General features: G+C 37.4%; 2 protein-coding genes and 1 long non-coding RNA gene across 8 annotated transcripts; 1 reads left to right on the top strand and 2 right to left on the bottom strand.

Moving 5' to 3' along the window:
* Positions 1–135,525: 135,525 nt before the first annotated feature.
* SPATA17 (spermatogenesis associated 17) lies at positions 135,526–329,007 on the bottom strand. The gene is made up of 11 exons (XM_060142040.1): positions 328,900–329,007; positions 303,896–303,985; positions 302,039–302,120; positions 289,330–289,380; positions 277,884–277,987; positions 249,470–249,593; positions 219,367–219,570; positions 214,690–214,838; positions 193,901–194,036; positions 139,364–139,446; positions 135,526–135,834 (listed from the first exon to the last, which is right to left on the bottom strand). Exons 1-10 carry the CDS (start codon positions 328,965–328,967, stop codon positions 139,366–139,368), a joined length of 1,089 nt encoding a protein of 362 aa, XP_059998023.1. The 5' UTR covers positions 328,968–329,007; the 3' UTR covers positions 135,526–135,834; positions 139,364–139,365.
* Positions 329,008–329,306: 299 nt separating this feature from the next.
* On the top strand, positions 329,307–511,457 carry GPATCH2 (G-patch domain containing 2). Of its 6 annotated transcripts, XM_060127096.1 has the most exons (11): positions 329,307–329,441; positions 339,089–339,808; positions 344,923–344,984; positions 348,010–348,192; positions 348,672–348,751; positions 430,130–430,197; positions 443,395–443,434; positions 450,053–450,123; positions 480,633–480,721; positions 495,801–495,849; positions 511,441–511,457. In XM_060127096.1, exons 1-10 carry the CDS (start codon positions 329,386–329,388, stop codon positions 495,812–495,814), a joined length of 1,383 nt encoding a protein of 460 aa, XP_059983079.1. In that variant the 5' UTR covers positions 329,307–329,385; the 3' UTR covers positions 495,815–495,849; positions 511,441–511,457. The 6 variants fall into 6 exon arrangements, with proteins under 6 accessions (XP_059983079.1, XP_059983055.1, XP_059983088.1 ...); XM_060127072.1 differs by lacking the exons at positions 495,801–495,849; positions 511,441–511,457 and adding an exon at positions 493,828–495,791; XM_060127105.1 differs by lacking the exons at positions 480,633–480,721; positions 495,801–495,849; positions 511,441–511,457 and adding an exon at positions 471,411–471,874.
* Positions 441,576–458,529, bottom strand: LOC132507589 (uncharacterized). Its single transcript, XR_009536225.1, has 3 exons — positions 458,432–458,529; positions 457,472–457,579; positions 441,576–441,630 (listed from the first exon to the last, which is right to left on the bottom strand). It is a non-coding gene; the product is annotated as an uncharacterized LOC132507589 (long non-coding RNA).
* Positions 511,458–576,716: the final 65,259 nt, after the last annotated feature.

Here is a 576,716-nt window from a genome sequence, read left to right as displayed (position 1 = left end):
TTTTAGAAAACAATAACCAACCCCCATCTAATCCCCAAAAAGCAGTTTTCCAAGGTTGAAACATACACACGCAGATCAAGATTAAAGAAAGGATTTTTATACCTTCAATTAGTTCACTATATTTTTCCAATTCTAAGATGCCTTCAATTATCATAGACTTTCCAGAATATAAAAAAATGCAATTACTTCTTATATTTAATTTTTTTTTAATTCTGGAAAAATCTAAGATAATTGGAGGTGTCTTAGAACTGGAAAAATATAGTGAACTAATTGAAGGTATAATGTAAATATAGAAAGTAATTGCAGGGCTTCCCTGGTGTCTCAGTGGTTAAGAATCTGCCTGCCAGTGCAGGGGACACGGGTTCGAGCCCTGGTCTGGGAAGATCCCACATGCCGCGGAGCAACTAAGCCTGTGAGCCACAACTACTGAGCCCATGTGAAGCCTGCCATGCCTAGAGCCCATGCTCAGCGAGAAAGCCACTGCAATTAAAAGCCCTCGCACCACAACGAAGAGTAGCCCTGGCTTGCCACAACTAGAGAAAAGCCCTGGCACAGCAACGAAGACCAATGTGACCAAAAGTAAATAAAATAAATAAATTTTTTTTAAAGAGTAATTGCATATTTGATCCTCATTTGGAAATATTCAGATATGCATTTAAAAAGCAAAGAAATGTAGTCTGTTTTCACTTTTCAGTTCATGATATCCCACTAGAAAATCAAATAGCGTTTAAAACGTGTTTAATGTGGTGTGTTTTTGTGTTATGTCATATTAAGATGACAATGAGGTACTTTAATGATAATACAATGACCACAGTACTCTTTAAATCTTTCTTGGGTACTTATCCAACAGGGCTTAACTTGTGGGTAAATAGATGTCTGATTACATCTATGCAAACCAACAGCAATTATTCTTGTCCTTCAGATAATAAGGGCTTCCCAGCTTTGTGTGGTTTCAAAGGAAAGCATTTTGGTGTTTTAAACACAATAACCAGCAGACAGAAATTAGAACAGCATTTGCATTCCTGGGGAAAAGAATTTCTCTGTTACACAGAGTCTGGGAAAGATAACATATGGCTTCCAGTGTGGGTTTCTCTGGCTTACGTTCTTGGTTCTCAGTTCTCTTGGTTTCATAGTCTCATTTAGAAAAATCAATAGATGGGGAAAATGTTTATCCTCTAAATATACTGCTCAACTTAGGAAACAGGGAGAATCCATTTGGGCTTAGTAATGTGTAAGAGATTTTCATTTCACCCAATGACTTCACAGCCTAAAACCTGAGATGGTGGACCCTTTGAGTTTAAGGTATCTGAAAGTCCTGTGAAATTTTCATAAGTATCCGTCCCTACCCCCCACATATCTGATAAAAGAGATGTTCTAGTTAATCTTCTTTAAGGTCTTATTCACTTAGCGGAAACGCTTAGCTGCATAATTGCTTTGAGCCTATTGCTATTCGAAATGGAAAATATAATAATCTAATGGTATTGTCTCTATAGGCGGATGAGAATTTCAGGAGTGGCTGTTGGTGCCGCCCATGTGATCCAGAGAGGTTAATGCAGTTAAAGTTATTTCACAGTCCATTAAGGAGCTTACGGTGACCTCACGACCTTTGCGCCAACAACACGGAATCCATTATCATCACAATGGAGGAGCTGTGGGTTCGGCTGACTTGACAATGGGCCCGGGAAATCCCAAGTTAGTACTTAGTTTAAAAAAATGCACTTTTCTTTCTGCTTCTTGGGTATGGCTATTAATATGCTCTCCTATAATTTGTAACATTAACATTGCTGAAGGTACAGAAAAGGACATTGAGATGAAGATGTCAAAACTGCTGACTTAGTTCAGTGCATGATAATATTGGCTATGCATTGAAGTAGTAGATATCTAACAGGAAAATCAAGATGAAGAAAGTCAAGGAACTCAGTTAAATTAATGATAAATTATCACAGGTTGTGAGATTCGCTTAGGCAAATAAGAGCTTTCCTCCATTTTTAATGTTACATTCTGAGATTTAATATATGATTTGAAGAGAAACAAACTTTTAATTTAAGAATATGAATCTTATGAGTAGGATTAATTAAAACTACATTAAGATATTTACTTCATCAAAATCCAAATTTCAGAGACATGAGACACACCGCATATTCTCAAGAATATGTCACCATGACAAATAATATCACTCTACAAACATCAATCGTTTATCTTTCTTCTATATGTAATTTGGTGAAAGACATCCCTGTCATTCACATTTAAAAACAGATTTCAGGCATGGGACTAATAAAATAAAGATTTTATCAAAATACTGGTTGGTATGAAAGTGTTAATTAGCATTTTTGCTCTCTAAAATGAACTTGACTGCACGACTGTCTCCTTTGGAGAAATAATAAGCATGGAATTTTGAATCAGATTTTGCAGTACTTTGTATCAATAGAATCCCTATGCGAAAAGAATTAAGCAAGATTGTCTCTAGATATAAAAGTTAAATTGTAAACATAGGCCATAAAAATCCATTCATATTCCCAGAATCCAAAAAGGCAGCATTTTAAAATAATTTAAGGAAAGCATTGAAAGGTAATTAAAGAATCCAGCAGTACATTTCAAAGATAGTTATTGTGCAGGGTAGCTCACACATCTTAGCTCATTTAAACACAATAAGGTTTCAACACTCATTACAGTTCCAAACGCCTCTAATATAATCACACTAAAAATGGAAGCCGATCGAGTTAATTTTCAGGAACACATTTTGATGATGTCTTTTTATGGTTTGCTATCTGAGAAAATAATTGAAAAAATAAGTATCCCCTACTTCTGACGATTCAAAAGAAAATAACATGATCCAACAGTATTTCCCAAACAGAGCTCTACTTGAGACCTATTTTAATTATTCAAAGAATATATTCAATTCAGTTTTTGAAACTGGTGTTAAAAGTCTGTTTCAGAGTATTTAGAAGTAAAGTAAAAGTATCTCATCATAGGTTTACGTCAAGTTAGAATAAATATTACCCGTAAATAATGTCATAGTAAGTATTGAATCATTTATTATTAAAGAAGTTTTACAGAAACTGTAGTCATTAAACATTAAGTCTTCAGGGATGCTCTTCCTAAAGGAGAATTTAACAGCATCAGCTTTTGAATTTTTATGTGGTTTTTAAAATTCTTGAATATCAAAACCAAGCAGGACTTTGTTTTTAAAAAGTTATTGAATTTAGTTCTGTAACTCATTATATAAGTTACAAAGCAAAAGTGGCTAGATAATACACTTTAGTTACCTGCTCTAGTTTATTAACCTGAAATGTTTTGCAAGATATTCACAGTTGTTGGAAAATATGTTTTTATTTATGAAGTTCTAAAATATATGTCTTAATTTTTTCCCCAGTAAATATTTGTTTCAGTGATTAATCTAATTTTCATTGCAATAAATCTCCTGGTAAACATTTTATTCCTTAAACGAGGCAGAATTCCAGACAAGAAGAGTAAAGGTACAGATTGAGAAACTGGCAAATAGAAAAGGCAACCACAATAAATGGATTAAAAAGAGCATTTTATATATATATGTGTGTGTGTGTGTGTGTGTGTGTGTGTGTGTGTCTGTGTGTGTGTGTGTGTGTGTGTGTGTATTTAAAAGTGAAGAGATAATACAAAGTAATAACAGGTCAGAATTTCCTGTGAGCAAACTATATTGAATTCTGATGGGGTCCTAAGATATGATATATAAATGATTCTCCACAATTTGCAAAGTACAATATTAAAAATCATTTTAAATAAATTAAGACATACAGTGTCTTAATACCAAAAATGGGCATAAAACCATTAGGGCCGACTTTCTCATAGTGTGATTGATATTATTATTATTGTTGTTGTTATCAGCCTGATCAGACACTGAAGATTCAAACAATTATTTAACTTGGGCCTCCCACTGCTGTGGCCTCTCCCGTTGCGGAGCACAGGGTCCGGACGCGCAGGCTCAGCGGCCATGGCTCACTGGCCCAGCCGCTCCACGGCATGTGGGACCTTCCCGGACCAGGGCACGAACCCGTGTCCCTTGCATCGGCAGGCGGACTCTCAACCACCGTGCCACCAGGGAAGCCCTCACTTTTCTTAGACTAATGCCACTTCTGATGGTGCTCTTTTCCCAGAGCCTTTTTCTGAAAGGAGACTCCCTCCATCAAGAAATCTCTCTCCATGGAAGGAAGAATTAATAATGGAAAAGAAAAAAGCCTCAAAACTCTGTCAAAACATAAAACAAGGCTCTTCGGTAAGGAATGTGTAGCAGAGCTAATTTGCTGTTAAGATGCCTCTACTTGACTAAAGAGAAAGTTATCGCTGAGAGGCTGGCATAAAGCGTGAAAGTATAAATGCAGCTCCAAAGTGAGTCTCAGACTTCAGTAGCCAAAAATAAACCGGTTCTTGGCTGAAAGACATAAGTGCAATTGTGAAATTGATATCCCTCCTTGGCCGAGTCCCAGACAATATGTTGCCTTTCGGGGGCTGATCAACGTGATGGATGTGATCTGTGAAATCCAGGGGGGCTCTCCCCTTTAATCAAACGTACGGCCCTCGACAGAAAGGCAGCTGTGGGCTAACAAGTTCTTCAGGCTTCCTCCCTCCAGGTCTCCTTAGAAATCTGACAGCCCAGAAGGAGAAAAAGGTGGCAGAACAGCCACAGGACAAACTCCACCCTGGAAAAGCAAAGGAGAGAAAAGAAAAAGAAAAGACAAGCTATTGAGTAAGACATAAGATGGCAGCAACTGAACAGTTTATTGCCTTTCAAAGAGAAATTCAGACTTCACTTTTCATGTCAAAGCCAACTCACTAAAGACATGCAGCTAAGTTTTATTTTCTTCCAAGAATATAGTTGTTGTTTTTTTTCTCACTAATCATCTAACAGGGATGATCAGTGTCTCAGAGTCCATATCCCTGTTTTTTCATTTCCTCCTTCGGTTTTCTTGTTGCATCATATATTTTAGAGTTGTGGTAATCGGTTCCCAAAATAACATGTGAAGATAACGTCACAGAGAGAAAAATAACCTAAATTCTTCCAGGGAGTGACGTGAAGCTTGCAGACCCACCGCGGGTATCAGTGTGGTGAATTCTAAACACAAGCTTCCTAATCTTACAATCATTATCACTTATTCAGGCTCTCCTCAGCTGCCTTCCGTGAAGGAATAGGAATATCAAATTGGAGATTTTGCATTTCCTATGGTAAATATTTCTAAACCTATAACAAATTGGTGCTGATCGTTTCTTCTAGAACCATCGTAATGACTCAAATTGATTTTAGCTTAAAAGATCAACACCAGGGTATAATTTACATTTGCAGGGTTTCCTTTCATGTTGAAAGTCTTCCAGATTGGTTAACCTTACCACCCTCTCCCGCACTGTTGTCCTATTTGCGCATAATATTCTGGTGCCAGATTGTCAGCTAATTATGTCACAAGCAATCAGCTAACAAAGCACAGCCCTTCTTGCCTGGAGAATGAACCATGTTTCAAAGCTTCTCCAAGAGAAAAAAATAGAGCCCTTTCATTAAAGAGATCTGGAGTGAGGGTTTTATTTAACTGAAAAATCCATGTCAGCACTGCTGTTTCCTTGCTGTTGTAGGGATGTTGATGGCTGGTTATTTCTTAGGCAGCTGCATGGGGGTGGAGCGCCACAGAGCCCATCGTTCATCTTTAGGAAGACACACAACTATTTGGGAAAACTCTATGATGAAAACCAATAAGTTGTCTTCCTCCAAAAGGGCTTTTTGGCTTAATCTCTTTGAACAACGACCTGCGCTTTCTTCTGTAAAGACTAAATATGGAGCAAAAATACAGCACATTTCCCATTCTCTATTTTAATGGAGTTGAGATTTAGCAAAGACACACAAACCAAGAGAATAAGAAGAGATCAGTGATGGTAGAAAAGTGATTTTGTGGTAGAAGTACAGAGTCGTCTGGAAGTTTTCAATAGTAGATAACATCGTGTCTGCCAAGTGCCTCGCAGAAAGCCTGACATGGTACTGACACTCAGTAAATACTAGTTTCCTCTTTTATGAAGGCAAACTTTGACATTAGTTCTTAGTTTTGGGGTAAATGCACATTTGGAGGTAGAGAGAGCTAGGCAAGTGATATGGCAATAAAAGCCTGGTTGGATAAAACATTTGCTAAGAATACATGAGTTCCATTGGTATGTTTCCTTCCATTCTTCTATTAAGGCTTTAATATTATGTATTACCTGCTTAATATAATAGTCATAATTGAATGATGACGATATCTTAATTTAAAGTGAATGAATGGGATTGAGGTTAGAAATCCTGAAGATGGTGTAGACAGGGAAAAATCTTTATAATGCTGAAGTTTATGACTATAAAAAGTCTGAAACTATTTTTCCCTGGAGAGCTCTGAAAATAGAGAAATCATGCATTTTGGTCCAGAATGATTGCAATGTCATTCTGTCTAGAGTCAAAGGAAGACGTGACTAAAAATGTCCCCTCCTGGCTTTGCAGACAAGATTATTATGAAGTTAGCTTATATTCTTCCAGTGAAAGAATATCAACCGGGAAAGGATAATTTGATTTTTGCTGACTGAATAGTGGGTTAAGTCTAACTTTTCCATTTATAAGTTGCATACTCCATGGTAAGTTTTCCTCAAAGGTCTCTCCCTCTCTCCTCTGACAATTAAAACAGTCAACAGGGCTTCCCTGGTGGCGCAGTGGTTGAGAGTCCGCCTGCCGATGCAGGGGACACGGGTTCATGCCCCGGTCCGGGAAGATCCCACATGCCGCGGAGCGGCTGGGCCCATAAGCCATGGCCGCTGATCCTGTGCGTCCGGAGCCTGTGCTGCGCAACGGGAGAGGCCCGCGTACCGCAAAACAAAACAAAACAAAAACAGTCAACAGAAACAGAAGAGCTGTGTACAGACCTTCAATTGCTTCTCAGATCTATGACTGGGGAGACGTAGGTAGGTTGTCATCTTCATGGGGCTCTTGAGGTTTGATGTTTGGGAGAAAATCTAGGACTTCTAAGACACTGAGGTGATGCAATTATTCCTACTTTAGCATTAGTTTGGTGACTTTCTAGGCATTATAGATCTTTGTTCTCTTTTGATAACAGGAAAGAGAGAAGCAAAGATGATCTGAAGTAGTACTTCATAGTCCTATCCAGTTTGAGGCTGGAAATATTTAAAGAAACTAAGATCAAATTTATGCAACCTGCACACGATGGCAATTATATTTTATTGCCTCTTTATTTGAGAAGCACAAGAGGACAATACATGATTGCACATCTACAGCACATACACTTTGAAATGAAGTCATCACAATATTTACATACACATTTAAACAGGTGTTTATATCTTCACACTGCAGGCAATGCTCGTGTTCCTGGACTGGTAGAAACTCCTTAGGGTCCCTCAAGGACTCCCTGTCTTTGGTTTAGGAATCTCTGTTCTAAAGAAACTGACAACTGTCCTTTTATGTGTCTTCCCTTCTAGAATGCACCACTGTCTTCAGTGGAGAAGAAAATCTGTTTTTAGGATAAGCTCGAATTTGAAATAAATAACTCAAGAGTGATCAGAGATGACTGGGAGCATATAGAGAAAAGTAATATGTTATTTACAGTGACAAATTTCACAATTGTTTAACTTCAATCCATTTTAACCATTTAGGGAATATGTATTTATGTAGCCACTAAAGTTAGAGATGAAAGAAATCAGCCTCTGGAATCACTGAATTTATGTTTTTTCAAGATGTCTTTTGAAAAAACAACACCTTATTTACTGTCTAGGTTTTACATCAATATTTGAAAGGTCTTCCTTGAGTCTCTGTCAGGCAGGCCTATTAGGAAGTGAGTAAATTTAATAAACACACAACTGCACTAAGTATGTATCACCTAATTTGCATATCTGTGCGGGTACCGGTGCAGTCAGTGTGGGCAAACAGCTGTCTGCTCAGGGTTTGTGTGGTTATGTAAATGAGGCCCTCAGAAAACATGTCTCTATCAAAAGAGCAAACCTCAGGCTGGAAGGGAGTTTCAGAAGCCACCCAGGGCATCCTCAGGCACAGCACATTTAAAGCAACCCAGAGGGAGGCGTTAGTCTGTTTGTTAAGATCATTAGACAAGTATAAGCCTCTAAAGAGAGTGAGAAAAGAACTACATATGCGTATAAGAAAAAAAAAGAAACAGCTTATGGTGTGGATTTTTAAATTTTAAAATTTTTCAGTCTGATAGGAGATACAACGTTCATTCTGGAATACTCATTATTTTAAAAACTGGAACCAAAAGGGAAAGAGGAGGGAGGGATAAATTAGAAGGTTGGGATTAACATATACACACTACTATATAAAACAGATAACCAACAAGGACCTACTATATAGCACAGGGACCTATACTCAATATTTTGTAATAACCTATAAGGGAAAAGAATCTGAAAAAATTAGATAGATAGATAGATAGATGATAGATAGATAAACTGAATCACTGTGCTGTACACCTGAAACTAACATGATATTGTAAATCAACTATATTTCAATTTTAAAAAAATCTGGATTCAAAGCTCATTTTGCAGCAGAATGAAATATCTAAATCAATTAGCTGCTATCTTTGCTTTCAATGGTAACAGATATTTGCCACATATATCATGTGAAGTATAATACCAAATAGGACCCCAATATTAGGAAGAATAAGCAGGTTGGGGGTCCTCTATATTATTTATACTTGATCTCCTGAGATTAAGCCAGCTTTAAAAAAAAAAGTATAATCCTCTAGGAGTTAAATGTATAACTGAGTCCTATTAACTTACCCTATTTCTGTAGTTTGTGATAAAGTGAAATTGAGCCAGAGAACAGTTTTCTTTATGTAAAGAAATTAATAATAATGTGCAGATTTGTGTTTTGTTTTATGTCTTCAAGCCACACAGCCTTTCACGGAAGAAAAAAAATTTAACAATGGATCAGAGTCTGTGGCGGATGGTGGGAGCTACCTTTAATCTGATATGAGCAGTTTCATAATGTTGTTATACCATAAAAATATAAGATAAACATTTCTAATATGAACCAGGTCAGCAAACCACACATGTAAATTCATTTGCAATGATCGTACATTAATAGGAATGTTCACAGTTCTGCCAGTGTGCATTCATTAGAAATGCTTTCTCAGTGAATATCCCATTTAATAGAGTCTCAATAGAGCCACACTCTGAAAGATTTCCCATTCTGATATGCGGGGGAATCCTTCAGCGGATGCTACAGACACCGTCTGACGCACAGTAGCTGAACGGGGCATCTATTGCCAAATTCCTATTTGTCCTTCACATGAAGTCCATATTGACTGCTGCAAAAATTCTTTGTATGAGCTATTATTTTCAAATTGTTTTCCAACTTATACTGCAATTGAAACTTGGACAGCTTTTCGATTGCTCTCGCATTCCGATTGATTACCAATACAGTTTTTCAGAATTAAGAATATCAGTCTCTTCTCGTCCCTGGAATCGTGTTGACTCCGTGTGGCTTTCATTTAAATATTGCAGGACAGTTTGTGCCTGACTCTGTGTTCAGATAACATACAGGGCGATCAGTTAGATTTATTATCTCTTCTCTCCACGCTACGTTATGTATCACTGTGAAAAATACCAACCTCCTGATGTGATGTTGCCTTCTCTCCAAGGTCTCCTAGGATTAGTATCTGAGCTTAGTTTCTGCTGCATCACACAGGTCTCAAGGTTTGTGATGTGTTCTTTGGGATGGGGCAGTTGTAGTGACCAAAATGACTAATATGTTTTCTGAATAAATGCATTCTAACAATGTTAGGTTATCAGATCAAATGAATAAATATTTATTGAGTGATTACTATGTATAGGGGACTCTGCTAGGCCCTGGAGGATGGGGCTGGGAGGGCATGTTGAAGCTTATCTGAAATTCTCAGAAAATACAAAGTGAAATCAATAAGAAAGAGGGAGTCATTTAATTTGTCTAAGCTGTTTCTGAGTGCTTTCAAAATCACTCTGGAATGTCCTCAGCGGTCCTGTGATCATTAATAGTCGTCACCATTTTCCGATGGAACAATTCAAGAAGGGAGAGGTTAAATATTTTTCTCAAGGTCACACAGCAGTACAGATGCAAACGGGAGACTGCTACTATAAGCAGCTACCTCCTGGCTTGGTGTTTAAACAACTTGGGAACAGTTGTTGGTGCTTGGGACTTGGGGAGGTCATGCTTTGGCTTGGCTGTGATTGCTAACTGGCATTTGTGATATAATTAATTGATATATAAAACTGCTGGCATTTAAATTTGTATAATATAACTAGTCTTCCTCCATCAGCATGGGGTGCTCTCTGAGCAAATGAGTCTAACCCCTTTGCTTTTATAGGACTAAAGGGAAACTGTATAGTCCTCTTTTTAATGAGTACTCTCCACCATATTTTGTGAAGATTTTAAACACACAGAAAAATTGAGAGAATTTTACAGCACGACCTCAATATGATCATTTGTGTTTATTAGGCTTGCTTTGTAACATATCTATCCATTCTTCTATTCATCAGTCAATCCATCTTCATTCTGGAAGCATTTTAAAGTAAATTGCAAATATAGCCCTTTGGAAATTATTTTCACCATAGGGCAAAGAGGTTTATCATAGTGACAATAATGGTATGGGAGGAAATAATTATAATTGATGTCCAAACAAATTTGTTCAAGATTCTCCTAAGTATTGACTAGTCTTCTACTTGTGTGGTGCTGCATTCATTAGTTTATCTGATCCTGGTAATATGCTCATAGGGTAGAAAGGCAGATATAATAACTTCATTTTACAAATTAAAAAACTGAATCTTGGAGATGAAACACCAAGCTCATGGTCACCCATAAGGTGGTAATATTCAAGAATAGATGACTTCTACCAGCTCCTGGACCAGTGGTCTCACTAGGTCATGCCATCCACGCTCTTGTCAAAAACCTCAAGGTAAGTTTTTAATGATTACTCTAGTAACTAGTTCTTAAAACAGGAGTATTTAAATAGCTGAATATATGCCATAGTCACTGCATTAACACCCATAATCTTGTTTCATTTGGCCATTTTGTTAAACATACCTCGAAACCTTTTACTTAGACATAGCTTGAGGGCTGAGAAGCTGTTACGTCAAGTTCCATGACACTGCTATGTATTAGCAGTCCATGGCTAAATGCTTCTAGATATCCAACTACATTTCTATTAGCCCTATTTGTGGTTTTCCTATGAAAATTTAACTCAGAAAAAATTCATTTATGATCCTGTACATTAATCTTCACTTATCTCCATTTTGTCAATCCTATTGAAACTGAGTCCCCCTAAAACCAAGTTCCTCTGCTGAGTTTACAATTAACCTCTTTATCCAAAACTTTATTCCTTTTCTTGTTCTACACCTGTTCCCCACCATGAATGAGGAATATCAAAGAAAAGGGTGTTGTAATTGAGCAGGACCCTATGGGGCCTTCCCAGGACAGATCCCCCTCCCCAACCATGTCCTCCATCTGCCTCTTATTTGTAGAAAAATTTTAACCTCCTAGGCTTTCCCCAAGTTCCAAAGAGTAAATTTAATCAGAGAAGTGAGAAAATGCAGAAACAAAGGAAAATAGGCAAGACAAAAAAAATAATAGTTTAGCTATTAAACAAAACCAAGGACCTTTAGTTCCTCCTCAAGGGCTATAAAAAATATTCTGAGGCATATTCTTGAGCTGTTTTGCAGATACTGAAACCCTCACCAGGTGCAAGGAATTAACTGCATGTTGACCACAAGCATGGAGACCCTAGACCTGTTGAAACCAAAAGGTTGATGATATTAACTCCCAAAATACCACCCAGTTACCCTCACCACCAACCAATCAGAAGAATGTCCACAAGCTGATCATGCACCCTGAAACCCTCTCCCTCAACCTGTCTTTAAAATCCTTTCCCTAAAAGTGATTGGGGAGTTCAGGGCTTTTGAGCACTAGCTGTCCATACACCTTGATTGGCACCCTGCAATAAATGCTGCACTTTCCTTCACCGCAACCCATTGTCAGCAGATTGGCATCACTGCACGTGGAGAGCAGACCCAAATTTGACTCAGTAACACTATTTTTTAAAGTTTTGCTTTTATATCATAGAAATGATAGTGCTTCTCATTAAAAAAAAAAAAGAACTTGAACAAAACAAAAATGTGCAAAGCACTTAACTTTAGAATCTTTCCTTCCAAGGAGAACTTTCCATTTTGCATTTTGATTTGTATTCTCTCCATCTGAGGTTATACTAGTTTGCAACTTTGCTTTTTTCACTTAATAGTAAATCTATTTCATGGCTTGTAAAGGATTCATAGTCTCCCATTCAATGATTGCATCATGATTTAATTAATCTCTTATGATGGATATTTAGTTTCAAGTAGACATTCTTGTTTTTATATTTTGGCTCTCATTTGCTATGTTTACAGAGGACAAATTCCTAAAATTGTGTGTGATGGAGGGAGCAAGAAAGGGGGATAGAGTAGCTGGGGAAAGGGAGGCACCATTCATGGAGATGAGGAAGACCAAGGGGGAGCAGCCTTGCTAGTCAATATGTTTCAGACAGGTTAAGTTTGAGATACATGATAGATGTAAGTGGAAATATGTATATACCACATGTTAGAGGAGAAGGTAGGAGAGGAGATATAGATTTGGGATTCCGTGGTGTCTGGATGGTATTGAAAGCCTTGGGGTAGGATGAGATGATCTAGGGGAAAGCATGGGAGAGAATAGGGTCCAAACCCTTGAGATGCTCTAGCTTTCAGAGGTTTGGCCAAAGCAGAGCCAGCAAAGGAGCTCAAGCAAGGGAGGACAGAATGTGAGCTGAAAATCCAGGGGCTTGTGATATCCAGAAAGCCTGCAGAAGAAAGTGTTTCAAAAAGAGGAAGTGGTCCAAGTGTCAAATGTTGCTGAGGGACCAATTAAGATGAAGTCAGAATTGACTATTGAATTTGGTATACAACTTTTTTTAAAGCTACAAATGTCAATTACATATATGAAAGTGATAACTGTTCTTACTATTCAAATAAATTAAATTCAAAAGATGTAATCTTTTTGTTTATCATATCACCAAAGATGAAAAAGTAGTAATATCTAATATTTATAAGAATGAGGAGAAATAAACACTCTTATACAGTTGTTGCTTCCATATTTTTCTTTGGAATGCAAGTTGACAATATCTCGCAAAATGTTTCATGTGTATAACTGTCAAGTCAGATATTTCTCTTTCAGGAATCTGTCCCATTACAGAAATGAGTCCAATTTAACCCCCTTTCCTACCCAACTACTACAACCACTTCTGAACTGAACTCTCAGCTTTTGCTCTTAACTCCCTGTTAAGAGCAAAATTCCTTATATTTCAGATGTACTGATCACTTGAAAATGAGTATCATCTCCTATCATCCACCAGTCATTTTCAGTGATTTCCCAATGCAGACAGTGTAAAACTCAGGCCTTTCCCATAACCTATATTAACCAAAATTTTAGAAATGAAGACTTAATTGATATAAAAAGGTGTTTATTTCAGATCTGTTAGGATTGCAGCCCAGGAGACACAGATTCAAGAAGCACTACAAAATAGGGAAAGGTTATAAAGGCAAAACCTCAAGATAACAGTTAGTTACATGAGTTGTTTATCAAGAATTACAATTGGAGCTGGCAAGAAGTAAGGGTGCTTGTTAAGTAAGGATTGATTGGGGTCTGAAAAGGTTGCATAGTTACAAGGGGAGACCTTGAGACCATAAGGTTGTGGGCTGGTGGGTGTTCTGAATACAGCTGGTGGTGTCCTTGGGTCTGGTACAGTTCAAAGAAAGTTCAGGTTCTCAGTGGTGCAGAGACATGTCTGAGACCAGATCCTCAATGGCCACCCAACTCCATTTTTGTAAGCCTGAACTGCGAATACTCCATTATAATTCCAATTCATCAATCTATAAAGTCCTATTTCCCAAGACTCACTTTGCTGCCTTTCTTCCTCCCCCTATCAGCCTTCTTTCTCTATCTGCAGACTTCAAATTCTTTCATACAGTAGGGTCTTACACTTTTCTCCTCCCAGAATTTTCCTTTAGCTTTTCAATGGCTGACTCATTATTCAAGTCTCAGCTTATTTATTTATTTATTTTCTAATGTGTCTTTTGTCCATTTTTTCCCTCTTCAATGTCAGTGCCCTGTTCAGGGTTGGGAGGAGCTGTGTGCCCAATAACTGTCAGTTGAAAGAATAAATGTTTATTTTTGCCCTTTGCTATTGACTTTGTCCTTTCTTTCTTTCTCTCTTTCTCTCTCTCTTTTCTTTCTTTCTTTCTTTCTCTCTCTCTTTCTTTCTTTCCTTTCTTTCTTTCTCTCTCTCTTTCTCTCTTTCTTTCTTTCTTTTCTTTTTCTTTCTCTTTCCTTTCCTTTCTTTCTTTCTTTCTTTCTCTTTCTCTCTTTTTCTTTCTCTCTCTTTCTTTCTTTCTCTTTCTTTCTTTCTTTCTTTCTTTCTTTCTTTCTTTCTTTCTTTCTTTCTTTTTTTCCTCTCTATACAATCACTAAATGATGTATCCTTTGTCTCATATGTTGAAAACACTTTTTTCAGTTGTGATTTGTTTTTCAATTTTTATTTCCATACAGAGCAATCTCTCAGTTATTTATCTCTTATCTCCTTTCATTGGTATCATGATAAGAAAAGCTTTCCTTAATTAAATATTGTAAATTAGAAAAAAAATCCTGCATTTGCTTCATGTGTTACTATGGTTTAGGAGTTTACATTTCATTGGAAAGTTTTTTATATGATATGAGATAAGAAATTAAATTTATTTTTTCCTCAGGTTTATCAATTGATTTAATATTATCTTCTGAATAATCTCTCCTCTACCCACTGATTTATAATGACCATTTCTCATATAGGAAAGTTCTATCAAGTTTTAATAAATCTGTTCCTATACAGTACCATGAGTATTTATTGGGTTGGCCAAAAAGTTCATTCGGTTAGTGAATACGTTGTTCAATAAAGTTCTTTATGAATTTTAAAATGTGTGTTTTATTTTTACTTTAAACTGAATGAACTTTTTGGCCAACCCAATATTTACCATAGCTTAAAATATATTTTGATATTTGATTGGGTGAATACTTATTCTTGATATATGAAACTTTCTAGGGTATTTCCCTATGTATATTCTTCCAAATAATTTTTTATTTCAATTTGTTAAATATTAAAAGTAACACGTTGGGATTTTTTTTAGTTATATTAAATGTATATGTTACTATAAAGTGAAATGGCATCTTCAGAATATTAATCCTGGAAGAAATCTATCTCTGCATTTTTTTCTTTTTTTTTTTGGTCTGTTTAATGTTCTTCAGTACAACTTTATGGTCTCCACTTCATTTGGGGTACAATTTCCAAGCCCTTTATAAGCTGTGTCCCACCACCCCCTAGTGCTCTTTGGAACCCCCATCTCCTCCCATCTTTCCCTCACTTACGACCACTCTGCACTGCAACCACAATGGTCTGCTTAATGGTCCAGGGCTGTGCCACCCTCATCTCAAGATCTCTGTGCCAGTTCTCTTTAAAGGGAAAGCTGTTACCTTTCCATGTGAAACTCATGGCTCACTCCTCACCTGTCTCCTGGATCACTCCTCACCTGTCAGGTCTCTACTCAAATATCACCTTCTTGGTGAGACTTTTTCTGACCATCCTATATAAAATGCCTCTGTTCATAGCTTCTCCCACATTTCCTATCCTCCTTGTTCAATTTTTATCTTCAGTACTTATCCCACTTACCTCACATATTATATATTAGTTTTCATATTTGTTTATTGTCTCTCATCTCCAAGTAGAATGTAAGCTACAGGAAAAAGCATTTTGTACTGTCGTATTGCCAGAGCCTATAATAGTGCCTAGAACTTAATGTGTATTTATTTTTAAAAATTTTTTTAATGAAGTATAGTTGATTTACAATATTGTGTTAGTTTCAGGTATACAGCAAAGTGATTCAGTTATATATACATTTTTTTCAGATTATTTTCCATTGTAGGTTATTACAAGATATTGAATATAGTGTACATTTATTGACTGTCAAGTGAATGATTTTCTTAATATAGCTGTGTAAGTCTCACTCATTTGTTATTAAGTTAATTTCTAGTATTTTAATTATTTTATTGTTATTTTATTGGAATTACTTTTGCTATGTTTTTTGACTGGTTATTTGTGATATAAAGAAAGGTTTGTTTCTTATTTCCCAATTCTATGAGTCCTAAGAGATTTTCAGCTGATTCTCTTGGAGTCTCATTAAATAGCAATATATCATTAGTAAATAATGACAATTACTTATTTTCCTTGCCCATATTTGTGTATAGTATATCTTTTGTTCAGCCTTATCACATTCTGAACCCCCAGAAAGAATGTAGAAGACTAGTGGAGATAGTATATGGTATCAGTCAAGCTAAGTTTTGTTCTAGCAAATATGACCCCCACTTTTCAGTGGTTTCCAACAGCAAAGGCTTGTTTCTCATTCACATTCATGTACAATTTGCGTCAGCCATGGCTCTGTCCTATGTTGTCTTGTCTCCTAGACTTAATTTTGGGACACTGTGGTCTCGTGAGAGATGGAAAGAAGAGTATGGCAAAATCATGAGATGCCTCTTAAAGCTTCTGTTTAGGAATGTCACAATTATTTTTACTCACAATAAATTGTTCAAAGCAAGTCACTTGGCAACTACTGTTATCAGTGAAGTGGGAATATGTAATTCTTCTATAAGGAGAGACATTGCAAATCATGTGGCTAATACTGCCATTGAAGGTGTAGGGACCTATAATCCTCCTAGAGAGAGGAGAAGACAGTAGTTAGAATAATAATACAGTCTTCAACATAGGCATTTTTTGTTCCTCACTATAAAAGGAATGTGTCTGGTATATTCCTAATACATAAAAAGTGCACACTATGACATTATATTCTTTACTGTATTATGTCTGTTGATTTTATTCTCAAATTTACTAAAACTTTTTATTATGTCTAGCTGGAAGTTATCGAATGACTTTTGGGCATACCTGCATATGATCATACCTTTAATAAATTAAAGTTATATATTAAAATTAATAGATTGTCTGATATTGATCCATCTTTGCATTCCTGAAATAAACCTGCTTCTTTTCAGGTGACTGTGCTGCTGATACGTATTTTTGTATTCTGTAGACAGTAGGAGAGCAAGATACAGTCATGACTGAGACTAGACCATGAGCTTCATTTTTGGTACAATCTTGGTCACGTTTTGGTATCAGAATTATGTGTGACACAAAAAATAAATGGAAAGCTGCCTGCCTTTTTCTGTGCTTGGGAATGAAGAAAGAATTATGGGGAATACTGTACTGTTGAAGATTTGATATGAAGAGCCTGTAGAGTGACCTCAGCCTTCTCCTTTTTTGGTATTAGCTGCAGGACAGCTCTTTATTTCCTTCTATAGTTATCCTTTTCTTGAGTCATTTTTGATCTTTCCTTGAAAAATCACACCTTTTATTCAAATTTATTATGTGAAACTCTATGGAGTAATTTCTCACATTACAAAAATATTTTGGAAAATTTATTAGAGCTTTTCTCATATTTACTGTCATTTATTATACTCTAGAATTTATTTGTTATATGTACATATACGTGAGTGTATGTAGATTCTCTGTTTTTCCATATAAGGGCTTATTAGAGCTTTAACTTATTGATCTTTTCAAAAATATTTTAATTTATTGATCAGTTTTCCTGATTTTTTCCTAAATAACCATCTTGGGTTTTGTCAATTATTAATTCCTTCTTTCTACTTAATTTTAGTATATTTTATTGTGCTTTTTTCAGATAAATGAATGCTACTTAACTCATTTTTAATGTTTAATAATAAAAATATCTAAGGCTAAGGATTTTCTTTAAAGTAGCTTGGTCACATCAATATATATAGTGTTTCTATTTTCATTGATCTGAAAATAAAGCAAACTGTAAATTAAGTTGTAACTTCCTTCTATAAAAAGATCACTCTTATTATTGTACAGAAAATAGATAGTAATAGGGCAAGAGGATGACAGCAAAGTGACCAGGTGAGGTCATTGCTATAGTCCACGCCAGGTAGGTAGCATTCATGGAGATGGGGGGGGGAGATAGGAAAAGAATTTTGAGAGAGATTTAGAAGGGTCACCAACTATCAAGTTTTAATGACAACAAATTTTTATCACTTAAGAGCAATCACCTTCTAGAACTTTTATTTACTATGCTATAAAATATACTTTAGCATACCTTTCTAATTGCCTACACAATATCCATTCTCCTTTTTTTCTTGCTAACAGAATCCTGACTTTATTTGGTAAGCAATATACCCAGAAAACACATTCCCATTTTCCCTTGCTGCTAGAAGTGACCAAGTCGATCAGCTCCAATCAGTAAGACATAAATGGTAGTCTACTGGGGATTTCTAGGGAAACTTTTGCTTTCCTAATATAACATAGCAAACCCTTACCTCTTTTTCCTGTCTTGGAAATGAATGTAATGTCTGGAGTTATAGCAGCCATCTTGTGATCAGGAGGTGAGAAGCATAAAGATGAGCACCTCACCTTAACAATGTCAGAATAGAAAGATGAGTTTGCCAAGCATCTGAACCTGCACAGCAAATGCCTACTAACAAACTTCTTGCTGTGTGAGAAAATTAGATTCCTATTTTTGTAACCCATAGCTGGGATTTATGTTACTTGCAGCTGAACACTTTTCAATAGATGCATATATTTATTGGCAAGTTTTTAACTTCCCAGTGAGTACCTTCTATTCTACGAGACCGGGTTTTACCGGCTGCATTTTTGCAAAGACCCTCCATGCAAAGACTACAATCCCTCAAAATGTGTGAGATATTTCTATATGTCCTACATATCAGTGCTAAAAGTACCACATTCTCATAACTTATTTCAATATTTTCTCCACCTCGTGTGTCATATCCATTTTGTCAACCAAGTCCCAAGTTTCTTTCTTTTTTTGCTTTATTCATCATCTCATGCTCGGACCTGGGTAATAGTTTCCTCACTGTTTGCCCCGTCCCAGTCTTTCTGTTTTCTAGGCTAAGAGGTTTTCTATTCCTCTGCCACCCAAGGCTTTCCATGCTGTCGCTATTTGACTCCTCAGCACATAACATAGCAAAGATTACTCAGTACATGAGAAATAGGCCAATTCTTCCACCTGGAATGCTCTGTCCTCTCCAACATCTTCCTGATCTCCTTTTACAGTCTTGATTTTCACATGAATGTTTCATTCTAATCAAATGTTTTCCTGACCTAACTATATCTATCAAATATACTTTCCTCTATATGAACTCACTCTTATCCTCTCCTTTTCCTCTTCAAATCCTACTCATTTTCCAAGATTCAACTCAAATCCCGCCTCCTCTGTTAGAGCTTTCTTGTGCACCACGACCTGATCTTCTCTTTCCTTTCTCTCAAATACTAGTTCTTAGTATCAGTATTATTTTTGTCTTTCATTACATCTGCTCAACTATAATGCACCCCAGCTACCCTGGGCTAATCGACCATTCTCCAAACATACATTATCTTTTCTCAGTCTGTTCTTGCAGCCTGAAATGGCTTCTCTCCTCTTCCCTTATCTGAAATGACCCAGTTTCTTCATTTTAACTTTCTTCATTCCTAGATTAAGATTACCTGATCTTCCCAGTAATTTGTCCATTACACTATTTGTTTTTCTTTCTCTTATCAAAGTGCTATCTGTTTACATGATTTTTCCTTACAAAGACCTACAACTACTAAGACCCAATAGAGCAGAGCTACATCCTCAGTTCATAATTCATCCAACCATAGCCCTCTTTGTGAGAAGAAATTGTACTGATCATCTCATCCACACCTCCACTTATAAAAGAGGTAATAAGCCTTCAGAGGGGAGTGACTTGTACAAAGTCACAGAGTTCTTTTCCACAGGAAGGCCCAATCCTGTATCAGTGCTCCGGGTGAAACAATGAAGGAGAGACAGCTCCATTCCTCAAGGTGCTAATAATTTGGTGAAGATGTCAGACATATTTAATTAATAAGTCAGCTTTATTTTTTTTGAAAAAAGAAATTCTGAACTTCATGTCATGCTATATGTTTTCTAAAGCTTCCAGAATGCAATAGAAGATTAATTCTATTTGGAGAGACAACAGAGAATTTTTAAATGTTAGCAAATAATTTCCTACTAATTTAAATTTTAAAAGAGATGACCCATGAAAAATGAGCTACCAAGATCATCTGAATCAAATGATATTTGTACATTATTTTCATTTTGCAAATTTCTCCATTGTTACACAAGTGGTACAAAATTAAACAGAATAAGAAAATGCATCATAGCTTCATTTTAAATTAATGTGAATGTTGTTTTACTCATTGCTTGTTTGTTTTAAGAATAAGAAAATAATTCTCATTCATGCCTTCATATTCATGTTTCAGTCTATCTATTCTTTATTTTACAGGAGGGACCATAATGGGAAATGCAAAAATCCCTTAATTGTTTAGTTCTGCCTGTTGTGTATTTATTTATTTTTCAGAATGGATGGGTGCAGTGATAATTATGATTAGTTGACATTTCTTTCTGGAGGTCAGATTTAGATAATGGGCCATGTATGCCAAAATCAAATTTCTCTTTAAATAGTTTCCTGTTTTTGCACTGCTTACTTAAAGACTCACTATGCTTATTTGTATAGTTGTGTGTACTGCGTACACCTAGTACATTATTGTTAATAAAGTAAAAATTATTCTGATTTTCTTTCATAACCATCACCATAATTTCATATGTCTCGATTTAAATTATGTACAAACTATGGTCATTTGTAGATGGAAAAAGAATTACTATTAGGCAAATTCAGCATTCCACGATTGACTGATGATCAAATCCTGTTAGAGCTTAAAGAATCAAGTTGGATACAGTTAAATATGACCTTGCACTTTCTTAGTCTGCTTGCATTAGGTGCTATTTCTTTGCGCTAGCTTAAATTTGGAACTACCCATATGTCATTGTCTCCATTCAACAGGACCCTAATTTAAGTGGCTGGCAAGAGCAGTAAGTTTGCCTATCATATTTTGGAAACAAGGCTACTTTAAAAGGTGAGCACCTGATTTCTTTTACTTTAAACTATTAGTGAAAAAACTTTTAAAAGATACTGAATGTAGATGGGGGAGGCTGGTTTCTAAAATACTCAATAATTAATTTCTGAGTTATCCTAGGTATTCAGGCATTTAAATTGGAAATAAAACTGATTGATCAATAGTAACTAAAGTTGTTGCTTTGGGATAAGATTCATTAGACCTGAAAACTCTGAACTGGGTTCAGATCTGTTCTGACACTTGGTAAAGGACTTGGGAATCATCCAAAGCACATGCTAAAATTATTTGTAAGAGAACATTCCCCAAGTTGTAACTAAACATCTCAGAGCTATAGATCTGGAGCAGTTTAGATGATAAATCAAAATAACTTGTCGGGCTCTGAATTAAGTGACAGGTGAGTAAATGGAATCAGAGGGGTAATGGAACTTGGATTTTATTTAACCCGCCCCAGTAATTTAGGACAGTTTGTTTCATTCGCTCTGTTCATTGTTTTGTTTTGGCATTGGTTTTCTTAAGTTTAGCTGTCAGCGGATTAGGTGATTTAATACTTGGGCACAAAAGATCAAATGATCCTTATTTCACAAGCAGGGACTAGGACAGCATATGGACAATAGTTTCACTGCCTACAGATCTTTAGTTGGACACAATCCTTCTACATACATTTGATTAAACAGTCAAAGAAACTGGAGCCCCCTTTCACCATAAAAAACTCAGCCACACGCTAACCCAGAAGCTAGATTTTGACCTTGAGTAAAGATTGAAACTCAAACTTCTCTGTCCTTCTGGCCTTTTCTTAAACTTTGACTCACAAAATATCTGTCATCATTTCTTTTTTAATCTACTGTAAATGCTTATGAACCAGTACCCCCTAGAGTGCTGATTGCTTGAATTCTTTTATTTAAGGATAAAGCAAACTTCTTTCTCTTTCCTGACCAGGCAAAGTGGAGCTAAACTGGAAAGTGGATTTAAAATGCCACAAGTACTTGAGTAAATCTCTGATAAGAAAGTTGTATTTCGTAGTTTTCGGTTGGTTTGTTTGTTTGACTCACTGATCTCTCCTGCAATCTGTTTTGTCTGTAGCAGCTGACAGTATCTCAGGGAACCTGGCTTAGTTAAATTGATTGGAATCTCCAACTTAGCCGTTTCCTTGCAGGTTGGCTACTTCCCCACCTCCCCCTGCCTCCCTCTTCCTCTTTTTTTTCTTCCTAATGATGTTACATTTGTCCTGCAGATGATGTAGAGCACACTGCGGAGGATGAACGGCTGGGCTCCATCGCTCCTTTCTTGACAAGCGTTCACACTTCACACCAGCCCTCCTCGGCACCATTAATATTATGTATAGATACCCTTGTCACAGATTTACTTTCGGTGATCCGAAATCTGGATGGGCGGGTGGAGGGTGTGGAGGAAAGCCAGCTGATTTATTGTGAGGAATGTCAGAGGATAAAAAGGAGGTGTTATATTAATGTCCTGACCTATCTTCTTAAAACTGCTTTTTTGCTCGTTTCGGTGCTTAAGGATTTTGTTGCCTGAAGCTGGAACGCAAAGAGAAAGAAAACGAGAAAGGGAAACATTAAGCGCCATGTTGCCTTGTTATTTATTTACTCTCTTTATGTACTGGAAAATTGTTCAAGTTATCATCCGTGTGTGAGCTTCAGTAGAGAATATGGAGATGGATTGTTTCTATAGGTTGATAAGCTGCTGGTCTCTCCTTCCTGGTGAAAGTTGGCGGTAGATGCAGGCGTGAGAGTTTGCAGCAGGAGTCTGAACCGATTGGTAAATTTCGTCTATCCTGGCTGATCTGGTTTAACACAACCCAGAAAGGCTTCATAGTAGAATAAAAGCATTTTATTAAATGTGGGTCCTATTCTGGAGGTCAAGAGGAAGATTTACTGTCTCAAGTACAGCGATAACATTTGTATGATCCTCCAAATCTCAGGCATATTTTCTGTGGATGGGTTGCCAAATTTTTCAAACAAAATGAGAAATAATTCATCTTCAGCTTATTTCATTCTAAATCAAGGTAGTTAGCAAGGTTCTGAAATTCTTCTCCATGGTTCATATGTCTGTCTATAAATTTATACTGTTCATCCTGCAAAGTTCTGTCAACCTTATAACTCAGAACTGCTATTTTCCAGGGCAATACAGACCACTCCCCTTTGAGTCTGTTTGGGCACTAATCGGAGGATGCCTTTAATTGCAGCCTCCCTGTCCCGTGCTAGGATTTCTGTCCTTATGCAGGACTCGTTATTGAAAACAGTTGCTTAGTGCAAAGAACATGATGAGACTTCTTTTCTATTTGTTCAAAATATTCTAAAAAAAAACCTTATATGGCAGCTTTTTAGAGTACTTTTTGTATTTAGCCCCTTTCCACAGAGACTTTCTACAGAATCAAAATCACTACACGACAAGTACACATCATAGAACCACTGACTAAACAGAGACATTGGTTGAGTGAAAAGTAGAGAGTGATGAGGTCCATACAAAGAGTTCAACCTATTTACAGCTCAAAATTATATTTACATTCAGAAAAGCTTGGTGCTTGTTAGTCTGAGGTCTAAGAACGTTTTATTTGTTGTAGTTTTGCATTTATTGAAGATCAATTGTGTGCAGACCTCCAGTATGGCTATTAAACTAATTCCTAATTTCAGTAGTTAGCTCTCCACTCATTTGTTCTAAGCTTTTTGTGGTACTTTAGCTAAATCCCTTTGTCCTAGCATCTATTCCCTCTTGTAAGTTAAACAAAGCACAAATTGTAAGCATTTATGAGATATGTATTGAAAGTGATATTTCTGTGAGTCCCTTCTATTTTTGTGTATGAGTATGATTAATAAAAATTGTAGATTACCACTAATCTTTCTGAGACTGGAATGATAAGTTTCACTAGCCATTGCTGTTTCAAAAGCTATCTCACAGGCTGAGCGTTTACTCCAAAACGTGTGCTCCATTGTAATTACTCCACTTCTAAAAGCTACGTGTCGGATTCATCTGCTCATGGTTTGATTTTTGCAGTAGGTGATTCTGACCCATTATTTGAAGATGTGCTCTAGTGTTTTCTAAACCTGATTGCTTTATCCTTCCTTTACAAAGGGGACTGTTGCTCCGCCAGGATTCTTGAGGTTGGCTGGGCATGCGTGGGGCAGGTAGAGCACAGGCCACTATCGAGGAATGCCAGGTATATCAATTATACTCCACTTGGTTGGTTATTGGCTTCTACATACCTTAAAATGATGGGATGCTGTCAGTTCTGCCCTTAGACCCAGGCAAGAGGGTCCTGGGTTTGCATCTTAGAGGGTGTTACATATCACAAAAACTGAAATACGAGACCAATTTTATTTTTCCTAAGAAAGTTTTTGGAAGGATCTGTAGCTAACTGAGCAAATGGGCATTACAGATGCAGTACCTTCTAGAGGAACTGGTACTAGGTGCCCCAGGCCAGAGAGCGGAGCTAAGAGCGCTCAAGTGTACACGAAGGAGAAGAGCCAGCCCCTGTCCTGGCTTGCCAGAGGAAGAGAGGCTGATTTTGCTTAAACTCAGCTGCTCCAGTCTCCAAGGTGGGTGTCTAGACAGATCAGGTTCTCCAAATACTGTATTCTCTACCCTCTTTGTACTCTGGGGTTTAGTTTGGGGAAGGATTTAGAGATGCCTGAGAATCTCGAGCAGGAAAAGTATGGGGCAGGGGTCCTGTCCCTCCCAGTCCCCCGAGGAGCTGAGCCTGGTCACTCTCCACTCTGGGTTTGGGCTGGTCCCTGCCCAGGGACCTCAGTTTAGGTCTTGCCCCAGCAGATCCTTGTTCCCACTCAGGCTAGCAGCCAGCAGGGCAGCATCACAGGCGCATCCCCTAGGAGTGTGCTAAGCTCCCCAGCGTAGGAAGGTGGGCCAGGCCTTGGGTAGAGCTTGAGTTATAACTTTTAAAACTGAGACCTGGGATGTGAACCTTCATCTCTACTTTTCTTCGGGACCCCACAGATTTTAGAGGAGGTCTTGAATATTTTCTCAGCCCAATCCAGATGCTGATTTTTCCATCTTTGATAATAACTTTGCAATCTTTCTCTCTTCATGTTCTTGATTTCACTTTGCATTTGCATCCTTTCTCTTCTTCTCATGTATGACCTTCATATTTCTGACCCAAGCTTCCTTTGTTTAATGGTTTAATATTGCTTATACTCTCCTTCTTGTCCCAGCCTAGGAATCACACTGAATGTACCCACTTTAAAATGTTTAGCTGGAGGAATCTACCATCGCCTCACTGCAGTTACTGTTACATGAATATTCTTTTAGAATGAAAGGGACAGTGGGTGTATTAGGTGAGAATGAAGCGCAAAAAGAAAAAAGGCGTCACTAGCAAGATGGTTTCTTCAACTTCAGCTACGTGCTTTTGTTGTAATGGTTGATATCATTAATTGTGGTTCATGAATCACTATTCAGGTCCCAGAGTAGGACTTGGCTCAGGCCACCCTGACACTTAGAAGTTGAATGCTAAATGGCAGTGTAATATTAGGGACGCTATTCAATTTACATTAAGCTGTCCTCCTTCGGAGGCTGTTCAATGGGGCTTCCCGGGGTGATTGTAAACGCAGGCAGCTAGTGGTGCTGGCAACTTAGCCAGCATTTTTGCTGTGGGAACAAAAGTTCCCATACAAACTGTTCACATTGACAGTAATCCACTTACTCCACAAAATCGTTGCAAATTAAGTCAATAGGTTTTCAGACAAAATGAGTTAAGAGTCAGGATGGGGAAACACCACCATTTCCCCCTGTTGTCACCTTTTTTTTCAATATGATGATCAAATCTGTTGTCTCCTTCTGAAAGACTAGAGAAAGAGTGTTAATCAAATTTCCTTAACTTTTTATTTGAACAAATACTCAAACAAGCTTAACAACCTGCAAATAATGGCGGAGGCTTTCAGTTACAGACTGCGCTTTCTCTGAAACATCATAACCTCAAAGCCTACATTCAAGCTCACAGGAAGTGCAGCTGGCTAAGGAAAAAACAGACTGTCTCCTGCTGCTGCCCACCAAAAAAGACCTTCTCTGAAGAAACTATCTTAGGACTAAAGAGAGCAGCTACTAGGTTGGTTGTTTTGGGGGGGCAGGAGGGGACATACACTTGCTTATCTATTTTAGGTGTTTTTTGCCTGTTTTCCATTTCCCAAAGTTTATTTAGCACAAGGTAGTATCACTTCAGGGGAAGCCAGTATTACAGTCAGACCACGGTTTACTATAGACTCTGATCCTCAGTTGATGTGTGAACTGGGCATTCTTTTTACCTTCTCTAAATTATGTCTCCTCATTTCTAAACTAGAAATGATAGAACTTTCTTCATAGGGATGATGAGAAGAATAAATGAGATAATCTGGACTAAGCAGTGACAGCACAACATGTTATAGTTACCTGAAGGTAAGTAGTGATAAAGACAGTAGTAAGAGTACAGGGTTTCCCTGGTGGTGCAGTGGTTAAGAATCTGCCGGCCAATGTAGGGGACACGGGTTCGAGCCCTGGTCCAGGAAGATCTCACATGCCAGGGAGCAACTAAGCCCATGCACCACAACTACTGAGCCTGAGCTCTAGAGTCTGCAAGCCACAACTACTGAGCCCGCGTGCCACAGCTACTGAAGCCCACGTGCCTAGAGCCTGTGCTCTACAACAAGAGAAGCCACCGCAATGAGAAGCCCACACACCGCAACAAAGAGTAGACCCTGCTCACTACAACTAGAGAAAGCCTGCGCGCAGCAACAAAGACCCAACGCAGCCAAAAATAAAAATGAATAAAATAAATAAACTTATAAAAAAAAAAGTAGTAAGAGTGCAGATAATCTTGAGCCTTCTTCCGGGCTATGTTAGTATAAATCATGGTCTATATACCCCACTGCTGTGCTCTTTATCTTATTCAGTTCTCTTTACCATTGGGTCACAGTTCAATATTACATGTGTACCAAAACAGATCTTATGGGTTGGCTATCAAGAGTTTACCTTATGCTGATATGATTTCATCTAGGGAAATATTGCACATAAATACTGTCTTTACAGACAAGGGCAAAGACCTGGTCTGTCTTGCTCATTTCTGAATGTTCATCACACAGAGCAGTGCCTGGCATGTGCCCAACGAAAATTTGTTCCAAGAAGTGAAAAATACATAGCGAACTTTGAGATGGGAGTGTGGTTTAAATGGCAGAAGAAGCTACTGAAATTGGGAGATTTCCATCCTTGCATTATGGCCTTCAGTTGGGACTGGTGAATTTTGCTATTTGTTAGAAAATAAAAATAATAATTTATAACTTATAGGTCATTCTAAATGCATACATCTCACCTTCAAAATAAGAAAGAGGGGGCTTCCCTGGTGGCGCAGTGGTTGAGAGTCCACCTGCAGACGCAGGGGACACGGGTTTGTGCCACGGACCGGGAAGATCCCACATGCCGTGGAGCGGCTGGGCCCGTGAGCCATGGCCACTGAGCCTGCACGTCCGGAGCCTGTGCTCCGCAACGGGAGAGGCCACGGCAGTGAGAGGCCTGCGTACCACAAAAAAAAAAAAAAAAGAGAGAAAGGGAAAAAAAACCAACATTTCATAACAGGATATGAATTTAGTTGTGCTTGATATATCAAGTAATTATTTGTCAATGCAATCAGAGACAAATTAATTTCCTTCAAGTTTCGTTTATAATTTTTATAAATGTCTTTTAATGTTTTAAATGTTAATTTTGTTATGAAGTCAGTATATTTAGATTAGGGAATTAAACTGAATTAATTTCAATGCCCAAGGTTCTTAATTGCCAATCACAGTAGAAATCTCCTCTTGCTCACTTTATAATTAACCATAATTATAGATCTATAATATGCTTATTTAGTTATTTAAAGCTTTTATACTTTGAAGTATAAAACAATGCAAGGAATATTTAAACTTGTGACAAAGAAAAAATGAAAACACATTGCGGGGGAGACCTTCAAGATGGCAGAGGAGTAAGACGTGGAAATCACCTTCCACTTCACAAATACATCAGAAATACATCTAGACGTGGAACAACTCCTGCAGAACACCTACTGAACACTGGCAGAAGAGCTCAGACCTCCCAAAAGGCAAGAAACTCCCCACATACCTGGGTAGGGCAAAAGAAAAAAAAAAAACAGAGACAAAAGAATAGGGACGGGACCTGCACCAGTGGGAGGGAGCAGTGAAGGAGGGAAAGTTCCCACACACTAGAAGCCCCTTCGCGGGCGGAGACAGGTGGGTGGCGGAGGGGGGAAGCTTCGGGGCCGCGGAGGAGAGCGCAGCCACAGGGGTGCGGAGGGCAAAGCGGAGAGATTCCCGCACAGAGGATGGGTGCTGACCGGCACTCACCAGCCCGAGAGGATTGTCTGCTCCCCCGCCAGGGCGGGCGGGGCTGGGAGCTGAGACTCGGGCTTCAGTCGGAGCACTGGGAGAGGACTGGAGTTGGCAGCCTGAACACAGCCTGAAGGGGCTAGTGCGCCACAGCTAGCCGGGAGGGAGTCCTGGAAAAAGTCTGGAACTGCCGAAGAGGCAAGATAGCATTGTTTCAGGGTGCGCGAGGAGAGGGGATTCAGAGCACTGCCTAAACAAGCTCCAGAGACGGGCGCGAGCCGTGGCTATCAGCGCAGACCCCAGAGACTGGCATGAGACGCTAAGGCTACTGCTGCCGCCACCAAGAATCCTGTGTGCGAGCACAGGTCACTATCCACACCTCCCCTCCCGGGAGCCTGGGCAGCCTGCCACTGCCAGGGTCCCGTGATCCAGGGACAACTTCCCCGAGAGGACGCACGGCGCGCCTCAGGCTGGTGCAACGTCACATCGGCCTCTGCCGCTGCAGGCTTGCCCCGCATCTGCACCCCTCCCTCCCCACGGCCTGAGTGAGCCAGAGCCCCCAAATCAGCGGCTCCTTTAACCCCGTCCTGTCTGAGCGAAGAACAGACGCCCTCTGGCGACCTACACGCAGAGGCGGGGCCAAATCCAAAGCTGAGCCCCGGGAGCTGTGAGAACAAAGAAGAGAAAGGGAAATCTCTCCCAGCAGCCTCAGGAGCAGCGGATTAAATCTCCACAATCAACTTGATGTACCCTGCATCTGTGGAATACCTGAATAGACAATGAACCATCCCAAATTTGAGGAGGTGGACTTTGGGAGCAACTGTAGACTTGGGGTTTGCTTTCTGAGGCTAATTTGTTTCTGGTTTTATGTTTATCTTAGTTTAGTATTTAGAGTTCATTATCATTGGTAGATTTGTTTATTGATTGGATTGCTCTCTTCCTTTTTATATATATATAGATATAGATATTTTTTTACTTTTTCTCTTTTTGTGAGTGTGTATGTGTATGCTTCTTTGTGTGATTTTGTCTGTATAGCTGTTTTACCATTTGTCCTAGGGTTCTGTCTGTCCATTTTTTTGTTTGTTTGTTTGCTTTTTTTAAGTATACTGTTTAGTTTTGGGTTTGGTTGTTCTCTTGTCTATTTTTTGTATTACTTTTGAATTTTTTTATTTTTAATAATTTTTTTATTGTAATTATTTTATTTATTTATTTATTTCTCCCTTTTCTTCTGAGCCATGTGGCTGATAGGGTCTTGATGCTCCAGCTGGGTGTCAGGCCTGTGCCTCTGAGGTGGGAGAGCCGAGTTCAGGATATTGATCCACCAGAAACCTCCCAAATCCATAATATCAAATGGTGAAAGCTCTCCCAGAGATATCATCTCAATGCTAAGACCCAGCTCCACTCAATGACCAGCAAGCTACAGTGCTGGACACCCTGTGCCAAACAACTAGCAAGACAGGAACACAACCCCACCCATTAGCAGAGAGGCTGCCTAAAATCGTAATAAGGTCACAGACACCCCAAAACACACCACTGGATGCGGTCCTGCCCACCAGAAACACAAGATCCAGCCTCATGCATCAGAACACAGGCACCAGTCCCCTCCACCAGGAAGCCTACACAGCCCACTGAACCAACCTTAGACACTGGGGGCAGACAACAAAAACAACAGGAACTATAAACCTGCAGCCTACAAAAATGAGACCCCAAACACAGTAAGTTAAGCAAAAAGAGAAGACAGAGAAGTGCATAGCAGATGAAGGAGCAAGATAAAAACCCACCAGACCAAAGAAATGAAGAGGAAATAGGCAGTCTACCTGAAAAAGAATTCAGAGTAATGATAATAAAGATGATGCAAAACCTTGGAAATAGAATGGAGAAAATACAAGAAACATTTAACAAGGACATAGAAGAACTAAAGAGCAAACAATGATGAACAACACAATAAATGAAATTAAAATTTTTCTAGAAGGAATCAATAGCAGAATAACTGAGGCAGAAGAATGGATTAGTGACCTGGAAGATAAAATAGTGGAAATAACTCCCACAGAGCAGAATAAAGAAAAAAGAATGAAAAGAATTGAGGACAGTCTCAGAGAGCTCTGGGACAATATTAAATGCACGAATATTCAAATAATAGGGGTCCCAGAAGAAGAAGAGAAAAAGAAAGGGACTGAGAAAATATTTGAAGAGATTATAGTTGAAAACTTCCCTAATATGGGAAAGGAAATAGTCAATCAAGTCCAGGAAGCACAGAGTCCCATACAGAATAAATCCAAGGAGAAAAACACCAAGACACATATTAATCAAACTATCAAAAATTAAATACAAAGAAAAAATATTAAAAGCAGCAAGGGAAAAGCAACAAATAACATACAAGGGAATCTCCATAAGGTTAACAGCTGATCTTTCAGCAGAGACTCTTCAAGCCAGAAGGGAGTGGCAGGACATTTTTAAAGTGATGAAAAGGAAAAACCTACAACCAAGATTACTCTACCCAGCAAGGATCTCACTCAGATTCGACGGAGAAATTAAAATCTTTACAGATAAGCAAGAATTAAGAGAATTCAGCACCACCAAACCAGCTTTACAACAAATGCTAAAGGAACCTCTCTAAGCAGGAAACACAAGAGAAGGAAAAGACCTACAATAACAAACCCAAAACAATTAAGGAAATGGTAATAGGAACATACATACTGATAATTACCTTAAACATAAATGGATTAAATGCTCCAACCAAAAGACATAGACTGGCTGAATGGATACAAAACAAGACCGGTAAATATGCTTTCTACAAGAGACTCACTTCAGACCTAGGGACACATACAGACTGAAAGTGAGGGGATGGGAAAAGATATCCCATGCAAATGGAAATCAAAAGAAAGCTGGAGTAGCAATTCTCATATCACACCAAATAGACTTTAAAATAAAGACTATTACAAGAGACAAAGAAGGACAATACATAATGATCAAGGGATCAATCCAAGAAGAAGATATAACAATTGTAAATATTTATGCACCCAACATAGGAGTACCTCAATACATAAGGCAAATGCTAACAGCCATAAAAGGGGAAATTGACAGTAACATAATCATAGTAGGCAACTGTAACACCCCACTTTCACCAATGGACAGATCATCCAAAATGAAAATAAATAAGGAAACACAAGCTTTAAAGGATACATGAAAAAAGATGGACTTATTTGATATTTATAGGACATTCCATCCAAAAACAACAGAATACACGTTCTTCTCAAGTGCTCATAGAACATTCTTCAAGATAGATCATATCTTGGGTCACAAATCAAGCCTTGGCAAATTTAAGAAAATTGAAATCGTAGCAAGTATCTTTTTCAACTACAATGCCATGAGACTAGATATCAATTACAGGAAAATATCTGTAAAAAATACAAACACATGGAGGCTAAACAATACACTACTAAATAACCAAGAGATCACTGAAGAAATCAAAGAGGAAATCAGAAATACCTAGAAACAAACAATGATGAAAGCCCGATGACCTAAACCATGTGGGATGCAGCAAAAGACGTTTTAAGAGGGAAGTTTATAACAATACAATCCTATCTCAAGAAACAAGAAACAACTCAAATAACAACCTAATCTTACACCTAAAGCAATTAGAGAAAGAAGAACAAAAAATACCCCAAAGTTAGCAGAAGGAAAGAAATCATAAAGATCAGATCAGAAATAAATGAAAAAGAAATGAAGGAAACAGTAATAAAGATCAATAAAACAAAACTCTGGTTCTTTGAGAAGAAAAACAAAATTGATAAACCATTAGCCAGACTCATAAAGAAAAAAAGGGAGAAGACTCAAATCAATAGAATTCTAAATGCAAAAGGAGAAGTAACAACTGACACTGCAGAAATACAAAGGATCATGAGAGATTACTACAAGCAACTATATGCCAATAAAATGGACAACCTAGAAAAAATGGGCAAATTCCTAGAAAAGCACTATCTTCCAAGACTGAATCAGGAAGAAATAGAAAATATAAATGTCTGTTTTATATCACAAGCACTGAAATTGAGACTGTGATAAAAAATCTTCCAACAAACTATAGCCTAGGACTAGAGGGCTTCACAGGGGAATTCTTTCAGACATTTAGAAAAGGGCTAACACCTATCCTTCTCAAATCTTCCAAAATATAGCAGAGGGAGGAACACTCCCAAACTTATTCTATGAGGCCACCATCACACTGATATGAAAACCAGCCATTGATATCACCAAGAATGAAAACTACAGGCCAATATCACTGATGAACATGGATGCAAAAATCCTCAACAAAATACTAGCAAACTGAATCCAACAGCACATTAAAAGGATCATACACCATGATCAAGTGGGGTTTCTCCCAGGAATGCAAGGATACTTCAATATACGCAAATCAGTTAATGTGATAAACCATATGAACAAATTGAAGGAGAAAAACCATATGATCATCTGAATAGAAGCAGAAAAAGCTTTCGACAAAATTCAACATCCATTTATGATAAAAACCCTCCAGAAAGTAGACGTAGAGGGAACTTACCTCAACATAATAAAGGCCATATATGACAAGCCTACAGCCAACATCATTCTTAATGGTGAAAACCTGAAACCATTTCCTCTAAGATCAGGAACAAGACTAGGTTGTCCACTCTCCCACTCTTATTCAATATAGTTTTCGAAGTTTGAGCCACAGCAAGCAGAGAAGAAAAAGAAATAAAATGAATCCAAATCAGAAAAGAAGAAGTAAAGCTGTCACTGTTTGCAGATGACATGATACTATACATAGAGAATCCTAAAGATGTCACCAGAGAACTACTAGAGCCAATCAATGAACTTGGTAAACTAGCAGGATACAAAATTAATGCACAGAAATCTCTTGCATTCCTATACACTAATGCTGAAAAATCTGAAAGAGAAATTAAGGACACATTCCCACTTACCATTGCAACAAAAAGAATAAAATACCTAGGAATAAACCTACCTAAGGAGACAAAAGACCTGTATGCAGAAAACTATAAGACACTGATGAAAGAAATTACAGATGTTACAAACAGATGGGGAGGTACACCATGTTTTTGGATTGGAAGAATCAATATTATGAAAATGACTGTGCTACCCAAAGCAATCTACTGATTCAATGCAATCCCTATCAAACTACCAATGGCATTTTTCACAGAATTACAAAAAAAAATTTCACAATTTGTATGGAAACACAAAAGACCCCGAATAGTCAAAGCAATCTTGAGAAAGAAAAGCAGAGCTGGAGGAATCAGGCTCCTGGACTTCAGCCTATACTACAAAGCTACAATAATCAAGACAGTATGGTACTGACACAAAAACAGAAGTATAGGTCAATGGAACAGGATAGAAAGCCCAGAGATAAACCCACACCATATGGTCACCTTATTTTTGATAAAGGACACAAGAATATACAATGGAGAAAAGACAGTCTCTTCAATAAGTGGTGCTGGGAAAACTGGACAGCTACATGGAAAAGAATGAAATTAGAACACTCACTAACAACATACACAAAAATAAACTCAAAATGGATTAAAGACCTAAATGTAAGGCCAGGCACTATAAAACTCTTAAAGGAAAACACAGGCAGAAGACTCTATGACATAAATCACTGCAAGATCCTTTTTGACCCACGTCGTAGAGAAATGGAAGTAAAAAGAAATGGGACCTAATGAAACTTAAAAGCTTTTGCACTGCAAAGGAAACCATAAACAAGATGAAAATACAACCCTCAGAATGGGAGAACATATTTGCAAATGAAGCAACTGACAAAGGATTAATCTTTAAAATTTACAAGCAGCTCATGCAGCTCAATATTAAAAAAACAAACAACCCAATCAAAAAATGGGCAGAAGACCTAAATAGACATTTCTCCAAAGAAGGTATACCGATTGCCAACAAACAAATGAAAGGATGCTCAACATCACTAATCATTAGAGAAATGAAAATCAAAACTACAATGTGGTATCACCTCACACTGCTCAGAATGGCCATCCTCAAAAAATCTACAAACCATAAATGATGGAGAGGGTGTAGAGAAAAGGGAACCCTCTTGCTCTGTTGGTGGGAATGTAAATTGATACAGCCAATGGAGAACAGTATGGAGGTTCCTTTAAAAACTAAAAATAAGACTATCATATGGGGCTTCCCTGGTGGCACAGTGGTGGAGATTCCACCTGCCGATGCAGGGGACACGGGTTCGTGCCCCGGTCCGAGAAGATCCCACATGCGGCTGGCCCTGTGAGCCATGGCCTCTGAGCCTGCGCATCCAGAGCCTGTGCTCCGCAACAGGAGAGGCCACGACGGTGAGAGGCCCACACACCGCAAAAAAAAAAAAAAAAAAAAAAAAGAGTCATGTATCACAATGTTCATTACAGCTCTATTTACAATAGCCAGGACATGGAAACAACCTAAGCGTCCATCGACAGATGAATGAATAAAGAAGATGTGGCACATAGAAATGATGGACTATCACTTACCCATAAAAAGAAACAAAATTGAATTATTTGTAATGAGGTGGATGGACCTACAGACTGTCATAAAGAGTGAAGTAAGCCAGAAAGAGAAAAATAAATACCATATTCTAACACATAAATATGGAATCTAAAAAAAAAATGGTTCTAAAGAATCTAGGGGCAGGACAGGAGTAAAGACACAGACGTAAAGAATGGACTTGAGGACACGGAGAGGGGGAAGAGTAAGCTGAGATGAAGTGAGAGAGTGGCATGGGCTTATATACTACCAAATGTAAAATAGATAGCTAGTGGGAAGCAGCCGCATAGCACAGGAAGATCAGCTTGGTGCTTTGTGACCACCTAGAGGGGTGGAATAGGGAGGGTAGGAGGGAGACGCAAGAGGGAGGAGATATGGGGATATATGTATATGTATAGCTGATTCACTTTGTTATAAAGCAGAAACTAACACACCATTGTAAAACAATTATACTCCAATAAAGATGTTAAAAAAAACACACACACATTGTGGTCTCAAAAGTTACTCTTGCATGTAAGTAGGACATTATCTAGCTACCTGCAGAAATGGATTCCTTAGGCTACAAGTATCTATCATTAAGGAACGATAAGTGTTTAAGTTGCAATAGTATAATGTTATATATAAAAGAAAATAAGGAAATGATTCGTCAACCTTCATTGATGCCATAACTATTTATTTGTTGAGCTATCATGAAATTGGAGAGCAACTTTCTCATGGTTCCATTCCCAACGGTGAATGGCCAGGGTCAGAAAAGGAAAAAGGGATCCTGAGAGATGAGAAATATGGGAAGGAGATAGAATAATTGGTGGAATTCATTGGAGAGGGAAAGAATCCTAATTATATTAAGAACACAGCCAAATATATTATCTCAAACAACAAATTAGGTCATTTTATCTTCTAACATAGACAAAAGAATGGGAGGAGACATAGAGATATTTGTTAGGGAAAAGAGAAAATGGGAAAATTCTCAAATGACTTTGTTCTTTATGCTTGGAAGTTTCAGTCAAGTTCATAAAGTTCATAGTAGCTTCTGTGGAGCATTGGGTGGGCGCCGGCAAGTGGGTGCAAGTGTTTAGGAATGAGTTGAAAATCTGAGAATTTACTGTGTGGATCTAGCTTAGATTAATAAAATTATGTCACAGTGAACGCAGCCTGTGCAGTTATATACTTTACCAGTAATATCTAATGGATCCAAATGAAAAGACAAGAAAATTTTTGATTTAGAGGAATCCATGTTCAGGGATGGGATGTATACCCAAGCCTCATAAATTTGGAGTAATCTAAAGCGCTGGTGGTAAAAGAGTTGAAATGGTGTTTAGTAGCCAAACTAGGGAAGAAAATAAAGGTAGGAAGGATTTGTAGAATCTGAGAACCAGGATAGTTAAATGACTGGAGAAAAAAGACTCTATTCAGTGAAAATATGGCAAGGTACCTGGTAAAAAAAACCCTGTGTTTGGTGAAAGAGATGAATTTCAGAATTTGTAATCATGGGAGTTGGCATCTGACCTATGGTTGATATGATTGCTGGGGTGGAGATCTTACTATTTGTGCCCCCTCTCCACTGGAGAAAATGCCTGGGGGTGAGAGCTTGGTGTTGGATGAGATGGTGATAGCCATCCTCGGAACTCATTATTTTAGTTTTAGTTTTTATCTTGCCATAAATGTATATTTCCATAGAATAAATAGAACTACACTTAAATATTCACAATTTATGCTACCGAATCACCTACCATCATGCCCCATGTTTTCCTTCTCATATGCCAGGACAAAACATTGGGATGTTGAGGGTTATTTTATGCTGTGGGAAAAGTACGAGTTCACCAACACCCTAACTACACCCTCTTCAAGTAATGTCACTGGGATGATTCCACTGTTTTAAGCTTCTCGAAGGCAGAATCTGTGTCTTATTTTATCTCTATATTCCTGACACGAGTCTCTGGCAGTTAGGAAATATTTGATAAATTGTTTAACAATTTTACTGAAGTATAGTTGATTTACAATGTTGTGTTAACTTCTGCTGTACAGCAAAGTGACTCAGCCATACATATTCTTTTTCATATTCCCTTCCATCATGGTCTATCCCAGGATATTGAATATAGTTGCCTGTGTTATACAGTAGGACCTTGTTGTTTATCCATCCTCTATATAATAGTTTGCATCTGCTAATCCCAAACTCCCAATCCTTCCCTCCTCCACTCACCCTCTTGCTTGGCAACCACAAGTCTGTTCTCTATGTCTGAGTCTGTTTCTTTTTCGTATATAAGTTCATTTGCGTCTTATTTTAGATTCCTGATAAACGTTTGATAAAGAAAGATTGAATTAATTAACCAATGATAGCATGGATAGAACAGAAAAGAAAACTGTAAGTCAAGTTTAGAGAAAGTGGAGAAATGAAGATGGAACTCAATGAATGACGTGAAGATGAGAGAAAGCTGGTCTATTTAAGTGGCATGAACTGCAAATGAAGGAGTGTTATTGAATTCTGTTTGTGGAAGGAGTAATAGGAAATGAGGAGAATTCGGGCCTTTCTCTTTAGTTCTGAGGATAGGGCATGAACAATAACTAGAAAAGGTGGTGAGCAAAGAGCTGCCACTGGGAAAGCCATAAACAGTGCAGAAGTCCTTCAAGGAGAAATGATTAATAGTAACGCTGTGCACCTATTAAAAGAATGTGACACTTTCCATGGTGCCTGGCAAGGCGTATATTTTAAAATTTGCTTGAGTGTGGCTTTGATCTTTCAAGAAGTCTGAAGGAAGATTAACGTTTATTTACTAAATATTTCTTATAGAATTAAGTTTTCAATCTCGTTCTTTATATTGCTACAGTCTGCATAACATGATTTAAAATTCTGGTCTCGTGTGGTTAGCTCCAAAGTACAGTTTTGATTAATCAGAGAATTGGTTTAATCATTTGTTGCAAGGAATAATAAATTACTGCAGCTGAAGACTTCTATGGCTGTCTCTTGAACCAGGTCTATTTTGGCCTGCTTCTAAATATTTGACATACTGTACCATGTTATCATGTTCAAATAGGATTGAATTATGCATAAGGTCTAAAATGAAAAATAGAACAATGGTATGGAGATTAGAAACAGGGAAACATATGAATTGCATTAGGTTGTTATTGTCTTGCCTAATGAAAGAAGAATAAAATGCAAAATGGTGGCAAAATGCCCACAGACTGGTTCATGTATGGGTGAAACTAAGAGATTTTAATCAAGTACAAAAGTGAGTTGTAGCAAGTTCACAAGTCATTGGTCTGTACTCTTCATTTTCAGAGTTTTTTATCTGTAAATATCCACTATGAAAGATAGAGGCCATTCTCCCATTCTTATCATATTCTGTCCAACAAGGTAGGTTATTAGATGTTTATTGTAGCCGTACACCAACCACCATAACTATGGGTAAAGTTTGTGTCACATAGCGTCAAACCAGTTAAACAGCTGAACTGAAGTGTTACCTTATAAAAATATTCATGAAACAGGTTTCATTTGTTCTAACTAAGGAAACAGCCATGTAAAACTCACCACAGTTCATGACATGCCTCTCAAGTTTCTGGGAATTCCAAAAGAGATTCAGAATTCCTGAGAAAGTGGAATAAGCAATTTTTATCTTTGAAGGGAGGTTTTACTCAAGTAAATTTCAACTGTCAGATCCTGGTGACATGCAGCAAAAATGAATACCAAACAGATGTTATGTATCATGGACCTTTTTACGAAGAATTTTGTTTCCTGTGATGGGCCAAATTAGTAGAAGGAAAGGACAGGAAATCGATGCCTCGAGGAAGAAATGAAATAAAAATAGGTTTCATCTTAAGCATGTTGTTTCCTTCTATTTTATCTTGGCATCAATAGATTTTGTTTCTTTCTATTTCATCACTGCAACAATAGACTCCTCCCATTGCCTCTGTGCCCCAGAAATGTCCCAGCCTTGGAGGCTCTCACCAACATTCCAGAAGAATCTCTGGCTCACTTCTTTCTAGACTCACTCTGAGTATTGACTAAACCTATGGTTCACATCTAGGATGGGGGTGGGGGCAATCTGCCCCCTTGGGAACGTTTTGGATGTCACAGTGATGGGCGGGAGATGCTACTAGCATGTAGTCATCCAGCTCAAGGAGGTTCGATGTAGTTTACATGGTCTGTTTACATGTTTGTTTTTTGCTTAAGTCCTTGAAATCAAAGACCCTATATTATTCATTTTTGTTCCTCCAGCACCTAGCTCAACGAATGTTCCTTGAATGAATGAGGAAACGAACTAATGAGAGAAACAAGAATTGTGTGTGAATTATAGACGGTGTTTGATGGAACTAAATTTTTTTTTAATTTATTCTACTTTGTTAAATAAAAGATTTAAGGGGCACTTTTGAATTTAAGATTTAGAGGGGTTACAAAAATGGGAAGGGATAAGGAACAATTTTTTTTTTTCCCAACAACCTCTCAGATTTATCTACTTCAAGAAACGCGGAATTTTTGACAGTTTTTGCGATGGATGAAAATGGCCAAGGAAATAATTCCCTAACAAAAATCAAGAGGCTCTTCAAGCCCCTTTTTAAGAAAATCTGTTTTCTTAAGTGATGACTATCAGAATTTGCTTCCATGACCCGAGACAGGAACATGTTCAGAATTATAAAAGCAACTTAAAAGAAAACGTTTCTGGAAGCCTATTTCTGTCAGAATGTTGTAATTTTCTTTAGAAACTCCAGCTGTTCCACAGCACGCAGTTAAATTAAGTGTAAGCACTGTTAAATAGGAGGTAACCATTAGAATATTAAAAAAAATATGACTAGCATCCAATGTTTTAATCAAATAATTTGCTAATCACTCAGTATGGTGTAGCTTCCCAATCAGCCCCTTGGTTAACTCCATCCTCCCTGCAGCCAGAGATTTGCTTCTGCTTCTCCTCTCCTCCTCTTCTTGCTTCTCCTCCCCTCTGCAGCCCACTGGGCCCTTATTTCTCTTTGCAATGTTCCTGGGAGCCCATTAAGGAGTGCTTTAATCCAAGAGAATGTAGATGATCAAGAAAAACTAAGCTCCTAATAAAAGCAAAATCAGAAGAAATTTGGACAAAATGACTCACCGCATCACAGATTTTGTTTACTAGTGGGTAATTAATTCTCCACATATGTTGGGAACATCTGTCGCCATGACCTGCCATCGGATCTGCGAAATGACTGCTGTGCCGTTTCCCCGCAGGTCATTAGCAGAACTCTGAAAGGAACCTCCTTCCCCCTGCTCTCAGCCCGGGCACCTTTTCTCTTGAGCTGGGAGGTTCCCCATGTAAGTTCCTCAGAGTGAGATGCCCTCCGCCACTTTTCCCTCCGTCACGCGGCGGGTATCTCTGGCCACCTCTCGTTTCCCCCCACTAGGTGGAAAGCAATAGGAAAGCAGCTACCTGGTGGTCATGGAGAAAAATAAACTGGTGGCCCAGGGGCTAGAGGAAGGCTTTGTGGGCTGTCAGGCTCCATAGAGGCAAACGTCTTCAAGAGGAGCTGAATGGGAGCCAGCAGAAATCTGGATGTTTCTGACTTGTAACTTCCCAGTCTAATTGGTGAGAAATTGGTCTCAGATTTCTAGGGTACCATTGCCAAGAGACCTTGTCTTAAACTAAAGATGGCAAAGAATAGTTGGGAAGAGGCTTTGGCAGCCATTAAGAAATGCCATTCCTTGGTTGGCATTCAAGCAATTCAAAGCAAAGGTGAGGAGAGGTTAGTGGGAAACGGGGAGCACTTGCCCCTGGCAGTGAGGCTCTGATAAAAGGCCAGCTCTCCTCCTGGCAGCTGTAAGAGCCACCAAGTATCCTGGAAAACCAGAGATGAAGAATCACAGATAGAAATTTTAAAGTAAAATGGTGACAGGAGAAGGGACTTTATTGGCCATCGAACAACTATGGGTTATGAAATTTCCACACATTCTATGCTTCCTCAGTGCCCCAGACTGAGCGCACTTTCTTTTTTTTTTTTTGCAGTACGCGGGTCTCTCACTGTTGTGGCCTCTCCCATTGCGGAGCACAGGCTCAGCAGCCATGGCTCATGGGCCCAGCCGCTCCGCGGCATGTGGGATCTTCCCGGACCGGGGCACGAACCCGTATCCCCTGCATCGGCAGGCGGACTCTCAACCACTGCGCCACCAGGGAAGCCCTGAGCGCATTTTCTTGTTGGTTTACTTGTCTGTCCTTCACCAGTACAGGAAACTTCTTAAATCCTGGGAATTGGCCTTTCTTTTCTAGCATCTTACTACATTCCCTGTTACAGAATTGATATTCAAAAATGGATGATAGATGAAAGGGTGGATGCTACAGTCGTTCCTCATTATAATCCTGCAAAGTAGATATTATTCTTTCCATTCTTCTAATAAAGAGACTGAGGCTCAAAGGGTTCAAGGCGAGCCAGTGTCCCAACTCAGCTATGTCTGCTCCCAGCATTATCCATGAATATAGCTGTTTCCTGGGAAGGTTGGGTGATGTTCTCCCAGAAAAGAGAAAGACTTGCAACTTCTAGTTAAATTATTGAGTTAACCTTATTAAAATACTTTTTTTAAAAGGCACTTATAGTGGTGAAGAGCACAGATCTTGGAGTCACCCCTAGATTTCATTCTTGGTTCTGTTACCATCGTGAGAAAGAATGGCTGGGATTTCAGTGAGGAGTATACATACAATGTATGAAAAGCGCTTAGCACAATTGCTTAATTAATTGTGCAAAAAAGAAACCCACTGCTTTCTGTCTTGCTTTTTAAAATTACACTAAACATAATTATGTAATTTTAATTGGCACATAATTGGCACACAATTGGCATTTGTCACCTGCTTATGATGATGGTTCTTATCCATACTAACCCCCTTCTAGTTACTAGAATCGTGCCTAGTACATTTATAATGATGTGAGTAGTTATTTCTAAGTGTTTGTTCAATACCTGCTTTCTTTTTTAGAGTCTGCAGTCCATGATGGCAAGGGCTGTTTTATATGCTATAGTGCCTACAGTGCCTGGCTGAATTATTAGGCTTGTTGTTGAGTGAAATCAGAAATAAATAAATAAACTCAAACAGGATCTAATTGCCTCTTCAAATAACTGTTTCTTAGAGAGCCTCCTACAGAAGTTCTGCTCAGTACCTAGGACAACTTTTTTCCTAGCCAGCTTTCCAGCTAGTTTTTTGGATATTTTTGAGCAGGGGTAGAATATGAAGTTTGGAGTATAATTTTCACTTACTTGCATGAGAACTAGACAAGAGAAATTTTGGACAGTAGAAGAATCATGAGCTCTGGAAATATAGAAAGTAACAGGGCCCTTCTCTCATACGGGGACCCCATGCTCTCTTTACCTCACTTTTAACAAAATCCAACTAAATTCCACTGCTGTCCATAGTGACTTGGTCCATGTAGCCACTCTTTGTTAAGAAGCATAAGAAAAATGGTTTACGATGGCCAATATGATATACTTGTGTCAATTTCAGACGACGTTGAGGGTGCACTGGAGCAATTCTATTATTTAAGGAAGCACAAGAAGATATTTTGGAAAAGTGATAGGAGCAAGGACATCTTTCCTACACAAAAACAAATGAAAAATGTCGAGTCTCCTTACTGAATAGTAAATGGAGAAGCATATTAGTATAGGTGGAAAGGACTTACTGGTCTTCTCAATTCCACTCCCATAGGCCCATCACTTTCAGAGGGATAGACTGGCTAAGCTCTTCTAATACATAGCACAGTCTGGGAACATTTTTTTTTTTTTAACAACAAATTACATATTACTATTCTCTGCACTCATACACCGCACGCTATTTTTTTTTAATTTCAAGGACGTTTCGCCATAAAAAAATAACAAAAATATATTTAAACACATATAGACCCAAATAATCAAACTAACAAGGCAAACATTTATTAATGTGCACATCCTACACACTTGAAGTTCCACATCACTTGAATGTATTGTCATCTATCTTGTATATTATTATAAATTAGAAAACTTAATATGCCTTAATTTTTTTTCAAATTTGAGAACTTTATGGAGGGAATATTATGAAATACTAAGTGTACAACAGAGTGTTTGATTTTTATTGCTAAAATAATCTGTTCACTTGCTTCAAAACTGCCGATTTTCAGCTAAAGATCTTAAGGGAACTCAAGGTTGCTTTTTCTGTTATACTTTTTGTGGGGGGAAACATTTATTTTTTAATTTTTTTTTTTTTTTTTTTGCGGTACACGGGCCTCTCACTGTTGTGGCCTCTCCCATTGCGGAGCACAGGCTCCGGACGTGCAGGCTCAGCGGCCATGGCTCACGGGCCCAGCCACTCCACAGCATGTGGGATCTTCCCGGACCGGGGCACGAACCCGTGTCCCCTGCATAGGTAGGTGGACTCTCAACCACTGCACCACCAAGGAAACCCAAAATCTTTATTTTTGAAGACGCCTATGGTTATTCCCCTAGTAGTTTGTCTATTTAATGGGTAATTATTTTGAAGACTGCAAGCTGACATTTGTTCATTTTTTTGTTTGGAGTTTGTTTGGTGTTTCCTTTTACCACTGTTTTTGAGCCCTAACAACCTCTGATAAATCATTTCAATTTATTCGAATTTAACAAATACTTACCGAGTGCCCACTATGTGCCAGGCATTATGCTTAGGGGAAGGGATACACAAACTCATAATACAGTCTCTGCCTTTGAAAAGTTTACCACAAATGTAGACAAAATTAAAATAATATTTTTAAGTTATTTTAAATTAAATAATTTAATTGAATGACTCAGTAAGGGAGGTTCAGAGTGCTGTTAGATCACTGACGAGGGAATTGTAAGTCTAACTCTGATGGAATTGAGATACTCCATCAAAGAGGTGATATTTGAATTGAGTCTTTGAAGGATGAATAGGAGTTCACTGAGGGGCACCATGGTTAGGAGTATGGACTCTGGAGCTGCCTGGGTTCAAATTCCAGTTCTGCATGCTTAGAGCTCCCCTTAGCACACTGTGGTGTTTTAAAAGTGTTAACAAATAAGGAGAGAAAGAATAACCGATGTGAACCAAAGAGTGAAAAACTATGGAGTGTCCAGGAACCAACCACTAGTTCTATTGTGGGCAGAGTCTACTTTATTTATTGGCTGATCCTTTCTGGACATCAGCTACGACATACCTAGAAAAATGACTCTCCACTGGCATTTTCTTTCCTGCATGATCTTTCTTTACTCTCACACATTGCTGATTGAGTGTCCTTACGTAGCTGCTCCCCACATGAAGTAGCTGTTGCTGCCTATTCAGTTATACACCTGCCACTTGATCTCATTGTGTATCTTCACAGGCAGCTCAGTCATTTCTGGTGAAATTTTCATTTACTAATGGTCTCATGGGTATCTTTGTCATTCATTTTTACTCTTTTCTGACACTCCTGATTGCAGAATGTTGGGGTCATCCATGCTTGTGGAGAAAGAAGTGACAGATGGGGTTTGGCAGGCTCAGAGCTCTTTGCTCTTGACCTCCCTAACTCCATGTTTTATGCCATCACAGCCAGGGCTCTATGTTCTTCCTTTTATGTAGGGACTTATCTTATTCTTTCATAGAGGGCAACATACTCTGGCTAAAGCTCAAGTCTTCATGCTCTCTACCACCTAGACTCATCCCCTTGGGTTTCAAACTCCAGGGTCAAACTATGGAGAGCTTTGAATGACAAACTGAGGAATTGAAATTTAATTCAACCAACTATGAAAAGCTGTTAAATATCTTTGTGTAAGAGAGTGATATAATAACCTCAACGACATGTAAGGTTGGAAAAACAGGAGAATGAACTAAGAAAGAAAGGTTTAAAAGACAGGACAAGAATGAATACATCATGGAAGACAGATAAGGAGGAATTTTAAGTGTGAAAGTATAGAAACCAGTACCAACACTATTCTGCGAAGATTACACCTGAGATTTTGAATCATGTGATAAAAGATTCTTCTATGACCATCTTTTCAATAGAGTAGAAATGGAGGGTAGATTGTGAAGTGTTAAGAAGTTAGTGGATATTGAGGAAGATCAGACAACACGTACAGGTAATTTGGGGAAGCATGGGGTGAAGATAATTAGACTTACTAGGTGATGGCTTAAAGACATCACCAGATCAGGGAAAGGGCTTTCTGTCTGAGAGATGTAAGCATACTTATAGGCTGAGAGGAATGTTCTAGTACAAAAGAATGATTTAACAAGGAGGTAAGAGAAGGTATAACAGAAGGGAGATAGTCCAAGAGAAGGAAGGGCTAGTTTTAGGTGTGCAGTGATGAACGTTTCTCATGCAAGAATATGTTTTGGTGACCAAAATATTAGGATATTTAGAGAAAAAGAAAAACAACGATTCAGTCTAATACCCATTCCAATGTGTGTGTGTGGTGGGGGAATTGTCCCCATGCCCACAAGCAATTCTCTGACACGAGCTGGGTATCCTACAATTTAACTCATTTCTGGCACTATCTTCTTAGAGATAGTGTCAGATCCCACAGGTTAAGGGCTCAGTCCTACAAGACTGCCCCTTTCCCCCACCACATCCCCTACTTCAGTTTCCAATCGCAAGCCCAAGTTGTCACCTGTGCTTCTGACCAAGTGACTTCAGATGGGGGATCCAATGACCCCCTCCTTGGGTTTGATTAATTTTCTACAGCCACCCACAGAACTCAGAGGAACATTTTACTTACTAGATACAGCTATTAAAGGATACAACTCAGAACAGCCAGATGGAAGAGATGCATAGGGCACGTATGGGGAATGGGCACAGAGCTTCCGTGTCCTCACCAGGCACATCACTGCCACTCTCCCCACATCTTTATGTGTTCACCAATCCAGAGGCTCTCCTGATCCTTTTGAGTTTTTATGGAAGCTTCATTACCTAGGCATGGTTGGTTAAATCATTAGCAATTGGGAATGATTCAACCTCCAGCTCCTCTCCCCTCTCTAGAGGTCAAGGGGTGGGGTTGAAAGTTCTGTCCCTCTGTAAAAAATTAATAGACAGAAACCTCAGTTAAATAGAGTGGGGAGACCAGAAAGGGGAGCTCTCATGCCTTACAATGATAGCCCAACAGGAAGAAGAAAGACTCCTCCTCTTTCCTGATAAATCTCAACCAATGAAAATCCATAGACTCCTTGTCTGCTACAGCCTCCCGACTTCTTTTTCCCCTCTATAAAAGAGTTCTCCCCTTGTTGTGCCGGGACTTGCATGTGGCTTGCAATGGTTGCAGACCCCAAATTGAAATCCTCAGCTTATCCCAAAATAAACCCATCTTTACTGTAGAAATATCTGGCAGTCTGTTTGTTTCAGGTTAAATCACATGGTTAGCTCCCCTGGCAACCAGCCCCCATCCTTAAGTGGTTTCCAGAAGTCATCTCACTGACACAGTAAAAGACACCTTTATCACTTTCATCATTTAGGAAATTCCAAGGGTTTTAGGAGCTCTGTGCCAGGAACAGGGATGAAGACTAAATATATATTTCTTATTATAAATCACAATATCACAAAGATACTTTGTCGATTTATCCACAGAGATTAGCATCTTGACTCTTCAAAATACATCTAGAATACAGGTTTAAAGGGATTTTTACTTTTTATAATCCAGCCATCCTCTAGAGCCTATTTTATGCTAGTGTCTATAATTAATATCCAAATGTCTTGATGAATGTATAGAAATTGTTTAATTCACTCTTTTGTAATCATTCAGTCCGTTTTATTCTTATAATTATGAGGGACAAGATTAACTGGAAAATACTCTCCTATCAGGATTCAGCCTGAAGAAAACAAAAACACAAACATCATAGAACTAACTAAGAAGAAGCTATTTTCAGCAACTGTGGTTACTTTTGTAGTGCAAACCAAGCTCTGGAGGGAGACAAACAGTACCAGGAATGCATTGTGTCAAACGGGGTGAGGGCAAAGCCTTCCTAGTAGGAAGAATATTCTCTCTTTAATAAAAGATAAGTAAATGGATGTTTAGCTTATGCTAATTCCTTAGAATGAGTCACTGGTGGGAACACTGAAAAGGAATGAAGCACCTGCTGTCTGCTTGTTCCAGGACAGGGAGTCATCCTGACAGGACCCAGTGTCATCACTGCCCAGCAAAGCTAGAGGAGCTCCAATCTGTGGGATAAGGGAAGAGACTTATCCAGTGCTGATGTGCAGACGTGGAGTTCAAGGGTGTGTGATTGTGAACAATGGAAAAGGAGAAGACTGAGGAATTGGGGAGAGGGGGCTGGAAACATCTACTGTGAACCCTCTACTTTCACAATCCTGATGACCAAAGAGCCAGCTAAGTTCAACAGGGAGTCCCAGCTTCCTCTTTGTGCAGACTGAGACTTGTCCTAACCACCTTCCATCAAAGAACTTCAGAAGCCTCTATTAAACAAATGCTTTCAAGTAAAAGAATATAGTTATTATTAGAGCAACTTTGTCAACATTAACCAAAGCGTAGGATTATGGCTAATCTTGTAGAAATAGCCACAAGTTGTCAGAGAAGGTAACTAGTTGTCAATACGATTTTCAAATGAATAAATATTCCAGATATGCCTCAAAAAAATCCAGGGGTTACACATATGACACACTGAAGAGTATAATGGTTCACGGTGAACTTGCCATGTTCAAAACTAATTTTTCTTACCTTTGACAAGAAGTTTGCTCCACCAAAAATCTTATACCCTTTCTAATTAATGGCCATTCTTTTCTCCTAATTGCTCATCCTGACTCTTCTGTTTTTCTCATATTCTTCTTCCAATCAGAGATTCCATCTAACCCTCTTTTCAAAGTATATCCAAACTCCTACCACCACTTTTATTATTTCCTTAGTACAAGCACCAAGTGATCTCTTGCTAGATCTTTGTAATATCCCCCCAACCGATCTTAGTGCACATAAAACATTAGCAAATGTTTTATGTGCACTTGAAAAGGGTGGGCACTCTCTTGTTGTTGAGTGGAGTGCTTTGTAACTGCCAATTAGGTCTAGTTAGTGATAGTGTTGTTGAAGTCTCCGATATATCTAATGGTATTCTATTTCAGGGGTCAGCAAATTATCTTTATATGACCTGCAAGCTAAAAAAATAGTATTTACAGGTTGAAGCATTATTTAAACTTTTACATACACACACCCACTCACACACACACACAGAGAAATATACAATAAAGACTGAATGTTGTCTGCAAAGCCTAAAATATTTGGCTTTTTAGAGAAAGTCTGTCAACTCCTATAATCTTTCTTAATCAATTATCAAGAGAAGAATGTTGAAATTTTGAATTATAAATGAATACTTTTCATTCTCCTTTTCCCTTTCTTTCTTTTTTTCTTTCATTCATTCATTCATTCTTTCTTTCTTTTTTTCTTTGTCATCTATTCAGGTGCACACTCATTTAGGAATGCTACTGAATTAACACTTTAGGATTAAGAAATGTTCTGATTAACCATGATAATATTCCTTTCTGGAAGATTACTTTATCTGATATTAATATCTCCACTCCAGCTACACTAATACTTTTTCTATTCTTTTACTTTTATCCTATCTGTGTCTTTATATTTAAAGTGGGTTTCTTATAGACAACATATAGTTGAATCGTGCTTTTTTTATCTGATTGAAAACAATTGCCTTTTGATTGGAGTGTTTAGATCTTTTATATTTAATACAACATGATTGGGTTTAAGACTATAATTTGTTTTTTATTTGTCTCATATTTTCTTTGCTCTTTATTTTCTCTTTTCCTTGCTTTTTTGGGATTAAATAAGCACTGTATTTTTTTCACCATTATTGTCTCATTAGCTGAAACTCTTTTTTTTTTTTTAATGGTTGCTCCAGGATTTACAGTGTGTATCTTTCTCTTTTCACATATTACTTTCAAATACTATTATCCTACTTAATATTTAATGTAAGAACCTTAAAATAATTCAAGTTCTCTTTTATGTCATTTATGCTATTGTCATACATTATATTTTTATGTATGTTACAAACTCCACAATATATTGTATGATTTTTGTTTTAAATGATCAATTATCTTTTAAAGAAATTTTAAAATGAGAAAATTTATTTTATTATTTTCCACATATTTGCCTTTCTAGATATCTTCATTTCTTTGGTTGATATGAACTTTCATCTGGTATAATTTCCTTCCTCCTGAAGAACTTGCCTTAATATTTCAGTAGTGCAGGTCTGTTTGTAATACATTTTCTCTGCTTTTGTTTACCTTATAATGTCTTTATTTTGCCTTCATATTTGAAAGATATTTCACTGGATATAGAATTTCAAGTGGCCCATTTTTACATTTTAGTACTTAAAAAGAATGTTCATTGTTTTCTGGCTGCAGAATAATGCTGTCATTTTTGTTATGTTCCCAATGTTCATTTTTCTCTGGCTGCTTTTATGATTATATCTTTATCACTGATTTTCAGCCATTGGCCGTAACATATCTTATTGTAGTTTTATTTATATTTATCCTGCTTGGGGTTCATTGAGTTTTCTTTGACTGTGGATTGATATTTTTCATTAAATTTTGTCCATAATTTTATTAAAAAAAAGTTTACCTCTTTCTTTATTATCTTTTTTTAAGCCTCTTTCTGGCACTCTGATTTCACTCATGTTAAAACACCACATATTGTCCCAAAGGTCACTAATGTTTGGGGATTTTTTTTTTCACTTTTTCTCTCTTTGTCTCAGTTTGGCTAATTTTTATTACTATGTCTTCAAGGTAACTGATTTTATTTTCCTGCAATATCTAGTTTGCTGTTAATCTCAAAATCTTTTTTGATTTTTTAAATTTTTCCTTTCATTTGCTTTATTTTTTTATTTCTAGAAGTTCCTATTTTATCTTCCATTTCTCTCATATGGTCATGTTTTCCTTTAACTCTTCGAACATACATATAATAGATGATTTATTTGTCTTGCCTGCTAATTTCATTATTTCATTTCTGGTACATTACTATTGACCAATTTTTCTCCTTATTATGGATCACATAATATTCAATATAGTTTTATATACATATATATCTATTTTTTTATTCCCTGCATGTCCCTGCTATATTATAAGCTCCACGAAGCAGAAATCTTTGTCTATTTCATTCAGTGATGTATCCAAAGTACGTAGAAAACAATCTAGCACATAGTAGTTACACAATAAATATCTGTGAATAATGAATGAATTTTCTCCATTTGTATTGCTCTTAAATTGCCTTCTATTTTCTTGATGTTTTTCTTTCTTTCCCTAATTCTGTCTTCTTTCCTCTCTTAGTAATCTCAGGGACATTTTTGTACTTGATGTCTTCTCAATGTTGGGCCTTTTTTTTCTCTTTACTTTCCATCACCCAGTCTCATATTCATGCTTCCTTATCTTAGGGAACTATTTTTTTGGTAGGAAACCTGGTGAACTTATTCTTTTTCTCTTAATTTTACAATCTTTGGGGATTTCCCCCAAGAAACACAGACATAGAAAGATAGTGAATTATTTTTTCACTATTATCAGAAACATATATGATGTTGCTCTGATAAATACTATGCAAGAAATTTATCCATAAGTGGGCCTTGCCCTCTAAATTAATAATGCAGCTCACCTTTTGTGCTTGCTGTCATTTAATGCTAAAAAGGCAAGTCACCACCCTTCTATGCTTTAGTGGAAGGAAACTTTGTCTTGATGTTTATAACATTTGGGCTTTCCTACAAGTTCTGCTACTAATAAACTCTAGGATATTTAGAAAGTCATCAAGTTGTTTTCATTTCTGCTTCAACTGCAAAATAAAGGCAGTATAAAGGGGACACAGGAAACTATAAACCAATCCCTATGTTATAGCTGTCATGTATTTCTCTTTATTTCTCTTGAACACCACCAATTGAAACAGCACTGACTTAAGACCTGAGGAAGCCCTATACCCTAAGACTATTGCAGTGCTCACCTTTCCTCCTCCACTATACCACTGTGTGTAAGGTTTTGAAAATTCTGAATAACAAAGTAAGTAAAATGTAGTTCAATAAAGTTTTCATGTCCTCTGCATTGTTTATTTATGTTATAGTATAAGCAATTTTCAAGAAATGTTGGTATGTACCCTACTTTGGTGGAGCCCTATGCCAAGCTTGTTTGCTTGAGAGGTTATCCAGAACACTGTGAAGTGGGCATTGCTATACCCAACTGAGATTTAGAGGGGGAAATAACTTTATCAGGGACATGCTTCTGGTGGGTGACAGAGCCTGGGTAGGGAGTCAGGCCTTTCTAATACCAAAATCCATGAATCTGTACTATCCCACTCCACTGAGGAAAAAATGAGGTAGCAGGCAGCAGCATTAACTACCAACTCTATTTTGAAATGAGTATTTATGAAAGTCCACAGCATTGGATATCTTGTCACTTTTTGATGAGAGGTCATGATTGTAAATAAATCAGCATTATCAACAGTAATTACCTATGGTATTTCATCAATTCCAATAGGTACTTTTTTTTAAATATGTTAACATAGTGAAATCAAGATGTCTCTTACAATAGTGTCTTACATGTAATGAATTCTAGTAATATGTGTATGTGTGGGTGTTTGTTATGTATCAGATACTATTCTAATTGTTTTGCTTAATACTGTCATTGTTTAATATTCCCATTAACCCTACATGGTGGTGATACTATTAATCCCATTTTGCAGGTGGAGAGAAGATTAAATAGTGGCTCAAGGTCACTAGAGCTTGTGTTCTTAACCAAAAAAGATGCACTACCACTCATCCCAGGAAAAAGGACAGACTGGGCCAAATCGTGGCTGGAAAAAAGCTGAACTCATAAAGGTTATCAAAGGTTGACTGCATTATGTGGGCATCACTTCCTTCCCTTGTTCTCACATCTTCCTTGCAAACTTCCTCCTAGCACTGTTTTTCCATCTTGGATGTTGGCTCAATTTCTGTAGTGTCAAACACTATGTGAAATAGGAAAAGAGTAGGGACAGGTGTGAGAAGAATGTAGTCCTGGAAAGTTCTGTGTTTTGCTCCCTGAAGGCAACTTGGCAACTCACCAGTTGACTTGTGGGACATGCTCAGGTCTGACTTCTCTATAAAATAAATAAACAATAAGGACCTACTGTATAGCACAGGGAACTCTACTCAATACTCTGTAATGGCCTATATGAGAAAAGAATCTAAAAAGAGTGGATATATGTATATGTATAACTCAATCACTTTGTTGTACAGCAGAAAGTAACACAGCATTGTAAATCAACTACACTCCAGTAAAAATTTAAAAAATAAAATTCTTTTCCCTCCCGTGTTTCTCAGTCCTGAATTCAGCAGAAATTTTGTTTTCCATTTTGCACTAAAACCAGGGAAGGAGAACTGAATAAGAGGAGGAGAGAACTGTGCCAAGCATCCAACTATACCTTCCAAACTCTGGTTAAAGTGAACATTAAAAAAAAAAAAAAGCCTACACAGATGTAGTTCATATGATAAATCACTTTTTAATCAGTGATAATTTCACATTAAGTGCTGAATAAATGCCCTTTGTTTCATACTTAAACTGTCAGTGACTAACACAGGGAGGGCAGACTAGTGACTGTCATTAGAACAGAGAAAAATCAATACCATTTTTAATTAAAGGCAGGCAGAGCCAAGCTTTGAGACAAGCAAATCTCCTTGTTAGTTCATCTCCCCTTTCAACTCTTTCAGAAGTTCAGTTCAGAAGTTAAGAGACAGCCAATTGCAGGGATGGAGTGACCCAAATGCTTTGGCAGGGTGGGAGTGGGGGGCGTGAGGCTGGGGGGAGGCAAGAAAATAAAGAAAACAGAGGGAAACACTGGGAAATGTATGCGTTTCCCTCAGCCAGTCCCTAAGGGACAATCTTAAGGTGTGATAAAAAGGCGGATACTGACGTACACTACCAAGATGATCTTTTTACTTGCAGACTAAAAGAGAAATAAAGGAGAGCCAGACAATTCTTGTCAGTCATACTTTATCATGGTTTAGAAGCCAGCCCATGACATTTTAAAAATGATCCCTTTTGTATTACACTTTAAACTTTGGATATTCTCCCTTTGTAGAACAGGAGTCTAGCAAGACAGAACCTTCAGTCTTGTATAATCCAAGATAGAAGTGACACTCCATCCCTTTTGCTGTATTCTGTGTGTTAGAAGCAAGTCACCAGGCTAGCCCACACTCAAGAGGGGATTTCACAAGGTCGTGAAGAAAAGGAGGGGTCATTGAGGACCCTCCCTGAAAGCTGCCTACCACAGACCCTGATACAAAGTGATTGTAATCTATTTGGAGAAAGAATACACATAAATTGGAGCAATATGAGAAAAAGAAGAGGTAACATTTAATCAAATCCCCAGATATGATACAGTCAATGCGTTCTAGGGACAGTCAGGAAAGATGGAAATGACATGGAAAGAATTTAATTCACGAAGGCTGATGGTACTTCGCTAAAAGTACAAGGACATCCAGAATCATGTTACCCATTCCCTTCTGGATGTGTCAGAATCATTCTATAAAGGACCCTCAGGGGCCTCTCCCTAGTTTCCAGAGTTTTGTTGGCTGCACATCCACTTTCTGGTTATTGCTCTTTTATTCTTAGCATGAGAACTCCAGCTTGGTGTTTTTGCAATCAAGTGCTTTTACCAATGAGGGTCTCTAGGATTTTAAGTAATAAAACAAATCATCTCAAACTGGATAAAAAAGAATCCAGTGGCAATGCACATAATTCAAAAGTCCAGAGGTAAGTTAAACCTCCAGTTCGGTGTGATCAAGAAACCAGCTCTTGTTTCTGGAATTTTCTGAGTTCGGTCCTCCTTACTGTGTTGGTTTCGTGTTTTGACAGCTTCATCCGGGGTCAAGATGGCTGTTGACAGCAGCCAGAGCAACATAGGTCCTCATTCGCATCCAGAATTCCTTGTATTCCCTTCATCCTAACTCAATGTATTGTTTTCACATTTGCCACTAATTTCTGCCCGAATTCTAATGTTTCTGGGAAACCCAACAAAAATCGGCCCTATTTATGGGTTAAATTAACACCTTCATTCAGGACAAAATCCATTATGATAACAGTAAATCAATGGCGAGTTTTCTAATTGTTGCTGTTAAACCCCTTTTAAAAAGATGGTTACGAATTTCAGGTTTCCTAACTTTAGATCAAGGCAAGGGAGTCCTTGCCCCCATCTAGCCCTCTACAGCCCAACGCTTCCCTGCCCCCATTCTGGAGGTGTTTTCTTGGAAATTTCCAAGGTCTATCTCTCCTGTCTGGGACCAGGCAGGGTGCCCAGAGCCCAGGCAGGGACCCACGTGTTTCTTCTCTCTCTGGGGCGCTCTTTGATGCTCCGCCCGTGAAACTGGGCAGCCAGGATGGCGACAACATGCTGAGTGCAGTGACCCTCACTCACATAGGACAGAAGGAGGAGATAAGGGCTCTCCTCTCTGCTAAAGGACAAAGCGTCCTGTGCACCCTCTGCCTCCGGCAGTCGGGATAGTCACCCACCTCTTTACAAGCTCTGTGCCACATGCCAGGCAGTCCTGCGGTGGTCGCTGCCCAGCCAGTCCAACAGGCTCTCCCAACAGCGTGCCTTCCCGAGGTGATCTTTAAGAGAAACAGAAAACATTCCTCGTGGGCACTGGATCTCTCTTCTCGCAGCGCCCATGGGGTGCAGCAAAGAAGGAGGGCTGTGGTCAACACTGAGGGACCACATTCTAGGAAGGCAGAAATGATAGCCAAATGTTCAAGGGCAGTCGTGATTAGATCTGTTTATGTGTAAAATTCTGACTGGTAAATCTCACATGACCAGAAAATAAAATGTTATTCACGTTTTCCTGCCCACTCTTATGTCCTGCGACTGCAGTCATCCTCAGAGAAGCATGGTAACAAGCTTTGAGAGTCACTGTTAACTGGCATTCATGGGTGACTCCATGGGTGATGTGAAGAGCATTGAATAAATGATATTAGGGAACTGCAGAAGCAAAAATGATCTCTATAGTTTCAATACAAACAGGTTCTGAAGAACCATGGTACTATGAGTAATAACAGCATTGCTACATTTTAGATATGAAATTAGCTTGGAATGGAGCATTTGACAATAAAAAACACAAAGTGATGGTTTCTGGGCTTGAACAGGAATTAATGATACCTGTACACTAAGGAGAATCTCCATGAGCCCTGACTGAACAGTAAGCAAATAGGTAAGTGCCTCTTCCCTACCCATTATTCTAAAGCTTCATTGATAAACCACTATATTTCACATGGGCTCATGAATTTTCTAATCAAATTGTTTATATAGTCAGGAGCCCCATAAAAATATTTGTCCCAGGTTCTGCACACTCTAGGGACACCCTGTATATCAGATTGCTCACTCTGGAATGACTAGTTAAATGCCATGGAATATGATGTAATATATAGTATAATGTAATATATAGTATAATATAATAAAATTAACATAATATAATATAATATAAATTGTAGAATTTCTGAAGCTTCATCACCCAAGTTATTATGTAGCTTACTATATAAATACAGTAAAAAATATATATATATATATTCTTTATAAAAATATATATATATATCTGTATATATATTCATGAGACAATTTGTCCTATGAGAAACAAATTTGTCCCAATATGGTTTATGCAGGGCCCAACCACAGAATTCTTAATGGTATTTGATAGATATTTGATAGATCCACAAATTCTAATTCCCAGTGACTATACAATCATCAAAACTTCTTGGTGGCCTCCGTCGTCTCCCCTCAATACCAGCTTCAACTGCCCCTTCTCACTCTCTTCAAGTCACAATATTCCCTCTTTCTTATGTTATCCCTTCCCCATACCTCTATGCCATACTTTTCCTGAGCTCCTATTTTTCTACCTTTTTCAAATCCTATACTCTTCCAGGGCCTGGCTCAGTTCATCCTTTTTCTGTAAAACCTTGAATTGGAGAGTTGCAGTACCCCTGAAGAGTCTAGAAATGGTGATACTGGTTCTACCAGTTCTTGGTAGATGAACCACAAAAGTGTGGCAATTCCTGTATTGTCTTAGGATTTTCTTTAACTGTGTATGTTCTGTTCTCTTTTGTATTGCTCTTAGCAACTGCACAAAGTTGATTGTCAGTACGTTTCTATTGATCTGTAGGTGAATGGATTGCCTGGAATTCCAGACGGGCCTTTGACCCAAGAGGTGATTGGATCAACTACAATTATCTTCAGAGTGGAGTGAAGGGCTGGGGGATAAAGTGTTATATGTGTGTGTGAGAGTGAGAAGGGGGAGAGAGAGAAACACATGTGACTGCTGGATAATACTATATGCCATATATTGGTTTGTGTGAAGGGTATTCCATGAATAGTTACACAGTGAAATATGACCTAAAAACAAACACACAAACCAAAACACCCTCATCAGTGGATTTTTTACAAACTTTCTTTTGCAATTAGAGAATAAAACAACAAAGTAGTTTCAGCTGATGTCCGTGGTAACTAGTCCCTAATTTTTTAAATCTTAAGGTTAATTTCCATAAGTTCAATTTGGCAGTACTCTAGGGGTTTAATTTTCTGATGAGCACCAACTTTCCTGGGAAAGGGATTTATTGTAGAGTCTCTGGATTATTTCTCACTTGACTAAAAGTTCTTTGAGAGCACAGCCACATTATCTTACCTGTTTGTAAGTTTTTTTAAAATAGACTTTATTTTTTAAAACAGTTTTAGGTTTACAGAAAAGTTGAGAAGATAGTACAGAGCTTTCCTATATACCCAAGCACTGAGTTTCCCCTATTATTAATATCTTACATTAGGATGGTTCATTTGTGACAAATAATGGACCTATATTCATAAATTATTAATAACTACAGCCTGCAAACTAAAAATTGGCACTGGCCATCTGCGTCTGCAAGGATTAAGTCACTGGCAACTGACCTTCAACACAACCTGAAAGGAGTTCAGGGTGGAGATCAGGACGGAGGCACTCTGTGCTCTGGGAAAAACTGGCAGAACAGACCTTTAGATAGATATTTTCAGGAGAAGATTTTATGAGCCCAAATTCTTGCATCTTCTCATATCTAGAAAAGCACCAAAGTCATTAACAGAGACATCTGCCCCTCATGATTAGCAGGAAGCTTCACGAGACTAGCAACAACCTTCTGCCAAAATGTGTGCTGGATTGCATATATCCCCCTTCTCCCAAATCACATATATGTTGACCCACCTCTGCCAACCTCTAGGGAGCAGTTCCTCAGAGCTCTCTGAGATGCTGTCTCCCAGGCTATAGTCCTCATTTTGCCCCAAATAAAACTTAACTCACAACTCTCGTGTTGTGCATTTTTTTTCAGTTGATAAGTCTATACCTTATTAGATTTCCTTAAGTTTACCTAATGTCTTTTTTCTCTTCCAGGATCCCATCCAGGACACCATGTTTCATTTGGTCATCATGGTTCTTTAGGCTGTGACGGTTTTTGTGACAGTTTCTCAGACTGCCTTTGTTTCCATTGACCATGACAGTTTCGAGAAGCTGTGGTCAGGAATTTTGTAGGCTGCCCATCTATTGGAATTTACCTGTTTCTCTCATGATGAGTCTGGGGCTGCGGTTTTTAGGAGAATGATCCCAGAGTTAACATGCCATTTTCATCACAATACATCAAGGATACATACTGTCAACATGACATCACTGTCAATGTTGACCTAGATCAACTGGCTGAGGAAGTGTTTGTCAGATTTCTCCACAGTGAAATAGGTCTTTTTTCCCACTTTCCTACTGTCCTCTTCGGAAGGAAGTCACTTTAAGACCCACACTTCCCAGGTGGAGTTTATTCTCTACTTCCCTGAGGATGCAGTTTCTGCATAAATTATTTGGAATTCTGCTACACACGATATATGTCTCTCCTCCCCCATTTATTAATTAATATCAGTATGGACTTGTGGATATCTAGATATTTATTTTATACCTTAGGTTATAATCCTAGAGTATTTTATTTTGTTGCCCAAAGTGTTCCAGCTTTGACCATTGGGAGCTCTTTCACTTGGCTCCTGTATCCTTTTTTACCAAAAGGAAAAAGCCCCCATTATTTTCTTGTTGTTTTGTTTTGTTTTGTTGTGAGCATTTCCTTAATTTCTGGCACATGTCATTCACTTTTGCCCACCTCCAACTCCTAGTACCTCAATTAACTACTTGTTAAATAAATATAATATATATTGAATTACGGTACAGCTTACTTTGCTGTCACATTTATCTGCAGTTTAATTCATAATACAAAACCAAGAATGTCTCCAGCTGTAGCTTCTCTCTTGTCAAGATACACATGCCACCTATTTTTTGGCCAAATACGTTTACATTTCCCTTCCTGAACATTTCTCCTCCATTCCAGTTATTGGCAAGAAATCTAGAGACATTTCAGCAACATTTTCGTGTTTTTACTTAAATAATTCTAAGGGCCTTCTGAAATGTCAAGAGTGTCAAAGCAAAACTCTCAAAGCTCAAATGACTCAAGGGCCAAGTTAGAGGTAGGGACTGATTTCACTCTTCTCACTTTAGGTCTCGCTGCCCCATCTCCCATGACCTACATAAAACAGGCCATCAACCCGGGAGTTGGAAAAGCGAAGCAAAGGGCCCAGCTCCAGTGTGGGTAGATGTACGAAATTTATGTCTTGGATCAACACAAGTCACCACTGCCTTCTCCTCCCATTTCTCCTCCACCACCACCCCCTCCCTGTCTTGCTTCAGACAATGAATTTCCAGGGAGTTTTTTTTTGCCTTGTGAGCTCCTTGCTGATCTAATGCAATTGTCCACTGGCAGAAGCGCTGCGAGGTGCAGAATAAAGTAATGAAGCTAATTTGATTTGCACTCTACCCCACACCCTTAAGATCTGCATGTCTTTATTGTATTAGATTCCTAATGAGATTCTCAGTCTGCACTCCAGCAAGGGCCCCGGAGCACAGTGGCTGTGTGACGGATTCCTCTCAGGAGATTTTTTTCCCCATTTACATCCCATCTTTAATGGATATGGACCTGCCTGCCCTTGAGTCAGAAGGTGACCATATTTGCCTTGCTGAGCTCTCCTGGGCAGGAAGTGGGCAAGTGGCCACTGCTTCAGAGAAGAGTGGGTTTTACCTTTTCAATGCCAGGAGGGAAAACATGGTAAAAGGTTAGTACTGGGCTGAACAGCTCATGGCAAGAGCTCCAAGCAAATTTTCAGTCTCAAATCATGTTTCAGAAAGAGATTTGCTCCTGTGTGGGAAGGTCTCGCTCTTCTATGTTACCACCAGCGCTATAAACAGTGACCAACAAAAACAGCATCTCAAAGGGTCTTCCCCAGGGCACCAAATTCCCTGGACCATTTCAGTTGCCCTTGAGGTGGGTCTATTGATACCAGATGATGTCCTGGCCAAAGTCTGGCTGGCGAGGGACCATTTGAGTGAGACATAAACATGAAGTTTATTCAGGAGAACCCTGTCCCTCCTTCTCCACCAGCCACGATGAGCTTTAAACCATTTCATAAATGTCTATTTCTCTAGCCTCTTTTTGTATACACCAGGATTTTTGCAGTGTCATTGACATTACTCTTTTCCTATTCTCCAGATCCAAAACATTTGATTTACCTGTCCCAAATTATAACCTTAGCCAAGAATATAGTGTGATGTAATTTTGCTTTTTTTTTTTTTAGTCCAAAGGCTGCTTTTGAACTGGCTGGCAACCTGGCTGGAAACTCTGATTTAATTAATAGAGCACACTCAATGATACAGTTTAGTGAATTATTTTAAGAGCCAGGGTTGGGGGACAAACACTGGTAATTCGTAATATACAAGTTTATTGTTCCAACATAAAAGGGTTTTTGACAGTTTCAGAAAAGTGGGGGAACAAAAAGACACTGCGGTCCTACCCAAAGAATCATTTTATAAAAGCAAACATTGTTCAGTTTGCTTTAGGCCTCTCTCAGATCCCTGATATCACGGGGGGAAAGAAAAAGCAAGGTGATTGGCATCATGACGACTTTTCTTGGGGGAAAAAGGTAGTTTATACCTAATCTAAGGTCTTTAAGAGGAATCTATCAGCTTTGGTTTGGCTCTCAGTGGACAGGTGTCTGTATCACAGAAGCACCATACATAATTCACCACCAGAGAGCCCCAGAACTTAGCGAGAAGACTAAATTACCTGTCACGTCCAGAAAAGGTGTTCCCTTCAGGTCAAGGTTGAAAGCTCTGGTAAACCCGTATGAGGAAAAGCACATCAGTCCGTACTTAAATGTCAGCACCGTTTCTCAGCTGTTGGAAATGCAGGCTGGCTATTTACCCCTGAAATCTGCCTACCTCGTTTGCAGGGCTAATTAACATCTTATTCTGAAATCAGATCGGAAAGAAGGAAGTGAGGTTGCTTATTTTAATGATCAGAAACCACTTTATGTCACATCACTGTATGCTGGAGAACCGTATTCTTTTCACAGAGCGGGTAGGCGAGGGCATCCTGTCGGACGTGTGAGCCTTTACAGCTTACACGGAATACAAAAACATCTCATCATTACCTGGGGATAGAACACCGAGCCTTGTCCCAGGTAGACTCTGACTTCGGAACACAGTTCATGAAAGGCAGGTGCCATCTGGCTGTCATTAGTGGCTGATTGTGCCTCTCTCCTTGAATGACTAGTGAATTGACTCCTTGATTGGCAGGTGATGTGGAGCCGGATGGAGCCTGTATCAGGGAAGACAGGAGAGCTTGTGTTTCACCTCTATAGTCGGGGCGGGGGGGGGGGGGAACCTGTTGGAGGTATCACACATGGATTTCACTTCAGATTTATCACCTGTATTTCAGGAACTTTGTTTTTGTGACAATATAATACAAACAAAAAAGTAAATGAAACAGACCTATCAGACGAACTGGGGGCAGGGGGGAGGATGCTTATTTCCTTTAAGAAATATTTTCTAGGTTTAATTCTGAGGGCGGTGAGAGGAGACTAGTTGTATAGTATTTTTAACTTTTCTGTTGCTTTAAAATTTCTTTATAAAATGAGGCAAATTTGTAGTTTCAATTAAAGAATTGAGTTTTTAAAGTTCATTTCTAATAAGATAAAAATGGTGAATGCTCAAGATTTCTGAGATTTTTTATATAGAAGAATGTTTTGTTATATTCAAACACCTTAATCAAATTAATAAAAATTGAAATTAAGCATCAACTCGGCAATACCTGAGAAATGTATTTGGTGATACAAAGGTATTGTGTTTGGTAATGCAGGAAGGAGAGAAATCACAGTCACAAAAATTTCTAAAAGCAAGAAGCAAAATTCAAGGCAACTGAATGTTAGAATTATCAGATGTTACTTGATAAATATTTGATTGATTAATTAATTGAGAACTATTTGCCCCAACTTGGAAGAAACTTTGGTGATTAAATTCAGATGATCTCTTAGCAGAGAAAACTTTCTCAGTAAAAGATAGTGCTTTCAAATTGTGTGGGTGGAAAAAAGTGTCATTTTAATTTGGTAAGCTCAGGAGAGGCAGAAATTAAAATCATTAATTAATTCAACAAAGAGTATTTCCCATGTTTTTCAGATTAATACTGAAAATGTTGACACAGATTAATACTCTCTCCAGAACATTATTTTGCGGTGATATACATAAAATTAATGATTTAAAAATCTAGTTTTATAAACATACTTAATTTATAAAAATGAATTAAATATAAAAAGCTCTTGTTAACTACTGATTCGGAAGTAAAAGCTTGTTTTTCTCATTTACATATACCATTTGTGTGAATGTACACTTTATACATAGTCACACAGTAAAAATTTTGTTTATATGCCTATTCCAAGCTCTTGGTACATTTTTACTTCTAAATAATCCTATACCTAAGCAAATGAAAATGATTTTAATGAAAAACTGTCTGAAATCAAACATCCCTTCTATATATATATATATATATATATATATATCGCATATAGAAGCTGCAAATTCCTAGGTGACCTCACAATATAGTCACGGCTGGGTATTTGCAACCCTTTGATGCTGTTAATACGGGATATTTGCATAACAGGGATTATTACACAGGGAACATCTCAGGAAGCAGGATATGAAAGGAGAAGAAGAAGCTTCCACTGCTATCATTTCAAGGCTGATTTCTCACTTTCAGGTTAAATGTTTGGAAAAGCTGACTTCACACTTCTTGTTGAGATTTCCGGGGGGTTGGGGGGAAGTATGTGGAAGCTTAGACCTGTGTTCTGTTTTGCAAGGGTGCCTGCCACTCCTTTGTTTGGGAGAATGATTTGAATGGGTCCCATGACTTAAAATACCATCTATATATACTGACAACATCCACATTCATATCTCCTCCTTGAATATCTCCCCTGAACTACAAACTCATATATCAAACTATTTACCAGACATCTCCTCTTGGAAGTCCACATTTCAAATGCAACAAATTCAAAAACAAACTCATGTTTTGAACTCATAATTTTCTCTTCCAAACCTGTTCTTCCTACAGACTTCCCCACTATAGTTAACAGCAAATCCATCAATAGTTAACACATAATATATAACATATAATGTATAGTTAACATCAATCCAACCTTGAGTCATCCTTGATGTCTCTCTTTTTGTCACACTCGACATCCCTTGTGTGATGAAATTCTATTACCTTTAATTCCAGATATATCTCGAATCCAATCACTCTTCATCAACTCTACCACTACCACCTCAGTCCAAAGCCACCCTGTCTCTTCATGGATTGTACTCATCTCCTGATTGGTTTCCCTCTTTTGTTCCACCCACCCATCCCCACCCAATCCATACATTCTATTTTCACAAGCAGCCAGACTGGTCTCTTTTTTGTTACTGAGTCCCAAGCTCATACTGCTCACTGCACGACAGGCCAATAAATCAAGAGACGAGTTGTTGAGGAACTCAACAGGAATAATGACTTTATTCAGAAAAGCAGCAGACTGAGAAGAAGGTGGACTAGTGTCCCAAAGAATCATCCTCCCCTTGTTAGAATTCAGGCTTCTTTTATACTAAAAGGGGAGGGGGTGTGGTTAGCTGTTGCAAACTTCTTGGTGTCAGAATCCTTTGTTCTCGAAGGTGTCCATGTAGGTCTGGTCATGATGTTCTTGTAAACAAGACATGTTATTCTCTGTTCTGCAACTTTTTATCTCTATATGAACGGAAGACTGCTGTACCTTTACAGGTCAGAGCCTTGAGAATGGGCTCTCATGTATATTTTAGGCTAAAGGCAACATACTATTTTAAAAAATTTTTTGTCTTTATTGAATTTGTTACAATATTGCTTCTGTTTATTTATGTTTTGGTTTTTTGGCCAGGAGGCATGTGGGATCTTAGCTCCCAATCAGGGATCAAACCTTCACCTCCTGCATTGGAAGGTGAAGTCTTAACCACTGGACCACCAGGAGGCAACATTCTTAACTTGTAGCAAAAACAATAGAATACAAAGGTTAAAGTAAAAGAGCCAATGTGGAGTCAGATTTGTTCTTCCCTATTACATATTTCAGTGTCAGTTAAGATCATAGTGCCCCTCTACTCGAAAACCTCCGATAGCACTCCTCATGCAGAGTAAAGCCAAATCTTTACATTCATCTAGAATCCTCACTAGCTCCCCCTTACCCCTCTGACCTCATCTCCCGCTGCTCTCCCTCCCAGCCCTTCAAGCCAGCCATCCCGTCTCTCCTTCAAGCACAACTCTTTCTCGGGACCTTGGGGCACTTCATTGGTGTTCTCCCACATAGCCACGTGGTCATCCTCTCATCTCCTCCAAGACTCCAATGTTACCCTCTCAGAGACGGCCTCTTCTTGCTTTCTCTTCTCTGCTTCACTTTTCTCTAAAGCACTCACCATGATCCAATATAAGTTATTTTGCTTACTGTCCTTCCCCACTAGGATACAAGCTCCAGGAATGAAGGTGTTTTGTCTATTCACTGCTCCGCCTTCAGAACCTACCAGTGCCTGCAATATGGTAGCACTCAATAAATCATCGTTGAACAAAAAAATCCATTTTCTTAAGCAAGTGTAAAGCTGAGACCTGATGACTTCTATGGTGTATATACTCCTCTGAATAGTATTTTGAACATTTCTTTTCTCATGCTCATAAAGTCAGATCTCTTCTTTACGGTGTGCAGTTTTATGCATTAGGCAAATGCATACAGTCATGTAACCCCTACCTCAATCAAAATACAGAACAATTCTACCATCCCTCAAAAAAAAATCCCTCATGCTTTCTCTTTCTCGTCAAATCCTTTCCTCATCTTTAACCCCTGGCAACCACTGATCTGCTCTTCGTTCTACCGTTTTGCCTTTTCCAGAATGTCATATAAATGCAACTGCACTGCAGGTAGCCTTTTTGGTCTGGCTTTTTTTTAGTTAGCATAATGTATTTGAGCTTCATCCATGTCATTGTGTATATTATTAGTTTGTTCCGTTTTGTTGTGAATAGTATTCTATTATGTGAATAAACCAGTTTGAATTTTATGTATTTTCATGAGACCATGAATAAAGAGAATATGCTGTTAAATCCTGTATCACAAAACCAGGTCTCTGGGAGAAGACACATACTTTTGAAGGATTATGGAACTAAATTTAGTTGTTTGTTTTCAAACTAAGTACGGAAAAAGAGCTGAAGAAAATACACCAAAAGTATTAATAGTGATTGTCTTTGATAAATATCTTCTTTTTTCTATTTTTATTTGTCTAGCTTTTTTAAATAAAAGGTACATATTTTTACAATAGAAATTTTGGAAAAGATGATGCATTTATATAGATATTAAAATATCTAGTGGTTATGATTTGTAGAAATGAAAACATACTTTGTTTCCTTTTAAGTGGTATCAAATAATCTCAGTCAGCTATACTTTTAAAGAGGAATGAGAAAAAATTGGGTTCAGCAAAAAGTTGACTTAACCTAAAGGAGGAAAATGGATGTTAATTTTAAGATTATAATTTACGACTTTTTCAGTAACAATTTTATACCTTGCAATCAAGAAGGCTGCTGCTTCTTTAAGAAGGGAGGGTCTCCAAACAGTTTATAAAGTAATAGATCATATATAAATAGGTTGTTTGCTCTCGGTACAGATGCCATCATTACTAACTAGTTTCAGGATCTTTGAGAGCTAAATAATTCTGTAATGCATCATTGAACATTTAGTTGCTTCATAGCAGATGGTTTCAGGGGTCCATCTGCTCACAGCAATGTTTTCAACAAGCCCCCTTCACCTTCACCAAAAGGTTCGGAAGCATTAGAATATTCATTCTCCACTACAGGTGCATTTCCTTGGCTCCCCTGTATTAAAGAGAGGAGCCACTGTCTCTTTCCCCCCCACCCTGGAAAGGAGATGCTGGTCCGTGTAAGTGTCAGAAGGCTTACCGTGAGTGTCAGGGAAAAAAGTGAAAGAGTATCTTGATTTAAAGAATTTGTAAACTCACCTAAGTTATCGTGTGTGTGTGTGTGTGTGTGTGTGGTGTGTGTGTGTGTGTGTGTGTGAAGTGATTGCTTTCCAGAACTGTGTTAAAAATGGATATTAAGCAGTCAACTTTGTTCCATTATTTCTGCCCCTTAATAAGTTCAGGAGAAGAATCAGCTTCTTTAGAGTTTTCTGGGGAGAAAAGTGCCTTCTTTCTGCCTTTGAGGCTGTGGGGGAGTCCCTCAGGCAAGGTCAGGGTGAACCCAGGAAACACATGAAGGAACTACAGCTAAAACCATCTGGATTAGAGCAAACCGAATATAATATCAGAATGCTGAGGAGATCTGGGGATATGGGTTATGGGGACGCAGCTAGTTTTATTCCAGAAATCCCAAATGCCCCATTACCTATGTGATCACTGAAATTTGCAGTCAGACTTCTTGAGAAACAGAATGGTGGCATGTGATGAATAAGACATGTGTTGCAGCTGCTCCCTAAATATGTAGAATTTTCTTTTCCAAATTGGAAAATAATAAGGAAAGACAAAGTTGGTGATGAGAAAACACAGAACATTAAGTAGAGGACTTTTAAAAGACCACCAGAAACTAACAGTCAACTTATGCCAATTGGGTCAATGGACACCCCCCGACCCAAATACACAGAACACATGGATTCGACACCGTGAACTGCATACATATTGAATCACTAGAGAGATGTCACTTTATCACCCATTTGTCAGCAGAGGGGAGAGTGAAGAGCTTGTTATTTCAGAGAACCGTGCAAATGCAGAGAAGCATTCAGAGACGAGAGTGCTCTGTGTTGTCTGTTCAAGTGGTTGTATTTTAATGTCTCTTTCCAAAAGGGGCAAATGGATTCAGCTTGGGATATTAAAGAAAATTGCTGAAGCTCTCCAAGTCATATTTCAGAGGGCTGTTGGAAGGCAATTTAATTATCTATCTTCTTTTTTCAAGAATACAAAAATATTAGAAAAAAATAAGAATCTTTGGCTTACTGAAAATGAATGGTACTTGGTCTGTGCAATTGTCATTGGTGGAGGTTCTAGCCTTCTATTCGTCCATGTATTGTTAACATTTATTAAGTACCTATTAGGTGCCCATAATTAGACAAGGTTTACAGTAGAGACTCTATTTTCAACCCTTTGGATCTTCCTAGTTTCTAAGCTGAAGCTCCTTTGCTAAATGCTTTGTGTCAAGGGCAAAGTATTTATTACCAGCCCCAAGTCCAGAGGAGTGGACTGCATTAGAAACCAGAGTGAGAGCACATGGCTGATGTCAACATCCACGTCATCATGATTATCCTGTCAAGAACAGCCAACAAAATTGACTTTACCATCACTCCTACTTTTGCCGTGAAAGCAGAAATACTATAGACATGCTTTCTGTGTTGGTGAAAACTTTAGAATTCAGTTAATTTAATCCAATATTCTTTTTCAGGCATTCATTGAATACTGAAACATGGGCAGCTCTATTAGCTCTATAAGGAACTCAAATGAAGAGAAGGACCTGTTACATGCCCTCTAGTGGTTTATTATCTGATTGGGGAAAGAAGGTAGACCTCCCTGAAACTGGAAGAAACAACTGTAGAAAACATTAAGGACTGAGGGCATTCTAGCCAGGGAAAAGGACAAGAGTGGGGTTAATCAGAGAAGCATCCCTTTCTCATGCGGTCATGGACCCTGTCAAACATTTGACATCTCTAGAGAAGAAAGGGGGAGACAAAGAGGCTTGGGTTCACCTTAAGGAATTTTGGATTGATTTTTATAAAATATGGAAGGAGTTGTTGATCTGTGCGTTTGAACAAAGGCACAGCCCTAAGTGAATATACAAAGATAGGAATAAATGGAGTGAAATCAGTGAATACTTGGGGGTGGGGAGAGGGATTTAGCTGAGGCTAAGGGGCCATGTTTTAAAGTATTGAGAAAGAAGAATGGCTTGATATATTGGAAACTGAGGGTGGTTGTCCTTACAACAAACCAAACTTGGCACAGGTGAACACAGCACAACAGTTTGGTACAATCAAGACTGCCTGAGACTCAGATCTGTCCAGGTAGCAACAGAGCACCAGAGGCCCTGGTTATAATGAGTGTTTATTACATAGTTTTATAGCTTAAATAAAGAGCACCGACCAGTAAGGATCTGACATTACACTTCAGAAAACAGACTTGGTTTTAAAATATATAAACATTACTTCAAGCTTGGAAGGAGGGAAATTACCTATCAGAAAGCATTTTTAAGAAAAGGACCATCAAAATGAGCAGCGGGTTCTCAGAGCCAGGAGGTCTTTTTATTTTTCAAATCAGAGAATAAATATCCCAGCAAATGAATTTAATTCATTCAAAAGGTCTGAAGGCAGTCAAACCAGTGATATGATTAGAAGAGGCATTAATTCCTAAGTGTGGGCTTAGATATGTCCAGACTTTCATCCAGTGACTTTAAGGGATATTAGGAAATACTGTGATTGCAAAAAACTACATTTTAATTAATTTTTCGATTGGTCTTTCAGCCTCCATGGCCTCCCCTTAGTTCCCTGCCCTCCACGTCTTTCCAGAAACCCTAACGCCACCCAGCAAGCACACTTGTATTTTCTCTTTATTCTCCTGTGCAATAAAGGATTATATCTTGAATCATCTCTAATAAAATAGTCCTGTACTATTGTTAGCATACAGTTTATTTGCATAGTACTTAAAAGATACAGCAAACATGACTTTTTCTTAAGTACTCTGAAATTAATATGTTTTCCTTATAACATTTGTGTAAAATGACCCAGACATATGTATCTTAGGGTCAAAGAGAAAAACAAACATGAAAGGCGTCATTACATTTTTGTTTCTCTAACCCTTTTCATTTTAAGTAGACACAGAGACCATCTAATTAAAGGCCATTGTCTAGAAATCTTAGTGGAAGGCAAGTGTGTTCATTTCCTAAGGCTGCTATAACAAAGAACCCACAAACGGGGTGGCTTGAACATCAGAAATTTATTATCTCACAGTTCTGGAGGCTAAAAGTTTGAGATCGAGATGTAAGCAGGGTTGGCTCCTTCTGTGGGCTTTTGAAGAGGACTCTGTCCATGCCTCTCCCTTAGCTTCTGGTGGCAATCTCTGGCATTTCCTTAGCTTGTAGAGGCATCACCCTGACCTCTGCCCTTCATCTTCACGTGGCATTCTCCTACATGTGTTTGTCTCTCTGTTCAAATTTCCCCCTTTTTAAGGATACAAGTCATATGGGATTAGGGCCCACCCTAATGACCTCATCTTTTATTTAGGATAGTATTATATAAGTTTATTGTAGAATTAACTCCAAATTAGCCTAAACCATTTTAAATGTTTTTTCTTGTAATGCTATAGTATTTTAGGATACCATATATATATATATATATATATATATAAAAGTTTTTGCTACATTTTTATTGAAGTATAGTTGTTTTACAATGTTGTGTTAGTTTTAAGTACACAGCAAAGTGATTCAGATGTCTGTGCACATATATACACACACACACATATACATAATCTTCTTTTTTAGATTCTTTTCCATTATAGGTTATTCCAAGATATTGAATATAGTGCCCTGTGCTATACGGTAGGTCCTTGTTGTTTATCTATTTTATATACAGTAGTGTGTATCTGTTGATCCCAAACTCCTAATTTATCCCTCCCTGCCCCACCCCTTTTCCCTTTGGTAACCATAAGTTTGTTTTCTATGTCATCTTAACTTGACTACATCTGCAATGACCCAATTTCCAAATGAGATCACATTGACAGATACTGAGGATTTCGACTTCAACATATTTGGCGGGGGCGGGGGGACACAATTCAACCCATAAGAACAAGTTCTGTCTGTCTTACTGCTGCTCTGAACATGGGTCACTATATATCCATATGCAAAGGGAAAGGCAGGTACATAGTCACATCTGGTGGGACTTCCAGTGCCTGATTCAACAACAAATAGAACGTACATGTGTTGCTAAACTGGAAAGCAGCCTCCAAAAACATCTTTAAGGAGAGATATAACTGACCACAAAGCAGGTTAATATTAGTGGCTCAGTAAAAACAGACAGACAAAAGTACTCTTAGGGACTTTTTGGATGTCTGCATAGAGTCTACCTGATCTCATGACCATTTACATCTACAATTATGGTCTAGCGCAAAGGTTATTTTTTAAAAGTCTCTATGTCTTAAGTGGAAAACTTAACGATAATGTCAGGAGTTTTCTACCAACTTTCATCTTTCCAAATACCACCGAGGGGGCTTATCCTCTCTCCTGTTAGCTACATTTGCCCTCCTCTCTGGGTACCACCCCTATCTTGCATCCCTTGATTACTGAGAGAAAACAGTGTGTCAGACACGGGGGCTGTGAACAAGAGTAAGATAAGAGGAAGCCTCATTCAGGGGACAGGCAGGTGAATGGATGATTAAGAAGAAGTGGTTGGGTTTTGCATGGACTCGTCATCTACCTGAAGAATGCCAGGGAATTATGGAATAACAAGGTATTTAGTGGGTACTTCCCATGAATGTGGCACCATGCCATGTTCACTCTGAGGTGATAGAGAGAGGAATCATTTATTGCGCTGGGTTCAAGACACATACATGGACTTGTGAGGCAGAAGTATAATGGGATATGAAATTAAAAAGCCCTGACTTCAAATCCTGATTTCGTCATTGAATGATTAGGTCACCATAAGTGAGTTATTCCACGTCTCTGAGCGTCAGTTCATTCTTTATTTGTAAAATGGGTACCACCTTGCTTTCCTCATGCTCGTGAGGGTCATATGGAGTGGTCGCCTCGGTGCCTATCCGGGAGCCTGCTACATTGCAGGGACTGGAAAGTGTTTTAGAAAGCTTGCCTGGGGAACTGAGACAAGTCCGTACTGAGAGATACTAAACTAGCAGAAGGAAGTGTGTATTTGAATATACAGTGAGTGATATTTACTTGTTACGGAATCAGGGGAAGGAAGTCACTAGGGCTTCACTGATAGGTGGTGGCCTCACAGGACCTAGATAATGAGCTCATGAGAGAAAATATGGGGACAGCAGTGCTTATTTATCTAGAACATTCAATTAACAAAGATACCCCATGGCACTTACTGGGTTGGCTAATAGATACTGAGCTGGGAAACACTTATAAAAATGAGAAATTTAGGGGACTTCCCTGGTGGTCCAGTGGTAAAGAATCCGCCTTACAATGCAGGGGATGCGGGTTCAATCCCTGGTCAGGGAGCTAAGATCCCACATGCTGCAGGGCACCTAAGCCCACACACCACAACTACTGAGCCCGCGCGCCTCCACTAGAGAAGAGAAAACCTGCATGCCACAACTAGAGATAAACCTGTGTGCCGCAAAGAAGACCCGATGCAGCCAAAAATAAATTAAATAAAAAAATAGATAGATAATAAATAAATAAATCTTTTTAAAAAATGAGAAATTTATAGAAATGAGCCCTAGAAAAGGAGGTACAAACTATCACATATAAAATAAGCTATAAGGACATATTGTGCAACATGGGGAACATAGCCAATATTTTATAACTATAAATGGAGCATAAACTTTAAAAACGGTGAATTGCTATACAACACACCTGTAACTTATACAATATTGTACAGCGACTACACTTCAACTTTTTAAAACTTGTGGTGGTGGTGGTAGTATCTGAGGTAATTTTTATGACATAGTCTAGTGATAACATAAGAGAAAGAAAATCTTGGAATGAAGATAACAGATTTTCACAGTTGCTGCAAACACCTAAGTCAATTCTGTTATAACCACCACTTCATTCTCAAGTACTAATGCAGGCACAGAGTGAGAGGGCCTGATCTTAAAATCAGGCTCAGAGAGCTCTTTGTAGATGGATTTCCTCCTGCTGCATATAAGGAGACCTAATTATTTATATGTTTCTTGATAATTCTGCACTTCTTTGGAATAAACTGACTGCAAATTTGAAGGTTATTAGTGAAAAAAAATGCCCTTTAAATAAAAAACATCTCTGCCAACAAATGGCTGACCTACATTCACAAAATGACTAAATTACAGTGATTAAATCTGAGGCAATTGAAACATTTTGTTACAATAGGAAATTGAGCTTCTTCCCATGTTTATTTGGTGGTACAAGTTGCTCATTTTAGCTTTTGGCTGGGTCTCTTCTCTCTAAAATTAACAGCGCTTTGTTGCCTTTGAAGAAGAAACGGAAAGGATGCACACAGCTGAATTAAAACATTTTCTTCATTCAGAACAAAGTTTGATCCAATTGGATGTGAAATTCTCAAATTATGAAAGCCTATTGCCTGGCAAACCCACATTGACATCAGGTGGTCATGTTTACCATTTGGAATATTTTATTTGGGTAAGTGGAGTCACTTGTTTCCTATAATTAAGCTTTGGGTCATTCTATAACTTCTTGCAGAGCCACAGTCAAATGAACCTGCCCCTGGACCCTAAAGTCATATTTAATCTCAGAAAACCTTCTCCCTTCTCCCTGTTGCCTTTCATTTATATATAGCGAATGTCCAATAGACTCTGACTGATGCCGCTTTCCTTAACATTTCCAGTCTCCCAGTATTAGTGCAGACGGAATCAGAGTCATTTCCTTTTCAGTCGGCAGTGCCCCTGGTGCCAGACCAGCTGGAGAGGGTGACACGGCCGAGGTGCCTGCTAATCTCAACGGCCCTTGGGTCTCTCCTCTAAAAGACCCGGCAAGCAAACATGCCAAGTACTATCTAGAAAACGGTGCAGTGTCATTGTGGCAGAAAAGCACTCATGGTGTCGCATGTCCACCACCATGGTTTTTGAGATCATGTACAACTTGGAAAAGCACCAGTGGCAAGAACATTTGCCACTCTGAATCACAGGTCCCCTTTTTACAATACTGTGGGGGAAGGGCTGAGAAAGCTTTTAACTCTCGTCTGCAAATGCGTGCAGACAGAGGTCTGAGTCGGAACCATACAAACTGTATCATCTTAATTATTGTCTAACGAGAGAGACAGGCAAGTTCAGGAACAGGAGAAAGTCACTTTGGGGATGAGTGAGGACAAGCTCTCTTTCCAAAAACTGACAAAAATGAATTGTCTTCTTTATGATAAATACAATCCTTAGCTAGGTGAAGTAAATAGAAATCCTATAATTGATATGATAAAACCAGATGTGCTCTGAAAACCTCTGAATGCCGTTGGTCTTCAGAAGGGTTATCTCTATTTTTGCTTGTTTTTGTTTTTATGATTGTTTCTATGAAATTAGGCTACTTTCGTTATGAAAAGTATGAAAAAGGATAGCTATGTTTTAAATATTAATCACATAGCTGTTGTAGTTATTTAACTCTTCTAGGAGCTGTACCAAATCTTGTTTCAAATAAGATAAAAATAGGTGAATTCTGATGTCTCCATCAAATGAAGCATGCAAGTATTTTCATGAATAACACTGTCACTCTCTCATCAAAGAATCGCTCATAAAATTGAAAGATTTTTCATCTAAATGGTACCTATTGTACTAAAAGATGGTATGAGTTTCTTTTTGCCTTCCCGGTATATTCACAAATTATTAAAACTGAAACAGCATAAATGAATTTAAAATAAAAAATCATATAAATTAAAATTTATAGTTTGGAACTATAAACTTTAAAGGGGTAATATTAGCTTTACAAAAATTTTTTTAATCTCATACAAAAAATTAACAAAAGAGAAACTGAAAAGATAAAACCTGGTCTGTATTTTTAATCATTCCAACTGTTTTTTAAATATAAAATAGTTCCTTTCTTGGATCACATGATCACTTCTAGAATTCCTGACTGTACTCACAAGAGAAGCATATTAAATTTTACCCTTACTAACTATAGCTAATTGGAATTTTGTATGATTATTTTGTGATAAATTATTATTTTGTGATCATTCAATGTGATATTACAGAACAGAATTACCAACTTCATAGAACAATTTCCTTTTCAACTGGAAATAACATAATTTTGATTTGAATAAAATTTGAAAAATATTTTACAATTAACTTTTATTATTACTGTGCCTTACGATTAACTTTTATTATTACTGTTGAAGGCTCAAATTATTTATAGAGTAGAATTTCTAAAAAAGGAGATGATAATCCTAAACTACAGTACTATTTCAGTTACTTGAAATATTCAGGATGTTAGCTTAAAAAAGAGTTAAGATTACTGATGGTTCCAAACACTAAAATGATGTAAGTGTTCTTTTTTTCCTTGAATGAATGCATTTTAAAGTTTAGAATCTTTATAGTAGTAAAGAAAGGATTTATTGCCAAGATACAGATGCCGGCAGCCATTGTGGGGTGGCGGGGGGATGCGGTGGTGTTGAGGACTGAGGGAGCTCTGTTTTCATTTCCTTTTATTGCTTGTGAAATGCTGTTCACCTTTAGTAGCCATCACTTTAGGTCTTAAATAGTTTGGCCCAATAACATCTGAAACCCCATAACCTCAATTTTGAAATGGTGTGCTTCTCTGGCCTAGTTGGGCTGTGACATTATTTCCACTGCCTTCCAAGTTAAGAAAACTACTTTGAGCAGGTCAGAGTCAAGGTGGGATTATTACATAATTGGAAGAAGCATGTTCCATTTTTCAGGAACTAGACGGTATTATCGGGGTGCGCATGTATGTGTTTTCCTTCCTCTTCCCCCATTTACACAAGTGCCCTGTGTTCCTTCTGGATAAAGGCAAGACTTCTCAGCACCCAGTTCGCCTCCCATTTAATGAAGTTGTTAAAGTAGCAAGACTGACAGGTTAATTATCCTTTATAAAAGGGGGACAAATTGAACTGTGTCTTTCCATCATTTTTTGATACATCAAGAAGCTCAGTGGTGCCCAGATGCGGCTCCGGTGAATAGAACAGCTAATCCACTCGGCAATTCTTCGTTGACCCCGCTCTCCCCACGGGGGCCTCCCTATATTGCAGTTGGTTTTTGTTTCACATTCAACAGATTCCACTTTATTATAAATTCAGAAGGATTTTTTTTTTCCTCCTCTCTCCATATGTTGGCTGACAGCTCCCCTGAAATAACTGATGGCTAAATTTAAACTCTGATGAAAATTAACCCAAGTGTTAAATGCAAACACGAGCTGCTTGGAAGAGAAAAGAGTTATAATGGTAGATGCCAAACAGTGGAAAATGTGTGTAAATTAATCGAGCCTCGCTGGTGACAAGCCGTCAGGCAGTTTGATGGCTCTTGCTAGCGCTTTAGTCCCACTGAAGTTGGCCAGAGGGCAGCACGGACAAGTCCTGCTTTTCAAAAAGACCGCGGGAAGCTTGACAGTAACGCTAACTAGATCATCGAAAGTTCATGGTCAAATAAGAGATCTTTTTTTTTCTGCAGAGCTTTGCACTAAACATAGTTTGCAGACAGGAGAGCCAGAAGTGAGATATCAAATTGCAAGTGCAGCAAAATGATCAAAAGAGGAGAAGGAAACCAGGGAGAAATGATTTAAAAAACCAACTGACAAATCTGCCGCTGATTTCCAAGTTAATATGTAAAAATTGGTTTCTTTAACAATAATAAGCATTTGACATGAAGCAGTTTCTGCTTAGAAAGTAATGCTTCACTTACTTCAGGCGTTCTCACAGAAATTACATCTGTATGTCTCAATTTTTCAGATTAAAATATGTAATTTTACTGAAGCTCATTGAAAGGAAAGGGGAATCTAATCAAATAGAACTCTGTTTTGTATTATGATGTATCTGTGACACTTATAAAAATCTAAGGAAGAAAGTTCAACTAGTCATTCATTTTTCCCCCATGAATAAGGCAGTATTTTGCTTCTCTAAAAATATAACATTAATAATGTGCTACTTACTACAGCTTACTCTTAGCAGGATACAATGGCTAGGTCACCGAATCATGAAGCAGCAAAACTGCTTTCAGCCCAGGCTCAATATCTTAACAGTCAGTGACCCTGAACTGAGTGAATCTCAGTTTGCTCATCTGTAAAATAGGAGCAATGGTCCTAAGATGAAATGGGATTCGGAAGGTGAAAGCTAACCTTTCACCAAATGAGCCAGAGGACACTTGCATCAACCAAAGGCAACCTTCGGACACCAAGGAAGAATCCTGAGCGCAGGAGAATGGAAAGGATGTGAGATTTAGAGTCAGAAAAGTGGTGGCAAGTCTAGGCTCTGTTGCTGATAGGCTGATTGCACTTGGTCAATAGCAGACAGGTATGTCTAGCTCCCTCCCAGATTACTGTGAAAGTTGAGTGTGATAAAAATGCCTTCTTTGTAAATTATAACCTTCCATACAACTATTAGTTCTATTTTACTGCCCCTCTTTCTAAACCTGCTTATCAAAGGAAGGCAGATCTCAAAGCCCACTTTTCTCACCTCCCAGCTCTCCAAATTCCTTCATTGCGTGTGCTTTTTTCCCCAGGGCTCAGCAGCCTGGAACTAGAGGGAGAGAATTTAGAAGATTGAAGTTTTGAAGGGTCAGCACATCAGAAAGACAATGAAGTGTGGTAAGTACAAATTCGAGTCCCCACAGCTGCTATGGGACAAGATATATATTTTTTCTATAACTGAATTCAACCGGTGTCTTGAACTCCCTATTCCGCTTTCATGGCAGGAAACTTGATATGATAATTCCAGGTAAACTCAGTCAGATTCGCTCATGTATAGATCATGGTCATTTTTGTATTGAGTATGTGCTACACTTACAGCCAATAATACATACATACAGAAAGTATTCAAAAGGGTCCATAAAATATTACTTACTGAAGGTTTTACCGTGTACCAGACAACGGACACATCTAACCCTCACAACAATCCTTGGAAGTAAATATTATTAGCGCCATTTTATAGATAAGGAAACTGAGACTCAGAGAAGTTAAATAATCCAGTCAAAATCCTAAATGCTAAAACTCATATGCAAACTCAGATAGGCATGATCCTAAAGCCTTTAACTGCCTTTAGTTAATTGAAAAAAAAAAAAAACAAAACAAGACTAAATCTCATGTGGCAAAGCCAGCATTGTGTTTCCGTGACAGTCATCTGTGTGTGTACATGTATCTATTTAGCTATCTCCCTACATATACATGTAAACGAATGTGTTTGTGTTATATGTGTGTGTGTATTTAGGAGTTGATAATGTCTCCAAACCTACCCAGCTGTGTCTCCTTAGAAAATTCCTGTCAATCTTATATCAATATATGCTCCTCAAACACTCCAATTCCACTGGCTTTCACCCTGTGAATATTTAATCTGATCTATTTGCTTCTTCATATATTGACCCTCCATTCCAGTTTCGAGGGTTGTCCTAAGCCTCTTGTCCTGCTGTATGTAGTCCTATCCTTTTACTCTCAATAGCATCTCAGGACAACAAACTGTAGCCATTGAAGTTACCTTTCATATTTATAAGTCTACTCAGGGATCTGATGTCCCCGGGTACCTCCATGAGGATCATGTGTAGTTCATTGTGGTGGGTGCCCAGCAGGTCACAGTGTGTTAGCGCATAACCTGGCTCAGAGCTCCGCCGAACACCCCCGCGCCCCCATTCCCCCCATGAGGTCGTGTGACTGCCTACACCCAGCTATGCCAAAGCGTCCCCTTGCTTAGAATGTCCACTCTCCAGGCTTCCCTGGTGGCGCAGTGGTTGAGAGTCCGCCTACCAATGCAGGGGATGCGGGTTCGTGTCCCGGTCCGGGAAGATCCCACATGCTGCAGAGTGGCTGGGCCCGTGAGCCATGGCCGCTGAGCCTGCGCGTCCGGAGCCTGTGCTCCGCAACGGGAGAGGCCACAACAGTGAGAGGCCCGCGTACCGCAAAAAAAAAAAAAAAAAAAAAAAAAAAAAAGAATGTCCACTCTCCTTCACCTTACCCACCCAAATTATTCCCATTTTTTTTTTCAGATTCTGTTTCTCCTTGAACCATGTCTGAATGTTCCCAAGAGAACTCTAGCACTTTATCTGAGCGTCTATGTCCTGTTAGCTTTCTGCATAGGCCTTTCAGGATCTGTGCCTGTCTCCACCCTCCCATGCTTTCAGGATCCACCTGTGTTCTCACTGCCTGCTCCCCGCTCAGAGCTTCTGTCACAGTCACACCAAACTCTCTTCAGGACTGTGAACACACTTGGCTGGTTACTGCCCATGTACTTCTGAACACACCCTTCCTGCCCCTGAGAAAAATGTTTTCTCCTCTTCTTCATCTGAGAGAAACCTAGCTTCCTTCAAGTTCAGCTCAAGCATCATTTCTCCAGGTAGCCATTTCTGGTCCTCATTTTAAGATGCCCCTTTCCTACACCCCCCCACCCCCCGCAGCATCCGGCACACCCCGCCTCGTGGTGTACGTGGTTCTGGAATTGCCTAATGCAATTAGGCAATTCTGTCTCACTTTAGACTGTGTGTCCAGTGAGAAGCAGGATTATGGGTTCAGATTTTTAATTTTTCAGTTGCCGTCTCGTCTCTTGGGCCCAGCGCAGTGCTTCACACGTAACTGTGTTGCTTCCTTACTCCCTTGCCTGCTTGCTGCACTGTGAATCCACAATCGGCTCTATAGGTAAGGATGCTCTTTTAAGCCATCGTATCCCAGCACCTGGCATCGTTCCTGCAAATAGCAGATTCTCAATGCTGAATACGCCAAACATGTCTTTAAAGGGTGAGATAGTATAATAAAAGAATTTCTGTTACATTCAGGGAATATACATGTATTTTCTCCATTATGTAAGCTTTTTGAGGAAGAGCTTGACTTCTGTGTCCAAAATAGTTCTGTAGGCTCGCAGTGCCCAGTGTGGTGTCTTGCACACAGTAAGAAGTCAACACGTAATGGTTGGAAAAAATGATCTGAGTTCAAGTCTGTGTTCTGTTAGTTTCTAGTTGCCTGACTGATGGGAAAGGAACTCACTTGCATGTGGTCTTTTGACCCCTGCATTTTTGCGTAAGAATGTGCCTTGGACACAGAACATTTCCTTACAAAGAGATAAAGAGCCCACAGGTCCTGAGCTGGCCACATCTCTTTGTTTGGGGAATATCTTTCCCTGTTCCAGACTCGATGCTCACTTCTGTGTTCTGCTTACTCATGGGTGTAATTTGGCATCTGGTCAACCTCCCTGCTCTATCTGTTCCTGGTGGGGAGGGAACAGGGTCCTCCACCTGCAGCACAAGAGGGATATCTGCAGACCATTGCCCCTGTCGGCTGCAGGGGGAGACCCAATGGCCGTGGGGGAGCCAGTGCTCACTGTTGAAGCTGATCTCGCTCTGTCTCTTCTGTGAAGTGTTTTTCCATCCAGCACCTGTGTGAGTCATGCCTTTCTTGGGGACCCCAAGCCCGGCAACCCAGGTGGTGGGTTGATATCCTGGGGCTGCTCTTCCTGGTGGCAAGCATTCTTTGCTGTCCACGCAGTGGGACACCTCCTCTGGAGGAGGTAACAGGTGTCACTTGCCCTACAGTGACCTTTAGTAAGTTGCTTCCCCTTCCCTAGCCTCAGTTTCTTCATCTTTAGAGCGGGAAAATCATGCCTATCTCATATATGATGATAATGATGATAATAATAACTCAGTCATAAAAAAGAATGAAATAATGCCATTTGCAGCAACACGGGTGCAACTAGAGATGGTCATACTGAGTGAGGTAAGTCAGAAAGAGAAAGACAAATACCACATGATATCACTTACATGTGGAATGTAAAATACAACACAAATGAACATATCTATGAAAGAAAAACAGACTCACAGACATAGAGAACAGACTTGCGGTTGCCAAGGGAGGTGGGTGGGGAGGGATGGACTTGGGGTTTGGGGTGAGCAAACTCTGCAGGAAGAAGACCAGAGCCTCCTTGTCGAAGTGTGCAGGGGCTCCGGGATACGGGGGCATGGCCGTGGTATCCCTTCAAGTCCCTCACTGCCTTAAGAGTTTATACTGGCCAGTGTAGGCCAGTGAAGATACAATTTGGCTAAAACCGTGCTACTCCAACACGCCCTTCCCTAGATCTCCGCCAAGGAACTTTGGGATCTTCCCTCTTTCAAGAGTCTCCGGCACCGGGCCCTGGCCAAGAGGGCAGAAAGCCCACTTTGAAGTCATCACTGGATCCCAGAGCTCCAGGGATTCCCTGGCTGGTGGGGCTCTTTCAGAGGCTCCTTTGAGTGGGAGAAATGGGGAAAGTGTGAGTCCAATCACAGTATCTGTAATTTCCTAGGGCCGCCATACACTGAGCTGCTTAGACAACAGAAACGTATTGTCTCACAGTTCTGGAGGCTAGAAGTGCGAGATCAGGGTCACGCTCCCTCTGAAGGCTCTAGGGAAGGGTCTATTCTAGGCTTTTCTCCTTGTTCTGGGAGTTCCTTAGCTTGTGGTAGCGTAACTCCGCTCTTTACTCGGTGTTCTCCCCGTGCGATTGTTTCTGGGTCCAAATTTCCCCCTTTTCTGACACTAACAGTCTTATTGGATTAAGAGTCCACCCTACTCCAGGATGTACCCATCTTCACTAATGACATCTGTAATGATCCTATTTCCAAATAAGGTCACTAAGAGAGGTACTGGGGGTTAAGATTTGAACATATGAATGGGCAGGGGTGGGGGGCGCGGCTGGGGGAACACAGTCCAACTTGTAACAGTATCAGCAGATGCCTGTGCTCCAAGCTCTGGGTACAGTGACAGCAGCAGACAAGGGAGGCGGGAGGACCCTTGGGTGTTCAGGCCAAAGAGGGGTCAACTACAGAGACCTGAACGTGCGGATCTGACTACTCCTTAAACCAACTGCTCATTCACCCAGGGACAGCAGCGTGAAAGAGAGCACAGCGATAACTAAACTTCACAAACCACCCAGGGGTGCAGCGGGGGAGAAGCTGGCGGGTAATTCACGGAACGCGGTCGTCCTTGCAGGCATCGTGGTAACGTCAGTGTTGGGAAAGTGAATTAAATGAGGACTAGAATGCTAACACGTAGTTAGCTCACTGTTACAATGCGGGCTGACATTTACTTTAAAACTCCTGTGGAAGTGCTTAACAAATTCTATTACAGCATTTACAGAACTTCACGCAGCTGCTTTTCCCTGAAAGGGAGGCGCAGAGCCACTGAGCGGAGACTGGGCCCTGATGCGAAGTGCTGGCGGCCGGGGACCGTGACTGAGAGTCCAAGTGACTTAACCTTACAGAACTTCACTCTCCCCACCTTCGAAAAGAGGACGATGGTAATTCAGTAACTCACGGCAACGTGCATTCTAGCCTACAGGGCAAAGAGCCGTGCCGAAAAAGGGGAAAGTATTTAAAATCAAAAAGGTATCTAAAGCCAGATTGTTGAATTTGCAAGCTCTGGCTTTTTTCCCCTGAGCCCAGACCTCTGTTGTGCCTTGGTTTCTCCTTCCCCCTGAATGTTCTGAGGATTAATAGAGACCAAAGGCCTTTCGTTTGGGGGTGGGAGATCATTTTGCAGAAACTGCAGTGTGCATATAAAGACACCAGCCACCATTTATACTTTATGTATGCTCCGAAAGGATTAAAGTAATGGGGTAATTTCTACATAGTTCTTACAAAAGACAGAATGGAGCTGACGTCTAGCAGCCTGGTCAGTTTCTCAAAGACCAGAGCCATTCAAGGCGGGTTTAGCAGACGGAAAGAACTAAGGCCACCTTAGGACTCAGCATGGATGCAGTACATTCGTGTCCACGGCTCAGGGATTGGGGACCAGGAAGGACTTTCTCACCAGTTAAATGCTGGAGAGGGTGTGGAGAAAAGGGAACCCTCCTACACAGTTGGTAGGAATGTAGATTGATATAGCCACCATGGAGAACAGTATGGAGGTTCCTTAAAAAAACTAAAAATAGAGCTACCATATGATCCTGCAATCCCACCTCTGGGCATATATCTGGAGGAAAACATGGTTCGAAAGGGTACATGCACCCCAATGTTCATTGCAGCACTGTTCACAATAGCCAAGACATAGAGGCAACCTAAATGTCTATCGACAGAGGAATGGATAGAGAAGATGTGGTACATATATACAATGGAATATTACTCAGCCATTAAAAAGAGTGCAATAATGCCATTTGCAGCAACATGGATGGACCTGGAGATTATCATACTAAGTGAAGTAAGTCAGACAGAGAAAGACAAATATCACTTATATGCAGAATCTTGGGATCTTCCCTCTTTCAAGAGTCTCCAGTACCGGGCCCTGGCCAAGAGGGCAGAAAGCCAACTTTGAAGTCATCACTGGATCCCAGAGCTCCAGGGATTCCCTGGCTGGTGGGGCTCTTTCAGAGGCTCCTTTGAGTGGGAGAAATGGGGAAAGTGTGGGTCCAATCACAGTATCTGTAATTTCCTAGGGCCGCTCAACTGAACTTACAAAACAGAAACTGACTCAGACTTCGAGAACAAACTTATGGTTACCAGGGGGGAGGGGTGGGGGGAAGGGATAGATTGGGAGTTTGAGATTAACCTGTGTGCTCTGTTATATTTAAGATAGATAACCAACAAGGCCGTACTGTATAGTGGCAGGGAACCCTGTTCTGTATTCTGTAATAACGTAAATGGGAAAAGAATTTGAAAAAGAATAGATACGTGTATATGTTTAACTGAATCACTTTGCTGTACACCTGAAACTAACACAATATTGTTAATCAACTATACTCCAATATAAGATAAAAATTTTAAAAAATGATCATGCCAACACAATGAGGTCGGTACACACTAACATAATAGGAAGAAAAGAAAATTTGCTGGGCCTCACGATTTGGGGTGGGAGGGAGGAGACCAGAGAGAGACCAGCTCAGGAATGAGCAGACCCAGGAAGCCCCGCTGAGCCATTAAGGACTGGCCCTGGGCCTTTTGCATTTTATAACACTTTTGTTTTGCTCCTGGCCTTTAAAACAACCCTATTTTACAGAGGTGTTGTGCGTACAAAGCAAGATAATCAAAGCAAAAGTGTTACTTTGCTTTGGGAAAGGCTCAGTGCAATGGACAGGAATGATTACGTGTCCCTGCCAAGCCCTCTCTGGGCTTTCTGTAATCAGCAGGATGATCTGAAGGCCACGATTAAATCTATGCATCAAGCCCCTCCTCCCTTCCCCTCTCCCTACTTCCCAACCACATGGTCCCTGCAGTTTGCGCTGCATTCAAGATTTTCAGGATTTTAGGTACCCATCCTGGTATAAGTTGGAGCCCAGGAATCCCATTCTGCTCCCCAGACCAGAACGTCATTAAAATCCCACATGAGGCCTGAGGGGCCTCTCAGAGAGTATATGGTACCAGAGACTGTGGGTGAGTAAGGCAGCCTCACCCAACCTGAAACACCCCATTAGCTAACCGTATAGGTCAAGGAGACCTGAATTAGGCTTGGCTGGTGGCCCCCATTCTCCATGCCCATCTTTTCTTCTTTTTTTGTATGATAAGTCAATATCTTTGAAATACCAACCACTCTATTTTAGGGATTTTTTTTCTTGTTTTCTTTCTTTTTTTTTTTTTGTGGTACGCGGGCCTCTCACTGTTGTGGCCTCTCCCGTTGCGGAGCACAGGCTCCGGATGTGCAGGCTCCGCGGCCATGGCTCACGGGCCCAGCCGCTCCGCGGCATGTGGGATCTTCCCGGACCGGGGCACGAACCCGTGTCCCCTGCATCGGCAGGCGGACTCTCAACCACTGCGCCACCAGGGAAGCCCTCTTGTTTTCTTTTTTGAGTGCAGGTCTTGCTTGAACATTTGAGCAACTACAGGAGGAGCACAAATTGGGTTTCTGGCCCAGAGTAGATGAAGATGCGCTAAGGAGACTTAGCAGAAAAGTGAAGGGTGTGTACATATTGGTGGAACCTGCCCCCTGACTTGTGCCCTTGAGGAAATAAGTCAGGAGCAGAATGATCCCTGTGAATGTGAGTGTCAAAAGCCAGAGACAGCCCATGGAGTTTCCCCAGCCTGGCACAGCCCTGACACACTAGACCGATGGCTGTGTGTGCCAAAAGATCCTGGGAGAAAGAAGAAGAAATGAAGCAGCCAGTGGAGGCCTCCTCAGCAGCAATCTGTATGGACCTGCGACCAGGGGCTTAAGGGGACGATGGATGTCTCAAGGGAGAGCAATGCAGACACATGACACAAGGACTAATGCCCCTCCCTTGGGACATTCTAAGTCGCCCCATACTTCAGTGAACTCCAGAGAAAGGGAGAATATTGAATGAAATAAAGTTTCCCTCATTCCCTAAGAGCATGACCAGAAAACAAAACTAAGTTCAGTGATAGAAAAATAAAATGTGGGCATCTTGCAAACTTGGGTTTGCCAACTGAGATTCATTCAGGGTGAAAGAAATGGGCTTTCGCTCCCCTTCCTTCCCTTTATCTTTATCTCTATCACATTTTTGGGAAAAGGCCGATGTTGAGAACACAGACACAGAAAATGAAACGTAGGCCAAGCCCCGTAGACCAGAGCAGAGGAACACCGGTTGCCACTGGCACAGGATGCTGTTAGCCAGCACCCCGGGCTCCGTTTGCCCTTAAGTAGGTGGCAGTGTGTAAGGACCGTCCTGTGTGCTCCATCTGACCACCCAGGCAACTGACAAGCCACCTTTTCCCGGCCTCTCCAGCAAGTTGGGCTTCTCCATCCTGTTCCCCTCCTGGCCATCTGTTCCTGCTGTTCCAGCAGCCTCTCTGCTCTCCCCCCGCCGGGGCCTGTCTGAGTAGGAGGGTGTGAGGGCCTCTGACGAGGTGGGCCTCGGCCCCTCCATCCCTCTCAGCTGCGAGGAAAGCGCCAGCTGTCTGGCTTCATCTGCCTTTTTCTCTCCCAAATAATGAAATTAGCCATGAGTTTCCTGAGGTGATGCAAGACGCAAATTTAGGCGAGATGTGTCAGTGCGTGATGGAGAGGGAAAGAGAAGGTCAGGGAAGCATTTTGGTAACAAATTTGCAGCCCGAAAACAGAAGGGAAAAACGATAACAAATTTCACTGGAGACGTAACTTTAGCTCCTAGGAAAATGGACCTTTTTAGCTCCGAGGAAAGTTTGATGAGGCCTTTTAAAGGTAATTTCCCCCCCTCAGGAAGAAAGGCACAAACATTTTAGGAACAAACAGCAAAAGATGTCAGCCAAGGTTGAAGCAATTTTCAGTTACTGAACATTTCTTTGGCCACATAGAGCATCGTCTTACGATGATAACATTTGCTGAGCTGCACAGGCCCCGAAGCCAGACAGGGCTGCCAAACACTGGTGAAGTGCAGAGGCTAATTGCTCCTTTCCCTAAACTACCATTTGCACCTTCTGATTACAAATAAAGCAAGAGTCTCCTCATTGGTCACGAGGGCTTGGTTACCAATCTTCTGACTGATTCCTAAATTTGTCATCTCCTTTTCATATTTTTAAACTAATTGACTAGTTATCATCCCTGAGGAAAAATACACTAATTCTTGGAGATAGGTAGATACACAGGTAGACAGATAGATAGATAGATAGATAGAATAGGTAGATAGATATATAGATAGATGGATAGATAGATGATTAGATAGATAGGTGATAGATCGAGGTAGATAGATAGATGAGAGATAGATAGATAGATGATAGATATAGATAGGTAGATAGATAAAGCAAGTTCACATATGAGGATCTTTTAAGATGCTATCAATAAATTCTCAGTTCTTCAAATGACCCTGTTCAGAGGCTGGGAAAACTGGATCACATTAACTCCACAGCTAGGTGGAGAAAGAATGAAATTCTTCACCATGGTTAGATGCCTTCACTCCTCTCACTTGAAGTGAAATTTAAATCCTCTCCAGAGTTTAAAAGCCTCTAGATAATCGGCCCCTGACATCTCTCTAACATCCTTCTCTACTAGTTCTCTTTCCCTCCTTCCTTCATTCATTTATTCATTCAACAAATATTTTTGAGCGCCTTCTATGTTCTGGGCACCCTACTACGTACATAGGGTGTATCAATGCACAAAATAAAGATGTCGGCACTGATGGAGTTTCCGTTCTAGTGTGCAGAGGGCGGAGGGCGGGGACAGACAGACACTAGACATTATCCACAATAAGTAATTCCATTTTAGAGTACCTTAGAAGATGATGATTGCTTTTTCAGGAAGGGGGGGGTAGAGATAAAGTAGAGTAAGAGAGAAAGGAAGTGTGGAATGTGTGCGTGGGAGGGGGCATGGGGTGTTACAGCAGTTGAGGAGGTGACCTCTGAGCAAAGGCTTAAGGGAAATGAAGGAAGGAGCCATGAGGATATCAGACGGGAGAGTCATCTGCGCAAAGGACGCAGCCAATGCAAGAGGCTGGATGAGGCTGGAAGCAGCTAGAAGCGGGAACGGGCCTGACATATCAGAGGAGGAGCACGGAGGCCAGTGTGGCCAGAGCAGAGCGAGAAAGGGGAAATGTAGGAGGAGAGGAAACCAAAGAGGCCCTGGGGCCAGAGTTCGTAGGCCGTGTGGGCTCCTATAAGGACTCTGGCAACAGAGCTCCAATCTCTGCCTCCATCTTCACGTCATCTTTTTCTGTGTCTCTGTGTCCCCTCTTCTCATAAGGTGACCAGTCATTGGATTCAGGGTCCACCCTAATGCCACGTGCTCTCATCTCTATCCTTAACGAATTATATCTACAGAGACCCTATTTCCAAATAAGGTCACATTCTGTGGTTCCCAATGGACATGAATTCGGGGGGACACACTATTCAGTTCACCATGGGCAGCCAACGGTGTTTCCAGACAGGACGAGTGAGCAGTGTGAGAGAAGTAGAGGGATCAAATGTGATTCCCAGGTTTCTAGCCTAAACGACTGGAAGCAGGGCGTTTCCATTTACCGAGGGGGGAGGATTGTGGGAGGAACAGTTTGCAGTGGAGGTGCTGTAGGGTTTCCCTCAGGTCACAATGAGGTTAGACCCTCTAAGGGTCTAATCTTCATGCCAAGTGGAGATGTCAAGTCAGCAAATACACGTAACAGCTAGTCTTGATGCCATCATGGACTTAAGGTTTCACGTAGAATAGATGTTTTACATTTTAAAGCTCTTATATTCCAGAAAACCAAAAATACAAGATGTCTTTGGAATGCCCTGTAAGTCATGCCAGCCTCCCACATTCACAGACTGCCCAGTTTGCCTGGGCACCTCAGGTCTATCACCCCTGGTCACTTTCAACTTCTGCCATTAACTGGCAAGTTATTAACCTTTGTCTCAGTTTCCATATCCGTAAAATGGGATGAAAAGAATGCCTATCTTAGAAGAGTGTTGTAAGAATTGTAACAGATCAAATTATATCAATATGTGTAAAGTGCTAGTGGGCACGACATAAAAGGTTGCCTAGGACTACATTCTCGGACAGTAGGAAAATCTGGGCTTCTGCTGATGCCTGCAGTACTGGAGGGAAGCATGTGGACATTTTTACCTCTAGGACTTACTCCGTGTTGTAGACCTATCTGTGGAAATAGAGTAAATCTGAGGGAGATACAGGGAGGAGATGTAAACACGGAGCCCAGAATAGGCAAGGGACAGATGGTATGCCTGCCCAAGTAAGGATATTTACAAGGAGATTAATCACAGAAGTTTGATGGGTTGTGGAACCACTAGATACTGGGTTAGCCAGAGCAGTACTGTCAGCACCTCTAGTCTCACAAGGATGAGGGAAGAGAGACGTTCCTGGAAGAGTCGTATGGCGATGGTCTCCTTGAGAGGAACAGTGACCTTTTGTAGAGATGACTCATGGGGAACCAGGAAAATTCTTATGGTAGCCTCATTCTCCTCCTTCCCTGGCTTCGTTCTAGGACTCTCTGTTGAGGGACACCAACTGGACACCAAGGGCAATGGAGCCCACTGCTGAGTCCCGAGAGGTCAGAACTGTGGGACAGGAAGCAGGGTGAAGGAGCGGCCATGACTCAGTCCCCTTCTAGTGACCCCCAACCCCCTGTCCCAGGGATCCCGCATCCCCTCTCCCCTTCAAGCCTGCAGATGGTCTGGCCTAGTCGTTGTGCTCCTCCTGCACAGTGTGATTTTGGTCTTTCCTTCCTAGAATATTAATTTTAGAAACAGAGAGCAGAGGACTGAGGATTTGCACAGGTAGAAGCAGGACGCCCCCTCCCTCCTAGCCTGTCTGTCTGCAGGTTGGTCTGAGCTGTTGCTCACAATATGAAGGACCCCTGGGGGCCATGCCAGCTTTGTTCTTTTATACGCCTCTTCTTGAAAGTTCTCCTTCTGGCGAATTTTACAAATAATTTCACGTGTGTGTTCCCAATGTGCACATATCACCAAAGGCTTGAAATAAAGGGAGAAAAGTGCAATGAGCCTTCCTCAACTCCCTCCCCACCATCATCTCCCCCCTCACAGACATGCGTGCACGTGCTCACACACACACACACACACACACACACACACACACACACACACACGCACGCAATGAAGCCTTGGTTGACTCTGCTTCTGTCATTTCCGGGTTGTTTTCATGAGAATCTGCCTCCACGGGCCCTCAGAGTTTGAGTGCCTTGATAGTTGCTTCTACTCTAGCTTCTTGGTCTTTTCAAATAGGGAGCAGATGAAAGGTATGCTGTGGATCGACTATCAGAATACACTCAAGAGATAAAACATGGCAGGGCAAGTAGAAAAGTCCTTGCTAATAACAATTTCCAGAACCCTCCTTTCCAAACCCCAGGCCTCACCTCCATCACTTAAGCTCCTAACTAGTCTTTCTCTCTCCAGGATTATCCTCTGGCAGCCTCCACACTGCCACTGGAAGAATCTCTCTGAAATAAAAACTTGATCATGTCATTCTCCCAATTTATATATTTGAATGGCCCCCTCTTGCTATATGGCAGAATCTAAACGCAAGTCCTCCCCCACGACCCCCAGCCTAAAAAACAATTAGTATATGGGGCTTCCCTCGTGGCGCAGTGGTTGAGAGTCTAATGCAGGGGACGCGGGTTCGTGCCCCGGTCCGGGAGGATCCCACATGCCGTGGAGCGGCTGGGCCCGTGAGCCATGGCCGCTGAGCCTGCGCGTCCGGAGCCTGTGCTCCGCAACGGGAGAGGCCACAACAGTGAGAGGCCCGCTTACCACACACACACACAAAAAAAACAATTAGTATCCATATATTAAAAAGCAAGTACACAAGTGTCATTGGGCCAATTACATCACCCTTCTAAGCCACAGTCTCCTCGTCTGTAAAGTAGTGATAACAATGCTGATCTCACAGGATTGTGACGAGGACCGAAAGTCAGTGAGAAAGACGGTGAGCACAGGGTCTGGTTGCGGAAGAGACATCTCTGTGGAGGAGCAGTGGCAACAAGCCACTAAGCAAATGATGGTCTGGGTTCGGGTAGCATCATGATTTAACAACTGAAACCTGCTGTCCGTCAGGACACACGGCATCACAACTCAAAAGTGAAAAGCTGAGCAGTAAAATTACCGTTGGTGGACATGTGAAGGCACGTAAAACTTTGTCAATATTAGTTGAATTAAAATACAGAATAAACGATATTTCATAAAGAGGGTCCACTGAACAACTTCCTTCCTGGAGAAGCGATACGCCCAAATGCTAAAACAGGAGAAGCACAGACTCTGGTGCTTCTGAACCAGTCTTACATCCCAGTGCATGTTTCTGTTCAAGGCTGCAAATTTTCCTACATGATCACATGGGAAAATTTTGCTTTCAAGTTAATATTTTTCTTAGAGTTATTTTGCAATAGGGAGGTAAAATAATATTATGAGGGTATTCTATTTGACTGAGACAAACCTTAATTTCTTCCAAGTTTCATGCATGGGATGCAGATTTAACTGGATTCTTCCAAGCCTTCATCCAGCACAGGTGCTGAATGTACTCATCAGACACGCAGTTGCCTGGGATGCACCCGGCAGGACGCAAATATGTCGACCAGGGAGTGAGGTCCTTCTCTGGGTTTCCCTTTCTCCCCTCCCCTCTCCTCCTGCCTCACCGTCATTGCTGGCAAAGATGATTTCTTCCTGACAGCTCTTCATGTCAGTCAAAAGTCTAGGTCAGACACTTATCAATTGACCCGGCGTTAAAGGTAGACACTCATTTCAGCATCTGTCAATAGCCTCTTTTGATTCATTTAGACCAGAGCCTGCATCCCTGTAGTGATTTATACTGATGTGTGCATGGACTTTTAAAGACAGGGAAACATTTCTAGAACTCTAGGAATCTGCTGGCGTGTGTACCGCTGCTTCTGTTGCTTTCAGACAAAGAACCCTACAGAGAAGATTAGACCTGGGGAATAATAATACCTAAGACTTGTGTCTGCCTCTGAAGCCGAGCGCTCTCCAAGCCCAACGTCCATGTTTCAAATCTTGTGTGGCTTGTGGTCTAGCACTCATCAGGCTGGGAAGGCCTCTACTAAGTTAGCTGAGCTAATTCCTGCGTGACCAGGCTGCAGTCGCATTTCCAAGGGGCAGAGGCCACAGTGAACCTATACACTCCCTTGGAAAGTTGCCCAAAAATAAAGGACAAAGGGCCGGTGGGTCATGTCCCCCCGGGCTAGTCCAGCTTCCTCTTCCCCCCAATCTGGCAAAGCATCAGGAGATCCTTCCCCCTTGAGCTCAGGGGTCTTTTCCCCTCATCACCCGCCCTGGTTCCTAACAGGGATAAGGCACATTTCTCTTTCCCAGGTGTTTGTCACGAAGCTGCCAATCCCTCCCTACTTGGGAGACAGGGAGATAAATGTGAACATGTAAGAAATTCAGAGGGGCCGGGGAAACGTTCCTGACGTGCTCCTGCTGTGACACCACGGCAGTTGAAGAAGGCCTGTCATTGGGCTGTCAACCTTTAACCTCCCCCAGACGTATTTTGAAATGATGTGAGAAGTATTGCTGTGCTGTACCACCGGCTACTTCCAGCTCTGCACGTCTGTCCTTGATGTCAGTCAAAAGTAGTTAACTGGTACCCCCGGTGCCTTAAAAAAATCCATCCATGAAATATCAGTGATGACTTTAGTTAGGAAGACTAGCTCTTGTCAAGTAATGGCTTTCTGACAGAAGGTATTGTTTACCTAGGCAACGTTCTCTTACTTGCATTTTAATGAGCCTAATTAATAATAAGTTAGGAGTCCTCAGCTATTTCTTCACAGCTGGACCATATGCACTAATTACACTGCACATACCAACCTAAAATAATCCATTTGGTCAGAAGAGATAGCTTAAATTTGGAGAAAATCTTGGTTTATCTCTATTTTTGCTTCAACCCCTTAAGGATGTCGGCTGTGACATCAAAGCAATTTGCAGATAATGAAGGCACATATCACCTTGAAAAACGTAGGTTTGTTTGTGTTGTGTCGGTGGAAGTTTTCATTGGTAGAAGTTTGGGGAGTTTGCGTGAATTGAGACCCTTGCTTGGTGTCTCCTATGTACACATTCTATGTGCAACAAACCAGAATAATTCTCAAGGGGAAGAATAAACATCAGCGGTAGTGAATGGTAATCTGTGAGTGGAAATATTTCACTTACAGAAAATAAATAACCTCCAAGGGCCATTTTGGAGCTTAGGAACGTCTTTCGCGTATTATATAAAGCATGTTTTTTTTTTGGCTTCCCTTAAATTAAGTTCCTATTTAGCTTTTGCACTTTCCTGCACAGAATCTTAGCAACTAAAATAAGTATTTGGAATCAGGGCAAGATGACGACTCCAAAGAAAGCAAAATGCCAGGTCACTTAGATTTCCCGAGAATGACAGGACACCTCTGCTCCCCACCTCCACCTGGCTTGCAAAAGAGCAGGGTACCCCGAAGACAGCTTTCCTCGGGAACATGCAAGAAAATCTATTGTCTCAGGGAGAGTTCAGTCCCATTGGCAACCACACACAGAGCTGTTGAAACTTCTGTGTGACTATCGGGCTCATTGGGGCACAGTTATTGGGACTGTCACAGGGATACGATGTGCTGAGGTTCAGCTGTTAAAGGAAAGATAGGGCTTCCCTGGTGGCGCAGTGGTTGAGAGTCCGCCTGCCGATGCAGGGGACACGGGTTCGTGCCCTGGTTCGGGAAGATCCCACACGCCGCAGAGCGGCTGGGCCCGTGAGCCCTGGCCACTGAGCCTGCGCGTCCGGAGCCTGTGCTCCGCAACGGGAGAGGCCACAACAGTGAGAGGCCCGCGTACCGCAAAAAAAAAAAAAGGAAAGATAAGCTGTGACATATCATTGATCACTTGAGCTCAGAGTCAGTTATTATTTTTTCCCCCCAAATAAATCACGCCTTTTAGCTCTTAGGTTGCAGAAAGATCTTGGAGGAAGTGTCATGAGCAATGCTTCAGTGAAGGCGTTGCTCCGAGTCCCTACAGAGACTCTTCCAGAAGTCAAACCGACAACCTAAGCACAAAGACCTCTAACTACGTTAAGTGAAAGAGACAGATTCCAGCACCAGGGCTGTATGAGGAGGCCTGGTTCTCTTCGAGTGACTTTTGGACTTCACCAGGTCCCCATCCACCCATGTTTTAACAAGACGTAGTTCAAAGCAGTCAGAGACGACTCGAGCTAATTGGTTGATTCAGCAAGAAACCTGGGAAAAGCTGATGCTGAGGTTGGAAGGCATCAGGCTGGCAGGGTTAGCAAAAGGGCCTTGGAGTGGAGGTGCACCCTGCCACGCACCATATGTGTGACGGACATGACGGTGAGCGCGGATGCCTGAGCGAAGGTGACAGACCGGCTCTCATTTGCACCGAAAGAAACTTCCCTTGGAGTAGACACAAGCGAAATAATGTCCACCAATTGGGGACATTTATAGGCTGCTGGCCACTTGGCAGAATTTTCCCTGCTGAAACCTCCTCCTTCAAGGAGGAAAAAAGCCTATGCTCTTCACTATGACAGGGCACCTGTCCCAATCATCCCCTGGGGCTCTCAAAGACACAGAGGAGGAATCACAGTAAGTCCCCTACATATGGACGAGTTCCATTCTGAGAGCATGTTCATAAGTCCAATTTGTTTGTAAGTTCAGCAAAGTTAGCCTAGGTACCCAATTAACACAATCGGCTATATAGTACTGTACTGTAATAGGTTTATGACACTTTTCACCCAAATAATACATAAAAAACAAAGAAACACAAAAAATAAACATTTTTAATCTTACAGTGCAGTAGTTGAAAAGTACCTTGAAAAGTACAGTAGTACAGTACAGCAGCTGGTACACAGGGGCTGGCATCGAGTGAACAGGCAGGAAGAGTTACTGACTGGAGGAGGGAGAGGAGGTGGGAGATGGTAGAGCTGAAGGATCGTCAGTAATAGGAGACGGAGGGCAAGCTGCAGGTTCACTCACGCCTGACGTGGATGGAACACACGTCTGCATCTTTGAAAGGTCGCAACTTGAATGTTCGTATGTAGGAGACTTACTGTACAGAATGCAGAGACACAACCACCAGGCACGTTCGCAGAGCAGCTGGCAAGCACTCTCACATGCACTCTCTCCTTGAATCTTCACAGCTTCCCAACAGAGGTAGAGATGGCTCAGTGGGCAGAACTCAAACTCACATCTTACTGACTCCACAGCCAGTGCTGGTTTCACTCTGCCTCCTGGAGTTTAAGCCAGAGAAACTCGGGAGAACGTCATCACCAAGTGTTATGTTGGAAACTGCTCTTCCTTTCTAATGGGACAGGGGCCATTCTCTGAGGACCTTTGCTGGGTCCCAGGTACCCGCCACCAAGCTGCCCTTCCCCTGACTCTGCTGGAACTTCTTTCCATCCCCACTCCTCTTGCCCAGTCTTGTCTTTGAAAATCTACACTTTGAGACCCTACACACACACACACACACACACACACACACACACACATACACACTTAGTTCTATCTCTTATACAAAAGAGAAAATGCCTTAAAATCTGTCCTAGCCTTAGAAAGAAACATGTTATTTGAATGCAGACAGGTGGATCGCGGGCAGCTATGTGGTTTTGAAGTCTGAACTCACCAAAGCACCTCCAGCAATTTGCTGGACGTGGCTTCCAAGTAGAAATGATTGTTGTCTTATTTAACCTCACCACAATCAGAATACAGTTTTCAAGCTCCTGTGTGACCGTAGAGGCAGCAGGTGGCAGAGAAGTCTCAGGACCCTAGGAGATCTCTGACTTCACATGGGATGAAATAGGCTTGCATGGGTAGTCAGTTATCAGTCAACGAGGATGTTGCCACTGCGTCATTGTAGGTGACTGGGCATCAGAAGACCTACTGAACAATCATCTCACTGCTCGGCATTGACCTGTGTCATCTAAGCTGTCCGTCTCCTTTAGGCTTACAAATTGCCATCCGTTCACAGATCGAAAGCCACCAACTGATTCTGAACAAGCAGAAAATGATCATTTTATTAGTTTGATTCCCCAGTGTACTTTGCAGGATAACAGAACAGTGAGAAATGAATGGGGTCTGAATATTATTTACTGAGATGGAAGTCTGGAAGTCAGAGCCCAGTTGGTACAAGTTCTAATTAACATATTTACCAAGCTACACCAGTGCAAATCCTTTGACTTCATTTATTCATTCACTACAACATTTATTGAGCATCGATTATGTGCTATGCTATCAGTCAACTGTCACTCCTAGACCCTCGCTAGACTAACTCTTAAAACATACAGTTGATTCTCGTTATGTGTGGTTATTATGTTCCGACAAGTCACCAGGAGCGCTGAATTGGCTTCTAGGGGAAATACAGGGTTAGGCTCCTGAGAGCTTCTGGCCACAACTTTTTCATCAACGGATCAATATATAACCTTGTTTTATGTGTGTTTTGTTTTTAATATTATTAGTTCATGGATATTGAACTCACAGCCAACAGCACTATAGCTCATGGCTGAATGAAGCTTATCGAACACGTGTATTTTCTCCATAAGGCACATCACAGCTTTCCTGTACTTAGGACACTAGACATCAGGGCAGCACTACAATCGGGGTCCATTTTAAACAGCAAAATCATCAACAAACAGCACAAGAATGTGAAAAAGGTGGCACCAAATGGACCATGAAAAGAACACTTGGTTATATTATATGGAACAAAAAGGCGAGCTGACACTTTGTCCAGCTTTGGGTGACCCAAATTCTTCACCACTCTGTGTGTGTCCTTAAATGATCACCAAACACCACAAGAATTGATTGGGGGGGGCCACAAATAAATTTTAGGGGTTGGGTGAATTCACAAATACAGAATCCACAGATAATGAGGATTGACTGTACTTTATATGAAAAAGTTCCCTGAAAAAAAATCAATTGAGAGGCATTGTCATTACAGGTCCTCAGAATGTTAATACTTTTTTCGGAAACAGTGGTAGAAAGTATCATTTGTGTTTATTCAAAAGGAAACTTTTTCAGAGACAGAATTAAATATGCTGGAGATTTGGGTTCAGCAATATTCACTTGGAGATCTGAGGATATTGATTTTTTTTTTTTTTTAATTTTTGGCTGCGTTGGGTCTTTGTTGCTGCGCACGGGTCTTTTTTCTCTAGTTGTGGCGAGCAGGGGCTACTCTTCATTGCGGTACGTGGGTCTCTCACCGCGGCGGCCTCTCTAGTTGTGGAGCACAGGCTCTAGGCGCACAGGCCTCAGCAGTTGCAGCGCACAGGCTCAGCAGCTGTGGCTCGCGGGCTCTAGAGCGCAGGCTCAGTAGTTGTGGCGCACGGGCTTAGTTGCTACACCGCATGTGGGATCTTCCTGGACCAGGGCTCGAACCCGTGCCCCCTGCATTGGCAGGAGGATTCCCAACCACTGCGCCACCAGGGAAGCCCTGAGGCTATTGATTACTTGTCTAATTCGTATCATTTCCCCTGGTTCCTTAGAAAACTTGAGCTGTTTTGCCATCTGATCTGCTCTCAATGATGCATTTTACATTCTCATTCTTTTAACCTTTCCCAATGGACAGAAGTCCCTAAGCTCACTGCAACCTGCCCTAGTTTTCTCGGAGTGGGACTGCTGGAGGAATTTGAACCCTCTGTCTGCCTCCTGCACTGCACCTTGTGGTCCTGGCCTGCCTGGAACTCAGTGCTTTCCCAGCATCTGCCATGGCAGACTCATCTCCAGAGGGTGACAAGCTACAGGAGGGGGATGCATTAACCCAGCCGGTCCTGGGTTGGGCTTTTTAAGCACAACGTTAAATGATTCTATTTCTGCATCTATGAAATGAGAGTAATGGTAACCCTCTGCCCTCCTCATGGGGCTGCTCTTATTAGGCTGGGATAGGATAGAGCATATTGGGGGAACTTATAAACTGTAAATAAATATTAAGATTATTATAACTTATCTGGACCCTTTCTTTTCTTCTTCTTTTTGGTCTGTGAGGCTTTTCACCATCAGAAAAAATAGCTACAACTCTAATAACCCCAAGACATTTTTTGTGAATGGTTCTAGCAAGATTGAAGTGAATATAAATCTTCTGACTAACCCAGAGGTTTGGGGATTTTTCCCTTCCTTGTGCCCATAAGTAATGTATATAGGCTGAGTCTCGACTTCGCTTTCCTTATTTGTCAAACAAGCTTTTAGGTCTCATAAGTTAAAAGCAGTGCTCTTTTGGCAGCCACCTCTCATACAGCAACAATTCAAATGAAACATTTGTCACCAATAAGCACTTATTAAACACTGGCAGTGTGCAAGACCTATGCCTTGTGCCGCATCAGATAGAACAGAAATGTGGTCATGATCCATAACTTTGCAGACAACGTGCCAACAAAATATCTTGAGAAGAGTTGGACACACTTCTTAACGGCCAACTAATTTTATTTTTTCAAAAATGATTTAGGCAAAGGCAGATCATTTAAGCAAAGTTTTTGGTGCCTCAGAGAACTCTTGATAACTTTTCATAGTGCATTGTTCGTCAACCAGTGACCCAACAAGCACACAGTATTGGAGTCAGACAGACACGGGTGGAACCCCAAATCTCCCACTTACTTAAGTCTGAGCTCATATTAGTTACTCAACTTCTCTGAGTAACTTCCTCACATATAAGAGTGGGAACAATTATATCTCCTTCAGGAGGTTTTGTGAGAATTAGACATAATCTTGTATGCAAGCCGTCTGAGCCAAGTGACCAGCATGTAGGAGATGACGCAATACATACAGACTCCCTTCCCTCCACAAGCCCCAAATGGAACTACTTACAGTGACTTTGTTTTCATGGCCACAATCACTCATCATAAATTTTTAGGTAACAGGCCCTCTCCTAAGTCTTGGGGATAAAGATAAAATAGTCTATACTTTCTGTCCTAAAGGAGTTTGCAACCTAGTGAATTGAATCAAAGGAGAAGTCATGCTATTGCAAATCGAATAAAGTTTTATTCAGAGAGGAAAATGCTTCAAAATGTCAATTTCAGAATCCCTTATTTCAGTCTCTTCTCCACGGAGACAAATGGTGATGGTGGAAGTTGTGCAGTAGATTTGTTTTCCCACAGAGATCTTTTTTTAAAAAAAAATCTACTGAGTTCTGCCAGAAGAAACTCATGACATGCTGGAAGTTTAATTATGTTCAATTCATTAACACAATTAGATCTGTGAACAAATTTATTGACACAGCCAAACTCATTCCTATAGGCCTCTAAACTCTGGGGATGAGAAATGGGAAATTCATCTTTAGTTCCCTGGAACAGTTCTAAGAGATCTGACCAGAGGTTGCCACTAATAATTAATGCCAAGAATCGTTCCTTTTTAAAGAATGGTTCTAGGGTCCCTTGGAACATAAATTGAATCTCCTTGAAATGCTACTTTTCATTTTAACATAATAAGTGATCCAAACGGGGGAGATTTGATGAATATGGACTTGATGTTAGCTTAACTGAGCTGGCCTCCCTTACAATCAGGAGACGAAGGCTTGCTCTTGCTTTGCTAGTGAAGGCCAAAGGGATATTGGGGGTTGAGAAGGACCTAATGATCCACCTCCTTTCCTTCTGAATTAATCCTTTCCAGCTAAATTTTTGTCTTTCCGCTGCAGTTGATTTGCACATACAAGTGGTGTAGGAGCTTGACGTAAAGAAGGATTTTACGACCGAGGATAGTTTTAAGAATTTTCCTCTGGATGAGAGTCAATGTGCCCATCTCCAGGCCAAGAATTTTTAAAGAGGCCTCAGTAAAATACTAAATTGTTGTTATTGTTGTTTACTGATGAGTTAATCAAGGAAAAACTTTTTCTTAAAGATCACGTATAATCAGAAGTGCTTTCCCACCAGATCCATCTAATTTTCTGAACAATCTTCAGTTGGCATAACGCTGTAGGCAACTTGATGTCAAAGAAAGTTCCACACATATTATTTTTGATAGCCAAGGTTAGGGTAGATACCTCACATATACTCTACCTGGATCTACATGTACTTCCCAACTGTGGGCTTATCTGTGACAATAAAAAATAAATAGATCTACAGGTCATTTAGCCGAGTGCCTGGGTTTGAATCCCAGGCTCTGCCAACTTAGTAACTAACTAGGTGGACTTGAGAACGTTTTTAAGTGTTTCTGTGCTTCAGTTCCTGCATCTGTAAAAATGGCCATAATAATTGTGTCTCTCACCAATATTTGTTTTCAGTTTAAATGAACTATGTGGAAAAAACTTAGAATAGCTGTTGATACCTTATACTCACAAAACGGTAGCAATTATCATCATATGCAGCCTCTCATCGACCCCCCGCCCCACCCCATGGTGGAGCTTACAATTTCAGTTGCCCCTTCCCTGGATCCTGGAACCCAGTGACCTAACAATGAACCTGGGATTCTTGTGTTACTGCCCAGGTATTCTTTGCTACTTATCAGATAAATTCTTTGCATGTACAAGTAGCTTATCATCTTTGAAAAATAGGAAAATTTTAATTGGAGAAAAATCTGCATTTTATTCCCCTATTAATGCAGTTTTAAAAATTTCAGCTGACATACTGTGCATTTTCGAAAAGAGGTGGGAAGTAGGAGTATGGCTGGAAAGTTAGACATGTGGCCTTAGACACTCAGAGAGTCATGACCTGGAAAATGCACTAAACACTCTGTAACGGGAAGCCACGTTCATAGCAGAATCTGATTTAGAAAAAAACCCACAGGAGACACCATACCTGGGCAAGCAACAAGTTGTTATGTTTCAATTATAATGTATTTTTGAGTCTCACACAATGGTGGGAAGTGGATGTTCTGTGAGACAAAAAATCAGCTAGCACCCTCCACATCTATACTACGTGGTACCCAGGCGAAGCTGAATGTGGAATGGGAAAGATGCGTAAAATAGCTCAGGAGCAGATAGGCACCATCTTATTAGAGAAAATTCTACTGAGATCGATAAAAACGATTAAGGGACTCAGAGAACTGATTTTTGAGAAAAGATTAAGAAAAATAAATGCGCAGTTTGACACACAGCCAGGGAGGAATATGATAACAGAGTCGTCAAATGGAGTGTATAAGATGCTGCCGAGAAGACATTCTCTAGGAATTCCCTGTGGGCTCCAAGGATACAGCCTTCTCCAAGAGGTGGTGAGAAGCGGCACCACTGGAGGTATGGATCACTCAAGTAGCTGGAAACTTTTTGAAGTTTCTGAAAGAAACTTCAGAATAAAGTCTTTTTATTTCTGCGAGATTTTAGTACTTTCTGGGAATAAGAGTACATGTGGTGGCAGTAGTTTCAACCAAGCTTCTATTTTCAGGTTGGTGCCATTCAAACTCTCCCAGACCATATAGTTCGAATTAAGAAACGGGGAATTAATGGTTGTCTACAGCTTGCTGTATCTCTGCCTGTAATAGGGATGAACAAATCTGACTCCATATTAGATCTATTCCTTTGCCTGTGCTTAGTCATGCTGGCTCTGCACCTTTTGTAAAAGAATGTTGCCTGTAGCCTGACATAAACAGGAGGGTTTATTCTCAGGGCTCTGACCTTTAAGAGTCCATCCATAGAGAGATAAAGAGTTGCAGAACAGAGAATAAGATTTGTTTTATTGGAGGTTTATAGGAACATGGTGACCCGACCTATGTGGACTGCTGCAAGAACAAAGGATCCCAGCACCAAAAAGTTTGCAAGAGTTAACCACACCCCTCCCTCACCTTGCCTTTAAAAGTGCTCTGCGGAGGGCTTCCCTGGTGGCGCAGTGGTTGAGAGTCCGCCTGCCGATGCAGGGGACGCAGGTTCGTGCCCCGGTCCGGGAAGATCCCACGTGCCGCAGAGCAGCTGGGCCCGTGAGCCATGGCCGCAGAGCCTGGGCGTCCGGAGCCTGTGCTACGCAACGGGAGAGGCCACAACAGTGAGAGGCCCGCGTACCGGCAAAAAAAAAACTGCTCTGCTGAAACCCTTGGAGGAGTTCGGGGTTTTGGGGGCATTAGCCACCTGTCTCCTTGCTTGGCCCTACAATAAACTTTCCTCTGCCCCAAACTCTGATGTTTTGGTTTGCTTGGCCTCATTGTGCATTGGACACACAAACTTGCTTTCGGTAACATGCCCTTAAAACAAATACATACGTACTATATGTGTAGGTATAAACCCATCTGTGGTATAAATATATACATACAAAACAGGCCCATGGCACACACACGTGTATAATTGTAAATACATCAATTGGAATGTTTGTATTTAGTGATGTACCATCATTTCCAAATTGAGTTGGATGATGATGGAGCCCCTTAGTGAATTACCTCTGTTCTTTGTTCTGGCAGTTTCCAGAAATGGCTCCCATGCCAAGTATGAATCATCTTTTTCTGGCACTGGAAAAGCTACTTTCAGCAGAGCCACATTGCAGGGTCATTATTCTTAAGGCTGCATTGTAGGGCATCAAAGGAAATGACATAATCCAACTCAATTCGTAAAGAGTAGCAAGCAGAGGCCGCTTAAGGCTACATCATACCACCTATATATTCTCCCTGCAAACTTCTTAATACAGTCAATGAGAGAGAAAAATCTCTCTAACGATAAATGGGGAAATGGCCTGAAAAATGCCCTACTGGTATAAAACTTCCTTCATGGATTTATTATAATAATAAATGTAGGGACTTCCCTGGCGGTCCAGTGGTTAAGACTTCGCCTTCCAACGCAAGGGGTGCGGGTTCGATCCCTGGCCCGGGAGCTAAGGTCCCACATGCCTTGGGGCCAAAAAGCCAAAAAACATACAACAGAAGCAACATTGTAACAAATTCAATAAAGACTTTAAAAACATGGTCCACATCAAAAATGTCTTAAAAAATAATAAATGTACATAATAATATACACAAAACAGTATAACATTTATATTCTAAAAAATATTTACTCAATGTTTGGTTGCTATTTTTTTACACTTTCCACATAGTTCATGAGACCTTTAAATAACCAGCATCATAATACAATGGGTAGAGGATAAAATGACTGAAAAAGCACCAAGGAAAAACATTGACCTATGTAATTTTGACGATGGAGCCTCCCATTCACTGTAAGGCATTACTTAGATTTACTTTCCTCATTATTGAAAGGATGCAGGGGGTTAACGTGTCACCTTTTCACGCTCAAAGACTGAAAGTGAATTTGGTTTTCCTCTCCAGGGAACCGTGTGTCGGCGTCCACCGAAGAGTTCTGCCAGCAGTCCTTTTAGCGTTGTGATGCCCTGAAGAGGGCTTAGCACCACTCAGCCTGGATGAAGAGGGGGCTACGTGGCCGTGTTGTTAGGATGCTTGTGCCAAATGTATTAAAGCCAAACTTTAACTCTGGACACACTTGAGTCGTGTTTTGCAGATTTTTCTATCACATGGCTTTTGCTGTTTCTTCAAGTGATGCTGTCACTGACTTGTTCTGCCCCGAAAAGATCTGAACATTACCGTGTGTAATTAAACAGTAACAAAACAAAAATAGCCATTCCACTCTAAAGTGTCTCGTGGGAGATAAGCACGGCAATTATTCTGTGAATAAACAGAGCTTGGGAGGCAGGTCAATGAGCTCCAAAGCACGACTGTCAAGTTTAGAGTTCCAGAATTCAAATTTCCAGACAGCTTCTGAGCCACTCATGGTGTTTTTGACTTTCATTATGTCGATTTTTCTGAATTATATTGACATTTGAGCTATTAGGAAGAACTACCCATGGCTTGCACAGTTCTGAAAGTTTTAATTATATTGACATTCTTAATTCTTCTCTTTCTCCTCTGTTCTTCATCTTTCTTTATATTTGCTCCTCTCCTCCCTCTATAAAATCTAAAGTGGAGAACAAGTGAATATAATTCGAATAGAATCTGTAGGTCAGGGAAGACCATCTTGATTCCTTTTCCCTCTGCCTTTAATCCCTTCTGTTGTGTTTGGAAAACGAACTGTTTGTAATATCATATTACATGATTTATCTACGTATGTATGTATGTATGCATTCATTTTAACTATTTATTTTGGAAGAATTTTTAGATTTACGGAAAATCTGCCAAGCTAGTGCAGAAAGTTCCCATACTACCCAGCTTTCTCGAATGTTAACATCTTACATAATTGTGTATGTCGGTCAACACTAAGAAATTAGCACTGAAATAACACCACTGACTAAGCCGCAGACTATTTGGATTTCGCCCATTTTTCCACTAATGTCCTTTTTCTGTTCCAGTTCAGGATACCACAGTAGTGCATTCATTTGTCATGTCTCCTTTGTCTCCTCCAGTCTGAGATAGTTTCTTAGTCTTTCTTTCTTCTTTATAACCTTGACAGTTTTTTTTTTTTTTTTTTTTTTTTTTTTTTGCGGTACGCTGGCCTCTCATCATTGTGGCCTTTCCTGTTGCAGAGCACAGGCTCCGGACGCGCAGGCTCAGCGGTCATGGCTCACAGGCCCAGCCGCTCCACGGCATGTGGGATCCTCCCGGACCGGGGCACGAACCCGTGTCCCCTGCATCGGCAGGCGGACTCTCAACCACTGCGCCACCAGGGAAGCCCAAACCTTGACAGTTTTAAAGGGTTCTAGTCAGGAATTTTATAGAATGTTCCTCAATTTTATTTTATAATGGGGTTAAAGGCTTGGGGAAAACATACCAGTGAGGTAAAGCACACATCATAACAGGGAGTGCATGCAATCCATATAGTTATCACAAGTGATGTTAATCTTGATTATTTGGTTAAGGTTGTGCCTGCCAGTTTTCTCCACTGTAAAGTTACTTCTTTTTCCCCTTTCCATACTCTATTCTTTGGAAGTGAGTTATTAAGTCCAGCCAACACAGGGAAGGGGAAAGGGGAATTAAGCTTCATCTCCTAGAGGGAGTATATCCTACCCATATTGTTTCAGATGCTTCTATAAGGAAGATGTGTTTGTTCTTCCCCATTTACGTATTAATATCAGTATGCACTCCTGTGTAAGTATTATATCCCTTAGGTTATAGTCCAATACCATGAACTGGATGATTTTTTTCCCTCAAATCATTCTAGTTTTGGCACCCAGGAGCTCTTTCAGGTTGACTCAAGTTCTTTTGACATGGTCCAAATTTTTTTTTCCTCAAGCCTAGAATCAGCTAGTTCTCCAAGGATACCTGGCTCCTTTTGTTTGAGAGTGGTGTTTAGAAACCAAGATCTGGACACTGGGTGTGCTCATTGCTACTGAGCTACCATGGCTTCTAGGCGGTCTCAAGAGATAGAGCTAGGATATATGTATTCATATTAATCCATGTATAAACACAGATCTCTATTTCTATATTTGTCTATTTGTATAACTGCTAAATAAATCATACTGATATTTCCAACTCTAAGCCAACACCACAGGCATTATTCTAGTCTTTCCTCCACCTGTTTATTTGTAACTTGTTTCTCTAACATTGAGAAGGTTGGCTTCCATCATCTCCAATTCATTTATTTATTTGTTCAGCCCTCCTATACATATAGATTAGTTTCATAATTAATAACCCATACCCCTATGAGAAAAAAAAAAACTTATCAACCAGAGTACCTTGTGTGTACATAGGTTTTTTTTCTTTACAGTGTCCAGTCAAGACACTATTTTCCCAGAGTTACTTAGATTGGCTCCCCCTCCCCTTTTATTGTGCCATACACTTATAATAAAATTAGGTACAATCTTCAGTCCATACTGGGATTCTCAACATGTTGGTTGATTTTTTTTTTAAATTTGCACACAGAAAGACTTACTCTTTGTTACGTAGAGTTTTACAGGTTTAAACAAATCCATAAAGTGATATATCACCAATACAGTACTATACAAAAGAGTTCCATAACCCTAAAAATTCCCCTGTGTGGCTGTATTATATTTAACCCTTCTTCTTCTCCTGGTCCCTGGAAACCATCCCTATATTTTCCCTTTTTTTATGTCATATAAATGGAATTTGCATTTGGTTCTGCCTTCTTTCACTTAGCAAAATACATTTAAGATTTGTCCATGTTGTTGCACAAATCAATTACCTTATCTTTTTTCATTGCTCACTAGTATTCCATTTAATGGACGTGCCATTTATTCACCTGTTGAAAGATATCGTGGCTATTTTCAACTCACTTGGGTGAATGTACTTACTTTAAAACAAATTCAATTGACTTGGGAATGGGATTGTCGGGTCATATGTTAAGTGTATGTTTAATTATATAAGAAACTGCTAAACTGACTCCAAGAGCTGCTGGCTGTACCATTTTGCATTCCCACCAGCCATGAATGAAAGTTCCTGTTGCTCTGCATCCTTGTCAGCATTTGCTATTGTCATTTTTGATGGTTTTAATACTTCTAATAGGTGTACAGTGGTATCTCAATGTGGTTTTAATTTGCATTTACCTAATGACAAATGATGTTGGGCATCCTTTCATATACTTATTTGCCATCACTGAGTCTTCTATGGGGAAGTGTCAGACCATACATTTTTGCCAATTTTTTTCTTTTTTTTTTTTTGCTGTACGCAGGCCTCTCACTGTTGCGGCCTCTCCCATTGCGGAGCACAGGCTCTGGACGCGCAGGCTCAGCGGCCATGGCTCACGGGCCCAGCCGCTCCACGGCATGTGGGATCTTCCCGGACCGGGGCACGAACCCGCGTCCCCTGCATCGGCAGGTGGACTCTCAACAACTGCACCACCAGGGAAGCCCCGTAAAATTAATTTTAATTAATATTTTCAATATGGTGTTTTATGTAAACATTATAAACTTTTGCATATCTCATTCACCAATGGAAGTTATTACAGTCAATTCTTATTTATAGTGGTTACATTCCATAAAGTCATTATGGACGGAGAATTAGCTAATATTGAACCATTGCTCCTAGGGAAAATAATTACATATATATATATTAAAGTGTCTTGCTTGAAGCCCTCCACTGACAGGTGCCAGAGTTGGGATTCAAACCCGGCCAACTGGCCCCAGAGCCAGAATTTCTTCCACTGCACCACTCCCTCTAGTCTTCTGTCCATCAGTCAACTCTCAGCATGAGAGATGAACCAAGACAGAGCTTCACCCGGCTCTACCTCAGCTGGGAAGGTGCAAGTCAAGCGACCCAAACTTTTCACCCTCTGAGCACGTCTACAAATCAGAGTGAGACGGTCAGGAGTAGAAATCAATACTCAAGTCAAAATCATGGGGTTACAAATAAATTTTAGTGAGTAGGTGAATTCACAAATACAGAACTGGTGAATAATGTGGATAGACTGTACTTGGAAGGTTTTTTGGAAAAGATGCTATAAAAGAGCAGTTTTGACTTAGAGCCTTATCTTGAATAAGGCATCTAAATGGGGGCAACAGAGTTAAAAATATATAACAATCCCATTCTTGTCCATCTACTTTGCCACATGGGATTCTATGTATCTTACATTACGAACTTTTTCTACATAATGAAACACTCCAGTTCACTACAATTGCATATTTAATATGAACGTGTTAAAGCACTGTTTATCTAACAGGCATCTGGTCCAATGAATCAAAGTTCACATCTTTGAAGAGTAAACGCACTCAAAGCATTCCCCACTCCCTGCCTCTGTAATCACAGTCTTATTTTTAAAGGAATTTCCACAGCAGTGCTGCAGCTGCCAGACATACCCCCTTGGCTTTTGGAGCCAGGATGCCCCAGATCTTTTCTTTTTCCTTAAGCACCAGAACTATTAGTTGTGGAGTGACGGGGGATGACTTGAATGCAACAGAAGTTGATTGATGGAGCATGGTGCCTCTCTTAATTAAGCAGAAGCTCCTAATAAAAATGAACTTCCTGGATGATTTGTGGGGTCCGAGCCACACAGCCATATGTGCCTCGCAGCAATAGGAGAGAGGAGTGGCACCCAGCTAGTACCAGCTGATAATGGAGGTTGACATTTTGTAGTAAAAGGGGGAAACTTTTGTGGCTCCTTTTGGCTTTGCAGAAGGAAAATTGAGAGCACTTGACATAACAAGTTGTTTATATTATTCGTTATCCTCTAGCCTAAGAGGAGTCACTTAGTTTCCCCAAAGTCTGGAGAGGGGTGGGGAGAGTAAGGGACCACAGGGTACCCCTGGTATGCACTTGCCTTGCTGCCTTTTAAAGTCTCAGCTAATGTAGTCCATGGAAAGGGCACTCTGTTTGTCCTGAGAAAATTATTATTCCAGAGAAACTCTCCAATGTAGTTAGATTGCATTAGTCTTCTCTTCTCCAAGGAGCTCCTCCAATCTTTCTTCCTCTCTGGTACCATCATAATTAAGTACCTGCCTGACACAGACACTTGCTCCTTCGACTAACACCCTGGCTGACACCAGCACACAGTGCCAATGTCTGATGCACCGCCCTGCCCTCTACTCCTGATTGTTCTGACTTTCTCCATTGCCAAATTTGTGTGCCTATCCATTCCTAAATCAGAGGTCTTAGGCAGTAGACTCTGGGCATCCACATTTTCAGGCACACCTTCTCTGACACCCTGTGTCAAATTCCAGCCCTTCCCTTCTGCCCCTTCTTACCACCTAGCACCTTCTCACCACTTAGCACCTTCTCACACACTCTACATTTTATTTATTCTTTGTGGTCTCTCTCCCACTAAAATGTAAGCTCTGTGAGATCAGGAATTGGGGTTTACTTTTATCTCTACTCATTCCCCAGCTTATAGAACACTGTAGTAGGCCCTCAATACATACTCACTGAATGTAATAAATAAATGATCTTTCCAAAGGTAGAGGATATCTCTCTTTAGCTCACACTACTCAAGCCCTTGCAATAAATGGTCCTTTCATTAATGTCTCAATCCTAGACATGAGGACTTGACTTTCATTTGTAGTGGTTGTTAAATATTTAGAAGAGTAGGTCTGCTGCTCCTGGGGATGTCGGGCTGGAAAGACATTTTGTTTTGTTTTTCCTCTCCAGATCCTTTCTTTGCAGTGAAGTCTTCTGCAAAGTCCTCTATTGACTGTCGGGCAAAAAAGGTACATGGAAATCAAAGCCCATCAATTTTTTTTCCAGTCTTGGGATCAGGTTACCATCTGGCTGCCCAGAACATTTGGTGTCTGGAAGAAGTCATGAGCCCATGTTAATGTCAACATTGTTTGGAATAAAACTTTCTTTTCTTTTTTTTGTATACAGGTGGCTAACAAACAATACATATTCATAAATGCTGATGAGATGGTAGATCTGAGCTGACATGGTCTCCAAAGAGCAACGGGACCAGTGTGGGTTGGAGAATGAATGGAAGGACAGCCATGAATACCTGTGTACCTCCAATCAGGGATTACAAGTCCTGCTCTATAGGCCTTTTTTTTTTTTTTTTTTTTACAAAGGCCACCTATAGGGAAGTGTACCTGTAGTGAAGTTTCAGATATTTCTGGCTTTTGTTGGACTATTTTTACTTTTATTATTAAAAAAATTTTTTTTGCAAAGGGATTGTACAACAAATGTTTCTTCAGTGTTTATTCTCTAAAGGGCACTGTGTTAGGGGCCAGAAATACAGCCACGCATGTGTCTGCCCTCTCAACCAAGAATCAAGTATTGCATTTTATTTGGGGCCCAGCAAGTATTAAAGAGGGCTGCTCCAAGAATACTAGCAAAATATTTAGCTTTGAGGGCCTTGTAGTCTTGGTAGGAAGCTGAGCGCTGCATTCAGAACAAGAGAACAACACAAGAAAAATCCAAATTGACTACTGCAATTGGTAGTGCTGTTATTTAAAGTTCAGGGTTTCGAAAAGGAAAAGAAAGCATATACACGACACTACATAAGCAGGGCACTTCAGGAGTTTTTCAAAAGTGTACTGTACGGTCTAAGGTATTCAATACCTTATACTCTAATCTAGAAAATAAGGTGACCTAAATAGTCAAAATACTTTTGCATAATTTACTCTATAATGCAAAACTTATCAAATTACTTTTAATCCTTTTGTTCCCACTTATCTTGAAATCTTAAAAGAAGTAAAAGAAGATACAGAAGAAAAGGAAAAATGAGTAGTGCTTCTAGACCTGAAAGGTGAGTTTATTTAGATTACCTGGGTTAATGAGGCTAAGTAAAAAGAAAGAGAGAATAAACAACCATGAGGGAAAGATAATTGGACCAAAGTATTAAGTCAAAGCTTTTCATAGCCAGGCATGCACTTCTAGTCATCCAGACTGACTCGGGCTCTAGTTTCAAAGATGGTGTTTTCCATTTTAGAACTTTTTTTTTTTGCGGTACGTGGGCCTCTCACTGTTGTGGTCTCTCCCGTTGTGGAGCACAGGCTCCAGATGCGCAGGCTCAGCGGCCATGGCTCACGAGCCCAGCCGCTCCGCAGCATGTGGGAACTTCCCGGACCAGGGCACGAACCCGTATCCCCTGCATCGGCAGGCGGACTCTCAACCACTGCGCCACCAGGGAAGTCCGTGTTTTCCATTTTAAACACCACTCTTTCTTATTTTCAACTCATTGCCCTGTCAGTTTCTGGAGAGCAGGGTCCACAATTGACTAATCTACCCCTAGTTCTCTGAATAAGTGATTCTGTTCACAACAATCGGGGACCTACCCTTAAACACTAAGTTGATATCATTAAACTAAATCATTGGAATTTGAAAATAGGGAAGTTAGAAGTGGAACAGGCTCTTATCTCCAGGAACTGGGAAAGTGAGGCCCTGGCCACTGCAGAGGCCAAGAGGAGCCTATCTGAGCAGAGGCCCACTGAGCACTGATTCCAGAAACCCTCCAAGTCTCCTTCTGTCCTTAATCTGTTTTCTCAAGTACATCTGCCATCTATTGGTCTGCAGAGCAGAGAGATTTCTCAGTATAGGTTAGGAATTTGACTTTTGGGAATAGTTCTATCAAGCATGAGTCTGGGAAACATTAGCTCTGTTTGCCAAGGCGAGATAACCCCTAGATAAGCAGAACGTTGAGACTGCCAACTCCCTATGGGGCAAGTCATGGTGCGGGAGAAAAGGTCACGGTCCTTGGAGTCAGACTGACCTGACTTGAGGTCTGGTTCCACCACTAACTAGATATGGGATCTTGAACAAATTGTTTACTCTTATCTGCAAAAATCAGTATTATGAAAATTAAAACTAAGAAAGGTAGAAAAAACCTAATCTAAAAGCCCCTATGTTATCGCAGATAATAAAGGATAATTTCCTTCCTATCTCAACCAAGCTAGGAAATAATATTCTGGACTTACAGGGATCGGCAAATCTTTTCTGTAAAGGGCCAGATAGTCAATGTTTTAGGCTTTGTGGGCTATACAGTCTCTGCCACAAGTACTCATCTCTGCCATTGTCCTGCAAAAGCAGCCGTGGACAAGACATAATCAAAAAAGCGTGACTCGTACTACTTGACATATAAAAACAGGCAGCTGGCCAGATTTGCAAGCAGTGCTTCTCAGACCTGAATGGGCATGTGAATCCCCCAAGGACCTTGTGAAAATGCAGAATCTGATTCTGTAGGTCTCCATGGGAACCTGATTTTGTTTCCCTAACAGTCTTCCAGGGGCACTGCTGATGCTGCTGTTAATTGGACTCAAGGGAGCACAAGGTAAGGACCACCTGGGAAACTCTTCTGATCCTCAAACCATAATATTTATTTCATTCGACTGGTTAGGCGGTGTGCTGTTTTAGTCCCTCCTGGCTGCTATAACAGAAATAACATACATTGGTGACTTAAACAGCAAATATTTACTTCTCATGGTTCTGGAGGTCAAGAAGTCCAAGATCAAGGCACTGGCAGATTTAGTGTCTGCTGAGAGCTTGCTTTCTGATTCAGAGATGTCTGTCTTCCTGCTGTGTCCTCACATGGTGGAAAGAGTAAGGGAGCTCTCTGGGGTCTCTTTTACAAGGGCACTAATCCCATTCATGAGGGCTTTCCCCTTATGGCCTAATCACCTCCCCCAAAGACCCCATCTCCAAATACCATCGCACTGAGGAATAGGTTTCAACATATGAATTGAGGGCTGGGGGACACAAACATTCAGTCTGTAGCAGTTGCCAACTTCTCAAAATTAGTCAACTAGCTCATATTAAGAATATATTTACCATTTCTTACTCCATGCATCTTCGACGATCTGTTTGAATCCGGAACTTTAATCTTAGTGAACTTAATGCTAATTTTACTTAGACCAAAAGCAATTCTTCCCTGGTTAGATTCCGTGTCATTCTCTCTCTTTCTCATTTTCGTAATAAATGAGCTCTTAACATAATGGGATTGTGCTAGAATTACGCAAACTGTGAATTGGCCATTGCCTCTCACTTTCCAGCATGATGTTTAGTGATACACTGTCCTAGTCTACTCCCAGAGTAATGATTTCCTGTGATGGCCTCCTACACCATCTATAAAGATGCCACTCTATAAAACCAGCGAAGGAGGTACCAGTGAACAGAAAGATGAGGGCACATAGTGGATGTTAATTGGCCTTGCCCAGTGCAGAATCAAACTTACCTACTCAACCAGGTACTGATGACCTTGCTCTTTGAGTAGAAAATCTCCTTCTCTGAAGGCATGGCAATCATGGCTTTCAAATTCATTTTGGCTTCCTTGGAACAGAAGCTTGGTCCTACAAAGAGCTGAAATACCAGCTCAAAACATACTGTACCTCTATGTTTTAGCATTTCTCATCCCAAATGACCTCAATACAATACTCCAAAATTAATCCACCTTCAACCTCAGCTTAAACTGAAATGGGAAATGCCATCAATATGCTCTGTCTGCTAAAACATTCTAGTCTGCTTTTGCAGCCTGATCTACTGAGTTCATTTTGTATGTGGTGTAGCTTCTGAGCTTAAGAGTGTTACAAAAACCCACCCCTGCTCCACTCTGGCATCTTTGTAAGGTCAGATCTAAACTTGAACTATCCAGAAAATAAAGGAATTCACTTTCTGATTTTTTTCTAGACGAGGAGACCCCATGAACCTTGCTAATTATTTTAGTTTTCCATGTTCTTCTTAGTTAGCAAATTGTCCTTAAATTGTACCTAAATTCTTCTTGCTGCAAAATAAACCCATCTCCCTTTCTCTTCTTATTTTAAACAGCTGCTAAACACTACTTATCCAGCAGCGATTAGCCTGAACTAATCTTCAAAATCTCCTGAGGGGCACTCATTTTCCAGAGATTTGGGTGGGGATTTTGGGCAGGGTGGAAAGGCCAGGAGGGAGTGTGTTTTGAAAAAAACACCACTGGTCTTTACAAGCCGAATGCAAAGATAAAGAGAATTATTACCTAATTGTAAGAAACATACCCCCCAAAATGTGTCTTTGCTTTGTACACTGGTGTTTCTTCAACTATTTATTAAATGAGAATAGTCTTTAAAACTTACTGCACTCGGGGCTTCCCTGGTGGCGCTGTGGTTGAGAGTCCGCCTGCCGATGCAGGGGACACGGGTTCGTGCCCCGGTCCGGGAAGATCCCACATGCCGCGGAGCGGCTCGGCCCGTGAGCCATGGCCGCTGAGCCTGCGCGTCTGGAGCCTGTGCTCTGCAACGGAAGAGGCCACAACAGTGAGAGGCCCGCGTACCGCAAAAAAAGAAAAGAAAAAGCTTACTGCACTGTTGTGTTGCTTAACTAAAAAATTAAATCCATGTAGCCCTTTAGAGCTAGGGATTATCTTGGTCCATCTTGCCTTAGTTTATAAATGAGGGCAACTAGGCCAAGACTGAGGTCAAATGATGAACAGTAAAGGGTTAACTCATGATTGGCCACACTTTGCACATCTGAGGAAAAGTTCTGGGTCTTTCCAGACTCCTGAGAGGGAACCTATGAGCCCATGGAATGTCCTGCCTGATGAGACTGTCCTTGGGTATTGGGGGCTTTGGACCGTGACGGATGTGCTATGTGCTAGCATAGCATCACTACGTGAACAATGTGATTTATGTTGGAGACCTTGGACCATGTGGTATCAGGTTGACCTCTGGAGGGGCTGGAAGTCAGCCACATCTATGAGACTGAACCCCAGTAAAGACCCTGGACACCAAGGCTCAGGTGAGCTTCCCCGGTTGGCAATGCTTCATGCGTGTCCCCACACATCGTTACTGGGAAAAATAATTGTGGTCACCATGACCCACTGGGAAAGGATAACTAGAAGCAGCTCCCTGGTGTCCCCTGGACCCTGACCTGTGAGCACTTAGAGACAATTTCAAACCTGGAGCGTGGGGTTATATCTGTGTTAAGAGATAAGAATGTGAAGAGTTGCGCAGATTCACCAGCATGTTATAAATACAAAAGTTATCACATATATTGGGGATAAAAACGTGAGCATTCTCAAATGGTTGGAGGTGGTAACAGAGTAAAATTCCCAAACAGTCAGTCGGGCGCAAGCATCAGAGAGAACTCCTTCACAGATGAAAAACAACCCTATCCCAAGTATAGGGGTTGCATTAAAGGATGTGTTCTGCCAGTTAGCAGTTCGTTACCTTTCAGTCTCACCTTCCCTGACCAACCTGTGTGTTCTTAACGTAAACATTCTGCCTTCGTCAGCTGGCAGGATGTTAAGTGTTGTCAGTAGAGGGCACTAGAGAGACATCGGGAGGACGGGTCTTCCTTCCTGGTTCTAGGCTCCTGCCGTGCGAGCTGATTCTCCAGCGTGGTGGCTTCTCCAGCAGCTGGCTTCTGCGACCCTCCAGCCTCAGGCTTCCACAGCACATGTGACGTCTTCAGTGCCAGACTCCTGTAGTGTAGGTGACATCTTGAGCATCTGGTTCGTGCAGGATGGGCAGCTTGGCTTCAGCACTGTGTGTGTGGCTTTCCTAATGCCCAGCTCTTGCACCACAGTTCTTCCAGTGCCTGACTCTTGCCCTGTGTGGCCCAGCAGCAGCCCCAGGACCGCCTCCCCCATTCTCCCCACCAGGGCAGTTTTGTAGGCAGAGGAGCTCCAGAGAGACACCTCCTGTGAAGAGCTTTGCCCAGCACCCCGAAGGGTAGATTTACAGCGAGTTCTGCTGGTGCAGCACCACAGGAGCCAGAGTCAAGTCCTCCAAAAGTCTCGCAGGCAGGAGCTCTTCCTTATGCAGTTGATCAGCCGTAGGGTTAGTGGCTCCTTTTTCTGTTACTCCTATATTCTTTTCTTTTTTTTTTTTTTTTACCATCTTTATTGGAATATAATTGCTTTACGCTGGTGTGCTAGTTTCTGCTTTATAACAAAGTGAATCGGCTATACATATACATATGTTCCCATATCTCTTCCCTCTTGCGTCTCCCTCCCTCCCACCCTCCCTATCCCACCCCTCTAGGTGGTCACAAAGCACCGAGCTGATCTCCTGTGCTATGCACTACTTCTCACTAGCTATCTATTTTACATTTGGTAGTGTATATATGTCCATGCCACTCTCTCACTTCGTCTCAGCTTACCCTTCCCCCTCCCCGTGTCCTCAAGTCCATGCGTCTGCATCTTTACTCCTGTCCTGCCCCTAAGTTCTTCAGAACCATTTTTTTTTGTTTTTAGATTCCATATATATGTGTTAGCATACGGTATTTGTTTTTCTCTTTCTGACTTACTTCACTCTGTATGACAGACTGTTACTCCTATATTCTTTAGCGTTCCTCGTACTTCTTACTAGCCCACCCTTGGCACTCCAATCTTATGTTAGAGTTACTAATTCTCTATGTTAAACTTCCCACGTTCAAAGTACAACGTGGTTTTGTATCCTGATGGGACCCTGACTGATACATTCTGGTTTCTATGAGTCATTGCCAAGTAATTTATATCAGAGGGATTATTGCTTGCATAATTGCTTTTATTGTTTTTTCTTTCCTATGAAATAAAGTAGCCATGTAATCTGTAAATTTTGTTTCCCTCTCCAAGCCTGTTATTAAAAATGCTAGCTAGTCTCAATAATAGGTCAGATTTATTGATGTATTACCACAGAGCTCTATTCAGAAAGCTTCTTCAAATCCATGGCTTTCACCAAAGCCAAAATGACTTCACTGTACCAGCCTCTTTGGAGAGCATTATATCAGAGAGCACATAAAGCTTTGGGAAAGTGACCTCATTCCCTCTCCTTTCTCCTTTTAATCACTCTCATCTCATCAAAGTCTAAAAGAACTTTCAATGCCCTTTTCCATCTTCTGCCTCTGTGAGGCTGTCATCCTGGGCTTTTTTGAGCAAATATAGGGTGAAATAAAGGTGTTTAAATTCAATCTCTCAAAACGTGACAGGGAGATCAGACACTTGAAAAATCTTCAAATTTCCTTGACATCTGTAATAAGGTTTGAAGAAGTAGAAATAGCAGGAATGATGTGGTCACATCCCCCAAAGCATCCTATTAGTGAGCTTATAAGACCTCATGCCTTCGAGACTTACAGAGGCTGAAGTGTAGTTACATCCCAAGGAGGGAAAAACAGATGATCTCTTTCAGACCTTGGGTTAATTGGAAATCTTCTTAAATGGGTTTAAATATTGTTCACTTATAAACTGCTATGTGAATAGATAGCTTGTTTGATCAGATGCTTTCAACTACCTAAAGCCTTTTTCAGTGACATTTAATGAGGAAAAATTAATGCCAGGTTTTGGATATATTCCATAATTTACTACTGTAAATTACTTTGAGCTCAATTTCTTTATTGTTAGAGAGCCCAGTGTGATAGCTAGCTTCCTCTCTTTCAGTAATCTGCATCCATGTTAGCTTAGGCTGATAGCATTTCTGGTACCTAACCACGATCTGGCTGCATCTGTAATACTCAATACAGACTTGGTCAGTGCACCTCAAGGGAAACACACGATATTAATGTCCTATTGCTGCGTAACAAATTATCACCAATTTAGGGGTTTAAAAAACACCTATTAATTAGTTTGAAGTTCTGTAGGTTAAAAATCTGGTACGGTGCATCTGGGTTCTCTGCTCAGGGAATCACAGGCTGAAATCAAGGCACTGGCCGGGCTGAATCTTATTCTGGAGTCTCTGGAGAGGAATTTGCTTCCAAGATCATTCTTTTTGCTGGCAGGACTTAAGTTTCTTGCAGTTGTAGGACGGGGACCCTAATTTCCTTGCTGGCTGTAAATCTTGGGTCTCTCTCTGTTCCTAGAGGCCATTCACATTCCTCGCCACATGGTTCCCTCCATCTTCAAGCCAGCCACAGTGCATCAAGTTCTTCTCTGAATCTGATTTAGCTCCGTGACTAGCCAGAGAAAGCTCTGTTTGAAGGGCACATGTGATTAGGTGAGGCCAACCTGTATAATCTCCCTATAGTGCCATAGACATTACCTGAATCACCTAATTCACACTCCTGGAGATTATGCAAGGTGTAGACACCAGGGGAGCAGGACACTTTGCAGGCTATCTTAGAATTCTGCCTACCACACACATCTCAGATAGAAAACAGTTGGGCAAAGTAAAAGATTTAGAGTTGCTTCTATGGGAATTGAGGTTTTAAAAAGATGGTGGTGGAGAGATATATCTGAATTAAAAAGAAATAAAAGCATGGATGTCTAATCTTATTCTAAATAAGATTAGAATTGTCCACCAAATGCTAGAACAATAGAACCAAATGACACATCCTGAAATTTAGGAAGAAAAATAAGTATAGAATATATTTATACAAGGAAAAAAATTGAAAATTCATTAAAGCAAAAAGTGGTAGAACTTGGACACAATAGGGTCAAATAAAGTAAATCAAATATTTGAATTTCTACTATATGTCAGAGCAGAAATCAACAGAAGATAAAGTAATCATAATAGTTAGCATTTATTGAGTACTTACTACGTGCTAGAGCAGCTAGATCCTATTGCAGCTGATTTACACATGAGGTATTTACATTGAATTGTCAAAACATACCTAGGGACTTCGCTCATCCTTTCTTTGTATTTGTGGAAAGCGAAGCAGAGAGAGGTTGAGTAACTTGCCCGAGATCACCTTATACGTGGAAGAGTCAAGACTGAACCCAGGAAACTAGGCTCTAGTATATGTTTATATCTCCTGTAAGGAAGGGATTGATGGAAAGGAAAGTTGCATGGAGGAAAGATGGAGAAAGAGATGTCTAAGGGCAAAAGCAAAGGCTACATCGTTCCTATCATTCATAGGAAGAATACTAGCAGTGTGATGACCAGGTATCGTCTCTTCTGGATAGTCTCTAGATAAGCACCATAAGCCTTTACCTCTGTGTCTCCATGTGGGAACTAATCTGTTACATGAAGGTTAGATACATGAATACATTAAATTTCATTACAGGGCAGACTTCCTGGCCTAGGAATCATCTACCACCTCTGTATTCATTCACTTATTTATTCATTTACTCAACAAGTATCTATGAGGGCCTAGTATGTGTCAGACATTGTTTGAGGTGCTGAGACTCCATTAGTGATGAGAGACACATCTCAGTTCTTAGGAAGCACACGTTGCAAGGAAAAGCATTCCATAAACAAAGGAACATCACGTAGTAACAAGAACTATGAAGAAAAAGCAGTGCTGAAGTAATCATGGCTGGAGGGATAGAGACATTTGGTGATGGGGAAGGTTTATCTGATAAAAATGATATTATTATTATTTTTGGGAAGGGACTACAGGATATTTATTCAAGCCCATGCAATAACAGTGGTATATTTGTAAACTTCATGTCTTTAAAGAGTCATCTTCCCATTCATTCATTCTTGTATGCATTCATTCAGTGATTCATTTGGGTTTTTTTTTTTAATATGTACATTTTTAATATTTGAAATATTTACATAATGGAGCCATGTCATGGTCCAGTGTTAAGAACGGTGTTTTCAAATGTCCTCTTAAGACGTAAAAAGCGGGGGCTTTCCTGGTGGCGCAGTGGTTGAGAGTCCGCCTGCCGAGGCAGGGGATACGGGTTCGTGTCCCGGTCCGGGAAGATCCCACATGCCGCGCAGAGCGGCTGGGCCCGTGAGCCATGGCTGCTGAGCCTGCGCGTCCGGAGCCTGTGCTCCGCAACGGGAGAGGCCACAACAGTGAGAGGCCCGCGTACCGCAAAAAAAAAAAAAAAAAAAAAAAGATGTAAATAAAAAAGCATAACTGAGCTTGAATTACTAAAAATGATATTTAAATTGTGACTTGAATGACTAAGATGAAGCCAGCCGGTAGCTTTGGATATTTCTGTTCTGCTCTGCATTGGTTTTACAGTTTGTGCTATAGGGACAACATATTTCCTTTCTAATTCTTGCAGGTGAAGCACCTCTCTAAGCTCCTTGTAGCACTAAGCATATCATTAGATTTGTCTTTTAAAGTGAATTTTGGATGACGAAACATCAGTGGACTTAAGGGAAGTTTGAGCGTGCTCCAACTTTTCTCTCCCAAAGTAAAAAACGCTCCTGAGACCTAATATATTATATAGTATTTTTGCTGGATTTATCTGCAGACAGTTTTAGACAGCTGAGGATAAATGCAAGTCACAAGCAAGCAATGATCATTTGGCCAACCACTTGAAAATGTATTAATTATTGGTTCAGTTTTGTTACTCAAAGACTATAGGATATAAATATGCTCCTTATTTTCAGAATGAACTCACTGCTTCAGTTCTTCCACATTGTTGCCTTTAATTAGAGTTTCTAATCAATCATCTCTGTGTATTGTTCCACGTCCAGAAGTCCATGTTAATAACACGTCTGCTTACTTATAAGAATTTGGTGAAAAGTTTAATTTCAGGATGTGGATCCATCTGGCCTTGCCAACTGTAGAACTACAGAGGGTAAGTTGGTGGTAAAGGGAACACCATCTGTTTCTGAGAATTTAGTTGATCTCTGCATGATGAACAGGAACTCAATTGCAAGACTGAAGAGCCAAGATGGAAAACAAAAAAGTGAAGAGTTTATTGTGTCTTCTGTCTTATCATGAGCACAATTTTCACAGGATGAATCAACATCGTAACCAATGAGCAAAAGGTTAACGTTATTCACCTAGTCACTGGGAAGAAATCACGTTCCACACATTTGCCTTTTCTTTCTTCCTCTTTGCTAACAACCAGGTGTTAAAAGGAACTGTATTCTTTCTGCCTAAACATATATTTCTTCAAAAGTAATAACCCGTGGATCCATTAGTGTTGAATCAACAATTGACCAGCATTCTCTAAGTCAACAGGACTCTTTATCAAGAGTTCTTACCCACTTCACCACCAAGGCCTTCTTTTAGGCCAACCATCTGCCTGGAGTTTATTTTTAAATATTTTCACTGGAAGATTCACTTCAGTAATAGTTTTTCCATTCTTCTTAAGCTAAGGCATTTGGGCCATCATTCTAAGTAAACAAATAAACTGTTATTACAGTGAATTCTAGCCACAAGCAGAGATAGTTGATGTTTATTTAGTCTGTACCACCAGCATATATAGAATAACTAGGTCAAGTGGGGAGAAATCAAGTGCTTTGTTGTTGTTTGAAGGCAGCTTGACTATTTAAAAAATAATAATCTAACCTAACAAGTTTAATACTGATTTATCACAGATAGGCACTATATTTGCACACCCTAACTTTGTCCCAAAAACTTGTACCCAGAGAAAGAGCCACAAACTCGTCTTAATAATTATTCATCCATAAATTGCAATGGTTTCCTGGTGCTGACAGATGGAGAAATATGTGCTCTGGGTGGCCTCTCTGAAGTTTGGCAGTAGATGAGCATGATCTCATGCAACAAGGATAGAATATTCTCCAGTTCTCTTGGCAGAAGGTGACGATGACTGTAAAGGAGATTAAGCTTCTAAGCAATATTTCCTTCTGAAAACCTTCTTTAGGTATTTTTATAAAGAAATAGCACTCCTAAATGAAACCTGCTGTAAACTGAGAGCATATATTGCTGTCAAACAAGGATATTCTAGATTCTAGGTGTTAGACACAGCTGTGAAATATATGGACCTGAATAAAAATCAATAGAAAATAAGTAATCATTTCTTAAACTAAGCCAAACACAAGTTCTGACAGAATGTTTACAGATACCACTCAGTCATTCACTTTTATTGCCTTGTTCTCTTAATAATCTAGCACTGAGGATCTTGCCAAATATGGGTATTTTGGTTCCAATGATCTGCTTAGAAACAGTTCTTTTTAATGGAATCTGCATCATCAAGGGCACAGTTGACATCCTATGTAACTCCTTAATTTAATTTGAAGGAAACACTGACATCAACCTTGGACAAGTACCCAAACTAGACCATGTTCAAATTATTTATTTTATTTTATTTTTTTGCAGTACGCGGGCCTCTCACTGTTGTGGTCTCTCCCGTTGCGGAGCACAGGCTCCGGACACACAGTCTCAGCGGCCATGGCTCACAGGCCCAGCCGCTCCGCGGCATGTGGGATCTTCCCGGACCGGGGCACGAACCCGCGTCCCCTGCATAGGCAGGCGGACTCTCAACCACTGCGCCACCAGGGAAGCCCATGTTCAAATTATTAAAGAGCTTTAATCCACTCCCCACCTCCATCTTCACTGAACTTTATCATATTGAAACCAAACTCCCAAGGATGGCAAGTGGGTTTCAACTCACATTTCAATTCAAATGGAATAGTGGCTGCCTGGAGAGCCATGTGAAGGAGGATTCTGTGCTCAGATCAGTAGAAATGAAGATTGTAATTAGCAACATCTGCCTTGGAGAGGGAGTGGTAGAAACAACTAGAGGATGAAGTTCTGGAGCCTAAGGATGTTTAACAGAGAAAAGAAATCTCAGGTGAGTCATGGTCTCTTTTCCAAATGCTTGAAGGGCAGCCATGTGAAAAAGAGACTCAATGCATTCTAAAGCACCAAATCGATAGCAATCAGTGAAATCACAAACTCCATATAACAAAGGAATCTTAAATAATTTTAAAAGCCCAAAATGGAACATACTCTCTTGAGAGGGAGAGTTATTCCCAAGACTTAGGAATGCTCAAGCAGGGGTATGGATAGCTTAGAAAGAATTCCAGCAGGTGTGAGAAGTTAGAATAAATAATTTTTAGGGAGTCCTTGCCAAAATGAAACGTATCAAAGGCATTGGTGCCGTATAGTGGAAACCAGTTGGTTGCCCTGAAAGGTTAGTTATATGCTCAGTTAATGTCCCAACAGCAATCAGGATCTTTGCCACAGAGTGAAGGAGATGGGGAGAAAATCACATAAGACAGAGATGAAAGTTGTGTAGTCAGAAGAAAAAAGCCTTCTTGATTATGCTGTGGACTTTCTGAAGTCTTTAATTCTCCCTCTAGCCCTTCTTCAAACTGGCATGTGGGACGTACTGTAGATGGATGGCAAAGCTCATCAGGAGAAGCACACACATATATCTTGTGGGTTGATTTTTTTATTTGCCAGCTCAAGAAGAGCAGGGAGATTTATTTGGAAGGATGGTAATGAAGGTGGGGAAGCTCTCGTTAGACTGCAGTTTCTGTTTCCAACATGTTATTCTCACTTTTTTCTCTTCTTAATGCTGAGTTGCTCTCTTTATTTCTGCTTAATTTTCTTTAAAGAGAGGATATTTGGGTATAATAAACCAGTGACTTGAGAAAGGATGGTAGTAAAGATGTGGGACCATAGAATTTCTATGTGTAATTTTTGCTGAGATATTTCAAATGTTTTAATTACACTCCACTTTTTTTTTTTTTAATAAATTTATTTATTTATTTTTGGCTGTGTTGGGTCTTCGTTTCTGTGCGAGGGCTTTCTCCAGTTGCGGAGAGCGGGGCCCGCTCTTCATCGCAGTGCGCGGGCCTCTCACTGTCACGGCCTCTCCCATTGCGGAGCACAGGCTCCAGACGCGCAGGCTCGGTAGTTGTGGCTCACGGGCTTAGTTGCTCCGTGGCATGTGGGATCTTCCCAGACCAGGGCTCGAACCCGTGTCCCCTGCATTGGCAGGCGGATTCTCAACCACTGCGCCACCAGGGAGGCCCTACACTCCACTTTTTAAAATTATACATGCACACATTTATCTATACACAATTATACACCATTTGAAAATAAGTTGATTTCTTTATCCCCAAATGAGATTTCATGTTCCTTTTCTTGCTGTCTTGTTTTTGCTCTGCCTTATAAGAATGAAATCATTCACTAACGATGGAAAAAAAAAATCACTTTCTTCCTTCCTAGCAGTGGCACAAGGAAATGGGCTTACTTGGCTAGACCCTAAAAAATACAGCAAAAGAGCTCACCATCACCATCCTGATCTGAGCCAAGGAATGGAATTGGTCACTAAAAGGAAGAAGTAGATTGATAAACTCTTGGCTTCCAGAATGGTGTTTCCTGCCAAGGAGACAAAGTCATGGCCTTTGGAGGACTGTTAGCCACCAGCACCAGGACCATCATTCTAATGCAGCAACTAAGCCTGAGCTGAAGACTCACACTAGACCTGAGTCCAATTCCAACTTAGAAAATGCTGCTTTCTATTTGACATTCATTTATTTACTTATCCTGTCTTAATTTCCTCATCTGAAAATGGAGATAATAAATCCTAGCCTCACATGACTTTGGAGATATTAATTAGAATAATTATGAGCACACCACGCAAATAATGCTTAATTATAGAATATTACTGATTTTCAATGTAAATATTGAGTCAAAGGGCCATACTGATAAGTACATCCAAATGCATTTTGAATGCCGAAAATCAGTTGTAGCTGGTTGAAACTTTGTAGAACAAATTTTTGATTATATAGGTGATCGTTATTCACTTTCTGATTTACCCTTAAGTTTGACATCTCTCTGCCAAGGCTCGTCTTTTATTTTTCTTATTTCTGCAGTAGAATATTATCAAAACAGGATCAGGAATTTTGGAATGTCACTTGTGTTTGTAAAGTTTCAGTTATGAAAGCTATTAATTACCTATAGGTTTTCACTTTATGAGATCACCCTGAACATTTTGTTTATGTATGAAATTTAAACCTTACTATTGCGGCACAAGAAGTCACATGTCAAAAGACAGGTATGTACCAAATTTTCTCTTACAGACAGTTTGAAATCACGAATGCATATACCACTGAAAATAACTCTATATTATTTATTGTGGTTTGGTGTCCAGGTCAGTCCACAAAAAGCTATCCAACTCATATCCTACTTTCTCTAAAACAGGAATAACATTTTAGAAATAAAGGGCCACATTTCATAGTATTTCTGTGATAAAAAAAAGAGTGTGGAGACTCAGAGTGGGGCAATAAAAATAGATCTTCCAGCTGCCTTACTCCCATTTTCATTCTAAACAAGTGGTGGTGACTTCTGAGGCCTTTAGTAGGGTGATAGCAGGAGATTTAAGACAGGAAGCCAGTTAGTGGGAGAGAAGGAAGATAGGGGTGACAGGAAAATATGGGCGTGGAAAGCCGTAGCTGTATGTCTTTGTTTCAAGCTGTCACCCTTTTTTCTTTTTAGTTATCCTCAGAGAGTAGTACTCTGGCAATAATAATAATAATAATAATAATAATAATAAACAATGATCATTTATTGAGAGCTTGCTGAATTAGAGGCATAGTTTTAAGTGATTTTTAACAAGCAGTCGGTCCTCTTAATAACCCGGAGAGGAAAGTATTATTATTCTAATTCTTATAGATGAGAAAACTGAGGCTTGGGGAGGTTAAGAAATGTTGCCAAGATCAGGCACAGAGTTAAGTGACAGAACCACCTGAAACCGCCATTAGTGGCCCAAACTGCCAGCCAAAGGTAGAACCCAGCTCTGGTGCGCTTTTGATGGTTTTCACAATGTTTTGACAATTGAAATCTTGGCCAACACCTAAAAACAGAGAATTTCAGGGAAATATTTCCAGCTTCTCTTAAAAAGTAGATAGTTTGAAGTCACTGGGTCGGCATTCTCACAGGCAACGTCAAGTGGAGTCGAGGGGTAGCCACCATCCTCAGAGAGAACAGGTGCTCTCCAGGGTTTTGGTTTTGGTTTGCCCCTCATCCCCTTTCACCCTCACTGGGCTAATTGTACACAGAGCAAAATGTACATACAGGAAGGTGCACAGTTCACGAAAAATAAAGTTCACTGAAATTCTCACAAATGAAACATGAATGCATTCATAACCTAAATCAAGAAATAGAACATTACCAGCACCTACCTCTCCAGAAGGCTCCTGTGTTCCCTCATAGTTACTACGACTTCATCCCAAATCACCAGAGGTTCACTTTGTCTATTTTTTTACCTTAAATAAACGGACAGATTTATTTGTATGTATGTTGCATGTCTGGTGGGTTTTACTCAACATTATATTTATGAGATTCTTCTATGTTCTTGAGAGTAGCAGTAGTGTTAATTTTTATATTTTATTTTATGATTATACCTCAATTTATTTATCCTTTGCACTGTTCATAGCCCTTTGGGTTGTTTCCAATTTTTTTGGCTGTTACAAACAGTGCTTTCATTGGTATCTTCTATCTATCTTTTAGTGAGTATGTATATAGACATCTCTCTCAGACATACGTAGGAGAGGAATTACCGGGTCACAGGACAGACATATGTTAAGCTTTTTCTTTTTCTTTTTTTTTTTTTTTTCTTTTTGCGGTACGCGGGCCTCTCGCTGTTGTGGCCTCTCCCGTTGTGGAGCACAGGCTCCGGACGCGCAGGCTAAGCGGCCATGGCTCACGGGCCCAGCCGCTCCGCGGCACGTGGGATCTTCCCGGACCGGGGCACGAACCCGCGTCCCCTGCATCGGCAGGCGGACTCTCAACCACTGCGCCACCAGGGAAGCCCAATATGTTAAGCTTTTGTAGCCACAGCCCAATAGTTTTCCAAAGATATTGTAACAATTTATATTCCTATCAACTTACTGGCTGAGAGTTACAGTAGAGTCATATTTTTATTTTTCTCTTTTTAGAGTCATATTTTGATTACCATTCTTTTAAAATTTCACTATTATAATGAGTATGTACTGGCATTTCTTTGTGTTTTTTTAAAGCAGTTTCATTGGGCTATAAATAATGTCCCATAAAATTCACTCAGTTAACATGTACAATTCAATGGTTTTGGTATGTTTACAGAGCTGTTCAACCATCACCATAATGTAATTTTAGAATATTTAAAAAGAAAATTTATAAAGATTCTCCCCAAAGAAACTCACACCCATTAGCAGTCAATCTCCATCCCCCTTCCCACCCCTAGGCAACCACTAATATTTCTGTCTCTATACATTTGCCTATTCTGAACCTTTCATATAAACGGAACCATACAACGTGTGGTCTTTCGTGAATAGCTTATTTCACTTAGTACAATGTTTTTGAGGTTCATCCAAATTGTCACGTGTATCAGTACATTACTCCTTTTTACTGCCAAACAATATTCCATTATATGGACATACCACAATTTGTTTCTCCACTCATCAGTAGATGGACATTTGACTTGTTTCTAAACTTCAAGGCTGTACTGTGAACATTTTGTATATATCTGTTGGTGAACGTGTGTACACATTTCTTTTAGATATACGTAGGAGAGGAATTGCTGGGTCACAGAATACTCATGTGGTAAGTTTCTAGTGGCTGTATACAAACAGTTTAAGAAAGATATGGTATAAACATATATTTCTACCAATTTACCAGATGAGTTACAGTTGTGTGATATTTTGATATTGTCATTCTTTTATTTTTTTAATAAAATTATTTTTTTAAGAGAGCAGTTTTAGCAAAATTGCAAGAAAGGTACAGAGATTTCCCGTATGCTCCCTGACCTCACACATGCACAGCCCCTCACATTATCAACTTCCCCCACCAAAGTGGTACATTTGTTATAATTGATGAACCTACATTGACATATCATATTCAACCAAAGTCCACAGTTTACATTAGGCCTCACTCTTTGTTTTGTACATTGTATGGGTTTGAACAAATTTATAATGACATGTATTCATTATTATAATGTCACACAGAGTATTTTCACTGCCCTAAAAATTCTCTGTGCTCTGCCTTTTCATCCCTCCCTCTCAGCCCTATGCTTGGCAATCACTGATTTTTTTACTGTCTCCATAATTTTGCATTTTCCAGAATGTCAAATAGTTGGAATCATATAGTACCTATCCTTTTGGCTTCTTTCATTGAGTAATATGTGTTTAAGGTTCTTCACTGTGTTTTCACAGCTTGATAGCGCATTTCTTTTTTTTAGCACTGAATAATTTTCCCTTGTCTTGATGTACCACAGTTTATCTCTCCAATCACCTACTGAAGGGCAACTTCCAAGTTTTGGCAATTATGAATAAAGCTGTTATAAATATAAATATCCGTGTGTAAGGTTTTGTCTAGACATTAAGTTTTCAGTTCCTCTGAATAAATACTAAGGAGCACAGTTGTCGTATTATATGGTGAGAGTATGTTTTGTAAGAAACTGCAAAACTGCCTTTCAAAGTGACTGTACCGCTTTGTATTCCAACCACCAATAAATGAGAATCCTTCTGGCTCAACAACCTCACCAGCATTTGGTGTTGTCAGAGTTTTGAATTTTGGGCATTCTAATACGTGTGTCGTGGTACCTCGTTGTTTTAATTTTTATTTCCCTGATGACATATGTGGTACATTTTTTATATGCTTATTTCATATGCTTCATATGCTTATTTGCCACCTGGTGAGGTGTTTGTGAAGGTCTTTGACCCATTTTTATAATTAGTTTGTTTGTTGTCTTACTGTTGAGTTTAAAAGAGTTCTTTTTAACAGTTCTTTATCAGAAGTGTCTTTTGCAAATATTTTCTCCCAGTCTGTGGCTTGTCTTCTCATTCTCTTGACATTGTCTTTCACAGGGCAGAAGTTTTAAATTTTAATGAAGTCCATTTATCAATTATTTTTTTCATGAATTGTGTCCTTGATATTGTATTTACAAAGTCATCAACATACAGAAGGTCATCTAGGTTTTCTCCTATGTTATCTTCTAGGAGTTTTATAGTTTTACATTTAGGTCTGTGATCTGTTTTAAGTTAATTTTTATGAACGGTGTAGGTTTGTGTCTAGATTCTTTTTTTTTTTGCATGTGGATGTCTAGTTGTTCCAACACCATTTGTTGAAAACATTATCTTTGTTCCACTGTGCTGCCTTTATTCCTTTGTCAAAGATCAATTGATTATATTTATCTTGGTCTATTTCTGAGCTCTCTATTCTGTTACATTAATCTATTAATCTATTTTTTCACCAATACTGCACTGACTTGATTATTATAGCTTTATAGTAAGTCTTGAAGTTGGCTAATATCAGTTCTTCATCTTTGTTTTTCTCCTTCAATATTGAGTTGGCTATTCTGAGTCTTCTGACTCTGCATATAAACTTTAGAATATGTTGATATCCACCAAATAACTTCCTGGGATTTTTTTGGTATTGAATTGAATCATAGCTCAAGTTGGGAAGAATTGACATTTGGACAATATTTTCTTCATACATATGAACACAGAATATTGCTCCGCTTACTTTGATCTTTGATTTTATTCATCAGTTTTGTAATTTTCCTCACATAGATCATGTATACATTTTGTTAAATTTATACCTAAGTATTTCATTTTGTGGGGTGCTAAATGGAATTGCGTTTTTAATTTCAAATTCCAGTTGGTCATCAGTGGTTTATAGGAAAGTGATTGACTTTTGAATATTAAGCTTGTATACTACAACCTTGCTGTAATTGCTTATTAGTTCCAGGATGTTTTGTGTTGCTGTTTGCATTTTCAACATAGATAACCATGTCATTTATGAATAAATACAGCTCTATATCTTCCTTCCAGTCTGTCTACTTTTTATTTCTTTTTTCTTTTCTTATTGCATTAACTAGGACTTCCAGTACTATGTTGAAAAGGAGTGAGTGGGGACATCCTTGTCTTGCTCTTGATTTTAATGGGAAATCTTCTAGCTTCTGATCATTAAGTATGTTAGATGAAAGTTTTTTGTAGATATTCTTGATCAAGTTGAAGAATTTCTCCTCTAATTCTAGTCTACTGAGAGCTTTATCATAAATGGGTGTTGTGTTTTGTCAAATACTTTTTATGAATCTAATGATATGATCATGTGATTTTCTTTTTTTTTGGTCTGTTGATGTTATTATGCATTACATTAATTTGTTTTCAAATGTTGAACCACCCTGGTATAACTGGGATAAATCCTACTTGGTGTGATGTATAATTCTTTCTATACATTTTTGGATTTGATTAGTTAATATTTTGTTGAGGATTTTGCATCTATGTTCATGAGAGATATTAGTTTATAATTTTCTTTTCTTGAAATTTCTTTATTTGATTTTGCTGTTAGTGTAATGCTGGACTCAGAATAAGTTAGGAAGTATACCCTCTGCTTCTATCCCCTGGAAGAGGTTGTAGAGAATTGGTATAATTTCTCTCTTAAATATTTGATTGAATTCACCAGTGAACCCAAGCGGATCTTGTGTTTTCTCTTTTGGAAGTTTATTTATTATTGATTCTATTTCTTTAGATAGAGTTCTATTCAGATGAACTGTTTCTTCTTGTGTTAGTTTTGGCAAATTGTGTCATTTGAGGAATTGGTCTATTTCATCTAGGTTATCAAATGTGCAGGCACAGAGTTATTTATAATATTTTGTGATTCTTTTCAAATTGTAGAAATTATAGTATGTACTGCTGCCTTATTGCATTTTTAATTTGCATTTTTAATTGAAGTATAATTGACTTATAATATTACATTAGTTTCAGGTGTACAACACAGTGATTTGATATTTTAATACATTATGAAATGATCACTACTGTAAGTCTAGTTACCATCTGTCACCCTACAAAGTTATTACAGTAATATTGACTATATTCCCTATGCTGTATATATTCCCCCATGACATTTATTTTATAACTGGAAGTTTGTACCTCTTAATCCCCTTCATCTGTTTCACTATCCCCCACTCTCTTCTCCTCTGACAATCACTAGTTTGTTCTATGAGTCTCTTTCTGTTTTGTTTCCTTTATTCATTTTGTTTTTTAGATTTCACATATAAGTGTTGTCTTTTTGATGATAGCAATTCTGACAGGTATGAGGTGATATCTCATTGTGGTTTTGATTTGCATTTCTCTGATGATTTGCATTTCTCTGATGATTTAGTGATTAATCATCTGAAAGATGATTAGTGATGTTGAACATCTTTTCATGTACCTGTTGGCCATTTGTATATCTTCTTGGGAAAAAATGTCTATTCAGCTCCTTTGCCCATTTTTTAAGCAGATTGTTTTTTGCTGTTGAGTTGTGTGAGTTCTTCATATACCTTGGATATAAACTCCTTATCTGATAGATGATTTGCAAATATTTTTTCCCATTATCTTTTCATTTTGTTGATGGTTTTCTTTGCTGTGCAGAAACTTTTTTGCTGTAGTTCACCTGTTTATTTTTGCTTTTGTTGCCTTTGCTTTCGGAGGCAGATCCAAAACTCATCATCATACTGATGAAAAGAAGCTTACTACCTATGTTTTCTTCTAGAAGTTTTATGGCTTCTGGTCTTACATTCAAGTCATTAGTCCATTTGAGTTAATTTTTGTGTACGATGTAAGATAGTAGTCTAGTTTCATTCTTTTGCATACGGTTGTCCAGGGGTCTCAACATTATTTATTGAAGAGATTATCCTTTCTTCATTGTATATTCTTGCCTTTTTTTTCATAAATTAATTGTTGAGCTTGGTTTGCAATTTTGGGGAGGATTTTGCATCTATGTTCATCCATGATATTGACCTCTAATTTTCTTTCTTTGTTTGTCTGGTTTTGGTATCAGGATAATACTGGCTTCATAAGATGAATTTGAAAGCATTACTTCTTCAATTATTTGGAAGAGTTTGAGAAGGATAGGTATTAAATCTTCTTTGAGTGGTTGGTAGAATTCATCAGTGAATCTGTATGGTCTTGGGCTTTTGTTTAAGGGGATATTTTTTGTTACTGATTCACTCTCCTAACTAGTGTTCAGTCTATTCAGATTGTGTATTTTTCTTCATGGTTCAGTCTTGGAAGATTGTACATTTCTAGGAATTTATTCATTTCTTCTAGGTTTTCCAATTTGTCATTTTCATAGTAGCCTCTTACGATCTTTAGTATTTCTGTAGTATCAGCTATAACTTCTCTTTAATTTCTGATTTTATTTTCTGAGCTCTCTTTTTTCTTACATATATATATATAATCTGTTTATTTTAAGTTGATAGCAAGTTAAATTTGAAAACATTCTAAAACTCTACATTTTTCCTCACCCCCAACATTTTGTCTTCGGTGTGACATTTTGTACCGTTTTTGTGTCTGTATTTCTTTAGTAATTGTTATAGTTATTTTTACTACTTTTGTCTCTTAACCTTCATATTAGCTTTATAATTGATTAGTCCACTATCTTTACTATATATTTACCTTTACCAGTGAGATTTTTACTTTCTTATGTTTTCTTGCTACTAATTAGTGCCCCTGTTTTCAGCTTAATGAAGTCCTTTTAACACTTTTTGTAAGGCTGGTTTAGTGGTGGTAAACTCCTTTAATTTTTACTTGTCTGGAAAACTTTTAATCTCGCCTTCAATTCTGAATCATAGCCTTGGAAGTTTCTTGCTTTCAGCACTTTGAATATATCATGTCACTTTCTTCCGTCCTGCAAAGCTTCTGCAGAAAAATCTGTTGATGATCTTATGGGGGTTCCCTTGTACATAACAAGTTATTTTTCTCTTGCTGCTTTTAAAATTCTCTATTTTTAACTTCTGATATTTTGATTATAATGTGTCTTGCTGTGGATCTCTTTGGGTTCATCTTATTTGAACTCCCTGGGCCTCCTGGATATGGATGTCTTTTCCTTGCAGGAAGCCTAGGGAAATTTTCAGTTCTTATCTCTTCAAATAAGTTTTCTGCCTCATTTTCTCTCTCTTCTCCTTCTAGGACCCCTATAATGTGAAAGTTGTTCCACTTGATGTTGTCCCATAGGTCTCTTATCTTCACCGTTTAAAATTCTTTTTACTTTTTGCTGCTTTATGTTAGTTCCATTGCCCTGCCTTCTAGGTCACTGATTCTTTATCTGTTTTATCTAGTCTGTTGTTGAATTTGTCTAGTATTTTTCAATTCAGTTATTCTGTTCTTTAGCCCTGTGACTTCCGTTTGGTATTTTCTTCTTTTCTACCCTTTGTTGAAGTTCTCTCTGTGTTCATTCACTCTTTCCCTGAGATCAGTTAGCATCTTTATGACCATTACTTTGAACTCTCTATCAAGTAGATAACTCATCTCCATTTCATTAAGGTTTTTTCCCCCCTTCTTAGGTTTAATATTGTTCATTTGTTTTTCATTGCATATATTCATTGTTTATGAAACATGTAATGGCTCAAGATGCTCTTTCAAAAAATTTACTTTGGCTTCTGGACAATGGTTAATGGAAGTGCCAATCACCTTAACCTATTGTGTGATTAAGTTGAAGACAGGTTTCCATCTTTGTGATAACGTTATGGACTAAATGTGCCTCCCACCCCCTTCAATTCATATGCTGAAGCCCTATTCCCCCTCCCAAATGTGACTGTATTTAGAGAAAGAACCTTTAAGGAGGTAATTAAGTTTAAATGAGGTCTTAAAGATGGGGCCCTAAACCAATAGGACTGGTGTTCTTATAAGAAGAGGAAGAGATCAGGAAGTACATGCACAGAGGAAAGGCCACGTAAGGATACAGCAAGAAAGCAGTCATCTGCAAGCCAGGAAAGGATGCCTTACCAGAAACCAACCATGCTGGCACTTTGATCTTGAACTTCCTGCCTCCAGTACTGTGAGAAGTTAAATTTCTGTTCTTGAAGCCACCCAATCTGTGGAATTCTCTTATGGCTACCTGAGCAAACTAATACAGATAATGTATTTTTTGCCTACTCTTGCACTAGGATAGCACTTCCAAGTTCCATCTGAAAATATGTTTACCAAGACTCCTCATCCTTGGAAGACCTTGGATGTTGTTTTCTCACATAATATGGAGACTATCAAAAGCTCTGCTTAGTGTCTCAGCTTTTAGACTGCTTTCCACAAATCACAAATGGCTCAAGAAAAAAAGGTCTTGAATGTTGGGTTCATTTCTTTTCACTCTTAATTCTCTTGGATCTTGATCATTCTCAAGCCCTGGCTTCCTACATAGCCCTGAACTCCAATTTATATCTTTCTAGCCCCAGGAGACTGTACAAGGTCAACTTCACCTCTCAGCCTCTTAGGTGCCATTTTATGCTTGGATTCTTGGTTTCTTGGTCCTGCGGTGTTTAAAAAATCAGAACTGCTCAAATAGGAGAAAGACAACTATTATATGACATCACTTATATGTGGGATCTAAGAAAATACAACAAACCAGTGAATATAACAAGAAAAGAGACAGATTCACAGATCTAGAAAACAAAGTAATGGTTACCAACGGGGAGAGGGAAGAGGGGAGGGGCAATATAGGGGCAGAGGATTAAGAGGTACAAACTACTATATATGAAATAAATACGCTACAAGGATATATTGTACAGCACAGGGAATACAGTCAATATTTTATAATAACTATAAATGGAGTATAATCTTTAAAAGTTGTGAATTGCTAGGCTGTACACCTGTAACATGTAATATTGTATATCAACCATACTTCAATAAAAAAAATAACTCCCTTCTTTAAGTTCAATTCAAATCAAACTATTTTAATCTTCTTTTGCTATTTGTCCAGTTAAGATTTTTAAAAATTTCCTTTGCATACGTCTTGATCATTTTTGTTTCTATGCTTTTGCTTATGTAATTTTCTTTGCCTGATAACCCTCTTGTTCATATTCTCAATTCAGTCAATTCAAGATCCTTATTACTATTAGGTCTTAACATTTGCCCCCTCCAAGAAAGTTTTCTTAACTATTCCCATCTCACTTTAATCCTATTTGCTTACCTTTTAGGCATGCAACAAACTTTAAAAAAAATTCTTATACTAAATAACTGTTTTGCTTTTAATTACTCTTCAGATTCTTCATGTCAACTGGACTTAACTTTTTAAGGGAAGTAATTTCATCTTCCATTTACTAAAGTATTACTCTGGTCACATTACTTTTAATACAGTAATGCTCAAAGATGAAAGATTCTGTATTGAATCCTTGTTGAGCAAGGAATGAGTAAACTATCCAGGTTCCAAAAATCACAAAATGATCTTGTTGTACATATTCCTTTCTCCTAGTCAGTGATGTTATTAATTTACAATATTAAGTATGAATGAAGGACTACTTTTTAAAAACTATTTTTTATGTTTCATTCAATTGGATTATTTTCACATGAAAAGAGGTATGAAAACTAATTTCTATTAGGTTGTTTGGAATTAAGTATGAATGCCTTGAAAATACACTAAATAGTACAGACTAATTTCCAGCTGGAAAACACGTTGACTATGGAGCACTTCAAGCCTACTAAATAATCATTATTAGATATCCTCACAGGAGCTTGGGCTTTACTTGCAATTCGTATGGTCTTACAATTCCCCCTACAAGGCAGCAAAGTAACTGTTCAGCTTAGCGGTAAACACACAGTGTATGCTTCCTCTCTATTTGAATCAGTGATTTATCCCTACCAGTATGTGCAATTTTGTCATTTCCTAAAATCAGGATTCTTTAATGTACTGACATCGCTTTGTGGCAAGGATTGTTTAATGCCACAGTGTGCAAATGAACTGCATCCCACATCACGAATAAGAAGCTGAGAACTATACATTGAACTCAATGTACCGATAAGTGGCTGTATCTGTGTGCACCGGCCGCAAGGTCATTTCCTCATTAAGGAGTTGAAGTATTTAAGAGTGGAAGAGTGCTTAGCACTATCCTACTGTGCTCTGTGAGGGAGCCTGCTGGGGACACTGAACCCCAAAAGGAGCAAGCAAAGTACAAACCACAGATCAAGTTGGGAATTCACTCCATTCTCACAGGAAAAAGTTTGAGATTATAAAATGGGAGAACAAGTGTTTCGGCATTGTGGGCTCTTTCGCATCAAAAATCAGTCACGTTCTCAGTCCAAATTAATGTCATTGCTCTCATTTAGAGTCTTTCATTCAGAGCGTTAAGTGAGGGAAGAGTTCATTTACTACAGAAGAACTAGAAAGCTCATTGTTGAAGATGTAACACAAAGATGTGATGAGTTGTAGTTTTAGATGAACTTAAAGCCAGGAGCTAACAGAGTTTAACTCATGGAATACAGACCAACCTAAACAACATTCTCCTGTGCTGTGCATTCATTAACTCACTCACTCATTTTGCAATACAATTTTATTCTGATTCTTTATGTAGTGGTTTATTACAAACTGGAACTTGGACCGACTGACTTCTATTGATCCAGCAGTGCTACTGCTTTTCAGGCATCACTATGATCTTACACAAGTTCTACAAAAAATTTAGTGATTTATTTTTTACTGTGCTTTCACTTTGTTCCTAAAAGGTTTTGAGCTGCTTTACACCGGAAAAGAAAATAAAATGGAAGAGAAAATCGGGGCAAAATTAAAAGAAGAGTTGGAGGAAAAAAAAAAATGAGACTGAAGACAAGATTAGCACATAAAATGGACACCATAGAGCTGTGAGAGGCCGGCCATGAATGTGAGGGACCAGAGTAAAAAGGGGATACAATTGGTAACAAAATTCACAATTTCCCTAAGAATTCAATATTGACTTCACAGCCACAAAAATGTATTACCACAAATAAGGATAATTACTAAAAAATTTACGGATAAAAAAGATTACTTCCCAGAAGAAACACTTTACCCAAGTAGCGATCATAAATTGATCTCAGGATCAGCCAACTTAGTGTATATCTAAACTTATATCCAAAATCATCTATATCATAACTACAAAATAATGGGACTAGTTAGAAAATAACACTCCATAATGTGTGCATTCAAATGAGTGATGGTGTCTTTATAGGCACTTTCTTAGGAAGCTATCTATTATTTTATAGCTTCTATTTCTTGAAACATTTTTGGATGTTTCTTAACAACATTTATCCAACAGGTATTTTATTCGGTGCTTGGTGTTCTGCCTGATGTTGGATAGAGGGCATTTATCAAGAGAGACAGTATTTGCCCTCAAAGAAATTAGAGACCAGCAGGAAAGAAAGGCATTACCTGATTAACTACACGAAAGTTGATGAGTATTTTGATTTCAGAAGTACTGGAGGGTCCAGTTCTGAATACTCTCGAGGTATATGCCTTTAAACATCCACAGTGCTCTTGATGTTTTAATGGTCAATATTCATACAGAATTAGCTCATATTGGGAATGTAGGAAAGAAATTGTATATAAGTTGATGTAGTTAAGTAGTTTTCAAGAAGCAACAGACTGCTTTCCCCATTATATTCTCTACTAAGAGTCCATATTTCATTCTTCTTTCTCCTCAATGCAAAGGCATTTTTGGCTCATCTGGATACCCTCTATAGTTATCAGGAACTTATGTGTGTGCCGGGGTGGGGGGAGGAGCAGGGAGTGTGGTGGTGAAAAACAAATACATTACACGATTGGCTACAGAGCACCTGAGTCATGCACAAGTTTGGGTAACAGTGAGAAAGATAAAACTGGCATTCTGAATCATGAAATACTTTGCAGTTCTCAAGAATATATCAAGAGCAGGAATTATTTTTCTTGGGTGTAGTGATATAACATGAGAGAGAGAGAAAGGGAGGAGAGAGAGGAAGGTAGGTCACTACATGTGAACCTTGCAGACTGGGGCAGGCCAATTTACAATTTTCTGCCACTCACAGTTTTGTTTCTGAATTTCCAGGACAGGTAACTTTGGAGCACTGAGACTATGCAATAGCTCATAATCTAATGCTGAAAGTTATTTTAAACGAATGAATTCCCAAAATATTGTGAGTCCTAGCAGCAGCATTAGAATAAGATTCCAGTCTCCTAAGATTATTATTAGAAAAGAACAGGAATTATTGATTCCCTTACTATAAAGCAATACATCCTATAAAAGAAGAAAAAAATAATCGGGGAAGAGCGAAACTAGGTTTAGTAGAGTTAGAACCCATTATAACAAGAGGCCAAGCTACATACTCCCCACTCAGCAAAAACATCATCTTGGGTTTTGTTTTTGTTTTTCATCAGTTGTTTCCAGAGTAAATGAAGTTTGAGAGTTGAATTGTCCATTTTGTCATCTGGTATAGACGCAACGCATAACATTTCAAAGGACCCTGATCTGCTCTAAATCTAGCTACTTCCACTCACCTCCTTACACTTTACAAGATAAAGTAATTCACAACCTTCTTCTGTTATTTTGTATAACATCCAATAATATTTTCCCATTCTACTTCTATTCTCCTATCCCCAAATGGCAGCAAATTCCTCCTTGCAATACATGTTGTCTTATTTTTTAAAAAAAGTCTTTATTACTTATTTGAATTTTCTACAAACCTATGCTTACTATAATTCCCAACATATTCACCAAATTGAATGAATGTTATTGAATGAATGCTCTAAATGAATGTTAATTGTTTTTTAAAAAATAGCATTAAAGATGTTTTTAAAAATGAATCTTTTCATATAAAGCTTCACAAATCATAACCTCTCACATAATACCTCATTATACCAAAGCACTTAAAAAAATCTAGCTTAGACTATCATAATGAGAAGGGCAAGGTTACAGACTGAATCACCGACTTGTCATGTAGCTTTGAAGTGGGCAATGAATGTCCAGACTCTTTCTAATTCCAGTAATTGTCTTACAAGTTCATACTAAGGTCAGAATTAACAAATACTCACCCAGCATCTTCAAAACACCTAATAGATTGTGAATTGTTATTAAAGATTCAAAGGGCTAGGAGGCATACTCTAAAATTTCATAATCTAATCAGACACTTATTTTTCAATCATAAACCACTTACTAAGTGAATACAGTGAGCTGGATAGACCCTGCAAGCAGATGACCTCTTTGCAGCAGAGACCTGCAAATGTCTTCTCCGTCTGAGGGTGTCTATGTTTCTGCTGCCACGCTCACCGGGGTCTGTGTCTCTGTGTCTCAAGTTCAACATCCTGAGGGGGTTCGAACTGGGCTGACGAGTCACTGTTTCCCTCAGAGCAGAGCTTTCATACCATACCACTTTACCCCATTCATTCTTCAAACCATTCATCACTCATTCTTCATGCTAGCTGCCCTTCACTTGGGCTCCCAACACTGGTGTGACTAGGATGACGGGGTCAGAACATGGCCACTTCAGTGGAACCATCTATGGCACTTTTGGTCACCAGCGGCCGTGGCTGTGACAGACATTCTCAGAGGTAAAAGACCCACTCTTCATACACACACACACCATATTTATATATATATATATATTTTTTCATACTGTAATTAATTCATGAGTAGTCAGCTGTAAAGTATTAGTTTATTGAATCCTAATAAGTACGGTTTAAGTATATTTTCTGTAGGATCCTCATTTGTATTTTCCTTTTAGAACTGTAGAGTTTTTAATGAACCAGGGATGGTTCCAGTTTCTTCTTTGGACAGAAGGCGGGAGGGGGAGGAGAGAGAGAGAGAGAGAGAAGGGAGGAGGGAGAGAGAAGGAGAGAGAGAGAGAGAGAGAGAGAGAGAGAGAGAGAGAGAGAATAGGAAATACTTCAAATGTTGAGAGACTTGTGGCAAGGTTGTTCAGCAGCCATCAAAGTAGAATCCAGGATTCCAGGCAGTGGGGTCTTCTATTCAACACACTTCACACCATAACCTCATTTTTACATTTTGTCTCATTTTCTAAAATCAAAACAGTAAAATGAAAGGAGAAAAAGAACCCAATAACATGAGTTCTCAAATTCTCTAAATATTCTTCACTTAGAGTTAAGCTCAGTTAAGAGTCTAGGATGCTACACCCCTGATTTGACTCATTTCTATCCCTGCTGGAATTACCCTTTTCTCTGAACTCTGTCTACACTGCTGCAGATCCTGGTCAACAACATTGCTGGTGTGTGCTACCAGACACACAGAGTGTTCAGCCAGCCTGCCTCAGTCATAAGGGAACACAGCAGAATGTCTTCCTAGAGGCAAGTGGGTTGTTATGTCATCTTTAGTCAAAGGATAAAGATACTAAAGATAGGGCTTCCTTGGTGGCGCAGTGGTTGAGAGTCCGCCTGCCGATGCAGGGGACACGGGTTCGTGCCCTGGTCCGGGAGGATCCCACATGCCATGGAGCGCCATAAATTCACATAGTGCCAAACTGAATAACAAGGTGTAGTAATTTTTCTTGTTGAATTAAAAATGTAACCCTAACAGGCACATATGTAGCTTCTATGCCTGATTATTATTCTCCCCTCATGTATCTTCCTTTTCCTTACACAGCGGCTGAGACCATATTTCCTCTGGAAAAAGACAATGGAATTTTATCCCTTTCCCAATTCAGGTACTAACCAAACTTAATTTTCATTTTTATTTTTTTTCTTGGCTACTTGAGTCATGCCTATGCCAAATTCCTATGAAAAGGGGAAGCAAGCACATTATTTTTCATGCATAACAAATAATTCCATTAAAGCTAATCATATATGGCCTCAAAACTGAACCACTTTTTAGCAGAATGAGAGCCTGGGCCAAAGCCCATCTCAAAGAAGAATGTGAAAAAAGTGAGAAGCACATAATGCAAGAAAACTCACACTGACGTTGGACTAACCAATGATTTCATCTTATGGTGCTAATTTTTCTCCATTCTAATCTTTAAAGAGACTCTTCTGTCTGGAAAGATGAATGGAGCTGAAAAGATGGCAGCGCAAGCTGACAGGATATAGCATATTCTGATTTAAACAAAGGTGCCTTTGGGAAACTATCAAAGGTTACAAAAGTGAGTGGTTATACAGAAAAATTAAAGAAATTAAAAGGAATCATATTATCCTAGTCAGGGAGTAGATTTTAAAATATGTGTGTGTTTAAAATCTAATTCACTCTGTACAATTCCAGTGGCTGAAGTCTTAGTGCATTAATCAAAATGGGTAGGTGTGGGCTCTGCTTATCCTAAACTCAGACATGCTAAAGGAAAGAAAGATTAATCTGATAAAGGTATCACTATTTCTAATTGGACTGACGGGCAAGTGTAGTGTGGGTGTACGAGGCAATGTCAGGTGAATTATAGCGAAGTGATGAACTACCTTGAAGATGAAGCAATCAAATAGATAGCTCTAAAAATTACCACGGCATCTTTATTAAACACTTTGGTGCAAGTGTTCCTGTCTCGGCCTTCTTTACAAAGAGCAGAAGCACTGTGTTGTATTTGGTGAAATTAAATCTTAATAGGAGAGCATCAGCTAAGGCTGCTACCCTTCACTTACCAAAATTAAATGCTAGATATTAATTTCCTTTCTAAGAGGAGGAGATGACATTCTGATAACACTTTCAATTCACAAAATAGTTAAACATCCAAGAGAAGAGTTAGCAAACAGTTTTTAAAAATGTCTCTCACATATTTGTATCTGTGCATTGTACACTCTTTTTAATTAAAAGTAACGTAAAACATTTGTTACTCATCCTTGTCTTTCTTATAAATAATTTAGCAAGTCATTATTTTGTCTGCAGAAAAAAAGATAATTGTCTCTGAATTATTATGATTGAATTGAATAAAGTCAAGATGTTTTTAGAAAAAACGATAATTGTCTCTGAATTATTATGATTGAATTGAATAAAGTCAAGATGTTTTTGTAATTGGTAGAGAAGAGCAAGTAGTTCCTATTGTTTAACAATCTGCTTTTGTCTGATTAGATAAAAATTTCAAAAAGTGAGACCATAAAGAAATATCTCCCCAAAATGTACCCCTAATCTCACTATCAAGAGATAACTACCAGTAACATTTTTGCCTTATATGAATGTATACATACATATGTAATACATAAATAAGCACATACAAGTGTGTTTTTTATACATACATACACATTATATATATGTGTGTGTACACACACACACATACACACACGCACATATATACATGTTTTTTAATGGAATCAGACTACATAGTTTCCTTTGAATCCAGCTTTCTTTTCTTAGAAATATATTGGAGGCATTTTTTCAAATTAATAATAAAGATCTATGTTAACATTTTTAATGTTTTCATAGTATTGCATTTCATGCGTCTTAGCATTTATTTAACTTAACATATACTAATGAGTATTCAAGTTGTTTTCAACCTTTGGCCATTATGAACAGGATGTATCTTTGAATTAAAATCTGAAATCATACACAAATATGAAAAATTTTATTTAGACTACTTCATGCTGTGAGTCACAAATACTAGATAAATGCTCCAATGGGTGATGGTAATTATTTTATAAACCTTTGAAACTGTAATTCCACTCAGCATTATATGTATGTTTCTCCACTAACTCAGAGTATTTCACATTTCCCCTCACATATTCCTTTGAAGGAGTTAAAAGGTGGTCATTTCTATCTACATTTAACATACTGACTTCCAGTTGGAGCATCCAAAGTTACAAATGTGGGAGAGGCAATACTAACTAAATCTAAGGAACATAGTTGCTTGCATCTACTTTGTGTTCTCTCCAATGGACCAGAGCTTTCCCCTGGTTCTTGGTGTGGGAGGAGCCCTGGGGAATTAACTAGCCTGATTTCTCATTCCTGCCTCTTTTCCTTCAATTGCAGTGATCTTTTCTGTCTTCATCCAGTATCTCCTTTAAATTTCGCTGATGTCAGAATACCTCCTATTAGTCTCCCTTTGATTGTAATCACTTCTCTACTCTAAAACACCTTAGCAATTAAATACAGCATTCATTGAGAGTTTATTTTGTGATCTTGAATTTTATGTGGGTATCTCTGTTCTTCTCTAGTCTGTAAGCTTTGGTCATCAGAGACCCAAGATGCTATTTATTTGGAATCCACTAAAGGCACCTTGCACTTTAAGTAACACACATATTGAATACAGTATTTTAAACTATACTTTATCTATACAGTAATGAGAAATATTTGAGCTTTTGGACACCATCAATACTTTCTCATTATATTACGTAAAACTATTTATTTACTGTATTAATTAATTTAAAGAGAAAGGGTACTTCAGGCAGTTTTCAGTTCGACTTTGAGTTCATTTTGGAGAAGAGATTTGAAACACAAAATCCATGATTTTTGAATGTTGAAAACCATTAGAGTAGAATGAAAGAAATATATGGAGTTGTATTACCTATAAATATTATTATAGCATTTTTTTTAAATGCTTGATAGCTAAATCAATCTCATTTGATTTTTTGTTATTTACTGTAGCATTTTTGAAGTACCTTTTAGCAAAAATGCATACCTTTATACAATTTGTCCAGCTTTTGAATACAATTTTCCGTACTTTGAGAAGAGATCAAATGATGGCAATACAGTTTGGAAATCCTAGGAGGAAAAAGATCAACAATTACCAAAGAGGTCATGCTGATTTCTTATGTTATTTTTGTTATAATTTAAATTATATTAAATTGCTAGATGGATATCATTTAACTGCACTTCAAATTTCCCATCATGCCCTCAAATAAAACAAAATTAGCAGGTAAGCTTTATCAGTTGAAAGTCAGATATATGGACACTTTCTTAAACACATAGTTTTTATGAGCTGTGGATGGCCGCCTGGAGAAGCTCTGAGCAACACAATGACATAGCCACCTGTCTTCACAGAGCTCACAATCTACATGTTTCTCCTTGATCTTGATGATGGTGTATTTGGCTCCTTTTCTGACATGATTTTTCTTCTACATTTCCCCTCATTGAATCGTCTCTAGCAACAGCTCTGCTTACTGAACACTCTGCCTCTCAGTCTTTATACTTAGAGATGCCTCCACCTAGACGGCTTTGTCTCCAGTTATTCCCATGGTTCATTCCTTCCCTTCATCACATCCCTGTTCAAAGAGATCCTCCCTTACTACCTGCACATAAAATAGTACCCCTGAAACTTTCTATCATTTTAAATGGCTCTATTTTCTTCATAGCAATTACCATTCTTTGATACTATATATTTATTTTGTGTCCCACATGAGATGGTAAGCTTCGTACAGGTAGGTACCTTGTTTTGTGCAAAATAATATTTGTTGACTGAATGAAAAAGGAAAGGTGTTATACCCAAATAATTATAATAGAAGGCCACCTGTGATAAGTATCACAGAAGTGATTCAAACAAATGCTGAAGAAGTTCAGAGGAAGAGAGGACAAATCATTTTTTGTTGAGTAACCAAAGAAGCAGCATTTGATTGAGGATAGAAACGAATGCTTTTCATGCATGTGAAACAGGCAAAGTCGTTAGAGAGGTAAAGTACTAAATCGACAGTGGATACTGTAAATAAATGGTCAGACTATATAAAAGTATATGTTTCTCCTTTGTAAAGCAGGCTTATCCTCAATGGAAATGATTTTGGACAATTTTATTTTTCTTAAGAAAACCTTGGAAGGAAGGACCTCTGCCCAGGGTCAACCTCTTTAGAAGGTTCCTACCTTACAAACACACAGACAATAAATGTATTAAAGAACATGCAGGAACCTCTGTCACTAGGGATCTGGCTCTCCACTCCAGTACAACAGAGCCCCAACCCTAAATATCTGCTTTTATGAATAAACCCAGGGCTTAATAATAAGCCTATTCAGGCCCCAGGGAAAAGACCCACATCTGTTGCTTTGTGTTTATGAAACAAAAGTGACAAAGCCCAAGTGACATGAAGGACAAGAGGTTGTAACAGACACTGCTTTCGAGTACACAAAGAATTTGTGTGACAAAAATGCTTAGTTAAAAGACAAATTAATTCGAATAAAATCCTTCCTTTTGGATAGCATGAATACAATAGAACTTTATATAATGAAGTATTATTTTCTTGTGGTGCTGAAATCCATATTCTGGCTTTCTTTTTATTTGAAATTGTGATTCTAGGGGTACTCAGGAATCAACATAGTGTTTGCAAGAGTGGCGCATGACATAGCGGGAATATTTTGCAATAGTAAGTAATTCATATTACTCTTAAACTTGAATGTATGAAGTTAGGTATATGTGAGAAGCATGATAGTGATTCTTTAATGTTGGCACTTGATGAACCCTGAAGACTAGAACTATGGATGGTTTACGTTTTATAAATATATATGTATAACAATAACGTAGGTTTCAAAAAAGTAAATGAAAAGGTTTGTTTTATGCAAATGATCTTAAACTTTTGATATTTGTAACTACTTTTTAAAATTTTTACTATAATAAATCATTTTGGATATTTAAAAAAATTTATTTCTAATTTTTCCCTCTTTTAAAAAAATGAAGTACAGTTGATTTGCAATATTATATTAGTTTCAGGTGTACAGCCTAGTGATTCAGTATTTTTATAGACTATACTCCATTAAAAGTTATGATAAGATAATGGCTATAATTCCCTGTGCTATACAATATATCCTTGTTGTTTATCTATTTTATACATAGTGGTTAGTAACTCCTAGTCCCATACCCCTAATTTGCCCCTCCCTTCTTCCCTCTCCCCTTTGGTAACCAGTAGTTTGTTTTCTATATCTGTAAGTCTGTTTCTGTTTTGCATATACATTTGTTTGTATTATTTTTAGATTCTGCATATAAATGATAAAATGTAGCATTTGTCTTTCTCTGTCTGATACACGTTAGAAATTCAGCTCTACATGAAATGAGGAACATTAGAGAAGAAATAAATGAAGGTAAAGATGTTAATTGATCTTACAGATAACAGTCTTGTTCAAAATAATAATAACAACAATATAATCAGTGATTATAGCTTATGGATAAGGTAAATAAATGACAGCAATATTATAAGGGATGGAAGGGAGGAGTTGGGAATAATCTGTTATAAGGTAGTTGAACTACCCATGAAACAATATAGTGTTATTTGAAAGTGGGCTTGGATTAGTCAAAAAACACAAACAGATTAAAAGTAAAGGCATGGAGAAAGATATACTATCTAACATTAAGCAAAAGAAAGTTGGAGTAGCTATATTAATTTCAGATAAAACAGACTTCAGAGTAAGGAAAATAATCTGGAATAAAGATGGGCATTACATGATAAAGGGGTCAATTCTCAAAGAAGACATAACTGTCCTTAATGTGTATGTGCCTAACAACAGAGCACCAAAACACATGAAGTAAAAACTAATAGAACTGCAAGGAGAGGTAGACAAATTCACTCTTGTAATTGGAGGCTTCAATACCCCTTTGTAAGTAACTGATAGATCTGGCAGGCAGAATGTCAGTAAGGATACAATTGAACTGAACAGCACTATCACTCAACTGGATCTAACTGACATTTATAGACTACTTCATCCAACAATAACCACACACTCTTCTCAAGCTCACATGGAATATTCACCAAGATAGGCCACATTCTGAGCCATAAAGTATACCTTAACAACTTCAAAAGAGTAGACATCATACAAAGTATGTGTTTAGACCACAATGGAATTAAACTAAAAAGTAGTAACAAAAAGATAGTTTAAAATTCCTGAAATATTTGGAGATTAAACAATACCCTACTAAATAATACAGAGTCAAAGAAGAAGCATCAAGAAAAAAAAATTTTCAACTAAATGAAAACTAAAATACAACTTGGCAAAATTTGTGGGATGCAGCAAAAGCAGCGCCTACAGGGAAATTTATAGCATTGAATGCATATAGTAGAAAAGAAGAAAGATCTACAATCACTAATCTAAGCTTCCACTTTAGGTAACTAGAAAAAGAGCAGATTAAATCCAAAATATGCCAAAGAAAATAAAATCAGAGTAGAAATTGAAAACAGGAAATCAATAGAAAAAAATAATCAACAAAACCAAAAGCTGTTCCTTTGAAAAGATCAATAAAATTGATAAACACCTAACCAGACTAAGAAAAAAGAAAGAAGATACACATTACAAATATCAGAAATGAAAGATGTACCATCACTACTGATCCCATGGACATTAAAAGGATAACAAAAGAATTTTTTGAACAACTCTGTTCATAAATTTGATAACTTGGGTGAAATGGACTAATTTCTTGGAAGTCACAATCTATCAAAACTCAAACAAGGAGAAATAATCTAAATACACCTATAACTATTTTTAAAATTGAATAAATAATTAGTAACCTTCCAAAACAGGCCCAGATGATTTCACTGGTGAATTATACCAAAAAAGGAAGAAACGATACCAATTCTGTATAATTTATTCCAGAAAACAGATGTACAGGAAGCACTTCCTGACTCATTCTTTTCATCATCTATAAAATGAAGAAATCTTACAGGGTTGGTGTGAGGATTAAACAGGATAAAACATCTAAGCACTAGCTTTTTCCTCCATCTTTCCTTCAAGGGTAAAAATCTATTCATAGTCTATCCAACATGTGCTTTTGAAAGTTAAATTAAATTCCATTGACACATATGAGAGACTGATTATAGTGCAATAATGTAGTGAAACAGGACTGAAAGGATCTTGATTGTATCCTCCATCAGTAAAAATATTTTAAGCATCCTCAATATATTTTTGGTTATCTGCTTGAAATTCTATATGTGTAATACTGTGATAGTAAAATATAATGTTAAATGATATACAAATGAGGTAAAAATAAATAGAAATTATAATATTTTCTTCTCTCATTCCTTTGGATCTTCTTATGTACTTAGTTTTGGGCTCCTCTAATATAATGAATGAAGCAACAATTAATTCTGTGTCATACTTTAACCTGTGCATTCCACTAACATTTGAGCATCTACAGTGTGTCAGCACTACGCGAGATAGCTTCCCAACTATCTAGGTAACCAAAACTTAGCTGTGTCTTCCCAGGATCCCTCACAGGCTAGTGGAAGAGTCAGAAAATAGGCATTTACAGTTGTGTAGATACGCAAGGATTGACTCTTCAAGTACCTATACTCTACATCCCTTGACAGAAAATCTTTCACAAATCCTTTATCACTCTTATTTTATTTAAAAGCCCACTTTCTTACTTGGCCCTAGTCAACCAATAACTGTTACCTCTGGTATAGGAAGAGGTGAACACACCATTAAGACAGCTTTGGTTTTGGAAAAAATCTGATGCTGGTTCTCATTTGTTTATAATATTCCTTGGCCACCATGTTATGGGAAAAAACAGGCCACCATGTTATGGGAAGATATTTATGAGCTCAAGAAAACCACCTGCACGATACTTGTACATTGTCACTTTTGAAATGGGGGGGGTGGGGGACAGCTTTCCTGAAAAATAACCTCATCAAGATAAAACACTGGGGATGTAATTCTAAATGCTGCCATAGCCCTTGCGTGCCAGAGCAGACAGCTTTTGCTATTAGCTTTTGACCAGCCAAACACAAATAATCCACTGCCAAAATGAGCTCCTTGGGACAATTTAGGACTCTTTGGAAGTGAATGGCTCTTTGAGCTGGAATGCAGCCCAGGTCCATTTTCAAACCCAAGTCAAAATGACAAAGAGCAAATTTCCTGGGCCACTCACCCCCTAAGTGTAGGATTACTTTAGGTTGGCAGCTGCACTGTTTAACTAGTTATTTAAGGCTTTTCATCAGATACTCATGACCAGCTTCAATGTTGTTAAGCAGGACGGAGCTGATACACTATAGTGGACAAATCCTCCAAGATTAGAAGGACAAGATGGAAATGAAAGGTTATGCACATATTGTTCAGCTTAAAATATTTTTTATATATTCAGCTCTAAGCTGATTAAATACAGGAAAATATTTCCTGAATGAGACCATAGTTAAGTCTGGCTAGGGCTTGGGATTTTCCATAATCTATAAACAACAGTTCATAGACAGTTTTAAAAGATCACCTGGCATTATTCCTGCGTGATCCAACTTTGCTTTCATTGCATGTAGAAAATTCTGTGATGGCAAGATCATCTCCACTGTTGTGACAACAGAACATACATGCAATGGCTAAGAGCTGTGGGAGTTTTTCTCTTCTTTCTGTTCACTATGAGTTTTCAGGAAAACATTCTAAAGCATTCTCTATTATTTGTGTTCCTCTCAATTCCCTAGATTTAGGATTTACTATGTATTTTTTCAATTAAACTATTTGTATATGTTTCTGAAGAAACAACTTTTAGCTGACATTGAGTTGACAATGCAGTGTCAGTCTGAACCTAGAAAGGAAGCCAAGTTCATTTGTATATTAAATTATGTCACAGTCTCACTGAGGGTATTTGCACGGGTGGTTTGAAAACTTTATGATTTCTATTCTGAGGCAGGATTGCTTTGCAGCCAAGCTGACTGGGTGCTTGGTGTCCTCTTTGAAAGACAGAGATGAGAGAGACCTTTAAGATGGTGGAGGAGTAAGAAGTGATCACCTTACTCCCCACAAATACATCAGAAATACATCTACACGTGGAACAACTCCTACAGAACACCTACTGAATGCTGGCAGAAGACCTCAGACTTCCCAAAAGGCAAGAAAATCCCCACGTACCTGGGTAGGGCAAAAGAAAAAAGAAAAAACAGAGACAAAAGAATAGGGACAGGATCTGCAGCTCTGGGCGGGAGCCGTAAAGGAGGGAAAGTTTCCACACACTAGGAAGCCCCTTCACTGGCGGAGATGGGGGGTGGGCGGGGGGGAAGCTTCGGAGACATGGAGGAGGACACAGCAACAGGGGTGTGGAGGGCAAAGCGGAGAGATTCCCGCACAGAGGATCGGTGCTGACCAGCACTCACCAGCCCGAGAGGCTTGTCTGCTCACCCACCGGGGCGGGCGGGGCTGGGAGCTGAGGCTCGGGCTTCGGAGGTCAGATCTGAGGGAGAGGACTGGGGTTGGCTGCGTGAACACAGATTGAAGGGGGTTAGAGCGCCACAGCTGGCTTGGAGGGAGTCCAGGAAAGAGTCTGGACTGGCCTAATAGGTAAGAGACCATTGTTTCTGGGGCACGAGGAGAGGGGATTCAGAGCACCACCTAAACGAGCTCCAGAGACGGGCACGAGCCGTGGCTCTCTGTGCGGACACCAGAGATGGGCATGAAGTGCTAAGGCTGCTGCTGCCGCCACCAAGAAGCCTGTGTGCAAGCACAGGTCACTATCCACACCTCCCCTCCTGAGAGACTGTGCAGCCCGCTACTGCCAGGGTCCTGTGATCCACGGACAACTCCCCTCGGAGAACACACGGCGGCCTCAGGCTGTTGCAACGTCATGCTGGCCACTGGCACTGCAGGCTCACCCTGCATTCTGTACCCCTCCGTCCCCCTGGCCTGAGTGAGCCAGAACCTCCTAATCAGCTGCTACTTTAACCCCGTCCTGTCTGAGAGAAGAACAGACGCCCTCAGAAGACCTACACGCAGACGTGTGGCCAAATCCAAAGCTGAACCCTAGGAGCTGTGAGAACAAAGAAGAGAAAGGGAAATCTCTCCCAGTAGCCTAAGGAGCAGCAGATTAAATCCCCACAATCAACCTGATGTACCCTGCATCTGTGGAATACCTGAATAGACAATGAATCATCCCAAATTTGAGGAGGTGGACTTTGGGAGCAACTGTAGCCTTGGGGTTTGCTGTCTGCAACTGACTAGTTTCTGATTTTTATGTTTATCTTAGTATAGTTTTTAGTGCTTGTTATAATTGGTGGATTTGTTTATTGATTTGGTTGCTCTCTTCTCTTTCTTTTTTTATTACTTTTAAAATATTTTTATTTTAATAATTAAGAACATTTTTTGCTTTAATGACTTTATTTTATTATTATTTGTTCTTTCTTTCTTTCTTTTCTCCCTTTTCTTCTGAGCCATGTGGCTGACAGGGTCTTGGTGCTCCAGCTGGGTGTCAGGCCTGAGCCTCTGAGGTGGGAGAGCTGAGTTCAGGACATTGGACCACCGGAGACCTCCCGGCCTCAAGTAATATCAATCAGTGAGAGCTCTACCAGAGAGGTCTGTCTCAATGCTAAGACCCAGCTCCACTCAATGACCAGCAAGCTCCAGGGCTAGACACCCCATGCCAAACAACTAGCATGACAGGAACACAACCCCACCCATTAGCAGAGAGCCTACTTAAAATCATAGTAAATTCACAGACACCCAAAAACACACCACAGGACGCAGTCCTGCCCACCAGAAAGACATGATCCAGCTTCATCCACCAGAACACGGGCACCAGTCCCCTCTACCAGATAGCCTACAAAACCCACTGAGCAAACCTTAGCCATTGGGGGCCGATACCAAAAACAATGGGAACTATGAACCTGCAGCCTGCAAAAATGAGACCCCAAACACAGTAAGTAAAGCAAAATGAGAAAAAAGAGAAATACACAGCAGATGAAGAAGCAAAGTAAAAATGCACCAGACCAAAGAAATGAAGAGGAAATAGGCAGTCTACCTGAAAAAGAATTCCGAGTAATGACACTAAACATGATCCCAAATCTTGGAAATAGAATGGAGAACATACAAGAAACGTTTAACAAGGACCTAGAAAAACTAAAGAGAAAACAAACAATGATGAACAACACAATAAATGAAATTAAAAATTCTCTAGAAGGAATCAATAGAAGAATAACTGAGGCAGAAGAACGGATAAGTAACCTGGAAGACAAAATAGTGGAAATAACTACCACAGAGGAGAATAAAGAAAAAAGGATGAAAAGAATTGAGGACAGTCTCAGAGACCTCTGGGACAACATTAAACACACCAACATTAGAATTATAGGGGTCCCAGAAAAGAAGAGAAAAAGAAAGGGACTGAGAAAATATTTGAAGAGATTATGGTTGAAAACTTCCCTAATATGGGCAAGGAAATAGTCAGTCAAGTCCAGGACATGCAGAGAGTCCCATACAGGATAAATCCATGGAGAAACACACCAAGACACATATTAATCAAACTATCAAAAATTAAATACAAAGAAAAAATATTAAAGGCAGCAAGGGAAAAGCAACAAATAATATACAAGGGAATCCCCGTAAGGTTAACAGCTGATCTGTCAGCAGAAACTCTGCAAGTGAGAAGGGATGGCAGGACATATATAAAGTGATGAAAGGGAAGAAACTACAACCCAGATTACTCTACCTAGTAAGGACCTCATTCAGATTTGAAGGAGAAATTAAAGCCTTTACAGACAAGTAAAAGCTAAGAGAATTCAGCACCACCAAACCAGCTCTACAACAAATGCTAAAGGAACTTCTCTAGGCAGGAAACACAAGAGAAGGAAAAGACCTACAATAACAAACCCAAAACAATTAAGAAAATGGTAATAGGAACATACATATCAATAACTACCTTAAATGTACATGGATTAAATGCTCCAACCAAAAGGCATAGACTGACTGAATGGATACAAAAACAAGACCCGTAAATATGCTGTCTACAAGCGACCCACTTCAGACCTAGGGACACATACAGACTGAAAGTGAGATGAGGGAAAAAGATATTGCATGCAAATGGAAATAAAAAAAAGCTGGAGTAGCAATTCTCATATCAGAACAAATAGACTTTAAAATAAAGACTATTACAAGAGACAAAGAAGGACACTACATAATGATCAAGGGATCAACCAAGAAGAAGATGTAACAACTGTAAATATTTATGCACCCAACATAGGAGCACCTAAATACATAAGGCAAATGCTAACAGCCATAAAAGGGGAAATTGATAGTAACACAATAATAGTAGGGGACTTTAACACTCCACTTTCACCAATGGACAGATCATCCAAAATGAAAATAAGTAAGGAAACACATGCTTTAAATGAGACATTAAACAATTGATATGTATAGGACATTCCATCCAAAAGCAACAGAATACACTCTCTTCTCAAGTGCTCATGGAACATTCTCCAAGATAGATCATATCTCGGGTCACAAAGCAAACCTTGGTAAATTTAAGAAAACTGAAATCGTATCAAGTATGTTTTCCAACCACAACGCTATGAGACTAGACATCAATTACAGGGAAAAAACTGTAAAAATTACAAAGACATGGAGGCTAAACACTATGCTACTAAATAACCAAGAGATCACTGAAAAAGTCAAAGAGGAAATCAAAAAGTACCTCGAAATAAATGACAATGAAAAGACAATGACCCAAAACCTACGGGAGGCAGCAAAAGCAGTTCTAAGAAGGAAGTTCATAGCAATACAATCCTACCTCAAGAAAAAAGAAACATCTCAAATAAACAACCTAACCTTATGCAAAAAGCAAATAGAGAAAGCAGAACAAAAAATCCCCAAAGTTAGCAAAAGGAAAGAAATCATAAAGATCAGATCAGAAATAAATGAAAAAGAAAAGAAGGAAATGATAGCAAAGATCAATAAAACTAAAAGCTGGTTCTTTGAGAAGATAAGTCAAATTGATAAAACATTAGCCAGACTCATAACAAAAAAAAAAGGGAGAAGGCTCAAATCAACATAATTAGAAATGAAAAAGGAGAAGTATAACTGACACTGCAAAAATTCAAAGGATCATGAGAGATTACTACCAGCAACTATATGCCAATAAAATGGACAACCTGGAAGAAATGGACAAATTCTTAGAAAAGCACACCTTCTGAGATGGAACAAGGAAGAAATAGAAAATATGAACAGACCAATCACAAGCACTGAAATTGAAACTGTGATTAAAAATCTTCCAACAAACAAAAGCCCAGGACCAGATGGCTTCACAGGCAAATTCTATCAAACATTTAGAGAAGAGCTAACACCCATCCTTCTCAAACTCTTCCAAAATATAGCAGAGGGAGGAAAACTCTCAAACTCAGTCTACGAGACCACCATCACTGATAACAAAACCTGACAAAGATGTCACAAAAAAAGAAAACTACAGGCCAATGTCACTGATGAACATAGATACAAAAATCCTCAATAAAAGACTAGAGAACAGAATCCAACAGCACATTAAAAGGATCATACACCATGATCAAGTGGGGTTTATCCCAGGAATGCAAGGACTCTTCAATATACGTAAATCAATCAGTGTCAAAAACCATATAAATAAATTGAAGGATAAAAACGATATGATAATCTCTATAGATGGAGAAAAACTTTTGAAAAATTCAACACTCATTTATGATAAAAACTCTCCAGAAAGTAGCATAGAGGGAACTTACCTCAACATAATAAAGGGCATATATGATAAATCCACAGCCAATATCTTTCTCAGTGGTGAAAAAGTGAAACCATTTCCTCTAAGATCAGGAACAAGACTAGGTTGCCCACTCTCACCACTATTATTCAACATAGTTTTGGAAGTTTTAGCTACAGCAAGCAGAGAAGAAAAAGAAATAAAAGGAATACAAATTGGAAAAGAAGAAGTAAAGCTGTCACTGTCTGCAGATGACATGATACTATACATAGAGAATCCTAAAGATGCCACCAGAAAACTACTAAAGCTAATCAATGAATTTGGTAAAGTAGTAGGATACAAAATTAACGCACAGAAATCTCTTGTAATTCTATACACTAAGGATGAAAAATCTGAAAGAGAAATAAAGGAAACACTCCCATTTACCATTGCAACAAAAAGAATAAAATACCTAGGAATAAACCTACCTAAGGAGACAAAAGACCTGTATGCAGAAAACTATAAGACACTGATGAAAGAAATTAAAGATGATACAAAGATGTGCTCTTGGATTGGAAGAATCAACATTGTGAAAATGGCTGTACTACCCAAAGCAATCCACAGATTCAATGCAATCCCTATCTAACTACCAATGGCATTTTTCACAGAACAAGAACAAAAAATTTCACAATTTGTATGAAAACATAAAAGACCCCGAACAGCCAAAGCAATCTGGAGAAAGAAAAATGGAGCTGGAGAAATCAGGCTCCCGGACTTCAGCCTATACTACAAAGCTACAGTAATCAAGACAGTATGGTACTGGCACAAAAACAGAAAGATAGATCAATGGAGCAGGATAGAAAGCCCAGAGATAAACCCAAGCACCTATGGTCCACTCATCTATGACAAAGGAACCAAGGATATACAATGGAGAAAAGAGAAAAGACAGTCTCTTCAATAAGTGGTGCTGGGAAAACTGGACAGCTACATGTAAAAGAATGAAATTAGAACACTCCCTAACAACATACACAAAAATAAACTCAAAATGGATTAAAGACCTAAATGTAAGGCTAGACACTATAAAACTCTTAGAGGAAAACATAGGCAGAACACTCTATGACATACATCAAAGCAAGATCCTTTTTGACCCAGCTCCTAGAGATATGGAAATAAAAACAAAAATAAACAAATGGGGCCTAATGAAACTTAAAAGCTTTTGCACAGCAAAGGAAACCATAAACAAGATGAAAAGACAACCCTCAGAATGGGAGAAAATATTTTCAAACGAAGCAACTGACAAAGGATTAATCTCCAAAATATATAAACAGCTTATGCAGCTCAATATTAGAAAAACAAACAATCCAATCCAAAACTGGGCAGAAGACCTAAATAGACATTTCTCCAAAGAAGATATACAGATTGTCAACAAACACTTGAAAGGATGCTCAACATCACTAATCATTAGAGAAATGCAAATCAAAACTACACTGAGGTATCACCCTACACCAGTCAGAATGGCCATCATCAAAAAATCTATAAACAGTAAATGCTGGGGAGGGTGTGGAGAAAAGGGAACCCTCTTGCACTGTTGGTGGGAATGTAAATTGATACAGCCACTATGGGGAACAGTATGGAGGTTCCTTAAAAAACTAAAAATAGAATTACCATATGACCCAGCAATCCCACTACTGGGCATATATCCTGAGAAAACCATCGTTCAAAAATAGTCATGTACCACAGTGTTCACTGCAGCTCTATTTACAATAGCCAGGACATGGAAGCAACCTAAGTGTCAGATTAATGGATAAAGAAGATGTGGCACATATATACAATGGAATATTACTCAGCCATAAAAAGAAGCGAAATTGAGTTCTCTGTAGTGAGGTAGATGGACCTAGAGTCTGTCATACAAAATGAAGTAAGTCAGAAAGAGAAAAACAAATACCGTATGCTAACACATATATATGGACTCTAAAAAAAAAAATGGTTCTGAAGAACCTAGGGGCAGGACAGGAATAAAGACACAGACGTAGAGAATGGACGTGAGGACACGGGGAGGCGAAAGTGTAAGCTGGGACGAAGTGAGAGTGGCATGGACATATATACACTACCAAATGTAAAATAGATAGCTCGTGGGAAGCAGCTGCATAGCACAGGGAGATCAGGTCAGATCTTTGTGACTACCTAGAGGGGTAGGATAAGGAGGGTGGGAGGGAGATGTAAGAGGGAGAGGTTATGGGGATACATGTATACGTACAGCTGACTCACTTTGTTATACAGAAGAAACTAACACAGCATTGTAAAGCAATTATACTACTCCAATAAATAAGTTAAAAAAAAAGTACCAAGAGGAAAAAAAAAAGAGATAAGATGATATAAAAATAATGACACCCTACTCACAGGTTTGTTAAAAGGATTATATGAGTTCATACTTATAAAGCAATTAAAACAGTGTCTGGTATATAGCAAGTAGTTAGTGTCAGCTATTTTCAAATAAGAAACTTCAAAAACCCTTTACTTAAAAAAAAATAGTTGTGGATAAATAATCCTAAATAGTTGCTTATTCAAAGGTCATTTATATTTGAGTTCAGTATACATATTCCTATTTTTAGGTAGGTACATCCAAATTCAAAAGTTTTATATTTGAGTTACTATTAATTCTTTTTCCATTTTTATATATCTTTCTTTTTCTTAACTTTTTTTTTTTTTTTTTTTTTTTTTGCGCTACTCGGGCCTCTCAGTGCTGTGGCCTCTCCCGTTGCAGAGCACAGGCTCCGGACGCGCAGGCTCAGTGGCCATGGCCCACGGGCCCAGCTGCTCCGCAGCATGTGGGATCCTCCCGGACCAGGGCACGAACCCGCGTCCCCTGCATTGCCAGGTGGACTCCCAACCACTGCGCCACCAGGGAAGCCCTCTTAATAGTTTTATCTTTTTCTTAGTTTGTGCTCCTCTTCCACTTTTATAGTCTTGATTATAAATGCACAAGTGGGAAATGGCAGGCCAACATGTAAACTGAAGGATGAATAATGGGGTTTCTTGTTTGACCAGTCCATTGTGTTATGGTGTATATGGATTATGGCCATAGTAAAAGAAATACAAAGATATATAAGAAGTAATAAACCTAGATGCAGAAATATAGATGTACGTATAAAATGTGGCCTTAACTGTTTAATTTCAACTAAAAACAATAAGAATGTTATCTAAATAGAAGTCACTGAAATGGAACATCCAACAAGAGACAAATGTTGTAGTTACAATCATCTGTAGACTGTGAGTTGGTTTGATAACAAAGCTAATGATACCAGGGTAAGAGGTTCCAGTAACATGACTTTCACATACAACGGCAACCCATTTTAAGTAGAGGGAACTGGCATTAAAGGGAAAGTTTGGTCTAGTACTTGGTTAGTGTACTGGAGAATATGCCGCAAAAAGGTTGCAAGATAACATCAGAATGGCTGAAGGAGAACCACTTAAGTGGGGAATACAACTGAAGCCAGAATTGTGACGTCCTTAAATACTAAGAGTTTCTTGTAGGAAAGAAACTGAGTGCCTCTAAGTAAATAAGTATTCTAAGGAAACTCTCAAGAGGGGGAATAACTGCTAAAAGACAGGACGCATTGTATCCTGAGTTTAGCCTGGTAAAAGGTAAGCACTTCAAAAGTATTATTTGGGGCTTCCCTGGTGGCGCAGTGGTTGAGCATCCACCTGGCGATGCAGGGGACACGGGTTTGTGCCCCAGTCCGGGAAGATCCCACATGCCGCGGAGCGGCTAGGCCCATGAGCCATGGCTGTTGAGCCTGCGCGTCTGGAGCCTGTGCTCCGCAACACGGGAGAGGCCACAACAGTGAGAGGCCCACATACTGCAAAAAAAAAAAAAGTATTATTTGTCTGAAGGAATGACTGAAGAATGAATAAATAGACTTGGCCCTGGGGAAACCATAAACCTGTTCAAATTTTGAGCCTTCTGGAATAGCACATCCTTACTCTCTCCTTCAACCCCATCACTCTAGAAAACAAAAGGAGATGGCAGCTGTATGGCCTGGACTCCATCAACACGAGGGTCCTCTCAAAGTCCACTTCACACTCTGAGAACTCTCCTTTTCCAACTGGTAGACGTTATGCCCAGGTGCCTCTGTAAATTAAGTAACTTGAGTCTAAGTGTATTTGGAGGAGAAATAGAGAAATCAGGAGAGGAGGGAGAGAATATAGTAGAGAAAAAGTAAGTAACATATTTATGTATGAGGTCTATGAGGAATGGAGGGGCTCAGTAAATCTTGATTGAATAGAAATATGTCTTCTTGCTGTGACCCCATTTTTCAAGGATGGTAATACCTAGATTCATCAGTAAATAGGCTATAAAGGATGTGTTCAATGATGTCTTCTTTATAAGAACACTGTTACCATCTATCTACATTATTCAGATTCCTTATCTGCAAATTCACCTACTGAATAAAATTTATTTGTAACTCCAAAGTGCATACTCACAGTGCTTTCAGTCATTCATAGATACAAGCAGAGAGGTGAAGATTTGAGGCACCCAGCACCCACACTCCCAGCCGAAGCCTGTCTTCTCATTTCAGCTCTCACACTATAAACAGGGGTCCTTTCGTGTTTATTTAGTGTCACCTTTTTCACATTTTTTTGGTGATTTCTCTTTTTAAAGTAGACCCCAAGCATACTGCTGAGTGCTACCTAGCATTCCTAAGCACAAGAAGGTTACTGTGTGCCTTAAGGAGAAAATATGTTTATTAGATAAGCTCCATTCAAGCGTAAGTTATAGTGTTATTGGCCAGGAGTTCAATGTTAATGAATCAACAATATATATTAAATCAGGAGTCTTTCAACAGAAATACACATGAAACAATGTTATGTATTGACTGGGTGACAAAAATGTTGACCAGAGGCTCTGAGGAACCTAACCCTGCACTTCCCTTAGGAGCAATGGCTCAGTATTTGTTGATTCTGTGTTTGTAGTGACTTCATAGAACATGACTATGGCAAGTACAAGAATAGACTGTAACTCTTCAGTACAGCCAAGCTCCATCATGACATACTGCTGCATGTACTTACATATTCTACCAGAATATTACAAATAGCATGCCTCGTAGAACACAAGTAACACTGAACAAACAAATGAATGAATGAGAACATGAATAAAAATATGACCTAATGGATTCAAAATATTGTTTACTATCCTTACGGGGTGGGTTGTAAATAACTCTCCATGAACATTAACCATATATAGATTATAATCTGAAATTTTAGTTTTATAAGAAATGGTTTTCATTTCAGTATAATTTCTCTGAGATTAAACATAAGATAAAATTATAAATGAAGCTTTAGGGGAGGGTGGGACGAATTGGGAGATTAGGATAGACATATATACACTACCATGCATGAAATAGATAGCTAGTGGGAACATGCTATAAAGCACAGGAAGCTCAGCTTGGTGCTCTGTGACAACCTAGATGGGTGGGATGGGGGGTGGGTTGGGAGGGAGGTCCAGGAGGGAGAGGATATATGTATACATAGAGCTGATTCACTTCATTGTACCGCAGAAACTAACACAACATTGTAAAACAATTATACTCCAATTAAGAAAAAAATTGTCAACTGAAAAAAAAATTATATGATATTCAAATATCAGTGTCCATAAATAAAGATTTATCATAGCGTAAATATATATATATATATACACACACACACATAAATGAAGCTTTAATAAACAGAATTCAAATAGCCCTCTACTAAACTTAGATTGTCATATTATCACCAGGCATTATCATGTTTGCTTAATTTCTTTCAAAAAGAATTGGTTTTTAAACATTCATTTGTTCACTCACTCACTCATCTCCTCTCTCTCTTTCCCTTCCTTCGTCTTTCTCCCTTCCTTTGTCTTCCTTCCTTCCTTCCTTTCTTTTCTTTCTTTCTTTCTCTTTCTTTCCCTCTTCCCTCTCTCCCTTCCTTTTCTTTCTTTCTTTTCTTTCTTTTTTAAAAATTTTATTTATTTATTTATTTTTGGCTGTGTTGGGTCTTCGTTGCTGCACTGGGGCTTCCTCTAGTTGCAGCGAGCGGGGGCCACTCTTCATCGCGGTGCACGGGCCTCTCACTGTCGCAGCCTCTCTTGTTGCGGAGCACAGGCTCTAGACGCGCAGGCTCAGTAGTTGTGGCTCATGAGCCCAGTTGCTCTGCGGCATGTGGGATCTTCCCAGACCAGGGCTCGAACCCGTGTCCCCTGCATTGGCAGGCAGATTCTCAACCACTGCGCCACCAGGGAAGCCCCTCTTTCTTTCTTTTTCTTTCTTTCCCTCCCTCCCTCCCTCCCTTTACTTTCTTTCTTTCTTCCTTCCTTCCTTTTTCTTTCTTTCTTTCTTCCTTTCTTCTTTCCTTTTCTTTCTTCCTTTCTTTTTCCCTCCTTCTTCCCTCCCTCCCTCGTTTCCTTCCTTCCTTCCGTTCTTCCTCAAAAAGTACTAATCCAGTGCCTACTTATGCCAAGTGCTGTTCCAGGCAGTGGGGATACAGCAATGCATAAGTCAGGCAAAAACTCCTGTCTCCATGAAACTTAAAGTTCTAGTGGGCGGAGACAGACAACATGCAAATGAGTCGGGTAATAATAAGTGCTGTGAAGAAAAGTAAGACGGTAGGAGAGAAGGGTGAGGGCGTTAGGGACACTGCCTGCAATTCAAATCAGGTGGTGAGAAAGGCTGCTCTGTGGTGACACTTGAGCACTAACTCAAAGGAGGTGAGAATGTAACCATGCAAACGAAGAGCACAACTACAACCCCCAATTTTTTCACTACAACACTAGTGTCACTTCAAGCAACCAAAACCTGCTAAGCTACCTTCAAAAGATAGTTTTATCCGCTCTAAGACTTTTGGAGGATTTTTTCCAGGGTCTGAACCCTGTTAGTGCAGAATGTAGGAAGCATCGAGCAGTAAAAAAGTACTGCCTTTTCTCTGCAGACAGCACAAAAGGGGCGCCGTGGCCTTGTATATGAACAGAGCTCCACTAATTCAGTTGAACAAGCACTGTCACATCCTAATGTTGTCGTCATACAAAGTGAATGGACACCATCCCGGCCCCCAGGGATCAGGTGTGCAAGAGTCACAGTAAATGGGGCCTAGCCCATAATTTCTAATTCCCATTCGTGCATTTATTTCCCTTGAGCAGCACTGCCCAAGAGAGACATTTGGAGAGATAAAGAAGACTATTAATAAAGATTACCTATTTCTTTCATTGATACCACAAATGGGGTCTAATGTCAAAAAGTAATTAGCCAGGAAAAATGCACATAGAAATAGTACTTGATAACACTGTCTGGGTAAGTGACAGCTGGAGAATGTTTTTTTCAAGATGGGAATAACTAATGTTTGTCAAGGTGGGGTGCTTTTTGCTTTAATGGTGGGCCCCCATAAGAAAAAAGTGATCCTCCTCCAAGAGAAGTACTAACAGAATATATTTTTCCTCCACTTTTCTTCAAATTGTTCACAACTAAGTTTTTGTGATGGAATTTATTACTATTTCCTGGTTAGCTGGAGGCGGAGACCTCTGCATAACATGTGTTGTTCATTTCCTAATTACCTCCGGAAAAAGCAAACATCCTGAAACAATACGATGGATAATTTAAAAGGCATAGCTAACTAAAATGAAGGGCAATTTTCTACGAATTTTAATGGCTTTGAAAGTACAAATCTTACCCTTGAAATCAACTAGTAATCAGATCTTAAAATAAAAAAGTAATATTGCCTTGCCTTCATAAAAGCCAGTTTATCTCCTGTATACCATTTTCAACAAACGATGTTTTCTACTTGTTGGTTTACTCTTTTACTGTGAGAATCTGTATGATAATGTGGGGTATAAAAACCAAGAAATTAGTCTCACAGCAGGGAGTCTGCTAACCACACCATTTTCATCTTATCCTTCAAGCAGTGGCAGAAAACATATTAATTGCAATTTAATTTATGCAACAAATATTTCATTTTAATTATACTTAATTTTTTGTCAAGCTATAAAAATGTCAAGAGTTCTGATGCAGTTTTTCTCTTACAAGTTTTTTTAAATGAAAGAATTAAAATCAAGTGCTGTTTCTGAAAGAAATTATGAAAGATTTCTAATTACTGCTTATGTTCTTGAAAAATTGCTAATCTACTAGCCCCAAAATAACATCTGGGAACATGTGAACTTGAAGCTTTATTACTCCATATTTATGAGTCTTAACAATATACATGTATCATTAATATGATGAAATTCTCACAGGAAGAATTTTTTTGTAATTATAGGATATATCAATAACTGTCACTGAATGGTGAAATTTTTATGTAGAAATGTTTTTGTTAATACCTCTCAGGAAAACTAAGACGAGAATAAGTGAAATTGATTGCTGCTGATACACTGCATTGAAGTATATTTACCATTAACAGAAGTGGAAAGAAAAATGTCAGACCACGAGTATTAAAAATGTCAGTATTAATTATATTCAGCAAATATTTATTAAGCTCTTACTAGGTGCAAATCCTACCCAAACATTGTCTCATATAAAAATGCTACCTTCTCCTGGAAATCCTTCTCTCTCAAGATGCAAATTACATCTCCAGGCACTGAATGCTTCTGGTGCATAATTATACCTTTCTCATGGCCCTTTTATAGTCTCTGTTCTGTGACAGTAATTCCCCTCCATGTTTCATCTCCCCACTAGATGGTAAGTTTCCTGGGTGTAGGATCCGGGTCTTCTGTGTTTATATCCTCCACCTATCACGTTCAAAAATACTTGAAAATGAAAACCTACCAGTATGAATAAAATGTTCTGGGTGTTATGTTTTGGGAAGTAAAAACTATTATTTCAAAAGCCTCTCTATAAAATTTGTATAAACCTGTGTTTTGAAATTATTCATTTAGATGACTTCTAGTTTTAAGATGGCAGAGTACTGAATTTCTTGCCCTATTTTATATTCTCAGAAATGGCACCCCAAACATGGAGAATTATAAAAATCTACAAAACTACATCTTCCGGTGAAACCAGGAGACAACAATGACTTCAAATTGTAACTTGTGTTGAGAAACAGATAAAGGATGGCAGCAGACCTAAAAGAACAGAGACACTTCCTGTCTGGAGAGGGAGATATCATTGAAATACCATCCTATTCTTCCTCCCTAAACCCAGAACCCTCAGGCACTGAAATCTTCAGACATCTCAGAAGGCAAAGGTGAAGCACAGGGCTTGGCTGAAAGTCTCCATACAGAACACTTAACTTTTAAGATCCCTCCCCAGGTTCCTCCTAAGGAACCTCCCTCCCTTTCTCCCCACAGCCCGGTTCAGATTTGTTTTCTGAGGGAAAAACATTAAAAAACAAAAACTGGAGCATCTAGGCTTGGTAGAAGACAAGGGTCAGGCACTATGCTGAGATGTAAGTGAAAGTCTTCACACTGAATGGTGAGAATACCATTCTACTCCCGACCCTGTTCCCAACTCCGTTCCCAACTCCCAGGATACTAGAGCACTTGGCAGGGGATTAGGGAACTTTTTGTTGGAAAAATTAAATGTCCATATGGAGTGGCCCTTCCACAGGAGGTCACCACTACAGTGAAAGCCACTTTACTGCCTCATTTTAAAAATATGAATGAACAGCCAAAGATCAACAGATATTTGAAAAAAACCTCCAACCTAAAAGACAGAGTGATATATCAACAACAACAAAAGCAAACAATTTAGATGAACTTGAGACAATGCAAGAAGCAGAACAAAGTATTGTTAAAATCTAAAACAAACATTCTAAAAGACATTAGCAAGGATATTGCATCCACTTAGCAAGTATAGGATGCTGTTTTAACTTTTTAATTGAAAGGCCTGTAGTGAATTAATAATGTGAAAGCAGAAAAAAACAACTTGATAGAAAATATTTCAAATTTAACACCAAGAAACTCTCCCAAAAAGTAAAACAAAAGGACAATAAAATGGAAATAGGAGATAAAAGATTATTTTTAAAAAGTTGAGGATCAATGTAGAGAATCTGCTCTCTGACTATAGGAGCTACAATAAAAAGAATCTGAGAAAACGAAGAGAAAATAATTGGAAAAGAATGCAGGAAAAATTCCCCAAAGCAGAATGACAGATAACAATGGCTTAAAATAAAGACACCCTTCAACTTAAAATTCTATATCTAATCAATATCAAGTATGTGTGAGATGGAATTTTCAGAAATAAAAGTTATATTGAGAGGCTGTTACAGGGTATGGGTAAACTTGACAAGAGGTGTGAAGAAAATTAAGCAAATGGGGACAAAGGCAATTATTAACTCCAAGAAATACAGAAAGTTGTACAAGAAGCAAACATCATCTTAGAACTTCTTAGTTTAATAGGAAACAATATTTCCATAGTCAAAAAAAAGGTAAAGTTTGAATATTTGCTGACTCAAAACTTACAATTGTATTCCAAGAAAACATGGAGATGATAGTATGAAAGAGCTAAATTCTCATCTTCCATAGTTGAAGGTCGGTGGCTATCATCTAAAACTGACAAATCAAGAGATAGTATATTATTTAGCTAGAAGATAAAAGAGTTGAAAGTGGTGATCTCTAGAAAGGAGGACTGGACATGAAGAATGGGAGGAGTGGGTCAGGGGTATGCCAGTTTACATCATAAATCTTTGAACACATTTATTTTATTGAATACTTAAACTATGTACGTGTTTTACTTTGATATAAACAAAGTTAAAAATAATTAGTGCCTCAAAGTGTGTACTCTTCTCTTAGAATTAAGTTTCTTTTCTACCTGGACAATTATTTATCAACTATATTCTTCTTAGTAACTGATGCCCTATTTTTTATCATTTATATAAAATACCTAGTTACATTTACTCTAAAAACCTAAATATATGATTTCTCATATGTTATTTTTTTTGCCATATTGCCCTTTCTGAGCATTTTTAACAATGCTTCCCTTAAGTAAGTCTATATAATAAAACATATTAAAATGCAGATGAGATAGTCAACGGAAATTAATGTATTTTATAATGCCAACTCCCTTTACAAGCTTTGGGAAAATTATATACACATTTACTAGTCTATGTACAATACTTAATGTCTATATTTGAACCAAAATTATTAAAGATGGTGATCTATTTAGCGTCCTTTTCCCCAACCTAATCAAATTAAGAAAGCAATGTGAATTTCCTCACAAGCTATTTCATACTTGGATGCCCCTGAACTTTACTGAGTCTGAACTAAAAAAACATGTGTAGGTAACATACTTTGGTATTCAAAATACCAAGAAATGTTTATTTGCTTTTGCCATACAACGTACAGTTTATTATAGAACATTTACATGTAACTCCTAATTTACAGTTTATAAGTGAAAGACTTTCATTTATAAAATTACATATACATATAAGAATTTAATCTCAATATTTAACATATTATTTCATTATTTTTAAACAATATAAATTATTTAAAGATTGAGAAGATATAAAAATGGAACAATTTAAATAACTATGGCCTTTGAAACCTACTGTTGGCCTAATCACACAATATAAGAGAAAAAAATCTCAAATAAAGTTAAATTCAACTGTGTATTATTGTTTTCACTTATAGCACTTCTGCAAATAAGAATTTAACAGAAACTAAGTAAAAATCAAGTATTTCTCCCCATGGCCAATATATAATAACTGTTAATTAGTTGATATCTCTTTTGAAATTGTACTTTTAAAACTAAACCGTTAATATAAGTTCTAGTCTTAGTAAACGAATTATATGAAGTTGATACTTACAAACACTTGAGAAACTCAGACCTGTTAAGTAGGTAACTACTCTTAAAATGTTGGTTAAATCATTATTCTGTTTAACAAACCCTTTTTATAAGAAATATAAAATAGATTCAGTATAAGAAAGAATAAAACAAGTATAAAAGTAGTAAGCATACATAGCATTAAGTTTTAAGTAGTGCAGATTTGGCTCTGATGTGAACAGGCTAAGATAGTTTACTGGGGTATTAACATGTTTTGTATCCATTAGCAACTTGAAGGTTAATATGAATTATTAATAGAAAACATCTCTGAATTAAGCTTGAGAGATTAAAAGAGTTCCAAACAAATCACAATCTTCCAGAGGTAATTCATACTGTCTTTTTAACAAATAATAGGCAGAATGCTCTTGACTTTACTCAATGTTACTAAGTAAAATTTTGACAAGTATATATTCACTTTATTTAGGAAAACAAAGGAACGGCATGTAAGAATTGTTTCATATTGAAAAGCCACATTAAAACTCTACCACGAATGTAATATTAATATGTTAGACTAAAATAATTATGAGTTGTAGATTTCTTTATGCAAATAGTCTTTATTTAGCAAAGTAATTTAGGATATTAATGTATGATACTTTATATATCTTATGTTGATATATGTTTAGCTAATATAGATTATGATATAAATATTAGTCATCATTAATATTTCTAGAAACCTATTAGTTTCCAAGAGATTGAAAATTAATGGTAAAGTATTTTAATTAGTTTTTTCTGCTCTCCAACCATATGGTTCAGGCCTATCCAAATTTTCAAAACTGTTAATATGATTTAGTAGGTGTTAACCTCACAATGTTCCATTAAGTTCTTATCCATCATGGGGGCTAGTTACTTAGCCTAGACAAAAAATTTCCTCTCCCAAGAAATATTATGTTTAGAGCCCTAAGAAAAACCCCTTTCCATCTCTACCATCAATAGCATGTGGAAGAATTGGCTTAGCAAGAAAATTGCAAACAAAAACTACGGTACCAATGTCTATGTTCATGCTTGGAACTGAAAGTCATCACAAAATGATCTGAGGTTCAGACAGATATACCAGCACGTCTGTTGAAGCTTTCAAATATCAGATAAATTCTCAGTCCCAGTAAATTGCTCTTGAGCTCTCCTTACTTACTTTTGACTTTACAAAAGCATTAAAGCTGGATTTCTTTGGAGGTCATTGTTTCATCAAGAGAAATGTTTATCTCTTCAAGAGAGTTGACGATAATGAATGGAGGACACAAAATTGTTGAGCTACAGAAACCAAGCTGCAGGCTAGGCTTTATATGGGTTCTGCAAAGACTCATTGCATGCAGGGCCTCTATGCTATGTGTAAATAATTAATAAACAGAAAACTAAGTTAAAAAAATTTGAAGACAAGAAAGGGGAGCTCTCATGTCCTGCAACCACAGCAGAGCCCAACAGGAAGAAGAAAGATTCCTCCTCTTTTCTGGCAAGGACTCAGCTAATGAAACTCATGGACTCTTTGTTTACTACAGCCCTCCCAACTTCCTTTCCCTTCTATAAAAGCGTTCTCCTTCCTGTGCCATGGGCGGACTTGCACGTGGCCCATCATGGCTGTAGACCCCGATCTGCAATTCTCTGCTGATCTCAAGTAAACCCATCTTTGTTGGAAAATATCTGGCAGCCTATTTGTTTCAGGTCAACACATGCAAAGAAGAGTGTAAGAGGCAGTACCAGCTTATAACTATAAATTTTCATCTCTTACATCAATTATTAGTGTTGGAAATCTAGGAAATTGGGGCAAGTGAATTGGGCTGCCTTCTAACTGAAGCCTGGAAAGAGTCCTTGATTCAAAGAGACAGAAGAACCAAATCCACCGGTTCTTTAAGTCGGTAAACAATGAATGTCTCTAGTGTTCTTCATCTAGGAGAAGGATAGGAGGGAAAAAATTACACAGGCCTATGGAAGAAAAACAAACTCACATGCTAAAGGCTTGTATGAAGACCAGGCATCTGAAAGACATCAATTACAGGAACCTGAAGAAAATTTAAGTGTTAGAAAATATTTGCCAACTTCAACCAACTCCAAAAAATACAGATTCTATAAAACAGAGCCAGAGCCCAAAAGGATAAAAGAGGCTAAAATAAGAGGACTAGATACCCATAAAAACAACAAGGTCAGAGATGCTGGTGACTAGAGAAAATAAACTAAGATTACAATAGCAGAAATAAAATTCACTTTAGAGATAACAATTGGCTATTCAAAGTTGAAGGGGTGATAAAGGTTATATTTTAGAATAAAGAAAATAATTCAAAAAAAGCACTCCCTCATGCAGCGTGCGTGTGCGCGCGCGCACACACACACACACATCACACACACACAATCAGCCTTATCTCAGATACTTCTTTTGTAACAGTAATTGATAGAAGATCACAAACTAACATCTATTGAGTTAAGAGAAAAAGGTTGTGAACCCAGTACTTTATATACTCCCTAATTTTCACTTTATATATGAAAGCAATAGAAAGGCATTCTTAGATATTGTATTAATTGGGGTTAGATTCAGCTGCAACTGTTAGAAAGCCCCAATTAACAATGACTTAAACAAGAGAGAGAATTTTCTTTCTCACTTACACAAAAGTCCAGGGTTGGTGTGATACTCCACAGTGAAAGGGACCCAGGATTCCTTAATGTTATTGCTCTATCTTTCTTGGTCCACATTGATCCAAGGATTAAAATATGACTGAAGATGTCAATCAATCTCTAGCTGTCAAAACCTCCATACCAGACATCCAGAAGGAAGAAATGAGAAGAATGACACTTTTCTTTAAAAACACGATGGGAGGCAGTCTGCCATGGGGCTCTTGAGTTGTACAAATCTTGCTGAATGTGTCAAAATCACAAAGTCTTGATAATTCTTTTACCCAGTGTGAGGGTCACTTCTCAGTATTGAGAATATACAACTGCCAACCCTGAGAAGTGATGTAACACCTCACAGTATGTACCGCATACTCTGGTAAAGCACGTGCTCCCTCTGGACGCAGCAGGCTTGCTAACTGCTTCCCATGAAAGTGGTGGATTTCACACATCCAGGGGTTTCCTCCTATGACACACTAGGATGTGCAGGCACCGTGGGGCTCTCTGTATCGTCTTGGGACCAGAGGCTCAGGGGACTAGCACAACTATGTTGAAACTCCTTTTCCTGCGTTTGCTGTAAGGAATAGCCTCTGACCTAGGAAGCTTGTGCCTTTTACCAGCATCTGTGGAACTTTATCAGACTAATTTACTAGGTTGCATAGTTCTTCTGATGAGAGTTCTTTTAGCTATCTTCCACACCGTCAGACTTATTTATGTAGGGAAAGTCCTGAAAAATAATTCCTAGAGGCGGAGCTCACACTTTTGCTTACTTTCCATTTTCTAGCATCTAGTGACAGGACTATAATTAGCTTTAAAAGGTGGCTGATAAATGCAGTTTTAATTTCAGGCAGTCATGTACCCAGCTATAAATCAGAGGTTCTACTAGTATAGAACAAGGGTCAGCAAACTACAGCCCACAGGCTAAAGCCAGCCTACTTCCTAATTTTTAAATAAAGTTTTATTGGAACACAGTTATGCCCATCCTTTTATGTATTGTCTATGGTTGTTTTTGTGCCTTCAAAGTCTAAAATATTTATCATCTGGCTCTTAAAGAACGTTTGTTGACCCTAGTACAGAAGAAGAGAAAAATGATATTCAGAGACAATAAACTCTCTGCCACAGATATTCAAGGTTCCAGAGAATGTACTGCCTTGCCCTCTTTTAAATAAAACCTTTGTTGTATATCCCATGAATCAAAGAAATGACTCATTCTAATATCTCAGTGAGAAGAATCAGTAATACTGATGTCAGTAGTATCAATATGATCTCAAACAAAAAACATAAGTAAGGACGTAGAAGACTTGAACAATACTTAGAAACTTCAGGAGACTGGTAAATATGTAACATTGTACCCAACAATTGCAGAAAATATATCTCTTTTAATGTACTTGGAACATTTACCAAAACTGACAAGATCTTGGGCCATATAGGAACTCTCAACAAATTTCAGAAGATTAAATTCACAGAAGATGTTCTTTGACCACAGAAAAATTACACTAGTTAAAAAAAAATACAACTAGGAAATCTCCAACTGTTAGATAATTCAAGTATATATTAATAAATAAAACATGAGTCAAAATAGAAAACATTTTGAAATTTATGATGAAAACTTGTGAGATGTCACAAAATCCATGTTTTGAAACACATAGCCTTATATGATGATATATATTTTTTCCTCGTATCATTTCAAAGGATATAACCTAGGAGAGTAGAACTTAATATCTCTGTTTTATTGAATTGTCTTATAAATCGAGGCAATACTCTGCACATCGTGAGTGCTCAATAGATACTTTGATGAACTCTCAACATTAAAAACGAGGTTTAATTATTTACAAATTGCAGTCATGCCTGCAAAATAACTGATTCCCTTTTGTAGATAGGGTAAAAACCTTTAAACGAGGTTTTCTGAGTTGAAATTCAGATCTACACACAGTGATTTAACTGGGAATATAGAGATCTTTGGTTTAATGCTTCAAAATGCTTGGCTCGGTGCAAAGTGTAGTCATCTTATAAAACAATGTTGGATGATACATGGAGAGCGACCCTCCCCAACAACAAACTAACATCTACATATTAGTTTCATAGAAACTCTTGGTGGAATTTTAGTCACCTAAACACCAACTATGATTTTCCTGTGTTATATTATACATACATTTGGGAAAATGATATACATAGATATGATTTATTGCTACCTTTAGCAGGATTGAAACAGTACATCAAATTTTATTTTGGTGGGCCTTTTATTAGCTTCCTACCACTTGACCAGCTGATATCACTAATAATAAATTTTTTTTTATAAACTAGAGTTTGCAAGTCCTGTCCTGAGACTATAATATTTCAAAAAACAGTCTAAGCTTTAGGGAAAAAACCAATTACAGAAACAGCATTAAAAATGCCAAGCACTGGGCAGAAGCAATTCTGGATCAGTTTAAAAAAGTGATTGATGAAACCCTAATCCAAGCTGAAGGAACAGTTTCACGACAAGCTGTGACCATTCCACACACTTCATTAGCTGCCATAATTAGCCTGGTGTTTCAATTTGTTAGAACTGGTGGGGACAATTTTCCTCAGAATGAAACATCAAAATACAGGGTCCCTCAGACTTCAGAAGAGGCTGATGAGAGGCTTTTCTAGTCTCTGTTAACTAAAAGATTAATTATTGCTGATGGGAGGCTGTGCTGTGATTGTCACTCTGTCTATGTGCATTACTTTTAGCATTAGAAGAAAGATACGGTTGACACCGCACCACTCAATCAAGTAGCTTCACATTAGAGCACAAAGTCGGTTTTAATATACAGGGTACTTTTGATTGATTTTTTTTTCTTCTTCCTGTTTTCTGGGTCCAAGACACACCTATTTATTTATATCAGAATTTGAAAACAGCCTCTAAAATATTGAGAATTTTGGTTAAGGTACTTTGTCTCAAGTCATGGCTTCCTTCTCTAACCACAGATCAGCTCAAGAGTGGCTTCATGTATTTGTACAGTTGTACAGTGACATCTTTTAAATATGTTTATAAATCTTCTAAGACTACACGTTTTAAGCAACCCATAAAGCCACGTTAATTTTACCTATATTTATAAATATAGCTCTATAATCTTATCCCTGGATTAAGGAAATACACTCTGATTTCCCACAATATAAATTCATGAAATCTAATTAAGAGGATAGTAGGAAAGGGACTCCTACTTCATTTCCATAGAACAAAAGTGATTTCTTTTGGTTTTCTGGCCATAGGCAAAGCTGATCCGAAGTCAAGAGTACATACCTACAGAGAGTGCCATTAAAAATTTCACCAAAGCCTTAGTTTTTAATGTCTTGGCTTTATCATTATTTAACTATTTGCATTAAGATAATTATTTGTAAGCCAAAAATTTCCACTTCATGTACCTTTTCTAAAAAACTCACTTCTTTAACTGACCTATAATGAGTGAACTGGGAAGGGTGATTTAGTGAAATGTGGAGGAGCAACCTTAGCCAAAGAAACCGGTGGTATTTTCAAATCCACGACACCGTAGTGAAAAAGTTTTAACGTGGAAAAGCACAACGACATCAGATAAAAATGCTTCCTTGAGCTTCCAGAACAAAATTCTCCACAGGTTCCACTAAAATCAAGTCCTTGTTACCCCAAACATTTGGTTAGCTATATCATTTAGAGCAGCACAGTCCAATAGAATTACAATGTGGGCCACATATATAATTTTAATTTTCCACTAGCCATATTACAAATAGTAATAAACAGGTGAAATTAATTGTATGGCAAGAAAATATTTAAGCTAATATGTCTAAAGTATTATTGGTGTAACTATGTCATTAATGTAAAAATATGAATGTTACCTTTCTTTAGTACTATATCTTTGAAATCCAGCATCTTTTATACTTACGGCACATCTCAAATTAGAGAAGCTATATTTCAAGTGCTCAGTAGCTGCATGGCTATCAAATGGAACAACACAAATCTAGAGAATGTGGAGCTTGCTTTCTCAGGGAGTAGTTTTTCTGCTCTTTAGTGAACAGAGCAGTTCTGGAGTCCTGTGGAGTTACATACACAACAAGTAGATCTGTATGTACAGACACAATAGCAGCTGAATCAACCCTTTACAGTCAAGAGTAAAAGTCCTTCTAACTTAATAAATGAACACTACTGAAATACATATAGATTATAAGATCCGTAACAATCAGTGAAGATAACGCAAGACTTAAGAAATCAACAGGCCATGCACACCATGGAGACTCAGAATAGCCACACACCAGGCCAGAAAGATAATGCCCATTCCTAGGGCAGTAATGTGTGATTAGAACAAGATTCACACTGTAATAAGAGCTGAAATTCAGCCAGCATGCATCAGTATGGGCATATTGGTTATTAACATATTTTAGAAATGCTTTCATTATTTTCATATCTGTTAGTAAATGGCTACTAACCCAAGTACTACCTCAAACATCCTTCACAATCCAGCAGTTAAATAGTTACTGTGTATCCCAGCAGGGAGTCCCAGAATTATTGTCCATTCTGATTGTTGAGTATCTGTGAAGTATGGCTAGCAAAGAATTTTATTGTTACTCATGCCTACAATACATACATAATCAGCTAGGCATATTGAACACCATTATTTATACAGTAAATCTGTGGTTAATTTAGCCATATTGTTGTTTTTGATCTTCTCGTCAAATTGCTTCCTTTTAAAATCTCAGAAAACATGCTCAGAAACAAAATATCTAAATTTAGTAGCTCTAAACAGTCACAAAAGCCATAAGGAAACTCATCTCAATAGAGTCTGCCAAGCCATTTGCTATTCAAAGGCTATTACAGAGATTATTTCTGTTTGGGAATTGCAGTGTGGGGAAGGTTTTAATTCCCTAATTCTACATCTCTACTATTTATCCTTGATTTAATTTTTAAACACTGGAGGATATACCCCAAATAACTCTTGTAGTTCTACATAATATTCAAAATTGTGTTGAATCATTCATCTTAATATGGTAACACAGAGAGAATCTTGAGGTTTTAGATTATAAAATAGCACAGCAAATAAACAACCTCTAGAGTAGTGAAGATGTCATCATTAAAAACATGAAGTAAATACAGCTGGAGCACTTCTGCCATTTGCAAAAGTACTTCAGAGAATGGGGCTCTTTGTCACAAAAAGTGGCTTGATTTGAGAAGGTTGGAAATCAACCAAATTATGATTTGCTCTATCCAAAGACCTTCACCTAGAATCATCTCATAATGCAAACATGAAGCCACATACCACAGGGGAGAAACCATGTGGCAAGAAAATAAATGTTGTTGATTTGTGACTTAGAACATAAGGATAAAATAAAAGAAATACTGCATTCTCTCCCCAATAGTTGGTATTTTCTAACATGTCATAGAGTAAACAACAGAGGCAACATTTCCTTTAGCATGACCCAGGATGTATCTGAGAGCAACCAACTGATGCATTTGGTCTGGTATGTTCCCACTGACATCATGACAGAAAAATTTCTATTTTGTGAGCCCCTTTTGGAAAGCATGTAGACTGTTTTTCTGTCTTCAAAATGATTAACATTTCTTTTGTTGAGCATAACTTCATTTGGGAGAAAAATCTGGAAACTTCATGACTAGGTATAGTATCTGCAATCTTTGGAAACATGTCTGGTTTTACTGTTTGATAAAAAAAGTTTCACGTGCCACCTTGATCACTTTCTAAATTAGCAAGAGTTACTGCCAAAGATGCTGCCCCAAATCCTTAATGGAGGCATTCATACTCCTTTTCAGTAGTCAACCTCAGAATTTTCATGAGAAAATGTGAGCAGGATATGAAATACAGTGTCTGGAAGATAAGGAGTCAACTTTAAGCAGAAGTTTCAAAATATCTGAGAGAAATAGGAAGCCATGGTTAGAGCAATAAGATAAGGAGTTCATTCAGATTGGATTACCTAGATAATTTTATTATTATTCAATGCACCACTGTCATAGTATGCATGGTGCTGAAAAGTCATGACTTCTATTGAACAAATTCTTACTCTGGAAAATAAGATTAGAGGAAGATAATTACGCCAACTCTCTAATTCTGAATGAAGTACTTTTGTAGGCTGAAGTGGAAAATGACAATTTGTTTATTTCTGTATAGGGAGAAGTCTCTGAACACCCAGGAACAATACAAATCTCTGTTGAAGTTCACTTCTGCTTCAATGTCCCTAAAATAATACATGGATTCATAACTTTCAGCTGTCACAGAGTATATCAATAAAGAAGACTTCAAAACACATAACCCTCAATGGTTTAAGGACAAAGGAAACGAAATGATGTGAGTTCAATCTATTTTAGAGACTCTCAGAAAACTTTTATATTCCTTTACTCCAACCTTTGTTCTCTGAGAAAGCAAGTTATTAGTGTTTGGATACCATTTGACACTACGTACCTAAGTAATTTATTTTTAACATTTGTTGCCATTAGAACAAAGAATTGAAATAAATTAATGTCAAAGATAAATGCATTGCCATATTAAAAGTCTTCCCTAACATTTCAACTTTTAACTCAAGTGAAAACATGGTAGTGTTTTCATTGAAATTTACTTTTACACAATTACATTTCTTAACTTGCAAAATTTGTATTCATTTCCACATTTTTATAAAATAGACATTTGAGAACAACAATTGTAAACAAAACTTTTGTTCTACTTGTTTTGTGAAGGAAATTAGTTTTCAATAAAACAAAATGATGGCATGCAAGTGTTGTGTGCATTGTATATTTGTACTTTTTTCTGGAGAGAAAGTCCATAGCTTCAATTAGATTCTCTAGAGTCAGAGGCCAAAAAAGGTATCAAATTACTAATTTGAAGTCTTTACATTATTTCTGAAGAAAGCAGCAGTCTCCAGAATTAAACTGAAAACTTACTTTGACACTCTATATTTTCTTTATTTAATTTTTACTGAAATACAGTTGATGTGCAGTATTATGTTAATTTCAGGTGTAGTGCATAGTGATTTGACATTCGCACACACTATTAAATAATCACCATGATAAGTCTACTAACCATCTGTCCCCATAATACAAAGTTATTACAATATTATTGACTATATTCCTTATGCTGTATATTACATCCTTGTGGCTCATTTATTTTATGACTGGAAGTTTTTATCTCTTAATCCCCATCACCTATTTCATCCTGGATCATATGGTAGTTCTATTTTTACTTTTTTACATTAAAAAATTTGTCCACAGTGACTGCACAATCTACAGTCCCACCAACGAAGGATGAGGGTCCTCTTTTCTCCACATCCTTGCCAACACTTGTTATTTGTTATCTTTTTGATGACAGCCATTCTGCCAGGTGTGAGGTGGTATCTCATTGCGATATTAATTTGTATTTCCCTGATGACTGGCGAGCATCCTTTCATGTGCCTCTTGGCCATCTGTACACCCTCTTTGGAAAAATGTCTATTCAGGTCCTCTGCTCATTTAAAAATCAGATTATTTGTTTTTCTGATGTTGAGTTGTATGAGTTCTTTGTATGTTTTGGATATCAACCCCGTGTTGGATATATCATTTGCAAATATCTTCTCCCATTCAGTAGGCTTCCTTTTTATTTGGTTGATAGTTTTCTTCACTGTGCAAAAGCTTTTTTAGTTTTATGTAGTCCCATTTGTTTATCTTTTCATTTGTTTTCTTTGTCTGAGGAAACAGATCCAAAAAATATTGCTAAGACCATACAAAAAGCATACATTAAAAGGACCATATGCCATGCTCAAGTAGGATTTATCCCAGGGACATAAGGATGATTCAATATCCACAAATCAATCTGTGTGATGCACCACATCAACAAAGAGAAGAATAAAAATAATATGATTATATTGACAGAAGCACTTTTATTCAACATAGTATTCAAAATCCTAGCCACAGCAAGCAGAGAAGGAAAAGAAATAAAGGAAACCCAAATTGGAAAGGAAGAAGTAAAACTTTCCCTGTTTGCAGATGACATGATACTGTATATAGAAAATTCTGAAAATTCTACCAAAACACTATTACAATTAATAAATGAATTCAGTAAGGTTGCAGGACACAAAATTATAAACAGAAATCTGTTGCAATTCTATACACTAATAACAAACTATCAGAAAGAGAAATTAAAACAATCACATTTACATTTGCATCAAGAAGAATAAAATACTGAGAATAAATCTAATCAAAATGGTAAAAGACTTGTACTCTGAAAACTATAGGCATTGATGAAAGAAATTGGAGACGACACAAACAAGTGGAAAAATATACTGTGCTCATAGACTGGAAGAATTAATATTGTTAAAATGGCCATACTACCCAAGGCAATCTACAGATTCAATGCAATCTCTATCAAAATACCAAAGGCAGTTTTTACAAAACTAAAATAAATAATTCTTAATTTGTATGGAAACACAAAAGACCCTGAATAGCCAAAGCGATCTTAAGAACAAAGCTGGAGGTATCAGACTCCCTGATTTCAAGCTATACTAAAAGCTACAGTAATCAAAACAGTATGTTATTGGCACAAAAGCAGACACACAGATAAATGGAACAGGATAATGAGCTCAGAAATAAACCCATGCTCGTATGGCTAATTAATCTATGACAAAGAAGGAAAGAATATGCAATGGGGAAAAGACAGCCTCCTCAATAAATGGTGTTGGCAAAATTGGACAGCTGCCTGCAAAAGAATGAAACTTGTATTTCACACCATATGCAAAAATAAACACAAAATGTATTAAAGATTTAAATGTAAGACCAAAAACCATAAAATGCCACTCTATGTTTTAAATCAAACTTCCCACATAATAAAAGTACAAGAAATGAGATAGGCAAAATAATTTCCAACAAAGGAAAAAAAAACCACATGGTTAAGTGGATAAAAGAGAGTGACTTGATTAGTCATCTGATGAGTACAGGTGGACAGGTCTTGAGCACAAATGGCCAAGCCAACAATCATCTAACATGCACTTGTAATGGATTCTCTGCCTTGCATCACTCTTGTTAACTGTAGAGAAAACCTGCATAGCTAGAACATCACTTCTACGTGTAAGATTCAATGTGAGAGAGATGGTTCTTCAGTTACTCCCCCTTTCCACCCCATCTAATGATGCCTTTCCTGAATGTGGCTGTGTGTTCATAGCTGTGCAGAAAAGGACTAGTGAGATCAAGGGGGCAAAGACAAACCTTGAGTACATGCCACAGACATACTTTAGTTAATGTGTTCTTAAGGTAACTAACTTTTTGACCATAACTTTAAAAATAAATAAATAAATAAAAACAAGTATACTGTCATCCCCTATATATATCTCCCATATATATATATAGGAAAGACAGGAAATTTCTGAAAAGGAGCATCTTTCTTTGCTTTGGAATAATAGACTTTACTGGGGCAGTATTTTAAGCTACTCTGTACACTACAGTAGAAAGAAGCTTTCTGGAAAGTGCACTTTATTTTTATGTTAGCATGTCATCAAAAATCAGTCCTTCAATCTACCACTGATTATTTTAATGCTACTAAGATATAACTTTATATGAATACAGTAGCTACATTCAGAGGTGATTTTTCTTCATAGAATATCAAATACTTAACATTTGATATCTGGAAATCTCCCAATCTGATAAATTCATGCAACTTCAGATCCTTTATTATTGTTGGCATTTATATATATTATAGATCAGTAATATGAGAGTTAGAAAGTGGAAGCAAGGGAACTTTTATCAGTAGTGTTTTGGGGTAAAAGGAAAAAGTACATGTGTTAGCTACCAATATATCTAATATATTTTATCAACTTTTTTCTGGGATATTTTTAGGATTTTTACTGTACTTTGAAATTTAAGTAACACTAGCCATGAATATGGAAACTTACTTTAAAAACTAAGTATGCTAAAATTTTATATATAGTATTTTGTACACCCTTAATTATGCTATTAGAACTAGAAAGTATATTCATACTTGCAGATTAGATTGCTTCTACCCTTTGGACATTATTTATGTATATTAAATATCAAGACATAAATGACAGATGTTTCTGAGTTCATTTAGAAAAACAATACGTAGTGTCTTGAAAAGCAAAGCAAAGCTTCAGATTCAAACAAGCATAGTTTGAATTTAAGTAGTTTCTTTTATTTCTTTTAAAAATTATAATTCTGAAAAAAATATTTTAAATTTTTTTAATGGTTTATAGGCTTTAGCAATATAAATGAGTTTCTATGGAAAATGTTGACAAAATGTAAGTCATTTTCTTAAAATAGTACACACATGACATAAAGTGAAGGAAAAAGGTATATGGTTAGTGCTATGTGCTCTTCATTATTTCTATAATAAATACCATCCTGATATATGGCATTAGGTTGGTGAGCTACAAGGAAACTTGGACAGACAGGTCTGCAGCCCAGTCTGCTCATGACAAATAATTAGATTCATAACAAAAATATATTCAGAAAGAATATATAATAAAAATAATAAAACACTGAATACATACACAGAAATTGTATTTTATTTACCATAAGAAAACTTAATTTTGGACTAGGATGTAAGTTTTATATCTTAGTTTGTTTTTCTGGGTTTTTTTTGGCCACGCCATGCGGCATGTGGAATCTTAGTTCCCCGACCAGGGATCAAACCCATGCCCCCTGCAGTGGAAGCATGCAGTCTTAACCACTGGACCTCTGGGGAAGTCCCATATCATGGTTTAATTTTTAAAATACTGAACTTGCCATAATTTCACTTGGGAGAGGGGATGCAGTTAGGAAAAGCTCTCCTAAGGAAGAGAGGGAGAAAACTAGTATGTCTCCTCAGTATTTGATATAAGTGAGTGACTGCCTGGATGGAAGGAATTTAAAAGAGACCAGGTGTCAGGGAGGAGATGGAGAGTTCTGCACTGGGCATAATGAGTATGAGCTCTGTTTGGATAAGCAAAGAAAACTGAAAGAGTAATACAGCAATATTATTTTTTCTCTAATGCTGCTTACAGGCAAGTTACATGATTAAATGAAGAAGGGAGGGAAAGCAAGACATTTATAATACAACAGACAAATGACAATGTATTGCTAGTTAGACAGAATAATAAGTACCATCTAATTTTCTCTTTAAAATCCATTTATTCTTCAAAGCCCTAGATCATCATCAAGGGACCACATTTTCCAACTGAGGAATTACAGAGGAGGGAAAATTAGGTTTTTAAAAATATTCCAATTGTTGTGAGCAAACTCTTTGCAAATAGCTCTGGGATCGACTTAGTAAGAAAGTTAAGGTCAACATTTGTATACTTACAACCTCTGTGCGAAATATTTTTACTACTTTTGTACCTTTAGAGTCTTTAATTGATATCCTTAAATTCAGTTGCTGCCCAGATCATCAAGTTATCACTTTTCAGTCAACTGATATTTCACAGTTGTTAAACTTTTAACATGTTAGCAGATTTAAATTTTCCCCTAATAGTTCATAACCTTATAATAGCCACCTAAAAATTAACTTGTAAATTAATCCAGAGTTAATAATGCAATTATTAATCTGACACTTATATATGTAACAGAAATCACAAATCTGTAGCCTTCTCAAAATCAGTCTGGTAGTATGCTTTCAGCATCTTTTTAGAATGAATGTGAATGTTTAAATAACTCCATGAAGAGAGCCTTTAGGAGAAAATATATTGCACTTAGGCATAATTTGGAAAATATGCAGTTAAGTATGTTAAACTAAATTAAATCCACAACAATAATTTTTGCAATGGAACAATTTCTTCAAGTGAACTCTCAAGCAGGAAATCTAGTCTGTGAAACCCATGAGTATAGTTCTGAGCACTCCTTAGAGCACATTACATAAAGTGATATAAAGTGATAAGGAAACACACAATTAAGAGAAGTATTTGACTTGTCCCTTTCTTTTATGGTACATGTTGCTGTAGGTTCCCTTTGCCTTTTTGTAAGACTTTAAAAATATTTTAAGCACCAACTTGGAAGTTTACCAAAAATTTTTTCAAAATACTATTTTTATACTGATATAAAATCAACTGGAAGATACAAAAGGATATAAAATGTGATCTATAAATTAAAATCCAACTTGAGGGCAAGCTTTTTACTTCTTTTGCCTTAGAAGTAACACAAGTTAGATGTTCAATATATTTAAATTTCATTATTCAATTTTTATAATATTAAAACATGAACTATACAGTATGGGACATAAATTTAAATTAATAAAAAGCAAATTAATCTTTTAATCATCTAGGACTCAGTCAATTTATTAATGTGATTTTACTATTACTTTCTAAATACAAGAGTAACTCGGAGCTATCACAGGTTGGGTTCCAGACCACCACAATAAAGTGAATATTGTAATTGAGTCTCACATATTTTTTTGCTCTTCCAGTGCATCTGAAAGCTATGTTTACACTATACTGTAGTCCATTAAGTGTGCAATAGCATTCTGTCTAAAAACAGAATGTAAATAGGAATGATTTCTCTGTAGCATGCAATGCTGCTTGACAGCATTTTACCCACAGTAGCAGAACTTCTTTCAAAATTGGAGTCAATCCCTTCAAACCCTGCCACTGCTTTATCAACTAAGTTTATGTCGTGTTCTACATCCTCTGTCATTTCAACAATCTATATAACATCTTCACCAGGAGTAGTTCCCATCTCAAGAAACCACTTTCTTTGCTCATCTATTAGAAGCAATTCCTTATTCATTCAAGTTTTATCATGATATGGCAGCAATTCAGTTACATCTTCAGGCTCCACTTCTAGTTCTAGTTCTCTTGCTTTCTGAAGTGACTTCCTCCACTGAAGTCTTGAAGCCTTCAAAGGCATCCACGATGGTTGGAATCAATTTCTTCCTGATAATGCTGATATTTTAACCGCTTCCCATGAATTACAAATGTTCCTAATGGCTTCTAGAATGATAAATCCTTTCCAGAAAATTTTCAATTTACCTTGTCTAGATCCATCAGAGGAATCACTATCTCTGGCAAGCAGGGAGAGAGTTCATTTTATTATTATTTTTATAAATAATATTCTGGTGTTCTGTATCATCTTGACACATAATCAAGATAAATTTTTAAAATGTACAAACCATTATGTATAAAGTAAGCTATAAGGTTATATTGTACAACAGAGAGAATATAGCCAATATTCTATAATAACTATAAATGGAATATAACCTTTAAAAATTGTGAATCACTATGTTGTATAACTTTAACTTATATAATACTGTACAGAAATTATACTTCAGTTTTTAAAAAAAGCCTTAAAAGCAAAACAATATATATTTAACAGAAAACATATATATATATATATATATATACACACAATATACAAAAGTTTGGTGCATGAAAGCACAGAGTTAATATAAAACAATAAAGACTATGCAAAAATCCCAAAGCAAATAAAAAGGTAACTAAATGAAGTGAATAATAATAGAACCATTCCCCTTTAAAATAATCCCACAAAATTAACAATTTGTTAACTCGCAAAAATATTTCCAATATTTGAGATAAAGTGTCAGTACTTTAATTTCAGCAAACTAGAGGTTTCAAGAAGCCTATCACCTAAAAATTCTAGACAAAAGATGTTAAGATCTTTTAAATGCATAAATGACCTGGGGAAAGATTAAGAGGATTCTTTGGAAGAAAGAATTGACAAGAAAGTGCAACCCAGCGAGGTCTGTAGTCAGCACATGTCCCATGGTATATACACATCCATAGAGTCCTAACGTTTGGGTGTAACATGGCACATGGTCAAGAAAGAGACATCTGGCCCTGGGGTACACTGGGAGGTTAGACCAGAGAACACGGTATAAAACCAGCACTCCTGAAAAGTAACATTTTCAGTAGGTGAACTAGAAAAAGAAAAAGACCCTATTAGGGAGACTTTGAGCATACATAACCATCTCATCCTTGGATCTGAGTAGAGTGGAGAAAAGGAAAAAATTAAGTTCAGGAATCACGCTGGGACTAAAAACTTTCGGAAAGAAAATTACAGAAGCAAGCTATAAAACGTCTAGCTGTCAAACAAAGATTCTGTCCTACACCACAGCGTACAGCTGCACATCTAGGGCAAACATCTTACCTGGGGTAATGTAAATTTTACAGACCTCAGAAGGAAACAGTTGCCACAGTCTCTCTAGAGCTGTACAGTGATTAATAATATGATGGAGAGATCTCTCAATCTCAGACGTTGTTGCAGTTAGAAAATAAAGGTTTTTTTAAAAATAGGTTACCATGCTTCTTATAAAACTGTGTTCCATTATGTTCGCTCCTCACTCAAATGTAATGCTTTAGACTCAAATGCGAATTGAGCCCTTAGGTTAATAATTATACACTAATATGGTCAGTTCTGATCTATTGAAAATCTTGGATACATCACTGCACATATTATTTTTATTCACAAATTAAAATCCAAATCAGAAACTCTTGTGAACCCGTTTTTAAAACTATAATTGAAAATTACCACACAACGTAACAAACCTATCTGAAACAAAACATTGATTAAAAGCCTAAGGTAATGTAAATTTATACATCTTAACATTACACATCCAAACTATTCTATAGGTTAAACATTATTTTTTAATAAATAGTATAACACAATATTTGGCTCTGTCTTATTTTCTTAAATGTATAATAAACTAGAGTATATGCATAAACGTATACACATACAAATGCAAAATACTTTATAATAAAACATTATATAAACATATACTTTTCCTGAAGGCTACTGACCTCCAGAAGACCGATACAAGGGTAATCAGACGGAAAAACTGAAGAACTTCAGTCCCAGATATATTGTGAGAGAGACAGAAAAAGCACTTAAACTGAATATTTGATTATTGAAGGCCATCCTCATAAGCAAAATATTTTCCCTCAATTACACCTAATTATTTAATTGTTTACATTTACTAATGAAACGAAACAACACAAAACAAACAACTGTTGGGGGCTCTTTTCAGCCGGCACATAATCATCCATCACCATGTACAGAAAGATTCTTAAAATTATATGAAGCTGGTCTGTTTAAAGTGAAAGGCATATTTTATCCCAATCAATGCATAAAAGTAAAATTATCCATAACTGAGGCATGTTTCTCTGCTGTACAGTTCAGCTGTAATGATCCCCACACACTGCTCTTGCACATCAATTATGATAATCATAATCACGGTCATTAAGCTGGATGTTCATTATTATCAGGATGCTGGTGACAGCAGATTCAATCATCGGGTGCCATGGGCAAGCAGTCACAGTCCCACCCAAGTTTCTGCAGACAGCGATGTGCCACATTAAATCTATGATGTGTTCCACATCCCACTCCATTCCAAAAGCCATAGACGGTAAAGGTCAACTTTATGTTCTGTGCAATATGCTTAGGTTTTCTAAATTAATTCTATGGAGTACTAGATATTTTTATGCTTTGTAGCTTATAAAATCCTGTTTAGGACCAAAATGCATGTGAAAATAACAAAGAAGGCCCGCTCTACTGTTGTAATTCACCTATAATAAGGCAGATGAGGAGAGGCTCTGTCAACACGAACCATCTTAAAAGTCTCTGCTTGAATTTTGCAAGTAAGGAAAAACACGAAATGGTTCTATTACAATCAGTTGTCTAAAATGCACATGAAGCTCATTCTAATTCAGATAAAGGCCTCAGACTATTATTTCTGCTTCAGTAAATATGAACATATGTGAATGTTTTGACAATCAAAAGAATGTTTTCCGTATACGGAATTTTTTCTTGTCCAACTTCGACCTAGCCAGATAGATGAAATTAATGGCGACTGATAGAGTCTCCTTATTTAATTTCATTTCTATTTTAAACATTGAGATCAGCACAACAAAGAATTTATAAATCCAAAGTATTTACCTGAACTTAAAGTTTGACCAGACCTACATTCTAACAATTTAACTTGGGGCATTTTACAATTAAATAAAAGAAAAAGGAGGAAGTTATATGATACGGACATTAGTGCATCATTGATTTCCATACTTTCACAAAATGATATATAATTACAAGAGACAAAGAAGGACACTACATAATGATCAAGGGATCAATCCAAGAAGATATAACAAGTGTAAATATTTATGCACCCAACATAGGAGAACCTGAATACATAAGGCAAATGCTAACAGCCATAAAAGGGGAAATCGACAGTAAAACAATCATAGTAGGGGACTTTAACACCTCACTTTCACCAATGGACAGATCATCCAAAATGAAAATAAATAAGGAACACAGCTTTAAATGATACATTAAACAAAATGGACTTAATTGATATTTATAGGATATTCCATCCAAAAACAACAGAATACACTTTCTTCTCAAGTGCTCATGGAACATTCTCCAGGATAGATCATATCTTGGGTCACAAAGCAAGCCTTGGTAAATTTAAGAAAATTGAAATTGTATCAAGTATCTTTTCCAACAACAATGCTATGAGACTAGATATCAATTACAAGAAAAAAATCTGTAAAAAATACAAACACATGGAGGCTAAACAATACACTACTTAATAACCAAGAGATCACTGAAGAAATCAAAGAGGAAATCAAAAAATACCTAGAAATAAATGACAATGAAAGCACAACGACCCAAAACCTCTGGAATGCCGCAAAAGCAGTTCTAAGAGGGAAGTTTATAGCAATAGAATCCTACCACAAGAAACATCTCACATAAACAACCTAACCTTGGAAATTCAAAGTAGCCTCATCTACAGATACACCAGAGGTACATCTACGCGTGGAACAACTCCTACGGAGCACCTACTGAGCGCTGGCAGAAGACCTCAGACCTCCCAAAAGGCAGGGAACCCCCCACGTACCTGGTTAGGGCAAAAGAAAAAACTAAACAGAGACAAAAGGATGGGGACGGGTCCTGCACCAGCGGGAGAGAGCTGTGAAGGAGGAAAAGTGTCCACACACTAGGAAGCCCCTTCGCGGGTGGAGACTTCGGGAGGCGGAGTGGGGGAGCTTGGGAGCTGCGGAGGAGAACGCAGCAACGGGGGTGCGGAGGGCAAAGCGGACAGATTCCAGAGCAGAGGATCGGGCCGACCGGCACTCACCAGCCGAGAGGCTTGTCTGCTCGCCCGCCGGGGCGGGCGGGACTGGGAGCTGAGGCTCCGGCTTTTGTCGGAGCGCCGGGAGAGGACTGAGGTTGGCGGCGTGAACACAGCCTGCAGGGCGTTGGTGCGCCGCGGCTGGCCGGGAGAGAGTCCGGGGAGGGGTCTGGACCTGCCGAAGAGGCAAGAGACTTTTACGTCCCTCTTTGTTTCCTGGTGCACGAGGGGAGTGGATTAAGAGCGCTGCTTGAGAGGGCTCCAGGGACGGGCACGAGCCGCGGCTGAGATTGCGGAGCCCAGAGACGGACATGGGACGCTGAGGCCGCTGCTGCCGCCGCCAGGAGACCTGTGTGCGAGCACAGGTCACTAGCCACACGCCCTTCCGGGGAGCCTGTGCAGCCCGCCACTGCCAGGGTCCCGGGATCCAGGGACGGCTCCCCCGGGAGAGCGCACGGCGCCCTCAGGCTGCAGCGTCACGCCGGCCTCTGCCGCTGCAGGCCCGCCCCGCACTCCGTGACCCTCCCTACCCCCCGGCCTGGGTGAGCCAGAGCCTCCGAATCAGCGGCTCCTTTAACCCCGTCCTGTCTGAGCAAAGAACAGACGCCCTCCGGCGACCTACACGCACAGGCGGGGCCAAATCCAAAGCTGAGCCCCTGGGAACTGTCAGAACAAAGAAGAGAAAGGGAAATCTCTCCCAGCAGCCTCAGAAGCAGCGGATTAAAGCTCCACAATCAACTTGATATACCCTGCATCTGTGGAATACCTGAATAGACAACGAATCATCCCAAATTAAGGAGCCCTGTGGATGAAAGGCTCTTGGTGCTGCAGCCAGGAGTCAGTGCTGTGCCTCTGAGGTGGGAGAGCCAACTTCAGGACACTGGTCCACAAGAGGCCTCCCAGCTGCACATAATATCAAACAGCAAAAATCTCCGAGAGATCTCCATCTCAACGCCAGCACCCAGCTTCACTCAACGACCAGCAAGCTACAGTGCTGGACATCCTATGCCAAACAACTAGCAAGACAGGAACACAACCCCACCCATTAGCAGAGAGGCTGCCCAAAATCATAGTAAGTCTACAGACACCCCAAAACACACCACCAGACGTGGACCTGCCCACCAGAAAGACAAGATCCAGCCTCATACACCAGAACACAGGCACTAGTACCCTCCATCAGGAAGCCTACACAACCCACTGAACCAACCTTAGCCACTGGGGACAGACACAAAAAACAACAGGAACTACGAACCTTCAGCCTGCAAAAAAGGAGACCCCAAACACAGTAAGATAAGCAAAATGAAAAAACAGAAAAACACACAGCAGATGAAGGAGCAAGATAAAAACCCACCAGACCTAACAAATGAAGAGGAAATAGGTAGTCTACCTGAAAAAGAATTCAGAATAATGATAGTAAGGTTGATCCGAAATCTTGGAGATAGAATGGACAATAGAATGGACAAATTGCAAGAATCAGTTAACAAGGACCTAGAAGAACTAAAGATGAAACAAGCAACGATGAACAACACAATAAATGAAATTAAAAGTACTCTAGATGGGATCAATAGCAGAATAACTGAGGCAGAAGAACGGATAAGTGACCTGGAACATAAAATAGTGGAAATAACTACTGCAGAGCAGAAAAAAGAAAAAAGAATGAAAAGAACTGAGGACAGTCTCAGAGACCTCTGGGACAACATTAAACGCACCAACGTTTGAATTATAGGGGTTCCAGAAGAAGAAGAGAAAAAGAAAGGGACTGAGAAAATATTTGAAGAGATTATAGTTGAAAACTTCCCTAATATGGGAAAAGAAATAGTTAATCAAGTCCAGGAAGCACAGAGAGTCCCATACAGGATAAATCCAAGGAGAAATACGCCAAGACACATATTAATCAAACTGTCAAAAATTAAATACAAAGAAAACATATTAAAAGCAGCAAGGGAAAAACAACAAATAACACACAAGGGAATCCCCATAAGGTTAACAGCTGATCTTTCAGCAGAAACTCTGCAAGCCAGAAGAGAGTGGCAGGACATATTGAAAGTGTTGAAGGAGAAAAACCTGCAACCAAGATTACTTTACCCAGCAAGGATCTCATTCAGATTTGATGGAGAAATTAAAACCTTTACAGACAAGCAAAAGCTGAGAGAGTTCAGCACCACCAAACCAGCTCTACAACAACTGCTAAAGGAACTTCTCTAGGCAAGAAACACAAAAGAAGGAAAGGACCTACAATAATGAACCCAAAACAATTAAGAAAATGGGAATAGGAACACACATATCGATAATTACCTTAAATGTAAATGGACTAAATGCTCCCACCAAAAGACACAGATTGGCTGAATGGATACAAAAACAAGACCCATATATTTGCTGTCTACAAGAGACCCACTTCAGACCTAGAGACACATACAGACTGAAAGTAAGGGGATGGAAAAAGGTATTTCATGCAAATGGAAACCAAAAGAAAGCTGGAGTAGCAATTCTCATATCAGACAAAATAGACTTTAAAACAAAGACTATTAGAAGAGACAAGAAGGACACTACATAATGATCAAGGGATCGATCCAAGAGGAAGATATAACAATTGTAAATATTTATGCACCCAACTTAGGTGCACCTCAATACATAAGGCAAATACTGACAACCATAAAAGGGGAAATTGACAGTAACACATTCATAGTAGGGGACTTTAACACCCCACTTTCACCAATGGACAGATCATCCAAAATGAAAATAAATAAGGAAACACAAGCTTTAAATGATACATTAAACGAGATGGAGTTAATTGATATTTATAGGACATTCCATCCAAAAACAACAGAATACACATTTTTCTCAAGTGCTCATGGAACATTCTCCAGGATAGATCATATCTTGGGTCACAAAGCAAGCCTTGGTAAATTTAAGAAAATTGAAATTGTATCAAGTATCTTTTCTGACCACAACGCCATGAGACTAGATATCAATTACAGGAAAAGATCTGTAAAAAATACAAACACATGGAGGCTAAACAATACACTACTTAATAATGAAGTGACCACTGAAGAAATCAAAGAGGAAATCAAAAAATACCTAGAAACAAACGACAATGGAGACACAATGACCCAAAACCTGTGGGATGCAGCAAAAGCAGTTCTAAGGGGGAAGTTTATAGCAATACAAGCCCACCTTAAGAAGCAGGAAACATCTCGAATAAACAACCTAACCTTGCACCTCAAGCAATTAGAGAAAGAAGAACAAAAAAACCCCAAAGCTAGCAGAAGGAAAGAAATCATAAAAATCAGATCAGAAATAAACGAAAAAGAAATGAAGGAAACAATAGCAAAGATCAATAAAACTAAAAGCTGGTTCTTTGAGAAGATAAACAAAATAGATAAACCACTAGCCAGACTCATCAAGAAAAAAAGGGAGAAGACTCAAATCAATAGAATTAGAAATGAAAAAGGAGAGGTAACAACTGACACTGCAGAAATAAAAGAGATCATGAGAGATTACTACAAGCAACTCTATGCCAATAAAATGGACAATCTGGAAGAAATGGGCAAATTCTTGGAAATGCACAACCTGCCAAGACTGAATCAGGAAGAAATAGAAAATATGAACAGACCAATCACAAGCACTGAAATTGAAACTGTGATTAAAAATCTTCCAACAAAGAAAAGCCCAGGACCAGATGGCTTCACAGGCAAATTCTATCAAACATTTAGAGAAGAGCTAACACCTATCCTTCTCAAACTCTTCCAAAATATAGCAGAGGGAGGAACACTCCCAAACTCCTTCTACGAGGCCACCATCACCTTGATACCAAAACCAGACAAGGATGTCACAAAGAAAGAAAACTACAGGCCAATATCACTGATGAACATAGATGCAAAAATCCTCAACAAAATACTAGCAAACAGAATCCAACAGCACATTAAAAGGATCATACACCATGATCAAGTGGGGTTTATTCCAGGAATGCAAGGATTCTTCAATATACGCAAATCTATCAATGTGATAAACCATATTAACAAACTGAAGAAGAAAAACCATATGATCATCTCAATAGATGCAGAGAAAGCTTTTGACAAAATTCAACACCCATTTATGATAAAAACCCTGCAGAAAGTAGGCATAGAGGGAACTTTCCTCAACATAATAAAGGCCATATACGACAAGCCCACAGCAAACATCATCCTCAATGGTGAAAAACTGAAAGCATTTCCACTAAGATCAGGAACAAGACAAGGGTGCCCACTCTCACCACTCTTATTCAACATAGTTTTGGAAGTTTTAGCCACAGCAATCAGAGAAGAAAAGAAAATAAAAGGAATCCAAATCAGAAAAGAAGAAGTAAAGCTGTCACTGTTTGCAGATGACATGATCCTATACATAGAGAACCCTAAAGATGCTACCAGAAAACTACTAGAGCTAATCAATGAATTTGGTAAAGTGGCAGGATACAAAATTAATGCACAGAAATCTCTGGCATTCCTATATACTAATGATGAAAAATCTGAAAGTGAAATCAAGAAAACACTCCCATTTACCATTGCAACGAAAAGAATAAAATATCTAGGAATAAACCTACCTAAGGAGACAAAAGATCTGTATGCAGAAAATTATAAGACACTGATGAAAGAAATTAAAGACGATACAAATAGATGGAGAGATATACCATGTTCTTGGATTGGAAGAATCAACATTGTGAAAATGACTCTACTACCGAAAGCAATCTATAGATTCAATGCAATCCCTATCAAACTACCACTGGCATTTTTCACAGAACTAGAACAAAAAATTTTGCAATTTGTATGGAAACACAAAAGACCCCGAATAGCCAAAGCAATTTTGAGAACGAAAGAAGGAACTGGAGGAATCAGGCTCCCAGACTTCAGACTATACTACAAAGCTACAGTTATCAAGACGGTATGGTACTGGCACAAAAACAGAAAGATAGATCAATGGAACAGGATAGAAAGCCCAGAGATAAACCCACGCACATATGGTCACCTTATCTTTGACAAAGGAGGCAGAAATGTACAGTGGAGAAAGGACAGCCTATTCAATAAGTGGTGCTGGGAAAACTGGACAGCTACATGTAAAGGTATGAAATTAGATCACTCCCTAACACCATACACAAAAATAAGCTCAAAATGGATTAAAGACCTAAATGTAAGGCCAGAAACTATCAAACTCTTAGAGGAAAACATAGGCAGAACACTCTATGACATAAATCACAGCAAGGTCCTTTTTGACCCACCTCCTAGAGAAATGGAAATAAAAACAAGAGTAAACAAATGGGACCTAATGAAACTTAAAAGCTTTTGCGCAGCAAAGGAAACCATAAAGAAGACCAAAAGACAACCCTCAGAATGGGAGAAAATATTTGCAAATGAAGCAACTGACAAAGGATTGATCTCCAAAATTTATAAGCAACTCATGCAGCTTAATAACAAAAAAACAAACAACCCAATCCAAAAATGGGCAGAAGACCTAAATAGACATTTCTCCAAAGAAGATATACAGAGTGCCAACAAACACATGAAAGAATGCTCAACATCACTAATCATGAGAGAAATGCAAATCAAAACTACAATGAGATATCATCTCACACCAGTCAGAATGGCCATCATCAAAAAATCTAGAAACAATAAATGCTGGAGAGGGTGTGGAGAAAAGGGAACCCTCTTACACTGTTGGTGGGAATGTAAATTGATACAGCCACTGTGGAGAACAGTATGGAGGTTCCTTAAAAAGCTACAAATAGAAATACCATATGACCCAGCAATCCCACTACTGGGCATATACCCTGAGAAAACCATAATTGAAAAAGAGTCATGTACCAAAATGTTCATTGCAGCTCTATTTACAATAGCCCGGAGATGGAAACAACCTAAGTGTCCATCATCGGATGAATGGATAAAGAAAATGTGGCACATATATACAATGGAATATTACTCAGCCATAAAAAGAGACGAAATTGAGCTATTTGTAATGAGGTGGATAGACCTAGAGTCTGTCATACAGAGTGAAGTAAGTCAGAAAGAGAGAGACAAATACCGTATGCTAACACATATATATGGAATTTAAAAAAAAAATGTCATGAAAAACCTAGGGGTGAAACAGGAATAAAGACACAGACTTACTAGAGAATGGACTTGAGGCTATGGGGAGGGGGAAGGGTAAACGGTGACAAAGCGATAAAGAGGCATGGACATATATACACTACCAAACGTAAGGTAGATAGCTAGTGGGAAGCAGCCGCATAGCACAGGGAGATCAGCTCGGTGCTTTGTGACCGCCTGGAGGGGTGGGATAGGGAGGGTGGGAGGGAGGGAGACGCAAGCGGGAAGAGATATGGGAATATATGTATGTATATAACTGATTCATTTTGTTGTGAAGCTGAAGCTAACATACCATTGTAAAGCAATTATACTCCAATAAAGATGTTAAAACAAAACAAAACAAAAAAACAACCTAACCTTATACCTAAAGCAATTAGAGAAAGAAGAACAAAAAAAAACCCCAAAGGTAGCTGAAGGAAAGAAATCATAAAGATCAGATATGAAATAGAAATGAAGGAAATGACAGCAAACATCAATAAAACTAAAGGCTGGTTCTTTGAGAAGATACACAAAATTGATAAACCATTAGCCAGACTCAACAAGAAAAAAAGGGAGAAGACTCAAATCAATAGAATTCGAAATGCAAAAGGAGAAGTAACAACTGACACTGCAAAAATTCAAAGGATCATGAGAGATTACTACAAGCAACTATATGCCAATAAAATGGACAACCTGGAAGAAATGGACAAATTCTTAGAAAAGCACAACCCTCCGAGACTGAACCAGGAAGAAATAGAAAATATAAACAGACCAATCACAAGCACTGAAATTGAGACTATGATTCAAAATCTTCTAACAAAAAAAAGCCCAGGAACAGATGGTTTCACAGGCGAATTCTATCAAACATTTAGAGAAGAGCTAACACCTATCCTTCTCAAACCCTTCGAAAATATAGCAGAGGGAGGAACACTCCCAAACTCATTCTACAAGGCCACCATCACCCTGATAGCAAAACCAAAGATGTCACAAATAAATAAAACTACAGACCAATATCACTGATGAACACAGACACAAAAATCCTCACCAAAAGACTAGCAAACAGAATCCAACAGCACATTAAAAGGATCATACACCATGATCAAGTGTGGTTTCTCCCAGGAATGCAAGGATTCTTCAATATATGCATCAGTCAATGTGATAAACCATATTAACAAATTGAAGGAGAAAAACCATATGATCATCTCAATAGATGCAGAGAAAGCTTTTGACAAAATTCAACACCGTTTATGATAAAAACCCTCCAGAAACTAGGCATAGAGGTTACTTAACTCAACATAATAAAGACCACATATGACAAACCGACAGCCAACATCACTCTCAATGGTGAAAAACTGAAACCATTTCCTCTAAGATCATAAACAAGACAAGGCTGTCCACTCTCACCACTCTTATTCAACATAGTTTTGAAAGTTTTAGCCACAGCAATCACAGAAGAAAAAGAAATAAAAAGAATCCAAATTGGAAAAGAAGAAGTAAAGCTGTCACTGCCTGCAGATGACATGATACTATACATAGAGAATCCTAAAGATGCCACCAGAAAACTACTAAAGCTAATCAATGAATTTGGTAAAGTAGTAGGATACAAAATTAATGCACAGAAATCTCTTGTATTTCTATACACTAAGGATGAAAAATCTGAAAGAGAAATAAAGGAAACACTCCCATTTACCATTGCAGCAAAAAGAATAAAATATCTAGGAATAAACCTACCTAAGGAGACAAAAGACCTGTATGCAGAAAACTATAAGACACTGATGAAAGAAATTAAAGATGATACAAAGATGTGCTCTTGGATTGGAAGAATCAACATTGTGAAAATGACTATACTACCCAAAGCAATCCACAGATTCAATGCAATCCCTATCAAACTACCAATGGCATTTTTCACAGAACTAGAACAAAAAATTTCACAATTTGTATGAAAACATAAAAGACCCCGAACAGCCAAAGCAATCTGGAGAAAGAAAAACGGAGCTGGAGAAATCAGGCTCCCGACTTCAGCCTATACTACAAAGCTACAGTAACCAAGATAGTATGGTACTTGCACAAAAACAGAAAGATAGATCAATGGAACAGGATAGAAAGCCCAGAGATAAACCCACGCACCTATGGTCCACTCATGTAAGACAAAGGAGGCAAGGCTATACAATGGAGAAAAGAGAAAAGACAGTCTCTTCAATAAGTGGTGCTGGGAAAACTGGACAGCTACATGTAAAGAAATGAAATTAGAACACTCCCTAACAACATACACAAAAATAAACTCAAAATGGATTAAAGACCTAAATGTAAGGCCAGATACTATAAAACTCTTAGAGGAAAACATAGGCAGAACACTCTATGACATACATCACAGAAAGATCCTTTTTGATCCACCTCCTAGAGAAATGGAAACGAAAAGAGAAAAGAACAAATGGGACCTAATGAAACTTAAAAGCTTTTGCACAGCAAAGGAAACCATAAACAAGACAAAAAGACAACCCGCAGAATGGGAGAAAATATTTGCAAATGAAGCAACTGACAAAGGATTAATCTCCAAAATTTATAAGCAGTTCATGCAGCTCAATATCAAAAAAGCCAACAACCCAATCCAAAAATGGCAGAAGACCTAAATAGACATTTCCCCAAAGACGATATACAGATTGCCAACAAACACTTGAAAGGATGCTCAACATCACTAATCATTAGAGAAATGCAAATCAAAACTACAGTGAGGTATCACCTCACACCAGTCAGTATGGCCATCATCAAAAAATCTACAAACAATAAATGCTGGAGAGGGTGTGGAGAAAAGGGAACCCTATTGCACTGTTTTTGGGAATGTAAATTGATACATCCACTATGGAGAACAGTATGGAAGTTCCTTAAAAAACTAAAAATAGAATTACCATATGACCCAGCAATCCCACTACTAGGCATATACCCTGAGAAAACCATAATTCAAAAAGAGTCATGTACCGCAGTGTTCAGTGCAGCTCTATTTACAACAGCCAGGACATGGAAGCAACCTAAGTGTCCATCGACAGATGAATGGATAAAGAAGATGTGGCACATATATACAATGGAATATTACTCAGCCATAAAAAGAAATGAAATTGAGTTATTTGTAGTGAGGTGGATGGACCTAGAGACTGTCATACAAAGTGAAGTAAGCCAGAAAGAGAAAAATAAATACCATATGCTAACACATACATATGGAATCTAAAAAAAAAAAGGTTCTGAAGAACCTAGGGGCAGGACAGGAATAAAGATGCAGACGTAGAGAATGGACTTGAGGACATGGGGAAGGAGAAGTGTAAGCTGGGACGAAGTGAGAGAGTGGCATGGATATATATACACTACCAAATGTAAAATAGCTAGTGGGAAGCAGCTGCATAGCACAGGGAGATCAGCTCAGTGCTTTGTGACCACCTAGAGGGGTGGGATAGGGAAGGTGGGAGGGAGACGCAAGAGGGAGGAGTTATGGGGATATATGTATACGTATAGCTGATTCACTTTGTTATACAGCAGAAACTAACACACCATTGTAAAGCAATTATACTCCAATAAAGATGTTTAAAAAAGTGATATATATATTATTTTTCATTATTGATTTTCATAATTTTGGGAAAAAGTAATATTATTTGCTTGCAATCTGCTTTGTGACGTCTTTGTATAGTGTTCCTCATATTAATAAAATTAAAAATAATACAAAATATTAAGTACTATTTGATTATTAACTGATGTAATGTAAATGCGGTTAGAGAAAGAAAACATGATTTTTCTCTCAACTGATACCCTTTATCCCAGTTGTGTAGCAAATCATCTGGAAATTATAACCTCCATGCTTAAAGATGACAGAAGAGAAAGAAAATTCTTCAGGCAGACACTCTTAAAACATGATGGAAAGGGTGGAGATCAGGAACCAAATGTATTTAATTGAGCTGTTTCTTGGCTGAAGTGAATCTACTGCATTGAACTAAATCTTATTTGCATTTAAATATTTGTAAATAGTCCATCTTCCAATAGAAGCATAAAACTACACCAGTCTTTTCCTTCTCCAACATTTTGAACTCAACAACTCACTAAAACTATTCTTCATCTACTAATATGAGTAAGTGATGGTATCACAACTCCAAGGTCAAGAAACAAAGTTTTATATAAAATAAAGAAAAATAAGCCTGCTTTTAGTTATTTATTGGGCACAAGTCTCACCCAAATCGCTTTCAGCAAATCAAAACATAAAATATTTTCATGTAAACAATAGAATGACTACCCTTATACTTTGTAGACTCTATTGGCAACACAGGAATAATTTGTTCATTTAATATGGTTATTTTAAGAGATCAGAAGAAGGGGGAAGAAGGATATGAGGAGAGGAGGGGAGGGAGAAATTTAAATTTGTATTTAATATTTTTCTGCGTGGTTTTCTGCAAGTGGATTAATGATTTATTAAGACATAAAGAATCCCTACACTTTTTCTCTTAGTTTTCAGGGTCTGCAAGAACAATTATTTGTCATTAACTTTTCAAGTATGTGTACCTTCTAAACGTATACAGAGGCAGACCATGATTCCTCCAAAAGAACAAAATAAACATTTTTTTTTTAGTGAGTATCTGAGAATTTCTGCAAGTTGCTTACTTCAGTTAGATAAATGCATAGTCTTGGAATATGTCAAAATATATGAATGAACCTGTTGCATAAAACCAAAAAGTACCGTATTATTTTAGGAAAGAAACATTGGCACAAGGATTTTTCTCACTCTGAAGTAGCTTGATGTCCTAAGGTAGGTAAGTCATTTAAATTTTAAAGAAATGAGAATTTCCTTGAATTAAATAGGATGGTGAGGGCATAACAGCAAAAAAAAACCCCACAAAACTTTACATCAAATAGAAAAATGAGAGGTAGATCACATTATGTACATTCAAAATACAAAATTAAATAGTTTAAAAATCATATTAAACCTATATTCTGAATGGTTGCATGTTAGGTAAAAACAAATGCCTAGAATAGTCTTACCATGGATATTTATGAAATAATATTGTTATCAACTTTTAGGTTTTTCAATCAGTGGACCAGATTGAACTACTCCTTGTATTTCTTATGCCATGGAATTACTATTTAGTGTTTTAGAAGACCATTTAAAAAAAATAATAAAAGACTTAGTAGCTGTAAAAGAAAAAGGCACTTTCCAAAGAATCCAAGTTACTCCCCAGCACGAGTTCCCTTTGACATTCCTATATTTAAAATGTCCTTAAAAAAAGAAATTTTCTTAGAATTTGGTAGAGAAAGATCTTGTTTCCCTTAAGGGTCTAATGTATCTTTTCCTCTTGAATAGTGAGGATGCCTCTGCAACTTGTGTTCTCTCTGTCTTTGCCACCCACAGGCTGCAATTCCTAAGTCACTTCCCACCATACTCATAGTCCCCCTTTATTTTGTGTGCACAGCCACTCTTCTCATCTAAGGTCATTTCCCCTTATTTAAATTTCTAGAATATGACCTGTGCTGTATTTGCCATTTGATAAGGTGCCTTAAATCCTTTTGGTAGGAGACTGTGTGTAAATGAATAAATCCTCATTGACAGATGATTAATAGGAATAGGCTGGTAGTATATGGAACTCAAGAGCCCTAACCCCCTTCCAGAAAATCACTGCCTACTTCATTTTATCTGTATAATTTTAGCATGAATAAGTTTGAGTTTCTAACTGCTAGACAATAGGTTAAACACATAGTAAGAACTTTCCTCTTTACCTCCTATAGTGTAAGACATGTGAGTGTTTATGCAATCTAGAAATTTTTATTTAAGTGCTAGCAACTATAATTCTGGAATCAGAAAATAAATATTTGCTTTTTTCTTTTCTATACCATATATATATATAGATAGGATATCACATATATCTCCCTCCCTTCCTTCCTCCTTTCTTTCCTCCCTCCCTCCCTCTCTTCCTTCCTTCCTTCCTTCCTTCCTACCTACCTACCTATCTACATACACACAGAGATTGAGAGAAAGCAGGAAAGCACTGATCTCCATGCCTGAGAGTTAGCTTAACTCTATTCCACAGATTCAGACTCTGACCCTAATTGGCTTTGCCAAAGCTAATGATCCATGCCATTTGATCACAGGGTAGCTGAACCATAAAACACAAGAACACAACATCAAAAAAAACCACCAAAACCCACGAAAAACTTAAATCTTTTACTGACATAGTAAGCAGCACTATCTTCACATAAAATAGCTATAAATAATTTTGTAACCATGAAAGTGTTAGTTGTAATGAGAATATTTATATTTGCTATAATCAGTGTATATTTTTAGCCTTTTAAAAGAAACAATACTTTCTTTTTAATGTTGCATCAACTCACCTTGTCACAGATCCATTTCTTAGGATTTTCATCTCGGAAATGTTGACTTCCATAAGCATCAGGACCATACTTGCTTGATAAATGCATTGTCGGGATGTACTTTTTATTTTTATGGTAGGAAGAAAATGGCAAAAACCTGAAAGAACATTTAGGTAATAGTCTTAATTTTATTTCTAGAGACATTTGATTAAAAAAAATAAGAAGTAGTAAATTACAGTGAAAATAATACATGGCTTGGAATCAGAATACCAGGTTTTCGCTTCAGTCTCTGCCACTGACTATCTCTGTGACTAACTTCTATGAATCTTCATTTCTTATTCTGCAAGTGGAGGTACTAAAACTTCACAGAATTTTTGTGAGCCTCAAATATTTTCTAAATATAGAAAATGTTAAATAATAAATTTATTAATTAATTATGCCAAATAATTCAAAACATCATGTAAGTAAAAATGCCCTTAACTTTAAGATGGTAGTCCCCAGATGAAAAGGATGGCCAGCACTGGTAACTCTTATTGAAATGGGCTTCTTCAAATCTTAATTTACCCAAAAAATAAAGACAGTTTGGTACAGGTTATAGATAATGACCCTTTTGAGTTAGTCAGACCTGTATTCACATCTTAGCTTTGCCTTGCTACCTGTGTTCCCTCATGCAAGTTGCCTGACCTGTAAAAGATTTTAATTATAGGGAAATTGGAAAGAATGAACAGCTTAATATATACAAAACTTTACATGGAGGCTGAAAACAGTAAGTGTTCAATAAATAATGGGGGTGCTAAAGTAGAAGGAGCTTATTGTTGTAGCTCTCATTATCATCATCATCATCACCACCATCATCATCACCATCATCATCATCATCACTACCACCACCACCACCATTACCATCACCATCATCATCATCACCACCACCATTACCATTATCATCATCATCACCACCATCACCATCATCATTACCACCACCACCACCACGATTACCATCACCACCATCATTGTCATCATCACCACCATCATCACCACCACCACCACCACGATTACCATTATCATCACCACCACCATCACCATCATCATCATCACCACCACCACCACCATTACCATCATCACCATCATCATCATCACCATCACCACCATTACCATCATCATCATCATCATCATCATCACCATCATCACCATCATAATCATCATCATCATCATCATCATCACCATCACCATCATCATCACCACCATCATCATCATCACCACCACCATCATCATCACCATCATCATTACTTTTAATGTTATTTTGATCAACATAAAAAATGAAAATTTTAAACTCTCACAGGACAACTAAGATTGTGATGTATCTTTAGTGTAACCTGATGAATTGTTTAATCCCTCATCAAAACTTTCTGAAATAAAAGTAAAGGAATAAAAAACTTTGTAAACTCACAAGAAAGAGGACAAAAGAGAAGAAATAGAAGATGAAAATGCTAACATTTTGGCAGGTGGAAAGCAGAGAGAAAATTTAAAAACTGAAATCTAAGTTCCAGAAGAGGGAGAGGCCAAAGAGAAATGAAGCCATTAGTCCTGCAGAATCCTGGAAGAGTCTAGAAGTTACTGCAGTGGGTGAGAGTGAAGAATAAGGCTGAAGACAGGTGAAAAACCTATGCCATGAATAATTAAATACCCAAGTTCCTCTCTCAGTCCATGTATCCAAAAAAAATAGTGTATTCTCAGAAAACTTTATACCGGAGAGCTCTGGTCTCAGGGAAAGCAGGAACCATGGAAGGCCAGAGTGAGGCACCAAATGGAATATATGAATTTCAATTCAAAGACTACTCATTGAAATCTTCCCTTGCTCATCTCGAAGTAACCTGGGAGCTGGACTAACAGATTTCAGAAGAGTAATTGTATCATCTCAAAAGATACTGAGAGCGCCCAGAGAAACAACTTCAAATATCAATATTTGGAGATCTCTTAACTAAAAGGTCGTATCACAGTGCAACAAAGTCTATCAGTCAAAAAGCCACTCGCACACACAAATAAACTTTTTAAACCGATTTTTAGAGTCTCCTTTTTAATATGAATTTAAGAAGAGATTACCAACTGGGGAAACTACCAACATGAAAGAAAGACATATATCTAAACATAAAAGATAACCTAGAGGAAACATATAGGAAACAGGAGCAAACGTCAGAAAATTCTAATTAATATAATCAATGGAGACATGGTGTCAAAGAAATTAGAGCTAGATCCTTATTTAAATACAAGAAACATTTAGAGGGAAACAGCAAGCTCTGGGAAATAAATATATACAGCTAAATTAAATATTCTGCCAAGAAAAATATTTTGAAATTCAGACTTTGAAACAATAAAGTTGAGATTCAACAAATTTATTGAGCATATACCGATATTTTCACATATATTATCTCATTTAATTAAGACAAAGAAGGGGCCTTTTCAAAAATCTCGGTTAAATTGAAAAAAAATTGCCATTATATTCATAAATTTGTTTAAAAAATAATAATCTTAGGAAATGTGGTGTTATTTCATCAATTTTCACACCTCTCTACAATTTCTTTTAATGTTTATTAAGGAACTCCTTTTAACTATTTTTCCTAAGAAAATATTCTCTAAGCCTATTTAAGATAAAAAATAAACAGAACACAGAGCTTTGAATTATACAAAATTACACAGGCATGTATTATATATGCTCTTGAGAAAAGAGCTCTCATTTAAGACAGATTATGGTCCTTCCAGTGCTAATTTGCACATGGGATGGACATCACACATACAAAAAATTAATGTGGCCCCAATGTCCCTGAGTATACAGAGGAGGTGCTGTAAGCTGGCTGCTGTACTTAAACTTTTTATCACTTCTGAATTGTATTTTAATAGTACATTTTTCTTTTGTGTCTGAACAAAATTTGCTTTCTCAAGGGACTGGATGGCTGAGAAGACAAGGCCGCAAGACTAGGTATTTCCCTGCACATAAATTAATATTAATTTCATTGAGCCATAATGTTTCATTAAGGTAACATGTAATGCATATTCTTAAGTGCACACATGTATGTGTATATATGTATATACATTGAAAAATATTTAGATGTTTTATAAATAATATTTTAAAATTTGTCTTCAAATTCAGAAGAAATTATTTAATTCTCAAATAGAATTTGCTCTATAAAAGTATAAACAGCTATGAAAACCCTAGAAATCAATTGAGTTTACAATCAAAAGTTTATATAATGGTCAATTTTACTTTTAAAATGATATCTTTACCAGTTTTAAATATATATTCAGATATGCTTTATGCTTGCAGTGCATACTTTTCAATTAACTGAACATCACATTAAAGAAGAAGATGATATGGGTTTGCCTGTTAATTTTTAAAATCTCATCAGAGATACAGGTCTGGCAGAAATTCTTAAATTCAATGTGGAGATACAGTGATATATACAAACAAGTCAGTACTTGAATGTCTGCAGAGTTAGAGAAGAATTGGTAGGGGTCTCAGGAAGCAAAAATTAAAATTAACCAATTAGCTTCAGGGAAAATAAGTCCACTGCAAATATAAAGTCTTTATTCTTTGAGTATTAATATACTTAATATTATTTTCCAAATAAGAAGACTAACAAATTACACTTATCCTTGTTTTCTTTATTAACTTTCATCCCCCCCCTCCTTTTTGTTTATAGTCCTACTACTATCACTCATAATTCTAGGTTTTCCTCCAACCTATTTATTTCACTGCCAGATACTTCAAATCTCCAATTACGGAACCCTATTACCTATTGATTCAGACCTATATTCTTCAGCCCAGCAGTCAGGCTTCTTAGAATACACTGGGTCTCTTCAATCTCCTACCACTCCTTACCTGACGTATTTTGATGTCATTCTCCTTCCTCCCTCCCTCCCTCCTTCCCTTCCTTCATTCTTTCTCTGTTTCCTTCATTCCTGTCTTTCTATCCCAGCTCTGCCTTTGTCAATCTTCCTCTTCCTGAAATACTGATCCAAGTACTACTTATCTTTCAAAATCTGGCTTAACACCCAGCTTCCTAATCGTCCTACTCCAACCCACACTAATTTCTCTACTCTCTTAATATTTATTCATTAAACAAACATTAAATGAAATGCTTTTATATACTAAACACTTTGAAAAACACTGGGATTTAATGCTGGAAGATGCAGTATACCTAAAAGGAATTCACCTTATAACAGGGAGTGGAGAATGAGACAACACAGTAGAATGTGTTGGTTTTGTGATAAATACATGCACAAGAGGCAATTAGGACACAGAGGAAGGTTTATTTATATACGCATATAAGCTTGTAACATGCACATGTATATGCATGTGAGGCTGGTTAGTGGCAGGGAGTTGGGGGGCGGGGCATGGAAAAGCTGTCTTCCCAGACCATGTATGTCAGAGCTGTGTACTAGACATGTAGAGTTAGTCAAGTTAAGAAGCTGTTGAAGACTATTTTAGACAGAAGAAACAACATACACAAAGATATGGAGGTGAGTTAGAGCATAAAAAGGGATGCTGAAGAAACGGAAAGGGGTTCAACATAACTAGAAAATTGAGTTCTTTATGAAGGAAGCAAAGGAGATCGTGAACAGCTTTATAGTGAAGATGAGATTGCGCATGGAAACATAGAAATATATTACCGATCTTCATAAATTGCTAAATATTTTTCTCCATATATATTATATATTGATTGCCCAATAGGGTAGTTATCTAAGCCACAACAAATTCTGACTTAGGTAAATCATTTCAAACTGGACATGGAGATAACGATTCACAGATATCGAGATACATAGCTATGGAACAAGTCTCAAATACCTGTTCAGGTTTCAAACATGTCCTAGAACAGCCCTCTCTCTGTTAAAGGGCTTCTAGTGAAATATATGTATTAAGCACAAAGCAGGATAAAGGGTACCTTATTACAAGTTAGGAATTTTACTCCAGATCACAATAAATTCTCCAATGAGTTATGCAAAGCATGCAAATAAGTCTTTTTGCCTAGGCTAGAGGCAGGAAAAAGAGCAAACTGGAGTGAGTTTGTCCCCAAATTTAAAACAGAGTGTGTAATCCACCCCTTTCAAATGTGGGGACTGCTCTCCATTTTGCCCTGAGTCTTAACAGCCAGCAAAAATCAAAGGTGTGATAAGAGATGAGACAGATGTTCCTCCGGGGAGAAGAGCCTTCCTCTTTAACCACTGGCCAAAAAAGGAAAAGGTGGGACGGCTAAGGATTCTCCCCACTGAGAGCAACTCCAGGCCAGCACCTGACTACTAGTCTGAGGAGAGGTCAAGAGAAACTCTGGAGCGAGGTAGACCATGGAATGTGGCCCTGCATAGGATGGGTCCCCCCCAAGGAGTAGCATGCTCCCTCCTTGAGCTGAAGAGGGAGTGGATGGGGGAGAAGAAGAGAGCAGGGGCACCCAAGGGAGATGTCAGCTTCCCCTAGAGGCAGCTCCCTATGATAAGGAAATGGATACTCAGCTCTGGGCCTGTATCAGATAAGCAAATAGTAGGTATATAATAATCACTAGGGGACTTAATTCATAGTTAATTCAATCCACCACATATGTCTTAAATAACTATGCTCAGTAACATTGTGTTTAGACACTGCAGGTATAAAAAAGATGAATAAGCAGAAGCCTCACCCTAGGACCCTTAAAATCTAATGAGGGAAAAAGACAAATAACTACGCCAATATAAAGCAGGGAGTGTAGCAGGGTGGGGAAGCAAAGCTTTCTGATAAAGAAAAAACAAAAGAGTATGGGAACAGAAAGCACTGGGGACAATATCTAACCTGAGTTTTAACAAATGGGTCAGACTTCATTAGGCCGAAATGAAAATTGAGAAGGAAGATGTAAAAGTAGGGGACCGGTATGAGTACAGGCTGAGAGGTAAAAGCTTGGAACCCACATGTGGGGTGTTAGAAGTATGGAGCTCATTGGCCTTGAAAATGGGAAGAATGCTCTTCATAGGGTGCTTATACTGACTCCTATCAGAACAGGTAAAGAAGCTTCAGCAGTCTTAGCTTTCTTAACATCTCTGTGGAATATTATCCTCAGTTACTTTATCCTTTCCTCACAGATACTATTGCCAAACTGTAACATCACTGGGGCTCTGTGTGGCCCCCTCCCTGAGGGTGGACTTGATCATAGCATGACGAAGGCTAATAAACACTGGGGATGGAGGAAGGAGAGCCCATTACCACATTCCTCTCTCTAAAACTCTGTTGCTAAATTGGATGCCTTGTGATCCTTTGATACCAAACATGTCTGACATTTTCCATCTTTTTACTGGAAGAGGTTTCTTTTCTTACTTATGAACTCGAAAATAAATACAGGATTCTTCAACACATTCACTCTTTCCGTTTGGGGAAAAAAGAAACAAAAATAAATACTTGTCCATCATCTCAGACTGCGTATAAAATGATTTCGTCTTCGAGTTTGGAAACCTCCTACACTTCATGGACAATAAAATGTAATGAGATGATAGCAGAACAAATAAAGTCATATGAATTTTACCGTCTTCATATTTGAATAATTGAATTTCATATGTTCAAATTGTAGTTTACTTCTACCTTAAGAGTGACTCGAAGATGCTCTTGTTTCTTTCTTTCTTTTTTTATTATTTATTTATTTATTTTTGGCTGCGTTGGGTCTTCATTGCTGCGCGTGGGCTTTCTCTTGTTGCGGAGCACGGGCTCAGTAGTTGTGGCGCACGGGCTTAGTTGCTCCGCAGCATGTGGGATCTTCCCAGACCAGAGCTCGAACCTGTGTCCCCTGCATTGGCAGGCGGACTCCCAACCACTGCGCCACCAGGGAAGTCCCAGAAGATGCTATTGTTTCTTAACTACTGAGGTAATAAATGACCAAAGAATCTCTCCGAAAAATCAATTATGTTTTATTGTATATGCTACACAGAATGCAAAACATGCCAATTATCTTTTGTTGTTCTTACAGCAGAACTATAGAACATGCTGAAGAAATCACAAGCTGCGTTAATAGAGATCTTGGGCTATGAGCAACCTGTCTCGTTCCAATCATTAACAACACTGGGAGGGCAGACACGCCTAAACGGGATACAGGAGTCGGTACTGGGATTCACTCCAGGATCTCTGCTGAAAAGCTCTACCTAAAATACTTGCGGGCTTCGCTGGTGGCACAGTGGTTAAGAATCCGCCCGCCAATGCGGGGGACACGGATTCGAGCCCTGGTCCGGGAAGATCCCACATGCCGTGGAGCAACTAAGTCCGCGAGCCACAACTACTGAAGCCCATGTGCCTAGAGCCCGTGCTCCGCAACAAAAGAAGCCACCACAATGAGAAGCCCGCGCACCTCAACAGAGTAGCCCCTGCTCGCCTCAACTAGAGAAAGCCCCACAGCAACGAACACCCAATGCAGCCAAAAATAAAAATAAATAAATTTATTAAAAATAAAATAAAATAAAATACTTGCAAAAGGAGCAGCAAGGATTAAGAGTTTTGTAATGCTCAAAATAGAGCAGTTATTTAAATGGGGTATAAAAAAGGAGAACAGGAGGGGAAAAAAATCCACTATGGGCTAATTAAGGGAAAGCAATTCTCTTAATTCCAGAGGCAATTCCCTCTGCTCTACAAAACTTAATTCGACAAGCAAGGACACCTAGGTATAGAAGTTTGAAAAGAGTTGATGAAAGAATCAGAAGAGAAAATATGAACAAAGGAAGTTGATTTAATCTACTAATCAACAAACAAAAAACTTTCATGTTATCATAAAAGTACACCTGCTCAAAAATTACATATTTTATTAGATTCTAATATTTTAATCATTATTATAATACAGAAAATAGTAAATTTAATGTTTTGAGGGCTGAATTAAAACCAGTTCATTTCTAGTCTCATTGTCAGATGACTTAGTTCTCATTAACCAGTTGTAGCATTTCTTTTAAGACAAAACATTTTGAAAAACCACACAACTGGAAATATACAAATTATTTGTGTTAATTATATTTGAAATAGGATGAGATATATTTTAAACTTGTAGTATAATTCATAATGAATACTGACTTAATATAATGAATTAATAATAAATATATACACAGTTCATGATATATATAAGTGAAACCATTGTGCTGGACAGTGCAATATGTCAATTATATCTCAATAAAACTGGAAAATATAAATATTAAATAATTTTAGCCCTTCTGAAAAAAATCAGGTCAACTGTCCAATTCATTAAAACGGGCCATAAAATGTTGAATTTTTTTTTCCTTTTTAATACAGAATAATATGTTTTAGAATAAACTTAGCAAATAAAAAGTCTCTTTTTATTACCTTCAATATGAGAAATAAAAGATGTTTTTGCTATATGTATTAACAATCCAAATTTCCAGATAAATCTAATATACAGCTCATTAATACCAATAGGGGGATTTCAAAACATAGTCTACTCATCTATCAAGATGTTTTATTTGAGTAGAATTTTGGTTAAGAGATGTTCATAAAATGACAACAAGTTGAAATAGGAATTAGACTTCATTTATGGATGAAAACAGGTTTCATTGAGATTTTCATATAAACATTGCTATAACTATTCAATACATAAAGTATTTCATATTTAGAGTAGAATTCACAGCAGAAGTTTAAAACTCAAACTTTTTAAGCAGCAGTATCAATAACACAAACCTCTCCCCTAGGGTGGTGATATAAATATAGTATTTAAATATAAAGAATACCTATGGCAACATAATATTTAAATATTAAGAATGCAAATGACAAGACTATCTGTTCAGCTAGACAGTGAGCTTATATTACAAGCTCCTAAATTTAAATGGAAAGACATATTTTGCCCTCCTTACATTTTTTTTAGCTTAAGAGGACTGGTATTCCCTGGATATGTTATTATTATTATTATTAACAATCTCCAGGCACGCTGATTCAGTAATTTCATTACAGCTGTGCAACAACTTTCCGATACATATCAGAGTTGACCTTACTTTCCTCTAGTTGATTGTGGAAAACTCACCAAAAAAAAAATTTCTGCTGAAAGATACTGAATTTGAATGCCCCAGCTAAGTAGCATTCATTCAGGTTCTTCTTTTAGCAGTCCATTTACAACTTTAAATGTTTTAAGCTCAGGTATGTTAAGGACTTGTGTAATTGACATGAAGAACAAAATTAAGGAGAAAAATAAGGCTGCGGGAAACACTTGCACAAATTATTCTTAAGCAGAATGAAATAAGCTGAAACTAAAAAAAATAAAATTGCTAAGAAAAATCAAATGTAGAGCAGCATATTCCAAACCATGGTCTGTGGATAAGGGGATTCCATGGCCAATCATGCCACTAGCTCTACGATGCCAGGAAACCTTTGCAATGTTGTTCATTGCTTTGTCCTTAGTACCTAATACAGTGCCTGGCACATATTAGGCTGTAATATTTGTTGAATAAATGAGCTTGCAAAATGCTATACATTATATGTCCCCTTTTTGAAGGTCACACTAAATAAAAATATACTTGAGACGGAGAAGCCCTGTAAATGCCAAAAAAAAAAGTTTAAACGTTTCAAATATAATTTTTCCCAAGTTTATTTGACAGAAACTCATTAACATCTTCCAGACTAGAGTTCAAGAGACACAGTTTGGAAAATGCTGTTCTAAGAAAAAGAAAAGAGGAAGTAAAGGCTGCCCTATTACGCGAACTGTTAGTGCGGTGTTAATAAAGATCAAAGATGGGACAAAGCAAGAGAGTGGCATGGACATATATACACTAACAGACGTAAGGTAGATAGCTAGTGGGAAGCAGCCGCATGGCACAGGGATATGGGCTCGGTGCTTTGTGACCGCCTGGAGGGGTGGGATAGGGAGGGTGGGAGGGAGGGAGACACAAGAGGGAAGAGGTATGGGGACATATGTATATGTATAACTGATTCACTTTGTTATAAAGCAGAAACTAACACAACACTGTAAAGCAACTATACTCCAATAAAGATGTTAAAAAAAAAAAGATCAAAGAGAAATCACACTTGAATTCATTTCCTCTTGCTTGATTTCTCTTGCAATGAGAATGATTTTGGTGATCAGATAGATTAAAACAAAACAAACAAAACTAGTTCAAGCTCAAGCTCAATATGTAAAAAGAGCTGTTGACCGCTTACTGCTTGCCAAGTATGGTGCTAAGCATACTGCATAAATCCTGGGCTCTTCCTCGAGGAGCTTATCATCTGGAACAAGGGTCTCCAATGTCTGTGTCTGGAAAGGCCAGGCAGGTAACACATATTAAGTCAGATGTAAAAACTAAGAATGCAAGCTTTAATCAGTTTGTTGCCATAGGAGACTGGAGGCCTGCTGTTTCCAGATCTCTTAATTCTTAATATAAGCCAGAAAATCTGGATTTTTAAAAGATATAATTACCTTTTCTAATGTTTTAATCAATTTTTAATTTTTCAATCAATTTAATTTTTAGAAAACTAAGGGGTCCAAATATAACATACATGGAAGCTGTATGCAACTCAGAAGCCACTAGTTTGTAACCTCTGGTTTAGAATTTATAAATGAGCGCCTACCCAATGATTTCAAGGTCTCTATAAGATATACTGTATCTCAAATTAGATCTTTGGATGAGATCACCAAATCATCATTAGTTATTCTTAAGACCTTATGAATGTACCAAATATATACCAAAATTAGTCTAAAAGCAGAAGAATATAGATTCTATAACATATAGGTGGCTTAATCTGATGTTAATTTCAGCAAGATTCTAAAATGGAATATTAAAATAAAATTAAATTCTAGAAAAGTGGGCCAATATATGTGTGTATATGATACTGGTACTATTTTATTTTAATATGTCTATATTTTGATATTTTACATTTTAAAATTAAATATACATTTAAAAATATAAATTAAAATATTTTATATATAAATAAATACATATAAAGAAAAATATATCATCACCACAGGTAAAGTAAAATTTTAAACATCGTATATCTGAAGTTTGGCAAAGAATTTGACAAGCTCTCTTATGATATCCTCAAGAATGTGGTAGAAATAAGAGCTAGGTGATAAAGGAGAAAGCAAAAGCTATGGATGAATGACTTCCCAACAGCCAAATCTGATGCATTCTTTTCAGTCCTCATTCAACTTGAACGCTGCATCAAGCAGAGTCCAGTCCTTGTAGTGAATTCTCTTCTCCCTTGATTTGCAAAATACCTCCTGGTACTCTTCCTTGCTTTCTCAGTTTCCTGACTGACTCATCATTTTCTGCTGATACCTTGAATTAATGACTCTTATCTTAACCAGAACTGGGCATTAGAATCACTTAGGCATATATGTCAAACCCATATGCCTACTGAGTCAAAATATGTGTGGTTGAGACTAAGGAGTGCATATGTATATAATTTTAAACCTCAAGGTGATACAGATAAGCGACCTAATTAAGAACCACTGCCCTGACATTAAAGCAACTCCCAGGAATCTGTGCTTAATCTTTTCTCTCTCTAGTTTCTCCCTGGGAGATTTTTCCCCCCACCAAGCTTTTAACTATCACCTCTGATGATTTCTAAATTTTTATCTCTATATACAGTGTTATTCTTTAACTCAAGACCAGTATTTTCAAATGCTCACTAGGAATATCTACCTGGATATACAATAGGTATCTCAAATAGAGCTGCCCCCAAATTAAACTCATATCCCAAACCTCCACCCTATCAAGACAATAGTTCTTCTTACATTTTTTTTTTATTAAGTAAGGACATCACTATCTGACCAGTCACCTCACTCCAAAGCTATCAAGGCACTAGAGGAACCCCTGCCTCTGCACTTCTCAATCGGAGGAAATCCTTGCTCGCTCCTGGTTATACTTTCATAAGACACTGTATTTGATATAATGTGACATACCGTCCCCTGACCACAGTTGTGATCCATTCATATGTTAACAGCACATGTCCATTAACTTAACACATATTTGTTAAGTATCAATTGTGTTTCAAGCCTACAGCTTGTGTGGACCAGTTTGATAATATAAATTGAGCAGAACAGATTCTCCTGAACTGAAAAGCAGAATTAGCTGTGGGTTCTAGAGCTGGAAGGTTACACTGAATCAGGCCTGGGGTGGCCAGGGTAACTAAGGGCAGGCTGAAGATTTATGGGCAAGAAACGGTGAGGCAGTAGATAAAGCCAGTCAGTAGAAAGAAAACAGGAAGCAGAAATACAGAGAAAAGTGGAGGTGCCACTAGAGGGAGAAAACCAGGCCTTTTCAGCCCTCGAGAGTCACCTTAGTGCAGTTTTTCTTTGGTTCCTTAGATTTCTATAAGGTTCTTCAATGGATCTTTCAAACACACCCTTTACTTGAGTTACCGTGAATGGATCTTTGTTCTTAGCAATGAAGAAAGCCCTAAGATAGTGATCCTAAATGCATCTATGCCCCTGACCACCCATCCACACCATACCATGCTGGCCCCTATTTCTGGTTTAGGGTTTATAGGATTCTACCTATAAAGCAGTTTGTCAGCCTTTCTCTTTCCTTCCACTACCACTATCCTTGTTCTATTGCGAGTCCTCTTTATCTCCGAACTGGACTATGGCAGCAGTACCTTAACTGCTGTGACTCCCATGTCTTTACCATGGACATAGCTAGTAGAGTGATATTTCTAAGATAACTGACGCTTTCACTCCAGTGATTAAAACTCAGTGATGGTTCTACACCATGTTTTATATGGTAAAGTCCAAACACTTTATCATGGTACACATGGCCCTTTATACTCTTGGGTCCACCTATACTTTCCCTCTCACCTCTGCCACTTTGCATGAGGTACCAAAGCTCTGAACTAAGCTTCGCTAGATACCTCAGAAGGCAAACTGAAACCCACGTGAGCTATGCACTCGTTGACAAAGAGGTGGCTTTGTCCAGGCAACATCCTTGGTGTCACCCTCCTTGCTTCGCCTGGCAAACTTCTGTTCAGCCTTCAAGTCTCTTCTGACCCCCAACATACTTTTGAACTCTAAATTGAAACAGCGAAGACTGGGATGTATAAATGCCATACCAATAGAAGAATATGAGTACGGCACAGAATGAGCATCTTTCTTTTACAAAGGAAATTCCACAGGCCTCGTAAATGGACCAATAGTTAATTGGCAAAACTTTACTTAGAATATGTTAGCCATTGTATTAGGAAGAATTATTAGAAAATTATAAAAGTCTAACTAAAAAGACTAACAGTGTGTTTTTATGATTGTCTGATCGCATACACCAAAAGTGTGCGTAATATTTTCACAAAATCAGTAAAAGTATTCCAAGTTATCACCATTATGTCAATGTTGTAAGTCTTAAACTTCTTCAGACTTAGACGTCTATGAGAACAGAATTCTAGGATTCTGTTATTTAAAAAGCCATCTTTTTCAAGGAAACAGTGGACAAAAAGAGAGCACAGTTCTCACTGTAGAGCCAAAGTAATAAAGGGCTTTTTTGTAGACAAATTCTAGAAATTCTTAATTACACACAGGCTTATTATCTGTATCCCTAGTGTTATAAAGTACCAGAACTTCATTAGAAAAATTAAGCTGGAAAAATGAAGGCAGTACTTTGTAAATTTCCACTGGAAATTAGCTGGGAGAGACAGAGGAATACTGGATCAAAAGAGGGTAATCACGCTTAACTGTGCCCTAGAGCACCCGCATGTATAATACGATTTGCACAGCAACTACCTCTCCTATTACTGCTTGTTTGGAGTATTCTGTGTTAATGGGGTTAGCTAATTTAGTATTTTAACTTAAAAAGGCTCTGCTGATTAATAAATGTTGCACACTGTGCTAGTAATTAAAATAAATGGAAGAGTTACAAATAAAAGTTGAATTGTTAAGAAAACATTATCTGAAAATGTATGATAATCCCTACTTATCATAATACAATAACGGTTCAGAAAATATGCAAATTGTAAAGGTCTAAAGTGTTGCAAAATCACACAAGTCCAAAAAGTTTTGAGATGTGTTAAATTTCCTTATCACTGTTCTTAGTGATAAATAATACAACCAGATCTCATCTACTTATAGCACGGTTTTTAAATGTCCTTTTAAAAAACAGTTTAGTTCAACTACTGTTCACCTACTCTTAATAATGAAGGTGACAAAATATGCCACCCCAAAATAGGCCACTTTGGCCAAGGTTTATTTTGAGCTAAAGGCACTTATAAACAACAGGTAGAAGAAAAGCGATCTTAGTTCCCCTTTTTTTCCCCTAAAATCAGGAGATAACACTCCCATGTGAAAGATGCCTTTCCTATACCAGGAAGAAAGAAACATTCCTATCACCAGAGATGGGAAGTCACAGCATAGAGAATTCTGTACCAACAGACCTTGTTAAATAATTTTTATCTTCCTTTGGACTCCGCATATATTTTTGTTATTTTCCACAATTGTTTCTCTTTGCTCAACCCAATATATAAGCACTTAGGGTTTGTCACTTGTTTCGGTTTTCATTTCTTTATGAGGACTATTGTGTGTTGCAAAACTTATATTAAATAAATCTGTATGCTTTTAATCTGTCTTATGCCAATTTAATTCTCAGTCCCAGCTGAAGTCCCTAAGTGGGGAGAAGTAAAGTTTTGCCTCTTCTACAAAAACTATTAGAAAATTAATACCTTTTATTTTTCAAAAAGATGTAGGGATGGCTATTGCGCTGTCTGTACTCAGGTTCTTATGAAAGGCTGTACAAGTTTCAAATATAATATTCTTACAATATGATTAAATTATGAACTTAATTTCATAGGAAAGTTCAAGCCCCGGTTGTATTTTTTTTAATACTCTAAATGTCCACACCCTAAACCTGCAGAAGAATTTTGAATCCTTAGGGATCTAAGGATATCCCTCAACTTTAGCTCATGTTCATAATTAATCTAAACACCAAAGTCTGATCTAGCAAGCCAGCTCCTTGATTTGAAGGACACTTGTATTAGTTTTCTATTTCTACTGTAACAAGTCATCACAGACTTAGTGGCTTCAGGAATATGAATTTATTACCTTAGAGTTCTGAAGGTCAGAAGTCTGAAATGGGTCTCACTAGGCTAAGATCAAGGCACTGGGAGGGCTGCATCCCTTCTGGAGGCTCTAGGGGAGAATCCATTTCTTTACCTTTACCTTTTCCAGCTTCTAGAGGCTGCCAGCATTTCTTGGTTGTGGCCTTTCCTCCATCTTCAAAACTAGCAAAGATGAGTTTTCCTTCTCACATTGCATCACTCTGACCTTTTATGTAGTCAAATCTCTTTCTGCATCCCTCTTCCACTTTTAAGGACCCTTGTGATTCCATTGGGCCCGTCCGGAATCCAGGATAATCTCCCCATCTTTAAATCCTTAATCACATCTGCAAAGTTCTCTTTATCATACAAGGTGACATATGCACAGTTTCCTGGGATCAGGATGTGTCTTCTCTGCGGGGCTATTATTCTGCCTACCAGTGCAGAGATTAGCACCGACTTCCACTGCAATGTCTTAAACCACTCCATTTTGGATACAGTTACAGCCTGCATAATTACAGTCTCCTGTATTAAGCCAGGATGTTTACAATTAATAGACGGTATTAACATATAGGACCTTAGCCCCTCTCATAAGACTTTGGTGAAGCCAATATCAGCCTATATCACCGGATTTATGATCACTCCACTCCACCTCTGCCATCTTAGTGGGTAAATTAAACATTTGCTCTGATAGCTCTGGTGCCATGGCCTTCTGTTTCTTCCATCTCTTAATGATAATGACTTCTTTCCCCACTTCATCTAGGCAACTTGCATGGTCCCATTTTACATCTGAAAATAATTCTTAATATGCTCTCTGAAAAACCCTAAAACAAATATGTGCTGCTCTTTCCATTTTTTTAAATGTAAAGAAACAATCCTTTGTTATTTTTTTAAGTGGATTTGAGCAGAATGAGTAAACCGAGGGAGGTAGTAAACTCCTTAATGGAAGCAGAAGAGGGCATGGACATAAAGAGAAATGTTAACAGCCCAGGAGCTCTAGACACAGAGTTTCTTAGGGAACCTGGCAGCCTATTAGCTGGAGAAATAAGCCTGGATCAGATCCTGAAGGGCCTTGAGTCTTACAATAAAGAATTAAGATTTATCCTGCAGTTGATAAAAAGTCATGAAAAAGCATTTGGGCTGAATAACTGCTTGCTGAAATTTCTCTAGTGTGGTCATGGTAAATGCACTGAATGGGCAGACTGGATGGGATTTACAGCAATTAAAAGAAGAAATTATAAGTCCTAAACTAAATCAATAGTAGTAAGGGAAGGGGGTGGCTGAATTTGAGAGATACATGAAAGGTAGAATAGACAGGATTTGGGGACCAATAGAATTCCGGAGAAGGATAACAGGGTAATTCACAAGTCCCTACTTGGGCAGACAGTTGGTGCTGCAATTCACACTCAAGACAAGAAGAAGCAGTCCAAAGTAGGGTCTACTGAGTTTGGGGCATCTGGCGGAGAGGCAAACAAAGATGGCAGCTGAAAATATAAATCGGGAACGTAGGAGAAAGATCTTAGAGACTTAGAGTGGAAATCATTGTCACAGAGTTGAAGTCTCTCAAACAGAAGCAAACACTCAGAGAGATTACGTATAGAAAGGAGAAGGAAGTAAAGAAAAAGTTGAATATTGAATCTTGCCCTCACCTTAGTTCTATCCCGTTACCTCTCACCAAAAGTACTGCAATATTCTCCTAATGCGTCTCCTTCCCTCCAGCATATTTCTTCTCAAATACAATCAACAAATTCATATTCTGCTTGTAACATCCTCTTACTCAGAAGCCTTAAATAGTTCTCCATTATCTACAGATGAACCCTCAAATCCTTGGCCTACCACTTCTCTTTCTACTGCCTCTCACATAAAAATGAATTTCTGGGCTTCCCTGGTGGCGCAGTGGTTGAGAGTCCGCCTGCCGATGCAGGGGACACGGGTTCGTGCCCTGGTCCGGGAAGATCCCACATGCCATGGAGCAGCTGGGCCCATGAGCCATGGGGCTGAGCCTGCGTGTCTGGAGCCTGTGCTCTGCAACGGGAGAGGCCATAACAGTGAGAGGCCCGCGAACCCCCCTCCCTCAAAAAAATGAGTTTCTGTCAAAATGGTCTTCTCATTGTTCTACCATCATTTTTCCCCATACCATCAACCTATTTTTTTATCTACTTTCTCTTCTTTTCTCTGTCAAAATCTTAAACGTCTCTTTCCACAGAACTCAATTCAGTTCCTTTTCTGTGAAGAACACCTTCCTAGGTCATCAGAGAACAGAGCAAACTCTATATTAAAAAAAAAAATTTTTTTTTCATGGCAGTTACTGTCTTTAACACACGCTTGACTATTTTCAGGTGCTAATCTGCAAATGATACTTATTCTGAATTTCATTAGGTTTTCTGGTTCAGTTTAAAGCTAGAAGCACAGAAGTTTCATGAGGCCAGAGACTCGTCTACTTTATTCAGTGCCATATTCTGAGAGCGTAGAACTCTTCCTGACACGCAAACATTTGTTGAATCAATAAATACTCCTTTATATTTCTTATAATATCTAGCCGAGAGCTCCTCACATAAAGGTTACTGGACAATTATTTACTAATTGCTTATTTAATTTCTTGGCTTCGTAAAGATAGACATGTGAATAATGAAAATAATTTTCTTTGAGAAGGCATGAGAAAATTGATTTTCTTTGGGAATTAGAACAGTTTTTAAACGATTTCCAAAAAACCCTCCATACTCTATATGTAAAATGTTACTGTCCCACTTCCTATACTTGTTTTAAAGAATACATTAAAGAATGTGACCTTATTTGGAAATACAGTCGTTGTGGGTATTATAAGATGCAGTCATATTGGAGTAGGCTGGGCCCTTAATCTGGTCTGACTGGTGTCCTTATAAAAAGGGGAAATTTGGACAGACACATACATAGGAAGAGTATCTCTGTGAAGATGAAGGCAGAGATAGGGGTGATGCTTCTACAAGCCAAGGACCACCAAAGATTCAGCCATCATCAAAAGCTACGGGAGAGACGGAACAGAAGGAATCACCCCTGCTGAGGCCTTGATCCAGGACTTTAGCCTCCAGAACCATAAGACAGTAATTTCTGTTGTTTAAGCCATCTAGTTTATAGTATTTTGTTACGGCAGCCCTAGCAAACTAACACATTCAGAAAAATCTGTCTTTCAGAACCTTAATAAGAAATCTTCTACGAGTGGCCTATGAGAGCTCTGCCCGTGGTCCTCCTTAACTTCTGGTTCCCAGGGCTAGTAGATAAAATCCAGCCCATCTGTGGAATCTGTGGTTTCCTACCCACAGTTTGATGTCTTAGATGCAGAATTATTATGCTTGTAGCAGATACTAAACATGATGATAATTATCTTCTATTAAAACTCTGCTATGTTCTTGGTACTTTATACTCATTATCTCATTCAATCCTCATTACAACCTTTAAGATAACATTTCTCTCCCCATTTTACAGACAGGGAAACAGAGGCTCAGGCTGGCTAAGTTACTTACCCAAGATTATACTGCTGTTGTGTAATGCAGTCTAGATTTGAGCTCGCACAGATCTAGTTCCAAAGCCCAACCTTCTACTATCACCACAGTGCAATTTTCATAAAGGTATGGAAACAAAATAGCTAAATGTGTCATATCCTCAGATATAAGGCCACCCTTTGAATCCTTAAGGTTAGAAATAAAAAGCTCTACCTTCCTGGCTTTAGATAGAGGGTTGCTAGTTAAGGCCCTTGGATGGCAAAGGCACTGCCCTCAATTCCTTACAGATGAAATTGGTAACGTGGCCAATAACGATCCTTCTCATTAATAAACCATGCATCTCTGTGATAAAAGTAGACTTTTGGCCTAATTTCTACCACAAAATTATTATCTGAAAGATATAAAACCTAAATTTCTAACATTTCTTTTGCCTCACAAGATACATTTATGTTATCCAGTATATGGAAACCAAAATGGATTCAGAAGCAGCTACAAAATAATAGTTTCAGTTCTCTGAAGAAGTGGATTATCCATAGGCTGGCTGTTAAAACCCATTGCTTAGCCTCTTCACTAAAAACATGATAGCTTCAAATCTATAAGTAATTTCTTTAGCATTCCCAACTTGGTTTGCTCCTGATTGGTTGGTTATCCTAAAAGCGCTTTTCAGTCTGAAAGTTTCAAGGTGAAGGGTCATCAGCAACACTGTAGAGGTTGAAGATATTTACAAGTATTCCACAGAAAGTAAAAGTTGAGCGCCTTTCTTTGGGGCTAACGTTGATATTTGCTCTTTCTAGGTTTACCAAGGAAAATACTAAGAAAGGATACTTCAGTATCTTTTATACACAGTGATTTCTGTAGCAATATCAATGTGGTCAACTATTTGAGAAGTTAATTTTGTTATTTCATAAACCTTGGCATCACTGAAAATAGAAAAATAATTCTGAATAATATAACTCTTTTGATATTCATCACTAAATTGCACATTTTGCTTGGCTAAGTCGAGCAGCACTAATCTTCTATAATCTCTTTACTAAAAGAAATCTACCTCCCCAAAATAATTGGAAAAAAATGTTTCTTATTTTCTTATTCATTATGTGTTGGGTAACTCATTCAATTATTGAAAGAATATGCTGAACACTCTATAGCCAATATCTCACTTCAAGTAATTGCTATAAAATGAAAAACTTTATGAAAATTACTTGAGATACTTGCCAATTTTATCTTTCATATGAGTTTGTTCAAAAATCTTTATTTTTCAAGAGTCTCTTCAGAAACGTATGATTAAAATAAAGCATATTATATATCCCTTCTGACTGATAAAACTATCCAAAATCCACCATGCTGGATAAGAGGTAATTCTAGTTTCTTTATATAACAAAACATACTTTGTAATGTATTTTGGAATTATTATTATATAACATATGTAATATGATGATTAGTGCATAGTATATATTATATAAATAAGTAACTGTGGTTTATATGTTGTAGTTGACATATAATTATTTATAATACATAACACATTAAAATTATAATAATTTAGATTAGAATAATATAATTGCCTTTTTATTATTTAGTATATATAATAGTAAATAATTATTATGATATATTACAAAGATAATTACAAGATATCTTATAGAATAATAATAATTTTTAAAAGCTTTTCTAGATTTTAAATTGTCTGTTTATAAATTACATATAACTATTGATGACAAATGCCTGAAGAGAGAGGAAGTACCTTGGAGAAAGATGTATGAATTGAGACCCAAATCAGTGATGCTAATATAATAATTTAAAATTGCATATGCTCTTAGATTGCCCTTTATCTTTCTCAATCATCTTCCTCAGTGGTGAAGAAACTAAACTCTTTCATTGTACCTGATTTATTAAAACTACAATGCCATATCAATGTATCCAAATAAAATTTAGTTCACTTTAAGAAAAATGTTTTTGTTCTGTTGGATCTTATTATAGAAGCATCAGAAATATGAATACTTTCACTGGATAATTAGGGAAATTATCTTCAGAGATGCATGGATAGTGGTCACTTATCCCCGTGAAATGCCATTCATTCTTTCCTTTTTTCCTTTGAGTAATATGTATGTGTGTGTGTATGTGTGTGTGTGTGTATGTGTATAAAATCAATATCATCGTCAATATCGACCTTATCTAAAACACTTGCATATTGAAAAAATGGTTGCTTCTGAATAGGTCAGGGGTGGTTCTTCCTTTTCTCACAAATAAAAGATTCTCTACAATACTAGGAAACAGAAAATATTAAAAATACTTCAGGCACCAAACATGGTACAGCTACTTCTTTTAAGCTAAGAACTCACATATTGTCATTCACATTTCGCGTCCATTCCTGTCTCTGGAGCTGTGCTCTGGCCTCATTTAGCCCATCCATCGGTTCGGCCACTCGCAGAGTCGGTTCCAGAGGCTTGTAGCGCTGTTCCCACACTTCAGCAACATCGCGGAAGGGTCCCTGACAAGAAAGGATGAGGTAGATAGCTTGTGATTTATGACCAAGGCTACTGAATATCTACAAAGAATAACAAGTAGTATTTACTAGGTTGTTTTTAAAGAACAACTTATTCTTCTCTGAATTAGAAAACACATGAAGTAAGAGCACCACATCTTCAAGAAACGTTCACACAAGTGCAAGTGATTATACTAAAAATGTTTTAAATTAGGCAGAATTTTCCCCACTTACATCAAAAGAGTTTTCATGCTAGAACTAGTTAACTTGTAGTTATAAGAGTTGCTTTGTTTTCTAATTTTAAAAAGCACGTTTCTTATAATTTAAAAAGAATTCGCTCCCATTTTGAGTAAGCAAAAATATTAGAAAAGACCCTGGGCACAGTTTTCAAATAGATAGAAATCAGACGGCAAGTTTTTTTTTTCATTAAAATAAAGCTTTTAGGTGAATGCCAAATCTTACATTTAACTGGTGGCCTCCTCCAAAATATAGAAGGGCCATATTTTAAATTATTTTAAGTGTTTTTATTTAAATTCTAAATTCTATTGCTTAATAACTCTGATACAATAGCGACCATTTAATGACACAAACATATAGCAAAGTTCGTAAGTTGCAATGGTGTGAAGCGGTTTACAACATATTCCACCTTTAAATTAGTAGTTACTTATATTAGTTACTAGAACCCACTGGTTATCTAGTTAGTATCGTATGAAACACAATACAAATCGGAGGTGGCTTGAGATTTTGCTGTGCCATCGATTACATTTTGTTTTTGCCACCTTTGTTGTGCAGGAGAGAAGTGATATAAAATAGACAAAGATTTCTAATCATATCCCTTGTCCTTAAAGATCTCTTCTTTAAATAGGTTATCACTAACAAGACGCAGCTGGAGTTACTGCAAGCACTGAGTGAAGACTGGGGGGCTAATAAAAAGAAATGATTCACGCCTCATTTATGTTCACTTATGTTTTACATTAATAGAAACCAATAATAGGAACCAGTTACCATAAAAGTCATGGACCGTAAATAACACAAATGGCAAATAAGTATCATCTAGTACTTTTCACAGCTGGATAGGAGGATTGCTATATTTGAAAGTAGTTAATGGATTTTTATTGGAACTTTACTTTTTAAAGATACAGTAACATGATTCCAAGTTCAGGATTAAGAAATCAAAAGAGGATATTTTCTATAGATTTTTAATCTTTCACTTTGACAAATTCTGTGGTTTGAAAAATAATATTTGGTTGTGTTATTAGGGGCAAATTACTTCTCTAGACCTCTTCTCCTCGTATGTAAGATGGAATAATAACTATCTCACAAAATTGCCCTTAAGATACATAAGACAATATAAGTAACACTCTTAGCATTGTACTTAGAACCTAGTAAATATGCAAAAATTGTACTCCTAGCTTTATTATTATCTTACTGCTCTTACTTTTAGTTTCTAGAGGAGTTTGAAAAAGATTTTGAACAGTAGTAGCATCAAGTATATAAACAAAAGACCAAGGCTATGACTTTGAAGGGGCCTGCATTCACAAGGAATAAAGTCTTCTTGGTGGCCAATCTCTGCCGTCTGACCTTTGTTGATGTATCAATATAACACGCACCCATTTGAGGCTTACTCCACTACTTGTTCTGGAACTTGCTATTTCCAACAAGATTAGGAAATGAAAGAGGAAGCCCTACTTAAGCAGCAAAATTTAGAATAAAATAGACCCACTCTTCTTTTTTCATTAACTATAATCTTCATGACCACAATCCTCCTTAAGAATGTCCATTTTTCTATGTCTATGTCTATTTTCTATGTTTCAGTGCCTGATCCATACATTTATATCTTAGACAATTAATGTCTTGCCTTTGAGCTTAATGGACCACCTTCCTAGTCAGCAAACTTGGCTTCTACTGTCAAGGTTCTCTTATGCCAAAGCTTCTGTTGACTTCTATTTCTGTGGATAGACTCTTAGATCTCAAGTGATCACTTATACCAATCATACCTGGAATGAGGTAGCATCCCAAATTTCACTCTGCTCATTGTACTCATTTCCAAATACTAATTCCTAGAATGTGTAGACCATTGAGGATTCAACCTGAACCTATGAGACTTCGTGGGCTCTTAGCTACAGTTCTCCAATATTTGACTTTCTTTGCCTTCAATCAAGTCCAATTATGAGTCAAATATACTTATATTCTTCTATATTTTTAATAACCCACATTAGAGTCATCTTGTATTTATAAACTTTTCTCAAAGCTTAAATAATAGTGAAAAAACTTTTAAACTTGCTATTATTGTCTCACACATTTAAGAAATTCACCTCACAAGTGCAGACAGACTGTTAGAGTATAAATAGTATCATTTGGACTGTAGTATATATAATCTCAAATGTCCCCAGTGATGTGGGTACCTTTTTATTACAGATAAGTACAGGAAATGGGGTTCAGTCAAAGAAAACCACATTAAGAATCCCATTCTGTGAAAACAGGAAAGGAAAGAAAAAAAAAAAGCAGGGAAGGAAGGGAGAAAGGAAGAAGTCAAAGATGATAAGAGAGAAGGTGGGAAGAGAAGATGGGAAAGAAGGAAAAATAAGAGAAAGAAGGAAAAGAAGGATGAGAGGATATAATGGGGGTGGGGGAGGACGACCAGGGGTAAGGAGGAAGGAGATGGGGAAAGAAGGAAAGGGAAAGGAAACAATTAGCAGGGATAATTATTTTGTGGTATGTTAGATAAATGTACCTTACGAGTATGCATGTGGGTATGTGTACCTGTGTATGTATGTACACACATATAAAATCTTCCATACAGATGTGTATTCCCCATACATATGAATGTATACCTTTATATAAATGTATATGTATTTTCCATGTGTCTTTATATTTACACCATTGTGGGTATAATAAGAAATATAGGGCTTCCCTGGTGGCACAGTGGTTGAGAGTCCGCCTGCCGATGCAGGGGACATGGGTTTGCGCCCCGGTCTGGGAAGATCCCACGTGCCACGGAGCGCCTGGGCCCGTGAGCCATGGCTGCTGGGCCTGTGCGTCCGGAGCCTGTGCTCCGCAAGGGGAGAGGCCACAACAGTGAGAGGCCCGCGTACCAAAAAAAATATATATATATTTGGTCTTTGTCCCTGGTTCCTGGCACAGAGCTCCTAAAACCTTTGCAATTTCCCGATGATAGGAGTATCTTTTGTTACTCAAAACAAGAATACACCTGAGTTTAAGCTAATAAGGTGACTTAGGCTGGAGTCCCTAGATAGCCTCTGGGTGAGACTGGTCACCAGAAAGACCAAGTGATTAGAAGCTTGGCACTTCCTCCTCCAGGGAGGGGCGCGCTATAGAGACTGAGGGAGGAGAGACAGAGACAGGAAAACAACCAACCATGTGAGTGACCCTACTAGAGGATCTCCCTACCCTCCTCTCCTTCCTCCACAGCTAAGCTTTTTATATGAAATCATGGTCCCGGCTGACACCTTGACTGCAACTTCATGAGAGATCTTGAGTCAGAGGCACTCACCTAAGCTGTACCCACAACGCTGACCCACCGAAACTGTGAGAAAAGAAACGTGTGTTGGTTTAAGCCATCAGGCTTTATACATAAATGTAATATAATTTATTATACAGCAATAGATACACAGAGGCAAGCCTGTGTAAGAAGCTAAGAGGCAGCAGTTCTGGGGGTGACAGAAGTGTTGCTCTCTGGAACTTCTAGGACAGTGACAATCATCACAACACATCCCACTCCACCCTTTAGCCCTAGGAAGTCATTTGCCAATCATGCTATATTCTAATCCATAGTGAAGATTTTGTCTTTGCTTGAGTTTTGCATTGTTTTGGGCCCTCTTTAATTCTCCAGCTTATACTTTTTAAATGACTCCCATGCAAATTATGTTTACAAATGTATAGAATCATATGAACCATCAGATGAGAGGCTAAATTAAATAAATTTGATAATACATAGGATTTTTCTAGCAACAACAGGTTATAACAAGCACAGTTATTACAGTATTGTTACATAAAGAGGCTACATCCTAGCCAAACATCCTACGTGTTAATTTCACACCCAGAACAATAAAATTCAATGCCAAGGAAATATTTATTTCTTTGATATATATTTTAAATGTACTTCATTTTTATTATTTAAAATTAGATTCTTGGGAATTCCCTGGCAGTCCAGTGGTTAGGACTCGGCGCTGTCACTGCCATGGACCAGATTCAATCCCTGGTCAGGGAACTAAGATCCCACAAGCTGCACAGCACAGCCAAAAAAAAAAAAAAAAAAAATTAGATTCTGTAAAAAAATAATTTTCTTTTCGTTCCACAAAGACAAAACAATAACTTTTTTTTAAAAAAACAGAATACGATCACTGACACAATTCTTATGTATGTATACATATAGCTGATTCACTTCATTGTACAGCAGAAGCTAACACAACATTGTAAAGCAACTATACTCCAATAAAAAAGGAAAAAGTGAATAATAAAAGTACGAAGACAGAAAAGTTAAACTGAAAAAAAAAAAAAGACTAATGAGTACCTGACATCGTTTCCTATCAATGGGTGGCAGAGTTCCGGACCGAGAAAAGGACCGGGCACTTGTGCAAGCCAGCCAGCTGCTAAGGCTGACGGAGTGCTTCGGCTTCACTTTAGGTCTTCGGTGTGTTAAAGGCTTTGCCTGCTGTAACCGCAACTCCCATGGATCAGGATCTTTTCTGAAAGGTGAGTTGTATATACCTGGAACCTAAAGAAGAACAACATCATTTTGATTATTTTTTTTTTTTTGCGGTACGCGGGCCTGGGCCTCTCACTGTCGGGACCTCTCCCGTTGTGGAGCACAGGCTCCGGATGCGCAGGCTAAGCGGCCATGGCTCACGGGCCCAGCCGCTCCGCGGCAGGTGGGATCTTCCCGGACCGGGGCACGAACCCGTGTCCCCTGCATCGTTAGGCGGACTCTCAACCACTGCGCCACCAGGGAAGCCCATCATTTTGATTTTTATCCTTCATTTTCACATAGAATAAAGGGAAGATAAAGTTGCACCATACAAATTTTCATATGTTTAAGGACTATGTTAAACTACAACTCTAGTTCTTAACTAGAGGAGGACTTTAGTCTAAGGATATTACAAAATATACTTTGTCTCCAGACCAACAATTTCAGAATGATTCATGGTTGAAGACTAAACATGTTAAAAACAACTAATAGAAACCATAGTTTCTATCTGCTACACATGGCATATTTGATATAATTGTATTTGAGAAAAAAATAACAGGGCCTTAAGGCATTCATTTTGTATTCTAACCATTAACTATGTATATGTATACTTAACCAGCTCTGTAAGTTATACGTTCACTCACACAAACTCAAATATATAATGCTTGAACCAGTTTCAGGTACAAAGTATGAATTTAATAAATATTTGATTATTTGAAAGATTATTCATTATACAGCCTAATTAATGGCCACCATTTTAAGTTCTTTAAAATAATAAACTGGTATATGTATATATATATATTATATACAAACATACATGTGTGTATATATAGGTATGTGTATACATATGTATACAATCATTCAAAATAACACCCTGTATTTAATGAGTTGCATTCACATGGTTAGGAGCATTATTTCTATATCATCACATTACCCTTGCTGTCTATCACTGACCTTGTCACACATTGCGTCAAAATAGTCCAGACTTATTTAACACAGTGACTGCTATGCAATGGAGGTTCAATAGATGTATGCAGGATAAATGTTAAATTCAGGTTTAGCACATTCCACTCTCTGAAAATTCAGTGATCTTTGAATATACAAACTGCTTAGAACTATATTTTTATTCCTTTCCTATATACAAATGCATATTCATAAAGAAAAGCTATATTTTAAACGATAGGATGACTTGTTTAGTTGCTCTGTAGACATTCTAGACTAATGTAAAGAATGTATCCATTAAACCTCTCTGTTTTTTCCTAAAAATGTGCTTTTCTCTCATGCCACCATCATACCCATAAATATTTCTGGTTGTTATATTTACCTCTTGGAATAAGCAAGTCCAAAGTATTATGACTACCTATGGTAGTTGTCTTTGAAAAACTATCCTAGGAAATTTTATATTTCTAGCCTAACTCCTCAGTAAGTATAAACCTCTATCTAATACCAACTCAGGCTAGATTCCGTGTCCTATCCCCAATGCTTCCTTAATAGCCTGGGGACAACTCTATCACACTACTTATTACATTGTTTCAAAATTATCTTTGTGTGTGTCCATCTTCCCTAAGCAAGCCGCTGGAGCACAGGGACTCTATTTTAGGTATTTTTGCATCTCCAGGGCTTAGCAAAGTTCTTAACATACAGTAGACACTCAAAAAATGAATGCTAAATGCTTATGTAGAAAAACAATGCACTGTTCAGAAAGGCCCATAAAGTCTCTATTTTACTCTTACTTTCTCAAGCCACATAAATATTTTAGTAAAATGTTTGAGTTTATTTCAAAATCTGATTGACTTCCTTCAAAATTATAGATTATATCCTTTTCATCTTTCTTAACACTTCAGGTTTAAGTTGCTTTTGAATACATTGCGATCTAGAACTAAATTATCACAGACGCACTGAGTCATCTCCAATTCAAGTTTTTCCTACGCTAAGGAAAAGGTTAATGTAAATATATTTACCTATTTAAATTTTTTCTTGGATTGGCTCTTCTTTGAGACTTTTTTCCCTATACAATTTACATAAGATAAAAGTATTGGAAACATTATAGGCATTGTATAAGCCATTTTTAATGTCATGTTAACGTTCTCTTACTATAATACTAAATACAGAACAAGGTGGACACGTAAACAGATATTTTTAATGATGTTAATGTAAGAAAATTAATACACATATGTATTCAAAATAGCTTTTGGTGAACAGTAATTTTTAAGTGGATGGTAATTTTTAAGATGATTTTTAGGGTGATTTTCTAAGATGAGACTATATCAATTGTAATGAGAGAAAAACAATAAATTTTATACTAAAAAGACTATTCTGACATAAAATAGAACTAAATCTACATAGTCTATGAAAGAGATATAAGAGAATACCATTCTGTTTAGTGATGACCTAATTAACTGAAGTCTGTTAGTTTATCATTTCCATAATCTTACAGATTAAAATGGTAAAATGCATACAATATAACTAGATTATAATTTACCATTTAAAAATATCTATCTACCTGAATAACTGCTACCAGCTATTAACTTTACCCCCATTAGAAATCTTCCTTGATCTCCTTCACATTTGCATGCACATGTATACATAGGCTAGATGGGAAATGCAAATAGATCAGTAGACATGATAGCTTTCTTAAATTATATTTTGCAACCTATATGGAGATCTCCTCATGTGTATTCTCTTTGCAATTTAAATCATATATAGATAGAAAATATATTTTAATTGAATGGAAAATGTATCATTTAAAATCTTCAAGGTGTCAGTATTTTAGAAATTAATTTAATACATTTGGCTAACTTTTGTCAATGAAAACGGTCCAGCCCCCCTCAATCCCTACAGCAAGCAGAGACCCTATCTACTTACATTAATATAGTATCCATTTAATTATTATTTCTTTGAGTTAACAAAACAACCCGAACTATTATCTCAATTGCTATATTTCATTAATTTGTAAGCCACTTTGTGAATAATGGTTTGCTATGGATTTTTTAAAAAGTATTACTATGAGTCACAGAAGACAAAGTTAATCCTCGGGGACTATGACATATTTTTCCGTTTTCACATTTTTCACAACTTAGGAGGGCTAATGCCAAGCTAGCTTTGGGGACTTCATTTTCAGCAATAATTTTCTAGAGTGACCAACACTATGGGGAAATCTGTGCTAACTGTTAAAAAAAAAAAAAAAAAAGAAGCCTACAACTGAGTTATTTGCAGTACTGTCATGCTAACATTCAACTCAATAAGACCCAAGAAATCTCAGGAGAGGACTCTGCTAATAGCTTCTTACTGACCTCCCTGTATCAGGCCCGGCTGCTGACTGGTGGCCCAGTGGTGAATACAGCAAATGAGGTGTGAAAGCACTGATTTTTTTTAAAGGCTATGATTCTGACTCGTCAAAATGAAAGGAAAAAAAAAAAAGGCAATGAGTTATATAATAGATATATATTTTTCTTGAATTTCCCCCCTTCAGACCTTCCATCATGGGAACTTAAGCATGACCTAGAATATTAATTATGCCAGGTTGAACAGCGAGCAAATGTACCATTTGTTACCCGGTCACCCTTAGCATTACATTAATATTTTGAACCATTCCATATTTCTAACAATCTATCATATCAGTTGGCTCTTTTCTTCTCAGTTTTTATTCTTCTACTGAAGAATTCTAAGGGCAAGTACTTTAAAAAATGCAGTTGACTTGAAAACAAATGGATATACTTGTTATATTTGGAGCATCTACTGCTGTATTTCATGAAGAATGTTTTTATCGTCATTTTCCACTCATACATTGACCTTTATTTTGTAATTGCCTGCGGGAAGCCAAAGTCTAATTTTTTCTCTTCTCTTTGTTATTGAGGTTTACTTTTAAAATGAGTTTCTGTAAAATAAAAAGAATTTGACCAGGTACGCCTATAATTCCCATAGCATGATTACTAGTGCTTCAATTTCAGATTTTATCAGATTAGAAACAGTAATTTCTCATGATTTCAAAGTAACTGCTTATTCTAGGAATGAAGAACTCTACAGGGTACGTGGGAGAATTCAAGTTTTACTTTTGCAAATGACAATTACACAGCAAAAAGTATTTTCTTCAAATACACATTACTATATATTAAATAGGTGAACAACGAGGAACTACTGTATAGCACAGGGAACTATACTCAATTTTTTTTTAAATTTTTTTATTGAAGTATAGTTGATTTACAATGTTGTGTTAGTTTCAGGTGTACAGCAAAGTGATTCAGTTATATATATATTCTTTTTCAGATTATTTTCCCTTATAAGTTATTATAAAATAATGAGTATCTTTCCCTTCAATATCTTAAAATAACCTATAATGGAAAATAATATGTATAACTGAATCACTTTGTTGTACACTTGAAACTAACACAACATTGTAAATTTTACTATACTTCAATTAAAAAAAAGATTTTAAAGAAGTATTTTCTTGCCCCATGAACCAGATTTTGTGAATATCATGAGAGATGAACAATTCTAAATGGCGGGCTGTCTAAAATATGTTTGAGTTCTAAGTTTTAGTAAAAAATGCTTTTAAAATATAAGACACTAGGCAAGCACAGAAGAGTAGTAAAGGTCTCTAATAACTAGAAAAGTGGAAGTGGGCCAGGGAACTGCGAATGAAATATTTGCCGGGGTGGGGACTGCTGAATCAACACTGACCAATGCTCTTCATCATAATTATCGGGACATACTAGTGCCAGGGGATTTATAAAAATCCCACTCCGCAAATAATTGCCCTGCCGTTAGGAGACAGAGTGTTAACACACTGTCACAGGCCAGTGTTTAGTAAGATAGTCTACATTCAATTACTCTTGCTGAGAACTAAAAGGAAACATGGTCATTTCTCAGATACAGACAACAGTCATGTTAACCCTCAGATACAGCATCCCAGAAGGAATAATAATTTCATGGAAACATTAGGGATTCACAAAGGATATATTTGGTATGGTTCTTATCTATCTAAGGCAAGAGTTTTGTTTTTTTTTTAAACTACAAATGATTTTTCTCGTCTTTCACTCCATTAAGAAATAATACGTTTAAATGTCTTCAGTCAAATTATAGAGGGGGTACGTTAAATGCAGAGCCCCCAGATATAGCCAGCTTTATTAGGTTAACAAATGATTTTTATAAATCATTCGGATATCCTAATCATTATTATATGTTAAAATATTCTCATGAAATGTTGATTAAAATGAAGAAATTTAAATAAGATACCATTCTCCATATACTAATTTAATTCAATAAATATTGAGCATCTTCTAACTTAGAAACACTTTGCTGGATCTAAGGTGGGTACAGAGATAAATAAAAAGTGATCACTCCCATCAAGCCGTTCTCGGAGGGGGCATGGGGAGAATGATTTTATGACTGACAATAACACAACCAGCCTGTAGTAAGTGTCCTTTAATAACTGTTTAAAAGAAGTATACACCAAAAGTTATGGTAAAGGTATATACCCTTTAGAAAACCGTGTGGAAAAAGTATTTGAATTTGTTCTAAAGATGGGTAGAATTTTGGCAATAATTGCCTTGCTCCGGACGCGCAGGCTCAGCGGCCGCGGCTCACAGGACCAGCAGCTCCGCGGCATGTGGGATCCTCCCGGACCGGGGCACGAACCCGTGTCCCCTGCGTCGGCAGGCGGTCTCTCAACCACTGCGCCACCAGGGAAGCCCAAATTTTGGCAATAATAAAAGGAAGAAAGGTAGTCCAGGCTAAGGGAAGGGTAAAATCAAAGACATATTTGTGGGAAAACATAGGCCACTGTTCAGTGAACATCACTTTGGCCAGTTTAAGCATGAAGCTATAGTCAGAAATGAGCTTGTGAAGATAAATTGAGGCCAAATTCTAGAAGGTTGCAAGATTGCACTTAATTCTACATATGATGTGGATCTGTTGATTTTCACATTCTCCTTTAGAAGGTAAAAGTCTGAAGCAGGCCCTACTGGTGCACGAAGCATATAGAAACAGACCCAGTGGAAACCTAGGCAAAAAACACAGTTGAAAGAGACAGAGCAAGCATCAGAACTAGACTCTGATATGGCAGGGGTATTGGAATTATCAGACCAGGCATTCAAAATAACAATGATTAATAAGATAAGGCATCTAACAGATAAAGTAGACAGCATGCAAGAATGGATGGGCAATGACAGCAGAGACATGGAAATTCTAAGTAGAAATCAAAAAGAAATGTCAGAGATCAAAAACATTGTAACAGAAATGAAGAATGTCTTTGATGGATTTATTTGGAGACCAGACATGGCTGAGGAAAGTATCTATCAACAGAAATGTCCAAAATGGAAAAGCAAAGCAAAGCAAAAGAAGTCTGACAAAAATGTAACAGAATGTCCTAGAATGGTGGGACAACTATAGAAGGTCTACCATACACATAATGGGAAAACCAGAAGAAGCAGCAAGAAAGAAAGGAATAGGAGAATTATTTGAAGTAACAATGACTGAGGATTTCCACCAAATTAATGTCAGGCACCAAATCACAGATCCAAGAAGCTCAGAGAACACCAAGCAGGATAAATGCCAAAAAACAAAACAAAGCAAAACAAAATGAAAAAAACCCCTACACCTAGGCATATCATATTCAAACTTCAAGAAATCAAAGATAAAAAATCTTGTAAGAAGCAGAGGGGATAAACACCTCACTTACAAAGAAGGAAAGATAAGAATTACATCCAACTGTTCCTCAGAAACCATACAAGCAAGATGAGAGTAGGGTGTAATATTTCACCCAGAGTGAACCCTCATATAAACTATGGACTTTGGGTGGTAATGATGTGGGAGGGGTGTAGACAGTACAGTCGTCCGTTGGCAACCTCAGGGGATTGGTTCCAAGATTCCCCCCACCAAACCCGCAGATACCAGCATCCGAGGATGCTCAAATCCCTTATAGAAAATGGTAGTATTTGCATATAATCTTCACACACATCCCAATACTTTAGATCATCTCTAGATTACCTATAATACCTAACGCAATATAAATGCTGTGCAAACAGTTGCCTATGCACAGCAAATTCAAGTTTTGCTTTTTCGAACTTTCTGGGTTTTTTTTCTTTGAATATTTGAATCCGTGGTTGGTTGAATCCACGGATGCAGAATCTGAGGATATGCAGGACTGACTTTATACGGCAACTTCCCGCTCAAGTTTGCTGTGAACCTAACATTACTCAGAAAACAGCCTATCTTAAAAAAGTTAAACACGTGTTTAACATATAACACAACAATCCCATTCCTGGGAATTGATACAAGAGAGATGAAAATATATGTCCACACAAAGACTTGCATGCAAATGTTTATAGTGGCATTATTCACAGATGCCAAAAATTCGATGTAATCCAAATGTTTATCAACAGGTTAATAAATTAACAGAATGCAGTTACCCATAGAGTGGAACACTATTCAACAATAAAATGAAATACTTACATATACTATAACATGGAAGAATCTCAAAAACATTATGCTAAATAAGTTAGATGCAATACCACATATTGCATAATTCCATTGATGTAAACTGTCCAGAAGAGGCAAATCTAGATAAAGAAATGTACAGAGGCATGAGGTACATGGAAATCTCTAGACCTTCCACTCCATTTTGCTGTGAACCTAAAACTACCCTAAAACAAGCTTCAAACTTATATTTAGTCCCCCTCCATCTGCTCTGCTTTGAACCCCTCTTACCCTCTACAGGGAAGCCAGAGTAATAACTACAAATAAAAAAATGGTTTTGGTCCCTAAAAGACTATAAATGGGGACTTCCCTGGCCGTCCGGTGATTAAGACTTCACCTTCCAATGCAGGGGGTGTGGGTTCGACCCCTGGTCCGGGGAGATGAGATCCCACATACCTCATGGCCAAACAACCAAAACATAAAATAGAAGCAACATTGTAACAAATTCAATAAACACTTTAAAAATGGTCCACATCAAAAAAAATCTTAAAAAGAAAAAGACTTTATCATTTTTCAATGCACCTAAGAAAACCTAACAAGTTCTTAACAAAGTCCTTTGTTCTGTTCCAATCTCATTTAAGCCACTCTAAGCATCCGTCACTACACACCATCCACATTGGCTTTCTTTCATTTCCTCAAAACATGCCAGGCTCTTCCATGACTCAAATTCATCAAAAATGTTTTTTCCATCTGCTTACTTGCCTGGCCAAATTATATGTATCCTTAAAGCTTCACATTAAATATCACTCCTTTAGAAAGACCTTTTGTGAACCCGTACACATTGTCCTACTATATTATTTCCCCCAAAGTTCCCTGTTCATTTTCTTCATGGCACTTATCACTTTAAGTTATTCACATATATGACTATTTGTTCTTTAATGTCTACCTCCCCAACTAGAATTTAAGCTCCATCAGGGTAAGAATAACGCCCATTTTCCTGACGTTTATATACTTAAGTTTGTAGTTCTCAACTCTGGCTACACAGTAAGTTCATTTGGGTAACTTGAAAACTACTATGTCCAAGCTCCACCCTAGATCAACTCAGGTGGAATCTTTGAAGCACGTGTTTAGGCATTGGCTTAGTTTTGTTTTTAAAGAAGAGCTGAGAATCCTGACTTATTACCCATCTCAATACCTGGCTCAGAGTAGACAATCAATCCATGTTTATCTGAATAAGTGATACAAGACCAGAAGGCTGTAAAAGGAAGCAAAGCCTGTTTATTCAGAAGTAAGAAGAAAGACCAGTGGAAATAGAAGAATGACATGGAAAGGGAGTATTTTATAGAAACAGAATCAAAAGACATGGATAATAGGTTAATCAAGATATAAGGTACACTACCAGATGTAAAATAGATCGCTAGTGGGAAGCAGCCGCATAGCACAGGGAGATCAGCTCGGTGCTTTGTGACCATCCTAGAGGGGTGGGACAGGGAGGGTGGGAGGGAGACGCAAGAGGGAGGAGATATGGGGATACATGTATATGTGTAGCTGATTCACTTTGTTATAAAGCAGAAACTAACACACCATTGTAAAGCAATTAGACTCCAATAAAGATGTTTAAAAAAAAGAAGACGACGAATATAAGGGAGTGTGGAGTTACAGAAAATCTTGCCTTTAGAACCCCAGCAAGAGTTCACAAGAAGAGCAGTTATGTGGGAATGTTCATCTCTGTTTGGGGGATGTTAAGACTGAGCTTCCCACAAAGCATTCAGGTTGAAAGGTCCAGTGTGGCGTTGTCGGAGCAGTCTGGAACTTAGGAAAGAGGTCGTAGCTAGCAACCGGAGCGTTTTCTGAATAAAAATGGCTGAAGGTGTGAAAATGGATGGAGTCACTGAAGGGGAGACTAGAGACTGAGGGACTTTTTTCTAAGAAGTCTTAGGGATGTGTATATAGGAAGTAAGTGGGAGAAGGGAAGCTCACGAAGTGAAGGTCAATGGAAAGAGCGAACAGCGGGGTGGGGGTGGGGGCAGGACATCAGGGAGAAGGTGGTTTCATGGAGGAGGTCACCGGGGTCAGATGTCAGGGAGGGTGGAACAGCATAAGGACAGACACTGTACACCTGGAATGGTAATTAGAGGGTGACAGGTGACCTCTGCAGAAGCAGATTCTGTTCTTGTGGCAGAAATCATATTGTAATCCATTGAATGTGAGGAAGAAAAAAGAAGTGGAGGCTGGTTTGAGGCTTCCAAAATATAGCAATATCATGATGACTCAAAAAATCTTGGGACTGAAAGAATATTTTGTTGTTTTTCCCCAGTCAGGATTTCCCTTTAACCATATTGCATTTTGAAAGAATTTCTGAGAAAGATTTTATGTAAAAGATTTTCTGGGATATCTTGCCCATTAAACAATTCCTTTCTCTCTTTATCTGTAAATGTCAGGTCAGTCTTTTACTGATCCCTGCAAGAACTGGATGCAAGTGGCTTGTTTTCCCACTTACGTAATTTCTCTAGACCTTCTCCTTTCCCCAACCTGCAGTAAACCCCATCTACCCACCACCAGTGTGGCTTCCTTTACCTTCTCTTTTGTCTGCTACCTTAGCAGTCTCTCCAGCTTTGGCTTTGCTTTCTGTCTTTCCATTTGAGTCACAGCCTTTATAAATAATTATAAAATACTGAAATTAGTGTTGACATGGAGAGATAGCCATCCTGGGAGTAGAGCATTCTGTGGGCATAAGATGTCTGGTGTTTGAGCCGGATCATGAAAGAGGAGAAGGGATTTGTTTGGTGTGTAAAGTGAGGAAAGACATTCCCAGAAAACAAGACGATGTACAAAGGAACAGAAACTTAAATAACTTTGATATTTAAAAAAACTATATATGCACTCATATGATAGAGTAAACAAGATACACAAGAATTATTGAAGAAAAGTGAGAAGAAATGACCAAAGAGTGGGAGGAAAAGCTGACCATAGTGTCACTGAGGCCAAAGAAGGTTACAAGATCACGGGTGTGGTGAGCAGCGTGCAAACCTCTGAGAGGTCACATGAATTTGTAATTCGGAGATTCCTGGGTGACCCAATCAAGAGTTATTCTCAGTAGAGCAGTGGAAGTGGAAACTCCATTCACAGTGATCTGAAAACTCCCTATTGTGATTCCTCTGATACACAATTTCCATACATTCTGAACCGGCTCATCATACACACGAAGGAAGCCTGCATCCCCTAAGGAAAATAGAAGAAACATAGTGAAGGATGTTTTTATGACCACCATCCCCCTAGAAACCTTCCATTATACACTTTTTTCTACTCCCTCTGGAAACCTAGTGTTTTCCCTTGCTTGGTTCTTCTACAGATGATTTGATTTGAAAATGATTCCATAGTTTGGGTTTAAAAGTTGACTTCCAAGACAATTAGTTGCTAAAAGAAAACTACTTGGCATTATAGAAACAGGCAAGTAAATGAAAATTTTCTTTTGTTAAAGAAAAGGTACCAGTGGCATGGAGCATTTGTCACACTTTATTCCCAGTGTTCTATGGGGCTCTGCAAAGAACTGCTATCCCACGAGTCTTTGAAGAAGGATTTTTTTAAGCAAACAAGAGAAAGTCATTTTAAATTGTATCGAAGTATAGGACTGACTGTCTCGTGGGCATGGAATGCTATGTTGCCTTAATCTGGTTGGCTACAGTCTTGTGTCCATATCCTAAAGACCACCGCATTTTCAGATCACTGTGCTCTCGCGTAGTTTTGTTCTGAAGACCTGTGGCTTCTCGTATGGAAACTATTAATTAGTACCTATTAGGTACAGATTATACCTGCCACTTTGTGACAACTGAACTGGGTGATTAGGATTTTTTTACTTTTCTGTATGTCATCTCCAATAAAAATTTTATTTTAACTTTTTTATGTTATCTTTTTTGCTTTCCTCTTTTGCTCTGGTCTCCTCGATGGTAGGGAGCCTGGAAAATCCCATCCAATATGCTTTACAACCCTACTATCTTTTATTACTACTTAAACTGTAAGCCCCTCCAGTGGTAACATAATTTGGCCACAAAATAATTAGCAGAAAAGTAATTTTTTCAAAAGAAGTTGGCCAATTAATATTTTGATGAAAAAAACTGATCTGGTCTAAAACGAATAACAGTCGTCTCTACTTTTATGGGTGTACTACTGGGTGGTTTTACAACTTTGTATGTGATTTTTTTTTTCAAGATTTGAGGAAATAGTACTGCCCTTGTACTTTTTAATCCATAATTCACTTCCAGTCTATAATATCACTGTGCTAACTGAAATTAAAACATAAGCACAACAACTTAAATTTCCCCGTAACAGGAGATAGCTGGATCAAGCGACTATTTGTCTATTTGTTTTTTGGTCAAATTGATTATGCCCAAATAAATTTTTGCTAAATTAATCACAGCTCTCCTTTACATTTTCTGGTATACTCATCCTCAAAACCCTGTTACTTTTCCCAACACTCCTGATTCCCTTGCCTATAATTCTTTCTGCCTTGCCCTGTGGATCCCGTCTCCAGTCTATGCTAACCCACTTCCCTATGCCCATTAAACAATTCCTTTTCAAAATCTAATAAATCTAATCAGTGGGAGTACATATTTTGATATGTCCCAAATGATAAGACGGAAGCTTTATCTATTGGTATGTTCAGCACTATCTGAGATGTCCATACAGTTAATGGCAAAGCTTTTCAAAATCTAATAAATCTAATCAGTGGGAGTACATATTTCCTATTCCTCACGTTTCCATTGGCCTCTCTCTGCCCTTCACTGTATCAAGGAACAAGGAGTGAGCTCTCAGTCTGGCACATCAGGAAAGGAGCTGGTCCAGCCTAGCTTAGCCCCTTCCTCCCATTTCTTGAAAGTCAGCCTGTCTATGGGAAAGCACATATCCTTTACTTCCACTTGCTTTAAGATTCACAAGGATGGACTCAGTTTTCCTGCTTTGCTTATGACGGGGAAGAAGATTTAATTATAAAATTAAGTAGAAGCAAGTTTATTATTGCTTCAGATGCAAACTTCCAATACAGCTCTCATTGCTAATAAAACTAATACTGTTGATCTCCAGCTGTCTTTCTCTCAACTTGTTCTGAACTCAGGCAGGGAGAAGTGGGTTTAGGTATTGGGCTCTTTATCACCTCTCTCTTCCCAACCAAGTTTCCGCCCTGACTATTCCGTAACGGTGCTTCGGCAAACATCGTGCCTCACTTTTGCCATTAACTGTATGGGCATCTCAGATAGTGCTGAACATACCAATAGATAAAGCTTCCGTCTTATCATTTGGGACAGATCAAGCCCACTTCTTTCATTGACATGAGCATTCATTAATTGAAAGAAACATTACTAGTTAGATCAAGAGTGAGATGTCAAAGACATTTGTGTTCTTATAGCTATCTCTTGATCTCAAATAATATCACAAAACAATGTGTAACTCCGTGTTGAACAGGATTCTGTTGTTTCAAAATTTCAGCTGATGCCTCAAAGGTGAAAATACTTAATAGATGACAAGTACCCAGCCTGACTCCTCTCTTTTCCTAACAAGGCGAACACATTGCCTAAAAGCTGCCCAGAAGTGCCCATGAAGGCTTGCTTGCCTTCCTGTGAGAGGGTCTTGCATATTAGACTTATGCCTTCTACCTCCTGATGTCTAAAGGAACTGATGAGCTAATTCACACAGGGATTAAAGGCTAATGATGCTGAATATGTTGTCTACTAGATACCTTCAAATAAAGAGAACTTTAAAGATATGATTTCAGCCATCGTCCAGGAAAATATTCTTGAGATAGGACCTTTCTCAGGCCCCTTCGAACCATACCATAAAGAGAAAGCATGGTTTCGAAGACAGCCAGATCTGAGTTTGAATTTCAGCTGCACCCTATCGACCTGTGTAACCTGGTTTGATTTGGGACATAAGGAGCCTTTAAAATTGTTAGCTTCCCCTACGCCTTTTCATTGTATATAAGATTTGCCCTTTTAAAAACAACATCAAATATATTTTAGCAATATAGAGATCAGTTACTAAAAATTATTATAGCTTTAAAATTTTTTTTAATAGTTTTTTTTTAATGCAAAGAAGAACTAGTGAATATTTGAGATTGGAATAAAAGCTTCCTTTCTTATTTTGAATCTAAAATTACTACAAATCAGAATTAGGACGTGTGTATATACCATTCATCTATTAGTCAATTGATATTACTTATGAGCCTACTTTGGTATTAGGGATATTAAAACGACATGATTGCTTTCTTTTATGAATTCACCTACATTAGGCCGAAGTAGGTGTAACCATAATACCAATGGTAAATGTTATATTAGAACATAGAGGGAGAAAAAAAGGAACAACTCTGCCTTGGAAGGTCAGGGAAAGCTCAACAATAATTTTAGCATTCTGATAATAGTTGACAGAGAAGTTGATTTCGGTATGGCTACATAATTAAGAATACAGGTAAGATAAATTGAATCATTTTAATGGTGTGAGTTCAAGAGTAATATAGATGATCATAAGTTAACTTATGTACATAAATATAAATAATTCATAGGAGTACAACAAAATTATATTATTCTAATGATTACAGTTTATTTCAATGAGATATTAGAACTGAAATTATATGCATATGCATATATACATGGTTTAATTTAAAAGTAAATGGAAAATAAAGCCAAATAAATTTAAGAAAAAAAAATTGAAATTCAACTCATTAAGGAGACTAACAAACTAAGCATCTTGAAACCATAATTTTTCTCTAAACTAAGGAAGATTATATCCTTTGGGTAAATCTTTCCTTTCAGTACAATGATAGCTGTTAAGACATGCAGCTTATTTATTTTAGGTCCAAGAGATATTCACAGATTAAGATTTAAACATAAATTCTTTCCCTTTCCTCTCTTCTGCACACCTTCTTTCCATTTTCTCATCCTTTATTTTACTGTCTGTTGTGATACTGTGTGGATAACATAAGTCAGTTTTGACTGAAATACTTCCAACTGTCAAAAGATACAGTAGATAGAAATGGCGATTGACAAGACTATTAGTTACACAGAAAACTTGCCACTTCATACTAAAATACTTAAAATTATGCTTGTCACACCAAAAGGAAACTAATTTTATATATATTTTAAAATTAACAATTGTAATTCCTCTTTGGTTGTTTCTTTTCTGACTATAATAAATACATAAAATATTGAGGAAAATTTCTATGTCGTTTAAAATATTTATCTAATTTATATTGCATGCATTTATTTGCATGCATTTATATATTATATTATTATATATGCATTTATATTGCATAAAATCTTAATCTTAATCTTTCTTGTGTTGGGACAATACCTTAAATTAAACTCAAAAGTTAGGAAATACTCATGCTCTTAATAGTGGTCTTAATGACCAAATCAGCTACATTAGACAATGATTCAGTATCTTAACCACTGACTTAGTTAAGAGTTCATTTTAAGGAAACATTTGAAAGTACAATTGCTCTCCCTATGTCCCTAGTTTTAATACTAAGTGTGTTTGATTATAGGATGTAAGTGTTGGGAAAACAGGTGTAGAGGAAGACTAAAGGAGGAAAGAGAAGGGAAGAAAGGAGATGAATTATACCAAAGCCTGAGATTTTAAAATTTGGCCACCAGTTACTCAGTTGAAAGATTTCTGAAGTTTTCCAATCCAGAAGAGTGAATTAAGCATCAAGGATATAGAGAGAGCAGGGCTTGTCTATATAAAGTTATTCTTCTCAACTCACAGAAGAGCTAGGTTGAACCATGAGCTGACAAACTCCACCTCTTCATTGTGCATCAGTTATAATAGCATCTAACTTAGAATTGGTCTCAATCTAAAGTATTTCTGAAATGTCCTGAAAATAGAAAAGTAATCATAATAATAGGAATAAATCTTTAAATCTACAAAGTATTACAGACCCAATTATTTCATCAGATCTAGTTAGAGCAATGGTATAACTTCCTTGTATTTCTAGGCTTTGGATTTCATTATATTATTATTATTATTTTTTTTTTTTTGCGGTATGCGGGCCTCTCACTGTTGTGGCCTCTCCCGTTGTGGAGCACAGGCTCCGGACACGCAGGCTCAGCGGCCATGGCTCACGGGCCCAGCCGCTCCGCGGCATGTGGGATCTTCCCGGACTGGGGCACGAACCCATGTCCCCTGCATCGGCAGGCGGACTCTCAACCACTGTGCCACCAGGGAAGCCCCATTATATTATTAATAAAATTACTGATATCAAAAGGAACCCCTCAAAACTCTGTCTTCTCTAATCAATGAAGAAATTGATAGGATTGATTGCAATTAACTTACCAGCAACATTAACGTATACAAAACCAATAGAAATAAGTATGTAATAGTTAGCTGTCAATTATTTTTTGTGTAAAATGTTTATATACAATGCAATTTAAAATATTTAAATGGAGGAACATTTTACATTGAGGTAGGAAATGGGAACTACTGTTGTTATACATTTTATTCTAATTCTTTTCTGACTTGAGTTTTTTCTATTAAAACTGAATTGAATACCATTTTTAAGTAAAAAACATATATATGTCTATGTTGTATATATAGTTTTCTATAATATATATCTACATATGCATATGAAATTACTGGAAGAACATATACCAAATTTTTAACAGTGGTTATCTTTTGGATGGTCCAATATGAACAAATATTTTCTTCTGTGTTTATCTCTGTATTATCAGTTTTGGGTACTAAATACATTTTATGTTTGTAGTTAGAGAATAGTCCCAATAAATATTACTTAAATGTTATTTTTAAAAAACTGTATTGGAAATTTTACACAAGGCTGCATTTGTGTGTTTATATACATACATATACATATAAACACATACATGTACATATGTGTATGTATATACAGGTTATTTTTTAATACCTAATGAGAACAAACTCTACTCCATACCCTAATACATTAAAAATTTACCTAGTCTACTGTATGGAAGTAAACTGATCCTGAGTTTATAAAATAAACTGTAAAAGAAATAAGAGAGACAGAACTACAGAAAACCAAGTGCTTCAATTTTAAGGATAGGACTAAAATAGTAAGGTTTACTTAAATGTCTGAATGCTGGATTTGGTATCTCAAAAGCAGATGATTATTTAGAGCACATTAAAATAAAAGTTAAAACTTATCTGAGCAAATTTAACCAGAGCAGCAGGGTTTGCACATAGTACAAAAATGTAGTCCAAGAGGGAAGAGATATGGGAACATATGTGTATGTATAACTGATTCACTTTGTTATAAAGCAGAAACTAACACACCATTGTAAAGCAATTATACTCCAATAAAGATGTAAATAAAAAAAAAATGAAGTCCAATCAGAGGTGAAATAACAGTGAAATTGATGAACTGTAACCTTTGGGCCCCTCATTTTGGTAGGCCCTTTCCAAGACACAGGGAGGGACCCTGGCAATGTGCTCACGTGGTTATGTTTTTTTCGTAAAATTTGCAAAAGTAAGATATCACTTAATTCCACTGTTTCTCTATACTCTGCCTTATCCTCTGTCATACCTGGGTTGGGTGGTATGAGAGTGGCTGTGGACATGTTGCAGATCAAGCTAGGAAGAAGAAGAGGTAGTTATATATTTAATTTTAGTTGGATATATTTATGTATAGATTTATGTATACATTTATGGATTTTTTCTGGTACTTCCAAGTATACTTAAAATTTGTTAGCAATCCAATGTAGGAATAACTTCCAGGAATATTCCTGCACCCACTGTGCAGACTCACCAGGAGTTACAAATAAAGGTGCAGATCTAGAGCCTGCATTGTAATACAAACATCCTAAGGGGTGTGGCTCTGGAAGTATGTGGGTAGTGGAAAAGAAACAGAGTTTGAGAGAGGGTGCAAACTGCCAGAATCTGGACTATGGAAAATCATTCCAAACTTCACATGTGTAAATTATAAATGGAGAATTTGATTCTCATCATTTCCATTACAAAATGGAAGCTCTCCCCTTTCAAAAATGAACTCAATAATACAGCATAAGCAAATAGAAATACATCATTTAACTTCTTATAGTAATGAGAAATTTAGATCAACATTCCCAGAGACAAGAGTGAATAAAATTTCCCTTCTCACTCTAGAAAATATAACAAAATTATTGTCAAATAAAGAAGTGATCAGAGAGTATGAAGCCGAAATATGGAGAACACATATTATAGAGCAGTCAGGCAGTCAATAAAACTACCGTTGTATTTTTCTATTTTGAGTTCTGGTATTTTCAGACATTAACATTTGAAGTGTGTTTGAAATGATTTTTTTTTATACAGCAGGTTCTTATTAGTTATCTATTTTATACATATTAGTGTATATATGTCAATCCCAATCTCGCAATTCATCCTACCACCACCACTTTCCCCCCTTGGTGTCCATAGGTTTGGTCTCTATATCTGTGTCTCTACTTCTGCCCTGCAAACCGGTTCATCTGTACCGTTTTGCTAGGTTCCACCAATATGCGTTAATATACGATATTTGTTTTTCTCTTTCTGACATACTTCACTCTGTATGACAGTCTCCAGATCCATCCACGTCTCTACAAATGACCCAATTTCATTCCCTTTTATGGCTGGGTAATATTCCATTGTATATATTTACCACATCTTCTTTATCCATTCATCTGTTGATGGGCATTTACATTGCTTCCATGACCTGGCTATTGTAAATAGTGCTTCAATGAATATTGCGGTGCATGTGTCTTTTTGAATTATGGTTTTCTCTGGGTATATGCCCAGTAGTGGGATTGCTGGGTCATATGGTAACTCTGCTTTTAGTTGTTTAAGGAACCTCCATACAGTTCTCCATAGTGGCTGTATCAATTTACATTCCCACCAACAGTGCAAGAGGGTCCCCTTTTCTCCACACCCTCTCCAGCATCTGTTGTTTGTAGATTTTCTGATGATGCCCAGTCTAACTGGTGTGAGATGATACCTCACTGTAGTTTTGATTTGCATTTCTCTAATAATTAGTGATGTTGAGCAGCTTTTCACATGCTTCTTGGCCATCTGTATGTCTTCTTTGGAGAAATGTCTATTTAGGTCTTCTGCCCATTTTTGGATTGGGTTGTTTGTTTTTCTAATACTGAGCTGCATAAGCTGTTTATATATTTTGGAGATTAACCCTCTGTCCGTTGATTCGTTTGCACATATTTTCTCCCATTCTAAGGGTTGTCTTTTCATCTTGTTTGTAGTTTCCTTTGCTTTGCAAAAGCTTTGAAGTTTCATTAGGTCTACTTGTTTATTTTTATTTCCATTTATCTAGGAGGTGGGTCAAAAAGGATCTTGCTGTGATTTATGTCAAAGAGTGTTCTTCCTATGTTTTCCTCTAAGAGTTTTATAGTGCCCAGTCTTACATTTAGGTCTCTAATCCATTTTGAGTTTATTTTTGTGTATGGTGTTAGGGAGTATTCTAATGTCATTCTTTTACATGTAGCTGTCCAGTTTTCCCAGCACCACTTACTGAAGAGACTGTCTTTTCTCCATTGTATATCCTTGCCTCCTTTGTCATAGATGAGTGGACCATAGGTGCATGGGTTTATCTCTGGGCATTCTTTCCAGTTCCATTGATCTATATTTCTGTTTTTGTGCCAGTACCATATTGCCTTGATTACTGTAGCTTTGTAGTATAGTCTGAAGTCAGGGAGTCTGATTCCTCCAGCTCCATTTTTTTCCCTCAAGACTGCTGTGGCTATTGGGGGTCTTTTGTGTCTCCATACAGATTTTAAGATTTTTTGTTCTAGTTCTGTAAAAACTGCCACTGGTAATCTGATAGGGATTGCATGGAATCTGTAGATTCCTTTGGGTAGTATAGTCATTTTCACAATGTTGATTCTTCCAATCCAAGAACATGGTATATCTCTCCAACTGTCTGTGTCATCTTTGATTTCTTTCATCAATGTCTTATAGTTTTCTGAGTACAGGTCTTTTACCTCCTTAGGTAGGTTTATTCCTAGGTATTTTATTCTTTTTGTTGCAATGGTAAATGGGATTGTTTCCTTAATTTCTGTTTCTGGTCTTTCGTTGTTAGTGTATAGGAATGCAAGAGATTTCTGTGCATTAATTTTGTATCCTGCAACTTTACCAAATTCATTGATTAGCTATAGTAGTTTTCTGGTGGCATCTTTAGGATTCTCTATGTATAGTATCATGTCATTTGCAGTGACCGTTTTACTTTTTCTTTTCCAATTTGTATTCCTTTTATTTCTTTTTCTTCTCTGATTGCCGTGGCTAGGACTTCCAAAACTATGTTGAATAATAGTGGTGAGAGTGGACATCCTTGTCTCCTTCCTGATCTTAGAGGAAATGGTTTCAGTTTTTCACCATTGAGAATGATGTTTGCTGTGGGTTTGTCGTATATGGTCTTTATTATGTTGAGGTAGGTTCCCTCTATGCCCACTTTCTGGAGTGTTTTTATCATAAATGGGTGTTGAATTTTGTCAAAAGCTTTTTCTGCATCTATTGAGATGATCATATGGTTTTTCTCCTTCAATTTGTTAATATGGTGTATCACATTGATTGATTTGTGTATATTGAAGAATCCTTGCATCCCTGGGATAAATCCCACTTGATCATGGTGCATGATCCTTTTAATGTGTTGTTGGATCCTGTTTGTTAGTATTTTATTGAGGATTTTTGCATCTATATTTATCAGTGATATTGGTCTGTAATTTTCTTTTTTTGTAGTATCTTTGTCTGGTTTTGGCATCAGGGTGATGGTGGCCTCATACAATGAGTTTGGCAGTGTTCCTTCCTCTGCAATTTTTTGGAAGAGTTTGAGAAGGATGGGTGTTAGCTCTTCTCTAAATGTTTGATAGAATTCACCTGTGAAGCCTGGACTTTTGTTTGTTGGAAGATTTTTAATCACAGTTTCAATTTCAGTGCTTGTGATTGGTCTGTTCATATTTTCTATTTCTTCCTGATTCAGTCTTGGAAGGTTGTGCCTTTCTAAGAATTTGTCCATTTCTTTTAGGTTGTCCATTTTATTTTTTTGGCATAGAATTGTTTGTAGTAGTCTTTTATGATGCTTTGTACTTCTGCAGTGTTTGTTGTAACTTCTCCTTTTTCATTTCTAATTTTATTCGAGTCCCCTCCCTCTTTTTCTTGATGAGTCTGGCTAAAGGTTTATCAATTTGTTTATCTTCTCAAAGAGCCAGCTTTTAGTTTTATTGATCTTTGCTATTGTTTTCTTTGTTTCTATTTCATTTATTTCTGCTCTGATCTTTATGATTTCTTTCCTTCTACTAACTTTGGGTTTTGTTTGTTCTTCTTCCTCTAATTGCTTTAGGTGTAAGGTTAGATGGTTTATTTGAGATTTTTCTTGTTTCTTGAGGTAGTCTTGTATTGCTAGAAACTTCCCTCTTAGAATTGCTTTTGCTGCATCCCATAGGTTTTGAATCGTTGTGTTTTTGTTGTCATTTGTCTCTAGGTATGTTTTGATTTCCTCCGATTTCTTCAGTGATCTGTTGGTTATTTAGTAACGTATTGTTTAGCCTCCATGTGTTTGTGTTTTTTACATTTTTTCCCTGTAATTGATTTCTAATCTCATAGCATTGCAGTTGGAAAAGATGCTTGATATGATTTCAATTTTCTTAAATTTACCAAGGCTTGATTTGTGACCCAGGATGTGATCTATCCTGGAGAATATTTTGTGTGCATGTGAAAAAGAAAATGTAATCTGTTGTTTTTGGGTGGAGTGTCCTATAAATATCTGTTAAATCTGTCTGGTCTATTGTGTCATTTAAAGCTGTGTTTCCTTATTAATTTTCTGTCTGGATGATCTGTCCACTGGTGTAAGTGAGGTGGTATAGTCCCCCACTATTACTGTGTTACTGTCAATTTCCTCTTTTATTTCTGTTATCAGTTGCCTTATGTATTCAGGTGCTCCTATGTTGGGTGCATATATTTATAATTGTTGTATCTTCTTCTTGGATTGATCCTTTGATCATTATGTAGTGTCCTTCCTTGTCTCTTGTAACATTCTTTATTTTAAAGTCTATTATATCTGATATGAGTACTACTACTTCAGCTTTCTTTTGTTTTCCATTTGCATGGAATATGTTTTTCCATCCCCTCACTTTCAGTCTATATGCGTCCCTAGGTCTGAAGTGGGTCTCTTGTACACAGCATATATATGGGTCTTGTTTTTGTATTCCTTCAGCGAGCCTGTGTCTTTTTTTTTTTCTTTTTTTGCGGTATGCGGGCCTCCCACTGTTGTGGCCTCTCCCATTGTGGAGCATAGGCTCCGGACGCGCAGGCTCAGCGGCCATGGCTCACGGGCCCAGCTGCTCCGCGGCATGTGGGATCTTCCCAGACTGGGGCACGAACCCATGTCCCCTGCATTGGCCGGCGGACTCTCAACCACTGCGCCACCAGGGAAGCCCGAGCCTGTGTCCTTTGGTTGGAGCATTTAATCTATTCACAGTTAAGGTAATTATCGGTATGTATGTTCCTATGACCATTTTCTTAATTGTTTTGGGTTTGTTTTTGTAGGTCCTTTTCTTCTCTTGTGTTTCCCACTTAGAGAAGTTCCTTTAGCATTTGTTGTAGAGCTGGTTTGGTGGTGCTGAATTCTCTTAGCTTTTGCTTGTCTTTAAAGCTTTTGATTTCTCCATCCAATCTGAATGAGATCCTTGCTGGGTAGAGTAATCTTGGTTGTAGGTTTTTGCCTTTCATCACTTTAAATATGTCATGTCACTCCCTTGTGGCTTGTAGAGTCTCTGCTGAGAAATCAGCTGTTAACCTTATGGGAGTTCCCTTGTATGTTATTTGTCATTTTTCCCTTGTTGCTTTCAATTTTTCTTTGTCTTTAATTTTTGTCAGTTTGATGACTATGTGTCTTGGCATGTTTCTCCTTGGATTTATCCTGCCTTGGACTCTCTGTACTTCCCAGACTTGGGTGGCTATTTCCTTTCCCATGTTAGGGAAGTTTTCAACTATAATCTCTGAAAGTATTTTCTCAGGTACTTTCTCTCTCTCTTCTCCTTCTGGGACCCCTATAATGTGAATGTTGTTGCGTTTAATGTTGTCTCAGAGGTCTCTTAGGCTGTCTTCATTTCTTTTCATTCTTTTTTCTTTATTCTGTTCGTGGCAGTGAATTCCACCATTCTTTCTCCCAGGTCACTTATCTGTTCTTCTGCCTCAGTTATTCTGCTATTGATTCCTTCTAGTGTAGTTTTCATTTCAGTTATTGTACTGTTCATCTCTGTTTGTTTGTTCTTTAATTCTTCTAGGTGTTTGTTCTGTAATTGTTCTGTGTCTTTGTTCCATATTTCTTGCATCTTCTTGATCTTTGCCTCCATTCTTTTTCCGAGGTCCTGGATCATCTTCACTATCATTATTCAGAATTCTTTTTCTGGAAGGTTGCCTATCTCCACTTCATTTAGTTGTTTTTCTGGGGTTTTATCTTGTTCCTTCATCTGGTACATAGTCCTCTGCCTTTTCATTTTGTCTGTCTTTCTGTGAATGTGATTTTCCTTCCACAGCCTGCAGAATTGTAGTTCCTCTTGCTTCTGCTGTCTGCCCTCTCTGAAATAATTTTGCTCATTATAAAAAATATTCCTTTTCTTGTATTTGTAACTTTGTATGCTATCTTCTTAAAGGTGGATCCCCAAATTGTATAAGCTTCAAGCCCCACAACACATGAATCGGCCCCAGGTCACATGTATAGGAGAGATTTACAGTGTGCTGGCTAAAGAAAAAAAATTTTAAATAACTTTTAAAATTTAGTATATTGAAAAGAAAAATATAAATAAGAAAAGTAGCTAGGCACTTTTCTACTTAAGTGGTCTCTCTTTTAATTAATTTTGATTTTATTTTTGCCTCTGTCTGCATTTTTCCCTCTATTTCTTTGATGCATGATGGTTAAATGATGGCAATGAGAGAAGTGTGGAAAAGGGATTCATTTTGGGGACACAAGATATTTTCTTTAACCACTTCATCTGTCTCTTCAAAGAATACTGATAATGGATAATTTTATCCCTTTCATATATTACAGGATAATAAAAACTATAATGTTAAAGAGGAAAGAAATAAAATGTAAAAGTTAATAGCTAATTCATTCTCCATGGTAGTTCAGTCCTTGGCCTTTTCTGAACAGAGAATGCCAATAGTAACAAATTATGTGATGATTATGTGATATGGATAGTTCACTTGGGACCAAGAACAAATGACCAAACTTCAGGACCTGCCTCTTAAACTACGGATCCAAAGATCATAGGTCAGAACTTTATTCACTACATAATCTTCCTGAAAGAATAAATCTTCCAAGTGTCCAGAGGAAAAATGAGTACCAAACAATAGAATTTTAGTCACCAGAAAGATAACTGCTACTTTATAGAATATTGTGGGGATAAATAAAATAAAAGTGCTTTGTGCTATTCACAGGAGCGCACCATAGAAATCTACATTATGTTCTGGCTTGTTTCACTCATTTATATGCAGGCCCTAGTTTTTCTCCATCTTTGTACATGAACTCACTTAGAATCAGTTTCTTATAATACTAAACCATTTCAGAGAAAGCATAAAAAGAGAGTTCAATGAATTGCAGGTAACTCAAGGAGCAGTACATAATCAGAATCCTGGTGCTTTCAAGAAGGATAACTGGATGGTGATAAACCTAGAGATAGAGAGAGAGAGAGAGAGAGATCATCCTAGAAACTAGGAAGGAACAAAATTAATGTTTTGAAGTGAAAGAAGTGGTTTGATAATGATCAAGAGGTCTAAAATGAACCGAAGAGAGTCTTTATAGGGGTATGTTTTAATATCACACTTGAGTTTCCCAACCATTGCTGTGGTACACCATTGCCTAAGGACAATGCCTTATGAGAAGACTCCGCAAAGATACTTTCCAAATACACCATATATACGAAGACACATCACACACACACACAAACACACAGAGGCAGGTGCACCCTGAAAGGCTGCAGTTCTTCTGTTACTGCAGCACCTCAAATTAAAAGTGAGCAATCACATATTAAGTACTTAATATATGTAAGGCATAGGAACTTCCCACTTATGATACTGGAAAGATAGAGTTGAAAGCAATAAATGATTTGGAGGACTTACTATACTTCTTAATTTTTGCATTTTTTCGTCTTATAAGATTTATCTTGTAAAGATGTTGTCCATACCAACAGACTACCACTTAATTTTTGGTATATCAAATTTACTTTTTTAAATGAAGGGATTTTCCTTCTGTATACAAATGGGATTTCATATAATTTTCAAAACAAAGTAGCTGAAGCCATTTGTTTCTCTAAAAAATAAAGTTTTGTCAATATTAATCAGAGTATGGAGCCTTTTTAAAGAATCATAAATAACTGAAAGTTGTTATCTCAGAGTTGATAAGAAAATTTTAACTACCCACTAAAGGAAAAACATTAAAAATCTATTATATAAAGATGACATGAAAAATATTTCCACAAAATATGTATTTTAATTAACTATATAATTTTTCATTTTAGTTTTAATTTGAATATGTATAAACTATTAAATCCCATAACTAAAATAAAATGTACATAGTTTTAATATACTGAGTTATAAGTATATCTTATATTTATTTATCCTTTTTATTGACATATTAAAATGTAAAAAAACAGGGTAACATTTTCACTAATCAGGAAATTATTAATGTGTATAATTTTATATAATAACCTATATTTCTAAATATTAATTTTTCTGAATAGATCTTGAGTTTTACGTTTGTGTCTGCAACTTTGCTGATCTCCAGAAGGATACTTAAAAATTCTGGCAACATTTCAGAGGCAGTATCTTTTAATGAATCCAACAATAGGCCTTTGCATATATCTGCCAGTAGGTGGAGCAGACAACATAATTTACTACCCAAGAACAAGGACGAGGGAATGAAAGTCTGTTTATTTGGAATAAAACAAATCTGCAAATGATATTTTTTTCAAAGGGAATATGTCCTATATGTGTTAGATTTAGTTTGACTGGTTACTGAATCAAAATAAATAACTATTAAATAATCAATCTTTGCAGAAAGATAAATTAAATTTATGAATGGAAGCAGAGTTTGCATTTTACTTATTCAAATCAACTAAAATTAGCTTTGTTTTCACAAAACTTTTACAGGGACAGAGACTTTTTGAAGTGTTCATTTAATAAGGGCGCTAAACCAATCCTGTTTTACAGGTGATGGGGTGCATAACAAATAGTATTTTCTGGGAAATATAATTGACTAATCCTATTATGTCTGTAGCAACAAATTAACCTTATTACTATTAGTAAATGGTGATTGATTATTTATGCAAATAAGTTACCATGTTCAGCTTTCTGATTGAAATAAACATAAACAAAAGGTGCTTTAATATGACTTGAACTTTTTAATTAATAAAACCCTGAGGGGTCTATTAATTCACTCATTGCAATATTAGTTATTTACTTGTGTAATTCCTATTAATGCTAATACATTTGCTTGCATAAAAATGAGATAATTATTATCACTAAAAATTAGTAATAGATTTTAAGATGTACATTAGATTTATACTAAAAAAAGGCTTAAAACTGACTTTAAAACTATGCTGTCAGTATGTCAGTATATCAGCATAATCATCCTAAAATTAATACATTAAAAAACACATGACTTCATTTATTATCTGTATATGAATTCACATATTCACAATTTTAGCTTACAAAATTCTTCACCTTTTCTTATGCATTTATTTGTCTGAATTAATGTTTTATTTCAACTCATCTAAATTAAGCTATATTAGAACTATGAAAATTTAATATGAAAATTAGTATTCTAGAAACTACATTAACATCATTCCTAAATTATTGAGATCACCAATAAAATAGTGTTTTTCTCCTGTCTATCAATGCTGTTAGAATTATTCCGTTTAAGCAGCTCAAGAAAACTTTTCTCATCCTCATCTACTTCTTATAAAAATTACTTAGGTTTGAATAGTTTTTCAGTAAATTTTAAAATATCTGCACAAATTGAGAGTTAAAACTTACACAAGCCTTTCAATATAAATCAATTCATATTTTGCATTTATTTTGTACTTAAATGTGTATTTAATATAATTTGAAAACAAAGCTCTAAAATCAAGCAATGCCATTAATCTATAAACATATGACTTAAGAATATTTTTAAAACTGCAGCTTCATTTCTTCTCAATAGCCAAGTCATTCTGAAAAAATCATTAACAATACTCGAAATGAAATATGTATCTTTATTTCTCTGATTCTTGCTTAGGTTTGGAAAAGTATTTAAAGGTTTTTATTAAAATAAAATAGTAAATGGAATCAGCAAAACCATAAATATAGGTTGTTAATTTCAGTGAGACTGTCTATATAAGCTGTAACAGAAAGTTGGCAATTTCCTTCCAGCCCCCCCAAAAATTGTCTGGCATTAGACTGAAATTAGATGGAATGCTTCTTGTGGTTAAGGAGCATAATATACATTTGTATGACCTGATCCTAGTCCTAGCACAGTAGCAGAAAGATTGTAGGTACTCAAAAATATGTTATTTGGAGTAATTAACTGATGAATTTTAAAGTTAAGATTTATATTCACTCTATTTAGTAAATATCAGTGTTGCATATTTTTGTGTAGGTGAAGTTGATTTATAATTGTACCTATAATATCAGTTTTAAAATTCAACTTTTTAATTTCATGATGAAAAGCACTAATTTAAAGCTAAGTAAAGCAAATCTGGTGGATATAAGGAACAAAACATTTAAAATTTCCAGTACCATCCTGTTAGTACAAGCAATCCCCTGACCAAAGTAAACAGATGAGACCAGGATGGTGCCTCTATTCTACTTTATCATGAAAGAAAGAAAAGGAAGGAAGGAAGGAAGGAAGGAAGGGAGGGAGGAAGGATGGAAGGGAGGGAGGGAGAAAAGAAAGAAAGGAAAAAGAAAGCCTCCCTCAGGAACAAAAGTGTGCCCAGAGTTTCAAAGGGCTGTCCCTTTTATCTCTAGTTAATTGTGATCGAATATTAAAGACCACTGTGACAAAATACACCAACTTGCAAGATTCTAATGAAAACCCCTGACATTTTAATAATATTCCTCTTCAAGGGAGGTGATTTAAAAACATCATTTCCTCTGTATTGCCCTCAGGTCTGTGAAGCCAGGTGTGAAATGTAGGGTAGGCAACACCATTATGAAGATTTCTAACTAATTTTCTTTAATAACTAAAGAAAAGCAAAGAAAGGAAATGAGAAAATGAATGCTTCCAACAGCTAAGACAAATTGAAGAACACGAAAGTGTAGAATCTTAGTTTATCCTTGACAGGTTAAATTCTAATAATATGATTGTTATCATTTACTGAATGTTCTCTAAGGGCCTGGCAATATTTTAAATACATTACATTTAGTCCTCACAATGTTCTCTCAAGGTGCAGAGTGAAACAGAGGCTCAGACAATTCTAGGTAATCTCCTAATACCTTACCCTAAGTGAGAGAGCTTGCATGCCAACTTAGCTCTGACTGATGTAAATGTTCACACTCTTTCTACTGTACCATAGCGCCTCAAAAAAGAAACATTTTATTGGATGCCAGGAAGTTCTGGGGACAAGTGATCACTAAACTAAAATTTAAATACACTGATATTACTAGCAGCCAACATGGGATAAACAGGAGAAAAATGAGATACTGCACTGACAGCTTGCATTGTTAATACAAACATACCTAAAACATAATGGTAATATTGCTTGAATATTTGTTAAGGTCCATGAGCCAAGTCACATGGTCAGGTTTGTGAAATAATTTGTTAAACCAGGCACTTAAATGAAAAACCGAAATGAAATCAAAATACTTTAAAAAATAATGTATATAAAATATCTATCATACTCCCTGACACATGGTAAGCACTCTGTGGATATGTGCTATTATTTTTATAGTAAAACATCCAAGTTTTTATGGTCTTTCTAAATTATTCCACTATACACCCAATAACTAAATAACCCTGGATAAAACAGAATTAACAGATGTTTCAGTTAAATCTGATTTCACCATTTTTAAGGTTGCTTTCTCTATCACACTACCAATCCTAAGTATGAACCACACAATTAGAACTCAGATTAAGTTTCAAAGTATAAAGAGAGTTCAAAGTTATCATAGAAAACACTGTCCCCAAGAATTATTACTAGGTTTAAAGAATTACAGGATATATTTATAGCCCCCCTTAGTTTCATCAAAATTGAAATTACTAGTAACTAAAGTTTGAAAAAAATGTTTTGCTAAAAAGAATCCTTGATCTGTAATTCTATATCTTTAAAATGTAGCCCACTAATCAAACGGCTAAAACATTTACATTGTTATGGATTTTATAATAAAAAGTGAAAATACTTTTACCTTTTATTTTTAAAACTCTCTTTAAATTATTACCTAAGCATATTTAGAGTTGAAAGACCTCAGTTTGAATACCAGAGCTATTACTAGTAGTTTTGTGCCTATGACCAGTCACATAATTATCTGAGTTTCAGTTTCCTTGCCTGTTAAATAAAGACAATTCAGCTACCCAAATCCAAGTAAATATTACGATAGTCATCATTATTGTCATTTCAACTACCAAACAGAAGCTAGAGGTACAGGAGGCCTGTTTTCCAAACTTACATGGCCAGCCCAGTACTTAATATGGTTTCAACTTTGGATGCCTCTAAGGAAGACATTCAGTCTCAGCTCTCACCCTCTCCCACTGGGACTTCACTTGTCCCTCCCTGTCGGAAGACATCTGCATATGCGACTCAGCTAGAACTCTAAGACTGGACTTGAAGTCTAGGAGAAAGAATAAAAACCAAGAAATTGCTAGTTTCTAGCCTCAAGCTCAAGTAACAAAACACATCTCATCCCCCAAATTCACGCTTTTTTTTTCATGCTTTTTTTTAATCGTATTTCTTTGTGAGCAGAATATTCGACATGCAAGTTTTTTTTTTTCTTAGCAACCATGACGAGATCTGAAGCAGTAAAATCTTCCCACGTATCAGAAAAGAAATTTCTAAGTATTCCAAATCCCACACTTATATTTCTATACGAAGATGCAACTGCTCAAGCAGTATGTTTAAAAGCTATACATGAAAACTTGCCTCGGAATTTATTAGATTAATAGAATAGAAAGGATGCAAGAATGGCTTTAATCTCAACATTCACTCAATTAACAGAGAAAACATGAAAGTGACCTCGGCTTAATAACTTCTTAGTTCTTGATCAATTCACAACACAACGATAAGCCACTCAGGCTGGATTTGGAAAGGAAGGTTATGCCCTTCGTGGCGGATCGCAGTGCTGACTTGGACCTTTCTGCCAGCCTCGCCCGGCTGCCTCTATGAAGCTGCTGTCAGACCAGCCGGGGTGCCTGCGTGCACCTACACAGCAGCACGGAATTGAACTCGAAGTAGTGTCTTTGTGGTATCTTTTCAACAAGTCATGTCCCATTCAGCCTGCTAGTTTATCTCTGTCAGGCTGGGTGCCCAAGTGGCTTCCGCGAGCTGTCAGGGACAGGTAGACCAACCTGCTTTGTGCTGAGGAGGTAATGCATCTTTCGGGCTTGGTAATCTCTTTTCTTCTCCTCCCTTTCCAGGTCGGCCTTCTTCTCTTCCCTTTCTTTCATCTCTGCAAACTCCTCCAGAGCCTTCCTGCAGGAATCAGTTTGCGGTTATTCATGATACGAAAAATCTGCTAACCTTTTAATTCTTTCACTGATGAGAATCAAGTAATTTTTTGAGGGGTAACCATTGTCCACATCCATCAAAATCAGTGGTGGAATCGAACTTACTGGCACATTCTAGGGGAATCTTTGCAATCTTTAAAAAGCATTTAAGTGATTTTTCAGTGGTGAAATTTTGAAAATCAAGTATCTACATATTATAATCAGTTCAATAGCTGAGGAACTGTATCAAATGCAAAGTAAGTTAATTACTATGCTATCATTTTCTTTGGCTATTTTGGACTTAGTTAAATATCCTAAGAAAACATCTGGGCTATTGATTTCCTTTAAATTTGGTATTTACCAAGTTCTCATTGTTTACTTTACACACTAACAGGCTAATTTAAAAAGTGTGATGGGTTTTTACACATATACTTAATTTATTCTAAGTTTACTTCAGTTAAACAGTTTAAATAATATCAACAAGATTACATATATTATCCTGTACTTGAAAGGTTGACATTTTGTTCAATTATATCAATAATTAGAATAAAAGCCAAATTGGGTGCATAAGTTCACAACTTTCTAAGTGTAATAAATTCCATTAAAATAATGAAAATTTCATCACTTATGTATATGTATTTTAAAAATTTAAACAAAAAATCACCTCTTAAAATATACTTTGTGACAAATACCTGCTAAATAGAATATTATCAAATTATGGAAGAATAAATCCTTTATTTTCATAGAACAAGTTTAACCACTCATGCTAAAATGTTTTGAAATTGTACTTTATGCTTTTAAAAAACAGATATGTAACTTAGTGTCTAGTTCTATAAGTAAAATTTTAAGTAAAGCATCTGGGCACATACCTCAAAGATAGCAGGGGAAAGTAGAGGGGAGAATTCCAAAAATTAAAAAAAAAAAAAAAGATTCTCATTTCTACTTCAATGACTGGAAATATTTTTGTCGCAATTTTCTGTTAAAGGCTACTAATACAATACTTCATACAAGGTTACTTATGAAACACTCTGACGTTTAAAAATCACCATGCTCTGCTATTGCAGCAGAGCTATTTTTCCAACATAAGATTAAATTGCAAAATAAATGAATTACTTGGAGTGGCATGGCCCTCATTTTGCCACCTTCTCTTGAAAATTGCTTATTAATATGAAAAAAGGAGTCAGAAAATAGCCTGTTTTACTTTATGCATAGTATTTTGGGGGCTTCTGCACCCACAGAGCTGGGCTGGCTGCACATTTAGATTGTGCTGGCAGGCTGGTACAATGACCTTTCTGACCTGCATCTCAAGGCTATTATTAATCGCTAAGTAACCTGGTAAAGCCAAACAAATTTGTTTCCATTGAAAGGATCTCTATCTGTGTCTGAGAATTTGTTCTGTACCAAACAAACCTCATTAACTGTGTCCATTTTTGACAAAGAACCAGGAGTTACAGGGATTGGTGACCTTTCTTTGTCCTTAGGTACAAATTTCAAGGCAGTTACATATGAATAAATGAGAATTTTTACCAGGAAAAGTAACAATCATATGTTACATAAGGAACTGAATACGTCATTAATTTTCACCTTTACTTTTGATATTATGTAAAAAATAAATATCTCTTCTCTAATTCCTCTTATAAGTCTTTAAGATAATTTAAAATAACCAATGAACTGCCGCTATAAGGATAATTACTCAGATATACAGGTATCCGATTTTATGTTACTCCAAAGATAAGGACAGGAATTTTCCGAGTAATCACAAAAATTAAAACAACACATCTACAAAGAAGTTTGTGTTCTATAAATAATTTAATGAATATGAAGAGATCTTACATAAGAAAGAAAAAAGGCCCAATAAAATTGAACACATACATGAACAGGCAAGGTACAAAGAATAACTAGGACTTGGATACAAAATGAGGGTGGAAATTACTTGAAGCAGTAAAAACCGTCCATCTTCAGGGTATGGAAACATAAAATTTAAACAATGTGTACTTGGGGAGCTTGACAAGGAGAGTTAGAACTGAGAGAGGTGTAAAAGAATGCCAGTTTCCAGTATATAAAGAAAACACAGAGTAAATCTAGAAGGAACTGGGAAGCCCTACAAATAAATCCAAGAAATTTGACAAAACCCTAGAAAAACTAATCTGGGGTAATCTCAAACCACAAAAATAATTAATTTAGTCAATTCATACAATTATTGAAAAAAAATCAATCTAAAGTTCCTAGCTGATTTATTGCCCTACTTGAGAGTATACAGTTGTATTGAACACCACAATTATACTTATGTTAAATATTCTTTGTTAAATAACCAAGTAGGAGGAGCTGAATAAATATTTATCTTTGATATACAGGTTTTTGTTATAGCAATCTAGATGAAGATACGGCTCAATGTAAAGGATGCAGTAAAAAATTATGATCCCATTAAAGATTAAAAGCTGGAAACCATTGTAACTAGGGTTCCCTGCAAAAATATAAAATTTACCTATTTTTTAATCCAGCAATTTTTAAAATGCTTTTTAAACAATTAAAAATTTCTCCAAATAGTTTCAGGTTATGAATATTTTTTTTAATTTCAGGTGTATTGACTTATTTCTATCTTCAAAAAAAATCCTGTGATATATATGGGATAGGTATAACTAATTACCCTATTTTACAAATATGAAAACACATAAAGAGACGAAATGACCCATTCTGAATAACAAATCAGTTAATGGCAGAAATGGAATTAGAATCCCTAGATTTGCAGATTCTCTAACCACAGACCTGGCTACAGTCATCCTGATACAAGAAATACTATGCAGAAGCTACTTTTATTGAAGGAACCATGATTATTTTCTTTTATCTTATGATCCTGTTTCCTATTATATAGTTAGAGAAACCAGGATAAGTCCCCAGACTTTCTGTACCAGTTTTTATATATACAAAACATTTTGTGATATTAGTTTTAAAATAAAGGCAAAAATTACTGAAACTATGTAAAGCTTTACACATTTGAATATATTTTGCTAATGATATCTATAATGATAATAAAATATTTACATATTCTAATCGTGATAACAATAATAAAAATAAGAATAGCCACTTGGAGGCAATATAGTAGAGCAGTTAAACAACATAGACTCTGAAATTACACCTGGTTATAAAATCTCTGCTGGGCTACTTACTGGCTGTTTAATCTTTGAGCCTCAATATCCTCATCTGTAAAATGCAAATATATTATCAGTATTTGTATCTTCTTCATCAAGCTATTGTGAGGATCGAATAGATTAATCTATGTAAAGTGCTCAGAGTAGTGGCTGGCACAGAGTAAGGTGCTACATTAGAGAATGTTTCCTGTGAGCTGCGTACTAGGTTACATGCTCTATCTACATAACTGAATAGGAATCTTTTATGCTTTCTTAAATCCCGTCAATGATCTTCTCCTTTCTCTCTCCACACTAGTGTGCACCTTACGGATGAGATTTCCCACAAGGCAGAGCAAGGAATCTGGCTTCTAAGAGGCAGGAAGCATGGGGTAAACCTTGACCAGTGGGAAATAGAAGACAGAAGAGATTCATGCAAATGAATTTCCCTTTTTTACTGTCTTTCACATACTGCTTTGAGAGGTCTCCTTGCAGATTGGGAGAAAACCTATGTGGCTAACAAAAGAATGCACACCTGCTCCACTAGGTTGTGTCACTCTGGAATGTGATGTGAAGCAGTGGTCCAGGGCTGCAGGAGGTCATCCTATCACATCCTCCCTATAGGACCAAAGCACCCAATACAGCTGCCCTGACTGTTGGTGGCTGACAGCTCAAGCTACATCTCACTGGAGAAAATCTGCTGCCCCACCCCAGGTTTTGTCACCCTCTCCTCCATTCGGCATCCAATGACTGGTGGTTGAAGGAATACACAGGCCCAGAGCCTCTGTGCCAATCTAGCACTACTCTCAAGGCCCATCCAAAGCCCAGAGCTTCCTGAGACTGGCTGAGACTTCCGATGAGGCTCATCACCTCCCTCTGCTTTCCTTTTCCACTCCCTTAGAGACGTTATTCCCCGAATGCTCCCCAATAACACTCACAAACCAAATCACTGTCTCAGAGTCTGTTTCCATCTCTGACACTTCACTCCCCCTTCTCCCTCACCCTCGCTGTCCTGAGCTAGAACCACTCAAATAAAGGATTGGCAGTTTAATCCCTGACTTACATTTTGTTTCCAAGAGCTTCCTGGCTAAGACATCTACAATACCTCATTTAATCCTTTCACAGTCCTGTGATGCAGATATTACCCACACCCATTTCACAGAGGTGAGATCTCTGCCCAAACTCTCAAACTAGAAAGTGGCAGAGTTAGAATTTGAATCTAGGTCTGACACCAAAATCCATGCCTTTAAGCACAATACTATACTCATACCATACATTTTGCCCAATCTAATATTTTATTTAGATATCGATAGACCTTTTTTTTTTTTCTGTAACTTTGAATATTGTAGTAGCCATACTATTTTCCCAAAGTCCTCAAAAGGGAAAAGCTGCTTTGTTTTGGAAAAGTTTAAATGAACTATCGCTACTCTTCTTCATCATCAGATCATAAAATTATAACTGGGGATCTACACGTGACCTTGGAATGGACAGACTTTTGCATTTGAGCCACACATGTCATCTCTTCTTAACACATTTTCCACTTGCTACTTTTGAGTATATAAAGAATGCTAATGAACATCATAATGTATGAAAAGAGACAGAAACTGACAAGATCCTTAAAAGCTAGTTAGCACAACGAAACTAACAAACAATAAAAACCCACAGGCCTTTCAGGACCGGCCCTGTTTATCTCTCCATCTCACTTCCTACCACTCCTCCTGTGACTACTGTGCTTTGGTCAGCATGGCTTTATTTATTTCCTAGCAAACAATTTACCCTATTTCCTTTCCTAGAAAGGACCCTATTTCCTTTCCTAGAAACGGTTTACCTCAGGACCTTCACTTAACACTGTATTTTCTGCCTTGAACTCCCTTCACAGCAAGCTGAATTTTCTCCCACTGTTATTCTCACTCATCATACCATAATTCTGTTTTTTCCTCTATAGAGCTTAACATTTATAATTATGTCTCTATGGCTGTATTTGCTTATTTAATGTATGTCTCACCCACTAGATTGCAAACTCTATAAAGACTATGTCTGTTTTATCCATGTTTATTTAAATGAATAAATAAACAGATTTTACAAAGATAGTCCTGGACAGTAGGACCATTACATTGGATATGAGTACTGTCATAAAGAATTCACTCTATTGTCTCCATATACATATGGAAGTCTGCGTATATGAATCACGACAGGAACCTGAGAGAAGTGACTACAGAAACAAGTACATGATTCTGCTCAGTTCTGAGCCCAGATGAAAGCTAATGATTACTTGCTATCACGCAATAATTCATGTTTCCTTGCATTGCACATTTTCTTTCTCTCATCACAATTTGTCCTTTTAAATTGTTTCTTGATTTTTGCCCAAGGTCTGAGCCAAAGAAGAAAAATAATGTACCTTCAAAAACTATTTCTTGAAGAAAATAGAGCACTCCACTCAAAATTATTTTCAGAAACAAATAATATTTATAAGATAAAAAACATCCAAATTCATAATTACAATTTGGGAATTATTCTCTTCTATATATTACTGACTAAATTATTCACAGCTCAGTATTCGTTCAGCAGACTCACGTAATACTTATTCACCATAATAAAAATTATTAAGATGGCCGCCTATGCCATTCAGAAGCGAGCTATATATTTTGCCATTTTGTTTGATTTTCTTATTCATTTCAAAATATAGTACTAAAAAAACTGTGTATAATTTTTATCTTCTAGTGCAGCAGAACGACAGTAACAACAATAAAGACCAGAAATCTCTACCCTTTCCTCTAAAAAGCCTTCGAGATCCCTTTAAAAAGAATTACTCTCTAGCTGTTCCTACTCTAACAATCCTTTACTCCTACTTTCTATAACAAATTATACCTGTAAACATGCACCACTTCAGCACTCCTCCTACTATGTGCTAAGGTCCTGAAGGTCAGGGTTAAGGTGTGCCCCTCTCAAAATATTTGGCCTAATATCTGGTATACACTAGGTGCGAGCCTCCTTTTTACTATTTCTCAGCCGACCAGTAGTGCATTTCATCACTTCTGGTGGTCTGATTAGAAGAGGGAAGAAGCCACATTGAGAAAGCCCCCCTTGGGAAGGGGACGTAGAACCCAGACTCTGGCTCTTTGCCAAGGACAGTGGTTCTCAGAGCGTGGTCCCTGAACAGCAGCATCAGCCTCATTGGGGAACTGCTAGAAACGCACATTCTCAGGCTCTGGCCCAGACCGACTCAATCCGAAATTCTGGAGGATGGGACCCTGAGTCAATCTCCTGCCTGCTAAAGTTTGAGGAGCACACTAGTTACAGCAATGAGATTGTCAGCTCTGTTGAGGAAGTAAGGTGATTAGATTCTACTCACTAGTATGACATCATGAAGCGATGCAATTATATTCAGTTAATGATCTAATTATGAATCTCACCATATTAGCTAAAGCACTATGAAGTACTACAAAGGAGACAGGATATGTACATCCCAATACGTCCATAGAAATCATAATTTTGACAGAGAAATTTAAAAGTTACGTGGAGATTGTTTGAAAAGCACAGATGCCCCAAATTCCATAATTTCTCAAATAAAAACAAAAAGCTATCATCTGTACCATCCTTAAGAAAAATATATAGTTCTAAGAAAATGGACTTAAACAATTCTCTAGAGTCCTCACTCTGTCTGATGGCAAAGTCAGTGATATCTTCTGTTGGGAGAAGCCTTCAAAATAAAACTAGCTGAATAGCATGAGTTTCTGCTGTGGTATGTTATGACATAGAAGTATTTTAGTTAAATTTATTGAATGGACTTATGTTGTATCTCTAACAACTGTCTACTCTCAATCTGTCCATATTAATGTAACCAAATAAGAAGATAATAAAAGGAAAAAGGGAAGGCTAAGTCTAAAATATAAGTAAAATTACTAACCACAAATAAAGCAATTACATGCTTGGAGTTGGTACGCAACATATAGTAAATAGTAAAAAGGAGGCTCGCACCTAGTGTATACCAGATATTAGGCCAAATATTTTGAGAGGGGCACACCTTAACCCTGACCTTCAGGACCTTAGCACATAGTAGGAGGAGTGCTGAAGTGGTGCATGTTTACAGGTATAATTTGTTATAGAAAGTAGGAGTAAAGGATTGTTAGAGTAGGAACAGCTAGAGAGTAATTCTTTTTAAAGGGATCTCGAAGGCTTTTTAGAGGAAAGGGTAGAGATTTCTGGTCTTTATTGTTGTTACTGTCGTTCTGCTGCACTAGAAGATAAAAATTATACACAATTTTTTTAGTACTATATTTTGAAATGAATAAGAAAATCAAACAAAATGGCAAAATATATAGCTCGCTTCTGAATGGCATAGGCGGCCATCTTAATAATTTTTATTATGGTAAAATACACAAACCAACATATTTTAGTCCCTTGCTTTCAAATGAGTAACAGTTTATTGCTACGTTCTGGCTCTTTTTTCCCCCCAAATATCACCACAAAAAAGAGAGACTTGAAATTCAGAGCTTTTTTCTGTTTAAAAAAAAAAAAGTTACAGAAGTCATTGTTCACTACATTACTGTGTCTCCTATTGAGGGTTCATATGTGAAATTTCCAGAAATTTCTAGAAAAGCTGTTTCTTGTATGTGCAGTAATGTTTTCTCCATTTTGACAATGGGACGTTCTTAACTAATCACATCCCCTGATCAATCACACCATCAGAGTTATCATTCTGTATTTTCCTTTACCATGATCCTTGTTTCTTTTACTCATAAATGTCTTTTGTAAACTTCTTGAAATTCATTGTATAAAGAGTTAAATTTGAAAAAAATTAAATATATATACAGATACATAGATAACAAAATTATACTCGATGTAATAAGCTTTTTCCTTTTATTAATTCTATCTCAGGAATGAAGGGATTTTTTCCTTTTTATATACTTGGCTTTAAAAATGTTTTGAAATAGCAAATTGTTAAAGGTAGTGCATTCTTGGTAAAAATAAAAATAATGTAAAAAGGCTGTGATCAAATAGTTGATATCATTCCATGTTTTAAAGTGATTATATGGATTATGTCATTAATTACTAATGATGGATAAATAATAGACTGTTTTTAAAAGAAAGATTACATGCTGTACTTTAAGTTAGACACTCTAGTATGTTATTATCTAAATTCTACTAAATTAATTGCTATAATTATTGTCTCTTCATATATAAAGTGATTCTACAGAAAGAAAGTCATGCGGACAGTTAACACTACAGACTAATTTGGTCCTTGAAAACTAAAACGTTATTTTCTTTATGTCTTAGGCTAGCCCTTACGAAAAGAGCCCGTCACCTAGATACAATTCGATAAAGCCAAGCTGCTATCATTTAGTTGGCTGAGATCGGAACATTATATTTTTAAAATGTGGTTTATTGAAACATTATCTTTAGGTAATCATATTTATTCTCCTTATTTTCACAATATCTATGCTGCTCCACTTATGTCCTTGAAACAGGGAACAGGGATATCCTAGTATGAAAAAGTGGCCTCGCTGCTGGAGTTCATAAATTTTGTTCAGCTTTGGATGAGTTCAAAGAATTGCCATGTAAGAAAAGCCTTACAGAGGGAATTTATCTGATTATGGCAGTAATAATTACCCAGCTGTTTATTGCAGATAGAGAAATAATTCATGTAGGCAATAGGCCGTGGTGGCAATGACACTCCGCATTTAGTAAATATGCAAACTGTTCACTTCTAATTAACCAAGCTAGAGGATGCCCTTATTAAATGTATAAACTAAAAGTGCCTTCTTGACAAGTGATGAATTGTTACATTGCACAAACTCTTGCCACAGAATTATTGGAGTGAACTTGGGGCTTAACTTCATTAAGAGATCTTGTGGGATAGTTAAATGAGGATGGACAGTATAACAAGGCGTACCTGACAGCCAATGATATGTTAGAGCCGAAAGGAACTGTACCTTTTCTTCTGTCCTACTTAACTGCTCAGATTCATGAGAGATAAACTGTGAAACTGTAGAGTTAATTTGAGTTCAAATAATAAAAATAAATGAAATAACACGACAGCCCATTTATGGAGGCCACCTGACAGTTTACCCAGCAAATGAATCTACAAAACAGCCACTTTTTATGGGTCAAATCTCTTTCACGTATCAACAACGGAAAATCTACCACTCTTTCTGTTAACCGAAAATAACTTGTTTAATAAAAATAAATAGTTCTATCGACTAGCTTTAAAATAAAATATGTTTCAAAGAGAAAATCGATGGGTTTTATTAAAGAAAAGTAATACAGTATGGAAATTACTCTTAATATTGCTTTGCTCTGAATGGGTTTTATTTAATTTTACCAAATAATTAATTATGAGATAGTTCAGTGTCTATATTCTATGCTTACCCTTACTTTAAGGTAACCATTCTTTAGCAAACATCTATACAGATATGTCCATCCTAATTAAGAATCTCATGAAAAGTAATACTTAGAGGGAAGTCCTAGACATAATGAAGCAAAACTAAAATATTTCTAGCTGAAGTGTACAATAGGTGATGACATCTACCTCACAGGTTTGTTGTGAAAATGGAAGGAGATAATGAGAATCAAGGGTTTAGCACAGCACTTGGTATACCATAAGTGCTCAATGTATGTTAGCAATTTATAATGTGTTTGAGTGGCAATAGCTCTGTTTGATTGAAAGATTAATCCCTAGTGTTTTCAAGGGGAGGTTCATGCTGAGGTCTGTTAAGACTCTACACTTGCTCTTTCATCTGCATCATACAGCCTCTGAGAATGTAAAACGTGTGAACTGGCATTTCAGATAATATCAGAATATTATTGTAAATGTTTGCTTAACTATATATTTATTGTAAAACATGAAACGATATATAAAAGAAGCATTACATATTTTAAGAGAATCAGACTTTGCCACTATTGAAAGTCTAATGTGGCTCCTTCAGATTTATAATATATAAGTTAACAAATTTTTATGTACTGAGGAAGAATATACGACCCCATCTTCGAAATATATATGCATTCATACAGACATTTTTTTAATGAACACGCTATGTCAAGAACTGCAACAGGAAATAGAAAAATGGTCATTATTACAAAGATAAAACTTTCGTATCTTAATGCAAGAATACTAGTATCAAGGGTTAAAATAAGACTGCTTTAATTAAGAACCATATATACGAATAATAAAAACAAAGGTTTTATAAATGTATCTATACATGCAAAACAATTTAGTTTCCACACCTTGAAGAAAGAGTAAGATTGAAAAAAAGTAAAGAAATGACACTCAAAGAAAGCGTAACAATAAAAGCTAATATTGAGTGCTTGTTAAAATAAGTATGTGTGGCTTTGTAGGAAAACAGTAAATGTACGCTCTTTTGCCTTTCTTCAATCAGCCAAATGAACAAACATAAACAAAAATATATGAAAAAAACAAGGAAGAGTCACAACCCCCATCATAAACTCGAGAGAATAACTAGGAATTGAATAAATGGAGAATATCTGTCATATTCAATTAAATTTAAAGTACAAGTTCAGGGTATCTTCCTCAATCACAAAGTCAGTGTAGTATGTGGGAAATATCAATACGTGAACAAGGTTGAAGAACCTAGTGAGTACCCTCACCAAGACGGATAAAGACAGGGACTGACTGGGATGCAGAACTGAGGGAGAGAATCTGAGGCCAAGCAATTCCTCTTTTCATTGATCAGAACTGATGACTGAGTTGAGACGTGATGGCAAACCTGGGCTGGAGGAGAACGGGGAAAAGTAGCCTGAGAGCCGCTGAATAAAGTGAACTGGAGAAAGAAAAGACAGCCCATAAGCTGTGGAGCTTCACACTGACCGTGCTTCATGAAATCAGTTTCCACAGTGACAGGAGGTCATCAGACTTGGGAGGACAGCGGCAAGAGCACAGCTGCCCACGGCCCCAGCTCACTCTCTACCCCTCGTTAGATAGCTGAATGAATGAACGAGAAAACAAACCACCGATATCTAGCTTAAGCACTAAAAACAAGTACAAGAATTTGAGACCCAATTAGAAATTTTAGTAAGGTATAAAATTACTCTGCCAAAAGATACTGCTTTCCTATATGTAAAAAAAGAAATACTTAGAAAATGAAAGAAAGTATACCATTAGCAAATATAATAGAAAAATATGAAATTCTTAGAAATAAAATTAGCAAGAAATAGGTAGACCCTGTATAACAAAATTTTATTAATGGACATTTTTTTAAAATCCACACAAATGAAGATATATGCCTCATTGTTTGGCAGGAAAACTCAAATTATCAAAATATCATTTTTCCCTATACTATTTACAAATTTAATTTAAACCCATTTAAAATCCCAATTTCCTATTTTTTGAAACATGCCAAAATGACTCAATATTTAGTTGGATAAAAATTAAGCAAAAGGAGCCACAGCTGAAAAATAAAAGTAATTTATAGCTACTTAAGCCATGCAATAAATACTATACAGGATTACAAAGAAAGAAATCAGATGGCATCAATAGTCAAGAAATAGACCCAAGTACATGTGAAGACTCTTAATATGTGGTAAGATGGCAGTTAACAGGGAGAGATAAGTGAATTATTGAATAAATGCTATTGGAATAACTTGTTAGCCATTTTAAAAAATCTTAAGCTGGATTTCAAATTTACTGCTTATATCAAATAGATTCCAGATGGTTTCAATGTGAAAAGTTACAAAAGAAACCCTAAAATATCAAAAGAAATATGGACGACTACTTTTAAAGTCATGCAAAGAAGAAATCAAAAAAGAAGTTACTAAAAAATATAACCAGAAAAAATTGAAAGGTCAGCATATTTCAAAATCTCCATAAATATGTTGGAAAGACAAAAGCACACAAGGGCAGATAATTGCATCACTGATGCCAAAGGGTTTGTATCCCTAGCATACACAAGGATTTTTTTACAAATCCATATGAATAATAATTATAATAAAATGAAATAGGCAAATTGAACTAGGCGAGTCATTAAAGAATACAAATGGCCAATATAAGATATTCAAATTCCTAAAAATAAAATTAGATAAAATTTAGATGGAATTGTTCACTTTATTAAATTGGCAGTGATAAAAGTCAAAATCCAGTATTGGCAAAAGGAAACAGAAACTCCTATGCGTTGTTGGTAGAAGTATAAATTGACTTTTTTAATGGAGAATTAGCTAATATGCATCGAACTATAAAATATGTTTAAACTTTTAGTAAAAGCCTTATAGAACTATGCAGAAAAAAGATAGCAGTACAAATGCAAAAAGAAATAAGCAGAGGAATGTTCTAGTAAATGTCCATCAATAAAGAAAAGATTTTCCTAAAGAAATTATGGTATAAGTATCATATACATACGCACACACAATAGGCATTGGACATTTAGACACAAATTTATACCTATTGACATAGATGTTACTTGTAGTGACAGAATACTTCCCCCTCTCTTGTTTCCTTCATGAGGAGGGATGTTTAATCTGATTAGAGGATAACCCAGCCCTCCGGGAGAGCAGGTCCCACCTTAGAATGAGGAAAAAATGAGCTGCAGGGAAGGCTGGAAGAAGGGAGAGTGGCAAGTCTGTCCCTTCCAACCCCAGGGGCCTGTGGAAGGAAGAAGGGCCTGTAGGAGAGAGGTCAGAATGTAGTGACCTATGCCCTGACCACTGAACTCCAGGCCAAAGTCTTGGAGGCAGAGAGGAAGGTTTGGTAGATTGAGAGGGATGCCAAAAAACAAGTATTGTTTTCCTACCTCCTGTTTGGGATCCTGGGAGGATCCCACCTGTGCAAGGCAGCCCAAGACAATACGGGATGGCTCCAGGCCAGCAAAGAGGATCAAGTAGTGTGGTCAGGTAGGAAGGGTTTGCTTAGCACTAGGAAGTCTTCCTTGGCTCCTATACTGTCTACCAGGACCAGGAAGTTCATGTATATCATTTTAGGGACAAGCAAGATCTACGTTGAGAGCTAGGGGTCAAGTCACGAGGACCACAATGGCAAAAATACAGATGACCTTGAATCAGAGTCTGCAGGGTAGCTAGCCTTGGCCAAGGCATCATTTGAAGCATATGGAAGATCTCAGAGAGACTGACAGAGACAGAAAGAGATGATACAGGGTCTGGTCAGCTAAGCAAAACCACCAGACCTAAATCAAGCTGCAACTGGTTACATCAAATGGTGGGTTTTAGCTGCAGATGCCAGCAGAACTCCTAGTGACAAGACTGATAACCACAGAGCTTCAGACACCAGCCATTTTGTTTACCTAAATATAAGTCAGGGCTCCCTCTTAACCCCTAGGGCCACAAGGTAACGCAAGCTCCTTATACATCCATAAAACATGTTGGAGAAGACAAGGGGGAAGTCAAGGAATTAGGAAAAACTGACGTATTAAAAGATTCTTTAAATTACTCTATTGCGCCAAATTGGACTAATATTTATTAGTTTCTTGCCCTCTGCCATCCAAATGCTGGAAGGATGGAATGGAGTCAAAGAATTCATAGAGAATATTAAAGTTACAGGAATAAAAAGTTGTTATATATCATGATACATCTGAGTGTGATTCCATGTAAAATAAACAGTGGGTAAACTCACAATTCAAAGCATATTCGTTTATATAAATGAATTTTGTTAATCTAGATATAAATGTCTTTTTAGTAACACTTATACTCTTACATAGACTCAGTGACTATCACCAAGAGCGTTCTTTTATAATATACACATTTTAAAGCTATATATAAATATATATACATTTAATGATGTTGATGTGTGATCATCATAGCCTTTTCCTATCACTGGTAAGATGGGTGTTGCAGCCTCAGTCATTTTGTGCACATTCCAGGGAAAAGGGAAAAAAAATGGAAGGAGAACTAGCATATCTCATCACCCAGAACTAAGTCATCTTTCCACTCTTAGCTGAAAGAAGTTTAGAAAAGCCTAAACAATAACAGAAGTTAAGTTGCCAGTGTTGGAGTGCAAAACGTTGGAGTGATCAAATCTAAGGAATTTTCCACAGGCCACCTCATTGCAAAGTCAACATTTGTCAGTTATCGATTTTTTGCCTCTCAGCTTGAAGTCTACAATTCTTTGCTTGTTTTGTAAAATTGGCTCTGGACCCATAAACATTTTCCCTTTGCTGGCTAGCACAGCATTAGTCTGAAAACAGAGGGTACTGGAGGGCTATTTCAAGGAAGAGCAAAGGCAGGAGTTTCTCTTCCTGGTTCCAATACACCTGCTTCATTGTCTCCATGGCATGGCTGTCAGCTATATGCAGGGGATCCAGTGGTTGCCAACCTCTAGTGAGCTTTGCTGTCACCCCAACAGGTAAGCTATCTGTCCCTGTCCACCAGCACCCCGGTGGGCAGCTTCCTGCTCATCTCAGCTGGTACCCTGGCTGCAAAGCGGCTCTGGTCCGTGACATCTCAGAAAACTCCACAGTCCAGTAGGCTGCTGCCACATCCCCGCCAATGAGGTCTGAGTCTCATCATTAACGGGTGCGGAGAGGCTCTTCCAAAAAATTTCCTTCGGGGACTTCCCTGACAGTCCAGTGGTTCAGACTCTGTGCTTCCACTGCGGGGGGTGAAGGTTCGATCCCTGGTCAGGGAATTAAGATCCCACAAGCCACGCGGTGCAGACACACAAAAAAACAAAAAACAAAAACTTTCCTCCTTTCAGTACTCTTCTTTAGGCCTAGAGGTGGTAACTTCTCTCGATATTTACTATTTCCATGTTCTTTAGAGTGCTATCTTACCTCTGTTAAAGTTACTCATCTTTTATTAGTTAATAAGTCTTCATATTAAAATTATCTACTTACAACACAGCCAGCACTCAGTGGTGGAGGAGGAATGAGATAAACACAATAGAAACTCCCCATTAGGGAAAAAAATGGGAAAGAAACAGCAGTTGCTGGTCCATAGCGAATATCAAATATGCTACACAGCTCCTGTTCGAGGTGGTTTCTTGGGGAGACAAACAGAGTATTCCTGGTCTGTCATCTTCCACGACCACATATGAGATGCGCCTTGCACGGGATGATCCTTCTGTGCAAATTCAGGACGCTTATGATTACCTGAGGGTAGCTACGCTGCAGCTGGCCAGGCTGGGATTTCTTTCACAACAAATACCCTTGTCAGTATAGTAGGGGTTTGGGTTTTTCGCCTCTGGTCGGTTCCATGAGTAAGTAACCGCAATCAAGGATCTTATCTAGACATAGTTTTCAAGCCTAGGGACATACGGTCTTAGATACCGGCTTCTATGCTCTGCTACTCAATCTTTCAACACAGTGCTTCCAGTCAGCCAAAACAATAGATCTGTGTGGCAAGATGGCAAATTTCGCAAAATTTGCGAAACTGACAAATTTTTCTAGCTTGGATTTTATTCTTTACACATTTAGTTTGGCTGGTTTATAGTCTGGTCCTGGTAATTCTGATATATTAAGGCTTTGTGATTCTGTTTCTACTATCTTTTTTTTTCTGTTTTGCTGCTTCTCACTCATGGTGTCTTGCTTTCCTAAATCCCTGGTACTTTCACTGTACATGATGTTGCATTTGAAAAATGATTTGTAAGAATAATTTTAGGCCTAGAATTATGGCATCTTCTCTCTGAGAGGCTCTTCATATGCTTCTGTCAGGTTCCTGGGACACGATTAGTCTAGGAGCTCCTAAATTCAAGTGCAAGACTTGAGGTTCCCTGAATCACTCAGATAAATAGCAGTTTGACTTCAAATCTTGCTAGTTTATTTCCATTGTTACTTCTTTTAGGGTTATAGCTTTTGGGGATTCTGGATGAAAGAACAGGGGAAGTTAAGCAGAATTCCTACTCTTGGTGGCTCTGACTTAGAATTTGGTTTCCTCCTGATACTGCAAGACTGCCAAAAGCACAGTTCTTTTGCAGTCAGGTAGATGTTCTTTCCAATAGGCAGATGCCTTTAAGGCAAGAGCAGCTTTGAGTGTAGACTTACATCTCTGAGTTCTCATCTTCTACTATATTTTGGCCAGTAAATTACTTACCATGTTGATAGTTCTTTGATGCTTAGATGTCATCATGAGGATGATTGGTCTGAATTAAGTTAGCCATTATCAGACAAGATAACATCCCCAATCTGACCTTTGTCTTGGGCTCACATACTTGCCAAGGCCTGGGTTTGTCTCCAGCTAAGCCCCTAAACTTCATAGCCACTGCTTATAAACACTTCAGTTTGAGGTACAGAAGCAATTGGGTTTTTCAATACCACAAGTTTCCAAATTATAAAATTCTCATCAAATACAGACTGTACACAGAGAGCACTTCCCTTAGCAAAGCAGTGTTACCTTCCATCTCTGCTTGTAGGTTGGCTACTATTAGTCCAAGTTCACCTATTTTTTTCATAGGAATTTGCTGAAAGAGGCACAGAGGGGGCGCATACACCAATATTCTGAAATGTACCTACTGTTTCAATTAATGTCAAAGACTCGATTGCTAATGATCTCTATCACATGGTAGAGGAGATGGGATCTGAAAAAATCTCTTACACCACGTACTAATGGTTTCTAATCTGACATCAAATGGCCTCCAATAGTCAAATCCCCATTTTAAGTGGTTACTTTTAATATTTTACTTCATTGGCCCTGACCAAGTCACATGGTACCTCCACTGCAAGGAAGTCTAATAAAGTGAGTGTTTAGTTTTGTAGGCCCAACAGCAAAGAAGGCGATTTACAAGAAATTCAGAATGGGTTTTAAGTGAGCCTCCTTATGCTATATGTCACAGTTGAAATGTAATTGATACAACTTGCAATAATTCAAAAGTACAAAGAGGCAGTGTATTTTGATTTAAAAAAAGGAAGACTGAGTTCAAATCTCCAGACCCACCACTACTTAGGTGTGTGAACTTACCCAAGTTACTGAAACCCTGATTTTAGCTTTTCATGTTTAAAATACAATAACATATATCCCCAAAGGGGATCTGTGTGATAGATAACATATAAAACCTCACATGCACAACAGGTGCTTAGTAAACATGAGTTACTGTGATTGCAGTCCATTTACTGAGCTGGTCATTGTTTACAATGTCTAAATTTGTCCATATAAAATTTTAGCTTTTTAATTAATTATTAGTTTTCTGATTACTACATACTGATCTTTCTCTTATTGTTATTTACTAAAAACACATAGATATGATATACGAACAGCCAGAAATCTTTGATAAATCTGTATAAAGTATTTCTTTTATGTTTGCACCATGTAAGCAACTACTCAGTGATGATTTTTGTCCACGCTGTACCTGCGTCTAAAGAGGAAGCTATTATTATCAAGCATGTGTTGAATATTGATGGAGTAGATATACTCCAGATTCTTAGTGTTTCCATTAGTATTTTCCCACTTAATATTAATTCTGACTTAAAAATGAAGTTGATGAAAGTTCTGGAGAATCCATATGTGACAGCAAAAGGGGGGCAAATACCAACACTACTGACTGATTTTTTCACTCTAGCGACTCCAGCTTTGCTTTTGCGGGGCTGCGCACGCTACCAGTCTGAAAGGACATGCTGATTTCCTTCATGTTTCTATTTCTTTGTTAATTAAAGCACAATTGGAAATGTGCTGCCTAGCAAGCTTTATGTATTAAAAAGTCTTCAACTCCAAGGAAGTAGAAATCTAGTGCTGTGCTTCCCTGATGCAGAATGTTAAGCAATCTCAATGGTCTTCAGTTGTGTCATCAGCCTGATGCATTTGTTGACTCTGCACGATTTCCTGCCAGAGCAAGATTACTTAAAGACAATAAGGGTGGCCATATGGAGTCTCCCAGATAACCATTATAAGGATGAGAGACTATGCTCAAATCTTCAGTTTCCTAAAAACTAGATGCATATTTATAGAAATGACTCAAGGTTTTGTTTTTTGGCTTTATCCTTGAAAACAAATGCAAATTAGCAGATTACGAAGACAGCAGTTAACACAAATATTGAAATAAATATTTTGAAACAGCAGGCTGTTAGCTCTGTATTGCGACTATCGTCACTGGGAATAAACAATGAGAGTTTAACAGGAAATACTGAGAGAGGAACTGTAAATTTTAAGACCTAAGAGAATTTCTCATAGTTGAAATGGAAGTTGTTCACTCAAAAGTAATAGCAAAGGACAAAGGACAGAAAGTCAGAGTTTAATATGCTCAGTTAAGCACATGGGTATATGGATTCCAGAATAACCAAGGAGACCCAAGCATGCAGCCCAGTTCATGCCAATATGGGAGAGCTGCCTAGGGCTCTTAGAAGGACTGGAGGTTGTTTTCATAAATGTGTTGCTTCATCAGCCCTATCCAGATCAGAAAGAGCTGAAAATGCAGTTAATAGACTTTGACTTCTCCAATTGGGCATTCTGGTAAGCATGTCGATGAATACAAGGCCTCTTAAATATAATATTAAAATTGTAATAATGGTCATATTAATGATAAATACATTAGTCATCCTTCTCCAATACTAGTGATTTGTCGGGGTGTTGCCACTCTGAGATAACCTTTTCTAACTATGGGAATATAAAACAACCTTTATGCATCAGGAGTATATACAAGGGATTTCAAAACTATCTTTTAGTATTACAAATTGTTTTTTAATTTCACAATAGTTAAATTTAGAGCACTTTTAACTTTAGATTAGATTTTTAAATACATAATTATAATGTGTATACATAAAATATTTACATGTATTATCATATCTGTCTTGGTCATGGTAAATGATAGTTTAATACCATATACTTATGGAATATGTAAAAGGAATATGGAATATTCCTTATTCCTTATAAGATTAGTTTTCTTTAAATTTTCCTAGCGCCTTTATGGAATTCAAAGTGCTTTGAGTTTTGTGGCAAATAAATACATAGATTTGTTTTCTTTTAAATATATTTATTACCATATGAAGCAAATGATCTCTGATTTAAAGAGAATTGGGAATCTCCTAGCTTGTCATCAAATGCAGAAATTCTTTCTACACAAAGGTCTACCTGACACTTTAGATGAATCCTTCTGTTGGAATATTTTGTAGCTCACAAGTCAGCCTATCACTGAGTAGTACTGAATTATTGGAAATATATTTTTCATGTTGAACGCAAATCTACCCATTTGCCTTAATTTTTTCCCTTTTTATAAATGTAGTGCGTGACAGTTCTTTAAAATTTGAAGACTGACATCATGACTTCATTTAGGCTGCTGTTTTCCGGTCTCAGAATTCCAACTCTTCATGATTTCTAAGTCCCTTAAATTCCTGGTCGTTTTCCGCTGGATGCAGATTTCTGAGTCAATATTCATCATAAATAGTGACATCTAGAATTTAACACTATGCATCAAACATAGTCCAACTGAGAAACTTTTATTTCCTATGATCTTTCTACCATTTCATTCATTTTGAAATGAATTAAGATAGTATTAAAACAGTATAATATACTGGAAAGAGCACCATGTATGAGGTCATCTAGAATTCCATCTCAGTTCTGCTACAATTTAGCAATTTAACCTTGGGCTACACAGCTACAATGCCCACACACTTTTGTGTGTTTCTTTAACACATACGTGCAGAGAATGGCGGCATCCAGGTTTTGATCACTTAGGTGAGGGGATCAAAGATGCGTTCTCTGAAGGAACTGAGAGAAAAGGAATAGGACCCAGAGTGGAAATTTGTAGGTGTGAAGCACAATTCCCTTTTTTCACCATTCACCCAAATGCAGCTACAGCATCTTCTCCCTCAACAGAGTATCAGAAATTTCTTCTTTGGAGAAACTAAATAGCCTGTAAGAAAGACTTCCACATACCGGCATTTGGGCATCCCCCCAGTGAAAGGGGCCAGCTCCCTTGTCCAATCACTTTAAAAGGAACCGAAGCCTGCCAATCAACAAAACCTGCTTATGTACATACACACCCAAACTGGCATTTCAGTTCCTCATGTGCATGTGTAAACAAACAGCTGAAGATCACCAGCTGCGTGAGGAAAGGCTCCAACTTAAAAGGGAAGGTGATAATAACCAATTGAAAAAATAAAAATAAAAACACCACCCTGGAGGAAATCGGTATCACAGAGACTAAATGAAAGTTATCCTCTGAACTTGAATTATTATCAGTGCTGATTATTTTTCATTTGCCACACCTCCAATCCATTCTACACACTTGCACTGGGATCAAGCCCTACAAATTGTTTTACAGATGGGTTTAGTCTAACAGAACACTAGTATTCAGGAGGAAGAAGTTGGGGGTATTTCCTCCTCATTCCTCTCTCTTCTTTGATGCCACACACCTCTGGCAATAACTGAATGCCTCTACAAGTGTAGGTCACGGCCAGGGGTCGGGGGCTCTCACTTCTCCTTGGTTCTCACTATAGCCATTAATGTTATTCCTTCCCCTTAACTCTTCTACCCTAGAAATAGCAACATCGCACTGTTGCTGGTCTCTGGATGCCAAAACCTCTCTTGCTGAGCCCTTAACCCTGTGCACATCTCTGCAATTACCCTTTCATTTAACTCTCTTTATTTGTGGAATAAATCCTGAGGTGGATTCTGCTTCCTGCCAAGACCCTTTCTGCTCCAGTATTTTAGAGAAATATGAGATATTTTATTAATAGAACAGAAGGATACAAAAAAGAAATGATCAAAAGAGTAGAAATATTTCATGAAAGTTAAAAATTATTGCTAAAATAAAAATTTCAGTAGAAGGGTAGGAAGGAAGTCTCTCACAAAAGTAGAATGGGAGGATAAAGGCCCAGGATAAGGAAAGGGGCAGAAAAGTATAAGAGACTCCCCACGTAACTTCTGGAGGTCCATCATCCAGCCAATAAAAGAACAAAGAAAAGGGCTTCCCTGGTGGCGCAGTGGTTAAGAGTCCGCCTGCTGATGCACGGGACATGGGTTCATGCCCTGGTCCAGGAGGATCCCACATGCCACAGAGCGGCTGGGCCCGTGAGCCATGGCCGCTGAGCCTGCGTGTCCAGAGCCTGTGCTCCACAACGGGAGAGGCCACAACAGAGAGAGGCCCGCATACAGCAAAAAAAAAAAAAAAAGAATAAAGAAAAATAGAAACAAGGAAATTATCACAGAAATAATATAAGAAAATACTGGAGAACTAAAGTATCCACTGATGCTCAGAACAATGGAAGCAAATAAAAGTCATAGAAGTCATAAAATTGAGAAATTTCAAAAACGTCAGGAAAAAAATTCAAAACATCCTTTAATGACCTACAAATGTACCACTGGATCCTCCAACATGTTCATACCAAGGTCACACCTTCTCCAGGTCACTTCCAGCCAATGACTGAGAATGATGGGGTACTAAGGCAGGATCATTCTGGCAAGACAGCAGACTCCTCCAAAGGGTAACTTTGGCTTGAGGACGAGCCATCAGCCTTTCTTGAAAACGTGCTGCAATCCCAGTCTTTCCCCAATTTTTCTTCCTTCTCTCTCTTCATAGGTGCCAGACTTGTGCTACAGACTGAAGGTTTTCCCCACTTCGTCCTGCTTCTTCCCCCCAATAAACTTCTTGCACATCTAATTCCATCTTAGCATCTGTTTCTTGGTGAACTTGAATTAACACACATTGAAAAAGGGAAAAAAATAGATCACTTTCAAAGAGAGGAGAAACAGAATAGTGAGTATTTAGCAATTTTGAATGTTAAAAATAAGGGAGCAACTCCTTCAAAATTCTAAGGAAAAATAATTTGCAACCTAGAATGTTATATGCAGCCAAGCTACTAATCAAATTTCAGGATAGAATAAGACATTTAAAATAAGCAAAGACTCCAAAAATTGCCTTCCATGATCATTATTATAGCAGTTGCTCCAGGAAAAACAAGGAAATAAATCGTGAAAAGGTAACACAGATCCACAGAATAGTGAGTCCAGCCCAGGAGAAAGGAAGTTAAGAAATGTCTTCTCAAGAAGACATCTTTATTGTGTCTAGAGAAAATTCAGTTTGTTTGGAGCAGGACGAAGGGGAGGCCAAACAGGGCATGCTCCAGAGGAAAGGGGGACTTAATTGGATTTCCTACTAAGATAGAATAACTGGAAAATAATGAATGGCACATATAATTTGCATATAAGAGGAAAAAATAAGGAAGATAGAAATTAACCAAAAAAGGAATAAAGTAAATATACTCATCCTACATTAATTGCTTTTGTAAAGAACCCTACTTCCATAATCACAAAAATGTAAATACTGATATAGATTCATCTAAAAAGAGATACAAGTGGAGGTGAGAAGTATAAGAGAGTTAAATCCTCCTCTACCATATTACATACAACTAATTTAAAAGATCTGAGGTGTAAAATCAGGCAATATCAGATCAGCATATAGTTTAGAAACATTCAGTGAGTACAAGAAGAAATAGCAGGACTTCCCTGGTGGTGCAGTGGTAAAGAATCTGCCTGCCAATGCAGAGGACACGGGTTCGAGCCCTGGTCCGGGAAAATCCCACATGCTGCAAAGCAACTAAGCCTGTGCATCACAACTACTGAGCCTGCACTCTACAGCCCGTGAGCCACAACTACTGAGCTCACGTGCCTCAACTACTGAAGCCCATGAGCCTAGAGCCCATGGTCTGCAACAAGAGAATAAGTCACCGCAACGAGAAGCCTGCGCACCGCAACAAAGAGTAGCCCCCGCTCGCCACAACTAGAGAAAGCCCACACGCAGCAATGAAGGCCCAATGCAGCCAAAAATAAATAAATTTATAAAAAAATAAAAGAAGAAGAAGAAATAGCTAAGAGAAGAAAGTGATAACCATTAGGGACCGGGTAAAATAATGTGGTAAGGCGATTCTTTTATCTAATATAAAACATTGTTAATAGGTAATATATTTAACAATATGCATGTGTTATGTTGATATATATTCTTCTTTACCATAAAATGGTAGAAGAATTCTAAATTAAAAAAGAAAACTAAGTTTTCATTGATTGTCTCTTTCCCAACTTTTGTACTATGTTCTATTCTTTGCTTTTCCTTCGAGCTCTCTGAAAGACAGTTTTTAGACATGGTTTAATGTCACAAAATACTGACGACTTATATTGTACTTGGCGATTAATGTTTCTATAAACTAAAAACATATATATATATACAACCTAATTCATGAAATTTTATATCTGTTTGCTTACTTTGAATTAAAAATAGCCTCATATAAAACTGAATGTTAATTCTGTAATATCATAGGGAGGTATATATTTACAAATATTGGCTCCGTTTTTCTCTATCTTGTCCTTGATAATAATAGCTGCTATTTGAAGAATGTCAATTATATGCTCAATGATTCCTATACTGCATGCCTCACAAAAATTCTGCAAAGTAAATACTGCTGCTCCAAAGTGTACAGATGAAGAGCCCTAATTTCTGAAAGATTAAGTAACTATTTCAAGGTTACAAAACTAGAGAGTGGCAGAACCATGATTTTAATCCCCGTTGATCTGAGTCCAAAGTTAGTGTTCTTGACCACTCATTCTTGAATTTGTTAGCTTAAAGCTTTCATGACGTAACCAAGAGAAATAAAAACATACGGCCACACAAAAACTTGTCCATGAGTGTTCATAGCACCATCATTCATAATAGTCAAAAAGCAGAAACAACTCAAATGTTCATCAACTGGTAAATGGATAAATAACATGTGGCTTATCCATAAAATGGAATATTAATTGGTAGGAAAAAGGAATATAGTACTAATATATGCTACAAAATGGATAAACCTTGAAAACATCGGGCTAGGGGAAAGAAATCAGTCACAAAAGACCACATATTATAAGATTCAATTTATTTGCAACGTCCAGAATAGGCAAATCTACAGAGACAGAAAGTAGATTAGGGGTTGCCTAGGACTGGGCAGGAATGGGAAGAATGGTAGGGGTGGGGGAGTGACTGGAAAGGGTATAGGATTTCTTTTTATGATGATGAAAATGTTTTAAATTGATTGTGGCGATGGTTGTACAACTTTGTGAATATATCAATGCTAACCTCCACAGAACTGTACATTTTAAATGGATAAACTGTATGGTATGTGAATTACATCTCAATAAAGCTGTTACAGAAAAAACAAATAAACAAATATATCCTTTAAAAAAGCCTCTGCTGATGTATGCAAAGATAGGTAAAGAATTATACCCATAAAAATCTTTCTAGCCAAACCAGGGCTACACAAAATCAACATGCTGAAAAACTAATTTGCTTTGATGAATGACAAATTTACACTCAAAACAGACCTACACACAACCAACAACTACACTGAAGCATTAAACTTGGGGGAATATATTACTTTTAGCTTGAATTTCTGTCCAAAAAAAAAGTCATTTTTCTGCACTTCAAGCTAATAATGTTTTATTAAAGCTACTAATCTGTAACTCTGTAGCTAATTTTTAATTTCATTATATAATTTTCTCATTCATAACCTGGGGCAATTTTTGCATATCAAGCTAGATATTACAAAGAAACTTGTCTACCAAATGCAGACTCAGCCTTAAATTAATCAATTCCATTTAGCTTTGTGATAAGTCCACTCTTGGTTAAAGAATATATCCTTGTGTGTGTGTATATATAGTTTTTTTACTATTAACTATAGAATAGATAAACTATTTCTATTAATGAAAGAGCAGATAAGCTAAAGTTATAAGCCCAGTGTTGTCTGGCCTTGAATTGTGCAAAACAATTTTAGTGCAAAACGTATTCTGATATAAAATATATTTTACTAATTTATTTTCTGTAAATGATTTTATCCTGTCCAAAGACAGAGGAATGCACTAGATCTTTCATATGTTCTTTGAAATCCAGAAACTATACATTTTAATGCTTGTTGGTAGAAGTAATTAGGATACATCATAATTGCTTTGATACAATATTAAAGTTTGAAACATAATCTTGAAAAGATATCACATAAAAATATTGCCTTTCTCTACATCTGCGTCTTTATGCCTGTCCTGCCCCTAGGTTCTTCAGAACCATTTTTTTTTTGAGGACGTGGGGAGGGGGAAGGGTAAGCTGAGATGAAGTGACAGAGTGGCATGGGCTTATAAATACTACCAAATGTAAAACAGATAGCTAGTGGGAAGCAGCCGCATAGCACAGGGAGATCAGCTCGGTGACCACCTAGAGGGGTGGGATACGGAGGGTGGGAGGGAGACGCAAGAGGGAGGAGATATGGGGATATAAGTATACGTATAGCTGATTCACTTTGTTATACAGCAGAAACTAACACACCATTGTAAAGCAATCATACTCTAATAAAGATGTTAAAAAAATTGCCTTAAGTTAATGTAAAGTAACTTTTGTCCTAGGCAAATGCTGAAAATCAACGTGCTTATTGAACAAATATTATATGCAAGTCACTGTACATGGAAAGTATCCTCTAAGGTGGCCTCCAACGATCCCCACTCCAGAAGTCATCCCCTTGTGTGATCCTCCCCTTTGAGTGTGGGATGAACCTAGTCTCTTACTTTAAATGAATAGGATACAGCAAAAGTGATAAGATGTCACTTCTGATATTAGGTTACCAAAAGGATACGGCTTCCATCTTGGATGTTTTCTCCTGTTCTCTGGTTCAGTTGCTCTGAAGGAAGCCAAGTTCCATGTTATAAGCTGTCCTATGGAGAGGTCCACGTGGCAAGAAACTGAGGTATGCCAGTGGCCAATGGCCGGAGGAATTGAGGCCGATGTGAGTGAGCTTAGAAGTGGATCTTCCCCCAGTCGAGCCTCCATATGAGACGGCAGCTCTGGCCGAGAGCCAGATGGCAACCTCATGAGAGACCTTGGCCCAGGCACAGAGCAAAGCCCTCCCAGATTCCTGATAGATAAAATGATGAGATAATAAGTGTGTATTGTTTTGAGCTGCTTTGGGTGGAATTTGTTATGAAGGAAAAGGAAACTAGAGTCTGGATTCCAATGGTTTTCAATGGAAAATAGGATAAAGAAACATGAAGAAACAATCCAAACAAATCTGTTGCATATTCTTCCATGAGAAAGAAGAAAACACTTTATTTCCGTAAAATTAATACCCTAATAGATATTTTTTAAATGTACCAGACTATTTAAATATAACTATTATGAAAAATGCAATTGAACATGCATGCCAAAACATAGGTGTAATCATGTTGCTGCTCTCCTTAAAAAGGAAGTCCACTCCAAGCTTTAATATGGCCTAAAATGCCCTGGTATGTTATGGTCCCTGCTGGATTTATCCCTAGCCAATCCTTCCATCATGTTCCATGCACCATGTCCCTACCACCCCCAGAGCACAGCCCTAGCCCTTCCCCAACACTGTCTTTTTACAATACCCCATTCCAAGATAAAAATAACAACAATGACAATAATAGCAAAGGAACTACAAACAGTCTAGGAATAAATACAAGAACAAAGAGGGGGTAAACAATTAGGAAATTAATCACTGATGGAGAATATACACCTGAAAAATATATGACCTCTAAGAGAGGTAGAAGTAAAAAGAATAAGTCCGTAATATGATAAAGAATACCAGGCTAAACCAAATTGTCAGCACAGATACACCAGACTCTCTAGTGGCTAGACATATTCCCAGTAAAATCAGGAACAAAACAAGGATAAATGGAAATATCTGTTGAACAGAAGAAACAGGTCTTTCTAAAACCACCTTCCACGTGTTTGTCTCTTTGAGAACCTTCTCCTATTCAGGCACAGGACTTGGATGAAGCAAGTGAGGCCTCTAAAATGTAAAATTTAAGGATACACTCGCAAGGCTGGGAAAGTGCAGGGTCGGCAGCTGCATGACCCTGGCAGTGAGCGCCTCCTTAACTTCTGTGCCTTAAGAGTCTCCCTTGCCTCACACTAGGCCCAGTCCTGCTCAAATTCTCCCTCTTGCATCTTCCACTAGCTCTTTCCTCCTGACAAGCTCAAGCCTGCCATTTACAGCCAGCCAGCCCATCAAGAGAACTTCGGATTTCTTAGGAAGAAAGTAAATAGCAGCCCCTGTGGCCCACATGTTTCTGAGTGTTCCAACTTTTCTCATTAACTAAATCCTATTCCAGCTTCCCCAAATCTTCATTGCTATTTCCAAGGAAATCAACTTTACAAATTCCCCATACTCAATCTCCAAAGACCAGACTCTTTTATACAAACAACATATGCGAGAAAGTTAAAAGTGGGGAAGTCAGTTTTTAGACATTTCTTATGATATATATATATAATTTTAGGGTCTCAGAGAATACCTTTGTCCTAACAATGTCGATTGTTCTCTCTAGTTCAAAAAACGTTAAGAGTAAAATGAGATAATGTATGTGAAAACTGAAAGTAAAACTATTATGTAAATGTCAGCTATGATTCGTCACTATTTCCTTTTTATTGAAATCTATTATAAGCATACGTCGCTTATAGTCGCTTATATGTTATTGGAATGGGGCAATATTACAAGAGGAGAAGACTAGCTTTTTTTTTTTTTTTTTTTTTGCCATACGCGGGCCTCTCACTGTTGCGGCCTCTCCCGTTGTGGAGCACAGGCTCCGGACGCGCAGGCTCAGCGGCCATGGCTCACGGGCCCAGCTGCTCCGCGGCATGTGGGACCTTCCCGGACCGGGGAACGAACCCGTGCCCCCTGCATTGGCAGGCGGACTCTCAACCACTGTGCCACCAGGGAAGCCCAAGACTAGCGATTTTTGAAGTAATATGAAAACTTAGTACATAGAGCTTTGGTAAAGCTGAATGAATAGTGCTGCAATAACTTTAAATCTACAGAAGACATCGCCCTAAGGCCTAAATCCAGGTGTTATCTTTCTATGTGTTTACAGAAATAAAAACCGACAGTAAAACAGTCCATTTTAATGTGTTCCATAATGTTTTCTTCTTTGAGAGGCAAGTTCTTGCCGATGAACATGTTCTGAGGATTGTCATACTTAAGCCTTCATCTATGTAATCCTTTTACAGATAAATCCATCTCAAAATGAGGCAATTTTACTGAAACTAAGCTATTTGCATAGTGTCAAGGTAGGCCTACGACACACATGAATAATCTAATTTACAGTCAAGAGTATAAGATATTTAAAAATACAACAGCCTCAAATTGTTAAAGAGAATCAGATATCTCTATCTTATCAATAAACTTCTGCCTAAAATATCACTTAGTTTTAGAAAGTATTCCTAAGTCTGATAATGATCAACATCTATGGAGTAACCTTTCTAAAATTGTGACGAGTAGGCTAGTGGTTATACTACTCACCTAACTGCATCATTGGTCTCTGAAACAGCTTTCAGGTACTCCTTCAAGTAAAAATAATTAAAGCAGTATTTCCGAATCTTATAGCCTCGCCATCGCCTCTGAATCTATTGAATTAAATAAAAAGATGAAATATGCCAGTGAACATTTTTAGTGAAAACATTAATAATTCTTCAAAATCAAGGTAATGATGATGACTCCTATCAAATAAAGTCTTAGACTTTTCCATTAATATAACAGTTGCAAATATAGGTTGTACTCATAGATTTATTATAAAATATTATAAAATAAAATATTATAAAGACAAAAACATACTCTAGGTACTCTATAATTTTTTATAATATTTATCATTGTTTTACAAATACTAAATGTGAAATTAACTATTGAAAGATCAAAAATTTGCTTTACCAATTCCTAACTCTTCTGCTTCCTGACCAAACAAATTTTTTGTTTTTCATAACCAACGGGCTTGAAGATTGTATTTCATCTCATTGAAATCAATGTTTTTAATGGACTTTTTTTTTTGGCCACACCATGCGGCTTACAGGATCTTAGTTCCCTGACCAGGGATTGAACCCCGGGGCCATGGCAGAGAAACCACCGAGTCCTAACCATTGGACTGCTAAGGAACTCCCTTTAATGGGCTTTTTAAATTCAGTGCTATCAAAATCTTTAAACAAAATGTTGTCTTGTACCTTCATCATGACATTTTAATACTTCTTTAATAATAACAGTAGGTAACATTTATTGAGCTCTTATTATGTGTGAGGCACTATTCTAAGGGTTTTGTTTGTATGTACGCATTTAATCATTAGAACATTTCTATGAGATATTTACAGATGAGAAAACTGCTGAAAAGAGAAGTTATTCAATTTTCCCGTAATTACTCAGCTATTAGTGATGGATTCAGGAGTCAAATTAGGACTCAGGGGGCCCATTCTCTAAACCATTGCAATATAGAACTGTGAACAAAGTGAACTGCAATTTTCAATGAACAAATATTTCTGTTGAAAGTATCTTTTTTTCTTTTTTGAGATGAGAGGAGTGTTGGTGTCTAAGAAAACATACTTAAGTGGGCTACTAGATGCCTTAAAAGCCCCAGTAATCATAAGAAGAATCAATCTCTTTAAGCTCTATTTTTGCTAATACAACCTCTATTAGAAAAACTCAAAACAAAAATTATAATGTATAGATCCTAATTTTGTGGAAAACCAAAAAAAACTCAACTTCTTTAAAGGAGTAGAAGAAGAAGAAATAGAAAAAAATTGAAAAAAATGTTAACTTAGCCTTGTATAAAGACTTAACTTCATTCTCTAAAATTTTCCAGCAGTTTCCATATATTTATGAATTATTCACATACTATGAACAATTCTTTTTCTGGATACGAAGTCCTTCCAATGTTTTGCAAAGTTAGCTAGGCTAGGAACACACATCTTTAAAATTTATTTTTTCATAGGAAAAAGTAATTAATAAGAGAATGAGCCTCAGTCCGTTGGGTTTTATCCCAAAAGCCTATGATTTTTTTACTAAATATGCTGAGTTTGAAATTTTTATAACCTTGAATGCTGGATCTATATGAATAAACAGGAAAAATATTTTACTTGAATTATGAGCCCTTATTTTTCTCTGTTGTAAAATATGGCCATTTAAAAGGTATTTTACAATCTGAAATATTAAATGTGAAGACTTTGAAGAAATGTTTCAGTCAACCTCCCAGTATGAGAATGACTAAAATAACTGAAGTTATGCAAAACCACTTATCTTACTGTTCTTATTATAAGAAAAATTAAATCAGAGAAATTAATTCTGCAAAGTAAAACTAAGTAGAATAACAAGCTAGTGTAACGATGTTATAGAATGTGTCTTTCTAAATATTTTTCAAATGATCTTAATTTAGAGCTTAATTATTTAAATAAAGAAAAATTAATTTTTCTAAAGTTCTATACTCAGTTTAGAAACTACCTCCCTCTAATTTGACCAAAACTGTATTATGGCTGGCAAAGAGACAGGAGGAATTGATACAAAAACCATTTTCCTAATGAAAAAGAATAACCAATTGTAATATGTATATATATATATATATATATATAAATTATACATGTGAATAATGACTATTTTCCTGGCTTATTTAATTTAATCATTACAGTATCATTCTGAAGTAGAGATTATTAGCCTTCTTTGATAAAAGAGGAAATTGACACTTAGAGAGCTTAAATAAATGCCTTGGGTCATACAGCTGGTTGGATGGCTTCACATGAATTTCAGCTTACTTTTATTGCATATATAGTATTAATTGTATTAAAGACAGGAACAGTTGTAAACAAAACTACTGATAGAAAATCCATCATCAGCAATAGAAGTGACTCAGGAAGCATGGGAAAATATTAGGATATCAAATACTGTTAAGGGATGGACTACCTATTACATGAAAACACCACTGAATTTTAAATAAAATAAGATTAAATGCGCCAGAAAACGTAAAACATGCATGCTGAAGTACTGAGAAGGAAAGATGGAGGATGGTGGTTTATGATTAGGTCATGGCAGAGTAGTGGAGATGCCCACTTGGAGAAAAGAAGTTGCAAGGGTAAACTCTGAAACTGGCTGAAAAATCTGTGCCAGTAGGAAGGGAACTAACAGAGGCCAATGGCATGGGCTCCTTCCCACTCCACACTGAGCAACTAAAGAAACAGCACTAACCACACCCTCAGAGTCCACCATTAAGCTCTCAGACAGTCTTCTAATGCACCAACTCCTTAAACATCTACCCCAAAGCATGCTACGATTCCTTCCCAAGACAAATCCTGTTATTCACAACTGGGTATTAAAGCTCATAACAGGTTAAGGGATGGTTAAGATAAATTAAAACTCATCCACACTGAAGTATAATAATCAACGTTTCAATGCCTTTGTTAGAGGGGAGTGAGTGAAAACAGCTGGAAGAGGCTGGGCGTGTGAGTGGGTGAAGATGCCGCCATCCAGTGAAGCAAAGAATCTAAAATTTACTGAACTCCATGAATGTGCCGGGTATTAGGCTAACTGCTTTAATCCTCATGGTAACCTTGTGAAGAGGGCATGATCTCCATGTTAACAATGAAGAAACTGAGGTTAATAACTTGATTAAGGTCACAGCAATACCAGTAAAAGAGTAAATGACAGAGCCAGGACACAAACCCAGCTCTGTCTTATTCCAAAGCCCAGGCTTTTCCCACTAAAACATCTGAGGGATGTACTGTATAAAGAGAAAGAGTGTGTGCAATGCTCTTTAATATAAAAGACACCATTTTCTTACATTATAGGGAGCCCAGTTTAACCAGTATCTAATTGATATAAGATACAAATAGCTGAGATTCTACCATACTTCCTGTTATAGGAACAAACGACATCTTAAATTTTGCCTATGTTTCCTGCTGATATCCCAGTACTAGTGAATAAACTTAATTTTTTTTAAAACAAAGTACTTTCAAGAGGCAAAATGACTTTTGATAACAAAATGACTTTTTGATAACTTCAAGGTGAGTGGGTTACAACTTCCAAAAACGGGCTAGTATTCATGTCCTTCAAAGCAATTAGCAACTTTCAGAAGTGATTGGTATAAAACAATTATTGTCATTGATCAGCTCTGAATAGATAATTTTAAACAAAGTCATTGTGTGCTCAGCAGATTACAGCTTGTTAACGGGCAAGTTCTAAATGACCTCTTAAGCTAGTCAAATCAATGATGCATATTCCTCATTAAGTAACATCAAAATGTAAGTGGTCTTATAAATAATGTTTATTTTAAGCACTAAAATAAATGGCAAAACCTTGATATATCAAAAGCCATCTGTTCATAGGAAAGATTTTCTCTCCATTGGGTTTATTATTATTCCTCAAAATTCATAGTGATCTTAATGTTATCAAAAGAGAGAAAAAATGTTTTGGCACCTAAAATTAAAATTAAAACATGAAAGACTAATTCACTGATGATACCCTTCCCAGGACTAATGCTCTAAATGTATATGAGAGCATATAAATAGGACACATCATAATTATACTTTTACTTATTAGAATGTTCAACATTCTAGAAGACTATGCAGTGAGCACAGAAAAGTGGGTTTACTAAATTTTCAAAGATAGGGTGTTTAAATCTAGTAATATCAAAGTTTTCATTCTCAATGCCACTACATTATCATGTCAAAAACATACCTATATATACGTTATATATGTTTTATATATATATATATATATGTTTATATGTTAGTCTAGTGGTCCTCTTGTTATTATAGTCCTTTTTTTCCTTTAAGTGAGGATTTCTATCTGAACTAAAATGTCTTGGGGCACTAATTTCAAGTTAAATCATTTAAAATAACTGCAACAATAAAGGATCGGTTGAGACACCCATGAATACCATTGAGAAAGTACATGTGATTGATCAATAACATGGACAAGGTTTCCAGGGTAAAAGAAATTCTACCTTAAACAATTAATTACATCTGCAGTTCTTTAAAACTCTCTAAGTTTTAGATTATTACCATTTTTCATTCCTCAGAGATCTTTGAAAATGAAAGGAAAAAGTCTGTTGGAACATATTTTTCAAGAGAGATCTCCAAGATACTACACGTTAGCACTTCTTGAAATCTGCATTCATATGACATTGTTCCAGTGAGGATTCTAGATGTGTGAGATGACCCAAAGGAGGCTTTTCAAAGGAATTGCAAGGAATCAGTAATGCTTAGAGAGTTTACCTTTGTTAACTTCCAAAGTCTGTGCCAGATTATATATCCTCATTAGGTTAACTTTATTGAAGACCAGTATATTCTAAGAGTTAATTTATAAAGGGAGAGATCCGCAGTTGAAAAACAGCAGTCCTAGTAACTATTTGGTGGGGCTTCTAAACTTTTAACAAAGTTAAAGTCCTCTTTTCTTTCTACTAATTTTTCAGGGTCCAAAACAGGTAGGGCGGAGGTTCAAATACAACCAAATTCAAATTTTTGGATCACAAAAATCTATGTGATCTGCACCTTATACTCCATACAGGAAAGAAATGACAGATTCTCTTTCATCGTTTGCTACATCCTGTACAAAAATCCATTTAAAATTGTAGCAAGAATGGTGTTTTACCTGAGGTTATGATAGATGACAAATCCGGATGCTAACAATAGAAATATGTGAAGACCACAGCTCAAACATTCATTTATAAGGTGACGTTTATTCATCCTAAGCCCCATCCAATTCTGCCTACAAGGGGAAGCACATGACACTGAATTGGGATGTCTCAATTTGGTTTTCAACGAATTATTACTAAATTTAGAATTCCCTGAGTGAAATGTACTACCAGTAAGAACGCTCATGAATTACCCGGGTCATGGGGTCAGGCAACCAAGAAAACCAGAGTGTAAGCAATAAAATTTCCCTAACAGCTCAGTCGAGGGTTCATGTAGTTGCTCTCATCCAGATTTCTGAAGAAAGGAGAAGAAGACTAGAAGTAAAGCCAAGTCTATATGTGACCAGAAATAACAGGAATGTGGGTACCAGACCTCTTGGGTTCAATTCCTAACACTGTCACTTACTAGCTATGTGACCTTGGGCAAGATACCTTTCTGCGACTCCATTTTCTCATCTTTCAAATTGGAATCATAATGATACCTACCTCAGAGAGTTGCTCATGTCAGACAATAGTTAAAATATTTAAAATACTTAGAATGGTGCCTGGAGAGTGGTAACTGCTATGCAATTGCTAACTGTTGTCATTATTATTTACCAATGTTCCTGACTTACCAAGATTTGGAGTTACGTGGTATTGCAATCTTGTTCTTGCATGTATGCCTCAGAGACATATAGCTCTCACTGGCGGTTGGTTTGACTAAGGTATACTCAGGTATCTACCAGCTATATCCATTCACGCTTGGGTAGTAAATATGAGAATCTGGAACCATTCTATTGGGGAAATGGGGACCTCAAAGACACAGTTGAGGCTGAATGGACGTATCCCCAGAAATGGAAGAATTAGATATAAGACATGTGCCACTCCAAAAATAGGCTTCATCCTGGATGCAGTCAGCCAGTAAACAAAAGCCATAAAGAAAAAAAAATCCTAAATGTCGAGAACCACGAATCCAAGTACTGGAGAAAAGGAACAAGTAAAAGACCTTAGGATGGATGAAATAATTCCACTAAGCTGCACTTGTTTTTGCTACCTGTGGATATTTATAAATGGGCTTTCTACACATAAAGTAATTTTTTGCCTTCCGTCTTTATAGTATTAGAAAACTGATTCTCCAAGCCCTGTGTTTGGAGGGTCTGAAGTGACACCCAAGTGCTTAAGTAGATGCTCAGTAGCATCAGAAATGGAGGGTCAGTTCTGCACCAGGCTGTAAAAAGATACACAATCGTACATCTAGATGGAACAGGGAGAGAAAGAAGTTGAGTAGATGAATCAACTCATGACATTTGTATAAGATACTAAAAGCTGTTCAAAGAGTGAGAACTGAAAAAAAAATTGGGGGGCCAAATTTAAACGAGATCCACAGAGCAGCAGCCAAGATGCTGGAGGAAAAGCAGAACCTTAACCTGGAGTAAATTCAAATTAAAGACCAAAAAGGCAATAATGTGTCGCACGGAGAAACGGGAGGAGCAGGGCGCCAGGAGCTAAGATAAAAATTTACTGAGCAATTTACTGCTGTATTAATTGACTGTCACTGGCCTAGCTGCAAATCAGTCGCAGGGGTTTTGTACAGGCACACTGTGGGTTCTGACAGCAGCTGATATCATCGCAAGCCTCCTTCAAGCTTGTACCTGTTACAACATTTTGGCAACGTCACAAAGCTCATGAGGTCTTCCATTCACATATGAACTGCACTGACCAAATATTACCTTCCCATGTCCCGTTTATCCACACCACCTAGCCTAGTCGGGCACTCAAAAAAGCCTTAAAGATCTATCAGCAAAGGCTTAAATAATTTCCATGAAGGCCGCCGAGGGACCTAAACAAAGAATATTTAAAACAAACAACTTTTTTACTCCTTGTTTAAAAAAGCATGAGCCAACGTTCATTGATTTATTCAGGGACATTTATTTAACAACCTAGTATAAGCCAGGAACTGTAGATACAAAGACTAAGAAGATAGGATCCGGGCCCCAAGAGACTTACAGTATTTGGTGGGGGAGGGTGGACACAGGCATGTAAATTAGTCAGGATAATACATTGTTACAGGTTCTACAACAGAAGTATGTTGATGGTAAAATAGGGACATTAAAAAAAGGAGAGTGATCAATCCTACACGGGTAGGGGGATGGTAAAATCTTTAGAGAAAAGGTGACCTTTTAAAAAATAAAGGCAGCAATCAAGATGTGAATATCTATGACATTAAATAATCACATACATATAATTTATTCTTCATTATAAAAAAGTGACATCTATTTAGGAATGGATTAGCTACAAATGAAAATTTTAAATTCCTTCTCTTTTCAGAAATGCTCCACTAGCCTCTTTGACAATTGAATATAACTTGTCATGCTAGTAGTCAATAGTCAAATACATAATTTGCAATTGAATCAGTATATGAGGCAGAGTAAGACAAAAGTCTTTTATTTTCTACTGTATGATTTAGGTGCATATATAAAAATATATCTGTCTGAATATTACTGGCCATATAGATTTCTGGTAGTTATCTGTTACTCCTAGAAATTCTTCCACCTGTACACTCACTGCCACCCACATTTTAATCACTTAAAGGGTAGCTCTTTTGAGCAAAGTTACTTCATAGCTTAAAAACTGAAAAGGCAGAGTTGTGGCTAGTAGAAGTAAAACTTCAGCTGCTGGTATCAAGCTAGGGTTGTAATCTTCAGATGTGTATGCCATGAAGGTATGTGGACCACACACTGGTCTCTTCAGCCTCTCATTCCCGCAGAGACAAATTTTCAGAGCACCATCTTGCAAAAAATCCACTTACAAATAGATTTGTCCAAGTCCATTACAAATAAGTTCAGTTCCAGTCATGTGATCACTCAATGCTAAAAATTAATCTTTGTTAGGTAATCACATCAGCCTCTTGTGCCAGCTAATTCCTCATTACCAAGTTACCAAATTAACTCATCCAAACCTCTGAAGGAAGTCTTTGAACATCTTTGTAGAGAAGGGTTTCTATTATAAATTTCCCACAGTAGTATTTACATCTCCACAGAGCCTCACAAAAACTCCTGAGTGTCTTTAGTGGATCATTTCAACCTCTATGTAATGCTCAAGTCTTACTTCCCTTTGCTTTAATGACCACTGCATTCCCACCTCTACTGTTCTCTCCTGGAATGTGTCAAATAAAAAGCAAATATGGGCCTTCCCTGGTGGCACAGTGGTTAAGAATCTGCCTGCCAATGCAGGGGACATGGGTTCCAGCCCTGGTCCAGGAAGATCCCACATGCCGCGGAGCAACTAAGCCCATGCGCTACAACTACTGAGCCTGCGCTCTAGAGCCCGCAAGCCACAACTACTGAGCCCGCGTGCCACAGCTACTGAAGCCCGTGCTCCACTACAAGAGAAGCCACTGCAATGAGAAGCCCGCGCACCTCAACAAGGAGTAGCCTCCGCTCACCGCAACTAGAGAAAGCCCACACGCAGCAACAAAGACCCAATACAGCCATAAATAAATAAATAAATTTATTAAAAAAAAAAAAAAAAAGGAAAGAAAACAAATCTGGTCCTAGTAAGGAGAGACTTGATTTGAAAGAATTACTGCAAGAAAGAGGGGGTGAGTGATTCCTGCAGCGATGGAGGTGGACTATTGCGATAAGGAGAATCTTTGACCATAAGATTTGCAAACATGGCGAAACTTAGGCAAAAGGAGTTTTCCTTTTAATAGGAAGGTGTGAACAAGGCTGGAAAGAACCTGATGTGGGGAAGTGGGATAAAAGGGTGGCATAATCATATAGGAGATCTGAGAATGCTTTACCCTGAAGCCCATCTCAGGAGGAGGTACTAAGGAGATGCCGTATGCTGGCTAAAGTTCAGGGACCTAGGGGAAGGAGAGAAGCTTAAGCACAGTTTGGTTAATAAACATGTTTTTTCCAGTTGACCAACGGATACAAGCAGTTCAGCTAATCATTTGTGAGGTTAGAAAAATGGGAATTTGGGGGACTGTGTCTGGCCTTGTCATAGGTAAACAAGGGGCCATCCACAGCTAAGTCGTATGGGGAAGGGTGGGTTTCTTTGCAGTAAGCGGTTTCCAAAACACAAAAGAGTTGGGGGGGGAGGGGTTTAAACTTTGCTGTTTTCTAGGATCACAGGACTTAGGGAGAGTTCAACATTGTCCGTTGATTTTAAGCAAAGATGAGGTAACCCTGGGCAATACTATTAGGTGTGACCGAGCAGGACCCTATGGGGCCTTCCCAGAACTGACCCACACCCCGCGACCTCCATCTGCCTCTTGTCTGTAGAGAAGTTTTAGCCTCCTAGGCCTTCCCCAAGTTCCAAAGAGTAAATTTAATCAGAGAAATGAGAAAATGCAGAAAGAAAGGAAAACAGTCAAGCAAGACAAAATAATAAGAGTTTAGCCATTAAACAAAGTTAAGGACCTTTAGTTCCTCCTCAAGGACTATAGATAATATTCTGAGCCGTATGCTTTGAGCTGTTTTGCAGATACTGAAACCACCACCAAGCAGAAGTAGTTAACTGTATGTTGCCCACAAGCACGGAGACCCCAGGCCGGTTGGAACCAGAAGGTTGATGATGTTGACTCCTGATGACCTCACCACCAACCAATCGGAAGAATGTTTACTAGCTGATCACACACCCCACAATGCCCCTCCCTCACCCTGTCTTTAAAAACCTTTCCCTGAAAGCCTTCAGGGAGTTCGGGCCTTTTAAGCACTAGCTACCGGAAACCCTTGCTTGGTGCCTGAAATAAATGCTCCACTTTCCTTCACCACAACCTGGTGTCAGTAGATTGGCTTTACTGTGTATGGGCAAGAGGACCCAAGTTTGGTTCAGTAACGTTAGGAAATGTAGCTTTTAGTATGATGTTAGAATAAGTCAAAAACATTGCCTTCTCAATGGCTTGGTTTGATATGAGTTTCTTAGATATGCCCAGTCAAGGTAAAAGGAATCTTAATGATTCAAGCCAGATCAGAATTCAATACAGAATTGGGGGCTAAATAATAAACAAGAAAATGCATTTTTCTAACCCTGACTCCTGTGCCTCTGTCTCCCTTGGTGACCTACGGTGATCTATGGGGACGTCTAAGCCTCCTGCCATCAACTGCTTTAGGTCCTGCGTCATCTATTGTTTTTTACTTTGCAGATGTATCTGACAAAGGGCATGCAGAAAAGAAAAAAAATCTAACACTGTTTTAGGCTCAGAGGTTAAGTCTTTGGCAGAGCTGTACAGAGAATCAGAATCTCCTAAATTCCCAGACTCAAGCATTCCCATTAAAAGAGGAAAGCCACATTATTTTCTTATATTACTGAATTTCTAAGAAAGGTAAATACAGACCAGTGCATCTGGAGTATCTGCCTCTGGAAAAGAAGCAAAAAAGATCTACTTCTTCCTCTTTTTTTTTCCCCTTACACTACAGAACCACCGAGAGGTGGACAGATACTAGAGATCTGCCCTGGGCTGGGCTCCAACACACTCACATCTGCATAGGAAGGTCCCTTCCCAAAGCAGTGTAAGTCAGCAAAATAATGTTAATTCAACTTGCCTTAGTTCAACACAGGACTTTCAGAAGGTATTTTACTATCTTTCTTCACCCAAAATAAAATCCGTTATTAGCAGAAGCAAGAATTAATAGATTAATGAGAGAGAATATAATAGGGTAACATTAAAACACAGGTTTTAAGGACGTTAATGAAATTCACTTAAGAAATTTCCCCATTTATAATAGCTTCACAATTAAGCTAAAAATCATACTGTCTGATACAAAAGAAATTATACTTTTGTCGTGGCTCTTCCCCAAATCTCAGCAGAAACCAAGGAAGCCTCATAATCGCTAAATTCAGCTTCCTATTAGGCAAATAACACATAAAAGTGAACACAGAAATGATAGAAATAAAACTTCTAAGCTGGAAACTGACTTTATTACTGTGAAATCATATGAATAATTTCTAATTGATTTGTATTGGGCAGGAATCTTATATTCCAGAACCATGCTCATCTATTTATCACAATATTTTATATGACATATGGAAACTAATACATTGCTTCATTAATATTTACAGTCTTTCTCTAGTCATGGCTCAGAGATATTTAACATTCTAAAACATAAGCATTGATAATTACATGTTTTACATTTTACTCTAATTTTTAACCCTGCCAAAACTATTTAGTACAACTAACTTTTAAACTATGTACTCTTTTCTCTCTTTACCATTAGCATATCAATCAAATTTGCATTATACTGGTTTGCTCATTTTATTAAAAGCGAATTCAGGGCACAATTGACTTTTCATTTGTTTAACAAGTGAAGAAATATTTACCCTGACAGCCATTGCATTGTAGAGATTCATCTTCATAGTGTAATATGCTAACTGTGAATCGAGAAAAAAAAAAAGATGGCATATATTTTAGTTTTACACAAAGACAGTGCAGCCTATTTTTACATATAAAAGATAAGAATCTTTATACATAATACATAATAAGAGTTCTATGCTTAGAAAAATGAAATCAAACTTTGTATTGAAGAGATAGGCTTCCTAATACATAATGCAGGCTTAACCAGAAAAATCTATGGTAGTCAAACTAGGAGCTAATGGAGATATATGACCATAAAGTGCTCTCCGCTGAGTTTGATAATCAATGGTGCTCTACTGAGAATAGAATAACAAAGCAGAAATATTCACAAGTGCTGGTGACACGTAGTATTGTATGATTTATTCACTGGGGTTCTTTTAGCCAAAACTCACAGAAACATAAAAGGAATTCATATTTCAAGACGTCTGGTTTAATGAAAAATTCAAAGGAATGCTGTCTTCAGTCGAAATCGTTCAAGGATATGGATGCAGTGATGGAGCAAAATTGTGCCTTCCAACCATCTGTACAAAATGTTATGTACTTAGCTGCCTCCTGAGTAATCCTTGGGAATTTTGTTTCATTTAATATTCATTTTAACACCATAAAATCATAAATACAATGATATCATGTTACAGCAAATCCCCTGACATAATGAAGACTTCCTAAAGATTTGGTTTCTTTCTAATACAGACACATTTGTCTTTTAATGCACGAATCTCTGTGACAGTAAATAATCATTTAGCAACATGGCTTATTTCAATGAAAATATTGCTTTAAATAAAACTTCCACATCTGCTCTTTCAATTAAAAAGACACAATTAACATAATTCATGACAGTACAATAAACATTGAAATACATATTTTTTCCACACAAAATACACCTTTATCCATTTTATTCAGTCAAAACTCATCAGACTAATATAAACTTGAACTTAGGTAATAGGTGTTATGTTTCAGCAAAAATCAGAGATAAGTGCCTTAGCCTTTTATATAGGGGTTTTCTTCCTCCCTGCAACAAACAGGAATTCATATAAAAGGGTTTCACTGTAATTAGTATTGTTTGAATTGCCTGATCTGATCCACAGCAAATTGTCTGTGGAGAGCAGCAGGGCTAGATTAGTTATCAACAGTCTGAGCAGTTAGTAAACAGTTGGTTGCAATATGTTATTTACAAATGAACACAATGATGTTACTTCATTTTAAATTCTCTTTCTTCGTTATGGCAAGCAAGGCATAATTCTTGGTGTTTGAGGTCAACTTAAAATATTTACTTAGAGTATTTCTTCAAGGCAAATATAACCATTAAATATTTTTACACAGAAGAAACATATTGGAAATTATATATTTGAGAAAGGTGGGTTCAGAAAAAGATATTGCTTCTTATCTTTTTTCATATTGCTGTTCAGTCAGCAGCAGTGAGCATTAGCGAGCTTTCAAGCCACAGACCTGAGTTCAGGTCCTGACGTTGCTCTTACCAGCTGTGCGGCTTGAACAAGTTACTTGAAGTCTCCCAGTCTTGATTTCTAGCCTTACAAAATGGGACATCACATACTCCATGGAGTTCTTGTGAAGAATAAAATGAGATCAGGTATTTAAGGTGCTTGGGACATAGCTGATGGTCATTAGGAAAGGGATTATCACTGCTACACATTTTGCGGCTAAAAGTATGTGATTTAACTATAAGTAAAATTCCAAACGGTATAAGAGGTTAAATTTCATTCTGAACAAAGAAGAGATATAGGTTTGAGCCTAAGAATTTTGAATTTTATAGTTAAAAGGTGGGAAAGCACTTTGATTCCAGGTTATCATTCTCATGTGAAGCACAGACAGATGTTACATTGACTCTCAATTCTATAGCCCACATCTGAAAGTACCACAAAAACATCTGAGAAAACATTGTATGATCCACTTATATGAGGTACCTGGATTAGTCGAATTCACAGAGACAAAAAGTAGAATAGTAGTTACCAGGCCCTGGGGGAAAAGGAGGAGCTAGTGTTTAGTGGGTACAGAGTTTCCCTTTAAGATGATGGAAAAGTTTTGGAGATTGTTAGTGGTGATACTTGCATAACAATGTGAATGTACTTAATGTCACTGAACAGTACAGTTAAAAATAGTCAAAATGATCAATTTTATGCTATATATATTTTACCACAATTTTTAAAACCACTAAAAAATAATTTGTGAATGTGAATCATGCATTTCCATAAGCCATCTATGAGATACATTAGATACTTTGAGATTTTGTAAAATACTGTCTCTATATTTCTATTCTGAGCAATGATGATTATTTGTTATACTAATATTTGTTCTTTTGGTTACATGAGTAGTTAAATTATAATTCATACTAAAACCCTTGTTCTTAATATTATTTTCCAGGATTCTGTCCTAAAAGTTTTCTTTTTTTCTTCCATTCCATGGAGTTGGATAAGCAAATATATCACAGCTACTAAATACTGATAACATATCCAAGAATGACAGACGATAGTAATTCATCAGCAGAGAAAAATCCCCAAATTTTCCTTACTATATATTAATTTCCTATTTTATCATTAAGGTACCAAGTCTATTTTAAGGAGGAAGACTAAAGATCTGGGGTGAAAATCAAGCATAAAAGATGATAGTTTCAATGTAATGAAAACATGATGTTCAATTATAGATGTTTCCCAACTATTTGTTGACTAAATGAAGGAAGGGGAAAAGAGAGGGAGGGGGAGAAAGAAAAGAGGGAGAGAAAGATAAACAGAATTGATATGTTGCATTTAGAACAGATAGAGTAGGAAGAATTCCTGGGATGAAAATTGCATTTGAACACTAAATAAACCACTTGTTGGCCATATGGCCCTTGTCATGTCACCTAGCTCAATTTTCAGAAGGCTTCTGAAATTTTTTCTGGAAGTTGTATTCCTTTTAAAATCGATTTTCTCAGTTGTCAGTATCCATGCGGACTTTTTGGACAGGGCTGCTATCCAATGGGATTGAACCGTGATATCGATGGGAGCATGTCTTGTGTGTGAGTTTCCGTTTTTTCTACCAGGTGAATTACAGTGCAGGGGCAGGGGTGGGGACAGGTTAGAACCACTCTCTTAGAGGTCAAGTGATATTCAAAGCTCACTGCACCAGGTCCCAATTTTGTTCTCCGATCATCTCCCACCACGTTGCTCCTTTAAACCTAAATCTGATCAAATTATTATCTTTTCTTCTTCACGTCTGTGCTCCTACTACTCGCCTTGCCTAAAACGTCTTATCATCCTTTTTTAGCTGTCCAAATCCTCTGTGTCCTGCTGTTCTCACAAACATTTATAGGAGAAACCACCTTTTCTCCCCCAGTCTAAGCACCAGCAACTGGAAGAAGCTGCTGGCATTCTCTCAGCTCCAGTGGATACTTTCAAACCATTTCAAACCAGTAGGAAGTACTCCTTTAGAAACAACAACAACTACCATGACAAAAACCCAAAGGACAAAAAACCTCACTGTTTACTCTCAAGCTTTTCACATTTATCACTCTCTCTCTCTTTCTGGTGTTGTCACCCGTCCTCATGTCTCCAGGTACACTCTCCTCCTTTCCCCTCCTCGCCTCCCCGACCTACTCCAATAATATGCTCTAAACGTTTTGGCACCAAGCTAAAGGTCTTATTCTTCACCACAACTCCTGCCGTATCCTAAGGCTTTCCAAATTCACATATACAACACACTCAATTACCTGCTCTCACTATTGCCTGCCTTTCCCAGTCGCGATGACATCCACTTCCCATAGCCATGTTCCAGACCCTGTGAACTAGTTTCTCCTCTTAAGTCTTAAACTCAGATTGCAAATTCTCCTCCTTAAATCCCTGATAGCTTAATTTCTATTAAAGGCTTTTCCACCTAGTAGACAGATCTAGTACAGGTATGTCCTTCTCCTCAGTTTCAAGTTCCTTCTTCACATATGTTTATATACAATGGCTACATTGATAGTTTGCTAATGAACATATCATAAATTAACTGATCTTTCCATTATTGTTGAGCATTTAGGTTGGAAACCAAGAAAACCTGAGTTTCAAACGGTCAATCATTTTCAAAAAACAGAACATTTAAAGTAATACATATTTATAATAAATTTGAGTAATACATCTATATGAACTTGACCAGATCAATTGGCTTTATTTGCTAGACTGGGCAATACAGAGGAAATATTTGCATTAAAGTGATGACTCTGGAAACTCTAGAAGCCAGGCACATATGGATAACAGATCTGGGGAGCCTCAGCCTTTGTTATTTTCCACATCAGTGCCATCCTCATTTCATAATTTTGAGTATGATCATTAAAATGATTTATTATCAAATAATCACGAGTATTTTGTGCATATGCTTTGCCTTGTTCGCTGGCAACTGATACCAATCTGGTCGTTACCAACAGCTGATTGTTAAAATAACCTTCCGTCTTCTACACACACACAAAATTAAAAGCCAATTACGTTATTTTTCACCGTTATTATTAACGTAATCTTTAAAAGCAAGTAAACTAAATCTAAATCATATTATTATAATGAAAATATGTTAGCAAAGTTTTAAATTTATATTAGAAAAGTCAGAGTCTTAAGTTATCCAGCCTTTGGTATTTATTTAAAAAGCCAGATCCTGAGGGGAAAAAGTAGATTATGTTTCAGTTTTCTGCTCTAACACTAAAGAGTGACAAATGTTGCCTCATTAACATATAACTGAATTGGAAGCCTTATAAAGAGATTTATAAAAAGAGTTGGGCTTATAGAAGGAACATTCATTTATCTAATGAAGAGAAATAAAAATGTCCGTACAAGCAACCATGACAATCTCATCAGTTTTAAAAATAATGACTGAAATTTTATGTATTTTTACTATCCATTCAAAAACAAACCTGCTGGTATTTATGATGACAACGCAAAATGGGATTTGATAGCAGATGATATCCTTTGTTCCATTTAAGGTTAATAGGATTTCTTTCCATTGTTACTCTTTCAAATACTAATCAAATATGAAAACTTTGTGAGAAGAGCAGTAAAATGATAAGCAGTATATAAGTACTGTGAGCCTTTTCAGCAATAAATTAAATTATTTTTATAATTTGAAGAATAATCTATTTTTAATGAATATTATCTTTATAAATTAATCAGTTCTACCAGAGGCTATTAATATACTTTAACAAAAAGTTTTAACCAAGTTCTGTTAATGTGGTGTCATATATATGTTATTCACCAAATGATCTCAATTTAAAAACATAACACTGAGCTATTTAGAACTACAGTTACAAATCTATTTTCACAATAATGCATATAGAATTAATCACATATATCAGGGTAGCTGCTCTCAGAGTGTGGTGACTAAAAATAGCGTACTTGATATTAAACATCATATAAACTATATAATGGGGAAACTGAAAAGGATAACAAGATGCATACTATTAGGTTATATTGATGTCCTATTAGGTTATATTGATGAATTCACTCAGGTAACGCTCAAAGTGTTAGTTTTCCGAAAGAGGGAGATGAAATATTTGAACATTTTTCTGGTACTATCGCCTACAGAAATAACTATTTTCACTTCACCATTTATGAAATAAAGCAAAAAGTGGTGAGGACAATCTATATAGAACATTATACAGCTGAAAACAAGAAGGGGACCAAAACAGTAGGACCATTTGAGTATCCAATGGGAAGCGCAGGTTGCAGTAAAATCATAGCAGGAATTCAGCAGGTCTGGGATGCACGTGCACTGAACACACACACCAGGTGACTAGAAATCCACTGTTAATAAAAAAGAAGAATCAGAGCACATCCTCACTAACAGGGAAAGGTTTTTGAGGTTGTGAATCAACAGTCCTCGGTCCCTACGACGGACAAATTTGGGTTATGCTGCCAGATACGACAGCATTAAAGTCAGCAGGAAGACCTGAATGGACACTGAAAATTAAAATAAACAAAAACAATAGTCATCCAGGAAGCAAAAAAGAATCAAATCAGAAAAGAAAACCGGAATGGCTCTGTTATCATGGGTTAGTGAGGGGCACCATAGTGGAGAACGCATAACACTATAGGACTGGATAAGTTGACTGGTGTTGCTGTGAGAATTATTTAAAAGCTGGAGAGAAATATTCTGGTATAGTAAAATTTTGAGGGAGGATGTCTAAAAATACAGAACTTATCTAAAGAGATCCTAGGACTTCTGACTTTCCACAGTTCCCTTTGTTTGACCTTTGCCACACATGAGACTGTTGATAACTCCAAGTTTTCTAACAGTTTTCTCCTCTGCTTCCTGTGATATTTTGTCTCTGTTTTTCTGCTTATTATCTACCTATAACTCCCTTCCTCTGCCTAAATCCTACTAATGCATTCCACAAGCCTCAATCCTTGGCCCTCTGCTCTACTGTTCAGATACTTTTCCATCAGGTAGAAAATCCTGCCATCTTATAATGATGGCTCTAAAACCTCTATCTCTAGCTCTGACTCTTCATCTAAAAGTCCTCTTTAATAAGCTTTTGTTCAGTGCTAACTATAATGTGCCAGACACTCTTCCGAGAGATAGCAAAGTCGCCGTACAAGACAGCACCACATGGAGGTGTCCTAACATCATCACAAACTCAAAATCTCACAACATCTTTTTGTAAAAGCTTCACTGAGTGTCCCATTCAGAATGTTTTCTTATCAACATCATGCTTTTGTTGTCATTACAACCATTAATCAGCTTTGCTGAGATAAAAATGCAGCTATCTTACTAGCTTATAAGACAAAAAGTTTATTTCTTACTCACATTGCACGTGGGCTAAGTTTCCCTGTGGCTGTGGCCCACAACACATGGCTTAGCCCAAAATCAATGAGATGGGGAGGAATCATTATTTTATGAGGAGGCGGGTAGGGAAGAATTTTTGGCACATGTGGATACCAATCTACCAGCTAGGTTGACCATAGCAAAGTCTTCCAACTTATATCCTGGTGAGTTATTAATTTATCCAGTTAGCCAAAAATTCTACAGGCTTTCTATGTGACATTTACTGTGATCCTTTGAGATATAATAAATAGAATAGTCATTGCATCTCAGGAGCTCCCAAATAAGAGATGTAAATAAACAAATGGGTCACAGTGACACAAACACCTACAGGAGTAAAGCATGAGGAAGGCACACCTAATACCTGCAGTCTCCTACCATTCTATACGCAGCCTCAGGAGATCCGGAAGGTTAATCCGTAAGTAAAGTCTTGAAGGATGAATAGGGATTCAGACCAATGGGAGGCAGGTCAGAGTGAAGAATGGCATTCCAGGCAGAGTAAAGAGCACTTGCAAAAAACCTGTAGGACATGGCGTATCTTGATATATCATGGAAAGTGGGTTAACGTGTCCAGAGTATGTTTATACAGGTTTAGCAAGAAGTGAGGTTAGATAAGCCATCATGAGACTATGAAAACGTGACATGTCATGTTGAAGAGTATGAATTTTGTGCTGTATGCTACAGTGAGGATGGTGGGCATGGGAGTGAAACTATCAAGTTTAGGTTGGAGTCAAGAGATTTTCTGAGGGACAATGCAAAGTATTTGATGACTGATAAGAGAGAGCGGGTGGGGAAAAGAAGATGGTGGGGAGTCAGGGATGACTGTGGGTTTCCAGCTGAACGGTTATATCATTTACCTGAATAAAGGAATATAGAAGGAGGAATAGATTGGGGCTATCTGAGGGACCTCCAGAGAAGACTTTTAGTAGGTACTTAGCATATGGATCTGCAGGGATCAGGAACTGAGGTCCATCATCTAATCACCCTGAGCCTCCATGTCTCTGCCTATAAAATGAAGATACAACACCTGCACGTTCGACTTGACAGACTGTTACTGGAAAATATGAAACAATGAATGTAAAACATGTGTTTAAACAAGGAAGTCCTTTAGGGCTTCCCTGGTGGTGCAGTGGTTGAGAGTCCGTCTGCCGATGCAGGGGACACGGGTTCGTGCCCGGTCCGAGAAGATCCCACAGGCCGCGGAGCGGCTGGGCACGTGAGCCATGGCCGCTGAGCCTGCGCGTCCGGAGCCTGTGCTCCGCAACGGGAGAGGCCACAACAGTGAGAGGCCCGCGTACCACGAGAAAAAAAAAAGAAAGTCCTTTAAAAATGTAGGAAGTTATTTTATTAAAGTCACATTCAGCTCCTTACCAACCTGCCGCTGCGCATCAAATACTCTGAGCCATCTAGATCAACATCCTCACCATTTCCTGTTACACCACGCTCATTCCCAGTTTCAGACCTTCATTCACGCTGTTCCTAACCGAAATGGCCTTCCCTCTCCCCAGGCTATAGTCTACTGATGCCCCGAGGTTCAGTGCAAGTCTCACCTCTTAGACTTTTGGAGGTAACATTAACTTCTCACCTGAGCGCTTATTACATGCCTGTGTGTGTTTGGTGGGGGTAGTGCCTTTTAAATTGACTTTCCTTTTTAATTAATTTATTTAATAGATAATATATTCACAGTGTTTAAAATTCAAAAGCTACCAAAGAGTTTACAGTAAAAAGTCTACTTCCTACGCTTATTCCTCAAGTTCTCTTCCCCCCAGGCATTTAATAACATCAGTTTTTGGTGATCCTTCCCCAGACAAGCAAATTAAAATCAGTGGCTTTCAGATTATGCTCTGGTGGCTCAGATGACAACAGAGGCCACAGGGAAAGAGACCAAGCAGTTCTGTTTCTTCTGATTCCAAAATAGCTGCACTGTTTGTACTTATTTTACATACAGGGCTAAAAATTTTGCTAAATTTTAGTAACAGCAACTGTTACTAAAGTTTTTAAATTGCTAACTATACCATTCATTTTGTAGCCTAATATATACTATATGGCATTATTATTATTATTGTATTCATATACAGCTGTTAGGCAAAAACAAAAATTTATGCAGAATAAATTTGGAAATGGTGGTTTAAATAATTACTATAGGACTATGTGTTCTCGGCCCTAAAATCTGAGCTCTGAGAAATTACACTGAGGGTGTGTGGGGATGATAAGAGGAGAGGTGTAAGCAGAAAAAGAGAAAAAACGGAGTAAATATTCCACATGCCTGGGAAAGAGCAGGGCGTTAGCTTTTGTAATAAGAAAATACGACACTGGGCATTCTTATTGCTCCTGGGAGGTGGCTAAAACTCTAGGGATAAACTTGGTGGCAGCTGTGGAAGAGACAGGATCCTAAGCACTAGGGAAGATATCAGCTTTGGCAAAAATTCCCTTTCCCTTTATGTGGCCCAGTAGCCATGGAATCCTCCAAGGATGAATCCTGAAGGATCAAACACACACGTGAGCTCGGACAATAGACATCTCACGAATGAAGACCCGACAAAAGTAAGAATCTCTGCTTTGTTGGCACTACTTAAGTCTCACAGGACTTCTGTATAAACCAGAGAAGGGAAATCTCCAATAATGACTGAGATTGAACTGCCTATCAAACCTATATATAAGGGTTTTGGAATCAAACCAAATTGGGTTTGAACTTTTCTCCACTTATCACTAACAGTGTATCCTTGGGGAAGTAACTATCTCTGAGCCTAAAATTCGTCATCTATTAAATGGTGATAGTATTCACAGGAGTGGTATAAGACTTTAGTTGGTATATACATTAAGTATACAAAATGCTTAGTACAATATTTCACTTTCACTAGTCAACCAGTAAATGTCAGCTATTTTAATCTCATTCAATAATTATGTACTGAGATCAGATTATGCTATTTATTGAATCCTTATGTGCATTCAATGGCAAAAACAGATAAATAAATAAAACAGACCTGTTCTGAAATACCTTACAGATTAATAGATTTAAAAACCATCAAGAACCAATCTGAGGAAAATCTCCATTTTTAATTGTTTTCAAGAGCCCAAAGATAATTAGATGCAAATCTGGAGAATAACTTGGCAATGATGCTGAGCAATACTCTTTTTGATCAAACCTAGTTGAGACACTAAAGTAACAAACAATTTTCTTGGGTGGCTCATTACTTGAACTTTTAAAGATATTTTTTCAGCAACTCCAACACCATTAGAACAAATATAGATTCTAAAGTTGAATATTTTGACAATAGTCACTGAAATGTATACACTTTAATATGTTTGATTAAAAGGAGGTGTCAATTCATAATCATCTGAATGGTGGCTGTGAGCAGAAATAGCAGCAATGAAAGTTAAGTCATAATGTTCATGGAATGACATATACATAAGTATACTCTCCTGTCTTGTCTACACAAAGATAGAGATCTCCAACCACTAATGAATAATAATAAACAATAGGGCTAAAAATGCTCATTACTCCATAGAAAACAGCTTAATTTTTGATCATCCTGTTTAAGTAATCTGATTCTATTAAAAACTGACTTGAAGGAGCTCCTACTGGCCAAATCTAGGAAAATTTTAGCACCAAATCAATTAGTGATAATTTATTATAACCCATTAAATAAAATAGGAATTCATGAGTTAAAACTGATGAAAGAAAGAAAGAAAGAAAGAAAGGAAAAGGAAGGAGGAAAGAAAGGAAGGAAGAAAGAGGAAAAAAGGTTTTTTCTTATGCTAAAGTGCTAACAAGTATAAACAGAAGAAATGACAAAATTAGAAAATCACTATTTGACAAATATGATAATAATTGATTCTGGTAAGATCCATCATTAGATGCTAAACCTAGGGTAAAAATTTTTGATGAGGAAGAAGGTATATAACCAGTCTTAAAACATTGCCTCACAAGATAAAAATAGCAAGTCTACAGTGTAAGTGTGTTAAATTATCAAATTTAGCGTTAACTGCCATGCAACAAACTGACAGTATATGGTTCCTAACATGATGTATTGAGATGTATTTCTAGAAAAAAGGCATAACTTCAATTTAACAATGAAGAAACACAACCAAACCAAAACTGAGGAATAATCTGAAAAATAGTCTATATTCTTCAAAAATATCAAGGTCATGAAAAGCAAAGACAGACCAAACATATTAAAGGTGACTAAAGAAAAACAACAGCTAGGTACAACGTGAAATCCTGGTTTTTACCCTGGAAAAGATGTTTTTGCTATAAATGACATTATTGGGAAAATCAGTGAAACATGAATAGCGTCTAAAGATTAGATTAATAGTATTGTACAGATGTCAGTTTCTGATTCTGATCATTTTAATATGGTTATGTAGAAAATATCCACTAATGAATTGAGAGGAAAGAGGCACCACTTCTGCAACTTTGTCTCAAATAATTAAAAATAACCAAAAAAAAAGACCAAAAATATGTATAGAGGGGTAAAAGAAAATGATAAAGTAAATTTGTTCACTTTAGTGAAGAAATCTGCGTAAAGAATATAGGGGAATTCTTTGTACTATTTTTGCAACTTTTCTGTAAATCTGAAATTATTTCAAAACTTAAAAATTACTTTTTAAGTAGTCTGAAATGTCAATGATGTAAGAGATTTGTGTTCTAGACAAGAAACCCCATGCTAACAATTAACAAAATTAATGAAAGATACTTTAAGTTTGTTGCAGACATGTAAGTGGGCTATTCAGCCAGTTAAATTAAAAGAATAAACTTTTCTTTGGTTTTGGTGGATTTTTAAAATCTTAAGTAACATATTAATTAAGTGGGAACGTATAGTATTAAAATAGGAGCTTAACTTGAGAGAATCATGTTATTTAGAGAAGTTATCACTAAAATGGGTTCCCCTGTAGGGACATCAAATCTGCTTTATAAGAGCATCACAGTGATTTTAAACCTAACTGTAAGAGCCAATACTTGTAAAAAGTTTGGGCCAGCATTTTTTTAAAAATACTTTATTTCATTAAATCTAAAGTATTAGGCTCTTACTCCAAGCAGTCCCTGTATTTTATTAACATGTTTTAAACTTTTCTTGCCAAAGGTGAACTCTTATCATTTAGTTGTCTACTTATTTTTTTTCTTTTCCCTCTCTGTATCTTTTAATTTCACTTAGATGCCTCTAATAAAGAATAAATTAAGAACAAATTTAAAGTATTATAGTAGAAAATAGTAACAAATCAGAAAACTTGTGAAGTAGGCAAATGATTATAAACCTCCTCATTTTGTATCAAAAAATTATTTTTTTCTTAATTTCTGAAATCATTAAACTGAAGTATAAGTTGGCATGTTATCTCATACTTCTGCAAGTCTATCAGTGGATATAGATGATTGTGTTATGCTATATTTATTAAGGCAATCTTCAAAAATCCCAAGAGTCAATTATAGGAAATGGTAAGTAGCACAGAGAGAAATTATCTTACATTTTTATTTTGTAGAATTAATTTGGGGCACTTCAACCAATGTTTATTGACAGTGCAATGGGCCAGGGATTGGTCTAAATGTTGGTGGACCAAAGATGAACAAGCTACAGTGATTACTCTGAAAGAGCTCACCGTCTAGAAAATAGAGACTCTTCAACAAATAATACATACAAATGCATATGCTGTGAACAGTACTTTAACAAAAATAAAATATCTAGTATAGTTTGGGTATAAAGAAATGAGTCATCAATTCTCCATGGAAAAATCAGCAAAGGCTTCTGAGAAGAATTCTCATTCTAAAAATTAAACCCAATTTTGTTCTCACATAACTATTATCAATAACTTCAAAACTACATGTAAATGTGACTAAAGTGAATTAGTTACAACAAATTTAATAATTCAAGTGCCAACATATATAAATTTTATATTTACCTTCACAATTAGTTGATAATGTTGTCTGCCTAAGTAACCTCTCCATTGTTTCTGAATAATTGTTGCTACTCTGTGTAAGTACCTGGGTGAAAAATATGCTTATTAGTATGCTTTCATTGAAACAATGATATATCTTCAATTTTTGCTTAGAATATTCCTTTTCACAATTCAAGAAATCAAATTCAAAGCCGAGTTTACATGTACTTTTAAAGACAGTATGAAGGTTCCCAAAAACCCTAAAAATATGACCTAACTAAAAAAACTAAAAACTACTATATGATCCAGCAATCCATTCCTGGGTATATATATCCAAATAAAACAAAAACATTAATTTGAAAAGATACATGTACCCCAATATCCAATAGCAGCATTCTTTATAATTACCAAGATATGGAAGCAGCCTATATGTCCATCAACAGATGAATGGATAAAGAAGATATTTTTATATATACATATATATACACACACACATATATATATGTATATATGTGTATACACACACACACACACACACACACACACACAATGGAATACTGCTCAGCTACAAAAAAGAATGAAATTTTGCCATTTCCAACAACACGGGGTATTATGCCTAGGGAAATTAGTCAGAGAAAGCCAAATACTATATGTTATCACTTATATGTGGAATCTAAAAAATAAAACAAACTAGTGAATATAACAAAAAAGAAACAGACGCGCAGATATAGAGAATGAACTAGTAGTTACCAGTGGGGTGATGGAAGAGGGAGGGAATAGATAGAGGTAGGGTATTAAGAGATACTACTCTGTAAAAAATAAATAAGCTAAAAGGATATATTGTACAGCGCAGGGAATACAGCCTATGTTTTGTAACTATAAATGTAATATAATCTATAAAAATTTTGAATCGCTATTAATATGAAACTAATATTGTAAATTACTTCAATAAAAATAAATAAGTCAAGAGAAAATTAAAAAGAAAGAAGAATGCAATGAGATATTGAAATATATTTTTTAAAAGACTATGTGAAACAGGTCATAGTGACAGGTTAAGAAATAAGCCAGGCACTATTGATATGAATCACTATAAGTACTTTGAAATCATTTGTGAGGTCAAGAAACACTTCCCTTTTTCATTCTTATATTACTCAGTCTATCTTAGCTAAAGTCATTTTAGTCTGCTGAATTAAAAAATACTCTCTGCTCCCATGTTCCTATTTGGTATAGTGGCCAAATGAGAACCATCATCTTCATGCTTTTATTTGCATGTCTGGCTCCTACTAGTAAATATAAGGAATTATACAGTATAACCCCTAGCTGACCATCTGAGTTAATTATGGATTAGTCATATTCTTCCAGGGCAATATTTTTCAGAATTGATGAGAAACTGAGGGAAGTTTGAGCACTGAAGAAAAAGTGGAAACAGTTAAGATAGGCATCAACTGCAGTCTCTGTAATCAGAATGACATCATTTTGGTGTCATTTGCCTTTATTTACCAACACGTTGGAGAGGACTGGAATAGCTTCTTTTTGTTTTGTTTTGTTTTTCTTTCTTACCAGTCAATAAGTTCATTGCTATAAAAATACAAGTCCAATAATTTTTCACATCCTATGGAACTTGAAGAAAATAATCTGATCAAGTATATTTATGACATTGAGAATTTTTAAAAGAGATATGGTCAACATCATTTAGTTTCTTTATATGTGAGAAAATATGACCAAAAAGAGTTATGTCTTTAAAGGACATCATATAATTTATTAACTTCATTACAAGTAAAATAAAAAATTATTTGCAATAAGAACCACATGAATAAATTACATTTTCTAAGGAGTATATTTTTATGATATATCTGAGGTTCCATGACAAAATCAATATACCTGATATATGCTCGAACTTGACATCCTCGAAACCAGCTCTGGATTTTAACTGCTGCATCATTCTCCTTTTTTCGAAATACATCCACAACGCTAAAAAGAAATTTTTTAAAGCATTTCATTAGTGACTAATATAATTCTAAAGCAAATCAACCTGTTAAACTTAATTTTTAATTTCTTTGAAAATGATAATTATAATTCAAATGTCATTTTAAATAAAATTAAAATACTAAAGAAACTATTCCAGAAATTATAAGCTATGTTTCAAAAATTAACCTTTCTCTAAGAGGCCATGTGCTTTCAACAGCTTTACTTTTTTAAAATTTTATAATCACCTATTTGCAACTAATTAATTCACCAGTGGTTTTTATAAGGAAATTTAAAAAGCAATGTGCTATTTTGTCATTATTTAAAAAACATAATTATTTGAATTTACTGTTTAAATGCCACTACACATATTATGAAAGATTAAAATCGTTGCATATTTCACTTACTATATCAGTTAAATGAATTGCCTCTAAGTAAAATGCATCCATCATTTTACCTGTTCTAGATAGAGTTCTTAGAACATGTATTTCAGTTAAAGGAGGCAGGGGCCAGGGCCATAGGCCTTATAAAGAGATAAGAAATTCAGTCTTTAGATTTTACTGACTTATAGGAAGAAAAGGTTTAGTCAGGACAGATCTCCATCTTAATTTTTTCAGTCATTACAATTCTCCCTCTCCATCCCCATCTGATGAAGTCATGTTGCTTAGGGCAATTACTGTAGACCACAGAGTAATTTCTCTCCTAGAAGGCTGGCTGGCACTTAGCACTTTATGTTTGCTGAATGAATAAAGAATTGCTAGTCGCTTATTTTTTACTTTTTAAAAAATTCTCTCAAGAATTGTGTTTTCTTAGGCTATTTTTTTGTTTTCATTGTACGTTAAATATATAGATTTCATTAAATTTATATAATTAGAACAAAAATAGAATGGGAAAAATATTTCAAACAATATTATGAAGTTGGCTGAGAAAGCAAACAGGATTAGCAATTAAACTGTCAGTGACAAATAGTTAAAGAAGTAAATAGACAGATTATCTACTAGATAAGCAGAAAAGAGAGTTACCTAGAAAGCCTGACTGAAAAGGACCTACAAAAGCAGAGAGGAACAAAAATTATGCATCAAGTCAGTGACCCAGATGTGAAAAAGAGTAGTGGTGTGAAATAGCACAGATCAGTAAGGTTGCATAAAGGGTAGCAGAAGTGAAGAACAAACTGTAAAAACTACACAAGAGAATAGTCACTCACTTTACCAGATAATGGAAGGCACCATGATAAGATTATCGTATGATGCAATAAAATTAGCTGGAAATAACTGTGTGAGGACACACTAGACAATTGGAAGAAAAGAAAGTTTCGTTATTGCTGTATGTTTGCCCTTCAGGTACAAAATAATAGCAGAAACATGTATAAACTGTATTCTTGGCTCAAATTATTAGACTGCACGTGGGAGAGACAACAGCTTAAAGTCCTTTCCTCCATGGAGCCTTCCTTGAATCCCCAGAATCCATGAGGTCTTTCCATTACGCACGCTCATAGCTCTTCATAACATTTAACACAATCATATTTAATTGTTTAATGAGGGTCTTTCCACTAAACTTTAAGGTGCAAAAGGCAGTCATCTTGTCTATTTTGTCCCACATGACTCTCTCAGTGGGTCCAGAGAGATAATGGATGTTATGCCTAACACTCAACCTTTGTCCTCCCAGAGCTGCTTCCTCTGGGGGACTGCATGTCACCTGCCACATTTAATCTCTGTGAAGAATGCCATTTGCAAGCTCCCTCACTACACCTTTCACTGCATGGACATCTCTCCCCATTTTAGGATGACAGAGTTGTTGAGAACCCAACAGGAACCCCCATGCTCTTAGTAACTTGAGTCCTGGGGTGATTATGGGTAATAGACAGGCAGATCTCTGAATGAACCTGTTGAAAGAAGTAGAGAAAAGAATAATAATATCTTAAACAAATTAATACGTTATGTGCTAGCACTGTTCCTAGCATTTACATACCACTGAGTTAACTCACATATAATCCTTTCACATCTCGATGAAGTAAATAAATATGCCCATTTGACAGCAGAAGATACTGAGGCAGAGGGAAGTGTAGCTATATGCCCAAGGTCACACATTGGTGGGTGTCAGAGCGGAGATTTGATTCTAGGTAGTCTAGCTCTCAAGGCTGCATTCCTAACCATCACTTCCCCAGAAGGGGAAGAGGAAGGATGAGAATAGAAGGGAGGGAAGTAAAAGGGAAGAAAAAGCAAGGAAAACAGGGCAAGAGGAAAAATGCACGTAAGCCATTTCCAAATATAATATTGAAATTGTGTGGCATAAAATAGTACCAATCTCCTAATAACAATAAATAAAGATGAAGATGTGGAAAAACATCAACATCTATAGCAAAAAACGAAAATTTCTCACTATACCGAGTACTGTGAGAATGCAGTACAATAGGCACTCGTGTATATGGTCGAAAGGAAATAATTTGGTCTTTGAACACATACAGAAAACCTTCATTTATAAGAGTGTCAAAAGTCACACAACTTCAGGAATGTTCATTAGAAGTGCATATACATACACATGGTAGTAAAACTATAATGGGAATGATAAAACACAAATTTCAGGACAGACGTGCAGTAAATTTCTAAGATCTGTCATGTCTTCATAAACTAGGAATGCCATAAACGGGAAAACCAAAGACTTTGTGCTGTGGTCACTATATTTGAGGGAAAGAAAAGAAACTTTGAAAAAATTAAACAACCCAGTTGAAAAGCAGCAAAACACAGGCAATTTACAGAAAAGAAAATACAAGCAATTTACACTTCTAAAAGCCTCTGACCTGGGTTCTGGGTATATTTGCACTTTTGAGATCTATAGCAAACCATCTTGTGAGTGCCAATGTGTATTTCAGGAAAAATTACATTGAAACAAACAAGGTCCTTAAAATTTCAGAAAACAAGCCCCTTTACTCAAGAAGCTGAAGTTAGGGATTGATGAATGGTTACCAATGTTAAATTTTACTGTCAAATGTCATCACTGTTCCAAAAAAGGTAAGCACATTTAGAATTTCGTTCTGAACAGTTAACTGATAGATGTTACTTCCACAAAATATGTGAATTTGCTGCTTCTGCAAGGCAATGTGAAAGAGGAAGTATTACCATTATGTATTCAATACATTTATTTATGGAATTTTGGTACAATGTACATTGAAAAACATGTGAAATACTGAAGAAACTAACAAATGGCATTGAAGTGTCTTTAATAAAAGATCTTTTATAAAATGTTGTTTTAAAAAAGCACCAAAAGACACTCAAGATGAGTCAGGAATTTTTTAATGATGTATCATTGTACTATTAAAGTAACAGAAACAACCTAAACAAGCAAGAGATGGACTACAGTACATCCATAAAATGGAAAACTATTTTGTCCTTACAAAAAATTAAGTGGATCAATGTCTTCATATAGACAAAACATGTTGTAATGGGAAAAAAAAAGGAAGATACAGTACAACATGATCCCATATTTATAAAAAACAATTTTAACTACATGAGTATGTGAATATAGGCACAGAAAAATTCTTGCTTTGTACAAATAAGGTTATTAAAAGTGGTTGCCTTTAGGAAATAAAATTTGAAAGGAGAAATTTATTTTATTAACTTCTTAATTTGGCAAATTATTTTATAAGAGCTGTGTACTACTTCGTAATTAATTTTTTTTTAATTTGTAATGAATAAACTAACACAATCCCTTAGAAAAATAGAAACACATTTTCAAGTTTAAGGGAAATATTAGACTTATCTAGGCATTAAACCCTAAGGAATTTGACCATTTAATATAACATGAACTATGGCCTAACCTAGTTAAAATATTAGGATAGTGGCCAGCACTTTTGCTTTGCGGAAAGACCTTAGCTCAAATTCTAACTGTGTCACTTACTGGTTGGGTTACCTTAAGCAAGTTTTTTAATCAAAAATTCAGTTTCTTCTGTAAAATTTCAACAACACTGTATCATGGGTATGTTTGTTGGCATATCACAAAGAAACTGGAAGACTGGTAAGTAATATGTTTTCAATAAATGATAATGATAATTACTACATTTTTACATAATGATGGGCATCTATGTAGATTGCAGGAAGAAAAAAATACCAGTCTGTCAACATCTTATTCATTAATTCAAAAAGATTTATTATATGTAAACTATGTGTTAGTATGGCATTTAATTATTATCGAATAAATCTGACATGTAACATTTTGTTAAGCTTAAGGTATACAGCTTATTACATAGATACATTTACATATTGTAATATGATTGACAATATAGTGATATTTATCATATTACAAAATTATAATACAATATTATTGTCTATATTTATTATATGAATTAGATCTCTATGGCTTATTTACTACTCATTACACATTTGTACCCTTAAACACCATCATTCTTAGCCACCCCCCTCCTCTGGTAACCACCATTTACTCTGTTTTTTATGGGTTTAATTTTTTCAGATTCCACATATAAATGATCTAATATAGCACTTGTCTTTCTGTCTGACTTACCTCACTTAGCATAATGTACTCAAGGTCCATCCATGTTGTCACAAATGGGAAGATATCTTCCTTTCTTACGGCTGAATAATATTCCATTGTGCATATGTACCACATCTTTTTTACCCATTCATCCATTTATGGGCATTTGGGTTGTTTCCAAATCTTGGCTATCATAAATAATGCTGCAGTAAATGTGGAGTGCATATATCTTGTCAAAATCCTGTAGTCATTTCTTTTGGGTATATACCCCAAAGTGGAATAGCTGGATCATATGGTAGATCTATTTTTAATTTTTTGAGGAAACTTCACATTGTTTGCCATACTGGTTGGACCAATTTACATTCCCACCAACAACATACAGAGGTTCTCTTTTCACTACATCCTTGACAGAACCTGTTGTCTCTTGTCTTCTTGATGACAGCCATTTTAACAGATGGGAGATGATATCTCATGGTGGTTTTTGTTTGCATCTCCCTTATGATTAGTCATGTTGAGCATCTTTTCAATATAGTCCTTGCATCCCAGGGATAAATCCCACTTGGACGTAGTGTCTAATCCTTTCAATGTGTTCTTGAATTCAGTTTACTAATATTTTGTTGAGAATTTTTCCATCTATAGTCATGAGGGATATTGGTCTACAGTTTTCCTTTCTTGTATCCTTATCTAGTCTTGGTATCAAAATAATGCTGGGCTTTGTGGAATGAGTTTGGAAGTGTTCCTCAACATTTTGGAAAAATTTGAGGAGGACTGGTGTTCATACTTCTTTAAATGTTAGGTAGAATTCTCAAGTGAAACCATCTGGTCCTGGAATTTTCTGTGTTAGAAGTTTTAAAATTACCAATTCAATCTCTTTACTTGTCATTGTTCATATTTGCTATTTTTTTCTGATTTAATCTTGGCAAGTTGTTAGCTTCTAGAAATGTTTCCATTTCTTCTACGTTATATAATTTTTTGGCAGAGAATTGTTCAACAGTAGTCTCTTGATTCTATGTAGTTCTGTAGCATCAGTTGTAGTATCTCCTCTTTCATTTCTAATTTTATTTATTTGAGTCGTCTTTTTGTCTTAGGCTAGCCAAAGGTTTTTCAATTTTGCTTATCTTTTCGAAGAACCAGCTCTTAGTTTTGTTGATCCTTTCTATGCTTTTGTGGTCTCTATTTCATTTATTTCCATTCTGATCCTTGTTATTTCCTTCTTTCTGCTAACTTTGAGCTTAATTTGTTCTTCTTCTAGTTCCTTGAGGAGTAAAGTTATGTTGTTCATTTGAGATGCAATTTCTTAATAAATATATTTATTGCTGTAAACTTTCCTCTCAGAACTGCTTTTGCTGCATCCTGCAATATTTGATATGTTTTATTTTCATTTTCATTTGTTGAGACAACTTTTTATTTCCCTTTGATTTCTCTTTTGATCCAATGGTTGTCTAGAAATGTGTTGTTTTCACATATTTGTAGACCTCACTTTTCCCTTATTGATTTCTAGCTTCACACGATTGTTGTCAGAGAAAATAGATGATATGATTTCAATCTTTTAAATTTGCTAAGATCTTTTTTTGTGGCCTATCATACAATCTGTTCTGGAGAATGTTCTATGTGTACTTGAAAAGAATGTGCATTCTACTGCTGTTGGATGGAATGTTCTGTATATGTCTCATAAATTCTTATAAAGTGTTGTTCAATTCCAACGTTGCCTTGTTGATTTTCTGTCTGGACAATCTATCCATTACTAATAGTGGAGTATTAAATGCTCTTACATTTTTAGTGTTATTGTCTATTGTATTGCCTTTCTGAGTTTTCTTGCAGCTCACTGAATTCCCTCACAACACCTGTTTTATATTCTTTATTATTTAGATTGCAATATTCCATGTCTTTGGGTTTGACTGCTGGAAAATTGTCATTTTCTTTTTGTACTACCATATTACCACAACTGTTCATGGTGTCTGATGAAAAGTACCTCTGTTGCTGCTTTTTTTTTGGGGGGGGGCTGTATTTGAAGTAGCAAATGCCTTTCTTATTTGGTAAGGCTTAATTTACTTTGATTGTAACAATTCTACAGATTGATAATTAGGAGTCTTCCTTTTGTTTTCCAGAAGGTGGCGCTACAAATACAGGTTTTGTGTTCCTCTTCCTGGAGCTGACTTGCCCCTAAGGTTGGGAGCACACACACAAAAATAAAGCAAAGGTAGTGGCAAAGCCTGGAGAGGTGTGTACTTACTACTTGGGACTTTGAGTGTGTCTACAGCTTGGTAGAAAGGTTCTTAATTGGGGTGGGGGTGAGGGGCGGGGGTGTCCCAGATGTCCATAGGCAGTCCTGTTGCCTCCTGGGGCAGACAGAAGATGACTTCCTTTAGTTCTTGTGGTCTGCCTACTTCCCTGTCCTTCATCTCCCTCAGTCACTGAGTGTCCTCAGAGAGAGCAACTGGTCCCTCGAGTTGCAACACGTGTGGCTGGGCAGACCCTCACTCACCGCCTTCATCCTCCACCTCCTCTTCCAGAAAGGTCGTGCCAGCTCACTGACAGGCTGGCCTCTGCCTTCTCTGCCATCACTCTTCTGCTGCCACCATATCTGACGCCACTTCCCTTGCTCTGCTGCCTCCTCTGCCATCTAATCCATCCACTTTCAGGTGCACAAATGGATGGATATCCCAGGTGTCCTCGTATGCTGTACAGAGGTGCTTTTTTCTCTCTTTCTCTTTCTTTCTTCCTTTCTTCCTTTCTTTCTTTTTTTTCTGGTTATGGATGTCTGATTAGTTTTAAATCAAAGTGGAGAGAAAAAAGGAACAACTTATGCTGCCATGATGCTACCGTCACTTTTAGCATGCCATTTAAGCCAAAGATGTATATATGACATATTCTGTGCTCTCAAGCTTACAAACTATTGGGTGGGCCAAAATGTGCCTTCAGTTTTTTTAAGTAAAAATAAAAGACACATTTTTCATTTTCACCAAGAACTTTACTGAACAACGTATTCACCCTTTTGTTCCACTACCTTCTGCCATTTTTCAGGCAACTTCATAATTCCATCTTCCCAAAACTTTTTATCTTTTTGAGCAAAGAACTGTTCCAGGTGCCTTTTAGAGTCTTCCAGGGAATTGAAATTTTTTCCATTAAGAGAATTTTGTAAAGATCAAAATAAATGGAAATCCGAAGGTGCAATGTCTGGTGAATACGGCGGATGAGTCAGAACTTCCCAGCCAAGCTGTAACAGTTTTTGCCTGGTCATCAAAGAAACATGTGGTCTTACGTTATCCTAATGGAAGATTATGTGTTTTCTGTCGACTCATTCTGGAAGCTTTTCGTCGAGTGCCACTCTCAGTTGGTCTAATTGGGAGCAGTACTTGTTGGAATTAATCGTTTGGTTTTCTGGAAGGAGCTCATAATAGAGGACTCCCTTCTAATCCCACCATATACACCACAACCCCATCTTTGGATGAAGACCAGCCTTTGGTGTGGTTGGTGGTGGTTCATTTTGCTTGCACCACAATCTCTTCCATTCCACAGTATTGTGTCCACTTTTCATCACCCGTCACAAATTGTTTTAAAAACGGAACGCTTTCATTACATTTCAGTAAAGAATCACGTGCAGAAATATGGTCAAGGTTTTTTCACTTAACTTATGTGGAACCCAAACATCAAAGCAATTCACACAACCAAGCTGGCGCAAAAGATTTTCAACGCTTGATTTGGATATTTTGAGTATGTTGGCCATCTCCTGTGTGACAATAACATTGACTGTACTCAATTATTGTTTCAATTTGATCACTATCAACTTCAACTGTCCTACATGACTGTGGAGCATCGTCCAGCGAGAAATCTCCAGCATGAAACTTTGCAAACCACTTTTGACACATTTGATCAGTCACAGCACCTTCTCCATACACTGCACAAATCTTTTTTTGCATTTCAGTTGCATTTTACCTTTCTTGAAATAATAAAGCATAATATACTGAAAATGTTGCTTTTTTCTTCCATCTTCAATATTAAAATGGCTGCACAAAAATTCACCAATTCTGATGTCTTTTTTTTAAATGCATGCTGATATGACAGCTGTCGCATACAATCTAACAGAATTGTTTCGAATGAAGTTAAAGACAACTAAGCGCTACTACAGCCATCTTATGGAAAAAACGAAAGAACCTTTTGGCCCACCCAATAATAGAACTGAAAAATAATAGCAACAGTAAATAAAATTATGCGAAAAGTGAAATACCGTATGAGAAAAGTAAAATACCATGTCAGAAGGAAAGATCTGGAAAATTCAGAAGTAGAAAAGTTTTTTTTCGTTTGTTTTTTTAGGAAATAATGAGTAGGGAAAGATGGGAGTCAAAGGAAGCATTTTGAGTAGGTTCTCAGAGGATGGGCAACTCTCCTGATCTGTATATCTAAAACATCTCAACGCCTGTGCTGGGATATTCCTCAGGCACTTCAAATTCAACATATCTAAAATAACTCCTCTCATCCCTCCTCCACACACACCTATCCTCTATTCTTCTCTCTTAGAACAGCTCTTTTCTGCAAGCCATTTCTCATGAAAGACAATATGATTCACCCAACTGCTCAAATCAAAAACTGTAAAACCAATTCTTTGCATTAGTTCATGTCTTCATATTTTTAAGAGTAGTTACTTGCAAAAGCATTGTTTCCTAGACACTAGTCTTTTATTCTACTCTATCCTTCAAGCTATTGTTTGAATGGTCTTTCTAAAACATGAATCTAATCAAGTCCATTTTTTCCTAAAATCACTTCATGGCAACCCCACAAAACACCCCAAGTCTTCTGAATGAAGTCTAAAGCCCTTGAGATTTCAAAGTCCTCCCAGCTCTGGCTCAGACTTAATCTCCCATGTCTTCTTTTACCACTTCAATCCTATGATAGAGCCATTCTACTCCTATAGTTCACAGAACAGGCCCTGTGCTCTCTTGCCCTCAAACTATCACAATACTACGCCTTCTTCTTGAACTGACTTTTGCAACTTCCAGAGAGATGTATCTTTAGAGTACCCTGAAATTTCTTCTATATACTAATTATAACATTTATCTTCTTGAGAGGCTCGCCTTTTACTCATATCTGTATCCCAACATGTACTAAAGTATCTGATACATAGGAGGAGCTAAACTAATGTTCGTGGAAGGATGGAAGAAAGGAAGAAAAGAAGAAGGAAGAAAAGAAGGAAGATATGATAAGTAATAATAGCTGAAGCCAAGGCAGAAGGCAAAGTTCTTAATGGTTCTCAGAATTCTGTGTATAATATTAAGGGATGTTAGACTCCCTGAATATCATCATTGTGGCACTGGCCCCACACATCTCCAAAGTTTAACAGACTCTGGGTCAAAAAAATTTATAGTGAAAGGTGTTAAATAAGGGGGAAAAAAGAAACAAAAAACAAGGCCCAAGTATAAGAGACAAGTATTTTGCAGTTCATTAGACGTTAATGGAAAGGCATCAGGAAAGGGAGATCATGATTAAACAGTGTCAAATGCCATGAAAAAGTCATGAAAACAAGGCCACTGTTTCAAGGGGTTACAGGGTTAGAAGCAATCTTTCGTTTTTCTTTTAACATTTTATCCTAGCCAATAATAAGATATTCTAGTGCAGGATATAAAATGTCACTTAGGGCAAAAATAGAAAAGATAAAGCAACACAATGTCTAGTAGAGCAGGCAATTCAAAGAAGATAGAGTATAAAGAAGATAAGAAAAGAACATTTATTGAAAGAGGTTGATGTAAAGTCAAATTCATGATAATGGGATAAAGCAGTTTCTCATGGTTATTTAACCCTTTTTATCATTAACATTTAATATAACTATAGTATATCTGTTTTTCAGTTTTAAATATACAGTTGATCCTTGAATAATGTGGGTGTTATGGGATTTTTACAGTCAAAAATCCATGTATAATTTTACAGTCAACCCCCATATCTGCAGTTCCACATCCATGGATTCAACCAACTGGGGATTGTGTAGCACTGCAGAATGTATTTGTTGAAAACAATCTGAGTATAAGTGGACTCAGCCAGTTCAAACCCACGTTGTTCAAGGGTCAACTATGCTCTATTTAAATTATTGAAAACATTCTTCTGTCCTTCACCAGGAGCAATCAACAACTGACTACCTTTGCAAAGGAGGGAGAAAAAATATAGGGTATACAGATATGCTTACTACTTCTTTTCAACTAGTGTATTAGTTTGAACTTACGCCTTACTTATAATTGTGATAAGAAATACAGAAGATAAGCAATCAAATTACCTGTCCTGAGTTTCTGTTCTTTTTAACTCTCCTGGTAATAATGCTAACATATAATACCTAGTCAAAGGAAAATTAAATAATTTCTTTTTGGAGTTATTAAAAATTTCTGGGTTTTTTTTAACAGTTATATAAATAAAAGCATACTATGACACTAATAAGAGCCATACATTAAATTAAAGGGACATACTTTAAAATAACTAGTAGTTAACTTACTGCTAAGTTTTAAGTTATGTGCTGAAATTTGACATCTATAAACATTTTTCTGTTGCCATTTTTTTAACTGCTTAAAAATGAAATTACAGATACTTGGGTTGCCACTGGGATGCTACATACTCATACAATATGTCATGAACTGCTAGACATTTTACGTTTAAAATGAAAAATGTGGGTAACACTTTATTTTAATGATATATTAATTAGTTCCAAATTACAATGAAAATCCTATAGCAGTGAATAAAACATGACATCTACATGAATTTAAAATAAATTTATTATGATCAGCATTAACACAATGAATACTAAGTGAATTAATAATGTTGAAAGACCAAAAGTATTACCAGGAATGTAATAAAACATCACGAAAAAGCTGGAAGTTTCTAGTCACTTCATCATCAGCTAGAAGTATTATAACCCTGGGTAACAGTATGTGCACATATGTAATTGGTGGCCAGAAAATAACTGACAATAAATAAAAATGAAAAAATGTGTGGTTAAGTATTTTTCCAGTAATATGCAAAAAATATGCATTTTACACATCAAAATACTATGCTTAGTCTGACCTTAGCTACTAAATAAATACTGGATTAAAAACCCAATACGCTTTCCTTTTCATTATCATATAACTTGTAGCTATTTTAGACACTAGGAATAAAATTCCGATAGTAGCTGTCCTGTGTTGTAAGACATATTGATGTGTAAAATGATTACTTTTTTCCATATCATTTCACTATTAGGTCTTAAAGGATTTCAAGCTCCTTAAAGGCAGGAATTATGCTTATTTTCTACTTTGGGCTCTGATCATCACCCATGTTACTAATAAGAGGTCAATAACTACTTGATGATGAGAAATACGACATTTTAGAAGGTAGAAGCCATGCTTTGTTTTCCATTAATAGCTCTCATTATTATTACTTCACAGTTCAATGAATCATGGGTTGCCAATACATAAGCATTAGATCATAAAGTAGGGATTATCATAGTTTGTCATGTAGATTTATACTGTTAGTGTATTTTAAAAATATTTCCTATTTGCTTTTCTTCATCTTCCTTCTCACTTCTCTTCACTTCATTTCCTGAACAAGTAAGTCCTAAAGAAATCAGCAGTGGGCAAGAAAAGCAAAGATCTGTGATGGGTGGGTGGGAGGATGGCGAGGACCCCATGGCTCAGCACAGGGTATAACGGCCTGTGCAGGGTAAGGTGGGTATCCACATGGCGGGGGGCAACCCCTGGGGTAGGTTGTCCCAGTCTGAGTAAGGAGAGTATTCCCATGGAGAGGCCTGGCTTTAGGGTGTTGAGGAAAGGTAAAGGAAAGGTACACATGGGAGGGCAGCCAGACAGGGAATCAGAGCCCAAGAGTGATGAAAAAAGTACCCAAGTTGGCTGGGAGGTGACAGTTCAGCACAGAGAGGAAGATCTCACACAGGGTGGAAAGTGGTATACCTAAAAGAAAAAGCAGCTGTGGTGACAGGAGTTTGATTACATACAGAGGGATTGGTCAAATAAGTGAATATATCAAAAAGAAAAGAAAAGGGAAAATAACTAGAATGAACTCTGTAGTGCTGGATTTGAAATGGAGCTGTCAATGTAAACTCATGGATTTCAACATCTACATGGACGGATGAATGGATAGATACATAGATAAAGTATAGATGTAAACTCTGTGCAGATGCATATATACACATATTTCCTAGCTCTGTCCACTTCAGAGGGCTTGAGAACAGCAACACCCAATGGCACAGGCAACTACTAAAAGAAACAAGAGGTCCTTGAAGAAATGGATAACTCCAGGGCTGGGGCAGAAAGAGTAAAAGCTTAGCCTCAACTTTTTTGTGTCAGAAAGCAGGAGAGTATTACCATGATCAGGACGCAGAAGGAAGCTTTTAGTGGCTTTCGTGAGACAAATCTGGGACAATGCTAGCATGAAGATAAGTAAGAGCAATGGATTTTAACCCATTGACTAAAATAGGAACATATGAGTCCATAACGAAATAAATAAGAAAATATTTAAATAAATTGAAAATTAGAAGAGGGACAACTTCAAACTACTTGCTTTTAAAAAACACCTGTTAGTTACAAAGGAAAAAAGAACATCATAGTGAAGAAGCCTAGCAGACATAACCTTAATGACATTATCCAAATGAACCCCACCAGTAATTGGACAAATCAAAATAATGCAGTACCTGGTAGATGTATTGAAAAGATCAGAGCATTACTTCTGTGATATTTCTGCCATAGATACATACCTTGAATCTAATAGAGGAAAAATCAAACAAACTTAAACTGAGGGAAATTCCACAAAATAACTGATCTGTGTTCTTCAAAGGGGTCAAGGTCATGAAAATTGAAGAAAATTTGAGAAAATGCTCTATATTAAAAATAACTAAAGAGACAAAACAAACAACATTTTTTGCTATAAATAACATTATTGGGACAATTGGCAAAGGTTGGAGTCTGAAGATTAGATGGTGGAAATGTACAAATATTAATTTCTTGATTTTGATTGTTGAATTGTGGTTACGTAGAAAATGTTCTTATATGGAAAAAGAATTTGCAAGGCATCAGACTGCAACCCATCCCCATTTGGTTTTTGAAAGTCTCTCTGTACTGTATTGCAACTTTTATGTAAATTTGAGATTGTATACACACACACACACACACACACACACACACACACACACACACACAAGAAAGAATGGCATCTCAATATTGTTTTAAATTCTTCAAACACTTTTCATAGCTTAAAATATATTATTTAAAGTAGACTTAAGAGTAAGGGGAAATTATCATGCACAAAGAAAACCATCTTACAATGATAAAAATGTTAATTTATCATATCTGTTAAGCAGATATGATCATTTTAAAGGCATATGTACCTAATAATAAAGCTTCAAAATACATGAAGCAAAACCTGACAAAACTAAAAGGAGAAATAGACAAGTCCACTATTATAGTTGGGAATTGCAACATGTCTCCCCGAATAATTGATAGGACAACTGTACAGGAAATCCATAACAATATAGAAAATGTGAATATTTATCAACCAACTTGATATAATTGATATTTATAGAACACTCTACCTAATAATATATATTTGGTATGTCTTCAAATTAATTGATCTTTTATTTGCAATATTTTAGTCTGATGTTTAGTCCATCTAGTGAATTATTTCTTTCAGATGCTGTGGTTTTTTTGTTTTGTTTTGTTTTTTTGAGTTACGTGGGCCTCTCACTGTTGTGGCCTCTCCCGTTGTGAAGCACAGGCTCCGGACGCGCAGGCTCAGCGGCCATGGCTCATGGGCCCAGCCGCTCCGTGGCATGTGGGATCTTCCCGGACCAGGGCACGAACCCGTGTACCCTGCACTGGCAGGCAGACTCTCAACCACTGCGCCACCAGGGAAGCCCTGCTGTGTTTTTTTAATCTCTGAAAGTTTCATTTGCTTCTTCTTTATGTTCCATTTAACTTCTCATTATGCTCATATTTTCCTTTAAGTCTTTAAATTCTGAGTCACTATTTAAAAATCCTTGTCTGCTAATTTTATTATCTTCGTATTTCTGGTCTGTTTCTATTAACTGATTTTTCTCCTCCTTGTTATAGGTCTTAGTTTGCTACATTTTTGTCCTACTAATAATTTAGGAATAGATGCTGGATACTATGAAGGTTATGCTGTTGAGAATTTGGATTTTGTTCAGAAATTACCTCCAGGAATAAAGAGGGGTAATTGTCTGGATAATGTAATTTGTTTCCTTTCTTTTAGAGATCCTAATCCTGCACTGTCTGTTGCATCAATGTCTAGAAATAAGTTTTCATATATTTTGTTCAGTCTTCTAATTTTTCATGGTGGGAGGGCAAGTTTTGTAACAGTTACATCTTCATGGACACTTATTTTATATATTTAATTTTACTTTTTCAAAACAAAATTTTGGGGAATTCCCTGGCAGTCCAGTGGTTAAGACTCAGTGCTTTCACTGTTGAGGGCCTGGGTTCAATCCCTGGTCGGGGAACTAAGATCCCACAAGCTGGGTGGTGCAGCCAAAAGAATTAAAATTAAATTAAAATAAAAAAAACAAATTTTTTGTCTTAGAACAAATTTTTACCTATTTATTTACTGTTTATTTCACAAATAATACATGAACATCCAAAGCTTAATCTAAAAATTTAAACCATATAGAAAAATAGAGAAAAAAATTGATTCCATTTCAACCTACCTTATCCTCCAATTTTCAAAATCTGATCATTATTAACAGCTTGTTATATGATTCCAGATCCATATTTTTTTGTCTCTATGTATTTATACATAAAAATTTCATGCTAAATGTATTACATGCTTTCTATGACCTCTTTTTTTTACTTTGTCTCAGAGATTTTTATGTTATTATGTATAAAATTTTTCACTCTTTTAAACTGCTACTTAATATTCCATCATGTGAATATGCCTTTATTTATTTAGCCAGATTAGTTACAAATACATATAAGTCTCTTCTGTGTTCTTCCTATTAGAAATAATGCTTTAATGAATGCCTTTATACATAACCCTATATATAAAATACTCTGTGCACAAATTGTGTACATATTTCTATAGGGTAAGTAGATACAGTCATATGCATTTTGATGCTATTGTAAATTATATTATTTTTGTAGTTTCAAATTATAATAGCCCACTGCTATTATATTTAAAAAATTGATTTTTGTGTATTGTACCCTGCAATCTTGCTAAATTCACTTTTTATTTCTAAATCATTTTGTTTGTAGGTGGTTTAGAGTTATATATGCATAAAATTGTGTTTTCAGTGAATAAAGACAATTTTATGGAGGTTCCTCAGAAAACTAAACATAGAATTACCATATGATCCAGAAATCCCACTTCTGGGAATATACCCGGACAAAACTATAATTCATAAAGATACATGCACCCCTATGTTCATAGCTGCACTGTTCACAATAGCCAAAAAATGGAAACAACCTAAATATTCATCAACAGATGAATGGATAAAGAAGATGTGGTACATATATACAATGGAATACTACTTAGCCATAAAAAAGAATGAAATAATGCCATTTGCAGCAACATGGATGGACCTAGAGATTATCATACTAGGTGAAGTAAGTCAGAAAGAGAAAGACAAATACCATATAATAACACTTACATGTGGAATCTAAAATATGACACAAATGAACATAACTACAAAACAGAAACAGACTCATAGACATAGAGAACAGGCTTATGGTTACCAAGGGGGAGGGGGGAGGGGGAAGAACGGACTGGGAGTTTGGGATTGGTAGATGGAAACTATTACATTTAGAATGGATAAACAACAAGGTCCTAATGCACAGCACAGGGAACTAAATTCAATATCCTGTGATAAAACAAAATAGAAAAGAATATTAAAAAAAGAATGTCTATATGTGTGTAACTGAGTCACTTCGCTGTACAGCAGATTGGCACAACATTGTAAACCAACTCTACTTCAATTAAAAAAAAAGACAATTGTAGTTCTTCCTGTGCAATTTTAACCTCTTTTATTTATTTATCATGCAAAATTTAAAATTACTAAGGAAAGTGTGGATAGTTCAATACATGGTGTTGAGACAACTGTATGTCTACAGAAAAAAATTAAGTTATTATCTCACACAATACATGCATAGAAATATAACTGCATAAAGAGTGAAGGAAAAATGTAATAAAACTTTAATATTATCAGTAAATACAGATAATTTTCTCATAATCATGGGCTGGAAAAGACTCTTCAAAAATAGGTTAAAATTCCCCAAAGCCAGAGAAATAGATTGACTCATTTGACTACATAGAAAACTGAAAGATAGTATGGTAGACATTACCATAAACCTAAAATATATGTATTGGCTTTGGGAGTAGGTGATGGGGGAGCCAGTGGAGGAGTTCTTAAGGCCACTAAAGAGACAATTTAGGCTAGAAGAGTGGAGAGGTAACAGATTAGAAGCTAGATAAAGAAATACCTGCATTATGTATTAGTGATACAATTAGCAGCACTGTTGCCTGTAACTGCTTGTTGATTGAAAAGGTACTAATGACTTTTTGAACCTGCACAAAGATGTCTAGGAAGAATACTGAAAGTGCCAACTGGATTCTTTTAACTGCGTAGAATAAGGGGTATCTCATAAATCTCAGCATCACAATGCTTATCTAAATTTAACCATAAATACTACACACAAGTATAATTGCTCATCATTGTTTCTGTTACTTCTTTTGTTCTTCCCCTATCCTCAAATCCTTGTTATGATTTAATTTTAATTTGATTACACAGAGTACTTTCTAGAGAACATTTCCTCAGGTTGGGTACATGGATGATGTAACTCTGAGTCTTTACATGTCTAAAAATATCTCATCAAAAGAATGAATAAGATCTTTGCTAGGTTTAGGATTTTTAGTTGTTACCTTGAATAATCGATAATTATTGTCCTTTTCTAGGTCTCTGTGTTGCATATGAGCCATCCAATGCTGGACTCTTTCCTTAGCAAATCACTTTTCTCTTTTCTATCTATATTAGAAGCTTGTAAAAATTTTTCTGTATCCTTGGATAGATAATATCCAAGAAGTATGTCTTCCAAAAGAAAATCCTGTCTAGGACTCAGACAGTCCTTTCAATTCAAAGCCATACTCATTCTTCAGTTTAGGAACATTTTCTTCTAGTATTTCTTTATTATTAATCTATCTCCTTCCCATTCCTACTCCATATTCTGCAGTGACTATTATTCATATACTAAGTCCCATAGATATGTCTACCACATTGCTTTCCTGAAACATTTATATTTCAGTTATGACTATCCTATTTTTTAATTGATTTCTTACATTTTTAAGCTGAAAAGAATTTTAAGTGGTTCCAGTAATTTTTTTCTCTCTAATTTTATTTCTGTAAAAGTTCTCATTATATTTTTACTAAAGTTTACATCTGTGTCCTCCATTAGTTCTAACTCCACAGTAGCCACCTATTCTGGCTTCTTAGCTTAATCTCCTTCCTCCAAACTAAAGTTCCCTTGTATGGCTTATGAATTTTCTCTGCCTATTTATGTTGATAGATATTCAATTGCTTGATATCTAGGCAGGACTGCTGCTCAGGTCACTAGGGCAGTAGCGTACTGACAGGCAGTAAAAGTTACTGTAAAAACGTTCTCTGTTCAGTGAGCCAGCAGTGAACATGTTGGGGAACTGAGATCTCTCTTTCGGTGCCTGAGGCATAGGTATTCGTTAGACCAGTTCCAGGTCAGGAGGATTCCAGAGCTTCCATGGTCAAAGAAAAGAAGCTATTCATTCTCAGAAGTGATTCTTCAAGCTTTTGGTAGCCGATTTTGGAGACATACCAGAGGTCCTACTAGTTATCTGCATCATCTGTGGACTCTACCAGATGCAGGCTTCTTTCTAAGCAGTGGGGTTCTTGGTCCTTATAGCTGTGTTTCCCTTATTTTGAAAACTGAGTTGTCTAAACACAGATGTGCAAGGGAGAAAAGAATAAGAGCTGCTGGCTTAGACGCCCATCTCTCCTTCTTCCTACTGAATTTTTGTTTTCTAGAAATTCTTCAAAATTACTGGTCTACTAATTGCATGCTTTTTTGTTCTTAAAATTTTGTACATTTAGTCTTTAAAAATTTTTTTACACTTAACTGTATTTTGAATGGAATCAAAGGAGAAGTACACATAAATGCTTAGTATGTCTTCTGACCTAATTCCTCATCTAGTTATTGCTGGTACCAAGAAGAGCTACTGATTTTTCTAAATTTACCTTGTAATCAGACACTTTATCAAATTCATTTTATTTCTAAGAGTTTTTAAGTAGATTATCTTGCATTTTCTCAGCTTTATAATTTCATGATCTGTAACCAACCTTTACTTCTTCCCTTCTAATATTTACTAATAAATATTTCTTTTATTACAGTATTGGCTACAATTTCCAGAAAAAGATTCCAAATAGTAGAATTAATGTGTATTTTTCTCTTGTTTTTGAATTAAATGGAACTATCGATATTGTATTTCATCAATACACATGATGTTGGCTATTGGTTTTAGAAACATATTCTTTATTATAAGCACATTTCCCTTTATTTCTCATTTATAAAGATTTTTTTAACTTGAGAATTTTATCTGAATGATGGTTACATGGGTATACACATACGTAAAAATTATTAAGCTGTACACTTATAGTTTATGTACTTCATTAAATGTACATAATATATCAAAATTTTTAAAACTTTTATAAAGAAAAGAAAAATACTCATAAATAAATAAATTTATCAACTGCCTTTCTTATATCCAATGAGTTGATCATATGCATTTTATTCTTTGCCCTCCTGTTGTGATTTCAATATTATGATTTTACTGGGTGCTAACTAATGTGACAAAAAATCATTTAATTTTCTTAGTTGACATCTCAATAGGCATTATTGCCTCATTTACAGATGAGAAAGCTGATATTTAAAGTGTTTAACTAAGGTAAGAGTATAAATTTAAGAGCTTAAGTTTAAGCCTAAATTAACACAGAATTAGGCTTTCAACTGTTCCTGCACTCTGGCATAAATCATCCTTGTATGCTTGGCAGAAGCCTTGCTAAATTTTACTGGTCAGAATTGAGTCCCACTGAACAGAAAAATCAGCAACTAATTAGAATCAGAGGAAGAGACTCATGTCTATCCTACTAAGTGCTATTTACAATCTTTAGGCTACTAGGACCAAGATGATTGTCCAAGGTCAAGGACATCAAACCAACTAATTAAACTAAGAATACAGTCAGGAACCTTTGACTATGTTGGAGTTAGAAACAAATTGATTATGTTTATGGGAATAATGGATTCCAGAATCAGGCCAACTTAAGGAACATTATACTTTAGGTTGACACAAGGTAATGAAGTCCAGGTAAATCGCTGGTCTTGTACTGGAGAGTACTTGCCATACCAGGTGTTTCCCTTTCCTCAACTTGACCTTAGAAAGGCAGGTTAGACCTTATGTATTTGATGTACCTAATTCCATGCAGGGACTTGATTTAAAGGCCCCATACTCCAAGCATAAGGTATGGACTGAGATGAATCAAACTTCATTAAATCTTTGATCTTTTTGAACAAGTAACTTACACTTTTAAGATCTCATTTTCCTCCGTTGTAAAGTAGGAATAATAAAAATCACTTCATATGATTACTGTGAAAGTCAAAATAAAATAATATTTGTGAAAGCACTTAACAGAGTTCTCAGCACATACCAGATATTCAATTGCATTTATTTCTCTTTCTACTCCCTTCTCTCTATCCTCACGCACTCCCCATGCCCCGTTTCAGAGGGTAAGGGATCTGGAAATTTGAGTTAGCCACTTAGTCTCTACAGTGTCTCTGTAGAACTTCTAGCCCTCTTCCTGAGCAACCGCTTTCTCAATATTCCCCTACACATACCCTTCAGCTAAGTTAATTAGAAGAGATTTTTGACATATATTAGGTTAATTTCTGCTTATATACCTTTAGAAAACTATATATGGTTTAAAATGATTTCATATCTTATTTATTTTTCTCATAAAGCCAAATTTGACTTAAATTTTCTTAACAAGCAAAACAGGCCACAAAGAGTTAAACTAATAAACGATGGAATTGGAGGAGGAAAGCAGAAAAAAGAAAACAAAATCAAAATGCTCTACCAATTTCAAAATAAGTTCGGAGTTTTCTTCATTATTTATTTTTAAAGACAGAAGTCAGATCAAGTCACTCCTCTATTGAAAATCCCCTATGACTTCCTATCTTAATCAGAGTAGAATCCAATATCTTTACTATGGCTTAAAAGCTCCAAATGATCATGCAGGCTTCTGACAACAGGGCCATAGCACTTGATGTTACAGCTCCTGAAGGCTCATCCCTGAGATCCCTATCTAGTAGGCCTACTCATCGACTTTTATTAGGTCTCTGTTTAAATATTACCTGATCAGAGGAGCATCCTCAGACCACTCTATTTAAAACAGGATGTTTGTTCACACTTTGCTCACCCTACCTTGCTTTATTCTTTTTGGTTACAATCACCTCAAGACAAAATATTATATGTAAGTATATTTATGTTCTGTCTCCCTCATGACTCTTTTGTTCACTGCTGTATCCTCAATACCTAGAATAGTCCTTAGCACATAATAGGTGCTCCATTCATATTTAATTAATCAGTGAATATTTAATTCATAAATATCGTATTGAGAATCTAAGTAGAGTGCATTAAGTTGTCATAAGAAATGTTAGAAATAAATTCTCTTCTGAATAATATTAAAATCTAAAAAAAAAAATAAAACACATCTTCTACATGAGAAGTCATGACAGAGGGACAAGAATTAAAAAGTAGCTTAACATAGGGTGAACATGTAAAATGCCTATGTATCAATATGTATATGTAAAAATGAATCACTTTGCTGTACACCTGAAACTACACAACTTTGTAAATCAACTATACTCCAATATAAAATAAAAAATTAAATTAACAAAAAAGAAACGAACTTAACCCATCACAAATTTCCTGGGTTCTAATTATTTAAAACCCTAAAATGTGCTGTTTGTGAAGAGAAATATACAAAAACGATATGATTAACTCAGATCAGATAAAAGAGGATCAATATTAATATTACAAGTTGTATGTTGCTGCATTAAATCTGTTTAAAGAAATAATAAAAATAATTTTAAAAACTGCTAGTAGTATTCAAAGGTGAAACATTTTGCACATTCAAAAAAGACCAATATATAGCCAATAATGAAGAGACACACACCAGTACACATATATAAGCTAAATAACATGACATAAAAGGATACCATACAGTGGAAACTCAGTGGAATTAAGTGGAAGAGGGACATTTTGAACTCATTCCTATTAGCATTTGACAGATCAACTAGATGAAATTTATATAAGGATATGGGGAAAATGAACAATATGATTAATGAACATATACCAAATTCTCCTTTCCACAAATAGGATAGTATAAATGACCAATACGTCAAAAAGAAATCTCAGTAATTCAGAAGAACAGAAATGAAACTAGGAAGTAATAGTGAAAGTTAAAAAAAAGGCCAATACTTAGTCAAATAACAACTGTGTATTATCTTTGTGCCACCCTGTAACATCCTAGACACAATATTCAGTCTCTTTGATGAGTAGACCACCAAACATGAGTGCCCACCAAACATTTCTTGTGGGGGCAACTTCCCAAAGGGCTTGGATAGGTTTGGTAATGCACAACTCTACCTATGCCCCTAGCTTTCTTATCACATCAGCTACCACCATACTTGCTTTTCACTTCTTGGAATTCCACATCTTTCCCCTATGTTAGGCAGAGAAGCTTCTCTCTTCCTGGGTGGACACCCAGGCCCTGGAGGATTCAGGTGCTAATCTAAGCACTTAGTCATAGTATATTTTTCCCAGCAAAGTCATGTTTCAACTTCAGAGGCAATCTGGTGCCGGCTGTTAGGTAGAAACATTTTTGCCACTGTCTTGTTACCAACACAGAAGACAATAAAACAAACCAAGAAGAATTAAAATTGTTTCTTCCAACTCTGGTGCCTACATGCTAATGGAGTTGAAACAGTATGCTCATGCCATTTGGATTTCTGGATCTTGGTGCTTCCTGTCAGTTAATTCATCAAAACCAGTGTAGTGGGAAGAAAATCTTGTCTAGTATGGTAGTGAAGAGCATAAGCCTTAGAGTTGGGTTTTTTGGTTTTGAGACTTAGTAGCTGTATGACGTCATACAAATTATCAATCCATCTGAACCTTATTTTCTTTGCCTCATGTAAAGAAGGAATAAATATATAACTTGTACGGATGTTTACAAATTAAACGATAGGCCCATACACCATTTTTTTTTCTTACAAAATCTCCCTTTTTATGCAAAATGGGGCCTGACAGGAACTCTTGTGAGAAATGCAGATTTGCTGGCCATAACTGAGACCCACTGAATCAGAATCTGCATTTTACCAAGACCCTCAGGTGATTCTCATGTACACTGAAGTTTGCAAAAGAACTAATCTAGTCAATAACAGATGAGAAATGACAACAATTTCTTAAGGAAATTGCCCATTTAATTTTTCATATACTAACATTTTATATGGTTTTTGCTCCTATGCTAATCAATACCCTTTTTTTTAAAACTAGGCAAACTTGGAAGTTTTGATTCCTTCGTGATCTTTAGAGACTTTCCTTCATACTGAAAATATTAATAATAAATGAAATGGAAGGAATGCCAGCCTATTCTCATCATGGCCTTTGTATGGCCCTAGTTTTTTCTCCAAACCACCTCCAGCTTTGGGAAAATGTGCCCATTGTCAAAAGTCAGGAGATGGAGACAAAGATTAACACTGAAATCTTTAGAAAAAAATTATGTCTGTTTGCAGTTGCATGACACTTCACCAAGCTTTTCTAGAACACTGTTCTCAAGCTCTAAAAATATAGATTAATACATTCACTTGTAAAGTTGTGAAAATCAAATGAACACTGTATGGAAAAGTTCCTAATGCAATGCCCAGCATATAATCAGTGCTCAAGAAATGTTAGTCATTTCCCTTCCTGTTCATGCTTGCTCTGTTGTAATTATCTTTTAAATGCCCATATTCCATACTAGGCTGTGAACATCAGAGGGATGGAATTTATTTCTTTTAGATATCTAAGTCATAAATACAGGACCTTCCACATAATTTATCTATAATTATAGATAATACATAATTTCTGTCTTTAGCTATTTCTCATACATTTATGTAAACCAGGACCAATGATTGATTGAAAGATTCATTTATGGAATTATTAGACAAGTAATTATTGTGCAGCTAAGAGGGATGATACTTATATATCTCATATATTATCTCACAACAGAATGTAAAATTAAATTGTGATCAAGTGCTGTAAAAGGTACACGGTGCTCTAAGAATGTAGTAGGTGAGAAAACTGTTAGAATAAGAACAGCTCAGCACTGTAAAAGGTACACGGTGCTCTAAGAATGTAGTAGGTGAGAAAACTGTTAGAATAAGAACAGCTCAGCAAGGTTCTGTCTTCTTGGCATGTTTTCCATTGGTCTAGCATGTCACTATCTTCTACTATGGTCTGATTTACTTTTTTTGGATTTTTTCTTAAGTTGGAAAATCTCCTGAGGCACTGCTTCCAGAAGGCCAGTGTTCAAATGAACCACTAGTGAGAAGATTAGGTGTAGAGAGATGGATAAGGCCGCTAGTATCTTCCTTAGCCCTCTTCTATTAATTAACATATTGGTACTGATTATCCTGTCAGAATAGTTTAGAGGGCTTCCCTGGTGGCGCAGTGGTTGAGAGTCCGCCTGCCGAGGCAGGGGACACGGGTTCGTGCCCCGGTCCGGGAAGATCCCACATGCCGCGGAGCGGCTAGGCCCGTGAGCCATGGCCGCTGAGCCTGCGCGTCCGGAGCCTGTGCTCCGCAACGGGAGAGGACACAACAGTGAGAGGCCCGCGTACCACAAAAAAAAAAAAAAAAAAGAATAGTTTAGATACTGTCACTTCGGGAAGACAATTGAGTCACAGAACAGTTGAGTTCAATGATATTTGTGACATAAAGGAGGTTCAAATCCCCAGGTAGATGGGGGATACTCTGAGCTCACCCAGCTAAGGAACCTGGGCGACCCCAGTCAGGCCATTAATCCTTCCACAAGGAGGACACAGGTTTCATCACATTGCTGAGTGATTATGTCAAAGGAAAACACTTCATTTTACAATTTTAATTATACTGGAATTTTAAAAATCATCTCCAGCTGATAACCATGGCTTCCTGTATCTATAATCCCCCTGTATGCTAACACTACTTTTAAATTTGCGATTCTGTTTGCAGCCCACAAATGACGAAGAGAAGTGGGTGGTACTCAGCGAGTTAGGGAATTTGCTCATAGGAAGCTCCTGTTGAGGAATAACGGGCTGGGGATGAAGCCAGGCCTTTTCGCGCTCCCCCAGTTGATGCCCTACCTGTTCCTGTAGTAGTACTGATGTGCTACAGTCGTCGACCGAGCTTGCAACCGGGCTAACGTGGCCATAGCCTCAGCGCGCCAGCTGCACCACTGGAGTTACTCTGGGTCTCCTAGGCAACTGGGCTAAACCATTCCGCTGGTCCCGGGGGTTCAACTTTTCGTTGACTTTACATTTTCTCCCTCACACTGTTTCAGTTTCCGGAAGACTAGAAAGAAAAATTAAGAAATTTTTCTTATGAAAAATTTCAAATTATTGGCTTCTATATCTTCTGCGAGCAAAAGGAGGAGACTCTCGGAGAAGGAAGCTGGGGTGGGGGCGGGGAGGAGAACTAATGGTTGCTCCCGGCATCCGGTTTCCGCCTCCAGTCGGCTTCCGGAAGCTCAGCTCAAAATGCTGAACTGCTCCTGGGAAGCCGCTGGTGCTGTGGCAATTGGAGTCTGTTCTCGGGCCTGAGGCTCGAGGCCAGGCTCCTGGGTGTCGTTAATGTTCGGGGCCGCCGGGCGCCAACCGATCGGAGCTCCAGCCGCCGGGAACAGCTGGTGAGGCTGGCGGCCCAGGGGATGGGAGATCTGGAAAGGGTGTGACGGCCGGAGGCCGCTGGACCTGGAATGGAAGGGGGAGGGAGTTGTAATGGATGATCTGAAGACCTTTAGGCCTTGCTCTCACTCGTGCCTGGGATGGACGCAGTTTGAGGAAGGCGTTGAGGTGTGTGCTAAAGATTTGCGAAGGAATACAGTTAATGCTTGCTGATGGCTTGTCTACCACGCCACGATAATTTAGGCGTGAACCTTTCTGTACTCCAGGAGCAATTCACTTCCTCATCGATTGTTGACAAGACGAGGGTACAGAAGAATGTATCTTAATATAGGCCTTATTTCCTCATTTGCCTTTTTAAATTTACTAGATTATCCCAGGTGTTTTGGAAGATCAAATCCCAGAAATCTAGACTCCTGGAAGTTCAGTAGTGGAGGAGACTTCGCCCTCCTACCCCGGGTTTTTGGAGTAGGAGTAACCTACCAGTTTCCGCCCCTTGAACGTTCCATTTTAGTTCAGATGAGATGTGCATGGGGTGTCCCTTGAGAACATGTAAATGTCAGGATTAAATTTGTAGTTCGACTACAGTATCATAGCACCAACGCCACTTTAGAATAATAAACTGCTTTGACTTGTCAGGGTGCTTTCACAAATACACACACTTTACCTTTATGACAGCCCTATGCTAGGAGATGATCAGAGGCACAGAATAGTTCAGTGACTTGTCCAGTGTTGAGATGCATCCTTTAGTCCTAGAGCTAGAAGCTGGGTTTTGGATTTCTAGTTGAAAGCTCTGTAATTCCGGTCTTGTTTTTCTCCCAAACCCTTTTCCTCCAAGTCTACCTAAGACTAACAGTGAAAGAAGCAAAATTTCCACTGACTGGCCTCAAACATAAAGTGTTGAACAACAGGTGAAATGCAGCTGTAATATGTCTGTCCATTCCTAGATCTGCAGCAAATGAGAATATGGGGGATTCTAGTAGCCTGTGATCTGAAGAATTTCTTTTGCATCACCTATCACTGAAAAGTTAAAAGAATATCTTGCCTAAACTGTTTTGAATGAGATCATATCATTCTGTAGTTCATTTTATAATGAATATAGACTTGTTTATGCTCCTTTTTAAAAAATTGTCTTAGTTGAAATATAGTTGATGTACAATATTGTATTAGTTTCAGGTGTCCAGCATTGTGATTCAGTATTTTTACAGATTATACTCCATTGAAAGTTATTACAAGATAAGGCGGAGGGGCAAATTAGGGGCATGGGCTGAAGACATACAAACAACTATGTATAGAATAGATTAGCAACAAGGATATACTGTATAGCACAGGGAACTATAGCCATTATCTTGGTTATGCTCCTTTTAAATGCTCACATTATCCTGTGAGAAAAATAGCACTTTTTTTTAAAATGGTGAAGCAATTAGCATAAAATAAAACACATAGTTCTTAAGTGTTTAGTATTTTTAGTTTTGACAGTTGTATACACTGTGTAACCACAACACAAAACAAGATATGGGACATTTCCATCACCTCAGGGTTCCCTCTCCAGGGTACCTTTCTTAATGTTTCACCATTAAGCATCTCTTTAAGAGGGGGGGAAGACAAAATGTGCTCTGTAGACTGGTCTGCTCTTGTTATAGTGATACTGATTTGTGTGATAAGTGACTATTTAATTTAAAAGTATGACTCTTTCAACTCCTTTCTCACCCTTCCACCTTCCACCCAATTCATGGTTAGGTACCTCTTTATAATATAGAGATACTATGCCTGTGTGTTTTATGCCAGTGACGAAATATCAGTGCCACTAGGGATGCTACTACTAAGCAGTTATTTGGTGCCGGGTTTTAAGTACATGTATCATCTCTTGTAAGTTTTTTGAGGTAGGTGCTATTATTTTTTGCATTTTAGAGGTGGTGAGACAGGAGCAAATGTAGTTTAAATATACATCCAAGTATCATATTTGCAGTATGATTACAGTATATCTAAAAAAAAAAAATTCTTAACTCTCCTAGCATACTGCCTATGTGTCCGAATGAGATTCCATATCACAAGGAGTATATAAACCGGAAAGTATATGCCCAGATTCGTTAACCAGGCTAGAATTCCTGATGTATCTAACTCCCATCTTGAGTTCAACTTTTTCTCCAATGTCCAGGCTGGTTTTTCAATTTTCAGGCACCACATGGGTAAATGTAGATGATTCCTTTCTTTCTTAATAGTTTGTTAAAAGGTAGAACTGATATATTATTTTATAATTTAAAAGCCTAAGGAAGAAAAGTTTTATACAATTAAATAATAAAAATTCTATGTTTTTTGTGTGTCAGGAAATATATGTTTTTTGTGCAAGTTATTATATAACTTTAGTTATTTAGTTATTTAGTTAACTTTAGTTGTTTAGTTAACTAGTTATTATATAACTAGTTATTATATAATATAGTTCATATTATATTTTTATAAAATCTTTATAGCTGGAATGTCTATCTTCTCTTCCTGCCACCTCATTCACATACAATTTTGAAAGTAGGGTCCAAAAAGTATCTATTTTGGTACTTAAAATGTTAACCTGCCTTTTAAAATTTGAGTCATTTAATGGACAAATCACATTTAGAATTTTGACACACTTTATTACTTTTTACTTTATCAGTGCTTTATATTTAAAGTCAATTTCTGAGGGTTTTTTCTGGGGGGGGAAAGATTTTGAAGGTTGAACTGAACAGATTTTTTAAATTAGTTCTTGATAATGAAACTATTGAATCATTATTGATCTACTGAGCTATAGTATCTATTTATTTCACTTTATGTGACTTTGCTTTAAAAGAAAGCCCATTACAAATAAACTATTGATTCTGGAACTTTTCTTCTATCATTTCATTTCTATTTGCTATTTTGATTTTCTTTAGGTCTGGAAAACTGCATAGTGAATATGTGCTTTTTAAATAACTGCTTTTTTTTTTGGCCTTTTGTCTTGAACTCAGTTTCATACTGTCAGGTTTGTCTGAGTCAGGTTTCTGTAATTTGAAATCTGGATTGTTCAAATTTTCAGTCAAGTCATATATTTCCTTTGTTGTTTGTTCATTCATTGTCATTGATTGGTTTGTTCATCCAGCAGACTTTTTTAAAACATCTGTTATGTGCCAAGCATTATGCTAGGTACTTGTAATTAATATTCAGTTGTCTTCATTCTCATTCCTATTCTAGGAATTCAGAATATATTCAAAAATATTGAGTAGTCACCATGTGTGAGCAATGCGTGAGACTCATTTCCTAAATATTAGAAGGTTGCCTAGATGCACTTTAATATTTGCTTGTTAACAAGAATTGTTATGAATTAGTTTTTAGGCTTTACATTGTTTGTTTCAGACTTTGACTTTATTTCCTTAGGCAGTTTTTTATTCAATAGTTTACTTTTTGAAAGTGTTTACAGTATAAGGAAAGAAGTTTGAATGACTCTTGAAGTCGTTAAATGAAAAAAAATCAAAAGAATGATCTTCAAATTTAAATAATGAATGAGCTGCCTTATTAGATCACTATTTGGAAAATAGAATTAGAAAATCACTGTTTGGAAAGTAGAATTAGATTTTTTTTTTGGTAAAGCCATGTATGAACTGCTTTTTGTCACGTTGCTAGGGTAAGGAGGAAAGAAAGCTTTCTGGGGGTTCCCATGGTGACAGAAGTGACAAAGTAGTGGCTGCCAGCAACACCTCTAGTTGAGTGCAAGTCAGTAGAACTTTTGCTCCCATCATGGGAAATGAGTTTTTCTGTTTGGTGGCGAACCTTGTGGCTCTTAACTTGGAAGGATGATATCCTTTCATCTTTTTTTTTCTTATATCTGTATATTAATTATTAGGATAGGAGTAGGTCAAATACACAGCATTAATTTTTTTTTAACCTGAGATTTTTGGGTTTGTTTGTTTTTTGATCGATAAAAGTCTTTAAGGAAGTGCTTAAATTTCTTGAAATTCTATGAAAGATTTTTACAAATGTCTGTTAACTCCTCTCTCACCGTCATTCAGAGAGGTTCAAGAACTCAGAAAAGTTGATGGTCTTAGCTTTTATTATGACATACTCAGGATCCATAGTATACTTTGTACCTTAAAAGAAGAATGATTTGGTATTTCAATAACAGTTTCCTCTTATTTGTGTGTAGAGGTTGTTGAAAGATGAAATAACTGCTCTCACACATAAGTACCCATTCTTATCCTCACAGGATCCCTACAAGATAGTCATACACATTTTTATGATGAAAAAACAGTAATTTGTCCAAGGTCCTCTGGCTGATGACTATAGTATAATTTAGCTTCCAAATTCTTGCTTTGACTCTTAAAGCTCATGTTCCCTACAGTTTCCTCCCAGCCTTTTTTCCCCCTAGTGAATTCTATTCCATATTTATTGCCTAGTGTCAATGTAAAGTTGTAATTAATCATTTGCATGTTTTAGAATAAGATAGATTCCCCACCCACCATGCTACTTTTTTAAAAAAGAGAGATTACTTACAATTAATGGTTTATATTGATATGTCAAGGAATTTCTAAACTAGCCCAAGTGTTACCATTTAATGTTAGTTATTCTTAATTTCCTATGATCTGTCCCAAAATACATAAATAGAGAAAATTGAAGATGTAATCTCTTAATAGGTTACTAGACTGAGATAAAGACTTGTTTGAACAAATAATGTTACCATTAAGGAAGGAAATCTGTAAATTCCTATGAGCAGCAGAAATCTTAATCAAACTTTAGAATATTCTTATGAATCATATTTTGTTAAATTAGTCATAAAATTTAGCCCTTGATGTGGCATCTTTAAGCCTCATCATTTGCCTGTTTAGTCTCCCACGGTCATGGTCTACAGTATTATGTGTTCATTTTAATCTGTTTGGCTATTTGCTATATACTTTTAGGACCAACCAACCTTTCCTATCTTAAGTAAAAGCTAACATGAATATCAAGGCATGCTAATTCCAAAACTATTTTCTTCTTAAGCATTGGGTAGTAATAGTATATATTCATCAGCATAGTTCTTGACTATGTACTGTTGGTTCAGTGTTTTTGTACTCACTGAATTTTTATTCATACAGAATCTAACACGTAAATCGTTATTCCCTCAAATTTTTGAAGTCAATTGAACAGTTGTATTTAGCAGTAGGTACCTTTTAGCACTCCACTCCTAAAATTACTTAACTTTGTAGAAGATCTAATCTTTTACAGAGATGAAGATGAGAATTTTACCATGTACGAGGTGGTAAAGAGTTTAATTTATTTTTCCTTAACTAGATATGTGAAAGCTGTAGTCAATTACCCTTTAGGTATATCTGGAAGATTTTTGTTTTATAATGAACTTGGTGGGTTTATTCAGTAGACACACATGTCCATCCTCTTGTTATAGTTATTTTATCGGTATCCAGAAAAGGAAATTATTCCCTAATTTTCCTATATATGCTATATTTTTCCCTTCTAGGAATAGTAGTTATTGCCAATACAGGCTTCAAAAAAGTAATAATCATTGACAAAATGGTTAGTTGTTGGTTATTGGGGGGAATTTGTTTTCTGGGCTTTCTTGGACTTCAGCTTCTGCTACGCCTGCCTCTACATTGTTGACGCCCTTTAAGGCCCTTGGTTCTTCGGTCAACTTGTCAGTTCTTTGAGGACATAGGAGCAGTAACTTAGGACTAGGGCAGCTTCCTGATTCTTCTTCCTTGAACCAAAAACATTCGAAAAAACCCTTGAACTCAGTGCAGTGTTTTCTACATTAACTCATCTTCCTCCCTCTAGAGCATACATTGTTTAGGAAGCCCTTTTCTGAATTAATTAGAACTTGGTGTTAAAGGAAGCCAAGGAGAGAAATTCACTCATTTTACTGGATGTTAAATGTTGCCTGGAGGAGGACAAACAAACAAACAAACTTGACCTTTGGCCAAATATTCTTACCTGAAACTGGCATATCAATTTCTGGGTTGATCATACATTTTATAGATTGCTCAGCATAATATAATACCACCTGAAAAAACAAAATGCTTATCTATTCAAGTCATTTCCTTTTACAAAATCCAACTTTATATAAACAGTGGGACTGTAATTTTATTCTGTTCATTTGGACTAGCTTAAGAAAACGATTAGTGAAGTGTTCTCTTAGACATTATACTCAGTGCAAACTATTCCCAAAAGATTTCATTTCCATTGGGTTCCAAATGAAGAGAAATTGTTTTATAAATGTGAATATAAAACTTACAAATTAGCTAAGTGGTAATTCACTGGATTTTACTATAATTCAGTCTTTAAAACTATGGTTGCTTAATAAACATAGATTTTTGTACAGAAAAGTTAACGTATTTCCAGTTTTCGCCTCCAGTAAGAAAGGGCTTATTTAGGAAAATATCTTTAGGATAAAATGTTTCCGGGCAATGGTCTTCAGTAACTGCCAAGGCAAAGGAAATAAATGAGCTATTGATCATGTGATGGTCTCTTATGATGACTATTTCTGTGAAACTTGTTGATGCCAGTTTTACCTGAGAGGTGTAAGTGAAGCAGCTTGACTAGCTGTAATAGTACTGGCTCATTTACAGGAGTTTTGGTTGAGATTGACTTGCAGGACTCTGGTGAGTTGAAACTAAAGGGGAAAAAGTGATTTGAACTCTGAATGTCACTTAAATGTATTTTTTCTGTGTTTTTATAGGGGTTTTTTTGAAAAGCCTTTTAAAGTAGTTTTTTCGTTGATTCATGTTTGAATCACATCATGGAATAAATTAGATTCTTCTAGTTAAAATACTTTTTATTTTCTCTTAAGAAAATCAATATAAAATCAGATAAGGCTGGCACAATTTTAATAATGTTATAAAGAAATTTTGCTTTCATTTTTAGTAATAGTATTGGTTATATTTGGTTAAACTGCATTAGTCACAGCAGTATAATGAATTAATTTAAATGAAATTAATGAATAGTATCAAATTTCAGTAGATTAAATCTGATGTGCTAAGCTTTTTCTAATGTTAGGACCAATACATTTTCTCTTCTAAAGTAAAGCACTAAAGTTTAACTTCCAAAATAACCTGCAATTTTAGTTGGAGATTATATACATGCATTGAGTTAATTAATTTCATATTACTATTTAGAACCAGTCATTCACCCATTGATAAGAAAACTATTTCTTCAAAAAGTAAATTCCTCCAGAACCAGGTGATACTGAGTCTTCCTTTAGACAAAGGATCTTTATTGTAGTACATGTTAAACTGGCTTCCAGTGAATTTTTTTAAAGGTACAGTATTGTTTTCAGAGATAATAATTCTCAGACTACGTTTCCTCCAAAGAAGTAGTGTTAAAGGAAAAAAACAAAATATTCACTGCAATAAATGGAAAACAAAAAAGGCTATTATTAACATTTAGGTATTGAAATAAGATCCATTTGGCTTATCAATGTAGTTGGAATTGTAGCCCTTGTATTGGCTTAATGCTAATTCCTATGTGATGCATATGTCTCTTCATCAAATTCAGTGTTCTGAAACCCGAGTAACCTTTTAAAGGCAAAAAAAAATTTTTAGCGGCCCTCCAGAGTTCATTTAAAATATATATATTTGAATCACCATGTTTTTGAAAAATGTTTGTGTATATAGACTTTTTGTTTATTCATTCAGAATGTCTAAGGAGATAGATCTGGAAAATACAAACCCACATTAACTGAAAGACAATGTCTTATTACTTAATTGCTTACAGTGTGCATTTTACTGAGGACTACATCACTGGTTCTTTTCGGCTCACTTTCACCACCCAGCTGCCCAGTGCCTTGTGTTGATTCAGGTCTCCCATCCCTTTTTTCTGTTCAGAAGAATACAATGCTTAACTGTGAGTCATCAGCTTCACATAGATGCGTATTAAATCTGTCTCAACAATAAATAGTATCCTCTGCTGCTAAATCAATCATAAATAAAAATGCAAACCAGATACTGGACTTGTGTAGCTGTTCTTGGCTGTAATTGGGTGAGCATTCAGGCTCGGGAACCAGATTGCCACAGTTTGAATCCTGATTCTACCACTTCCTACATGTGTCACTTTGGGCAAGCCTACCTTAACTCTCTGTTTCTGTGTATTTCTGCTACCACCTTATAGGGTTATTATGTGAAAATGAAATGAGGTAATGCATATGAAACACTTAGAAATGAGCCTGGCACATAATAAATACTCAAGTGTTGGAAGCCTTATGTGTGTTTCGTATTGTAAGTGTTAAATCCAGTTGAATCACACGTGTGTTTGTTTTCAAGTTATCATTAAAATGAAAAGATCAAGTTGAAAGTCGTTAAAGGGAACTTGTGAACACCTGAAATTATAAACTATAAAGATTGTATGTAGACCAGAGGTCAGCAAACTATGGCTGGCCATCACTTGATTTTGTAAATAAAATTTTATTAGAACATAGCCATATCCATTCATTTCCATATTTCTTATGATTAACTTGGCCTTACCATGGGAAAAGTTGAGTAGTTGTGACAGACACCTAATGGCCTGTGGAGCCTACAATATTTTCTACTTGGTCCTTTATAGAAAATTTGCCTACCCCTGCTATAGACTCTAGACACTATACAGTCCTTTATAATCGAGAATATTTTGATCCTAGGTGCTTCTAGAACTCAGTTTAAGAAATGATTGTTCATGATCTTCATAAGAACGGTGCATATTTGAATTACCTGTAATGTTTAAAAAATAAAATCATGTGTCTGGGCGCTGTTGGGTTTGGAAAGGACCCATATAATTTACAAAGGTTCCCAAAGAACACTAATGTTTATCCCTGCTGACTAGTGGATGATTTTCTCACATAGTTCTGTTTTTTGTTTCTGTAAGGCCTAAGAGACTGCTTCAGAGTAATGGTAAGAAAAATGATGGGCCATTTTAGATCAGTGGGCCTCCAGGTTGAATACAAACAGAGTTTCTGCTGCACTCGGTCGCGAGATTAGTGTGGTCTCAATATATGCCTAGCGTTTGGTTAAATTTTCTTTTCACATCTATTACAAACCTTGAACGTAGCTGCCTATCTGTCTGTCTGCCTCGCATGTCACGGCAGTGACTGGGTAGAGCATGTGGTGAGAAAAAGGTTGTATGTTTCCTTGTTTCCTTAGAAATGTGTGTGTGTGTGTGTGTGTGTGTGTGTGTGTGTGTGTGTGTGTGTGTGTGTGTGTGTGTGTGTGTGTGTGTGTGTGTGTGTGTGTGTGTGTGTGTGTGTGTGTGTGTGTGTGTGTGTGTGTGTGTGGTGGAGGGGGACTGAGAAAGTTCTCTTTACTCTGTATACCTGCTCTGAAAACTGGCTTTAGGAAAAGGACAGGAGTAGACTAAGGTATGGTGATTTAAGCAGAAATAACTTTTCCATAATTAGACAGTAAAAATATAAAATCACTGGGTTCTTTCATTGCTGATATTATGCTTACTCTATCTTGAAGTAATTCCTGTGTTTAATAAAAGCACTTATACAAGAAAAAACTTAAAAGTGAGTCAGAATATTTGGAACTGTAATGTCTTAGATAGGAAAATTAAGCAGCTTTTACACAGTTCTTTATAATAACTATTCATTCTAGTCAGATTTAGAATGAATTGTCTGCTGCAATAAACCAGGTTAATATGGTTGACTCTGACTATTTAAATTTCTTTTTCTTTCTTTAAAAAAATGTAGGCATTTCAGTCGAACCATGGAAGAACTGGTTCATGATCTTGTCTCAGCCCTGGAGGAGAGCTCGGAGCAAGCTCGAGGTGGATTTGCCGAAACTGGAGACCATTCCCGAAGTATCTCTTGCCCTCTGAAACGCCAGGCCAGGAAACGGAGAGGGAGAAAACGGAGGTCGTATAATGTTCATCACCCGTGGGAGACCGGTCACTGCTTAAGTGAAGGCTCTGATTCTAGTTTAGAAGAACCAAGCAAGGACTATAGAGAGAATCACAATAATAATAAAAAAGATCACAGTGACTCTGACGACCAAATGTTAGTGGCAAAGCGCAGGCCATCGTCGAACTTAAATAATAACGTTCGAGGGAAAAGACCTCTCTGGCATGAGTCTGATTTTGCCGTGGACAGCCTTGGGAACAGAACTCTGCGCAGGAGGAGGAAGGTCAAGCGCATGGCAGTGGACTTCCCGCAGGACAGCGCTAACAAGCGAACGGTGACCCAGCCCCTCGAAGGCTGTAGAGATCAGGACATGGACCATGACAACAGAGCTTACCAATGTCACGAGTTTACCAAGAGCAAGGTCAAGAAGAGGAAATTGAAAATAGTTAGACAAGGACCCAAAATCCAAGATGAAGGAGTAGTCTTAGAAAGTGAGGAAACGAGCCAGACCAATAAGGACAAAATGGGATACGAAGAGCAAAAAGTCTCAGATGAACTCATGAGTGAAAGGTGACTTTCCTATTCTCTAAATATAAAAATATGTCTCCACTGTTTGCCGTTGAATGTGTTTCGGATTTTAATTTTATTTTAAAATAATCATAAGTTATAATAATGGTAGTGATATTACCGTTTAACCGTGGTTATATTTACTTATAATTTATGATGTTTAGCACAAAGCAAAATTGCTTGTCTGATCTATGAACAGTCTTTTGATTGTGTTATAATGACTTAATTTTCAGCTACAAAGAGAAAAGGAAATGGATTTTCAATGGGAAAGAATGCTTTTGAATAACAGCGCATTTATAACTGTTAGAATTGCATTTATAATTATTTACTTGTTTAATTATAGAGCTCTAGCCATCGGTGCTTTTTAGTGTCACGGTTCATCAGTTTATTCTGATTCCTGAGAACCAAAGTGGATACCACTTCACTGTGAGCGGCTAGATATTTTAAGAAGTCTGTAGATTGCTAGGAATTCTGATCACTTATGAATTGTAAAACCCAATTTATAGTCTAGAAGCTCCTGATCTTGTCATTAGACAAATGGGAGAAGCAGTAATCCTTTGGCAGTTAGTCTAATCTGTCCATTCTAGAAAAGAGGTATACCACAATGATAGCTGTTAAGGACTGTTTTGACACCTTCAAAAGGTAAGTGATCACTTTTCTTTTACACAGAACTAATGTTACCTGCAGGAATGAGAAAACATTGACACTGTTCATCCTTTTAAGCATGTCGTTGAAATCAAATGTACAACTATGGTCAAGAAAAAAATATTCTTTAAAAATGGTCTGGGAAAGAGTATTTGATTTTTAATTGGTAAGATTGGCATCATTTTAACCATGTGGATTGTGAGCTATGGATCTCATAAGCGTATATATATATATATTTTTTTCCCCTTGTAAATGTGGTTACAGCTATGCGTAGGACCTGGTATAAGTTTATAGAATGGACCTTTTATTAGAGGTGGTTTGCTATTTATGTAATTTTCCTAAAGAACTAAAAATTACATAAATGTTTCAGGGGGGTTTTGAGAAGTTTATGGTACCTGCTTTTCTTCCAAGAAAGTTGTCATTTTTATACCGGAATGAGAATTATTTGTATGCAGGTATTGGGCTATTGTGACTGAGGACCATCCAGCTTGACTTGAAAGTAATTATCTTGCTTAGTTGCTGGGAGGGAGGGTGTGTGGCAGTGGAGATAGATCCTCAATTCTGGATTATTCACAGATTACCTGCTTTCTGGATTGATTGTGTAAGCCCCTTCTTTTATTGATGTCTTCCTTTTATTGACAGACTGGACTAGAAATGAGATAAAACTCTCTTCATTTCTATTCATTGTAAAAATATTTGAGTATTAGGTGCCATCAGGCTACCCAGCAGTCAACAGGCTAAGTACAAATATTCAAAAAGGATGTTTTCACTCTTGAATAAATTAAATTTATTTCCTCTTATTTTAAACTTACCTATACAGCTATTCTTTGTGGTCACTTAAGAGTTAGGTGCATATTCCCTCTGTGGGAAGATTGCTAAATATTTAAAGTATCTTCCCAACAAGAATAAGCATTTTTTGAGACCACTTCCAAAGCTTTCCTACTATAAAAAGCTATATATTGCCTTGGAACTGATTTATAGATAAGAACGGAACTACTTCACTCTGTGTGTGTGATTTAACACACATTTGAATAACTGCTGTTTACTGTTCACCACTCATGGTCCCAAGACAAATAAGACAGCCCCGGTTCTCTTCAGCCTCATAACCTGGAATAGCCAAACAAGCAAATGATGAAAAAGAAGTGTGCTGAGTGGAAGGTACTGGTGAGGGAAAACTTCCTAAAGAACTGTGACTGAAAGCTTTGTTCAGATATCGAGGAGTTAAGGCGGATCATCCCAGGTAGAGGGAATAATTTATGCAGAGACATGGTTGTGAAGCAAGTGCTATGTATGTGGGAAAGTATAGGTAATGTAACTGCGTTACATAAAGTGGGAGCGGAGGCTACAGCAATAATTGTGTTTTGAAGGCCTGTGTGCAATGGTAGTTTGGATTTCATCATATAAGTAATGGGAAGTCAGTGAAGAATTTTTAGTCAATTAGATTTATATTTTAGCAAGATACCTGACCTTGACAACAGTGGCTCGTCTAGTTTTGGCTGACCTCCGGTCCATCCTTAAGAGGGAGGTGAATTACGGCAGCAGTAGTAGAGGACAAAAAAAATATAGGAGCAGTTTTAAGAGTTGGAATAAGTGGAAGGTTGGCTGCCTATATTTTTGGGAGGATGAATGAGAAAGAGGAGTCTCAGATGATGCACAGGTAACAAGAATAGAAAATATAGGAAATGAACAGATCGGGGCAGGGGATTGGGATTGGTATCCATGCATTAATTCAACAAGCATTCATGGAATATATTCTCCTCTAAACACTGTGCTATAAAAGTCATACTAAAAAAAAGTGGGAAGAGGTGTCCTTGAAGATAAGCCATAATGACCCTCAGCTCCTGAAAATCGAAAACCTTGCTTTTGTTTAAGTTCTTGTTCTGATTTATTGTACCCACTAACAACTACATGATATACTTGGAGCAACTAGCTAGATGTCAATTAGATGAAATGTAAATAAGGAAGCATGTTGTTTAAAACACGTGTAAAAACATCTCAAAGTAGGCCAAGGATCGTTAAGGGCTAAGAGCTGATCTTAGAGAGGGAATTCTGATTTTCTTGTATCTTTAAGAAGAACAGCAGGCAGAGAAGAGAGAGGAGATAGGGATACCTCTTGGAGAAAGGACATAAACAAAAGGACCAGAGATGGGGATGGGAAGAATTTAAGTGGGAGCCCATCCATGGAAAGCCTTGATAACTAAATTTAAGCCTATAAATCTGAGGAAGTAATTTAAGAATTTTTTTTGAATTTAATTTTTTTATACAGCAGGTTCTTATTAGTTATCTATTTTATACATAAAAATTTTAATAGACTTTTTTTTTACACACAGACATATATGCACCTGTATGCTTTATAAACTTTCTTTTAGAATAGTTCTAGATTTATAGAAAGCTTGCAAAGATAGCACAGTTTCTGTATACCCTGTTCCCATACATCCTACACCCAGCTTCTCCTATTAGTAATATCATCCATTTACTATGGTACATTTGTCAGAACTAATGGGCCAGTGTTGACACATTAACGGAAGTCAATACTTTATTAGAATTTCTTTTGTTTTTATTTACTGTCCTTTTTGTGGTCCAGGATCCCATCCAGGATACCATAATATTTTTAGTCAACCAGTTATGTTTTGAAAAGATGAAGCTGGCTATGTGTAGAATAGATTAAAGCGGATAAATCTGAACTCAGAGAGATTGGAAGACCATTGAAAAAAATAAATAAATAAAGGCACATAGATTCACAGCCCTTTATCTGCAAATCTGAATCCTGAAAGCTGTGAAAAACTAATTAATTTGTGGCCAGACCTAACTTGACATGTATTTAACATGGATATTCCTTCATTTAATTGAAAAAATATATTAATATGTTTGATTATGAAGTGCTACCCCAGACTCCTCTTAGGCATTTTAGAATGTACCTTTCTAAAGTGTAAAAATGTATGAATTTTAAATAATTTTGCCTCGAGGGTTTCAGAAAAAGAATTTAACCCAAGGTATGTATGTTAAGGCCCTTTATTAGAGTTGTGTTGATGAGGGCGGACGAGAAAGCACTACTCAGTCACAGAGAAAAAAAAAAATCCATAGTAGTTTGGTCAGCTAAATAGCAGAAAGATTCTGAATTGTTTTTAATACTCCACTGTGTTTTAAAAACACCACTATGTATAGAAGAGCATATCTGTTTGTAAATAAGAAAATATGTATTGATATGACGCTTTTAAAGAGTATTGTTTTCTTTCCTTAACATATGTGCAGGATAGTTTCATACATTCACTTAATTTGAAGAAAGTTAAAGAAAAAGGTACTAATTCAGTTTCTTGGGAGAATGTGCCACTTAAATTTTTATACTTTTTGTTTATATTTATTTTTTAAAAATCAAACAAAATCTGAAATGATATTTTATATTCAGAAAAAGTATGTGGATTTAGAATTTCATCTAGAATTTTAATGCTGAACTCCCAATTGAAATATTTTAAAACAGATTAGGATGCTTTTTTTTTAAAAAAACTAAGATTACAGAATTCTCCCTGTTGATGGGAAAGTATTATAATTTAAAAATCACCTGGGGTGATTTCCTGATTGGTTAGAATTAAGAATTACAGTAAAAAGAGAGTATATGAGAATTTTTAAGAACATCACTCAATATTATTTAAAAACTAAACCCCGTATTATCTGACCTTGTCCTTATGGTTTTTTTAACTAACTAGACTCTCATATAAGCATCGCTTCTGATAAAACTAAGTGACAGTTTAATTCATGTCAGTTGAATATTTACTATTTATTTTCATTTATATGTTAAGTTTGACTCTGTATCATACTCTCCAACTTCTGTGGAAATAATAAGAACCTGTTATTTTTGTATACTTCCTCCTTAATAATTGGCAATATTCATTTTCTGCTCAGAGAGACCTTAGCTTTGATTTAATGGATTGTTACCATTGTAAACTTTTTTCCTCCTTGCCAAATAATAGAGTTGTTGGGAATTCTTAAGTAATGTCTCTTCTGGAATATTTGCAAATATGGTTATGAAAAGTAATTCTATCCCAGGCCCTTGTATTTATTTCATGTGCTGAAGAAAGGCTGAGCCTGCCTTTGATTGGGACTTTCCCCATTTTATTGCGCAGTGGTGTTCAGGGCTCAAGCTGAATTGCCTGGAATAAGAAAGGAGCAGTAAGCATTTGATGAAAGCAGATAATAAAGTGCATCAATTGTGTCAGCACCTCGTTGCAGTCACATCTGGCTTGCTGTCAGAGTCCCATTAGATTCCTGTGGTTTTATGTGCCAAAAATAATATGCTCTGTAGTTAATGGAACCGAGATATTTGCAGTTTGATTAAAAAAAATCATCTTATTTTCTTTCAGATCTTTGTCAGGCTTAAGTTCCATCTCTGAGCTGCCATGTCTCTTTAAAATTTGACAACTGAGAGATCAATTGTTCTTTTGATCTGTTTTTTCTTTTCTTTTCCCTTATTTTAGTGAATCCAGCAGTCTCAGCAGCACTGATGCTGGCTTGTTTACCAATGATGAGGGAAGACAAGGTACTGAGATGCCATTTTTTTATCTCTTTGTGAAAAATGCCTTCATTTTTAAGTTGTGCTTATTACTAGTTGTTTCATAAATTGATGACTGCAATCCATTTACCTTAGTGCAATCCACACACTGCTTAGTGGGCTGGGGTTTAGTTATCTCCAAAAGCTAGTCTGTGGAGCTAATAATGTTAAGGAAGGATTATCTTCCTTGAGAAAGCTTTACATACCTCAAGTCTTTTCAATTTTGTCTCTTTTAGCAAGTTCACAAGACCCTGGTTCTCATTCTCCACCTGGTTCCAAATGTATTTAATTCTGTTTAAGCATTAATAAAGGTGGATTTGCAAGTCATTTGTCATTTTTATTCAGCTGTGACATTTATTCATCCTATCCAGTTTGTAAGTAATTAGACCATTTTCCTGAATTCAATATTGTACACTGTTAAACAGTAATGTCTTTCAACTTACATCTTTCCCATCTTTGAAATTTCCTGAAGCTTTTCACACTTTAACGTGGCATTATTTTGAAACTACCTGTCCCAGTAGAAAATATGAAAACCTTACTAAGGGGGCAGGAGACATACATACGAATACTTATCATAAGTGTTTTCTTCCTTTCTTGAGATCTTTAGAGGAAAGCAGTAATTTCTAAGGGAAAAAAAAAACCCACAAAAAAATTTTTTAATTATAAATAGTTTAATGATGTTATGAAAAAAAGGATAAAATAATAGCTGCCCCACATTTTTTTCTTAGTCTTTTCCTCCTCTTGGCAGTACAAATTAAGTAAATTAAATTATTATTCCTTTTTGCTTACTTGTAAACCATCTGTCCCTGATAAATAGATACATAATTGTTTTGAAGACCGTAGACTTCACTGAAATATGTTAGAACCTCAGGGCTAAGAGTAAGCTTGACTACCTTGATAATATACCTAAATTCTTGTTAAAACACCTATGTCTACCCAAAGTTATGTTATAAACATTGCCTTTGGTAATGAAATGAAATGAAAACACTTTTAAAAAAAATAACGTTTTGACAAGCCTATCCATCTTTGAGAAGCATTGAATGGCTTAGAATAATCTGCTAGCATTTATTGTGAACCTATCATGTTTCATATTGCTAAGTGCTTTTTTACATTTAACTTACTTTAAGTTCTTGTTTGATTCTTAATACAGCCCTATGAGATCTCCCCCTCTTTTTTTTTCCAGGTGATGAAACCCAGACTAATAAAGTTGAAGTAACTTCCCCAGTGTTACAAAACAGTAGAAATCTAATTGTTCTGTCTGACTTTAGAGCCCAAGTTCTTAATCTGTAGCTATTTGATTTCTGTATTAAGAATAAAGTTGTGTATCACATCAAAAATAAAATAACCCCATTTTTCTATTATAATGTTGTCTAATTGGAATTAAGATCTAGGGTAGTCAGTTTCAAGTGACTCCCTTTCTTTTCTTATGCTTATACCTGACCTGTGAACTTCTACTATAACTCTCAATGAAAGTACTAATATATTTGTACTTTGAATTCTTGTTTTTTTAAAAAAATATTTTTTATTAAATCCTCAATTGAAATAAACAGGTGACTTTGGTTTTCCAAATGGTTTAAATTTTTAACTCCCTCATAATTCTAAATACAGCCATTTCCCATAAAATCATTTTCAATGGAAGTTTAAGGGTTTTTTTAGTTTGTGTTTAAAAACATTTGTAGTAAGAGATTTTGGAAACCAGAAATCTTCTGTAAAGGGAAAAAGTTTACAGCAGTTGTGATGACCCTCTTAGAAGCTAGTAGTTTTTCTAAGAATCATGAAGAAGACTAATGAATCTCAGATCATATTCAAAATGTTATTTGTCTCTTATTTTTAAAACCATCTGCTTTTCTGTTTTTGCTTTTTTTGAGGTTTTTTTTGTTTTGTTTTTTTGTCTCCATATACATCTCTTTATTATTCCTTTTTTAAAAAAATACAAAATACTGTTGATTCGGGGGCTTCCCTGGTGGCGCAGTGGTTGAGAGTCCACCTGCCGATGCAGGGGACGCGGGTTTGGGCCCTGGTCCAGGAAGATCCCACATACCACGGAGCGGCTGGGCCCGTGGGCCACGGCCACTGAGCCTGCGCATCTGGAGCCTGTGCTCCACAATGGGAGAGGCCACAACAGTGAGAAGCCCACGTACTGCAAAAAAAAAAAATACTGTTGATTCACACCAAGGGCACATTTCAAACTGAATTTTAAATTGATTGTTACTTCATGGTTACACTCAAGGATGGTCCTAGAAGTCAGACTTACTATGAATAGGATTCTGTTTTAAAAATACCTTGCTTGTAGAGGTTCAGTGTAGTTTCTCTGTAAACTCTGTAGTGTTGTCACTTTTCATTTAAAATCAACTTTTTCACAACTATTTCTTAATGAACTTAATCAGATTAATTTCATTTAGTCACATCTGTTCATGATTGTTTCCCCCTTTGCACTCCATAGAAATCATGAAATTAAGCTAATTATATACCATTATCAGCTGCAAAGAACGAGTTCTATAATTTTATACCATTTAATTCCTGGCAGGAGATTTATTTTTCCTTAATATGGAAAGGGTAGTAACTTAACTGGATTTCCCTACTGTTTTTGCCAAAGGATTAACCAGTATATTATTGGTTTTCACATTTTTAAATTGGTTCTGAAACATAACATTTTATGTTATTGTTGATGAAAGTTCTTATTATAGTATTAAAAAAAATTTCTTAAGTGAAACCATGGTGTAGAATAAAAAGTTTTCTTTATAGATTATATAGATGATTGCCAGATAAAATACAGGATCCCCAATTAAATTTGAATTTTAGACAAATAATTATTTTTTAGTACAAGTAGGACCCATTTCGTATTTGGACGTATACTAAAAATTTTGTACAAATACTATATATTTATATTAAAAATGAACCATCTAAAATTCAGATTTAATTACCATCTTGTATTTTTTAAATCTGAATCTGACAACTCGGTTTATTTGGATGATAAAACTGAATCTCTGGGGGATTTCTTGTATTTGCACAGGTGATGATGAGCAGAGCGACTGGTTTTATGAAAAGGAATCAGGGGGAGCTTGTGGCATCACTGGAGTCATTCCCTGGTGGGAAAAGGAAGATCCTACTGATCTGGACAAAAATTTACCAGATCCTGTCTTTGAAAGTATCCTAACTGGTTCTTTCCCCCTTATGTCACATCCGGGAAGAAGAGGTCAGTAGCACTGCCTGACTGGTGGATACAGGGGACATATAGTCAGTCTAGGAATAGTCGTTGACAGAGGAGGCGCTAAATGGAAATGAAAGACTCTAGACGCAAGATGCTATGAGGAAACATGGTGACCAGCAATTCAGCTCCCACTGAATTCTCATGCTTTCAATTTATTAGGAAGGTTGACTTGCTTTCTTGCTAGGCCCATGGTAAAAACGTTGAAATGATAGAAAGATAAATTGGGAGGAAAGAAAAACCCTGGATAATCCTCTAATGCTTAAACAATTGGTTGTCATGTGCTGGCTGCATTAAAACCCTACTAGGCATTGGTTCGGATCTTTTAAGTGTGAATTTTGCCTCTTCCCCACTACTGTTCAATACATTTCCCCCTCCAACTGACTTTGAATTCTGAATTGATAGGATCTTATTCCATGCTCCAATGATCATAGACCCTCCTTCAACTGAGGACTTTGATTTTCCAGGTTTCCAAGCCAGACTCAGTCGCCTTCATGGAATGCCTTCCAAGAATATTAAAAAATCGGGAGGGACCCCAACTTCAATGGTAGGCATGCTTTCTTATTTACTTCTCATGTTTGGAAATGTATCCATTTCTATGGAATAAAAAGCCACATCCTCATCCTTTATTCATATTCTAATGTTATACTTAAAAATAATCCATTTTTTTGTAGGCTACAAACTGGACCAGTGAGATTCCCCTATAAACCAAATCTTCTAATGCTAATAAATTAGTTACGTTTTGAACATCTGGGGAATGACATTCGAGGGAACCTGGCTCCTGTCCTCTTCCCCTGGAGGAATATCACTGAAGTGAGAGCCTCTTTGATGAAAAGATGGGGCTGTTTTTGCTGGAGGACTGGTATTCTTCCTTTAGTCAGAAGTGAACCTGATGGGGGAGGCTTTTAGGGATCTAGGTTGGCCCAGGGTGGATAGAAACTACTGTAAATTTTATATATTTTTCTCTTTTATGATTTTTTTTAACATTGAAACCATTTATGTATCACTTGCTTTGCCAAAATGCTAACAAAAGCTAGAGAATTAAAAACTTCCAGATCTCACATCAGTATTCCTTAATGTTTATATTGTGACTGGATAAGAACTCATTTTTACATATCTGACTGTTGTAAATTTAAAAACATGATGCATTGACATTTATGGTTCATTTTTAGAGAAATCTTATATAGCCAACATTATTTAAAATATTTGCATTTTACTCAGGGTATTTTAACAAGGGCTAAGATGAGTAATAGGTAAGGTTGATAATCTGCTAGAGTTTGTATTTTGTTCAAGTTTGCTTTCTACTTGGATAATCTGCTCTGTATTGCAAACCCATTGTATTTTATAGTACAGTTTTTATTGTACTTGGAAAAATCTTAGTTTTAAACTAGTCACGGTGATAACTAGTCTGTGCTAGTGGAATCATTTACTCTTACCTTTTAAATTATCTTCTCTGTCTGATACCTGAAACCGTCAAAATGATCATTCTTGCTTAGAGCGTATTAAACTCATGTGAAAGCTGGTATTTCAACAAATACTGTATGACTGAATCATATTGTCATGTTTAAAAGTGAGAGCTGCTTACACATCCTTAGAATGGCAAATGTGTGTGTCACTGTGAGTGTCAAAAATACTTGCATGAGCTCATTTTCACCAAGCAGAAGGGAAAATGTAACATTTCTATTGATGATATAATTTAGATACTACACTACATTCAGCCCAGTTCTTCAAAATGGTTATATTAAAATGATTAATATTTTTATTAAGTTCTTATAATCGATGAAAATTGTGATTTAATACATGTATTTTTATATTGTATGGATTAATTGTTAATTCAGCATTTAATGGCTAATTTAAATATGATGATTGGAAAAGAAACTTAAAGTTGACATTTTCTTTACCTAAAGTTACAATCTGAAAGATTCCAGCAAATGTATTAAGTAGGAATGTGTGACATCTTTTAGATTGCTTGTCTAAACTGGAGAGATTAAAAGTGATAAAGTGCAACTTTGAGTCTCTTTACCTTTGCATATTTAAAGTGATATTTTAGAGGGACAATAATATGGTATTCGGTCATTGTAAGTAAGCTTTTTTGTGCTATGTCCTTTGGAGTGAAACTTCATGATTTTTTTTCTGAATTTACATAAATGTTTTTATTTTCTTTTGTATAACGACTGTCTTTTAGATCTGAATAAGTCACTTTAAAACCTTGGCCTATGAACTTTGCCTTACCAATCGTGAAGCTAGATGAATGCTGTCTAGCTCTTGGTTCAGTTTTACCTATTTTCATTTTTGGTTCACTGCTTGCTTGAGCATAGCTGGGATTTGTAGCCCATTTTCTAGGCTTATTGCAATCTCACTGTGGTATTTTATAGAAGCTATTACAACTGATAGGCTAGCTTCATGGTATTGATGATACATGGCTTGACCATAGTAAATGCTGCCTTCCCTCTCTCAATTGTAAAAAGGTGATTAAGTTTCACTTGATGGAGATACACTATATGTGGTGTTTATCATGGAACTAGTGCATTAGGCCACAAACTGTTTTCCTGGTCCATGTTTTTTGTATTCAAAATTTTGCTGAAGACAATGGGCTCCTTCAGGTTTTCTTTCTTTCAATTCCGAATTGTCCTTGTTTGGAGTTTTAAGTACTGTAATCTTTTTTTTTTTTTTCCAATAAAATATCTGACTTGGGCAAGAAAGGTAAGAGTTCCAATTTGTGCTGATATTTTTAAGTTCCTATGCTAAGTTTTTTGTTGTTGTTGTTGCTTGTACTGTCCCTATTACATGTAACCATCTAGTCTTAAAAATCGTAAGCTCATGAAACAGTCATCTTTAAACAGTATCTCTGACATCCGGTAGTAAGAAATGAAACTTAATTCCTTAGACTTTCACATTGGAAAGCCAGATTGCTTTTAAGAGAGATGAGTTTCCTGAGCAAAGTCAGACACATGTAGCTGCAACCCATTAAATGGAATGACAGCATAGGGTTTCCTTTTCTTAAACAGATGGGTGATGACTACAAAAAATAATGATGTTCTTTGAAGGAAATGACAGAAGGAGAATCTTTTACTGAAATATTAATGTAAACATTTTTGGAGAAGAACTTCCAATCAGAGTTTTCATTATTCACCATAGTAATGTTCTATAAAGTTGCAGGCAACACGGAATTAGAGAATGCTGAACCATTGCTCCTGAGAGAAACTCAGGGTTATGTTCCTGTGAGCCTTTGGTCGTGACATTTTCATCATTCGATCAATGCATAGCCTTGTTTTATGTATGTTTTCGTTTAAAAACACCTTATTTAACATATATTGTGGATCCATTCACATTGAACTCATGACCAACAGCGTCGTAGCTTGTGCCTGAACAAAGCTTATCTAATACATGTGTTTTCTCCGTAAGGCACAGCACAGCATTCTTTGTGCTTTAGCAGCAGCAAACAGCACTGCAACCTTATGCCTGGGGACCATTTAACACAGCGAATCACCAAAGAAAGCGCGAAAAGGTGGAAAACATGGCACTAAATAAACCACAAAAAGGACACTTGTTTACGGTATTAAGAGCTGAAAACAAGAAAGCAGTGTTGCCTTGTTTGACTTCAGTAGGGCATGCACATGTGCCTCAGGTGACTCAAGTTTTTCATTGCTTTTCTCACGTCTGTGAATGACCGTGAAAGCACTATGAGTATTGATTTGGGGGTTACAAATAAATTTTAGTGGATATGCAAATTTGCATATGTAGGACCTACAAGTTGGAGTGAGGATCGACTCCAGTTAGTTTTGTAGAAGAGCAAAGTGGTATTGTAGAAAATTTACAGATCTTGAAGTCAGACGTTGGTGAATCCCCACTCTGATTTTTCTTTTTACTTGTAATTACAATTTGAACCTCATTTTCTCTTTCTGGTAAATAGGGACAGTGATTACTTTGCAGAAGTGTTGTCAGGATTAAATGAGATTGTGTTTCCATAATGGGTCCAGCACCATCTTTGTCACATAGTGTATATTAAATAAATGATAGTCACACATATTATTAGATATATTAAACACAGAAGCTCATGTTGCAAAGAACAGTTGTATCATGGATCAAAGTGCAGAATTTTAGACTTTAAAACTTATCTGTTCATATTTTATATATAATATCCCTTCATGTTTAATATTTAAAGTGCTTTTGATTGCAGCCTTTTGTGTTTCTTTTGTACCTCATTCATATTTGAGCCGGCCCTTGTGTTTAATATTGTCTGTGAAGAATAATTTTGAATGAATTTTAAATTGACAGACACTGCATTGAATCTCAAAACTTAACTGCAAACTAAAAAACCTGTTCTAAATTTCTCCTCTGCACCCCACCTACCCCAACCGCCGCAATTATTAAGCTGTTTATTTGTAGAAAGACCGGCACTGTTTAGGAGGTTTTGGTCCAGAGTTATCTGATTCTTAAAAGTAATTTTGTCCATGTACATGACGGGAGAATCCAGATAAATTCCTGAGAATTTAATGTTAAGAGGAATTAACTATTGCTGTCCTTCTGTTAGAATAAGGCACTAGGTTATTGGAGCCCAACTAATCAGCCTCTTATATTCGCCTCTTTTAGGAGAATTAAGGAAATAATAATTACGGGGCCGTTATCCAGGAGATTCAGCCTAAATCTCTTGTATTTCCAGAATTTGTGCATTAGGTACAATTCAGAATGATAATCTTCAGAATAATGAACCGTCCCAGAATCAGTTTTGGGATACTGTACTAGCAAAGTGAATCCGATTAACCTGACTTAAGCATAGCATTTAAGTTAGCTGAGATGTGCTACCCCTAAGCATCCTAATTAATCAGTGTGTTCTGTGGATGAGAGATCTTGATCTTCTTTTCTTGAAATGGATGGTCTTTCCACAGTGTTACATTTATCTAAATTAGCATTCAAATTGAGTAGTCTGTTGAAAGATCAGGAAATAAATGGCTCCATTTAAAATATAGTACCTGAAATCCAACATAAATATTACATAAAGAATTGTACATAAGGGTTATAGGGTTCTGTCTTGAGATTTTATAATTGTTTCAGTCCAGTTTTTTTGTATGGTTGGAATGAGAAAAAGTATAATGGTGATGGTGGTTATTCTAGCAAAGAAAATGAATCTGATTTTATTGACTATTTAATACATGTTTATCAAATTTAAATATTCGAAAAAAAATGTGAACATCAATCCTTAATCTAAATTGTCATGCTTTACAATAAGCATATTGTTTGTATTCAACAATGCAGTAACATATCTGTTCAGACTCGAGTCAATTCTGTGAGAGAAAGGAATATTATAATATTTTTCCCTTTTATGAAGTCATAGAAGACAGGATTTCATGAGTGGCATATTGATAATGATACTATAGTGATTTACTCTGTATGTCTTACTCAACTGTTGTTTTATTGTTTCTTAGGATACTAGAGTAGAAATATTTAGTCCGATTTATAGCCTTTTACAACAGGAGGCCCATTTTAAGTGGATTTGGTTTAAATAAGGGAACTACATAAACTTTTCTTTTAGCCTAGTCTAAGATAAAGGAGAAATTTTATAACAGAAAACAGACCTAAAATGATTTTTTAATATATTCCCAGCATATGTCTTCAACTGTAATTTGACCATGTGCTAACTAGTTATCTAATATTTTTCAATGGAATTCAATAACTAAATGCTTAATTATAATCTCTGTGAATTGATATTCATTTGTATCCTTTAAGCATTTTTGGATACTTTGCAGAATACAAAAAGAATACATATTTAGAATTTTTTATATTCTAAATATACATTGTATCATGTATATTCTAATCTGTTACTATGTATGTTAATAATTTAGTTCTTAATCTTATCTCAAAGTCAACATGAGCTCCAGATTTCACACTAGAAACTTATATTTTTTTCTTAGAATTTATTTTGAGATAAAGTAGATATTATATCATTGAAAAGTACTGCTTAATAGATTTATAATAAATATTTCTTTTACAGAAGACATTTTAACAGTGTCTCTTCTTTGAGTTAAAATTCTCTATTTCATTGTGATTATTCACAACTTTATATTTCATGTCATATAAATTTAATATCCATAATTGATATTTGAAAATACAAATCTAACAATTTTTTATTCTGTCCCATTAAAAATAGTATCTGTATTAATAATGATATTTAGTTTTATTATATTACTTTATTAAAAGTAGAATATTTGTATAATATTTGTATTATATTACAATAATATATATATATTTGTATATAATGCAAATATATTTGTATTATATTACACTTTACTAAAAGTAGAATATTTGTATAATATATACAAATTCAGATAGTACAGATATATAATAATGCATTCATTCATTCAGCAGGTATTTGAATGCTTATTCTGTTCTCCATATTTAGTCTTAATCCTTTAGGAAAAATTATATAAACATATGTTCAATCTTGGTATTTTAATACTGTCAAATTTGGCCACATATACTTTTTTCTCCATCTATTTAAACTACTTACGCTTGCTTCTCTGATAACTTAGTACTAGAATTGCTTTGGCTTCATATATTGTTTTTCGGTTTGTGATGTTTCAGAAATCTGGAACCTGGCAAAGCGAATGTTAGCAATGAATGCAAGCACTTATTACGATGCTTACTATATGTCAGATACTTTTCTAAGTGCTATTTATATATTCTGATTCATTTAATCCTAAGAACATCCCTGTAATGTAGGTTAATGTTTACAACTTACACATTTAACTTTTCTTTTTCCATTAGTAAACCAGAATTAATGCAGTCTGGACGTTTATTCTTTTGTCATGCTACTGATAAATAAAAAATAAATTCTCTTCATAAAAAAACCTTCCTTCCTACAAAATGCTGTTGGAAGTATGAGTTATTTTGAAATCCTGGCAGCATTCTTTGCTGTCTTGAATAGTGAGCACAGTCAAAGTGTGTACCATAGTAAAAATAATCATTAAAATGTTTTACTGCTTCCATCAGGTGAACCACTGTGGACCCACATCCAACATTCTGATCCTTTTCTTTGTTTCTCAGGTAGTTTTTGGTACCTTCTTCTTGATTTCTAGCATTAGCCAGTTCAGGCCTGCTTCCTTGCTCTCTGTTTCATCTTGTTCTCCCTGCTTTGCCCTCCGTGGTTCTTCATTATCCCTCCAATCTTGTGTAACGTGCCTGGCCTCTGTCACATTTCTACTTCAGTTCAACTGTGATTGTATCCTCTGTATTTCTCTTATTCCTTTCCTCCCCTTTCTAATGGAACTTGGCAAAATTCTGGGTAGACTTCACACAGGAGGAAGATCTTTTAGCTGGGACTGCAAGTATGAGTTGGAGCTCACTAACTCATTGGGAATGGAGTTGGCAGACAGAAAAACATGAACGGGCAAGTCTAAGTTTGAAACGGCATGGAATATTCGGGAAACTGAATCCAGTGTTGCTGAAATATAAGGTATGCTTGTGTTGAGTGTATGGTAGACAGGGTTTGGTTGGCAAGGTAGGCAGGAGTTATATCATTTCAGACTTTTGTGGTCCGCAGGAATGCATGTGAACTGATGTAATATCTGGGGGGTTAAGTGGATCAGATTTGTCTTTTGAAAGATCACATGGACAGTGGTATACAGCGTACATTGGGTGGTTACAAGTTAAGACTATATCAGGAGTCTAAAGCTCTCTAGCTGTTCCCCTAGGAGGTGGGATCCACAGTCGACTGAACCCTTTATTTTACCAGATCTGATTTTCTGATCAACCTTTGGGTAGCATCCATTCATTCAACAAGTATTTATTGAGCCTCTACTATGTGCTAGATACTGTTCTAGGTCTCGGGAATTACAATGGTGAATAAAGCAGACAAGGTTCCCTGGAGCTTATATTTTAGTAAGTAAAAATAAACTTGGTTGGGGAGGAGGGTGAGTACGTAAAAATGGCCACGGAGAAAATTAAACAGGGTAATGTAATAGTGAACTACAGGATATGAAGGTGATTGGAGAGAATATGATTTGCAGGCTGGAATAATGTTCAGCCTTGGTCGATCTAGTGCCTTTCTTCTCATTGCTTTTATTAACAGCATGGGGAAAGAAACAAGAGTGTGCATTACTCACACCTCTTCATTCAGGAAGTTGGGTTATGTCCTAGACATCTCTCCTGATTCCAGACCAGGTTGACCATGGCTTTTAAATGTCCACAAAACGTGGGCCTGCAAATGGCAAAAGGACACTTTTATTTGTAAAGTACAGGATTACTTCTGGTGCTTTTGAATGTTTTGTTTTGTTTTTTATTTAAAGAAAGTTTGCAGGTGCCAAATATTTATATACTATTCTGGTTTTCCCCTTTAGATTAAATCATAATGTATGTTCAGAAATGTAATATTTTAATATTCTAATAGTTTTTCTCATGCTTTAATGGCTACTTAAATATTATGCAGGGCAACCAGTCTTTTGATTACATTTTTAAAGATCATGAAATGCCATGCTTTCTTTTCATTTTTTTCACATTGGTACTTGCATACAAATTCTTAGGTCATTCACTTTATTAGTAAAAAAATGGCTTGTTTTAAGATTGACTTTTTTTTCTTTTTTTTTTTGAAGAAATTATCTATGGACTTTTTAATGAATCTCCTTAAAAACATTGGATTGCAAACATTTGCGGTTTTAAAAAATACTTCTTATAAAGATTATGATGCTTATCATTTAAATATTTTTCTTCTCTGTTGTATCCTAAGAAACATTTGCAGGGCACGTGCGGGTTCAGTCCCTGGTCTGGGAACTAAGATCCTGCAAGCCACACAGCACAATCAAAAAATAAAAAAGAAAAAAGAAACCTTTGCAATATGTTCTAAAATGCTCTTTTTAGAAAATAAGACTGCTGGTTGGTAACTATTTGACTCCATAAATGTAGACTGAAGACCCATTTCCTTGTTGCCTTTTTTTTTTTTTGATGTATGGCATGATTTTTATTGAGAAATATCTTATACAAAGATAGGTGCATAGGTGATATAAATGTATAGTGTACAGAATAACAGAAAAACAAATACCCGTATTGTCATCACCCACCTTCAGAAACAGAAGATTCTAATTCCTCTGTGTATCTCAACCCTCTGACATTAAATTTACCACATGCATATGTATTCCTAAATCCTGTTTTCATTCTTTATGTAAGTAGAATCACATTGATTGTCCTTTTGTGAGATATATTTTTTTATTGAAGTATAGTTGATTTACAATATTGTGTTAGTTTCAGATGTATAGCAAAGTGATTCAGTTATGAATGTTCATTTTTTCAGATTATTTTCCATTATAGGTTATTACAAGATATTGAATATAGTTCCCTGTGCAACAGTAAATCCTTGTTGCTTATCTATTTTATGTATAGTAGTTTATATCTGTTAATTCCATACTCCTAATTTATCCTTTCCCCCTCCTTTTCCCCTTGGTAACCATAAGTTTGTTTTCTATGTCTCCGAGTCTGTTTTTGTTTTGTATGTAGATTCATTTGTGTTATTTTTAAGATTCCATTCCTTGTTGCTCTTTAAAATTATGGTGACATTGCCAGAGTTCCCAATATTTTTCTTGGTTTCTTTTTTTTTAATCAAAATCAGGGAAACAGAAATGCTGCAAACACTTCACTTTCTTCAAAGCTTCCACTCTGGTTTTCTGTCTTTTATGTTGTCAATAGAATTATTCTGATGGTCTGTAAAACTCAGTTTTCTAATTTGCCTTCAGATATGTCAGGTATCTAATATCAGAAAAGTTCAAAATCAATGATGGGTAGAACACTTCCAAATAATATTTAACAGGTACTTTCTATATTGAAGTCACCTGCAAATCCTCCAACTGAAGGTCAATTTGAACAACTGAGAATTCACAAAGAAGTCTTATAAATAAAAGGGGTTTCCTGTACTGTAGTCTAAAAATGCTTCTTTAATAACTACATAATCCTGAAAATAAAGTTATTACTTAGATTTCATTTCATCTCACTTCATTTACATATATCTTTGATAGATTCTTTTAATTTTCTGATCCGCAAATATGTTTTAAAGGAGTATTTTATATCATTTGTTGGATGGATAAATAAGTATATGTGACCTCTGACTCAGAAACTTGATGTCTTGCTTAATTGTGTTTTCAGGCATAGATTTCTTGGTTCAGCTGTATGCACATGTAATGGTGGCTTGTGATCTGTTCATTGTGGGAAGTGAGATATGTCTTTGTCCCCCAGCACCTTGCAGTTTGGCTAGTAAAAATTAATTGGGAAAGGGAGAGAGAGAGAGAAGAGACCTAATGTTTGCTAAGGGACGCACTGATCCTAACTAGTTTTTCATTCTTCATTTAAAGTTTTAGTTTTATGTGTTATCTCTGTCTTCCTCCACTCTTTCCACACCTAGACACGTCTCATTTCTTTCCTTGTTTGTCATATTAACCCTTTCTTTCCAAATTTCATCTATCACTGCCCTAGTGTAGTTACTCCTAACCTTACATTTTGATAGTACATTAGTCTCCCTGGTCTCTGTTCCTTCCGGTTTTCCTCCCTCTAATCCGTATCACATCTAACTCCAAGGAAACATTTTTAAAACATGCTTATACCCTAGTCAAAAAATAGTTTTCACGCCTTTATCATCAAATTCAGGTTTGTTCCTTCTGACCTTCACTGCTTACCTGTGACCTATATACAACACTTCACTCCTTTCCAGATGGTCTTAGGTTCACAGCGTCCCCACCCCTCCATCAACCATCCCTTACTCAGTCATATTCGTTCCTTCTCTACATTTGCTCACAACAGTGCACCCCTCTTCTTACTGGTAGATTCATATCCTTCAAGGAACAGTTCAGGCTCCATACCTTTTTGTCAAAAGCTTCCCCAACTCCTCACACTTCAGAGATCACTGCATCATCTGAAATGCCATTGCATCTGCTGTCTCTGCCATTCTTTCATTCATTAATGGGTGACCTTTCTATTTTATACTCTTACTCATCTTCTTATGTTTGCATTGTGTCCCCAAGTATGTGTAGCACCCGAGTGACAGGGGTCCAGCTCCTAGCCCATAGTATGTGTTTAATAATTTTTAAAATGTTGATAGGAATTTACTGGGTATTACCTTATGCTTTTTAGGGAGTTTTCCACCACTAGTTACATGGCCAGTACAACCTTAAGTAACATCCTTTCCTACCAATATTAGTATCTAAGTTCTTCATTGTTTTTATTTTTTAATTTTTTTTTTTTTAATTTTTTGGCCATGCCGCATGGCTTGTGGGATCTTAGTTCTCTGACCAGGAATTGAACCCAGGCCCTCGGCAGTGAAAGCACGGAGTTCTAACCGCTGGACCACCACAGAATTCCCTCTTCATTGTTTTTAATTTGTCCTTTTATGTATTTAGTGATGTGGTGCAGATAAGGTTCCATTTGAGAGAGCACTAAAAAGCTGCTTGGATGCCCAGTGTACAGATGCTCACCTTTTGGTTGGGGAATTCTTAAATGTTGCTATCCATAGGGATTTTCCTTTGAAATAACCGCCTAATAAGTAATCTCCTGCCTCAAGGCGTGTGGGGTGGGGATTGGATTAGTGTTTTGACTCCACTCGCCAACATTCTGATTGCAAAGCAGAGGGCAGGGAGCCCTCAGTCTGCAGACTTTCCCTGAATTCTCTTAATTTTAGTAAAGGTATATCATGTGATCCATAGGTATGGCCCCTTTCTAGTTTAACAGTGTCTTATACACTGTTTGTGCTTCTGCTAGGATATAGGGAAGGGGTGGTAACACTGTATGACTGTGTTGCCAAGGATTGGGATTAGGGATCAATTTAAAAAAATAAATTTTCCAGCAATTCCCTGTTGAAGAGGTGTCTGGCGCCTCCAATTTCTGAACCTTTCTGGAGTCTGCTGCTTCAGTCAACTTACTTTTTATCACCCCGTCTCCCTACCCCTTTGCTAGAGAAAGCTGAGCTGCCGGCCACACATCCGTTTCGTTTTCTTCTGTGATTTTGTTGACTCTGCTTGTCTGGTGGTATCTTCTTTCCTATCTGCTTTGTCCTTGTGGAGTTATACCTTTTTATTCTTTACTGTCTTTTTAGTGGGGTTTTGACAGGGAGCTGCATTGTGTGATTAGTGGGTTATGTTTACCGGGAAGTGCTAGCTAGTGTTCTTTTCTTTTGATTTTCTTTCTTTCTTTCTTTCTTTTTAAGTAATAGATTCACAGGTTTTAAGAGGACAAAAGGACAAGAGGATAAATAGGACAAAAGGTATCCAGTGGAAAGTCTTTGTCCCACATCCAGTTCTTCCCATACCCATCTGTGCACATACAGCATCGATTAATCTGAACCTTGGTTTTTAAACTTTAAAAAAAAGTCTGAGAGATTATAAATTATACCTATTTTTTATTCATTTGTTTGGCTGCATAGTATTTCATTTTAGTATATTATTAAATAATTCTATCAGCTTTTATTTTATGTAGCTAATATTTAAGGACAGAAATATTTGGTTACTATTAATTATATTAGCTAACATTATTGAGTTATTATTTGCCAGGTGGTGTTCTAATCTCTCTATGTATGTTAATTCATTTAATGTTCAAAAAAAGGCTACTGAGGTAAATATTATTCTCCTCTCCATTTTATAAGCCAGGAACAGGGGCAAATGGCTTAAGTGACTTATTCAAGGTCACAGCTTGTAATCAGTAGTGTCAGGATTTAAACTCTGGCCCTATGACCCGCTACCCAAAGTCTTAGCCTTCAAGCTATACTACTTCCCCTTCAAGGGTAAAAATATTTCCAATGAATTCTTGAATTTGTAAAAAATTGATAGGCCTAGTGGCTCACTGAAATAAAATACATCTTAGTTATATAGTTTGGTTGATTTAATGAATATATTGGGTAAATAATTACTCTGTGTTTGATCAAGTTAAATCTACTGAATTGGATACATGTTTTATTTTTCAGTGTAATAGTTTTTCATCATTACATTACATTGTAAATATGCTGTCCATCCCTCCTGTCAGCTCTTCTGTTTTCACCTCACATATGTTTTCTCTCCTTTCCTGTATTATCTGTTGATTTAACTTATTAGGTCCTCGCTGATATTTAAATCTTTTCTTTCTCAAATTTATTAAAAGGTAAATTTTTTTGTTACCTATCAGTTTGGTTTCTCCATATCCAAAAAGGTTAGTGACAGCAATAAATATTAAAATAGCATTAAATATTTCGTAAAGGACATCTTTATAGACTCCACCATCCTGTGGTATAAGTATTACTGTAATTTCCATTGTGTGGACTCAGTGATTTTCAAAGAATTAGCTTCATTATGAACAATCAGAGCCAGGTCTTCTGAACTCCAGTCCTTTTGCATACGAAAATTTTCAGAAGTCATTCTCTTTTCTGTATTTTAGCTGGAGCTATAACGATTTAGCTTTTTAGAATGTTAGCTTTTGAAAATACCATGAGACTTGACATTTAAATTTCTTGTCAACTTGTGAAAGTGGTCCATTTCAAAATTTGATTGGGTTCTCATTTTGAGGAAAGATTTACAAATTTTTATTGTCGAATTCTTAAGTTGTTGCAAATTGTATTGAAGTAAATAATTCATGCTATGAATTTGACATTAGCTTTCTTCATATTTATTAACATCACAACTTTTCCCTAATCCTACTTCCTCATTTAGCCTCTTAAAGCACTAGTACAGGCCCAATCTTTGGAATTGTCTGTTTACAGGAAAAACCAATTAAACTCTTTCCTTGATTGAACATAATCTCAGAGTCATCCTGTTTCCTCAGCAAATTGTTATATGTGTCGTATATATTACTAACACATTTTTAACACGTTAATTGTGTATGTTGATCATATGATTATTCTTGAAATGCCTTTACTTTCCATTGTGATATTACTTAGAGGTGCTGGCTGTCTAGCTGACTGGATGAATTTTCTTTCCTCCTATTTTTCCCAGTGTATAACTCCCAGCTCTGCAGTGTAGCACTATGAAGCCAGGAAGGGCAAGGCAGACACTTTATATATGAAAAAAGGGCCTTTACAAACACACACATACACATATTTTCTTTTTACATTATCTTATTTCTGGTAGGTGGTTTCATTTAGACACTTTGATTTCATGTAGACACTTTGAGGACATACACTTATTTTCATAACAATCATAATCATTAACTGTTAAAAGTGAATTAAGACATGAATATGCATGAAGAAATTAGATGTTCCTACTATGACTATATGGCATCAATGTGTCTTGAGTGAATTACAGACTTTACTCATTTCTGGGCCATTTGTTTTATATATAGATTAAATATAGATAATTACTCATTGGACAAGTTACTTTATTACTTTGATGTATCTCAGAGTACCATATGCAGTTATAGTGTGATTATTGTAATAATTTGGATTCATTAATAAACAAAATTAACATTTCATATAAATGAAAATTTAAAAATTGGAATTTGATTTTGTTTAAAGTCAATGTTACTTCCAGCGGTTATTTTGATTTCATAGCAGAATTGTATTTTTTAACTGAAGTTTTTAATTCTTTTTAAGCTCACATGTTAAATGTAAAGGTGTTTTGTTACTATTCTAAATTATAGTTAGAAATATTAACTTCTGTAGGTTAAGCATTTCATTTTTGTCTTGTGCCTCACTTGTATGAAAAAACTAAGGATTCAGTTTTATTTGTTGGGGGCAAATGTGCACCATATGATGTACTAAACTTAAAATTTATTTTTACATTTATAGAGCACTTAGCCAAATACCTAGCACAACTAGATGTTTAATAACTGTTCTCCTATATATCTCTAATACTTTGTCTTTCAATAGTATGTGGTTTAGATGGATATTAAATGGTTAAACTGCCTAGAAATTATTTGCACACTCATTAAGATTCATTACCCAAGGGAATAAAATGAAAACGTTCTAATCAAGTATCATGTTTTAATCCATATTTTTTTATTTTACTTTGTTTTTTTTTTTAATAGGGATTCATGTTGCTGGTTCAAAGTGATCTTTACCTGCTCTTTTGGGTTAACACAGTTCTTTAGAAAAGCAGATCTATTCTGGCTATGTAATGCATTTTATTTAATTTTATAATTTTTATGATATCATATATTAGAGATTGCCAAAAATATAGAAAAATTTTAGAGAACATTTTTGGATTTGATGGATTACCACTCCTGAAAGGGAAACAAAACACTAAATATTTCTAATCCCGCATTATTTACCGCATGGGTGGTTAAATGCTACTTTAAGCCTCATAAAATTAAAAGGGAGAAATCTGCCAACTGTAGCAGGAATTGGATTTAGGAAGAGTGGTACAGAGCCAAAATATTGCTACAGAATTAAATGTCAAAAATCTTCTTTAATAGTAGATATATAGTTCACAGTGCCTGGTTATGATTAATACATTTAATCTAAATCACGGAAAGTTGCAGTCTCCTTTTCCATAAAATACAGTAGGACACAAATCAGTTTTACTGTAGATGGATAACAATTGAAAATAATGCATCTTCCCGCCCAATAAATTGTCAGTTATACCTTTTAACTAAAATCAATTCATCTTTCCAAAATTTATTGCAATTTCTAATAATAAATCTCCTCAAATGTTTATTCATTTGGTTTTTGATACATTTGTGCCACTTTTGCTATGGTCTATTGTTTTCTCTTTTGATTCATTGTAAATTAGAAAATCTATATTGAGTCAGTTTTCTAGTTAAGAAGTTAAAATCTATAACCGAGCACCTTTTTCACTCTCCATTGTACATTTTAATACCCTTGAACTTGAACTTAAATGCAATCCAGTAAATTCTTTTCAGAAGGAGATTAAAAGACTTTTCAGTCTAACTTCTTGAGTAAGGGCCAAATTCATAAAACAAGCACTTAGGAGGTCATTAGATGATTGTTGTCATAGATCCATTTTTGAATCAAAAAGTGGGGAGAAGGAGATACACAGAGTAGCACCATGATTTCATGTAAGTATCTGGTACAAAGAAGAGTAGGATCACATTGGGAGCCTGCTTTTTTTTCCGTTGATAGCAGTAACCCAAAAGGAAACACAATAATCAGCTATGTTCTATCTATGTCTGACACAGAGGTTTTCCCCTTATTAATCTCCAGATACACTTTTTGAATCTCTATGTATACATTTTCAGATTGTTCTTTTTTTAATGTATCCTAAGTGTGAAAAGTGTGAAATCAGATTGGTTTTTCACACACTATGTTTTAGAATGTAGTCGTTATTGATTTTTAATTCAATACATGATGCATGAGCATTTCCCATTCTTTATACTCTTAATATTATCATTAGACTTAAATTAGATGTTGAAATACTGGATGGTGAACACTGACTTTGTCATTTTAATTTTATACCTTTCTTTACCTATTTCACAGTGAGGTCAGATTGGTATATGGGTTGTTTTTCTTTTTTTTTCCACCTACACCTCTACTGTACTATTACATAAAATTTTAAAATGAAAGTGAGAATCAGTTTTTTCTTTCCCACAAATTTAACAAAAATGTGTTTGCAATCAGCATGTTCTGAGGCTTGGTATTAAGTCAACACTTTTTATATCAACTAAAATTCTAGAATACATTTTCGGAAGGGATACTATTAGAGATGAAAGTGACATTAATTTGAGTCAAGCCTATAACTCATTGACAAACTTGTGTAATCGCTAATATATAAGATGCTATATGATTAATTTAGCAGTTAAAAAAGGTAATTTGTATAGCCACAATAGCTGAAATAGAATTCATTAATTGAGCTAACTGTACAGTGGGGAAAACATGTTTTCTAAGGCAAAGACCTGACATCAATTACAGGTCTTACTTGTTCATCTAAAAATAGCGCTGCTTTCTTTAAAGCTGTGAACTTACTGATTTTTTTGATATATGGATTCTTTAATATAAAGTGTGTTACTCATTGGTACTTACCAGATTAATTTCTGTATTAACAAATTAGAGGTTTTAATAAATTTAGCTAGCTGTGAAAACCTTAAAAGTAATCTCTGACTTATGTGTACCTCCTAATTTGATTTTCATATCACATTAGATATGAAAGTAAATCAAATCATGCTCTTTTAAATAAAAATGATCAACTGAAATGCTTATGCCTTTCTTTTAAAATACCAATAATAGATTTTAGTGGTATTCCTCTGGTGGTTTTATAAACATTGGTTAATGATACAGAGTCAATGTATTACTTAAGTGTTAATAGTTTTTCTCTATTACTGTCAGTAATGAAGATGATAACGATAACTACAAGATCACAGTTATCACCTTTGCATGGTAGCGTTCAGTTTTGCAAGGGATAACAGGGTTGTCCTTTCAAAAGAGGAAGTTAAGGTTCTGAGAAGATAAGTAAGTAACTGACATAACCAATAAGGTGTAGAGCAGGGTCAGTTGTCTGATTCTTGGTCCAGCATCCTTTTCTATTTTCCCCCACCTGCCTCTCACTAACCTTTTCAGTTGAGTATACATTCGTCCTAGAGACTGCAATTTTGTTAACATTTTTAACCGTAGTTTTAGGAATTGCCAGGTGAACTTTACCATTTTCAAGCAAAGTGAATGTTTTTAAGGAGGTCAATTAGTAATCTATTTATTTTTCTCCAATTCTCTAGTTCAGTGTCTTGGCCATTGACATAGCCTAACTAGTCTCCTTGGTTAGCCTTTCCTTCTCTGCTCTCTTTCCCGCTGTTAGCAACTCTCTTCAAATTCTAACATGATCTTTGTGACCCATTTGACTTCTAACTTAAACCTATTAATGTCTTCCCTTGGTTTAACCAACACAATGTAAATTCCTTTCTTCCTGTTCTAGGTCTTTGCCATTAGGACTTCCACTTATCTTTCCATCTTCTTCATGTCCTAATTCCCCCCAGTTGATGCATTCTAAATGAGTCTTGCACTTTCCAGTGTCTGTCATTTGGCTCCTACCATTGTTTGAAACTTCACAGTTTTCATGTCAGTCTGGAGAAATCTTGCCCGTTCATCAAAATACGTTTCAGTTAAAACCTTATCTGAAAACTTCCATGCCAGGAGGCATCTCTCCTATCATTCAGAGTCTCCACTGCCATCACTTTATCACTCACAGAACCGCGTTTTAACCACTACTGGTGTAGTGCAAGCAAAAAGCGTGGAACCAGAAATCAGAATAACTTCTCGCAGATCCATGATTTACTGGCTATGTGACCTATAGGAGAAATCACTTTTTGAGCTTCACTTTCCTCATCCCTAAAATAGGGCTAATAAAAGGTAAGCTGAAATAAGGTATGTAGTAGGACTTGGATTTAGGAACTGTAAAGGCACTATTATTACTTATTAACTTCAGGAGTCCAAAGCTCAAATGCCTTCAGGGGCCAGGCAGATAATCTGGGAAGTAGCTTAGGGAGGTAGCCACACACTAGTAAGGGCATTCCCTAGCTCAAGGTATTCAAATTCAAAACATTTTAAGATAGCCAACAAGTGAAAAAAACACTGCATGTGGTACTGGCCATGGGAGTACCACAAAGAACCAAACACAGTATTTATTCTTGTCTCTTTTAAAGCATGCCCAAATCTTTCATCAAAGAAGATATAGTTTATATAAATGAATAGTACTTATTGTGACCATATTTAAAATTAAAATCATTACTGAGTTGAAGAGCAAAACGGTATTGAGATTTACTATGTACCAGGTCCCAGAAATCGAAAGTAATGAATGACACGCGTCCCTACTCTCAAGGGTCCTATGGGCATTTGGTATGTACAGACTAATGCACAGCAGAGCAAAGTGTAAGTGCCACAGCAGAGACTTAAACCAGTTGCACTACTGAGATGAGAAAAAAGAGAATAATCACTTCTACTAGCGGGTATTGAAAGGGTATTTGAGCTGTGCCTTTGACTGGTTAGGTCTTTCCACAGAAAAATAGGAAGGGTAGTGTTATATAGTAGAAAGATCAGGAGATTTGGAGTAGAAGGAGCTCTATTTGATTCACCACTGTTACACAGTCTTAGGCAAAGTTACTTTGATCTCTTATTTCCCTCCATCTTTTAATTACCTTCCTTCATATGATCTTCTCTCTTTCCTTTTTTTTTTTTTTTTATGCAGTACGCGGGCCTCTCACTGTTGTGGCCTCTCCCATTGCGGAGCGCAGGCTCAGCGGCCATGGCTCACGGGCCTAGCCGCTCGGTGGCATGTGGGATATTCCCGGACCAGGGCACGAACCCGTGTCCCCTGCATCGGCAGGCGGACTCTCAACCACTGCGCCACCAGGGAAGCCCTCTCTTTCCTTTATAGCACCTACCATAATCTGAAGTTATTTTTTTTCTTGTCTAGTGTCTCCAACCACTGGAATGTACTCTTCTTCAAGGTCCGTCTTGTTGGCCTCTCTCTTTAGTATCTAGAACCGTGCTTGACACATCCTAGGAACTCAGTATATTAGTGAGGCTGTTGAATGAATGAATGTGGAGCTCCTGTGAAGATCAACATAGATCCCTTTTGCGAGCAAACATAGGTCATCCAATTCTAAGTCTCGTGCTTCAGTTCAGCATAACTGAAGATAAAGACCTGTAAAAATGCCTGGCTGGTTTAAGAAGTATTAAGTTCTCAGCTGTGTGTTAAATTTAAGGTATGTGGATAATAATGTCGGGACTTCTGACAATACAGGGACTTTAGAACATCAATTAGATCATACTTCTTCAAACTTAAACATTCTCTTGCTATACAATTTTTTAGTTTTATAAACCTATGGATTAGACATTAGTATTAATACATAGTTTATTTAACTTTGAAAGACATAGCAGATTCTTACCATATCATCTTTTTTTTTTTTAATAAATTTATTTATTTATTTATTTTTGGCTGCATTGGGTCTTCATTGCTGCCCTTGGGCTTTCTCTAGATGTGGCGAGCGGGGGCTACTCTTCGTTGCAGTGTACGGGCTTCTCATTGCAGTGGCTTCTCTCATTGTGAAGCACGGGCTCCAGGCGCATGTGCTACAGTAGTTGTGGCACGCAGGCTCAGTAGTTGTGGCTCACGGGCTTAGTTGCTCTGCGGCATGCGGGATCTTCCCGGACCAGGGCTCGAACCTGTGTCCCCTGCATTGGCAGGTGGATTCTTAACCACTGCACCACTAGGGAAGCCCTTACCATTTCATCTTAAATGTCATATTTTCCTTGTAAGATCCTTTTCTTCAAGTATGTTCTTAGAAGGTGTTTTAGTGAAGTTCTAAAACTGATAAATTTGCTGTTTTGAATCTGGAACTGGATTCATTTCACTCTTGTTCACAAAAAATTTTTTTTGCATATATAATTCCGGGTTAAATAATTTTTCTCAGCTTTTGGAAGATACTCTATTACTCTCTTCCGGCATTCATTGTTGCTGTTGAGAAATCTGTTGTCAGACTGATAATAGATATCGCGGGTTATTCCCCACCTCTGGCTGATTTTCTTTTTTGGTCTTTGATATTCATAGTTTCACAGCGTTATGTATAGATGTGAATTTATTTACTCTGCTTTTATGTTGTCTTTCCTATGTCTGCTAATTCCTATCTTTAACCAGTTCAAAAAAATTTCAGCCCTTATCTAAATATGGCTTTTTGTTCATTATTAATCTTCTATCTCTTTAGGATTCCAGACAGAGATATGTTGCACTTTCTCATTTTATTCTCGGTATCTCTTAACCCTTTTCTCCTAGTCCCCATTTCATTGTCTTTCTGTCCCGTACTGTGATTTCTTCAGCCTTGTCTTCCAGTTAACTGTGTCTATTCTGCTGTTTAATTCATCTAATCTGTTAATGGGAGCAATCTAAATACTTGCTGTAATTATTTATGAGATGTTAGTAATCTTTAATTTACTCATGTTTTACTGAATTCTACCCCAAAAGGAGTTTATAGACTCAAAAATTCTAATTTTTAACACTTTTATAATAAAGTTATCCATATATGTTTTTCTTAACAATGAATGGTATATTTCAGTAGTTTTATTTCTGTTTTAGTATAACTTCTGCAACCTCTAGGTGCTCCTATTAATTAGTTAACTATATTTTATACTCAAATGTTAGTTGAGAGTAAAGCTGAATAAGTAACCAAGCCAGTTATTTAAATTATTAAAGTTCTCTCTGTTTAATGTCTTGTTGGCTGGTTATACTGTGAATTGCTTACATACCTGTCACCTTCTTCTGGTCTTTGATAAGACGTGATATAATCCGTTGTTTTTAACTCCACAATATTTCCACGTGAAGCTTTCATGCTTTACAATTTTTTTTTATCAATTTTAATACTGGGCATTTTGCTTTTTTAAAAGTAAATTGTAGTGTTGCCTTTTCTATTATTTTTTGGGTTTATTGCCCAAATATTTTTTCTCTTTTTACAACTGTTCATAATATGTTATTAATTGAGAAAATGTAAACAGATTTACCATGTCCAGAGAATACTCTTATATGGAGTGAATCTTTATATTCACTGTCACTTTCAAAAGCATTTTGACATTATGGTATTATGATAGCTTTAGGAAAATTTTTATGAAAATGCTTTATAAAAATACTTGGTACAAAGTTTAAAATACTATAGAATTGTAAGTTATGATATGTAATAATTTGCATCGTGCTTTTCTCCCCAAGAGTGTCAAGTTTTGTATAAATAACTTTTCAACTTGTCTTTTCTGTGGCACTCGCTAACAGGAAAAGGAGCAAGGGCAATGGAACAGGAAGAGGGTGACAAAGAGAAAGAGGAATATAAAAGACAAAAGAAGTAGGGGAAAATGAATAGTGACCAACTCGAGTAGTAGTACCCAAGCCAGTTAAGGCTGTTTACGTCTATGTTTTCAACATACCTCACGTAACCTTTACTCATTACCTCCTGATTCCCACCTCTATTTTGAGAGAAGCGAAGATGATCAAAGACTGTAGAAAAGGAAATTTGGCCTTAAGCTGAACAAATAGATGCTATATTTATAAAACTTGAATTTTTATGCTTTCAGTGGTTAAAACTGTTGCTCTGCAAAGCACTCCAGAGCTAGGCAAGCGTGAGTGTTCACTCGTGTGCACACACACCCAGTCACAAGAGGCATACTCTCCCACACATCCCAGTGAGGAATGAGGAAGGCTGGAATCTCTTCGAAACTCTGGCCCTGTCTTGCTAGTAGCCTCATGTACTGGATGGAGCATTGGACGTTGGAATCAGCATGAGACATAGAGTGTTGTTTTAGGCCTGCAACTAAGTAACCGTGTGAACTTCTGTAAGACCTTTATCTCTTTTAGCTTCAATTTCTCTTGCCTTTGTCTTAGAACTTGACATTTATCAGGGCCTTTTTAGGCAAGGTTCTTGTGCTAGATATTAATACATATTTCTAGTGTGCCTATCTGTAACGTGAAAGTTTGAAATCAGTGGTTTCTAAGATGCTTTCTAACCTTGTTAACCTGAAGACCAGTAAAGAGATGTACAGGATAAAGACAAAAGAAACAGACTGTGAAGGTGGAAATCCTTTCCAGCAAGCCTAAAGCGATGCTTAAATTTAGTCTCCAGACAAATCTTGGAGGATGGTGGGGGGTGGATCTTGTTAAAATGTAGATTCTGATTCAGTAAGTCTTGGGTGGGTCTTGAGATTTTGCATTTCTAAGGAGCTCCTAGATAATATTGCTGCTTCCGGTCTGAGGACCACTCTTTTAAGTAACGAAGCTTGAGAGGATAATTGGGGAAGGGAGAGATTTTAAAGGAGAAGGATGATAAGAGTAAAAGAATGATTACTAAAGGCAAAGTTATATACTAACTATAAAGAGAAATTACAGGCAAGATGTGAGAAGCAGATCTCTTTGCTGTGATTTTGAGATAGTTGGGACATTTTGGCTATCATCATATATACTTTAGTAGATATGAACACTTCTTAACTCTTTGTTTGAAACAGACTGATTTTAGAATATAACATTTCCCTACTAACTTTCAAATTTGTGAGTTGAAAGGTCATTTTACCAGTGATCAGAATTATGATTATTAGTTTTCATTTTTTATAATATCTGACAGGCAGTATGTGGAAGATAGGGAATCCCAATCTAAAGATCATTTAGATTTATGATGCGATTGACCAAATTAAACTTGTGCACATATAATAAATTTATTTAAGGAGATGGAGAAACTGTATTTGGGGGCTTGTCTAGGTCTGGCTTTCTTAGGTAATACATTCCTAAGGAAACCCATGATTATTTCTGGTTTTGTACTCTGAAAATGTGTGTATGTACTAGTAAAATTATTTTAGCCAAAAATGAGAATGACATATTTTACATGTTTTGTACTCAAAATCTGTTGTGTATTTCATATTTTAACACATCTTAATGTAATAGCCACATATTATGTCTGAGGGCTACCATATTTAATAGCAGTTAAAGCTTTTGACTGCATAGAAAATCACTGAGATTAGGGGGTACTTTCATTTCTTTTATTGGTCTCATTTCATTTGGAAAATTCACAATAGCTTGCTAGTTATATATAAAAATAGGACTTTTTATAAACAGCAGATAGGTGGTGCCCTGGTTGCAGGCTTTGATGGATTCTCAATGAAATTCTTTCTGTTGCTTATAAATATATTTCAGTAAATTTTGTAAAGATTGCCTTATTTGTGTCATAAAAAGTAAAAATTTTAATGGTAAAAATGTAGTATTTGGCATTCACCTTTAGGTGTTGGTTAATCCCAATACTATACCTCAACATTTAAACTCTTGATGATTTTTGTGTGCTAAGTGCATAGATTTACTGCTGCAGTCTGAGCATTTTTAAATTAAAATATATCTTTCATTCTGAATGTATTGATTTACACATCTCTGTGTCAATATTAAGTCAAGCGAATTTTCCAATAAGTTGAAAAGATCTGGCAGGGCAAGTTAAATTTATTAGATTTGCTAGAGGTTTTTTTCTTGTCTGTGTTTAGGCATCTCTCTGCATTTTTATTCTTGACTAGAATTTTATTTTTAAACTAGAAACTAAAATTTTAGTAACACATTTTCATGCCTCTTAGCATTTTTTGTGATTTTTCTCTTGAGTGAATTGCCATTGGAAACTTTGATATTCCTTACTACGTTCTTGGCATTCTTTGCTACTGTTTCTTTAAACAATATGTTTTTAGTTTTTTTATATTATTGTAAAATTATTATTGTTCGAATTTTATTTGAATTACAAAACTAAGTCATATTCCTTTATATACTCTTTTGTGAACATTAAGTTTAGGAGAACTTACACCTTTTAAAAACTCAGACTGTGAAATGAAGTTACCTCAGTTCATTAAAAACAAGAAAAGTTTCATGAGGGTTTAAAACTTATAGGCATAATCCACCCTAATTTCTAAGTGTGGGTATGAATAAAGTTACTTTTTGATATTATAAGTGAAAAATTTGTTTACATATTTTGACTAACTCAGAATATCAGTCATCGTAGACTTAGAATGGATGAGAGGATCACTCATCTATATTCACACATTAAGAAAACAGAAACTGGTAGCATCAAGTGATGATAAATCCAAGTTCATTGATATATTCATCTGATTATAGTTTGCATAGATATTTTGGACTGGCATAAATACACTCATCTCTGTTACATACCATCTAAAGTTGACTTTAAAGAACAAATGCTATAATGAATATATTTAATATCAAAATATGTGAATTGTGTAGTAAGGGGAAGGTGGCAGTGTTATTCAATCAGTAGAATCAGTATAAATGGATAAAAACTTAGACACAAGAAGAAACTGGCAAAAAATGGTACCCGAAACTTTAACCAGAATTTAGTGAACTAATCAAACTGTGGAGGAAATAATTCTATTTATAGCACCAAAACTATGTTTTGTGTCTTGATGGTATTATTTGCAGTTTAGGCTAGTAATTCTTCTCCCACCGTTAAATCAAATCTGCCCAATGCTTTGTGAATTTTTTTTTTTTTTTGCAGAGTAGGGGTAGTGGTACAAAGTAAAACTTTACAGTCTCTATTATAGTACCTTGGCATTGATAACCAATACTTTTATGATTTCCTTGACTTTGACCACTTAGCAACTGAGGAATTCCAAATCATCATGTAACAAAACTGAATTTTTCTGTAGACAAAGTAACTGGCTGAGTTCAATAGAACTATAGCTCTAACTTTTTATGATAGCAGAAGTTAACAATAATTGAATGCTACGCCAAGTTTTTTAGACAAGCACAGTCATTTAATCCTCACAAGCCACATGACGCGGGTGTCATACCTCACTTTTACAGGGCGGAAAAGTAAGACAGACGTTAAGTCGTCTCCTCAAGGTCATATAGCAAAGGGCAGAGCCCAGACTTGAAGCTAGGTCTCTCTAAAGTCAAAGATCACACTCCTAAGTATTATACTATACTGCCTTCTCATGCAATAGAAGTGTTTTGTTTTTATAATCAGTTGAGTTGTGTTATCCTTACTTTTTAAAAGAAGATACAATTTTCAAAATGCAATTGGGGAATTTTCTACCTTAAATTATTAGCAAATTAAAAAAAAATCTTTTATTTAATTTTTCCAGGGGTCCTTTATTTATAGACAGGTGCAGATTTCTAGTATATCTGTGCTAAGCTGTTGAATATATACTTGTATAAAATAGTACCTTATGTCAAAATATTTGTGCATTATCCAGTTAGCAAATAGGATTTGTATTTTGTCAGGCATGATATTAGCAGTAGTTAATCTACTTTGCACATTCCTATTTTAGAATTTTTTTTTTAAACTTTGTGCAGCAAAAACAAAACAGTGCTAAAACTCCGAACTGTGATCACCTCTGCTTGCTATATATTCAGTCATCTGCTTAATCCTTATCCCCTTCACATTGTCAATACCCATCTAATTCCACTTTAACAACAGTAATTGGCTGATGGAGTAGAAGATATAGATTTGTTTTCTTGATGACTCCTTGACTTTTTTCCTCTGGTAATACTAATAGAATTCCAAATCCGTACTGGTGTGATCATGTCATGAGTAGGTCACCAGTCATGTCAAGGTCCTATTGGAAACCTCATAGCCAACATCTTAATTTAGACTTAGCTATCTTTTTCACTTGTATGTGCAATTGTAAGCAATTTTTTCAAGTCTCAACTCTCCATTATAACAATTCATTTAGTTCAAAGGGGGATAGTTGTGCATGTGAATTATGTGGCCGGCTACAATTGAGTACATAGAATATATAAAAATCTGGGAACCTCATTAGCACGGATGTGTACATGTGATTCTTTTTTAAAGTCACATAGGTTGAACAAAAGTAGGAAAAGTCTTACCCATTTTCTTTTTGCAATCAGTATTTTATAATATTATATAATTTGCAGTAATGAAACAAACGATTTAGCAATATTAAGTTCTAGGAACGTATAGTTTCACTTTAAATAGATGATTAGATTATTACCAGCCCAGTTTGTCATCACTGTTCCAATTATTTCATTTCACGTGACAGGAACAATATGTATTTATAACAAGAAAATGCATTTTTAAATTATTATCCTACTTTGATTTTGGGGCGCGATAGAAGGTATATAATCCAAGCAAAAGCATTCCAAATATTGATGTATACATATGTGTGTATGTGTACATATATGCGTGTATCTATTCATCTGTGTGAAGGTATATGCCTTTCATATATTTCAGTTCTCTCTGCTCATAACATTGATTATTAAACATATTCCTATCAGCTATACTATTTTCTGTATGTAAAAGGACCCACTGTATTTACTGTGTTTTGGATAGTAATAGAGGATAATAACCTGAAGCTAGGTTTGGATTTTTAAAAATTGGAATACTGAAAAAAACATGAACTAAAATAGGAACAATAGGTTAAAAGATAAGAAACCATTAGCTTTTAAGGCACACAGAAATGGACTTCTGTAAGGACTTAAAGGGAAGGCAACCTGATTATTCTAAAATTGAAGGAAATCTGATTATTCTAAAATTCTTTAAAATTTTACATTTTATAATTAGTTCAATTATTCTTTTATTGAAATTTAGAGCAGATCTTTACACTGATTTTTGTTTGTTTGTTTGCTATCCTCCAAGCATAGAGATTGTACACATCCAGGAGCGAGGCTTTATTATCATACTAATAGGTTTCTGGTACTTCCATGTATTTGTTTGGAAGGCCAAAGCAATCAAATTGGAAGCACATAAAGAATCAGTAACAGTTTTCTCATGTCATGATGCATTGATTTTTTTACATCAATTGTATTTTAAATCTCAGCCACCTGGAATTTTGACCTACGAATCCAAACTTTATTTTGGTGAAGTAAGCTTACCTAGTTGTGTCTTTCTTAATACCATTTGATTATTTTTTAAAACAAAACAGACATAAACCCAGGTGATGGGTTTTCTTTTTAAGGCGATGACTGAATATGCTAGTTTTTTTTTTTTACATCTTTATTGGAGTATAATTGCTTTACAGTGTTGTGCTAGTTTCTGCCACACAACACAGTGAATCAGCCACATGTGAATATGCTAATTTTTGAGAGGATTTTTATGACATTTTCATGGTTGTATCATATACTTATGATAACTAACAGTTACAACCTATCCCAGAGCTGGGGGAAAAACAAAACAAAACACAACAAACAAAAAAAAGCAAAAACAAAAAAAATCCCAGTACTTTGTAAGTGAAAGAAGCGTAGACCATGGGTCAGATCTGAGGTCTAATCCCAGCTTTGCAAAAATCAAGTGCTGTGACTTTGAGCAAGACATTTAAGCATTTTATGTCTTTGTTTCCTCTTGTATAAGAATCAGGAAGCCTTAAGACTTTCCTTTTTTTTGTTGTTTAACCTGTAAATGTTATGATTCTAAGTGCAAATGGCACCATAGGCCCAGTCACTCCTCAGACCTCTAAAAAAACATAAGTATCAGACTCACAAACCCGTGTGTGAATTAATCAGGAATTAAAGGGGAAAAAATGATCTTTTACATTTCAAGTATGTATATATGAGATTGAATTTTATATTTGCCTTATCTCTGAATTTGATCTTGAGTTTTGCTTTTCTTTGTACATTACTAGATAAAAAGCAAGCTCTTTGCAGCCAAAAAGACCTGGACTCAAATTCTGGTTGGACCTGCCACATACTGACTGAATGACTTGGGACAATTTACTTAACCTTTCTGCTTTTGCAAATGGGAATAATAATGTATACCTTATACTGTTTATGGGAGAAGAGAGGTTGAATGAATATATCACATGTAAAGTACCTAGCAGCATGACTGACCCATGGTAGGTGCTCAGAAATGTTCATTTTTTCCCCCTATTCTCTTTTAAGATCTGTGACTACTCCAGTTATTGTTTCGTTTCTCTCTCATAAGTTACATGCTAGCGCTCCACAGGCAAATAAACCATCCAGAAACTAAATGCAGTCACTGAATGTCATTGTACAACTCAGGCATCAGTAGAAGAGCACTTCCTGGACTTAGACTAGTCTTGGAGCTCTGGGGAATTCCAAGTCAACTCTTTCAGCTCCAGGCTCTCCCTGGGGCAGTTAATGTGTTTCTTGGTTTCAGTCTAAATTTCCATGGCAGCTTCTAGGGCACTGTCTGGGATGGGGCTTATGGAAATATGGACTATTGAGAAAATAAGACCATTGTAATTGAATATATAAAAATGTTTAAAAGGTTCACTTTGTATCACTACCCTTCAAGAGATTTTTTTCTTGGTCACTGTATTTCTCTTATTTGTCTATTTCTCAATATTTGAGAAACCCTCTAATCTAAGAAATAATATTTCAGTGATGCGCATAGTTCTAAAAATAATCAGGATTTGTCTTAATAGCCCAGCAGTGGTTCCTATCATGTATCTATTTCCAGCCTGCACATATTTCCTATCTTTTTAAAAATCATCTCCAGGTATCATTTTGGCAAAAAGCAAATCATTCTCATGTTCTCAGCAAAATAATTAAGTAAACATATTTAGCTAAATCATTAATTGAGCTTTACCTGTAGCTTGTTCTGTGAGCATTCGAATCAGGCCATTAACATTATTTGAACATATTTCTGTAATATAATTAACAGCCAGGATAGGTTGATTCTGAAAAGGACATCTAGCACTTTTGACACTGAGAATTAATTATAAGAGAGAAGACAAGATTTGTGCTGCAGCTAGAATTAACTAGCAGTACAAAACATAAGCAGTCACCTTGGGCTCTTAAAACAAAAAAATGACACTCCTTTCCTTAATATCTAGCTTGTAAAGTTTGTTTAGACAACTCATCTGCGTGTCAGCTCTGCCTTTTTCTGTTTAATTAAATTTAGAAAATAGTTCTTGCTTTGCTTTGCCACGTCAAACTTCATGTTTGTTGAATTAAAAAAAAATACATTTTATGTGTGTTTGTGTTTAAATGGTTCAGATACTTATCAGAGGTCATTCATTCTAGGAGGAAGGGGATGACATTCAACTTAACATTTCTTCCCAATTTTAAAGAATACCTCTTTAATTAAAGAGCTGGAAAACTGTATTAGTTGCTTGCAAGGAATGGCTCACATAAAATGCTGGCACTGTATTTTGCTGATTTTTTTTTTCTCCAAGTGACCACAATTATTTTAATGCTGTTAATGCAACTTTTCTCATTTTACGACAACAAAGACCCTCTTCAAATATCTTACATTGGTTAATCCAAGAAACACTGTGATAGTGGGGTTCATTTTGAGTGCACAAAGAGCTATTGGAGGGTACAGAGAGGGCATCTATTGGATAAGCTTTCAATATGATGAGAATGATAACAGATCTGCCACTTGTGCAAAAGACAAGTAATCTTTTACAGTATTTGACTTTAAAATGTGTCATTTTATGTGTTTAAAAAGCATATTTCAGATGAGTGGGTCCTGCACTTTAGTGTCAGACTGCCTTTCTTCTTGCACTTCTAATATTTTGGATCTCAGGATATCTGGATCTTGTTTGAATATATCTTAAGTGGGTACAAAATTGCACTGGAATTTTATTTTTGCGAAGTTGCTTGAACACTCTATTTGCTATTCTCTTCTCACTTTTCATGGTTACCCCTCCTTTCCCCCTCAGAAAAGTAGCTTTTCTCTCCTATATGTGTGGCCATGTCTGTGCCCAGTTGTTGGGAAACCATATCCACATCTCGACAACTGACTTCATCTAAGACCAATTAAATCAGAACTGGTATTTTTTCAAAAAGCATTAGGTGATTTTAATGTGTGGCCCGGGTAAGAGAACTATAGGAGAAAGAATGAGGAAGACCTGTGGTTTTCATTTATTCACTTTTTATTTATCCACTTTTAATGTGTTCACTTTGAGACCTTGGGCACGTTATTTTAGTGTTTAGTAGGATTCTGTTGTTTCCTTGGGGCTGTTGGACAGATTAAGGGATTATGGAACACCTTACATGATGGCTGTTCAGCTTCCACCAGGTGGCTGTGAAGTCTGCAAACATCTATGTGGCATGTTTTTACAGATTGAAGTTGTTCTTGATAACATTATGTAGATTTGCCTTCGTGTCCAGACTTCATGGAAACCCTGTACATGATGAGACTGGTTTTGTTTTTATTTCTAACTTAGAGTGACCCAAAATCTGGCTTCATAATATAATTGGTTCTACTTTCATCTTCTGGGACTACACAGCATAAGGTCATAAAACCTAAATTTAAGTTCCAGTCCTTCTACTGGCTTATCTGTATAACCTCTCTAAGCCTCAGTTTTTTCACCTGTAAGATGGGTGTAAAGAACTTAGAGTTGCCACCTGATAGTCCCACAAATCCTTGGGACAATCTTACGTCTTATCTTTTTCATTCTAGATCACCAGTTATTTTTTGCGCTTTCCCAAACCCTTTCACCTTTCTGATTGTTCTCTTTTACATGTGCTTGTATGTTAATGTCCTTCAAATATGGTACCCGGAAGTAAAATACCATTGGGTCCATGGGATATTTTTCTTCTTTTGCTCTGGGAACCGGAACACAAATTACTTTAAAACAGCCTAAAAATGCTTCATTTGGGGGCGCAGGTGGGCAACAGGTTTGCCACATCACATTTAGGCTAACATTTTATTGAGCATATCTTTGAATTTGCAACTAAAACCTCTAATTTATACAAACTTCTATCAAGGTAGAAGTCTTACATTTTCTCTAGAGCAGTGTGTGTGTGTGTGTGTGTGTGTGCGTGTGCGTGTGTGTGTGTTAAGATAAATGCACATCATAATGTCCCCATTACTTTTCTTCTGTCACCTAATGTGGTCTTGTACCATTAAGTTTAAGAAACAAGCTTTCTGTGTTTTCAGTTAATATTCTTTATGTAACTTATACATGCATCACATTGCCCTATCTTGTCCTACATTGTAAGACACTTTGTCTAAAGTTATACTGACATTAAATTACTTCTAAAGTAAAATTTCTATCCACTGGCCAGGTAACCCTATAAACAAATAGAAAATAGGAAAGAATGTAAAAATGGAATGTTCTTAGTAAACCTTGCTTAATTCTTTTTTTTTTTTTCTGTTTTTTTTTTTTTTTGCGGTACGCGGGCCTCTCACTGTTGTGGCCTCTCCCGTTGCGGAGCACAGGCTCCGGACACGCAGGCTCAGCGGCCATGGCTCACAGGCCCAGCTGCTCTGCGGCATGTGGGATCCTCCTGGACCGGGGCATGAACCCGTGTCCCCTGCATCGGCAGGCGGACTCTCAACCACTGCGCCACCAGGGAAGCCCTTAATTTTTTTTATTTTTATTTTTGAAGTATAGTTGATTTACACGGTTGTGTTAGTTTCTGGTGTACAGCAAAGTGATTCAGTTATACATATATATACACATTCTTTTTCACATTCTTTTCCATTATGGTTTATTAAAGGATATTGAATACAGTTCCCTGTGCTATACAGTAGGAACTTGTTGTTTATCTATTTTACATATAGTAGTTTGTATCTGCTAATCCCAGATTCCTAATTTATCCCTCCCCCTGCCCCTTCCCCTTTGTTAACCATATGTTTGTTTTCTGTGTCTGTGAGTCTGTTTCTGTTTCATAAATAAGTTCATTTGTGTCATATTTTAGATTCCTCATATAGGTAATTGTCATATGATGTTTTTCTTTCTGACCTACTTCACTTAGTATGATAATCTCTAGGTCCATCCATGTTGCTGCAAATGGCATTATTTCATTCTTTTTTATGGCTGAGTAGTATTCCATTGTGTATATATACCACATCTTCTTTATCCATTCATTTGTCAGTGGACATTTAGGTTGCTTCCATGTCTTGGCTATTGTAAGCAGTGCTGCCTGAACATTGGGGGGCATGTATCTTTTTGACTCTTTTGTTGATTTTTATTGATTGCCTTTTTCTGTCAGCCATACAGAGAAGGAAAGCAGGAGGAGAATATTTCCTAACCTCACAAATAATCAACTTTACATTTTATTCTAGACTTTTGCTAGTTGATTTGACATTAACTCTTTTGGTCTATTATGTGCCAACTGTATTTTTTTTACTCCCCACTTTTGAAACTCAACCTAGTTAGACAATTCTACTTCTCTAACACCATTTTTCCTCTTCCTGATTTGTAAAAGATTTTCTCAATTTATTTCTGAAATTATATCCAAAAATGTGTTTAATACCATACAGTTTAATTTCTGCAAGCCTAGAATTTTGACTTATTAAAAAAATTAGGTGCTCCCTTTTCATATCTCTTGTCTCTTGGACTTTAGTTCTCTCTTAGCAGTAGGTCTCCTAACCTTCTTAATTTGAAGACCATTTTTCCTTTGGAGAAGATACAAAGGATTCGAAGTAAAATTCTACCTTCTTTTTGTCATCCATACCAACTCCCCAAGCAGTGATTCTCTTTTCTGTTTATTTTTCTTGCTTCAGACGTTGCCAAAAATAAATTAGACTCCTGTTCTTTTTTGCCTTCAGCATTTTTCACCAGCCCCCATTTATTCCGAGCTCTTGTTGTCCTTGTGGTACTGTAATGAGTTTGTGCTGGTGTTTTATGTTCATCTTTGGTTTCATTCCATATAGTGCACATATTCTTTTAAAGTCTGAGCTCATTTGATCCATTATCTTAAATATCGGCTTTATAAAATTCACTCCCTCCCCCACCTTGCTTACATATTGAAGTCATTCATCATTTTTTACTCAGAACTTTGATTACAGTAATGTATTATTTTTTTCAGATATAGTTTCATCTAGGATTTTTATCAGAACCAAACCTGTTACTTAACTAATTATAAACATGTGTTTTAAATTTTCTGACTAGCCTTCTATTAAATTTTGACCACTGTTCTTCCTGTAGTTTTTTTTCTTAAAACAGTGCATGCCAGTGCTCTCTTTTTAGTTATTCATACCACAAACCTTAGTGTCATCCTTGAGTCCTCTTTTTCTCTCATAATATTCTCAATCTGTTAGTAAATCTAATACATCTTCAGAAGTCTTCAGAATCGGATCCCTTCTTATCACCTTATTTTTCCTCCTTATTCTAACACCACTTCATCTCATTTCTTTTTTTTTTTTTTGTAACAATTAGACATTGGATTTGATTGATTGATTTTGGCTGCACCACACAGCATGCTGAATCCTAGTTCCCCGACCAGGGATCGAACCCATCCCCCGGCAGTGGAAGCACAGAGTCTTCCACCAGGGAACTCCCTCTTTTTTTTTTTTTTTTTTAACTGAAGTATAGTTAATTTGCAATGTTGTGGTAGTTTCAAATGTACAGCAAAGTGAGTCAGTTACGCATATATATGTATGTGTATATATATATATATATATTCTTTATCAGATTCTTTTCCATAATAGGGTAAGATGTTGAGTATTGTTCCCTGTGCTGTACAGTAGGCCCTTGTTTATCTATTTTATATATAGGAGGGTGTATATATTCATCCCAAATGCCCACTTTATCCCCACCCGCACCCTGCTATCCCCTTTGGTAACTGTAAGTTTGTTCTCTATGTCTGTGAGTCTGTTTCTGTTTTGTAATTAAGTTCATTTGTATCATTTTTTTAGATTCCACATATAAGTGATATCATATGATATTTGTCTTTTTCTGTCTGACTTTCCTCCCATTTCTGAAATAAAAGCTGCTGTCCTCTGCCTTTGCTCTCCCACAGTCTGTCCTCAAAGCAGCAGCTGGTGACAGTTTGATGGAAGTCCCATCATGTCACGCCTCTTCTCAGAAGCCTCTACTGGCCTTCTCTCTCACTAGAATAGAAGCAGAAGTCCCACGGTAGCTTACAAGACAAGACCCTACATCAGCACAGCCCCCTCCCTGCCTGCACTTTCCCCCCAAACCTCGCTGACCTCCTCCTACTTATCTCTTTGCTCACTTCTTTCCAGCAACACTGGCCTTCTTGCCTTCATGCTCCCAACCTAGGTGTTCCTGCTTTCTGTAATGTTCTTCCATTGGGTACACCCCTGGCACACCCCCTCACCTGTTTGAGGCATGCTCCATTTAAAAACAACAACCCTCCTGTCCCAGCACTCTATCTCACTTATCCGAACTACTATCTGTATTTGTTTATTGTATGTCTCCTCTCGTGAGAATATACACTCCATGAGGGTAGAGATTCTTGTCTGTTTTGTTCATTGCTATGTGCCCATGGCCTGAATCAGTGTCTGACATATAGCAGACATGCAGTGAATGTTTGAGTGAACTAAGAAATGAATGAATGAATGAATGCACACTCTACATGTAGTTTTCAAGCATGCGTTCTGACTTAACATATAAGCATGCACTCATAAGCATAGATTTTAATGGTTGCATAATATTCCATCCTGTAGATATAAAGTATTTCCTATGTTTATGTTCTCATTTTAAACTGTTACAGATAATACCTTGATGAACATCTTTGTACATGAAGGATTCTCCCTTCCAAGACACACATCCATAGGCATATAGACACACATGATTACTTCCTTAGAATAAGTTACTTCAATAGAATTACTTTGTTGAAGACTGTAGATATTCTAAAATATTTAAAGCCAAAAGGCTTTATCCATAGTGTCTAAATAAATCCGTTTCATCAGTTACTCCTCAACATTGCCCAGGGGCATTTCTCCTGCATTATGTTTGCATTAAACACAAAGCAAATTGGTTATAACAGAATATTACTTGAATTGAACCAGCTAAGGTAAGGTGCTTGCACCCCATACATCACAATTGCTTTGTTTTAGCATCTTTGTGCTTCATCAGAGATGATTTTTTAAAAAATGTATAAAGCACCACGTTAATGACAGTGCTGATCATGAATTGGTAAAGAAAGGCCAATACTCTGATGCAAAAGCTAGATATAATAATTAAGAGCTGTATTTGCTGAGTGATGGTTAAATGTTACAGCTCTATACTCATAGCCATAAAAAACCTTTTAATCTATTTAACTATTTGCCTGAAAATAACTATGTTATTGTGTCTCAAAGTAACCCTCCAACCACATTTCCCAGTGAAACAATTGTTTTAATTACTTTTTAAAAGTTGTGAAGTTTCTTAGGAGCAAAACTCCTACACTAGCAAAACAGTCTATTTCATATTTTAACTGTCTACTTTGTGTTAAATGCACTTATAGTATATCAGTGTTTTTGTTGCATAATTTAATTGCATACTTTAAAGATAATTCATATTTATCCTTTAAGTACTAATTTAAATATCACTTTTGGAAAAATGCCTGCCTGGATCTTTTCCAAAGTGATCAAACTAGTTAAATGAGTAATGAAACAGAAGAATCTGCATTTCCTCGTATCTTTCATTAATACTTGGATTGGTGAATTAATTTTCCATATACTGGATGTGATATCCATTCATATTCTTTGCCCAAGTATTGATTTGTGTTCACTGTGTATAACAAATATAAAATTCCTTATCTTTCACGTATGTGTGGAATTTATTATTTCAGTACACGAAATAGAGGCCTGTAGTGGTAATACACACCCAGTTTTAGAGCTAATGATTGGAGAACATCTGCAGATTAAGCATTTTACCCTCCTCAGCAATTGGATGACTGTGTGATTGGCAAGGCCAAGAGAGTGCAAAAAGAACATTTAACTTTAACTTTCCATTGTCTTTATTTCGTGTCTTTTTCTCTGTATTTGAATTGCTGGAGCCAAGGCTGGATGACTGTTAGTCAAGTATATAAAAAATTTTTCTGTATTGAGAAGAAATCTTCACTCCTAGAATGCTTTCGTAAGAACTAGCAAAATATTGGTTCTTTTATCTTCTTTCACTTACCATCACTTTGACTAGAGATGTGAGACTGGTTAGACCATACAGTAAAGCATAGAACTTTGTTTTCGATACATCTTGCCTATATGTTAAATTTCAAGTCTTAAATCTATTCCTTAGAACAGTTAGTTACTTGAGAGTGTGGGGATATTGGTGAATTGTTTTAATTAAAGATAATTAAAAGAAAAAAAAAAAAGAGGGCTTCCCTGGTGGCTCAGTGGTTTAGAGTCCGCCTGCCGATGCAGGGAACACGGGTTCGTGCCCCGGTCCGGGAAGATCCCACATGCCGCAGAGCAGCTGGGCCCGTGAGCCATGGCCGCTGAGCCTGCGCGTCTGGAGCCTGTGCTCCGCAACGGGAGAGGCCACAACAGTGAGAGGCCCGTGTACCGCAAAAAAAAAAAAAAAAAAGAAAAAAGAAAGAAAACTAATATATCATGGACACTTACTTGCTAGTTTATAATGTTAAAGTAACCATTTAGCAATGAAACTTTGTATGAAGTGTACATATATGTATCTTTTGTTCCTAATTCTTGAGAGTATAAAATAATGTAGTTTTCCACAGATATTTTTGCTAATCACTGTTGTGATAAATGAAATAAAACTCTTGAAAGTATTGTTTTTCTCCTCGGGAATTTCCTTAAATTTCATGCAGAATAGTGACTATTTATTCTTAAAAATTGAAATTCCTGATTTCAAAATATTTATATATTCACTTATAACACAGAGGTAAATTTTCTTCTTTTTCCTACTAACATAACATTAGTTATAAATAAATGTACTTGACTTTATATATTTGAATGTTTGAAGCTCAACATTTCATTGTATAGGTTTATCTTCTTGAAAAAAAGCAATTCTAGGGGACTTGAGGGTTCTTAGGACTTTTAGGGCCTCTTGTATGGTCAACAGTGAATTATTCAGTGTGCAAAATCTCAGATAATAAATCAGTAGTCAAATTAGCATTACCTTTTAGAATTGAACATAAAATTGAATGACAGGCCCTTTCATGACAGTACTGTTCTTATTTTCTGTGCTCATGACCCTTTAAACGTTACACTCCTTTTTCAAAATTTTCCTCAATTGTGCCTAGTTTTAGGGGTGCAGAATAGCTTTTAAATTCAAGCTCAGGAAAACTTTTAATGTAAAATGTGGAAAGGAAAATAAAAGAGATGACAGAGTTATCTGTTTAGGCTGTTATATATAAAGACTTAACATGTACAGCCAGCACATTTTTTAAAAAAGTTTCTTTCCTGAAAATATATTAAAAACTTAATATATGAGGGTACCTAGGTTAGAGCGTGGCTGTATTTGTCTTTTTCTTGATTTTTCTTTCTGAAAAGAGAAAAATGCCTCTGAAACTGATTGTAGGCATAGGGAATTTCATGTCCCTGATGGTTGAATACAGATACACCTACTGTATTATTTGGCCATAAACCGGAGGAAAGTGGTAGCTGAAATGGAATCACGGGACATCCTATCGCATTTTGAATATGCCTTCAAAGAGTTGCTGGAAGGTAAGCATTGACGCAGTGATGTAATGTGTGGAGTCAAACTGAGTATTTGCTGTGCTAGAGGAAACTAATGGAAACATTCACTTGGGGTAAGACAAATGGTATTAAATGAGAAAACACACCATGAATTGCAAATGGGGCTGAGTTAATTTGTTGCTACAGCAGTGTTGCCCTACTGTTAAATGAAGTCTGGGTAATTATCTTGCTGGCAGAGATAATGTCAAAACCTCATTTCTCCTTACATGCCTCGTTTTTACATGAGGGCTAATTGAGCTGCAAGGTGACGACCGATTATATATGGCTATCATCGGGTCCTCTGGCTCAATTTGCAGATACTGTTACCCTTTTTTGAAGTGAGGATGTTTATCAGACTTCAAGGAAGGTATTAAAGAAACTTTTTGAACTGTGTGAGTAATTTGCAACATGCTTTTCTATCTGTAAATTATTCTGGAATAAATTATCCTTTTTACATATCCTCCTTTAAAACTTCACTCTTCTGATGTGTATACACTGTAGTTAAAGAAGATAGCAATACTAATTTACTTTTTATTTTGGAGAACATTATAGTTAGGTTCAGTCAAAATGTATTTGTTTTCTATTTCTGTAATTTCTAGAAATTTAGGCTTTTTTAGGTATTGAAAATTGAATGTCGGAAGTTCAAATAATAGGGAAAAAGTACTTTGTTTAGTCAATTGAATTAAAGTTTTTTTTTTTGGATAGTAAAACTGTACTCATTAGCCTGTATTTTCTGTCTCACTACCACGGTAGGTCTTAGTAGAAAGAAAGATGTTTGTTCACCTTAGAACCAGTCTTATTAACTGTGACTCAGTCCACGAGGCAGCATTTTATACAGTAAAATTTTCTATTTGTTAAAAATCTGAAGGGTTGAACAATGTCACTGGTTTTCATGGTTGTTGATGTTCCCGAATATATACTAGACACAATTCATTATATCAAGGAAAAGGCTAAGTGGCCATATAGCTGTAGTTCAAATAAATGGACAAACTGTTGCTCTATTAGAGAACCTCCTGGCTTAGTGTGAAATTCTACAAAAGAATTCCAGCTGAGATTATTAAACAGAAGGAGTAGGAAGAGGAATATCCCTTACTTGTGGGATAGCTTACATTTGACAATAAAGATCAGACACATGGGTACTCTTTGGAATCTAAGCATAGACTGGAACTCAGTGGAAATCCCATAACAACTGAGCAACTGGACCAGAGTCATTTTCAATAACAGCAATTAAAAACAAAAGGTTCGGGCTTCCCTGGTGGCACAGTGGCTGAGAGTACGCCTGCCGATGCAGGGGACACGGGTTCGTGCCCCGGTCCGGGAGGATCCCACATGCCACGGAGCAGCTGGGCCCATGAGCCATGGCCGCTGAGCCTGCGCGTCCGGAGCCTGTGCTCCGCAACGGGAGAGGCTACAACAGTGAGAGGCCCACGTACCGCAAAAAAAAAAACAAAAGGTTCATAATATAACAAAAATAGTATGTTGCAAAATATTTTATAGGCTTCAAAGTTTACTGCTAGAAAACAGTAGGAGGAATAGCTGATCTTTACTGTTTCCTTATATGCCAAGTATCTCAGTTAATCTTTACAATAATCATGTGAGGTAGGTAATGTCATCCATTTTTAACAGATGAAGAAACTGGAGTACAGAGAGGTTAAGTAGCTTATTCAGGCTCACACTGCTAGTAAGGGACTCAGTTGGTACTAATCAGACCCTGTGGTCTGGGCAGATATGTCTATGTAGTTCATTAATGAGAAAATGGAAGGTCAGTGGGTTGAATGACTCAGTTCAGACTAGACAGCTAGTAAATGCAGAGCTGTGGTTCACATACCAGTCATTTGGCTCTAAGTCTGTGGTTGTTGCTCTTGACCTTGTTATATTCCATTCATGTTCTGAAGATCAGCCCTTATGTTTTCTTGATCAGTGTTTTTCTGTCCTAGTAGTTTTCCAACTGTGTTCCATGTAGCCCTTGAGTCCCCTACGTTGCCTCAGGCCTGGCGAAGGTGCCAGGAAGTGGTTAAGAGGGTAAGAATCCAGCTTGCCATCAGTCATAGTAATTCATTCAGCCTGAGGGTTCTGAGCAAGCATTTATTAGGAAAATTTCCACTGCCTGAAAATTTATAAAATAAGCTCTACTCCAATTAGCATTATTGCTGTAACTCTGTTTGCACCTGCTGATGAGATATAAAATGCATATATATATATATACATTTTTTTTTTTTAAAGAGGCATCCTTGGGTGCCACTTGCAGTGTTATTTCCAGACCTTTTGTCCCCTCTCTCAACACTGGAGCGTTCTTCAGTCCTTGCAAATCACTAGAGTTGAGCTTGACTCCTGGGGCACTAGTGTGGCTGTCGTTTTCCTGTACCCTGGCGCCTGGTGGTAAAGAGGGGAATAGGTATATGCACAGGGTGGGTCAAAACTCAGCATGCCTGAGAGAAGAGGTATATTCTTTTTTGAAATTCCACTATACCTGCTTGGAGAAACCCAAACCAGAAACAATTCTCAGAGACAGAAATATTCTGTCCTTAAGGGCTTGGCACTGCCCAGAAAAGATCCTCTGGGTCAGTTCAAAAACAAAGCAAAGATGTAGCCATACCCTGCAGAGGAGGGGGTATCTCTGAGCTGGGCACCCCATGTCGCTCTGCTTTATCTCCTGCACTTGTCAAGGACTGGGAATGAAGATCCAGTTGATGGGTGCTTAGTCTGTGGATGAGGCATTTAGTCTTTCAGTGAGACTTCTAGATCACTACAGTCATCTCAGAAAAAAGTGGGGGAAAAGGCCATTGGCAGAAGAGGAAATAAGTACCAATCTGTGAAGATCCACTTTTGAAAATGAACTTGGAACAGATCAAAATGTGAAAAGAGTAATGGGATTATCTTATGCAATTAAAAAAAAAAGGAAAAGAGAAGGAGCTTCAGCTGAATATGGTGGGCTTGCATGAAATACGTTCAGTACAAACACACACACACACACTAGTGACAAATGTCATCATAAATCTTCCCACTGCTTGAAGTGCCACAGATTTTTCAGTTTTTTACTCTCCAGATTTAATTTTATCACAGTGACTGCTCTGCATATGTTTTTAGATAAAACCTTTTCTTTGGTTCTAATGGCATCAGAGCTCCTCCTGTCAGCAAAGCAGTGGTGTTTGTGATTATTTTATTAAGTTTGGTAGCAGATGCAGTTACTTACCCCCATGTTGAGTTGTAATTTTAAATGTCTGGTTTGATTCTTCCTACAAGGAAAAAATGAAGTGTATTGCAGAAATGACTTTGAAAACTACAGCTATCCCAAAAGATGTCAATAATGCACACATGGTATCTTTTTTCTTTTTTTTCCAAAAGTGAATGGAATTACTCATGTTATCAAAACTTCTTTTTTTTGTTTTTCTTTTTTTTTCTTGAGACAAAATGGACATATAACATTGCATTAGTCGTAGGTATATATTATAAAATGATTACCACAATAAATTTAGTTAACATCCATCAACACACATAGTTAGACAGTTAAAGCTTTCCTTTCAGACTTCTGGGATTCCCTCAGCTTTTAAAATGAAATTGGGCTAATTGAGCTTTTCTCCCCCCTACCCTGTCAAATAACCCATAGCACAGTCCACGTCAAGTTTAAGTTTAGAATCTGAAAATGGAGCTATCCTATATAGAGAGAAAGTATAAAGTGATACTTTAACTCACTAGTACCTGAAGAAAGTGAAAATTACTTTAAGTCAGCGGTTCTTAAGCATAAGCAATTTTGGTCCGTATAAGAGACTAGACAGTTGTGGTTGTCTAAACAAGGAGGGGGTTGGTGCTACAGGCATCCAGTGGGGAGAGGCCCGGGATGCTGCCTAACATCCTACAGGGCGCAGGACAGTCTCCACAGCAAAGAGTTATCCGTCCCCAAATGACATACGGTAGCACAGGGGTTGAAAACCTCTGCTGTAAATGAAACACATGCAAAAGCCATGGTTCATAATTGCTGGGCCATTATGTTTAGAATGTTTGAGTTATATAATCATTTATTTATTTATTTATTCTTTGGCGGTGCAGCGCGGCATGCGGGATCTTAAGTTTCCCAACCAGAGATCAAACCCGTGCCCCCTGCAGTGAAGTGCAGAGTCCTAATCACTGAACCACCAGGGAATTCCCTCATTTAATGTTTTATTTTATAACATTCGATCTTTTTTAAATTAATTCATTCATTTTTATTGGAGTATAGTTGATTTACAATGTGGTGTTAGTTTCAGGTGTACAGCAAAGTGATTCAGTTGCACATACATATATAACTTTTTTCAGATACTTTTCCCTTATAGGTTATTACAAAATATTGAGTATAGTTCCCTGTGCTATAGATAACATTCAATCTTGATTAAAGAAAAAATACATTTGAGAAAGTGTGTGTGTGTGTGTGTGTGTGTGTTATAGCTGAGATTAAGACAGTGTGTTTCTACATTATATTTGGAAAACGTTCGTTGGAGAAATTGAAATACTGGAGTTTTTCACTCATTCAGCATTTACTGAACCCCACTAGATGCAAGACGCTGATGATTAAAGATGGAAAAAAAAATACTCGTAAGGGTTTGAATTTGAATGATGAAGAAAGTCATAGGGGGACTTCCAAAGCCCTCTGCTGAGTGCTGTGCTAGCAGCAAGGACAGGCTCTTGCGGGGTGCAGAGCGGCAGGCCAGGGATCTACCCTCTGGGGTCGGGCTGGGGGAGACTCGGCAGCAGAAGGTGTCTGAGCTGAGCCCTGGAAGACAAGTCGGTTGTAACCAGGAATGGGAGGTAGGGAGGAAGAAGAGAAGGCAAGCCAGGCACAGAAGAGCCCGGTGAGGGACCAGGAAGCCTGTACAGCTCTCCCTGTCTCTGGATTTTTGTGTCTGTCGATCTGTGTCTCTTGGGTGTGCTCACAGCTTCCTAACTCTCTGGCTCTCGGGGCTCCTGCGCGATGTCTGGTTTCTCTCTGTGGCCAAGCGCGATCTCTAGTTTGTCCTTGAACCACTGGATGGTGCCCGCTTGCTGTCTCACCCTTTCACTCACATGCAAGCTTGGGCTCTCTTGGGCCCACACTCCCTCCTGCTTTCATCCTGCCTGGTTGTCAGACTTTTTTTTTTTTAACCTCCCTTTTTTCCATGTCCTTAATCCAGTTTATATGTTTATAATGTGTTAAGATAAAGGTAAGGAGAGTCCTTTGTTGAGGACAGAGAGAAGAGTATAAAGTGGGTGATAATGAGAAATAAGACTCCGGGAAGGCAGTGGCCAGCTTTCAATCTAGCATTAGAAAAAGGAGTTTGATTTTTCCTGTCATAGGTAGAGAGGAGCCATTGAAGGCTCTGGATTCAAAATATACCTAGAAGCAATCAGTTCTCTCCACTTTGTAAAGGATTTTTAGCAGGGAGGTAATAGAAGCTTACAGTTTAGAATAATAGCTCATGGCATAGTGGTGTTGCTTGTGGGGTGTGTTTCGGCATTAGCTGGTCTGATCAGCATTCTAGGGCTCGAATATACCTAAAGCTCTGTGATCCGTCATGTCATTCAACCTCTTCCTGCCTCTGTGTTTTCAGCTCTAAAGTAATTGTATTGTTTTCCTAGGATTTTGTTGTAACTTTCAAGATTTGGAGCAGTTTTTAATTCATTGTTTAATGATTTCTTTAAATTAATACGATTATACATATTACTGTGGCAGCATGGGGCCAGTTGGAGGTGAGGGGCAGAGACATTTGCTTGAGAGAGATTTAGTGGGTTTGATGAACAAGATTTGATTCCCACCAAGTATAGTTGGATGAAGTGAAAGGAAGCTAGGCTTTTGCAAATTGTGTTGATTAATTGTGATCTTCTGCTTTGTTTTCTTTTAATGTTAACCCAGAACTTCTTTGGGGTTGATTAATTGTGGTCTTTTGTTTTCTTTTAATGTTAACCCAGAACTTCTTTGGGGTTTGATGGGGTGCTATATGTGAACTCTAAACAGGCAGATATCAGAGTTTAATTTTTTAAAAAAGAGATGGTGAAGAATGTGAATTATACAGCATGATGGCTGGTGGAGCTCTTAGGTTGGTTCTTGACTTTTTAATAGTCGGTGGAATGCATTTATTCAGCACAAGGGCTCTTACAGTGCATGTAAGTACAACAGCAGATCATTAAGTTTGTACATTTGATGTCTGATTTTATTGTTATTTAATGTTACTGTAGATGAGACCTTATTAGTAAAAGATACCTGATTCACGTGTATTCAATGTTACAACTATATAATTTATTTAGAGCTTACTATATGTCAAGCACAGTGCTACATGTTTAAATATATTACCTCCTACATTCAGAAGCCCTTTAAAGATAGTAGTGATTTACACTGTACAGATCAAGTGAGTTTCAGCCTCAGAAAGGTAGATGACTTGCCCAAGATTATACACCCAGGCTTCATAGAGCCCTGTTTCTAATCATTTTTCTGGTGTGACTCTAAAGCCTGTGCTTTTTCCACAATAATCTTGAGACATTATATATAATCAGTATCATTTTTAAGTTCGAGATGGTGAGATAACATGAGAATGCTTTGAAAAATTCAGTGGATTAGAAAATCATCAGTTGGAGAATCGTAAGATGTGGATCGTGATTCAGAAGCATTTTACAGATTAACTTGTGTCTTCAGCTTATTAACTTGTTAAATGGTAATAAAGTTTGACTTCTGCTTATTTTACTGCATGAACAGCGTGTACGGAAAATTTTTAGAGTTCAAAATAATGTCTTCGGTACAGGAATGGACAGTTTGGTATCGTGGCAGGAATAGAAAAATCAACAAATGAAACACAACAGGGAACAACAAATGAAACAAATCACACAAACAGTGTCATTGGACATAGGACAAAGGTGATATTATGGATCAGTAGGGATAGGATGGACTTATTATTCAGTGCTGAGGGACACGAGTTATTCATATGGGGGAAATGGAATTGGAGTTCCCTACCTCATGGTACGTACAAAAATCAATTCCAAGTGGATTAAACACATAAATAGCAAGGCAGAGCTGTAACACTTTTAGAACAAATATTGGCAAACACCTTCCTCAAAGCAGAAGAATTTTTAAAGCAAGACCAGAAATAAAATGTAAACCATAGAGGAAAAGATGGATGCAACCTTATTAAAATCATGAACTCGACATATATAAAAGAGAGTGAAAACATACACACATGCACATGCGCGCCCCATGGCTCAGACTGAGAGAAGCTTTTAGGGACGCATCAAAGTGTAGAATCTAAAGTATATAAAGAATATAAATTAGTAAGTGAAAAAGAGACACCTGAGAGAAAGATGGGCAAAGAAGAAGAATAGGTATTTCACAAAAGAGGAAGCGTAACTGGCCTATAAACATGAAATATGTTCAGCTTCATTAGAAATTAGGGAAATGTCTTTGAAATCACAGTGAAACATGAGTTCTTGCTCGTCAGGTTGGCAGAACTTGAAAACAGACAATATAAGTTGTTAGCAAGGTAAGGATTAATGGGGTCCCAGAAACATTGCCTCTGAGGATACACTGTTATAACTATTTTGGAAAAAGGCAATAGCCTGTAAAGAGTGCCTATCTCATAAATTTGCAATTGCCCACAAGGTGGATACCCTAGAGAGACGTTTGCATTTTGTGTTAGAAGTGATGTCCAAAAATATCCATAGTAACAGTCTTTTTAAATGAAAACTGGACCAAAAAACCCATAAATGTGTATTAGCAGGAGAGTGAATGAATGGTGGTAAATTCATTGAGTGGAATACTATATCAATAGTAAAAATGAGTGAACTACAGCTATATGCATCAACGTTAATAAATCTCAAAATATAATACGGGAAGAAAAAAGTAAGTTGCAGAGTAATACATACAGTATAATTCCATTCATATGAACTTCAAAGATTGGCAAAACTAAACCATATTGTTTAGGGATACATAAACTGGTAGTAAAACTAATGAATAGGGACTTCCCTGGTGGCACAGTGGTTAAGAATCTGCCTGCCAATGCAGGGGACACGGGTTCGAGCCCTGGTCTGGGAAGATCCCACATGCCGCGGAGCAGCTAAGCCCGTGCGCCACAACTACTGAGCCTGTGCTCTAGAGCCCACGAGCCACAACTACTGAGCCTGCGCTCTAGAGCCCGTGCTCCGCAACAAGAGAAGCCACCACAGTGAGAAGCCTGCGCGCCACAAGGAAGAGTAGCCCCCACTCGCCACAACTAGAGAAAGCCCACGCCCAGCAACGAAGACCCAACGCAGCCAAAAAGTAATTAATTAATTAATTTAAAAACTAATGAATAAAAAAGAATGATTAAATGAGAATTCAGGGTAGTGGTTACCCCAGGAGAAGAGGGAAGATGTAAATGTTAACATAGTGGACCAAGGCATCTAGAATCCGTTAACATTCTAGTTCTTGGCCTGGATTATTGTTCCTTAAACTGATGATGTGTTTTTATACACTGTTAACTATGTAAGGTGTATTTCGCAGCTTTTGTAAAAGGATCAAAACATTTTATGGTATCCTGTATTTTTGTTTCTGTTCCATTAGTAGTTTAGATTCGTGTTCTAGTAAGCTTTCTTGGAGAAAATATAAAGTTATAAATTTATTCACTGCATAGTCTCAAAAATCTCTTCAGTTTTAGGAAGGAAAGAGCAGTTGAGAGGTTTTTCAGATTGAATGACTTTTGTTCTGTCTGTGGTTTAGTATAAAGTAAAGGATTTGTAGTAAGATCTGTGATCAAGATCTAGCTCTATGACTTAGCCAGTTGTGTAGCTTTGGAAAAATCCCCACACTGAGCCTTAGTCTCTCCATCTGTAAAATGGGTATCATATTAATTCCTACCTTACAAGACTGTTATGGGATAATATATGTAAAAGGAGTTCATAAACATTAAGGTGAAGGGCAGATGTTAGTTAAAAACGTATGTGTGTATGAGATCAGAATTCCAGTCATGCTTCTTTGTTGCTGAGCACCCTAGCTGACACCTAACCAAAACGTAAGTTTTACTTGCTGGATCTGATTTGAAAATCAGAAGTGTCTCTCTTTTGAACCATAAGGATTCCCTAAATGGGGTGGATAGCAATGGACTTTCCTAATTTGTTGTTCTGTTAGTCATCACTCTTGTAGAAATATCTTAGCGTGTGAACTTTTCCTCGGTCGGCTGGCTTTTTCTCAATCAACTGTTACTGCAGGTAGTTAGTGGCCCCTATACTCCTTCTGAGCTGGTCAACAGAGTGGAAAACTGAAGGGGAGAAGGGCTTTCAGCATCCAGTTCTCTGCAGTTCTCTTCCAGCACGTGACAACCCAGGACAGCTAAATGAGGTGCTCACTTATGTTAGTTATGTTATGGTTCTAGAGAAAACAGTTTAAGAAGTATCATGAGCATTTTCACTTCTTGCCTTACAGTGTTCCTGAGGCGAGTCTAGGTGAGACTCAAAATGGGACCAAACCTCTGATAGTGAAAAGTAGCATCGTAACATCCAAACCTTCATACCCTAATATAGAATCAGGAACCAAATGGGAAATACGTCCTCTCAAGCTGGCCTTATAGTCAGTGTGGCAGTAAGCTACAGTATATATGAAACCATATATGGAACCACTTATAAAAGAATTTGCAGACAGAAACTTCCCACTTAGAACTTTGATTCCTCTAAAACCTTATAAAATGAAATCATTGAATATCACTAGACTCTGGGGAATGACATAAGATATAAACAATCTTTATAACTAGTTGGGGTTTTATTTTAAATTATGAAGCTAGCTTACCTTTTTTTCTGCATTACTTGCCATGTGGATTTTTAAAAGAGGACCTGAAACGAAAAAAATACCTATCTCAGTAAATCTTGGTCTTAGAAATCCATTAACATTGAGGATGTAGAAACCAAGCAATGGCATCATACCAAGTATGAAAAGATTCAGGCATCATAAATTTTCAAGCCATCTGTACACTGATGAGTGAATCATACATTCTAGAAGAATGGAAATCATGTAAGTTCCTACTCTTTGTAGCACTGGCTGTAAAACCCTGAATGCTCAGTAGTACAGGCAAAAACTCTCAGAAAGTTTTCCAACCACTTTGGAGGGAAATTTTTTAAAAGTTTATATCTTAAGAAAATATAAAACTAATAAATATAGGGAAAAAGCTTTAATTTAAAAATAAAAATGGCTGCTTTTATTATTGCCTCTTTTTTCTGAGTCAAACTCATTTAACATATTGGTATAGTAACATTCAAATCCCAAATGTATGAAGACTTTTAAAAATATCTTGAATAGAAGCAATATGATGTCTTTTTGTGTGATTTTAGCTATCCTACCAATTCTACAAAAGTGCTGGGTTTTTTAAAAAGTTACATAGGATTTATATTCCACCTGCTTCCAAAACAGATTTGCAGTTAGACTAGTTTGATTTCTGAAGATGAGAAGACTATATCAGATTAAATAAAAGAAATGTGCCTTGTTGATGGGTTTGTATATTCCTGAGTCAAACACATGGTAAGTGCAGCATTTACAATAATAACAATAATGCTCAGATTGCAGCATCTCTAATAGTTTCATTATTTCTTTCCCGTAGCTGTAACCTTTTAGTGTTTGCCATAGAGCAGGCTGTGCTACAGATACGATTTAATCAGTTGCCAGGCAATGTAGCGTTATTAATGTGATCTCAAGAGATGCTCAAGTGAAGACAGGGCCTGAGTATTTTATCCCACAGGCTGCTGTGACTTTTGGGGCTCAGTGAAGACTGGGCTGCCCTAGCTAGTGACCTCGTAATTTCCAGAAGCAGGTGGAGGTGGCAATTATAGCTTCGGCCACTATCTTGAACTTTCTGTAGTAGGTGATGAATTGCAAATGGCTAGACCCTGTGCACAACAATAAACTCAAATAAATCTTCAATGTGTAATAATGACAAGACCGAAAGACTGGCAGCTATAACAAGGCTTCTGTTGTCACCCACTTTACTATAGCCTTGATATTCATCATTATCAGCTGGAGCTAGTTCAGGAGCTGGACAAGAAGGTCCGAAGAAGGATGAGTTGTTTGCGCTGAAGCGTCCAGTTGGTCCCATCTGGATGAGAGTAAATGGGATTTTTTTTTGCCTGTTCACTAGGCCAGAGCTGTCCATCATTTTAGGCAGGTATCTGATCACTTCATGCTGTGGGACAATATGGCTTTACACTGCTTGGTTCTCTCTTGGTAGCGCAATGTAACATTTTTACTCTGTTTGAAAGCTTTTGGTTACTTTTCAGTTACGTTAAAAATGCCATTCTGTTTCACAAAACTGAGCTAATATTCTCCATTGCGAGCAAATGGCTTCTCAAATGAGAACAAAATTTTAATTCAGTCTGAATCACAATTGAAATCTGTGTCCTGAATCCGATGAGGTTATGTTGAATCATGTATTTATATTTCATTCAGCATTTTATAACTTGATACTTTTAATTTAAAAACAGTAATATAGAAAATACCAAAAATTTGTTGGAACTTTAAAGTTATTTTTTAAAGTGTCACTTAATATTCCCTAAACACTTTACTATTGTCGATATATGTAGTATGCATATTCTTAATAATGTGCCCGGGGCATTTCTGTCAGAATTTACAACTGAATACTGTTTGATTTCAAATGAAGCCATAGTCACTTTGATCCTTCAACATTTTAGCTCTGTGATAAGATTAATCAATATAATATTATCCTCGGATTGATTGTTCTACCCCTTAGAGGCATATCCGTGTTTTTTAAAATATAGTCTGTTCAGCATTCATTTATGGAGACCATATAATTACGTGTTTCATATGTTGTCTTTCTTGTGACTATGATGTTCTTAGAGTGAAAATTTGCAAATTTAGGTGATTGATTTCCCTTTTTATTAAGCACAGCCATCTTTAATAAACACTATGAGCATCCTCTTAGTGTGTTTTTACCTTTTTTTTTTTCTGTTTATTTTCCACCTTTTCAGGGAAAAGATCATATAACTAATTCTTAACATTTTAGATTTGGTGTTGGCCTTTAAGAAAAATGAACTCCTTAGTAATAAACAGTGGAATCCTTTGAGCGCCTTTGCTTTTGATTTATGAAATTCCTGTTCCTGTCACTTAAATGTATATTTTTAGATAAACCAATAATTACATAATTCACATTCACTTTAACTCCTGGAGATGATGCAAAGGTAAGGCTTCTGAGGTTTCCATTTCTCCACAATGCAGGTTCACTCCCTGGGTTCAGGCCAACTGACATGCCATCGTTCATTTTGTCTTGCCCTCCTAATACATCTGTAAGCCTTGAGGCGCCAGACTCATGCAGATTTCTTTGCATTTGAATGTCTTGATGGAATAACACCTTCCAATTTCAAAACCAAAGCATATTGTATTTCATCTCTGTAGACCTCGCTTCACCCAGTCGTGGCCACATGAAAATATATGTCAAGAACACTGTTTTCTCATATTGGAATTTAGGCAATTTGTTTTCGGGCTGCGAGCAGCTTCAACCTATTTTTGGAACCCCTTTGTGGCCTGACCATTCGTTCTAACATAATTTATGGTGGCACTGTAACATATGGACTTTTCATCACCGTCCAGCTGAAATTCTCTGTTGAACGTAGACTCTTCTCCCTGTGCCCTCTGGTGACTCCTTTCCCTACCTTGGCTGCCTCTGGAACGGGTCCACCATTAAGGAATTTGTACTGAGCCGCATATGCCTTCCACTAGATAAGTTACTAAATTAAAGTTAAGAATGCACTTTGAATAGCTTAAGTATGGATATGGATATGTCATATGAACCTGCTTAAGAATCTAACAGATAGCAGTATATTTAAGTGTCTCCCATCTATGTGAAGGGGGTACTTGAGTTCAGGTTGTTTCAGTCACTAGAAAAAGTATATGAAGTTTCATTCATATACATCAGGGTGGGCTGTGGGTGTGGCAGTCAGTATTTTCTCTAGGTATTTCCCATCTAGATGTAATGCTCGTAGTTATGTTCGAATGAGATATTATTTAAGAATTGATCTTAATTTCTTAAGGAAGCTCTTGGCATTTAATGCTGAGAAATATTACCAATGTCATCTAAGACTGTGGTAACTGAAGACTAAATAATTTAAGTGAAAGTGGATGATATTCAATGACTGTAGTTATTTTGTGATCTTCCGGCATGCTATTTTATTTACTAGCCATTTGACCGTATACAGGATACGTAACTTCTCTAACTAAATGCTAGTTCTCCCCTTGTAAACTGGGTTACTAATTGGACTTCTCTCCTAGCATTTTATTGTGTTAATGGATATGAACTGTTTCACGTGATTTCTGGAGTAACATTTTCAATAATTATCAGACATGATTGTTCAGAACACAACATAGAATTACATTTCTGCGCTCCCGCTTCTCAGTGTACGGCTCAGATGGCTAAAACTCCTTGGCAGAGGGAACTCTGGGGACGCTGCTCTCAAGGTTAAAACAGAAAGGAAGAGCAGTCTTGGTTCTTTGACTGCGTAACCCGGGAGCCCTGGACTCACTTGTCTGTACATCAGAATTCCCTGGAGGGCTGGTTAAACCAGAGGGTGCTGGGCCCCAACCCCCAGGGTTTCTCATTCAGTGGGTCTGGGTTAGGGTCTGAGAATATGCATTTCTAGCAAGTTCCCAGGTGATGCTAATGCTTCCAGGAACACTGATCGAGAGAGACCCTTTCTTTCACTGACACTGAGACGGAAACGGACTAATTTATGAGACCCTGTATTTGCTGTTTGGTAACACTGGCACCAAGTAGGACACCCGTGCAGCCTACAGAGAGCAGACTTTGTTTCCTGACCAAACATCTTTTTCTGTACTTTGTAATTCTGACTGGTCCAGGCTTCTCTCTCTCTGTTCTGTTAATGATTAATGAAAAATTCTTGTTTTATTTTCTTAAGAAGTTGGGGATTCTAGAATGATTTAAATTGAAATACAACATTATTTCAAATTATGAATCTTTTTAGAGATTTATAATATAACATAGAAGCATGTGAAAAATTATCTGTCCATGTAAGCAGAAATTCTCCATAGCATCTCTGATTGTATGCTATGTAATTGCACTTACTAATCATGTAATTGCATATTTTAATTAACACGTCTTACTTGCCTTCCTACATGTATTTAAATAATTATATTAGTATAATATATAATTATAAAAACACAGTTCAGTATCATTTTATTGCTCATAGTGAAAATATTTGTTCATTGAGATTATATAAAGCAGACAGTCATTTCTGACTGGCTAATAGAAGTAAAAAATGGTTTTAAAATCACATTTTTAAAATTAGTTTATTTCCAGTGCAAAGTAAGTTCTCCTTTATTTTTGAAAATAAATTTTATTTTGTGGGTTTCTGTTTCTGAAGCAAGTATTAAACACATTTTATTTATCAATAGATTTTTGTTAGGTCATTTTTTTTTTTTTTTTTTTTTTTTTTTTTGCGGTACGCGGACCTCTCACTGCTGTGGCCTCTCCCGTTGTGGAGCACAGGCTCCGGACGCGCAGGCTCAGCGGCCATGGCTCACGGGCCCAGCCGCTCCGCGGCATGTGGGATCTTCCCGGACTGGGGCACGAACCCGCGTCCTCTGCATCAGCAGGCGGACTCCCAACCACTGCGCCACCAGGGAAGCCCTGTTAGGTCATTTTTTAAACCAAGAAAGTTTGACTTTCAGTTGTAGATGAACATCCTTCACTAAAAAGAATTAAAATTAATGATGGTAGCATCATCAGTTTGAATTTAACACTATCTTAGATGGTTTTATTTTTTTCCTGTGATTATAGTTGATCTCCCTTCATGGGAATCACAACTTTGAGGGCAGTGACTATCTACTTTGATCACCACTGTGTCCCTACGATCAAGCCACTACCCAGCGCTGAGCAGGTATCCATAAATATTTGGTGTATTAATGAAATAGTAGTAATTATTATTATTATTATTGCCTTTTATTGAGCATCAACTATATGGGAAGTCTTTTGCTAGGTAATTACATATGCCTTCAATCGTAATCACAGCCTATAAAAATAGATATTAATCATTGAGGAACCCTAGGCTTGGAGAGATTAAAAACCTACCCCGTGTCACAGCTAACAAATGGTGAGTCCTTGTCTTTCTGCTACAGAACCTAGGTTTTTGCCACTAAACTATGCTGCCTCAAAGTCTCATATTCTGGAGGGTAAAATAGGAACATGTCGAGTATTCAGGGAGAGAAGAAAGGGGCACTTTTGAGATGGGCATTTAGGAGCTAGGAAACTGACTGGGAATAGACAGTTATTCCTTGCAGAGCTTTCCCATTAAAGAACTAATCAGAAGGAAATGAGGTTTGATTTTGTTTGCACATAATTTAAAGCAATTGGCATTCAACTACAGCATGATTGTTTTGCACCCAACTAACCTGTGAACCTAAAGGCAGTGAAAGTTTTCAGTCATTAAACTTTTCCTTTTTTCTAACTCCTCTAAATTTGCATAGGACTAGTTAGTTTTTAGATTCTCTTGCTGATGAAGAAATTCTCCCGTGTTTTGTATATATTCCTTACCTCGGTGACTTATCTAAATGGACTCTTTCCTTGTTTATTCTCATACATAGCTGTGAGTGGATTTATCTTACCAAGGGATATAAGTGACCAGTAAATGCTTGTTGAATGATGAATGAATAAACAAATTAGTGAATGAATGACAAGAGGCCATAAGCATTTCATTCTTTCTCTTCGAACTGTCTTGTATGAGCTGTAATTCGGATGGAATGGAGCCACTCATTTGTATCATAAGGTCAAAGATGGAAAAGGAAGATATCAAATCAAGTAAATTTTTCTCAGGGGATCCTGATCTTTCTATACACGGTAGCAGGAATATCTTAACTGCTTCTGGAGCATTTTCATCCCAGAGCAGCATTTACCATCTTCATTTCCCAAATGTTAGATATGACTGACAGTCCTGAAATACATATTCTAATATTTGAAGAAAGATATCTAGGGGAAGAAAGTCTCTACCCTGAAGGGAAACATAAATTTATAATTAAATTGAAAAAAACCTTAGCATACCTATCTGAGTTATCAGTTGTTATTTGGTCATTAATTGAGATTAATTAATATCTCACATGTTGCCTAGCCCATAATAGGTGCTCAGTAAATGGTTCTGTCATTGAACATCTAAGACCGTGGCCTTAGATCAGAGCTATTTGAAGAGACCTGGAGAGACTAAACCAAAATTTAAATATTTTGAAAGAAGGTCATTTAGATACTATTAGACAAAGCTTGGGTAGAAGGAGAAAAAGAACAGGCAGTTGTATACAAAGATAAATGCTTATTTGTGCCTGGCAGTTAAATCTCCTCAGGTGTTAACTCTTAGAGTGATTTTGTTGTTGTTATTTTTTAAAAAGAATGGAGCACCATCTCCAGACTGCGATCTCTCCTAATCTAGGCAAAAAAAAAGTTTCATAAAAAAATTGAATTAAACGAATAAGTTCTTGAATCCATTTTATAAAGCCTGTAAATATTCAAAGTATTCTTCTTACGACTGTTATTTCTTATTTTGCATAGATACAGAGAAGCAGGTGTCTCTTAGTGTTTCTGCAGCACGTGTAATCCTTCACTGTCCTTTGTCATGTAAAACCTCACTGGTAAGAGAATCTTTATTTCACAAGTAAGGCCGTAAGAGTTGGCATGTATTCAGACCCCACCATTCATTTCACCCATTTGTCTAGCTCTTCAACCAGAGAAAGTTACTGAAATGGCATCGTTGGCTTTGTAAGATAACAAATGTCTGTTAACGTTTATCCATGAACTCGGAAAATATATATTACAATCTAGTGTAAAGTAGTTTCATATTTTTCTGATGCGTCACAGTTTATAAAACTTTCTATGTACTTTACATAGTTTAGGCATACATCAGGGCCCCTCAGAATTCTAGTTTGGCCTCGTGATTCTCTGGCTTCTTCTTATGACTAATTGTGCTTGGTGCTATAGGCTACACAGAGAAAAATGGTAAACAGCCTGCTTCCAAGAAGCCTAAACTCAACAGTGAGGTCTTAGACAACTGGCTATTAAATCAAGTTACTCTTTGGTAAGTGTTTCGCTATTCAGAGAAGGACGGATCATTTCTGATTGGGAAAATCTGGTTTTCTTAGGAAAATCCTTTTCCTTTGTTTTGCCTTTCTGCAGGAAGCACATAGTAGAGACGCATGTTTATGCTGCTGGACTCTGGGTGTTGCCCCAGGGCCCTGTATGACCAGGACTGCAGAGGCTGGGACTTCTCCCTAAACTCTCACCAGCCAGTCCTCTTCCCAAGGTCTCAAGAGTGCTCCTGGCACTGTCGCCATTGGTGGCACTCCTGCTGTGACTAAACAACGCCTCGGTGTTGCTCTCCAGTCACATTTCTGAATTGGAGGGTCCCCAAGAATCCCTGACTGCTGGGCCATCTCAGCCAGATTTAAGGTTTTTTAGTCCCCTGTGAGAAAATGGAGACATGAGTTGACGACTTTCAGGAAGTTGGGCTTGGAAGGGGAAGAAAGAGAAGGAAAGTTGCACTGTCCAGAGTTAGGCTTGTTTTTCATAAAGGAATGCCGGGGGTATGTTGAAATGCCGGTTGGGAAGGCTCCAGTGAGGAAGAAAGGTTGAGAAAACCCAACAGAGAGGGGCTGTTGAACTGAGCGAGGCTCCTAATTCTGTGAAAGTTGACAGAAGCCCGAGCCCAGATGAGCAATTGGCCTTACGGAGGAGGAAAGACATTTCTTCCATTTGGCTGGGAGGAACAGAGGGGCGGGTGGGTACATGAAAGTTTACGATTTCAGGGCAGGAAGTGAGAAAGTGTTCAGATTTCTATTTTATTGTAAAATAGAAGCCAAGTTTGTTTGCTAAGACGGAGTAGAGTGCAGGGAAGTGGTTGAAGAGACTTGCCAACGTTTGAAATGCCTTCTGTGAAGAATTAAAGGGAGAGCTAATTCGAGACCGTTGGGATTGCCCACCTGAGCATACATTTCTAGTTCCCCTTATCCCAGTTGTTGTGGTTTTCTCCAAGAGCAGTTACCAGCCTGGATGTGGTTGGTCAGCAGATAATGTACAGGTGTGTGGAGAAGTCTTGATTTGCTCACCGTTAGAGCTTAGCTAGGTGGATGTGTGGAAAGGAGAGGTGAGAGAGGGAACTGAATGTTTTTGCAGAAGAATTTTGACGTCTGATTTAGACAGGAAAGAAAGTGGAACGAGGGAAACCTAATAATTTGGAAAAAGTAGAAGGGTCAGTACACCAATTGTGTTATCTGGTGAAAGAATAAGAATAACTGAGTGGAAAGGAATAGAATTTTGGTCAGAGTGAAATGTATGTAACTTAAACACAATTGCATTTTCATTATATGAAGCACACGCAGAGGCCATGAAAGCCTAGACATTAGGGTGTTCTTAGCCCCTCTGTTGCTTGTAGGCAAGAGAGTTTTGATTTGCAGTCTCATATCTCAGTTCAAATGTCTAATATAAGAATACCTGGAGTTTATTTTTCAGACCTTCATAAAGATGGTTACCCAAGTGTTAACTATACATACACAATACCAATATGATATATTAACATCCTAAGTATTAACTTCAGCCTGTTTGCATTACAGAACCAATGCAGTCTTAGCCACATGAAGCTAAGAGAATCATCCTCGATCTGGTTTCTTGCCTTTAGTTATAATTGTGGCCCTCCTTGACTTCTCTGGCCTGTTCTTATCCCATGAAACTGTGCGCTGAACTGGTCATTTCCTCGTATCAGTTCATTTAATAAATACCCTTTTGTAGAATGTTTCCATTTCTGTTTACCATGGCTCAGTTTCAGGCTTTGCTATTAGCAGCACACAATGGAAAACATGTGATGTTACACTATTCCTATAAGTCAGAGTAAAGTATCTTTTCCATCACAAATGAGGAAACTGAGCCGTGGAGGGGATTAAAAACACTCACACAATCACACTTTGCAGGGATGTTGCCTCTGATGACTCAGAGTGGACACACTCAGCCATCACTCTGTCCTGAATTTTGATCCGTTGTATTCTCTGACCAGCTATTTCTTAGTCTTTAAGATGTGTCTTTCTCCTTCACAAAACTACACGGATAGGACATAAGGTTACGGAAACTGAGGTAAATAAAGCAAGCAGAATGGTGTGTGGCCCATGGCAGGCACTCGGCCATATTAGTTCCCTTTCCTGTCCCCAAATGCCACCTGCACCAGCGTTGTTTTTATAAAGCTCAGGAATGGCATTACGCTTTTAGTGAGGTGTGCAGGTGGCTGCTTCTCTCAAAGGTCACTACACTCTTCTGCCCTGTGCTGCCAGTGAGAAAGTAGAGAAAAAACTTGAGGATTAAAGAAAAGTGGAAAAGCCTGCAGAAGAAAAGAACATGTTGGCAAGTCTAGGGGCAGATACTAAACCATAGGCACCATCAGAAGTTTCCACTTCAGGAAGTTAGTATTGATCCTTAGGGCTTTTTGGTTGCAAGAAACTGAAACCCAATTCAGCCTGCCTTATGCAATTGGAAAAAAAAGCAATTTATCGGCTCAGAGAACTACAGTGTTGGATGCACAAGCTTACCATGGCATTGGGACCAAATCTTGCTCCTTCCATCTCTGGCTCTGCTTCATACACTGCCCCCCTCCAACCCCCCACCCCAGGTTGACTCCATTCTCAGGCAGGCCCTCATGGAGGCAAAAGGGCTGCAGGCACTGGAAGCTTGTAGCTTACGTCTGTTATCCCACCCTTTCTCCTCGAAAAGAGGAATCTTCTCTTTCCAATAGTTCCAAAAGTATCCTAGTATTGATTCTTAATGACTTTGACTAGGTCGTGTTCACAGCTTTGAACCAAATACAGTGGACGTGGGATGGAAGTTGTGAATGTCCAGGCGTGGGCTTGGAAAATGGACACAGCTTCACTACACCTCATACTCTAAGAATGGGAGAAGGGTATTCTCATGTGAAAAAAAAAAAAAAACAGAGTACTATTAAAAGAAGGAATAAATGGTTTTACCCAACCAGTAGGCTTAAAACCAGCAAGTACTCCTTAAGAAACAAAGCTTATATGTATAATCAAAACCCTCTTGACCTCATAATATGTAGCTCACCTTAGAATTTTTTACCGAAAAGAAAGTTTTTACATCATTTTTGAGCATGAATGATGTAGTTGGACCACAGAACATATTAAATAAGAAAATCAGAAGGTTTGGTCTTCATAAGGGAAAAGGCTTCTCTCTGCCCAGATGGAAATACCTAAAATATTACTTACAAAAGAGGTTTTAACATGTTATTCAAATGAAACTTGGATCTTCTTAGCTTCCACTGCATCATTTTACCGGAAAGGTTTGTGTAGTGAACTTGCAGATCGGATTATTATGTGATGTAATGAGTTATTCAACCCATTGTCCTGCCCATTGTAGTGATAAGTAAACATCGGCATGGATTAAGAAGAGTATTGCAGTTTCTCCATATGTGTGCATCTAACTATTACCAGTTTTTCAGGTACTTACGAGGTTGAACAAAATATGGAAGCTTAAATTTTCTGCTTTTGTTGGCTTGTTTTCTGAATATAGGCTACCTTGTAGAAACTTGCTGAAACAGCGGAATGATCCCTTTTCTCAGATCAAGGACTTTTGGTTCTATCAGGCTTTGAGAGGCTCAACTTGTCAGACCCCTAGTGACTCACAAGACTACTTTTTAACTGCTATGACAGGACATCTGTACACTGTAAATTTGAAACTGCAGGGGTAAAAAACAAGAGCCTTGATGATTCGTCTTAGGAAGTACAAAAACCCAATCATTTCTTATTGCTGGATTGTCTTGAGTTCAGTGGAATCAGAGTTTTATGAAGCATGTAAGGTTTATTGGGGAAATAAAGTCACAATTGAGAAGAAATTGACAGGATTTTCCTAAGTCATGTTTTTCTTCTCTGTCTTAAAATATCAAACCTTAGAATGATAGAAAGTTATGTCAGTATAGTAGTGTTGCAAAAGTTGCTAGTGGATCTAAATCAAATTTGCTTATGAAGGAAAGAACTTACTGCAAAAGCTACAGATGAATGTATTTGTCCCAGATTTCTTTAAGTTCTGGCTGTGTAGCCAAACCCTGTGCAGTGTTTAGATCAGTTGGAATCATAACTGTCGTGCCCCAAGGACACAAGACAATTTTGTCTCTTAGATACTGGTATTTTCATTGAGTCTCCAAAAAACCAAATTACAATAAATCTTTGTGGGAGGCCCCTATTTCAACCTCATTGTTAGAATCACCAACAAGACTAGATTTAGGGGTAATTACCTCTGAGGTAGACCTGAAGAGAGAGATTGTGGAAGCACAGACAGAAGATGACACTTGGAGGCTTTTTTTTTTTTTTTTAATTTTCACCTTCAGCTCCATAGTCCTTGAGGACACCTGCTTCAAATTTTGTAGACAGTGGGTCCCTCACTGCTAGAAATCAGAATGCTTTTTCATATTATTCATTTCATTAAAGGCTTATCTTGAATGTTAAGTCAACTAAAATATCAATACTTTTAACCACCAGAATGTTTCAAAGTATTCTCATGAACTAGAATCAGAATTGATCAAAGACTAGCTCTGTTGTGCAAGCACTGAGAGCTTTGGTGTAATAACGTTGACAAAATGGGTTTACTGTTTAGAGAGGAGTAATCACTGCTATATGACCCAAAAAAAATTTTTTTATTAATTAAAAAAAATTAACAGGCTATTATTTATCATTGCTATCAATATAAAACTTCATGTTATTCCACCCATAATTATATAGTGTTTTGTAATGCTTTAGGATAAATTGTTATCAGAAGGTTCTAAGACACTTAAAGGGAAGCAGGCAGCCTGAAGCCATATACCCAATGACACCCAATAGCTTAGCTACAGAGGTGGCACTTAGCTTCAGGTCTTTCTGCTTGCTCTCTGTTTATCTGTTTTTCCTTCTGCTTTTCTTTCCCTTCCCCTCTTCCTTCCACCCTCCTTCCTTACTTCCTTAAATTTCCATTTAAAAAGTACCCGAACCCCTTTCTGGTTGTACTCTCCTTTTCAGTCATAAAATTGAAGTATACTATTTAATTTTAAATAGCTTAACCTCCCCCCAAATTTTAATGTCAGAAAACACACCCAAAGAAATGTAATTCTAATTTAAATACTGAAAGTTTTTAGGTGGAACCTGATATGCTAATTTTTCTCCTAAGCAATTTCTATGTTCAACATTTTAACTCGCAACTAGGTGCTTGTAATAAAAGTGGTGACTATTTCAAAAATACAGTAAACATAGATGTGCATTCATTAAGTTTTTATATAAATACATATATAAATAAATTGTAGAAACAATCAAGAAATCAAGCCTTTCAGGGTTATCTATTGCCATTGTTTCTTATGCATTGAAGCTCTCACCATAGCCATTACTATAAAACGTTCCCTAAGTACATAAAGGCTCTGATCGTTAAGATTTTTATTGCCAGCCACACATACAGAGCTGCAAATTGCCTTGTTTCAGATTTATTATGTATTACTCCAGAAATTCTATAAAGATCAAAAGAACTGATTACAATGTTGACCTTTGCATTAACTCATCTGAATTTAAATTCAAGTGTTTGATTTGGGAAAATAAGTCCATTTATCATAGGTCTGCTACTGAGGGGATTGTGCAGCCCTGATTGGGAGCGCTGAGACCAAATTTATTTATTGAGCGTGGGCTTGAAAATTGTTTGTAGGACAAGAGGAACAAAAGTTTGACCTGCCATTGTTACAGTACGAGGGGAACAATGTGGACATTGCCCTTTTCAAATTTCAAATAGTCAGTCTGTTTCAATCTTGTTGATAGAATCTCCATGTATTAAATTGAGCAAATATATACTGTTTTAAAAATATAAGCCATTCTCTGATTTAAAATTAATGATCATTCTTTTACTGAGAGAAATAACCATTTCTTCAACGTAGAGCTTACATTTTGGAGGAATATTGAGATGCTTCTCATTCTGAAATTGGCCTTTATATTATACTTGAACTCTCACTTGTCAATTTTTTGTTTTCTGAATTACTAAGAAAAAAACTGTTTGTAGTAATGTCTTCCTATGTAGAATTATGGATTTAATTAACTTTCACCTATTGAACTATTCAATTTTCACCACACAAAAAATTCTAAATTTTAACCCATTCACTCACTATGCCCACATTCACTGCCCAAACTGTCTATGTTGCCCACATTGATAAACCTTCTGATCTGCCTTTAGATGGGCAGAGAGTTCTAGAAAGTGATTTGATAAGGGAAGGGGTGATGGCATTCAGCACAAGGCATGGGCTTGAATCTGTCCCTATACCCATGCTTTTTGATAGCATAGCTTCATAACAATGTGAAAAATTAGGGTCCAGCACTGTTAAGTATAGTGATGATGGACATGACTTGGCCCATAGTGACCTGAAGAGCCAATTGGTAAAAATGCATACGATGTGGGTTAGGATTTATGCCCAGCTTAATGCTTAAGGTTCAGCTCTTCTGCTCTTCGTGGTGATTAACCCTCCAACCCAAGTCACTGTCAGAACAGAGAGGCCAGGGTATTATTACCCATTTGCTAGGTTTCAGTGGGCAGACTGGAAACAATTACAGTAGACCCTTGATATCTGCAGGAGATTTGTCCTGAGACGTTTGTGTACTGCAGATGGAAAAATGTAACATAGCATATTATGTTCCCTATAAAATCCATTCCAGTAAAGTAAAACTAAAAATATTAAGTATCTCTTAGGCCATTAATGATTCTGTAAACACAAAACCAAAGTATAAAACTATTAAAGTAAAATGTGCCACCAAAATAAATTTCATACCACATAAAAATATTATTTAATAACATTAACCCCAAATTTATAGAATCTGCAAGTCGTAAAGGGTATTGGTGTAATGACATTTAGAGATAACACTGAGACACGAATTCTCAGCTTTCTTGCTGTGAACTTGCTCCATGCATGTGATTCACATTAGAACTGCAGCAGAATCATGAATGACTATCACATGCCTTTTGGGACTCTAGAATAAATTATCTTGCAAAACTTCTTTAGTTCAATTTTTTTTAAAGGATGTAGACTTTTCAGTTATTGATACCTACACGAATCCATCTAAGGCAGAATCAACCTGTTTTATGATGAAAAGGTAGGGCTAAGATAATGCTTTTGTACTTATTTCATCTTTATACAGTCTGAAATTCGAGAGTCCTGGTAAGGGAGAGGTAAAGTCTTTGTGAGTATAATCCAGTGTTTGTCTGAAAGAAATAAATCTGTAAAGTATTTAGGTATTATAATCTGATTATTGGGGTTTTTTTAAGTTTTCAAATTTTTTTAAATTTTTGAAATTAAAAATAAATTTCAAAGTGAAATTTTTTTTTTTTTTGAAGACAAGTTTTATTTGGGAAGACTTTCTAATTAGGGTGAAATTCTTGAAGGATGAAATTCCTATGTCATTGTCGACTTGAAATTATTGAAATTATACAAATTATTAAATTAGTGGGAAAGTTGTATTTACCAAATTAAGCATTTCCTTTTTTTCTTGTTTAATTTAAGTGGACGTTTAAGTCCTAAATGATTTAATTGTACTTTGCTGAATTTGACCGTTCTGTTTGATGTAGTTTCATGTATGGTGGTGATGATTATTTTATTTCCTATATTTTAGTATTTTGAGTAACGTCAAGATATTATAGCAGTGAGAAGGTAGTGTGGAGGCAACGAACAGGGTTTTTTAGAGAGAGTATTTGTGTTCAGTACAAAGCAAATAGCCTTATACATTCTTTGCCCATCTCAAACCTCTTAATTAATTTCAAGTTAGCAAATATACATTGAATGCCTACTATGTGCCAGATACTGTCTTCAGTAACCCCAGGTACAAAGATTAATTGAAACAAGCCCTACTGTCAAGGGATTTGCTATCTATCAGGGTAGGCATGCACTTAATCTAATGTGGCCAGGTAAGTGCTTTATTAATGGAATGAACAAAGGGCTGAGGAAATTCAGAGAGAAAGAAAATGCCAAAAAGGACTCCTTTTCTTTTCTTTCTAATCTCTATGAAAATGATCTAAGAACTCAACTTAGCATGACAGAATGCTTTTGATGTAACGGATCTTAGAGAAAATACTGAATTTTTTTTTTAACAGATTAGAAAATTGAGGGCCAGGGACATAAAGTGATTTATCAAAGCTCATACATCTGTTTTTTTGTTTTTGTTTTTTTTAAGAGTAGTCATTGATTAAGGATTTACTTTACTCATAGAGGCTACCATTTAGGCTAATAAACCTTCCTAATGACTAGAGAGCAAATAAGTTCAAAATGGTATAATTTTGTATGCTTCCGTAATTGCAATATGATTTGAAAGAAAGAAGAGAAAATCTGATATAAATAAAGGCTGATATAAATGAAGAATACACTAATTGAGCCTTATGTGTAGGTAAGGTTTGGATAGGTGGAGAGTATAAGAGGCACAGTGCAGATAAAAGAAAATTGAAGTGTGAGGCTGGGATGAATTTGAAGTATGAGTGACAATTCCTGGCACGAAGTCTTAAATATTCAGTGTGTGTGTGTGTGTGTGTGTGTGTGTGTGTGTGTGTGCGCGCGTGCACGCCTGCTCTGTATGTTTTCTGTCTCTTTAATCCTTACAGATAACCTGTGAGATCAGCATTAGGCCCAGTTGATGGATGAGACTAATTGAGGCACAGAGGAATTAACTTACTTAGCTAGGTTACATAGTTAATATGTGGGAGAGCCAAGATTACTTTATCTTGCTGCCAAGTACTCATTCTTTCTTTCTTCCATACCATGATGTTAGTTAGATGACTCCCAAATGTTCTCATGTGTGAGACTAGAAAAATGCTGTTACTGCCCAGTAGCCAAAAACAAATAAATAAACAATAAAAAATAAATAAAAATTGAACTTCATGAAGATAAGCTAAGAGGGATGATAATGAATTTTTTTGGATATAATGAGTCTAAGGTGATTCTAACATTTCCAAAAAGAGACATCTAAAGGGTTCCTGGAAGAAGGGGATTAGTTGTTGGAAGTGCGGAACATTAGATGAGGAAAGGCTGTATATGTGTGATCAGTCAATAAAAAGATGATGATAGAAGCTAGGAGAGTTGATGCACTTTTCCAGAAAGAAAGTATGTAGAGAAAAGAAAGGCAAAAGTTATGACTCTGGAAAATTGGAAGAGAGTTTCAGTTGGAAGAGGTAAGTGTGTAGGTATGATGGTTTTGTCTTAATGTTTGGCAGGGTTTTCTTTGCTTTTGGGTTTTTGTTTAATACTGATGCATCATTGTTATGAACCACCAAATTTTATTATACTTTAATTATGTCTGCCTTCCTCTGTAGTCCAGAAAGTTTTTCATGCCAGATGATACACATGTGGGTTTGAAATTCAGCTAATTGTATAAGGAGTCATAGTGATTAACCATACAAACAGAAGGTTCTGCAGGGTTTGCACTAAACCATGCAAAGAAAGAAGAAAGGGGGTAAACAGTGAAAAGTAAGTAATTTGGGGAAGGAAAAGAGGTGGGTAAAGGGATAAGGAATAAAAATTTTGTAGGGCTTCTCTGGTGGCGCGGTGGTTGAGAGTCCGCCTGCCGATGCAGGGGACACGGGTTTGTGCCCCGGTCCGGGAAGATCCCACATGCCACGGAGTGGCTGGGCCCGTGAGCCATGGCCACTGGGCCTGTGCATCCGGAGCCTGTGCTCCTCAACGGGAGAGGCCACAACAGTGAGAGGCCCGCGTACCGCAAAAAAAAAAAAAAAAAATATATATATATATAAAATTCTCTTAAGAGATCTGTGAGGCTGTTATTACTGTTGCCCTTTTACACAGAAGTAAAAAGAAGTGAAGTGACTTGCATAGCTAGAAAGTGACAAAGCATGCATTTGAACAATAGTATGACTTTCAAATCCACACTAACTTCCAATTATTGAATGCCAAGCTGAGCTAGTAACTGAGGCAGGTGTCTGTAATATCCTAAGCTGAGTGTAGTTAGTACCTTTACAGCTGGTGTTACAATAAATACTGTGCCCCAGCCAACTGCGTGGTCATGTGACATCTGGTCACCCTGGAAGAATTGTGGGAGAACCAATACGGCCCAGATTTAAAGAGGACAATTAATTGTTGCTTAGTGCAGGTGGTGGTGGGCACAGAGGGTACCAGTTGTGAGCTCTTATTTTCTTTAGATATCCTGAATTTTTTTCACAGACTATCAATAGTTTAATAAGCAGAGGAAGCAGTTTAAAGCAGAATTTCATTCTGAGTATGAAATGTGGCCTTGTTTCATATGGACCATTGAGGTCCTGATCACTAGAAAGGACATGAGTAGTTTTTAGTTATAAAGCTAAGAATCCGCCCAGTTAATAATCTTTTTAACTTGCAGTCTGAGGTTTCTGATTTGAGAATTGAGTAATGCTCGCTCATGTTTTTATGGCTGCTCCTACATTTTCAAAATGCAAGTGGTATAGAATTTTTTTTCTTTTAATATGGCGAGAGGAAAATCCACTGTAAGATGTGTAAGAATCTTTTTGATAGATCTTACTTTGTGTTCATTGAAATATTTCCGTATATAGTTAAAAGAGCACATTGAGTTTTCCCACTAATTATGTTTTATTCCCACTGTCATTTACAAAAGATATATATCTGTATTCAATAAGCAAGAGCTTACTGAAAACATGTGTACATAGGATTCTGTTATATGTGATTCAAAGCAATTAAAATATCAGCCGTGGCCTTTGTTTGAGATTTTTATGTAGGTGTCCAGGTAAAACATAAATACTTAAATCAATAAGTTAATACTGTTTCATTTTTTATCTACCATGTACTAGACATTATGCAGTGTGGGGGAGAAACAAAGTTGAATAAGACATGATTCCTAGTCCCTAGATGCTTATAGTCTGTGGGAGGGTTAGATAAGTAAGCAGCTAATTAAAACACAATGTAATAAATGATGTAAGTACAGTGCTTAGGATATAGAGAGGTTGCTGGGAGCCCAAAGGGTGATCCTTATGTCATTATGGACACAAGTACATAATAATATTATTGGACTTATGTAAGATACAATGAAAGGAACCAAGGTACATAGTGTCAGTTTTTAAATGAATTCATTAAGATATTAATATGCGTCACCAAACTCATTCCCTTGCACTGCTAAACAAGGCTTGCCAAGTTATGTGACGTTATTCTCTTTTAAGAAGAAGTATTTGTGAGAACTGAGATATGAGTCAATAAAAAGTAGCTTTTTCTCTTCATAAATATATTGTCTTGGTCAGCACCTTTGATACTGTTTATTATCTGTGGGCATCCGTATGCCCAAGACCGACATTTCCACGCTAGCCCTTTTGGTGTTATCCACCCACGAAGATTGACATTTGGATTTGCTGCCATACATATTTGCAGAATCAGTCAGGGTTTCCAGTTTGGCCTTTTCCGTTTCCACTCAGTCTGATGCCTTTATTCAGAAAGAAACTACCCTTCTGTTGATTCTCTATCTTGCCGCAGGGTTTTTAATTTTTTCTTTTCCTGCATTTGGTTTCAAGCTTTTCATTTATGCTTATGACAACCAAATTTTGCATGCTGTGAAAGCATTTCTTACGACCTCCCCACCGGTGTTTTTCCCCTGTTGCCCTGCCTCCTTCAGTAAGGTATAGCACAGTGGTCCTCAAACCTCAGTGAGCGTCAGAATCACTAGCAGGGCTTGATAAGACCCAGATGGTGGGGCTCCACCTCCCACACGTTCTCAGGCGGTAAGTTTGAGGCTTGAAGCCTGAGAATTTGCATTTCTGACAGGTTCCCAGGTGATGTTGATACAGTGGGCCTGGGGACCACCCTTGGACAACCATGGCAGACAGCATTGCTTTTCAAAGTGTGGTCTGGGGACCCATGGGAATCCCCAGGACTCCTTCAAGGGGTCCACAAGGGCAAAACTGTTTTCATAATAATACTAAGATACTATTTGACTTTTTTCACTTCATTTTCTCAGGGGTATATCGTGGTATTTTCCACAGTCTCCAAGCAGTGAGTTATAGATTCTTGGATTTAAAAATTAAGGCAGTTTCAATTCCAGTACAGCAGATTTCCATAAAACAAAGGCTCTGTGGAGTCCTCAATCATTTTCAAGAATATAGAGGCTGAGAACTGCTGGCCTAAAGAAATGAGCACAACATCTTAGAATTAAGGTCATGAAGACACAGTGTGTTCTAGCTCCTTTCTGCTCTCCCATCTCCACCAGACCATCTGTCATTGGACACACCGACCTCTGTTCTACTCCTTGAACATCTCTTCCCTGCTTCCGGGCCTCTATATGTGCTCTTTCCTTTGACTGGGGATGTTCCCACCTCTCCTCCCCTTGGCTTCACTGCTCCATCTCGCCCCTCAGGACTCAGCTCAGCTGGGGTTCCACTTCCCCACCACCTTCTCCTTCTTTATTTACCTCTTAGAATTTACCAGCAATCTATCGCATTCTTGTATATATATATTTTTTTCCATCTTTATTGGAGTATAATTGCTTTACAATGGTGTGTTAGTTTCTGCTTTATAACAAAGTGAATCAGTTATACATATGTTCCCATATCTCTTCCCTATTGCGTCTCCCTCCCTCCCACCCTCCCTATCCCACCCCTCCAGGCGGTCACAGAGCATTTGACTGCATTCTTGTATATTTGTTTGTTTTTAGTTCAGTGTGTCTCTCCATGCCATCAATACTCGGTCCTCCTCAGCTTTGTTCACCAGTATATTTCCTCTTCCTCAACCCAAGACACACTGAAAAGGCTCAGTATTTTCTTTCTTTCTCTTTCATATTTTAGTTTTATTGGAGTAGAGTTGATTTACAACCTTGTGTTCGTTTCGGGTGTACAGCAAAATGATTTAGTTATACATATATCCATTCTTTTTCAGATTCTTTTCTCATATAGGTTATCACAGGATACTGCATAGAGTTCCCTGTGCTGTACAGTAGGTCCTTGTTAGTTAGTTGTTCGTTATATATAAATATCTGGTTCCTTTACTCAGCAGGAAAATAATGTAAAGGCTCAATATTTTCTTATTGAGTAAAGGAACCAGACATTTTTGGACTAAAATACTGGCTCTGCTATGTGTGAAGCAGGTAGTCTTAGGTGGTTTCTTTTCATCTCTCTAAGCCTCATTCATGAGCCTGAGATAATAAGTAGAATCTTGCAGCATTGTGAGCATTAGAAATACTGTCTAGGCAACTTCTGAGAGTTCGGGCCACCTAGAAAGTGCTCAATCAATGTTTGGTGATATCAATCACAATGGATACTATTTACATAGTACATACCGGGTTCATCACAGAGAAAGAAAAAAACAATAAAAGAAAAGAAAAGAATAAAACAAGTGCAAGTATCCCTGCATTTGGAGGTGTTCACATTCCAATGGAGTGTGCTACTCGGCAGGCATTCTAATTGTGTAGCCAGTTCCGCAGAGTTGGGTTGTAGTGACCTTATGTCGGTGTTTCACAAACTACCCATGTGAGAAGATATTGTTTCAGATTCCATGGTGTGGTTTAATGTCTATAGAGCTCATAGTTAATACCATGGGGCAACTCAAGAAGTTAGTTGTATCTAGTCTCTTAGTTATATTGATGCTTAGATGCCACCATTACTCTATGGATAGCTTCCTTCTAGAGTGAGTTTAAGAGCATATCCTGCCGTACTCTTGGAATATATGCTAATGCTTGACAGCCTCCTTTCTGTCTATGAATTCTTTTAATAGTGTGCTACCCCAGGAGGGTAATTGAAGATAACTTCTTTTTTCTGGAATTCTTTTTTCTTTGTTACTTTTGACCAACTTGAGTAAAAGTGTTCTAGGAATTCGTTAAAGGTAGTAATAGCATCTCTTTCATTTTCTGTATTTTAAAACTTGTGAACTATTCTTTATGCAAAACACCTAGTAAATTATATTCATTTTTCAGTTGATTCTCTGTATACTTCCTACCAAGTTTCGGTTTTTGTACTGTTTAATTTTATGAAATGGTATTAGAATGGTTTTAGTTATAGAGATGGCAACATGGCTTCTAAGACAAACTATTCAGGTGTTTGAAAGATTATAGTATTTAACCTGTTTGTGAATTCTTCCGAATATATACCAAGTTGTTTTATAACTATCATAAAATGCTAATCAGCTGTAGTGAACAATACTTATGCTTTTGACTAATTCAACACATGGGTCAGTAGAGACAAATATACCAAGTTCTGTTGGTGACTGACACAATGGTAAATTAGACAGTAGCTACTGCTTTCCAGAAATGTATTTTCTTGTAGAGGAGATAAACATATAAATTTTAACATGATGCAGTCTGTTAAGTGATATAAGAAAGATACAAAGAAACACAGGTATTCCAAGTAGAGAGAGAAATTACTTCTGTTGTATGTGGATCGAAGAATCCGTGTGTGTGTGTGTTTCTGTGTGTGTGTATGTGTGTGTGTGTGTATGTGTGTTTCTGTGTGTGTGTGTGTGTGTGTGTGTGTGTGTGTGTGTTTGAATTGGAGCATAGGAAGAGATGCATTCCCTTTATTACTTTAATAGCATGAGTTCAAATGGTTTGCTGGTTGCCAGTTCGGGTTTCCTTCAGGCCCTTAGAATCGGCCAAAAACAGCAAATCAGCTATAAAACATTCAATTTATGGACCATTATTATAGATAAGATATTTAACTCTATTTAAACTCATGACCTTTCCGCTAGTTGAAAAGCATCAGAAAAGCACCAGCTTATGTAGTCACTAATAATGTCTTTGTGGAAATTACTGAATTAAATTTTGTGATTTAGACTGGCTACCTTGTGGTTTTCACTTAATTTGTAAAGTAACTCTTCTTTATAATTTGATGTGTTTTGTATATTAAATATGTATCGGCATTTCCTATATGCTCGTGAGAAACAATTGCTCTGTTGTTTCAAGTAATTCACTGAAAAGAGTGATTGATGCTGCCAATAATAAACATCTTCAGTCGCACCATCCCCCTGCATGCACACCCTGCATGCACACCCTCCTTGCTCCCAACTCCCAGCAATCCTACAAAAGCTCCTTATTCTTGCTTACATCTATTGTAATATTTATTGTGTCATCTTATTATTGAGATTGTATCTTGCATTAGACCTTGAGACAATTAATACAAATGATGATAGTTACGAGATACTGATGTATGTGTTTTAAAGATTATCTCATTTAATTCTCATAATAGCTCTATAAAATGGGTACTACTTTCATACCCATTTTACAGATGAGGAAGTTAAAGCAGTCATAGAGCTGAAACATGGAGGAATCAGGCTTTAGACCCAGGCCATCTGGCTTCATACCCCATACTTTTAATCATGATGACGTTCTGCTCCTAAGAACTACTCTATACTGGAGAAAAAGAGAAAATTGATGAAATCCATAAATTCTAGTTTATTATTTTAAAACCTTGTGGATGATATATCCCATTGTGACCAGTGCATCGGACAGCAAGAATTACTGATAAGACTTCATATTGCTTTGTTTTCTAATCTTATTATAAAGGTGATGTTTTGGCCACAATTGATTTTGTAACCTGCAGACTGAAAAATATAATACGTTACGTGGAATTTTGCTATAAAATAGTGAGAAAGCTTAAACTAGTCAAGTACTTAATGCTTTATTACTTGCTTATGGATCACACAGAAAGATTTTCATCTATTCTAGTGTAAGGATAATTCTTCTATTCATGAGTATATTTAAAGGGTTGATGTCAGTTTGTAAGTCTAGTGGGGCAGAAGTTTAATACTTGGGCCAAAGAAAATGGAGCATCTTTATTTAGTCCATTTGATATTTCTCGTGAGTTTCCACTTATTAGTACTGGGTGTGGGGAAGGAGCGTGTGGGTGGGGATGCAGGAGTCAGGAAGTGAAACGGATTTGCCCATTACTGTATCTCAGTATCAGGTCTGTTTCTAACAAATGCTTGGTCTTGCATTTCTTTTCCCCCTCCCATCTGCTTCTCTCCAAGAGGCAGTAGGGAGTTTATGTGCCCTTGGGGTCATGGAGAAGATTACCTTTGGTCCATGCATCGTCCTCCTGTCCATGCAGTACACTTTGGTCCTTGCTGATGTCTGTCTAGCTGTTGTGATCTGAACACAGGCACCTCATTCACTTGTATAAGTCTGGTCCTGTTTGGCGTTTGGAGGTACCATGCTGGTACCCATAACCAAAGCCCATGCATTCCAGCCATTTGTCTCTGATCTCCAAGTCTCTGTGCTTCTTTAGGTCCCAAGACTGCTCATCCACTGGTCCCTCCTCCCCCCATTAGTTTACCAAAACTCCTGGATCACCTGTCTAGCACACTCAGTCCATGGGGAACCAGTAGCCTTTTCTCAGGCTATCCATCTAGCTCCCTCCTTCCACCAGTGCAGCTTTCTACTTCTGTGCCTGTTCGGGCAGAGTGCCAACTCAAATGTGGGACTCTGCTGGAGACTTGCCTCCTTACCAGCTGCGCCAGGGCTAAGCAGATATTCCTCGGTTCCCCCATGCTTGTCTGCTCTTACCCCTCACTTTACCCTACATGAGTGGGGGCAGTTCGAACTGTGGTTTCCGTCTTACCCCCTACTTCAGCCTCAGTTCTCCTTTCCATGCTCTGCAAGAGTGGGAAGGCAGGAGCCTCAAGGCCCAGCCATCACTGGCAGAAGGGCTTGCGTCTTCATGCTGCAGGTAGAGGAAACTGTTCTTGCAGCTCACAGGCTCTTGATCCTAGGAACCCAGAAGCAACAGGGATTGGGATTTACTGAAGGTGAAAATACAGCAACTTAAAATATGAAAATACCTCCTCTTTTGTTTCTTTTTATTATTTTGATTTGAGGCACCCTTTTCTTTTCTTTTTTGGTTGTACCATTTATTTATTTATTTATTTTTATTGAAGTATAGTTGATTTACAGTGTTGTATTAATTTCCACTGTATAGTAAAGTGATTCAGTTATATGGATAGATACATTCTTTTTTTTATATTCTTTTCCATTATGGTTTACCATAGGATATTGAATATAGTTCTCTGTGCTATATAGTAGGACCTTGTTGTTTATCCATACTATATATAATAGCTTAACATCTGCTAACCCCATGAGGCACCCTTTTCTTACTGGACTCCGACAATATCAGCTAGTCAGGATGTTCTAGCTCAATCTGTGGAGACTCGAACATAGACTATTTTACGGAATGAACCAAATTCCTAGATTTCTGAAACTTTATTACCTATCCAGCTTTTATTTCCGTCAGACTTCTGCTCTAGCTGGGCTTCTTCATTTTCAGTCTAAATACTCTTTTGATCCACACCTCGTATCCGTGTTTAGCATATAATTTCCCTCCTTCCATCAGCTTAAATTCTTCCCATTTCTAGCACTCATCTTTAGTCTCTCTGCCAAAAAACTCATGTGCTAAGTCGGGCTTCAACAATTTCTCTTTTTCGAACTGCTATTGCAGTTATAACTAAATGCACACAGTTTAGTGGTTGTTTCATCTTTATTGGTTTATATATTTTGAGTTTGTAACATATTAGCTAGCAGGGTTTGTATTATGCAGTCCTTTAGTATCTTCTATAGCACTTAGCAGAGTACTGGGCGTGTAGAATAGATATTCAATAACTCTTCTCTTGTGGATTCCTGACCCAGTGAACGGCATGTATTTTTTGTTTGATTTGTTTTGTTTTGTTTTAAGAATAAAGGTAGCATTTAATGAATACAATCAGCAGTATTACTTTTATTATTATTAATTAGGGATTGGGCTCGGTGCATGTAACAAAATGCCCAAATAATGGTGTCTTGAACGAAAGAGTGTTTTGCTTTGTTTCTTCTTCATGTCATGAGAAGACATTTGATGGCTTTGTTATCCAGATAAAGGAGGGCAGGGTGGAAACCTTTGATTCTTTTGCTCTTTCACTGCTAGTCAAAAAAATGGTTGTTGTTGCCTGCATCCCAGGCAACCTGAAGTACAAAGAAGGGCACAAAGTACATGGCAGCTAGTAAGTCCCATTGAAAGAATTTTCCTTAGAAGCTCCACCCAGTGATTGACATACTTCTTATTGGCCAGACCTTACCTCACATGACCATCTCTGGCTGTCTGATTGATTTTATGGTGCAACCAGAGTTAAGCTAGATATTTACTTCTTTCAATTTAAAGCTAATTCTACTAACAAATGTCCCCCAGATATGAGGGTCTGACTATGTGATTTTTTTACTCGAAATATATATTGGCCAGAGGATATTGAAGGTTACAGGTTATTATTTGTGATTTGTGTAGCCATTCATTGAGAAAGATAGTATGTAAGATACTGAGATATTCTGTTATCTTTAACTAATATTTGATTTGTTTTTAATTAATTCATTCACTCATTTATACATACCTTAAAGAATAGTTTGCATATGCTTGTAGTTGTGATCTTTTTTCTTCTCCTCTCAAGTCACAGTTACGCGGGTTTGTTTTTTAAGTTATAGACATGTTTTAGTGCAATTAACAGTATAGTAATCAGAACTGCATTACACGAGACTGGGTGGTTGCCTGCATCTTTGCTTAAGGAGAACAGCTTGTAGAATATAATATCTTAAGTGTTTTATTTGCTAAATATAAACCATATTAAGGTAATCAGTTTTTAAATGTGGAGACCTATCAGCGTTTTTCTTATAAATTACCATCAGTGTATCCTTGCTATTTCTTAGAGGCAATCTTTTAAATATCAAAACCAGCTGTAATTTTTCTCTTTTGATATAAATTAAAATTCCATATAACATCACTGTCAGCTTAAGGTAGGAAGAAATAAGCTAGTTTATAAAAACAATTTGAAAAATTTAAAAAACCACGCAATTCAAAAGGGCATATGCACCACTGATAATGGTGTGATAAATTATCAAATAATTAATGTGGAAAGAAAGTAATTTTAGCTCCTGAAATGTTGATCACGTCTTCCAGTATCAGAATAATTTAAGTAATTTATAACTAAGCACTGAAAAGTTTTCCTAGTCTGCTTATATTCCTAAAGTAAATTTTTTAATGTATGTGGTAGGATTTTTGTTCAAAAAGCTATCTTAATGATTTTTTACTTTATCAGTCGTGTTTGCTGATTATCATAATCACCTTCACTGCCATGTTACCCCCGACCTCTTATACTACCAAAAAAAAAAAAAATTATTTTTACATGTACCAAGCTTTTCAAGTGTGTTATAATTCTCATTAGGAATGGGAATTATTAAGCATCTTTTTTGTTTTTTAAGTTTCTTCTTTATATAATAGACTCTGTATACGTAAGCTTCAAGAAGGAAACACTTTCTAGTTTCTATTTTCTGTATATGTGACTCCCTTTTGTTTGCTTTTTTAAGCTTCTGCAGAATTGCAAGAGATGGGAGGATAGGCTTCAAAACATCCATTAGAATTTTTATTTGTTGTTTGAAATTTCTTTAAATAGTTGAACATTATTTTTAAAAGCGTTATGAATGTCCGGGGAGATAAAGGGATTTTTATAAACAAATTCCCTGGCAGGAGCTGCATTACGTGCTATATATTTCAGGCTAATAATAAGGGCTTACAGTGGGTCAGTGTGTCATATCCCAGCGGTGTCTGGTGAGATAGAGGGTTATCTAATATGTCAGCTAGCTAACCCTGTGAACAATTTTTTGAGCAGGCAAGATAATGGGACTGAATCCTGAAATGAGGGTTGAAATATACTGGAGTATTGTCACATGTGAGAACAATAACTTTTTAAAGTAAATGTAGTCACCTTTTGACGGCATTAGGCGTATTTGATAATGGGGTATATTTTAAGTGGATAGATTGGGTAGAGTATGAAGAGAATCATATATAATGGTATGTTTAAATAGATAAATTTAAAAATCACAAATTCTATAATGCACAGGAGGTTTTTATTAATAGAAAGCTGCTGAGAAAAAAAAGGAAACTTTTTTCTTCTCTATTATGATTACTAAATTAACATAACCTAATACTAGTAAGGTTTCAACTTCCTCATTGCAATTTTAAGTTTTGAATATAAAGTTACTTCTACCCAAACAGGGGAACAATAATCTAGAAATCTTTCAAATTGTTTTGCTTTACTGTGTTTCTGGCTAGTATCTTCGTAAACCATCATATAAAATGTTAATGCCTTTTTAAATCACTAATTGTTTAAAAGGTTTTTATTTCAGTCTTTCTTTGCATTTCCCTGCATTATACACTTAATTTTGAGAAAAGGTTTGTGTGTATGTGTGTAAAATTAACCTCAAGAAAATGCTTATTTTTAAATGTAGATGTGAATTGCTTGATGTGAATTGAATAAGATAATCTACATTCATACTCTTATGGCTTATAAATTCAAATTTTAGAAGATGTATAGATTTGGAGTATAATCTAAGTATGTTGCAGTGGGATGAGATTATAAAGCTTTTTACACCATCTTGTGCACATTTTGTTTATTACTTTGGCATTTACTCTTATAAAAGGCAGATCTTTATGCACAATGGATTTTGTATAAACATCTGTGGACCTGTCCTTATTTTCTTGAAGCCTATGGTATTGCAAGCATCATGAATGAGTGATTTAAGAAGGCTTTGGTCAGCCAGCAGAGGCCACTCACAGCTTGCTACTAAAACTGGATGGCAAAGTGAAACTCTTTCTTTAATCACTATTGGCCATCATTCCGAGCTGGTTAATTTTTAGTTCTTTACTCAAAAAAAAAAAGAAAAATTACCGTGGAGTCGTGAGAAAAAAAAATTGTTGCTGTATTTGTATTTTAATTATGTAGTGATTAATCTTTCTATTAAAACATTTAGATCATTCATTATTTTGTAGGCCAGAAATGAGAATTTATGCACTTAATAATTAGAAGTATTATTATTCTAATAGGCCAATAATTCTAAATTCTTAATTATTAATGCTGACTTATTTTAACTAGGAAAAAACTGTTTAAAGAGAAGATTTAAAACAATTACATTGTTTAGTTTTAGAATGAAAATAGAAGAATTGCTAATGTTGTCATATATATACACGTATGTATGTGTGTATATTTCCACACCTCTATCAGCTTAGTATAATTCGCATTTTGAGAATTCTTTTAAAGAGATATATGTGCTGCTATTACTTGAAAATGTACTAAGATTACTTCCAGATTACCTGAAGTCTGTCTTCAGTCACTACTTCATGTGATACTGGCAGCTAAAATGTTAGCATCTTCCCTTTGACTCATACGCTTCCTGCCAGAAAGGGTAATCCTCAATTGAAAGGATAGCCTTGTGCTTCTCTGTGCTTTATTTCCTGTGATTTTTTGATTCTTTATAAAACCTTTCTGGTTTGAAGGTGTAATCTCACATTTACATTGTTAATCCGCTTTTGAAGGAAAAAAATAGTCCAAGTTCTCAAATTTTCCAAGTTTCTTCACATATTCTCATCATGAAATGTTTACTCCTCTCTAGTGCGATTTTTAAATTTCTTTTACTACTTTGCCTGTAATGACTAGTGGTGGAGCCATTTGTTATTCTTGTTAGTCTCTCCATAACGTGGGCTGACAACCCTGTTTGAGCTGCCATGCTCACTCTTGCCTATATTTATAATAGCCCTGTAGGTTACCCTGAAGTTACAAGTAAAGACCAGAATGTCCTTGAATGTATATTTCTAGGCTGAAGATTTTCCAAGAGTGTATTCTAGATTCAAGCCAGCATCTCCTGTGGCAAATCCCCAAATACAAAAAACACTTGTTTTGATGTATTGTCTCCTTTGTGTGGTCCCCTGTAGGGGAAACTTAGTAAATTGTGGATAGAACAACGTAGGTTCAAATCTAGCTCTGTTTTTAGTCTTTGTAATCTGGGTGTGATGTGCCCCCACCTCAGTGGGTGTTAGTTTCTTCATCTAGCGTTTGAGGATAATGATGTCTATTCACTTTAGCCATCTTGCCTGTGAAAACTTAACCTTATAAGCAGGAAAGACTGATAAAGAATAGGAGTGTCATCATTAATCACAAAAATATTTCTACAAATTGTATTAATTCTTGATGTGTCATGGGTAGTCATTATCACACTTTTATTGTTGGGTTGTTCATGCTTACATCCTTCCAAGAAGGGTTAAAAATTGCATAGTAAAAGAATAATGGAACAATGTGGAATCTTTAACCTTGACACCCAGGTAAAAGTCATCAGATTCACTCACTGTCTTACATCTACTACAATATAATTTAGATAACATGAAGGCTATGAATAGTAGATGCTGCATAGATCCTAAAAAGAGGTTTTTTTCCCCTAAAATCTTACCAGGGTGAGCTCTGCTGATAAGAGCAAGATTGTTTATGAATATTGGTATACTTAAAGATATGAATAATGATGAGAACTTAGTACACCTTTCTGTAATGTTATTAGATTTTATAAAATCCCAAACATTAGCACATGAATTATTTACTGATCTTTCTTTCTTTAAAACAAACAAACAAACAAAAAAACCCACCTTGGAATTAGAAGGGTCCCTTAACACAGAACTTTATCATTATATAAAAAAGATTAGTAATATTTGTAACAATATAACTAATCAATGTAACGATCAATGTAACGATACAACTAAAGTCACCCAACTGAATGGGAACCATATACCACTCATTATATAGTAAATTTAAGCATGATTTTATATACACAATAGGTAACTAGTAAATATTTGTTGAATTGTATCAAGCAGAGCAGTTTGGGGTTTAGAGCAAGGAACAATCAACTACTGCATCAGGAGCTGGAGAGAAGGATCACAGTGGAAAGCAGGGATGAGATTAGAGAGGGCTTCAAATGCATTTCTCATTCGTTTTAATTTTGCTTTCAGTGTGGAGCTATGGATGGCTCTGGAATGAGAAAATCGACATGTTGCAAAGCATGAAAAGTAATTTCTACTTTTTTGTATGTTGTTTTAGAAGTAATTCTAATGTTATTTTCTTGAATGCTTTCCATCCCCAAATAAATTGTGCCTTTTGTGAATCGTGACCATTCTGTAATATTATATATGAGAATAGGTGACACAATGAAATATTTTATTCGTTCTCCCAACTATCTTGTACCAAATTTTTAGAACACTTATGTAAACTCAGGTGCCCTCATTTGAAATACTTCTGGAGAATCTTTCTTCATTCTTCTGTATGTGATTAAAAGATAGACATTATTCACATTCATTTAACAACTATTAATTAAAATCAACTACTGCAAAACATTTAGAATATGATTTTCTTGGGCTTGTTTTTAAATGAAGATAATGTATAGACTAGCAACTATAGTAAGTTAGTTTCCTTCCACCTCTTTGCTTTCCTTTCCTTACTTCTTACCCCCAGGGTTTAAAGTCCTGTTTTTAAGCCTCTTGCTGTTGAGTTGTTTTCCTTAATATCTGTCACACATATTTGACTGACACATTTATTGAATGTACCGGGGGTGGGGGGCCTTCATGCAGAGCCTTCTAAATTTTAAAGGCTTGTTTCTTTCTTCAGAGAAGTTGAGTCAAATTAATAATGGTCCTTAGAGAAGCAGGAAGCTTCTGGGTCTTGACAAACTGGCAGGGAGGCTCAGACAATGTCTCGCTGTAGCCTGGAGGCCGGGCGGATTTGATTGACCAGTTCTCACAAAACTGAAAGGCCTTCTTTTGAATGGCAGCCTGCCACCCTAAGTGTTTGTCAGTGTAGGCACTGAAGCAGAATAGCATTTGGAAAGCAAAATATCATTGTAAGTGAGAGAAAAGTTGGAGGACAATGGCTCTACTAGAGGCAGAGAAGAAAGGATGATGGTTTCTTGTGCTTCTATGGAGACATAACATCTCCTGAATTTATAGAAGGAATCTTATTCATTGAGAACATAAGTAGGATATCATTCATGTTGAACAAACTCATTATTAATCTCATAAGACCATTGTGTCTCAGGTTTGTCTCAAGTTGTGACTTGTGTCTCAAGTTTACCTGATATGGGAAGTAGTTCATTCAACCATCTAATTATAGAAGAATGGGATGAGATGCAGCGGGTTTGGTAATAATAACAAAGTGAAAATGAGGTATAAAACCAACTGTTCTGTCTATCTTTGAAGGAAAGTCATAAAATCAGTGTTGATAAGTCAGTGATAGAAAAAATAAGAAATTTCTTTTAATGTATCTAATAAAACTGCTAAAGATATTTTGTCATTGAAATCATTTGGCTCAATTTCCCTTATATTGGTACTTATTGACCTTATGAATTTTGATAGTGGTACTTGTTACTTGTAGCTGTTATTAAGTTTTCGTCTGGTAACTACTACATTTCTGATTTTCTAAGGTTGATAACTTGATTGTAAATAACAATAGTAAAAACTAAGATCCATGTGATCTTTTAGCATTATAGTTTATTTCACAATCTAGTAAGGCCAGAAGTTGACATAAACACTATGCTATCCAGAGACCATTCATTCCTATCTAACTTTGAGTTTATTTTTTTAATTTAATAATTTGCATAATAAACATAGATACTGAAAAGAAATATGCCTACTTTATTTAGGATTGTAGTCACTATTGACGTAGAAATATTTAACAAATGAATCATAAAAATTCAGGGCATATAGTGTGATGTTTAAGATTCTTATCAGTAAATATTGGCTAATTATATAAAAGATTGTTTCCAGAGTTTTAACAAATAACAAGAATTGGATTGTGGAGATACTATTTCTCATGAAGAACAGAATACCTGTTTCTTATCTGACCTTTTGAAATAAAATCTACTTTTTCTAACAAATAACTTTTACAACATGAATATCTTATGGGATATTTAAAGAGTTATGATTTTTTTTTAATTTGTGATTTCTTTCTAAGACATTTCTGTAATACCTGGAAGGCATATGTTTTGGAGAATAAAATAATCACCATACTTAATCATTTACTAGAAATTAATACTTTGACCTGATATTTTAAGTTGCTTCATTTTATTTTTAGAAAGATTAACCCCGAATTATAAATCTTTAGGAAGAATTCTGTAAGAATGTTTCTTGACATTTTATAATTCTTTGAAGTATCTACTAATAATCATATTAAATACATGTTTTCAAGTTTAAAAAACACTGAAACTCCAGTATAGCCCTGATTTCCATAAGCTGAATTCTATACTAAGATCTTACCCTCAGATTTTTGGTAAGCATGTCTAGTCACTAAAGTTGCAAAAGATTCCTGTTGTTACAATAGTTCACTCCTGAGGCAGGCCAGTGTCATTGACCCTAAGATCATCATGGATGGATCTCAGTGTTTCTTTATTTCATTTAAAGAGTTCTAAATTATGCCTCTTTACATATCTTTAAAAGTAAAACCAAAATTGACTTGAAATAACAGTGAAGGATATTCACCTCTTTTTTTTAAAAAAAGAAAAGGGCCATGCACTAGGTAAATATGTAGAGTCATTTAAATATCTACATTTGATATTGTAAATCTTTTGTGAGTTATTTACAGCAATTGAATTGAGCTTACAGTTCCTATATATGATTTCTGAGAAATACATAGTATGATTATTTCTGACTAGATTGAAAGCTTACATTTGTATTGTGGTATATATTAGTTATAAATTCTGTTTTGTTGTGTTCAGTTGCATTGTTTTCATCAGGCAATTTATCACATGGGTATATGTGAAATTTCTTCATTTATTAAATTTCAGATTACGTATTTCAAGCCAGAGCAAGACTTAAACATTTTTCCATAAGTATAGCTGCAGGTAAACAAGCAATTTTAGCCCTGAAAATAGCTTCTGCTTCTGTCAACACTTTGTTTATTCTTTCTCTGAGATGAAAAGTTCAGTTTTCTGATATTTGTACCAAGATAAAGTCAGTAAACAAGATTAATATAGTGTGGAAAAGGTTGTCAGCAGCCCTGGCAAAGGAAATAAGTTGCCTGTACATAGAACATACTGTAAACTGAATAAAAGTGTCAGGTCCACCATGAGATAATGTGATCATGAACCTCTAACAAAGCATGACATAGGCGCAGTCGGCTTTTCTCGTAGCCACTGTGTAGAAAATGGATTACTATATTCCAGGGTTACCCACTGGAATAGCATGAAAACCTCATTTTGAGATGAATGCAGGATGTAGTCCTGGAGTTGAGCCACATGTTTACCTGTGGTGCTCAAACCATAGGGTTATTAATGTCATCATCTGTGCACATTTGCAATATTTGCATTTCTTAGAGTTTCAGTGTGTGCTGGCAATCCACGTTACCCAACTGATACAAGACAAAATAACATTTTTGAAAATGTTCGTTTCTTCTGAGGGGTATTTGTTGCCTCATCATGACTTTTTGGATTCTATACGTTAAGTAGCACTTCTGTAATTACAGAGGGATTTTTTTTTTTAATACAGCGGAGCATAATGTAAAGCCTTTTGCTGTCAGTTTATGTTTCATCAGTTGTGATGGTGGATTCATGCTGTTTTTATGTTCCCGTTGAGAACCCGCTATAGGATAGGAAAGTTGTGACATTTTCTTTAAAAATGGGAATAGCTTGCAATATCAAAAAAGTTGAACCTTGAAATCTTTCTCAGCTTTTTAATTTGATTTAGAAATAAAGGAATAAAATTTTTTCTCTTAAGTGAAATTACATTTTGTTCTATGTAAATACACAAATAATTCCTAACTTTATGGGAAAACTATAAAAAGGACTACTCACTACTTCCTTGACTTAAGTCTTTGTATGCATTTTTTCTGAAGCACAGTTGATTTACAATGTTGTGTTAGTTTCAGATATACAGCAAAGTGATTCAGTTATACATATATATATGTATATATTCTTTTTCAGATTCTTTTTCATTCTAGGTTATTACAAGATAATGAATATAGTGCCCTGTGCTAAACAGCAGGTCCTTGTTGCTTATCTATTTTATATACAGTAGTGAGTATAGTTTAATCCCAAACCCCTAATTTGTATGCATTTAAAATGTGTGCATTATAATACATGTTATTTACATTTAGGAGTTAACTACAAACATGTTGGTCCTAGGAAATATCATCTTCTCAACACTAATCTAATTAAGTAAACCTTTTTTTATATACGGTTAAATATATTTGCAGTTGTACAGTATTTGGAAATGAGAGTCAGTGGTCTAGTTCTTAAGAAAGATTTTGTTTTTTCTGTTATGAAGGTACTTTTTAAATAGTCTTAAAATTCTAGCTGAGGAACTATGCTAGACTAAAACAAATAGCACATTGTTACCAGGAATTAAAGTATCTTTTGGTCCATGCAGTTGTGTCTTAGGTTTTGAGAATCGTTATATTCTCCATTTCAGAGTGGATGTCCTCAAATGAAAACATCCCTGTTATTCACTGCCTTTTTACACACTCAACGGTGACCTGTTTTTGGTTTTAAATCTCCTTTCAGGTGACCACTCCTGGCCCAGTCAGTAACAAGAGAATGGTTCACTTCTCCCCAGATTCTCATCACCATGAGTGAGTATGCATGGTATTTGTATAATCTTGTTGGGCTATTCTGTATCTTTCTTTTGGGAAATTGGTAGCTATTGCTAGTAAAGGTGGTTCAATTTAAATCTGTCTTATAAAAGAGTAAACATCATATACCAAGGACAGTAGTCCAAGAACAATTTAAATGAAACCCATGACAGAAATATAAAGAAAAGTTTTTAAGTAATCGTTCTTTTATTTTACTTGCAATAGAATTTGAAATTCACGTGTTACTGAAAGTCATATATAAGATTATCTCAAAGCGTTTAAATTTTCATTACATTAAGTAGCATCAAGCTCTCCTTCGACTCATCCATCCTCACTTCCTTCCTTCTACAACCCTTTCTAAGGTACTGAAATGAAGAGTGAGTCTTTTCCTCATGAATTCTCTACCCTCTTCTCCTGTCCAGCATGAGCTGTGATGGGACCAGAAAGTATTTGCATTTAGCAACAAAAGGAAGAGACTAATTTACTAGATAACTCCAAAAACCTAAAGCTGTGGCTTGGTGAGTTATGGGGTGAATTTCTAGGTGCTAATTCTATTTCTAAATACATCTTTGTTGGAAAACCTGAAATAAGTTGTGTATTTTGGCTCAATACCATGTGTCTCCTATGAAGCTGGTTGCACTTGAGAAAGACCATTAAAGTATGGAACGATATGAATTAATTATTGAATGATTTTTTTCTGGAAAACAATTATATTAGGACCCATTAGGTTCTATTTTTTAAATCTACTTTTTATCAAATATAAAGCAGAAATTATTGTTCAGATGTAGCTTAATTTATAAATATTAATATAGTATAATTTATATGATATAAAATATTATCTATATAGATTATTTTTATATATTTACTTTTATAGCTTATGATATCACAATCTTCCCTCTTAATAGCTTATCTTACTCATTGTTTCATTATCCCATAAAAGACCTTCTCTCTTTTTTCACTCAAACAGAAAAAAAATAAAAATAAAAATGGATAAAGCATTTTTTATCTCATAAGGACCACCAGAAGATTTGTATGTTTCCGTCTCGATTTTCTGTTCTGATAGAAAACAAATACTCAAGAAAGTAGATTTAGAGCTATATTTAAGCCAAAACTCGCATTTGGTAAAGATTGTAAATGCCCTGAGGGCAAACAATCTCTTATCACCATCGTAATCCAGTGCCAGTTGTTGAGTGAGTGAAGACATAAAAGTTTGTATTTAAAATAGGACAAATGCAATAATGTCAGTTGAGTATTGCTTCTGAAATTAGCCAGTATGACCCTCATTGTAATATCCCAACAACCCTTCCACACCCATCTCCCCATAAATAAGAGTTTCTGGGGATGGAACTTAGATGCCACCGTTTTTAGAGTTTCCCAAGTCATACCAATGTGTTTGATTACAATTCTCTCAACACTCGGGACTAAAACGGTCATTTTACTACCTCGCGCCCTACCTGCTACGTCCACTTTTTTTAGTATCTCATTCTGACCTCCTCTTTTCCACATCCTCCTCCATTATTTTAATTACAGCTCTGTTATCTTTTATATGGATCTTTCTGTCTCTACTCTCTCACTATTTCAGTACATACTACTTACTTCTACTATTCAAGTTCAGTTCTGATCCTTTTATTTTCCTATTAAAACTTCCAGTATTGATTGCCTCTTGACAGTAGACAAACCTTAGCATATCGTTAAACACCTTCCACAACCTGGCTCCAGTTACATTTCCACTTTGTTATCCGTTATCTCTTCCTCCTAACACCAGCGGTCCAGCTGTCTACCTCTGTGCCCTGAATAGAACCTCTGCTGCACTGGCCCCTTTAGCCAGTGACTTTGCTCATTCATCTCCTCCTATCCATATCTGTCAAAACCCTATTTATTATTCAAGACTGATTGAAAAGTCATCTATTATATTTTTCAGGATGTACTAGGTGCAAGTAACAGAGTATGAAACTAATGCTAGCTCAGACCAAAAGGTTTGGTTTTTCTTTTCCTCACACGAGAAGTTAGAAGGAAGTGGCTCTAGGGCTTGCTACTAAGCTTATTATCAAGGGCCAGACTATTTCTCTTTTTCTGCTTCATCACCTGTATTCATGTCCTAGAGCTACAGTAACAAAGTATCACAAACTGGGTGACTTAAACAACAAAGGTATTGTCTCATAGCTCTTTTCTTTTTCCATACTTTTTCTTTTATTTCATTGCAGAATAAAATTCCTCTTGCATTCTTGCACTCTCCCTTTAATTTTCTATATTCTTAAAATACTTTTTATTGAAGTATAGGTAACATACAATATTATATTAGTTTCATTTATTGAAGAAGCTGTCTTTTCCCCATTGTATGTTCTTGCCTCCTTTGTCATAGATTAATCACCCGTATAAGTGTGGGTTTGTTTCTGGGCTCTCTATTCTGTTCCCTTGGTCTGTGTATCTTTTTTTGTGCCAGTACTGTACTGTTTTGATTACTATAGCTTTGTAGTATAGTTTGAAACCAGGGAGCATGACACCTCCAAGCTTTGCTCTTCTTCCTTAAGAGTGCTTTGGGTGTCGCACATTTCTGAAGCCTGGAAGTCCAAGATCAGGGTATCAGCAGGGTTGGTTACTTCCGAGGGCCCTGAGGGAGAATCTGTTCCTTGCCCCCTTCCTCACTTGTGGTTTGCTGGCAACCTTTGCTGTTCCTTGATTTCTGCTACATCATCCCAGTCTCTGCCTTCATCTTCCCATTGCCTTTGCCCTATGTCTGTATCTGTGTCCAACTTTCTGCTTTTTATAATGACACAGATACAGATATATAATAGCATTTTATAAGGTCAAATTGAATTAGGGCCCACCCTAGTGACCTCATTTTAACTTGATTACCTCTGTAAAGACCCTATTTCAAAATAAGGTCACATTTTACAGTACTAGGGGTTAGGACTCCAACATATCTTTGGATGGGGGGGGGGACACATTTCAACACATAGCATCTTCCTGGTCTTTTTTTCTTATGTGTCTTCACATTTACTGCCTCATAGTCTCAAGATGGCACCTATGGTTCCACATATCATGTCTGCATTCAAGGCAGGAAGAAGAGGGAAGGACAGTACAAGCAGCTTTCCTCAAGAAACAAAATTATTTTCAAAAATCACTCACCCACCTTCCCTTAATTCTCATTGACCAGAACTGGGTTACTTGGTCACCCATAGTTGCAAGCGCGTTTAGGAAGGTAGGTGTCTAGCAAAGGTTTAGATCAGTCATGATAGGTTTCTTGAGTCTGGCACGTAGTGGCCCCTAACAAAATAAGGATAAGAAGAGGATACTCTCCATTGAGTAGCTGCTAACAAAATTTGTCATACTCAGCTCACTGACTTTTCAACATTCATACACACTCTTCACTCCATACATACATACCGTGTGAAATACCTTTCCTGCCTTTCCCAAAGAAGACCACTTCAAAGTCTCATCCAGTTACATCATCTGTCTCAAAATCTCATCCAGGACCTCTGAGTGACATGAAGCTTTAATCAGATCTGGCTATGGCTCCTTGTAGTATGTTGTATGTAGCATAAATTAAAGGTGACTGCATATAAAATATAGAATTGTGGAGAATGAGCCTATTTTCAACAAAAGCTCCTATTTGGTAAAGGAAGCACTTAATATACGTCCAATTTGGCAAGCAGTCCTTTTCTGCTTTCTTGGAGGACCTTTCTTGTTATTTATATGTAAGATCACAGCTGATATGTTCATTACCTCAGATGCCCTTCCAGGGTGCTGCACAGTTTTTGCAACTCATTTCTTTTTTTTTTTTTTTTCCCTTCAGCTTTATTGAGATATAATTGACAAATAAAAACTTGTAGAATATTTAAAGTGTGCAACATGATTTTATGTATATTTATATACATACACACATTGTAAAAAGATTCCCACCATCGAATTAACACATTCATCAGCTCACATATTTACTTTTTTTTTTTTTTTTTGGTGAGAACATTTAAGATCTACTCTCTTAACTTTAAAGCATACAGTACAATATTGTTAATTACAGTTGTCATTAATGTGCATTAGATCCTCAGGCTTTATTCATCTTATAACTGAAAGTTTGTGCCCTTTTATCAGCCTCTCCCCAGCTCCTCCACCCGACACCCACCTCAGCTCCTGTCAACCACGATTCTACTCTGTTTCTAGAAGTTCAACTTTTTGGTTTTTTTTTAAGATTCCACATATAAATGATATCGGCCCTATTTATCTTTTTCTGTCTGGCTTATTTCATCTAGCATAATGCCCTCCAGGTTCATCCATGTTGTCCCAAGTGGCAGGATTTCCTTCCTTTTAAGGCTGAATAATACTCCATTGTATGTGTGTATATTAATTGACCATATATGCATGGGTTTATTTTTGGGTTCTCTGTTTTGTTCCATTGATCTATGTGTCTGTTTTTAACCAATACCATACTTTTTTGATTGCTATAATATATATATATTTAATATGTATTTTTTGAAGATAGTTTGAAATCAGGGAGTGTGATAGCTCCAGATTTGCTCTTCTTTATCAAGGTTGCTTTGGCTACTTAGGGTTTTTTATGGCTCCATACAAATTTTAGGATTTGTTTTCTATTTCTGTGAAAAATGACATTGGAATTTTTATGATTCCCTTCGCTCTGTGGATTGCATGGATAGCTGTGCATAGTATAGATATTTTAGCAATATTAATTATTCCTATTCATGAATACAAAATCTCTTTCCATTTATTTGTGTCTTCTTCCATCAGTGTTTTATAGTTTTCAGTGTATAGGTGTTTCACCTCTTTGGTTAAATTTATTCCTAAATATTTTATTATTTTTGATGCTATTGTATATGGGATTGTTTTCATAACTTCTCTCTGTGATACTTTGTTGTTAGTGTATCCAAACACAGCCCACTTATGTATAGTGATTTTGTGTCCTAAAGCTTTACTGAACTTGTTCATTTGTTCTAATAGCTTTTTGGTGGAGTCTTTAGGATTTTCTATGTGTACTATCAGGTCATCTGCAAATAGAGACAATTTTACTTCTTCCTTTCTGGTATGGATGTTTTTACTCTCTTTTTCTTGCCTAATTTCTCTGGCTAGGACCTCCAATATCTGTTGAATGGAAGTGGCAAGAGTAGTAGCCATCCTCGTCCTTTTCCTAATCTAAGAGGAAAAGCTTTCAGCTTTTTACCATTGACTATGATGTTAGCTGTGGGGTTGTCATATATGGCCTTTACCATGTTGAGGTACATTCATTCCTTCTATTTGTTGAGAGTTTTTATCATGAAAAGATGTTGAATTTTATCATTTGCTTTTTATGCATCTATTAAGATGATCATAACACTTTTATCCTTCATTTGGTTAATTTGATGTATCACATTTATTAATTAGCAGTTGTTGAACTATCCTTGCATCCCTGGAATAAATCCCACTTGATCATTGTGTATGACCCTGTTGAATTTGTTTTGCTAATACTTCGTTGAAGATTTTTCTATGTTCATTGGGAATATTGGCCTGTAATTTTCTTTTCTTGTAGCATCCTTCTCTGGCTTTGGTATCAGGATATAATGCTGGCCTCGTAAAATGAGTTTGAAAGTGTTCCCTCCTCTTTGATTTTTTGGAAGACTTTGAGAAGGATTGGTATTAATTTTAAATATTTAAATACTTCATGGAATTCACCAGTGAAGTGATCTGGTCCTGGACTTTTTTGGGGGGGGATAGTTTTTGATTACTGGTTCAATCTGCTTCCTAGTAATTGGTCTTTTTAGATTTTCTGTTTCTTCGTGATTTCAGTTTTGGTAAATTTTATGTTTCTAGGAATTTATTCATTTCTTCTAGGTTATCTGATTTGTTGGCAAACAATTGCTTATAGTAGTTTCTTGTGATCCTTAGTATGTGATCGGTTGTAACAGCTGGGAAAGTAGGTAGTTAAGACCCTTCCAGGGAGAACAAAGATGGGTGTTTTGCCTGCTCCCTCCACACTGAGCTTAGGTGTATTGCCATGAGGGGACATTGTTCCTGTGTCTGTTTAAAAACTGCTTCTTTGTTTGCTGTAGTCCTGTAAGACTAGTGAATGCAAGCTTCACTGGCTGTCAGAGCCAGGAGATCCAGGGCCTGTCCCTCAGGTGGCAGCTGCAAAAGCTGGGGCACCAGACGTGCACAAGCTAGCAGCCTGGTTTTGTTGTTCCAGCAAGCAGGAGTGAGAAGGCGGGGGAAGCCCCCAGCCCCCTGGACTCTGAGGAGGATGGCAGCCAGCCCCTAGATGCATCCTCAGTTAGACTCTAGAACCTCAGGCGGCAGCTTGTAAGGTTTGCCACCAAACCTTTGCCTTCCAGGAGAAGACTGGGAGATGGACATTTTTAGGCAAACATCCGGCTCCCTCTGGGCTGAACCTTGAGGGACAGCCACAGAGAGCGCTCACGTGCCCATTAAGAACTGCTTCTTTCTTTGCAGTCCTTTGAGTCTCAGAGCTGGGTGCTTCGGGCGCCCTACCCTCAGGTGGGAGTCTTAAAATTGCCTTTCTTCCACTTTAGAAAAAAAAGATGCCCTCTCAGTTCTGATCTGATCTTGGCACATTTCCCTGTAGTGTAAAATCCTCTTGGGTTCCAAACAGGGGGTCATTCATATAGTACTGATAATGATGTTGACAGATTAAATCAAATGACTAAGTCACAAAGCTTTATGCAGTTTAGGTAGTTACTAATTCTTTGTTTTCAGCATCTGGTAGATTATTAAAAATACTGCTTAATCTTAAAATCATTGTGTGTGATATTTTTTGGCGTAAAACTCTGAAGGAGTTCAATAATCAAGTGTTGGTTCTAACCAAATTCCTTTTATTTCCATTTGTCAATTTGTGTGAACAAGGTTTCTGAGCACTCAAATTGTTAAAAATAACAGTAGAATTGATGCTAATGGTAATAGTCATCAATGGATATGTGAACTAATTTGGGGGGAAAACGTGTTAATGATAGCTTTCTAATAAAATTTTATTTTTATGTTTAGTATTGTCAAAATGTATTTATGTTGGTTTAGTTGAGTACTAATGAAAACTATTTCAGACCTTAAGTAACTGATGGTTATCAACTAACAATTATTATTAGCATTGACTGACTTATAAACTTTTCAAAATCATTTTTAATCTAGTTTTATAGTCACAGATCCTTAAGGAAATGTTATATGTGTATTTATATACATATGTATATATGTTATATAGATATACACACACATTTTTGTTGCAGAAGGCTATAATAGGATAGCTAATAAAAGACTTTCAAGGGCTTCCCTGGTGGCGCAGTGGTTGCGAGTCTGCCTGCCGATGCAGGGAATACGAGTTCGTGCCCCGGTCCGGGAAGATCCCACATGCCGCAGAGCGGCTGGGCCCGTGAGCCATGGCTGCTGAGCCTGCGCGTCCGGAGCCTGTGCTCCTCAATGGGAGAGGCCACAACAGTGAGAGGCCCGCGTACCACAAAAAAAAAAAAAAAAAAAAGGCTTTATACTTTATATATATAAAAGGCTTTACACTTTGTGTACTGCCCATTTCACCACGAATAATTTTCTTAAGTTGAGATTTAATAAAAAATGTTTACTGCTATGTCAAGAATATTCTTAAGTGAAACTGGCTGTTTTGTTTTCCCCCTGCAAGTTCATGGCAGTGAGGAATACAGTGACTACTAGTTCAGTATTCCAGGGACGTCCTCACTCCCGCCCAGGGCTGCACAGAATACACTTTGAAGACAACACTTTGAGAACCACAGGCAGAGATAGAACCAAGAATACCAAAATTCACGTATCATCCTAGGTCCTGAAGGTCGTGTGGAGCTCCCTGTCAATGTCTTCTACATTGACACATGTGCCTTAGCCTTTTGGCATCCTCAGTTGTAGCTGCTGCCAAGATCTAGTTCTTACCTAGCATATGGCTTCTTCTTAATATGCTATCCTCTCACCTTAATTTTTATTCCCATGTCTTGATCCATGAAACCCTATTATAGAATATTGAGTTAGGAGTTTAACAGACATTTCTACTTCCCCATTCCTCAACCCACCCCCTTTCTGTTATATACTTCTTCATACTTACAAGTCTCTTCAATAGAGCAGTTTCGGTTCACAAGGAAGATGTTCAGTGTAGAAGATTATATTCCATTTCCAAAGTGCATTCGAATTTTCAGTGATAATCTGGAAACTAGTGGTGTCCGATAGAACTTTTCACAGTAATGGAGATGTTCTGTATCTGCACTGCTGATGATGGTAGCTGCTAACCATGTATGTCTAGGGCACTTGAAATGTGGCTAATGCAACTGAGGAACTTAATTTTTAATATTCATTTAAATAGCCATAGATGACTAGTAGCTACCATATTAGCACAAGTTTAGACCATTATGTGCACAGGACACACTAAGTTAATATAAAATTATGCTTCTGAGTCAAAAAATAGAAACTCTATAAAAAATAGAAACTCTAAAAACCAAAATCTGTATTATAAACTGCTGTGGCTCTTTCCTTTTGGAAAGTACTTCTTTAGGAGACCTCAGTTAAGGATTTTGAGGTTGGTTTTGTCCTTTTGCATAGCTGTAATATCATTTGACTTCTCATGAAATCCTGTACATTTCTGCTACTTGTAGTTCAGCACTGTGGGTGAGGGCAAGGGATTAAGGAACAGTGAGAAGGAATCAGTGTGGAGCTCTGAGTCTGCAGAGATTTTAGTTCAAAAAACCTTGTTCCCTAAAGCTTTATTATCTACTTCTTACTTAAAAGGAAAATAAAAAACTCCCTTCTACTCCACATTTACCGACCACATTGCTCTGCTAAAAAGAACGCTATAGCGAGGGCTCCATAGGTGATGGCTAGTCCCATTATCAACAGGGCAGGTGAGGATTAAATGAAATAATGTGTGTCAGGCTCAGTTCTTAGACATCCCCAAACTGCATCTGTATCCTAGAGGGAGAAGTGAGCCCAGAAACCACATGCAGCCCCTCGGAATCTTGAGAACAGACAGGCCATCCAGCTCTGTCTCTAGGTCTAGCCATCCCCGGCAATTGATCAATTTCAGACTCTTCTGCGTCCCCTCCTCCCAGGTGTGCATTTCACTGTTAGCCCCCTCCCTCATAAGTCCCCTTGGGAATCTTGGCTCCAGTGTAAATAAATGCCTCTACAACCTCATCCTCTTTCACGGCCTTTTTTCCTCTGCTGTCTTTACATAAATTTGACTCTTTGGATTTCAAGGACACTACTTTCTCTAGATTTCCTGATTTGTTCATGTTTTCACTAAAAAGTTATTAAGTAACCTTTACATTCCATGAGTCCATTAAAAAAGAGAAAAAAAGAAAACGGAGCTAAAGGGAAAAACTCCCCTCCCCCAAATTACGATAACTGAAGGCAGTGAAAGAGAATGGTGGTTAAGAATCCAGGGTGTGGAATCAGACAGCCTTGGTCCCAGTCTTGACACCAGTGCCTGCTAGCTTTGTGACCTTGAATAGCAATAGCACTCTTCCGTAACGTGTGAGGTTTGAATGAGGTAATCTACATATGACCGTTACCACGGTTCCCAGTAGGTATCAAACATTTCCTGAGATACCGAGTTGTGGGAGTGTTTTTACTGCTACTTCTGTTATTACTACCACTACATTTCCTTCCAACTACTATTACTGTTCTGTTACTACAGTTATCATCAGTATCTCTTTCTTAAGGACCTCCAATTTTTTTTATCAGGATAAATAAACAACTACAATATATGAATATAACTGCTTTAATGGAGACATGTGCAAAGGTATTGAAAGCTTAGACAAGGAAACATCTAAACCTAACGGGGTGAGTTAGACAGGCACCTGTACCAGTCTTTTTTTCTGCCTCAACTTCTGCTACCCTAACTGGTGACAATATGTATAATAGTTAAAAGGAACATGAGCTTTGGAATTGAATATATAGGTTTGAATTCCAGCTCTGCTACTTTGTTATGAAATCTCTGGCAAATCACTCAACCTCCCTGAGCCTGTTTCTTCACTTGCAAAATGGGGGTAGTACCTATCTTGCGGGATTCTTTAAAGATTAAACGAGAACACTGCCTGTCTTTCAGTAAAGCTCAATAAATGTTGGGTTCTCCAGTTGAAACTCTCATACTTTGAATCTCTTTCACCAGGAAGAGTTCAGTCCCTTCAAAGAATCACCCGCTTAGCTTAAGCCCACCAAGAATAATCTCTCCTTCTTAAAGCCAGTTGTGCCATAAAACACAACCTAATTGTAGGGGTGACTATCCCATCATATTCACAGGTCGTTCCTACGTTCAAAGAGAGCAAGTTGTGCAAGGGTGTGGATCACTGGGGGTCCTCTTAGAATCCTGCCTACCGTCCTGTTCCATAAACTCCTAACCTTGGATCAGTCTGTGCAACCACCCACATCCACTGCTCTTCTGCTGAGCACTGGTGAATAAGATCATACAGAGTGAAGTAAGTCAGAAAGAGAAAGACAAATCCCGTATGCTAACACATATATATGGAATCTAAAAAAAAAAAAATGTCATGAAGAACCTAGGGGTAAGACAGGAATAAAGACACAGACCTACTAGAGAATGGACTTGAGGACATGGGGAAGGGGAAGGGGAAGCTGGGACGAAGTGAGAGTGGCACGGACATATATACACTACCAAGTGTAAAATAGATAGCTAGTGGGAAGCAGCCGCATAGCACAGGGAGATCAGCTCGGTGCTTTGTGACCACCTAGAGGGGTGGGCTAGGGAGGGTGGGAGGGAGACGCAAGAGGGAAGAGATATGGGGACATAAGTATACGTATAGCTGATTCACTTTGTTATACAGCAGAAACTAACACAACATTGTAAAGCAATCATACTCCAATAAAGATGTTAAAAAAATTAAAAATAAAATTTAAAAAAAGATTATATGATTTGTTGCTACACAGATATATAATCTTGAACTTCAGTAGATCTTTCAGCAATGCTTTAGCATGACCTTCCGTAACATTTTATGTGTCCCCCAAAGCTATTCTATGTCTTGTCACCAAGCCCCTGTTATAAGCTGCCCATCTCCCCACTACCCCCAAGAATTTGACCTTTTCTTCAACTTTCCAAAGTAAAGCTGTTAGTCACAAATTTGGATGAACTTATCCAAATATACCTTCTTTCACTTTCCTTAGTATTAGAGGAAATGATTTTTCTTCTGTCCAAGGCTGATTCCAGCACCTGTGTCTGTGATTGGAAAGAACATTTTTTTCTTCCAAAAACTTCTTTCATTATATACTACATTTTTAAACCTCTTCTTTTCCATTTTTTTCTGTTCTCTCTCCCTCTCATACTTTGAAAGCCTAACTTGTAGATAGAGTGGATTATACTATACCCACTTAACTTCCTCACATCCCACTTCTTCTGTACCCACCTGTGACACTATAATCCAGATTCTTCCCACACCGCTTCCTGGACACTTCTCTGGAAAAGGTCACCAATACCTAGAAATAATAGCAAAGGAAGAAAAACAAATTAACTGTCAACTTTAGGAGAAACAAAAAGAAAAATTCAGCAGCACAAAGTATTCATGTAGTCATAATATCTGTATTCACAACTGATTAATTAAAAATGGTGTTATAACTGGAAATAGGGGTTTGAGAGTTATAAAAGAGCTAAATTTACAATAATAGGAAGTCAATTATTAATGTCTAAAATCAATCACAAAATATCAGTATAACCATATTCTGTAGAAATACATCATTAAATACCAAAAGAAAAGGCAGAAAGAGTTGGCAGTGGTTTCTCTGAACAGAGCTTAGGGGTCAGGATAGATGAAACAAACACTTTTTGTTTATTTGTTTTGTTTTAACTGTGTGTATGCATTTGATTTTCTAAAAAATAGTTTTCTTTAAAGAAAAAGGGTACAATCCATAGCAGAGGGGAAATTTATCAGTCAAGTTGTCAGGGAACTGCAGTAAATAGTTAGTTGCTAGTTGGTGATTAATCCACATGTCATTTACAAATAGCAGTAAGTGTCCATTCCCACAGCAAAAATGGAATCTGACCTGCCAAAGAGCATTACTGTCTATGAGCTTGAGAAGTGTTCCGGGAAGAGCATAGACAAAATAAGAGCATATTAATATAGAGGCTGTTTATTCCCAGGTTTTAGTACCACAAAGGAGAATACATAGAACTGTTGGAGGGAACCAGGAAATGTGCTCTTTCCACGTGAGCCCTTTGTCCTTTGTGGTATGGTGCGCTGAGCACCTTGGGCAAATAACCTAGCATCTGAGCCTCAATCATTCCTGCAGCTGGAACATGAGAATAACCTTGTAAGGTTTTTGTGAGGATGGGAAATAATACATACATGTCATGTGTCTAAAGAGTGCTTGGCACATACCTGTACTCAATATGATGAAAAAATAGATAGCATTAATAATAATATTAGTATCATTCCCTATGATTGTGGGCTTTTACTGGCTTATTTCCCACAGTGTCTCTCGATTTCCTTGATGTTTACAGTTAGTTTTTAAGCAGAATACTGGCCAGATGACTGGGCACACAGCTAATGATAACTCCTGTTGAAAAGGTATCACCAGATAGACTATTAGAAGCCCAAGTTGCAGCTGGAACAGTATGGGGTGGGCCAGGCAGGGTGAGGCACAGTGCAAGCACGGAACGTTTCAACTGTGCCATGACTTGTATATCTCCAGTGTTGTTGCTGAATTTGTTCTCAGCCAGAATCCAGAATCCCATGGAAGGAATGGGATCAAGGGACCTTCAGCTGATGCTTTAGAATTCACATCAAGGGCCTTGTGTGACTGTTCCTCGGGACACAGCCAGAGGATATAATATTCTTGTATTTTTAATGTTTTTTAAAACTCCAGCAATCAAAAGGTCATCATTTGTTGTAATGATGCTGTAATTAAGTTGTGGTAAGTGGTAGCATTTGTAGATTTTATAACCAGAATCGATTCATAAAATGAATACAGTCCCAGCAGTTTATGTTAACATAATTAAATGGAAATGTAATTCTAACCGAGTTTGCTTATTAAACTGAAAATTACTGGGTTATGAGCACTTTTACATTTCTGTCAAAATTGGTGTAAGTCTAGGATTACATGAAATATCCATTAAAATACAGCATATTTTAAGGCTCTGTTGCTGGTGGCATATACATTTCTTACAGCACATGCAGACTGATCACGTGAGAGCATGTGCTTTTAGTGAGTTTCCTGCTAACTCCTTTTCTCTTTCCTCTGCAGCCATTGGTTTAGCCCTGGGGCTAGGACAGAGCATGGCCAGGTAAGGAACATTCTAATCCAAAAGGAAGTTACTCAGTCTTTCAAATATTTAACTATCTCCCTTCAAGGTAGTAGATCAGTTTTATGAGAAAGGATAAAGTCCCAGGTTATTTTAAAAGGAGTTCATTGTGCCGGTGCTGATACATCACTGGTTTGTAGAACTTCACCGTTCACATATGTTTTTCGCAAAGTTAAGGTACCAAAATAGTACATACGCTTGAAAAAATTGCTTTGTATTAAACAAGATCAGCCAGCAAGAGAATATTTTTATTTTTGAAGTTTTGAAGGTGATAATGGTTTCTTACAAGCGTACGTTATATTTCTAAGTGAGTTTTATTTTAATTTTTTATTAGTTTCATGGCAGCACAATGATGAGTTGACTTAGCAAGAACTTGACATTCATTTTGGTTAACTTTACGTATAAAATAAGTAGTCTATCTTCTTTGTTGAATGTATTAGTTCTCTCTCTGCAGCGTGATAAGGTAATTTAGGGCTTAAAATTTTGATAAGTTGTAACGCATATATGTTTTAGGCTTTGCATCCTTGTTAAGCCTTTTTTATCATTATGGATTCTAAGAGTTATTTTTTAAGTGGGTCAATAGTATGCTATGTAAGAAATACCTTTAAATATATGCGAATGAAAAGCCTCAAATCCACACGGATTTGAAAAAGCCTCAAATCTACCCCTCATTTCTTCTGAGGGGTAGGTAGGTAGGTCGGTAAACAGGAGATTGTGCTTAGTAATGGTAATTGGTAACATTATTTTATGTATTGGTGATGTCTTATTTCTTAAGCTGGGCGGCAGGTCCAGAGTTGGTTGCACATACCATAGTTCCCTTTTCTTATAACAGCAAAGTGCCAAATACTTCATTATAAGCTATACTATATTTCTTAACACACATGAATCTAATTAAAGAAAAATATGTGAATTCAGTTTAATGATTTTTTGTAAACTTGGCCTTTTTCCATGAGAGCAATTTGCACCTTTAAATATATTTCTCACAATAATAGAATATATACCGTTACTTCTAAAGTTTTGGAAATTAACTAGGCTACGTTGCATCCGCAGTGTGTTTGTTCAGAATGTAAAACTTAGACTTTCTGCTTTCCCAAATGGTTCATACCCTCTGTGTAAAATGATCACAGTAAGATTCTGCTTCTAGTAGTAAGTCGCATCAGGGTATAGTTTATCCCCAAATACGATTTTGTAAAGATCATTTTCCACCTTCTAGAATTTGAGAAATACTAAAGTAATGTTACAAATCTGTGCTTTAGATTATAGTGTAACTGGCTGCTTCCAGCCAAACTTTTTTTCTGTAATTAAAAATTAACAAATAGCTAAGAACATATAGAGAAGAAAGTTGACCAATCTTTTTTTTTTAATTTTTAAATATTTTAGACAAATTTTTGATTCACCCTTTGGCTTAAACTCTGATATACCATTTCAGATTTTTATCTTGACTAGATAGGTTATTAGTTAATGAACACAATTGATTCTTGTTGTTTGTAATAGCTATGTTCTATGAGGTTGATAAGAATACTAATGAACGTAGCAAATACTGAAAAATCGCTCCCAGGAAAAACACAAGGTTAGGTTCCTGAGAATCTCTGGTCACAACATTTTCATTAACTAATCAATACATATCCTTATTTGATGTGTGTTTCTGTTTAAAGACACCTCATTTAATACATATTATTGATTCATTAACACTGAACTCATGGCCAGCAGCACTATAACTTATTCCTGAAGGGAGCTTGTCTAATGCACATATTTTCTCTATAAAGCCCATCACAACCTTCGTGCACTGGGGAACACTAGACAGCAGTTCAGCACAATACTAGGAGGCTATTTTAAACCATGAAGATAACAAGAAAAAAATGCAAAAAAACATAGCACTGAACGGACCTCAAAAAAGACACTTGTTTACAGTATGAAAGCTGAAACAAGAAGACAGACATCACCTTGTCAGACCTCAGCTGAGAACGTGCGCTACAGGGGACTCAAATTTCTGTCACTCTGTGCATGTCTGCCAATGACTGCTAAAGCACCAGAAATATTGATTTTGGTGTTACAAATAAATTTTAGCAAATAGGTGAATTTGCAAGTACAGAACCCATGAATAATGAGGAACAGTTGCACATATACGTGTGTATACAAATACACATGCAAACTACTCATGTTTTGAGGGATAAAATTTTCTTATTCAACTTAGACCTAACTTTAGCACAGTAAACTATTGGCTAAACCTAGGTCCAAGGTAGGACCTAAATAAAATGCAAGATAAAATGCAAGACCATGAAAAAGTATAAAATCCTTCAATATATTGTTGAATGAATGACTATTAGCATGCATGAACACCTTTTATTTTTCCCATACCAACTTACCAACATAAAGAAATGATAATATTAACCCCACTTTTGAAATCCCACCCCTCACTGCTTTCCCCACCTTATGATTCCCCTTTCTGTTCTTTAGTGCAAAGTCCCATTTCCATTTACATCATGCATACTCAGCATTTCTTTATCACACATTCAGTAAATCACTGTTGTCCATCAGCCGTTATCTCTCAGGTACTCTTTATTTCTACAAAAAGAGGTATTTATATAGACAACAGAGCTTTTCCTCTGAGGTGGGTACAATCTGGGGCAGGAAAGCAGTAACTACAGGATGTTGGTAAATGTTTGAGAAAACCACAGAGAGGGCACCACAGAGGCCACAAAAGAGAAAATTGAAAGGTGGCTCAGTAGTATAAGTAAGGAGACAGAAGCAGCTGCAGGAAGCCTCATTTTGTGTGTGTGTCTTTTTTAATTCTGAGGATTTTCCTCCTTGAATATCTAATGGTGTGATATTTTTGACTGAGTTTACTAGTATCTTAAGGAGCCACAGGTCATTGTTTAGAGATTACTTAGTTCTCCTTTTAAGGTGAGGACCCTGTGAAAGGCTAAGTGTGGAGAGACTTGAAATTCTTTTGTAGACATTTGAGGAGTTACCTGAAAAGTGGCTGCTAATCAGAAACAGTCTTGAGCTTGAATGCCTTCTGAATATCAGGTGGTAAAGATAGGATTGCCGTGGAATAAGTATTCTGCTCTTTGCTTTTTCCTCTTGTGCTAGGAACGTGACACGCACAAAATAATCTTTTAAAAGTAGCATGAATAGCCACAGAAATTCTCAGCTCCCTTTCTGTCACAGGAGCACCCATGATCCACTTGGAACATTCCTCTTCCTGGTTTCATTCAGCAGATTTTAAAATTGCGTACCTTTTGTAAACCTCACATTGTACTAGGTTTTGTGTTTATGAATGTTCATGTCATTCTTATGTGAGTCATTTTTTAATATACATCTGCAGGTCACTCACTAATAAGGGAATTGTCTCTCCGTTTGGCCTAAGTCCAGCAATCTGAGAGTCAGAAGGTAAGAAGCACTTCGCACCATATTCAGAAGTTCTGTTATTAATCGGAGTTGATGGTGTTGAGTCAGAGCCCTGAAAACTGACCTCACTTGTGACACTGATAGGAGTCCAAGGAAACAGGAAAAGTTAGCAGTAAGAGAAGTGAAGAATCTTTCAAAACCTGATGAGCTACTCTTGCTTATCAGAGCAGAGCTCCAGGACTCTTGTGTCTTTTATCATGAATTCCTGATCTGATGCTCCTCCTACCCCCTGCCACCCTTTTTTTTGTTCGTTGGGGCAGAGCAGACACGTGTTGGGAAACTTTCAAATACAAATATATGTTTTCTATTCAAATAACACTCTGGATTAATTTTTTTCATTTTCGCCCCTTAAAAGATCTAGGTTCCCATATTAACCTGTTAAATTCATGACCCAGAGATCTGAGTCTGTATTTTTCTCTCTGAGCTTGATTTTAAATTTGCAAAGATACAGTACACCCAGACTTATAATTTTATTGATAAAATGAGATAATTTTGTGATGACTTTTTAATATAGATGCATTATATTAAATAATTCCAATATTTGTCTCTTTTTATATACAAAGCCCATCAAAACTATAAATTTGAGGAAGAAAACTATAAATTTTTTATATACAGAGCCCATCAAAACTATAAATTTGAGGAACTATAAATTTGAGGAAAATTCTCATGTGAATCTAATAGAAAGAGCTCTAACCTTAGAGTTCACAGAAGTTGCTATCTCATTTTAGTTCATCCAGATGGTGGCCTCCCTGAGAACTAACCAGACCTAGTAGGTATAGCCTAATATTTATTTTGGTTATTATAGTTGCATTTTTAAAAAACTAAACTGTAGAATTCTTTTCTTATTTAAGAACATATGTTTGGGATTTTTTGAGTTCTTTGTTTAAACTGTTTTAACACAAATATAGGAATAGTGTTCACGTATCCGTCTTATCTAACAATTAGAAAAGTTAGTTAACTACTACTATTAATTGAAGGTGGAGGTAGAGATTTTATCATGTCACCTCTAGCTATCTGTGTCACAAATGTTGGTTTGTGTATGTTTTTTTACAAAGGCACTAGAATTAGAAATGCCAAAGTAATTAATTTTTTTTTTCAGAAGCAAATTAGCTTTCATGGTACGAAGTGTTTCTACATTGAAACACTTTCAGATTAATGGACTTAAAGATAAATTGTTGCTATTTTCTATAAGTAGTAATAATTAGGTATGGCTTCATCTACATATCAGATACTATATCTCATTCCCTATTTCTTTATCTCATTCATTCATTCACTCATCCATTCAACAAATATTTATTGAACACTAAAAATGTTCCAGGCACTGTGCTGGACCTTGGAGATGCAGGCAGATTGAATAACTAAAACAAAGGGCCAAAGGTGAGCAAGAATATGGTACATGCTCCAAACTGAAAAGTTCAGAATAGCTGGGATTTATCATTTAGAAATAAGGAGCTTAGGGCTTCCCCGGTGGCGCGGTGGTTGAGAGTCCGCCTGCCGATGCAGGGGACACGGGTTCATGCCCCGGTCCGGGAAGATCCCACATGCCGTGGAGAGGCTAGGCCCATGAGCCATGGCTGCTGAGCCTGCGCGTCCGGAGCCTGTGCTCCACAACGGGAGAGGCCACAACAGTGAGAGGCCCGTGTACCGCAAAAAAAAGAAAGAAAGAAGGAGCTTAGGTTGGGGGGTAGGAGGAAACATAATAAATTATGAGTTTAGAAATACAATCAAATTATGAAGGGCCATGAGAGCCTTGTACAAGATTTGGGGGTTTATCTGAAGAGAATAATGTAATCAGATCTAGTTTTAGAATTATTGGCTGCAGTGTGGAGAATGGATTAAATGGGAGTGAGGCTGGAGGCAGGGAGGCCTTTGGAGAGGCTGTTGTAGGTGAGGGAAAATGATGGCCTGGACTGGGATGTTGGTAGTGGGGATGGAAAGAAGCAGATATTTAAGAGAAATATAAAGTAGTCTTATTTAGTTAAGACATTCCTGAAATAATGATCTAACAATGTTCTTTGTGATCTAATTAAGTTATTTTCCTTCTCAAGGATGGCCAAATGTGGCTAGTAATTGATTCTAAATGATGTCATTAAATAGTTCAAAGCAGTTATCTCATTAGAAGTTACTGATATTGGTCAGAGAATAACCACTGACAACCAGGCTCATTGATTATAATTGTAGCATTTGAACCATTTACTCAGCACTTTTTATACTCTGGTCATAGTGCTAAGCGTTTGACATGATTTATCTTATTTAACACTCACAGCACCCTTACAGGTAGATATTATTGTTATCTCAATTTTCCAGGTGGAAACTGAGACTTAGAGACGTTACACAGCTTATAAATGGTAGACCTGTTTTTAAAACCTAGTGACTTGTTAGTTACTGGTATAGCTGGGATTCGAACCCAGATCTTTCCTGCACTATTACTCCTAAGATTTCTATTTTTATTAAGGTTAATTTCTAATATGCTGTACAACTTCTTATTAGCCCAGTCTTGCATATAATCACATTTCTGCATAAATAAGATAAGCTACAGTTTGAGAGTACACACAGCAAAAAGTATTGACTACTTTGGGTTTTTTTCTTTCCAATTAGTTAGGCTAAAGCAAGTGTGAAGGGAAGTGTATGGTGAGGCATTTTGAGGAGGCAGTCAAATCTGTATTTTTTTTCTAATTATATATTTCCAAGCCAATAATTTCTTTGAAAAAGAATGTTTTAAATGTTTCTTTACCATGTTAGGCCAGTAAATACAGAGAAAGTAAGATTAGATCTTTTATGTCATCGTAGGTGACAAAGCCTCGAAAAATTCGTAGCTGAATGCACTGGTAGAAGCATTGGTAAGAGAGGTTGCATTACTTTTACCAGGACCACTCCAGAGAACCAGAATTAGAAGTGAGTCCTAGACCTCCAGCTCTAGGCTGTATATTAAGTGACTATAAGAGCAGTGTAAGCTGTCAGGCAAGCACTGGCAACTCTTAGCAACATTTTTATAAGTGTGTCAGTGGCATCTCTAGCAAAAGTAGTTGTCTTCGTTTTAAGAAAAACCAGTAAAAAAACAAAAAGAAAAAAAAGTAATGCAAGTGAACAAATAGTGTCCCTCTGAATGAGAAGAATACTTTTCTACTTACAAAATAATATAATGGAAATATTTTTGTTTCTACAACTTTGTTTTAACACTTTGGACAGCATCAGCTTCTGAGAGACAACCGAGCTGAAAGAGGACACAAGAAAAACTGTTCTGTGAAAACAGCCAGCAGGTAAGCAACTTAAAATCGCTTTTTACTCTGATCATTAAATCATGTGATTTTTTTTTCCATACCAATACGAATATGGTGAGTTATAGCTGGGATGCCTTTGGCTCTGGAGTGCCAACTTAAAATATTTTATGTATTGTTTATTAGAATCTATTTCAGGATTACTAGTAATGAATAGAAAGATACCGTTCTATTTGTACTTTTTTAAGCTGATGAAAAATAAAGAGTACCTTTTTTTTTTTAACATCTTTATTGGAGTATAATTGCTTTACAATGGTGTGTTAGTTTCTGCTGTATAACAAAGTGAATCAGCTACACATATACATACATCCCCATATCCCCTCCCTCTTGTGTCTCCCTCCCACCCTCCCTATCCCACCCCTCTAGGTGGACACAAAGCACTGAGCTGATCTCCCTGTGCTATGCGGCTGCTTCCCACTAGCTATCTATTTTACATTTGGTAGTGTATATGTGTCCGTGCCGCTCTCTCACTTCGTCCCAGCTTACCCTTCCCCCTCCCTGTGTCCTCAAGTCCATTCTCTATATGAGTGCATTTTTAGAAGAAAAGAAAATCTCTGCCACCCATAACTAATGAATTTTAGATCAAGATTTAGAATAATTAGTTTATTTTTTAATTTTGAAAAAAGAGAATTAATCTTTTCCCCAAAACTTAAATGGTACTTAGGCTTTATGAGAGAGCAACATGTATATTTATCTCTAATAATATATAAATAAGTATATAGAAAATATACTCTTTTTTAAAAGTGCTTCTGTGTTCTTACTCATTTTATATTGCTGAGTCGATGTTATATTTTTTCTTTAATAAAAAAAATTTGCCCCAGTTTATTGTTTTAGACAGCGTATTTCCAAATTTTGCATGTGGTGTTTCTGAAGACCTCATTTTTACTTAGGTGAAAATGGCTATCAGAATATTGATCAGAACTACTGCCCTGTGATTTACACTTGCTCAATTTTTAACAAGATAACCGACCTCGGCAGCTGCCTTTGCATCTCCTGGCCTCCCGTAGTTAGTGTGCTGGCCACTGTGTTTAACACTCCCAAGCAAGCAATATAGCTTCCAAGTACCATGTTGTACAGACTAACCCCAACTGAGAACCCACTAGGTATCTGCAGAAGCTAACATAAATCCTATCTAGCATGTCTAATTTAGACAATCAAAAATTGTCAAACATAATAAGTTGACCGTCAGTGATAGTCAACATAAAACTAATATAGTTACCCCTAAGGATGTCAGATCCTGAAATTATAAAGTATGGATTATATAAATTTTATACAGGTTATAAATAATTACAAATGCCACGTTTACAGAAATAAAATAAGCAGGCAACAGATCGCTATTAGAATTGTTCAAGCAGAATTGAATCAAAAGCATATAATTGTTAAAAATGAGAAGTGTGATTGTGAAATGGAGGTACAGCTGAAGAAGTAGGCCAGAATACAGCATAAAAATACAAGGAGATGGAAAAATGAAAGAGTGGTTAAGAGACCCAGGAAAGATCTAAGATATATTTGATGGAGGGTATAGAAAGGCTGAAAAAAACATGATGCTGAAGAGATGTTGGCTAAGGATTCCCTAAATGGGTGAAAGTTATAAATCTATAGATACAAGTACAGAAAGCACAGTGAATACCAACTAGAATAAATAGAAAGAAATCCATACCTAGTAGTACACTGTAGTACACCAAAAACAAAGAGAAGATCTTAAAAGAATCCAGAGATAAAGGATGAATTACTACAAAGGAATGACAGCTGTACATCATCAGATTTCTGAGTACTGACAGTGAAACCAGAAAACAGTGGACAAGTCTTCAGAGTACTGGGTGAAAATACATTGTCAGCATAGAGCTATGTGCCTAGAAAAACATCTTTCATATATGAAGATGAAGTAAAAACAGTTTAAGATTTTCAAAAACTAAGGAAGTTTACTACCAACAGACCTTTGCTAGAAGACTTTCTAAGGATGTATTTCAAGAAAAGGATCTCCCCAGGAAAGTCTAAGATGAAAAAATGAATACTAAGCCAATAAGCTGTTAAAGATTTCAGTAAGTTTAAACAACCATTGTTTATATAAGTTGACAGTTATAATATGTAATTCATAGGACTTTTCAAAAGACAATCTAAGATAGTGGAAAATAACAGCATGTTAAATTGGCAGTGTTGATGATTACAGTTCAAGTCCAATCTAAGGTCCTTGAATTGTTTGGGGTGTTTACTTCATTGGTCAGTTAAGAGATTGCTACTTGATAAGACTGTATTAAGTATTCATGGTAAAATATCAAAAATAACTACTAAGTCAAAAGCAATAGAGTATGTAAATTCCAAGCCAGTTGGCGGGCGTGGGGTTGAATGGAATAAATGACCTCAAAAAATCCATTTAAAAAGTCAATAAAGGGGGGAAAAAGGCATAGACAAAATGGAACACAGAAAAAAAAAAAGTTAGATAATTGAGTCAAGTCCATGTGTCAGTAATTACAATAAATATTTATGGATTAAATTTGTCAGTTCAAAGCAAAACTAAGCAGATTTAGTTTTTCTTTTAAAATCCAACTATATGTTCTTTATAAGAGACATACCTGAAATAATGACAAAGAAAGGTGGAAAACTAAAGGATGGGACAGGATATACCAGATATACTATAAAAGAGACTCTCCTACCAGACAAACTGACTTAAGAACAAAAGCCTTAACAAGCTTAAGAAACACATAATTTAATGATAAAAGATTCAACTTACCAAAAAGTTAATAATTTTACTATTGTGTACATTCATTAAAATAGACTCAGAAAAATATATAAAGCAAATATTAATAGCAGTGAATGGAGAAACTCACTAACCCACTATCATGGTGCTCCCACTTCAATACAGCATTCATGTTATTGATAGTTTAAGCCATCATAAAATTTGCATAACAGAAAATTAACAAACTTAATGATATTATATAAACCTTTTCACCCAAACTATTAACAAAAACACATTCTTCTCAAAGACACGTAATATTTACAAAAATTGACCACTTACCAGGCCAAAGCTACTATCAACAAATTTTAATGAATATGTATCATAAAGATCATATCCTTTAATTTGAATGTGATTAAGAGAAATCATTGACAAAAATAATTTTTTTAAAGTTTGGAGTTAAAAATACATTTTAAAATAACTCGTTTCCAAAAAATCATAGTGATAATATCTAAACTTGTGAGTTGCAGTTAGACGGTAATTAAGAAAACTGTACTACTTGGAAGTTGTGTATTAGAAATTTGGTCTCAGTTGCTGTTGCAGTCAAGATTCTGAACTATAAGATTACTGATTCTAAACTATAAGAAGACGGCTTCTCTCCTCCAGGGTCAACCCAGGAGGAATTTAGAAAGAGAAAATAAGCAGAAAACTACAAGAAGTCCCCGGTATTAAGGGAAGGGGTGTGCTATTTTGAACTTGTGCTTGTGAGATGGGGGCACACAGGTGTGCTTGTGTGCTTTGACCTGAAGCAAGAGGCAATTCAGCCTGGGTAAGGGAGAATGAGATGTGAGGAGAACCTTTGGAGTTCTTTTCTATACTAGCTTGTCATTGGCCATGGCCTTGGGACAAATGACATCTGCCCCTTACAGAAAGACTCAGATCTCTGGTCCAAGTGTTTTTTAAGGATAAAGTCAGGGCAGCTCACAGTACTGTATTTGTGAGGAGCTGGGAAAGCTTGATGGGACTGGATGACAAATTATCTGGTCTTCACTCTGCCCCCTACAAACCACAGAGCTGGAGGATTACAGTTCGCCTTTTCCTGAGAGTGAGGAAAGGGAGCATTTTTCTGACAGAGGAGTTATTTTATAGAGAGGGGTGTGATGATTGTGGTTTTCTGGTGCCCAGGCCTCTATACTCTTAAGTCAGGTTCATTCACCTCCAATTGCTGAACTGCTTTGGGCAGACAGAGAAGACTGGCCTTTCCCCATAGCATTGCCTGGTAGAATCAGATAATAAGGCATTTGAGGAGAACAGCCTTTTCAAAAAATATATATATATCAATATATATAGGACTTCCATGGTGGTGTAGTGGTTAAGAATCCACCTACCAACGCAGGGGACACGGGTTCAATCCCTGGTCCGGGAAGATCCCACATGCCACGGAGCAACTACCCACGTGCCACACTACTGAAGCCCACACGCCTAGAGCCCGTGCTCCATAACAAGAGAAGCCACCGCAGTAAGAAGCCCGTGCACCGCGACGAAGAGTAGCCCCTGCTCGCCGCAACTAGAGAAAGCCTGTGTGCAGCAATGAAGACCCAACACAGCCATAAATAAATAAATAAATAAATAAATAAATAAATAAATAATTTACTTTTAAAAATATATATATATTGGATTACAGACTCCAACAGAAGCAGAAATGTTAGAACAAACAAGTCAAAAGAATTTGATTAGCAATAATAAGTATTGACTAAAAGAAGTACAGGAAGATAACAATATAAAGCAAGAAATAACAATACAACACATAACTAAGAACCAAATATTTAAGTCTTTTTCAATTTTTCTCAGCAGTGTTTTTTTCATTGTATAGGTCTTACACATATTTTATCAGATTTATCCCTAAGCATTTCACCATATTTTTTGGTGTATGAAAATGTTGCTGAGAGAAATTAAAGATCTGTGTAACTGGAGAGATATATCTTGTTCATGGATCAGGAGACTCAATATTCTTAAGATGTCAGTTCTCCCAAAATTTAGCTCCAGATTCAGTACAATCCAAACAAAAATCTATTTTTTGAGACTATAGATTTTTGAGACTATTTTGTAGAAATTGACAAACAAATGCTAAAATTCATATGAAAATGCAAAGGACTTAAATAGCCAAACTTTAACACTACCTGATTTCAGGACTTAATTTCAAAGCTGTAGTAATCAAGAAAGTGTGGTATTGGTGGAAAGATAGAAAAATAGATGAAAGAAATATACCCACATATATACAGAGAATTGACTTCTGACAAAGTACAAAGGTACCTCAGTGGAAAAAAAATAGTATTTTCAACAAATGGTAGTGGAACAACTGAATATCCATTTGCAAAAAAAAAAAAAAAAAATTAACTCATCTATACTTCATACCATACAGCAAAGTAATTTTTAGTGACTGGAAGCAGATCAGCTGTTGCATTGGCATGGGATGAGGGCCAGGGAGGTACTGGAGGGAAGGATTACAAAGAGGCATTAAGAAACTGTTGGGGTGATGGGTATCTGCATTATCTTGATTATGGTGATGGTTTCACACGTGTATACATATGTGAAAACTTATGAAATTGTACACTTTAAAACTGGTGAGGGAATTCCCTGGCCGTCCAGTGGTTAGGACTCCTCCGAGCTTCCACGGCAGGGGGCATGGGTTCAATCCCTGGTCAGGGAACTAAGATCCCCATGCCACGTGGTAAAACCAAAAAAAAGTGGTGCATTTTGCTTATGCCAACTACACCTCAATAAAGATATAGGTATAGATATAGATTTTCTTTTTTTAAGTAAACTCTTAAGTGGCTTTCTACTTCATTCCAAGTAAAAGCCAAAGTCTTTATCTTGGCCAGCAAGGCCATATGTGTTCTGACCCTGCCCTTCTTTGTTTCCTCCTTGACCTCATCTTCTCCCACTTGAACTGTGTTATTCACCTACTCCAGGTACAGTGGTTTCTTTCCCATTTCTCCAACATACCAACCCCACTCGTGTCTGAAGTCTGTGCTCAATGTAAGAAAGGCCCACTCTCCACCAGCTCTGCTTCTTGTGTCTTCCTTCTTGTCTCTATTACCCCTTACTGTCTCTATTACCTTTAATCTTCATGAGGGCAAAATCTTTGCTTTACTCACTGGTGTATCCCCAGTACCCAAAACAATGCCTGATACATAGGAAATATTTGCTGCATAAAATATTTGTCAAACGAACTTGACATAGATTCTGGGGCAGTAGAGTGCACTGACTGAGTCCTTATCTTGGCCTCTGTGTCCAGCCTCTGCGGTTAGAGTGCCTGACTTTTGATCCCAGTTTCACCACTTACTAGCTGGGTGACCCTGAGCGAAATACGTAACCTTTCTATCCCTCAGTTTACTTATCTGTGAAATAAAGAAAATAGTTGTACTTATCTAAGAACATTGTTATAAGGAATGTATTAGCTCATGCCTATAAAGCACTTAAAATGTAAGAGTTCTTACGGCAGCTGTTAGGAAAAGTCTGGTATTGTTATTTCCATCTGTGTGCTTCCTAAGCACTTGTTAAGTGTTATTTTTTGTCCTGTTTTTCTTGTACATAATTTAGAATGTCAAATCATTCTATAAGACATAACAAAGTACAGCAGACCCCAGCCTTGTTTTTCCTCATTCTCTAATTTCACACTCCAAAAAAATCCACTTTCAACTCTTAGGTATTTCTTCCAGTATTGACCTAAATTACATGCTTATATTACTATTTCTTGAAGCTTTTAGTTTAGTATTACCTATTGACTTCCTGCTGTGTGCCCTACACACACACACACACACACGCACACGCACACGCACACGCACACGCACACACACACACACACACACACACACACCCCATATCTGCTTTTCTTCCCCTCTTTCTTCCTAATGGTTATATCATAATATTCAGACCAAGTAAATATTTATTGTGTGCGTTAGTATGATCATATATGTAGATATTAGGTATAGATGTATAACTTTTGTGTTGCTGTAGAGATAATTGTCTTGTTTTTCATTTGCTTTGTTTTCTATGCGCCTAGCCCAGTACATCAGCCACCTCTACACAGAAGTGTAACTCCCCTCAATTCTCTGTCCTGGTGGCCTCCTTCTTGGAGCCCTCCATTTTTCAGGTCTATTCTGGACTGTTTGCTGTCTGGACCAGCTGCACCGCTGCTGTCCTAGGACCTCTCTTCACTTCTCATCCTGGGGGTTTCCTCATCTCTCTCCTATGTGGAATTTCCTTTTCCCTGGATCCCATGCCATTATTTTTCCTGAGCTTTCTGAGAAAGAGAACCGGTGTGGTTACATTTGTGAGACTCTGCATCTCTGAAAATGTCTTTATTCTAGTCTCACATTGATTGATTTAGCTGGGAATTGAATTCTACTTTGGAAACCATTTTGCCTCAGGATTTTGAAGACATTTCTCCAGTAATTTCCAGTGGTTGCCATTTCCTCTGTTCTCCTATTATTTGGATGTTGGAGCACCCTCAAATGATCCTCCAGTTTTTTTTTTTTAACTTCTCTGTATTGTTGTCCTCAAAGATCTCTGGGCAGTTTTATTAATGGTTCCGTCCCAAATGTTTTGTGGATTTAAAAAATTCTCTAATACATCGCATTTCCAAGAGCTCACCTTGTTTCTCTGAACATTCCTTTTCTACATCCTCTTTGTCCTGTTTGGTGGATGTGGTGTATTTTCTTGTCTCTCTGAGGGTATCAGTTGTGTTAGGCATGAGGCAACCTGTAAAGGTGAAATAAACACAAGGAAAGACTCAAGCTTAAATTTCGTTACAACATTGAGTGCAGGATGAAAATTCTTCATCTTCATGTGTGTGCATTTTTCTGTGTTCCTCCCTTGAAGCCATTTTCTTCCTTAGTATTTTTAATATTGGCTTGACTTTCCTTACCCCTTTTGGATGAGTGACTGCACTTCCCTTTTTCAACTTGTAGAAAAATATGAAGGTTAGAGAAGAGAACTGTAGTTCATTGAATCAATCAATTTTAGGATCATTTACTCCCCAAATATACCAGGCAGATAAGAAAAGATAAGTGTACAAGTGGTCTGCTGTTAATGACTCAGAGCTGAGATTTTGAAGTGCGTGAGTACAGCACGCTCTTAAGGTGGGCCTTCCTCACTGAAGCGCTGAATGAATAAAGGGCACTGCAGTTACGGCTTTAACCTCTGGAATGTAGTACTTCTTACCCTCGGCTCCCTGGGGGAATTTTCAAGATCTTCATAGAAGGGTTTTAGGGACGTATTTGCCAATGCCACTGACTGTAGTGCAGTTTGACAGTTTTCTGGGTGTCCAATTTATGGCATTTCTCCTTTTTTGCCACATCTACTTTAATGTTCATTTAGGCTCTTTAAATCAATGATGGGTGCAGGAGAATTGTCTCTTTTCCAACTCTTAGACTGATTTGTGTCTAACAGTACCAAGGAGGTAACAACCTAAAGTTCTCCTTTAAACACATAACCCACTTTAATAATTTCAGTCAATTCCCTCAGGAAGTTCTCATCAGTAACAGACTTTGTTTTTCAAGGTTTCCTATACTTCCGCCTCCTGAAAGGGCATCGTTCCTTAGGATTTCCTACCGTGCTTCTCATTCTGCAGACATCTCCTCCCAAGCTTCGTTCACCATCAACAGTGCTCGTCGTCACATGCCATTCCATCATATGCAGATAGTTATTCCTGAAATATTAATGCATTGTATTTGTTCATATGTTTATTCTAAACATAATTAACATCCTCATACTTTTATGATATACTTCATGGGTCCTATAATCACACTTTTGACTGATTCAAAAAGGTAAAAAAAGGTAAAAAAGAAAGCCTTAAAAAAAGGTAAAAAAATGATAGGTATAATGTAAACTAATTTAAACAAATACTGATTATTAACAAAGGCATAATTTGATCTAATTGGTGCTAGTGATACTGGTCTTATACATCTTTCTTTTGGTTTGTTGCTTCATTTTTATTCTCTGTGGGGAGCCCACATCATAGACTAGGTGTGTCAGATATTGAGTGGTGTGAACATTTTTCATCAAGACACTATCCTCACATATTCATTTGATGTGTTCTCCCAAGATTTTACATTGCGGTGGTGCTTGAAGTTACATGTTTCCTGTCTTACATTCCTGTGTTGTTTATATCTTATTGGTTATTCCCATCTGATAATTCTTTTTGATTAGTCTGCAGGGTTTTATTTTCCAATCATTCTTCCATTTCTTCAGTGTTCTCTATCCATTTTCCTATTATGAAGTTTCATCTTAGTTTTACTGTGTACTATCTCTCCCCTAATATGTAATGCATGTCTAGAGTTTGTTCATGCCATTCTCTCATTTTTACATACCTTTAAACCTTTGAAAGCATAAATAAACTCAGGAAAACACAAAGGTCTTTCAATATATAAATGCATGAAAGCATGTACATTTTTTTATTTTTAAAAGCCACTACGTATTACCTGTCACTGTCAATATTTAATAATTAACAGGCACGGTTTTTGAGTGATCGTTGCATGCAATAGATTATTAGCCAAAGTGGAACATACATACACACACACACACACACACACACACACACTCAGCTAAACATTGAGATGATGCACCTAAGTGTTTTATAGAAATACTAGTGACATCTAGAGTTATTCTTTAACCTGTATCTTTCTCTTAAATTCCAGACTTGCTATTCAAACCCTTTAGTTTTTATTTCAATATTCAGATTTTATACTTCTCAAAATTAGAAAAATCTTTTTCTCTCCCTTCACCTCATTTAAAATTACAATTAAATAATTTTACATTGTTTCTCATATCATAACCTTTGATTAGTACCAGAAAGTTCAATATAGCCTTCCCAATTGAAAGTAAGTAAAACATGCATGAAGCAATGCCTGACACTGAGTGATGTACTGTTCTTGAAAAGATCCTGCTTTTGTAAACACATTTTTATGTTAATGATTAGTCTTTATCATTCTAAGAATCCATACAAAAAGATTGATAGTAGGTCATGTCAGATCTGGCATCTTCTTTTTTTTTTTTTACTTTGCCATGCTTCCTTACTTACATGATTTTTGCCATTTACATTTACTCTTGTGAAGCACCAAGGCTAAATTATCTGGCAGTCTGATATGTAATTTGCAATTGAGTAAAAACATTTTATTGCCGATATTATTAAATTTGACTTACTATTTTAAAATATCTTTCAGAAACATATGTTAATTCACTTTTACTTAGTTCTTACAAGCACTACATTTTTCATCTACTAGTGTCAAATGACTTGAAAATCCCTGGACGCTGTGTGCTCTAATTTCTTGTGTGCTCAATTAATAAATAATAAGGAGGGAAAAATAAACTTTTTTTTTCCTTTGCTGTCACTTTCTTGCCTGATGAGTGGTAAAAAGAATCTTCTAAAATGAAAAAAATGGCAATAGATTTAATCAGAGAAACAAAACAAATCCCATCACATTCACACACACACACAGACACACACACACACACACACACACATTCATGTCAACCTTCTTCCGTCAGGTTAGAAAGAACATTCCTATTTACATTAATACAGAGCATATTTGTTTTCACATGACGATTCAAGTCACTGTATTTTGTTGCAGATGTAACAAATAGAATTACAGCTGTTCTTTATTTGATCTTCTAAAGATCCAAAGATGTTCAAGGATTCAGTTTGCTCAGTCTTCCCCATAGTGTCATCCGTTATTTGGGAAGGAGACCTAATTTGCAACAGATACAAAACTATCTGTCATTTTGCGAGTTTGCCAAATAAATGAAACTATTAATTACTACATTTTTGAGCAGCTGTTAATAAATTGGGATAACTGTTCATTAGAGTACTGGTTAATGACATGGACTGTATTTGGCTAGTGTTGCTTTTCACAGAAATGTATCAACAAAATTAAGTGCATCAGCAAAAGTAAGTGGTGCTTTATTTTAATTATTTAAAATGAGACTTACTAATCCTACATTAGTAAAGATTTAATTTAAAACAAATTCTCTTTTGTCATATTAAAACTAATGATTCGGGGTTTCCCTGGTGGAGCAGTGGTTGAGAGTCCGCCTGCTGATGCAGGGGACACGGGTTCATGCCCCGGTCCAGGAAGATCCCATATGCCGCAGAGCGGCTGGGCCCGTGAGCCATGGCCGCTGGACCTGCGCGTCCGGAGCCTGTGCTCCGCAACGGGAGAGGCCACAACAGTGAGAGGCCCGCATACCGCAAAAAAAACAACAACAACTAATGATTCAACACCATATTTTAAAGCAAGTTATATCACTCAGCATTTTATATTCTGCATACTTTATATTCCAAAATGATGGCTTGAAACTGCTTTTAAAATACTAATTTTTGAGATAAAATTTCTAGTCCTTTATTATTTTTCTTTTTCCAAATCTAAAATTAGCATTAAATTTTATTGTTCTAAAAACATTTACTCAATCCTCCAGATAGAAAAGTATCTTTTAGATTATTTTAATTCATTCTTCTGTATGTGTGAATGAACAATTAGGAAGTATTCACACATTCCCTTTAATTAGAATGTATGCATTCCATATTTATTTAACTGGAATACATTTAATTGCACATGTGTTATAATTTTTTAAAAATTTGAATAGCTTCTAGGTATAGATGTATTTAGAGTAGAATAATTGGAAACATACCACATATGCAACATAAGTGCTTTCCAAGGAATTTAATTAATCTGTTGTACTCTAAATAACCAAATTATTGTATTTTAAAAAGGCACTGTTCTCAGAAAGTCAATTCTGCCTCCTGTCCTTTTGGCATCCTGAAATTCTAAGCTTCCTTGCCAAAATTTTAAACTAATGATTATAGAGAGTTATTTTAAATTGTGATTAAACTAAATAAAAGTAATTATCAGCCAGTTAGAATTTTGAGAGATTGCTTTTCAGTTTAATGTGAATAACCCACACAGAAAAGAAAAAAGGGGGATTTGCCATTTGAAATATATAATATGTCCAGTGTGTAGTAAGTAAAAAAGCAATCAAGTACTCCGTGGTGAAACATTCATTACTGTTTCCCCTTTTTCTTGAAATCTGATAGATGAACTAGATATTTTCAAATGACTAAAAGTATGCACAGCCTCTCACCTCTGGAACAGCAGTTGAATTTGGCCATGGTCACTAATAATAAAGAATAGTTAGCATATGAAAACTGTTCCAATGACCTGTAGCTGAAATAAATTTGTCTTCTGAAGTCCACTTCCTTACAGACTGGTGTCTGTTTCACAGTTGGCACTCCCCAAATTGGTCCTGTGATTAAATGGGCATGGGCACGGAACTAACCTTTAACTCCCAGAGATGGTTCCCCTAGGAAATGGTGACAGCACACCTGCAGGGCCACATCACAACAGCTTGTATTGCTACTGCTGCCTGCATTAGAATTTCATTACAGGGGCATTCAGGGATCTGTTCATGCAATGTGTACATGCGCCAGAATACTTCCCAAAACAACAAACATCCCTAACTTATTAGTAAAAGAATTGATATAAAAATTAATATTTTAAATCAGCAATACAATAAACAAGGCCACTGCTTGATAATTTGTACCTTCCAGGCCCCAGAATAAACCTAATAAAACCATCTGCCACATGGAAAACACTTTCAGTTTAAAATACTATTTTATGTCTATAGAACAGAAGTTACATCAGCTCTTAAATTTTGAGGTATGTAACTGTTTATAACATAACAGGAATCATCTGCAATCTAAAAAATTTAATGAGTACATAAGTAATTAGAATGTTTTAATATTTCACTTAATAATTTATAAATATATTCAAATATTAAGCTATTAACTATCACTTGTTTTAGCTAATTTTAATTATCTTTCACTTCTGAGCCAATTTAAAAATAAGTTCAAATATCACAAAATAATGTCCCATGCAGTTAGAGCTATGTATTTAAAAGAATCCATTTCTTCATAATCAGTATTTTTCCTTGCCCTTTCTCTTTAGAAATATTTTTTCATCACCCCGTAGTGACCTGTTTGTATACTAAGATATTGTTGGGAATTTATCTTTTGTTTATTTCATATACTTCTGATCAATTCCAACTCATGCCCAATTATATTACACTAAATTAACATAATTCAACAGATGTTGATATTTAAATGTTTTCTGGCATTCAAATCTTGGACAGCTGTCTTCGAGCTTGGGGAAAAGGCAAACATTTAGAATTAAATGCTGAGCATATGCTTAAATTACTAATTAGAAAGATGGAATAAAAACTATGCATTATCCTTTCTAAGGACAATAAACCTCAGATAGGGATTTCTGTAATCTTTTTATATCAGGTTATAGTCCAAGGATGTATACATACTAGATGACATGGACTTCACGGATAACTTCATTTAATTTCAGATTTGATCACTTTAAAATTATGGAGAGTCTCACTAAAATATGAAAAACCTACAATGGCTTCATACTGGCAGTCTTAAGAGTTGAAAAGATGCCTTTTCACTTGCAATGTCAGGATGGTAAAAGCAGTTTTTAACAATATTTTATTATGGAAAATGTCATCATAAGCAGAAATACAGAGAAAAATATAAGCTCAAAACTGCAGCTGTCAAAACTGTCTTAGGTAATTACATGTGGCCAACCTTGTTTCATCTATATCTTATTTCAATTGAAATATATCAGTATGTTTCTCTAAAAAGTAACAGTCTCTTAAGGAAAAAAAAAAACACCATACCATTATCACATCTATTAAAAAAGCAATAATTCTTTAATATATATGTATGTATATGTGTGTTTAATTACAGCTGATACTCAGATGTCTCCAATTATTTCATAATCTTTTGTCTTATACGTTATTTAAATTGGGATCCAAATGAGATCTATGTGTTAAAATTGGTTGACATATATATATCTCAAGTTCCCATTGATTTATAGGCCCTCCTCCCCCTTTGTTTTTTCCTTGAAATTTTTTGTTTGAAGAAGTTAGATTAGCAGGTTCAATTCCTGGTCAGGAAACTAAGATACCGCACACCACGTGGTGTGGCAAAAAACAAAAAAACAAGAAGAAAAATATGTCAGATTGTTTGTCCTATAAAGTTTCCCACATCTGAGGAATGTTGCTGATTTTATCCACGCGGTGTCATTTAACCTATTCCTCTGTCCCTTGAGTTTTCTGCCGTGGGTATTTCGAGCTAGAGAATTGATTTGATTCAGGTTCAGTTTTGTTGTTTTGTTTTGGCAAAACTGTTCCAGAGGTGGTGGCCTAGACTTCTCTCCCTTCCACATCTCTTTCTGTGATTTATTAGCCATAAAGATGGTTACCCCAATTCATTCACTAAGGGTCACAGAACGGTGATATGTTAATTCTGTCCTCTCACTTTGGTTCATTAATTGGATTACTTCTGTTTCAAACTTAGCCCCTTCAAATACTTGATTACTCTGAGCTACAGATCATGTAGGTAAAGCAAGATAAATACTTGCTCCTTTTCCTTTAGCCATCAGTTTTCAAAATTAATTGATTCCTTACACTTTCTGGAGGTGACTGGTGAAATTTTGTTCTATTTTTTTTAAACTCATTGATTTAAACAGATCCCATGTGTTTCAGTCCATTTGTTATCATCCTAATTGATGTTAAAATTGTCCCATCTTTGGGCAATGGGAGACTATTTAAATGGGTTCCTGAGTCTGTTTCCTTGCTACGAGACTTTGCTTTCTTCCTTGCTTTCTGGTATGTTTATATTTCCAAGGCTACCTTGGACCTTTCTTGGCCTAGACCAAGAATCAGCCATTTCTTTAAGAAGTGCTGATTCGTTTACTGGGAAATAATTTTAGAACTCACAATCCGCGTTTTAGGGGTGTCATTATTTCGAGGCCTTTTTAGTGAAATACTTAGACTTTTTTTTTAACAAATTAGCTCATACTGATAGTTCCAGTTCAAATTCAAGACTTCATTGTTTTTGTATTTTCCATCATTGGCTTTAATCTATCTTTTTTCAACATAAAAAATATTACCTCTGGTGACAGCATAATAATTGTTCATTTTATTGATCCCACCATACATACACAGTATTTTCAGAATCACCATACCACCATGACCACTGATAAAATAATTACTGAAAATAGTTTAAGTTTTTCCCTTTTTCTAGTCTTTTTGTACTTTGTCTATATTTCACTAGGAATGCACAAATTCCCGTGTTTTAAAGTCACTTGAAATCGTTTCTAAGTATAGATACACTAATCCATAGTTAGGTTCATTAGTTTCATTTTAGTTTTCAGAGACTGCTTTTTAAAATTTTATTGTTTTATAATAATATAAAAATAGTTACAGGTTCCACAATCAAATCTCCTCAAGAAGTTACTGTCAAGGAAGTCTAACTTCTATTCAGTCCTCACCACTTTTTCCCCTCCCCCCGTCATATAGGTAGCTATTGCTTTGTTTTCTTTTGTTTATGGTTCACCCTTCCATTGGCTATTTTATTTTCTATTTTTAAGATAAGCAGACATATCTTTCTCTCCCTATTTTTCCATTTCCTTTTCTCTCACTCTCACTCTAGTGTACCGTTTGATTTTTAGGAAGGCTCATTTTTTGTACTAATTATCTTTACTTTAATACAGCCTTAGTCCCCTTCCCCTTTTGAGGGTGGGGGGCTATTTGCAGTTGGTTCTCTGCTCTGAGCAGGATTGAAATAAGCTAGGAACCTCTTTGCCCTTCTCATTCCTCTCCCACACATTTGTTTTGAAGTTGATTATTTCTCTGCTAATACCTACAGGACGTTCAGCAAATTTATTCTATTTTTCCTATATAGCTTTCATTTCTTTCCCTTTTTAGGTAGTTGTACTGTACGTATGTGTGTAGCATACATATAGTCTGAAGCATATAACCATTCAATACTACACTGTAGTATTACAGTCTGAATCATATAGCTATTCAATACTATACTGTCTCCTTAGTTTCAGTTCTAGTTGTAGTTTTAATTCAGTTCATTTAGTTTTAATTCTATGAATAAATATGTTTTTAATGATCCCTATCTTATCTGAAGTCAGTGCGTCTCTGCTCTTTCTGTTGTCTGAGGTTGATTCTCTGTTTGATTCCTCCGGCAGGTCTCATGGGAACAATATTCCCTGAGTCCCTGCATATTATTAATGGTTTGTCCAGACCCTGTATATTTAAAGGTCACTTTGGGCAGTTATACAACCCATGGCTCATATTTTTTTCCTTAACTGTTTCAAATATATTAGTCCATTATTTATGTAAAATGTTGTTTTCAGTGTGTGATACAGTCTGATTTTTCTCTCACATATAAGTGACTTGGTGTTGCCCAGATGCTCAGTATATGTTTTTCTTTTCTTTAAAACCCAAGGGTTACTAGACTCTATGTTGATGTTGGTCATTCTATGTGTTTTTCCTAAGGATGAAGTAGGCTCTTTCAGTGGTAGTTTTATTACTTTTAAAATAAATTTCAAGATTTTCTCCAATTATAATTTTTCATATTTATTTTGTTTCATTGCTTTGGTTTTGTTTCAAAATTTTCTATTATACATATATTGGATCTCCTTGCCTATCTTCAGTAGCTATCACTTTCTCTCAAATCTTTTTTTATTTTTAACGTTTTTATCCTTTGCATTTTCCATTCTTCATTATGTTCTTATCTTTTACTTCTTCACATCATATTTATTTACTCTTGTGTCCTAGTTCAGTTTCATTTCTGAAGTGATTTTTTTTTTTTTTTTTGCCTTTTATTTCTGTTGTTTTCTGAATGCTGTCATCTCTCTGGCTAGTTATTGTTGTCCAAACGTTTTGGGTTATCCTACATGTTATTATGTGGATTCAAAAACCACAGTGTCACTGCCACCATATTCTCAGAATACTCTAGTTATGACCTTTTTTTAGAATTACAGGAATCCAGGACTTCTACATAACATGCCTATATTTAAGTGGCAAAATAAGTGATTAGAGTAAAGTGGTCAGGTTTACATTTCTCTACTGATACAATAGCATGTCATGGTTTTCTAGTCTTTTAGTATGATATTGCTTATGTTTCTTTTGAAAAATGATGTTCAGGGACTTCCCTGGTGGTCCAGTGGGTAAGACTCCGTGCTCCCAATGCAGGGGGTCCAGGTTCGATCCCTGGTCAGAGAACTAGATCCCACATGCATGCCACAGCTAAGAGTTCATACTGCAACTAAGAAGGCTGCATGCCACAACTAAAAGATCCCTCATGCCACAACTATGACCTGGCGCAGCCAAAATAAATAATAAATAAGTAAATATTAAGAAAAAAATGATATTCGTGCTCAATTTCCACACAACTTTAAGGACTTTTTGTGCCAAGTGAATAAAATGCACTGGGCCAGGTGATACGTGTGGAACCAGGATTTGATATCCTGGTCAGGAAACCCTAGGCACTATCCTTTACTCCTTTCAGTCTCTCACTCGTGTCCCCTTCATTCATTCCCCACAGCCCAACCAGAATGGCATTTGGAAATCCCATATGTATTTGAGTGTTCTTAAACATTCTTAATGGCTTCCCATTGCCCTTAGGATCAAGTCCTAAACATGGTTTGTAAGGCCTTTCTTGGTCTTACAGTTCTTACTATTCCAGCATCATCTCCAATTACTCTTTGCCTTGAACACTATATACCAGTTCATATAATAGTTCATATAGGGCTTCCCTGGTGGCACAGTGGTTGAGAGTCCGCCTGCCGATGCAGGGGACACGGGTTCGTGCCCCGGTCCGGGAGCATCCCACATGCCGCGGAGCGGCTGTGCCCGTGAACCATGGCCGCTGAGCCTGCGCGTCCGGAGCCTGTGCTCCGCAACGGGAGAGGCCACAACGGTGAGAGGCCCGCGTACAGCAAAAAAAAAAAAAAAAAATAGTTCATATAATAGTACCATAAAATTTACTGTGTTAATGATGTATAGTAGTACCTCAATATCCACAGGGGATTGGTTCTAAGATCCCCTCCCCCATGAATACCAAAATCCACAAATGCTCAATTCCCATATATAAACTGGTATAGTATTTGTATATAACCTACACATATCACCCCTTATACTTTAAATCATCTGTAGATTACTTATAATACCCAATACAATGTAAATGCTATGTAAATAGTTGCGGCACACAGAAAATTCAAGCTTTGCTTTTGGGGACTTTCTAGAATTTTTTTTTTTCCAAATATTTTTGATCCTAGATTGGTTGAATCCGCAGATGTAGAACTTGCGGATACTGAGGGAAAACTGTATTTTATTTTAACTCATTTAATTTCCAAAATTACCCTATGAGGTAGAGATTCTTATTATCCTCATTTTACATATGAGGAAACAGAGAGAGGAGTTAAATAACTTTCCCAGCTCAAATGGTAGATAATATGTACAGCAGTGTCCTTTTTATTTTCCAAGTCTTACTTCTAAGGCGTATAAAAATTAACTTGACCGTTTTCTCAAATCTAGTAGCGAAAAACCATGAACTCTTCTGAAATAGTAATTTTTAAACATTATTTAGATCACTTATACGTTGCTTAGCAGAAATAAAGTGACATTTTGACTGATCACAGCTAATATGATTTTTATTTGATCATTTGGCATTTGTTTTCTGAAAACTAAAAAATGTAGAGGCTTCCATGGTTTTCCGAAGAAATTCATTATGTAAATGAAAAAAGAGGAAAGAGTTTATATTTGACATTTAATTTCTGTATACTGTTTCTTCATGGACATTTAAAGGCAATAGACCTCCCAGATACAGAGAGTAATAGACCTGGTTTACCAAAATTATAAAGGATGTTTGGTTCTAAGATCTTGATGGCAAAACTAATCCTGAGGATAAGCTAAGGCACTCCAACTTTGCAAGTGTTTCAATTGAATTGAATGAGGAGAATCCTGAAGTACTCTTCCTCCTAATTATTGAACATTAGTGTTCCTGTAGTCATCACAAGCTTCCTGTTACCTTACCTAGCTAATACTGTATATATTTCACAGTCTAGCAAACATTTGCTGACAAGTCTGCAGAAATTTTAAGTACGTAAATGTTCATTCATCTGCCAAAAGCTATCATGGAAGTGTGGAGTAACTGAAGGCATTCCTTTCACTAAGTTACACTTAGTGAAATGCAAAATTATGTAGAAAGGGAAACACTTTACCATCAAGGTACCTGCATATACTTTAAAAGCTGGTTTACATGTAAAAGCTTGATTTTGCAGATATTTGTATCCCGAAGCCCAAGATATGAACCAAATAAGTTTTGTGGTTTTCTATTTCCATAAGTAAACATTTCTTTATTATAGCAATTGGAACCTCAATAAAAATACTGATTATCATAAAGACAAGTTACTCTAAAAACTCTGGCATGCCGTGTTAAATTTCATTCAACAACTATTCAATAAGTACCTGAATTGGCAAGGCTTGTAAGCGACAAGGGAAATTTACTTTAAAAAATAAAACAGATATGGACCCCACTGCCTTCAAGGAATATACAGTCTGGTTAGAGGATTAGTTCATGTACATATATAGCCTTAGTTGAAGGCAGAAAACATTGTTTTCTCCAAGGAGTGAGAAATTATTCTGGCAATGGCAATCAGAAGAGGCTGCATAAAGGAGGTGGCATTTTAACTGGGTCATAGCATCCCAGTTGAATTCCATCAATAAGCAATAATTTAACCTAAATTCAAGTAAGTATATATTAAATGGTGATGCTGTCTGACATATTCTAAAGTAGAAATAACTCCTTACATCTTTCAGAAGTTTAAGACATTCTGGCCCATTATTAAAATAACCAGTTTTTATTACGTCCTCATTATGGAGATAAGAGTGACAACCCTATTTTCCTTTGCTTTTCAGTATTCTTACTCAGCAGATGCCCATTACAGCATATAGAATTATGACATCACTTTAAGTCCCCTCTCAACAAGCAAAGTCACGGACACTTTACACAAGTCAAAGCTGAGCTCAGTCTTAAGCCTGTATCTGCCAACTCAATCACGCGAGTGAATTGTAGACTCTCTTGAATGAGCAAAACCTCTCAACTTCAAGATCTGCCTTGGAAATGTATCTACATTTGATTCCATCTCTTCATTAGAGCAGTACATTTCTGACTACAGCTGCAATAAAATCCAGAATTATATCTACAAAAAAATATGGTCAGGCATTTTTCCACTGAATTTAATCATCAGTGTAGTTGACAGACTGGTTAATTCAGTCAAACAGGCAGCTTCATTCTTTCTTTCCTAGAGAATTTAAAATAATTATGAATGGACAGATTTGTTGAATTTCTTAACACTTGATGCTGCAAGGGGATGTCCTCTCCTCCCACTCCTTTATAGGGTCCAGCTCCCACCATACTGAATTGCTTACAGAGCCCCAGATACAGCACGTCATGTGTGCACCTCAGGGCATTTGTGCCTCTTCAGATGTGTTCTCTCAGCTAAGGGCCTAGAATGCCTTACATGCCTGCTTGGAATTCTCTTTGAATATGAAGTTGAAATCATTTTCCCCCATGACTTTAACCCCTAGCAGATGAAAGCCATATCTTTTTTATTTCTCGATCCTGTTTTATGGCATGGCGCGCATTACATTTTCAGTAGATGTTTATTAAATGGAGTATAATAACTGAGTTGAATGAGATACTGTGGTATAGGGGAAAAAATGATTCTTTCGAGGCAAGTGTTCCTTGGTTCAAATATGAGAACTTTATATTCTGTTTATGTGATCTATGACAAGTATCAGTTTCTCTGGACCTCAGGTTCCTCAGACCTGGGTTTTTGTGAAGATTAAACAAGACAGTATGTGAAAATGTTTAGAATAATACTCCATATATAGCTGACAGTCAATAAGCTTGGATGTTCCTGGTAATTTAGATAATAAATTCTAAGACTTCAGAAACCAACATGTATTCAAAATAATTTTTTAAGATAATAAAATATATTCTCTGTCCTGCCCTTTTAACCCCATTATTCCCTGAAGCTGGTAAAGGAAAGAAACTCAGCACTTTTGTTCCAAAATGCTACTGAATTTAAAGCTGGGTTTAGAGTCAGAAATTATCGAATAGGACAATAAGTAAAAAGTCAATTCGACAAATATATTCAAATATTATATACTGCACTGAATGAAGTGGATATGAAAATGAATAATGCATGGACTTCACTCTAAAAAGTTAAGAATATGAGGAATACCATAATTTTATTAATAGTTATAAAATGGCAACAATACCAAATACCATCCTGGGAAACATTTCATAGTGTCTGATCAGAGAGAGAATGTGGGATTATATCTGCGTCTGTAGTCTGATCTGATGGTTCTTTTATGTAAGATGCAAGATGTTATCAGGACCAACATCCCAATTTTTTAAATATAGACACATATCTTCTTGCATTTAATGGAGATATCCAAAAGAATCATACTTATTTTGAGTAATTTTTTATCTCTCCTAAGAGTCAATACTAGCTTTATCATTTTTTAAGGAAATTAGAATAAACTTATTGTTGAAACTCTATGCTGAATGTCAATGATAATCAGATTCCAGAAATGTATAGTTATAGCTAGAAATCAAGTAAATTAAGTCAATATCAGTTTACTAAGTGCCTATTTTTCCTAGGTACTATGGTGTGAAGAATAAAAGAATACTCCAAGATGCCTCAAATATCTTAGATTCTGCCTGGAGAGACAGTATCAAAATCTGAACTCAGGCGAAATGAATTTTTCTCCATTTCCACCAAGTGGTGGCCTGCTGCTATAACTGTGTGGATTTATTACATCGTATAGTAATTTCTTATTCATGTGTGTCTCCTGCATTAGGCCATGAGCCCCTCAATGGTAGGAGCTCTTATCCTTCTTTGTGTTTCCTTTAGCGTCTAGTGAAATACATGATTCAGAGTCAAGTTTTGTTAATTGTTAAATGAGTATTTTTGAGTGCATTTAAATAACAGTTCAAGAAAGTGTTATCCTAAAAAATGCATGATTGATTGCCAAGTGGAACGTGGAGGCAACAGTTGTTACTGAAGTTTGATTTGTTTTAGTTCAATAAACATTTACTGTTTTGCTCATAGATGAGAGGCACAACTAGCTTCTGTGAATTAGACACGGTGCTTGGCCTAAAATTGTTTCCAGCGTATACTTAACTGACGATCCACTCTAATCCGAAAGCAACTTGAGGACATACAGTAGGACAAGTTTAATGACAGAGATATGCACAGATAGGTAAGAAATGTAAAGAAAAGGCACTTGGAAAGATAACGAGCTTTTAGTAAAGTTTGAAGAAGCGAAAGAACATTTAGATTTAAATGCCCTGGGAGAACTTCGCAGGGAGAAAAGGCAGGCTCTCAAAGACGGCGGAATTAGGAAACACGGCAAGGAAGTTTTTCTAGTGGGTAGAACACACTGCTCGTGTGTTAGCACGTATGCACGGACTTGGTGACTGACAATTCCTTAAAACAAAATCAGAAGGAATTAAACAAATATGGGAAGCATGATGGCGGTACCAGGGAAGCTAAAATGTAACAGCGGTTCTCCCATAGAGAGTTTTTGAAACCTTCCTGAATAATTTGCTCTCTGAAAAGATTAACTTTCCTCCCGATGTGAGAAAGGTCCTCATTCACATACACTCAGAACGTTCTAATATCTACCCGAATTGCATAAAACAACCTCCACCACTTTCAGGTACCATTTGTTTAGAATAATGAAGAGCTACAAAAAGAAGCAGCATTTAAATGAGCTGCTTAGGGATATAGACGTGTGTGTTTATTAACCCACACAAGGAGTGATATCACCAGAATCACAGACCCTCGGGGCTTTAGATGAAGCATGGAACACACCGGTGGAGAAGCAAGTCAGCTTTGAAGTGGGAAGTACCGAGTGGTGGCCAAGAGAAAAATCTGTGGCAGTGGGCTGACCTGAGAAAGTCAGTGGGTTTCAGACTCACAGGAGGCCTGTGGGTTTTTAATGAGTTTTTGAAATGAAAATGAGTGCTTTATTCTTACATGCTATGACACTTTTAAAGCCAGCAGAATCAAACGTTAAGGAAGAATTTAATTTTCCTATTAACTACCAAAAAAATTCCTACTTGTTATTTAGAAATGACCCTCATTTATATCCTTATTATAGCATATTGATAGTGTTGAGATGTGATGAGTTTATAGCATCATGTGTTTATTTCGTGGCTGTTTCCTGACACTCCACACTAGGCATTCTTCTGGTTGTCTTATACCATTGTGTCCCCTGTACTGTGTGATCCTGGGTAAATTATTTCACTTCTCTGTGCCCTGGGCTTCTTATCTGTAAAGTGGAGATGGTAATAATAGTAAATTTATTAGATAACAGTTATCAGTTGCTTAGTGTGGGCAGGCACTGTACCAAATGTTTTACACCAGTGATCTTTAAATAAAATCTTCAAAAAACCTTTGAGGTAAATACTAATCTAATCCCAATTCTTGAAGGTAAGGAAATTGAGGCAAAGGGAGTTTAAGTAACCTGCCAAAGATTGGTTAAAATCCTTCTCAAACATTGACAAATATGGTGTAAGTTGGCCTTTTCGGAGAACTAGTTGGGAAAACAGAAATGGCAGCGTCAGAGGAAAGAAGTTCTGTCGGAGACTCAGGCAGATCAGGCCAACAGAACCTAAAGCTTCATCTAACAAACACCTCAGTTTCCATGGTGGGAAAAGTTCCACCATGCCGTTGACAAAGAAAGACCCCCCAGCTGCAAAAACCACTTACATTTATTAACCCTCTTGTTTGCTGTTTTCTAATTCATCTCATTATAATTTGTGTTTGTTCCATGCTCATGGTAAAAATAAAGTCCAATATTAAGGAGAGGCATAAAGAAGAAACTTCCCACCAGATGCCATCACAGTGGAGCTAATCGTCACCAGTCTTTTGTTGCATAGTTTCCATACCTTTCAACAAATACATATGCATGGTCTATAATTTGGAAATATTAGTTTGGTTACTATGAAGAAAAGTAAAGCAGGGTGAGGAGACAGAAATGAAGGGGGTCGCTTTTTAGGTAGAACATAGGATAAGTGTAGATATTTGGATGAGTTTTTTTTTTTTAACTTACATTATTAAATTCTATTATTTGTGTTACTGTAAAGAGCAAAGGTGGTCTATGTGTATAGCATATTTTAAATATTCCATAGAAATTTTAAGGTAGGTATTTTAGCTTATGAATACTAGTTTGGTATCCATCTATAATGTTTGGTGTTAATGTCTCTGTTAATGGTTGAGAATCAGAGAGGAATCATGGAACTTCTTGCTAAAAAAGTATGCATATGCACATTTTGCACAGGATTTCATAAGGTTCCCGGACCACCTGAAGCCTCCCACCGTCTCCCCCCTTGTCACCCCCTTGCTCACTACAGTTCAGCCACGTGGCTCTGCTCTGAGGACCCTGGAGAGTCCTTGGCTGCTGGGGCAGTGACTGGGCCCTGAGCTCCCCGAGAGCCTCCTGACACACAGCTGTCCCTCACACTCGCTGGGAGCTCCAGGGGGGACGTCCGTACTGGCATATAACCTGGCACAGAGGAAACGCACAGGAAACATTAGTTCTGGCAGCAGCCACCAGATACCTTTATGTACCAGGATAAAGCAGATCGGGAAGAAGCACGTCTGGACTTGAACTCTCAGACGAGGTGGAAGAAGCACTAACAGGACAGACCCTTCTGAAGCTGTTGAGGGGAACTGCACCCTGGCAGGCAGATCACGGTATCCAAGGGGTGGAGCCTCAGACAACAGGTAATCGGAGGTTATTGAACCGCAGAGTAAAGAACCGCCGGAGCAGGTAGGCGGTGACAGGAACGGGGGCCAGGAGCAGCTGACGCTTGGAGAAGGTCAGCCTGCAGCGTTAGAGACAGATCCAGTCACCAGGTGCATTTTAACATCTGGGCAAGTCCAGGCAATGACCTAAATCTAAAAGAACTAAGATAGGGGCTTCCCTGGTGGTGCAGTGGTTGGGAGTCCGCCTGCCGATGCAGGGAACGCGGGTTCGTGCCCTGGTCCGGGAAGATCCCACATGCCGCGGAGCGGCTGTGCCCGTGAGCCATGGCCGCTGAGCCTGCGCGTCCGGAGCCTGTGCTCCGCAACGGGAGCGGCCACAGCAGTGAGAGGCCCGCGTACCGCAAAAAATAATAATAATAATAATAAAATAAAAAATAATAAAAGAACTAATATATCAGAAGTTTTATAATGAAATAGGATATGTCCAAAGTAAAGCAAGGGTCCGAATCCTGGGACACAAGTACTGCGTCAGCACAGAGTTATAACTTAAACTACCCCTCGCTGATATCAGGATTGTTCCCAAGCGAGGGGAAATGGGCTTGAGACAGAACGTGACGCCACATGACCAAAGCCACAAGAGACAGAAGGCGCCAGAACCAACAATTGATCAGGGTGTGAATATACAATACCAAATGCAAAAGGTTTATCGTGCACAAGAAGGGGCTTTGAAAGAAAACATTAAAAACAAGGATTTAGGGCTTGAAGGTGGATAAGAATCCACCTGCTAATGCAGGGGACACGGGTTCGAGCCCTGGTCCGGGAAGATCCCACATGCCGCGGAACAGCTAAGCCCATGTGCGACGACTACTGAGCCTGCACTCTAGAGCCCACGAGCCACAACTACTGAGCCTGCGTGCCACAACTACTGAAGCCCGCGCACCTAGAGCCCGTGCTCCGCAACAAGAAAAGCCACCACAATGAGAAGCCCACGCACCACAAAGAAGAGTAGTGTCCTGCTCGCCGCAACTAGAGAAAGCCCACGCATAGCAACGAAGACCCAACGCAGCCAAAAATAAATAAATATAATAAATGTTTAAAAAAAAAGCAAGGATTTAATGCGATCCTGGTAGTTAAGAAATATTTATGCTCAACAGTACTTGATATGTGCATATTGGCACAGAAGGAAAAGTGCTAGATACTGATGTTTACTCGTTCAGTTAACATGTTGAGACATATTGACACTGAATAAAGCGGAAGAGGGGGTGATTTGGATCTAGAAGGGAAAGTTCACGTAGGGCTGGATTTGCACCGATTGCTCCTCCAGTGACACCACAGACCCGCTTCATTTCTGTGCAGCTGATACCCTGTCCAGGCTTATATTTTTCTAACTGACAGTGAGTGTTCTTGCCAAATGGCAGGGCCCATAGTCACATCTGTTTGTCTCTTCTCTGCAGCTTGTCCGAGGCTGCTTGGGAACACATCTTATCCAGGGGGCAGCTTTCACTAGGCCTAATTCTCTGAAAAGCCAAATGTGCATACAATGAAGAGACAAGTTCCTCTTGTCTTCTCTTTAATATTATTGTGTTTGACACCGCCTGCTTCAGCCCTTGTCAGCCCTTGTCAAAAGACAGGTTCTCAGGCAAGGTGGTCCTCCCTAGTATTTTTTGTCTCTGCTTTGTGAGGTTTTTTTAGATTTTTTATAGCTTTGTTTTTTACTTTTTCTTTCCTCTGGATGAAATGCCCACTTTCCCGCCACCACCCCATTTAAAAGGATGACGGGATAACCAAGTGAAGTCTGGCTCAAAAGCAGAAGAAAACGAAGATTTCCCTTTGAGCTCTGCTTTCTAATACATAATAGGAAAATTTTCAGAATGAGTACAATGGGAAACAGTGTTTCAAATCATAGCTGACACTGCTTATTAAATCCATAACAAAAACATTATTTCTTTAGCCTTTCCACTTAAAGATATGTGTGTTTACCCCTAGTATTTTAAGGTGTTAGTAGTTACAAAGTTACCAGGTTCTGCCTTTTTCCCGTCTTTCCACCCAAGCAAAGGCTCTCACTGACACAAATATACTGCTAGGGCTGATGGGTAATTTCCTAACAGTGCCTTACAAAAGGACCTTAACATTTTTTAACAAATTTGGATCTGTTCCTAGGACAACGTATGGTCATTCTTCAAAACACCACAGCAAAAACAAACAAACAAAAACCAAAAATTGCCAACCACCACCTTGAATAATAATCCACGTGTTCTGCTTTGCAAAGACAAATGACTCATTTAGGCTGAAGTAACTAGGCTGCCTTTGAGACGTTCATTGATTTTAAATTTAAAAAAATAACTGCTCTGTTTTGCATTAAGAATGACAACTAAATAACGGAGTAAACCTTGCTTAGTGTTATTTGTAGCAACTCCGTTGCACCTGTCTGAAGGAAAGGGGGGAGGACAGGCTTAAATGAGTAATCTTACTGATCAATAATCCCGATCTCTCAATGTGCTGTAGCAGGTAGTCAATTCTTGATAGAATTACTGAAATACAGCTCGCTGTTTTTCTTATGGCTCAGGTCTTTGGGTTCAGTGTACTGACTTTATTAACTTTAACTTTATTCTCCTTGAATGTTTGTCTCTTTTCCTTTATGTAGCTACCTTGGGGGTGGGGGAGGGGAGTTGAAGGAAAATGTGCTGTTCCACTTGTTCTGTACAGATACCCAAAAGGGAATTTGGGGTCCAGCAGATGAGAAAAAGCCTAGGAAGAGGGAGTTGTTCTTGGAATTTGTTTTTCACCCTCTTTGTAAACAGGCGTTCCTAATAAATTTGAACAGTGTAAGAAAAATAATAAAGTTTTAAAGGCGATATGGACTTGGGAGAATGGTTTTTCAAGCAGTTAGAAGACTCCGGTTACATACAACTAGTGCAAGAACAATGTAAGTAGAAACTAGCCATCTTAATAGTCACAATGAACAGCTACTGGGTATTCTAATGATCTCTAAAAAGGTATTTCTTCAGAAGAAGTTTCATTGTGTGGCATGATATTATTCTTAATTATAACAGAGACTGATAACCTGGGAGGAACTTTGTGTCTGGACTACTCACAAACCCGGTTACTCTCCCAACCCCAGCTCGTCAGCATCCCATGAATCTGGCCAGCTTGCTTCTGCTAAGTGATCTTTAATGACTCCACAGCAGCTATAAAATCCAAACACCTTCACGGGGCCAATGTGGCACATATGGGCCATGGTTGAGCCCCAGCTTTCTTCTTCCCTCCTATTATATAGTTCCTTCTGTAAACACTGCTACCCACACATCCTGAACTACTCAAAATTCTCTGAACAGAACAAACTCTTTATCATTTAGAAATACTTTCAGCAACAGGTATAGAAAACCTGACCAGCAGTGGCTTAATCTAAGAATATTTATTATGTTTTAACAAGAGGATAAGAAGTAGATAGTCCATGGGTTGGTTTTCACAGCTCCATAACAGAAGGGCCACACTCCAGAATTCGGGTTCCCACTTTGTTCCCACTTTCAGAATGTTACTTTCCCCTCCTCTGCTAGTCCTGTTGGCCACGCCTATCTGGTACATGCTCTGCGGAAGGTGAACTACTCCAGTCTTTTTTCTAGGGGGGAGGTTTCAAGAGGGATCGGAGATGTGTGAGGATAATGTTGTACAAATAGGTAAAATCATGTCTCTTTTACAGCATTTGAAATTTTAACTCATTGATTAATGAGGGAACCAGGCAGATGTTATAATGGGTTCAAAGGAGAAATGAAAGAAGCACAAATGTATATGGAGTAAGGAAGATTGAATGAATGTACCGATGGGTGCAAACTGGCTTTTCCACAGCGGGGAGGATTGTCCTTCCTCGGGACAGAACTCACTTGCATTACTGCAGACGAGTTATTTTCCATTGCTTTCAGTTATCTATACCTTAGAGTTGTAAAATAGCTCCCATAGAATCAGAATCAGGTGAGTAGAAGGGTGTACTCTATAGTTTTCCATTGAAGCACCGATTTTTCCCTACAAAGAAAAAAGGTATAGTCAGTAAACGCTTAGAATTGTTTTAAGGACTAAAGATCATAATCTCCAGTAATATTAAGAAAGTTCATTGTGCCTGCCACTAATTATTTCATATATTTTGACTTAATCTCCCCACTCAGACTTAAAACTCTTCCAATAATAAGAACTGAACTTTCCATTTCGTTGGTATCTTCCACTTCCTTTTTCCTCATTTTCACCATAACTATGGAGTCTTATGCTAAGTCAGCAGTAGATACTAGTAATTGCTTGCTGAATAAGTGAATTCATTAATTTTTTATAAAAAGGATGTGATACTGGGCTTCCCTGGTGGCGCAGTGGTTGAGAGTCCACCTGCCGATGCAGGGGACACGGGTTCGTGCCCCGGTCCGGGAAGATCCCACGTGCCGCGGAGCGGCTGGGCCCGTGAGCCGTGGCCGCTGAGCCTGCGCGTCCGGAGCCTGTGCTCCGCAACGGGAGAGGCCACAACTGTGAGAGGCCCACGTATCGCAGAAAAAAAAGGGATGTGACTTTTTAATTTTTTTAATTTCGATATAGCTTTAAAAATAGATAAATATATATATATAAACATGTTTATAAAATAAATATATAAAATATGTATTATATATAATATATAAAATATAAAATAAATATAGCCATTTATTTTTTCTTGGTATTATGAGCCAAAACCACACTTCAAAATCCAATAAAAATGTTATACACACTAGTAAACATTTTGACATGTGTGTGTATGTATTTCTGCAAAGTTAATCATTAATTGAATGAACTAATTTTAAAAAATATTTTAATAATTATAAGTATTTATAAAAGAGAATCATTATGCACTCAATACAAAGGGAAGAGAAAACTAGATAAATACCCGTTTGCTTCTACCTATATTGATAGATTTTCAGAGTATGCTTCTTTGGTTGTATATACCCCTTGGATTAGCCAGCTTATTGATTGTACTTTACTTTGTACATTATAGATAGAATCTGTATTTAAAGTAATTTTACTCCCCAACTCCAATTTTTCATTATATTTAAACACCTGGGTATAAGTGTGGAAGTATATATTTTGAGTTTTACCTGAATTAGTTCCTTCCTTTTACATTTTTCTCTAATAATCTGGTTGTTTTCTAATTGGGCCCTATAAAACTTCAGTATACTACCACATATCTCTCTGAATTACTAAACAGTCGTGTTTTCTAGTAAACATGCTTTATTTATTTCTGCTTCATGATCCCCAGGTACTATCCCAACCCCATGTTGGGGATTATAATCCAGGACATGAACATAAGAGTCCTCTATAGCTTGAAAATCTTGAAGACTTTTTACAGCTTTTCCATCTTATTAGTTTGTCTTGATTTCCAATTGAGCCATTTCTAATTTTTCCAAAACTCGTAAATTTAGGAGTCCATGTTAGACAGACAGTCTAATTCTGACTAGTTCCAAGAGTAGCAGAAGGTCTGCTTCTTAGTTCTTATACATCACGTCTTTACAAAGGTAATCCAATATCACGTTAGCTTGTCTAGTATCAATATCAGCATTAATGCATTCAAATTGTTTCCTCACCTAGCTGATAATTAAAGAATTTTAATCCTGTGAATTGTCAGGAAGAACATCACTATTTCCTTCTATTTAAAATGTTTTAAGAGAATTCACTGCCACATAATATCCTAAAAGAAATTGATCATATTTTTCCTGTAATAAATGTTGTTCTGACAGTAAAGCATTAGTAACCAATTGATAACCTAGCAACAATATTGTGCTCTCTTTAGATAATTAATCTTAGCTATTTTCCTGTCAGAAGCAACAGTGCTTGATTTTATGTTGAGCCAGTTTTGAAAATTAAAAAGCATTCCTTTTATATTATTCATTCCAGTAACAATTTATGATGGCGCATTTAGCTGCTGAACGCTTGTCAACAAACGTAATTATGTTTCGATATAAACAAGATTGGTGGTTTTACTAGGCTGCTCCATCTTTGTTGAGAATGTTTTGATTTAGGTTCAGATTATACAAGCTGTGTATTTATGTGTCATTTCTTTCCCTCCTTTGTTAATAGTTTTTTCTGATAATTACTTGTAGGCAAACAAGCATGCATTTAGGATCCCTATGCACTGGAGACATCAAACGGAGAAGAAAAGCTGCACCTTTGCCTGGACCTACTACAGCAGGTAAAAGAAAAAGGGCTTGGGGCAAAACACACAGATAAAGTTCATAAATCATCAAGAGTAAAATACAGATAACCCTTAATCACTAGCACTGAGGAGGAAGCACAGTTACAAGAAACCAGTAAAGCAAATCATTCGCCTTTGGTGTCAGGATGTATTGTGTGTTCTTTGTGTAGGTTTTTCAGGCCGCCGATCACTAAAGTATTTCCTACACACCTGCAAAACTGTGTGAGGTATTACAGGATACAGATACTTCAAAGGCTGTGTCTTTGGCCTCAAGAAAGTTACAGACTTGTTGGGAAAACAAGGCATAAATTGATGAAAAGGTAAATAACCCCAGAGGAAATTAATAGTAATGAATTCACAAGTATTGAAGCAGCCTCAAAACACAAGGCCCATGTGGTAGTAGATGCCAGCCTGGTCATGAATGTGGCAGTCTGGTTTCTACACCCAGCTCTGCAGAGATCTCTGATTTCGTCTTTCCTTACTTAGACAAGTTAGCATTAGAATAAAAAAATCTCTCATCATTTCCACCTCAAACACCATGTCATTCTAATGAGTGTGGTATAGGGAGAACCACAGGTTTTGAGCTGAGAGAAGTCACTAGACCAAAGGGGACAGGAAGCCTTCCTGGAAAGGCAAGGACCTGAGCTTGGTAGGGAAGGATAAGAATAAGATTAATATGTATTGCAAGATCTCATGCAATATACCCTGAGAAAACCATAATTCAAAAAGAGTCATGTACCACAGTGTTCATTGCAGCTCTATTTACGATAGCCAGGACATGGAAGCAACCTAAGTGTCCATCGACAGATGAATGGATAAAGAAGATGTGGCACATACATACAATGGAATATTACTCAGCCATAAAAAGAAACGAAATTGAGCTATCTGTAGTGAGGTGGATGTACCTAGAGTCTGTCATACAGAGTAAAGTAAGTCAGAAAGAGAAAAACAAATACTGTATGCTAACACATACATATGGAATCTAAAAAAACAAAAATGGTTCTGAAGAACCTAGGGGCAGGACAGGAATAAAGACGTAGATGTAGAGAATGGACTTGAGGACACAGGCAGGGGGAAGGGTAAGGTGGGACGAAGTGAGAGAGTGGTATGAACATATATACACTACCAAACGTAAAACAGATAGCTAGTGGGAAGCAGCCACATAGCACAGGGAGATCAGCTCGGTGCTTTGTGACCACCTGGAGGGGTGGGATAGGGAGGGTGGGAGGGAGACGCAAGAGGGAGGGGATATGGGGATATATGTATATGTAGAGCTGATTCACTTTGTTATACAGCAGAAACTAACACAGCATTGTAAAGCAATTATACTCCAATAAAGATGTTAAATAGAAAAAAAAAGATCTCGTGCAAGAGCAGCGGTGCGGGAAGCAGAGATAAAAACCTGTGATAAGGGAGCCGACTAGGCCTTAAATGTGGACACACGCACAGGAACAAACAATTAACTGTATGGGTTTGCAGTTCAGCAAACTATGAGAAAATGCTTTCCATGTAGATCCTTGATCAATTACAAAGTTATTATTATAGTAGTGGCCTATTGCTTGGGGTCCTTAACCATTCATATTTATAAACTGTCTCTCTCAGCTTCATTTAGGAATTCTTTTATAGGAAGAGTTATGTTCTCCAAGATTAATTACAGAATATGAAAATAAGATTCAGATTCAACAGGAGAGTAAGCAGTGAGAAGGGGAAAATACAGATATAGATAACAGATATGAATAGACAGATATCTTGACATGATGATTTCAAAGGAAGTAAAAGAGGTGAAGCTTAAATTCTGTATTCAGTAGACCTATCCCATAGTTCAGCACTAAAAAATTAAAGAATAACTTAAAATCGGAGCACCCACATACAGTTGTTGCATCCACATAAAGGGCTCAATTATGAACTGTAGTTATAAGTATAGTTACAAGTGTGATGTCTGATCTTCATCCTCTAACTTCGTTGAATTTTCAGAATTTGGAAGTAGGAACTACCTGTGTGCAGAATGTGTTTGTGTTCATGTAGAATAATATTTACTAATTACTGGGTGCCTACTGTGTACCAAAACCTTATTTTATCTTTGCAACAACTTGATGACTTAGGTGTTATTATCATTCACTTTACACCATAAAATGAAGATTCAGACATGTGTTAGGGTCTTCTTAGCTACCTAAGAAGGCAGAATGATTGAAGGGCAAAGGGAGGATTCAAGCCAATGTCTGCATGACTCCTAAACTCATGATCTTTTCATAACATACATATGGCCTTTCTGTAAGAATATATATGTAAAGACCGTCTTATTTCATGTGTCTTATGCAATTATTTATATATATATATATCTTTATTTATACATAAATAGACTATTATACAATTTATTTATATTTATACAGACTATTATGTATCTTAAGTGCCATAAAAGATTTATCTAAATTTGCTGTATAGAAATACAGAACTTTCATTACAACACTTCTAATATATCTCTTTATACAGGAACATATAGCCACTTTTAGATCAAATACATGTCATAAGTTCCTCAAATCTTTCATAAGGCAGGTATAGGATTCTTTAATATTCCCATTCCAGTTGAATGGACCCCCGAATTCTCTTACCTTTCAATGATTCAAACACTGGTGGCAGAAATAGTACAAGAACAATCTTAGGAATGTGACTAAAGCACCTCAGAGCCAGCAATAAGGAAGAGAGACTATCAGGGTCAGGTCCTAACACTCTGAACATATGTGAAGTGAGAAGGAAAATGCATAATGGTTGGGGAGAGCGTAATGTGATTATTTCTACAGGGTGATTTTCATGTTACAACTCAGTAGCATCAGAGGAAATCATTTTTACAACGTATAGGTATAAATACTAAACTTTAGCCTAAAACATTCATAAGCTTACACCAGCATATTCCAAGTGTTGTATTTCAAAACTTTAGTGATTCTCTTGAGACTCAAGATTTTGATTCTATTACTAGATTATTTACCTAAAAGAACATAACTCATAGAAACTTAATGCATTTTTGTAATTAATCCAATAGTATTGGAGTAGGAGAATTAGGTTACTCATTTTCGATGCATTTTTACAATCCATGCATAACCGTTCCTCTCAAAGAGGAAGAGAATGAGGTTACTTAAAAATCCTTAGTTTTAAAAAGAATATCTTCCAATACAAATGAATCAACTCTAAGGTGAAGATTATTCTCCAAATTCAAGTAAGAAATGCTTTTGCATAAATGCACTTTGATAATAAGGTTATGAATCCTAGATCATCTTGTCTCCAAAAATTATAGTTTTCAAATTCTGGAATATAGTTAATCACATAACAAAGAATCTTATCTTTATAAGCTTCCAAAGTTGAGTTAGCATGTAGAATTATTTTCAAGAAACTCTTCTTGCCATTTTGTAGGCCCTTATAGACCTCCCAGAAAACACATTGAATCGTGTTTTCACAGCTCCTTCTACCTTTAGTCAACATTCAATCTAAGCTGGAAAAAGACAGGTGAAGGTAACACTTTCTGATGTGAAATCAGGAATGGGAGTTAAAAGGCTGACAGTCTGAATATTGTTTGATGATCCCCTCTGATTTATATATGACATATTATGTCATCAAATAGCAGATTTAGAAAAGATTTAGCCAAAGTTTATCAGAAAACTATAATTAGGTACTTTATAATCCCACACTGTGCTTATACAACAATTTAAGAGGCTAAACAGTTATATACTGTATCCATAATAAATAATATTTTTAAAGATTTAAAGTTCTCTATGAAATTAATAACCCCAAATCTGATCATCTCTACCTGCTAGTGTATTGAACATTTTACCCACCCTGTTGAAACAATAACACTGAAGCATAACTGAAGTAAGGCTATAGACTAGCCAGCAGTGTTATCGGTTGAACATTTATTAATTGTGACAGGAACACCGAATTTATTTCAGCGCTTTAGCTTATTTACTGCTCTTTCACCTTCGTATTTTGTATTGACACAGGAAAATGAATATTGATAAGGTTAGGTATTGATTTTTAAATGTATGGCTTGTTCTCTGCCTCATTCAAAGTCACACGCCAAAAGATAGTGGATGTCTCAGTAGCAAAGAATGTAGATTTACTATTATAAAACTGAGAACTGTTGAAGCAAGAAGGTTTGCCAGCAGAATGCATTTTATAGTTTGAAAAATGTCATCTGTAAAGGTAAAGAAAAGCAGTGAGCAAAATAGGAATGTTATTAACACGTTTTTAAAAGGCCGTCAGCAATGTTGGTTATGGTCTTGTGTTTTTGGTAGAAGTCACAGCTTACTGAGGATTGGATACTAAAAAGATTTAAGTATGTTTATTGAGATATTGTGGCTACCACATTTTTTTTTTTTTTTTTTTTTTTTTTTTTTTTTTTTGCGGTACGCGGGCCTCTCACTGTTGTGGCCTCTCCCGTTGCGGAGCACAGGCTCCAGATGCGCAGGCTCAGCGGCCATGGCTCACGGGCCCAGCCGCTCCGCGGCGTGTGGGATCTTCCCGGACCGGGGCACGAACTCGTGTCCCCTGCATCGGCAGGCGGACTCTCAACCACTGCGCCACCAGGGAAGCCCTACCACATTTTTTAAAAAATGTTTTGTCCACTATGTATTACTAAATTCATTGTTATCCACAATTAGTATTTGCTGTTACTATTTTGCTTTCTATTGAAATATTATCATAGGGAAAGTATTTATCATAAGTAGTAGACTTTCTTCTCTACATTTTAAATTAGAAGTTCGATATCTCAGTGTAGATACTGCTCCAGCATAACTGTGTCTTTGTGGGCATGCAAGTTCTTAGCAAGGGGTTACATCACAGCTTTTTGTGACTTCTCCTCTGCATCCTACCGATATTTCAATAATAAAATAATCTTTATGAAGACTGAAGGCAATAAAGGCAGATTGTAAATCATAATGGGTGAAGGTTTATAAAAGGTGTGCTTTTAAGTCATACTGAACATAATTAGGAAATGTTTGATGTAACCAAGCTCCTTTTCAAGGTGCTATGTCTCTTCAGTTGTCCAAATTTATCTTATCAATAATTATATATTTTAAATTTACCACGTTAACCTCTTTTTTTTTTTCGGCCGTGCTGGCTCTTCGTTGCTGCATGCGTGCTTCTCGTTGCGGTGGCTTCTCTTGCTGCGGAGCACAGGCTCTAGGCACACGGGCTTCAGTAGTTGTGGCGCATGGCTCAGTAGTTGTGGCTCGCGGGCTCTAGAGCACAGGTTTTGTAGTTGGGCGCATGGGCTTAGTTGCTCTGTGGCATGTGAGATCTTCCCGGACCAGGAATCGAACCCGTGTCCCCTGCCTTGGCAGGTGGATTCTTAACTGCTGTGCCACCAGGAAAGTCCCCTATTTTTTTTATTTTTATTTTCTTTTGTCACTGGATCTGTATGACCACTGTAGATTATCTTATCTCTTCCAGGATTTTAAAACAGGCAGACTTTAGTGGGGGAGGGGGGCGTGGGGGGGGAATTGTTGTCATTCATTTTGAAACCAAACTATATCTAAACATATTGCAAAAGCCTAGGAAGTATGTAACTCTCTCCCTCTTGGATATATGAACCACCTTTCAGTCATGTGTCTCAGTAGAGTCTTAAACAGCTCTCCATTGTCATATGATACAAGAAACACTTAAGAAGGTAAGCACACATGTTAGATAGAAAATAATTGCTGTTCCTGACAGTATGAAAGACTAAATAATGAGAAAGTGCTCAAACCACAGAATACCTGGACATGTTGAATAATATGTGAAACCATCTCCTTTAGACCCATAGCTGAGACTGCAGGAAAGAAAGAGAGAAATGGCCCCAAGCACCCCCGTGCCTATGCCAGTCTCGGAAGCCTTGAGGCTTGTTGGTTAGTGCCCTCGTGGAAAGAGAGGCAAGCCGGGGAGCTTGTGTAAGGCTCCTTATCAAGCCAGAACGTCTGATAAGCTCTATCCTCAGGACAGGGCAGACTAGAAACAAAACTCACCCACAAGCACAGGAAAATTAAGAATCTGGTTTCCACCGAGGCTCCAAGTAGAAAACTCTGAAGATTTGTAACCAAGAGCCTACCTTCACGTATGAGTTTCTAGTTTAAAATGACACCAAGCCAAAAATTAGCATAAAAACTGGTCTTTGAAGCAAGTGCAAAACCACTCTAGAGGTACACACCTTCAACCCCATGTCTCAAGAACCACCACACATGAGAACCTATGAAGATGACCTCACAAACCAAAACTAAAAGAATCCGTTATTAAAACATTCAGAACGAAGGGGAATAACTGAAAAAAGAAAAGACAGATGTGATAAAGAACCAAGTAGAAATTTGAGATTATTTTATTTATTATGAAAATATCTTGAGAATTATAAACTCACTGGATGAGTTGAACAGCACATTAGATACAGCTGGAAAAAAAAAAACAGTGAGTTTTAAGAGCGATCTGAAGAAACTACCTAAAAGAAGCACAGAGGGATAAAAATATGGAAAATATGAAAGAATAGCCAGAGAACTTGAAGGAGCATGCAGTTCAATATATGTCTAATACAATAGAACTTCCAGAAAAAGTAGAAAGAATAGGGAAGTGCACTATTCCAGGAGAATGTTGAAAGAATTCAATGAAAATGCCAGAATTTTTAAAAATGAAGAAAACTTGAATCTTCATGTTCAAAAAGTACAAGTCTATTGAGAAGTTGTAAATATAAATAAGGTCATACCTAGACACACTGTAATAAAACTTTAGAACACCAAAGACAAAGAGAAGAACTTAAGGGCAACCAAGGAGAAAAGATATAACCTACGTAGGAATGAAATTACACTGGCAACAAACTTAGAAAGAACAGTGCAATCCAGAAAATTAGAGAATATTTTCAAAGTGTGAGATGAAATAACTGAATCATCATAGTTTTCTGTCCAGTTAAATTATTTCCCAAGAGTGAGGATGAAATTAAGACATTTTCAGGTAAAGACCCATCATTACTAAATTCAATAACTCATACAGAAGAAAATGGAATCCATGAAAAAAGAAAAAGAATAAAAATCAAGAAGGAGTTGGGAGCAAAGAAATTGTTAAACGTGCATAAAGCTAAACTTACATTGAATGTATAAAAGTAATAATGATGATGGTGACAATGACCATAAAGAGGATTAATCAGGGTGTATAAAAGTAAGATGGAGCTAAAACTCTGGACAACAATAATATGTAAAATATGAGGGAATAATAAGTCAGGTATGCATGTTAACGTTTAAAAGTAATCATTAAAAGGATAGAAATATAATATGTAATTTTCAAGCTGTATAAGCAAGCAATGGATGCCAGAAAGGAGGAAACAAAAATGTATAGAAAAAGCAAGGTAAATAGCATTAAGTAATAGTGTAAAAATAATCCAAATATATCAGTAATCACAATAAATGTAAATGGAGTAAATGCATCAATTAAATTCAAGGATTATCATAATGAATAAAAGAACAAAATTCAGTATATGCTGTTTACAATAAATACAACTAAAACATAAATTGTCATTTAAATATCAGCCAAAGAAAGCTAGAGGAGCTGGGTTAATAACAAACAAAGGGAATTTTGAGGTATTTCAGGAAAGTTGAAACACTCTTCAAACAGACTTGCTATGCTAATGTAGCACTTTTTTTCCAGGAGTTTGAAATTTATGGATATATTAAAATCTCAGTCGTTTGGGGAAATGTGGCAGAAGAAATGACATAATAGAAACTAATGGTGCTAGAATATTTTAAGATCAATGTTCAGTGAAAGGGTAACATTAAGACTCAGATGTCCTAAATTCAAGTTCTAACTGGGGCACTTTCTGACTAGTTGACTTTGGGCAGGTGCATTTCCTCTTTAAACCTCAGTTTCTTCTGTAAGTGGAGTCAATAATAACCTTTCAGCTTGCTACAGAAGATCAAAAGAAATGATGCCTACAGAAGCACTGGTAATCTCTAAGAGCTGCACCATTATATTTTAAGTTATCCAAGTATGTCAATGTGTGTACTACGCTGAATGCTGTCCAAATGCAAGTTGAGAGAAGTTAATATTGCAATTAATATGTAACCCAATTAATTTTTTTTAATGGTTTGGAGCATCATCTCCACTAAAATTGTTTATTTGCCATTAATTCTCATAGGGAGGCAGTGTAGGTAATGGCAAGTGTGTAGGCTTTAAGAGTGAGCTTAACCAAAGTTTGAATCTTAGCTTAGGATGTGGTAATGGTCAAGTACTTCATCTCTCTGAGGCCCATTATAATTCCCCCCTGCACAACTGTTATGAGGAATGGAGATAACGAATGTTACATACCTAGCAATTAAACCACTTGCCAGGTACGTAGTAGGTAGACCATAAATGGTCCTGATCATATTATAGCATCAAACATCCCTGTGTGCCTTCAGTGTTTTAATAAAAACATTCCCCGGGCTTCCCTGGTGGCGCAGTGATTGAGAGTCCGCCTGCCGATGCAGGGGACACGGGTTCGTGCCCCGGTTTGGGAAGATCCCACATGCCGCGGAGCGGCTGGGCCCGTGAGCCATGGCCGCTGAGCCTGCGCGTCCGGAGCCTGTGCTCCGCAACGGGAGAGGCCACAACAGTGAGAGGCCCGCGTACTGCAAAAAAAAAAAAAAAAAAAAAACCAAAACACTCCCTTCTCCAGACATGTCAATACTGACCATGTTTTTCAGTCCCTACTATGCAAAGTTTTCATCATTTAAGAAAAAAAAAAAAAAAAACGGCTTCCCTGGTGGCGCAGTGGTTAAGAATCTGCCAGCCAATGCAGGAGACATGGATTCGAGCCCTGGTCCGGGAAGATCCCACATGCCGCGGAGCAACTAAGCCCGTGTGCCACAGCTACTGAGCCTGTGCTCTAGAGCCCGCGAGCCACAGCTACTGAAGCCCACTCTCCTAGAGCCCGTGCTCCACAACAAGAGAAGCCACCGCAATGAGAAGCCCACACACCACAAAGAGTAACCCCCGCTCACTGCAACTAGAGAAAGCCCGCCTGCAGCAAGGAAGACCCAACACGGCCAATTAATTAATTAATTAAATTTTTTAAAAAAGAAAAAAAAACCAAGAAACTAGTTTTACATTTCATTTTCTAAAACGTGGCTTGTATTTTTAAGCAGTTATCTATTTGAACTGATTTTATTTAACAAAATTCCCATGAAAAATGTCTGAAATATTGCAGATAAAATGTAGAATGGTCTGAATTAGGCTTTTCTATATTAAGAAATAATTAAAACATTTGACAAAAAGTAGTAACAGCTACCACTTTCTCACATCCCAAACTGTGCTCAATGCTGTTTCTTTTCTTAACAGCAATCAAAAACCCATGTCCCTAAATTAGTTACTGAGAACAGAGGACAGTATTATAAATTGCAATTCTAATAACGTCACATATAATAATAACAATAATCCTGCCCTTCAGCTGGCTAGTAAAGTAATGGGGAAAGAGGATGGATGGGAAGAAAGAATGAACATAAACCATTAAAAGCCTTCTGAATACAGGGTCGGGACTGAAGCAATGCACTAGCTGTTATGTGGGAAGCAGCATGTGTCACCTCCCCTTCCACTGGCTGTTTATCCAACATCAATACAACACTTTAGGAGCCAAATGACTAAACAAGGTGCCAATTAGGCTTGCCGTCAGCTGGATAGATTAGCAGCTAAAAGAGACCGATACAAGATTTTCATCTCTTGAGCCAATTACACCAGTGAACTACCATCCACAATACACTTTGGAAGATTTGAAGGGAAAGGACCGACTCAGCTGTAACAGATGTAAGAGATCCAGCAGAAAGGGGGCTGGGAGCAGGGCTTGCGGAAGGGTTAGGAGGCTCTGTGTTGCTAAAATTGCCCAAGCAGGAGGAGAGCCTCCCAGGAAAGGACTTAAAGGATTTAGCACTGCTAGGAACAAAAGAAAAGGAAATGATGTTTGTCGGATGCTGTGCTGAGACTGAGCTGTTCCACTCCCATGTCTTAATCTCATAAAAGGATGAGCGACCAGTAGTAGATGTCACTCTAGAATCATTTCCCATGAAAAGTGAAGTATCTGTTGTTGTTGTTTTTTAAGTTGTATAGAAAAGCCATTGTTTTTTGTTTGTTTATGGCATCTTTGTTTCAGTGTGGAAAGATTTAACATTTGAGAAATTAAATATTCTTTTTTTTTTACTGTAAAGATAATGCTTTATTTTTTGTTACGAAGAGAAATGAAACCAGCATTAAAAAGAGAGAGAATGGATTCTTTTCTGCCTGTATAAAAACCAAGCATGAACTTATGGTTACCAAAGGGGAAATGGGATAGGGGGTCGGGATAAAATAGGAATTTGGGATTAGCAGATACCCACAGCTATTTATAAAATAGATAAACAAGGTCCTACTGTATAGTGCAGGGAACTATATTCATTATCCTGTAATAAACCATAATGGAAAAGAATATTTAATATATATATGTATACATATATGTATATATATATATGTATTACTGAATCACTTTGCTGTATGCCGGAAACTAACACAACCTTGTAAATCAACTATACTTCAATTAAAAACATAGACAAAAAAGCATGGGAGGAATAGGGTGGCCACTGCTAGGCCACCATGCTTGAAACACCAACATTTTAAAATTACAAGAGTGAATCAGTTATTTACTATTCACTTCGAACTGAGAATTGACCGCAATTTAGCAATTTGTGCAGAGATGTTTTAAATTGACCTCATGTTTTTTCCTAAATATTAAAATTTAAACTTGAACCTTGGAAAGCTCTTGTATTGAAAATATGATTAAATAGATGTGTAACCTAAAGCAGCATTAGCCCTCTGATCTGATCTTAGCTTATAGATGGAATTAAATTAATTCATGGTGATCACTAAAAAATTAGGGATATAAGACAAAATGCTAGTACACCATTTAATCTGACACACCTGAGCAGCAGCTGTTCGGAAAACAGTTAGATGCCTTGGTGGTCTGTCTTTGTTTTCACCATTATCATAATTACAAAGTAAAAACTTTAAAAAAAACTTTATTGCCTTTTTGTTTTTATATTAAACAAGAGTTCTGACAAAACGCTTCTCTTTGTTTTTTTGGTAATTAAGAGTTCCATTTTTTATATTTTATAAGTATTTATATGTATATTTTTATGTAGTTTAAATATATACATAAAATCTCTGTGTATGTATATTTTGCCTTTGTCAAGCAGTAAATAACTTTAGTCCAGAATTTTTCTTTGGTACCAGTCTTTGGCCATTCGGGCTGTTCGCAATTGAAGGTTTTTTCTCTTTTTTTTTTCTTTTTTTTAATAAATTTATTTATTTACTTGTTTGGTTTTTGGCTGCGTTGGGTCTTCGTTGCTGCGCGTGGGCTTTAGTTGCGGCGAGCGGGAGCTACTCTTCGTTGCGGTGCACGGGCTTCTCATTGTCATGGCTTCTCTTGTTGCAGAGCATGGGCTGTAGGTGTGCGGGCTTCAGTAGTTGTGGCACGATAGCTCAGTAGTTGTGGCTCATGGGGTCTAGAGCGCAGGCTCAGTAGTTGTGGTGCATGGGCTGAGTTGCTCTGCGGCGTGTGGGATCTTCCCGGACCAGGGCTCAAACCTGTGCCCCTTGCATTGGCAGGCAGATTCTTAACCACTGCGCCACCAGGGAAGCCCGGTTTTTTCTATTACATATTAAGATACTTGTTTCAATGAGCTAAGAACCAATTTGACAAATCCAAAACCAACTCATTATTGTGGTAGCCCAGTTCTCATTCCCTGTAATGAAGTCAGCAAATGGCAACAGTGTATTCTATTCTCAGTCAGAAAATGTACTGAAGATTGAGAATATCAAAATGTTTGGTAAAGGTCTTGCAAAAATCAACTGATGATTACTCTATAGTTTCAGTTATAAAACTCATCAGTTTCGGTTATAAAACTCATCTCTATTTGCAATTTCCTTCTGTAAGTTTGAATCACAAGGAACAACCCACTCGCTATTCCCCAGAAAGCCAGATACAAATTACCAGATTAAATATACTGTTAGTTCAACCCTGACATTTCTTTTCTTTATTATTTTTTTACTGTGAGATACATATACCAGAGAATATATCGAAATGTGTAGATACAGTTTTAAAACACAATAATAAATTGGCCATTAGTGTAGCCACCACCCAGGTCAAGAAATAGAACTCTATATGCTGCGGTCCCATAGATAATATTTTTTGTTATTGTTACTGGTGCTTAAGGAGCCTTCTGTGCCTTGTATCACCATCCTAAACACAATCTTAGAGAAGTAGGACAGAGAGTCCCAAATTTGGCGGGGTGAGGTGAGGTAGAAGGTGCTGTCATAATCCCAAATCAGGAAGGAAAGATGGATGATGATGGGAAAGGGGTGCAGGGAGCACGTGGGTTGGTACCAAAGAGACATCAACTCACAAGTCTTGGAGAGTAGTGAGTGATTTTGTCAACAACTGCTCATTTCAACCCTCAGACTGTCTAGGAAAACATAGCCCACATTTCAGAGCAGAAACATGCTGGACCCAGGACTGAGCTGGTATGCCACAGGCATCCTGCAGACCTTTGGAAAGGTCTTTATCCCTGGAGCCCTCAGGACGGAATGGTGGGCAAATACTATATCCTTCAAAGCTCTACAACAGACTTTTGGGGAAGCCCCGTTACAGGAGCCCGTACTGAATATGTTCTCACTAAAAGGTGGTTTTAAAATACTTTCACCCCTTTTCTTCCTACACAATCTCTAATGTTAGTTGCCTGATGATCACTTCTTTAATTGTCAAGGAAGAGTAACCACAAGATATGACCTGGTAGTTGAGTTTTGATGGCTTTGTGTTATGCCTGTTTTACAGATGAGAAGTCAGAAGCCCCAAAGAGGTTAAGTAACTTAATCAGCTACCAAGTGGTAGAGCTGAAACTAACCAAGGCCCTTTTTCCATTGATCCCTCTACTACAGCAAGCTCCTTATCCAAAGGTGAATCAACAACCCTCCCGGGTACCTGGTTGAAAGAAAAACTTAGGAACATGTGGTTTTCTTAGCCTAAGAGGCTCTTCACTTGTGTTCATAAATAACAGTGGTTTGGGGGGTTGTGTTTTTTTTTTGTCATTTTCTAATTTCAGGATTTGTAGGAGAAAACGCCCAGCCAATCCTAGAAAACAACATTGGAAATCGAATGCTTCAGAATATGGGCTGGACACCTGGGTCAGGTCTCGGACGAGATGGCAAGGGGATCGCTGAGCCGATTCAAGCCATGCAGAGGCCAAAAGGATTAGGACTTGGATTTCCTCTACCAAAAAGCATCCCCACAGCCACTGCCTCCCATTCAGGAAAATCCGCCTGAGACGAAAAGCAAAGAAGAGATGTTTTACCAGTTGCATTTGCGCTATGTATCCCGTTGTTCTAAAATTACAACATAGCTTCTATTTTTGAAGCCGAAATCTAACATCAAAGCCTCAGACTTGTCACTCTAGCTTCCTAGCTGCGCACGGTTCTGCCACAATGATAGAAATGGGATTTCATCACAATTCATGGTGCTAAACACCTTTACCTTTTAAAAATGTTCAGCAATTTACATTCTAGGTGTAAAGAACAGCTCAATTTGTCTTATTTATTTTGATCCTGTATGTCAGTAATTTCTAATGCTTTAGCTTGATTCACTCGTGTGTGCTCCATGCCCTGGCAACTGAGCACGCCCACATGTTTCTAAAATGGGATTAGCCGGAAAGGGTTGTGTTTCACATCAGCCCTGTCTGTTGTAACCGAAAACACCTATCATCACATCAGGGAAGTCCTAAGCACATCTTTGTTTGAAAGGCTGGCCAATTTCACATTCCCTGAATATGGCTTTTTGGTTAGGATTCTCTAACAGGGTGACACCCATTGTCTATCCTTGGACAGTGTAGTATGAAGTTCACAGTTGACACACAGCAATTAATGTTTCCCTCTGACATGTCGACAAAAATAAACCTCATCGTTGTGATCACCAGAGTGCCCTCAACATGACTTCAATGCGGATTTTATAAATTTTACCTCATTTAGAACATAAAATAATTATGGAGAGGAAAATATTTTTTAAATTCACCATGACTGAACTGTAAATTCCATTAATCTAGACTTCCTTCTACCTCTTTCTTCCCAAAGGTTGATATTTTTTTAAGATCAACTCAACTGTAGTAAACTGATTTTAAATTTTAACCATCAGAGTAAGTTAGAATATCGACTCAATTTATTCGAAGATTTAAGTGGCTCTCCCAAGAATTCAGATTTCTGGCAATGGTCCAGCCCATATACAAGGTGAACAAAAAATGAATGGTACTGATTTGCCCTTTCTAACATCTAAGCAGTTACCTTCAAACCAAGCAAAACAAGTCATTTTTACTTTGTGCCTCGTGTTGTTATATCTGAATCACCTGCTTCCTAACGTCAGAGATTCTAAATTGCTCTTAGTTTAGATGTTGATTAGCTGTCTTCATTATTAAGGACTAATAATAATATTCTCTTTATAATGGCCTTTGTTGGTTGAGTGAAGGCCAAGATAGCTCACGTGACTCACCCTTCTAATGTTATCTTTTTAACCCTTTATTTTTCTAGAGTAGTTTTAGGTTCACAGCAAAATTATGGGGAAGGTACAGAGATCCCCTGCTCCCACGCATGCACAGCCTCCCCTGTTACAAACTTCCCTCACCAGAGTGGGACACTGTTACAATTGATGAACCTACGTTGACGCATCAAAATCACCCAAAGTCCACAGTCAGTATTTACAGTTCACTTTTGGTATTGAACACTCTATGGGCTTGGACAAACGTATAATGACATGTCTGCACCATTATGGTCTCATACAGAGTAGTTTTACTGTGATAAAATTCCTCTGGGCTCCTGTCTAATAGGCTTTTGGAAATTTGTCAATCCCCCAAGAGTTTTTTAAAGGGGGGAGAGGAGGTTTGTGCATGTAATAGACCTGTCCCAGGTGGTCCCCTGAAGAAAATACTGCCAGTTAGGGAGAGGAAGTTCAGCCTGCTATCGGAAAGGCCTCATGGTTTGCCAGATTTCCTTTTAAGGACGCGTTCCTTTTAAGAATTATCTTCTTTCCTAGGAGTATCGTGGTAAAAGGACAAGTTGGTTAGAGGACTATAGACTACCAGGTGAGTTGCTCTTATGCTCTTCTTAGGCTATCCGGTGAGCATTCTTATTGGATAAAGTAACCTTGTTGTATGATTATTTTCTACAAGTTTGTTACCTGGAAATTCGCCATTTTTCAAAAAAGGTTTTTGTTGACTACTCATTCTATCTATGTAAGGGGTAAAATTGTCTATATTCCAGTTTAAAACTTCTTTATGGTAGTATACAGTGCTCTAGGATCTGTTCAAAACTTTCTTTTTGTTTGTTTGTTTAATTCCATTGCCTGAAGATCTTCTAAAATCCTAGAATTTTGAAAAGCCAAATGTGGAGCCACTGATAACACACAATGAGATTACTGTGAGACTGACTGATCCTAAATTCCTAAGGACTCCACCGTTCTTTTTCACTTTACCAAGTTCTAACCCTCACAGTGAAGAAGGACAGACCATATATACCAGCTGGCATGGGGCAACTCCTTAACTAAATATTGCAGCTGTGTGAAAACTTTTTCTTGTCCTCCTGGACAGGTACCAACCTTCTGAAGCAAACCTCCTCTAAGATATCACTGAGCTTGGGTGCTCTCTAACTCAGCCCCTCAAAACAATTCATCTTTATATTTTCCCCTGATAGAAGAAAGGTCTCAATCTTGACACCTAGTGCCCTCTCCGTGACTGACAGAGGATTTCAAACATCTCTTATCCTATGGAAGTGTTTAACTGTACAGAATATGTGAATCAGTACTCAAAGCAGAGAGGTGGCAACATCCCAAGCATTCCCCCTGCTCTCACACAGACATGCACCAGGAGCACATACATCCCTTCACCTTTCAGCGAAATTTAAGGAAAATCAATGCACACCTGAAGTTCTGCTTGGACCTGAACTGAATCGGAGAAATAAACCCAATTGAAAAATGCAATTTGTAATGTAAGCCGAATATCTTTTAAGATATGAAGTTCACTAATTTATGTTTTATATAGAGTTATAGTTAATTTTTACCGGTTCCTATGCCCATAGAACCCAAAGCATGCAAAGGAATTCATCCTTTAGAATGTATCAATCATATCTCCTTAAAAAGGTGGTTAGATTTTTCTCTTCTTCATAAAGCCAACTCTTCTACAGTATCTAAAGCTTCATATCAAATTAATTGCTTGTACTAAAAATTTTACAGAGTACATTGGTCTCTTCCACTACTATCCAAATTATCCAGTCCCAGCAGTAGCCGAGAGAGGGTGAGTGTGGCTACATTAGCACTTCAACTTTTTGCCTTTATATAGGTGTTATACTTGATATTAATCAGATTGTGTGTTGGGGTCATTTCCCTCCTTCCTTCCTTCCTTCCTTCCTTCCCTCCTTCCTCCTTTTTTCCTTCTTTCTCCCCAAATACAATTTTTAAGGCTATGTTCCCCCCTCAAATTTATTTGCTTTTATTTTTTAATTATATGGTACCCCTTTAAAAGAAAATCCATTGCAAACTAAAATTTACCAATTAATTGGTCTCAGCATTTTAAAACATAGATCTTATAACACACACTGTTGCTATCAAACAGAAGTTAAGACAAGTAGGGTTAAAGATATGCCTAATGTATACATATAGGTGTGTTTACAGGGCACATATATGTGCCATATACAGACATGATGGCAAAAAATTGCATTTTATTAATATTCTTATTTTAGCATTGTGAATTGATATTCTTGCAATTAATTGAACTGACAATTGCTTCAGTATATTTTCATTTTGAGCAGATATTTCATGAAAGAGAAAAATCACTGTTGACATGCCTTTTAAAACCATGTCCTCCTGTACTGTCTTTCTAAAAAAAAAGTGACCTAAATTGGTATTGTAAAATGAAGTTGTTTAGCAAAGAATATTTTGGATTTTTTTTTCTTTTAGTAGAAAGGTATATTAATAGTACAACAAAGAATGAAAGAATAAACACAATGTTTGAGAATGTTATTTATAAGCAGTCATTGTCTTTGTGCTTTAAATGTTTCCTTCTAAAAGTAATAAAAAATAGAGTTGAAAGGACTTTAATTTTTTTTTTAATTACTACCCATTGACAACATCAAACAGTGCAGTTAAATTCATTGTTAATCTTTAAGCCCTGGAAAATGTCAACATTTTCCAAAAAATTTTAGAGAAAAAAAATTGGTAAATATATTTGATTTCATTTATTCACAGCTGGTTGTGACCTGTTCTACTACATTTTCCTTTGTTTGTTTTCTCTGAAACTGGGCTAGACTAACCGGCTTAGGGTCTCTTTCCACTCAGAGATTCTGATTCTAAAGTAGCGAGTGCAAATTCTCTCTGACACTTGAAATATCCATCAGGACCATATGTGTTACAGTCCCTCCATTTCCTTCTGGGAAATTGTACCTCTCAGAAACCTGCCTGCATTTTTAAAATATTTTATAATGCTCATTAAAACGTTGAGTTCCGTTGGCTGTAGGAAAGCATCTCACTATGTTGATAAAATTTTCTTTTCTCCCAAAAAACTGAGTTGTGAGCTGCTAGAGTATGTGGATTTCTTTTTAATCCAATAGGTATTAAATACTCATTTATTTAACAGGCTTGCAGTAATATATACTCAACTGACAAGTGGACCATGAAGCCTCCTTCTGCTGGGTTCCTACTAGGCGAAGACTCATTACTTTACGCACCTGACATTTTAAGTAGATCCAGATTTGTCTCTAGCGAGTCAACGCCATTAACTACCGGAGTATGATCTACTATCACCACTTTGGGTTTTATCTGTACATTAGAGTCGTCTTCTGTCTTTGAACTGTCAGAGAGTTTAAATCATTCTCAGATTCACCGACCTCATTCCTGTTGCAGTATCAGAATGTCCCGTGTTTACTCTTTAATCTTTCGAGGATGAAGTTAGGTAACATATGAAGGCAATTTTTGTGTTTCTTTAGTTGGTTTTTTTTCTTAGTTTGAATACTCAAAATAAATTACTAGCATTTTAAATCTGTGTATAATACTTGATGTTTCAGCTCTAAGATGGTAAAGACAAGACTGTATTATGATAGCATCCCAAGCAAAAAGAACAATCAAACCTATTTTCTACCTGTTTTCATCTTCCTATTAAATTTCAAGGAAATGTTTATTTCTTCCTAAAGGCAGCATTCTTTAATAAAAGCAGAAAGAATGAGAAATAATATACGAGCTCATTATATACTTACAGTAGTATGTGAGTTCATTATATACTTAACACATACATTTTTATATATATAAGTATGTATATATATACATATATATATATATACACTTATATATACAAATTCTTATATCGCTATTGAAGTGAATTTCTTCAAACGCCAGAATTTCATAGTTTTGATGAGCAAATGAGTTGGGGAGGTGGGCGTGGAATTAAGGTTCCATTAGATACCTGTGTGGCTAATCTAATTCTAAAGTTCTTTGTTGATGGCTATAATTGATTATGGAAACTATAGATAATCCACGTTGCAGGCAGGAGGTACAGAGTTTACAAAACAATTGTTTAAGTGCACGTGAAGCACTTTACAGCGCACATTAAAATTGTGAAATTTCAAGTACAAAACCACAATATTTGTAAAACAACGACCATCGTGTCTGTAGGCTCTCAACAGTCAGCAGTGTGGTCCGGAATCTCTAAGGCTTGGTTCTTGCCCCTCCCGCATCGTTATACACCTCACCTTTAATTGCATCACTCCTGATTTCTTTCCACACATTTGTCTACTTCCCCTATTTTAATATCACGGGACAGCCTTCCAAAACGAGGCAACAATCGCGAGCACACAGGAAACCCGCGTGATCTGACTCCTGTCCCGTTGTGCTTCTCCATTATGTCCCTTAACAACTCAGCTAGAAACAAGCAGCAGATTCCGCCCCCCCCCCCTCACTGAGTAATTGTGTGCGCTGTGTGCGCGCCACAGTGACAGATGTGCAATATAGCAGCTTCTTCAGGAAAAAATTAACAGTTTGTCCAGCATGTCAGCTCGCTCTTTTTAGTGCTTGGGAGGTCTTGGCCCCATTATGGATGATTTAGAAATTGAGGCAAGCAAAAACCAGCTGCCTGAGCTGAAAGCCTTGGTTAGTCGCCCTCATCTGCATTCCAGGACTCACTTACATCTAGAAATTGGTGGAGCCCCTCTGGCCACGCGAAGAGGATGGGCTGACAATGCCTTGATTTGTTGAGAGAGAGAATAAATGGGTTTTTCAGAAGATGAAATATCGCCATTACTGGCCAATTTACAGCATTTTATCTGTTCTTCAAACATGTCACTTTTGTTATTGTTGCATGGTAATTACATAGTGAAACGGAAAGAAAACAAATTCAGGTTACGTATTCAGATGGATTGCAAAATCAAATAATCCTGATAAATGCCCATTTATGATACACATGGATGAAAGGTTCATTTTAATTTTGAATGGCTGGCTCAGCCAGAAATAGGATATAGGATTAAATTCCAGAGAATCTGATTACATAAAAGCAAAGAGTCTTTCTCTTCACTTTTTTCAGATCCAGGAAATCCAGGTTGATACCGTGAGGCATATTCACGAACAGGATTGTCCTGAGACAATACCAAAAGTAAATTCAGCATTGCATTCTGAAAAGGATGCGTACTGGAGAGTTATCTTGTTCTAGAGGTTCATCAGTCCTGAAGACTTCTCAAGAAGCAAGTGGGCCTAGGCTGAAAATATTTCCAGTTTGGAGGAAGAGCCTTACATTTGAACTTTACTTTAGGTACTAGAAATCCAATGCTTTATTCCTGTGTTCCTCTTTCTAAGGTTATTTCTCCCCCCATCCCCAGACCCTTTTATTATAAAGGAATGTTGCCTGTAGACGTTTAGCTGAGCACACCGATAATGAAGTTCGTGGAGAGGAAAAGGAACAAGGGGCCGCACCCCAGGGCTGCTACTTAAAATGTCAGGTATACAAAGTAATGGGTCTTCACTTAGTAGAATCTCAGCAGAAGCAGACTTCATGGTCCACTTATCACGTGAGTATATATTACCGTAAATCTGTTAAATAAGTGTTGAATATCTACTGGCTTCTAAGTTTGCTGTGGCAGGGACAGAGAGAGAGAAGAAGCATACCAGCACTTAACTGCCTTGGCCTGGGGTGAGACGTGTCACTGTTCAGGATCCATTGGCCAGATTTGGTCACACGGGCCCAACTGGATTTCAGGGAAGCTGCTGGAAGTAGGGAAGCATGTGGATGTTTGCGAGCACTAGTTCTGCCATAGTTATTTATGCTATGGTTATACTATTTTTACATAACCTCAATATGACACGTCCGGACCGTTAAATATCAAAGCAACCTCTACCACATTTCATTGAGTCTAAGATGCCATCAAGTTTAAGAGGCACCTTAATTTTATGTATCATTAAGAAAGAAGAAAAAAAGCACTGGCAGACTGTGGTCCTCTACCCCTGGCAAGAGGCCTCCATCCCAATTTCAGAAATACTAAAATGTGAAAAAAATGATAAAAATATGTTTATAAGTATTAAATGACTTGTGCCAAGAAAAAAACTCTAAGGAATGCCAGGGAAGGGCTGCATGAAGTGGTGGGATTGGGGCTGCTCCTTGAAGAATGACAGGGTTTGACTAGAAACAAGGAGGGTTCATTTTTACCCATAGCTTCTTCTGTTATGTTGACATTATATGACATAAAAGGCTCAGGCATTGGAATTATTCCAAACTAGATTCAGTGCCCAGCCCTAATGCCTTCTGTATTTTTTGAGACTAATCTCACAAGTTTCACCCTTTTTTGCTGAAGAAATAATAATAGCTACCTCATTGAGTTATGAGGGTTAAATTAATAATGCACACAATACACCCTAGCAGTGTCTGGCAAATAGTAGGTGCTCTAAATTAGGTACCATTTCTTTTCTAGTTTCTAATAAAGTGATAAATTGTCCTTGTTTGTTCGCTCTTCTGGTTGAGGGGAGAAGGTCAGAAGTGTTATTGTATTTTTACTTTGCTAACAGTTCCCAAAAAAGACAAGTGATATTAAACAATCTTCCTAATTTCATAACCATTGATGGGCATACCCTTAATAATAAACTTCTGCTATGACTCCAAATAATACGTTTTTTAAAAATCCATTCGACTAGAACCTATAAACAATAAAAATACAGAATTTAACCACCACCTGCACTCAATAATTTCTTACCAGCTGACTGAATATCTTCCAGGAACCACTGGCCATGCCCATCAAGGCCTTCGGAACCTACCAGGGCTCTAGTATATGCTACTGATCTCACAGAACTGGGAGATACAGAACCCAGTGAGACGGACGTTGGCCCAGGAGTAATACTAATGCTATGACAAATGCCTTAGACCTCTTGCTTGAGATGCTTAATTTGAAATTCTGTCTTTTCACAGAATCTTTTCAAGACTATATTCTAAAACAGTGCCAAACTTCAGAGTGCATAGGAATCACCAGGAAAGGACTTTAAAAAGTTGAGATTCTCAAACTCCACTGTCAGAAAGATACCTGAGGATGAGTACGCAGTTGAGAAAGACTGTCCTAGAAGAACCAGATTAGGTCATCTCCAAACCTTTGCCCACATCCAAGCCCAGCCTTCTATGGTGGACCCTACTGGCTCATCTGCCCCAGCTGTCTTCTCCTGGTAAATGTTCTCAACATCACCACCCTCCCACCCTCTCCCTAAGACAATTCCCAGGAATTTGGAATTAGAACTAATAGATTTCATTCTGGACTTGGTATAACTGGTCTCTTGAATGGAGAAGCCATTGGTCTGGGCAGCAAAGGAAGTCAGTATGTAAATGAGGTAAAGAATGAGGTAAAGAAAAATGTCTAGGTTTCCCGCAGCCCTGGATCCTGGTTTAAGCTTGCTAGATGTTCTCTCCAAAAAAGACCAGAGGACCGTTACTGGGGCGGTGGAGAAAGCAACACTTTTCTGTAGGAGAATGTGACATCTCTGCATGGAACAAGCCTCACGTTATTGGGCAGGATGCTTACCACATGGGTCTAAACATCTTATGAGCAAACATATAAATCAGAGGGCAAATCATTCACATTACACAAAGCTTTTTCATGTTGTAAAAGAGCACAAGGTCCCTTTAGGTAGCGTTTTCTCAAGTGCTTATTTACAGATCATTAAATACTTAACAGAGGGAAAAAGTAAAAGCTGAAGTGCTTAAGCCTGTGTTTATTAAACAGCCATCATAGATTCAGATAAAGCAAGTCTAAAATCATAATGACAGTCAATTGTCCAGTTTTTAGATTTTTGTATTAGGAGACAGGAGCTAAAATAACAGCCTGTCCAGGTTAATATAGGACCCCTGTGCATTCGACCATGGTTGTAATTCTTTTCTGTGGGCTTATCCCCAGTCCCATAAGACACTCCTTTATCTTATAATAAACGTTCTCTTTTTGTACAAGTTAAGCTTTCTGTTATTTCCAAATAGTACTAATTTTCTGCAGGATGTTGGCTAAAATGTAAATGTATTATAAAACACTGAAAAGTACTACCATAACTTGACCAACTGAATTTTCTCTGATTGTGCAATTATCTAAAAATGTATAGTTTTAGAGGAACTATTATACCTTATAATGCTTTAATAAAGTTCCTTCTTGTGGCAATGGAGTATTCTAAATGACTTGACCTCATTTTTCTTTTTTTTTTTTTTTTTTTTGAGCCTAACTCTACCAAATTCTAACCCAGTAATTCCTAGCAATAAAGGAGGCCCATTACTTCAAGGGACTCTCATAAGACTGGAGAAGAATTCTGAATATTACTTTACCTTTCAAATATGTTAATGAATATATAACATATGATATTTCTCTTCGAGCTGTTTTACAATTTCTATGTGTCACAGAGTAGAGGAGAGCATGGCAAATCTATAAATTATGATGTCACTTCCTTCAGTCTTTGTATCCCATCTTACAGCTGCTTGCTTGTCACACTCTCAGGCTACTGAGTTCTGCTGTTGGTTCTTGGGAGGACATGGCTGTCACTGCTAAGATGGTTCCCTTGGAATCAGCAGCTGCCCTGTTCTAGCCTATCAGACAGGAGTTCCAGACCCTCCTCTATAGGAAGGAAGCAACTAAAAAAAAAAAAAAAACAACGGGAAAAAGGCAGAGAACAGAGAGCAACACTTTAGTCCTGGTGGTATGCTTGCCTTTTATATCTGGGACACAGAAGCAGGGAATACAGCAGAAGCAGTGCTGGACCAGGAGTTAGAAGACTTGGATTCAAATTTGGTCCATCCATTACTGGTTCAAGACACTCACCTAACTGCTCTGGATTTTGTATCCAGATTTATAAAAAGAAGTGGTTATTAGGGAAAAGGAGTCGATGTTTCTGAGTGCCTGCTCTGTGCTGGGGATTTCTCACGAAGTTTTCCTGAGAACTTCACAGAAAGGTATCAATACCTCTGTTGGCCCTTCTCAGTTATAAAGATTAGATGACAATCAACTTCGAGAATGCATACTAATGGGGAAAAAAATCACCCCTAAACCAGCAGCAGCAAGTCCAAATTAGCTAATATTTAAGGACATGCAATGTTATTGCTTATAGGTAAATTACAATTTAAGTTAACATTGAATAAAATTTTACCTAAAAGAATTAATATTCAAGCCAGCATTTAAATGCAAACAGTGTGTGTATTGTATCAAGTTTTGAAATCTTTTATTTTCCTCAAGTACTTTATTTTCCCTTTAACTTCTTTCTGCTGTTAATTTACTTGATAAAAGTATCATAATAATGCACAGGCATACTTGCCCACCCCAAGTCTCAATAACCACAAAGTCAAATTCTGCATCGTCCATATAAGTAACATTTCACAACACCTCCTGGTACATGTCTCGTGACATGTCAGGCTCCTAATCATAGATACAGGATAACACTAACTTGACAACATGACCTTGGACAACAGATTATGCATGATTTCCCAGAACAATGAAAAAGAAAGTGATTTTTTTTCTTTTAAAGAACTGGGGTTCAGTGTAGTGACCTTAACTCCATATACAGTTTGAAGAATTGGAACAGGTTCAGAAAAATTCGAGACAAATGATTAAAGGCTGAAGGGACTGACTTTAAGAAAAATATAGGCAAGGAATAATGGAGAGTTTGCTAAATAATGACCACAGAGGGGGGTCTAATCATCTCAAAAATATTCTAAAGACACAAACATCCAGAAGAAATAGAATGATTTCAAGAATTACCCTGTAGTTCTAGAATGGGAAAAGTATGGTTTGGTTGGTTTTGAATTTTTTTAAAAAGGAAAATGGTACTTGAGGAAAAGGAAACAGAAAGGCATCTGTTTTAATGGAAAACAGTAAACTAATCAAAGGAAGAACTCTTAGGAAATCTCAGTCTGAGTTAATTGAAGCCCTTTGTGAATCTGTCAAAGACTATAACTCGGTCTAGCTTGTGGGTGATGGGCAGTAATATTCTAACACACCTGAGAATCTAATTGCTCTCCACTTTCAAACCACGTTGACAGTAGGTGGGACCAGGACAGGGTTTGGGTGCATCTTCACACTGGGCACTGGCCTTGTGTCCGCTCTTTCGTTGATGAATAGCACAGGGTTGGGCTGTGACCATTTCTGGGTCTATTCTTTTTGTTTTGGGGGGTTTTTTTTTTTTTTTTTTTTTTTTTTTTTGCGGTATGCGGGCCTCTCCCTGTTGTGGCCTCTCCCGTTGCGGAGCACAGGCTCCGGACTTGCAGGCTCAGCGGCCGTGGTTCACGGGGCCAGTGGCCCTGCGGCACGTGGGATCCTCCCGGACCCAGGCACGAACCCGTGTCCCCTGCATCGGCAGGCGGACTCTCAACCAGTGCGCCACCAGGGAAGCTCTCTGGGTCTATTCTTTAATCTGACTTTTGCAGCTGTGAAAATAACCAGAGTACCTCACAGGTCATTAGGCTAGGTAAACTACTCGTTACAGAGCGAAATGAGACCAATGACAGTCATATTCTGCCAAGGCAGACTGTGTCTACTTCCTACTATCTAATTATATGCCACTTGCTAAGTATTTACGGAGCGTCTACCATATGCTTATCACTGAGCTGGGTACTGTGAAGATTCATAAGAATTTCACAGTGTGCTCACCAGCCCCAAGGGACTTGTAATCTTTTTGGAGAAATCCAACAAATATTCAGAAATTATATTTAAATATTTCATAATAAGACTGGCACAGGCACTGGACAATGAGAGTAGATACCCCTCTGATCTGAATGGATGCCAGCTATAAATATCGTTATAGTGTAATAGTGCATGTTGGTAAATACCAGCCCTACTTACATATGTTTGGGTTTTTTTTTTAAGTTGGAGGGAAAAAACCCACCATGTCTAAAACGCTGTATTGGGATATGGAGAACAGTATGGAGGTTCCTTCAAAAACTAAAAATAGAATTACCATATGACCCAGCAATCCCACTCCTGGACATATATCAGAGAAAACTCTAATTCGAAAAGACACATGCACCCCAATGTTCACAGCAGCACTATTTACAATAGCCAAGACAAGGAAGCAACCTAAATATCCATCGACAGACAAATGGATAAAGAAGATATTATATATATATATATGTATATATATTATAGAGAGAGAGACACACAATGGAATATTAGTCATAATAAAGAATGAAATGCCACTTGCAGCAACACGGATGCAGCTAGAGATTATCATACTAAGTGAAGTAAGTCAGACAGAGACAAATATATGTGGAACCTACAAAAAAAGGTACAAATGAACTTGTTTACAAAACAGAAATAGACTCACAGACATAGAGAACAAAATTATGGTTACAAAAGGGGAAAGGAGAGGAGGGATAAATTGGGAATTTGGGATTAACAGATACACACTACTGTATATAAAATGTAAACAACAAGGACCTGCTGTATAGCACAGGGAACTATACTCAATATCTTATAAAAACCTATAAGGGAAACGAATAGATGTGTGTGTGTGTGTGTGTGTAAAACTGAATCACTTTGCTGTACACCAGAATCATTGTAAATCAACTATACTTCAAATGAAAAACAAATTATATTGAATACAATCAAATGCCAATGTATATAATGGAACATAAATGCTGTATGTGCTGCCTTTCCCTGTCCATGGCAGACGTCATCAATCCATAACTGTGCTCTTTCATGATGAAACCAGGTGCAGAGTCCTTGGCAGTGAAAGGCCATGAAAGTTAACTCTTGTACTGAAATCCATTTACAATTCCTTATAGACACCACATGTGTTGGTCACAGAAGGGGGATAATATCAAGATACCCAATTACACAGATCTCTCCAATGATACTTTCTTGATTCTTTTCAGGAATCTCTTCTTGCTTATCTCTCTTTTTTTTTAATTTATTTATTTCAAGTATTTTATTTTTGGCTGCATCGGGGGTTTGTTGTGGTGCGCGGGCTTCTCATTGTGGTGGCTTCTCTTGTTGCGGAGCACAGGCTCTAGGTGTGCAGGCTTCAGTAGTTGTGGCATGTTGTGGCTCGCGGGCTCTAGAGCACAGGCTCAGTAGTTGCGGCACATGGGCTCAGTAGTTGTGGCTCACGGGGTCTAGAGTGCAGGCTCAGTGGTTGTGGCGCACGGGCTTAGTTGCTCCACGGCATGTGGGATCTTCCCGGATCAGGGCTCGAACCCGTGTCCCCTGCATTGGCAGGCAGATTCTTAACCACTGCACCACCAGGCAAGCCCTCTTCTTGCTTATCTCTTAATCAAATGAATCTTCCTTCTTTCAAATGTTCACATACCAGTTTTTCCCACTCCCATTCCTTTGCTTATGGCCTTCCTTTTGTCTGGCTAAAAAGATTCCCCAGTAATCTGTGTCCATTTAGAATCAGGTTAAATTTCATCGCTTTCCATCAGTCTTACCCTTATGACATTTTTAGGCACTTTTCTAAGCACTTGATACCTATCCTGGCAGGGGATATTTTTAACTAATATTTTAAACGTTCTTTAGGTAGGAATCACTTTTTAATCATTCTCCCATCATTTTCTCTATATCTATCTTAGCTCCCTATTTTTATTTGAAGCTCCTCAGTACAAAGCTATATATCCACCACTAGTTACACCGCAGATCCATATTTGAAATTTGACTGAGTAAATAAATGAATAAATGAAACCAAAAAGGTCTACAGGCCCAAAGGCTATATGCAAAAGTTAGGGATGTTTAAAATTGCTTCAAATTTTTGAGAATGCCAAAATCGGAATAGCTGTTTGCCCAGTTTTACTTAAAGGAAAATACTTTTTCAAGCAAATGCAGGAAAAATGACTGCCCATATTTCACACAGGACTGCCTCCGGCCAATTTTCTTAACCACGAGGTTAAGAAATCTGTAAGGAAAATGTCTGCCAGAGGTGACAAGAAAGCATTAACTTACATTCCCTCCAGTGAGTGTAATCTCTCAGGCCAGCTGGCATTTTACAAACGTTTCCCTGGTGTCAAGCCTGCTGGTAACTGTGTTATTCTGATTTAGAAAGAAAGGATTGACTCAGAGGTGTCTATGAAATCATTCTGCAGGATGGTAAATCCCAAGTGTAACACCGGAATAAGAGGTGAACCGTTAGCTCCGCTGCCGTTCGGACCTGTGCTTAACTAGATCTTCGGGCTGTCGGTGTGGCCTCTGGAAGAGGGTTACCCGGCAGCAGACTCGCTCTCTGCTTGATGCCTGGGGAGGATGCCCCGATCAGGAGCCCTGTGTGAATCAATGGTCCTTAAGTCCACAAAGTGGTTTTTGAAATCTGAATAAGAGCTCAGCTATCATCTACAAAATTGTGGCTCGATGAGCAGAAATTATGAAGAGATCCTGTTTTCCACTTTGTTTTATTGGCAAGCATCCTTAGTGAAACTGACTGTTTCCATAATAAGCGGTCATCAGGTACAATTGTTTTGGAATACGGTCTCCATGTTTGATTGCAGGGTCTGCCGGCTTCAGGCAGTAGGAATGCAATGCTTAAGCTTCTTCACTTATCGCCTGCTGGTGGACAAATACAGGATTTGGCAATTTCACCTAAAGCCTTAGCCTCTCCCGCTATGTACACCCGCTCTGGGAGGTACTGAGTATCCAACTTTCCCCAGGCTCTGAGACAATAAGAAGAGGCCCATAAAGCTGAAAGCAGAGCCAAGGTGCGGGCCTGCCTCATGCATAATCAACCCACAAAATACAGTCTGATGGACCCCTTGCTACAGTTGAACTTTGGACTCCCCACCACTGAAATAAAAATAAATGAAAACAGCCAAATCTTCATCAATGCTAAAAAGAAGCAGCTGGTAGCCAGAAGACCACTTTAATAATAGGAATAAAAATAAAACAGGGCTTCCCTGGTGGCGCAGTGGTTGAGAGTCCGCCTGCCGATGCAGGGGATACGGGTTCGTGCCCCAGTCCGGGAAGATCCCACATGACGCGGAGCGGCTGGGCCCGTGACCCATGGCCGCTGAGCCTGCGCGTCCGCAGCCTGTGCTCCGCAGCGGGAGAGGCCACAACAGTGAGAGGCCCGCGTACCGCGAAATAAATAAATAAATAAATAAATAAATAAATAAATAAATAAATAAATAAAACAAAGCTGAGTACAAAAAGGCTTATATCGCTTTGGGAAAAAAAAAAAAAAGAATTAATGTAAGGAAGAGGATCAAAGCCACTTCCGTATCACTCTTCCCTGTAGCAGAGGAAGGCAGGAGAAAGGAGGAAATTTCAGAATCAGAAACCCTTCTGACACTCCCCAGATATTAGCGCATAATGCATTTTAAAAGTCCCTCTGTTAACATACTCTGCCGGGATAGGTATCGAGTTATTCCAATTTCCTCTGGCAGTAGAAGAATCTCTATCTAACAAAAATGTTGACGGAACAGAGTTCTTTGTAGGGGGCATCCGTACTGACCCTACTTAGCAGCTGAATCCTCAGTGAATTCTGTTACCAAAAAAGCTTTGCTTTGCTATTAACTGCATTCCCAGGTCCTTTATAATTTAGCAACCTGTCTATTTAGTGAGGCTAGGGTCACTTTATGCAATTTTGATTAACTATGACAGGATCTGAACACATGCGTGATGTAAACAATGATTGATAAAATTTGGTATGCTTATAAAACTGTGTGTGCAACATTTGGGGACATATGCATCAGTGTAAAACCTGCCAATGTTTGGAAATTTTCAGAGAAGTCAGATAACTTTTTCTTTCTGCCCTCACATGACGTTCCACCTTATAAGAAAAGATAAGAGCAAGATTTTGAGATGCAGCATGATATACTAGGAAAATCAGCCATTCATGGCCAGTGGCCTCAGGACACACTGGGTTGTCTTGGGAAGCCTGAATCTTTTGAAGCTTCGATTTTCTTTTTTCTGGTCCCACTTTCCCAGTGGATTGTAAGGAAGATCAAAAGAAATAACATCACCTGAAAACATAATGCTATGTAACTCTACAGAAGAGTTTATGCCAAGTACCCCCAAATTTTATATAAAGCTATAGATGTTCAAAAATTAAAGATGCCTGCTTACCAAGGTGTTGAAAGCAGGTTAGTATTTCTGCTGAACCTGAAAGAAAATTAAGCCTTCCATACACAGAGATGGAAATAGTGTAGGTGGAGGGAACAGAGGGTAAATAGAGATGGGAAACTGTGTGTATGACTTGTTCAAAATCCAGAAAGTGGTCTCACTTGTAGAGAGCATGGGATATACAGTATAAAGAAAATTGTTGTTTTGGGTGTCTATATTTTAAATGGCAAAATTTCCTATCCTTTCATATCAACTGTTAGTTACAGCAATAGCAACAACTCATATACCACATGGCACATCTAAATGGGTAAATATTTACAGCTCTATCTGTATTTTGGCTTTTTTACACAATAGTCCCCTCTGTAAATTGTGTTAACACCGACCATAAAAAATTCAAAATAGTTCCCCAATTTCCTTTCCTGTTCTTTGCTATAATGGCTGATTTTTTTATGTTAATGTTTCTATTGTTTTAATATTCTTGCTTTTCTCATTCATATTCTAAGAGATTATTGTTGGTGCCAACTCATTTGATTTATCATTCAGAGAAAGCACTTGTTCAAAAAGTCAGCACTAAAAAAAAAAAAAATTCAGCACTATGGATATTAAATGATGATTGCCTGCAATGAATTCCTTCTCAACATCTGCAAAAACAGTCTCGCCTTTCTTCTTCCACTTAACTCTAAATGAGAGATCTTAAATATACATAAACAGGCTGCATCTCGGCTTCTTAAAATCGAGGATGTTAAAAAGTTTCTAGTGCTTATTTTTCTGGTTAATGTAAAATACGCACATGTGTACCAAGATAACTTTGAAGTATTCAATATGATACGTATCATCTTTCCCTGAAATGCTAGCTAAAACTGTACAATTAAAATGTTTCTCTTCCTTTTCATATTATTTTTATTTTATAGTTATTGAGAGCTTTATAGTTTATCCACTGCTGTTAATTTCAGAGAATATTTATTTCTTCTTGAACACTGAATCATGAAAATACAAGCAGGAAAGAGTGAAGTTGCTATTTTTTTTTAACTTTTTATCTTATATAGGACCATACTTGATTAACAATGTTGTGATAGTTTCAGGTGTACAGCAAAGTGATTCAGTTGCACATGTACATGTATCTATTTTTTTCCAATTCTTTTCACATTTAGGTTGTTACATAATATCAAGCAGAGTTCCGGGACTTCCCTGGTGGTACAGTGGTTAAGAAGCTGCCTGCCAATGCAGGGGACAAAGGTTCAAACCCTGGTCCAGGAAGATCCCACATGCCACGGAGCAACTAAGCCTGTGCACCACAACAACAGAGCCCAAATACCACAACTACTGAAGCCCACGCACCTAGAACCTATGCTCCACAACAGGAGAAGCCACCACAATGAGAAGCCCGTGCACCACAAGGAAGAGTAGCCCCAGCTCACCGCAACTAGAGAAAGCCTGTGCTCAGCAACAACGACCCAACACAGCCAATAATAAATAGATAAATTTATTTTTAAAAATATGTATATATACTGAGCAGAGTTCCCTATGCTATACAGTAGGTCTTGTGGGTTATCCATTTTAAATACAGCAGTGTGTATATGTCAGTCCCAAACTCCATAACTATCACTTCCCTCCTGATAACCATAAGTTCTTTCTCTAAGTCTGTGAGTGTGTTCCTGTTTTGTAGATAAGTTCATTTCTGAAGTTGTTATTTTAAAATAGACTTTTAAGTTTGTTAAGCCCTCCTCCAAGTGGAAATGATTACATTAGATATACTGTGTCAGGGGGAGACCTTCAAGATGGCGGAGGAGTAAGATGTGGAGATCACCTTCCTCCCCACAAATACATCAGAAATACTTCTAAATGTGGAACAACTCCTACAGGACATCTACTGAACATTGGCAGAAGACCTCAGACCTCCCCAAAGGCAAGAAACTCCCCACGTACCTGGCCGTGTGGCTGACAAGGTCTTGGTGCTCTGGCCGGTTTTCAAGCTTGAGCCTCTGAGGTGGGAGAGCCGAGTTCAGGACATTGCTCCACCAGAGACGTCCCAGCTCCACGTAATAGCAAATGGTGAAAGCTCTCCCAGAGATCTCCATCTCAACACCAACACCCAGCTTCACTCAACGACCAGCAAGCTACAGTGCTGGACACCCTATGTCAAACAACTAGCAAGACAGGAACACAATCCCACCCATTAGCAGAGAGGCTGCCTAAAATCATATAAGGTCACAGCCACCCCAAAACACACCACCAGACGTGAACCTGCCCACTAGAGAGACAAGATCCAGCCTCATCCACCAGACACAAGCACCAGTCCCCTCCACCAGAGAACCTACACAAACCACTGAACCAACCTTAGCCACTGGGAGCAGACACTAAAAACAACGGGAACTACGAACCCGCAGCCTGCGAAAAGCAGACCCCAAACACAGTGAGTTAAACAAAATGAGAAGACAGAGAAACACACAGCAGATGAAGGAGCAAGGTAAAAACCCACCAAACCAAACAAATGGAGAGGAAATAGGCAGTCTACCTGAAAAAGAATTCAGAGTAATGATAGTAAAGATGATCCAAAATCTTGGAAATAGAATGGAGAAAATACAAGAAACGTTTAACAAGGACCTAGAACAACTAAAGAGCAAACAAACAACGATGAACAACACAATAAATGAAATTAAAAATTCTCTTGAAGGAATCAATAGCAGAATAACTGAGGCAGAAGAACAGATAAGTGACGTGGAAGATAAAATAGTGGAAATAACTACCACAGAGCAGAATAAAGAAAAAATGATGAAAAGAATTGAGGACAGTCTTACAGAACTCTGGGACAACATTAAGCGCACCAACATTTGAATGCTAGGAGTCCCAGAAGAAGAGAAAAATAAAGGGACTGAGAAAATATTTGAAGAGATTATAGTTGAAAAATCCCCTAATATGGGAAAGGAAATGTTCAATCAATTCCAGGAAGTGCAGAGAGTCCCATACAGGATAAATCCAAGGAGAAACATGCCAAGACACATATTAATCAAACTATCAAAAATTAAATACAAAGTAAAAATATTAAAAGCCTCAAGAGAAAAAAAACAAATAACACACAAGGGAATCCCCATAAGGTTAACAGTTGATCTTTCAGCAGAAACTCTGCAAGCCAGAAGGGAGTGGCAGGACAATATTTAAGGTGATGAAAGGGAAAAAAACCTACAATCAAGATTACTCTACCTAGCAAGGATCACATTCAGATTCGACAGAGAAATTAAAACATTTACGGACAAGCAAAAGCTAACAGAATTCAGCACCACCAAACCAGCTCTACAACAAATGCTAAAGGAACTTCTCTGAGTGGGAAACACAAGAGAAGAAAAGAGCCTACAAAACCAAATCCATAAAAATTAAGAAAATGGTAATAGGACATACATATAGATAATTACCTTAAACATGAATGGATTGAATGCTCCAACCTAAACACATAGACTGGCTGAAAGGATACAAACAAACACAAGACCCGTATATATGCTGTCTACCAGAGACCCACTTCAGACCTAGGGACACATACAGACTGAAAGTGAGGGGATGGAAAAAGATATTCCATGCAAATGGAAATCAAAAGAGAGCTGGAGTAGCAATTCTCATATCAGACCAAATAGACTTTAAAATAAAGGCTATTACAAGAGACAAAGAAGGACACTACATAATGATCAAGGGATCAATCCAAGAAGAAGATATAACAATTGTAAATATTTATGCACCCAAAGGAGGAGCACCTCAATACATAAGGCAAATGCTAACAGCCATACAAGGGGAAATCAACAGTAATACAACCATAGTAGGGGAATTTAACACCACACTTTCACCAGTGGACAGATCATCCAAAATGAAAATAAATAAGGAAACACAAGCTTTAAATGATACATTAAACAAGATGGATTTAATTGATATTTACAGGACATTCCATCCAAAAACAACAGAATACACTTTCTTCTCAAGTGCTCATGGAACATTCTCCTGGATAGACATATCATGGGTCACAAATCAAGCCTTGGTAAATTTAAGAAAATTGAAATTGTATCAAGCATCTTCTCTGACCACAACGTTATGAGACTATATATCAATTACAGGAAAAAATCTATAAAAAATACAAACACATGGAGGCTAAACAATACACTACTAAATAACCAAGAGATCACTGAAGAAATCAAAGAGGAAATCAAAATATTTCTAGAAACAAATGACAATGAAAACACGATGAACCAGGGCTTCCCTGGTGGCGCAGTGGTTGAGAGTTGGCCTGCCGATGCAGGGGACATGGGTTCGTGCCCCGGTCCGGGAGGATCCCACATGCCACGGAGCGGCTGGGCCCGTGAGCCATGGCCACTGGGCCTGCACGTCCGGAGCCTGTGCTCTGCAACGGGAGAGGCCACAACAGTGAGAGGCCTGCATACCGCAAACAAACAAACAAACAAAAAACACGACGACCCAAAACCTTCAGCAAAAGCAGTTCTAAGAGGGAACTTTATAGCAATACAAATCTACCTCAAGGAACAAGAAACATCTCAAATAAACAGCTAATCTTATACCGAAAGCAATTAGAGAAAGAACAAACACAGCCCAAAGTTAACAGAAGGAAAGAAATCATAAAGATCAGAGCAGAAATAAATGAAAAAGAAATGAAGAAAACAATAGCAAATATCAATAAAACTAAAAGCTAGTTCTTTGAGAAGATAAACAACATTGATAAACCATTAGCCAGACTCATCAAGAAAAAAAGAAGACTCAAACCAATAGAATTAGAAAGGTAAAAGGAGAAGTGACAACTGATACTGCAGAAATACAAAGGATCATGAGCGATTACTACAAGCAGTTATATGCCAATAAAATGGACAACCTGGAAGAAATGGGTAAATTCTTAGAAAAGCACAACCTTCCGAGACTGAACCAGAAGAAACAGAAAATATAAACAGACCAATCACAAGCACTGAAATTGAGACTGTGATTAAAAATCATCCAACAAACAAAACGCCAGGACCAAATGGCTTCACAGGTGAATTCTATCATACATTTACAGAAGAGCTAACACCTATCCTTCTCAAACTCTTCCAAAATATAGCAGAGGAAGGAACGCTCCAAAACTCATTCTATGAGGCCACCATCACCCTGATACCAAAACCAGACAAAGATGTCACAAAAAAAACTACAGGCCAATATCAATGATGAACATAGATGCAAAAATCCTCAACAAAATACTAGCAAACAGAATCCAACAGCACTTTAAAAGGATCATACACCATGATCAAGTGGGGTTTATCCCAGGAATACAAGGATTCTTCAGTATATTCAAATCAATCAATGTGATAAACCATATTAAGAAATTGAATGAGAAGAACCTATGATCATCTCAATAGATGCAGAAAAAGCTTTCAACAAAACTCAATACCCATTTATGATAAAAACCCTCCAGAAAGTAGGCATAGAGGGAACCTACCTCAACATAATAAAGGCCATATATGACAAACACAGAGCCAACATCATTCTCAATGGTGAAAACCTGAAACTGCTTCCCCTAAGATCAGGAACAACACAAGGTTGTCCACTCTCACCACTATTATTCAACATAGTTTTCGAAGTTTTAGTCACAGGAATCAGAGAAGAAAAAAATAAATAAAAGGAATCCAAATCCGAAAAGAAGTAAAGCTGTGACTGTTTGCAGATGACATGATACTATACATAGAGAATCCTAAAGATGCTACCAGAAAACTACTAGAGCTAATCAATGAATTAGGTAAAGTAGCAGGATACAAAATTAATGCACAGAAAAATCTTGCATTCCTATACACTAAGGATGAAAAATCTGAAAGAGAAATTAAGGAAACACTCTCATTTACCATTGCAACAAAAAGAATAAAATACCTAGGAATAAACCTCCCTAAGAAGACAAAAGACCTGTATGCAGAAAACTATAAGACACTGAGGAAAGAAATTAAAGATGATACAAACACATGGAGAGATATACCATGTTCTTGGATTGGAAGAATCAACATTGTGAAAATGACTATACTACCCAAAGCAATCTACAGATTCAATGCAATCCCTATCAAACTACCACTGGCATTTTTCACAGAACTAGAACAAAAAATTTCACAATTTGTATGGAAACACAAAAGACCCCGAATAGCCAAAGCAATCTTGAGAACGAAAACCGGAGCTGGAGGAATCAGGCTCCCTGACTTCAGACTATACTACAAAGCTACAGTAATCAAGACAGTATGGTACTGGCAGAAAAACAGAAAGATAGATCAATGGAACAGGATAGAAAGCCCAGAGATAAACCCACGCACATATGGTCACCTTATCTTTGATAAAGGAGGCAGGAATGTACAGTGGAGAAAGGACAGCCTCTTCAATAAGTGGTGCTGGGAAAACTGGACAGCTACATGTAAAAGAATGAAGTTAGAACACTCCCTAACACCATACACAAAAAAACTCAAAATGGATTAGAGACCTAAGTGTAAGACCGGACACTATAAAACCCTTAGAGGAAAACGTAGGAAGAACACTCTTTGACATAAATCACAACAAGATCTTTTTTGATCCACCTCCTAGAGAAAGGGAGATAAAAACAAAAATAAACAAATGGGAACTAATGAAACTTAAATGCTTTTGCAAAGCAAAGGAAACTACATACAAGACAAAAAGACAACCCTCAGAATGGGAGAAAATATTTGCAAATGAATCAATGGACAAAGGATTAATTTCCAAAATATATAAACAGCTCATGCAGCTCAATATTAAAAAAACAAACAACCCAATCCAAAAATGGGCAGAAGACCTAAATAGACATTTCTCCAAAGAAGACATACAGATTGCCAACAAACACATGAAAGAATGCTCAACATCATTAATCATTAGAGAAATGCACATCAAAACTACAACAAGATATCACCTCACACCAGTCAGAATGGCCATCATCAAAAAATCTACAAACAATAAATGCTGGAGAGGGTGTAGAGAAAAGGGAACCCTCTTTCACTGTTGGTGGGAATGTAAATTGATACAGCCACTATGGAGAACAGTATGGAGGTTCCTTTTAAAAACTAAAAATAGAACTACCATACGACCCAGCAATCCCACTACTGGGCATATACCCTGAGAAAACCGTAATTCAAAACGAGTCATGTACCACAATGTTCATTGCAGCTCTATTTACAATAACCAGGACATGAAAACACCCTAAGTGTCCATTGACAGATGAATGGATGAAGAAGATGTAGTACATATATACAATGGAATATTACTCAGCCATAAAAAGAAATGAAATTGATTTATTTGCAGTAAGGTGGATGGAGTTAGTGTCTGTCATACAGAGTGAAGTCAGAAAGAGAAAAACAAATACCACATGCTTACACATATATATGGAATCTAAAATATATATATATATATATATATATATGTTTCTGAAGAAACTAGGGGCAGGACAGGAATAAAGACACAGACGTAGAGAATGGACTTGAGGACATGGGGAGTGGCAAGGGTAAGCTGGGATGAAGTGAGAGAGTGGCATGGACACATATACACTACCAAATGTAAAATAGATAGCTAGTGGGAAGCAGCTGCATAGCACAGGGAGGTCAGCTCTGTGCTTTGTGACGATCTGGAGGGGTGGGATAGAGAGGGTGAGAGGGAGATGCAAATGGCAGGAGATATGGGGATATATGTATATGTATAGCTGCTTCACTTTTTTTATAAAGCAGAAACTAACACACCATTGCAAAACAATTATACTCTAATAAAGATGTTAAAAATTAAAAAATACTATGTGATGCGAATTTCCTGGCAGTCCAGTGATTAGGACTCAGTGCCTTCACTGCATGCACCCGGGTTAGATCCCTGGTTGGGGAACGAAGATCCCACAAGCTGAGCAGTGTGTCCAAAAAAAAAAAAGAAAGAAATGCTATATGACAATTCCAACTGTATTTTTAACGTGCATATTGCAGGGTTAATTCCTACCAGCTGGCTGGGATTTCATAACACTGAAGTTTTGACAAATAGGATAATCCTAAATTAAAATGACATCTCAAAAGAAAATGTGGCATAAACAAAAAATAATTATTTTATTTTGTCTTTAGAAATGACATTATTATAGACAGCAAACAATTCAAAATGTTACTTTCATTGTTTGGGGCCACCTTATGATAATATCTGTTATTGGATGCCAACAAAACATTGATTCATCCACTCAATAAACATTTGTTGAGACTAGGTTCACATTAAACTTAATTTGCTAAGAGTTCCAAGGGGAGAGAATTGAGGCAATGGAAGGGTGAGAAAATCCAAGAAATAAGAGAAAGAAAATTCACCTAACTGAAAAACAATAAATTAACAATATAAATCTTCACATAGAAAGAATTCGCTGAGCGCCAAGCAAGACAAATACAGAAGAAAACTCTTTTTGAAGGGGTGAGGGAGGTATACGAGTGGAACATATTGTCTCCAAAGGAACATAAATCAAAGAGACATCAGACTTTTCATAAGAGGTAATGAATGCTAGGAAACACTAGGGTAGTGTTTTCAATGTTATTAGAGGAAAAGTTTTGAACCGAAAGTTCTTCCAGCGAATAAAACCATCAGGCAAAAGTAAAAGCAAAAGAAAGACATTTTCAAACATGCCAGAGTTCAGAAAGCACACCACCTGTGAACCTGAAATGAACAAAACTCTTTTGAACCCTAAAGGAAAAAAATTTACTTGAGTAAGTTGTCCTGTAGGTTGAAAAAGAATCTATGAAAGGATACATCATGGGATGTGAAAATAGGGAAGGGAGGGATGGAGTCGGAAAGATTAAAATAGAATCTACACTGAAAGATTTGCCTTAGTGAAGTTTACATGAGGTAGGGCTACATGATTTCATCTCTTCTAAAGGGCTCCATCTATACCAGTTGATTCTAAAATTCAAAACATTCATATAACTACAGTATTTTAAAAGCTGCTTCTTGTTTTCAATTTTAAATCAACCTGCAGACAAAACTTAGAAGGTCTAATAATAATTACTGAAGAAAAAATAAACGTTATAAATCTTGACAATGAAAATAGTAATAATAAGAAAACAACACTTGGGGAGTAGAAAAATGTTAATTTCCTCACTTTCCTCATGGCTAGTTGGTAGATACTATCTAAGTTGATAAACTGGGAGATAAGCAATGAATATACCACTAGTAAAAATAGCATAATGATAAAACATGGGCCATGGAAATGAGATGGAATTGTAGGAGACTGGGCTAATTACTGTGGATATACACGAGATAAGTTTAGGATATTGTTGCTACCTTTTGGGTTTTTTTTTTTTAATTTAAGTACAGTTGATTTACAATGTTGTGTTAGTTTCTGGTGTACAGAAAAGGGCTTAATTTCCAAAATATAAAAGCAGCTCATATAACTCAGTAACAAAAATAAACAAACAAAACAAAACACAACAACAACCCAATCAAGACATGGACAGAAGACCTAAGTAGACATTTCTCCAAAGAAGATATACAGGTGGCCAGTGGGCACATGGAAAGATGCTCAACATCATTAATTACTAGAGAAATGCAAAACAAAACTACAATGAGGTGTCACTTCCAATGGTCAGAATGGCCATCATCAAAAAGTCTACAAATAACAAAAGCTTGAGAGAGTGTGAAGAAAAGGAAACCCACTGTGGGTGGGAATGTAAACTGGTGCAGCCACTATGGAGAACAGTATGGAGATTCCTTAAATAACTAAAAATAGAGCTACTATATGCCCAAGCAATTCCACTCCCAGAATCCAGAGAAAACTGTAATTCAGAAAGATACATGCACCCCAATGGGAAGTGTGACTGAAGAGACTAATATAAATAATATAATAAATAATATAATAAATAATATAATAAATATAATAATAAAATAAAATAAAAATTAATAAATAAATAAATAATAAAATAATATAAATAAAGGACAGCTCCACCTCCTGTGTTGTCACATGGCTGCCTCCTTCTCATTCATCAGCTTCAACATCTTCCTTAGAAGATCTTCCCAGACTATACCATCGAATGGCCTGTTATTCTACAAATCCCTAATCTTAGATAAATAGATTTATGACACCTCTTACAGAAATCAGATTTCCAGAGAAAATGGCATGGTGATATGATTACATAAGTTAAAGTAGATGTTGCCTGGTCTGATAATTCTCCAAGAGCAATGAATGAAGTGAAGCTACATTGTGGGTCCATTTTATTCGACTGAGTTTTCACATCGATGGCCAAAGAAACTTACTTCCATAAATCTGAGAAAATTTTCTAGGTGGTGAGTGTCTTCTAAACTCCTTATAATCATTGTTATTCAGGGACTGGTATATACCCTAGATAGCTCAGGAAACACACACAGAAGCAGACACGTAAGATAACATTACTCCCTGTCTAAAGAATTACATATTGGAATTAACCTTATGAAGATAGGTTACACATTCTAACATACAAACACATAGAAAAAAAACCACCATTAGGTACCAGGCTGTAAATGTATAGTACTCATAACCCATAAAGAATCATACTGGAAAAAAATAGAAATGAATCCAAACATTAGAAAATGGCAATGCCAGAAACAGTTATTAAAAGAAACTGGGATATACTTTAAGGATTCAGCTGAGTAGGGACATCAGTCAATGTTTTACAGAGAATATGAAGAGGCTTGGTTAATCTGGAAAGTCAGTTATGAGAGCTTTAACTATACATGTGTATTATTCTCTCTATATAAACTACATTATATATTTTTATTTCACTATATATACTAGATATTTTACTGCATATAATCTATAAATGTATAATAATTTCAGATAGGACAACCATCGCTCAATCCCTTGAAGCCACCATTGGCAAATAGACTGCAAACTGAATAAGCTCTATTTCTGTCTCAGTTTTTGTTTTGTTTTGTTTATTTCTTTTTTTCTTTATTGGAGTATAATTGCTTTACAATGGTGTGTTAGTTTCTGCTTTATAACAAAGTGAATCAGCTGTACATACACATGTATCCCCAAATCTCTTCCCTCTTGCGTCTCCCTCCCTCCCACCCTCCCTATCCCACCCTTCTAGGTGGTCACAAAGCACCGAGCTGATCTCCCTGTGCTATGTGGCTGCCCCCCACTAGCTATCTATTTTACATTTGGTAGTGTATATAAGTCCATGCCACTCTCTCACTTTGTCCCAGCTGACCCTTCCCCCTCCCCGTGTCCTCAAGTCCATTCTCTAGTAGGTCTGTGTCTTTATTCCTGTCTTGCCCCTGGATCTTCATGACCATATTTTTTTTAGATTCCATATATGTGTGTTAGCATATGGTATTTGTTTTTCTCTTTCTGACTTCCACCTCACTACAAATAACTCAATTTCGTTTCTTTTTATGGCTGAGTAATATTCCATTGTATATATGTACCACATCTTTATCCATTCATCTGTCAATGGACACTTAGGTGGCTTCCATGTCCTGGCTATTGTAAATAGAGCTGCAATGAACATTGTGGTACATGACTCGTTTTGAATTACGGTTTTCTCAGGGTATATGCCCAGTAGTGGGATTGCTGGGTTGTATGGTAGTTCTACTTTTAGTTTTTTAAGGAACCTCCATACCGTTCTCCATAGTGGCTGTATCAACTTACATTCCCACAAACAGTTCAAGAGGCTTTCTTTTTCTCCACACCCTCTCCAGCATTTATTGTTTGTAGTTTTTTGATGATGGTCATTCTGACTGGTGTGAGATGATATCTCATGTAGTTTTGATGTGCATTTCTCTAATGATTAATGATGTTGAGCATTCTTTCATGTGTTTGTTGGCAATCTGTATATCTTCTTTGGAGAAATGTCTGTTTAGGTCTTCTGCCCATTTTTGGATTGGGTTGTTTGTGGTTTTGATATTGAGCTGCATGAGCTGCTTCTAACTTTTGGATATTTCCAAAATTTCTTCTGGCTTGTAGAGTTTCTGCTGAGAAATCAGCTCTTAACCTTATGGGAGTTCCCTTGTATGTTATTTGTCATTTTTCCCTTGTTGCTTTCAACAATTTTTCTTTGCCTTTAATTTTTGTCCATTTGATTGTTATGTGTCTCGACGTGTTTCTCCTTGGGTTTATCCTGCCTGGGACTCTGTGCTTCCTGGACTTGGGTGGCTATTTCCTTTCCCATGTTAGAGAATTGTCGACTATTATCTCTTCAAATATTTTCTCGGGTCCTTTCTCTCTCTCTTCTCCTTCTGGGACCCCTCTAATGTGAATGTTTTTGCGTTAAATGTTGTCCCAGAGGTCTCTTAGGCTGTCTTCATTTCTTTTCATTCTTTTTTCTTTATTCTGTTCTGTGGCAGTGAATTCCACCATTCTGTCTTCCAGGTCAGTTATCCATTCTTCTGTCTCAGTTATTATGCTATTGATTCCTTCCAGTGTATTTTTCATTTCAGTTATTGTATTGTTCATCTTTGTTTGTTTGTTCTTTAATTCTTCTAGATGTTTGTTCTTTAATTCTTCTAGGTCTTTGTTAAACATTTCTTGCATCTTCTCGATCTTTGCCTCCATTCTTTTTCCTAGGTCCTGGATCATCTTCACTATCATTATTCTGAATTCTTTTTCTGGAAGGTTGCCTATCTCCACTTCATTTAGTTGTTTTTCTGGGGTTGTATCTTGTTCCTTCATCTGGTACAAAGTCGTCTGCCTTTTCATTTTGTCTGTCTTTCTGTGAATGTGGTTTTCCTTCCACAGGCTGTAGAATTGTAGTTCTTCTTGCTTCTGCTGTCTGCTCTCTGGTGGATGAGGCTATCTAAGAGGCTTGTGCAAGCTTCCTGATGGGAGGGACTGGTGGTGGGTAGAGCTGGGTGTTGGTCTGGCGGACTGAGGTCAGTAAAACTTTAATCTGCTTGTCTGCTGATGGGTGGGGCTGGGTTCCTTCCCTGTTGGTTGTTTGGCAGGAGGCGACCCAGCACTGGAGCCTACCTGGCTGTTTGGTGGGGCTAATGCTGGACTCTGGGAGGGCTCATGCCAAGGAATGCTTTCCAGGACTTCTTCTACCAGTGTCCTTGTCCCCATGGTGAGCCACAGCCACCCCCTGCCTCTGCAGGAGACCCTCCAATACTAACAGGTAGGTCAGGTTAAATCTCTTATGGGGTCACTGCTCTTTCCCCTGGGCCCCAATTTGCAGACTACTTTGTGTGTGCCTTCCAAGAGTGGAGTCTTCTGTTTCCTCCAGTCCTGTCGAAGTCTTGTAAGCAAATCCCACTAGACTTCAATGTCTAATTCTCCCAGGAATTCTTCCTCCTGTTGCCAGACCCCCAGGATGGGAAGCATGATGTGTGGCTCAGAACCTTCACTCCAGTGAGTGGACTTATAAGTGTTCTCCAGTTTGTGAGTCACCCACCCAGCAGTTATGGGATTTGATTTTATTTTGACTGCACCCCTCCCACCATCTCACTGTGGCTTCTCCTTTGTCTTTGGATGTGGGGTATCTTTTTTGGTGGATTCCAGTGTCTTCCTGTTGATGATTGTTCAGCAATTAGCTTTGATTCCGGTCCTTTCGCAAGAGGGAGTGAGCACATGTTCTTCTACTCCACCATCTTGAACCAATCTCTATAGTTTTTAAATTATAATTAATTTGATGGTTTAAAGGAAAAAACTTGGAGGATTGAAATGGGATCAAAAAAAAAAAACCTGTCCTCACAGACCTACTAGAGAATGGACTTGAGGATATGGGGAGGGGGAAGGGTAAGCTGTGACAAAGTGACAGAGAGGCATGGACATATATACACTACCAAACGTAAGGTAGATAGCTAGTGGGAAGCAGCCGCATAGCACAGGGAGATGAGCTCGGTGCTTTGTGACCGCCTGGAGGGGTGGGATAGGGAGGGTGGGAGGGAGGGAGACAGACGCAAGAGGGAAGAGATATGGGAACATATGTATATGTATAACTGATTCATTTTGTTGTAAAGCACAAGCTAGCACACCATTGTAAAGCAATTATACTCCAATAAAGATGTTAAAAAAAAAAAACCTGTCCTAACATAATTATCAAAATTGATCTTTAGTAATATATCTGGAGTCCTTATGAAAATATTTATATATTATACAATAAATAACAAAAATAAAAGGTAATTTTAGGCTTTTAATTTGTGATGTTTCATGTTATAAAGTTTAACAGCATTACATTATGCCTATCGCAAATATCTAACAGGAAATAAAAAAGAGTAGGAATTCCATCATTTAAATGTGAACCTCTACTGTTGACAGATGTTTATTTTAATAGCATGTTCCCCCTAATAGAAAAGGCACCACATTGTCACAGAGAAAAATTTCAGAAATACAGAAAAGCACAAAGAAAAACCCAAAAATCTCCTACATCTTACTTTCTACATCCATTTTTTTTTTTTAGTGTAGTACGTATCCTTCTAGGCATCCATCCATCCACATGTATATATCTGTATCTCTTATCTATCTATCTTATCTATCTATCTAATTAATAGTTCATAATTTTTTAAACCATCACAACTTCCCTTATAGCTTTGTAAGCTGCTTTTCTTCACTTGAGAATGTCAGGAACATCTTCTTACGTCTCCTAAAATGCCATTTTTAGAGGCCACAGAGCATTCCTTTGCAAAGATGTACAATAATTTATTCAACTAGTCACATATAACTAAATATTTGGGCTAAGTTTTAGCAGAAAATAAAATATGTACAGCACTTCTACCTGAATGTTTATGAATGCTTTCTAACATAGCTTGTATTACTACTTTTTTGTGTGTGTGAACATAAATAAATAAATTTTCTTAGTCAAATTAAAGATTGTGTTTGGTAAGGGTGCCTCAAACTTAAAAGGATGTTGGCATCTCCTGAGTCTTACACATGGCAAAACAAATGAATACGATGGGAGGTAGGACCTGGGCCTCCAGGGATGCTGAAGGGCAAAGCCATTGGAAACTTACCAAGACCTACACCACCATATGGTGACCCAAGGAAAGGATGCCAGAAGACCCCACAGCCAGTTCTGCACTTCGCAGTGGACTTGAGTGAAATGATGATAATTATTGATCCAACAGACTATAACAGCCTTCTCTAAGACCTTGGGGACTGTTGTGCAAAGGTGTCTTTAGGGACTCTTAAATACTGCTTATTAATGGCTTGACAGTCCTAATGGCTCCGAAGGAGCCATTAAAGACTATGGCATAAGTCCTGTTGGGTTCTCACTTTTTAGACACAAAGTATTGGAGACAGCCACACCAGTACTGTGCACTTCATCAAAGCGGTTGAGTGGTGCTCTAATTTCTGAACAATACATCCGTAGTATCCAGAGCAAACTGGCAATTTTCTCTGAAATTCATTGCTTCTCCTACTTTTCTCCCTTTAACATAATGTATTTCATTCCTTCTCTTAGACATAAAAATAATGTGTACAATTCCTTAGTAACCTTCTTTCTAATTTTTCTGATCCATTTCTGTAGATTTTAGAACTATAGTAAACATTTCTGTACACTTAATAGTCTTTACAATGACTAATAGAAAGTCTAGTAAATATATTTCTAGAATTTTTACATTGTTAAATATTTCATTACTGACTGTCCATCGTATCAACAGGGTTTGACTAGTCGGTGAGAACTTTTAATCCTCATGACTAACTTTGGGGGCTTTATGGGCTATAAGGTAGATTTTCACTGACACACTTTCAACTACCCCCCAGATAACATTGCACAAGCAGGAACCAGAGGAGACTTTCAATTCAACCTCACTCAGTGCCCGGCGTTTTTTTCTTTCACGACCAAGTGTCCGCTGAGACACTTACGGAGGCTAAATTACGACGTTTTGCCAGCATGGGTCTCATTTTGAGTTCTCTTCTTTGTTTTACAAACCTAATCTGGAGGATTTAGCTTCCCAGGCCTGTGCTGTGTTGCCTGAGGGGCACACAGGGGTTTAGATTGCATATTTTCAATGCGTTCCGGCACTGCTGCCTGAAGCCAATACTGGTTTTTTAACTGGCAACCTGCCTCCCACGCCGGGAGGAAGCAGATTGCCTCTTTGCTGAATACTTAGACAAGGTACTGATATAACAGCAGTGGACAAGCAGCTGGGAGCGGGGCTGTCAGCCTGTCACACACTGACAAATCTGTTGTTCATATTCAGGCAGGATGTCTGTGTTCAGTCGCCGTCAGTATCATCCATCTCGCGCGGGCAGTGCGAGGTGGCCTCTCCCCCGCGCGCCCATGGACCCACGCTGTCATTACATCCTTCTGAAGAAGCTCAGCTACACAACTCCTTTGCTTCTCTATGACGGGGCCTGGCAAAGGAGACACGTAAGAAAGCCTGTTCCTCTTTCTTCCTTCAACGCACCAAGACAGACTGTGTTGCCGTTTCACGTCACACACAGAAAATCAGAACTCTAAATGGCTCCCAACTGCTTTTCTGAAAATCAACAATGTGGAAGGAAATGCAAGTATGAGAAATACGAAATTAAAGTGTGGTGTCTGAGAGGAAGAAAAATCATTTGAACACAACGTGGGTTGAGGTTGTGCTTTTGTTTTTGTTTTGGCAGGGGGAGGAGTCTTTTATCTTTCAGGCAGGGCTGACTTTCAGAATGATCTCTAACAAATTTCCCCTAGAGCCACTGCATTTGTAGCACTCAGACTCTCTCTCTGCAGATTCATTTCAGGCTGAATGTGGAGCCCACCTGAGACTAAATTTACAATTCCCAGACCAAACTATATCTAAATTTATAGGGGCCCTTGTAAATCAGTGAAATAAATCTATTTTCTTTTTTAAATGTAGGCATTTGGAGGAATTTAAAGGTGATTAAGGCTATATCCCAGAGTTTCTGATATGATGCCATTTACCGTTTGTTGGTCCTTACCTGGAAAATTTAAAAACACAATTTGGGCTGTGAATTATTGATTTGCATTAGTTAAACATTGTGTGTGTGTGTGTGTGTGTGTATGTGTATATATATATATATATATATATGTATATATATATATATATATCTCCCGTTGTCTTTTTCCTTTTCTAACCACTGCTCACTCTGTTGCACTGGAAAAAAGAGACTAAACCTGTCAGAATGAAGATTGCAGTGTAGTGTTTGGTGGACTGTTTTGTGTTTTTGATTCTCAAATTTGATTATTGATTTTTTTTTTTCTATTTCCACGGTCAGCCTAAGAACTCTTTCTTCTGAAGAGATACTTTTGCAACATTTCAGGTAGTCCGTTCCATAAAGACCCACTAACGTGCACGCTAACTCAAAGAAGCAAAATGACATTGTAAAGACGAGTCAAATAATGCTGAAATGCCTTATGACATTTTAGAATTTAAAAATTTCATCTTCCCAATGTTATCAGCAATACATTGTTGCAGTTTGTAATTCAATTAAACACAGCTTTTTTAGGTTAAAGATACTTTTTGTCAGTAAAAAGTAGTTAAAACTATAGTAATCATATTTAGTATTTATTAAGTTCTAACTGTGTATTAGACTGGGGGGGTTGGCCATATTGATATTTGTTAGGAGAGAAAATCTATTAATTTTGTATTTGGTAAAGTCGTAGGTAGAGGGAAACTGCTAACAGTCTAAATAAAAAAGCCCCCAAAGAATAGTGTTCATCTTCTGTTCACTATCTACACTGCATGTTACACTGATAGAATTATTCTTGTATAAACAGATAAATTAAGTAATGATATTTACTACCAATTTTCCTAAAATTCCTTAAATGACTTTCAAGTATTGTCAAGGAAGCAGTATCAAATATCATTGCAGTAAAACTTTTAACGGTAATAAATTAAAATTAGTTATATATACATATGATGAAAACAAAAAATATATATAATGGTCTGTCATTTAGGAAATTAGCTTCTGGGTCTGTAGCATAATGTGAATGTACTTTTAACTGGGGTAATATCTTTGATTCCTAGAAATATTATTATCCCCTCTGTTTACCTTGGTTTAAGGTATCAATAGAACATAGCTTTAAGCAAGTATTTTACTCTATTACAATATGTTTCTCACATTTTTATGGGTTTGAATGAGAAGAAAAGTGAAAATACTCTATGTTTAGGTCAGTAGTGCAGAAAAAATATGAAGGATTGATTCATACTTTGGAAATAAATTTGTCCTAATAGAAAAGGAGTCATAAATATTCAAGAAAGCCAGATGACTCTTGTCAACTTTAGAAATACCCACATTAATTCCTCCATATACTCTCACATTTTAAGATTGTGCTTATTTTTTAAAACAATAATGAGGTAAATTCTCCATTCTTATAAAATTTCTGGGTGCTCTTTATTCTGCCCTGAGACTCTAGTGATTTTTGATTGACAGAAGGATTACCTAATAAACCTTCACTACAAACTAATTAATCACTTTGAATACAACACTAAATTGGCAGGCATAAAAAAGCAAATGAGATGGGTGTTGAAGACCATTTTCAAATGACCTTAGTTAAAAACCAAGTACAGACTTAATTCTTCTTTCCCAGTGCCTTCTTCATGTCACAGAACAGGTTCAAGTGTACCTTTGCATCCCCATCCCCGCAAACCTGCCTGCCACTTCCTAACAAACATTTAGCTTCTGTGAATCAAATGGTCCCAAGAATCGACCAGTATTTGCCTAGCTCCGGAATAAGAATACAACAGTGTTGCCAGTTGCAGTACGAAATGTCAAGGTCTCATGCAGCATCCTAGACCTCCCACCTACCCCAGCCTCTACAGCACTCTTTGCCCATATTACTGTAACAGCGCGATGACTTTCTCTAGGTCTGCAGGTTCCTCGCAGAAACATCTTTTATTCATTTCTGTAGCCTCTGCACGTGGCATGATATTTGGGCACACCATAGTTGTGTAATAAATGCATGCCTTCTAGAACAAAAGCTGGTGGTTTTCAGTCATTCTTTTGACTTGAAATAACCATTTCAAGTTGAAAGGTGTACTGTCAATTTTGGCTAGAAAGACAATATTCCTTAACAGAATCCAGATCCCTTGTCCATAGTTTAAAAAAAGGAAAAGGAAAGAATTAAACAAGAAAGAAATATCTTGGTTAGCCCTGACCATGAAGTCCCTTTACTGTTATACATGTGATCCAGCCAGGTGACAGGAGTTTCAGAGAGTTCATGACACATGTCAATTTCATTTGTGTGCTGATTTGGTGACACAGGATCTTCTCGGGCTTTTTCCCCTACTGTACATGCATCGCCACAAACGTATTGCATCACTTTGGTCCCACCAATCTCTGGGATAAACAGCTCTGTTAAAGGGGGAAAGATTTTTGTGTATAAAGCAAGAGTTTTCTTAAATCCATTCAAGGTACCTATTTCACCAAGTCCCTGGTCCTCTTTCCTTTGCTGTTTATCTCAAAAGGACCAGACACAGTCCTCCAGAAATCTGCCGTATTTTCCACCACCCTCCACTTCCAGCTCACTCCAATACACGAAGAATGCTTCCATCTTCTGTGCGACATGTGTTCTGTGATAGAAATACTAAAGGTGGTGGTATAAGGCCCTTTAGGAACAACAACAACAACAAAAAAAACATTTTATAGCTTCTCTCTGTTCCCACTTGCAACAAGTAACCTCTCAAGGTTTATCTGATATTCATCTTCTAACCGCAAGCCTAAAAATAAACGAGGACAAAAAATAAACACAGGATAAGCTGAAGAAACACAGCACTGGTAATTTATTACTTCTGAAGGGCTCCACCCAGCCTGGCTCTAGCCTGAGCTGGCCTCTCTCTGACTCCCAGGATTGCCTGGGGTAGCTTTTGTCTGCTGTCCTCGTTCATGGCTGGCTGCCTGTGCTGGATGAGTGGGTCCCAGGATCTGTCTGTTGAACTCCAAACACAGATATCCCTCCTACCAGACAAGCTGTGGCTTCCTGGGGTGCTAATGAGCCCCCAGCTATTTACTGGGTCTCTCGTCCCCCATCCCCCGCTTCTCCGCCTCTTGTCTCTCTTCTTGCCCCCGCCCCCAGCCCAGCCCTGATCTCCCTGCTTCTATCCAAGCCTCTCAGAGACAGAGAGGGAGAGAGGAATTATTTATTGTGCGTCTGTTTAAAATGAAAGGCTTTTACATTTTAATGAGCACTAAATAGGTGCGGGGAAATATTGTTCATTAGCTGTAATCTGCGGAATTGCTTGAGTGAACTTCCTTTGGAGGCTGCTTTAAACAGTTCACTCAAGTAGAGCAGTTTGTATGGTAATTAAGGGAGCGTTTTTCTGTCAACATCTGTGCTGCTATTTATAACAGGGGAGATAGCTGGCAGCTCCACCGGAAGAGCAGGAAGGGGTCGGTGCTGAAAGATGCAGGTAGGGAGGTTCCATACTTTGGTTGATGATGGCAGAACTGCTTCTTCTTGGCACTTTTACAACCGTGACAAGCTCCTTTTTCTTGCTTTCCTTCCACTCAACCTCTAATAATTCTAAAAAAAAAAAAAAAAAAAAAATCCTTTCCCACTCTTCCTGGCTAGGAAGAGTTATCTCCTTGACATCTCTTCATTAATCACATCCTTCACTTGGCAGCCCAGGCAGGAAGATTCAAGCTGCTTTGGAGAAGCAAGTGGTCTTCAGCTTTGTCACATGGTTTCTTTCTGTCTGCCATCCATTTTCCCCTAGATCTCTCTTCTACACGCTTACAGTAGCAACAAGATACCAGGATCAGAACCAGGGAATCTGGGGCGGGCAGTGATCACTGGCAACTAAACTGGATACTTCAAATTCCTGCTCTTGTAGGGAACTAGTCACTCTCTCTCCATAACATATGAGGTACAGAGCGGTACCGCCAACAAGCCTGATTTGATGTTTCTCTCGACTGATCTATAGGACTATTTGCATTTTCTCCAACTAAAAGAAGCCCTGGCCCCTGCACACCCTCAGACTAGAGAGACTCAGGACAGGGTGCTGATCGGGAAAGTTTCAGCGACAGGCAATAAGGGCAAAGGAAGTTCATTAGAAAGGTAGCCTGGGGCTCCCCTGGTGGCGCAGTGGTTGGGAGTCTGCCTGCCGATGCAGGGGACACGGGTTCGTGCCCTGGTCCGGGAAGATCCCACATGCCGCGGAGCGGCTGGGCCCGTGAGCCATGGCCGCTGAGCCTGCGTGTCCGGAGCCTGTGCTCCTCAACGGGAGAAGCCACAACAGTGAGAGGCCCGCGTACCGCAAAAAAAAAAAAAAGAAAGAAAGAAAGGTAGCCTGGCTATGCTGAAGCCAGGACTAGGAAAAAGAACAGCAGACAATCACCTGTAGGAGGGCTGGCCATGAGATCTGGTGATCCTGTAGTCAGGACCGGGATTGGGCAATGTTCCATCACTTGGAGGGACTACAGAGAGACAAGTGGGAACCATAACGCTGGGTGAAATGGGAATTAGTGAATATAGGGATGAAAGCAGGAATTTTTTTGTATGGCGAATAAGACAAGGACTGAGTTCCTGGGTCCAGCGAGTATAAGATCTGAGCAAAACCAGCAGCCGTCTCCACTGGATATGTTACCCTCGCACAACTGGTGGGTCTTATAAAATTTTCTCCAATTAAAGGCGGAACCAGTCCAAAATTCTTGAAAGGAGCAGTTATTTTCCCTAGCTGTGAAGCTTATAGCTACACGGAGACAAGGAGCAGATCGTAACTACTGAAGGAAGACTAAAGATCATTTAGCAACTAGACTGGGATGCTTCAATGCAAAGAAAATATCCTATTCATTTTTCTGTGTTCTTTTTTTTCTTTGAGTAGGTACTCAAAGTAAGTCTTCTGAATGAAAGAATATAAGATTGAGGATTCTGTCAATAATGGGAATGACATAATATGGAATCACTGAATTAAAGTGAGAGTGATAATTGTCAACTTTCCTTCTCCTGGGGAATTTTTCTTTAATCGGTGAATTAGTAAAGAATCATCAGCCTTAAAACTGAATACTCTCGTTCATCCCATTCAAAATCTTGATTTGGAAAATACACTAAGAAACTCATATCAGGTACCCACTGAAAGGGATTGTATAGGACACACAGAAGCTCTACTTACTTCTGACAAATTTCGTCATAACTCTGAGTTTCACGAACTCTATTAAATATCATCTTCACTGACAGAACTTACTATTAGGCACGGTATTTCATCTCCATGCTATTTTGTCTTGGCTGTATTTGTATTTGATTATTAATTGACGCTTGGATTCTGTATCTTGTCCCAAGGCAATTTCACTAAGTGACTAATTTTAAAGAGTCAAATAGAGACATAAACAAATGTAGTCAACTTCCAACGACTAAAGAGAATTCACACTTGGAGATAATGTGAATAACCCAAATCTACAAGTGACCCCCAAATTACTGTCAGTTTAAAATAACTGCCTTGCCACACTCCGTCAGTACAATTAGGCTGGGAAACCCTCTCATCTGAATGTCGTTCTTTTCCTACACGATAGCTTCTCTTCTAAGGGAAAGATTGTAGTAAAATCCTGAAGAGGAAGCAACAGAGGACAGAAGAAGAAAAGGAATTTGCATTGACTCATTTTTTAAGTGTTACTGAAGTATCTTTAAAGTATTTTTTAAGTGTTACTAAACCATTATATATGATACTGTATACCTTTGTAGAGTACGATACAAGAGCTAAACTGCTGAGCTAGTGGAATCAGAGTGCCATCCCTAAGAATTTTGATTTTTCCACAAGACACACTACCGGCCTGCAGATTTTATGTTAAGTCTGATTCCAGACCTCAAGGGGCTTTAAGTGTAGCCATGGGGACAGATTTTATATAAGTAAGTATGGTGGTGTCTTCCGTATCCCATCACAGGTGTGTGTATTGGATGGAGTGAGGGCATAAGGAGATAACTGTCAATACTATCTGGGAGCAAGGGGCATCAGGAAAGTTTATAGAGTGAAGATGGGTGGATGAGCTGTCAGGATCAAGGCCAAGAGTCATGTAGGTGTTCTGAGGGATTTCACTCTCATTATAATTTGTAGACAATGGAGAATCACTGAAAACTTTAAACAGAAACAAACACGATCTCATTGGAATTTCCGACCCCTCGGGCTGCAGCAGAGATGGGATTAGAAGAGTAGAAGTCCTGAGCTAAGGGAAACCAACTGGGAGTCTAATTTTAATGAAATTATTTTTAGTTTCATAATATTACAAATTTGGAGAAAAGTACATAGAGAAAATTACGATAGTAATCCAGGAAGACAGGACAAGATCCAGATAGCACAATGATGATGAAGAGAAAAAGTCAGATTTTCTGCAGATAGGGTGTCTATAGTGCTTGGTGACTGACTAAATGGGGAGGGTGAAGAAAAGAGAGTCAGTGCAGCATGAATTTTAAGCTTTATTCATTCAAAAAGAGTTACTGATTGTCCGTTATTACTATTTGGACTGTATTATTATTATTGTTATTGTCATTAGGCATAGAACTAGGCCCTAGGAACACAATGAAGCAACAGACTTAGTACCCACCCTAAGATTTCAGCACAAGTATTTCATGGTGTATTATGTCATTTCCCATTATTGACAGAAATCTCAATCTTTTCTTTCATTCAGAAGATACTTATTTTGAGTACCTACTCAAAGAAAAGAAAGAAAGAGCACAGAAAAATGAATAGGATATTTTCTTTGCATTGAAGCATCCCAGTCTAGTTGCTAAATGATCTTTAGTCTTCCTTCAGTAGTTACGATCTGCTTGAATCCTTGTCTCTATTTAGCTATAACCTTCACAGCTGGGGAAAATAACTGTTCCTTTCAAGAATATAACAGGGAAGTTTGACATAGAAGCAGATTGGGTTATATTTTTTCTTTTTTATGACTGAGATGTATTTCATATACCATAAAATCCATTTTTTAAAATATGCAGTTCAATGCCTTTCGATAGTCACAAAGTTGCACAACCATCACTACTAATTCCAGAATATTTTCATCACCCCCAAAAGAAACCCTTTACCCATTAGTAGTCACTCCTCTTTCTTCTGTCCTGGTGAACCTAATATCTTAAACTGAACTTGCTTTAAGAATATTAATTAGAGATATCTGTGGGGTATCCAAGTGGGGCCATCTATGAGCTGATTGGATCTGGAGCTCAGCTGAGAAGTCTGTATTGAAAATGGAGATTTAAGAATCATTGGCAAACAGAGGCTACTGGAAACCCTGGGAGCAAAGGAGATTTCTGCAAAGGATAGGCAAGGATGAGCACTGAATAATACTAACATCCAAGGTTTGAGCAGACCAACGGCAGTGTGGTTTGAGTGGTCCTAACTCTTTCCACCAGTACAAAATCTGGCCATTGACACATATGTAGAACTTGCCATCTATAGAAAGATAGATGTCTGTGATCATTGTTTTTCCAGACTGATAAAATGAACCCATCCAGAGGGTAGTCACTATTCATGCTCTTCAGGGAACTGTTTTCTGCAAATTAGCTGCTATACTTACTTGAGGGAATTCTAAAAATATAAAATCTTTACATTTTTCCTACAAATGAGATTCTAAGTTCCTTGAGGAGAAAGACCAGGTCCCACATTTCATTCTGCTCTCAACGACACAGTGCTTATGTAGAGGGAGTGAAAAATAAATGCCTATTGCTAAGAAAAAGAATGATCCTATGGGCACTTATGACTAATAAGACATTTAATTTTCATAGTCTTTCATCTAATCATTTATTCATTCAACAGATATTTACTGAGTGCCCACTATGTACTGCTACAATATATGGATTAGGTTAAAATGTAAAAAATTTCTTGGATATTTTCTTATTTTACATTTATATTTTATATTCACATTTCCATTCTGGTTATTAATAAAGCAAAGATAGTTGTTGAATTAATTATAAGAATCAATTTTTAAAGACAAGTATGTTGATTTTTAATGAAACCAGTCAGATATCGTCTTTTAAAATGAGTTTTCATCACTCTTGGCTTATGTGGGGTTTTTTTTTTCTGTATATTTTTAGCCCACTTGGGTAAGATTGAGTCAAAAATATTTTAACGTAATCTCTCCAAAACGCAGAGATGGAACTTTCTTTCACAGGCTTTGTGTTCAATTGGGTTATTTAGTATTTAGTAGGGAGGCATTAGACGATGGGTGCTATCAGACCATTTTAAACTTGAGCCAGTTTTTGTTACTATATATGACAAAACAGATTTTCACAATGGAATTTGACATATGTAATCAACAAATTGCAATGTTTTGCAAACTTTGGCTTCTAACCTAATTTACGTGTCATTTCACACATCATCACTCTAAAATTCAGCATCAGGACCCAACAGGGCATGTTCTGGGGCTCCATTAACATTTATCTTGGAATGAAAACCTGCTGCATACAACCACGTGCTGCAGATATTAATAGACTCATAAAACGTGCCCCAGAGTGACTTTTAATACACGCAGAGAATGGTTCTTTAACTTTCCAGTTAATTTTAATCCTTCCCCCAAATATTTTTTAAAAAATGCTTTTCTCAGCCTAAAACACACTTTAAAAAAAATTCACAACTGGAGTGTAACAGACAATTAGAATACATTCATTAGGCTGATTTTCTCTACTGTTTGTAAAACATTTAAATGAATATGTAACTGGAGAAATAAAAAACCACCACCAGATAGAAATCGAGAAGTTAACTTTTAAACCTGAGTTAGAAAAGGTGACTTGCAAACACATATATTTTCTTTTTTTTTTTTTACATCTTTACTGGGGTATAATTGCTTTACAATGGTGTGCTAGTTTCTGCTTTATAACAAAGTGAATCAGTTATACATTTACCTATGTTCCCATATCTCTTCCCTCTTGTGTCTCCCTCCCTCCCACCCTCCCTATCCCACCCCTCTAGGCAGTCACAAAGCACCGAGCTGATCTCCCTGTGCTATGTGGCCGCTTCCCACTATCTATTTTACATTTGGTAGCGTGTATATGTCCATGCCACTCCCTCGCTTTGTCACAGCTTCCCCTTCCCCTTCCCCATATCCTCAAGTCCATTCTCTAGTAGGTCTGTGTCTTTATTCCTGTCTTACCCTAATGCTGGAGAGGGTGTGGAGAAAAGGGAACACATATTTTCAAAGCTTCATCCAACAGCTACTCTGTGAAATGTTGAGTCGAATCAGGAATAGGAGCTGAAAAGAGCTAAATCACTTTGCATAAGTGGCAAATAGGGTGATTAAAAAAGAGGGAGGGTCTGAGAAAGGAGGAAAAGAATGAGAATATATGAGAGACTGCCAAGCATTGCAACAAGATCACCTCGAGGCTATTCATAGTAGGGATTTGTGATAATCAAGTTCTAGTTGGTTGTTTTGCTGGGAGAGAAATCCCTTCATGTCTTCAAACTTCTGTGGAGTCTGAATGCCCCGTGGTACTACTGTGTTGACTTGAGGCTACTTTCTTTAATTTCTTTAATTCTATATTGGAGTTGATGTGATCTGGGAGAGGCACATCCACGTGGGACTGCAACTCGATACACACAACTGTGCTTGGAGCCAGTGGTGATCAGGGAAAAAGAGAGAAGTTCCTAAGAGAACTCTGACTATGAAGCACAGCGCCCTCAGTTGCTAACCTGCTAATCTTCAGGGAACAGCTTACCTATTTTATTTATACCCTGTCTCGATCCACAAAAGATTTTAGCTAAGGTGAACTGTTGCATCTCTCATAACCTCAGTTTTCTCATTGGGAAAATGGCAATAAGAATACCCAGACCAAAATATTGTTTTGAGAAGTGGTTTTCAAAACTCATTACCCTTTTCATTTGATTTCCCAAAATAGAGGGGATCTGAATCCACCAATTTTACGTATGTTATTTAGAAATACTCCAATAATTGATTTTGAATTAGGCTGGACTGTGGGGAATTATCAGATTTCTGAACCCTTGGATATGGCTCTGTGGCTGTAACTCAGTTATTCCTAATATCACCATTGCTTCTCTTATTTAATATTTTTATGCATTGTTCCCTGGAAGTGTTCTTTAATTCAAAAGCCGCTTAGTATACTATTTTTAATTCAGGCTCTATTATTTACTGTGTATTAGCTGTGTGAGGTTATTCAACCAGTCTGTGCTTTAGTTTCCTCATAAGGTTGATATAAGGGTTAAATAAATCACCAGATCTATAAAGTCTGTAAAATAGTAAATATTCTGTTCATATTAGCTTTGGGGGGATCCTTTTTAAAAATATATTAGTAGGCTTTATTTTTTGGGGGTAGTTTTAGGTTCTCGGCAAAATTGAGTTGAAAATAGAGAGTTCCTACCCCTTCTCCTCAACCCGCCACTCCCCTGCCACAGCCTTCCCTAATGATCCTGTGTCAGTGTGACACATCTGTAACAATGGACAAACCAACATCAGTATATCATTGTCAGCCAAAGCACACAGCTTACGCTAGGGTTCACGCTCAGTGTTGTACATTCTGTGGGTTTTGACAAATGTACAATGACGTATCTACCACTATACTATCATACAGAATAGTTTCCCTGCCCTAAAACCTTCTGTTCTCCACCACTCATTTTTCCCTTCTCCCACGCTGCTAGCACCCGCTGAGCTTTTCACTGTCTCCATAATTCTGCCAACATATTAGCTTTTATTGATAATAATAACAAGTCACATTGCACCCTAATAGGAAGTAGGCATTTTGTATAAATTACTGTATTTAATCCTAATCACCAGTTTACAGTGTAGGGATTATTATTCTCATTTTACAGAAGACAAAGTAAGGCTCAGAATTTAAATTCCTATATCTTCCACGTTTCTGTTTATTTATTTAAATAAATTTACTTATTTATTTTTGGCTGCGTTGGGTCTTCATTGCTGCGCACGGGCTTTCTCTACTTGTGGTGAGCGGGGGCTACTCTTCGTTGCGGCGCATGGGCTTCGCATTGCGGTGGCTTCCCTTGCTGTGGAGCACGGGCTCTAGGAGTGCGGGCTTCAGTAGCTGTGGCACATGGACTCAGTAGTTGTGGCTCGCGGGCTCTAGAGCGCAGGCTCAGTAGTTGTGGCGCACGGGCTTAGTTGCTCTGTAACATGTGGGATCTTCCTGGACCAGGGCTTGAACCCGTATCCCCTGCATTGGCAGACAGACTCTTAACCCCTGCGCCACCAGGGAAGCCCCTTCCATGTGTTTTTAATGCATTAAAATTGTTGAATTAAAAATGGTTTGGATTTTGATTTATAAAATTATTTGAGATATTGCATTAGCTACTCCAGAATATTTTATATATCCTGCTTTCAATTTTAAAAATCTGTATACTAAAAGAGTATTCACTATCATTATTATATTGAATTACAGTGTCATTATAAACCACTAGCTAATGATAACATATAGGTATTAGTTCAAGATTTTAGGGTATGCTTACCTGTAGTATTCATGTTAATGTATAAAGTGAAGTAATTCTTTGCAGATAGTTTGTCAAGTATATTCTAAGATACTGTATTGATAGAAACAAATGAATAAAAGCGCTCTTGTATTTGTAACTTTGTCTGATTTTTTTGATCAAAAGTTTTCATGGTATATTTGGGTATTAAAGTATATAATGGCAATCCTATATCAAATTCCTGGATGAATTTACTTCTTTGCCTTATTCAAATTGTTTTATTAGTTCTAATTTTTGATATATTAGCAGGATCACATACTTTGTTTTGTACTTTGGTCACTAATCCCATCATTACTACCTGTTTGAAGCCATCATAAAGTATGAATGGATTACAAGTAGAAATATGTTGAGATAGTCTCAGTGCAGCCCCGCACTTGACATCCAAACTGCATTATGAGTAAGTAAACTCACTCCTAGGGTCTGCTAAAGAGATACATCAAAAAAATTTTATCCATGAACCTAGTGAGTAAGTGAAAATATCTGAGTACACATACTCTACCAACACGCTTCTAAAAGGGGTCACAGCAACTGCTTTTGGGGAAAATGAGCGAACATCAGATGCTGTGCTTTCAGAATTTTCTAGATGTTTGGACTTTTGGTATACAGAAAACAGGGTCAAGCATTTCTAATTCCTACCTCTGACTCATAAAGCACAAAAATCAAACATTGAGGAAAATTTTTGATAACATTCTTGTGCACAGCAAAGCAGTAGATATATGAAAGATGTATAGGAAAAGCATACAACTGCTGCTTGCAAAGAACCTACAATATACTTGAGAAGAAATATATACACGCAGAGCCCACATGGGAAAGATTATGGAGCAACATGGGTGTCCCTCTGTCCTTTTTCTCCACCAGTTCAATTTCTGCTCATCCTTCAACTCTTTTCTCAACACTGAAGGTCATAGAATCCTCACAATAATCTCCTTATTCAGAATTCCTTATGCACTTAAAGAGAAAGTCCACAACACACTACATTTTAGCTGCTTACATTACTTTCCAAATATTGCATTTAAATTCCCTTAAGAAACAGAACAAATCGCAAGTCCTAAGAGAATACACATGACTCCTTCTCCCTGGAATGCTCTTCCATGTCACTTTCTCTGGTTATTCCATATCCTTCCTTTTGCTCTAGCCTTCTTGCCTTCCCACGCTCCCATGGGAAACAGTTGGGTAAGATGCTTCTCTGTGCAACACACTTTCCCCTCACTGAAATGTACTGGATTGTTCGTCTCTTCCGGTAAGACTTAACAGTTATTGAGGGCTGGGACTTTGGTTTATTTTCTGATTTATACCCAAGGGTTAGTAGACTACTGAATACAAAGTTGGTGCTCCGTAAATATGTGTTAAATTAACAAATAGAATTTGTGGCAGCATTTTATTAAAGGTTGGATTGAGGTGGTTGATAAAGAAATGATGGTCAACTATTTTTTTAGAAGTCCTCATTCGATTCCTTTCTTTTTCTCACACCCCATATTTGATCTTTTCTAAATCCTATTTACTCTGCCTTGTATCAAGAATCTCTTTCTATAGAGTTGCACTAGTTTATTTTCTCTGCTTCTTTTCGTTTATCTGTATCATTATTTTCTCCACTAATTTCTCCTGCAGGGCTTCGGTTTCTGTGTACTTGACCTGCCATGCTCTCGTTTGCTGTGGCTTCACTGGCAGACTCAACTCTAAATGACATTTTCTTTCCAGTTTCTATGTATCTTACTGGGAGAGAGGGAAAGAGAAGGGAGTGAAAAAGAAAACAAACAGCAAAATCCTATTGGCTCAACTCCAGCTAGATCTTGGTTACCCTCAGGGTCATGTATCCACTTCGAGTCCAATCAGCTGAGGCCAGAAAAAAGCATAATCGGGGCTGCCTAAGCCCACCCATAAGGGCTATAGGTTGGGAAGGAATTTCAAAGAAGGCAGCTGCAGGCAATGTCTATGTCTCTTTAGGTCACTTGATAGAGTCCCCTTATGCATTGTGGATGACGAGTCTTAAAGAAGATGAAACAGGGAAATTTCTCTCTCTCTCTCTCTCTCATGCATGCACACACATACCAAGGCAATGGTTTTAAACAACCTTCTGTCTCCTTTTTCTGTTTTCCATAGATTTCACCTTGCCTTAATAATATCATCCCATATGCTTCTAGTTTTATGGTAATGATGAGGAAAAAGAAGGAGAAAAAGGAGATATGAATTCAGATCGTTATTACAGTTGAATGTTGGAAAAGCAGCTGGCAACTTATAATTTACGGCTGTTCATTAATCAGGTACTGCTTGGATCTCAAATATAAGATTTCCTACATGCATGTCCTTGTACGAGGTTAGGAGATGAGCATTATGAAGGTAAACATTCAATGATGATATAACGTTTTGCATCGTCTGGTAAATTAATTTGTGAATATGCTTTAAAACCTCAGAGCTTTTTTTGTTTCTTTCTGTGTAGAGCTTTTATTATAAATTTGTGTGTATACCGTGAAAGGCAACCAAATACCATAAAAGAAATAATGTTTTGATCTCATCAACCTTGGAGAGTGGATGCAGGGAAACAGGTTTGGATGTGGGGAGCCAGAAGTAAGAAATAGAGTGATTGAATAAAAGCTGGTACAGGAATATTTTAGGCTCAGGGAGGGACGCCCGTGATCAGAGGAGAATCAGGCAACTAGAATCTGGTTACAGAGCACAGTTGGGTGAGTAGCGATGCTGAGGGTTAGTACCTGCAAGTGGGAGCTTGGCAAGCATTTTCTGCTTGAAGATGGGACACCTACTCAGATCACATGCAAGTCATGGGTCTGGATGACACGCAGAAGTGTAGCAGAGACCCTGAAATCTAGTCAAAGTGGGACTGAATAGAGAGGGATTAGGGGGACCCAAGCGAAGAGTCTAGCCAGCAAGTAGAGGGCACTAGTGCAAAGGAAAGAATTTCTGGAAAGAGGATTTCTGAACAATGGCTGTAACTGCTCTTGGCATGGGGAATAAGAAACCCAGGGAGGATGAGGATTCCTGGGATGGGGGTGTGCAGGGGGAGAGATAAATCCAACACCTGTTTATTAGAAAAGATTAATCTTGTTAATATCCTGGCATAGATGCTGCAGAAATAGCTAGGAATATAATCTGCCCTCGGATCCCAACAGACTATTACACATGATACAAGAAATATTCAAGAGACAACATATATAGTAATAATTTTATAGAATTATTATCTTTGACTGTAATATATCTTATGGCATCAACTTTGGCAAACATCTTGTTCATTTGAGGAAAGTTATGTAAAAGCTTGTTCAAGTTACAGTGTGAACATTCTTGAGCACAGACTTTCTTCCTTCATATATTCAGAAGTTAGATTAACTTGTGTTAAAATATTGCTCTCTACTTTGCTAGTAAGACGTATTTCCTGCCCTCAAAATGATCAGAACTTAATAAGTTCATCTGATTTCGCTTAATACTAAATTATTAATATATATTTTTACTTAATGGTGAAATTCAATTAAAAATTTCATATTTTAATTTGAGGAAGAATATTCTCTGGGGAAGAGAAATCTTTAGTATTTACCAAGCCATATACTACGGCTCTTACTAGATCAGATAAACGCCTACAGTTTAAACATGGTTAAACATCATGTTCTAGTATACTAAATATAAATAAATAATTACACTAATATAAAATATGTTATAAATATATGGATATATTAATTTTAAAGTAATGTCAATGCAATGTTTATATTCTTGGAGTTTTAACAAAGATAGCTTTTCAAGGCAAAGTATTTTTTTAAATGTTAACAACTTTATGATAATAGAATGAATGCGTCCTCATTAACAAGCACCATAAGCAACCTGTTTATTTTGCTTATGTGTAGGACCACTTGGATTGAAAACATTCAAAACACCTTAACAGGGTGATAAAATATCTTCCTTTTACAGAAGGTTGATTGAGTTCCCTCCTCAAACCGCTAAATGGTTATAATCATATCTTGCAAAGGAATTTCATTTTGTTAAAAAAGCACTAGAAAAAGCGAGTTTCGGCTATGGAATTAAAAAAAAAATTGGATTGTAATACGGTGTCTACTGAACGATATATATACAATATGCTCTTTTTCAATGAGCACGCTCGAAGCCAGTGAGACTGTGATACAAAACAGATATGAAAGAGATAAAACCTAAAGGAAGTGCAATCATTGCGCCTGTTCTAAAGCTCTTTTCAAACATGGTTGCATTGAGAATTATACTGTTAGCATTAACTACTCTGCTAAATGTAATTTCAGAGCAGCTTGGCTATGCTGGGACCAATAACGTTTCAGCAGATGTTAACAGTGAGGGAATTTAAAGATTACAGAGTTTCATGGGTGTAGTAAAGCTGCAGTGGGAAAAGAAATATTACCGGAGCTGTTATGTTCTGAGTGCATCGCATTTACTGACAAGTAATACATGAATGATAGTGAGGACCAAGGGAATGGAACTTTATACTTACTGGTCAGCAGCATATAAATTCCATAAATTCAACAAAGTTTTATGTATTTTTCATTTCTTTTCAGACTGATCTTCCTCAGAGGGCCTTTGTTTCATGTTAATTCCATCATCAAAGCTTTGTTCAACCATACTGTTCTCTTTAGGAATGTATATCCTCATCCAGGGTTTGCTTCCACACATGCACTACTTTTAAATCTTGGAGTGATGTCCAAGGGAACTTCAGGTAACCTCAGTATTTGTTATCATGGGCTCTATCAGCCTACCTCTCCTTATATAAATCTCATCCTTGTTCATTTTAAAGAGATAATGTTCAACTTACTTCTCCTCTTAATGATCTAAAAGGAACAATACTGTGATATCTGAATGGGGGAAAACTTGGTTAAGGGTGGTATCTTTTCTTACTTATAATCTGGGGATGGGGCAGTAAAAGAGGTAGGAAGTTTCACTCTGTTTACCTGGGAACAAGTGGAGAATGGGCACAATAGTTCACACATCCCTTGGTGTGACCTCCAGCCTCTTTAACGGAGCCAGATAATCAGCCAGTAGACAACAAAAAGTTCTTGATGGGCTGAACTTACTGGATCCCAGTAACCCCCTTGGATGGCAGGACAAAGCCAAAGTTAGATTATAAGACGGCGAGAAGCAAGAGTGAAATTAGACTTTTATAATACAACCAAGTCAGCAATAGTTTTCAAAAATTTAGATGGTATTAATGTCAGAAGTTATAAGAGTTGAACTAATAGTGCTTGGTGACTTCCAATAGACATAAAATTAGCCATGGTCAAATCCATTTTTTCTAGACACGAAGAAATAACTTCATATATCTTAGCTTTCACCTCACCTCACTGACCAGACACTAGAGTGGAGTTTTCAGATAATATGTTCCATATGGATTTTTCCACTTAAAATCCCGAGGCGAGCCACGCCCACCTGGCACCTCTACCCTCTTTTTTCTCTTTCACTCATTTGACTCATGTGTGTGTATGTCTTTCTTGATTCCAGTCAGCTAGATTGAGAGCATGGCTTGTTTTATTTCTTGCTCTTAAACAGTGCTTTGCAATACTTACTATTGAAACAAATAATAGAAAGAAAGAAAAGAAGACATTGTCAAAGATCTTAGCCTTAGCTAACTAGAAAGTACATACATTTCAGAAAATTGTGTTGAAAGTATTCTTGAGTTATATGTTGCTGTGTAAACTTGTATTTCTAAATGTTTATGTACAGTATCTGTTGGTGTTTCTATTGACCATAAATATTTCTTAATATTTAAGTAAACCTGTGAGATGAAGAGCTGGAAGGGACATTAATTGGTCAACTGACCATTTAGTTCATCTCGGGGTTTTTTGGGGGTTTTTTGTCAGAAAATTTTTTCTTAGAGATTCAAGAAAAGTTTCCTCCATAACCCTCCCTAACAATGATCATTATACTACTTCCTCATTGGTTATGGCCAAAGGAAAATTGCACGTTCTTAGATATGGAAACGTAGGGAATAGTGATGTATCATGGTAGGTGCTAGTCTCCTTTTTATTTGAAAGATTAGACAAATGGCTTTTCTAAGTCCACATTACTTTTACAAACTGTGAGGGGTCTGAGATTTTCCCTATTTGAACGCTGAGAAGTTAGCCTGCTCCTGGATGCTAGCGGAAGATACAGGCTCCTAGATCAGAGGCAAAGGGTTGTATTACCTATTGCAAAAGCAATAAGAGAGTATCAGCATCTGCTCCAGTTTCCCAAGTCCCAGTTCTCACAAGGCAATATGAAGAGGGCATGTGGCCCCTGTACACACAGTGGGTTATGCTATGGGAGAAGAATCCTGAGCTGCAAACCTGCCTTTTGCTTTTGAGGGAGACCCCATCTCTCTCTACCAAAGCTGTTTGCTGTACAGACAACGTGAAAAGACAGTCTGGAGCAAAAGCAGAGATTGCCTCTGCTTTCAAGATGTATAGACATGTGAAAACTCATGGAGAAGTGTCTCCCAACAGCGATCATCTAGGAGTGCCAAGTTGTTAACCTAGGAAGCAGCTTCATTGAAACATCACTTTCAGACTCACGTGGGGAGGTCCCTTGTAGCACTGGGCTGTGTGCAAGGTAAGATGGCAGCCCAGTTCTCTGGGGCTTCATCACTCTTGCATGGACACTAAGACAGATCTTCTTTCAAACAAATGCTTAGTCCATCGCGGGATGTATAAAGGGTAGAAGTTATGCGCTATTGAAATCTAAGTGGTGAAAGCAGTTTTAATTTTCTTGCTGGCGCTATTATCTTTTAAGCCCTAATAATCTCTCTCATGCACAGGCCTTGAGCTTATAAATCTGTACAAGTTCAATTAGCAATGCAGTAGAACTTTTCCTCGACAGTGCAAGGCGCTGATAAAAGCAAACAATACAATTCTAGCCTGCCGCTTATTAAGAAGGAAGACACCCACACAGCCGACGACAGACTGAAAGCCTTTTTATTTTGATGGTACTATTTCACTGTCTATCATAAACTTAGCGAAGCAGGCTTTCTCCTCTATCCTGCTCTCCTTTTATTGGATATAAATCACCTCTGACAGGAAGTTTTATGCCTAAATCCGTTTACTGTCCTTGTTGGTAGTCTTTAAATTAATATTTATAAGCTCAAAGAGGCCTAAAAGGATGTAGCAGGAAAATAGCTAAATGCTTCAGTTGGGCTTGAAGTGATTTCCATCCTTGACCATTGACATTTTTTAATTACTCCTGACCCAGGCAGCCATTGTCAATGCCGTCCCTATATACCTACAAATCACTGGCTTTGGTGGAATTGTGGTGGACAAACTAGGAGTTCAGAAGGGTTTCGCCTCTGGGCTACCTGTGATTTTTGAAAAGCTTTAGGAGTCAAGGATAGAGACAGAAGAAAAGAAAAAGAAGAGTACAGATGAGTTAAGCAGTGGCTAGAAAACCATGGCTTAGTAAGAACTGTTCAAATTGAAATTGTATAATGATGCCTCTTTTAAAATCCCATAAAAATGCATAGCTTATCCTAAAGTTACCTCCAGATCAGACATCAAGCTCAATTAATTATGGAATTTTAATGTACAGCACTAGCCTCACACCGTGGAGCAGACAATGTTGATTCTACGACTCTTCATGGCTGCTTTGTGTTAGCTGCTCCTATTATACTATCTCATTGTGTCCACCACTGTTTTGTTCAAGGGTCTACACTACTCTTCCTTTGCCTTGCTGTGTGCTGCAGGTAGGCTGGCCCCAGCCCCATGGGGTGACTCTTAAATGGTTTGAGTCAAGCATGGTGCAGGCGTGGCAATGTGACACAATTCTGGTCGATGTGACAAGAGGGAAAGTTGAGTAGGAGCTTCTGGAAAATGTATCTTCACTTTCAAGAAACAGAATGAAGAATAGCCCTTTATTATTCTTGTCACATCTGGAACTAATATGGCCTTCCTGTGACTCTGACGAGAACCAACTGGATGTCAGATCCAACACATAGAGGAGGACAGATCCAATGGATCCAAAGCAGAGATGAAGCCCTGACTCACCACTTCTGAATATTGCCCTATCTATGGACTTCTTGTTCCTAAGGTAATATAATCCGATATTCTTTAAGCCAATTAAGGTCAACAGTTTCTGGCACTTGCATCCAAAGTTATCCACTTTCTTTACATCAAGATATATGGTATTACCTAGGATATTGAGATCTTTAGGAAGTTTAAAAACAAAGCATTAGGGACTTCCCTGGTGGCACAGTGGTTAAGAATCCACCTGCCAATGCTGGGGACACGGGTTCAAGCCCTGGTCCGGGAGGATCCCACATGCCACAGAGCAACTAAGCCCGTGCGCCACCACTACTGAGCCCACGTGCTGCAACTCCTGAAGCCTGCGTGCCTAGAGCCTGTGCTCCGCAACAAGAGAAGCCACTGCAATGAGAAGCCCATGCACCGCATCAAAGAGTAGCCCCCGCTTGCCACAACTAGAGAAAGCCCGCGTGCAGCAATGAAGACCCACTGCAGCCAAAGAAAACCAACAAACAAAAAAACACAAAGCATTAAAACAAGATAAGCATATTCAGCTCCCGTGAGTCGTTACTTTTTCTTCCCTAAAATAATTTTCTATGAGTTGCAACTCTCTAGGAGGGCTTATATCTTAGAATTCTGCCCTTCCTCCTCTATAATCCCCTTTGCAGGATTACATCTATCCTTGTGAATGTTGTTACATATGCACGTTTTTTCCAAGTGTCCCTGTTCAGCTCCGTGTCTTGCTACTTTGCAGTCCTCTTTTCCCAGCTGCTCAAAGGGCATTGAACTCAGGGCTCAAACATACCAAGGTATTATCTTTTTCCAAACAAATCTTGTGTCTTTATTTTTCCCATCTCTGCCAACGGCACTAATCATCCATTTCATACTTCCCCTAGGAGCTGTCCTTGCTGTCTCCCATCCAGTTACCTAATGCACCCAGTTCTTCCTTTATGGTATCTCCCTTGTATCAGTCAGGAATTTGGGCTGCAAGCAGGAGAAGAGAAATCTGGCAATATCTTTCAAAGTGGGAATCAGTTGAAAGGATATCGGTGGCTCCAAGAACCAATAGATGGTTTACAGAGTAAGCAAGAGGCAAGGGGGCTGGGAGCCTATGCACAGGAAGGGTCAGGTCTCTTCTCCTTCACTCTACTTCCCTTGCGATGCTCTCGCCTTCAACTCGCTCCCCATTCAAGATGCAGAGTCCCAGGAGAGAATGTCACATTTGTCAAACTGAAGTCTCATGCCCCTCCTGCCTTCCCACTCCTCCCATCCAGTGGAAAAAGGGAGAACCTGGCCCCTTTTGATTTCACTGTGGGAGATGGAGAGATGGACGTTGACTCACCAAAACCTCATAAAATAGGTGATTCCCCCAAAAGGGGGATCAAAAATCCACAGAAGGGAGTGAGCACAAAGGGATAAATTCTCAACAGCCAAAGCCCAACTAATGTCTACTAACCATAAATTTTATCTTTCTGTCAATTTTCCCAACTCAGCTCTAATCCAGATCCCTGCCACTTGTGTCTTTGTTGCTGAGTTAGACATGTATCTGGTCTTTCCATTGAATAGAACTGTCCACCCTCCATGCCCATTTTAATCATGTTCAGCTTCTAGAATTAGTGGCCTCAAATACGGCCCCTATTTGGAGATTTTCCTGCTCAAGGACCTCTCTTTCTGAGTCTGAATAGTGCATCACCACTTCTCAAGTCCTCCTTGTTTTATCTTCCACGTGACCCTGCACAATTTTCCCAATTTTTCTTATTGCTTCCATGTCTGTATTATTTACTCTCAGTCCATTTTGCTTATGTCTTCTTTTGCTCCTGCACTTTCTTTTTCTCTTAAACACATGCAAAAGTATCCTTAATCCATTTGAAGTAACATGGATGGACCTAGAGATTGTCATACTGAGTGCAGTAAGTCAGACAGAGAAAGAGAAATATCATATGATATCCCTTATATGTGGAGTCTATAAAGAAATGATACAAATGAACTCATTTACAAAACAGAAACACACTCATAGACTTACAGAACAAACTTATGGTTACCAAGGGCAAAGGGTGGGGGAAAGGGAGAGTTAGGGAGTTTGGGATCGACATGTACACACTGCTGTATTTAAGATGGATAACCAACAAGGACCTACTGTATAGCACAGGGAACTCTGCTCAACGTTATATGGCAGCCTGGATGGGAGGGCAGTTTTGGGGAAGAGTGGATACATGTATATGTATGGCTGAGTCACTTTGCTGTACACCTGAAACTATCACAACATTGTTTTTTGTTTGTTTGTTTTCAAAAGCTTTTTAAAATTATTTTATTTATTTATTTATTTTTGGCTGCGTTGGGTCTTCGTTGCTGCCAACGGGCTTTCTCTAGTTGTGGCGAGCTAGGGCTGCTCTTTGTTGCGCTGTGCAGGCTTCTCATTGCGGTGGCTTCTCTTGCTGCAGAGCACGGGCTCTAGGCATGTGGGCTTCGGTAGTTATCACAACGTTGTTAATCGGCTACACCCCAATATAAAATAAAAAGTTTAACAAAAGTATTCCTTAATCAATCAATAACTGCTTTCAGGATTGTTTCTTACCATCTATATGGGACTTTCTCATACCCAATATCCCTTAATGCTTATGTATGAAGTTGATTGGCGAGCAGATCAGTGAACTATGCAACGTGATTTAGACAGAAAACTGTGCAAGAGCAGGAATTGTGCCGGACTTCCTGTTGAAGGCCAAGCATGTGGCAGGATCTGGCAGACAGAAGACGTTCAATAAATGTTTGTTATCCTATTTATCTCCACTCCAAGTGCCTGCCTCTTTTGAGGCAACCATGTTCATTTTGGTCATCAAGCAAAAGGGAGCTGGGGTCTCCATGTTCAGCATATTTTCAATGAATGACCCATTTTTAGCAAGGACTTCCATCCTTGCTTTGTGGAACAGTGTTCCAAGATGCAGAGTCTCTCTGGGTGGGGATTTTAGAGAATGGCCCTTGTGTCTTCTTCTCGGGTTGGGGAAGGATTGTTGCCTGTCTGGGGGAAGGGATCTGTGGGCTGAATTTCTCCTTAGGGAAATTTTCAACAAATTCTCTTTTTATTGCCCCCATCTAGCGCTCCTGACTCTGAGTTACTTGTTGCCTCTAATTCTTGGGGTAGGGTTTTCAGGTAAAATCAGACATTGTCTTAGCTGTCCTTATGACAGGCTCAGGCTTCAGTTTTCTGGGGTCTGACAAGTCAATGGCCACTTCTCCATCCATTTACCAGTTTCCAAAATATTGATTCCTGTTTCCTCCTCAAGTTTCTCTCTCATTTTCTTTGTGCAGATTTATGCCTTTTTTCTTTCTTCATTGTCACTTTGGTACAGTTTCAGAAGGAAGCTAAAATAAACAGGTGTGTTTATATAACAGACCTTCTTTTATTTCATATTTGACTTGGAAAACACAGGAACTAAATCTGCTGAGTAATATGCATCATCCTTCCGGGGAATGTTGTTTTTTGTCAAATGCAAACTGTGATGTGAAATAATGAGATTGGCTTTCTGATGTGGTTCATAATCCACCTCCAAAGGTAATTTTTAAAAAATCACTGTCAGAATATTTTGAGCAGTAGCTGTCTGCTTAGGACAAGCGTGTAACCTCCAAGGGGACTGCTTCGTAGGGGACAACACTCCTCTAGATATTTTAATTCTGGTTTTGTCTAAAAGTCCATTTTTTCCCTTGCTCAGGAGCCCAGGTGGTACGGTTCACCTGTCGGAGGTCGGACCCTAGCAAGAGGCTCTTGCAGGTCCTGAAAGTTGACTCAAGACAATTTGGCTGGACAATTTTGGGGTCTTCAGTACCTGGAGCATGGTCTAGAGGGAGGGGCGTGGATACCTCACCTGGGGCAGGGGGTGGCCAGAGCAGGAAGGAAGGAGCCTTTCACCTAAATCCTTGGTTGGCTCTGCCCCTCCATGCCTGGAGCAGCGTGTGACAGTACTAAGAATTTCACTGGATGCGATAAAAATGAGATGCAATCTGATTTCTCTTGCAATATGATTTCAAAGCCTTGGAGTATGATCCTTAGTGAGGCACGTATTGTTTTAATCTTTATAGAGAGAGAAACACAGAAAGACAGAAAGACCATGGGCTGGCTCCAGGTCATACAGGCATGTCACTAGGCAAACTCCCTGGTTCTTTGGACCTTTATTTAGCATGCCGGGGCAGCCAGATAGCTCAGGATGCTCTGAAAAACAGTTTAGGGCTTCCCTGGTGGCCCAGTGGTTAAGAATCTGCCTGCCAATGTAGGGGACACGGGTTCAAGCCCTGGTCCAAGAGGATCCCACATGCCGCGGAACAACTAAGCCCATGCGCCACAACTACTGAGCCTGCACTCTAGAGCCCGTGAGCCACAACTACTGAGTCCGCGAGCCACAACTACTGAAGCCCACGCGCCTAGAGCCTGTGCTCTGCAACAAGAGAAGCCACTGCAGTGAGAAGCCCGCGTACTCAACGAAGAGTAGCCCTCACTCGCCGCAACTAGAGGAAGCCTGCACGCAGCACCAAAGACCCAATGCAGCCAAAAATAAATAAATTAATTAATTAATTAAAAAAAAACAGTTTAGACTCAGATTCCTGAGAAAGGCCCTGCATGACTTGAACCTGTGTGGAAAAATTCTGACAGTAAACACACCTATAAGTCCTGATGAATGTGGATTGGTTTCCGAACACCCAGCCTCTGTAAGAACTTGGAAGCTTTTTCAGACTCAATTCAGCTTATTTTATATTTCTGCAGCATATAAATTCCAGCCAGAGGCAGCACTAAGCAAGTCTTGCCTCCTGAGGGAAGAAGGATTAGAAGAGTCTGCTCAGTCCAGGGCTCTAGCTGAAGGACTGTATTACCCGGCTTCCGAGTGAGTACAGATAAACTCCTGCCTGGTGGTGGCCTGCTGGCTACTCGGTCAACAGCCATAAGACTGTCCCTGGGGGGCCCTGGGTGGTGGCACGCTCAAGGGAAATGAAAGGCTTTTTGTTATTCTCTAACTCAACTCCTGGAGAGGGTCCCCCTCATTGATGTCAGCTCACTTCACATCTAAGTTTTATTCTCAGCTGCAATCTTTCCCCACACATTTCTCTAGGTGTTAGTCTAGGCACAGCTGGGGGGAAGAGGATCCAAAACAGCAACAATGAAATGCCTCTGCAGAGCAACACAGAGACAAGACAGCATGGACACAGGGTCCCTGCCCCGGAGAAAGGGTACTGTATTCTAGGACTGGGTACTTACTCCGAGACCAGGCATTACATGTCGGGCTTCCTGATGGAAGCCACTTGGGTGCCTTATTTAGGGCTTTGGCATCACATTGACTCCGATTCCATCCTGAGTCTTCCCCTCACTAGCTGATGCCTTTGGGAAAAATACCTAAACTCCCAAAGTTTCTATCTCCTCTTCTGTAAAATGCCAGGTATAGATACCTTCATAGCAGCGTTCTCTTTTTCTTTTTCAATTTCTTAAAATTTATTATTAGTAGTATTTTTTGGCCATGCTGCGTGGCTCACGGGATCTTAGTTCCCTGACCAGAGATCGAACTGGCGCCCTGGGCAGTGAAACTGTGGAGTCCTAACCACTAGACGGTTGAGTACACAACAAGATAATAAATGAATTCCCTAAGAGGAGGGCATTTCACCTGTTTGTTCACTGCTTATAATCTCAACACTTAGAACAGTGACTGGTACATAGCAAGTGCTCAATAAGTATTTATTCAATAAATGAACATAGAAGAGTAACTAGCAGTCATTGGTAAATAATAAAAATGTTCTTTATCTGACTTTTATTTGAAGTTTATGATGCCACTATTGTGTGTGTTTATATAACCCTCATAGATCAGTACCTTGAATATTTTAAGAATTCAGTCATTCCTCTTTCCTGCAAATGATGACATCAAGGTTCAATATAGTTGAAAGTCCAGTTGAATTTTAATATAGCACAATTTTCATTTGCACTGTGATTTTTAGGTCTTTCGCAGATATCACAGAGAGCTTTTTGAGCAATTTCATCAGCATTGCCTGTGACTTGTATATTGCAGTAACTGAAAGATGGTGAATTACATTACAGTCCGCTTCGTGGTGCGATGGAAAGAGCATGCGCTTTAGTCTCTGATGACTGGATCCCACTGGCTGTATCACATGGCACCCGTGTGATGTTAGGAAGTCACTTAACCTCTCTCTGAGTCTCACTTTTTAAACGTGTAAAATGAGAATAATAGTACTCATCTTGCATAGCTCCCAGAATCACTGGGAAGAAAGAATGAAATATGTGGAATGTAAGCTAATATTCTTATCATCTCTCCTACTGGGTAGGAGTGGTGTAAAGTGTAGATGAAGGTCAGTGCGATCTACAGTTGGGGAAGGGAGAACACTGAAGACCCTTTTGATAAGGAAGCCTGGTGACCGGTGTTGAGAGGGTGGCTTTAGTGCAAGGACCTTTTAAGCAGTTGTCAAAAAAGAAGGCAAGGTCTGAGGCCGTCCGGAAGGCAGAAAAGCAAATTATCGATGACACGCTATGGAAACAACTGCAAATACGGCCTTTGCCGTGTGGGGTGACCAGGACTCCCTGGTCGTGTTCCCCCAGTCCTCATGCCAGTGACTTCACGTCATCACCTCTGGACAGCCTCCTCTCCGTGTTGTCACTGCAAGGCTTGACATTTATTTAGCACATACTGGTAGCAGGTGCTGTATTAGATTGCTGGGGCTGCAGTAGCAAAGTACCACAGGCAGGGTGGCTGAAACAACAGAAATTTATTTTCTCGCAATTCTGGACCCTAGAAGTCGAGGTCAAGGATTTGGCAGGTCTCGCTCTTTGTCTTTTAGATGACTGTGTTCTCCACTCTCTGTCTTTCCTTTGCAAGTGTCTGTACCCTAATTTCCTCTGCTTATAAGGACACTATTTGTCTTGGATGAGGGCCCACCCAAATGAACTCAGTTCAACTTAACTACCTCTTTAAAAAACCTTATCTCCAAATACAGTCACATTCTGAGGTGTCAGGGGTTAGAACTTCAACATATGAGTTTGGTGAGTGGGGAACAATTCAGCCTGTAATATTGTGATTTAGATAAGAAATATGTATTTGGTCTTTACCCCTGTTTCTGGGACAGAGCTCCTAAAACACTGGGAATTTCCTAAAGGATGAGAACAATTAAAATATCTTTTGTCATGTTAATGAGGTGACTAGTGCAATGCCCCTAGGTCACCTAAGGATAGGGGCTGGTCACCAGAGGAACCAACCATGTGATTAGAAGGTTGGAACTTTCAGTCCTTCCTCCACCTTCCCTCCCACCCCCAGGGAAGGGAAAGGTTCTAGAGATTGAGTTCAATCCCCTTTGGCTAATGATTTAATCAGTCATGCCTATGTAATGAAGCCTCCCTAAAATCCCCAAAGAACGGGGTTCAGAGAGCCTCCGGGTTGGTGAATACTTGGAGATGTGGGGAAGAGTGGTGTGCTCAGAGATGGCATGGAAACTCCCCACCCTTTCCCATACCTTGCCCTATGCATCTCTTCCATCCGGCTGTTCCCGAGTTATATCCTTTTAAAATAAACTGGTGATCTAGTAAGTAAAATGTTTCTCTGAGTTCTGTGAGGCATTCCGGCAAATTAATCAAACCCCAGGGAGGGGGTAGTTGGGACCTCTTGTCTCTAACCTATGGGTCAGAAGCACAGGTGATAACATGCGTGGGCTTTGTAACTGGCCTCTAAAGAAGGAGTAGTGGGGAGGGGCTCTGAGTCTTTACCCTGTGGAATCTGATGCCATCTCTGGGTAAAAAGTGTTAGAATTGAGTTGAATTGTTGGATACCCAGCTGGTGTCCAAGATTTGCTTGGTGGTACGGTGCGGGGGAAACACCCCAGAACACACCTTCCCACACGCTGGAACTGGTGACCAGAACTTTTACAGCCCATATCGAGTGCTTTACCCAACGTTCCAAGATCAACTTTCTTTATCTCAATTAAAAAATTTGGGAACTGGAGGATGAATCAGTTGCCCAAAGCTGCACACAGTTTCTAAATGCTGAATTTAAATTCAAGTTGCATGGACTCCACTGCTTCACGCTGGTAACCAACTAAGAGAGTCTCCATTGCATTCAAGGCACTGACTGTATAGATTGAAGACCGCTATATATAAATAATGACTCCTTAGACTTCCTATTTGCATTTTCAAGCAACTGCTCTGATTTCTGAGAGCAGTTAGGCAGGATTAGAATCTTGTCACCAGTATCTTTTCCTGCAAATCTCTGCCCTGCTCATGGATATGGTTACTCTATCTTACCCTCTTCTCTGGCCCCCGTCCTTCACCCCGAATTTCCCATTATCTTAGCAAAGACAACTTGGAATCTTTTTTATGGTAAGTGTTTTAAAGGAACGTATTCCATTTCTCTCTTGTATGAATCCATTTCTCTCTTGTATGAACCCATTTCTATTCCTGTTCTTCCTTTATTTTAAGGGACATGGAAACTGTATTGCTCACAATGTCCTGTCTTCTGGCACAAGTTTGATAATTTTCTTTCATTATCATTTATATACTGTACTTAGCAGAGCCAAAAATACACAAAGACCAAGGCCAGACTTGTAACATCCATTAACATGAATACTAACATTGGACAAATAAGAGGCAGTAAATGAATGTCAGTGAGCTATAAAATACATGATAGTGAAACAGTCCTTTCAGCTACCTTTTATAGACAGAAGCTGGCCACCAGAAGACGTATAGGCCTAATAAATCAATGGGAAGGAATTTCAAATGGATAAATCAATACTTAAGCAGTCAGAGAATCCTACAGGTGTATGACAATGACCCATTGGGATCTTTAAACCTCAGCCAGAAGGTTTAGTCAAGATAGTCTATAATGATAGATTAACTGAAATGATAAATACCTCTGTGGAGGAAGCTTGTATTGTTTGCATTTTTCTCCAAACCACCCTTTACATAATGGCAATATAAAGTGAGTTTTTAAAATATGAAAGAATGGTTTCCTAAGAGAGTACAGTTATAAATCCATACACCTGGGGTGGGTCGCCAAGGAATAAGGTCATTTGCATAAGTACTTTCAGGTGTGACTAGTTCGCTACAAAATTAGGCCAGTTAGTGTTTGCATTTTACAGATGTGCAATCATGTACTGGCCATGGCTGAGAACGAATACTAATCCCTTCTTTCTGGAATATACCATGGCAACATATGTAAAAATACTAATAGCATTTCACTGGCTATTTTATCTCTAGGAAGCTAACCTAAGAAAGCAATGTGATGTTGATAAAGATGTTCACTTCATTGTTATTTATAATGTAAAGAATCAGAATATCTTCCTAAATGTCCATCGGTAAGAGAGTACTTAACAATGATACATCCATAAAAAAATATTAATATGCGTATAGTAAAGAGATATTGTCAAGTAAACTTAATAATATGAGAAAATGCTTACAATTTAAAGAATTAAAAACAGGCTATGAGACTATATTTTATACATGATATGATCATAATTATGTTTTTAAATTATTAGAAGATACATCAATTAAAATATAATCCTGAGTTGTCTGTCTTCATATTTTCCTATATTTTTCCAAGTTTTCTATAAGAACCTGAATTATTTTTATAATCAGAAAAAACCCTTATTTTAGTTCTTTTCCATTGATCTCTTAATTCCACTTCAGAGACTCTATCTTAAAGATACACTCCAAAATATTTTTTTAAAACCATTAAATCAAAAAACATGATTGCCAATGTGAAAAAATAAAAACTTCCTAAATGTCTGACAGTAGGTTGAGTAGAAAGATTATAATATAGTTACATGATAAGATATTAGAAAGCCACTAAAATTACAATTTTGTGAGTTTTTGACAATAAAAACCATATATATTAGTGTTAAGTAAACAATTACTACATAATATTGTATATATGGTATAAATAGTCATAATTGTAATAACAAATGTTCCAAAATGCTAACTGTGGTTTAATCTTTGAATGGTAAAACTATCAAGGTATATTTATTTTTATTACTTTATTTTTCAAATGTTCAAACACAAATGTATCTAACATTTATAACTGGATACTAATAAATGAACTTTTATCATTTAAAAACCTTTCTTTGGGTATTAGTCCACTGTTTGGCATTGTCTTTCCTGCATAAATCACACCGGTAATGTACTCTCCAAGACTTACATTTCATTGAAAATGATAAAAACTTAAAGACAATTGTGATGCAGTCTGATTGTAGAAAACTTTTAGATTTTCATAATTTTCCCCACTCTTTTAATGTTATCTTTCCTCCTTTTTAATCTACAGTTTTTGTGACTTGCCTTCATTAAGTCTTCTAAAGAATTAACTTAGTTTTTTTTAAGAAAGAACTCTTTCTGTCACTAATATTTAATCCATTTTCATAATACTTAATTACTTTCTGTTGATAATGTCAAGTTCAACTTGTATAACACAGGTCTGGGAACAGACACAACTAACTCTTGGTAAGCATCCGACTCAGCTGGGAAGTGAAGGTGCCACAGCATATCAGAGAGTAGCTCAAGCCTTTATGGAGATCAGGTGCAGCGGGCAACAGCATGTTTACAGGGAAGCAGGGAGCATGAATTAAATTGGCCACTGAAGTGACAAGCTCATTGAATGTTTAGTCCCAGTGCTAGATACTATATGATAGGATACTATACGATATTATACTATGTATTAATACTATAGATACTATAAAGATGGCTAAGACTCATGCACTGTTTAGTTAGCATCCCCATTGACACCTGAGGTCAGGCTGAAGCCCCTTCATTTGCTCACTCCCTATGATTGAGCAACATATTCACATATGTCTCCTCTGAGACTATTTGTGAATCTCAGTCTCCTCTGAGACTATTTTAAATTTAAGAATGAAATTGGACATAAATGTAGAGATGCTCACCTAATTAGTCATTAGAGAAATACAAATTAAACCCAGTGAGATACCACTACCCACCTGTTAAGATATGTACATTTTTTAAAAACCTGACAATATCAAATGCTTGTGAGGATGTGTAACTATAGGAATTTTCATACATTGCTAGTGGGAATGCAAATGGTACAGCTGCTTTGGAAAACAGTTGGCAGTTTTATACAAAATTAAACATATACTTACTATATGACTCAGCAAGTCCACTCCTAGGTATTTTACAAAGAGAAATAGAAATGTAAGTCTATATGAAAATATGTATTTAAATGTTTGTAGTGACTTTATTCATAGCAGTCCCAAATCAACGCAATTATCCATCATCTGTGAGTGGATAAACAAGCTGTGGTATACCCATACAACAGAATACTACTCTGATCTTAAAAGGAAAGAATTACTGATACATGAATATCAAATGAATTATACTAAGTGAAGGAAGCCAGACTCAAGTAAGGGCCGACTTATGTGACATTCTAGAAGAGGTGAACCATCAGAACATTGATCTGGTTTCCTGGGGTTTCAACGGGAGATGTTAGAAGAGGCAGACAGACACAGAGACAGAGAGACAGAGACAGAGAAAGAGAGGGAGAGAGATCTGAATTGGTATCCCATTAATTGCAGCAATTTTTCTACTTCAGTTTCATCTATCAATAAAATTATGCTTAAGTCTAAACTCTACATTCCTTTTAGAGTCCTAAATGAGCCTCAAGGGAATATGGGAAGCATACTTGTTTTATAACCAGGGAGGCTGAGTTACACTTCAAGAAGCTACATAGGATGTAGCTTTAATCTCTTTTTTAGGGGAGAAATTAATGGCCTAGTCTTTTAGAGCGTGAATAACTAAGAAGGTTTTGAATTTCTAGACTCTTTGGAGGGTTGGGTCTGATAGGTTAAATACTGACTAAATAAAGGGCAAAAGTTACAGAGTTACTAGTAGGCTGATTAAAGTCTCCATGGTTACTAAATAAATTTAATTTTGCCAGGTGAATTTTAGACATATATTTTATTACGAGATAAGGAACTAATACTAGTATTTTAACTTTTTTAAAAAACTTAAGAAGTGTAATTACTAAAGTCATCCTGAATATATTCTCATTGTAAAAAAAAATCTAAAGATGTAGAGATCATTTTCTCGACCTCACCCCACCGAGTCTGGTTTGCAGAGGCTACCACTGTTAGCAGGTGATCGTGTATCGTTCTAGGTTGCCCTTTGCGTTTTCAAATACATGTTTGTATTTATGAGTGCATTATTTAATATTTATGTACCCTTTTACTTCTTTTATGTAAATGTACACATTTATACAAATGCATATGTAAGTCTGTTTTGTTTATGTCTCTTAATATTGATGATATTGAGCAGAGGATGCATTGTTACCCAGCACACTTGTAACCGTTGACAATGTGCTGTGGATGTATTTCTGTCACTGTACATAGATTTCTCCCATTCTTTTAAACTATGTATAGTTTTTTTATAGTGTGGTTATATTATAATTTTTATTTGTAAGTTACTAGTTTTATCTGAAAAATTAGTATGTGAACATGATAAAACAAATTTCAAACAGTACAAAATGTAAGTGATGGAAAGGGAGTCTTCCTCTCACTCCAGACCCTGATAGATTTATAGTCTTCTTATCAGATCCCTGTGTAAACATGCAAAGGCATCCCATGAATATATAATAATATATATATACACACACACATAAACATATATACACACATATATGGATGTGATATGCTTTATATATAGCATTGTATCTGTGGTATATTTCCTTTTCTGTGAAAAATACTTGTGTGTGTATATGTATGTGTAGTGTGTAGGGTATCACATATATTATATAAATATATAGTTTATTGTATAAATATAACAAAGATTATATATAATCCTTTTGAAAACTAAAGTATACACTATACCCTCTGAACTTTGCTTTCATTAGTAATGTATCTTGCAACTTGTTCGATATTAGCACACATAGATACACACATTCTTTCATACAACTACATAATATTTTCATACAGATATATCAACATTTATTCTATTCTCTTCCAATGAATGGACATATGTGGTGTTCCCCATCTTCTTCTATAACATGTAACATTCCAGTGATTTTTTTGAAATTACAATGTTGCATATATGAATAAAAATTCCTAGAGGGGCCATAATTTATGCACCCATTCTCCTACTGACATTTGGTTAATTCCAATATTTTATTATAAAAGTGCTCCAGCATACATCCCTCCACATAGTTCTTAGTGTACATGTACGACTATTGCTTTAGGGAAAATATCAGAGTTGGAATTGTGGAAGCTTCATTAAAATTTAATTTAAATAGATACTTCCAATTTGTCCTCCAAAAAAACTCTATTGCTCCCACCAACAGGAAATGAACAAGTTTTACCCATACACTTGCCATCACATAAAATATTTTTTGATAACTTGATGAATGGAAAAAAATGATCTTTAATGATAGTTTTCATTTTAAACTTCCTAACTTCTGATGCGTTTGAACATGTTTTCATTTGTTTATGTTATTTGGAATTTTATTTTCTGTAAGTCATTTGTTCCTGTACTTAGACTAAGTTTTACTGAGTTGTTTGCTTTTTGTTGCTACATAGAAATTCTTCACATATTTTGGATATTGTTACTCTGTATTCTATGTACATTGTAAATATGTTTTCTCAGCTTTGCTATGATTTCTTTTAACACAGAGGTTTTAAAATTTTGATTTAGTCAAATTCACCCACTTTTTCCTATATAGATTTTTATTTTATGTCTTGTTTAAGAATGTCTTCTGTACATTCTCCTCCTTTATTTACTTCTAACACTTTTCTTTTTAACTGCTACTGCTTTAATCCATCTGTAACTTATTTTTGTGGGTCATGTGAGGTAGTGATCTAACTTTTTTTAAATGGACGGCTAATCTTCCAACACAATTTGTTGGTATACACTTTCCACATTGACCTAAAATTCTACCACTACTATATATTTCCACACATACATGTGTCTGTTTCTGAATTCCCTCTGCTGTTTCATTGATCTATATTTTCCTGAACCAATACCAATGGTGTTATAATTACTAAGCTTTTAAAAATATTCTGAAATTGGCTGCATTTCTTTACACTAACAGTAAAATATCAGAAAAGAAATGTAAAAAAAAAAAAAAAACCTTTTAAAATTGCACCCCCAAAAATAAAATATTTAGGAATAAAGTTGACCAAGGAGGTGAAAAACTTGTACACTGAGAACTATAAAATGTTAATAAAGGAAACTGAAGATGATTCAAAGAAATGGAAAGATATACCATGCTCTTGGATTGGAAGAATTAATATTGTTAAAATGACCATACTACCCAAAGCAATCTACAGATTCAGTGCGACCCCTATCAAATTACCTGTGGCATTTCCCACAGAACTAGAACAAATAATCCTAAAATTTATATGGAACCATAAAAGACCCAGACTTGCTAAAGCAATCCTGAAGAAAAAGAACAAAGCAGTAGGCATAACAATCCCAGACTTCAGACAATACTACAAAGTTACAGTAATCAAAACAGCATGGTATTTGGCACAAAAGCAGACATATGGATGAACGGAACAGAATAGACAGCCCAGAAATAAACCCATACACCTACAGCCAATTAATCTTTGACAAAGGAGGCAAGAATATACAATGGAAAAAAGACAGTCTCTTCAGCCAGTGGTGTTGGGAAAGTTGGACAGCTGCATGTAAATCAATGAAGTTAGGACACACCCTCACAGCATACACAAAAATAAACTCAAAATAGCTTAAACACTTAAACGTAAGACATGACACCATAAAACTCCTGGAAGAGATCACAGGCAAAACATTCTCCGACATAAATCGTACCAATGTTTTCTTAGGTCAGTCTCCCAAGGCAATAGAAATAAACACAAAGATAAACAAATGGAACCTAATCAAACTTACAAGCTTTTGCACAGAAAAGGAAACCACAAACAAAACGAAAAGACAACCTACGGACTGGGAGAAAATACTTGCAAGTGATGCGACCAACAAGGGCTTAATTTCCAAAATATACAAACAGCTCATACAACTCAACAACAAAAAAATGAACAACCCAATTGAAACATGGGCAGAAGACCTAAATAGACATTTCTCCAGAGAAGAAATACAAATGGCCAATAGGCACATGAAAAGATGCTTAACATTGCTAATTATTAGAGAAATAGAAATCAAAACTACAATGAGGTACCACCTCATACTGGTCAGAATGGCCATCATTAAAATGTCTACAAATAATAAATGCTGGAGAGGGTCTGGAGAAAAAAGGAATCCTCTTACACTGTTGGTGGGAATGTAAATTGATACAGCCATTATGGAGAACAGTATGGAGGTTCCTCAGAAAACTAAAAATAGAATTACCATATGATCCAGCAATCCCACTTCTGGGCATATATCCAGAGAAAACTATAATTCAAAAGGACACATGTACCCCAATGTTCATTGCAGCACTCTACAATATCCAAGACATGGAAGCAATCTAAATGTCCATTGACAGATGAATGGATAACAAAGATGTGGTACATATACAATGGAATACTACGCAGCCATAAAAAAGAAGGAAATAATGCCACTTGCAGCAACATGGATGCAACTTGAGATTATCATACTAAGAGAAGTAAGTCAGACAGAGAAAGACAAATACCACATGATGTCACTTATATGTGGATTGTAAAATATGACACAAATGAACCTATCTATGAAGCAGAAACAGACTCAGGGAGATAGAGAACAGACTAGTGGTTGCCAATGGGGAGGGAGTTGGGGATGGATGGAGTGGGAGGTTGGGGCCAGCAGACGTAAGCTATTATATACAGAATGGATAAACAACGAGGTCCTACTGTATAGCACAGGGAAATATACTCAATATCCTATGATAAACCATAATGGAAAAGAATATAAAAAAAGAATCTATCGCTTTGCTGTACAGCAGACATTAACACAGCATTGTAAATCAACTATACTTCAATAAAAAATTTAATAAAAAATATTCTGAGATCAGGTAAAAGAAGTTGCAGCCCCTTTCCTCCAAAATATCCTACTTAAAAAATTCTTGGTTTTCCTTTTGCATTTTCTCTCTTTCATATGAATTACAGAGTTAACCTATCAAATATCATTTAACAAACCCTATTGGTATATTAATTGGAGTTGCCCTGGATTTAAGGAATAATTACAGAGAGTACTGTCAGCATTTAAACAGCAAATTATTCCACATAATCATAATTTTAAGAATGTGGGTAAAGAATTTCCATATTAGTTGAGGAAAAATATATGATCAGGTTTATACTTGTATTCTTTCATTTTGTACTCCATCTTTCAGTGAACTTTTCAACACAGTTCTACATGCTTCTCACCCATAAAATCCACTGAGTAGGAATCAATTATAATGCAACTCTATTTTCAACTAGAAATGAGTCTGGGAAAAGAGACATTTGTAACTACCAGTTCAAAACCGGTCTACTTTTCCTTGTTGCTCCAGTGCTTAACAAAATATCTGTATTATCAGTTTACTGGGAGTTGAACTCAAAGACATATGTTTTCCCAGCCTTGTACCGGAAAAACATATTAATCTAGACTTCACTATTTTAGGATTTGGTGGTAATTCAGCTTTAGCTGGACAGATGATTCATTTTTGCCCTACTTCAAAAGAAAGGTTTACTTAGCAAATTAATAGTGTAAATAGACAGTGAGCATGTTTAAGCTACTTGGAACACTGTTTTTAAGGGCTTTAGCAAATTAATTTTATGCAAATAGGGTTGTTAATGCTATTGCTGCTAATCTGTTCATTAAAGCCAGAGGGAGCCAACTTTATTTTGGCAATTAGTTGAAGTTACTCTATGTATTAAAAAGCACTAAACCGCATTTCTCTTAAAATGTACTATAAATTTAGACTTTTCATGAATTTAGACTTTCCCCCATGACGTAAGTATGAAATGATGAACTCGGAATTTTGCCTTTGGCGGTTGGGGGGAGCTGGCACTGCTGGGAACTATTAACATAAAGTATCACAAGTCCTTTGACTTCAGGAAAAATGTATTTGGTCAGCTCATACCTGTAATTCAAAGACTCACCTGGCAGGAAGAGTATTGTTGTCCCTGTGACCGAAAGAAGCAAGGAGACTGCATTGGTCTGTCTTTCAAAGACAGAGAAGAATCGCCATGACTTAATCAGACAATGATGCGCCCTGATCCATTATCAAATGTCAGGTTGCTGTTGCAGTCAACTTCTTTCCCTTCTCCAGAAACGCCATGTTGTCTGATAGTGTTTGGAATGAGAGACATAGCAGGTGGCAACTATCGATGTGACCTTTTGGGTTATCTACAGGACACTGAGTGCATTTAAAGCGATAAAGTTGACATTTGTGGTTATGATCATTCATAGTCTTGTCATCTGTCCATTGATCTAAGACACTGGTCACATCAATGTCTAGAAGCCCAGTGATAAATGTGACATCTGACTGGCCAAAGCTCCAGTGAATTTTGCCATTTATTATTATAATTATTGTTGAGTCAATTTTCCTTTCCCCATTTATGGGGGTGTAGGGTAGTGAGCTGTCAAAAAGAAAGACACAGCTGCCTAATGTCATGGCAAGCTATAGGCAATATTTTTATGTAGAAAAAGGTTGTCTTTCAGCACCCATACCTGCTTCTTTTTCTGTTTCCTCCATAACACAATTTTTCAAACGATTAAACTTATGATATTTTTTTGGTGGGGAGGTCACATTGTACCAGATGCTTTATATACTTTATTTTCTTTTTATTACCAGGTGTATTTGTTTCCTATTGCTGTGTAACAAATTATCCCCAGTTTAGTGGCTTTAAACAACAAACATCTATTATTAACCAGTGTCTGTGGTCAGGAATCCTGATGCAGCTGACTGGACACCTCTGCCCAGGATTCCTCAAAAGACTGCAGTCAAGATGTCAGCCCAGAAGCTCTGACAAGGCTCTACTCCAGGGGACAGCTTGGGGCAGATCTGCTTCCAAACTCACTCACATGGCTGTTGGCAGCCTCTGCTCCTTCCTGACTGTTGGCTGGAGACATCGGTTCCTCACCACATGGGCCTCTCCACAGGGTGGCTCACAACAAGACAGCTGGCTTCCCTTACAGCAGTGAGCTAGCAAGAGAATGCGAGTTCAGGTCGGAGAGGGAAGCCACAGTCTCTGTAACCTAAACTCAGGAGTGACAACCCCTAACTTTGTGAGAAGTGAATCACTAGGTCCAGCCCACACTCAAGAGAAGGGATCATGTAAAATTGAATACCATGAGGCAAGGCTCATTCAGGACCATTTTAGAGGCTGCCTTCAACGCTAGGGTAAACGGATAAGGTAGGTATCACATAGAGGTTTTAGAGATAAGGCATCTGAGATTTCCAGCTACTTGTGTAAGAACACATAGCTACTATTCTGGAACAGAGATTGGAATCAGATCATTCTGCTGCTCTCCATGCCTTTACTCACTTCGTAATAGTGCCTCTCCAGATTAGGGACCTACTGCTCATCCTCAGGTGTGCCAGAGAACAAGTCCTGCTTGTCTCAGGAAAAAGGTAAAACAAACACATTCTGGCTGCTAAGACTTACTCCCAGGACCAACGTACTAAAGTCTTAAAATCAAACCTTCAGGAGTTTGGGGTTAACATATATACACTAGTATATGTAAAATAGATAATCAACAAAGAACTACTGTGTAGCACAGGGAACTCTACTCAATATTCTGTCATAACCTAAATGGGAAAAGAATCTGAAAAAGAATGGATGTATGTATATGTAATATAACTGAAACACTTTTCTGTACACCTGAAACTAACACAACATTGTAAAATCAACTATACCGCAATATAAAATAAAAATTAAATCAAAAAAAATTAAAAATTAAATCAAATCAAACCTTCCGAGTTTAACATAACTGACTTTGCTCCACCACTGGCTTTATCACTCACTAGCTCTGTGATTTTTATTCATGATTCTTCATATCTCTGATCTTCATTTTTTTCTAATATACCAAACTAAAATAAAATCACCTATTTCATAGAACTCTTTAAGATCAAAGGAGATAATATGTGTAAATGATACCTAACCTATACCTAATATAGATACATTAATATATATATATGCCTAGTGTATAACTGGTGCTCAAATAGTTTCCTTGTTCCCTATACCCCACCCTACTGCAATCATTCAACAGACGGAAACATTAGTATTTTCTTGAAACAAAGGAGCTTTTCCTGAGCTATAAAAATCACTTAGATGGCTACCATTGCCTATGCATACCATCAAACATTTAAAGACATTCCATTCCATTGGTGAGAATTTTAAACTTCTTTATCGAAAAACTTCACTCACAGTTGGAGACATATGCTAAGGATGGGAGAGAGTTGGGGACTGTACTAGGATCAGCTGGGTCATATATAATGGTTGGTGCCTATGGAGGAGAAAGGTGTTCTAGATGAGAAATTAATCTTAATTTTAGTGTTGTTTTTGTCTCCCTCTCCCCCATGTATCTCTGAATTGAATACCCCTGCAGTTAAGACAGAAACACATGTCCTTCCCCATCCCGTACGTTTCTCGTATCTACCCCAGTCTACTGTTATACTGAATTCTTCTGATTCTTACTGAACCCATAAAATCCAGTTCTTTGTGATACAACTCTGCTGTCCCCAATGTCACAAATCATTCCAAAGGCCAGACTCACAAAACACCAAAGGTGTGGAAGTGAATGAATATAGAGGAGCAATTTCTGTTTCCTCTCTGTATATACTTTTTGTGAGCACAGACATTTCTTGCAGATATTTTGTTACCAAACATTTGATAAAGTGTATTTCGTTCTGCAGCTTATCCGAAAATGAGAATGTTGTTGGTGCTGGATGATTTCACACACCTAAGTGTTAGGAGATTAGCTGCGATGTATCCTCGGACAGCTTATGATCATTGATTTTTTTCTTAAGCTGGTTTTTCAGGAGAAATGGTGGTCGGCTCCATTGTCCCCACCGACTTATGGACAACAGACACCCTGTGCGTTTTTAAAAGGGACTTGGGTACTAACTCATGTCTTCTTCAAACTGTCATGAATGCAACACTAATTAAATCAGATTAACTGACATTTATAAAGCAACTACTATGTGAAAAGCTCTGGGCTAAATATTTTCATCTATATTATTTAATACATCAACCCTATGAATTATTATTATCATTATCATTTTTTAAATTCAGGGGATAAACTTAAGGAGATTAAATAATCTTCCCTAGGTTATGTGGATAGTAACTTACAGAACCAAGATTAGAACTTATATCTTCTGACTCCAAGTAAAATGCTCTTTCCCTTCTATGTCAAACTTGGAAAGTGTGGCCCCATTTTTAATGTTTCCCGTTAATTACATAGGAAAAGTATATTTCAGATGACATTGATTCTTCATTCATATTCCAAGGAAGTCCTTTTAAAAGTCTTATTGTTTTGCAGGAGAGCAATAGGAACTTCTATTTTAAATTTCAAGTACTCTGCCAATTTCCTTACCCAAATTGCCTGCCATTAGAACCACAAGATTAGCATTCAAGGGTGAGGTGTTCTCTAGGATTGGAACCAGTCATGGCGGGGAAAAAGAAAACATAGCCAACTCTTGACTAACTAAGATAAGAGGGGATATGGATTGTGTGCATAAGTGAAGCCTGTAATAAATCCTAATTTTTTTTTATTTTTATTTTTTTGCAGTACACAGGCCTCTCACTGTTGTGGCCTCTCCCGTTGCGGAGCACAGGCTCCGGACGCGCAGGCTCAGCGGCCATGGCTCACGGGCCCAGCCGCTGCTGCAGCATGTGGGATCTTCCCGGACCGGGGCACGAACCCGTGTCCCCTGCACTGGCAGGTGGACTCTCAACCACTGTGCCACAGGGAAGCCCTCCATTATTATTTTTTTTAATGCCCTCATTATCCCCAAACAAATCCTTCTTCCTTTCTTCATCAGTGTTTCTTTCCTGCTCCAACCACTTTTTTTCCCTTTCACTGACAATATCCTGACCACCACAGAAACTAGCAGTAATAGAATATAAACATTCAATACTTAACACTTACTGGTTTTTCTTGTCTTGGCTCAGTAGTGCCTATGTGACATTTTATCTCCCTGGGCTTCGGTTAACGCAACTGTAAAATGAACGCGCTTGGGCTACATCGTTCCTATGATCCCTTCCAGTCCAGGAAAAGTCAAGGATCCTGTGGCTCTACTGGCATAGGATCTGATAAAAATGTTGTCGGGAAATCCCATTCTTCTAGCCTCAAAGTAGTGAACAGATATGTCTATTCCTAAAAGTGACACAGAGGCTCCACCTGCCCTCTGCCAACTGCTAATGGAAACCCAATTGTCTAGCCACCTTGCGGCCCTAAAGGGTGAAAAGAAATTGCTCCACGGTTGGACTTACACATAATCAATTCTCAATTAGCTGAACCAGGAAGGTATAATGGCATGGATAAATACGGAATACAATTAATTAAAACTCACTCATATTTAGTTTCAGTAGTGTTGCACATTTTGTGGAGCACAGATTTCTGCATAATTTCATATGCTTCTGTCAAAAAATCACACATCTGTATATTCTGATGCATCCAGAAAAGAACTCAAGCTGGAAGAAACTAGCCAAGAAATGGTGGTAATTAATCCTCAGGCAGATAACTGAGAATGTAACTTCATCCACCATATTCTATCAAAAAGGACTTGGAGCGGTTGACCGAACTATATATGACACCATGTATTTAAGAATTTATCTTATTCTGTTTAAACAAAACCTCGTGCCAGGGCAACTGACACATTCAGTGAGGTTTATTTGTCTTTGGGAAGTTTGCAACTAGTCAAGATGGACCCTTAGTATGTGCAAAACTTTTACAAATAAGGATAATAACAGCTCCCCTGCTGTATCAATAAATCACCACAGTTCCTATGTGAGGGACTGACAGCAGCTGTCAGTTCAGAGTTTCTTTGAAATGCCTTATAAATACCATCAAAAGAGCCAGATTGTTCTTTAACTGCCTTGTTATCCTAATGAAATCACTCTGCTTGCTAATCTTTGCTCCAGACACCACCAAGGTTGGGCCAAGGAAGCCCCATCTCCCCAAATGACTCTAAACACCAAGTTTGGATGACAGATTCATGATTGGATCTGCCTCCCCATTAATTTATTTGCAGGAGACACCTGTGCCAGTAACCTCGTTAGGGCTTGGAGCTTGTCCCTAGAAAGGCATGCCTTTCCTCTCACTGAACCCGCTTCCCATAATTCTTAATTACTCTCTATTGCCTGGTGGGGAAAAGGCACATGACATGGAAAATTTTATAGGGTCTAATCATTAACCAGCTCTGTTCTTGTGTGGAGTTCGAGTATTAGAGAAAAATGGCCTGTCTCGATCCCCCTAGCTACTTTCAAAATCGTTGGCCAAAGGAATTTTCCACGTGCATTTTCTGCTTGAGAGCCGCTCCCTCAAAGATAACAGCAGACGCTTTCAGAGCCCTTAACTTTGTGTCAGGTGCCGCTCGAAGCCCTTTACGTAGAATTCATTTGATTCCCCAGCAGCTCCAGGAGGGAAAATATTGTTATTATTCTAATTTTACAGATAAGAAAACTGAGTCACAGGGAAGCGTCACTTGGCCAGGTGGTAGAGCCAGGATTCACAGCCAAGGGATCTGGCTCTTATACTCATGCCCTTCCTCCATTAGTAAAGAGACTTCATGAAAGAGAAAAACAACTTGTGAACATAGCCTTCTTGGTGTTTGAACACTGACCCAAGCCATATTGGGGATAAAGGGAGCTCTGAGATATCCCTCCAGCATCACAAAACCAAACTGATGAGCAGTAAATATTCCAACTTAATTCCAGCACACAAAAAATCTGTTTTATGTATTAGCTCTTGCCCTCCAGTCCTGTGGTTCCCAAACTTGGTTGCACAGTGGAATCACCTGGAAAGCTTTAAAGAATCCTGAACCCCAGCCCCCCATCATCCACTCTCCTGTCTACCTCTAGCTCTATTTATGGGTCTCTACCACCTACCTCTAGCTCTGTCTGTCTCTATTATCTATCTCTATGCATTATTCATGTATCTGTCTACCTATTACGTATCATGACACACCGTCAGACCATAGTAATGCTATGAACCAAACTGAAAACGGGAAGAATAGGGCTTGATGGAGGGAGGTGTCATTTTAAAGAGGGTGTCGCTTCTGAGGGGGTGACGTTTGAGCAGAACCTTAATTGAAGTGAGGCAGTGAGCCTTGCCGGTATCTGGCAGAGTTAATGCTCCAGGCAGAAGAACAAGTGCAAAGGCCCTGAGATGGGATGATACAAGCTTACTTTGTAGAAGAGCCAGGAGCTCAGGGAGGTTCGAGTGCACGTGAGTGAGGTGGAGACTGGGAGGGAGGATGAGACTGAAGGGGTGGCCAGACACCAGATCATGGGAGGCCTTGCAGATCATGGTGGAGAGCCTGGATTTTATTCTGAGTGTATAGGAGCCCTTGGACTTTATCGAGCAGGAGAGTAGCATGACCTTCCTTACATTATAGAAAGATCACTCTGGCCGTGTGTGTGCGAGATGAACTGTGAGGGGGGGAGCAAATATAGAAGATGGGGACTAATGAGGACATGTATGTAGTGGTCCATGAGGAAGAGCCTATTGACTTAGGTGGGGCGGGGTGAGAGGTGAAGGAGGGAGAAAGGATATGGGACTTGTGACAGATTGGACACGGGGCGAGAGGGAAAGTGGGGGGTTAAAGATGGCTCCTAGGGCGTATGCCTGGAAAACTGAATAATATTTACAGAGGTTAAAAAAAAAAAAAAGAGGACTGGAGAGAGGATGATGATGGAGTGGGACCGGCCTTTGAGACATCGAAGTGGGACTGTCAAGTGGAGCGTTTACTAATTGCGTCTGGAGCTCACGAAAGAAGTGAAGCATGGAGATAGAAATCTGGAATTCATCAGCATACAAATAGGTGATTTCTGAATGTTTTACAAGCCTCCTAAATCACATTTAAAAAATATATTCACTGCTGAACTATTTTGCTAATGCATATTTCTAAGTGCTTTAATCAAACTTAAATGTGACCCAAAACATTATGAATCATTTGTAGGCACCTAGATTCTCCTAGTTCCATCCCAACTTTGAAGTAAATATATTTCCCATTCAAGTTCCAACCCATTTTTTTCCATGTCAACTTCAAATTCTTTCCTTATCTCCTCTTACCTTTTTTTTTTTTTTTTTTTTTTTGTGGTACGTGGGCCTCTCACTGTTGTGGCCTCTCCCACTGCGGAGCACAGGCTCCGGACGCGCAGGCTCAGCAGCCATGGCTCACGGGTCCAGCTGCCCCGCGGCATGTGGGATCTTCCCGGACTGGGACACGAACCCGTGTCCCCTGCATCGGCAGGCAGACTCTCAACCACTGCACCACCAGGGAAGCCCCTCTCCTCTTATCTTTACTAGACTATTCCCGCTCCCTCCAAGTGGAATGATTTCAGAAGGGGATTTTCTTTTACAAAGCCACTAAAATCCTTCTGTGTGAGTTGAGCTATGAATGCCTGGGGATCGGGGTGGTTCAGTGAACTAATAACTGCTTCCTCACCTCTGGGATCCACGTTCTAATATAGCGTTTGATTAAAGTGGCTCTAAATCATCCTGATTATCATTGCCCTTATTATAAAGTGTGCACCACTCTAATTTGTGTCAAGATACTTTAAGAAGTTTTTTATCATTCATGCAACTGCCTGCCCATGAAATGCTCATTAGATTTGCTCTCTTACATCTTCTACATCTGAGTGCATATGTGTGAATGGCCCGAAGAGAGACAGGGATTTGGCCGCCCTTCGTTTGATGTACAGCCTGTAAGTGGAAATGCACCAACTCCTCAAAATAGTCAAGGACTATCTCTGTTTGACTATTTCCTCCTTCTCTTTTTCTTTTTTTTCTGCATGAGGTATATTAAGTTGCTCTATGCTTTATTGCTAAAAAGGAATCTCAAGAAACAGAAACTGACAACGATCTACCATTACAATTCATTTCTAGACTATTTTCAAATTTGACCCAATCTTTGAGAGGAAGCAAAGATGCTGATGACAGATGAAAGACTGAAATTAATTCTAACTGAAATGAAAAATTATAGATATAGAGGCAAAGTTTTACACTGAGATTCAAAGATCAATGACATGAATGGAGCAAATGGGTGGAGTCTTGCTTGATAACTCTGAAAATATTTGGTGGGGGACATTCATTGGCCCAAGCTCTAAATGGGCTAATAGCATTAGAAAGTAGCTAGATAGCACCAAGAAACAAGCTTCATTAAGGAAAGCACAGTGTTCAGATCAAGGGATGCAAATGTCCATTTGGCCAAACTATGTCTGGATTTGATTGGTACCACAAAACACTGACAAAATAGGGTCACTGAATGAAAAATATGATAGTAGTGAAAATCACATCATGTAAAAGTGGATGTCTTCAGCCTGTGGATGAAGTAGCAGTAGGAGTGGGGGACTTTGGGGAAGTTAGAGTGTGACAGTTGTCTTTAAATATTTGAAGGACTATGAACAAAAGATGGATTTGCCTCTGTTTAATCTAATTGTAGAGGACAGACCTAGAAACAATAAGAAGTTGTACGACTGTGGTTCTTAACCCTAGCTTAGCTGCCCCTCAGAATCATCTGTAGAGTTTTTAAGATTAAGATTCCTGGACCTGGTTCTGATGAATATAGGGGCAGGACAGGAATAAAGATGCAGACATAGAGAATGGACTTGAGGACATGGGGTGGGGGAAGGGTAAGCTGGGACGAAGTGAGAGAGTGGCATGGACATATATACACTACCAAATGTAAAATAGATAGCTAGTGGGAAGCAGCCACATAGCACAGGGAGATCAGCTCGGTGCCCTGTGACCACCTAGAGGGGTGGGATAGGGAAGGTGGGAGGGAGATGCAAGAGGGAGGAGATATGGGGACATATGTATATGTATAGCTGATTCACTTTGTTATACAGCAGAAACTAACACACCATTGTGAAGCAATTATACTCCAATAAAGATGTTAAAAAAAGATTCCTGGGCCTGGGACTTCCCTGGTGGTCCCGTGGTTAAGACTTTGCCTTCCAGTGCAGGGGGTGAGGGTGCTATCCGTGTTTGGGGAGCTAAGATCCCACATGCCTCGTGGCCAAAAAACCAAAACATAAAACAGAAGCAATATTGTAACAAATTCAGTAAAGACTTTAAAAATGGTCCACATCAAAAAAAAAATCTTCAAAAAAAAAAAAAAGAAGATTCCTGGGCCTGGTCCTTATTGATTCTGATTCAATGGCTCTTGGGTGGTGCCTGGTAATCTGTAGTTTTGAAAGCGTTTTATGGAGAATGGTGCTCACCATGGTTTGAGAACAACCCTAAGGAGGCAAAGGTCACTTTAATATAAGAACTAATTTTCTAATAATTTCTGCTATTCCAACGCATTCACTGAGGTCAGTTTGCCCTGCGGAGGAAGTAAGCCCCTTATTAGAAATGTCCAAGTAGTCACGAAATAGTGAAGGGAAGATTTATCCTTTAAGAGCAGGTTGTGTTCAGTGACCTCAGAAGCCACCAGACACTTTAAGGCCCTGTAAGCTCTGTGAGGGCAGGAATGGTATGTGGATGCATTTCTCCCCAGGGTTTGGGACATTGTAGGTGCTCAAATACCTGCTAAGTATTAAATGAATGAATGCATGCAAGTACCCTTCAGCCAGCAAGTTACAGGGAAAACTTTTTTTTTTTTGATACTTATCACGTGGTTTGTTTGTATGTATTTATGTATTTATTTATTTTGGCTGCCTTGGGTCCTCATTGCCGCGCACGGGCTTTCTCTAGTTGCGGTGAGCAGGGGCTACTCTTCGTTGTGGTGCGCAGTCTTCTCATTGCGGTGGCTTCTCTTGTTGTGGAGCATGGGCTCTAGGCACGCAGGCTCCAGTTGTGGCTGGGGGGCTCTAGAGCGCAGGCTTAGTAGTTGTGGCACACGGGCTTAGTTGCTCTGCGGCATGTGGGATCTTCCTGGACCAGGGCTCAAACCCATGTCTCCTGCATTGGCAGGCAGAATCTTTTTTTTTGCAGTACGCGGGCCTCTCACTACCAAGGCCTCTCCTGTTGCGGAGCACAGGCTCCAGATGCGCAGGCCCAGTGGCCATGGCCCATGGGCCCAGCCGCTCCGCGGCATGCAGGATCCTCCGGGACTGGGGCATGAACCCGTTTCCCCCGCATCGTCAGGCGGACCCCCAACCACTGCGCCACCAGGGAAGCCCGGCAGGCAGATTCTTAACCACTGCGCCACCAGGGAAGTGGCCGGAATCTGATAATGGAAAGCTCTAATATATAGACTCAATGTCAAAATCATTTAAAACATAAATTATGACATTATGACAGGACAATACAACATGAAAATGGTTTTCCAAGACAGAAAATAAAACACAAAGTAATACAGACAACTGGTACCATTTTGTAGCAGTATCTATGCCTATCACATTCCCCAGGCTCACAGCTAGCTTCAACTTCCACCCTCCAAGCATCTGCTCTAAGCCAGACTCCAGCTTTAATTTCTCTATTTGCCTGCTCTTTTGAGTTTCCAAGATCCTTAGTATCTGTTCCCTTCAGAAAAGGACTATACAGGGCTTTAAAATTTTTTTAAGCTCAAGATTCCTTGATTCTAGCTGGAAGAAACCACAACACGTTTTAGAACCAGAAAGATTTTCTCACCATCCACTATACCCACCATGTTTATTTCCACTTCAGTGATTTGTAACAGTTCTTTATCCTTTCCACAAATCCAAATGTCACCCATCTTTTAAGATTCAACTCAAACTACACCTTCCTCATGGAATTTTCCTGGACAACTCCAGAATTTGCTCATCTTTCCTGTCTCTGAACTCCTATAATATTTGTATTCTAATCTCACCATTTGTAGCTTAACCAACTCCTTTCTTGAAATGTTGCCTAATAGCGTTGGAGAACCTTGGCTATATTATATTTATTGTTATTTTCTGGTGTTTGACCAGGACTGCACACAGCATATTTCCTCGGAAAATGCATGCTTGTTGATTTCATGTAAGATTAAGTGCATCAATCTGGTTATGTTGAAAAAGCATCAAACACTGGATTTTTTTGGTAATTTCTACATGAAGAGAACAAAAATCCAACTTTCTGAATTATACACAGTCTCAGAGAGCTCTGTGTGTGTGTGTGTGCATGTGTGTGTGTGTGGGTATGTGTTAACATGTGCTGTGGTTATGCCCAGACTCCCCTGTCTTCCAGAAAGTTCCATGTCTAATTCTGACTCATCTCCATTCTCACCACAGGCCTCACTCTCACCCAGGGCTGCAGAAGATGATGAAGTCCAGCTTGTCAGGATTTGTTATTTGCTAGCGAACTATTCACACCTTTGACAGAGCTGTCAGATTTTTGTCCCCAAACCAAATGAGCTGATTTTCCTCCCTCCAGACTGGAGGGCAGTGCCTTAAATCAACTCTCAGAAGTAGTTCAGGTAAGTGACTATGTACCAACAAAAGCGAAAGGAGGGTAACTCTTCATCCATACTTTATCAGACTCCTAACAAAAGTGTCAGCACATTTTAAAAAATAATTTCATGTCCTTCCCTAAAGGGGAGCAATGGAGATGGTAAAGGGAAGCTGGACGTCAGACCTAATACGCTAAAGAAATACCCTCAGAGACTTACAGAGCCCAATTTATGAAAGAACAAGTAAGAAAGTATTAGTAGTAGTTAATATTTATAAAGTTAAAATATACCATAAATAAGACAATATGATGTGAAAATAATAAACAGTACAAGATATATGAAAGTAAGTGGTAAAGAGGTAGAGGAAAGTGGATTCCCAAGTAAATACAGGCTCAGATCGAGGCTTCTAATCTTTAAAACATCATATAAAACATTACTTGCAATGATTTTTATTACTAAGAGCTACAAGGTAAGCAGTAACTGGAAAATCTCATTTCATTTAAGAAAGATTTTATATAATGCTGCTCCTTAGAAATCTTCTGTAGGTTCATCTGGACTGATGGTAGAGTATTTTTTGTAGCACCTTCAGGGGCTAGGACAAGAAGTCAAGGGGGGAGACATATCATAGTTTATTATATATAAATGTTAAAGTCAAAAGTCAAGCTGACATGTTGCTAGGGGGAAGGTATCCTCTCTCTCTCTCTCTCTCTCTTTCTCTCTGAATTGAAGTGCATAAATATTTGAGTTTAAATATTTCACACGTCTTGTAATTTTGCCTCCACTCAGAGTATTATTTTTAATAAATAATTTTATAAAATAAAAATATCCAATAAGGGAACTCTTTAAAAAAAAAAAGAGAAAGATTTGATGTGGGTAATTGTGGGAATAGAATCCTCCCTATGTCCACCCTCCCTGGCCATCTTTAAGCCCAAAAAACATTACTCTTGAGCTGGTAGCTCTCTGTGTTCCTAGACCAGCAGGGCCTGGAGGGTGGAGAGAGCTGGTGCAAGACTTTGTTCCTAGGTAATATTTGGCCTGTAGAACATGAACAAGAGAGAAGGGCAATGCTGGGTTGCATAAGCATTCTTGTAAGAGACACTGAGGAGTTCTGAACAAGTAGATTGATTCCTACCAACCCCCAAAACCGGGAGAGCACACACTTTTGAAATGGAAGAAATTTGGAACCATTTCTCAAGAAGGAATCGGCCACTTGCCCTCTAGCATATCACTGACTCACAGGGCAGTGGCTGCTGTTGCTCCAACCTATATGGAATTTCTAATGCTTAAACTACCCCAGAAGCAAGAGCTAAGCCTCAGGATGAATTCAACCATGACAACTCATTGGAGAAGATCAATAACCAGAGGGGAAAATTAAGCAGAATGCCCTGTTTCAGGGGAGACAGAGGGCAACGAGGCTAGCTACAAAAGTGTATGAATAAAAACATATAAAAAGACTTAATTACGGCACAAAATTCTTTCTGGAAAAAAGACTTACCAGAATTGTAAAAGTCAGTAGATCCAGGAGCTCTAATATACAAATAACAGGAGTTCCAAAAAGGGTAGATGACAGAGAAGGAAAAATTAAGCACATAGAAGGAAAAAAGACTTTGGTCTGCATACTGAAAGTGTTCGTGAAGCTCTAGGCAGGCTTGATGATACAGGTACATATTTAGCATATGGTAAAATTCCTGAACCCCAAGATGCACTTCTAAGTATTTTAGGCTGAATAAGACAAGTTGCTTATAAAGAAGGAGA

Source organism: Lagenorhynchus albirostris, chromosome 2 (genome assembly GCF_949774975.1).
Source record: "Lagenorhynchus albirostris chromosome 2, mLagAlb1.1, whole genome shotgun sequence".
In the NCBI taxonomy this organism is placed as follows: Eukaryota; Metazoa; Chordata; class Mammalia; order Artiodactyla; family Delphinidae; genus Lagenorhynchus; species Lagenorhynchus albirostris.
This window is presented reverse-complemented; position numbering and strand designations above follow the sequence as displayed.

Coding starts and splice junctions, on each gene's coding strand:
- SPATA17 (XM_060142040.1), bottom strand. CDS start 328,967: ATGGCCACGTTAGCCCGGTTGCAAGCTCGGTCGACGACTGTAGCACAT. Junction 302,121..303,895: donor CAAGTTCGAGCATATATCAG/GTATATTGATTT, acceptor TTTTTCACCCAG/GTACTTACACAGAGTAGCAA. Junction 214,839..219,366: donor TTGATAGGAAACGATGTCAG/GTACTCATTAGT, acceptor CTTTCTTGTCAG/GGACCCTTCCGCGATGTTGC.
- GPATCH2 (XM_060127072.1), top strand. CDS start 329,386: ATGTTCGGGGCCGCCGGGCGCCAACCGATCGGAGCTCCAGCCGCCGGG. Junction 339,809..344,922: donor GATGAACTCATGAGTGAAAG/GTGACTTTCCTA, acceptor CCCTTATTTTAG/TGAATCCAGCAGTCTCAGCA. Junction 450,124..480,632: donor TCTGTGAAAACAGCCAGCAG/GTAAGCAACTTA, acceptor AATTACTTGTAG/GCAAACAAGCATGCATTTAG.